The 570,178-nt window shown below is 43.2% G+C and overlaps 3 protein-coding genes and 1 long non-coding RNA gene across 16 annotated transcripts in view; 2 read left to right on the forward strand and 2 right to left on the reverse strand.

Moving 5' to 3' along the window:
* Window positions 1-62,708, forward strand: part of ELAPOR1 (endosome-lysosome associated apoptosis and autophagy regulator 1) — a 627,159-nt gene extending 564,451 nt beyond the window's left edge. For 3 of the 5 annotated variants that reach the window (XM_072137292.1, XM_072137293.1, XM_072137295.1), the window contains 3 exons: window positions 35,472-35,650; window positions 36,519-36,684; window positions 62,456-62,708. In XM_072137292.1, coding sequence (XP_071993393.1) covers window positions 35,472-35,650; window positions 36,519-36,684; window positions 62,456-62,518 — 408 coding nt within the window. In that variant the 3' untranslated portion in view covers window positions 62,519-62,708. Of the gene's footprint in view, window positions 1-35,471; window positions 35,651-36,518; window positions 36,685-62,455 lie in introns of those variants that run through there. The other 2 variants (XR_011853280.1, XM_072137294.1) reach the window with 2 other exon arrangements.
* A 63,541-nt stretch (window positions 62,709-126,249) lies between these two features.
* Window positions 126,250-396,223, forward strand: CEPT1 (choline/ethanolamine phosphotransferase 1). 3 transcript variants are annotated; one of them, XM_072137305.1, is made up of 9 exons: window positions 126,250-126,402; window positions 165,817-166,186; window positions 195,702-195,849; window positions 231,364-231,505; window positions 252,452-252,536; window positions 269,941-270,072; window positions 305,196-305,354; window positions 371,413-371,538; window positions 392,054-396,223. In XM_072137305.1, the coding sequence occupies exons 2-9, from the start codon at window positions 165,848-165,850 to the stop codon at window positions 392,180-392,182; spliced, it is 1,260 nt and encodes a 419-aa protein (XP_071993406.1). In that variant the 5' UTR covers window positions 126,250-126,402; window positions 165,817-165,847; the 3' UTR covers window positions 392,183-396,223. The 3 variants fall into 3 exon arrangements, with proteins under 3 accessions (XP_071993406.1, XP_071993405.1, XP_071993407.1); XM_072137304.1 differs by lacking the exon at window positions 392,054-396,223 and adding an exon at window positions 385,713-385,964; XM_072137306.1 differs by lacking the exon at window positions 371,413-371,538.
* On the reverse strand, window positions 133,499-134,423 carry LOC140116647 (uncharacterized). Its single transcript, XR_011852883.1, has 3 exons — window positions 134,309-134,423; window positions 134,123-134,225; window positions 133,499-133,586 (listed from the first exon to the last, which is right to left on the reverse strand). It is a non-coding gene; the product is annotated as an uncharacterized lncRNA (long non-coding RNA).
* Window positions 396,224-447,370: 51,147 nt separating the features above from the next.
* Window positions 447,371-516,022, reverse strand: ZC3H11A (zinc finger CCCH-type containing 11A). 7 transcript variants are annotated; one of them, XM_072137299.1, is made up of 19 exons: window positions 515,885-516,019; window positions 507,081-507,111; window positions 506,170-506,219; window positions 502,296-502,432; window positions 498,968-499,087; window positions 475,755-475,878; window positions 475,478-475,669; window positions 475,306-475,386; window positions 473,413-473,493; window positions 469,602-469,685; window positions 465,438-465,509; window positions 465,173-465,289; window positions 460,771-460,836; window positions 459,663-460,247; window positions 454,655-454,722; window positions 454,360-454,522; window positions 453,472-453,620; window positions 450,130-450,197; window positions 447,371-448,490 (listed from the first exon to the last, which is right to left on the reverse strand). In XM_072137299.1, the coding sequence occupies exons 4-19, from the start codon at window positions 502,347-502,349 to the stop codon at window positions 448,259-448,261; spliced, it is 2,256 nt and encodes a 751-aa protein (XP_071993400.1). In that variant the 5' UTR covers window positions 502,350-502,432; window positions 506,170-506,219; window positions 507,081-507,111; window positions 515,885-516,019; the 3' UTR covers window positions 447,371-448,258. The 7 variants fall into 7 exon arrangements, with proteins under 7 accessions (XP_071993400.1, XP_071993399.1, XP_071993398.1 ...); XM_072137298.1 differs by having other exon boundaries at window positions 506,170-506,305; XM_072137297.1 differs by having other exon boundaries at window positions 506,170-506,600.
* Window positions 516,023-570,178: the final 54,156 nt, after the last annotated feature.

Below are 570,178 nucleotides of genomic sequence, written 5' to 3' on the forward strand. Positions count from 1 at the left end.
TACTCACTCTTCAAGGCTTGGGACTCCTCACTATCCCTCCCTACCTAACCATTCGTCCAAAATCAAAATACAACCATCAGTGTCTGCTATATGAGACCCGATCACAACACAATGGGACAGATTTACTTAGCCGGTCCGTTCGCGATCCAGCGGCGCGTTCTCTGCGGTGGATTCGGGTCCGGCCGGGATTCACTAAGGTAGTTCCTCCGCCGTCCACCAGGTGGCGCTGCTGCGCTGAAGTTCCCCGGAGGCGCGCTGGAATGCCCTGAAATTCACCAGCCTATACCTGGTGAAGGTAAGTGTAATTTTCGCGACACATTTTTTTTCTTAAATGCGGCGGTTTTTCCGAATCCGTCGGGTTTTCGTTGGGCCACGCCCCCCGATTTCCGTCGCGTGCATGCCAGCGCCGATGCACCACAATCCGATCGCGTGCGCCAAAATCCCGGGGCAATTAAGGTACAATCGGCGCAAATCGGAAATATTCGGGTAACACGTCGGGAAAACGCGAATCGGGCCCTTAGTAAATGACCCCCAATATTTCCACCACTGCATCAATAACCAGACCCGGTCGGGAGAAGGCTTAGAGTAACCTGGGTTGGTAGTGACACTATAACAATGTGTAAATTCTTGGAGCTAAACAGCAGAGTCTGAGACCTGTCACTTAGGTGCGGCCTTCGGGTCGGCTCAGAAGAGCAACTAACTCAAACCCTGGACCAACAACACAGGTAAGACAAATATTCAAAAAATCTATGAACTCACTGGGGCAGATTTACTTACCAGGTCCAGTCGCAATCCAGCGGCGCGTTCTCAGACGTTGATTCGGGTTCTGCCGGGATTCACTAAGGTCGTGCGCCTGATGTCCACTAGGTGGCGCTGCTGCGCTGAAGCCAGACGGAATTCACCTTCTCCGTCTCAGTGTATGTGAGTGCAATTTGTGTGACACAAAATTTTTTTTAAATTCCGCGGTTCTTCCAAATCCGTCGGGCTTTCCGACGGCCAAGCCCCCCGATTTCTGTCATGTGAAAGCCGGCACCAATGCACCACAATACGATCGCATGTGCCAAAATCCCGGCGCAATTCTCTAATAACTGATAAAAGTCAGAGGTGAGCTCAGAAGAAGAAATCAATCATATGGTATAATAACTCAACCTCTGCAAACTGATGCCTTCAAAAGTAAGGCAGGTGTGAGATGCTTTATTTGTGTCACACAGTATTATACAGAAACCTTCAGTGGGGCTGGGCCTTAGGGATAAAGAAGTAATGTCCATAGTCCACAAGTGTAACAAGTGTTGCTTTGGTTATTTGTGACCCTATATCTGTTGTATGATTTTACAAGGGGGATATCCACTTCAGGGAAAACAGAGACTTAGGGGCAGATTTATCAATCTGTCTGAAAGTCAGAATATTTCTAGTTGCCCATGACAACCAATCACAGCTCCCCTTTAAAATATTCATGAGCACTGGTAAAATGAAAGCTGAGCTGCCATGGGCAACTAGAAATATTCTGACTTTCAGACTGCTTGATAAATCTGCCCCTAAGTCTCTGTTTTCCCTGAAGTGGATATCCCCCTTGTAAATTCATACAACAGATATAGGGTCACAAATAACTACTTCTTGTTTACCAAAGCAACACTTGTTACATAAGTTGCAATAGAACTATGGTAGATCAATGTACACAGAAATTGAAATAATATAAAATATATGCCCACAATATGTTTGGGTGAGTGGGCCGGCCAAAGTTCCTGCAAAAAATGAATGCCAAAAATGAGATCACATGCAATGCACTTCAAGCAGCAGCTCCAGAACGTCTGGCCAGAACGTCTTTGCATATACACAATACATGGGATGTGCATCAACTTGGTTTGCCCAAAGCTTCTACAAGGTTCTGGCCAGTGTTATACACCACCTTGCTGGGCCTGAGGATCAGTAGCAGCAACCATTTATTTGTCTGTTGCTAGGTCCCAATCCACAGCTCCCTGGTGGCATGTGGTCACCCAGACAGGTGAATTTTTGCTCGGCCGACTGCTGTTTCCCCATGGCTTTGATATAGGTGGTGGTGTTGGCTCTGTGCTCACTGGATAAAGAAAAAGGGGAGGAGGAAGTGGAGAAAAAGGAGTAGGCAACTGGAGGTAACCAGCTTCAGGACCAGCCACTACTACATTAACCTAGTGAGCAGGAGATGTAGTGTCTCTGCCCGTGCTTATTGGTTCATGTGTCAGTTGTGAGGTGAACCTTTGTTCTGATAGCACTTTGGAGTGATTTCGTCAGCAACTTCTTGGTGCAGGGTAGGGACTGTATGCTGGGAAAAGTAGCGGCGGCTGGGAACTTCATTCTGTGCTACAGCTACCACCATCAGATCTCCACCAGCTTAAACAGGAGCATTTCAAAGACCAGCAATGGTAACACTCCTAATTAGGACCAGTACTTATGCATGTGATGGGCCAAACTTTTGCTCTCTCTCCATTATTTGTGGAATGGAGAGCTGAATAAATGGCGTGGACAGCAGTGGCATAACTTGAAGCTGATGGGCCCCAGTACAAGGTCTGTGCCAAGCCCCCTGACTATAATGTATGTTTTATAGTACTAGTCTGGGCCCGGTTGCGATCTCACCCTCTGCACCCCCTCAAACTACGCCCCTGGTAAACAGGCTTGGAGATGGTAGTGCAACAGGAGAAGAACAGTAACAGGGGAAGCCTTAGGTGTTTCTAGGCTTTTATGATTTCTCAGCCACTGCAACTCATGTTTACTCTGCAGGTGCCTGGTAATGCGTATGGCGCTCGCATTGTTTTTGCCACGCTTTATGGACTGGTGGCACAGCATGTAAATGACACGTCCTATCTTCTGGATTTCGTGAGAGAAAAATTACATGCAACCGACACCATGTGGGATGGCATCTGTTTCCTGGGTACCTTGGCGCAGCCAGTAGCAGTCAACAACATTCTTACATGCCGAACACTGCACCTTGGTCCCTTTGTGCTTTCTGCCTGCTGTCCATGGTTTCCTGACCACAACCTCTTTGCTAGGTCGAGGACTTCATCATCACCCTTCGCTTCTTCCACCACCCAGCACTCACCTCTGCCTTTCCTCTCAGTCTGCACATAACAAAAAGCCACAGCCATTGGCAGTTGCGTTTCACACTCTCATCCTTCAATAAGAATTCTTAAAAAATTATACTATCTTTACTACTGGAGCAGGTGAATGGGCCACGGAATCCCAGCTAGGAGATTCATCGTACAGCATGACTGACTATACCTGACTTGTGGCTGAGGCTGCTTTGCTTCACTGAAGGGCAGTGAAGTGGAGGACTCTGCACTTCCTGAGGATGAGCTTGGTAAATAGAATCCCCAAGAAGTTGATTCCCTGTTTGTGATTGACCAAAGGCTCAACTTTTTGTGGCCTATTGGGACCTACCAGTACATTCTGCACATCCTGGTGCCTACGTGCACCATAGGAAATTGGAACAAATAGAGAAGGAACATGTCATCTCCTTGCGGCATCATCTCCATTACCACCAGTATCATCATCACTGCCATGTCCCTGTCCCTTAATTCCTGATTTTCTCATTTTAAAAGACCTGCAGTACCAAACTAAACTGTGACAGAACTTTTACAATCAAGGTATTACTGAAAGCTATTCTCTGACAACAGCCCTTTTATAATCATGGTATTAGTGTGCACTATTCCTGGACAACAGTAGTTTTATGATCTATGTATTATCGTGTGCATATTCAAGGACAACAGCACCTTTAAAATCAAGGAAACTGTGTATTGTCTGCTCTTCACAGATAACAGCACTTTTATTATCTACGTATTAGTGCACGTTATTCACCAACAACAAATCTTATGATCTAGGTATCAAGGTATGAAAAATAAAAGAGGTAATGGCTTTTGAAAGACAGGGGAAACACAAAAAGCAAAAATGCCATGGTCCTTAAGGGTTTAAATGAAAATATATAAAATTTTTCAATATTTCATGACACAAACAATAACAATTATTTGCTGAGTTGGGACTATACCTTAGGCCTATTGCCCATGAGTGAGTTTGATGCGTCCAACTCACAGTGCAAAGTGGACTCGATAGAACGTCTGGCCCGAACACTCAGCAACCACAATTGAACTGAGCATGTCAGTTAAGTTATGGTTGCTGAGCATTCTGGCCAGACAATGCAGCCAGAACATGATGCAAGGTTTACCTCGCCTGGAGGAAAGTAAAAAGACGGCAAAATGGAAAAATTCTTACAATCTCCTAGCGCTCCCCAGAACAGGGGAAATAAAAATGGAGAGAGATATAAGGGTGAAGCTGCAATGCAGACAGCCAAGGATGAGGCCATGGATTAATCAGGTATTGAGGATAGTATGGGAGGGAGTGACGAGGGGGACGTGAATATCTCATTAAAAGATATCTCAATTCAGATAACGCAGTGTCTCACAGCAGTGGGAAACGTGTTAAAAGAGATAGGAGGATTAAAAGGTGAAATGGGTTTCATCAGGGAAGATATAAAGAAGCTCAGGGTTAGAACTGAAGAGGTATCATAGTATCATAGTATCATAGTATATAAGGCTGGAAGGAGACGCAAGTCCATCAAGTCCAACCTTCAAGAATTAAATAAATGTTTTATCCCCATAACCCGTGATATTTTTTCTCTCCAGAAAGTCATCCAGGCCTCTCTTGAACATGTACATAGAGTCGGCCATAACAACCTCCTGCGGCAGAGAGTTCCATAGTCTCACTGCTCTTACAGTAAAGAACCTTTGTCTATGGTGATGGTAAAATCGCCTCTCCTCTAGGCGTAGAGGATGCCCCCTTGTCCTGGTCACAGGCCTAGGTATAAAAAGATCTTTGGAGAGATCCTTGTACTGTCCGTTCAGGTATTTGTACATTGTAATGAGGTCTCCCCTCAGTCGTCTTTTTTCTAAACTGAATAATCCCAAATTTTGTAATCTGTCAGTGTATTCTAATCCCCCCATTCCCCTAATAATCCTGGTTGCTCTCCTCTGCACTCGTTCCAGCTCTATTATATCCTTTTTATACACTGGTGCCCAAAACTGTACACAATATTCCATGTGTGGTCTGACCAGGGATTTGTATAAGGGCAAAACTATGTCTTTATCATGAGAATCTATTCCTCTCTTGATACATCCCATTATTTTATTTGCTTTAGCAGCAGCCGCCTGGCTCTGGTCACTAAAATTAAGTTTACCATCCACCAATACGCCCAAGTCCTTTTCAGCTTCAGTTTTACTAAGTAATTGACCGTTTAGAACATAATTATACTTTTTGTTTCCATGGCCCAAGTGCATAACTTTACATTTATCTACATTAAACCTCATCAACCATTTCTCTGCCCATGCCTCAAGCTTCCACAAATCCCTCTGTAATGCTAAACTATCAACCTCAGTATTTATTACTTTACACAGCTTAGTATCATCTGCAAATATTGAAACTTGACTGTGTAAACCCACTACAAGGTCATTAATAAAAATATTAAAAAGAAGTGGCCCCAATACTGACCCCTGTGGCACTTCACTGGTAACATCAACCCAATCTGAGAATGTGCCATTAATGACCACCCTCTGTTTTCTATCACTAAGCCAATTACTTACCCAGATACACAGATTTTCTCCTATTCCCAGCAGTCTCATTTTATATACCAACCTTTTATGTGGCACGGTGTCAAATGCCTTTGAGAAGTCCAGATATACAACATCCACAGCGTCCCCCAGATCCAGTCTTGAACTTACCTCCTCGTAGAAACCAATCAGATTAGTCTGACAGGACCGATCTCTCATAAACCCATGCTGACGCTGGGTTATAAGGTTGTGCACAGTGAGATACTCCAGGATAGCATCTCTAATAAACCCCTCAAATATTTTCCCCACCACAGCAGTTAGACTTACGGGTCTGTAGTTTCCAGGATCGCTATTTGATCCTTTTTTGTATATTGGTACCACATTTGCTATGCGCCATTCCTGTGGAACATAACCAGTCCTCAGTGAATCTTCAAATATTAAAAATAACGGTCTGTCTATCACCGTACATAATTCATGCAGAACCCGGGGCCATCTGGCCCCGGTGATTTATCTATCTTAGTGGTTGCGAGGCGGCGCCGTACCTCTTCCTGGGTTAAACTGTTGACATTATAAAAAGAATTAACATTATTCCTCATTGTGTCTTCCACCAGGGGATTTTCCTGGGTAAAGACAGACAGTTGAGAAGGCGACATTCAGTAGATTGGCCCTTTCCTCGTCTCCTTCCACCATGACCCCCATGTTATTTCTAAGGGGACCCACACTCTCTGTTTTTAGTTTCTTATCATTTATATACTTGAAAAATAATTTGGGATTATTTTTGCTCTCCCTGGCAATATTTCTCTCAGTCTCTATTTTTGCGGCCTTTATCTGCTTTTTACAGGATTTATTTTTCTCTCTATAATCCTGTAATGCCTCATCGCTACCTTCACGTTTTAGCACCTTAAACGCTTTATCTTTCTCGCTTATTGCTTTCCTTACAAGACTAGTTAGCCACATAGGGTTTTTCTTGTTCCTTTTATGCTTTTTCCCATAAGGTATGTGTTTCTCACAGGACTTTTTCAGAATATATGAGAAAAAGTCCCATTTTTGGGGGGGGCTTTTGTCCTTGAGAGCATTATCCCAGTCTATGCCTTTAAGTTCTTCCCTTAGTTGCTGAAAATTTGCCCTCCTGAAGTTTAGAGTGTTGGTTGCCCCTTCACTAACGCTCTTAGTAAAGCGTAATACAAAATCAATGATGTTATGATCACTATTCCCCAGGTTCCCCCCAACCTGTAGTTTTGATACCCTATCAGGTCTGTTGGTAAGGATAAGGTCCAGCAGTGCCCCCCCTCTTGTTGGCTCCAGGACTAGTTGCGACAGGTAATTGTCTTTTGTTGTTGACAAGAACCTGCTACCTTTGAAGGACCTGCAGGTTTCTGCCCCCCAGTCAATATCAGGGTAATTGAAGTCCCCCATGATAAGTACTTCCCTGTGCTTTGAAGCCGCATCCATTTCACTTATCAGCATTTCCTCTGCGGCCTCCATTATATTTGGAGCCTTATAACAAACCCCTAGTAATATTTTATTTTTATTTTTCCCTCCCCTTATCTCCACCCATAGGGACTCCACATTTGCGTTACTGATGTCATCTCGCAGGACGGGCTTGAGGCAAGAATTCACATATAAACAAACCCCTCCCCCTTTTTTATTTATACGATCCTTTCTAAAAAGACTATAACCATCTATAGTAACAGCCCAGTCATAGCTACTGTCCAGCCATGTCTCGCTGATACCCACTATATCATATTTCCGTTCCAACATCAAGAGTTCCAGTTCCTCCATTTTGTTTGTGAGGCTTCTGGCATTTGTGTACATACACTTTATATGGTTTTCCCTGTCCGTATTCCTTTTGTCCTTATTCCCCAATCTCATTCCAGCCCCCCTTCCTCCCCCATGGACTATGACCCTTCCCAGCTCTCTATGTACACCGTCTATTTGCCCTGCACAAGTGTAATTGCCCTCCCCCCAGGTCTCTAGTTTAAACACTCGTGTGGTGGAGGAGTGTGTGGGGAAGGCGGAGGACTCTGTAGTGGATCTTAAAAAAAGGGATAAAGAACTAGAATAGAGGAATCTGGAAACCCAGCATAAATTGCTGGATCTGGAAAACCGTTCAAGAAGAAACAATCTTCAAATAGTGGGGTTTCCAGAAGGAGAAGATACCACTAAGTTTGTTCCAGACTGGATGAAGGCCACCTTCCCTCAGGGGATCCGCACCGGGGTATTCCATAGGGTGCCAGCCGACGCTCATCCGGCGGGGGGCCCACCCTAGAAATATCCTGGTGCGACTGTTGTCACCGAGGGATAACATTCTGAAGGCGGCAAGGTCTATGGGAAACCTGAAATTTAACAACTCCCCGATCATGGTTTTCCCAGAGAAAGCAAGTTAGCTATGCCAGCCTTAAAAAAAGGTTAAGAGAAAAGGGGATTGCATTCTCATTGTTCTACCCAGCTAAGCTTAAGGTACTATATGAAGGTAAAGCCCATTTTTTTGAAGATGTAAAAGAAGCAAATGATTGGGTGCAGAGGGTCTTAAAAATCTGAGGCTCTCAGGTGGGCACATCTGCCCCAGCTACGACAGTGCTCCAGGATTAGGGTTACATTACTCTGGACAACAGGAGCGGGATAGGGGGAGGTTGGGGGGAGGGGTTGCCCTGGCGGTTGACGATTGGGTGGAACATCAGAGATATTTCATGGGGCATAGTATGAGTTATTCCATCTCTGAACCCTTATGATAAAGGTGCTATCATGGAATGTACGAGGCCTTGACGATAGATTAAAGAGGAAAGCCGTCTTTGACCTGTGTTGCTCATCAGCCAGAGGTGATTCGCCTACCAGAAACGCATCTTTTCGGTGAGAATACCAAGAGAATGTATAAACCATGGTTAAGCCATTATTATCACACTACCTTTTCATCATACGCACGTGGAGTGAGTATTATGATTAGTAAAAGGGTATGCTTTGTGGAACACATGGTAAAGATTGACCCGTTAGGCAGATATATTTTCTTGCATGCCTCCTTCAATGGTATAAATATGATACTGGTTGGTATTTACCTCACGCCTGCCGCACCAGTGGAAGAAATAGTAAATATTGTAGACCAGCTGGGGATGTACCAAGGAGAACCTATTTATCTATTAGGGGATTTTAGCCATGTAATAAATGAAGGTTTGGATAGATTAAAAGTGAGGCAACAGGGTGTAATAATGGCCAAACAAACAATTACAATATTTGGCAGGTTAATCTTGGAATTAGGATATAGGGATATTTGGAGAGAGAGGCACCCTGAAAAAAGAGCCTATACCTGTTACTCTAAGACATGTGCATCCCTCTCCAGGATTGACTTGGTCCTGGCAAACGAGTATGGAAGCGAGTTAGTGAAGGGAGTAGCAATAGAGGCCATGGGTCTCTCAGATCACTCCCCAGTTCGGTTTACAGTAGGGGGTATAAAACATCGGGCATTACCTATTATAAGGTTAAGCCATTTTGGTTAAACCTTGTAAAGGATGTTAAAGACTTAAAAGTAAAAAATTTATTTTGTTTTTCAATAGAAATTTGGGAGGGCAGGATGTTAGGATAGTATGGGATGCACTGAAGACGTATTTGAGGGGGTTGATCCGGGATCAAATCATGTTCTACAAAAGAAGGAAGGCGGAAGCCCCCCAACTAATAGAGGGAAAGGTAACGGATTTGGAACATAATTTTGTGCATAATCCCACAGAAGAGAGTGGGATACTGTGGCTAGATGCACAGGAATGCCTTAGGAGGTATTGTCTTGAAAACGCAAGACAATAGGCAAAGGGATGTTCTGGGGCTGTATGTATCAATGAAAAAATTGGCAGATTTGTTGAAAAGCCAGAATGGGAAGAATACTATTGCTGCCATAAAAGGGAATAATGGGATGATTGTGACATCTCAAGAAGGGATTAGAGAGGGGTTCAGGCTGTACTTTGAGAAATTATACTCCTCTGAACTACAGGTGGGCGAAAAAGAAATAAAACGAAATTTTATCCACGGTCTCTACCCCAAGGCTATCTGCAGAGGAGCGGGACGCTCTTGAGCTTCCTCTCGGCCCGGAGGAGTTGATCTAAGCTCTAAAAAACTTGCCCTGGGGTAAGGCTGTGGGTACGAATGGGATACCACCAGAGGTGATCTTGCAGTATGCGGATGTATTACTTCTAGAGATGAGCGGGCACTAAAATGCTCGGGTACTCGTTATTCGAGACAAACTTTTCCCGATGCTCGAGTGCTCGTCTCGAATAACGAGCCCCATTGAAGTCATTGGGAGACTCGAGCATTTTTCAAGGGGACCAAGGCTCTGCACAGGGAAGCTTGGCCAAACACCTGGGAACCTCAGAAAAGGATGGAAACACCATGGAAATGGACAGGAAACAACAGGGGCAGCATGCATGGATGCCTCTGAGGCTGCTTAATCGCACCATTATGCCAAAATTATGGGCAGCAGCATGGCCATGACAGAGTGACCGAATGAGGCTAGATAGCATCTAAAACATGCAATAATTGACCCTGACACTATAGGGGACGGCATGGAGAGGCAGCGGCAGCAATGGCAGGCTAGAGAATATCATGGCGACATATCCTAAATGGACTCAGGCTTCACCAAAGGACGTGAGCAAGAAGCGCTGAAATGATTTCTTATGTGAACAAAAGTTTGACGGTATATTTAGTCGATAACACAGCATGGTGGCGACATAGTGACCAAGTTCCATAACGTATCTGGTGAAACACCCGTAAAATGAGCCTGACACAGCTCTTTTGATAAGGGGATGACATGTGGAGGCAGCCATGGAGATGACCTCCATGATTAAGAGCAACAGTATGGGGCATACATATATTGTGCTGCTATGATTGCAACTTCAGGTCTCCAGCATGACGGCGACAGATGGGCCGAGTTCCACTATGTATCTGGTGAAACACCTGAAAATTCTGCCTGACACAGCTCGTTTGATAAGGGGATGATGTGATGCATATCCTCTCATGCTCCAGCGTCTGGGGTATAGAGAGTTGAAAGTTGCGCATGGAGACATTGGTGGACGCTGTGGTGGATCGTGGAGGCAAAATGGACAGGAAACCGCAGGGGCAGCATGCATGGATGCCTCTGAGGCTTCCTAATCTTGGGATGGAGCTGGCGGTCCGCTGCCAGGCGAGCTTTCGCCTGTCCAAGCCCCTGTCTCTCGGCTCCTCCCCACCCAAAATGGGCCTGGGGGCCAGAAGCGTTTACTTTGAAAAAATTTACATTTTCAAAGCAGGCCGGGTCGTTTGAATATTTAACCTAGGAATAATGGAATAGCATAGTGGTTCTATTTTTAATAGTTTTTTCGGAAATGGTTCCATGATTAAGAGCGACAGTATGGGGCATCCATATTGCGCTGCTATGATTGCAACTTCAGGTCTCCAGCATGGCGGCGACAGATGGGCCGTGTTCCACTATGTATCTGGTGAAACACCTGAAAATTCTGCCTGACACAGCTCGTTTGATAAGGGGACGATGTATGGAGGAAGTGAAGTAGTAGTAGTAGATTAAAGGTGCTGCAGTTAAAACTATGTTAGTTGGATCTTGGGATGTAGCTGGCGCTCCGCTGCCAGGCGAGCTTTCGCCAATACAAGCCCCTGTCTCTCGGCTACTCCCCAAACAGCACCTCTAAGAACCTTTTGTATAAGATCAAGTGTAGTAGTGTTCTTATAAGTTTGGGTTATGGCGGGTGAGGGGAATGTAAACAGATGCGCAAGAAGCGCTGAAATAATATTGGTAAATGATAAAAGTTTGCCAGTATATTTTGTGGATTACACAGCAGGGTGGCGACAAAGTTAACAAGTTTCATGTGGAAGCCATGAAAACAACACAAAATTCTGCCTGACACAGCTTGTTTGATAAGGGGACCATGTATGGAGGCAGCTATATGGACGACTTTTGGAGGCAGCTATGGCGATGACGTGTGGAAGTAGCAATGGAGACAACGTGTGAAGGCAGCTAAAAAGACGACGTGTGGAGGCTGCTATGGAGACAATTTAATTTGGATAGTGCCTGTATGTGGCAGTCCAAAAATGTTTTCAAACCAGAGGAGCAGGTAGGTGGTCCTCCATAAAAATTAAATAGATTGAGTGCCTGTATGTGGCACTCCCAAAAATTGTTTAAAACAGAGGACCGGGTAGGTGGCCCTCCAGAAAAATTAAATACATAGAGTACTATAGCTATAGCCAGTTGGCCCTGGAAAATAATAGCCAGTTTCCTCTGCTTTAGTGTACAAAGAGGAGGAGAAGGAGGACAATGAGGAGGAGGAGTGCATACATTATTCAGGTTGAGCTTCTTTCACCTGGTGGAGAATGGAAATCCTGAGAAATCCAGGCTTTATTCATCTTGATAAGCGTCAGCCTGTCAGCGCTGTCAGTCGACAGGCGTGTACGCTTATCGGTGATGATGCCACCAGCTGCACTGAAAACCCGCTCGGACAACACGCTAGCGGCAGGGCAGGCAAGAACCTCCAAGGCGTACAGCGCCAGTTCGTCCCACATGTCCAGCTTTGAAACCCAGTAGTAGGGAGCTGTGTGATCATACAGTCTATGGAGGATGTTCATAGGCTGCAGGGTGACTTAGACAAACTGAATGTTTGGTCATTCACTTGGCAAATGAGGTTTAATGTGGATAAATGTAATGTTGTGCACCTGGGGGCCAATAATCCAAAGGCAAAATATGTCCTTGGGAGAGTAAATCTGGGCGAGTCCCTTGTTGAGAAGGACCTGGGGGTACTAGTAGATCATAAATTGAATAACAGCATGCAATGTCAATCAGCTGCCTCTAAAGCTAGTAGGATCATGTCATGTATCAAAAGTGGAATGGACTCTCGTGATAGGGATGTAATATTACCACTATACAAGGCACTGGTTCGGCCACACCTGGAATATGCTGTCCAGTTCTGGGCACCGGTCCATAAAAAGGATGCCCTGGAGCTGGAGAGGGTTCTACATAGAGCCACAAAACTGATAAGGGGTATGGATAGGGTCTTAGTTATGAGGAAAGATTAAAACAACTATATTTATTTAGTCTGGAAAAGAGACGACTACGAGGGGACATGATTAATTTATATAAATATATGAATGGTCCATACAAAAAATATGGTGGTAAGTTGTTCCAGATTAAATCAAATCAAAAGACGAGGGGGCACTGTCTCCGTTTGGAGAAACCAAGGTTTTATCACCGGAGGCGACAGGGCCTCAGGCGCTGGTCACAGCAGGGACAGTGGAGAGCTTCAAGAAGGGTCTAGATGCCTTTTTACACCTAAATAACATTGATTGTTATGCTAAATAGGATTGTTTCCCCTAAATCCCTTCCTCATCCAATCCCTACCCTTCCTTGGTTGAACTTGATGGACAAGTATCTTTTTTCAACCGTACAAACTATGAAACTATGAAACTATTTAGGACGATGGTATGGTCAGCTACATACTCCCTCACCATCTTTCTGTAAATATCAGCCCGACTGCCGAGAATGGGGACAGGTGACAGTGTCTTGCTGTCAAAGGCCTTGTAAAGCGTACCCCTGCCAGTGCTGGACAAGCTGCCTGCTGCCTACTCTCCCTCGCTACTTGTCCCGCAGAAAAACGCCCTCTGCCGCTAGCGCTGTCAGAAGGGAAATACTGTTTCAGCTTGTGCACCAGGGCCTGCTGGTATTCATGCATTCTCACACTCCTTTCCTCTCCAGGGATGAGAGTGGAAAGATTTTGCTTGTACCGTGGGTCCAGGAGAGTGAATACACAGTAATCGGTGCTGGAATAAATTCTTTGAACGCGAGGGTCACGGGATAGGCAGCCTAGCATGAAATCTGCCATATGCGCCAGAGTCCCAGCGCGCAAGAATTCACTCCCCTCATTGGCCTGACTGTCCATTTCCTCCTCCTCCTACTCCTCTTCTTCTGCCCATACACGCTGTACAGTGAAGGACTGAACAATGGTCCCCTCTTCTGTCTCGCCAACATTCTCCTCCTGTTCCTCCTCATCCTCCTCCACCTCCTCCGATATGCGCTGAGAAACAGACCTGAGGGTGCTTTGGCTATCAACAAGGGAATCTTCTTCCCCCATCTCTTGTGACGAGCGCAAAGCTTCCGACTTCATGCTGACCAGAGAGTTTTTCAACAGGCCAAGCAGCGGGATGGTGAGGCTGATGATTGCGGCATCGCCACTGACCATCTGTGTTGACTCCTCAAAGTTACTCAGCACCTGACAGATATCCGACATCCACGTCCACTCCTCATTGTAGACTTGAGGAAGCTGACTGACCTGACTACCAGTTCTTGTGGAAGTTGACATCTGGCAGTCTACAATCATTCTGCGCTGCTGGTAAACTCTGAATAACATGGTTAATGTTGAATTCCACCTCGTGGGCACGTCGCACAACAGTCGGTGAGCGGGCAGTTGGAGGCGGCGCTGCACTGCCCTTAGAGTGGCAGCATCTGTTCTGGACTTCCTGAAATGCGCACAGATGCAGCGCACCTTCGTGAGCAAATCAGACAGATTGGGGTATGTCTTGAGAAAACGCTGAACTATGAGATTTAACACATGGGCCAGGCATGGCACATGTTTCAGTCTGTCGAGTTGCAGAGCCGCCACCAGGTTACGGCCGTTGTCACACACAACCATGCCTGGCTTCAGGTTCAGCGGTGCCAGCCACAGATCAGTCTGCGCCGTGATGCCCTGTAATAGCTCTTGGGCGGTGTGCCTTTTATGGCCTAGGCTCAGCAGTTTGAGCACCGCCTGCTGCTGCTTAGCGATGGCACTGCTGCTGTGCCTAGAGCTACCGACTGATGGCGCCATGCCCATGGAGGGTAATTCGGAGGAGTAGGTGGAGGAGGGGTGGGAGGAGGAGGAGGCATAGTAGGCCTTTGAGACCTGGACCGAGGTAGGCCCCGCAATCCTCGGTGTCGGCAGTATATGAGCAGCCCCAGGGTCAGACTCGGTCCCAGCCTCCACCAAGTTAACCCAATGTGCCGTCAGCGATATATAGTGGCCCTGCCCGGCAGCACTCGTCCACGTGTCCGTGGTCAGGTGGACCTTGTCAGAAACGGCGTTGGTCAGGGCACGGATTATGTTGTCTGACACGTGCTTGTGCAGGGCTGGGACGGCACATCGGGAAAAGTAGTGGCGGCTGGGGACCGAATACCGAGGGGCGGCTGCCGCCATGAGGTTTCGAAAGGCCTCGGTCTCTAGCAGCCTATAGGGCAGCATCTCCAGGCTAAGCAGTTTGGAGATGTGGACGTTGAGGGCTTGGGCGTGTGGGTGGGTTGCACTATACTTCCTTTTGCGCTCCAGCGTCTGGGGTATGGAGAGCTGAACGCTGGTGGATGCTGTGGAGGATCGTGGAGGCGAAGATGGGGTTTTCGCACGGGAGGTGTTTGGGCCGGGGTCCTGGGCAGGGGGCTGATTAGCAGATGACACAGGGGAAGGAGCAGTGGTGTGCCTGGCTGGAGGTGAACGGGCTTGGTGCCATTGAGTGGGGTGTTTAGCATTCATATGCCTGCGCATACTGGTGGTAGTTAAGCTGGTAGTGGTGGAACCCCTGCTGATCCTGGTTTGTCACAGGTTGCACACCACAGTCCTTCAGTCATCCGGTGTTTCTTTAAAGAACCTCCAGACTTCTGAAAATCTAGCCCTTGCCACGGGAGCTTGACTACGTGAAACATTTGGCGCTGATGCACCAGCTCTGGCCCTGCCTCTCCGTCTGGCCCCACCACTGCCTCTTCCAACCTGTTCTGCTATAGGACTTGCCTCCGTCTCAGAAGCACTGTGTTCACCCGGCCTATCAACCCAGCTTGGGTCTGTCACCTCATCATCCTCCGATCCCTCAGTCTGCTCCCGCCTCGGACTTCCTGCCCTGACAACAACTTCACCACTGTCTGACAACCGTGTCTCCTCATCGTCCGACACCTCTATACACACTTCTTCCACTACGTGAATAATGTCATCATCACCCACAGACTGCGACTGGTGGAAAACCTGGGCATCGGAAAATAGCTCAGCAGCAACCGGACAAGTGGTTTGTGACTGTGGGAAGGGTCCAGAAAACAGTTCCTCAGAGTATGCCGGTTCAAATGCCAAATTTTGCTGGGATGGGGCAGACTGGGGGGAAGGAGGCTGAGGTGGAGGAGTTGGAGGAGTGCTGATTTCGGTGAAATGGGTGGACTGCGTGGAAGACTGACTGGTGGACAAATGGCTAGAAGCATTGTCCGCAATCCACGACATCACCTCTTCGCACTGTTCTGGCCTCAACAGTGCTCCACCACGAGTCCCAGTAACTTGAGACATGATGAACCTAGGGAGTGTAGCTCTGCAGCGTTCCCCTGCTCCCTCATCAGCAGGTGGTGTCTCACCCCGCCCAGGACCACGGCCTCTGACCCCTGCAGTAGTTGGACGCCCACGTCCACGCCCTCGTCCTCTAGCCCTCGGGTTAAACATTTTCCAAATTAAAGTGTAAACTTAAATTTTTTTTTTTTTTTTTTAACCAAAACGATGCTATCCTATTGCTATGGCTAGTTTCTAACCTACACTGACAGCACACAACTGGATTTTGTGCTGTGCCTGATGACTTTGAGTTATAAAAAGAAATAAACGTAAAAAAAAAAAATCTGCAGACTGTGCCTAATTCAATTCAAACCCCTAATAAATTGTCCCACTTCGGTGCAATTTCCCTGCAAATTCCTCACAATATGGTACTAGCTGCACTACTAATGGCAGCAAGCCCAACCACAAGCAAACCAAAAAAAAAGGAAAATATAACGCTATTGTAGGCCTAAATAAGCCGTTGGGGTTCTCCTATGGCTATTTTCTAGCCTACACTGAAAGCACACTGCTTTGCCAGATTACTTTGAGTTATAAAAAGAAATAAACGTAAAAACAAAAAAAAATCAGCAGACTCTGCCTAATTCAAATCAAACCCCTAATAAATTGTCCCACTTCGGTGTTTGAGGTGGATATGTGTGTCACTAAGAGCTAAACACAACGGTCGCAATTCTCCCTGCAAATTCCTCACAATATGGTACTAGCTGCACTACTAATGGCAGCAAGCCCAGCCACAAGCAAACCAAAAAAAAGTAAAATAAAACGTTATTGTAGCCCTAAGAAGGGCTGTTGGGTTCTTGTAGAATCACTCCTGCCTAACTCTATTCTAATAGAACACCCTAACGCTTTCCCTAACCAGCAGCAGCTCTCTCCCTAGCGGCATCCAGACAGAGAATGATCCGAGCAGCGCGGGCAGGGATTAGTCTATTCCAGGGTCACCTGATCTGGCCAGCCAACCACTGCTATCGACGTGTAAGGGTACCACGTCATGCTGGGTGGAGTGCAGAGTCTCCTGGCTTGTGATTGGCTCTGTTTCTGGCCGCCAAAAATCACAACGGCGGGAGATGCCATTTTCTCGAGCGGGCGAAGTATTCGTCCGAGCAACAAGCAGTTTCGAGTACGCTAATGCTCGAACGAGCATGTTCGCTCATCTCTAATTACTTCCCATTTTACCGAGAGTCTTTAATCACTCAGTGGCGGAGGGTCTGTTGCCCCAATCTATGAGAGAAGCAATTATTGTTTTGATCCTCAAGGAAGGGAAATGCCCCACAGACCTCGATGCATACCGGCTGTTCTCCCTTCTGAACACCGACTGCAAGATGCTGGCTAAAATACTCGCAATTAGACTACAGAAGGTGGTACGTTCAGTGGTCCACGGCGACCAGTCTGGGTTCATGCCAGGGAGATCGGTCAAGGATAACATATTGCGGATGTGGTGGTGTATGCAGTCCTCTAGTGAGGTTGTGGGTACCCGCTGTGACAAAATCACTATTGAATTGGAGAGAAAATGAGTGTTCATATGTATTACAGCGGCCACAATGTGAATTGGGTCAAACTGGAAGCTATTTCCATGTGTTGGTCTCTTGGAAGACCTGGTACAGGACTACAATTGCTGGAGTGGAGACAGAAGTGTGATCACTGCTCCAGACCAAAGCTTCCACATTGTAATGTGTCTAAACAATGCACCAGGTGTGCAATTCCTTAACCTCTTCCCGCTCAGCGTCCGATATATCGGACGCTGAGCTCAGTGACTTAGCGCTCAGCGTCCGATATATCGGACGCTGAGCTGATGCCGGTTTGGCTCAAGATCTGAGCCGAACCGGCATCGGGAAAGACGGGGTGCCGGCTGTGACTGATAGCCGGCACCCCAGTGTAACACCCGCGATCGGAGTTGTCTCCGATCGCGGGTGCTTAACCCGTTAAATGCCGCGGTCAGCGCGACCGCGGCATCTAACATGTATCTGGGGGGTCTTTCCCCCACGATCGGCCCCCCCGAACCGTTTTCGGGGTGCGCCGATCGTTGCTATAGTAACTCTGGGGTCCGATCTGGACCCCAGAGTTACCTGCAAGAATTGCCAGTAAGATGGCGTCTGTGACGTCATCTTACTGGCACAGTGCCAGCCTATGCAAGTGTATAGGCTGACACTGATAATACTCTGCAATACATGAGTATTGCAGAATATTATCTTGAACAAGCAATCAGAGGATTTCTTGTTCATGTACCATGGTATACAAGTGAAAAAGTAAAAAAAAAATGTTATTCAATAAAAAAATAAAGTAATAAATCACTAAAAATGCCCAAAACCCCCAAAACATATAAAGAGACCTATAACTAAAAAAAAAGTCTAAATCATAACACAAACCCCACATATATAGTATCACCGCGTCCGTAACAACCCGTAGAATAAAAGTAAATCATTATTGAACCCCCACGAAAAACTGCTATAAACCTTCCAAAAATTATGATTTTTAGCTATTCAATCCCACAAAAAATGCTATAAAATGCGATCAAAAAACCATGTGTACTCCGACATGATACTGCTGCAAAGTACAACATGTCCCGCAAAAAACAAGCCATCAACCAGCTCCGTAGCCAAAACAGTAACAATGTTATGCCACTTGGAAGACGGCAATACATAAATGATAGATTTTTCCCCACATTAGGGTTTTGTTTGACAAATTTAGTAAAACGTAAGAAAATATATTCATGTCTGGTATCCCCGTAATCGTATCAACCCATAGAATAAAGATAACATGATTATTAGTCTATACGGTGAACACCAAAAAAAAAAAGAGTAAAAAATCCAGTACAGAATTGATGCTTTTCTACTCCTGCCCTCAAAAAAAGTTCCTAAATTTTCAACAATAGGTGATACCAACCCCAAAATGGTAACATTGGAAAAAGCATCTCATCGCGCAAAAAAAATGGCATCACATGGCCCCAATAACGCAAAAGCGAAAATTTTATAGCCTTCAAAAGGGGCCAATGAGGAAACTAAAATCCTGGCAGCTGCAGGGCGCTCCTTCCCTTCTGCGTCTCGCTGTGCGCCCATAAAACAAGTAACGGCCACATGTGGGGGGTCTCTGCACTCAGGAGAAATTGCAGAACAAATTGTATGGTGGGTTTTCTCTTTTTATATTTTGGAAATGTGTAAATTTTAGTGCTAAATGAACGTATAAGGGAACAATTTGACCATTCTAAATTTCACCTCCATTTTGATTCAATTACTATGAAGATCTCAAGGGGTTAACAATCTTCGTAAAAGCTGTTTCTGATAGCTTGAGGGGTGCAGATTTGAAAATGGGTTGGTTATATAGGGGGTTTTGATGCTAAATATGTAAAATTTCCTTCCAAACTGTATTTATCCCCAAAATAGTCAATTCTGAAAATCCGGAAAAGCGATATTCTATTTGTAAGCCGCCTGACATCAAAATAAATTATCCAGACATATCAAAAATTATGAAAATGTAAAGTAGACAAATGGGAAATGTTATTCAGCAACTTATTTAGGTGGTAAATCTATCTGCCTGGAAACGCAATGATTTTGAATTTCGAAAATGGCAAATTTTTCAAAAAATTTATCATATTTTCTTTTTTTTTGTAAATAAACGCAAAACTTATCAGCCAAAATTTACCACTAAAATGAAGTACAACATGTGGGGAAAAAACAATCTCAGAATCGTTTTGATAAGTAACAGTGTTCAAAAGTTATAACCATATAAAGCGACGCAGGTCAGAATCCAAAAAATCGGGCTGAGCCTTAACCTGCAAAATGGCTGCGTCCTTAAGGGGTTAAAGAAGGGTGTGGAGCAGTCAGAAGTGTCTCTCTCTACCTGGAGACACAGAAGCTGGACTATGTGAGAGCCACATGCTGGCAGGGAGAAGCCCTCCAGTGGCTAGTGAGTGCCGCCAAGTGTATAGTTAGAGCCAGACAGGCAAGGATTTTGTTTGATGTTTTATTTGATACTGCTGTTTTTTCTGGAATAAATGCACAGTTTCAACTTTAATCCTGCTGTCCATGAGAGCTTTGTCATTGCCGACCCCCACGTTTGAGCTGAACCCCTACACGGCGCAATGGTCTCACTTGTCGAGTGGGAGTATATCTGGCTTGCCTTGAGGAAAATGGGCTTTGGGCCACAATATAGCAACTGGGGGAAGCTGTTGTATGGTGGTGCCTCAGCTAGAGTTAGCATAAATGGGAAGGCTTCTGCTGCCTGGTAATTGTACAGAGGAACAAGACAGGGGTGTCCACTGTCTCCTCTGCTGTTTGTAGAACCCTTGGCATGCAGTATAAGAACAGTGGATAATATAAGAGGGCTGGTATGGGGACAGTTTGAAACCAGAATACAGCTATATGCCGATGATATGCTCCTGTATCTGGAGAATTCGGAGCAGGGGATGAAAGCGGTGACAGAATTAATAGACAAGTTTGGCCAATTGTCTGGTATTAGAATAAATTGGAGCAAGTCAGCTTGCTTACCCCTGGACCCGACTCCATTGTTACTATCTCCTGCTGAACACCTTCCCGTTGTAGAAAGGATGAGATATTTGGGGATTATAATCAGCAAAAGGCCAGGGGACTATGTTGAGCTTAATGTAAAGCCCCTAGTCTTAAAGATTAGGCAAAAAATTACAGTATGGATTAGAATGAATCTCTCAATGGCAGCAAGAGTGGTTATATTTAAACTGATTACAGGCAGTCCCTGGGTTACATACAAGATAGGGTCTGTAGGTTTGTTCTTAAGTTGAATTTGTATTTAAGTTGGATCTGTATATTTTATCATTGTAATCCCAGCCAGAACTTTTTTGGTCTCTGTGACAATTGCATTTTAAAAATGTTGGGTTGTCATAAGAATCAATATTAACACTAAAGCTTCATTACAGACACATTTGATAACTGTTACAGCTGCTTATTGTAGCCTAGGACTAAAGCACAATAAATTACCAATATCCAGAGGTCCGTTTGTAACTAGGGGTCGTATGTAAGTCCAGTGTTCTTAAGTAGGGGACCGCCTGTATTCTGCCTCAGATTCTATTCATACTCCAGAAGAGCCCAGTGATAATTCCCAGGAAGATCTTCACTGCTTTTGACTCCCTCCTAAGGCATCTTTTATGGGATGGGAAAATGGCTCGTATTAGTTTGAGTAAATTGCAGGCCCTGATAGATAGAGGAGGATTAGCTATACCGGGTTTGTTTATCTATTTTCTAGCAGCACAATGGCAAATATTATTGATAGTGACAAAGCAATGGTGAATTACACTTTAAAAAAGAAATATGGGAATTTAAATGTACACGATATATAGAGTTTATTAGAGACAGGTGTTTTTGCAAAATTTGATCACAGGGTGGGATATTCGATTTTTGCCCTAGTACAGTGGGTATGGGACAGGATTAAAAGTCAAAAAGGAGTTAAGGGATATTTAAATATAACGCCACTATAGTTTCATAGTTTATACGGTTGAAAAAAGACACTTGTCCATCAAGTTCAACCAAGGAAGGGTAGGGATTGGATGAAGAAGGGATTTAGGGGAAACAATCCTATATAGCATAACAATCAATGTTATTTAGGTGTAAAAAGGCATCTAGACCCTTCTTGAAGCTCTCTGCTGTCCCTGCTGTGACCAGCGCCTGAGGCAGGCTATTCCACAGATTGACAGTTCTCATTGTAAAAAAGCCCTGTCGCCTCCGGTGATTAAACCTTGGTTTCTCCAAACGGAGACAGTGCCCCCTCGTCTTTTGATTTGATTTAATCTGGAACAACTTACCACCATATTTTTTGTATGGACCATTCATATATTTATATAAATTAATCATGTCCCCTTGTAGTCGTCTCTTTTCCAGACTAAATAAATCTAATTGTTTTAATCTTTCCTCATAACTAAGACCCTCCATACCCCTTATCAGTTTTGTGGCTCTACGTTGAACCCTCTCCAGCTCCAGGGCATCCTTTTTATGGACCGGTGCCCAGAACTGGACAGCATATTCCAGGTGTGGCCGAACCAGTGCCTTTTATAGTGGTAATATTACATCCCTATCACGAGAGTCCATTCCACTTTTGATACATGACATGATCCTACTAGCTTTAGAGGCAGCTGATTGACATTGCATGCTGTTATTCAATTTATGATCTACTAGTACCCCCAGGTCCTTCTCAACAAGGGACTCTCCCAGATTTACTCCCCCAAGGACATATTTTGCCTTTGGATTATTGGCCCCCAGGTGCATAACATTACATTTATCCACATTAAACCTCATTTGCCAAGTGGATGACCAAACATTCAGTTTGTCCAAGTCACCCTGCAGCCTATGAACATCCTCCATAGACTGTATTACACTACACAGTTTGGTGTCATCTGCAAAAATAGACACAGTGCTATTAATTCCTACCTCTATATCATTAATAAATATATTAAATAGTAGTGGGCCAAGCACAGAACCCTGAGGTACACCACTCATAACTGGTGACCATTCCGAGTAGGAATCATTGACCACAACTCTCTGGATATGATCCTTCAGCCAGTTTTCAATCCAATTGCAAATGATTTCTGCCAAACCAATAGCCCTAATTTTACCCATCAGGCGTCTATGAGGGACAGTGTCAAATGCCTTTGCAAAGTCCAAGAACACAATATCCACAGCTGCTCCTCCATCCAGGCACCTGCTCACCTCTTCATAGAAGCAGATAAGGTTAGTTTGACAACTTCTATTCTTAGTAAACCCATGCTGGTTATCACTTATTATTCTATTTGATGTCACATACTCCAGTATGTAGTCTTTTACTAACCCTTCCAACACTTTCCCCACAATGGAAGTTAAGCTTACAGGCCTGTAATTGCCTGGCGAAGTTCTAGAGCTCTTTTTAAATATTGGCACCACATTTGCCTTGCGCCAGTCACTTGGCACCACACCAGACATTACGGAATCCCTGAAGATTTTAGACAGTGGTACAGCAATAACAGAACTGAGTTCTTTAAGAACTCTGGGGTGTAACCCATCTGGTCCAGGAGCTTTGTACACATTGATTTTATTGAGCTTAGATTGGATAATGCCTACATTCAGCCAGTCTACTATATTACAGGGTGCATGACCCGCACTGGCACCACCCAAGTCAGAAGTTCTCTCTTCTAATGTATAAACAGAGCTAAAAAACCTATTAAGTATCTCCGCCTTCTCTTGGTCTCCAGTCACCGATGCCCCATTTTCAGAATAAAGGGGTCCAACCTGTTGTGACCCATTTTTTTTTGCATTGATATACCTAAAAAATTTCTTGGGATTTGTTTTGCTATCTTTAGCCACCTGTCTTTCATTTTGTATTTTGGCTGATTTGATTTCCTTTTTACAGATTTTGGTAAGTTTTTTGTAAGTATTGAAAGCCTCAGGTGACCCGTCAGATTTATATTTTTTAAATGCCCTCTTTTTCTCATTAATTGCCCTTTTAACTGTAGCTGTAAGCCACGAGGGGTGTAATCTAGCCCGTCTATACTTGTTACCTGTTGGAATAAATTTAGAAGTATAAAAGCCCAGGATAGATTTGAATTTCTCCCATTTAACATTAGTATCACCATGTGACAGTATCTGATCCCAGTCTATATCCTGTATTGCAGCCCTGAATTTTTGGAAATTAGCCCTCTTAAAATTCAAAGTTTTCGATTTTCCCACCTGTTTCTGCTTTTTAAAGTTTAAGAGGAAAATAATTATATTATGATCGCTGTTCCCAAGGGGTTCCCGGATACTGACATTTTGGACAATCTCCGCATTGTTAGAAATCACAAGGTCCAACAATGCGTCACCTCTTGTGGGATCTTCTACAAGCTGCACCATAAAATTATCCTGAAGAATATTCATAAAATGTCTCCCCTTCACAGATGAAGACGAGCCCTGACCCCAATTTATATTTGGAAAGTTAAAGTTTCCCATTATCACTACGGTCCCCTCCTGTGCAGCCCGCTCCATCTGTTTATATAGGTGACCCTCTATTTCCTCAGAGATGTTAGGGGGTCTATAAATTACACCAAAAATAATTTTCTCAAAGCTCTCTTGGCTTTGAATTTCAACCCACAAAGTTTCAGCCTCCTCACACTCTGAGACCACTGACTCATTCACAATCGCTTTTAAGTCTCTTATGGATCCACTATGTGGATTTACAAGATGGACTCCGTTATCTATGGAGTTTTTAAGATTTTGGAGGGAGAAGGGGGTTTTGTTTGTGCACCAGGTGGTAGATCAGAGGGGTTTAAAATCCTTTGAGAGTATGCCCCTGGATTTTGATCTAGGGGTCGGTGATTGGTTTTTATACGCTCAACTCAAGTACACCTTCAGTGCCTGCCTTATAGATAAAAATTTTATACTGGAAGAGCACCCATTTAAGGACATATTTTCCCCCCAAAACAGGAAGGGTCTAATGTCCAGGGTTTATAAGATTTTGATTAAAAAAAATGAATTATCCCCCTGCCCCCAAATGTTTTGAAAGATATAACAGATTTGTCCGTGGAGGAATGGGTATACTTATTACAAATGACCAAAATTACAATTAAGAATATGTCCCACATTGTCTCCCAGACTTTTATTGTGCATATTGTGCACATGACGCCAAAACGAATTAATCATTTCTGGAAAAAAAGTGAAGAAAAGTGTCCACGGTGCAACCTGATAGACGCTGATCTTGTTCACATGCCATGGAGATGTCCAAAATTCCATCGCTATTGGACAGGTGTTCTTGATAGACTACAAGTAGTATTTAAATGCAATATTCCTCCAAATCTACAGGTTTGCATCTTGGGTTCAAAAATAGGTATAATTGGCTCTCTGAGGTGTGTTGTGAGTGTATTAAAAGGTCTCTTTCTGGCAAGATTGGTGATACTGAGCCATTGGAAGGATAGAGAGGCACCTAAGATCAAGGTCTGAGAAGATAGAGTGGATATCCTCTTTTTTGCTGAGAGACAGGAGGAGTTTGAAAGTGGTGTAAAAAGAGATGGGATGAGGGACTTATGGCTGAATAGATCTAGTGAACAACAGCCCTTGTAGTATCTATTAGCAAATTACAAAGACTCCTCTTATTTATCTGTAAAAGTGGATGGTCTGATACCATGTATCTCTTTGGGTCTAGGTTATCCGTCAACCGCCAGGGATAGGAGGGATGGAGGTGGGTTAAAAAGAAAAAAAATTCAAATGAGTAGGTCCTGACTTATCACCCTAGACAGATAAATGAATGGGCTGGGATTCTATTTCATTGTTTACGGTCAGGGCCAGTTTTAGACAAAGTGGGGCTCTGGGGAAAACTAAAATTGGGGCCCAAAAATAAAACTGATTTGGCAAGTTCTGTGCAGCGCTGCATAATCTTTGTGCACTATATAAATAAAGGAATTATTATTATTATGATTATAATAGAAGATAAAGATGATAGAGATTTCTAGATGCAGAACTATAAAGTAGATTATATATACAGTAGATATGAGAGATAAATACAGTAGAAGAGAAATAGCAGATTGATAAATAGAGAAAAAGTGACTTCTAGATATACTTTAGTTGGGTGCAGGCGTCCAATAATAAGATTATCCAAAAACGGGCAGCACTCCAGGTTGTGAAGAAAAAGTTATCCTTGAAAAAGGCTCTCTAGAGCCGAAACGTTGCTGTAGTTGCTCACTATAGAATAAAAAGGATCGCTTTTTCTTCACAACCTGGAGTGCTACCCATTTTTGGATAATTAGAGAAAAAGTGAGATATATAAATGATCAGATTATAGGTGTTAGATAACTAGACACATAGATGATAGATGTATAGACAGGAGATAGGTGATAAGCATCTTCACCCTGGAATTAAACCAAGGGGTATTAACCCTTTCACTGCCAGGCATTTCTGGATATTTTGTCGCATTATTGGCCAGAGTAATTTTTACAATTTTGACGTTTACAAATACAACCGAATTACTTGCTCCATTTTCAAAATTGCATTAAAGAGTTCATAGACATAGGAGCCTTCGTGCAATTTTGATTCAAACTTTAACATTTTATAAAAAAATACTTTAAATTTGAATTTGATGGCAAAAACTGTGCTCCAAACAGAAAATATTTACCTTCACATCTCCTAGATGTAATAGATGGACATGTGTAGAGTTCACAAATGCCGAACTAGTGACAGCCGAATAGTCAACATCCGCCTTTTGGCTCTCCACCCTCTTGGACCCTCGGTAACAGTCAAAAAAGGGTGCCTTTTTTCCAGCTGCCGAAAAGTAGGAACAACAGGCATACTAAAGAGATATACTATTCAGACAGTTGGCTGCTGCCATTGTCCATCCTCTGTCAGGTCTGACCAGGGGGTTTCTGGCAGTCATTGCTCACGTACTACTGCCACGGCTGCTGTGGGGAGATTGGGGGGTAGGAGCAGTAGCAGCTCTATCAGCAGCAGCTTAAGTCTGGAGTCCTAAATGAGCAGCTTCCTTCACCTGTCTAGTGAGGAGGGCAGCCGCCACCAGCAGCAGCAGGACATGGAGCAGACACTGCCCCAGCAGGTGTTAGCCTACTTGGACAGCACTCTAGCACCCCAGGTAGAGGATCCACTGGACTACTGGGCAGCCAAACTTGATGTGTGGCCGCAACTTGCGGAGTTTGCAGTAGAGAAGCTGTCCTGCCCGGCCTGTAGTGTGGTATCAGAGCGGGTGTTTAGTGCGGCGGGGGCCATCGTTACTCCAAGGAGAATCCGCTTGTCCACCTGTAATGTGGAGAGACTGACCTTTGTCAAGATAAATCAGGCATGGATCGGCCTTATGCATCAGATTATGATGCCTCCCCAAACAATGAGAAATGAGTCTGGATTCTATCTACCTGCCTCAGCCACTATTCTGATGCTGTTACCCGCCTGATGCCACAAATCTGCTGCCAGTTGCTCCATCTGCTTCCCACCATCTTTACCAGGGACTGGAATTGTCACCCACCTCCACACTCTGTCATTGTACCACTTTCTGACCTCCTGCTGCTGGCACCTCCAAGCTCTATCAATGTGCCACTCTGTGGCCTACCATGTTGCTTCCACTTCCAGAATTTGTGACACTCTCTGACCTGATGCTGCCACTGCCACCACCACGCTCTTACATTGTGCCACACTGTAGCCTACCATGTTGCTGCCACCTCCCGCAATTTTGCATTGTGCCACTCTCTGACTTCATGCTCCTGATGCCACTGCCGCCTCCACGCTCTAACATTGTGCCACACAGTGGCCTAACATTTTGCTGCCACATCCCGAATTTTTCATTGTGACACTCTCTGACCTCATGCTGCTGCTGCCACTGCCGCCTCCACGCTCTAACATTGTGCCACACTGTGGCCTACCATGTTGCTGCCACCTCGGTAATTTGCCAATGTGCCACTCTGAGGCCTACTCATGCTGCTGCCAACTGACCACTGTCTCCCTGAAACACTCTGTGATTTCCATAATGCTGTTTTCACCCTCCACAACTCTATGACGTTGCCACTATGTTTGGTTTTCCCCTTCATTTCATCTGTCAGAAGGAATGAAAAGCTTCAGGATTGATAGCCAAAAGCAGGAGTGGATACAGAACACAGAGGACATGCAAATATCACATTTACGGGTCATCTCTGTTATGGATCCACTCCTGTTTGTTTTTGGCTTTAGCAATACTGATGGATTAATGACTGATTGAAAGCGGACACTGACAGATGAAAAGAAGGGCAAAATGATCAGTGACTTTGGTGCAAAATTACTGTCAACACCCTTTCCACTCTTTTGGGGGTTTTCTACAGGTATCCGCGTTTAACAGAGCTGGTTCTCCCGTAATCTATGGAATCGTCTGATATCAGTGTACAAATAGTGCACTCTTTGATGTTATAGTGGGATCTTGGCCCTCAGCTCAGTCCTTTCAAGCTGGAACAGACGTTACCTTGTCAGGCTGCGTTCCAGCTTCACTTATTTGGTGAAGTTGGCCCCTGTAAGTGCCCATGGAATTGAAGAGTGAAGCGATTCTAAGAGCGGTGCTGTCATGTGCGTGTCATACTCATACTGTCATACACAGCATTGTTTGAAGACCAAACCACGCTCCCTATGCATATTTAAGCATGGCACAATGTTCTACAACACCCTACTCAACACCCTGGCTCTCTGAAGCCAGGAAATATCTGTTTTTTAACCTGTTTCGTCATGATTTGATTCGGGTCAAATCAAATTTTTTTAAAAAATTAAACGAATTGGGTTGATTCGAATTTCAACAAATTCGCCCATCTCTAACCACAATACTCAACATCAAGAATTTACACTACCAAAAATGCTAAAAAAAAAACATGACATATTTGGTTGTTATCCACAAATGAGTTTAAAAATATATAACGCACAAAAACAAAGCTCCTATTCTGTCAAAATAATTTTTTTTCCAGAAATCACTATGAAAAGAATAAATTTTTAATTCATACACACTACCATCTTCATGCATTTGCATGAAAATTCACAATTTCCTCCAAAATATGTACAAATCCAGAACACTTATATAAAGAAAATATACTTTCATAAAACAGCAAGATATGAGATCATACATACCCCACATGTGTATATTCACCAAAATATGCAGCAAAGGGAACGTTAAATCCAAAGGGGACACCAAACAATTTTTGCAGAAAATTGCACTGAACGTCACACAGATCATTGTATGCTCCCTTACACAATGGTAACCTAAATAAATAACTATATATCCATAAACCCCTCTAATGAGATAACAAAAGTCACTTTTAGATGTGCGCCAATGTATTTGCCGCACAATAACAGAACTCCCCACGATTCATAAGAATGAGAGTGAGAACCTCATAACATAGGTGTAAATAATGGAGGATGGTGTGAAATCAAAACTTTATTCAGGAGTGTGTGTATGTTTTTGTTGTTACATATAACTTTGTGAATATGTTCTGGGTCGTGGTGTTAATATGTAGCCACATTAGGCAATGAGGAGCGGATGTTCATCATATCACTCAATTTTCACAAAAAAAAAAACATAGTTCTAGATTGGAGAGGATTAAAAACATGAAAATGAGTTGATATGATCCCTTATTAAAATTTTGTAACATATAAAGTCAATATTTCCATCCACAGTACCAGAACCATATAAAATACAACATTTGTACGTTGCCAACGACAACCTTGGTCATAATAACACAGGTGACATTACTGTACTGGAAGCCCCAGGCAGGGAAGATATGGTTAGCGTATCCACCAACCTTTAGATGAGAGACAGACCTAAGAGCGAAATCTAGAGAGTGCTAAAAAATGTCTATTGTGACCTATGCTCAATATACCAATATATAACAAGAAAAAGCATGGCAAAAAATATGGCAAAAAATTTACTTTATGAAGTCAAATGCAATAAGTAACAAACACTAAGAAATAAAAAAGGTCTAAAATCACTTAAAAAGTGCTACCATGAGCACAACTGTCCCCAGAAGGGTAAGGGAACAAAGTCCCAGACCCAGGGGTAAGCCACAGGCAGACAAACACCCTCCCTAAGTAAGCCCCCAGTTCTGCATGAGTACGGCACCCAGATCTTAAAACCAATACTAATATTGAAGTGGTATTACCTCAAGCGAAAATGTTTATATGAGGAAAACTTGAGTAGGTGCGAGGCAAAGCAGACGGGGGAAGAGGGTGAGCCGGCTGTGGGAAAGGAACCCCACGCGTTACGTCACGTCCTCGTGACTTCCTCAGGGGTGATCAATATATACTACAACAATGTTCAGTCATCGCTGGGGACACATCCTATTTGGCTTCACTGAATGAGACTTTATTTAGTGCTACATAACTATAGAGTGACAGCTGCAGCTCTCTAGCTTCAATGGTGCTCCATGCTGTGTACTGCGGCTGTAGCTCCATGTATGGCTGTGTACTGCTGCTGTAGCTCCATGTATAGCTGTGTATTGCGGCTGTAGCACCATGAATGGCTGTGTACTGCGGCTGTAGCTCCATGTATGGCTGTGTACTGCGGATGTAGCTCCATGTATAGCTGTGTACTGCGGCTGTAGCTCCATGTATGGCTGTGTACTGCGGCTGTAGCTCCATGTATGGCTGTGTACTGCGGCTGTAGCTCCATGTATGGCTGTGTACTGCGGCCGTAGCTCCATGTATGGCTGTGTACTGCGGCTGTAGCTCCACGTATGGCTGTGTGTACTGCTGCTGTAGCTCCATGTATGGCTGTGTACTGCGGCTGTAGCTCCATGTATAGCTGTATACTGCGGATGCAGCTCTATGTATGGCTGTGTACTGCGGCTGTAGCTCGATGTATAGCTGTGTACTGCGGATGCAGCTCTATGTATGGCTGTGTACTGCGGCTGCAGCTCGATGTATGGCTGTGTATTGCGGATGCAGCTCTATGTATGGCTGTGTACTGCGGCTGCAGCTCGATGTATGGCTGTGTATTGCGGCTGTAGCTCCTTGTATGGCTGTGTACTGCGGCTGTAGCTCCATGTATGGCTGTGTACTGCGGCTGTAGCTCCATGTATGGCTGTGTACTGCGGCCGTAGCTCCATGTATGGCTGTGTACTGCGGCCGTAGCTCCATGTATGGCTGTGTACTGCGGCTGTAGCTCCACGTATGGCTGTGTGTACTGCTGCTGTAGCTCCATGTATGGCTGTGTACTGCGGCTGTAGCTCCATGTATAGCTGTATACTGCGGATGCAGCTCTATGTATGGCTGTGTACTGCGGCTGTAGCTCGATGTATAGCTGTGTACTGCGGATGCAGCTCTATGTATGGCTGTGTACTGCGGCTGCAGCTCGATGTATGGCTGTGTATTGCGGCTGTAGCTCCTTGTATGGCTGTGTACTGCGGCTGTAGCTCCATGTATGGCTGTGTACTGCGGCTGTAGCTCCATGTATGGCTGTGTACTGCTGCTGTAGCTCCATGTATAGCTGTGTATTGCGGCTGTAGCACCATGAATGGCTGTGTACTGCGGCTGTAGCTCCATGTATGGCTGTGTACTGCGGATGTAGCTCCATGTATAGCTGTGTACTGCGGCTGTAGCTCCATGTATGGCTGTGTACTGCGGCTGTAGCTCCATGTATGGCTGTGTACTGCGGCTGTAGCTCCATGTATGGCTGTGTACTGCGGCCGTAGCTCCATGTTTTGCTGTGTACTGCGGCTGTAGCTCCACGTATGGCTGTGTGTACTGCTGCTGTAGCTCCATGTATGGCTGTGTACTGCGGCTGTAGCTCCATGTATAGCTGTATACTGCGGATGCAGCTCTATGTATGGCTGTGTACTGCGGCCGTAGCTCCATGTATGGCTGTGTACTGCGGCCGTAGCTCCACATATGGCTGTGTGTACTGCTGCTGTAGCTCCACGTATGGCTGTGTGTACTGCTGCTGTAGCTCCATGTATGGCTGTGTACTGCGGCTGTAGCTCCATGTATAGCTGTATACTGCGGATGCAGCTCTATGTATGGCTGTGTACTGCGGCTGCAGCTCGATGTATGGCTGTGTATTGCGGCTGCAGCTCCTTGTATGGCTGTGTACTGCGGCTGTAGCTCCATGTATGGCTGTGTACTGCGGTTGTAGCTCCATGTATGGCTGTGTACTGCGGCTGTAGCTCCATGTATGGCTGTGTACTGCGGCTGTAGCTCCATGTATGGCTGTGTACTGCGGCTGTAGCTCCATGCTGGCCCAACTTTAGCCAACATAGTAACCATGTCCCCAAAATAACCATTATAGAAATAAGGTACCCAACAGTAGCCAATTAAATAACAGTGCCCCCAATGTAGCCACTATAGTAAGTTTTCCCACAGATGTTAAAATTTTACAGTGAACCCAAGGTAGCCAAGATGGCCACCGGATCCCCTTAGTAATAACAGCATCCATTACAGGGCCCCCCATCCCCCTCCTCCCACAGCATCCATTACAGGGCCCCCACCCCCCTCCCTCCACAGCACCCATTACAGGGCCCCCCATCCCCCCACAGCACCCATTACAGGGCCCCCCATCCCCCTCACAGCATGCATGACAGGGCCCCCCTCCCCCCATAGCAACCATTACAGGGCCTCTCTCCCCCCATAGCATCTTATACAGGGCCTCCTTCCCCCCATAGCATCTTATACAGGGCCTCCCTCCCCCCCATAACATCCAATACAGGGCCTCCCTCCCCCTGACGGGGCAGCGCAAAACCGCCAATACACTCTTCTCTCAGACACTCCAAATTATTTGAGCATGCGTGCACGTTTTGGTAAGAAAAGACAGAAGACTGAAGTTCTGTTTTATCCTTAGCTCATGCTCTTAACTTGCCATGCAGAAAAGAGAACTGAACTGTCCTTTATTTCCTGATACATAACTTTTTTATATTCATACAAAAGGCGTGGTTACATACATTAAAATCATTATAATTGGTTATAGCTAAACATATATGTCTGGCCTCTGACCCTTGCTGATTGGTCCTCGAAATTAGACCATGGTTGCTATGCTAGAGTAATCTCCTGTCGCCGTTGGTTAGGAAATTGACCGTTGGTCCAGAAGCCGGTGCTATCTTTGGGTAACATCTGCTTTTCATCACAAGACTTGAGTTTCGCTGACAGTTGCATATCTGGTTAAGACTGGTTTAAGGGAAAAGCTCTGTATTTCATTTGTAGGGCCCCCCATCCCTACACATGTGGGATGGCACATGTATACAATCATAAAGCATATAATTATTATGGACAAATAATCATTATCTTGACCCTCACACCCCTATCACATCCAATGCAGGGCCTCCCTCCCCCCATAACATCCAATACAGGGCCTCCCGCCCCCTGCATACCTCCAGCCTGCTGAGTCCACACTGATGACGCGCACGCTGATGCCGGCAGCGCGTACACTGATGACGCGCACGCTGATGCCGGCGGTGCGCACACACTGATGCCGACGCTGGGGCTGTATCTTTGCCTCTGTGACACTTAGAATCTCAATTTTTTTTCCTATGAAAGAGGAGAGCCTCCTCTTTATATATGAATCTAAATTTGTGTTTCTACGTCTCAGGAAAATGGAGATATTAACTGTTAAAGTGCCATCGGAAGTTATTTTAATATATAAAAGTCACACCCAAAATCCTCACTTTAAACCTGAATATCTCTGGATCCATTGCACCTAGAAACACAATTCATTTGAAAGAAGAGATTCTCCACTTTCAGGGCCTGAGCAATTGCCCACTTTGCCTACCCATAACACCGGCCCTGTTTACGGTAAGTTTACCTGAGGCCTGATATTCTCTTATAAGTTAATGCTCGTAAGACCCAATTACTGTTCATTTCACAGTCAATACACCAACTTTAGGGTATGGTATGGTGGAAAAAAACACAATAATTGTTTTTAATGTTATGCCATTCACTGCATTGATTTTACTTTAATGCTGCTTTGCTTACAATGATAAGTGTATTTGAGTCTAGCTTTGTGTATTTATTGCTTTAACCATACATAGAAGAGAAGATCTGCTTTGTGTATTTATTGCTTTAACCAGGGGCGTCGCTAGGTCAAAAGATCCGGGGCCTGTGTCCCGGATCTTTTGCCTTGTGCCCCGAATGTCTCGGGCCAGCAGGACACTTCTCCTGCTGCCCGGGCAGATTTCCCCTCTTTGTACACTGTAATGGTGAACAGAGCCATCGGCTCCGTTCTCCACTACAGGGAGCAGGAGACACAGTCACACAGCGTCTCCTGCTTCAAGCAGCTCACTACAGCTGCCAGGAGCAGGAGATGCCGGGTGATGACGTCACCGCGACTCGGTCCTGCAGAGAACAGCAACAAGCCTGAGGAGACTGAGGTGAGTGGCAGCGTTTTTTTGTTTTTTTTATTATGCAGTGGGGGAGGGGAGAGAGGCACAGTCAGACGACTTAGTCATGCTGATGGCTACAGGGAGCGCTGGGGACATCCCTGGGGCTGTAGGGATGTTACAGGGAGCTTTGGGGGACTTCTTAGTCGGGGCTCTGGAGAACATCATAGAGGGCTGTGGGGGACATTACAGGGGGCTCTGGGGACATTCCTGGGGCCTGTGAGGAAATTAGGGGGCATTGGGGGGGGCATTACTGGGAAATGTGGGGGGTATTCTTAGTGAGGGACATTAGAGGGGGCTCTGTGGACATTACAGGGGGGCTGTGCAGGACATCACAGGGAGTTCTAGGGACATCACTGGGGCCTGTGAGGAAATTAGGGGGGGGGGGACATTACTGGGAACTGTGGTGGGTCTTCTTAGTAGGGGCTGTGAGGGACATCACAGGGAAACTGGAAACACTACAGGGGGGCTGTGGGGAACATTAGAGGGGGCTGTGGGGGACATTACAGGGGGATCTGTGGACATAACAGGGGGGTCTTTGGAAATCACAGGGGGTGTGTGGAAGACATAACAGGGGGCTCAGGTGGACATTAGAGGGGACTTTGAGGGACATTACTGGGGACTGTGAGGACATTGGGGCACTGTGGGGGACTTCTTAGTGGGGAGTGTGCAGACTGCTCCTTTATGTGGACATGATTAGGCAGGGCATCATTTAGTTTAGGGTCATGTTGAGGGCAAATTAGTGGGGGGCCACAGTTAAAGATATATATGTAGGTTTTGTGGCTTTTACAATATGTTATATTAGGAAGCATTTATTTCTGTAATAACAGTATTTTCAGGAGGAGTTTCTGTGTATCTGTAGGCCCCTTTCACATGATTGTATATGTTGACCGTATGCTAGCTATATGAACAGTAGCTAACATACGGCCACCATAGGAGAGCATTGTTCACAGTACAGTGAGCACACTTGTGTGTCACCAGAAAAAAGATCTTTCGTGAGAATGTGAGGAGCGGTCAACCCTCCACCTCCCCTGCCAAGCAGTCCTGGACTGAGCGAGCATACATGTATGTGAAAGGGGCCTTACAATAAAGGCGGTAGAGTGTTAGGGGTAGCAGCAGGATAACACTGTTAGGGGGCCAAGATGCAGGGACAATGAAGAACATAAGATGTCTGTGTGGTGAACTCCTGTGAGGAGACGTGGTGATGCCGGGCCTAATGGAGAAGATAGAGAACATATCACCTGCAGTCACTGGATGGAACAGGTAGGGATTTCTCCTGTGGTTTCTGTAGCTGTATATGTTAGGTACAGTAGTTATAGGTCCAACCACACATGTACAGGAGTGGACATTACTGAAAGTTCGATACATGTGCATTGGGGCCCGTGCCCCGGATCTTTTACCACCCTAGCAACGCCTCTGGCTTTAACCATACATAGAAGAGAAGGTCTGCACCAATAACCAATACAAATAAAAGTCCTTTCTTTATTCCATCTTTTTTAAATCATAAATGGCACTGCCCCACTGAAAATTGATGGAATAAAGGGCTCTTATATGTTTTGGTGAGTGTAACACTTCTTTATCTTATATTCTTTTATCAATACTTCTGTGCACTTAGGTCACAATCCTCACCTTCAATATAGCTGGATACTATTTAGCTTTTTATTAGGGTCATTATAATCTATAACACATTGTTACACCCTGTGCCTCTACATATTCATTCATTAATTCATTATCTGGTTATTCTCCACTGGGCACTAACTATTATACTTTCTGTTTCAGAGATCCACTGCGGTGTGGCAAACACCACATCTGTGTGTTAGAGGTATTGCTCTTCCTACTCCTACTTTTAGTATCTGTAAAACGCAAGATTTCTGGCTGAGGATTGGAGTGATTGGTGGCATTTGTACGGCACTTGTGCTCACTGTGTTTACTGGTTATTTTTGGAAGAAAAATCGAAAGTGAGTGTTTATTAAATATAATTTATTTTAAAATACCGTATATACTCGAGTATAAGCCGAGACCCCTAATTTTACTACCAAAAACTGGGAAAACCTATTGACTCGAGTATAAGCCGAGGGTGGGAAATGCATTGGTCACAGACCCCCCCAGTATATAGCCAACCAGCCACCTATAGTATACAGCCAGCCCAGCTTGCCCCCAGCAGTATACAGCCAGCCCAGCTTGCCCCAGCAGTATACAGCCTGCCCCCAGTAGTATACAGCCAGCCCAGCTTGCCCCAGCAGTATACAGCCTGCCCCCAGTAGTATACAGCCAGCCCAGCTTGCCCCCAGTAGTATACAGCCTGCCCCATGTAGTATACAGCTTACCCCCAGCATTAAAAAAAAAAAAACTTATATACTCACCCTCCGGTGGCCCCGATGTGCAGCGCTTCTCCCCCGATGTCTTCAGGCTTCCACGCCCATCTTCTTTCTTCTGCTGGGCACCGCCATTGCTCTGCGGGGCCCAGCAGAAGAAAGAAGACGGGCGCGGAAGCCTGAAGACGAGCCGTGCGGACATTGGGGGAGCAGCGCTGCACATCGGGGCCACCGGAGGGTGAGTATATAAATTTATTATTTTTTAAGTATTTTTAAGTATTTTTTACTCTTTAGAGCTGGATATTGACGTGTGTATAAGCCAAGGGGACGTTTTTCAGCACATTTTTTGTGCTGAAAAACTCGGCTTATACACGAGTATATACGGTATACAATTTTTTCATGATCTAATAAATCATCAGAAATTGATCTTTTCAGATTTCTATCTTGTTGCATGTAACATTTTTAAACTGCATAATTTTTAAACTGATTTCCAAATATCAATATTTCCTAGCTTGGAGTACAAATATTCGAGACTGATGATGAATGTGCCTATCAAAGATGGTGAACTTCCATCAGCTGACAGCTGTGCCATTATGGAAGGAGAGGATGCAGAAGATGAGTTGTTATACAGCACCAGACATTCTATATTGCGCAAATTTATTTCCTTTGCTGAAAAGGTGCTTTTTTTCTAAGTATTTTCTGTTATTGTCAAAATTATGGTAAAACAAATATGTAAGCAAACCTTTTCCAGGCTTTGAAAACCATGTCTTTCATTCACACAACAATGAATAGCATCTGCGACTTTAAGACATAGATGTTATTGATAATGGGTGTATTACATAGGGCAGTGATGGGCAACCTTTTGAGCTTGGTGTGTCAAAATTCGCCAAAAAACCGAGCATAACTCGGGTGGTGTGTCACCTTGACAAAAAAAACATAATTTTGTGATATTTATAGTTTAAATAACAAATATGTATACTATTTAACTTCTAGGGTACTTTAACCGTAGGTTGTCTGATTGATCCTACCATGTACTGCCATACTACATTATGGCAGTATATGGGGATTTTCCCAATCATCTATTACTATGTGCAAATCGCACATTGTAATAGATCGGTTACAATCAGACAGGTGTGGAAATGCTTAGTAACCTGTGAACTTTCTGTCATGAAAGTTCACAGGTTATAGCGAGGGCGCAGGCGCCGCTGTCTGCATCTCCCTCATGCCCTCTTGGCATGGAGAAGGTGTGAGGAGCAAAAGATTCGCAATGTCTGGGCTTGTACATCACAAAACTGACACACAAGCCCTGATGACTGTCTTCTATCATACAGTGCACTGACCTTACTTACTATATGATGAGAGTGGTTGTCCTCCCTTGCCCCTGCTGTGGAGATGGTCAGTGTAGAGTTGGCAGCTGCTGGGACATCACACAAGGCAGCAGCGATGTGACCTCTGACTGTGATGCCATCTTCCCCCCACCACAACTATCAGGAGCTGCAGAGGAGCCTCCTGGGTGTATGGCCGGGTCACCTCTCCTGCTGTGCCCCATGCTGATACCTGTGCTGACTGGAGACACTAGGCAAAGCTCACACATGGGGAGGGGCCGGCCCGGGGGAGGAGGAAGAGGGAGGAGTGCCGGAAGCTCAGTGCAATCTCTCAGCCTGCACCTGGTCATGTAGGTTGAAACTTAACTCTCAGGCAGCCGTGTGTCAGTGAAAATGGCTACGTGTGTCAGCACTGACACGCGTGTCATAGGTTAGCCATCACTGACTTAGGGCTTGTCTCTGATCTCCTGTATGGTGCTCTCTCTGTTACTCATGTTGCATGAATCATCAGCAGAAGCCAGGAGCTAGCAGTTAGAGGTAGAGGAAGCCATTGGAGAATGAGAGAGGGGAGTGCCACTATTATTTTAGAAATGGTCACTGTATATATGAATTACTTTAAGGGATACTTTTCAGCTCCTCAATGGAACTATTTTCAAGCGTGAAAATGCTTTTTCATGCTTAAAAATATCTCCACTACAGAGCTGAAACGTTGCATCTTACTTTTGGGTGAATACATTGTCATACTTCTCAGGATTTCTGCTTCCCTGTGTATTTTTTGCAGATTACCTATATGTTCCCCTAGGTTGGAACTGTTTAAGTCTGCACCCTGGTTGGGACACAGATCTCTCTGCTCGCTGTGGTGCTCCACTATTTGTTTTAAATCTTTGTATAGGTCATGATGTATATAGATCTCTCTGTAAGGGGGCACAGTATATATAGATCTCTCTGCATTCGGACACAGTATATATAAACCTCTCTTTATGGGGCATAGTATATATACATCTCTCTGTAAGGAGGCAAAGTATATAAGGCAGTCCCTGGGTTAAGTACAAGATAGGTTCTTTAGCATTGTTCTTAAGTTGTATGTAAGTCGGAACGGTATATTTTATAATTGTAGCTTCAGATAAAACATCTTTTGCTGTCATGGGAACAAGGATTATCAATAAAACTTCATTACAGACACAGTACAGATGCTCTTAGCAGCCTGGGACTAAAGTAAACCACCCAGAGAGCTTCACCAGGGGTCACAGTGGGCAGAGAGGTCCGTCTGTAACTAGGGGTCGTCTGTAAGTCAGGTGTCCTTAAGTAGGGGACCGTCTGCATATAGATCTTTTTGTAAGAGGCATGGTATGTGCAGATCTCACTGTAAAGGCCTTTGAATATATAAAGTAGATGTATGTATAAATCTCTTCAGGGTCGGTCTGGCCCGCCGGGGGGCCGGTGAATCCCCCGGTGGGCCCCGACTCCTGTCACTGTAGCATGGGCCTTTAATCGAGGCTGCTCCTCTACTACTAACAATAGTATTTGCATCATTCAGATGCAAGTACTATTTCTTACAGCACCGCGCAGGACCTCCTGTGCGGCGCTGCTGTGACACAGGAAGCACTTGCTAGCGCTTCCTGTGTCACTAGCACAGAAGCAGCCAGAGGAGCGAACAGGAGGAGGAGCGAGGGGGAGGAAGCGCGGGAGCACCACATTCAAATCTGTGGCTGGTCTCCCTGGAGGTGCAGCCCGGGCAGAGCTGACAGGAGAAGCCCCGCCCACCAGCCCGGCCTCCTGCACAGAGGAGACTGCTCCATAGGCCTCCACTGCCTGACCTGGACCTGCTGCTGGATATGAGGTAAGTGTAATGTGTATATGTATGTGTCTTCCCTGTGTATGTGTGTTTTGTCATGTGTATATATGTGTGTACAACATGTTCTGTGCTTGTATATAGACTGATAACATGTAATAGCTGTATATATAGGTGTAATGTGTTCTATATGTGTGTATATAATGGTATAACATGTATTAGGTGTGTATATATATATATATATGTCATGCATGTGTATATACAGGTTTTACATGTGCTATATATGTGTATATGCAGGTATACCATGTAAAGGGTGTAGATATAGGTGTAATGTGTGTGTGTGTATATACAGGTATAACATGAAATAGGTTTATATATAGGTGTAATATGTAATATGTGTGTATATTTATATATAGTGATTGCTGGGGGAGCTGTATATAGTGATTGCTGGGGGAGCTGTATACAGTGATTACTGGGGGAGCTGTATACAGTGGTTGCTGGGGGAGCTGTATACAGTGGTTGCTGGGGGAGCTGTATACAGTGATTTCTGGGGGAGCTGTATACAGTGATTGCTGGGGGTGCTGTATACAGTGATTGCTGGGGAGCTGTATATAGTGATTGCTGGGGGTGCTGTATACAGTGATTGCTGGGGGAGCTGTATACACTGATTGCTGGGGGAGCTGTATACACTGATTGCTGGGGGTGCTGTATACAGTGATTGCTGGGGGAGCTGTATACAGTGATTACTGGGGGAGCTGTATACACTGATTACTGTACGCTGTATATATTTTGTACTACATGGCGGTACGCTGTAATTATTTTGTACTACATATTACATATATGGGGGGGGGGGTCTCTCTATGGCTCGCCTCGGGCAGCATAAAGGCTTAAATTCTTCACCCCTGTATTGGAGGCCCCTGCCAATGGCTGCAATAGTACTCAATGCGGCCGGAAGCGGACGCTTGGGTACTATCACTGAGTGCGTGCACCGCACTCAAACCTTAGATGCTGGAGGGAATGGCAGCATGTATGGGGATAGCAGTTTGCATGGGGGGCATTAATGAAATATGGAGGGGGGGATGGCAGTGTGTCCGATCAGTATTGTAGTCCCTGACTTACCTTCTAGTGTGAGACTGCTCTCAGCTTATATACTGTTATATCTATAGGGTCAGAGAGCCTGGGGTGACTTGTCTTTGTGGTGCGGGCACCAGAGTAGGGTTATTGTCATCAGTTCTTATAAAGGTTTTCAGCATTTCCTTATTGGAAGGTTGGTGCAGTGTGAACACTTACATACCTAACCACAGCCCAGCCAGCAGCAGAAAGCCCTGGAAACCAGGGGTAACTCTTATACTATCCCTAACCACAGCCCAGCCACCAGGAGAAGCCCTGGAAACCAGGGGTAACTCTTATACTATCCCTAACCACAGCCCAGCCACCAGGAGAAGCCCTGGAAACCAGGGGTAACTCTTATACTATCCCTAACCACAGCCCAGCGACCAGCAGAAAGCCCGGGAAACCAGGGGTAACTCTTATACTATCCCTAACCACAGCCCAGCGACCAGCAGAAAGCCCGGGAAACCAGGGGTAACTCTTATACTATCCCTAACCACAGCCCAGTCACCAGCAGAAAGCCCGGGACACCAGGGGTAACTCTTATACTATCCCTAACCACAGCCCAGCCACCAGGAGAAGCCCGGGACACCAGGGGTAACTCTTATACTATCCCTAACCACAGCCCAGCCACCAGTAGAAGCCCGGGACACCAGGGGTAACTCTTATACTATCCCTAACCACAGCCCAGCCACCAGCAGAAAGCCCGGGACACCAGGGGTAACTCTTATATTATCCCTAACCACAGCCCAGCCACCAGCAGAAGCCCGGGACACCAGGGGTAACTCTTATACTATCCCTAACCACAGCCCAGCCACCAGCAGAAGCCCGGGACACCAGGGGTAACTCTTATACTATCCCTAACCACAGCCCAGCCACCAGCAGAAGCCCGGGACACCAGGGGTAACTCTTATACTATCCCTAACCACAGCCCAGTCACCAGCAGAAAGCCTGGGACACCAGGGGTAACTCTTATACTATCCCTAACCACAGCCCAGTCACCAGCAGAAAGCCCGGGACACCAGGGGTAACTCTTATACTATCCCTAACCACAGCCCAGCCACCAGCAGAAGCCCGGGACACCAGGGGTAACTCTTATACTATCCCTAGCATTAATGCCCTGAGGTGATATCACCACTGCAGCCCCTGTACACAAACCAAGAGCCGAGCACTAGCAGAAAAGGTGGGAGAAAGGGCTTAGCTTATCCTCTGCATCACTGCCCCCGCTAGTGCTTACAAATTCCCTCATCCCAGAATATTTATATGCAGTAGTAGGTGGGCCCCCAAAATCAATTTCACTGGTGGGCCCCAGGCACCCCAGTCCGACCCTGAATCTCTTTGTAAAAGGGCACAGAATATATAGATCTCTCTGTAAGGGGCACCATATATATCTTTTTATTTCTTGTAAGGCAAATGGGGGGCACATTTTTTAATTTGCTTAAACTTTTCTTAAGTTCTAAGTGACTTTTTGTGACTTTTTGAAGAAGTTGCAACTTTCACATCTGGATTCAGGTGATAGCTGAGGGAAAACTAAACAATGGCAAACTTTGAAGGGAGATACAAATGATCATATGCACCACCAGCTCAGTCCCATTTTTTGGATTCTGACCTGCGTCTCTTTATATGGTTATAACTTTTGAACACTGTTACTTATCAAAGCGATTCTGAGATTGTTTTTTCCCCACATGTTGTAATTCATTTTAGTGGTAAATTTTGGCTGATAAGTTTTGCGTATATTTACAAAAAAAAGAAAAAAATGATTAATTTTTAGAAAAATTTGCCATTTTCGAAATTCAAAATCACTGCGTTTTCAGGCAGAGTGATTTACCACCTAAATAACTTGCCAAATAACATTTGCCATTTGTCTACTTTACATTTTCATAATTTTTGAAATGTTTGGATAATTTATTTTGACGTCACGCGGCCTACAAATCGAATAGCGATTTTCCGTATTTTCAGAATTGACTATTTTGGGGATAAATACTGTTTGAAATTAAATTTTACATATTTAGCATCAAAACCCCCCTATATAATCTACCCATTTTCAAATCTGCACCCCTCAAACTATCAGAAACAGCATTTACAAAGATTGTTAGCCCCTTGAGATATTCATAGTAATTGAATCAAAATGGCGGTGAAATTTAGAATGGTCAAATTTTGTCGGTTATACGTTCATTTAGCCCTAAAATTTGTTCTACAATTTCTCCTGAGTGCAGCGACCCCCCACATGTGGACATTACTTGTGTTATGGGGGCACAGCGAGGCGCAGAAGAGAAGGAGCACCCTGCAGCTGCCAGGAATTTAGTTTTCTGGTTGCCCCATTTTGAAGGCTATAAAATTTTCGCTTTTCCGTTATTTGGGCCATGTGATGGCATTTTTTTTGCGCGATGAGATGCTTTTTCCAGTGTTACCATTTTGGGGTTGGTATCACCTATTGTTGGTCATGAGTAGAAAAGCATCAATTCTGTACTGGATTTTTTACTTTTTTTTTTTCGTGTTCACTGTATATCCTAATAATCCTGTTATCTTTATTCTATGGGTTTATACGATTACGGGGGTTTCCAGACATGAATATTTTTTCTTATGTTTTACTAAATTTGCCAAATAAAACCCTAATGTGGGGAAAAATCTATTATTTTTGCATCGCCGTCTTCGAAGTGGCATAACATTGTTACATTTTTGGCTACAGAGCTGGTTGATGGCTTGTTTTTTGCGGGACATGTTGTTCTTTGCAACAGTATCATTCTGGTCTACATATGTTTTGTTGATCACTTTTTATTGCATTTTTAGTGGGATATAATAGGTAAAAATCATAATTTTTGGCGGGTTTTTAACTTTTTTTTTTTACGGCGTTCATCATATGGGTTCAATAGTTATTTAGTTTTATTCTATGGATTGTTACGGACGCGGTGATACTATATATGTGGGGTTGTGTTATGATTTAGACTTTTTTGAGCGTTATATGTCTCTTTATATGTTTTGGGGCTTATGGCCATTTTTAGTGATTTATTATTTAAGTTATTTTTTATTGAAAAACATTTTTTTTTACATTTTTTACTTGATCCACCATGGGATATGAACAAGCAATCATCTGATTGCTTGTTCATGATAATACTCTGCAATACTGATGTATTGCAGGGTATTAGCAGTGCCTGCCTATGCATATGCATAGGCTGACACTTTGCCTTTAAGATGACGTCACAGACGATCGTAGGGTAAAGACCTCCGGAAGGCATTTTAAATGCCGCGGTCGCGTTGACCGTGGCATTTAACGGGTTAAACCCCCGCGATCGGAGCCCACTCCGACCGCGGGTGTTAGCCGGGGATGTCAGCGGTAGATTACCATTGAAATCCCGCGGCTAACGATGCCGGTTCGGCTGCTGTGCAGCGCTAAACCCGCATCGTCTCTGCGCAGTAGCTGTACTGCGCTGAGCGCTATTTGCACTAAGGGGTTAAAGAAAAGGGCAAAAGTTTGATACATGTGCCCCATGGTGTACATAAATCTATATAGATATCTCTGTAAGAGAAAACAATATGTATAGATCCCTCTGTATGGGGGCCCATTACCTCTCTGTAAGATGGATAGATCTCTCTGTAAGGAACATAGGGGGACATGTATCATAGTTTTGTCTCTCTGTGGTAAATTTTTGAGACATTTGGCAGCTCTTTTTAGCATCTTGTGTATGATCATGTCTTTTTACTACATAAGTTTTTCCTATCATGGCAGGCGCAAATTTTGGCTTCTTTTTGAGACTTTTTGTTGCAAATGCCTCAAATCCATATGGACACAAGTCATGTAAGCAGGTTATATGCAGGCGTGGACACTACACTAACATTTGCATTTACAAAACACATAGTAAACACAATGTTAACACATGCGTTAATGTCACGTTTAACAGTACAGGCAGTCCCCGGGTTACATACAAGATGGGGTCTGGAGGTTTGTTCTTAAGTTGAATTTGTATGTAAGTCGAAACTGTATATTTTATAATGGAAGTTCTAGACAATTTTTTTTCTTTTGCCCCAGTGACAATTGGAGTTTCAAAATTTTTGGTGTAATTGGACCAAGAATTATCAATAAAGCTTCATTACAGACATCTTACAGCTGATCATTGCAGTCTGGGACTATAGTAAAGCATCCAGAGAGCTTCACCAGAGGTCACATGGGGCAGAGGGGTCCGTCTGTAACTATGGGTTGTCTGTAAGTCGGGTGTCCTTAAGTAGGGGACCGCCTGTAATGTAATTAGGCAAATCACCTCTACTCAGCTGTAATAGGTTTCAAAATGCAATTAAAGCACAATTAAAATGATATGTGTGACCTCACTCTTAGGCCCCTTCCACACTCGCGTTGCATTTCACGTCAGAGTTTGATCAGGGTGCGATCAGTTTTTGGTCAGTGAAAAACGCGCATTTTGCATCAGAGTGCAATCAGTTTTCAGTCAGAGTTTGTTCAGTGTCTCAGTCTTTCACGCGCGTTTTTGATGCAATTTCAATGCAATTTCAATGCGTTTTGGACTCAGGACTGAGCTCTATCTTTTCTATGGTAATTGATGCGTGAAAAACGCATTGCACTTGCATTGCACTTGCAAGTGTCTCAGAGTGCGATGCGTTTTTGATGCGTCTCCATAGACTTGTATGGTGCGTTTTTCAAAAAAAAAACGCGCGTGTGTGCGTGAAAAAAAATGCAAGTCTGAAAAGACCCATTGGTTACAATGGGTCAGAGTGCAATGCAAGTTCTGCGCGTCAAAAGCACGCGCAGAAAACGCGCGTGAAAAACACAAGTGTGAAAGGGGCCTTAGAAGTAACCAATAAATTAAAAAAAAATGTAAATGCAAACATTCCAGAATTTTCAAAAAACAGGTTACTGTGCAAAATTTTAAACATTTAAAGCATGTGAAATAATTACAATTTACATATTAAAATAGGGTCCATGAAAAAATCCTTCCTTTCCACCTAGTGCAGATTTGCGCCTAAAAATTTGCAAAAATAAGCAAAAAAAGTGATACATAAATGAAAAGAAGCACGGAACATCTGGGAAACAATGATACACAAGGCACGCACACTGCACAAGGTGCAGACCAAGGTGCACTCTAAAAACCTGCAGTGAAAAGTCACAAAAAAGTTGCAAATACGACAAAAGTCACAAAAAATAGACAATTTGACTAGCAGAAATAATGATACATGTGATACATAATGATACATACTGTATATAGATCTCTCTGTAAGAGAGTCTGTTGCTTTTGTAATAGATCCCTCTGTAAGCAGCATGGTATATATAGATCTCTCTTTAAGGGGGCACAGTATATGTAGATCTCTCTGTAAGGGCATGATATACTGTATATAGATCTCTCTGTAAGGTATATTTACATATCTTTTTTTAAGGCACATGATATACTAAATCTCTCACAGTGCATGCAGGTTTCTCTGTAAGAGGGCTGAATATATATAGATTTTTCTGTAAGGTGGCACGGTACATAGAAATCAATATACAGTATATCTATATAACTCTTTGTAAGGGACATGGTGTTTATACATTTTTCTTTATTGATTCACAGTATATATAGTTTTTCTATGTACAAGGACTGAGTAGATACAGTACACTAAATATCTGGTAAAATAAAATGTAACTTTTATTGATATAACTGAATATATGCCTTAATGATAACTTAATGATAGGCCACAGAAGACATGCAAACATTTATTATTGTAATCAATATGTGGTAGGTATGATAGACCATAACGTGTATTGCTTATCTGCTTGTAGTGTGGAGAGGATGTAGGGGCTATATTCAGCAGGTATAATCCCACACAAGTAGCTGCAATGTGCACACAACAGTGTGCACACCGCAGGCTACTAGTCTGTGTGATAGAGGAGACACAGGCTGTACTGAGAAGACCCAATCAGGTCGAAACAGTGCTGTCTACAGTTGGGAGTCTGTTGCTTTTGTAATAGATATACTGGTTTGGTTTTAGTACCGCATCATGTCATGAGGCTAAAAGAGGTGTGGTTTTTATCCCTTCCTGGAAAACTTTGCATATTTTCCCAGAATCCCCCTAGTAGAGTATCCATGGCTATAAGACTTCACATTCCTACATGGTGGCCTTAATTGCCAGTCTCACTTAGAAGAACTCTTACTTCCAGACCCTAGTCACAAGCCTCTCACCCAGCCAAACCAGTTCCTTACAATGTATCAAGGAGACCCAATCAGGTTGAAACAGTGCTGTCTACAGTTGGGAGTCTGTTGCTTTTGTAATACATATACTGGTTTGGTTTTAACCCCGCATCATGTCATTAGGCTAAAAGAGGCGTGGTTCTTATCCCTTCCCGGAAAACTTTGCATATTTTCCCAGCTATAAGGCTCCACACGCCTACATGGTGGCCTTAATTGGCATTCTCCATAAGGAGAACTCTTACTTCCAGATAGATAGAGAGCAGCAAACAGTGAGCTAAGAGCTCCTTTGTGCTGCTGTCTTAAAGAAAACCTGCCATGCAAATGCACCCACCCAAAATAAAGACTTCATTATAAACTATAATAAAAAAGCATTGCCCTTATCCCTAAATGGTTCATTACCATGGCTGCAATGTTAAAAAAAAAATCAGTTTGTATACTTATATGCAGCTCACCTTATGTGGGTCCAATGACACTAAATGAGTCCTGCATAGTAAATTTTAATTCCATTGCTCTGCCTCCTTGTTCATAACTGACAGGTCTTACTAGGACAGAGAGCTCTGTTACATCAATGGGCAGCTAAAGTCATGTGACCAGTCGGATGTCATCTAAGGTCCTGCTACATTTGCAACGCCTAACCTATGTGTGTATCTCATTCCATGAAATAATAGCATGCCTCCATGGGGTATGGGGAGGAAAAGAAGCTCATGGAGGCATGTGGATGAGTTGAAGTCCATGGAGGCATGCTGTGATCTCACATTATCAGATGCATACTTAGGGTAGACAATGCAAATGAAATAGGGCCTTAGATGACATCACCCTGGTCACATGACATGCTCATGGGACATGGGGAGGGAATAAATGGGAGGGAATGGATGAGCAGGACACTCCCCCGTTGATGCCAGGTAATATAACATAAAGTTAATTTATCAGGGTTTAAGGGAAATTTGTCGCTATAAGAAGGGTATCAGTTAATAGCATCAATTCACTAAATTTGCATTTCTGCAAACAAGAGGTCCTTTGAACAAAACAAAATTAAAATCTTACTTTTATTGGTATCAGTCTGTAAACTAGATCGGCAAACAAGTATTTGTTTGATTAGAATACATGTACAAAAAAACGTAGAAAAAAAATTGTGTGGTGGGAGTAGATTTCTGATCCTCAATATATATAGGAAAGGGAACAATATGTAGAGAGGGTTGGTGTGCATTCACACTTGTGTGTTTTCACGGTTCCGCCACTTACTACGATTATACTTTATTTTATTGATATATGCAGCGCAGGGCTTACTTGTTTTTAGCTATTTGGTTTTTTAGCAGATTTATTATTTCAAGGCCTTAGGTCAACAAACACTTTCAATATTGGCCAGCTCAGCTTGAAAAGTAACACACACACATTACTAACTTCTTTTTATCTATATGTCGGGTTACTGATTGCAAGCATATGTTGATCTCTCTATTGTTCTTGAATCAAGAGCAGTTGGACTCGGAACACTTTAACCCTTTCATGACCCGTGACGTAATAGCACGTCACGCGTCGGCCGCGGGTGATTGGAGAGGGCTCACGGGCTGAGCCCTCTCCATAGCCGGTAAGTCTTCGTTTTCCCGCTGAGCTGCCGGCGGCTTCAAAAAGCCGAGACCTCATCGGGGAGCGCCGATCCGTCGCCGTGGTAGCCTCGGGTCTCACGAAGACCCGAGGCTACTTCGGGTTAACCCATTCATTACAATGTGCTATCAGCACATTGTAATGTATGAGGAGTAAAATCCCCATATACTGCCATACTGTAGTATGGCAGTATATGATAGGATCGTACAGACAACCTAGGGTTAAAGTACCCTAGGGAGTCTGAAAAATAGTAAAAATAAAAAAAAGTTTAAAGAAAAAGTTATAAACCTAAAAACTCAAATCACCCCACTTTCCCTAGAACCGATATAAATATACAATAAAAATCATAAACACATTAGGTATCGCCACATCCGAAAATGCCCGATCAAAATGCATTTAACCCCGTAATAGAAAATCGCGCCCAAAGTCGAAAATGGCACTTTTTTGCCATTAAAAAAAAAATTCTATAAAAAGTGATCAAAAGGTCGTACAGTCCTAAAAATGATAACATTGTAAATGTCATGAAAATTCACAAAAAATGACACCACCCACAGCTCAATACACCAAAGTATAAAAAAGTTATTAGCGCCCGTAGATGGCAAAATCCTACAAAAAAATTTTGTACAGGGGGTTTTAATTTTTTTAAATGTATGAAAACATTATAAAACCTATATAAATTTGTTATCCCCGTAATCGTACCGACCCAAAGAATGAAGTAGACATGTCATTTGGGGTGCACAGTGAAAGTGAAATGCGTTTTTTTACCAATTTCACTGCATTTGGAATTTTTTTCCTGCTTCCCAGTACACGGCATGGAATAATAAATACCATCACTATGAAGTGCAATTTGTTATGCAGAAAACAAGCCCTCACACAGCTCTGTACATGTAAAAATAAAAAAGTTATAGATTTTTGATCATGGGGAGTGAAAAATGAAAATGAAAAAACAAAAAAGGGCGAGGTCTGAAAGGGTTAAGCCTACTTGGCTTCAAGTTTAACACACATTCGTTGTTTGTTGGTTTTTCCTATGCTTAAGATTAGCTATTTGTGAGCACATGCTGCTAACTCTTTTGTTCCTATTTTGTCTCTATATACATTCATAGACATGGATGTTGCTTCAGCATCCAATAAACAGTTATATTTCTACACCTTAACACCACTTAGATTAAAACTTCAAACACTCAAACCGCCTCCCCGACATGTTTCGCCATAGAATGGCGTCCTCAGGGGGTAACGTGGCTGATCTAATGCACTGATCGTGCTCCTTGCCTCTTTTGAAACTTTGCTCTATGACACCATCAGTAGGGGTATGTTTGCGATTAGCTAATCATAGGTGAGTACTTCACTACAGCGTGTCAGCTGTTACCCAGCCTTTCGCATCTCTCAATGCAAATGGTCCCATATTTGTTAGCTTGTCGTTGCTATGGGTGCGTCAATGGTTGATACAAGTTGGCGCATGCTTCCGACTTAGAAACAAATAGCCTGTCAAAGAGCTATTGACTTGTTTTAGAACTCAAAGTTATTGTTGCGGACTTAAAATTATTAGATTCAGACCATGTAGGTAATTTCCCTGTCTGTATGTATAATATAAAGAGAAGAATGAAGATGTGCATATAAATCCAGACTGATAAAGAGCTACGTCTGGTCTGCCAGATTGTATGTAAATGCATGCCAATGAGAACAGAAAGGCTAGCTTCAATGGGTGAGTATATATGCAATATGGAAAGGTTATATATGTTGACATATGTCGAATATATTTAGGCAACATCTTCTCGTATGGTCCGCATATAGAGTTGGTCTATTTAATAGTTCCAAGTCAATTAGGTGATGGCTGCAACCATAATAAAGGGTGGTTCTGAGACAATATTTCTCTCCACCCTCCAGTCTTGATGGGTAAAACATTATTACCTCATTTTGGTGAGATGTTGGCTATGTGATTGTTGGATAGGCGTGATAAGATGGGATATGAGATCTTTTTGAATAGATGTTTGTTATTCCTATGTTATGCACCTGACATATAGTTTAGATTTAATATTAATACTTCTTTGGAAGAAAAACCAATACGGGTTCTACCTTTTGAACCACTTTATTGGTATTTTGAAGTTGCATCCCGCTCCACTGAATTAAGGGTGTAAATGTGAAGCCCTCATTAAGCCCATGAGGGCTTAGACTTTTTAGTCGGTATATCAATCTTGCTTGTAGCTGCATTAGTTGGCAAACTGTGTTTCCTTTTCTAGCACCAGTTTTCAGAGTGTAAATCCCCCAAAACTTGATATGTTCCATGTCACCATTGTGTTTGAGACGTATATGTTTGGCCAGGTAGGTGTCTTTCCCTGTTCGGGTTGCACTCGGATGTGAGGAGATTCTTCTCCTAAACTCTTGTATTGTCTTACCTACATAGAGTTTGGGACAATTACATTTTGCTACATAAACTACATTTGTGGTTTCGCAGTTTATGAACTTCCTAATTTCATATGATTGGTTGTCTGGAGGGTTTGTGAAGGTTTTGATTTTGCATACATACTTGCAAAAGGTACAAGAACCACAAGGGAAAGACCCTTTGACACCCTATCTGAGAGGTGACTATGTATCAATAGATATTTCAGGTTCTTACCCCACCGGTACAGTATGTAATGCTGGGGAAGGATGGTAGGACCTCTTTATCATCTTTATCAGTGATCTTAATATCTCCATTAGTTCTTGTGACTAGGCATCGAATGTATTGATGCATCTCACTTGATGTTGTTCATTTTGTTTGGGCTTCACTGAAATGAGATCCTCTCTCCTTGTAGTTTTCGTTCTCTGATAAGTTTTATGTAGCGTCTTTTCTGGGTAGCCCCTTTCTCCGTATAGGTTGTTACATTCTCTCTCAAATTCGACTTCTGTGGAACATTTGTGCCTCGCTCTGATGTACTGTCCAATAGGTATTCCCTTTTTAAGGGGTTGTGGGTGCCAACTTTTCCAACTCAAAGGATTGTTTGTTGCGGTTTTTCTTTCGATAGATTGTTGTTTGGAGATGACCTGTGTGATCCTTCGTAATGGTAAGGTCAAGGAAATTAATTTCATTCAAATCAATTTCCTAGATAAACCTCACAGCAATTTTGCCATTGGTCTTCTTTTTAATTCTATTATTTGTTTTTTTACGGATGTGAGAAGGTTTCAAGTTTTAGTAGCAACATCTCAGATTGTCTTGAAATTTGAAAAATGCTAAAATTTCTGGTGACCAATTCAGTTTGGAAGTGCCCTATAAAGGCTTTTGTACTATATACCCCCACAAGTAACACGATTTTATGAACCTAACATCTCAACCTATTCAAATCAGCATTTGAGAAGTCTGTTAACCCTTTTATTATTTTTCCGAAAGCAAACAAATATGGATTGGAAATTTAGAAATTTTAATTTTTGATTATGATTTTTCTCATTTAGCCTTAAAATGGACACAATGGGGCAGATTAATCAAGCTGTCTTAAAGTCAGAATATTCTTAGTTGCCCATGGCAGCCAATTATGGCTCAGCTTTCATTTTACCTGTGCTCATGAATATTTTAAAGGGGAGCTGTGATTAGTTGCCATGGGAAACTAAGAATATTCTGACTTTCAGACAGCTTGATAAATCTGCCCCATTCAGAAAGAATTTGAGGTATACGTCCCCAAATTTTTGCCCTGCTTCTTCCGAGTACAGCAGTACCAAACATGTGGATGTCAACTGTTGTTTCGTCGCACAGCGATGTCAGGAACAGAGTTTGTACTATTGGGTTTTTGGAAGGCCAATTTGGCTGCAAATGTTTTGCGGTGCTACAGTGTAATTGAAGTGCCCCTGAAGTAACAGTACAATAGAAAAGCCCCAAAGATGTCACCATTACGGAAACTAGACCCCTCAAAGAATTTTACCCCCAATATGCTGGTCAAAATCTAATGCAAAGAAAACGATGCAGAGTTTAAAATGTGTTTTTCTCTCAAAAATGTAATTCTAGTGCCGAATATATTGTGCCCAACCCATGACACTTTAGACAAACACCCCAAATATCATTCTGCAGGTTGTCCTGAGTATGGCAATACCACACATGTGCCAATAATTGACAGGCTGGGCACACAGCAGGGCTGAGAAGGGAAGGAGTGAAATTTTGCTTTGGCAGCTCCGTTTTCACAAATTGGATTTGGCATGCCATGTCATGTTCGCAGGACCATTGAGGTACCAGTGCAATAGAAACCCCCAAGAAATTATACCATTTTGCAAACTAGACCCCTCAAAGAATTTATCTGGGGTCGTGGGGAGCATTTTAACCCCCAACATGCTGGCCAAAATCTAATGCAAAGTAAATGGTGCAGAGTTAAAAATGTCTTTTTATCTAAAAAATGTAATTTTAGTGTGAATATATTGTGCCCAACCCATGACATTTTAGACAAAAGGCCCAAAAATCATTCTGTTGGTTATTACGGGTATGGCAATACCCTATGTGTGGCAATAGTCTACAGGCTGGGGACACAACAGGGCTGAGAAGGAACTAGCAAAATTTAGCTTTTAGAGCACCCTTTTCACTAGACTGGTGTTGGGGTGTCCCTGCGGTACCAGTGCAATAGAAACCCCCGAGTAGTGACCCCATTTTAGGAAAGGGCACCACTCAAAGTATTGATCTAGGGTTGTATGAGCATTTTAATACCTGAGATGCTGGCCCAAATATAATACAAAGTGCATGGGTCAGTGTAAAAATTGCATTGTTTTCTCAAATGTGTCATTGTAGTGACAATTGAAATCAGCCCAACTCATGCCTCTGTGGATAAACACCCCTATCATTCTGCAGGTTATTACGTATATGGTAATACCTCATGTGTGGCAATAGGCTACAAGATGGAGACATGGCAGGGCTCGGAAGAGAATGGCATTTGGAGTACAGACATTTAATTTTTTTGGCATCATAAAACATTTGTAGATGCCCTTAGGGATCAGAACAGTAGAAACCCCTGAGAACTGATCCTATTTGAAAACGACACCCCTCCATGAATAAATCTAGGGATGTAGTAAGCATTTTAACCCCACAAGTGGACCCCAAGGATGATGTATAATGGATAGTGCATAGTACAAATTATCCATTATTTTATCTTGTGCCCAGCTCCTGCCACGGGAGACAAACACCCCAAAAGTCATGATGCATGTGTCACACTGGTATATCGTTTGTTTTTTTTATGCCCCTTTTGGAGCACACTCTGCACCTTTTCTGTGTCCTTCCCTTGCTGGCAGTTTGGGGAACTTCTCCTGGAAAGTGCTGCCCTGGTACAATTAGTGATGTTGCCTCGCTTCCAGAGGTACTAGAACTCCCCCCTTCCTGGTCTGCACATCGATGTAACAATTAAGCAGTATACAGTGCCATCTGCATGATGTGCACGGCCAGCTTCTTTTACCACACCCTCGAGTTCTGCATGGTATTATATACCATGTGCCTATTATAATTCAGAATACAGTCCAGCTTGGGGGCTTCTGCACTGGTACCTCATACAGGGGCAGGGGTGTGGTGTGGTGTGTATTGTATACACTTCCATAAATCGGGCACTCAGATGTTGGCAAATTGCAAAAACCTATAGAAAGACTTCAAAGCGCATCCTATTCATTGCCATGTAGAACAGCTCAAATGTGGGGGTCGGCAATGACAAAGCTCTCTTGGACAGCAGGATTAATGTTGAAACTGTGCATTTATTCCAGAAAACACCAGTATCAAACAAAACATCAAATAAAATCCTTGCCTGTAGAAGGATAGGGAAATATTCCAGCACTCAAAATCTTCTAAAATCATAGCATTTTATTCTTCATATTAAAAGCGTGCAGCCATATCTGGTGTGACCACCGATACACGATCTACGCGTTTCGGACTAAATTGTGGAGTCCTTAGTCATGATCTACGTGTATCCACTAAACATACATCTTAAAAAGAGCATGGACAGGTGAAACAGCAAACAGGTAATTGGCACATGCGCATAGGATTTTCTTAAAGACGTAGCAAAACAGCATATAACTCCTGATATACAGAGGGAATAAAACACACAAATGCATAGTTTTTTGTGTCACTAACAAACTAGTATTGCATGCATATGAAATGAGCATATTCACAGTAAATACATGTTATATCAAAGAATTACTCGGATATATACATGTGGAACATGTTGAATGGAAACTAAACCGCATGAAATATATGACTATTCACACCATATAAATGCACTAAGGGGATAACAGGGTAAACAAACATGAAAATATCATAAAGAATGTTAATGCCCTTAATAAAGATACATAGTATCCGTCTTGTTGTTTAAACCCAATGGTGCTCTCGTATTAAGATTTAGAATCCAAATCATTTCGCGATTGCATAATTTTTGTACTCGATTGCCTCCTCTGGCAGGGGAAGTGACCCTTTCGATGCCTGTGACTGTCAATGAGGAAAAGTCTCCCTTATGAAAATTATAGAAGTGTTTTGACAGATTAGATATGTTCTTATCCGTATGTTTGGAACCATCTGTTATATGTTCGCCTAGTCTCCTTTTCAAAGGATGTACGGTGCTGCCAATGTATTGTATATTGTATATGGTGCAGCAAGCTTGGTAAACTACAAACTTGGTGTTGCAATTTATGTATGCCTTTATATTTCTCTGTATATTATCATGTGTGGAAACAAAAAAAATTTTTTTTGACATGTAGCAGCAAACGTTGCACCTGGTGCCTCCACATGCATAGGACCCTTTTGTGCTTAGCCACGTTTCGGTATTTGCCTGTTTATTGCTGAAAACTGAAGGCGAAACAATATTACCTATTGTGCGTGCCCTGCGAGAAATGAATTGGCAGCCTGACTGTAAGATGTTCCTAAATTTGGTGTCAGCATAGAGCACTGGTAGGTATTTTCTGATGATATTAGTAATCTCTTTATAATCCTCACTATAAGTGGTTGAAAATACTACTCTCTGTGTGGATGAAGTGTGTTGAATGTTGTTCCGTTCTTTCAAAAGGGATGCTCTTGATTTACTTTCTGCTATATGTTTGGCTCTATTAATAGGAGTACTGGAGTAGCCCCTGGCTTTGAGTCTATTAGTCATTGTGATACATTCTTGTGAAAAATTATGAGCAGTACTGCAGCTTCTGCGTGCTCTAATAAATTCACCAACAGGGAGATTCTTGATAACATGATGTGGATGGCAGCTCGATGCCTGTAGAATGGAATTCCCTGATATTTTCTTACGGTATAGTACAGAATCTATGACACCGGTTTCGAGGTTCCCCTGTAGTGTGACATCTAAGAAAGTAATGTTGTTGGTTCCAACATTATGTGTGAATTCTAAATTATAATCATTGCGATTTATGAAATTAATAAAATTAATGATGATTGTGGGTGGACCTCTCCATATCAACAGCCCATCATCTATGTATCTGCCATAATAATAAATGTACTGCTGATATACATTATGGCTGGAATAGATATATTCCAGCCATGTTAGCTAGTGACGGGGAAAAACACGAGCCCATAGGGCACCCTTGGGTTTGTAAAAAATAATTTCTGTTAAAAGAAAAGAAATTGTTTTTGAGAAGAAAGTTTGTAACCGTTATTATGTATTGTTGTAGATCTTCCGAATAGTCTGTGTACAACTGCATGTGATGTTTAAGTGCTACAAGAGCTTTCTCGTGTGGTATGCTTGTGTACAAGGCTGTTATATCACAAGTAACCCATATACAGTCCCCATACCACGTAATCTCAGACATTGTTCTCAGAACTTGTTTTGTGTCTTGAAGGTATGATGGTGTCTGTTTCACTATTGGTTGAAGATATTGATCTAACCATATACTGAGGCGTTCAAGTAGTGAGTTTACCCCTGATATAATGGGTATAAGCTGATTCTTTCTCAGTATGGATCATTTAACATTTTCATAATAGATGTCTCATACAGCCCACTGTCCAGAATGATAACGGACCCCCCCCCCTTATCTGCCATAAGTATAGTGATGTAATTGTTGTTCTGTAATTGTGTCAGTGCTTCTCTTTGTGCACAGGTTAAGTTGTGCTTTAAATATCTATTCGAGTGGTGTAACTGCTGCAACTCTTTTTCCACCAATGTTTGGAATAAGTCCATTTCAGGAGTCCTTGATTTTAAAGGATAATAGTCCGGATTTTTTACTTCCAAACATGGGATATCCTGTGTTTGAATTTTGTCTTTCTCTGACAATCCATATAAATTTAATAGGACACACTGATCCTTAAATTCCAGGTTCACAAATTCATTCGCTAAAGTAGTGCTAGTTTGCACATTAGATTCCAGTATGACGTTATCTGTTGTTTCCTGGATATCTAAAAGCTCTTCAGATGTATTTTCCACATAAAAATGACGTTTGAGCGTTAATATTCTTACGAACTAATTCACATCTAGCAAGGTGCGATAAAAATCAAATTTTGTAGAAGGAAGGAAATTGAGGCCCTTACTCAGGACTTGGGTTTGTTCTGTTGATAAAATGTTAGCTGACAAGTTGATGACTGTTAGTTCTTGTGTTTTATCTTGTTCGAGTTGATCGCTCATGTGTTGTACTGGGGTATGGCTGCGCCTTGCCTGTCCGGCTCTAACTAAACACTTGGCGACCCTCACTATCCACTGGAGGGCTTCTCCCTGCCAGCATGAAACATACGTTCAGTAACCCCGTGTCACTCACGTGCGGCTCTCACACAGTCCAGCATCTGTGTCTCCAGATAGAGAGCCACTTCTGACTGCTCCACACCCTTCTTTAAGGGATTGCACACCTGGTGCATTGTTAGACTCATTAGAAACTGGATCCTTTGGTCTGGAGTGGTGATCACACTTCTGTCTCCACTCCAACAAATCAGGGACCTGAGAGGCATAATTACTGGGGGGTCAATCATGTGGAGTCAGAAGTCCAAGCCACTTCGGCACTACTACGAAAGAACCTTCTCGGGGGTTCCTCAGAGTCGCTTTGTGAGGACGAGGTAGACAAATAAAATGGACACTTGTCCCCACTAGCTGACTTCCTATCAGAGGCCATATAATTATACACTTCCAAGTCAGTGTATGACTTATGTGACATGATGAGGGGGATAGTATACAACCTACATGAAATACAACTACTCTTCCACAGAACAACAAAGAACACTTACTCCTCCGCAGAACAACACAGAACAACGCCTACTCCACTACACTATGCCTACTCCACTACACCTACTCCAATACATCTGCTCCACTACATCTGCTCCACTATACCACACAACGCCTGCTCCTCCACGCTACTCCTCCACGCTACTCCTACATGCTACTCCTACACGCTACTCTTACTCCTACACGCTACTCCTCCAACTCCTAACAGATTGGACTGAAAAGTGCGCTTGTGGGGGATAGGGAAAATGTACAATGGGGGTAATCGTGTAATTTGGGGTACAGTAAAGGGACAGATTACTAGTACAACTCTCTCTAACACCTCCAACACCAAAATGACGATTTTAGAGAGCGTTGGGCTAGTAAGATCAGCCCCCCAGCATCACAGAATCGATTGGCCAATGGCGGCGATCAATGTCACAGGACCAATCAGATCGGTCCTGTGATGTCATCGGTGGGGTGTCGGCTGGCGGTGCCGAAACCTCCCACCGCAGTCTCACCCTGTCTTGGGACAGGGTGATGTCCGAAATGTGAGTAGCACTCGCATTCGATATATTGGACGTGAAACGCTAAGGGGTTAAGGAATCTATATCTCAGACCTGGTGGGGTCATCACGGACCATGGACCAGATCTTAAATCAAGGAACAATAAAACCATCTCAAGTGCTACAATATTTACTGCTAATAGTGTTTACTCTTCTCTCCTTACATTGATTGTTCTGTTTCTCATCACTTGTCTCATCCTCGATAGCCTTACTGTGTCCGTTTGTGTATAAATTTGTGTTCTTTGCAGATGTCTTATACCATGTCTAATGAAGAGACCTGAGTAGTCTCAAAAGGTTGCCATTGTCTTTTTTTTATTCTTTTTATTCGAAACTTCTTATTATACAATATGATGCATCTTAGAGTTTCAAAGAATAAGAAAATGACATTGTGCAAAAAGTACACTCGGGAGTAATTTATTTCTAGAAGATATAGTATATCACTTCCAAGACTGACTTGTCAAATGTAGATATACAGTTATAGTTGCATGACAGAGATATATAATATACAAGTAATAAAGTAATATACAAATTGACCAGATTCAATGTATCAGTAAATCAATGAGCATAACACTGATCCAAAACAAAGCTTTAACCTAATAACCTATATTCTGTAAATCTATTATATTGTGTGGGGCCCTATTCCTCTAATCTTTATATCGTTATATTGCATCTCATTACCATAAATGCAAACTCAAGGGTCAACTTAAAATCAAGTGTCAACACTGCCAATATTTACAGGCTGGCCTTATATATTTGAGAGAATAATGGGGCACATTTACTTACCCGATCTGGAGGAGATCCTGAAATTGTCCTGCATTGTCGTTGGGCACAGTGCCGCGAATCACTTACATTGTGTGCCCGACTTGCTGAATGCGTCGCTTCCCCAATCAGGTCAGCCGGAGTTCACCATCTTCTTCCTGGTGCATGTAAGTGCGTGGCTTGCGACACAATTTTTAAGTTAAATCCCGCGGTTTTTCCAAATCCGTTGGATTGTCTGGAGACCCGCTCCCCCGTATGTATACGTAAGAAAAGCCAGATGGGAAATGTACAGTTGTGTTAGCCTATTATTTACAGATGGGTCATCATCTTTTTTAGTTAGCCAATAAATGGTATCATCAACTGAGGACTGTAAGTTCATACAAAGGCAGATGTGAGACATGATATAAGGTTTATACAGAGGACCAGTACTACCAGTCCTGCTGTACACAATTTCAGTTTCCCCTAGACTCAACCCAATAACTTCTCACTTAGGGTCGGCAGCCATCTTGGATTTTTGTATGAGATCCTGCTGCTGAGACTACTGTCTATAGCCATGCCCCCTGCACGGAGCTCACACTGAGATACAGACACTTCCTGCCAGGAGGTCATGGGGAGAGAGAGAGACTGCAAACAAAAAACTACAAGGAGTGATCTGGTGGAAGGGGGAGGCAGGCAGAGAGCTCACAGTGTGACAGTGTAATGGTCTATCAGCCTCTGTGTAATCATCTCATGCATCTCTGATCTGTCTCATCTCTCTATGTGTCAGTGTGTTAGTACAATGTCAGTAGCCAGATAAAAGTGTATATACACTCTTACCCTGATAATCTAACCATTGTCACTACACAGAACTAGATGAATAATACAGTAATGTGTCTGCTAAGAGAGGCCCTGCCCACACCCTGGGATTTTTCACTGAGCAGCGGAGGGAGAGATAGGAGCTAAAACAGCAATAAAACTGAGTAAATTTGTAAAGTAAGGGGTTAAAATGATCTTTATTGTGTTAACATCACTAGGGGAAATGTGAAATGTGAGAATTTTCTTTCATGGGAAACCCCTTTAACAGGGTATTCCCATCTGGGCATTCAATGTAATTAAATTCATTTGTCATATGCAAACATTTCTTCAATTGGATGTTATTAAAAAAATGTTCATGTGTGAAGATAATTTCTCCTAAATGTTGCCATATTGTCCCTTAGAAACGAGATAGCTTCCTCGCATATGACCACCTCATATTTTGGCAGTGGTGGCCAGACATGCGCTATTGAGCTCTGCCTGACCATATGGATTAAAGGGAACCTGTCACCGCTGTTTGAAAAAATTCAGTTGCGGGCCGGTACCCATAGAGCCCTTATAGCATAAGGGCAAGCTTTCTTCAGGTAATAAAATCGTTGCTCCGAAAAGGGAAAAATTAACATTTATTCTCTGTCTGGTAACCAGGCAGAGAGTCTAGTGAGTCGAGGTGGCCGAATACATACATGCAAGTGCCACGGCTTACTCACACCTCCTTGCCCTATGTCATCCGGCTGTCGGCTGAATTATAACACAAATGCCTATGGCGCATGCATGGCTTTACTGCTTAGCTTCCTGCTTCCGTGCATGCGCAGTATGCTTATGTGTTATAATTCAGCCGACAGCCAGATGACGTAGGGCAAAGAGGTGTGAGCAAGCTGTGGGACTCGCATGTATGTATCCGCCCACCTCGACTTGCTAGACTCTCTGCCTGGTAACCAATGTTCATTTTTACCTTTTCAGAGCAGCTATTTTATTACCTGAAGAAAGCTTGCCCTTATTCTATAAGGGCTCTATGGGAACCTGCCCGCAACTGAATTTTTTCAAAAAGTGGTTCCCTTTAAGCATACCACAGGACGATATGCAGTAACTCCTCAGACATTTAATATTCAGAAACTTTTTGTTTCCTTGTGCAATCACTCCAGCAAAGGTGATCGTATACAAGGACACAGTCTTGTTTCTAAGGGACCATATGACTACCTTTATGAGAAATTTTCTTCACACAGGAACATTTTTTTAATAACATCTAGTTGTAGAAATGTTTATATATGGCAGATTAATGAAACTGATTGTGAATGCCCAGACGAGAATACCCCTTTAAGTATAGAGTATACAAAATTGGTCTATTTTTAAATAAGTTAAAGGGCATCTACCAACTGGATAAAGAATTGTAAGCCAAACACACTGACATACTGGTGTGTACTCCCTCTGGCAAGATTTAACTTTTCTTATGCCCTGGTTTTTACAAAAAAAGTTTTTACAATTATGCAGATGAATCTCTATTGGTGTTAATGGAGCCTGGAGCTCCTCAGGCTCATTTGTATAATTTTTAAAGTCTTTTCCTTAAAAATAAAGAGATTAAAGGACACCTGTCATCAGGCCCTGTCACTATTTCCGTCACCTCTACCTGTTGGAGCAGCTCACAGGGATCCATCCCAGCCTTTATCTATTCAATTCATACATTAATCATTCTAAAATCAACTTTTCTTTATTATGTAAATGAGGCTGGTCACACAGTCAGAGGCAGTGATGTCATCCCTGTTATCTCTCCCCTCTCCTCCCCCTGCTCATGTCTGTGTGTAATGTAAAGTAAAGCATTGCTAGTGTCTGTGCTTTATCTGCTGACATGCTCTCCCTCCTAATACACATGTGTGAGGGAGCTACAGACATCAGCTACACATGTACCTGAACACATGTTCTGCTATAACATGGCTGCCTGGAGCTTTTGTATCTCTCCTATACACACACACAGGCTGCAGGGGGCGTGGCCGCCAGCACCAGGAAGCACATGGAGGAACCATTACACCATTATACATGCTGTCAGTCAAGCACTGGGGGTGGGGCTGTGCCTCCCACTCATAAATAAGCTGGAAAGCTTGAATATGATAATGACTCATTGGACATCTCACAGGTCATTTGCATACAGCTTTATGACCTCATTGCTTAAAGGGAACCTGTCACCAGGGACCTCATTTTTCACTAATTGTAAAAGCCCATGACACCAGCAGTGCAAATATGCCTTTCTGCCTTTTCTAAGCATTTGTATTACAGTATAATTGTGTGTTATAACTTACCTTGCTCCCTGACAAAATCCTGGGGTAGACACAGAGGCTGGACTTTGGTCTGGATGCATTTCAAAAAACAACATGTGACTTGTCTGTGTTACTCCCTCCTCAGAGCTTGGCCCCCACCTTTGTGCTCCTGTACAGCTCCACCTCCTGCTCCTTCTCAGAGGTCACAGCCTGGTCAGCCTCACATCAGTGGGGGAGGGACAAGCTGTACAGGAGCACAAACATGGAGACAGCCTGCAGCTCAAATAGGTCACATGTTGTTTTTTGAAATGCATCCAAAAGTCCAGCCCCTGTGACTGCCCAAGGATTTTGTCAGGATGCAAGAGTAAGTTATAACATACAATTTTATTGTAATGCAAATGCTTAGAAAATGCAGAAAGGTAGATGTGCAATGCAGGTGTCATTGGCTTTTACAATCTGTCTTTAGTGAAAAATGAGGTCCCTGGTGACAGGTTCCCTTTAAGTTTTCAGGCATGTAGAGGGACAATGAAGGGATAGAGGCAATGCTTTCTAATGGCAGTTTATGAAAATATATTTAGTTTAGGGGTTTAATTTGCCTGATGGGTTCTCTTTAAAGAAGAACAAACCAGCATGTCAGTGTGCTTGGTTTACAATCCTTCATCCTGGTGTTAGATGTCCTTTAAAGGGATTGCGACCCCAAAAACAAAGCAGGTAAGTATGAGATTGATCTATTCATCAAACACAAGTCAAGTGGTGTATTTTAAACAAATTTTTCCTGGGCTAAGTGAAGAAGATGATTGCGAGGAGAATAGGACGCCAAGTTATTTTGTTTGTTTTTATACTCGAGTTAAGCTTAGTAGGGCTTTTTCAGCACAAAAATTGTGCTGGAAAACTCAACTTATATTGAAATATATATAGTATGTTCACCTTTTGTCATTTAAGTTATAACCGATTTAATCTTTTTCTTCCAGAGAACATCGGATGGATTTGATTGTGTACCTTTAAAATCATCAGAAGAACATATAGACATGTAACGAAAACTGCAAACGATCATTCTATTACATGATATTCAAATCTATTATATCACAGCAAGAAATACTGCTTACATGTAGCTCATTTAGCAATTTATTGGATGTAAATATGTTAAAAGTTTAATGACTGCAGTTAAATCCTTTTGTAACAGGGTTTTTCAATCCAACACAATAAAAGTTTATTTTAGAAGCATTAACAGTGCCCACAGAAATCTGCATGAATTTCGCAAACAAACTTTGTTTCATCTACTCTACGTACATGAGTCTGCTACCTGTGAAAATACTGCAGTATTTTCCAATTGTTTGTAACCAAGAGAACCCTCACACATTAAACCAGGGGTTCCCAAAATACGGCCTGTGGACCTTTTCCATGAGGCCCCCGTCGCAACCAGCCACGGCGTCCGGCAGTCGAGCTCCTACCCGTCACTGTATAATGCTCGATGCGGCCGGCCCCAACATAACCATATTAAACCAAATAACAGAATTAGAGTGGCATATTAAGCCCCCCCCCCCCCCGCTTCACACTCTCAGTAGGACTCATCTCATGCAAAATGTGACTCTTTTCTATATCATTTGTTATAGTTAAACAGGTAAAATAGGATATTTCATCACCTGAGGGCTCCTACACAGATTCAGGAGCACTTTGAATTTTCTTTTCAGCCTCCATAGTTGCGGAGATATCATTCCCAGTATCTGACTATTTTAATCTGTGTTTGGTCAGAGAGGAGGACTTGGGGCTGAGGCTGGAAGCATGTGTTATTCTAATCTTCTCTCATATTGTCCAATCAGTGGCTGGCAATGTCAGAGAAACTACTATGAACAGCAGTGAGCTGTTATTTTTTTTCAGTGTTCATCTAAAGACTGTGTATACACACATTCCGTTTACAAAATCACAATGTTACGAAATTGCTCACTGGCGCTTATGTGGAGGTTTCATTTGGGCAGCGTTTATACTTACATGGCATTTGAGTTGTGCTTGCATCATGTTTCCGCATACACTTATGTTGCGTTTGCATCACATTTTTTGTCACATTTACACTTATGCAGTGTTTGCGATTATGGGTACTCTCAGGTGGTGTTTACATAGCATTTACGCTGTTTTCGTCCCCCTTTATGCTTAAGTGGTGTTTGCATTGCATTTGCGTTTATGTCGCATTTACTTTTATGTCATGTTTGCATTGCGTTTACGCTTATATGGTGCTTGTCACATTAACACTTACGTTTAAGTTGCAATTGCGTTTATGTTGCGTTTACACTTACATTTATACGCAATGTCAACTGAATATTAGCGGAATGTGTGTTAAAGGGGTTATCCAGGTTTTAAAAACTAGTGAGGGCCAGGCTGGGGAGGGCTATTTAAAAATAATAAACATGTACTTACCTCCTCCGGCGCCACCGATGTCCCGCCACGCTCCCTTAGATCCGTTCCCCTGTTTGTTTACAGGGGCACGGAAGCCGCGCACAGGGAGCTTCCAGTCCGCGATGTGGCCGGCTCCTCCCATCCGTCCCTATCTCTCAGCGTTGTAAGCGGCCAGAAGCTCCCTGTGCACCCTTGTAATGAAACCGGCGCATAGAGAAGACCAGCCGCGGCGCGGGACATTGGCAGCGCCGGACGAGGTGAGTACATGTTTATTATGTTTAAATAGCCCACCCCAGCACTGCCCTCAGTAATTTTTAAAACCTGGATAACCCCTTTAACACAGCCTTTAGATGCACATAGAAAAATCCCAGCTCACTACTGTTCATAGCAGCTTCTCTGACACTGATTGGACAAAATGAGAGAAGATAAGCATATTACACACCTCCAGCTCGAGTCCAGCTCCTCCTCTCTAACCCAACATAGATTATAATTGTCCGATACTGGGAATATTATCTTCCCAACCGTGGGGGCTATAAAGAAACTTCAAAGTGCTCCTAAATCTGTGTAGAAGCCCCTATAGACTGGCATGTTATTATCCATATAAGTTAGGTGGTTAAAGGTCCCCCCTTTAAGTGGTGTGAAAGCTGGTTGCAAGTTATCTTTTCTTGTCCTTGAAGGTTCTAAAGAAATGCCATGAAATTCACGTGAAAACCAATAAAAATTGTTTAAAAAAATTAAAAAAAAGAAATGCCATGAAATTCACATTTTTGTTGAAAGCATTTTTGGTGGTATCATTTTTTTGGTCACACATCTTTCACTTTTTTTTAAGAAACCTTTAGGAAATTATCAAAAATACATGTAAAAAAGGCATTGCAAGAGAAGCAGTGTTTGCAGGATGTTTCATTATACCCTATTAAAGCACAGTTGCTTTAAAGTTGCACTATTAAAGAAACTTTGGCCATGTGCCAGTTTTGGACTTTGCACATTCTTTTCTGTGCAAACTGTTTTCACATGTATTTAAGAAGTACACGCACCTCATCTGTGTCGCATGCGACCCTTTTGTGGCGCTGCTACACTAGTCATCATGCGACACAAATTTCTGCACGTTCCAGTGCTCAGTTGGACTGTGCACCACATTTAAATGCAAATTCTGAAATGCACCATGTTAAAGGTGCACCAAATAAAAAGTGGTGCACTCTGCTGGAGCTGTACAGAGGGCACCAGATTCACGAAGAACGGGCATCAAAAATCCTGAATCTGGAGCAATCTGCACACTGTTCATCCCTTAAACACACATGTGTCCATCAAGTCCAGTAATGTAGTACAGTAAAAAAATATATGATAAAATAAATGTAGAGGGATTCATTCCAGGTATTGATGTACATAACAATGTTAGACACTAAAAGTTGGGCATTAAGAAACTCTGTGCAAAATACATAGCCATGTAAAAAAATATATTTTATTTTAATAATTATAATAATTATTTGTAACATTGCACATACTTGGGATGTGAACTAATATGACCGTGTGTCACTCGGTATCATATAAACAAAAAGTAATGAAAGAATCAATCACTATCTAATTTCTTAACATGGAGATGTTAAGCTATATATTTCAGCGTGACCAGCTTTACAGCTTTCCTATATAACGTATAGTGCCCGAACATATTACCCCACAGTATACTACCTTCTCAAGACAACCTGCCCACGCCAGGTGCTATGGAGGATACAAGAGAAAGGTGTGTGACCTGGCCTTACCAACATCTACATTGAGGTGAGACTGTTTGACAGCATTTAGAATTTACATCCGCAGATACATCAGCATTCATATTGAGACTTTAACAATTACAGTTTATTCTATACAAATATCAAAAACAATATCAAGTACTCAATTAGCCTGTGCCCAGGCATAATCTGCTTCTTTTTTTTTTCTAATTTTAGGGCACTGTTGGATTCATGCTTGAGTTGCGCTATAAGTCATGAATTCATAACTAGGATCAGTTGTTTTATAGGGCTATAATATCAATTCAGATAATATCTATATTTAGAATTATTGTAATTGTATCTATATAGCACTGTTTACAATATCTTTCACTCATACCCGGACAGAGTGGAGGTATATATGTTTACAACTTTAGCACTCATCAGGTGGCTCCAATTTACATTTTCTGTCTATTTATGTGAATCGGTTCTCAATGTTGTACTATTTGTATAGGGTGAATTCATGTTGCATTTATTTTCATTTGAAGAGGTCTCTTAGGGCTTTAGATTGGATATGAAAAGACTTTTGTTCCGTACAGTTTCTATGTGTCCTCTTATACTGACAATATGGAACGTTCAAAAGCCATTTTTTGAATTGTGAACTGGTATCACAGTTTTGAAAAAACTTATCCAATGGCAACCTCATTTTTTTCTAATTAAAATAGATGTCACCTCCCTGTACATAAACATTACACATGAATTTGGTATTTATGCAGTTTCCCAAACCTTGATGACAGACCCCATCTTATCACCCCTACAAGCTAAATTAATCTCTGGGATGTTTACCATCAAAAGTATTGGACGGCCATGGGGACCCTTTTTACCACCAGTTATGCCAACTTATTTGAGCGCCTTTGAAAAAAAAAACACATTCAAGACATCCCCACTCAGAAAAATACAGACTGAAACTGTTCAGGCACTATAAAAACAACATTTTCATTGTTTGGGGTGGCCCAGAAATAAGTGACCAAAATCAACTACAATTCACCACTAAGCTACATCACCTCTTAGTTTATTAGTCTAATAGTTTCCTAGACTTTAGTAGTTCATAACTACAAAAAATGGCTTTTGAATGTTCCACACGATATAAGAGGACACATAGGAACTGTACAGAGCAAAAGACTTTTCAGGTCAAATATAAAGTCCTGAGATTCCCCTTCACACATAAGGGGTTTTCCTCTGAACTTCTAAGAAGTTCTAGTAGACTGTCTGATTCCACACACTGATCAAAAATAGTCAACAAACATCAGTTTCATCACTACTTATACATCAGACCATATTACAAATCAGAGCCATCTTGTTCCACCCACTGGAATATACTGCAGAAAGATCTCTACATTGCCAATCCCTCCCACGGAAACGTTAACTTACTTTTAGAATGGCTCCCACCCTGTCTGCCCCTTCCAAATGAAACTTTGCCCAACTGAACGAAAACTTTTACATCAGTCTCCATTGGTGAAACATGTACTTTGAACATCACAAGCCCTTAGTGAATGAAGACGCATAGAAGTAAGATTAAATCCATTTTTTGCCTCGGTGGTGTCTCTAGACACTTCCCTTCACAACACAACAAAAAATTAAGTTCTCTGATCAGCCTTCTATCCCCACATTCCCTGCTGAATTGTGGTCCATCTGTGAGGAACAAGCCTGAGCATCATCGGCTGAGACCACCCTGCTGAACTTGCGCCAAGGGGACTTGTCTGTCGGTGACTATGCGGTTTGGTTCTGCACCTTAGCTTCTGCGCTAGCCTGAAATGAAGCAGCCTTGATCGCTACCTTTAAAAAAGGAATTTCTGGACAGATTAAAGACACCCTGTCTGTATGAGACCTGATGTCATCTCTGAGTGAACTCATCTCCCTGGCCACTCAGATTGACATCTTGTTCTCAGAGCACTTGGAGAAACAGTGTCCTGCAAAAGCGCAGACTACCCGTCAACTGCCCTGAATGGCTCCTGTCTTCCAAAAAACAATTCTGCCGCCCTCTGTGTCTGAGGCAGAGGAGCCCATGCAGGTGGATAGAGCTCCTCTGTCTACTCAAGAGTGTTCCAGATGAAGACAAGAGAATATCTGCCTCTAATGTGCTGGCCTGGAGCACTTTCTTAAAACTTGTCCGTCCTCAGCGTTCGGAAGCGCACGCAGCTAGGGTTCTTGAGAGAAGCATCCCTAGGTGAGAACAACGCTTCTCCATGCCTGAATGTCCTAGTTCTACTCAGCTTTGGAACAAGTGGCCAGTTTCAAGCTTCATCCTTCCTGGAGGCAATTTAGTGGATTCTGTTCTGGTCTCCCAGCATCATCTTCCTGTGGTTCATCTAGAGAAGCCGCTGGGCAGATACTCTGAGCCCCTATGCCTGCAAATTGGGGCTTTGGACAAAGAGAGACTGTCGTTTTATGTCCTACTCAGATCCACGTCTTCCGTTCTACTGGGTCTTCCTTGGTTGCAACAACATGCTCCTGTGCACAACTGGCATACTGGTGAGGTGCTTCCCTGGGGACCAGAATGCCATTATCGCTGTTTGGTGGCACCTCAACCCGTATCCACCGCGGCCTCTCCGTTGTCCACTAAGCCACTAATGGGTCTCCCTGCTTCATACATGGACTTTGCAGACGTCTTCTCAGAGAAGCAAACGGAGACTGCCACCACACCAGCCCTATGAATGGCTTATAGCCTTGATGCCAGACACGTCTTGGCCATGGGGTCAGGTGTATCCACTATCTGTACCTGATACCATGGCTATGTTGGCCTATGTGAAAGAGAATCTACAGAAAGGGTTTATACGCAAGTCCACACACAACAGAACTAAATGTTCCTATGGGAGTCCGGAGGGAGGAGTCTGTGGACCTTCTGGACCACCGCGGGAGATGGAGATAGTACTGGCCGCAACCCGGGACTGGACTCTAAGTGGCACCTGGTCTTCACCAGAGCCCGCCGCAAAGCGGGATGGTCTTGCTGCAGCGGGGTGCCGCCAGGTCATTCCACAGGTGTGACTAGGCCCACAGTGGCAGCCAGGGATTACGGGGATGAAGGACACAGTCTGAGTCTGGGATGACAGCAGGAATGCGGCTTGACAGGATGAGCTGGAACTCACGGCAAGCAAGCAGGCAGAAGCTGGCACAGGACCCAGGCAGACAGAAACGGAGAGGTCCTTGGAGGAGAGCTACAAGTAGCATCTGCGAATGATGGAGACAGGAAAAACGGAGGCGCCTGGAAACGCTGGAGGAACACGGAGACAAAACGCTGATGGGCAATCACTTCAACAGAAACCACTATGGGAAGCGTGGTGTGGAAACTTTGGAAGTTCCATGAAGAATGCTGATGATCCGGCAAGGAAGGAAGGGAGGTGCCAGATTATAAGGGTGAGGCTGGATTACCGAGCTCCAATCAGGAGGACGCTGGCCCTTTAAGGCTAGGAGAGCCGGCGCGCATGCCCTAGAGGGCGGGTACGTGCAGGGTCTGGAGCGAGGATGCGGCCTAGTCGGGAAGCAGGAGCACTGGAGAAGTAAGTCTGGGACGGTGTTGCCACGCCCAATGGAAGGGTAGGGGGTATCCGCGATCCGTACCAAGGTTCCCAGTTGCGGCCATGACACCTACTCTCCTGCTGGTGCTGGATTCTTCTTTGTGGCCAAGAAGGATGGCTCTCTCCGTCCATGCATTCACTACCACGGCCTTAATAAAGTTAATAAAGAACCGCTACCCACTACCTCTGATCACTGAACTTTTTTATTGTCTACGTGGCACCAAGGTTTTCACCAAGCTGGATCTGCAGAGGGCATATAATCGCATCCACATCTGTGAAGGTGATGAATTGGTAGGCCTTCAATACTCGAGATGGGCACTTCGTACTCCAGCAGTGTTCTGGAAGTTTGTCATCGACATTTTTAGAGACTTACTTTAAACCTATGTGGCGGTGTTCTCCACGGACCTTGAATCCCATTGGGCCCATGTATGGCAAGTTTTCAGGCACCTAAGGGCCAATTGCCTGTATGCCTCGAGAAGTGTTCATTTCACCATAAGAGTCTTCCTTTCCTCGGATACATCCTCTCTGAATTGGACTACAAATGGATCCTGCCAAGTTGTCTGCAGTACTTCAGTGTCCTTGCCCCGTAGGACTTTCTGCTATCCAGAGATTCCTGGGCTTAGCTAACTACTACCGGCAGCTGTTACCGCATTTCTCCTCCCTCGTATCTCCCATTGTGGTGCTGACCAAGAAAAATGCCAATCCTAAACTCTGGCCACTGGCGGTTGAAGAAGCTTTCTCCAAGCTGAAGTCTGCCTTTTCCTCCGCTCCCATTCTCACCACACCTGATGCTCAAAAAACGTTCCTTTAACAGGTTGACGCCTCCTCGGTTGGTGCCGGATCCATTTTCGCAGCAGAGAGGAATTACTCCATTGGTGAATGGGAGCATCTGGCCATAAAGCTTGCTTTGGAAGAGTGGAGTTATCTTCTGGAGGTGCCTCCAGCCACAACTTTGAGATGATGGGGCATATTTATCATACGCTGGAGCTCGTGCGCCAGCATATGATAGCCCCGCCGCTTCATATTCGCAGTTGCATTAAGAGGCGGAAGCTTCTTGATGCATTGGGGCAGCTGGCTGCACAGCGTTTATTCTATGCCAGACAGGCTTTCGTTCTACGCCAGGCTTTTAACATATGAAAAGTCACCGGCAGCAGCGAGTGCGCCGCCGTGGGGACAGTAACGCCCCGTTACTGGCGTGAAGGTGGTGGATTGAGGCAAATAATCACAAGTGCTAGCGATAAGCTGGCATTTGCGATTATTTCAAGGCCTCTGGTAAATATGCCAGGTCCTGATATATATGCCCCGATGTCTCTATCCTGTTCCATCTGCTGATCTGGTATTTTCTATTATGGGGTCTGGATCCTGGTCTAAGCATTAGGGAGCCTCGCTTTTTACCATACACATGTATTACATACACTCACCGGCCACTTTATTAGGTACACCATGCTAGTTGGGGGTTGGACCCCCTTTTGCCTTCAGAACTGCCTCAATTCTTCGTGGCATAGATTCAACAAGGTGCTGGAGATTTTGGTTCATATTGACATGATGGCATCACACAGTTGCTGCAGATTTGTCGGCTGCACATCCATGATGCGAATCTCCCGTTCCACCACATCCCAAAGATGCTCTACTGGCTTGAGATCTGGCGACTGTGGAGGCCATTTGAGTACAGTGAACTCATTGTCATGTTCAAGAAACCAGTCTGAGATGATTCCAGCTTTATGACATGGCGCATTATCCCTCTGAAAGTAGCCATCAGATGTTGGGTACATTGTGGTCATAAAGGGATGGACATGGTCATCAACAATACTCAGGTAGGCTGTGGCGTTGCAACGATGCTCAATTGGTACCAAGGGGCCCATAGAGTGCTAAGAAAATATTCCCCACACCATGATACCACCACCACCACCAGCCTGAACTGTTGATACAAGGCAGGATGGATCCATGCTTTCATGTTGTTGACACCAAATTCTGACCCTACCATCCGAATGTCGTAGCAGAAAGACCAGGCAACGTTTTTCCAATCTTCTAATGTCCAATTTCGATTAGCTTGTGCAAATTGTAGCCTCAGTTTCCTGTTCTTAGCTGAAAGGAGTGGCACCCGGTGTGGTCTTCTGCTGCTGTAGCCCATCTGCCACAAAGTTCGACATACTGTGCGTTCAGAGATGCTCTTCTGCCTACCTTGGTTGTAATGGGTGGTGATTTGAGTCACTGTTGCCTTTCTATCAGCTCGAACCAGTCTGCCCATTCTCCTCTGACCTCTGGCATCAACAAGGCATTTCCGCCCACAGAACTGCCGCTCACTGGATGTTTTTTCTTTTTCGGACCATTCTCTGTAAACCCTAGAGATGGTTGTGCGTGAACATCCCGGTAGATCAGCAGTTTCTGAAATACTCAGACCAGCCCTTCTGGCACCAACAACCATGCCACGTTCAAAGGCACTCAAAATCACCTTTCTTCCCCATACTGATGCTCGGTTTGAACTGCAGGAGATTGTCTTGACCATGTCTACATGCCTAAATGCACTGAGTTGCCGCCATGTGATTGGCTGATTAGAAATTAAGTGTTAACGAGCAGTTGGACAGGTGTACCTAATAAAGTGGCCGGTGAGTGTATGCTTCTGTTAATAGGGATTTCCCATTCAATGCTTCTAGGATACTTTTGTGCCTCCCTTGTGCTCAGTATTTTGCATAAGTTTCCAGGAAAGACATATTATTATATACACTGTTTATTACTTATCAAACTGTCAAAACAGTCTCTCACTTTACTCTGCTTTTGGCTGAATGTGGACTGCTCTGCGTCCCAATCCACAACAGGCTCGTTGGTCCCTCATTTTTTCCCGCTTCAATTTCCTGATACATTTCCGTCCTGCAGAGAAGAATGTTACAGCCAACGCCCTCTCTTGTGACTCATGTCATTGAGGAAGAACCTACTCCTCGACATATTGTTCCGCCTGAAAGCCTGGTTCTCTCTGCTCCTGTGGATCTACGGCAGCTTCCTCCTGGCAAGACCTATGTCCGACCAGCTTTCCCAAAGAGGATACTAACTAGGAGACATTGGTGTCATGTGGCTGGGCACCCTGGGGTGCAGTAATCTGTTGCTTTCATTTCTTGTTTCTACTGGTGGCTGGTACATCTGGTCAAGGATGTATGAGATTTTGTGAGCTCCTGCACTTCCTGTGCCCATAAAAAGTCATCATGCCTCAAACCTGCAGTCTGCTTCTGCCATTGCCGATACCCAGTTGCCTGTGGATTCACATTGCCGTGGACTTTGTTACTGATCTTCCACCATCTTGCAGTAATGCCATCATCTGGGTGGTTATAGACCGGTTTTCTAAGATGTCCCACTTAATTTCTCTGCCTGGCCGCCTGGTCTGGTGTCTTCTCATATAGCCAGTGTGAAAACGCGTCAATCTCTTCTCTAGGCATCTGCTTGCACCAATACCCAGACTGACAAGAAACGCAGGCCTCCTCTTTTCTCCGGGTGATAAAGTTTGGCTGTCTTCTAGATAAGATCCATCTAGCTGAAGATTCCCAGCTACAAACTTGGTCCTAAATCTGGTCCTTGGGTCCATTTAAAGTGCTGAATTGCATCAACCCTGTGGCTTATAAGCTTCGTCTTCCTCCCACATGGCGCATCCCTAACTCCTTCCATGTCTCTCTTCTGAAGCCAGTCATCCTGAAGCGCTTCTCCAGGCAAGTACCTCCTCATGAGGCTAATTCTACCAATGTATTTGAGGTAAAGAAGACGGTTAGGGGTAAGCGGTTCTTCATGATCAATGGGAAGGGGTTCGGGCCTGAAGAAAGATCCAGTGAGCCTGAGAACAACATCCTGGTCCGCAGCAGGCTGGCTTACCTGTCCGCATTCCTGCTCTGGCGTTCAGTCTTTAATTATTATTATGTAGACAGATTTTTTTACATATGTATATATGTTTACAGTTCTATGATAATATTTTTATTCACTGTTATGTATATCATTTTGTCATTATCCTAATTTAGTACTCTTTTTATTGAATATGTCATAAATTATATGAATCATAATTTTTTTTTTATTTAATAAAATTTTATCTATTAAAGGGCATATACCATCAGATAACTGTAAAAATAAATATGTAAATGAGCCTGAGGGGCTCATGGCTCCGCCGTCCACTAATTATTCATGCCCCCGCCACTTGGCATTCATCCCTCTGTCCTGCCCATATAGTTCTGCAAATATTATCATATCAGATATCATATCATATCAAGAAACAATTCTATGTAACTTTATCGTCAATGTTTTGCTGTAAAATGTAATCTAGACCCTTCTTGAAGCTCTCTGCTGTCCCTACTGTGACCAGAGGCAGATTAAGCGTCCCATGGTACCTGGGCTGTTCACGCGACTAGGGCCCCTCTAGTGTTCAAACCAACATGTGCCTAGATGTTAGGACTTACGTACTACTCTATATCCTCTAAATCCTTAATGTTACACTGTTAATAAAAGTAACGATAAACTTCAAACCTGCTCTTACAACCCATCTATCTGGGAAAGCCGATCACATTCCCTAATTGGATGAAACCCTCCATCCGACCGCCATCCAGAAAATAAATGTCCACCCCAGATGCTACCTTTAAAGAAATGTCCACCCCAGATGCCCCCTTTAATGAAATGTCCACCCCAGATGCCCCCATTTAATGAAATGTCCACCCCAGACGCCCCCCTTTAGCGAAAAATACACCCCAGATGCCCCCTTTAATGAAATGTCCACCCTCGATGCCCCCTTTAACTAAATGTCCACTCCAGATTCCCCCATTTTAATGAAATGTCCACCCCAGACACCCCCCTTTAACGAAAAATACACCCCAGATGCCCCCTTTAATGAAATGTTCACCCTCGATGCCCCCTTTAACTAAATGTCCACCCCAGATTCCCCCATTTAATGAAATGTCCACCCCAGATTCCCCCATTTAATAAAATGTCCACCCCAGACACCCCCCTTTAACGAAAAATACACCCCAGATTCCCCCATTCAATGAATTGTCCAACCAAGACGCCCGCCTTTAACGAAAAATCCACCCCAGATGCCCCTTTAACTAAATGTCCTGCCCAGATGCCCCCTTTAATGAAATATCCACCCCTGATGGCCCCCTTTAGTAAAATGTCCACCCCAGAAGCCCCCTGTCCACAGCAGGGCCCTCCTGAAAGGAAAAAAAAATCTATACTCACCTTCCCTCTTCCACTCGTGGATCCTTCTTCTCCTTCCGGCCTGGGCGCATACACCATGATGCGGGGGTGTCGTGGCCGTGTGACATAGTGAAAGGATCCGCACAACGCATACACTATGGCGACACCGCCACGTTATAGGGATGCGCCCGGGCCGAAAGAGCCGAAGATTGAGCCGTGGGGCCGTGGAGAAGAAGCCGGAAGGTGAGTACAGTTTTTTTTTTTTTTTTGTTAAGACTGATGGCTGATCTTCATATAGGGGCTGTGTACCATCTATATGAAGATCCGCCATTGACAGTGACCAGCGCCCGAGGCTGGCTATTCCACAGATTGAAAGATTGAGAGTTCACTGGGCCCGGTGCAACATTCCTAATGAGGCCCCCTCAACCCTAACAGGAACTACTGTTACTACTAGTACCTAAAAGTTATGTCCATTTCTATCAAAATATAATAATGGTTATTCCCAGCATTAAACCCCAGAACGGAAAATAGCACCCAATTGTCTGAAACATAACTTTTTTTGGTCATTTTTTAACGTATAAAAAATTTAATAAAAAGTGATCGAAAAGCATATACAGTCCCCAGAATGGTAGCAAAAAAACCATCAACGCAACCTTACACAGTTCGGTACACCTAAGTATGAAAAAGATGTAAGCGCCAGCAGGTGATGAAATAAACCTTTTTTTTTCAGGCATAAGGTTCTAATTATTTAAGTGTACTGAAAAACAATAAAATCTATACAAATTTGGTATCCCCGTGATCACACCAACAACAACTCCTATCATTTGGAGTGCAAAATAAAAGCCATGAAACCAAGTCCACAAGAAAATGGTGCAAATGCGTGTTTTCACCAATTTTACTGCATTTATTTATTATTTTTACTCACACTTTGAAGTACAATTTGTTACGCAGAAAACAAACCCTTACACAGCTCTGTACATGGAAAAATAAAAAGGTATGAATTTTTGAACAAGTTTGAGAAAACAAAGGTATTACAGCACTCGATTTCTTCTTTAAAAATAAATGATTTTTATTGTATAAATGTTAAAATTCGCAAGGTCAAATCTTGCATAACATCCAAAAGGATCTACGCGTTTCGGACCAGTGTGCTTTCATCCTTATTCATGATCTGAATGACATTGTAATCTGCCATCTTAAAAAGGAAAATGACCAGGTGAATTAGCTTGTAATTAATAAACCCTTACGTGCTAGCAGCGGAAGTGCTTTCTACAATACAAACACTGTTAGTCAAAGTATACAATTGTATATTAGAACAAATTCATTGTATATACATATATGCTATTTACAAACAAGATATTGATACATAAGAAAAAATATATGCATTTAAATGCATGACTGCAAGTTATGTTTTAAGTCACATGATCGGAGGATTGCTCCACAACATTTGGATGATCTACACAGATATTACCCTACAGTACAAATATTCTAACAATTTTCAACACACAATTTCCACTTTGTTATACGGATCTATCGGCATTTTGGCATTTAATGCTAGACTATATAGATATACGTAGCAATATGAGTCACATGACCGGAGCGTTACTCCACAATATTTAAGCGAACAACTCGGGTATTATATCACAGCATAAATACTTTAATGATTTTCAATATAAATACATAAGGGGTCATTTACTAAGGGCCCCTTTCGCGTTTTCCCGACGTGTTACCCGAATATTTCCGATTTGCGCCGATTTCCCCTGAATTGCCAGGGATTTTGGCGCACGTGATCGGATTGTGGCACATCGGCGCTGGCATGCACACGACGGAAATCGGGGGGCGTGGCTGAACGAAAACCCGACGGATTCGGAAAAATCGCCGTATTTTTTAAAAAAAATGTTTTGCGGAGCTTGCACTTACCTTCACTCAGGCCAGCTCGGTGTATTCCAGTGCGTTTTGGGGAACTTAAGCGCAGCAGCGTCACCTGGTGGACGTCGGAGGAACTGCCTTAATAAATCCCGGCAGGACCCAAATCCAGCACAGAAAACGCACCGAAGTACCGGGTAAGTAAATCTGCCCCATTGTGTCTGTTTTATTATTCAGACCTATCGGCATTCTAGTGTTTAATGCTAGAATCCAAAACATCTCGCGATTGCGAAGTTTGTGTGTTCTGTTGCCTCCCCTTATTGGAATGGTAACCCTCTCTATGCCAGTGACTTCCAAAGAGGAAAAATCACCTCGGTGTATGTGATAAAAATGTCTAGAGAGACTTGAAATGTTTTTATCTGTAGATTTAGAGCCATCTGTTACATGTTCTGCAATTCTCTTTTTGAGGGAACGAATGGTACTCCTGATGCACTGTACTTTACAAATATTGCAATAAGGTAAATAAACAACATGTTTGGTATTACAATTTATGAACGTTTTAATGTTTCTTGGCTTATTCTCTTGTTGGGAAGAAAAAACTTTTTTATTAGTCATAAATCTGCATACACTACATCTGTTCCCACCGCAAGTGTAAGAACCTTTCATGTTTAGCCATGTATCCGTTTTACCCTGTGATATAGAGGAAAACATAGAGGGTGAAACTACATGTGACTCATATTGCTACGTATAGCTACATAATCTAGCATTAAATGCCAAAATGCCGATAGATCCGTATAACAAAGTGGATATTGTGTGTTGAAAATTGTTAGAATATTTGTACTGTAGGGTAAATGTTGTGGAGCAATCCTCCGATCATGTGACTTATAACGTAACTTGCAGTCATGCATTTAAATGCATATATTTTTTCCTTATCTATCAATATCTTGTTTGTAAATAGCATATATGTATATACAATGAATTTGTTCTAATATACAATTGTATACTTTGACTAACAGTGTTTGTATTGTAGAAAGCACTTCCGCTGCTAGCACGTTAATTAATTACAAGCTAATTCACCTGGTCATTTTCCTTTTTAAGATGGCAGATCACAATGTCATTCAGATCATGAATAAGGACGAAAGCACACTAGTCCGAAACGCGTAGATCCTTTTGGATGTTATGCAAGATGTGGCCTTGCGATTTTTAACATTTATACAATAAAAATCATTTATTTTTAAAGAAGAAATCGAGTGCTGGAATACCTTCGTTTTCTTAAACTTGTACATAGCTCAGTCATCCGACAGGACTGCTTTTTCCGTGCACCAGGAGCTGGAGTGGAGTCGGACCTTGTCTACATTGAGAATGTAAATGTGAGTGAGCAGTCACTTTTTTGTTTCATGAATTTTTGAAGGTGGGGAGTAAAAAATGGAAATACAAAAATAAATAAAAAAATAAACACGTATCCACAACACACACATATAATACATACTCACGCACACAAACATAGTACAACTAGCCCACACATACCGTATACTTATATAATTAAAAAATGCACGCATCTATTACACATTATTACTCACACATGAAGTACATACACCCATCACACAAACATGCATATCTACACATGTACATAGCATACATTACTGCACATACACACTGTATTTACAAACATACTGTACATACACACTGCACATACATTACTGTACATGCATTACTGAACATACACATATTGCACATTTTCACACAAATACTCATGGTATATATGTACAAATCATATATGCATACATGACACACACTCACACACATGCTTACCTCTCCAAATGACTCTGTAAGTTGACCTGGATAGAAAGGAAAACCCCAGGAGGACAGTAGTGTGGACCAGCAGTGTTGGTGCTGGATTTCCTTCACTGCTGCTTCCGACCCTGCAATTGCCTGGCTGGTGTCACATTACGCAGCAGGGAGCTGGGGAACAGCAGTGCTTCTTCCATTAGGTGTCCCCTGCTGCTGGGAACAGCATGTACCTCACAGGCCCCCAGCAGGCAGCTCTATAGACAACCCAGGGCTGCGGGTGGAGCCTCTGCTTTGTGCACAGGAAGCTTCCTGCACATCAGTAATTGGCAGCTTAGAATGAGATAGGGGGCCTGGTAGAGCCGTGGGCCCGGTCTTGGTTGCACCCTCTGCGACCACAATCGTTACGCCCCTAGTCTTTTGATATGGTTTAATCTAGAACAACTTTCCACCATATTTATTATATGGACCATTCATCTAAAATATAAAGATGAGTGTATGTGTGTGTGGGTGTGTGTGTATGTATGTCCGCTAAAGGAAACTGCCCCATCGCGTTTTGCACAGTTGCCCTCTGCGACTCAGGGAACATCATAGACTAGGTTTTGAGCCAAAATTTTCACCCAAAAATCCAAAAGTGGATTTTCCGTGATAGGTTGCTATTGTGCCACAGGTCATTCAAATGAGCTCTGAGCTTTGTTTGGGTTCTATAGGCAATGATTATAACCAGGGCCGCATCTGCCATGAGGCGAGATGAAAATCTCGCCTCAGGCGGCAGAATGCAGAGCCCTTTGGTAAGCGGCATTATTTTCAACAATATGGTGGGTGATTGGGGCGCCCTTTAGCGCCCTAATCGCCCACCAGGTAAATCCATCGCACCTGTCTCTTTAAGGCAGGTGCGATAGATATGCCGAGCGACGCAGCGCCTTTCCGTATGTCTGCGTCGCTCCGTATGATACAGTGACACAGGCGGCGGATGATGACGTCACGCCGCCTGTGTCTCTGCGCGGAGCCAGGAGAAGATGGGAGCCGCGAGTGCCAGGAGCCGCGAGTGCAGGGAGAGGACGAGACTGCGTGGGAGCAAATGGACTGCATGTAAGTATAAGTTTTATTATTTTTATTGGCAAAGGATGTATTAAAAGGGGGGCCTGGGGTCTATATATATTTATATACACTTTAAACTGGATAATAGACTCGATGGGGCATTTCTATTTGGCTCTAAATAATATAAATAAACAGGTGGCTGTATTTTAAGCTATATGTATATATACTGTGAGGGGGGTTCTGAATATGATAAAACTAGGGTGGGAGAATATGGGGCAAGTTAATTAATCTAGGGGGGCTATATAGCAGGCTGTATATAGTAAAACTGAGGGAGGATCAAAATATGGGGGCGACATATTAATTAAACTGGGGGTACTATATGGTAGGCTATATATAATTAAACTAGAAGGGGACTATATATTAGGGTCAGATACTAATTCAGCTGGGGTGGTGGACTATATGGGAGACTTTATAGTTAAATTCTGCATATGGGGCAGGATTTTAATTAAACTAGGGCCGTCTGTTAATAGGGCACAGAATATAACAAAGCTGGGAGGGCTGTATATGTGGGGTCAGATTTTATTTAAGCAGGTCTGTATATAATTTAATTGGTGGGGGTATATTTTGAAAATATTAGAGAGGGGCTGTACATGCTATAATTCCAGTAGAATATATATATATATATATATATATAGGGATCTTTTATATGTGGGGAGAGTGCAGTCAGTTGAGTTGTGAGGGGTATATATTATTTAGGAGCACAGTGTTGTTATCCAGGAGACTTCATACTGTAAGTGACTGTGGTATTTTTAGGGATACCGGGTGGAGATGCTGCACGGAGCTGAAGATATCTGGCCGTGAATTCAGCAGTGATACGTCATGGATTGGAGAAACCGCAATAAAGTCCTCCTGATGGAAGAGATTGTCACCTATAAGGTACTAGATGCCACTAACATTTGTTAACACAATGTTAATACATGCGTTCACTCAAGTGTTAACATTTGCGTTTTGTAAATGCAAGTGTTAACAGCTGTTTAATTAGGTAGATCTTTCATCAGCTGTTGCAATGGCTTTTTAAATGTATGCGTTAAACGCAACGTGTGATCGCACACTCAGTGATCCTGCCTGTGGGGATGTCAATTGTTAGTAAAGTTTTCAACATTTACTGAACCTGGTGTGGATAATGGAACGGAAGTGGCTACTGAAAGGGGGGGGGGGCAGCATTTTAGTTTTCGCCTCAGGCAGCAAATATGCTAGAATCGGCCCTGAGTATAACACTGCTTATGTGTGAGGTAAGATGGATAGAGACAAAAAGACATGCAGGGAGAGTTAGGGACAGAGAGACAGACACGGAGAGTGAGTGAAAGAGAGACAGACAGGGAGAGTGTGAGCGACAGAGAGACAGACCGGGACAAGTCAGTGACAGAGAGATAGGTAGGGAGTATGAGTGAGTGACAGACATGGAAAGTGAGTGGGCGGTGTGGCCTAATGCCGACCTAGGAGGACATGCGCGGCAGAGCTCCTGGGCCTCTGCACCTTATGTCCCTTCCTAAGCAGTCATCCTCCGGCTGTACCCCTTCCATCCTGCTCCCCCGTGCCCCAGGTACCTGCCTCCACTCTCTGGTGCTGATTTGCGGCGGTTGCCAGCTCCGTGCCGCTCCCCCGCACTCCATCTCCTACAGCCCGCCAATAGTTCCATGGGGAGGCTGGATCCTAGTTGCCCCAGTGCCGCGGTAGCCAGTCGGCACAGCACTGATCACCTGGGGAAAACCCCCCTGCAGCCCGAGCCGCCACTCCACATCACCGGACGGCCCGCGGCTGTACCTTAGTCTTCCCTGCATCCTGCCGGAGGCGCCATCTTGCGGGACTCCCCTGCACTGCCGGTGGCCTTAGCCTCCTCCTTCCTGGTCTGAAGTCTAAACTGAGGTAGGAAACTACTCTACTGCTAATACCCACCTCTTCCCTGGGGACCCCAAGTTGTGCAGCTAAGTAGGCACTTTATGAGACCTTCACAATCCCAGTGATCCCCTCTGTTCCTGGGTCCAGTTTTATATTAACCCTTGCCGCTTCATCTTTCCACGTGTGGTTCGACTTTATCTCTGCCAATCACTGGGCGCTGTTTATCACCAGTGCTCTCTGCCCAGACGACCACCATGGGTAAGCGGAGGAAGACGGCTAAATCGAGCATCTGCGCCTCCATCAGACAATGAATCCGTCCCTGAAGATCCTCCATTCCAGTCTCTGGAACCGCTACATGCGTAGGAATGCTCCACATCCCAAGCTGTTCTTTCACAGATACAGTCAAACGCTGCCAAAAAGTTGGGGAAATTCTCCTGTGCACAGCCCTGCTCTCCTCAGGGGTCCCCAAACTCCTCTCCCTCCCTCTTTGATGGCTCCCAGAGCCCGCCACAACTTGCGAGCTACGAGGATGGCGCTGACCCGCCTGACCCAGCCATGGCGCTGGACCGTAAATTTGCAGAGGTGCTGTCGGCCATAAACATGTGCCAGTCAGTCCAAACTTGTTACTACAGTGAATGAGCTACGGCAGGACTTTGTTATACTGAGGCATGACGTCCATAGAGCCAAAGAGCGAATTACCGAAACTGAATGTAGAATATCTGAGGTGGAGGAAATCCAGAGGGCTATGCCAACACAGATCAGCAAGTTGCAGTGCCAAATGTCTACCTCCATCGATAGAGCTGACGACCTCAAAAACCGCCTGCAACGTAACAATGTCCGGGTGGTCGGCCTCCATGAAAAAGTTGAGGGGTTGGACCTTGTATCCTTTTATGAAAATTGGCTCCAAAAAAATATGCTACCTGCAGGTACCTTCTCCCTGTTCTTCACAGTGGAAAGGGCCCACCAAGTGCCGTCACGCGCTGGCACCCCAGGGGGCAATCCAAGACCCTACCTGGCCCGGCTGCTGCATTTTAGGGACAAGGACTCAATTTTTAGAGCAGTCCGTACCAAGGGAGAAATTCGGTATGCTGACAACAGAGTGTCCTTCTACCCTGATTTCTCCGCATCAGTCAGAAAACACTGCCTCCGTGATAAGGGATATAAATAATCCATGATGTATTTATCCAGGCTTTGTATTGTGGATGGCCAGAAGACTCGATTCTTCACCTGTCCAATTAAAGCCCTTCATTGGGTTGATGCAGTACCTCGGGCAACTGCTGGAAGGCCCGCACCTCCTGAGTGACTGGACTGACATCCTTTTTTTGATGTGTTCTTATACTGCTCGGACTTGAATAGATGTCAAGGGGCTCTCTATCATTGTTATGGTTTTTCTGCTAATGGTTTTCACCGGGGCTCACGCCTCTCACATTGCACCTTTTGTCTGATTTGCTTCCTCTTTTGGTCAACTTGGCCTGCTGCACCTCATATTGAGCTTACCCCCCTTCCCTTCCCCCCCTCTCCAGATCTCCCCCCCTCCCCCCACTTACTGCTCCCTCTCCATGCCTCCCCTTTCTCTCTCTTTCCCCCTCCTTCTCTCCTCTTTTGCTCTCTCTAAATATGGCTGCCTAACAATCTCAGGTTTATATACACATTGAGGGTTGGGGCCCAGGGACAAATGGTGTAGGTATAGTGGGTATAGGTCTACACTGCTGCTGTTAGGGTGTTAGACAGGGGGTTCCAAAATCTTTTTCTTCTGGGATTGTTTACTTGGTTCTGGTTGTACTTGACATGTTTTTTGCTGTCTGTCTGTCCATGTCTCTGTGGTATAAAAGGATGAATGATTGGTTGCTCACGTCTCCTTCCCCACATCCATTTCCCTTCCGCTAATATGACTTCTCTCAAAGTTATGAGTTGGAATGTTAGGGGACTCCACTCCAAATTCAAGAGGGCCCTGATCTTAGACAGGCTCCCCACATTGTTTGTATCCAAGAAACTCACCGGATGGGTCAGAAAGTCCTATTTCTGAAGCGGGCATGGGTGGCTAGTTGTTACCATTCCTCTTATTCTGTTTATGCCAGGGGAGTATCTATACTCATATCCAAAATGCTTCCCATAGAGGTTATACAAGTAGTGCAGGGTCATTTTGGCCGGTAAGTGGTCCTGCATTGTGCCCTGTGGGACTTTACTTTCACAATAGCGTCAATCTATGACCCCCTCCCTTTAATCCAGCTGTGCTGCACCTAATATCTGATAAACTGGCTGCTATGCTTCCCAGTCCAGTACTCTGCATCGGAGACTTTACTGCGGTCCCTTACTCCTAAATACGGGCTCAGTTCGTCTGAATGAGTGGCTTCTTTCTCTAGACCTTGCCAACGCTTGGCATAGTAAGCACCCTCAGGAGAGAGAATACTTTGTGTACTTTATTCTTCTGTGCACAGGAGATTCTCTCGGATTGATTTGGCCTTTGTCTCCCCAGATATGTTGCCACACATTGATCAAGTATCATATTGCCTGCGCAGCAAATCAGACCACTCCGCTATGCTCATCTGTCTCCTTGTAGACTCCCGCCTATGGCGCCTGCACCCAGCCTGACTCCTATCCCCAGCGGTTCAGAGTACTGTTAACTGCATAGTCAGTTCTGGGACACACACTCAACACATCCTGATCCTCTCCTAGTTTGGGACTCTTACAAGTCTTCAGAGCGGGGTGCATTGATTCTGGCAATTCTGGCAACAAGGCTCAATAAGGTAATATTGTCCCTGGTGCATCTGGACTAAACAGGCTTTATGCCTGGGAGGGGAACCGACATAAACATGCAAAGACTACACTTAAACATTGAGGAGGCGGAGGGCTTGTCAGATCCTGGGTTTATATTATTCTTAGATAATTGCAAGGTGTTTAACTTTTAATGGCCCTATTTGTGGGCCGTCCTGCCCAGATTGGGTATTGGGTAGTCAGACTACTGTATAACGACCCTAAGACTAGGGTAAGGACCAATCTTAACATCGCCCCCACTTTCACTATGGCCTGGGGCACTAGACAGGGCTTGCCCACTATATCCCCTCCTCTTCGCACTTGCCATCGATCCTCTCGCTGTGGCGATCCGTCACTCCGAAGGCATTAAAGGCATTACTAGAGGTACTATTATTGAAAAGGTATCCTTGTACTCTGATGATAGACTTGTATACCTTGGGGATGTTGGGCTCTCTCTGGTTGTAACGGGTGGCGATTTGAGTCACTGTTGTCTTTCTATAAGCTCGAACCAGTCTGCCCATTCTCCTCTGACCTCTGGCATCAAAAAGGCATTTCCGCCCACAGAACTGCCGCTCAGTGGATGTTTTTTCTTTTTCGGACCATTCTCTGTAAACCCTAGAGATGGTTGAGCGTGAAAATCCCAGTAGATCAGCAGTTTCTGAAATACTCAGACCAGCCCTTCTGGCACCAACAAACATGCCACGTTCAAAGGCACTCAAATCACCTTTCTTTCCCATACTGATGCTCGGTTTGAACTGCAGGAGATTGTCTTGACCATGTCTACATGCCTAAATGCACTGAGTTGCCGCCATGTGATTGGCTGATTAGAAATTAAGTGTTAACGAGCAGTTGGACAGGTGTACCTAATAAAGTGACCGGTGAGTGTATATATATTTATTTTTGTTAACCAATTCTATTTTGTTATATCTACGAGTAGTTATTTACTATTCTGGGCAAAGTCCCGAACTACATATCTAGTATATTTGTATATTTATATAAATTAATCATGTCCCCCCTTAGTCATCTCTTTTCTAGACTAAATCTAGTTGTTTTAATCTTTCCTCATAACAGAGACCCTTCACACCCCTTATCATTTTTGTGCTTCTTTGTTGTACTCTGGCCAGCTCCAGGGCATCCTTTTTATGGACTAGTGCCCTGAACTGAATGGCATATTCCAGGTGAGGCCGCACCAATGCCAGTACAGTGTACAGTGGTAATATTACATCCCTATCTGCAGCCAGATCTTGTTGCAGTGGGCTCTGCAGATTTTTGAGGCAGATAACCTTTAAAAAAAGCATCAGAAAAGTGAGTGTGTGAGCTTGGCGGCGAGTGTGCATTGATCCCAAGTGTGTGCAGTGTCTTAAGTGTGACTTAGGTTTAAGGGACTTAAGTTTGAGGGGCTTTAGCAGGTAACTGCTGTGTTTTGTGTTACTCTGACTGTAGATTCTTCTTTCTGTGCATATTTCTATTATAATCCCCATTAGAATAATGGACTCCATAAGTGGCATTGCTACACGGTGTACATCCTGTGCCATGTATGCTTTCCTTGAACAGCCGTTCGAGGGGGAATACTGCTGTGTGGGGTGTGTGAAAATTGCTCATCTGGAAGCCCAGATTCTGGATCTAAATGAGCAAGTTTCAAGGCTGTGGGCAATTGATAATATGGAACGAAGTTTGCTGCTCCTGGAGCACAAACTCTCTGGGGAAGATGGGTGTGGGGAGGGAAGTATGGAGGTGCAGAGTGAGGGGGCAGCTAGTTGGGTAACATGTAGAAGGCGGGGAAGAGGGAACAGTTGTAGGGAGTCTAGTCCTGATCTGGTGCACCCCAATAAGTTTGCCAGGCTGGCGGATGAGGGGGATATCAGCTCTGGGGTAGCAATGCTGCAGCAAGACGTGGCCGCTAGCAACCAGGGGAATGTCTTCTCCAGTAAGAAGGGTAATTGGAGCACAGGCAAGGTGCTGGTAGTAGGAGATTCGATTATTAGGGGAACACACAGGGCAATCTGTCACAAAGACCGTGCATACCGAACAGTGTGTTGTTTGCCGGGTGCTCGGGTTCGGCATGTTGCGGATAGGGTTGACGGATTACTGGGAGGGGCTGGTGAGGATTCAGCGGTCATGGTCCACATTGGCACTAATGACAAAGTAAGAGGTAGGTGGAAGGTCCTTAAAAATGATTTCAGAGATTTATGCCATAAGCTCAGGGCAAGGACCTCAAAGGTAATTTTCTCCGAAATACTGCCTGTACCACGTGCCACACCAGAAAGGCAGCGGGAGATCAAGGAGGTAAATAAGTGGCTCAAAAGTTGGTGTAGGAAGGAGGGTTTTGGGTTCATGGAGAACTGGACTGACTTTTCTGTCGGCTACAGGCTCTACAGAAGGGATGGGCTGCACCTCAATGGGGAGGGGGCCGCTGTTTTAGGGGAAAAAATGGCTAGAAGGTTGGAGGAGTGTTTAAACTAGAGACCTGGGGGGAGGGCAACTACACTTGTGCAGGGCAAATAGACAGTGTACATAGAGAGCTGGGAAGAGGCATAGTCCATGGGGGAGGAAGGGGGGCTGGAATGAGATTGGGGAATAAGGACAAAAGGAATACGGACAGGGAAAACCATATAAAGTGTATGTACACAAATACCAGAAGCCTCACAAACAAAATGGAGGAACTGGAACTCTTGATGTTGGAGCGGAAATATGATATAGTGGGTATCAGCGAGACATGGCTGGACAGTAGCTATGACTGGGCTGTTACTATAGATGGTTATAGTCTTTTGAGAAACGATCGTATAAATAAAAAAGGTGGAGGGGTTTGTTTATATGTGAATTCTTGCCTCAAGCCCGTCCTGCGAGATGACATCAGTAACGCAAATGTGGAGTCCCTATGGGTTGAGATAAGAGGAGGGAAAAAGAATAATAAAATATTTCTAGGGGTTTGTTATAAGGCTCCAAATATAATGGAGGCAGCAGAGGAAATGCTGATAAGTGAAATGGATGCGGCTTCAAAGCATGGTGAAGTACTTATCATGGGGGACTTCAATTACCCAGATATCGACTGGGGGGCAGAAACATGCAGGTCCTTCAAAGGCAGCAGGTTCTTGTCAACAACAAAAGACAATTACCTGTCGCAACTAGTCCTGGAGCCAACAAGAGGGGGGGCACTGCTGGACCTTATCCTAACCAACAGACCTGATAGGGTATCAAAACTACAGGTTGGGGGGAACCTGGGGAATAGTGATCATAATATCATTGATTTTGTATTACGCTTTACTAAGAGCGTTAGTGAAGGGGCAACCAACACTCTAAACTTCAGGAGGGCAAATTTTCAGCAACTAAGGGAAGACCTTAAAGGAAACCTACCATTTCAAATGGTAGGTTTAAGCTGTAAACACCGAGCACCAGCTCAGGGTGAGCTGGTGCCGGTGCTTAGTTTCGTTAGTGTTAAAACCGCGGTATCGCGGTTTTAACACTTTTTAAACTTTATAGTATAAACTGCTTCGGCGCTGCGTGCGCACGATCGTGCGCACGCCTACATAGGAAATGCCGCAGGCGTTGCGCGCGCACGGTCGCGCGCAGCGCCGAAGCGGCTTCTGCTATAAAGTTTAAAAAGTGTTAAAACCACGATACCGCGGTTTTAACACTAACGAAACTAAGCACCGGCACCAGCTCACCCTGAGCTGGTGCTCGGTGTTTACAGCTTAAACCTACCATTTGAAATGGTAGGTTTCCTTTAAAGGCATAGACTGGGATAATGTTCTCAAAGACAAAAGCCCCACCCAAAAATGGGACTTTTTCTCATATATTCTGAAAAAGTCCTGTGAGAAACACATACCTTGAGGGGAAAAAGCATAAAAGGAACAAGAAAAACCCTATGTGGCTAACTAGTCTTGTAAGGAAAGCAATAAGCGAGAAAGATAAAGCGTTTAAGGTGCTAAAACGTGAAGGTAGCGATGAGGCATTACAGGATTATAGAGAGAAAAATAAATCCTGTAAAAAGCAGATAAAGGCCGCAAAAATAGAGACTGAGAGAAATATTGCCAGGGAGAGCAAAAATAATCCCAAATTATTTTTCAAGTATATAAATGATAAGAAACTAAAAACAGAGTGTGGGTCCCCTTAGAAATAACATGGGGGTCATGGTGGAAGGAGATGAGGAAAGGGCCAATCTACTGAATGTCGCCTTCTCAACTGTCTTTACCCAGGAAAATCCCCTGGTGGAAGACACAATGAGGAATAATGTAAATTCTTTTTATAATGTCAACAGTTTAACCCTGGAAGAGGTACGGCGCCGCCTCGCAACCACTAAGATAGATAAATCACCTGGGCCAGATGGCATACACACCCGGGTTCTGCATGAATTATGTACGGTGATAGACAAACCGTTATTTTTAATATTTGAAGATTCACTGAGGACTGGTTATGTTCCACAGGAATGGCACATAGCAAATGTGGTACCAATATACAAAAAAGGATCAAATAGTGATCCTGGAAACTACAGACCCGTGAGTCTAACTGCTGTGGTGGGGAAAATATTTGAGGGGTTTATTAGAGATGCTATCCTGGAGTATCTCACTGTGCACAACCTTATAACCCAGCGTCAGCATGGGTTTATGAGAGATCGGTCCTGTCAGACTAATCTGATTGGTTTCTACGAGGAGGTAAGTTCAAGACTGGATCTGGGGGACGCTGTAGATGTTGTATATTTGGACTTTTCAAAGGCATTTGACACCATGCCACATAAAAGGTTGGTATATAAAATGAGACTGCTGGGAATAGGAGAAAATCTGTGTATTTGGGTAAGTAATTGGCTTAGTGATAGAAAACAGAGGGTGGTCATTAATGGCACATTCTCAGATTGGGTTGATGTTACCAGTGGAGTGCCACAGGGGTCAGTATTGGGGCCACTTCTTTTTAATATTTTTATTAATGACCTTGTAGTGGGTTTACACAGTCAAGTTTCAATATTTGCAGATGATACTAAGCTGTGTAAAGTAATAAATACTGAGGTCGATAGTTTAGCATTACAGAGGGATTTGTGGAAGCTTGAGGGATGGGCAGAGAAATGGTTGATGAGGTTTAATGTAGATAAATGTAAAGTTATGCACTTGGGCCATGGAAACAAAAAGTATAATTATGTTCTAAACGGTCAATTACTTAGTAAAACTGAAGCTGAAAAGGACTTGGGGCTATTGGTGGATGGTAAACTTAATTTTAGTGACCAGAGCCAGGCGGCTGCTGCTAAAGCAAATAAAATAATGGGATGTATCAAGAGAGGAATAGATTCTCATGATAAAGACATAGTTTTGCCCTTTACAGTTTTGTGCACCAGTGTATAAAAAGGATATAGTAGAGCTGGAACGGGTGCAGAGGAGAGCAACCAGGATTATTAGGGGAATGGGGGAACTAGAATACACTGACAGATTAAAAAATTTGGGATTATTCAGTTTAGAAAAAAGACGACTGAGGGGAAACCTCATTACAATGTACAAATACCTGAACGGACAGTACAAGGATCTCTCCAAAGATCTTTTTATACCTAGGCCTGTGACCAGGACAAGGGGGCATCCTCTACGCCTAGAGGAGAGGCGATTTTACCATCACCATAGACAAAGGTTCTTTACTGTACGAGCAGTGAGACTATGGAACTCTCTGCCGCAGGAGGTTGTTATGGCGGACTGTATGTACATGTTCAAGAGAGGCCTGGATGACTTTCTGGAGAGAAAAAATATCACGGGTTATGGGGATAAAACATTTATTTAATTCTTAAAGGTTGGACTTGATGGACTTGCGTCTCCTTCCAGCCTTATATACTATGATACTATGATACTATCGGACAGATCCCTTTCTGGGGTGGTGGATCGCGTGACAGGATGACGTGAGAGCAGTAGCGTCTCCTGCTGATCTGATGCTCCCGCTCGGCTGGTCTTGAATGCCGGATGCGCCACTCTATGTCGCTTCACCAGCTGCCCAGGTACGAATAGCGGAAACCCCTGACAGGACCCCGCCGCATACCACTGTTTGGGAGTCCCGGAAGCTGAGCAGTGCAGTGCCGGGAGCGGAGATTGATATCAGCTGCTGCCTTAAATGCCGCAGATGTGCAACGGGGGACGAAAACCCCTCATACACCGGTGAAGGAGTGGGGAAAGGAGTGCCCTGGGCTGCCTGCTGGGTTGTGTGCCTTGCTCCCTGGAGGGACTTCTTGCACGCAGGTGCCTTGCTGCGGCCGGGCATCGGCTCAGAGACCGGACCATTGAGGAGCTTGCACCGACTCAAACTCCCCAAGACCCAGGATTACTACTGAACCGCTAACCTACCAGGTGTTCAACACTCATCTGAAACGGTAACACCCTGCTTTATCACTATTTACTAACGACATATGCATACTTTGCCAGAGCTTGGCAAGACGCTTATCTACTTAACTTTCGCTCAAGACAATCTGCAAGTTTACTAACCCACCCAGGCTAGGGCTCATCATTGTATTAACATCTGGCTAATATCTTTTCTTCCAAGACTATTTCTTCCGCCTGGATATATACTACATTATATGCTGCACTAATTCTTTGCTTCTGAAACGCCGCTACACAGCATGACTTACTAATCCTTTGTTTTAAGGAACGCTTTGTTTAAGGTTTTTGACATAAGCAGTTTGTCCTCCGGCCTCAGCACTAGGCAAATACACATATGAGTTGGGTCACTAAACAAACCCTTCTCTTGCTGACTCACAGTTATCATCCGCTGTGGTCGAAGTTCTGTACTCATAACTGTTGTGTGACAAATCTGCAAATCTTCTTTCCAAGACTATGCTATAATGCCATCGCTGCCGCCTGGATATATGTTATACTACACACTGTACTAACTTTTTGCTTCAGGGACGCTTTTTGCCTGTAGAATACACAAAATCGAAAAGAGGACACAGGAGGCGGCGCCTTGGGTGATATCGTTGAGTGAAGTTGAGGTAGGTATGTCAAAGAGGTGCTCACCTTAAAGATGCTTCAATAGCGCATGTATATCCCAACCCGGGGTCCAGCCAGAGTCGTCCAGTGGATGAGGAGATTGAACAACACTAGTCTCCAGGATACAGGAAACAGCTCCCAGGGCTCAGATGACCGGCTAACAGTGATTGATAGCCGTAGACAATAGAAAATTAAAGGCAAAAAAACTCTGAGCACTAGTGAGGCGCTAGAGAGTAATCCAGGAACAAAGTTGTGCGTCCAAATAAAAACAATTTATTCTTAGATCCGCATAAAATATACAGGCATTAAGATACAATAAAATGCCAATTAAAATGAATATAAAATGTCCCTATAACGCGTTTCGGGTACTATGACCCTTTATCAAAATTACGGACAGTAATATAACATTACAATTAATATGACAGTGGAATAAATACATTAGGTAAGACAAACCGGCGGGATGAAATGGCGCGAAACCGGAAGTGAGTCCCGGAAGTGACGTCACAATTTTTTTTTTTTTTTTTTACTTTTATTAACTTGACACCAAACCAGTAAATAACCTATGGCGCGAAACCGGAAGTGACGTCACAATTATTTTTTTTTTTTATAATTTAAAATTTTATTAACTTGACACTAAACCAGTAGATAACCTAAAAGATAGCAGGATAGTACATGTTCCATTTATATGTATAGAGAGTTAGTAGTAAATCAATAGACCCCCTCCAGACTCTCATTCAAACCAATGGGGGTAAGGCATTGGAGCTTGAAAATCCAAAACATCTCCCTCCTTTTGAGATGGTTGAATCTCTGTGGGGTAGATGCATCAATGAATTCTATTGGGGTCAAACTAAAGTCCTTAAAGCATTTGTTATGGTGAGTAGCAGCATGTCGGGATACGCTGTGTAAGGCAAAACCATTCTCTATATTAGACCTATGTTTGTTGAAGCGTTCCCTCAAGGGTTGGATAGTCCTACCAATGTACTGGAGTTTACAGGTACATTCTATGAGATAAATCACATAGCTTGAGCCGCAGTTCATAAAACTCTTAATCCCAAAGGATTCTCCTGTAACATTGGATGTGAAATTTAACTGTCTATGTCTAATACTAATGCAACATTTACACCTATTATGGCCGCAACGGTAACTGCCAAGTACCTTGGGAAAGAGGCTAGGGTGTGTTTTGCTAGATTCAGGCCGGAGACGGCTAGGGGCCAAGATGTTCTTGATGGTACGTGACCCCCTAAATGTCAGTTTAGGTCTTTTTGGGATGATTTCCTTCAAAAACGGGTCATGTAATAAAATCCCCCAATGTTTATTGAGAATACTCCGAATTTCTGCACTATCTGAGGAATAAGTAGAGATAAAATTGACCCCTCTAGTTTCCATGTCATCAGTAGTTGTTTTCGACTTTGGTTCAAGGCAGGTTTCTTGGCTCAAAGAACCGGCTCTTGCTTGTGCTGTAGCCAGAAGATTAGGGGGATAGCCCTTAGCTTTAAATCGATTTGTTAGGACTTTACTTTGAGATATGAAGTCACCATCCTCAGTGCAGTTACGCCTTATTCTTTTATATTGTCCATACGGGACATTGGTTAGCCATTTCTTGAAGTGACTACTAGAGAAATCCAGATAACTGTTACTATCGACCTTCTTAAAGAAGGTCTTGGTCTTAATTTGCCCATCAGGTGTACGAAAGACAGTAATTTCCAGAAATTCAGCATTATTAAATGTAATTTCACAAGTAAATTCAAGGCCCCACTCGTTTTCATTGATGTCTCTTACGAACTCTAGTGCTTCATCTTTACTACCCTTCCAAATTATAAAAATATCATCAATGAATCTCTTATAGAGAAGGCACTTACTAAAAGCATTATGTGGGTAGATGAACTCTTCTTCAAAGAGGCCCACATATAAATTGGCGAAGCTGGGTGCAAATTTGCTACCCATCGCGGTACCCCTTTTCTGTAGGAAGATTTTGTGAAGAAAAGAAAAATAATTATGTTCCAAAATAAAAGAAATAGCTCTCAAGAGAAAGTTGGATTGAACTCCAGGAATGGAAGCATCATTTTGTAAAAAATGGGAAACGGCATGGATGCCTAAATCATGGGGGATTTTTGTATAAAGGGAGGAGATATCCATGGTTATGAATAAGTAGTTGTCCTCCCATGTCTCCTTTCTAACGTATCTTACTAAATCCGAGGTATCTAGTAAGAATGATTTAAGATCTCTCACATATTTCTGCAAGAAAATATCGGTATAATGAGAGAGGTTAGACGTTAAAGAATTGATACCTGATATTATTGGTCTCCCTGGTGGCTTGGTGTCATTCTTGTGGACTTTAGGTAAATAGTAGAAGAGGGCCGTAGCTGGCTCCTCTATCTTAAGATATTGGTATTCCTTTTTGTCAAGAATCCCTATTTGGAGACCCTCATCTAAAAAGTTATACAATTCCTTTTTGTATTCATTGGTAGGGTTGTGGTCCAATTTGGAGTAGAATTCTGTATCGGACAGCAGCCGCATTGCCTCTGTAACATAGTCAGTCCTATCTAGGATTACGACCCCCCCCCCCCTTTATCGGCAGATTTAATAACCAAATTCTCATTGGAGGCTAGATCTTTTAGGCTTTTCTTTTCTTTAAATGTTAAGTTATCTTTCTTGCCAGGGTGATTTTTCACATTGTTGGTGTTTGAGTGGAGTTTCCGGAAATCCGTCGACACCAGAGTATAAAAAGTGTCGACGAAATTACCCCTGTGATGGGAAGGATAGAAAAGGGACTTTGGTCTAAGGCCAGTATGTACCGGGGCTAAAGTATCATGTGTACATGGCTCCTCGGAGATAGGAGTGGTTTTGGTATTGTCAATAATATTAAAATGTCTTTTTAGAGTGAGCCCTCGGACAAATCTATTGAGGTCCAGAAATAGTTCGAATTCATTTGACCTAGAAGACGGACAATATGACAAACCCTTTTCCAGGACCTTGGTTTCAAAGTCCGACAGTGTGTGAGATGAAAGATTAAAAATTTTAACCAGATTAGTACCCTGTACATCCTTACCAGTTGTCACAGTTACCTGATTTTCTTGTATTTTGGAGTTTCTACTATCGAGTCCTCCTCCGATACGGACGTGTCTGGGTCGTTTCTTACCGCCTCTTTTGCCTCGCCTGCGAGGTTTTTCCGTTTTATCCCTAAAGGGGAGGCTGGGTGGCTTATTTCCTTCACAAAGGGGTCTAGAACATAATGTTGTACTATCCTTTTCTTTCGGAGTGCCCCTGGTAATCCTAAAAAAGAAACTGTCTCATCTGGTGAGGGTAAATCCTGTGTGTTGGGTAGTTCCAGGGGTATATTCCCTGTACGTGCGCCTGCTGAGGGTGTATAAAATAACTGATGGGATTCTTCAGCATGACTATCCTCATCACAACTGACACTATGTGTAGTGAAAATAGTATCCTCATGTGAGGACTCCACGGGTATGTACCTCCCTGACGGTAAATTAGGTTTTGGAAGATTCTCAATGTTATCCAGATTAGTAGAGTTTGTTGGGGGGGGGATCAACCCAGGGATACCAGAATGGGGATCAACAGAAAGAGGGTTATGCGTTGGTAACTCAGAAAGAACTGTTACCCAGTCTGATGAGAAAATGATTTCTGACCTATTTTTTGAACTGGAGAAAAATCTCAAGTTCGAGACCCAACATCATCTTGATAAACTCTTTTTAGATATATATATTAAAGAGGGTATCATTCCAAGAGGCTTGAGATTACATCCAGATCCAGCCTTTAGGAATGATCCTTCATTTGTTGAGGAATGGGACCTGCTATTACATAACTGTTCAATAACTCTGTTACAATGTTTATGTGTAAAAAGACTTGCATTATCTGTAAGCTGTTCTGAAAAAATTGATGGTATAATGGACAGATTATCAACATTTGAGCAACATAACAGCTATGGTAGACAAAATAAAAAGCTCAATGTAGCTATTGATGTATTTGAAAAAGAAATCCTAGAGAAAAAACTAAAAGAATTAGAGATAGAACAGATTATTGCACCGGGAACATCAAATATTGGCTTAAAAATAAAGGCAAAACCACTGCTAATTCGACAGTGGACCCTGCTCCTAGGACTGGTCCCACTACGCAACCTACTAGGATGAGTAGGGACAATAATTCCAAACACTCAAAATATAGGAACAGGGACCCCAAGGTGGTGAACAGAGAGACCGATAAAAGGGATGGGGCCAATAGGACATGGAAAAGAACCATCAGACACACAAACTACTCAAACACTCAAACATGAAAATACCACCAGAAGGTAATATAGTTACCACCACATCAAAAGCTAAGCCGAGCACCCCACAGACACTCAAATACATAAATAAAACTACTACGCATAACCCTCTTTCTGTTGATCCCCATTCTGGTATCCCTGGGTTGATCCCCCCCCCCCCCAACAAACTCTACTAATCTGGATAACATTGAGAATCTTCCAAAACCTAATTTACCGTCAGGGAGGTACATACCGGTGGAATCCTCACATGAGGATACTATTTTCACTACACATAGTGTCAGTTGTGATGAGGATAGTCATGCTGAAGAATCCTATCAGTTATTTTATACACCCTCAGCAGGCGCACGTACAGGGAATATACCCCTGGAACTACCCAACACACAGGATTTACCCTCACCAGATGAGACAGTTTCTTTTTTAGGATTACCAGGGGCACTCCGAAAGAAAAGGATAGTACAACATTATGTTCTAGACCCCTTTGTGAAGGAAATAAGCCACCCAGCCTCCCCTTTAGGGATAAAACGGAAAAACCTCGCAGGCGAGGCAAAAGAGGCGGTAAGAAACGACCCAGACACGTCCGTATCGGAGGAGGACTCGATAGTAGAAACTCCAAAATACAAGAAAATCAGGTAACTGTGACAACTGGTAAGGATGTACAGGGTACTAATCTGGTTAAAATTTTTAATCTTTCATCTCACACACTGTCGGACTTTAAAACCAAGGTCCTGGAAAAGGGTTTGTCATATTGTCCATCTTCTAGGTCACATGAATTCGAACTATTTCTGGACCTCAATAGATTTGTCCGAGGGCTCACTCTAAAAAGACATTTTAATATTATTGACAATACCAAAACCACTCCTATCTCCGAGGAGCCATGTACACATGATACTTTAGCCCCGGTACATACTGGCCTTAGACCAAAGTCCCTTTTCTATCCTTCCCATCACAGGGGTAATTTCGTCGACACTTTTTATACTCTGGTGTCGACGGATTTCCGGAAACTCCACTCAAACACCAACAATGTGAAAAATCACCCTGGCAAGAAAGATAACTTAACATTTAAAGAAAAGAAAAGCCTAAAAGATCTAGCCTCCAATGAGAATTTGGTTATTAAATCTGCCGATAAAAGGGGGGGGGTCGTAATCCAAGATAGGACTGACTATGTTACAGAGGCAATGCAGCTGCTGTCCGATACAGAATTCTACTCCAAATTGGACCACAACCCTACCAATGAATACAAAAAGGAATTGTATAACCTTTTAGATGAGGGTCTCCAAATAGGGATTCTTGACAAAAAGGAATACCAATATCTTAAGATAGAGGAGCCAGCTACGGCCCTCTTCTACTATTTACCTAAAGTCCACAAGAATGACACCAAGCCACCAGGGAGACCAATAATATCAGGTATCAATTCTTTAACGTCTAACCTCTCTCATTATACCGATATTTTCTTGCAGAAATATGTGAGAGATCTTAAATCATTCTTACTAGATACCTCGGATTTAGTAAGATACGTTAAAAAGGAGACATGGGAGGACAACTACTTATTCATAACCATGGATATCTCCTCCCTTTATACAAAAATCCCCCAATATTTCGGCATCCATGCCGTTTCCCATTTTTTACAAAATGATGCTTCCATTCCTGGAGTTCAATCCAACTTTCTCTTGAGAGCTATTTCTTTTATTTTGGAACATAATTATTTTTCTTTTCTTCACAAAATCTTCCTACAGAAAAGGGGTACCGCGATGGGTAGCAAATTTGCACCCAGCTTCGCCAATTTATATGTGGGCCTCTTTGAAGAAGAGTTCATCTACCCACATAATGCTTTTAGTAAGTGCCTTCTCTATAAGAGATTCATTGATGATATTTTTATAATTTGGAAGGGTAGTAAAGATGAAGCACTAGAGTTCGTAAGAGACATCAATGAAAACGAGTGGGGCCTTGAATTTACTTGTGAAATTACATTTAATAATGCTGAATTTCTGGACGTTACTGTCTTTCGTACACCTGATGGGCAAATTAAGACCAAGACCTTCTTTAAGAAGGTCGATAGTAACAGTTATCTGGATTTCTCTAGTAGTCACTTCAAGAAATGGCTAACCAATGTCCCGTATGGACAATATAAAAGAATAAGGCGTAACTGCACTGAGGATGGTGACTTCATATCTCAAAGTAAAGTCCTAACAAATCGATTTAAAGCTAAGGGCTATCCCCCTAATCTTCTGGCTACAGCACAAGCAAGAGCCGGTTCTTTGAGCCAAGAAACCTGCCTTGAACCAAAGTCGAAAACAACTACTGATGACATGGAAACTAGAGGGGTCAATTTTATCTCTACTTATTCCTCAGAAATTCGGAGTATTCTCAATAAACATTGGGGGATTTTATTACATGACCCGTTTTTGAAGGAAATCATCCCAAAAAGACCTAAACTGACATTTAGGGGGTCACGTACCATCAAGAACATCTTGGCCCCTAGCCGTCTCCGGCCTGAATCTAGCAAAACACACCCTAGCCTCTTTCCCAAGGTACTTGGCAGTTACCGTTGCGGCCATAATAGGTGTAAATGTTGCATTAGTATTAGACATAGACAGTTAAATTTCACATCCAATGTTACAGGAGAATCCTTTGGGATTAAGAGTTTTATGAACTGCGGCTCAAGCTATGTGATTTATCTCATAGAATGTACCTGTAAACTCCAGTACATTGGTAGGACTATCCAACCCTTGAGGGAACGCTTCAACAAACATAGGTCTAATATAGAGAATGGTTTTGCCTTACACAGCGTATCCCGACATGCTGCTACTCACCATAACAAATGCTTTAAGGACTTTAGTTTGACCCCAATAGAATTCATTAATGCATCTACCCCACAGAGATTCAACCATCTCAAAAGGAGGGAGATGTTTTGGATTTTCAAGCTCCAATGCCTTACCCCCATTGGTTTGAATGAGTCTGGAGGGGGTCTATTGATTTACTACTAACTCTCTATACATATAAATGGAACATCTACTATCCTGCTATCTTTTAGATTATCTACTGGTTTAGTGTCAAGTTAATAAAATTTTAAATTAAAAAAAAAAAAAAAAAAGAATTGTGACGTCACTTCCGGGACTCACTTCCGGTTTCGCGCCATAGGTTATTTACTGGTTTGGTGTCAAGTTAATAAAATGAAAAAAAAAATAAAAAATTGTGACGTCACTTCCGGGACTCACTTCCGGTTTCGCGCCATTTCATCCCGCCGGTTTGTCTTTCCTAATGTATTTATTCCACTGTCATATTAATTGTAATGTTATATTACTGTCCGTAATTTTGATAAAGGGTCATAGTACCCGAAACGCGTTATAGGGACATTTTATATTCATTTTAATTGGCATTTTATTGTATCTTAATGCCTGTATATTTTATGCGGATCTAAGAATAAATTGTTTTTATTTGGACGCACAACTTTGTTCCTGGATTACTCTCTAGCGCCCCACTAGGGCTTAGAGTTTTTTTTCCTTTAATTTGCTTTTTGCCTGGACTCAGACTACATGACTTACTAACCCTTTGCTTTAAGAAACGCTTTGCTGAGAGTTTTTGACATAAGCCGTTTGTCCTTTGGTCTCAACACTAGGAAAATACACATATGGACTGAGTTGGGGTCACAAAACAAACCCTTCTCTTGCTGACGTACAGTATTCATCTTCTGTGGTTAAAGTTTTGTACTCATAATTGTTGTGTGGCAAATCTGCCAAAACCGTCGATGTTGGCTTTTAAGTGGAGCTTGGTACGGCTCTGGTCTGGATCCCAGGGCCCGGCCCATTAACGTCGCCTTCTAAGCTATAGTGAAGTGCAGACCTAGCAAATCTGGGATTAAGTAAAGGGGTGTGTTAATTTCGGCTGGTCGTAGCTGGAAGTAGCTGGAAGTTACAATTTGCCCTTATAGCGTTTTTCCTTGTGGCATTAACCCAGCTAAATCCATCTTTTGACGTACAACCAACAGCCTCTGGCCGGCTCTGATCCAAAGGAAAACTTAACAAGACTCTGTTTTAAGGCTTATCTATCACACACTATGCACTATGCTGTAGAATTCACCCGGGTTTGCTGAATTATTGGTCTCCTGCATGTGGTATTAGAATAAGTGGTATAGGTCACCCCATTCTGTCATGGCCCCAAACAAGCCAGAACGGAGGTCAGGGGGGTTAAATAAAATGTGGAAAGCCTCCCCAACGAAAACAAGACAAATCAGTAAGGAGGACTCTCACCCCCCAACCTCCAGTGACACAGGGACTAACCCCTCAGCTAATGAAGACTCCAATCCCGCAAGTGAGGAGATTCTGTCCAAGATTCTTGCCACGGTTCAAGAGACTAAAACATCTGTCATAGAGCTAAAAAAGGAGGTTGGTAGCATTAGCTCTGACATTTCGATAATGAGGGAGGATTTGAACTCACTGAGGGATAAGTTTAAGGGAGTGCAGAAGAGTGTTAGGAAAACTGAGGAAGATATTAAAACAATCCAGAAAGGTATGAAAGAACTAAGGGAAGAAAAAGGCCAGTTAAAAGAAAAGTTGTTAGATCTTGAGAATCGGTCAAGGAGGGCCAATATAAGAATTATTGGGTATCCAGAGGAGCCTTCTGAAGTGAATATGACCACTAATATACAGAAGTGGTTATTGAAGGTATTCGGTAGCGAAGAGTTATCTTCCAATTTCGTAGTGGAAAGAGCACATAGAATTCCCTTCCAGAAACCGATATCCGGGGCGCCCCCTAGAACAATTCTGGTTAAATGCCTCAATTCACAAGACAGGGATTACATAATCAGGAACTCGAGAAAGAAAGAACAAGAGATGCTGTTGGATGGTAAAAAAGTGGCTATTTTCCCAGATTTCGCGAGGGAGACACAGAAATTGAGGGCAAGCTACAAGATGGTAAAAAACAGGCTGCACGAGGCAAATATACAATTTTCCCTGCTTTTCCCGGCCAAGCTGAGGGTCATCCATAAAAATAAAACTTGTTTCTTCTTGTCACCAGAATAGGCCTCAGACTGGCTGGAAAGGCAAGGGATTTAGATAGGGGGCAGGGAGGACAGATAGAGCAGGGTAAAGAAAGATGATTATCTGCTGTAAAGTGACATTAATAAACACTATACACTTAAGGAAGACAATTTAACAGATGTCGGGAGGGCGATGTAAGGAAATGGGATCCTCTTTGTACGATGGTACAAGCGGATCAAGCCGGGGTAAGGTGTTGGAGGTGGGGGGGGGGGGGATATTGGCAAGAGAGGGGGAGGAGTTGGTTGGGTTTTTTTTTTTTTTCCTTGTTTTTTTTTTGTTCCTTTTTTTTTTTTCCTCTTAATGGTGAAGGTAACAAGAGTCCTGTGTTGGAACATTAGAGGCATAAGTGATAGGAAAAGAAGATGTGCAATATTTGATGTAATAAATAAACATCTGCCTGCAGTGGTAGTACTGTTGGAGACCCACTTGACTCCAGATTTAGGATGTAGAATAAAAAAACGTTGGGCTGCATGGGAATTTCACGCATATGGGGGTAAGTACCTTCTTGCATTCTTGTACATCCCTCCCCCCTCCTCGTTGAGGGTTCTTTCGGAATTTGCCCACTTTATTAAGGATAAAAGCTGTAGTAGAATTTTGATCATGGGTGACTTGAACATGGTCTTTGACCCCATGCTTGACCGCCTTAATCTTTTGGGGGAAACAAAAATAAACCCTAACGAGGACATGGGTATGCAGGATATATGGAGAGCAAAATATGGGGAAAAGAGGGCCTTCTCCTGTCATAATAAATCCTGTAATACTCTGTCCAGAATAGACCACGGGTTGGCTAACTCGCAGGTAGTGAGGAACATTTCTAGAATGACATATGAACCCATTGTGATCTCTGACCATGCCCCAGTATTAGTCACGTTGGGGGAACCATCATTTAGTAGGCGAAAGTTTAAACGGAACACCCACTTGCTAACTCTCCTTGAACCCAGCCTGGATCTAAAAACGGTTATTAGTGATTTTTGGGATAGGAACATCAATACTGCAAGCACGTTGGCAGTCTGGGATATGTTAAAACTATTCATTAAGTCTACTCTCTCTCATGCTATTAATGTTAAAAAGAAAGATTTTAGGAGGAAAGAGGTTGACTTAAAAAAACAGGTAGAGGAAACATCAAAGAATCTAAAATCCCCCGGAGACAGTACGAAAACACAAGCATATAAGAATGCTAGGCAAAAATATGAAGATCTTCTAATAGAAAAAGCCCAACACACACTGTTCTTCGCAGGACAGCGTAATTTCACAGAAAAGGGGAAACCAGGTAAACTCTTAGCCAATATGATCAATAATAACAAACATGGGAATAGGAGTATCTCAGCTATTAGAGGGCACAGAGGACAAATATGCAGAGAGCAACATGAGATACATCAAGAATTTAAACTCTTCTACCAGCAGCTTTATGAGTCTGCTGGGGATAAAGTTCGATCAGAGGATATTAAAAAAAAACTGCAAGATATCAACTTCCCGCGCCTGTCTGGGAGGCAGGTAGAAATGTTGAACTCCCCAATTACGTTGGAGGAGCTGGAAGAGACGATTGACTCTTGCAGTGTCAATTCCGCTCCAGGCCCAGACGGCCTTCCTTTTTGTTTATATAGGAGATACAAGGTAGTACTGGCTCCAATGATGTTAACTACAATACAAGAAATTTACAAAAGGGGGAAAGTTACAGATTCTATGTCCAAAGCTACTATCATTCTCATCCCAAAAAAAGATAAGGACTTGCTAGACCCTGGAGCATTCAGACCTATCTCACTTATCAATACCGATGCCAAAATCGTAGTAAAGGTGTTGGCTAGACGACTTAAGAGGGTAATCGCTAGTATTATTCATGAGGACCAGAGGGGGTTTGTCCCAGGTGGGAATGTGAGCGACTGTCTGAATAGATTATTTGTCTCTATAGAGAAGAGGGAGGGAGACCTACGCTCGATCCTGTCATTGGATGCGGTTAAAGCCTTTGTCAGGGTCGAGTGGGGGTTTCTATGGGAAGTAATGGACAGATTTGGGGTCGGAGCAGGTTTTGTAAAGTGGGTAAAGTGTCTATACAACTCCCCAAGGGCTAGGATAGGTATTGATGGCAGTGAGTCGGAATGTTTCCCCCTTGGTAGAGGTACGAGACAGGGCTGCCCCCTCTCCCCCCTCCTCTTTGCCATTTTCATCGAACCCTTAGCCATTAAAATAAGGGCCCATGCTGGTATAAGAGGAGGGGGAAGTGGCGGTCTGGAGGACAAATTGAGCCTATATGCGGACGACATCCTGTTGTGCATGCGATACTCGCCTTTGTCAATAGCCAATGCAGTAAATACAGTGACAGAATTTGGCCGGTTTTCGGGCTTGGAGATTAATTGGAGCAAATCAGGTCTGTTGCCCCTGGACGGGAATAAGACAGAAGATCAAAATGAGTAGTCAGGACTCACTGAAATATCTCGGGATTCTGATCTCAGCAAAAGTGCAGGATTTTGAACTATTAAACTTGAAACCTCTTATTAACTCAGTTAGGAGTAGGGTCCACACCTGGGATAGACTTCCTCTCTCCTTCTCGGATAGAATTGCCCTTATAAAAATGGTCCTGCTACCACAAATTTTGTTCTTTTTGACATCGTGCCCGATTTGGAATGACAACTCCTTTTTTAAAGCAATGGAAGCGCTTTTTAATGAATTAATCTGGGGGCGGAAGCGAGCCAGAATTAAAATTAGTTATCTATATAGACCCTCAGGAGAAGGGGGATTGGGGATACCTTTTTTGCAGGGCTATTTCATAGTGGCCCAGATGTCCCGGATAGCAGGTTGGAAGGAGAAGGACGAACCATTGAAAACTTGGAGTATGGAAGACGGGAAAGCCCTCACAGTGTATGAAGCATTGGAAAGGGGGGTAGTGCAGAACAATAAGGATTTATATACAAGTAAAGAGGCGATACATAAAGGTTGGAATCTGTTGAGGAAAATTATTCACATGAACGGTATTACAGAAGATACACCATTGTGGCACAACCCCCTTTTCCCTGAACTTAGTAATCTCCCTGATCCCACTTTCTGGGAAAGGAGAGGGGTCCGCCTCTTCTCTCAGATACTGGAGAATGGAGTAGTGGCAAGCTTCCCTACACTTAAAATTAAAGCGGGTTTGAATAATGGGGATTTTTTGAGATATGCACAATTAGCACACTCAATTAAAGCAATAAGGTTTCATAGAAGCATAAAATTAGAATCACATCCATGTATAGACTTTATTAAAAACACTGAAAAGAAAAAGGATTTGGTCGCGGGGGTGTATAGACTTTTGATAAAAGGTATGTTTTTAGGGGTAAGACACAAGTCACAAGAATGTTGGGAAAATGTGGTAGGTCAGATAACACTACACGAGTGGGAGGGGATCTATAGGAATGTGAAGGTAGGATCTATTAGTGAAAATCACAGAGTTATCCAGGTAAAGATATTGTTTAGATTATATTACTCTCCAGATGTGTTCTACAAGATGAAAGTGAGGAGTGCATCGAAATGTTTGAAATGTGGAATAGAGGAGGCGGACTTCCTTCATACAATTTGGGCATGCCCCAAACTCAAAGGTTTTTGGGATGAAGTACATTTGCAGATAAATAGAACCCTAGAAATGTCCCTGACCCCTTCGATTAACCTGGTAGTTATGGGACTGTTTAGGACCTGCGATAATGTGAAGCAAAAGGAGAGAGCATTGGTACTAAAACTCATGACAACAGCGAAAGTTCTGAGTGCGAGAATGGGGGAGTAGCAGGATTCCTACGGTGGATCATTGGTTTGCTCTTACACAGAAGATTAGAAGATATGAACAAATTCATTTTGATAGATGGTTGGAGATCTGGAGTAAATGGAAATAGGATGGGTCCCCTTTTCTTTTTCTTCTTTTTCTTTTTTTTTTCTGTTCTCTTCTTCTCTCTCTTGCCAAATGGGTGGTAGGGAAAGGGTGGGGGGAGGGTGTTCTAGGATATTGTACAAGGATATTGGTGGGTGTGTCAGACTGGCCGAATTTTTACGGTATGATCATGGTAATGTGTAAAACCTGGCCTTCATCTGTCTACGCGTATGCTGGCGCTCGCTGACATCCACATGCTGCAGCTAGAATTATACTATGTATATGTCTGTATAACCTACCATGGGGTTACATCTGCAATGTTTGGGGGAAGGAGAGGGGGGGGGATATGCTTGATTATGTGATTCTGTATTTTCCTGGCTTGTATTGGAATGTTCATGTTTTAAAAAAGATTAATAAAACTGATTGCAAATGAAAAAAAAAAAAATTACATCCCTATCCTGAGAGTCCATGCCACTTATTATACATGACAAGATCTTGCTGGCTTTAGAGGCAGCTGATTGACATTGCATGCTGCTATTTAATTTATGATTTACTAGTACCCCCAGGTCCTTCTCAACAAGGGACTCTCCCAGGTTTACTCCCCAAAGGACATATGTTGCATGTGGATTATTAGCCCCCTGGTGCATAACCTTACATGTATCCACATTGAACCTCATTTGCCAAGTGGATGACCAAACACTTAGTTTGTCCAAGACCCCCTGCAGCCTATGAACATTCTCCAAAAACTTTATTACACTAAGCAGCTTGGTGTTATCTGCCAAAATACAAACAGTGCTATGAATTCCTACCTACGTATCATTAATAAATTATATAGTAGTGGGCCAAGCACAGAACCCTGGGTTATACCACTTATAACAGGTAGCCATTCGGAGTAGGAATTGACCTCAACTCTCTGGACATGATCCTTCAGCCAGTTTTTAATCCAATTGCAAATGATTCCTTCCAAACCAATAGACCTTATTTTTCCCATCAGGCATCTATAAAGGAAAGTGTCAAAGACCTTTGCAAAGTCCAAGAACGCAATATCCACAGTGGCTCCCCTTTCCCCTTTTCATAGAAGCAGATCAGGTCAATATGACAACTTCTATCCTTCTATCCTAGCCATGCTGACTGTCACCTATTATACCATGTGATGTATGTAGTATTTTAGCAACTCTTCCTATATTTTCCCTACAATTGCATTTAAGCTTACAGGTCTGTAATTGCCTGGCAACGTTCTGGAGCCCTTTTTAAATATTTGCACCAAATTTGCCATGCACAAGTCACTTGGCAACATACCAGTCATTAGGGAATCTCTGAGCACAGCAATAACAGAACTGAGTTCTTTATTGAAACTTCTTCTTTATAGAAACTTGACTGTGTAAACTACACTCACCGGCCACTTCATTAGGTACACCTGTCCAACTGCTTGTTAACACTTAATTTCTAATCAGCCAATCACATGGCGGCAACTCATTGCATTTAGGCATGTAGACATGGTCAAGACAATCTCCTGCAGTTCAAACCGAGCATCAGTATGGGGAAGAAAGGTGATTTGAGTGCCGTTGAACGTGGCATGGTTGTTGGTGCCAGGAGGGCTGGTCTGAGAATTTCAGAAACTGATGATCTACTGGGATTTTCATGCACAACCATCTCTAGGGTTTACAGAGAATGGTCCGAAAAAGAACATCCAGTGAGCGGCAGTTCTGTGGGCGGAAATGCCTTGTTGATGCCAGAGGTCAGAGGAGAATGGGCAGACTGGTTCGAGCTGATAGAAAGGCAACAGTGACTCAAATCGCAACCCGTTACAATTAAGGTAGGCAGAAGAGCATCTCTGAACGCACAGTATGTAGAACTTTGAGGCAGATGGGCTACAGCAGCAGAAGACCACAACGGGTGCCACTCCTTTCAGCTAAGAACAGGAAACTGAGGCTACAATTTGCACAAGCTCATCGAAATTGGACAGTAGAAGATTGGAAAAACGTTTCCTGGTCTAATGAGTCTCGATTTCTGCTGCAACATTCGAATGGTAGGGTCAGAATTTGGCGTCAACAACATGAAAGCATGGATCCATCCTGCCTTGTATCAACGGTTCAGGCTGGTGGTGGTGTCATGGTGTGGGGAATATTTTCTTGGCACTCTTTGGGCCCCTTGGTACCAATTGAGCATCGTTGCAACGCCACAGCCTACCTGAGTATTGTTGCTGACCATGTCCATCCCTTTATGACCACAATGTACCCAACATCTGATGGCTACTTTCAGCAGGATAATGTGCCATGTCATAAAGCTGGAATCATCTCAGACTGGTTTCTTGAACATGACAATGAGTTCACTGTACTCAAATGGCCTCCACAGTCACCAGATCTCAATCCAATAGAGCATCTTTGGGATGTGGTGGAACGGGAGATTCGCATCATGGATGTGCAGCCGACAAATCTGCGGCAACTGTGTGATGCCATCATGTCAATATGGAATGCTTCCAGCACCTTGTTGAATCTATGCCACGAAGAAATTAGGCAGTTCTGAAGGCAAAAGGGGGTCCAACCTGTTACTAGCATGGTGTACCTAATAAAGTGGCCAGTGAGTGTATGTTCCCCATATTAAAAAGATGTGGGCCCAATACTGACCCCTGTGGCACTCCACTGGTAACGTCAAGCCAGTCTGAGAATGTGCCATTAATGACGACCCTCTGTTTCAATAAGCCAACTGCTTACCCAAATACACAGTTTTTCCCATAGTCCCAGCAGTCTCATTTTATGTACCAACCTTTTATGCAGCACCAGGGCCGGATTAAGGTTGGTGGGGGCCCCTAGGCGCAAAATCTGGTGGAGGCCCCCACTGAGTGTACTGAGTGTTCCTCACCCCAGTAACACAGCTACATACAGACGCTATATCCCCCAGTAACACAGCTACATACAGCCGCCTCACCCCAGTAACACAGCTACATACAGATGCTATATCCCCCAGTAACACAGCTACATACAGCCGCCTCATCCCCAGTAACACAGCTACATACAGCCCCCTCGCCCCCAGTAATACAGCTACATACAGCCGCCTCATCCCCAGTAACACAGCTACATACAGATGCTATATCCCCCAGTAACACAGCTACATACAGCCGCCTCACCCCAGTAATACACCTACATACAGCCGCCTCGCCCCCAGTAACACAGCTATATACAGCCCCTTCGCCCCCAGTAACACAGCTACATACAGACGCATCATCCCCAGTAACACAGCTACATACAGCCGCCTCGCCCCCAGTAACACAGCTACATACAGCTGCCTCGCCCCCACTAACACAGCTACATACAGCTGCCTCGCCCCCACTAACACAGCTACATACAGCCGCCTCACCCCCACTAACACAGCTACATACAGCCACCTCGCCCCCACTAACACAGCTACATACAGCCGCCTCGCCCCCACTAACACAGCTACATACAGCTGCCTCGCCCCCAGTAACACAGCTACATACAGCCTCCTCGCCCCCAGTAACACAGCGGACTACAGCCTGGCAGGCACACATTAGGCGTGCTGAAGAGGAGAGGTGATCGCATCTCACCTCTCCCCTCTCCATAGAGAATAGAGCTGCATGGTCGTTCTTACGGCCATAGATAGAGCACGCTCTATCTCTTTTGCGGCTGCAGCATGAAACAGTGAGTACTCGTTGTGCTCACCGTACCGAAGCACTAAAGACGCCTATGAGGGAAGTATATCCGGTAGCAAATTTGCGGCCAGATATACGTCCCCCATACGTTCTTGTGTACCCTTATACAGACATGTTTATACAATTACACACATTTATACACTGATGTATACACACCTTTATATACTTATATACACACACACATAAAGTTCTACACTCGTATACTTGCACCCATACATTCACACAAGTATACACTTATACACACACATTTATGCATTCATATATATTTATACACTAATACACAGAGTATATACAAACTCATAAAGTATATACACACATACAGCATATACACACATATACGAGAAATACACACACACATTCAGTATATAGAGCATATACATACATACCATATACCCAGCATTATATATATATATTTAAATGTACACACATATATGCGTTTATAAATACAGTATATGCATCTATACATAATAGATGCATATATACCCATATACACAGATATAAATATATATACAGCCGCCTCACTGTATATATATATATATATCTGTATATATATACACTGTATATATAAACAGTATATACCCACATACACAGTAGATGCCTACATACACATATACCCTGTATATACCCATATACACATATATATATATATATATATAGTGTATATTTAGTGTAAAAATAATGGTCTGCCTATCACGGTACATACTTCATGCAGTTCATCAGGGCCCGGTGATTTGTCCATTTTAGTGGTTGTAAGGTGGTGCCGCACCTCTTCCTGGGTTAAACTGTTGACATTACAAAGAGGATTTACATTATTCCTCATCCTGTCTTCCCCCATGGGATTTTCCTGGGTAAAGACAGTAGAGAAGACGACATTGGGTAGATTGGCCCTTTCCTCATCTTCCTCCACCATGATTGCCAGGTTATTCTTCAGCGGGCTCACACTCTCAGTTTTGTTTTGTTTTTTTAGACCAGAAAAATTTGCACACAAAATTGCACAACAGAGTAATTCCAATTATACAATTGCTTTACATGTAATAGAAGTACACATCTTGACATAACCTCCAACCTATACCTTTTTCAACCACCTGCCCCCCGCCCCAGCCCTCCCTCAGGTATGATTTCCCCTTAAATTCAGCGGTATGATGTTATCCTCTTATGTCTCGTAGCATGTATACTTTTTCTTCTTTTCTAACAATACTCCAGGTTGCAAGCACACCCAGCTCCTCAGCAGTTGTGGTAAGGCCAGTCCCGGACATTCAATCCATTTACTTCTCAAATTTCTTAACTGCACCTCTTTTTTATGTACATTCATTTCAAGTTTGATTGTATTTTTCAGCATTCTCTTCACCTCTGTAATGGTTGGTGGGCCTGCATCCAACCAGTGTTTAGCTATCGACTTCCTCACTTTGTAAAGAATTTTTGCCACTGCCAGTTGTTTCGGCGTAGTAATATCCAGCTTTCTTACACATCACAGCACATACACTTTTGGATTCACCGGTATTCTGATATCATAAACCCTGGATATCAGCCTATTCACCTTTTCCCACAGTGGTCCCAGGCCGGAACACCTCCAGAACATTTGCATATCATCAGCCCCTTCCTCCTGGCACCGTGGACAACACAAGTCCCCCTAAAACCCATTTTCTGCAGAACCCCTGGGCTATACACTTTATTTATTTGGAACAGTTGGGACCTCCTCTGTGCCACATTCAAAGACAACAGGAAAGGCAACTCCAGCACTTCTCCCCAGGTTTCATATTCAAGATCCCCCACCTCCGCTTCCCACTTTCTCTGTGTAACAGCCATCTGATCACCCAGGACTTTGTCCAGAATTACTTTATAAAACAGTTATATTAGGCCCTGCATATTTTCTGCTCGCACCACCCTAGTTATCACTCCCACGGGGGAGAATTCCACCACCTCATCCCCGAATTGTGTCCGAAGCGCATGCCTAAGCTGCAAATATTGGTAAAACGTAGACCTCGGAGTTCCTAATTCTTCTGTTATTTGTTGATACAATTTAAGCACCTCCCCAGTATACAGCTGATACAAATAAAAAAAATTCCCTGCCTCCTCCAACCTTGCATGTTTTCTAACATATAAATCTCTCCCAGGTATGAATTCTCCCACAAGGGTGTAACCTTAGTCCAAGGTCCCACTACCATCAGCCGCTTGTACTTTCCCCAGACTTTTTGCATAAGTCCAAGAGCCGGGAGTTTAGCCGCCCTTCTCCCTAGCAGTCCTGCTTCTAGTGCAGCTACCGGCTGCTGAGCCCCTACGAAGTGCCTGATTACCTGCAGGCACCAGGAGTCATTACCTTCTAACCATCTTCGTGGGATTCCCCTCTTCCATACTAAGCCTCAAAATATGCTGTGAAATCTACGGAACCAATACTTATGGATCCATACAGGGGCATTGTGCAGGGCATACAGTAGTTGTGGCATTAGTACCATATTTTCCAAGTTAACTTGCCCCAGGGCTGACAAAGGTAGCTTGTTCCATAGTTCTGTGCGTGCCCTCATCTCTTGTGACAGGGTGCTAAGTTCAGGTCAATAAAATCTGTTGCTGTTCAAGTAATGTGCAGTCCGAGATAGGTGAACCCATCTACTATGTTGATACGTAGTCCTGAATAGTAGCAAAACCTGTCAATATTGTCTATAACATGCGGTAACGCCTGCATTGCATCTGAGAGGAACAGCAGTATGTCATCGGCATATAGGGCTATTTCCCCCCACCCCACCCTCGTTAAATTGAAACCCCTGTATTTCCTGATATTATCTCACCAATCAAGCTAAAGGTTCTATTGCTAAAGTGAACAGCAATGGCGAGAGGGACACCCTTGCCTTGTCCCCCACTGCAAGTCAAACTTTTACGATGCTGCTCTATCCACCCTTATCCTGGCTGAGGGTGTTACATACAATAACTGTACACACTTAATGAAATTGGGGCCAAAACCCAGCTTTCAACGCACTGCCCACAGATAGCCCCATTCTACACAGTCGCAGGCTTTTGTAGTATCTAGAGAGACAACTGCTGCTCTCTCTCGTTCTGCTGTTGTAGCCTGTAAATTAAGATAAAGTCCCCTAAGATTAATGGCCGTTGACTTGGACGGGATAAATCCCGATTGGTCACTGTGAACTACCAATCCCACCACTGAGCTCAACCTATTTGCCAATACCTTGGCTAGTATTTTAACATCTGACGTGATAAGAAAGATAGGTCTGTATGACTCTGGCAGCTGTGCCTCTTTCCCCTCCTTAAGCAACACTACGATATCCACTTCATAGCATGAAGCCTGCAGGCAGCCTCTGTCAAAACTTTCCTTAAGGGTTTCCCACCACTGCAGAAGTAAGATCTCCCCATATTACTTATAAATCTCTGCCAGCAGCCCATCTATGCCAGGGGCCTTGTCTTTAGCCATACCTGCAGCTGCCTATTCCATGTCTGCCAACGTAATGGGACCATCTAAATGCGCCCTCACCTCCGCATGCAAACATGGCATCTGAATTTCTTCTAGGAATTCCTATAACTGTTCTAAAGTGTAATCTGCCATAGTTAAATATAGTCTTTTATAAAATTTTCAAACACACCCAAGACACCTTCGGTCCCTTCCATTAAATTCCCACCCTCTTCCCTAAGGCCATTCACATATGTTTTCTCTGTCCTTGCTTGTGCCATTTTTGCCAGCAATCTTCCGGTCTGCTCCCCTTCTGTGTAGAATTGTTCCTTCAGAAACATTTGTTTATTATATGCCTGCTTGAGCATACGTGAGGGTAATTAGTTCTGCACCTCTACCCATATCCTATCCGTCTCCTGTGACCTGTGCAAGATATAATTCTCCTCCACCACAACCACACTTGCTCTCAAATTCCTATCTGCCTAGTCCTATTCTTCACCAACTTAATTTCTCTATTAATAATGCCCTTCAGTTCCATCTTCATAGCATACCATAGAATATTTCTTGGGACCGATCCCTCATTAAATTCAAGATACTATTTTGTGCGATGTTTCACTTGCCTCCATCAATCAATCATAGCCGAAAAGCATTTAAACGCCATCAATACCAATTGCGCCTTCCCTCAGCCACCACATCCTACCTTCAGCAGCAGAGGAGAGTGATCTGACAGCATCCTCGGCTGATAATCAATTTCAAGCTCCATGGGGATCACCCTCCGAGACCCAAATATTCGGGATATGTCTATTCGGGATAACGAACCATGGGGTTCATGTCAGATGTACATGAATATTGCTGTATGCCTAAGTTCCTTTCCCTCCACAACAAGTTGCTTTCCAGCCAGTAGGTGCATCAGCTCCTTTATATCAGGCACTGCGTACTCAGCTGCATAACTATCTCCGGACAGCCTCAGAGCACCCAATGTGTTAGGTATAATCATTGAAATATACATTTTCTGTAAACAAGAAGTATATAAAATATAACAGATAACGTGTAGTCCTGTCCTCCGCCATAATGCAAACTGGGTTGCAATCAGTGCTCGACATTGATAGTCCTGCTTCAGGAAACATATACAGTCTCCACTCCATGACTATTAGCATTCCGCATTCCTTAATAGTGCAGTGGACCATATAAAACATACACAATTCTACTGATGTAAAACAACATTCCACAGCCAATGCTCACATATTGCCCCAGGACACGAGAGATCAACTTCAATCGCCATCTGGTCTCCTCACCTGTCCGCATATACGCTGTTCGTTTATATCCAGCCACTGAAGTGCGGATCGCAGCATATCTAATAAATTCGTGGTTCCCTGCACCACCACGCGTAAACGGGCTGGATATAGCATTGAGTAGGAGACCCCTAGTGCTCTCGGCCGCCTTTTTATATCCAGTGTGTGCATCTGCTTCTTTTGCACCTCCACTGAGAAATCCTGGAAGAAAGCACCTGTCACACCATTTATTGCTTGTCTCATTATCTTGTCTTGGTCTTTGTAATGCAACAGCTTGATAAGCACAGGCCTTGGCAGTCTGCCTGGCGGACCCGACCTGGTGGGTAATTTGTGTGCTCTTTCAACCTCAAAAAATGGGGTTAGGTTTTTACGGCCAGATGCTTCCAGCAGGCATTTTTCAAAATAATCATCTGGGTTCTCCACCTTCTCCGGCACTCCTACCAGCCTTAAATTATTCCTCCACTTACAGGACAAGTATAGCTTGTGTCTGTTCCCTCACTTCGCTCCTCAGAGGTGGGAGTGCTTCCACTATTTCTTGTACTCTATTCTCTACAGCTGTAAGTCAGCTGCATAAGAGCTGAAGTATGAAGTTGCACTGCCCTCCGTTTTTAGGTTCTTATCATGTATATACTTGAAAACTAATGGGGGATTATTCTTACTCTCCTTGGCAATATTTCTCTTAGCATATATCTTTACCGCCTGTTATCTGTTTTTGGCAAGCCTCTTTGCTACTTTCGCTTTTTAGCAACATTAAGCCCTTGTCACGGGTGCCCCTGTGACCTCTCACCCGGGTCGCAGGTGCACCCGTGCCTCGCTTCACCTCTGCCCCGGTCCCCCGGCTTCTAACTTACCTTCTCCTGAACCCACGCCCACTCCGGCAGCACGGCACGCATCCCCGTCTCCCAGGGCGCGCGCGCTACCTTCAGTTAATTTAAAGGGCCAGCGTGCCATTAATTGGCGCTGGCCATTTTCAGTTAAACTATTTAAACCTGACTCTTCCTGTGTCTCTTGCCGGATCTTTGTGCCTCACAGCCTGAGAGAAAGCAATTCTGCGTTTTGCCTGCGATTCCTGTGTCTCCTGCGTTCCTGAGCTCCTCCGTGTTCCCGTGTACCAGTGCTCCTCCGTGCTGCTGTCCTGTGTGCTGTGTTCCCGTACCCTTCTGCTTGGACCTCCTGTTGCTGACCTCGGACCAGACTTTAACGTTGCATCTCTGCCCCCTGCCCAGACCTTGTGCCTGGACTTCGACCACGAGATTGTCTGCTGTCTCTGTACTACAACCTTGACCGCCACTGCAGACAAGTCACGCCTGAGGAACGACCTGGTGGTACCACGCCACAGTTTGTCTATCCCGCTATGCGGCGGTCTCTGGTGAAGACCGGGTGCCACTTAGACTCCGGTCCCAGGTAGTGGCTTGTGTCATCGTCTGCAGTAGTCCAGAGGATCCACACCTGCAAGCCTGACAGCCCTTAAGGACGTAGCCAGTTTGTAGGTTAAGGCTCACCCTTTTTAAAAATTATTTACTTAATGTCCATGTGGACTTGGATATGTTGGGGAAACCACCCAGAACGTCCGGGCCAGAATCTCCAAGCATAAATCTACTATCCGTCTGCATAATACATTACTCTCTGTTCCGGCCCATTTTCAGGAGGCAAGACATTCACTGAACCAACTCAGATTCTAAATAATCGAACAGATAGGGCTGCCCAGACCTGGTGGCGATCGAGTCAGACTATTAAACCAAAGAGTCGCTTTTTGGATCCACACTTTACAGACATTACACCCTAGAGCAGTGATGGCAAACCTTTTAGATCATGAGTGCCCAAACTACAACCAGAAGCCACCTTTTTATGGCAAAGTGCCAGCACAGCAATTTAGGCAGTAATTTATTGCTGAGGACACCAACGCAGTTGAAAGGAGAAGGGCAAATTCGGACTATTGAAGGTTCTCTACAGGGTCCCTGTGTGCAGGAAGAATCGTTGGGCCATCATTCTTTGAGCCCTGTATGGTAAGCTCTATTATGAGGTGATGGCCTGGGTGCCCACAGAGAAGGCTTCGAGTGCCGCCTCTGGCACCCGTGCCATAGGTTCGCCACCACTGGTATAGAGGGTGGTGTCGCAGGACCCCAGCAATTAAATATATCCAGCATCAAGTTGTAATAGGTTAACAAGCTGTAGTAGGGCCGCGCTGGGACAGGGATCATGATTATGGCATGTTGTATGGATTCCCCTTGCCCATTCCATCAGCAAGATAACATACTGGTGATGAAAAGGGGGAGACAATCAAGACAAACAAAACAGGACAAGAATCGGAAAAGGGGGGTGGGGTGGATGGGTGTAAAGCGGCTTCCATATCATCCTTCAGATGTGCTCACTGCATAACCGTACTTCTTAGTAATTTTGGATAAAGAGATCCTGAAAGGCTGAAGTTCTAAGTAAAGAGACTGTACTTTAGGTACAGAGATCCTGAGAGGATGGGATAAAGGAGGGCGACCTGGGTATTCCAGCCATCACAGAGTGATGTTTGGGTTGGACGCTCGCAAAGTGTCCCAGGGAGGCAGAGTATCTCCCCTTCCACTTCCCAGCATAGAAATTGCCACCTCCCATCCCCGGGGGAAAAGCTGGGCTGCTAAATAAGGGAGTGAGAGGGCCCTTCAATCTGACCAGGGAGTCCCAGGAAACCAGTCTGTCCCACTTATGGAAGAAACATGTGGAGAAGAAGGAATGTGTGAAACTCTCTGGTCGGTGAGCCGGCTGCAGTCACGGGATAGTCCAAATGTGAGATGTGTAAGATCTGTTTCAAAGGACACCTACTGTTTGAATGCTTTGTGATAATTCCAGTCAATTATATGCGTGAGCACGGACGCTGAGTGATATAGTTAGCGGTCTAGGAGGCCTATCCTCCCCATGCAAATCTAGGTCTGGCCAGAGTGGCATAGCTAATCCGGCTTGTCCCTCCTCCCCACACAAATCTCCGGAAAGCTAGTAAAGAAGGCTAGTAAAGAAGAAGCCCGGGGGCGTATCGGTAGTGTTTGAAATAGATAAAGGAAATGGGGTATTACATCTATTTTGAGGATGTTAATCCGCCCGAAACATGACAGGTCGCCTGTCACGGGTGCTCCCGCCATCCCCGTCTCGGATCGCGGGCGCACCTGTGGTCCTCCGTGTGCCCCTACTGCAGCCCCGCCAGCTGCCTTACCTCTCTCGGATCCTGCTCTTCCCCGGACTGCCGTGCGCGCGCGTCCCTGCCTCTTAGGGCGCAAGCGCGATTGCTGCTGAAAATTTCAAGGGCCAGCGCACCACTTATTAGTGCACTGGCTGAAAACCTCCACTTTATAATCCGGCACCTTCCTTCCTGCGCTGCCGGGTCTTTCTGCCTCATAGCCTAAGAGAAAGCTTCCAAGCGAGCATTCCTGTGTATTTCTGCGTTCCTGTTTATTCCTGCGTTCCAGTGTGTCCCCGCTCCTGAGTCCTGTGTTGCTGTGTTACCCGAGTTCCTCCGTGTTGCTGTGTTCCATGTGCCTGTGTTCCCGTTCCCACCTGCCTGGGCCTCCCGTTGCTGACCTTGCACTTGACCTTGCATCTCTGCCGCCTGCCCTGACCCTGTGCCTGGACCTGACTACGAGATTGTCATCCGCTAAGGTACCTCGACCTCAGCTGCCACCGCGGGCTAGTCGCACCTGGGAACGACCTGGTGGTACCCTGCCGCAGCAAGTCCTACCCGCTTTGCGGCGGGCTCTGGTGAAAGCCAGGTGCCACTTAGACTTTTGTTTTTTGGCGCACGCGCCGTCTTTCATGCGTCAGAAATCGGTGGGCGGGCCGTTGAACGATCCAACTGATTCGGACTTCAAAATTGTGTTGCAAGCCAAGCACTTACATGCACCGGGAGGCAGATGGTGAACTCCGGCGGACCTGAGCGAAAGCGACAGATACAGGAAATCGCGGCACATTGCATTCCGGACGGACAATGCACTTTCATTTGTCCAAGGATTTTCATTGCTTCCCTTATAGTACAATATGAAAACAACACAAGAAAAAGTGCATTCAAGGTCTCATATGTAGTACAAAATGAAAATCCAAGTTTATTAAACAAAGAATAGTTGACAATGACAGACAGTCAAAAAATACACAGGGAAGCCTGTCACCCTCGTCCACTTGAGCCCTCCTTGACTGCCTATAGGTTCGCCGTTCATATTAGAGTCCTCTCCTTGGTATCTATCCATGTTTTTGTCATATTGTAAGCACCTGGTAGCAATATTTTTGTATTTTTCATGGACCCCGAGGTTGGTACAATCTCTGGCATGTTTAGATGGTTAGGGGACCAATCACATTTATTGGCATCTAGCAATTGAGTATTCATCCTACTGTCGGGCAGTCAGGTTGGCCTTGCATCACTTACTTAGTGTTGGTCGGGGGGTTGTTTACAGTTCACTATACCAGGTGCACTCTTTTTCTTGTGTTGTTTTCATGTTGGTATTTGTGCATTGGCTCAAGAATAATTTTTGGCTGTGCTACACCCACTTTTGTCATTCCTTATAGTACAATATTGTCGTCTCTGGAATGTCAGTATTTGTTGGCTCAGATTCGCCCTTTTTGTTAATGGAAGGAATGACATCTGTTGTATTGAGTCTAGTGAGGCTCCTAGGAAGACTACCTTTGTATTTGGCCAGACTTGAGCTGGCAATCACAGGTCGTCCAGGTATAGGATGATTATAATTCCCTCTGTTCTCAGAAATGCAACCACTCTGATCATCATCTTTGAGAAGGTTCTTGGAGCCGACGATATTCCAAAGGGAAGAGCTTTGTACTGGAAGTGTGCTTCTCTCCTGTCTGGTGTTAAGAACGCAAATCTAAGGAATTTTTGTGAAGATAGGTATATTGGTACATGGTAGTATGCATCTCTCAGATTTACTGTAAACATATTTTCCCTCGGTTGGATTAGCGCAGTTGCGGAATTTACAGTTTCCATTTTAAAATTTCTGTAAAGAACATGTTTGTTTAAGGTTTTTAGATTGCAGATCATGATGAACGACCCATTTGGTTGTTTTATCAAGAATAGAGGAGAGGATTTTTAAACTTACCGCTCCACGCTCCTGTTTTCGGATCGCGCTCGCCACAACGTCACATCCAGTTACCGTCACCCCGACGGAAGTCGTCACCGGGGTCAGACAGAAGTTGGTCCGCACAAATAGCACGCCGCCAAGCACTCTTAGGATGTCGTTGGCCTCTCAAGGCTGTGGGCAGAGCTGGAACCAGTCCGCAGCAAGGAAGAGGAAAGGGTCGGGACCTAAATAAGGCCCGGACTGGGTGGGGAAGAGACGAACCCCATGCCTATCTGCGATTGCCCCTAACTGGCCCAACTATTGGAGAAGAGGAGAGATCTCTCTCTACTCCCTGCCCTATGTAGGGACAGGAAGCCACTGTGGATGCCGGGGTGGGGCATTTAACCTCTGTTGAGGTCAAGGGTCATGCTCCAGTTGAGGCCGTCATGGGGGATGCTATGGAAAAAGGCACTTTTTTACCATTTTGAAATATATTAAAAATTCTATAAAAAGAGATTAAAATGTCGTACAGTCTAAAAATAGTAGCATTGAAAATGTCATCAAAAGTCGCAAAAAATGACACCAGCTCTGTACACTAAAGTATGAAAAAGTTATTAGTGCCCGAAGATGGCAAAATGAAAAATAAAAATTTTGTATGTAATGTATGGAAACATTATTAAACCTATACAAATTTGGTCCCCGTGATCGAACCAACCCAAAGAATAAAGTAGACATGTCATCTGAGGAAATAGAGGGTCACCTATATAAACAGATGGAGGGGGCTGCACAGGAGGGGACAGTAGTGATAATGGGAGACTTTAACTTTCCAAATATAAATTGGGGTCAGGGCTCTTCTTCGTCTGTGAAGGGGAGACATTTTATCAACTTTCTGCAGGATAATTTTATGGTGCAGCTTGTAGAAGATCCCACAAGAGGTGACGCATTGTTGGACCTTGTGATTTCTAACAATGCGGAGATTGTCCAAAATGTCAGTGTCCGGGAACCCCTTCGGAACAGCGATCTTAATATAATTATTTTCTTCTTAAACTGTAAAAAGCAGAAACAGGTGGGAAAATCAAAAACTTTGAATTTTAAGAGGGCTAATTTCCAGAAATTCAGGGGTGCACTAGAGGGTATAGACTGGGATCAGATACTGTCACATGATGATACTCATGTTAAATGGAAGAAATTCAAATCTATCCTGCATCATTATACGTCTAAATTTATTCCAATAGGTAACAAGTATAGATGGGCGGGATTACACCCTGCGTGGCTTACAGCTACAGTTAAAAGGGCAATTCAAAAAATATAAATCTGACGGGTCACCTGAGGCTAGGTCCACTACTATTTAATATATTTATTAATGATATATAGGGAGGAATTAATAGCACTGTGTCTATTTTTGCAGATGACACCAAGCTGCTTAATGTAATACAGTCTATGGAGGATGTTCATAGGCTGCAGGGGGACTTGGACAAACTGAGTGTTTGGTCATCCACTTGGCAAATGAGGCTCAATGTGGATAAATGTAAGGTTATGCACCTGGGGGCTAATAATCCACAGGCAAAATATGTCCTTGGGGGAGTAAATCTAGGAGAGTCCCATGTTGAGAAGGACCTGGGGGTACTAGTAGATCATAAATTGAATAACAGCATGCAATGTCATTCAGCTGCCTGTAAAGCCAGTAGGATCTTGTCATGTATCAAAAGTGGTATGGACTCTCGTGATAGGGATGTAATATTACCACTGTACAAGGCCTCACCTGGAATATGCTGTCCAGTTCTGGGCACCGGTCCATAAAAAGGATGCCCTGGAGTGGAGAGGGTTCAACGTAGAGCCACAAAAATGATAAGGGGTATGGAGTGTCTTAGTTATGAGGAAAGATTAAAACAACTTGATTTATTTGGTCTGGAAAAGAGACGACTACGAGGAGACATGATTAATTTATATAAATATATGAATAAAGGCAGTTCCCGGGTTATGTACAAGATAGGTTCTGCAGGTTTGTTCTTAAGTTGAGTTTGTATGTAAGTTGGAACTGTATACTTTATTATTGGAAGCCCAGTCAAAAAATTTTCTGGTCTATGTGACGATTTTAAAAATGTTGGGTTGTCAGAAGAACCAGGATTAACAATAAAGCTTCATTGCAGACAACTCTGATAACTGTTATAGCTGTTTAGTGTAGCCTAGGTCTAAAGTACAATAAATTACCAACATCCAGAGGTCCGTTTGTAACTAGGGGACCGTGTGTATACAGAAAATATGGTGGTAAGTTGTTTCAGATTAAATCAAATCAAAAGACAAGGGGGCAGTGTCTCCGTTTGGAGAAATCAAAGGCGACAGGGCTTTTTTACTATGAGAACTGTCAATCTGTGGAATAACCTGCCTCAGGCGCTGGTCACAGCAGGGACAGCAGAGAGCTTCAAGAAGGGTCTAGATGCCTTTTTACACCTAAATAACACTGATGGTTATATATTATATTGTTTCCCCTAAATCCCTTCCTCATGCAATCCCTTCCCTTTTTTTGATGTTGAAGTGACACTTGAAGAGTCTTTTTTTCAACCATATAAACTATGATACTATGATATTATGATTTGAGGTGCACAGTGAAAGCCGTAATATCCAACCCTACAAGAAAACGGCGCAAATGCTTTTTTTTTTTTTTTACCATTTTCTCTGCATTTGGAATTTTTTTCCCGCTTCCCAGTACACTGCATGGAATATTAAATACCATCACTATGAAGACCAATTAGTTACGCAGAAAACAAGCCATCAAACAGCTCTGCACATGGAAAAATAAAAAAGTTGGGGAGTGAAAAATAAAACCGCAAAAATGAAAAAGGGTGGGAAGGGGTTCTTTTTAACTTTTTTTATTTTTACTATTTTTCAGACCTTTAACCCTAGGTAGTTTGATCCTATACTGACATACTACAGTATGGCAGTACAGGCAGTCTCCAGGTTACGTACAAGATAGGTTCTGTAGGTTTTTTCTTAAAGTGTAACCGTCATTCTGAGCAAAAAAAACCCAAAATACATAATTCTGCTCCAGGTGTCCCTGGGAATGATTCCTCAAAGTATTTTCCCTCTCGGTCCTCATTTAGTACCTCTTTTGTCCCATAGTAACCATGGTTTCCAGCTCTCAAAATAACTACAATCAGCAAGATGGAGGGGCGGGGCCTGCCTCCTGTCACCTCATCACAAGCCGCGCTGCTGACCAATGAGACCATCTACCCATCTTTCCATCTCATAGCTATCTATCTATCCATCTATCCCATATCTATCTATCTATCTCCTATCTATCTATCCCATATCTATCTCCTATCTATCTATGTATCTACCTAAGTAACACTCCAGCACAGCACATGAGGGCACAGCTTGGAGTCTGCCTCCTGCCTCTTCCTTGTGTGAGGTGATGGGGGGGCTGCAGTTTCTGTCTGTGTGGATTATGTGTGTATAAGTGTAGGGAAAGCTGAGGAGAGATAAGATGAAGGTGCTTGGTTACTACATTTAGTCAGGGCTTCTCCCTGCATATGACAGTGCTGGAGTAGTGACACACTAGTGCTGCAGCATTGAGCCTTGAGTTAACAGCTGTGTGCAGGGAGGGGGCGTGTCTCCTGTTCCGTAGTTTTCTTTATGAATACGAAATGTCCATAGTAACAGCTTTCTGAGCAGTCACTGCCATCTAAAGGAAGTCTGCAGAATACAAGAGGAAGGAGCAAGATTCGGCTAACTAATTCAATTGCAAAAGGGTTTAAAATTACCTGCCCTACAACATATCAAAAGTTACACTTTAAATTGAATTTGTATGTACGTAGGAACTGTATATTTCATAATTGTAGCTCCATACAAATTTTTTTGGTCTATGTGACAATTGGATTTTAAAAATGTTAGATTGTCATAAGAAAAGGAATAACAAAGCTTAATTGCAGAACCTCCTTACTGTTATAGCTGTTTATTATAGCCTAGGGCTAAAGTACAGTAAATTACCAATTGCCGGGTGACACATTCTTTACAATGTGCAATGAATAGGTTAAATCTTCGGAAGACCCATGGCAACCGATCACCGCCGCCGCCGCCCCCCACCCCCCCGATGACGTCACGGGTTGCGACGATCTTCACCAAGAGTGGTGCCAATGTGCTGCCATCTTTTTGAAGCTGATGGACAGGTTAACACTGATCACGGGTGTTACCCGTAAGTGTTTGCTGCAATATGCAGCAAAGACTTACCAGCTATGAAGTGGGTTCAGCCCTTGAGCCCTGTCCAAGCACCCGCAGCCGATGCATGCCATACTATTACGCCGTGCATTGGTTAGTGGTTAAAGAGGACCTGTCACCAGATTTTGACCACCCTGACTAACAATGTCTACTGATAAAGGGTTACAAGTACTCCCCATATCACCTAAAATTAGCTGCCAGTGAGACACCATACCTTAATTACAGATGTTTTTCTAATATGCAGATTTGCTTTTATGACTCATGTCTGATGTTTATGACTATTCTTTCTCTCAGGCTCCATTATTCTGACTGACAGCTCTGTGACTCTTCAAGCCACTGCTCTGCCTCCTTGTACTTAGGGGCAGATTTATCAAGTGTCTATTTAGAATATTTCTAATATTACACTGTGGCTTTTGTTACATTCATAACATGTGACCAGTGACATCATCACAGGTCCTTCAGCCTTCTAAGAAAACCAAACTGTACACCATGGGGCACATTTACTGACAAAGTCACTAGAGTTCACTAAAAGTGCATTGTCTGTCTTCAGTTCTGCATGCGGCGATTAACAGAATCCTGTTCCGGAGAGCAGGTCTAACATATGTCTTGCCGGGAGGTAGCTGCAACAACAAGCTGGTCAGGAGAAATTATGTGCCGAGGAGCCGGTTCCTCTGCAACAACATCCAAAGGGCAACATTCGCAGGGCGTCAGCCTTGACATTCTTGTCTGCCGGACGAAAATGAATCAGCAGGTCGAAGTGGAAAAAGAACAATGACCACGGGCTTGCCTGGGATTCAGGCGCTGGGCTGTGTGGAGGTACAGCAAGTTCTAGTGGTCAATGTACACACTTACGGGATATAAGTGGATGGGACTTACCAGAAGATATCGTCATTTTTCCAAAGCAAGCTTGATGGTCAACAGTTCTCTGTCTCCAATCAAATAATTCCTCTCAATGGGGGAGAAAGTTTTAGGAAAGAAGCCGCATGTGGAAGTTCGACCCTTGGGCCCTTTGTGCGTGATCACCGTTCCAGCTCCTACGGAGGACACATCCACCTCCAAAAGAAAGGGTTCGTTCGTGTCAGGCCTAGTAAGCACAGGAGCCGGAGGCAGCAAACACGGACTTCATCTTGGAGACGGCAATTTCAGCAGCAGGAGACCAGGCAAGTGGATTGGCACCCTTCTTGTTGAGTGCCACGGTGGGAGTAGAGAAGTGTGGAATAAACTGCCAGTAATAGTTTGCAAAACCCAGGAACCTCTGTATGGCTCATAGGCCCTTTGGGCGTGACCACTGAAGAACTGCAGACAGTTTTGCAGGGTCCATCTGGAGGCCTCTGTTGGAAATTATGTAACCAAGAAATGGAAGGCTGTGCTGGTGAAACAGGCATTTTTCTAGCTTGGCATAGAGGCGATTCGCACAAAGCCAACCAAGAACCTGTCATACGTGTGCTTGGTGGGACTTGAGGTCTGGGGAGTACACTAAAATGTAATCTAGGTAGACCACGGTACACGTATAAAGAAGGTCTCGAAAAAAGGTTGTTCACAAACTCCTGAAAGACAGCAGGGGCATTATACAGTCCAAAGGGCATTACTAAATATTCAAAGTGCCCATCAGGGTATTAAACGCCTTTATCCACTGGTTACCCATGCGGATCAGGATGAGATTGTAAGCACCACGGAGATCCAACTTGGAAAACACCCTGGAACCGCACAGGCGATCAAAGAGTTATGTAATTAACGGCAGGGGTTAGCGGTTTTCAACCGTGATCTTGTTCAACCCGTGATACTATGCAGGGACGTAAGGAGCCATCCTTCTTGGTAACAAAGAAGAAACCTACACCAGCCTGAGAGGAGGAATTGCGTATGAAACCCCTCTGCAGTTTCTCCTTGATGTAGTCAGACATGGCAGCTTTCTCGGGTACAGAAAGAGGATAGACACGACCTCTGGGAAGAATGGCGCCAAGTTTTCTTGAAGTAGGACTCCAACTTGAAGACAGATCGGTTACAGAGGAAATTTTGAGGGGTGACTTGGGGGGGGACCACCGGTATGTGATGCCGGGAGATTAGAGCGGCATCCACAAAGTTCCCTGCGGAACTGGAGTCCAGTAATGCGTAGACTTGCTGACACTGAGGAGCACCAGAATAGTCAGCTCGTGCCGCAACTCTTCAGCTCGTTCCAAGAATTGCACGTCTATCTGGGTGGCCAAGGTGATAAGACCACTCAGAGCAGCTGGCAGATCCAGGGCAGCCAATGCATCTTTAACCCGTGAGTACAGTCCTTTCTTAAAGGTCGCACATAAGGCCACATCGTTCCAACGGAGTTCAGACACCAAGGTGCGGAACTGGACAGCGTATTCACCCACAGAGGAGTCTCCTTGGCGTAGGTTCAGAAGCGCTGTTTCAGCGGTGGAGGCTCGTGCTGGTTCCTCAAACACGGACCGTAACTCCGCCAGGAAAGTGGTATGGGTGGCCGTAACTGGATCATTCCTGTCGCACAGAGGAGTAGCCCAGGCCAGCGCCTTCCCGGAGAGGAGGTTGATGATGAAGGCCACCTTGGAGCGCTTGCTGACAAACTGAGATGGCATTAACTCTATATGCAGTGAGCACTGGGTGATGTATCCTCTGCACAGTATGGGTTTGCCATCGTATTTATTAGGCATAGATCACAGCCTAGGCTGTGGTGCCAGTGGATATGCCGGGATGACAGGAGAAGTCGCAGGAGTAGTCACAGGAGACTGATGCTGAAGCTTTGAGTCAAGCAGCTGTTGGGGAGTGGGCAGCAATATGCTACGACTACCGGGCGACAACACCGTAAAGTTCTGCCAGTATCTGACGTGGGGGGGTCCATGGCCGGATCTTACTGTTAGGACTGGGAGTCCGTGGACCCTGTGGACCACTGCGGGAGATGGTACTAGCCGACAACTGGGAGCGGAGTTTAAGTGGCACCTGGTCTTCACTAGAGCCCGCCGAAAAGCGGGTTGGACTTGCTGCGGCAGGGTACCACCAGGTGGTTCCACAGGTGCAACTAGCCCGTGGTGGCTGCCAAGGTAGTAATGCAGGAGACAGTCTGTACCCGGGGAGACAGCGGGAGAACAGCACAGGAAGGCACACTAGGACTCACGTCGGGAAATGCATGAGCTGGCACACGGATCAGAAACACAAGAACGGACTGGCACACGGATCAGGAACGTAGGAACGGACTGGCATACCGGACAGCAGGATACACAGCTGGGCTCTGGGGGTACACGGAAGGACACGGGTGCGCCCGCGATCCGAGACAGGGATCACAGGAGCACCCGTGACAGATTGACTGGCCTGCAGCTCCCTATTATATATTTAATAGGGAGCCGTTCAGGAGCCAGAAGAGCTGGCTCTTCTTAGTGAATGGAGTCTAATGAGCCAGCTCACTAAGAAGAGATAGAATTCCCATCACTACTGCCTGTGCTGATAAGCCCTGGAGTCCGTAGTATAAACAAACTCTACAAATTCTACTAAGGGCTGCTTCTCCCTCCACACAGAGGAGGAGGTCATTTAACAGAGCTCTCTCTGTGTATGTAGCAGAGCTGGATGTGTTTAAGACTGTGGACACAGATGCCTCCTGCACAGAATACTGAGATACAAGATCCCCTGTTCCCCATCAGTCCCTCCATCCCAGTCTGTGAGTCTACAGAACTTTCTCTGTTTCTCTCTGTACTTCATGCTGCCTCCCTTCCCACCGTATGGCAGTATCAACTCTGTTCAGATAAGCTATTAACCCTTAGTTCTCACAGAGCACAGATTATACACTTCATGTAACTGGTTTACATATAATTTCTTCCAATTATTACATGTTCCATGTAATAGAAGCTGCCAGGCTAGTCACCATACACATCCTGTATGTGCATTGTGCAGTGGATTTACTTTTGGGAAACTAAATGGATTTAAAGCTAAATTACTTTGAGAAAGAACACAAGTGATCATCTGTGTGCAAGCTAACTGGCCTCAGCTTGAGGGCATAGACTGAGATTAGTCTCCGCCCATTTCAACTCTGGTTAGAAAGATTTTTGTCAAACACTTTCAGAACAGAAAATGCCATAACTTTGGATAGAAAAGGGGGAGCAGCACACAGTAGGCATCATTCTGATTGCAGTCATGTAATGTGCTGCAGAGCTGCAGTACTGCCTTGGTATCGGGACCAGGAAATGTCCAACGGGTCACTCACCAAAAAATGCAGCCTTTATTCAAGCTAGCGGAGCCAGATAGAGAGGTGCTGGGCACGCCTCAACGACGGACGATTTCTGAAGTCTCAGAGTTTCATCTCCTTTCTGTATTGCTTACATTTGATGGACATTTTCAGAGTCCACCCCATTCACTTTTTGTCGTTGCCTGTGGTTCCCTCATATATTTGAATTTACTAAAAACAGTGCAGGAATGTTGCAGTTGCACTTCCCCGGCAGAGTCTGACACTTCTGTCAGACTTTGCATGATAAATGTGGAGCAGGGTTCGACTGTGCACTGCAATGCCCATTTCAATGACGAAATTTGTGCAGCTGGAAAAATAGTTCAGCCGCGACACAAGAGAGTTGTATGCACTTCTTAAATAAATACATGTGCCAGCAGAACATGCTAAGTGCACCATAAAACTTAGTAAATATGTGCCAGTGTGTTCCTTTAGACATAAAACAGGCTATTACAAATGACAAATATATTATAATACATTTAAAAGGGAACTTAAATGATATTGAAATGAAAAGTCCCCAAGGATACAACACATCACGCATATGAAAGGTACTGTATGCTCCCTCAGCATAGGCATTGGATTCGTAAAGTCAAACCCACTCCAGCGTCCAATCCTATTTATCGTCTTACATAACACGGTGATGTAGCAGAAGAACGCTATTGGTATTGCGTGTAGAGCTTGCTAATTGGCTGTAAGTCTGAGGTGGGCGGTAGTTAGCGCAGCAGGGAAGTGTTTCGGAGTTAACGTGGAGCATCACTGCTTCCGGCGTACGCTCTAGCGGAAAAGCAGCAAATCAGTTTTGACCTGCTTGATAGAAAAACAAGGTGGGTGTCCTCGTATGATCTGGGTATTTGCTTTCAATGCAGGTGCCACCGCCGCACGGCATCTGGTTAGATACATGGTGACCACGCATGGTAAAGAACATGCTCCGTTAGGTCCGTGAGCACAGCATTGTGGTACACCATGTGAAATATAGAGGACGAGTTTACGTTATAAGTAAGAATAAGGGGTGTGTTATTTGCTGACTACCAGAAGTAGTACAGTTATGGCTGATGTATTAATAGGAGAAGCAGTGCTGTACGATTGTCCTTTTATGTGATTACGTTGAGCCATGCAGATATTTTGCATAGTAATCTTCGGTTTGCATTTGTATGGGGGTGGGGGTGGTGGGGGGCTCTTTCCTCAAATTCTGTGACTATGTCTACATGATTTTAGTATAAGCGGCTTTATGGCAGTTCTTGTTGTCACAACGGTGCATCCATTCATGAGTAACTTGCAAGTGACTTGGCTGGAAGAAAGAACCCCAACCTTATTTTCACTGTGTGACAGCGAAAGCTGCATGCATGATACATGTATAAAAATTTGTAACTTACTATGGAGTAGATGATCAGATAAAATAACTTTCAGCTTTGGTGGCCTCTCTCTTTTCCATTTATTGCTCCTAAGTGACCAGTGCAGCCAGTCAATAAGTCCAGTAATTGGCGGCAGTGGTCATGTGATATGTTAAAAATAAGGAGATGTTGACATGGATCACTAAAGCATTAAGGGAATGGGAAATATAAGTGTAGGGTTTATCTTTACCTCTTTCCCCTGGACTAAATTTTATTGTGTGGAGCATTTACAAGCCTTATGTAGGTTATAGTGCAATTCTATGCCAGACAGGACCTGGTGTATAATTCATCCAGGCAATAATTCATGCCAGGAGGCGTGGAGAGGGCACTCACCAGACCCCGGGGCTGCAGCTTGAGGGATCAGATCCCCCGGTAAGCTTATCGGGGGGAGAGGGGTCTGATCCAGGGGGGAAACACTTAAACGCTGCGGTCATGCTTGACTGTAGTGCACAATTTCCTCGATGGATGCTAAAAGGAACCAAAGGACATACCGCAGCACGACTAAAGTTAAAATGCATGTACAAGGTAGATAATAAAATGATAAAATAGGACAACACGTTTTGCACCAACTTTGGTCGCATTGCTAAAAGTAATTATTTTTGAGCTACAGAGCTTTCACTCTTTGGTTTGTCCTTTTGTTCCTTTTGGCATCCGTCGAGGAAATTGTATTCCAGTATCTTTGGGTCCATTCTTTGGTATTTTTTTTCACAACGGGAAATATTTCACCGGCAAGGACAGGGTACCATCCCATACGTGATCCAACAGTGTTGTGCCTGCCCGCACAACTACGGAAGATGAGCAGAATATGCACATAATATACAATTATTTTAAAAACCACATTTATATGCACTAGGAAGCGCCTGTGTCTTCTTTATGTTTTGTTTCAGTTTGACTGCGGTGTGTAAGGGGTTAAACACCAGCGAGACCCGATGTCCCGCAATCTTCTTCTTGCGCGCCCCCGTAGAAAGGCAACGCATCAGAAGAAGTACCCTTAATGACCGCCGTAGAATCCCAATAGGATTCTCAATAGCAGGTAATAATGTAAGGCAGCCCAGGGGTCCTTCATCATAGCAAGGAGCTGCCATGGAGACGATCGACACCCCAATATTCGGTGCCTGAGGGAGGGTGATCTCCGAGAGGAGAGGTGGGTAACCCCTTTAGGTACTGGGGTGATGTTTGACTGTGGCACCTGCAGGGTTTAACAGTCGGGATCGGGACTATGGCGATCTGGGCTGCTTGTGCATAGGCTCAGCTGGCCTCCTGCACGGATTGCACAGGCTCTACTACTGAGCCGGAGCGATCCACATGACATTGGGAAATGCTATGATGGCCCAAGCAGAAGCTCACCATGACGTTCCCCAAAGGGGTTAATATTGGGGCATGAGACGGAGCATGTTGTACAAACTTGCCAGGGATGTTAAAGGGAAGGTGAATGTTAACAAGCTACCATCTGTGAAAAGCGAACATTGAGTAAGACACGTTAGCCATTTAAACCCCTCATCACATGGGCCAGGGGCTCGATAGCTAGGATAGACAACAGACAGGATAAGAGACACCCCCGACAAGTAACCCTCGTTACCCGATGGAAGTGACGGCAAAGGCCTGTTACATTAACATCTACTCCATACATACCTACATCTACTCCAACCCTTCAGCTACATTAAGAGAGTGAGATATCTTGCTCCACAAACCTCACTTGCCAAGAATAAAAAGCATGTACAGTTAGGGCCAGAAATATTTGGACAGTGACACAAGTTTTGTTATTTTAGCTGTTTACATAAACATGTTCAGAAATAGAATTATATATATAATATGGGCTGAAAGTGCACACTCCCAGCTGCAATATGAGAGTTTCCACATCCAAATCGGAGAAAGGGTTTAGGAATCATAGCTCTGTAATGCATAGCCTCCTCTTTATCAAGGGACCAAAAGTAATTGGACAATCGACTTTAAGGGCTGCAATTAACTCTGAAGGCGTCTCCCTCGTTAACCTGTAATCAATGAAGAGTGAAGAAATCAGGCGATACCTTTTTGGGGCTAACTGAGTTTATTTGATGGTGAGCTTTCGAGAATACTAGTTCTAGTATTCTAGTATTACTAGAATACTAATACTGTTATTTCTCAGGTAGGCCGTTCTGTCTGTAGGTTTATGGAATATGGATGTGGTTAAGTGGCTGTCTTTAATCTGTATGGTGGTATCCAGAAAGTGTAACTCCTTGTCTGAATAGCTTAGTTTCAGATTGATGGTGGGGTGAAAGTTGTTGTAGCCCTCATGGAATTGAATTAGACAAAAGGGGGTGCAATAGTCATAATGAATACTTCTGACTATATCAAGGAAGCAAACAGACAGCTGTCCAACCCCATTCATTATAGTAAACTTGAGAGTGATCCAACAGAGGCCTACAAGAAGCAACTTATTGATATGACCAAGAAGTTTTCAACTGAGATGCAACACAAGGTCAACCTTCTTATCCCAGAGGATCCCAGGCCAGGCTTTTTCTATATGCTCCCCAAGATACACAAAGATGGCAATCCTGGAAGGCCTATTATTTCTGGCATTGGCACCTTGACGGAAAGTATTTCAGGTTGGGTGGAAAATCTCCTTAAACCCCTGGTCAGAAATACTCCTAGCTACATCCAGGACACTACTGACCTTTTAAATAAACTCAAGACTGTAGGCCCACTTCCTGATGGTACAATTCTGGCCACCATGGATGTGGAATCCCTATACACTAACATCCCCCATAAAGATGGAATAGCAGCATGCCGGGCACACATGGAGAAGCACAACTTACCAACAGAACTGGTCTCAGATCTCATACAATTTGTGCTCACCCACAACTATTTTTCATTTGGAGAGGATCTGTACCTACAGTGTATGGGAACATCGATGGGTTCAAGGTGTGCACCACAGTACGCCAATCTTTTTATGGCTGAACTGAACTTATCCACATGCACCACAAAACCCATGATCTACCTCCGTTATATTGATGATATTCTGATCATCTGGACTGCAGGTGAGGAGGCCCTAATTCAATTCCATGAGGGCTACAACAACTTTCACCCCACCATCAATCTGAAACTAAGCTATTCAGACAAGGAGATACACTTTCTGGATACCACCATACAGATTAAAGACAGCCACTTAACCACATCCATATTCCATAAACCTACAGACAGAACGGCCTACCTGAGAAATAACAGCTTCCACCCCAAACATACCAGACAATCTATCATATACATCCAGGCCATACGCTACAACCGCATATGTTCAGACAAAAAAGATCTGGAAAAACACCTCCTGGAGCTCAGGTCTGAATTTCTCCAGTTGGGCTACAGACCAAAAGTGACTGATAACCAAATAGGTAAAGCAGCAGCCATCAACAGAGATGATTTACTCAAATATAAGGAGACCCAACAGGAGGCCAGAGTGCCCCTAGTAGTCACTTATAGCCCACAACTGGAGATCCTGCGTCACATTGCCAAGGAACTCCAACCGATTCTGCATAAAGACACAAGATTAAAAGAAATATTTCCAGTCCCTCCTCTTCTGTCCTTCCGGCAACCACCAAACCTGAAACAACTGGTTGTCCGGAGTGCCCTGAGACCCCCATCAGAAAATGGTACCTCACCCTGCCTGCAAAGCAGGTGTAAAACATGCCAGCACATCCGCACAGGTACCTGTACCTCAATCACAGCAGGTACATCAGATCAAGGGGACCTTTTCCTGCAGGTCCTCTAATGTGGTCTACCTTATTATGTGTCAGCAGTGTCCAACCACAGGCCTTTATGTTGGAGAAACAGGTCAGAGACTCCATCAACGTATAAACTCACACAGAGCTGATATTAAAAATGAAAGGAAAGATCTGCCAGTGGCTGCACATTTCTCCAGAGAGGACCACACTATGGAAGATTTGCAGATTACTGTTTTAATGGGACATTTTAAGACACAGAGGGAAAGGAAAGAATGGGAGTATAAATTAATGAGGAGATTCAACACCTTGCAAAGTGGTCTTAACATTCATGCCAGCTTCATGACCTCCTACCTCTGACCTGGAGGTCACAAGCAGATAAGAGCCAGGGCTCATGTGTCTCGCCTCATAGGTTTTTAATGCATACAGCCAAAGCTACCCAGGAGTTCATGAGTGCAAAAAAGTGGAACATTCTGCAATTGCCAAATCAATCACCAGATCTTAACCCAATTGAGCATGCATTTCACTTGCTCAAATCCAGACTTAAGACGGAAAGACCCACAAACAAGCAAGACCTGAAGGCTGCGGCTGTAAAGGCCTGGCAAAGCATTAAGAAGGAGGAAACCCAGCGTTTGATGATGTCCATGGGTTCCAGACTTAAAGGGAACCTGTCACCAGGAGACCCATTTTTAGCACTCCCCCAGTCCCCACAGAGCATAGTACATACACTGCCAAAGTGTTTTTGTATAAAAAATAGGTTTTACAGAAAAAAAGATGTTATATTGTACCTTTCATTATCATGTGCTGTGTGACTAGGCAGTTGCCAAAAAGGAGCAGTTCCCCCCCACCCTTGGGAAGCATGTGACCTTTTCAAATATATGAATAACTCCCAACACTAGGGATTGGCTGTAGAGGAGCAGGGGGCGTCGCTAAGCCAAGTGATGGGTGTTTTCATATATTTGAAAAGGTCACATGGAGAAGCTGTTCCCCAAGGGTGGGGGGGAACTGCTCCTTTCCAGACCCTCCCAAAAGGCAACTGCCTAGTAACATATAACATATCTTTTTTTCTGTAAAACCTATTTTTAACCCCTTAAGGACGCAGGGTTTTTCAGCTCATTTCTCGCTCTCCAACTTCAAAAATCCATAACTTTTTCATTTTTTACGTGTACAGACCTGTGTGAGGGCTTATTTTGTGCGTAACAAATTTTACTTTCCCGTAATGTTATTTATTTTAACATGCCGTGTACTGCGAAGCTGAAAAAAAATTCCAAATGTGGAAAAATTGAACGTCACGTTCTTGTGGGCTCCGTTTTTACGACTTTCACTCTTCGCTCCAAATAACACGCCTTCTTTATTCTTTGGTTCGGTGCGATCGCGGTGATACCAAATTTATATAGGTTTTATTGTGTTTTAATACATTTTCAAAAATTAAACGAATGTGTACAAAAAAGGTGTAAAAGTCGCATTTCGGACATTTGGGTGCCATTTCCCGCCTCGGAGGTCACCGCCACCCGTAACCGTTTTTATATTTTGATAGATCGGGCATTTTGGGACGCGGCGATACCTAATATGTTTGTGATTTTTACTGTTTATTATGTTTTATATCCGTTCTAGGGAAAGGGGGGTGATTTGAACTTTTAATATTTTATTACTTTTTTTTATTTTTTTTTTCACTATTTCTTAGACCATCTAGGGTACATTAACCCTAGATAGTCAGATAGCTCCTACCATATACTGCAATACTTCTGTATTGCAATATATGGCATTTTTTCAGCACATTCATTACAATGAGCCACTGGCTCATTGTAACGAATCTGCAGATGCCAGATAGTCTCAGGTCAAACGAAGACCCGAGGCTACCATGGCAACCGATCGCCGCCCCCCCCAATGACGTTCAGGGGCTCGGCGATCATAAAAAAAGATGGCCGTAGAGCTACGGCGCAGAGCGTTAAGGGGTTAATAGAAAAACACTTTGGCAGCGTGTGTATTATGCTCTGTGGGGACTGGGGGAGTGCTAAAAATGGGTCTCCTGGTGACAGGTTCCCTTTAAGGCAGTGATTGCCTCCAAAGGATTCGCAACAAAATATTGAAAATAAAAATATTTTGTTTGGGTTATGTTTATTTGTCCAATTACTTTTGAGCTCCTAAAATGTGGAGTGTTTGTAAAGAAATGTGTACAATTCCTACATTTTCTATCAGATATTTTTGTTCAACCCTTCAAATTAAACGTTACAATCTGCACTAGAAATCTGTTGTAGAGGTTTCATTTCAAATCCAATGTGGTGGCATGCAGAGCCCAACTCGCGAAAATTGTGTCACTGTCCAAATATTTCTGGCCCTCACTGTATACTCAATTAAGTGGAACGTAGGGCTTCTGTAGATCCAGAGATAAACGTAAGACCTGGGAAATCCTTCCTTCCCTCATTCCCACTAAGCTGTAGATATGAAGTCAATTAGCTTGTGAGTTTGATCACCTGCCTGGCGCCCTGTCATAATGCCTACCTGTAATTTGTTATAAGGGGACACCGCGCACCATGGGAATGGAGGGTTAAGTAAGAGGGTATTAAATGGTGACTACCAAATTTGGAAATAGAAGGGGAATTGTGCCCCTGGTGACTTAGTAAATGTGAGCTGCTGCACATTCCGGTGTGCAGGAAGGAGTTCCTGATGTACGACAGGTTAGTAGTAGGATAGGATAACCGGATTTAATATCGCGCTGCTTAGTGGATTAGTAGAATTAGTGTGCTGCGTGCTGGGCTTTGTAAAGTCAGACTATTCATAAAGGCAGAGATAAGTACATATAAATGCAAATATTAAGCATAAAAACATTTATTAGTGTTCGATAACAGATAAAGGTATGGGGACAACGCGTTTTGGGGAGAATTTCCCCTTCCTCAGGTCCAATAGATTTTTTTGGATGTTGTTCTGTTTGTGGATAAAAAAAATAAAGGAGGGTACATTGTATCAAAGAGTGACGTCATATACAATAAAACATTCATATACAATAAAACTCAAAACTTATATATCAAAGGTTGCAGTTTAGGAATAATTCATACATATATATGTATATAAACATACATTTGATTAAAATACTTGAGAGTAGTCATGGTTATTGACATAGACAGGAATATTACAACCACAAATGAGCTGTTTAGAAGAACAGTTTTTTCCTTAAGAATAGGATAAGACATATCTTTTAGAGGTAAAATATGATAAATGATACAATATGTTATAATGCAAAATATATAAATAAATAATATTTTTATTATATGAATTACAGAGCAGTCTAATGTTAGGGATTAATATCTGGCTGTATCCTGGGGTAGGTGTAATATCCTTATGAATTTTATGAAATTGGCTAATAATGACAAACTGCGGAGGAAAAAATGGGTGAATAAAACTGCTAGATAACTTAGTGTAAGGTTTAGGTACTTAGCAGAGTTGGGCTAATTAAAACTGACCTGCGTTGATGAACTGTTTTGGGAGTAGCGATACGTGATGATGAGCTGATATGTGGTATACCAGGGCGGGAGGCAAGTAGCCTTATTGTAATAATGAGCAATGCTGTGGGTGGGGAAAAAAGGATTAAAATACTGGTAAGGTTCACAGGGAAGATAATTGTGAAAGGAGCCCAAGATTAGACTTACTCAGAGTAAAGGAGACCATCCAGGGCAGCAGCAGCACAAACAATGTGCAAGCTGCTTGATGAGCAGGTTTATATAGCCCAGCTGTGTGCTGCTGGATGTTTGGAAGAAGGGGAACGGAACATAGGGGAGATGGATTGGACTAACAGTATATAACTGAATAAAAAAAAAAAAAGTGGAACTACATCAAAGCGGGGGCTTGGCTGGAAGTTACAGGTGGAGGTGCTAGATTATGTACTGAACATATGTCATATCTTTTCCAGACATTCATTTAAGCCATAGGGGCACATGGTATTCAGTTTGAATATCCAAAAATTCTCTCTTCTGGTGAGTTGATTCAGTCTGTCTTGATGATGAATTGGGATTTGTTCTATGATGCATGCCTTTGCTACACTGAAGTCGCTATTGTGATGACTTTTGAAATATCTTGAGACACTGTGGAGCATGAATCCTATGGGTATTAACCCTTTCTTTAAAGGGTTGGATGGTCCTGCCGACATACTGTAGTGTACAGGGGCATTCCAAAAGATACACAACATATTCAGAGGCACAGTTGAGAAAGTACAAGATTTGGAAGGATTCTGTGGTAGTATTTGACATGAAGGTCTTTTTTCCATGTTGAATGATTCCACATGTCATGCACCTCGTGCTGTTACAACGGAAAGTCCCCTTGAGTGTTGGAAACATAGAGGGGCGTTGTGCGAGTGGTTTAGCCTGGATAGTCGAGGGACGTGGTTTGGTCGGAGCCAGAATGGATTTAAGCGTTGGAGCACGTTTGTAGGTAAGTACGGGGGCCTTAGGTAATTCTTTGCAGAGGTATGGGTCTTTCTTGAGTATGGCCCAATGCTTTTCTAATACGGCTCGTATATTCCTGTGGTCTATGCGTATAGGAGCGGGGATAGAGGGCATCCCTGCCGGGTGCCGTTGTGTATGGGGAGGGTAGCTGACAGAGTTCCGTTGATTTTTAAGTTTGGCTGAGGGCCTATTGTAAAGGGAGAGAATTTTGGTTGTGAGGTTTGGGGCAAGTAGAATGTTAGTGAAGGTTTGTCTAAGAGAGGGACAGGAGATCCTGTCAAAAGCCTTTTCGGCATCTAGGGATAGGATCATCATCAGTTGCTGATGAGATTGGGTGTAGTGTATAATGTCCAGGTTTTTCAGGCTGTTGTCGCGACCCTCCCTTCCCTGCACAAACCCCACTTGATCCTTATGGATAAGAATCGACAGAAGAGGATTAAGCCTATTGGCCAAAAGTTTTGCAAAGATCTTCAGGTCCACATTAAAGTAAAGAAATGGGACGATAATTGAAACACACTTGGGGGTCCTTTCTGAGTTCAGGGATGACCGCGACATGGGCTGTCGTGGCCTGTAAGGGAAAGGGGCAGTCAGGGGAGACTGTGTTGAATGCTTTTATTAAGATTGGATTCAGTACTTGTGAGAAGTGTTTATAAAAGCTGCATGTGAACCCATCTGGACCTGGGCTCTTGCCTCCTGGTAGGTTTTTGACCACAATAGCAAATTCGGTGGGGGTGAGAGGAACTTCCAAATCTGCGACGGTTTCTGTCGGAAGGTTATTGAAAGGTGACATTGGGGGAGGTGGTGGGGATTCGGACCTTGGGGTACAGTTGGTTGATTGTATAGTTCTGTGTAGAAGGAAAGCAAGACGTCCGCTTTCTCTGGGGTGGTGTGTACCGTTTTGTTTGGGGCAGATTTAATATAGCATACGCCCACATTTGTTACTGTATTCGTAGAACTTGCTACGGCAAACTTGCAACATACCCCCATAGGCTTTTTTCAAGTAGGCGTTTAACTTCTAACCTGGCCGCCTGGAGGTCACGTAATATTGGGGGATAGGGCGTGTTTATGCTTAAGCTCCAGGGATGAGACCCGCTCAAGCGCCTTCCGCAGTGTGTGCACTTTTTCGCACCATGTCTAATGAAGACCCCCCGGATATAACCTTTGAGGATTTCCTCTGTGTCAGCGTGGGTGCAGTGTCCGACGCGTGGTCTGAGGTAAATTGGGTTATTGTGCTGGTAATTTCCGCGGTACACAGTGGGTCAAGGAGAAGATTCATTAAGGCCCCTTCCACACTAGCGAGTGTGATGCGATGAACTCGCATCACACTCGCAACGCAAGCTGCCGGGAACGCACGGCCCGAACGCTGCACCGCGGGAGTGAACTGACATGCTGAGTTCACTCCCGCGGTGCAGCGTTCGGGCCGTGCGTTCCCGGCAGATTGCGTTGCGAGTGTGATGCGAGTTCATCGCATCACACTCGCTAGTGTGGAAGGGGCCTAAGTCTCCACAGCCACTATTTCCAATTGAATGTGAGTTTAAGTGTGCAATAGACTGGAGCATGGTCGGAGAGAATAATATTTCCTATTGAGGAAGAAGGTAGCCACTGTAGCGCGCTATGTTGGATAAGGATATAAACCAGTCTACTGTAAACCATGTGGGGGGAGGAGAAGAAGCTATTGTCCCTATCTGATGGGTGCTGCAGTCTCCAGGCATCACATAGCTGAAGTTGCAGGAGGGAGCGTTTGAGCTTTCTCAGGGCGGAGTAGGGAATTCTTAATCTACCGGTGGAGTTGTCCAGTGTGGGATCTAGAGTCAGATTAATGTCACCCCCAACACGAGTGTTCCCTTGATTAGGGATGCAATGTCATCTAAAAGCCTGGTGAGGAAGGGGACTTGGTGCTGGTTTGGGGCGTAAATGTTGAGAATGGAAAATGAGTGTCCACTCACGTGGGGGAGTGATTTGTGTAAGGCGATGGCTACGCCCCCTGAGCGCGACTGTGGATTGTTTGTGTAGAACAATGAAGTGAAGTGTTTATGTTTGATATTGGGTGCATGTCCCAGGCATAGAACCTGGACCCTGTGTCTGTGAAAGCAATCCGTAGTTCCGTCATCTGCGGAAAGAGGGTCTGCGCACACGTTCTGCAACGGTCCAGCTGCCTCCAGTGTGGACGTGAGGAGGGGGGTGGGATAGGGAAGGGGATGTAGAAGAGGGAGGAGGGGGAAAAAAGAGAGAGCAAAAGAGGTTAGAACCAGAAATAAGGTAAACTAGCAGCGCCTAGGAGAGGGGTCGCAGCGTAAACTAACAGCCGAAGCTAATAGGGAAATTGGGTAACAAGAGGTGTCAGCCGAAGACCCTTACACCTACTCGGGGCGTGTAACAGTAGAATCAGAGAGCACATGACTAAAATTGGGGGCATTGCACTCTAACGGAAGGGGAAAACAAAGAATAAAGACAAGTGAAGGGATATTCCTGAAATCTGAATAGGTTTAACGTAGCACATATGATGGCAGAACAGATGAGACATGTTGTCATTTGTCTCTGGCCGGTATGGGCACGTGGATTGAGACTCCTTCAGGGCGAAAAATCAGGCCGCGAGGGGGGGGGGGCATTTTCCATTTTTTCCAGCAGACATCTGGTGTTTCCGTGGACCCTTCCTGGGGTGGCCCAGTGGTGTGAGAATGGCAGATGAAGCTAATGAGGGTAGGGCTGACGGGGGGAGGTATGTGGGCCAGTGGCCCAGAGTTACGGGTGGTAGGCGTAAGGAATGGAGAAACTGCTTCAAGTCATCTGGGGATCGGAGAGTGACATCAGTTCCTTGGTAGAGGACTTGTTTCTGATTCCTTAATTTTGACAGGATCTGCTCCTTGAGAGAGAAAAGTGGATCCGACACACCACATCTCTTGGGGTTTGTGCATACGGATCCGGAGGGGGGCGTAGGGCTCTGTGAGCTCTGTCAATCTCTGTGTGTAGAGGGGGGTTTGCCCAGGACCCAGGATTCCATTAAAAATTTCAGTGATGATAGAAAACAAGGCTGCGGACTGGACAGATTCAGGGAGACCTTTGATACGCAGGTTATTGCATCTGCTCCTGTTTTCTATATCGTCCATTTGTTGCTGCATCGCGTGGATCTGCAAGTGGTGTTGTTGAATCGTGTCTTGCATGACTTCCAGGCTTAGTATAGTAGAGGATTGCGCTTGATCTAAGTCGTCAACTCTGGTAGTCTGTGAAGTAACGTCAGAGCGCAAACTGGCAAATTACTGTCGGCATTCTGTAAGGATCTGGGCAGCGAATTGTGACATGTCCTCCTTGGTTGGTAGGGAGGAGAGCAAGGGCTTGATGTCCTGGATGGTGGGGAGTTTGTCTTCTTGTGGAGGTGCAGGCCCTGTAGCAGGTGGGGGGTGATGGCAATCATCCACCATTTGACTGGGCCCACATGCCCGGAGCTGAAAGCCAGAGGGAGAAGGCAGTAGCCGTCTGAGGGTGCAGGGGTTGCCCGTAGGGGCATGCATATTGGCACTGTTTAAGGGGGCCAGGTGCTTCATGGTGTGGGCTGGTGTCCCTGTGGGGGTTAAGGCTGCAGGCTCAGGGGAGTGGGGTGCCTATACTCTTACTGCATGACCAATATTGCCTGCACTCACTGCCCTGGGTGGGTTAGAGCTGCATATCCGGCCCATGTTCTTCCCTCATCGATGTGGCTTGCCAGGAAGGCTGTGTGCCCGTAGAGAGATGCAGCGCCACTGTATGCTGCGGCGTGCCTGGCTGCGCTTCAGTGGCTCCCTGTGTCGGGAGTTGCTGGGAGACGCGCGGGGTCTTGACCTGTGCTGGAACCGCGTCCTGATCTGAGCGGACGTCAGATGGCAGCAGGCTAGCTGTGGAGGGCTCTGATCCAGGGGGTGCGGGTTACCGTGCAGTATGGAGAAGAGGAGGGTCCGTTCCGGGGTGCTGGCATTCCGGCGCGGGTTCGGCCATCTTGGGACCGCGTGGTGACTGCAGGTAGGGACATCTCGCCTGCGGAGTTTTGACCCCAAAAAAACTGCCCAATTGTGGCTTTGGCAGGTGCCACAGGTGTGTGTGTGTGTGTGTGGGGGGGTTAGATGGGGCTTTCTTTACGCCCTTTCCCATATTCAGTATGCCCGATATGCTGAATAAGTGCTGGGGAAACGAAGGAGCTCAGCAGCGAGCGTCCTCACTCTAGCATACCTAGGACATGCCCACCGTTTTTTTTAAATTTTTTTATTTGACCAGTGTCTCTTCCTGTGGTAATAACTTTTCAACGCTTTAAGATATCCCTGTGATTTTGAGATTGTTTTCTTGTGAGACATTGTAGTCTAAGTTAGTATTCTTATTTCGGTGATCAGTTTCTTTTTTGGGAGGTACAAATTCAATAATTTAGGAAAAAATTTTTAAAAATTACAATTTTCAAAGTTGTAAATGTTCTACTTTTTAGACAAAAAGTCATACCAAAAAAAATTTTTTTTTAGAAACCTTTTGCCATTAATCTTTTTGTTTTCCATAATTTATTTCCATTTTTTTTTATGGATCTGAGAAGGTTTCAAGTTTTTAGTAGCAGATCAGTAGAGATTTGAAAAATGCTACATTTTTAGTGACCAATTCAGTTTGGAAGTGCCCTACAAAGGCTTATGTGCTATACACCCCCACAAGTAACACCACTTTATGAACCCAACATCTCAAACTTTTCAAATCAGCATTTGAGAAGTCTGTTAACCCTTTAAATCTTTCTCTGGAAGCAAACAAAGATGGATTGGGAATTTTGAAATTAAAATTTTTGAATAAGATTATTCTCATTTAGCCCTAAAATGGACACTTTCAGAAGGAATTTGAGGGTTCTTCCGAGTATGGCAATACCAGACATGTGGATGTCAACTGTTCTTTAGTCGCACAGTGATGTCCAGAACAGAGTTGGTGCTATTGGGTTTTTGGAAGGCCAATTTGTGGTGCCACAGTGTACTTAAAGAGCCCCTGAAGTAATAGTACTATAGAAAACTCCCAAAGATGTCACCATTTGGGAAACTACAGGCAGTCCCCGGGTTACATCCAAGATAGGGTCTGTAGGTTTGTTCTTAAGTTGAGTTTGTATGTAAGTCGGAACTGTATATTTTATCATTGTAATCGCACCCAGAACTTTTTTGTGACAATTGGATTTTAAAAATGTTGGGTTGTCATAAGAATCAGGATTAACACTAAAGCTTCATTACAGACACCTGTGATAACTGTTACAGCTAATCATTGTAGCCTAGGACTAAAGTACAATAAATTACCAATATTCAGAGGTCCGTTTGTAACTATGGGTCGTATGTAAGTCGAGTGTTTTTAAGTAGGGGACCACCTGTAGACCCCTTTGAAGAATTTATCTGGGGTTGGGGTGAGCATTTTAACTCCCTAGCCAAAATCTGATGCAAAGTAAATGGTGCAGAGTAAAAATGTTTTTTTTCTCTCAAAATTGTCATTTTAGTGCCTAATATATTGTGCCCAACCCATTGCACTTTAGACAATCGCTCCAAAAAATCATTCTGCAGGTTGTCCCGAGTACGGCAATACCACACATGTGCCAATAATTGACAGGCTGCAGACACACCAGGGCTGACAAAGGAAGGAGCAATATTTTGCTTTTGAAGCTCAATTTTCACATGTTTGGATTTGGAGTGCTATGTCAGGTTTGCAGGGCCCGTGAGGTACCAGTGCAAAAGAAACCCCTGAGAAATTATTCCATTTTGGAAACTACACCCCTCGAACAATTTTTTCTGGGGGTGTGGTGAGCATTTTAACCCCCAACATGCTGGTAAAAATCGAATCCAAAGTAAATGTTGCAGAGCAAATATTGCATTTTTATCTCAAAAAAGTAATTTTAGTGCCTAGTATAAACTCATGGCACTTTAGACAATCACCCCAAAAATCATTCTGTGGGTTGACCCAAGTACAGAAATACCACACATGTGCCGAAAATTGACAGGCTGGGGACACGGTAGGGCGAAATTTTGGAGCACCCTTGTCACTTGACTGGTGTTGGGGTGCCCCTGAGGTACCCCCCTCCCCGAGTAGTGACCCCATTTTAGGAAAGGGCACCCCTCAAAGAATTTATCAAGGGTTGTATGAACATTTTAACCCCCTGAGATGCTGGGACAAATGTTATACAAAATGATGGGGGCAGTGTAAAAATTGCATTGTTTCTCAAATGTGCCAAAGTAAGAAGAAATTTATTCAGCCCTACTCATGCCACTGTGAATAAACACCCCAAATATCATTCTGTGGGTTACTACGGGTATGGCAATGCCCCATGTGTAGCAATAGTCTACAGCTGGGGACACAGCAGGCCTGAGAAGTGACATGCAAAATATAGCTTTTGGAGCACCCTTTTCACTAGACTGGTGTTGGGATGCCCCTGAGGTACCAGTACAATAGAAACCTCTGAGTAGTGACCGCATTTTAGGAAAGAGCAACCCTCAAAGAATTTATTTAGGGTTGTATGAGCATTTTAACCCATAAGATTCTGGCTCAAATGTAACACAAATTGAATGGTGTCGAATAAAATTTGCTTTGCAATTTCTCTTAATTTGTCATTGTAGTGTCAAAAGTATTTTGCCCAATTTATGCCACTGGAGGCAAACACCCCAAAAATAATCAAGCAGCTTCTCCTGGTACGTGTCAATAATCTACAAGATGGAGACACAGCAGGGCTCGGAAGAGAATGGCATTTGGAGTACCGACATTTACATTTTTTTTTTTTTTTGGCACCATAAGACATTTGTAGATGCCCTTAGGGATCAGTACAGTAGAAACCTCTGAGAATTAGAGGTCCCTACACATCCCACAATGAATTATTAATCTAGGGGTGTAGTGAGCATTTTAACTCCACAGGTGGACTTCAAGGATGATGTATAATGGATAGTGCATAGTACAAAATATCCATTATGTCTTCTTGTGCCTAGCTCTTGCCATGGGAGACAAACAACTCAAAAAATCATGATTTAACCTCTCTCTTTCCTTACTAAACTTTAGAAGTCCCAGGCACTTCAGCACTACTACGAAAGCGCCTTCTCTGGGGTTCGCTATGTGAGGAAGAGGTGCACAAATAAAATGTCCCCGCACTCATCCCCGCTAGCAGACTCCATATCGGAGGCAATATAATTATATACCTCCCAGTCAGTATATGTCTTCTGGGACATGGTGGGGGGATAGTACACAACCTACACAGAACAACGCCCACTACCCCACGCTACTACGAGTATTCCCCCGCGCTACTACGAGTACGCTGCTACTAGTACTACACCTCCACGCTGCTACTAGTACTACACCTCCACGCTGCTACTACTACTACTACTACTACTACACCTCCACGCTGCTCCTACTACTACTACTACCACTACACCTCCACGCTGCTGCTACTACTACTACTACTACTACACCTCCACGCTGTTGCTACTACTACTACACCTCCACGCTGCTGCTCCTACTACTACACCTCCACGCTGCTGCTGCTGCTGCTGCTGCTACTACTACACCTCCACGCTGCTGCTCCTACTACTTACTACACCTCGACGCTGCTGCTACTGCTACACCTCGACGCTGCTGCTACTACTACACCTCGACGCTGCTGCTACTACTACACCTCGACGCTGCTGCTACTACTACACCTCGACGCTACTGCTACTACTACACCTCGACGCTGCTGCTACTACTACACCTCGACGCTGCTGCTACTACTACACCTCGACGCTGCTGCTACTACTACACCTCGACGCTGCTGCTACTACTACACCTCGACGCTGCTGCTACTACTACACCTCGACGCTGCTGCTACTACTACACCTCGACGCTGCTGCTACTACTACACCTCGACGCTGCTGCTGCTACTACTACACTTCGACGCTGCTGCTGCTACTACTACACCTCGACGCTGCTGCTGCTACTATTACACCTCGACGCTGCTGCTACTACTACTACACCTCGACGCTGCTGCTACTACTACTACACCTCGACGCTGCTGCTACTACTACAACACCTCGACGCTGCTGCTACTACTACAACACCTCGACGCTGCTGCTACTACTACTACACCTCGACGCTGCTGCTGCTACTACTACTACACCTCGACGCTGCTGCTGCTACTACTACTACACCTCGACGCTGCTGCTACTACTACTACACCTCGACGCTGCTGCTACTACTACTACACCTCCACGCTGCTGCTACTACTACTACACCTCCACGCTGCTGCTACTACTACTACACCTCCACGCTGCTGCTACTACTACTACTACTACTACTACACCTCCACACTGCTGCTGCTACTACTACTACACCTCCACGCTGCTGATGCTGCTACTACTACTACACCTCCACGCTGCTGCTACTACTACTACTACTACACCTCCACGCTGCTGCTACTACTACTACACCTCGACACTGCTGCTACTACTACTACTACACCTCCACACTGCTGCTGCTGCTACTACTACTACACCTCCACGCTGCTGATGCTGCTGCTACTACTACTACTACACCTCCACGCTGCTGCTACTACTACTGCTACTACTACACCTCCACGCTGCTGTTACTACTACTACACCTCCACGCTGCTGCTGCTACTACTACTACTACTACTACTACACCTCCACACTGCTGCTGCTGCTACTACTACTACACCTCCACGCTGCTGATGCTGCTACTACTACTACTACACCTCCACGCTGCTGCTACTGCTACTACTACTGCTACTACTACACCTCCACGCTGCTGCTGCTGCTACTACTACACCTCCACGCTGCTGCTGCTGCTACTACTACTACTACACCTCCACGCTGCTGCTACTACTACTGCTACTACTACACCTCCACGCTGCTGCTACTACTACTACACCTCCACGCTGCTGCTACTACTACTACTACTACACCTCCACACTGCTGCTGCTGCTACTACTACTACACCTCCACGCTGCTGATGCTGCTACTACTACTACTACACCTCCACGCTGCTGCTACTACTACTGCTACTACTACACCTCCACGCTGCTGCTACTACTACTGCTACTACTACACCTCCACGCTGCTGCTACTACTACTACACCTCCACGCTGCTGCTACTACTACTACTACTACTACACCTCCACACTGCTGCTGCTGCTACTACTACTACACCTCCACGCTGCTGATGCTGCTACTACTACTACTACACCTCCACGCTGCTGCTGCTACTACTACTGCTACTACTACACCTCCACGCTGCTGCTACTACTACTGCTACTACTACACCTCCACGCTGCTGCTACTACTTCTACACCTCCACGCTGCTGCTACTACTACTACTACTACTACACCTCCACGCTGCTGCTACTACTACTGCTACTACTACACCTCCACGCTGCTGCTACTACTACTACACCTCCACGCTGCTGCTACTACTACTACTACTACTACACCTCCACACTGCTGCTGCTGCTACTACTACTACACCTCCACGCTGCTGATGCTGCTACTACTACTACTACACCTCCACGCTGCTGCTACTACTACTGCTACTACTACACCTCCACGCTGCTGCTACTACTACTGCTACTACTACACCTCCACGCTGCTGCTGCTGCTACTACTACTACACCTCCACGCTGCTGCTGCTGCTACTACTACTACACCTCCACGCTGCTGCTACTACTACTACTACTACTACTACTACTACTACTACTACACCTCCACACTGCTGCTGCTACTACTACTACACCTCCACGCTGCTGATGCTGCTGCTACTACTACTACTACACCTCCACGCTGCTGCTACTACTACTACTACACCTCCACGCTGCTGCTACTACTACTACACCTCCACGCTGCTGCTACTACTACTACTACTACTACACCTCCACACTGCTGCTGCTGCTACTACTACTACACCTCCACGCTGCTGATGCTGCTACTACTTCTACTACACCTCCACGCTGCTGCTACTACTACTGCTACTACTACACCTCCACGCTGCTGCTGCTACTACTACTACACCTCCACGCTGCTGCTACTACTACTACTACTACACCTCCACGCTGCTGCTACTACTACTACTACACCTCCTCCACGCTGCTGCTACTACTACTACTACTACACCTCCTCCACGCTGCTGCTGTTACTACTACTACACCTCCTCCACGCTGCTACTACTACTACTACTACTACACCTCCTCCACGCTGCTGCTACTACTACTACTACTACACCTCCTCCACGCTGCTGCTGCTACTACTACTACTACTACACCTCCTCCACGCTGCTGCTACTACTACTACTACTACTACACCTCCTCCACGCTGCTGCTACTACTACTACTACTACACCTCCTCCACGCTGCTGCTACTACTACTACTACTACACCTCCTCCACGCTGCTGCTACTACTACTACTACTACACCTCCTCCACGCTGCTGCTACTACTACTACACCTCCTCCACGCTGCTGCTACTACTACTACACCTCCTCCACGCTGCTGCTACTACTACTACTACTACACCTCCTCCACGCTGCTGCTACTACTACACCTCCTCCACGCTGCTGCTACTACTACACCTCCTCCACGCTGCTGCTACTACTACACCTCCTCCACGCTGCTGCTACTACTACTACTACTACACCTCCTCCACGCTGCTGCTACTACTACTACTACTACACCTCCTCCACGCTGCTGCTACTACTACTACTACTACACCTCCTCCACGCTGCTGCTACTACTACTACTACTACACCTCCTCCACGCTGCTGCTACTACTACTACTACACCTCCTCCACGCTGCTGCTACTACTACTACTACACCTCCTCCACGCTGCTGCTACTACTACTACTACACCTCCTCCACGCTGCTGCTACTACTACTACTACACCTCCTCCACGCTGCTGCTACTACTACTACACCTACACCTCCTCCGCGCTGCTGCATATACTACTACTCCTCGACGATACTACTCCTAACAGATCGCGGTTGAGGGGGATAGGGAAAATGTACAATGGTGGGGGGGGGGGGGGGGGAGCACAACTCTCTCCAACACCACCAATCACAAAATGGCGATGTTGGAGAGCGTTGGGCTAGAAAGATCTGCCAAAAAAATCGTCACAGATCGCTGTCATTGGCCAGTCTATTGACTGGCCAATGGCGACGATTGTCGTCAGAGGACCAATCAGATTGGTCCTGTAATGTCAACGGTGGTGTGTCGGCTGGCGATGCCAACACCTCCCACCGAGGTGTCCCCCTGTCTCGCAACAGGGTGACGCCCAAAATGCAAATGGCACTTGCATCCGATATATCGGACGCTGAGCATTATGTCACTGCTCTCAGCGTCCGATATATTGGATGCAGAGCGTGAACAGGTTAATTTTTTTTTTATGTGTGTGTGTTTTTACTTTATATGGCATAAAAGACCCCTGTGGGACATTGTCACTTTTTTCTATTACATGTTTTCCCTTGTAACTGAGGTATCTGGGGACAGGTGATCAGAGTTTTACTGGGTCTAATTAGACCCAGCAGGATTCACAGAGGAGCGGAGAAGGGAGAAGCGGTAACGAACCGCATCTCCCTTCTCCCTAGGGTCTCCGGGTGCATCTGACATCGGAGATCGGGTCCTGCTGCCGCGATTAGTGCGTCTAAAGATGTCGCTGCAGACTCCGGACCTGCTCCAACTGACTTAAGATGTAGAGAGCAGAGAGGAGTTAAAGTGTTCCATGTTTCCTGTCCGAGGGGCAGAAAATCCCTCCCGTCAGTGCCATTTTTGCGTTAAGGGTAATTTTTATCTTTTTACGTAAAGCTCACATCAAAGCAGAGGTTTACACACAAATAGGGATGAAACAATAACACAGCATGCAGATTTACATATACCACAGTACCGAACATCAAGAAAAATTTGCACTCTCAAGAATGCAAAATCAAAAATTATGGTAACTAAAGCTGAATTTAGGGTTAAAGGAAATCTACCATTTGCTTTTATGCATTATGAACCAAACATACCTTGAGAATGCTGTAGCTACACTGATGCAGAAACATATCTTGTTTAATCCCTGAACTGGTTTTCTGAAAAAAACAATTATGAAATTACAGGCAGTCCCCGGGTTACGTACAAGATAGGTTTTGTAGGTTTGTTCTTAAGTTCAATTTGTATGTAAGTCAGAACCGTATATTTTATCATTGTAATCCGAGCCAGAGCTTTTTTGGTCTCTGTGACAATTGGATTTTAAAAATGTTGAGTTGTCATAAGAACCAGGATTAACAATAAAGCTTCATTACAGACACCTCTGATAACTGTTACAGCTGTTTATTGTAGCCTAGGGCTAAAGTACAGTAAATTACCAATATCCGGAGGTCCGTTTGTAACTAGGGGTCGTCTGTAAGTCTGGTGTTCTTAAGTAGGGGACCGCCTGTATAATAAGGCTCTGTCCCTTTGTGACTGCCCTGGTGCTTCTCTTGCCCTAATTATGCACTGCTTTAGCCTTGTCCTGCCCTGCATAAGCTGGGAATACGCAATCACTCTGTTGTCCTTGATGCAGAAGTAATCAATCGCTGCACCATCTCCAACTACTGTGTATGAGTCATGTGGATCAGGTTGATTAGTCCTGTCTGGACAGTTAACCCCTAGGCGCACCACAACGTTATACTACGTCCCCGGGGCTAGATGCTTAGCGCACCGGGACGTAGTATAACGTCCAGCTTCTGGGACCGGCTCACGAACGTAGCCGGTACCAGAAGCAGCGGCTGTCAGCTGTCTATCACAGCTGACACCGCGCTGTAACACCCGCGATCGGAGCCGACTCCGATCGCGGGTGTTAACCCCTTACACGCCGCGGTCAAGCATGACCGCGGCGTGTAAGGGTGTTCCTGCTGTGGATCGGATCCCCCGTGCCGCTTACCGGGGGATCCGATCCTCTTCCGGGCAGCTCCGAGGACTGGCATGTGCCCCGGAGCTGCCCGGTCTCCATGGCAGCCAGACCCCTTCCGGGTCTGACTGCAAACTGTCTGAGCATGCGCAAGCTTGCTCAGACAGTTTACACTGCTCTACAATAAAATAATATTGTAGAGCAGTGTATTGGACTTAAACCAGTGATCAGAGCATCACTGGTTTAAGTTCAAGTATGTATAAGTAAAAAAAATGCAAAAACAGTTAACACTACACATTATAATAAATAAAAAATAAATACATAAAATATAAGCCCCTAAAATGTCACTTTCCCATAAAAAACTTAATAAAGTATAAAAAACATAAAAACACAAAAAAACCCGCATATTTGGTATCACACAGTGATCCGAGGCTATCATGTTTTAGGCCATCTATTACAATGTGCGATCTGCACATTGTAATAGATGGTGTGCAAAATCCCTATATACTGCCATACTGTAGTATGGCAGTATATGGTAGGATCAATCAGACAACCTAGGGTTAAAGTACCCTAGGGAGTTTGAAAAATAGTAAAAAATTTTAATAAAAAAAAATAAAAAATTATATTAATAAAACCTAAAAATTCAAATCACCCCCCTTTCCCTAGAACTGATATAAATATAAATAAACAGTAAAAATCATAAACACATTAGGTATCAGCGTGTCCGAAAATGCCCGATCTATCAAAATATAAGAATGTTTTTTTACTGCGTTTAACCCCGTAACGGAAAATAGTGCCCAAAGTCGCAAATGGCATTTTTTTGCCATTTTGAAAAATATAAAAAAATCAATAAAAAGTGATCAAAAGGTCGTACAATTCTAAAAATAAAAGCATTGAAAACGTCATCAAAAGTCGCAAAAAATGACACCACCCACAGATCCATACACCAAAGTATGAAAAAGTTATTAGCGCAAGAAGACGGCAAAATGAAGAATTTTTTTTTTGTACAGGAGGTTTTAATTTTTGTAAATGTATGAAAACATTATACAACCTATACAAATTTGGTATCCATGTGATCGTATTGACCCAATGAATAAATTAGAAATGTCATTTGGAGCGCACAGTGAAAGACGTAAAATCCACGCCCACAAGAAAACGGCGCAAATGCGTTTTTTCACCATTTTCACTGCATTCAGAATTTTTTTCCAGTTTCCCAGTATATGGCATAGACTATTAAAAGCCATCACTATGAAGTGCAATTGTTATGCAGAAAACAAGCCATCACACAGCTCTTTACATGGAAAAATAAAAAAGTTATAGATTTTTGAAGGTGGGGTGTGAAAAATAAAGACGCAAAAACGAAAAAGGGCCTGGTCCTTAAGGGGTTAAGCGCAAAATATGCTGACTGATTTGATTTATAAATGGCGTCTATAAACATTACATAAATCTATGAGTTATATATTTGTATTATTGAAAAATTTCATACTCCTCGGCTAAAAAATTCTCGTAAAAAATAGTAAGAGTAGTATTACTGTAAAAAATCTAGTGCGACCACTGGTAGTACCTCATTGATATACCATAGATTTTTTTTTTTCCAGTGTTCTTGAATAAAAAAAAAAATGTTGTTTTAGTATGGCAAATTTTTCTATTTATTTCATAGAGCTGATGGAGAGCTAATTTTTTTGGGAGTAGAAAGGTATCCTATTTAACTTTTTGAGAGCTAATTTTTGTGAAGGGATTTGTTTAAAAATCATCCATTTTGGGATGATTGACTGTTCAGGTTGAATAATACTTCACATTTATTGTAGTGATTGTTAAAGATTCTGCAATTCCAATGTATGTATTATTACTTAGGCCCCTTCCACACTGGCGTTTTTCACGCGCGAGTTCTGCGCGTGCATTTGACGCGCAGAACTTGCATTGCACTCTGTCCCATTGTATTCAATGGGTCTTTCTTCATTAGCGTTGGTTTTCACGCGCGTGCTTGCGTTCGTTTTCTCGTTTTTCTCACCCCATTCAAGTCTATGGAGATGCATCAAGAACGCATTGCACTCGCAATCATTGCAAGTGCAATGCGAGTGCAATGCGTTTTAAACGTAAGGGTTGCTAGGTGACCAGAATAACAGTATTTCCCCTGCTCGAGAACGATCATTTAATTAAAAAAACACAATGAAGAACAGTGAATAATAGAATAAAAACAGTGAACACAGGATCATTTAAGAGAAAAACACAGTGCAGAATAGATTACAGATGTTCGGCACATCTGCTTACTTGTCGGGAGATACGCGCGGAACGGTGCGCCCAAAATAGCATGTGAAGAACAATATATATGTGTGAAGAACACATTGCAGATGTATTTAAACATCTGCAATGTGTTCTTCACACACATATATATTGTTCTTCACATGCTATTTTGGGCGCACCGTTCCGCGCGTATCTCCCGACAAGTAAGCAGATGTGCCGAACATCTGTAATCTATTCTGCACTGTGTTCTGCACTGTGTTTTTCTCTTAAATGATCCTGTGTTCACTGTGTTCACTGTTTTTATTCTATTCTTCACTGTTCTTCACATCTGCTAACTTGTCGGGAGATAATATACACGGGGAACAGTGAAGAATAGATCGCAGATGTTTGCAACTTATCAGAAGACATTATTTTTCAATTAAATAACACATTTTAATCCCAAACCATGGTCCCTTTGAAAAATGCTCGAGTCTCCCATTGACTCGCGCGTGAAAAACGCGCCGAAAACGCAAAAAAAACGCTAACAACACGCGCGTGAAAACCGCAAAAACGCTAATTACTCCAAGGAAAAATGGAACAAAAACGCAGCCAAAAACGTCAGTTTTTCACGCATTGCACCCTGACGTGAAATGCAACGCTAGTGTGGAAGGGGCCTTATTAGGAAGGGGCATTAGGAAGGATAGTGTTTTAGTGGCTTTATCAGTATTTAAATGTTTTAAACTAAGCCACTGCATTGCAATACAAACGTATTAATGACCTGAGCATGTTGGTGCATGCTCAGTCACAGATCGCATTAACGCCTCTACAAGTAACTCTGGCGCCTGTAGAGGCAGTTTGACCCCTTGAAAATCTCCTGATGTGTGTAAATCTGCATCTCAAATCTCTGTCTGAGTTGGGAGCTGCAGCCTCTTTATGTCACTCCTGTAGCTCCCAGCCTCATAGAAGTTTATGTGCCCGGAGCTCAGCTACTCCGTACAGGCTCTGGTCACATGACCAAAAGCAGAGGAGACAGGCAGCCTGCACTCGGAGGATACTGCTCTGTGCTGCCATCTGTGTATTACTGTAGCAGCTTCTACCCCTAAACCCTGCTACGTCAGTTGGAGGGGGAGGGAAGAATGTGTGATGCCGGGACCAGCTACTACTCAGCCCTGCAGTCAGTGCCCTGATCTTTATCTGGAACACAGTGAAAAGCATATATGTTTCTGATGTGTATGTGTTTTTGTGTAGTGTGCTGTGTGATGTAGGTGTGATGTCTGATCTATATATGAACATTGTGTGCATGTTTGTTTACATGTATAATGTATGAATGTAGTGTGTGTTTGCTTGCACAGTACTATGGTTTGTGTTAAAACATCCACCCCCCCCCCCCCCCGTCCACTGTTTAATGCCTCTACTCTGTATAACCCACCCGCACTGTATAAAGCCCGCCGCCCCACCGCACTGAATGATGCCCGCCGCCCCACCGCACTGAATGATGCCCGCCGCCCCACCGCACTGAATGATGCCCGCCGCCCCACCGCACTGAATGATGCCCGCCGCCCCACCGCACTGAATGATGCCCGCCGCCCCACCGCACTGAATGATGCCCGCCGCCCCACCGCACTGAATGATGCCCGCCGCCCCACCGCACTGAATGATGCCCGCCGCCCCACCGCACTGAATGATGCCCGCCGCCCCACCGCACTGAATGATGCCCGCCGCCCCACCGCACTGTATATTGCGCCCCCCGCGCTGTATATTGCGCCCCCCGCGCTGTATATTGGGGCCCCCCGCGCTGTATATTGGGGCCCCCCGCGCTGTATATTGGGGCCCCCCGCGCTGTATATTGCGCCCCCCGCGCTGTATATTGCGCCCCCCGCGCTGTATATTGCGCCCCCCGCGCTGTATATTGCGCCCCCCGCGCTGTATATTGCGCCCCCCGCGCTGTATATTGCGCCCCCCGCGCTGTATATTGCGCCCCCCGCGCTGTATATTGCGCCCCCCCGCGCTGTATATTGCGCCCCCCCCGCCCTGTATATTGCGCCCCCCCCGCCCTGTATATTGCGCCCCCCCGCCCTGTATATTGCGCCCTTCCCGCCCTGTATATTGCGCCCATTCCCCCTTGCATTGTATAACACCACTTTCTTACTCCCAAATAGTGTAGTTCCAGCCTTGTGTCCCTACGCAGTATAATGCGCCACTTAAGTTGCTCACTCTTATGCCCTCACTGCCTGCACATACAATAGGAGTTACACAATCATTACTGCAATATTTATGTGCAGTAATGATTGTCTTGCAGGAATTGCAGTATATTAACATTACCCAAAAGCACTATATAATCCCAGTCCCCCTTTACACTGTATAACCACCTACACTATATAATGCCCCCAAGTCACACTATAACACTATCTTTCTATTAGTGGAAATCTAATACTCTCATCAGCGAAAAAAAATACTCCTTAAAAATGTTAAAGGAAACCTAGGACATGAAATGGTAGGTGTAAGATGCAAATACCTGAGCAGGTGCTGGAGCTTAGTTTCGTTAGTGTCCTAAACCGCTGTATCGCACTTTTTAAACACTTTTTAATGTTTATAGCTGAAGCAGCTTAGGCGCACCAAGCGTGCGCCTACATAGGAAGTGAAGGAGAGCCGGTGATGTCACACGGTCGCGCGCATGGTGCACCAAAGCTGCTTCAGCTATAAACGTTAAAAGGTGTTTAAACCCCGATACAGCGATTTAGAACACTAATGAAAGTAATCTCCGGCACCAGCTCACCCTGAGCTGGTGCTCGGTATTTGCATCTTACACCTACCATTTCATGTCGTAGGTTTCCTTTAAGAGGAGTATTATTACCCTAAGGGAAAAAATGTAGTGTGACCTCTGCTCAGTCATTTACAGTCAGGTCTGTAAGTAGGATTTGTCATGCCAAGGCATCAGACAGCCCTGGGGTACACATAAGGCCTCAGGGCTACCAGGGGAAAGATTGGTTCCCTCCAGTAAGTGGGGAAAGATGTCGGAATGGTTTAACATCTACGGATCAGTTATCGATGATTGTGGTGTTCTAGCAGGGTGTCAGGTGTAATAGATAGCTGACACCCCCGGCTTCTTGCTCTGGCTAAGATTGTGAGCCCATGTCAAAAGCTTGACTTAAAGGGGTTTGCCCATAAAAGGAAAGTTCTCGTATTTTACTCCGCCAAGTATTGTTTAAACCGCCAAGTATTGTTTACACAATAGAGAAGAAAAGGAAACCTACCACTTTACAATCATACTCAGGGTGAGCTGGTGCTGGAGCATATCTTCGTTATTTCAATAAAGCGGTGTAATGCTTTTTAACACGGTTTTAATCTTTATATTCTAAGCAGCTTCGGCGGGCATGGTGATACGTGCTCGGCGCACCATGCGCACGACAGTGTGTGCGCTTGAATAGGAAGTGCCGGAGAGGTCACACACACGCACGGTCGCGCACCTGATCTATATGACACAATCCACACCCTTATCCAAACCTTATCTTGCCTGTAGAGTTTGTAGAGCAGGTATCCTCTGTACACTGCTGGACAAGAAGTGCCTCTGTCTATAGTCCCCTTGGCCTCCTGCCCCTGTAGTACAGTGAGAGCAATCTGCCTGCTCATAGTCAGGAGTTTATGGTCGTATCCAGGGACAACCAAAATATAAACACCAGGACTGATTAACCCCTTCACGCTCCGTGGCGGATACCTGTGAAGGGTGTATGAAGAGGGCTCATGGGCTGAGCCCTCTTCATACAGAGATGGGTCTTTGCTGCATATCGCAGCAAAGACCCATCGCTAACACCCGCAGTCGGTGCTTGCACCGATTGTGGGCGTTTAACCTTTTCTTTGCCGCGGCACTGAAAGCATGGGCATGGCAGCCGCCATCTTACCTCTGATCGCCACTCCCCCGAACGTCATCGGGGGGCGGCTATCGGGCGCCATGGTAGTCTCGGGTCTTCGTTTTACCCGAGGTTGAATGGCTTCTTCCTCTTCATTACAATGAGCCACTGGCTCAGTGTAACGTATAGTGTGCAGAAATGCCATATACTGCGATACAGTTGTATTGCAGTATATGGTAGGAACGATCAGACCATCTAGGGTTAATGTACCCTAGAGGGTCTAAGAAACAGTGACAAAAAAAAAGAAAAAAAAAGTTTTAAAAATAAAAAAAAACAAAACGGAGCTTAAATAGTTTGATTTTATGATTTACAAAATTTATGGCCTCTCTAAAGTTCCATGATCCTTTAATTCTCAGTAAACTCCTCCTCCCTCTTGTGCACTGCTCCCAGTGATGATGTAACAGACGGTGCTACTCTGTTACCATAGTAATGATGTGTAACTGCCATCCCTACAACACTGGCCATACTGGATGCACTGCAACCAACCTGCTACAGCCAAACGTAGTGGTGATGGCATGACCTGCCTAGGCAGGTGCAGGATATGTGATGTGGACATGTGACCAGCGGCCATCTTCTGTCCTGTGTCTTCTCCGCAACGGACCGTACAGAGGAAATTAACGGACTGATTAAAGGGCCAGTAGCATTTTAATTCTTCATTACAGTTTGTCACCAGTATTTTCTGCTAAGGGGAGCAAAATTTTCATTAACAACTAATTACATATTAGCTTATAATTTGAGTACTCATTTGTATATGAATTATGCTGATTCCTGGTATACTCCTTTAAAAGTTCAAACCACCCCCTCTTCCTTAGAACTGATATAAAACATAATAAACAGTAAAAATGCCCGATCTATCAAAATATAAAAACTGTTCTAACCGGTGGTGACCTCCGAGACAGGAAATGGTGTCCAAATGTCCCAAACGCAACTTTTACACCTTTTTACATGACATAAAAAATGTAATAAAAAATTATCGAAATGTTGCCCAGACCTCAAAATGGTAGCAATGAAAACGTTGACTCATTTCGCAAAAAATGACACCTCCCCCAGCTCTGTACACCAAAGTATGAAAAAGTTATTAGCCTCAGAAGTTATTAGCGTCTTTTTTTGTACACATTAGTTTAATTTTAAAACGCAATAAAACTTGTAAGAAATTTGGTATCCCCGCGATTGTACTGAATCAAAGAATAAAGTAGAGGTCTTATTTGGAGCGAAGAGTGAAATTCGTAAAAACTGAGCCCACAAGAACGTGACTCTCACACGTTTTAAACATTTTTTCCACATTTGGAATTCTTTTCTGGCTTCCCACTACATGGAATGTTATAATAAATAACATCACGGGAAAGTAAAATTTGTTACACACAAAATAAGTCCTCACACAGCTCTGTACATGGAAAAATGAAAAAGTTATGGATTTTTGAAGATGGAGAGCGAGCAATGAGCGAAAATATCCTGCGTCCTTAAGGGGTTAAGACCAATTGGAATCCTTTCTGCTAAATGCTGTATTTTTGTTAGAGGGAGCCTTTCACCAGGGGCCTAATTTTCACTAAAGACAGGTTGCAGAAGCCCATTATACCTGCACTGCAAAGATACCTTACAGCTTTTTCTGAGCATTTGCTTTACAATCAAATTTTTTTTGTAAACACTGTGAAAGTATAGAGAGATCACTTACTGTCACGCTTTGGACAGTATGAGAGAAGATTAGCACACACACACCTCCACCCCTAGCTCCTCCTCTCAGAGAGAACACTGATTAGAATCGTTCAAAACTGGGACTGTGGGTGCTAGAAAGGAAACTTAAAGTGCCCCTGAATCTGTGTGACAGCCCCTACAGAATGGTATTCTACTCTTCACATGAGTGAGGTGGTGAAAGGTAATCTTTAGGTGTATCACAAGGGTTTAAGTAAACATGGAGGTGCAATTTTTAAATAGTTTATGTATACATTTTTTGAAAAAGAAAATGATTAAGTATATAATGCCAAAAAGCACTGCACAGTTTGTTAGCCAATTTGTCCTGTGTGTGCCAATACCCCATATGTAACTTGCTGTGAAGATACACGGCAGGACATGGAAGGGAAGGAGCGCCATTTAAGTTTGCGTTGTCACATTGTATAGGCAATAAAATTTGTTTGTTAGTGTGGACAAACGAGGGTTCACTTTTTGCAGCATGAGATGCCCTCTATAGATAATTCATTTTGGGGCGTCTATATTTTATTGATGAGATTTTATTAACTCTTTCTGGGTAGTGGTAAAAGAAATAATTTATTCTTGTTTTGTGGTTTTAGCACAATTTTTGGGGGCGTTAACCGTAAATTGAAAATAATTTTTTATATTATCTGGGTGTGAAGGAAACCGCGATGTTCCAGACCCCTGAGGGGTACGCAAGGTCACTCTGTTATCCTTTTATAGACACTCCCAGAACGCACGGGTTCTGAGCAGGAAGTGATTTAAAGTTGTCCACCAACTTCCAGATATGGCACAACAATTAATCCGCCGTCCTGAGTGGCTATAAGATCCCTCTCACTAGCCTCGGTGAGACAGAATATTATCAGCCTTATGCTGCCACCAGTTCTCCTTTAATTTAAGCCCGGTCCGTAACGGGATTATATAGGGTGAGGAACCAACCCGGTAGCATGTATATAAGCGAGAAACCCGGACGTTGAAATTCGTGATCGAGATAAAAGAGCAACGCAGGTTAAATTTTATATTTATTTGCCTTAAGGGCACACTAGACAAAACAATATATACAGTCGGGATATATACGGTTACACAGAGTACAAACTACAAGGTGGCACTACAAGTTACAGCAAGTTAGTTACCTTTGTGTGTGTGTGTGTGTGGCTAATGGATAGACCACACCTTAAGTTCCTTCTCTGCTCTTGATGGTAAAGTGGTTCCCAGAAAAAAGACAAGGCCCATTCAGTGGTGCCTGATTATATCGGGTGCGGACATACCTCTGTACACCCTAAGGAGGAGTCATGGGTCACCCCTACTTGGTACTACAACCAGAGCTTCTCAAGGGGAAGTCGTAGGGTCATGGTTCTGGTATCGGGTGAATCCCTGGATCGCATTGATACCAAACCATTTTCTATGGTCCTATCCAGAGATCTATTAATATCATGGAACAGAGTATCCTAGAGCCCCTCGGATCGCATCTTCTTGATCAGCAGAAAATAATCAATCCAGAAATTTATTTGTTCGTCTGGTGAGATGAACCATAACCTCATAAATGTCCCTTTTCAACATGGTGATTTTAGTCTTTTTTTGGGGGGGGGTGGTGGTGCCTGGAGTCAGTTTGTCTGCATAGGTCTTTGAAGCCCAGTCACATGCTGTGTGTGATGAACGCCGTAAAAAGAAAAAACTTTAAAAACCCGCCAAAAATTATGATTTTTACCTATTGAATCCCACTAAAACTGCTCAAAGTGAACAACAAAACATATGTACTACAGAATGATACTGTTGCAACATGTCCCGCAAAAAACAAGCCATCAACCAGCTCTGTAGCCAAAAAAGTAAAAATGATATGCCACTTGGAAGACGGCGATGTAAAAATGATAGATTTTTCCCACATAAGGGTTTTATTTGGCAAATTTAGTAAAACATAAAAAAAAATATTCATGTCTGGAATCCCCGTAATCGTATCGACCCATAGAATAAAGATAACATGATTGTTGGGCTATATGGTGAACACGAAAAAATAAAAAAGTCAAAAATCCAGTACAGAATTGATGCTTTTCTACTCGTGACCTCAAAAAAAGTTCCTAAATTTCAACAATAGGGGATATCAACCCCAAAATGGTAAAACTGGAAAAAGCATCTCATCCTGTAAAAGAAATGCCATCACATGGCCCCGATAACAAAAAAGCGAAAATGTTATAGCCTACAAAATGGGCCAATGAGGAAACTAAAATCCTGGCAGCTGCAGGTCCCTCCTTCCTTTCTGCGCCTCACCCTGCGCCAATAAAACAAGTAACGGCCACATGTGGGGGGTCTCTGCACTCGGGAGAAATTGCAGAACTTATTGTATGGTGGGTTTTCTCTTTTTATCTTTTGGAAATGTGTAAATTTTAGGGCTAAATGAACGTACACCCGACAAAATTCAACCATTCTAAATTTCACCTCCATTTTGATTCAGTTACTATGAAGATCTCAAGGGGTTAACAATCTTCCTAAAAGATGTTTCTGATAGCTTGAGGGGGGCAGTTTTTGAAAATGGGTTGATTATATAGGGGCTTTTAATGCTAAATATGTAAAATTTCATTCAAAACAGTACCGTATATACTCGAGTATAAGCCGAGACCCCTAATTCTACCACAGAAAACTGGGAAAACATATTGACTCGAGTATAAGCCGAGGGTGTAGTATACAGCCAGCCCCCATGTAGTATACAGCCAGCCAGCCCCCGTGTAGCATACAGCCAGCCCCCGTGTAGCATACAGCCAACCAGCCCCCGTGTAGCATACAGCCAACCAGCCCCCGTGTAGCATACAGCCAGCCTGCCGCCGTGTAGCATACAGCCAGCCTGCCCCCTTGCAGCATACAGCCAGCCTGCCCCCTTGCAGTATACAGCCTGTGTAGCATACAGATAAAAAAAAATAAACTTAATACTCATCCTCTGTTGTCTCCGATGTTCGTCGCGGCTTCTTCAGTCTTCTATCTTCTCAGGCCGGGAGATTGCGCCGGCCGTCGCTCACTGTGATGCGACGCTGTCGCCGTGGATGGCGTCATCAGCGGTGACAGCGCTGCATCACAGTGTGCGATGGACGCGACTCTGACGGCTAGAGAAGATAGAAAACAAAGGAGGAGACACGGGGAGCCGCCGGGAGCCGCGACAGGGATCGGGAGCCGCGGCGAACATCAGGGACACCGGAGGGTGAGTATTATTTTTTTTTTTTTAATTATTATTATCATTGACTCGTGTATAAGCCAAGGCGAGGTTTTTCAGCACATTTTTTGTGCTGAAAAACTCGGCTTATACACAAGTATATACGGTATTTATCCCCAAAATAGTAAATTCTGAAAATACAGATAATCGATAATCTATTTGTAAGCCGCGTGACGTCAAAATAAATTATCCAGACATTTCAAAAATTATGAAAATGTAAAGTAGACATATGGGAAATGTTATTCAGCAAGTCATTTAGGTGGTAAATATATCTGCCTGAAAACGCGATGATTTCGAATTTTCAAAAAATTTATCTTTTTTGCTTAAGTTTTGCGTCTATTTACAAAATAATCAGCCAAAATTTACCACTGCAACATGTGGGGAAAAAACAATCTCAGAATCGTTTAGATAAGTAACAGTGTTCAAAATTTATAACCATATAAAGAGACGCATGTCAGAATACAATAAAGGTGGTGAATTACAAGCAGGCCTCCACTCCCCCTGGTCACATTTATCACACCTCCCTCCTCTAGAGGGCGCTAAGGGGTAACACCTTTGTGTTTCCCCATGCGCCCACTCACTCCCTCTCTACGGCTGAGAAATACCCAGCTTCAGCATCTCGTCAGTCACCCAGCTGTGGTCTGTTTCACCTCAGGAGGGACCCGGTATGCTGAAAACTGGGATGGGGTTTTGTCCCCGGAGTCCATGTGATGGACTGCCAACAGTTTTTTTCCGAGGTTGGTTGCTGAACAACTCCCGTAAGGGGTGAAGGGTTGCCCACAGCTGGGACCTTTGGTCCGCCCTGGAGCTGCTGGCAAGCCTCCACATCTGCTATGGATTCCTTTGGCCAAACCGGACAGAGAACCATTACCTGTGGGTCACTGGGCCATACCTCTGATTTACCCTGCTGAATCGTCCTCTGGTACAGTCGCTTTTTTTTCCCAGGCCCGCTTGTAGACGGAGTCCAAGGGAGACTCTACCACCTGTTTTGCCTGAATTTTCTGGCAAGTATCAGTGTCTAACGTTGCCGGAAACGTCTGGATGGACGTGGCAAAAATTTGCGCGACTGCCCTATCTTCTGCTGGCTTTCCAGGGTCTATCTCCTGGCCTCTGTCTGAGGGGCCTCACCGCAGTGATGGTCGCCGTGACCGCAGGTAGCGCCTGCTTCCTCTCAACTTCCGACCCAGTTTCCAAGGCAGACAAACTGACCCGTTCATGTGACATTCTGGTTGGGGATGGGCCATGTAGCGAGTCCTTGCCGTGAAGATTTTACTCTCCCAGCACTTTCCCGTCCTCACTGACAGGGCGTCCTACGTGAGACAACTGACTCGCTGTGGTGAGAGTAGAAGAAACCGCCACGTCTTCTGCCAGCTTTCCTGGATCTGTCTCCTGGCCTCCATCTGACCTGGCAGCCACTTGATCAGAAGGGAGGAAGTTGGCGAGCCCCTGGGGGGCTACAATGCTCCGATTGCGCGTCCCAGCAGCGATGGTTGCTGTGACTGCAAGTAGCGTCCACTTCCTCTCAGCCTCTGACACAGTCACCAAGGCAGATGGATGGGCGTCCTGAGACAGTCTGGCTGGTAATAGGCCCTGCAGTGAGTCCTTGCCGGGAAGACCCTTCCCGTCCTCACTTGTAGCCCCTCTTACCTGAACCCCCTGACTAGACGTGGTGAGAGTAGAAGAAACCCCCACGTCTTCTGCCAGTTTCCCCGGATCTGTCTCCTGGCCTCCATCTGACTTGGCTTCCACTTCATCAGAAGGGAGGAAGTCGGCGAACCCCCCCGAGGGGCTACAACGCTCGACCGCGTGTCCCAGCAGCAATGGCGTCCACTTCCTCTCCGCCTCTGATCTAGTCGCCAAGCAGACGGACAGGCCCTGTCCTGAGACAGTCCGGTTGGGAGTAAGCTCTGCACGGAGTCCTTACTTGGACGCTTCAATAGTGCTGGTATTTTTCCGTCCTCCCCTGAAAGATTTTACCCCACAGCTGTTAGCCCCCTGTCTCTCCCTACACTCGGAGTGTCAGAGGACAACAGGTATCCAGAGGCTGACCGGCCACTTCCCATAGTAGCCTGACCCTCTGCTTGGATGGTCCCCTCCCCGACAGTGGTACTCATGACCCTACCCAACCCCACATTCCTGGCAGTAGGTATGTCACACACATTAAAATCACTGACAATATTAACAACACGGTCATAACAATCTGTTACAGCGGCAGGCTTGATATTGCTGTCTGAGGAATCAGTCCTTGATGATTCTGGGGTCACATACTGCGACACTAGTCGGCCCAAGTCTGTTCCCAGCAAAACCATCACAGGAAGGTCAGGTGACACACCCACCTCCCTCATGCCCATCCCCACACCCCAGTCCAAATGCATCTTGGCAATGGGCAGTGCCGGTACTGTTCCTCCAATTCCAGAAACAGTGAGGGTTTTCCCAGGTATCAAATCCTGTGGGGACACCAGTTCAGACCGTAAAAAGGTTACCCCTGCCCCAGTGTCGCTCAGTCCCATGGCCCTGGTCTATGGTGGCAGGCTGTAAATTATGATGGAACCTCCCCCCACCCCACAAACAAAAACAGAAGATGGTGTCAGGGACGGTCCTGGGCCTCTCTGGCGCTGTGGGCACATAGCCTTGAAGTGTCCTGGCTGTCTGCAGAAATGACAGAGATGGTTTTCACCCACTGATGTGGAGAAGGGAGCATGGGCAGGTACCCCCTTGGGTGCAGGGGCAGGGGTAACAGGGAAGGTGTCCATCTTACCCCATCTCCAACCAGCAGGTCTCCTGGACTCCAGATTCCAGTTGTTGCTGTATTCATCTGCCAGGCCAGCTGTTTCCAAAGCCTCTTTGGGTTTCCGGTCACAAGGTGCTGCTGTAATTCCTCAGTGAAATTCCCTAAAAACTGCTCAATGGCGATTTGCTCCTTCAATTGCTGGTAGGTGGTAAGTCCCAGTCCTGAGGTCCACTGGGCCACTTCCCGGAGGAGAGCCCTCATATGGTCAGTCCAGCTGTCAGCAGACCCCCCGCTGCAAACTCCTTATCTTCTTTTGGTAGGAATTAGGGGTCAAGTTGTACTGACGGACCAGAGCCTGCTTGATATCCTCATAAGCCAGGGTGGTCTCGTTAGACTAATAGCCAAATATTTCCAGGGCCTTCCCTCTGAGAGGAGGGGTAAGGTACTGAACCTATTGGTCCGCAGGCACATGGTACTGTTTTTCAAAAGCCAGTAAAAAAGTGTCCAAGTCAGTACCTTTATCCAGCAGGGGAAAATCCTCATTCCGCAGCTTTGGGACATGGTTCTCTGGCAACACTGGACTAGCAGGAGCAGACTGTTGTAGCTGGCGCATCTGCAGCTGGTGTTCATGCTTCCGTTGCCTTTCTGCAGCCTCTGCTTCCATTCTCTCTCGGCGCTCTGCAGCAGCCATGAGGGGCTTGTATGCAGCATGTAAACTGGACAAGGCAGCTTGCAAGATGGCTGCCGGACCCATCAGGCCATGTGAGTGGGCGGGCCAATGTGGGACTGGCAACTGGCTTCTTGGGGAGTCTGGGCAGAGCTCCCCCTCGCCTTAAACATTAGTGCCTCCCACCTCCTCCTTGTCCAACTGCGGTACTGCATTGTCCTCAGTAATGTCCGCAGCTGTGACAGCGTTCCTACTGGTCATTCTCAGAGCTGTTGGTAACAAAAAACTGCCACTTGATCTACCTCACACCTTACTGTAATTGCACTCTTCCTGTGTCTAGTGCTGAATTGGTGTTAAGATCCCAATGCAATGCAAGATCCCCAAGGAGGAGTCATGGGTCACTCCTACCTGGTACTACAACCAGAGCCCCGGAGAAGCCATAGCTTCTCAATGGGAAGTTATAGGGTCATGGTTCTGGTATCATTGTATCCGGGTGAATCCCTGGATCGCATTGACATCAAACCTAACCCATTTTCTATGGTCCTATCCAGAGATATTGATATCTCTGGAACAGAGTATCCTAGAGCCCGGCAGATCGCATCTCTTGATCAGCAGAAAATAATCAATCCAGAAATGTATTTGTTCTTCTGGTGAGATGAACCATAACCTCATAAATGTCCCTATTCAACATGGTGATTTGAGAGTTTTAATGGCTCTTTGTTCGAGACTTGGGGGGGGGGGTGCCTGGAATTGGTTTGTCTGCATAGGTTTTTGAAGCCCAGTCACATTGTCAACAATCTCGTTCAATTAGGTTAACCACTTAAGGAAGGAGCCATTTTGTAGCCATTTTTCCCCACATGTTGCACGTTATTTTAGTCGTAAATTTTGGATAAGTTTTGCGTTTATTTACCAAAAAAACGAAAAAGTGCTGAATTTTTAGAAAAATTAGCAATTTTCAAAATTCTAAATCACTGCGTTTTCAGGCAGATAGATTTACCACCAAAATAAATTGCTGAATAACGTGTCCCATATGTCTACTTTACATTTTCATCATTATTTAAATGTCTGGATAATTTATATTGATGTCACGCGGCTTACAAATCGAATATTGATTTTCTGTATTTTCAGTATTTACCATTTTGGGGATAAATACCGTTTTTAATGAAATTTTTACATATTTCAAAACCCCCTATATAACCAACCCATTTTCAAATCTGCACCCCTGAAACTATCAGAAACAGATTTTAGGAAGATCGTTAACCCCTTGAGATCTTCGTAGTAACTGAATCAAAGTGGAGGTCAATTTGTGCCGGTTATACGTTCATTTAGTCCTAGAATTTACACATTTCCAAAAGATAAAACCCACCATACAATTTGTTATGCAATTTCTCCCAAGTACAGAGACCCCCCCCCCACATGTGGCCGTTACTTGTTTTATGGGTGCACAGCGAGGTGCAGAAGGTAAGAAGCGCCCTGCAGCTGCCAGGATTTTAATTTTCTCGTTGCCTCCTTTTGTAGGCTATAAAATTTTCGATTTTTCGTTATTGGGGCCATGTGACGCCATTTTTTTTTGCAGGATGAGATGCTTTTTCCAGTGTTGCCATTTTGAGGTTGGTATCACCTATTGTTGAAGATTTGGGAACTCGTTTTTGAGGGCAGGAATAGAAAAGCATCAATTCTGTACTGGATTTTTGACTTTTTATTTTCGTGTTCACCGGTTAGCCTAATAATCATGTTATCTTTATTCTATGGGTCCATACGATTATGGGGATACCATACATAAATAATTTATATTACGTTTTACTAAATTTGTCAAATAAAACCGTAATGTGGGGCAAAAATCTATCATTTTTGCATTGCCGTCTTCCAAGTGGCATAACATTTTTACTTTTTTGGCTACAGAACTGGTTGGTGGCTTGTTTTTTTTCGGGACATGTTGTACTTTGCACCAGTATCATTCTGAAGTACATATGTTTTGTTGATCACTTTTTTGTGGGATTAAATAAGTAAAACTTTTTTTTTTTACGGCGTTCATCCTATTGGTTCAATAATTATTTAATTTTATTCTACGGCTTGTTATGGACGCGATGATACTATATATGTGTTTTTTTATGATTTAGACTTTTTTTTTTTTTTAGCATTACATGTCTCCTTAGATGTTAGGGGCTTATGGACATTTTTAATTGATTTATTACTTTATTTTTTATTGAAAATTTTTTTTTTACTATTTCCACCATGGGACATGAGCAAGCAATCATCTGATTGCTTGTTCATAATAATATCCTGCAATACTGATTTATTGCAGGGTATTAGCAGTGGCCGCCTATGCACATGCAGAAATCCCCAGAGATGCCATAGCAGCGATCGGGGGGGGGGGGGGCGATCGTGGGGGAAAGAGGCATGTTAGATGCCGTGGTTGCGCTGATCGCGGGTGTTATGCTGGGGTGCTGGCTATATGTTACAGCCGGCACCCCCTGTTTGCCGTCGCCGGTTCGGCTCCGATCCAGAGCCGAGCCGGCATCACCTCGGCGGCGGATATATCCGGCACTAAGCGTTAAGTCACTGCGCTCAGTGGTAGATATATCCGCCACTGAGCGGGAAGGGGTTAATAAAGGTGGTGAATTACTAGCAGGCCTCCCCTCCCCCTGGTCACATTTAATACACTGGGTCACTTGAATTACAGTGATTTTATAAGGTTTATTTTCATTCAATCAATTTTAATTAATAAAAAAAAATATTGATAAAATGTTATTTGTTTTAGCATTGCCATTTGTTCAAAGGTATTACTTGTTTGTAAGTGCTAGTGGAGGGCTTATTTTTTTGCAAGAATAATTATTCTGTTCAGTTCCATCATTATAGTTCACCTTACTTGTTTTGATCATTTTTGGACCTTTTTTCTAAAGGTACTTGATAAATGAACAGTTTGGCAAGTTTTTCAGGGTTTTTCTACAGTGTTCACTGTGTGGGTCCATTTATAGATTTGTTACAGATGCTACAATTTCAAATGTGTGTTTTTGTGTGTGTGTGTTTTTATACTTTATAAGGTATGTCTATGGAAGAGATGTGTTTTTGGGACTTTAAGTTTATTTTTTATTTATTATATTAAAAAAATGTTTATTTTGTCCTAGGACAAATTTGGGGTTTTGCTGATTAATTTACTCTTGCCTACCTCAGTTCACGTACAAGTGTCTTTTTTGCTCTTGTAATACTGCCAGCTGAAAATGTGCAAAGTCCATCTGCATGCAAGTCTTTACCTTCTTTTATTTTGACCGCACACCAAATTTAAATTACAACGGTCACTATTCTAATCAATTTTGCATGTTTATGAAATCTTCTTTGATTGCAAACAACTAACAAAAATGCTGAGAAACATTTTTCCAGAATAAGTCCTTCGCATAGTAAAAGCTTAACATATTTAATGCTTTTTTTTCTCTTCTTTCCAGATTTGTCATTTTGGTTTAAAGTCTAAACTCCATGAGTGGACAAAGGTCATCAAGAAAAAAATGTGGAGAAATCCACAAAGAACTTCCTTCACATTGTGAGCACGTCTCCAAAACAACATGTGTTTTAAATAAACTTGTGGAATTGCCAACACCACCTCTTTCCCGACACCAGTTAAAGAGGTTGGAAGAGCATCGGTATAAAAGCTGTGGAAAATCGCTTTTGGAACCACTTATGCAAGGTTTTTGGGAATGGTTGGTTGGTCAGGTCCCTTCATGGATTGCACCGAATCTTATCACCATAATAGGACTTTTGATCAACATCCTGACAACAGTAGTATTAGTATATTACTGTCCATCGGCAACAGAGCAGGTAAAATAAATCTTGTTTTAATCTCCTATATGCATGTTGGATAGTTCTATAGCAGTATTACTTCTAAATGTATTTAAATTTTGCGTGTATAGCAAGGTTGATGGCATCTCTGACACCAGCGACTTTGGTGTGTAGGAGAAAAAAGCTCTGAAGATCTGAGCATGCTGTCATATGCACAGAAATACCATTGGGGGTATTTGGTTGGTTGCAGCGTCTGGACGCTAGTGATCGATATGGAAAGAAAGAGGTAAAAAAGGGGCAACAATATAAAATTAATATACAACGAGTTGGTGAAGGTATTTAACCCCTTCCCGACTAGTACGGCGCGCGGGCCGAGCCCTCTCCATAGCCGGTAAGTCTTTGCTGCATATTGCAGCAAAGGCTTACCGGTAACACCCGCAATCGGTTCTAGCACCGATCGCGGGTGCTTTCACTGATGCTTTCACCGATGACGTTACGGAGAGCGGTGATCCGTTGCCATGACAGCTTCGGGTCTCACGGAGGGCCGAAGATGTCTTGTTTTAACACATTCATTACAATGTGCTATCAGCACATTGTAATGAATGAGGAGTAAAATTCCCATATACTGCCATATTGCAGTATGGCAGTATATGGTAGGATCGATCAGACAACCTAGGGTTAAAGTACCCTAGGGAGTCTGAAAAATAGTAAAAGTAAAAAAAAGTTTAAAAAAAAAAAATATAATAAAAAAACCTAAAAATTCAAATCACCCCCCTTTCCCTAGAACTGATATTAATATTAATAAACAGTAAAAATCATAAACACATTAGGTATCGCCGCGTCCGAAAATGTCCAATCTATCAAAATATAATAACGTTTTTTTGCTGCGTTTAACCCCGTAGCGGAAAATAGCGTCCAAAGTCAAAAATGAAATTTTTTTTCCATTTTGGAAAATATAAAAAAATTAATAAAAAGTGATCAAAAGGTCGCACAGTCCTAAAAATGATAGCAATGAAAACGCCATCAAAAGTCGCAAAAAATGACACCACCCACAGCTCCGTACACCAAAGTATGAAAAAGTTATTGTCGCCAGAAGATAACAAAATAAAAAAAAAAATTTTTGTACAGGAGGTTTTAATTTTTTTCAAATGTATGAAAACATTATAAAACCTATACAAATTTGGTATCCACATAATCGTAGCAACCCAAAGAATAAAATAGACATGTCATTTGGGGCGCACAGTGAAAGCTGTAAAATCCAAGCCCACAAGAAAACGTCGCAAATGTGTTTTTTCACCTTTTTCACTGCATTTGGAATTTTTTTCCCGCTTCCCAGTACGCACCATGGAACATTAAATACCATCACTACGAAGTGCAATTTGTTACGCAGAAAATAAGCCATAACAGAGCTCTTTATGTGGAAAAATAAAAAAGTTATAGATTTTTGAAGGTGGGGAGTGAAAAATGGAAGTGAAAAAACTAAAAAAGGCCAAGTCGTTAAGGGGTTTAAACATTTTACTCAGGGCTACACGATTTAATGCTCAATTGGCATCTTAGTCAGGCCAAAGAAACAGCAGCTACAGATAAGTAAATTTTATTGTAAGTACAACTTACAACATGCTGTGCAGGGACACAAAAGTAATGGGGAACGCGTTTTTGGCTCGACACACGAGCCTTTGTCAACCACATTATATCACTGGACATAACAAGCTTAAATACAAAGTAGCAAACTAAGTCCTGCCCACTAACGTCACATCCTACCGGAATCCTTTCCTCCGTGGTGTGACGTAGTGGCTTCAGGTATTTTCCTCATTCTGGTTGCGCTTCTGAAAGAGAGATTAAAACAGGGTAAGACAACAAGCATAAACAAAACTAACATAAGTTAATGGGATCATAAAGATATCTCAGATGAACTACAGAATGAGGTCATGAGAAAAGACTTAGATCGTAATCGCGATTTAACCTTCGCGGTTCCAGAGTCCCCACATTTTTTTTGTGCAGAAAAACAAGGCCTCTACTTGAGTATATATGGTAAATGAAATACAATTAAAATTGATGCAATAGTTGTGCATTATGATGTGCAGGAAACACAATGTGCACAATACATACACATATATACACTGCGTTCCAAATTATTGTACAAATTGTATTTATCTCTGATTTTTCTAAATGGTGATGCAAATGACAGTCCATCTAATAAAAGTATAGATCTTTTTTTTTTCTTTTTAAGTTTTTCGTTTTACATACAAGATCATATAAAACAGACATACAATGAGTAGCAAATTAATCAAATTCTCACATCCCTATCCCACTCTCCGCCCCCCTTGACCACTACAGTACCTGGCTAATGTGCCGTGGCGGTGGGTATATGTTTTTGCTTATTTGGATTCTATTTTCTCCAATAGCTTGTATAGTTTGTCGACCTGGCTATTTCAGGGGCTTCTTTTTCGAGTTATTGCAACAGAATTGCTTTTTTGGCTGCTGATAATTTCCTTTGAGTTTTCTTAGTGATATGTGTTTCCTGGGTGTAATTAAAAAGACGAAACCAGGGATCCTTATTAACCCCTTAAGGACGCAGGGTTTTTCCACTCATTTCTCGCTCTCCACCTTCAAAAATCCATAACTTTTCATTTTTACCTGTGTGAGGGCTTATTTTGTGCGCAACAAATTTTCCTTCCCTGTGATGTTAATTATTATTCCATGCTGTGTACTGGGAAGCATGAAAAAAATTCCAAATGTGGAAAAATTGAAAAAAAGGGCATGTGGGCTCAGTTTTTACGACTTTTACTCTGAGCTCCAAATAACACCTCTACTTTATTCTTTAGTATCTTCTGACGCTCATAACTTTTTCATACTTGTACGGAGCTGTGTGATGTGTAATTTTTTGCAAAGCGAGCCGATGTTTAATTGCTACCATTTTGAGGACTGTGCGACACTTTGATCACTTTTTAAAACGTTTATGTCATGTAAAAAGGTGTAAAGGTCGCGTTTTGGACATTTGGGTGCTTTCCCGTTTTGGAGGTCACCGCCGGCGATAACAGTTTTAATATTTTGATAGATCGGGAATATTGGAACGCGGCGATACCTATTGTGTTTGTGATTTTTACTGTTTATTATGTTTTATACCAGTTCTAGGGAAAGGGGGGTGACTTGAAATTTTAATATTTTATAAATTGTTTAGATGTTTTTTTTTTTCCTTTTTTCACTATTTCTTAGACCCACTAGGGTAAATTAACCCTAGATGGTCAGATCATTCCTACCATATACTGCAATACTACTGTATATGGCTTTTTGCATATGATTCATTACAATGAGCCACTGGCTCATTGTAACGAATCTGCAGTAACCATGCAGCCTCAGGTCTGACGAAGACAGATGGGGGCGCCCAGAGGTCGCACTAACATTTTTCCAGAAGGGTAAAAATACTCCTCTCACCATTTTTGAGGAGTATTTTTACCCGAGGAGGAGTATGAAAATTTTGGTAATACGCCGCGCACGATACGCTCACACTACGCACACAGCACACACTCCACTACGCACACTACGCTCACACTCCACTACACTACGCTCACACTCCACTACACTACGCTCACACTCCACTACACTACGCTCACACTCCACTACACTACGCTCACACTCCACTACACTACGCTCACACTCCACTACACTACGCTCACACTCCACTACACTACGCTCACACTCCACTACACTACGCTCACACTCCACTACACTACGCTCACACTCCACTACACTACGCTCACACTCCACTACACTACGCTCACACTCCACTACACTACGCTCACACTCCACTACACTACGCTCACACTCCACTACACTACGCTCACACTCCACTACACTACGCTCACACTCCACTACACTACGCTCACACTCCACTACACTACGCTCACACTCCACTACACTACGCTCACACTCCACTACACTCACACAGCACACACTCCACTACACTCACACAGCACACACTCCACTACACTCACACAGCACACACTCCACTACACTCACACAGCACACACTCCACTACACTCACACAGCACACTACACTACACACACTCCACTACACTCACACAGCACGCACTCCACTACACTACACTCACACAGCACGCACTCCACTACACTACACTCACACAGCATGCACTCCACTACACTACACTCACACAGCACGCACTCCACTACACTACACTCACACAGCACGCACTCCACTACACTACACTCACACAGCACACACTACACTACACTCACACAGCACACACTACACTACACTCACACAGCACACACTCCACTACACTCACACAGCACACACTCCACTACACTACACTCACACAGCACACACTCCACTACACTACACTCACACAGCACACACTCCACTACACTCCACTCACACAGCACACACTCCACTACACTCCACTCACACAGCACACACTCCACTACACTACACTCACACAGCACACACTCCACTACACTACACTCACACAGCACACACTCCACTACACTACACTCACACAGCACACACTCCACTACACTACACTCACACAGCACACACTCCACTACACTCACACAGCACACACTCCACTACACTACACTCACACAGCACACACTACACTACACTACACTCACACAGCACACACTACACTACACTCACACAGCACACACTCCACTACACTACACTCACACAGCACACACTACACTACACTCACACAGCACACACTCCACTACACTATACACTACACTCACACAGCACACAGTCCACTACACTATACACTACACTCACACAGCACACAGTCCACTACACTACACTCACACAGCACACACTCCACTACACTACACTCCACTACACTACACTCACACAGCACACACTCCACTACACTACACTACACTCACACAGCACACACTACACTACACTCACACAGCACACACTCCACTACACTACACTCACACAGCACACACTCCACTACACTACACTCACACAGCACACACTCCACTACACTCACACAGCACACACTCCACTACACTACACTCACACAGCACACACTCCACTACACTCACACAGCACACACTCCACTACACTACACTCACACAGCACACACTACACTACACTACACTCACACAGCACACACTACACTACACTCACACAGCACACACTCCACTACACTACACTCACACAGCACACACTACACTACACTCACACAGCACACACTCCACTACACTATACACTACACTCACACAGCACACAGTCCACTACACTATACACTACACTCACACAGCACACAGTCCACTACACTACACTCACACAGCACACACTCCACTACACTACACTCCACTACACTACACTCACACAGCACACACTCCACTACACTACACTACACTCACACAGCACACACTACACTACACTCACACAGCACACACTCCACTACACTACACTACACTCACACAGCACACACTCCACTACACTACACTCCACTCACACAGCACACACTCCACTACACTACACTCCACTCACACAGCACACACTCCACTCCACTCCACTCACACAGCACACACTCCACTCCACTACACTACACTCCACTCCACAACACACACTCCACTCCACTCACACTCCACTCCACTCACACAGCACACACTCCACTACACTACACTCCACTCACACAGCACACACTCCACTACACTACACTCACACAGCACACTGCACACACTCACCCGGCCTTGCTCTGAAGTCCTGACATAAACAAAGGCAGCTGCGGGCAGGTAGGGAGATGGAGCAGGACAGGGAGCAGCAGCCCCGCTGTCCACAGGTATCGCGGGGCCTGCGCTCTTGCTCCGGAGCGCTGCTGACACAGATCACTGTGTCACGTGTCCCGCTGAGCAGCCCGGCGCGCGCTGTGATCGCGCTACAGCCACATACCTCTTTTGCAGCGCGCGCCGGGCCGCTCAGCCTGCGCGCTACAGGGAATAATTGCCAAGCGTAACTTTACGCATGGCAATTATTTTGGGGGGTAATGGCGCCTGGTGAGGCGTTAATGCGACCTCTGGGGGCGCCCATTCGACTTTGCTGCCGGCAGGGAAGAGGTTAACACCCGCGATCGGTGCAAGCACCGACCGTGGGTTACAGTGATGCGTCTTTGTTACAATATGCAGCAAGAGCGTGTAGGGGATAAAGATATTAGTTATATCTTGTGAATTTATTTAGTCATCACCTTTGACCTGTAATTTCTTATGAATGGGCAGTTCCAAAAGCACCGTCACGGGTGCTACTGCGACCTCTCTCCTGGGTTGCAGGCGCAACCGTGGGTCTCCCTGTGCCCCTCCTCCCTGCAGATCCCTCTCACCTGTGCGCGATCCACCGCGTCCCTGTTTCCTAGGTCGTGCGTGTGCCGGAGTTATGAGATTTAAAGGGTCAATGCGCCGATAATTGACGCTGGCTGGCTGGCTGGCTGCCCTTCATGTTAAATTCCCAGCCCTTTTGGATCTTTGTGCTTCAAGCCCTAGAGAAAGCTGTTCCTTATACCCTGTCGCTTGTGTTGAGAATTCCAGTTTTTACCCCGGCAGAGATCGCATTAACGCCTCACCAAGCGTCATAGACACATGATGGAGCGCCATTGCTCCCCAGAATAATTGCCAAGCTTAAAAGTACGCTGGGCTATTATCCCCTGTAGTATGTGGGCTGAGCGGTCTGGAGTGCGCAGGAATCGTGTGCAGGACATAACATTAGAATGTACACGCTACATTGTAGATTGGAGCTGCTCCGGGTAGCAGTGATGTTACAAAAGGGGTGTGGCTAACTACGCAGTTTCCTTACAGTGCAGGAAGTACAGCTTTAACCCCTAGGCGCACCTGGACGTTATAGTACGTCCCCGGGGCTAGATGCTTAGCGCACGGGGACGTTCTATAACGTCCTGCTTCTGGCACCGGCTCACGAACGGAGCCGGTACCAGAAGCAGCGGCTGTCAGCTGTCTAGTACAGCTGACAGCCTGCGCTAACACCCGCGATCGGAGCCGGCTCCGATCGCGGGTGTTAACCCCTTACACGCCGCGGTCAAACATGACCGCGGCGTGTAAGTGTGTTTGAGCTGTGGATCGGATCCCCCGTGCCGCTTACCGGGGGATCCGATCCACTTCTGGGCAGCTCCGAGGACTGGCATGTGCCCCGGAGCTGCCCGGTCTCCATGGCAGCCAGACCCCTTCCGGGTCTGGCTGTAAACTGTCTGAGCATGCGCAAGCTTGCTCAGACAGTTTACACTGCTCTACAATAAAATAGTATTGTAGAGCAGTGTATTGAACTTAAACCAGTGATCAGAGCATCACTGGTTTAAGTTCAAGTATGTATAATTAAAAAAAAGTCAAAAACACTAAAGTTAACACATTAGAATAAATAAAAAATAAATACATAAAAATATAAGCCCCTAAAATGTCACTTTCCCATAAAAAAACTTAATAAAGTATAAAAAACATAAAAACACAAAAAAACCCCGCATATTTGGTATTGCCGCGTCCGTAACAATCTGCATAATAAAACAGAATTGTTACTGGACCCGCACGGTAAACGCCGGAGGAAAAAAACGCAAAAAACATTCCGAAAAAAGATAATTTTTAATTAATACCCTATAAAAAATGCTCTAAAAAGTGATTTAAAAAATGTTATGCACTCCAAAATAAGCCCACTAAAAAGAACAACTGTTCTCGCAAAAAATAAGCCCCTAACAAGATTTATCTGCCAAAAAATAAAAAAGTTATGCATATAAAAAGATGGTCATGCTAAAATGAATAAGATTTTCTCCAAATTAGTTTTTATTCAGTACAATTGAATAAAATACAAAAAACCCCCACATATTTGGTATCCCTGCGTCCGTAACAATCTGTATAATAAAACAGAATCGTTATTAGATCCGCAAAGTGAACCCCGTAAAAAACAACCTAAAAAAACTCTCTCTGATAAAGATGATTTTTTATTAATGCCCTTTAAAAATGCTCTAAAAAAGTGATTTTAAAAAGTTACGCAATCTAAAATAAGACCACTAAAAAGAGCTATCATTCTTGCAAAAAATAAGCCCTTAAACAGATTTGTTAGGTGAAAAAATAAAAAAGTTATGCATATGAAAGACGGTGATGCTAAAATTAACAAAATTTTGCCAAATTACTTTTTATTCAGTAAAAATGGGAAAAAATAAAAAAAAAATATATAAATGAAGTATTTTCATAAACGTGGCGACCCATAGAATAAAAATAATATACTATTTTCATGGTATGGTTAACGGCCAAAAAAAAAACACATAAAAATTTTCCTAAAAATTGATGATGATTTTCATTTCCTCCACCAACAAAGAGTTAATTAAATCTCACCAATTAGCTATAGATGCCCCAAAATTATGTATTAGAAAAGTGCATCTCATGTGGCAAAAGAAATAAGCCCCTATAGGTCCTCAATAAAAAAAAGAAAAAAATTATAGCCTGTACAACGTGACATAGCAAATCTGATTTGAATGGCGCCTCCTTCCATTCTATGCCCGGCCGTGCGCCCATACAGCAGGATACCACCACATATAGGGTATCGGTGTACTCGGGAGAAATTGCGTATCAAACTTTGTGGAGCCTTTTTTCATTTTATCCATTACAAATGTTTAATTTTCCACCCAAAATGAGTGTATTGTGAAAAAATATTACAATTTGCAGACTCCACCTCCATTTTGTTTTAACCCCTATAAAACACGTAAAGGGTTAACAAACTTCTTAAAAGTGGTTTTTCATACGTTGAGGGGTGTAGTTTCCACAATGGGGTAATTTACGAGTCTCGCTATTATTTAGGCCTCTCAGTGTCAATTAGAAACTGAGCAGGTCCATCTAAATACAGGTTTTGGCGATTTTACAAAAAATGTGAAAAATGGCACCCAAATTCTGAGCCTCATAACATTCTAGTAAAATATGTGGAATCTGAAAAACCATGGCAACATAAAGCAGACATTTGGGAAATGTAAGTTATGAATTTATTTGGGTGCTATGACTTTCTGAATCAAAAGTAGAGAATTTAGAACGTTGAAAATAAAGAATTTTTCAAAATTTTTGCCAAATTTTAGTTTTTTTTCATAACTAAACGCAAAAGATTTCATCCAAATTTTTAAACTAATTTGAAGTACAATGTGTCACGAGAAAACAATCTCAAAATCCCCTGGATATCTCACAGCGTTCCCACGCTATAACTACTTATAGTGACACAGGCCAGATTTGAAAAATGGGGCCGCGTCCTTTAGGCCAAAAGATGCTGTGTCCCGTAGGGGTTAATGGCTGCCTGCAAGAAGAACTGGTAGTTGGACTGTTTGCAAACATGTGTATGAAGGTGAGGTGGCTTCATAGTAGTGTATATGATGGTTATATTAAGGTCAGGGAAGACATGTATGTTACATGGGACTGCATGTCTGGCAGGTGCTGAGGTGGCATGAGGTGTATGTTACATTCGACTACATGTCTGGCAGATGCTGTACTGGCATGAGGTGTATGTTACATGGGATTGCATGTCTGGCGGGTGCTGAGGTGGCATGAGGTGTATGTTACATGGAACTGGGAAACAGTGTGCGTTAGCCACAGTCTGGTCACATGGGGGGGGGTACAGTGTGCGTTAGCCGCAGTCTGGTCACATGGGGAGGATACAGTGTGCGTTAGCCGCAGTATGGCCGCTGGGGCTCGGCGATGTCTGACGCAGTCTGGGCACAGTAAGGGGGGAAATAGTGTGCGTTAGCCACAGTCTGGTGGGGGGAGGTTTCAGGGGCAGCAGCCGCAGTGTGGCTGTGGGGTTGGTGGCGTCAGCTCCAGTCTGGTCAATGCATGATGTAAAAACAGAAGATAATGACACATGATTTTCTTATATAAATAGCATCTATCAACATTTTATACAGCTATGAGTTATATACTTGTATTATTGAAAATTTCCACTTCGTCCCCCATGACGGCCCACTAGGAGGATGACCTGTGCAGGGACAGGGACAGGAAGAAGAGAGGTTACAAGTTCCCTCCCCGCATCCTCCCGCCAGTGTTTTACCTGTCCCTGTTGAGGTCAGAACAAGAGAGGTGCCCTCTTTTGGGGTGGTGGTGGGGGGGGGGGCGACACACGAAGTTACTTAGCGGTATGCCGTTATCGGCGAATTCCGGCCAGGCTGGGGCCCTCGGCCGGCTTCGGCCTTCCCTGCTGGCTGTCAAACCGGAGAAAAGTAGAGTAAAGAAATGCAGTATGTGTTTTCACTCTATGCCCGAATCCGACAGGAAACTGACATGCAAATCCTGTATAGATAACTTCATTAGAGAAGAAAAAACTTCTTTCCGAGATGAACATAAAGGGTTATTTAAGAAAAAATTATGTCGTCAGTGGCTGCGGCCACATCTAGGCCTCCTCCAAGTGAAAAGCCTTGAATAGAACCTGATTCATCATTATCCAATAAAGGAGAGGACTCTGAAACCCCGTCATGTTCTGTGTTAGTAGGTGACGAACCAGCGGTTTCCCAGGAGTCAGTTAAAACCACTGATATGAGACACTTGTTTCAGCTAGAAGAGTTGGACAACCTTCTGTAAGCCATCAGACAGACCCTAGAGATAGAAGACGTTCTTCCTCCCAGATCTAAGGAAGAGGAATTATTTGGTAGTTTGAAGGGCATTTCTTTTAAATGATACTTTAACCGGTTAAGGACCAGGCCCTTTCCTGTTTTTACATTTCCATTTTTCACTCCCCGCCCTCAAAAATCTATAACTTTTTTATTTTTACACATAAAGAGCTGTATGACTGCTTGTTTTCTGCGTAACAAATTGCACTTCACAGTGATGGTATTGAATATTCCATGCCATGTACTGGGAAGCGGGTAAAAAATTCCAAATGCAGTGAAAATGGTGAAAAAACGCATTTGCGCCATTTTCTTGTGGGCTTGGATATAATGGCTTTCACTGAACGCCCCAAATGACATGTCTACTTTATTCTTTGGGTTGGTACGATTACGGGGATACCAAATTTGTATAGGTTTTATAATGAAGGAAGGAAAAGGAAATATCCACTCAATCCGCACTGGTGTAAAGTTAGTCAGGTATGACTAAGGACTGACATTTGTTTTTGTCCGAAACGCGTCACCATATGCATTTTTCTTGTGATGTCTTGCTGGTTTTAACTTTTTGATAAACTGAATAAATTGAACTAAATATTTTTTAAACTTTACACCAGTGCGGATTGAGTGGATATTTCCTTTTCCTTCCTTCCTTGCAACTTTCCTTGGACCTAGACCAAGCGTACTCCATCTCTTATCCAGCACGGAGCTACTTTCAACATGCATTCCTGTGGGTGAGCATAAGCATTTTTTTCTATTTTTTCCGTATAGGTTTTATAATGTTTTCATACATTTACAAAAATTAAAACCTCCTGTACAAAAAGTTTTTTTAAAATTTATTTTGCCATCTTCTGGCGCTAATAACTTTTTATACTTTGTTGTACGGAGCTGTGGGTGGTGTCATTTTTTGCGACATTTGATAATATTTTCAATGATATTTTTAGGACTGTACGACCTTTTGATCACTTTTTAGAGATTTTTTTTTTAATTTTTCAAAATGACAAAAAGGTGCGATTTTCGACTTTGGGCGCTATTTTCCGTTACGGGGTTAAACGGATTGAAAAACCGTTAATATATTTTGATCGGGCATTTTCGGACGTGACGATACCTAATGTGTTTATGATTTTTACTGTTTATTTATATTTTTGTCAGTTCTAAGGAAAGGGGGGGGGTGATTTGAATTTTTAGGTTTTTTTATTATCATTTTTTTTTAAACTTTTTTTTATTTTTACTATTTTTCAGACTCCCTAGGGTACTTTAACCCTAGGTTGTCCGATCGATCCCATCATTTACTGCCATACTGTATATGTGGATTTTCCTAATTTATATCAGTACATTGTAATAAAGGGGTTAAAACTAAATAGAGATCATAGAGACAGATTGCCGCTCCCCGATGACGTCACGGGGAGCGTCAATCCTAGGCAAGATGTTGGCGCCCATGCGCCGCCATGTTTTTGAGGCTGCTGGCAGCTTTGCCGGCAGCGATTGCTGTGATAACTGCCGCGATCGGTGCTAGCAATATGCAGCAAAGACTTACCGGCTATGGAGAGGGCTGAGCCCGTGAGCCCTCTCCATGCAGCGGGACCCGACCGCCGCCATTATGAACCAGTTAAAGGAGCTGGTATCCGAAGAATGGCGCAAACCAGGAAAAAAGGATAGTTTTATCCAAAAATTTCAGGAAAAGGTTAATGTTCGAGCCAGAAGAATAAAAACTATGGGATTCCTGCCCTAAAGTGGATGTTCTGGTCACAAAAATGGACATAAAATCGGATTCCTTATTAAGGAAGGCTTGGGAAATGTCTATGCAAAGTCTGAAATCGAACCTAGCAGCTACATCCGTAGCAAGAAATCTGATGTATTAGCTCAACGAATTAGAATCCCACATTAAGGAAGGAACACCAAGAACAACTATCCTGGAGAATTTTCCTTTACTTAAATCAGCAACAGCTCAACTAGCAGATTCTGCGGCAGAAGGAATTCGGTTTTCTTCAGTGGAAGGAGCTCTCACTAATTCAACAAGAAGAGCACTGTGGTTGAAACAGTGGAGTGGGGATATGCAATCAAAAGCCAAATTGTGTAGCCTACCTTTCTTAGGAGAATTTGTGTTTGGACCCGAGTTAGTTACAATACTGGAGAGAGCATTGGATAAGAAAAAATGGTTTCTGGAAAAACCAACACATTAGAAATTGCCCTTTTGGGGCTTCAACAATCAGCTAGGACACTTATAAAGACGAAGGGAAAAGGGGGCGCTGGAGCTACCCGAAATGAGGTAAAGGAAGGGGGTTTCTTTTCTCCACTCCTACAGACTCAAATAGAAAGAAAAAACAATGACGCCAGGGTAGGAATATGTATTGAATTCAATACAAAATGGACAAATATTCAAATCCACGGGTTCTGGATATGCTACTCCATGGATACAGAATTGAATTTATCAAACTTCCTCCTACGAAATATATATCACCATCTTCTTCTATGTCCCTTACGTCCCATGGTTTAATCTGGCGAGAAGTGTCGTCTTTGTTGAAGAAACCGAACAATGCAAACCGGTTGATCATCAACCTGAAACGCCTCAATGACTTCATTATGCGTTGATGTGCACTATAGATCTAAAGGATGCATATTATCATGTCCCTATCCACCCATTCTCACAAAAATGTTTAAGGGTTTTGGTCTTGTCTCCAGAGGGCTCCACACTTCACTTCCAGTTTTTGTGCACTCCATTTTGGCATATCCTTAGCCCCAAGAACCAAGGTGATGGTAGAGGTGGGGGCGTTTCTCAGGCAATAGGATGTACTGATCGTCCCGTACCTGGACGATTTACTTATTATTGGCCAAGACAGAGAGAATCTAATTTCGTCAAGAGATTTTATTATAGAAACCTTAGAGAATTTGGGTTGGATAATAAATTATCTAAAATCCGAACTCTTACCAGCCACAATGAGAGTTTCTAGTTGTAAATCTGAACTCGAGTTACCAAATATCATTCCTTCCACAGGAAAAGGCTATCCATATTAGGAAACAAATAACGAAGTTCAGGAGAAGATCTGTGATCTCAATCAGCGAAGCTATGAAGGTCTTGGGATCCCTGACAGTGTGCATATCTTCAGTAACCTGGTGCCAGGCCCACTCCCGAGTCCTTCATAGGTGGATCCTGAAGTCTTGGAACAGGAGACAAGAAGATCTGGAGAGAAAGATCCTGATTCCTCCTGTGGTAAAAGATAGCTGTGGTGGTTAAAAGAGAAAAACCTGAAAAGAGGAATAGTCTGGACAAACAGTCCTTGTGCCCATTCAGACAGACGCAAGTCAGAAAGGCTGGGGAGCAGTAATGCCTCAACATTTTTTCAAGGGTACTTGGACAGAGGAAGTTGCCCAAAGATCTTCCAACTATCGGGAGCTGCGTGTGCAGTATGGGAGACTCTCAACTCAAACTGTTCTTTCCTAGCCCACCACCACCTTCTGATTTTATCAGACAACATGACAACAGTATCCTATGTAAAAAGACAGGGGGGAACCAGATCCCCTCTTCTCAACTCTCTAACTCAACAAATATTTTCATTGGCATAAGATCATGTCCTATCGATATCAGCCACTCATCTGAAAGGTACAGAGAACATAAAAGCAGATTTTCTCAGCAGGAAGAAAATTCTCCCAAACGAATGGTGTCTAAAAGAAGAAGTCTTCCACAGCCCAGTATCTAAAATAGATTTGTTTGCTACAAGGAAGAATACCAAGTGCCATCTCTATTTTTCACTTGAAAAAGGGGAGAACAAGTAAAATCTAGACTCATTCTCTCATTCTTGGAACATTCCTCTAAGCTATGCCTTCCCACTTATTCCCCTAATCGCCCTAGTCCGAGGAAAGATAAGTCAGGAAAACACAAGAACTATATTCATTTGTCCGAACTGGCCGAAAAAAAAGCTGGTACCTACTGAGAAGGATGTCACAGCAGGATCCAGTAATGCTTCGGTTGTCAAGAGACCTGTTATCACAGGGTCTGATTCATCACCCGAATCCGGGAAGGTTACAGCTATCTGAGGTCTCAAGGACTTTCTGATAAAGTTATCAAGGCAAGTAGGAAACCGTTCACGTTTGCTATACACCACAAAATATGGAAGAAGTTTTCTTCTTTTTGTAAAGATAACCCACCTTCCTAATCTAACCCAAATATTTTACAGGTCTTTACATTTCTTAAGAAAGGTCTGGGTTGGGCTTATCTACCAGTACCTTGAAGGTCCAGGTGTTGGCTCTTAGTGCCTTTTTTGAGTAGCCCCTCATCGAACACAGGTGAGTTAAAAGATTTATTAGAGCATCCTCTAGATTAAGACCTCAGATTATTAACAAAGCATCTTCTTGGGATCTGTCTTTAGTTTTGAACACCTTTAACAAAAGAACCGTTTGAACCTATTGACTCTTCAGATATATAATATATCTAACTTTCAAACCTGTATTCCTGATAGCTATCACTTCTAAACTGTTATATCGATAATGAGGGTTTATGTCCAAACTAATTAAACTCAAAACTTTCTCAAAAGGACATTAAAAGAACGTAAACTTTATTAGAACAACGTTTTAATGTAGGGCTGCCTATAATTGTTTACATTTTTAAACCAAATTGACAAGGCGAACATACATATGTTAGAGTATGGATTCCAACACACTAAAGGTTCTGTGTGAGGATGATGGCGCTGTGTTTGATTGTTATGCACACACTTATCGCATCCAATCATTCAACCACTGTAGACGACAATGATGGAACCCATATATCTACATAAACTTAGTGGTGCTTATCCCTCGTGCTTTCATTCTTGTATCAAATCACACATGAGGGTCTGCACCTATCGTGACCATTAGTCAGTAAGAGCCTGACGCGCTTCCCCGCTAAGTATAATGAATAGCATTGGGCATTGATATCAGCTTGCTAGCTAAGCTAGAGTCAAGAGAGGTCTGTCACGCTAGTATGGTAACATACGCCGGCACTTGTTTGGCCGCGTGTGATGCCAGCGTCCAAGGCTATTTAAAAGCACCGCCCCAGGAGGCGGACCTCCGGAGCGCTCAACGTCACCGGAAACTCCCCCAAACAGTTGGCGGTATCCTCCTCATGTCACCACCTCCAGGACCCAATCAGGAGCCAGGGAGCATGGCAGCGGAGGCACCAATCCGGCGCCAGGGAGCATGACAGCGGAGACACTCCTCCAGAGAAGGTATCCCGCCTCCTAATGGATCGCTATAATGTTTCTTAAGGTACTGAATCGCGGTTCTCAGGGAACACAGAACACACAATATGCGTGTTGATTAAATAAGAACAGAAGTATATACATATTGAAAGGTAAATTACAAAAGAACAGAAGTATGTACATATTGAGAGGTCATATAGTATAGGTATGAATCCCTCACAGATGTTATGACGGAATCAAAAATCTTAAACTGATATACATTAACGTTCAGTATGTCCGATCCCATATGTATGGATTTCGACATACTGTCAATAGAATGAACATGATGTCATCAGGTATAAAGGGTCTTGTGACTGATCTAATGTTATATAGATACATATATGTATTTCGGCATGTTATGTGTGCATAACAATTGAACACAGCACCATCATCCTCACACAGAACCTTTAGTGTGTTGGAATCCATACTCTAACATATGTATGTTCGCCTTGTCAATTTGGTTTAAAAATTTAAACAATCATAGGCGGCCCTACGAATATTTTTAACGTTGTTCTAATAAAGTTTATGTTCTTTTAATGTCCTTTTGAGATAGTTTTGAGTCTGATAGCTATCACCTCAGCTAGAAGGTTAGGTGAACTAATAACGATTAGAGAACCTTATATGAGAATTCTGGAGGATAGAATTATTCTTATGTTGGACCCTAACTTTGTCCCTAAAGTGGTCTCTAACTTTCACAGGAACCAGGAGATTATACTTCCTTCTTTCTGCGAAAATCCGTTCTCTGAGAGAGAACAGGAATGGAATTCATTGGACGTAAGACGTTCTGTTATCAGGTACATAAAAGTTACGGAGCCTTGGCGTAGGGAGCATAATCTTTTTATCCAATTTCAGGGGAAAACAAGCGGAGGAAGGCGTCAAAGGCAACCATTGCTAGATGGATGAAGATGACAATCTCACTATATTAGAAAATCCAGAAGACACCAATTCCTGCAGGAATACGAGCGCATTCAACGATAGCCGTGTCCACATCCTGGGCAGAGCGAAGAGGAGCACCGTTGGAGCAGATATGCAAGGCTGCAACTTGGTCCACCTCATCTATGTTCTCAAAGCATTACAGGTTGGATTTATCATCTTCAAAGGACTTCTCCTTTGCACGCAAAGTTCTGCAAGCAGTAATCCCTCCTTGAATCTTACTTATTTTGTAAATCTCCAGGTGGGCCTTCTTGGGGGACGAAGTGGAAATCATGAATTAGTTACTTACCGGTAATTCTATTTTCATTAGTCCACCATGACAGCCTATATATCCCGCCCTAAAGTAGATTTATTTTTGTCTATGTTTGCAGATGAAACTTTGTCTGTGATTATAACATACTAATAAAAATTGTTGTATCCTCAAGTGTGGTTATTTTGAAATCACTGGCGGGAGGATGCCGGAGGGAACTTTTAACCCCTCTTCTTCATGTCCCTGGTGGACTAATGTAAATAGAATTACCGGTAAGTAACTAATTCATGATTTCATACTCCTCCCCGGCTAAAAATACTCAAAAATAGTAAGAGGAGTATTATTACCCTTCTAGAAAAATGTTTGTGCGACTTCTGGACCCCGGTTCCGCTCCTAACTCTGCCACTCTGCTGCCAGCCCTGACCTTCTGCTCCACCTCCTCTGTTCTTCGATGTGGCCGTCACGGCAGACAAAGTCATGCCTGTGGAGCGACCTGGTGGTGCCAAACCGCAGTTATTCAAACCCAGTTGGCGGCGGGCTCTGGTGAAAACCGGGTACCACTTAGACTCCGCTGCCAGGTGTTGGCTTACATAATCTTCCGTGGTGGTCCAGTGGGTCCACTACCCCTAATTTCTGACTGTAAGATCTGGCTATTGATCCTGCCAAAGTTCCGCTACCTGACCTGGCTCAGACAAGCTGCTGCCATGTTGCAGCAATTGATGGCTACAGCAGTACCGTCAAGTTCCTGCGGTCCCTTCTGCTACACCGGTTTGTCTACCTTCCACAGAACCCAAGCTGAGACTCTTCATGCCCTCTAAGTTTGATGGGGACCCCAAGTTGGCAGGGGCTTTTTCACTCAGTGCTCCTTGCACATTGAACTTATGCCTGTGTTCTACCCCAATCCATGTCTTGCTGTTTGCTGGTTCCTCGTCCTGTATCCATCACAGTCTCTTCGACGTCCACCAAGCCACTGGTAGGTCTCCTTGCTTCAAACAAAGACTTTGCTGATGTCTTTTCGGAAAAGCAAGCTGAGCCTCTGCCGGCACACCGGCCTTATGACTCCCCAATAGATATGATGCCGGGAACGTCTCCCCCAAGGGGTTTAGTTTATCCTCTATCTGTTCCTGAAACCTCGGCCATGTCGACCTATGTGAAGGAGAAACTGCAGAAGTCTTCTTCTCCTGCTGGTGCTGGTTTCTTATTCGACTAGCACGATCGCAATTTAATTTATGGTGAAAAAACCGCTACTCACTGACGTTCTTAGATTTAAAGGGTCAGCGCGCCGATAATGGGCGCTGGCCGACTGCATTTCCTGTGTCCCTTGCCAGAGCTTTGTGCTTCAAGCCCTAGAGAAAGCGGTTTCTTATGCCCTGCGTCTGTGTTGAGAATTCCGGTTGTGACCCCGGTTCCATTCCTGACTCTGCCCCTCTGCTGACAGTCCTGGCCTTCTACTCCTTTACTGACTACCATTCCGTGCTGCCTGTCCTGACCTCCTTCCTCTCCCCGACCTACGATTCTGCTCTACGACTTTGTACTTCGCCTTGGCCACCATGGCGGACAGAGTGGTGCCTGTGGAGCGACCTGGTGGTACCACATTGCAGTAAATCCAGTAAAAGTTCAGTAAAGAACTGAAAATGGTCATTTGGGAGGTCACATTCACTGAAATCAAAAGCTACTGTATATATCCGAGTATATATAAACTGAATATAAGCAGAGGTCCCTAAATTTGCCACAAATAACTGGGAAAACTTTTTGACTTTAGTATAAGCCTAAAGTGGTCACACCCTCCGCCAGTAACTAAATGGCCCATGCAGCCAGGCCCACCCTGTTATGATGAAATGACCCCTGCAACCCTTTTGTCGTATATAAAAATAAACTTGCATACTCACCTTGTGGCGCTACCGTTGTTCAGCGCGGCTGCCCGATCCTACCATCCCCACGGCGCCTCTTCTTTCTTCTCTGCTGAAACAGAGGGCTTAGACGACAGCGCATGCATCATAGTGTGCGTCGGCGGACAGATTGCATGAATGCGTCTCTGCCCGCTGTTACAGCTGTTTAGAAAAGAGGAGCCGCGGGGACGGGAGCATCGTGGAGCTACGCCGATCATTGGGAGCACCGTAAAGTGAGTATTTAAGTGTTGTTTTTTTTTTTTTTTTTTACTCGTGTATAAGCCGAGGTGCGGTTTTTCAAAACATTCTACACGAGTATGTACGATATTTCAATCACTATTTCAATGAACTTGTGAATTTTTGGAGAGGTTCTGCTTGAATTTCTTTACATGATATCAGAATAGCCTCCTAGAGCTGCTGTTTTGATGTGAACTGCCTCCCACCCACATAGATCTTTTGCTTGATGGTACTGCAAATGTTCTCTATAGGTTTGAGGTCAGGGGAAGATGGAGGCCACAACATGAGATTGTGCACTGTCATGAATGAAGATTTTGCCCAGTGAGGAACAATTCTTCTTTTTGTGCCATGGAAGAAAGTGGTACTTTGCCTAGGTCATTTTTACACCTTCAGGAACCCTAAAGGGGCTACCAGCTCTCTACTCATGATTCTGACCCAAAACATGACTCCGCCAGCTCCTTGCTGATATTGCAGCCTTGCTGGGACATGGTGGTCATCCACCTGGACGATCCAGGGTTGCACGACATTTATCAGTAAGCAAGATTTTTTTGAAAATTAGACTTCTTTTATGTCTGGGCCCACTGCTACTGTTTTTGCTCTGGTTAGGGGTGGTCAAATAGTAGATTAATGCACCACAGCAATTCTTTGAAGGATCCTACACCTTGAGGTTTGCGGGACTCCAGAGGCACAAGCAGCTTCAAATATCTGTTTGCTGGTTTAAAATGGCATTTTAGCAGCTGCTCCCTTAATCTGATAAACCTGCACCTCCCTCATTCTACCTTTATCTGCACGAACTCTTCTGTGTGCTTTTTTTTTCAAATACTTTTTTATTAAAATTTTTCATAAACATAATATCATTGTTGCCATATATAGTAAAATAAACATGCATACTTTCTACATAACTTTACATAGACTTCTACAGCATGTTAAAGTAATATTTCGGCTAGATGCGTGGATTCAGCGTATCATAGAAATACACATAGTATATTATGCATGAGTAGTATATGTGGCGAAACAACCAACCAAGACCAAACAAACAAAACAAAACCAATGATGACATACAAGTTCACTTTTCTCATGAGTGGAATACCTTTCACATAAAGTATTGAGACACCAAAGTAGGTGTATGAGTGAATAAGTATGAATAGCTCTTTAAGCTGATATATCTGGGCTTTCCGGGGAGAGCAGAGGGAACAATGAAATCCATGGGTTCCATACCCTCCTAAATGACTAGGCTTGTAAGTAAGTAATCTTTCAAAACATTTCTAATTTCTATCTATTAATTTTTTAAGGGTCTCTAAGGGAATGGACAAAAATCTAGTTGGAGTAGAGAGATGATTGTCTCTTCCCCATGACATCATCGGGGAGCGGCGATTGGTCACCATGACAGCCTTGTGTCTTCCGAAGACCCGAGGCTGCCTGTTTTTAACCCTTTCAATACAATGTGCAATCAGCACATACTGTAGTAAGGCAGTATGATAGGATTGATCAGACAACCTAGGGTTAAAGTCCCCTAGGGAGTCTGAAAAATAGTAAAACTAAAAAAAATGATAATAAAAAAACTAAAAATTCTACTCATCCCCCTTTCCCTAGGACTGATATAAATAGAAATAAACACATTAGTTTTCCCCACGTTTGAAAATACCATATCTATCAAAATATAATACATTTTTCACTGCGCCCAAAGTCGAAAATGGCACACTTTTGCCATTTTTAAAAATGTCTGTAAAAAGTGATCAAACTGTTGTACAGTCCTAAAAGTAGAAGCATTGAAAATGTCATCAAGAGTCGCAAAAAATGTCACCACCAACAGCTCTGTACACTGAAATATGAAAAAGTTAATAGCGCCAAAAGATGGCAAAATTTTTTTTTTTTTTTAACTAAAAAAATAAAAAGTAATAAAAGTCCAATAGATATAGGTTAAATAAGCACACAAACTGCACATATGATTTATTGCATGGGTTGTTACAGCAATATATTATAAGGTTAACGCATTTGTGAATTCATCCAAACAAAAAGGCAATAAAACGTTTGCAAAATGTCACCTTTATGCCACAATGATCCCTATAAAGTATAACTCATTCCAAAAAAAATAAACCCTAATACAGCTCAAACAACAAAAAAATCTAAATTATATATAAGAAAAAAATCTTGATGAAAAGGGACTGTGTCTTATAGACCAAAGGTCAGGAGGATCCAGCATTGACAGACCATCCTGATTGCTTTAATGGAGATCCGGTGAGGTGTTGAAATAGCGATTCACCCGATCGCCCAGTGAGCAGAGCCACCGCAGCGTTCTCTACCTCTCCCTTCTTCTGGGTGGCCCGACATAACTACTCACTGCCTACAGGACCTGTGGTGAAGTCGGAATCAAGTGACTGCTCACATGCCTCCTACATCACTCAAGGTCCTTATACTGCCAAGAATGGAGACATGCTGTGGCTAGTACATGGTAAGAAGAATAGTGGGGTTTCTGTGTGTGTGTGTGTGTGTGTGTGTGTGTGTGTGTGTGTGTATTCACGTGTAGAGTAGTTCCCAGTGTGTGTGTGTGTGTGTGTATGTTTGTGTATAGTTGTGCACAGTGTGCTCCTTATGTGTGTTGAGCAGAGCTGTGTTTGTGTGTGTATTTGTGTATGCAACAGTGCCCACTATGCACAATGTATGTAGCAGTGATGAGTGTTCCTATTTCTATAGCTAAGCTATGTGTGTCTGACGTGACGGTGGGGCATAGATAGAGTTGATAGGTGTGGGTTTTGTTTTTGTTTATTGTATTGATGGTTCCTCAACACCAGGGTATTTATACACTTTACATTGGTACAGTATGTGGACTTCAATTCCTCTGAAACACTACTACTTGAGAACAGTAGATGTTGCTGTTTCTCTTTAATGGAGGAAACGCACATGGGAGAGCTTTATTAATCTGTCTATGATAGAATTCTGTTGTCGTTTGCACTAAAAAGTGTCTTCAGTCAGTTTTCTGGCTCTCCTGCGACTAGCTTGACATAAGGGTCGTGGTCTCTGAAAAGGTGGTGTGGCCTTGCGACAAAAAGGTCCGTGCAACAATAATAATCTTACCGACAGAATTTTGTCTAAACTTTCTTCCTAGACAGACAGTCTTATACCATACCACATTTATCATTCAGCGCCAGATCTTTATATGAATCTGGTGCTTTATATGACTGTCTAGCCTCTCTGTACTGTTTAACTTTAGGAAACTTTTTATAACTTTGCCCCATTGTTTTATATTTTATATTAGGGCGGTACGGTGGCTGAGTGAGTAGCACAAATCCCACCCAGGTCAACATCTGCAAAGAGTTTGTATGTTCTCTCCGTGTTTGCGTGGGTTTCCTCCGGATACTCCAGTTTCCTCCCACACTCCAAAACATACTGTTAGGTTGTTTAGATTGTGAGCCCCATGGGGACAGGGACCAGTTTGACATGCTTGTGCAGCGCTGCGTAATCTGTGTGCGCTATATAAATAAAGAGTTATTATTATTATTATTTTATTTTTTAATTTTATATTGTTTTATATTTTATATTATACTGTTTTATATTTTATATTATACTTGTATAATGTAGCAAGGTAGTTTAGCAACAATATCTTTTTGAGACAATACTTTGATGTAGCTCAACGTCTCGAATTTACTAAGAGTGAAATAACTCCCTGATCAGCTTGTTTACCAACCAGTGTACACCAACACTGGTTGCTCTCTCTACAATTCAACACATTGGGGGTCATTTACTAAGGGCCCGATTCGCGGTTTCCCGACGTGTTACCCGAATATTTCCGATTTGCGCCGATTTTCCCCGGAATTTTGGCGCACGCGATCGGATTTTGGCGCATCGGCGCTGGCATGCACGCAACGGAAATTTGGGGGCGTGGCTTAACGAAAACCCGACGGATTCTGAAAAACCGCTGCATTTTTAAAAAAAATGTGTCGCGGGACTTGCGCTTACCTTCACCAGGTATAGGCTCGTGCATTCCGGAGGACCTCGGGGAACTTCAGCGCTGCAGTTACGTCTGGTGGACAGCGGAGGAACTGCCTTAGTGAATCGCCGGAAGACCCGAATCCACCGCACAGAACGTGCCGCTGGATCGCGAATGGGCCGGGTAAGTAAATCTGCCCCATTAACTGCGGTGGCTGCTCCTTCTAACTGTTTTTAACCCTTTAACGCCGAAGCCACTTTTCACCTTCCTGACACGGCCCATTTTTTCAAATCTGCCCTGTGTCACTATAAGTGGTTATAACTTCGGAACGCTTTAACATATCCAAGTGATTGTGAAATAGTTTTCTCATGACACATTGTACTTCATGTTAGTTGAAAAATTTTGGTGGTATGTTTTGCATTTATTTATGAGAAAATCAGATATTTGGTGAAAATTTGGAAAAATTCTCGATTTTCAAACTTCAAAATGTTCTACTTTTTCCACACAGTCATAACAGCAAAAAAAATTAATAACTAACATTCAACGAATGTCTACTTTATGTGGACATGGTTTTTTATGCATGCTATCATTTTTGTAGGATGTTATGGGCCTGAACGTTTTTGCGATTTTTCACATTTTCATAAAAAACGCAAAATACTGCTATTTAGGGGTCTGCTCAGGTTTCAAGTCAATTTGAGAGGCCTAAATAAAAGTAAAACCCCATAAATTACCCCATTATAGAAACTACACCCCTCAACGTATGTAAAACAACTTTTATGAAGTTTGTTAACCCTTTAATTGTTTTACAGGGGTTAAAACAAAATCGGATACAATTTTGAAAGTAAATTTTTTTTATGGCTAAATTAATGTGTTTTTCAAAAAATGTACAAATTCTCAGTGGATAAAATACCAAAACGCTCCACAAAATTTGATACCCAATCCCTCCTGCGTATAACAATACCCCATATGTGGTGGTAACCTGCTATATGGGCACACGCCAGGGCAGCGAAGGAAAGCTACGCCATTCAGAGCAGATTATGCATGGTCACTTTTTATTGGCTATACAATCTTTTATTTTTTTGGCAATTTGGACATATAAGGGCTTATTTTTTGCGACATGAGATGCACTTTACAAATATTTCATTTTAATGGGTCATTAGCTTATTGATGAGATTTTATTAACTCTTGAATGTATGGGTGAAAAGAAAATTGTCAATTTTGGTTTACATTCTTTTTGTATTTTTTGGGGGTCGTACACCGTACACTAAAAATACTATATTATCTTTATTCTACAGATCACTACGATTACGTTGATACCTCATTTATATAGTTTTTCATTTATTTTTACAATTTTACTGGGAAAAAACTAATATAGAGGAAATCTCATTTGTTTTTGCATCGCCATCTTTTCGGAGACGTAACTTTTAATATTTTTTGATTGACAGCTAGTTCAGGGCTTATTTTTTATGTGTTGAGTTGTTTTTTCAATTGGTACCATTTTGGCGCACGTAACTTTTTTTGATCACTTTTTAGAACATTTTTGTGAAGAGATTTTATGAAAAATGTACATTTTTGGCAAGTTTTTTGTGTTTTGTTTTCATGGCGTTCACCAAGCGGGCCCAATAATGTTTCTGAGTTATTTTACGGATTGTTACGGGCGCGGCAATTTTTTTTTGGCAATTTTGTGTTTTTTTTTTACTTTATTACATGTGTATAGGGAATGTTTGTGTTTAGGGGACTTTAACCTTATTTAATTACCGTATATTCCGGCGTATAAGACGACTTTTGAAGACAGAAAAATCTTCTGTCTTCTCTGGGGTCGTCTTATACGCCGGTAATCGCGCCCGCCCGCCCGCCATGTATTCACGGAGCCCTCTCTATAGCCGGTAAGTCTTTGCTGCATATTGCAGCAAAGGCTTACCGGTAACACCCGCGATCGGTGCTAGCACCAATCGCGGGTGTTTTCACAGCGTTGGCTGCCGTCAAAGCTGCCGGCAGCCTCAAAAAGATAGCGGCGCATGGGCGCCGTCATCTTACCTGGGATCGCCGCTCCCCGTGACGTCATCGGGGGCGTCGATCCGTCTCCATGGTAGCCTCGGGTCTTCTGAAGACCCGAGGCTATTTCGTTTTAACCCCTTTATTACAATGTGCTGATAGCACATTGTAATGAATGAGGAAAATCCCCATATACTGCTATACTGTAGTATGGCAGTATATGGTAGGATCGATCAGATACCTAGGGTTAAAGTACCCTAGGGAGTGTGAAAAATAGTATAAATAAAAATAAAAAATGTTAAAAAAACCTAAAATTTCAAATCACCCCCCTTTCCCTAGAACTGACATAAATATAAATAAACAGTAAAAATCATAAACACATCAGGTATCGACGCGTCCGAAAATGCCCGATCTATCAAAATATGATAACGGTTTTTCAATGCGTTTAACCCCGTAACGAAAAATGGCGCCCAAAGTCGAAAATGGCACTTTTTTGCCATTTTGAAAAATATAAAAAAATCTATAAAAAGTGATCAAAAGGTCGTACAGTCCTAAAAATATCATTGAAAATATTATCAAATTTCGCAAAAAATGACACCACTCACAGCTCCGTACACCAAAGTATAAAAAAGTTATTAGCGCCAGAATTTGGCAAAATCAAAAAAATAATTTTTGTACAGGAGATTTTCATTTCTGTAAATGTATGAAAACATTATAAAACCTATAAATTTGGTATCCCCTTAATCGTACCAACCCAAAGAATAAAGTAGACATGTCAAAGTGGGGCGCTCAGTGAAAGACGTAATATCCAAGCCCACAAGAAAATGGAGCAAGTGCGTTTTTTCACCATTTTCATTGCATTTGGAAATTTTTTCCCGCTTCTGAGTACATGGCATGGAATATTTAATAAAATAAAAAATTAAGGTACAGTATGGCCAGAAGTTTGACGTAATAGTACTGCATTTTGCGGGAACGCAATCCCGCGATGCAGTACTATTACGTAAAATGTCGGGAAGGGTATAATATCTGTGTCCCTCAATGTACTATAAACTGACTACCATATTCTGCCTGCTTACTAAAACTTGGATAACACTACCGCTTCCCTGGCATGTTACACCACCCTTAGTGGCCTCCTCAGGGGTTCATGGGCTAGATTGGTAATTTGAGTCCATATAGTGTACCAGTGTGTATACAAATATACTGGTGTTAAGGAACCACCTATACATATAAAAAAACTAATATAAAAAAATACTAATATATCAAAATACATGTTCTAAATTATTATGTACAGCAGAGTTTTCAACCTTTTCATTTTTATTAAGAACAAACAAATGGTCTTTTGTGACATAAGCATTAGCAGGTTATGTCAAACTGAAATCACATAGTTTTCAAGTCAATAATTTATTCTAGGTGATGTTACATCTTGCACATAGGACCCCTTGTTCGAAAGGAGCTTTTGAACTCTTTCGGCCATTCAATTTTTCAGTTTTTGGATGGTTTCTGCTTCAATTGTTTTGCATGAGGACAGAATATCCTCCAAGAGCTGTTGCTTAGAGGTGAACTGCCTCCCTCCATCATAGACTCCTTTCGATGATGCTCCAGAGGTTCTCTATGGGGGCCACATCATTAGTTTGTCCCCTTTTATGCTCATAGCAGCCAGAGATGCAGATGTGTTATTTGCAGCATGAAAATGATCTTGCTGCGGAATGCACGGTTCTTCTTCTTGAACCATGACAAGAAGTTCTGTTTGAGAAACTTCACATACATTATGGAGTTCATCTTTACCCCTTGTGGGAGATTTGGCCCAGTAGAGACTGTGGTAGCGGTGATTCGTGATGCAGTCCAAGACAGTGACACCAAAGTTTAGTCCAAAACAAGTCTCGTCTGCGTTTATTCTGGCAGCAGGAACAAAATAAAACAGCCTTCACATACAGGCGTAAAACATAAACAAAATCCAAGAAATATATAAAATGCAAATAATCCAGCTCCACGGACACTCCGGTTGTAGATAAAAACGTGATATTTTTCTTTTATTGAAGTACAGCCAAGCAGAGGGAAACACCCACACAGCCACGGCTATGGTCTACGTGTTTCGGAGAACTCCTTAATCATGACCTGATTGGGCATGTGAGCAGGTGTGAATAAATCCCAACTACCTGCAGTCACGTGACCTGTTAAATTTACATAGGAAACATAAACATATAAAATCTAATACAAATAGTGTTACACATGTATAAAAATGGGATAACAACAACTATGGAATAGCAAAGAGAAAAGATGTTGATAACAGAGAGAGTTGGAGGATAATCAATACGTTTTTAGATTTGATATATCATGTCTTGCCTTTTAATTAGTCCTTGTGGCCCACACTCTGGAATTTTACACTGACCATCACTGAGTTATAGGAGCTAAAAGAGCAATAAAACTGAGTAAAATTGTAAAGTAAGTGGTTACAAATGAGCTTTATTTTGTAACCCTCACTAGGGGATTAAGATTTGAGTTTGAATTTCTTTCATGGACAAACCCAATTAACTGCTAGGATATCCCTTTTATCACTTTATTATGTACACGAGGAGGCCTCCTGTAGTTCTTAGAATTTAATGTTGGGGATTATGTATTTATGATTCATTCATTGGATACATCATAAATACCTGAATTATGCAGAAACCAATGTTGGAGACCCAAAACCTGGATTGCTGTGCCTTGGAATAACCAGACCCGCTCTGCTTGTGACTAGGCCATATTTTTCTGTTTCCTAGCTCTGTGGATTTGCCAAATGAAAAGTGTCATCATTAAAAAAAAAATTCAGACCCCCGCCGGGGAGCAATTTATTTTGTAAGCACAGCCAATGATATTTAAACAATTAAAATAATCACAGAATACCCTTTGGATATTTTTTAACAGCTTTTTAAAATAAACCATATATATTCGAGTATTCGAGACACATGAGTGAAAACCGGTCCATACATATCAACTCATAACATAATTTAAAATTTTATTTATTTTATTGAAGAACATAATAAAAAAGCCTACTACAACAACAAAGTATATCACTAAGTAAATAGTTTCCGAAGGTCTATCGGCGGGCAGGACCGGGGAGCTTGCAGGGGAGAGTTTGTAGACGGCAGCACCTGCCGTTCCCTCCCTCCCCACATGGCACGCCATTAGTATAAAATCCCAGCCACACATACTCCAACACAGGCCCCATGAGGAAGCAGTGACACGTGACATTCTTGCATTATGGGTAAGTTGATTTAAAAATACATAGGACCTCTAGTTAAAGACGGACCTCTCTTCCTCCTGTGACCTCTGGTGAAGCTCTCCGGAAGCATTAATATAGTCCCAGGCTGCAATGATCAGCTGCTAATTGGATGTAATGAAACTTTATTGATAATCCTTGGACCAAATACAGCAAAAAATTTTGAAACTCTAATTGTCACTGGGGCAAAAAATTTTTTTTCTGGATCTACAATTATAAAATATACAGTTTCTAAAGTCAACTTAAGAACAAACCTATGTAAACTATCTTGTATGTAACCCGGGACCGCCTGAACAGCCTCTTGAAATTATTAGGAGACCTTGTAGCTAGCCTATTGCATTTCTGAATTGTATTCCCTGAGACATCTATGCACTGGCACTTTCTGTGAATATTTGTCAATTTTATGGTTGCAATTATGAATTGTTCAGTGATGTGGTGATGAACTATATGGACCTTCAGAAACAATTTACTTTGTGATATACTTTGTGGTTGTTGTAGGTTTTTAATTATGTTCAAATAAAATGAATGAAATTTTATTATTTATTATTTAATGAGTTGATATGTAGGGACCAGTTTTCATTCATGTGCCTCTAGTGATGTTTTGAATTGCTGATGGAGTGGGTCCAAATAACGGGGATATGTCTAAGACAAGTGATTTTTTTTTTTTTTCTCGTTTTTTTTTGTGCTGATAATTCTGTTGACTGAGTATTAGCCTAGGGTGTGTAATGCACTGGTCACAGCCAGCATATAGCTAGTCAGTCCCCCCCACCCCAGTATGTAGCCAGCCTTCATCTTCCCCTCCTTGTATGCACCCACGCCCAGTGTGCACAATTCATAAAAAGAAGTAAATACGCTTGCGACGCCCCTGCAGGTATTCTCTTCCTCTGTCCGGACACAACTGTGACGTTAGCCACTGCTGCCATAATGTAGTGTGAAGACCTTGGGGGTGACGTCGGCATGGTGAGGGTTTTTTTTTTTAAGTCCAGTTTTGTTTTGTCAGCATATTTTTTTGTGATTATACTTGAGTATATACGGTATATTTAAATGGCAAAAGTTACCAAATTGTAAAAAAAAAATATATTTTCAACGTCTAGTTCTTTAGCTTTTCTTTTTTTAATCTGCATATTAATAGTATTATATTAAAATGGGTTTCCTATCGTATTCTTTACCAGGTTCACCCACCACAACTGAAATTATGTTAAACTGATCATTAATGCCTAATCATTTAGGTAAAATGTAATTATCTAACTTCTATTTTAAGGCTCCAATGTGGACATACCTTTGTTGTGCTATTGGTTTGTTTATATACCAGTCCTTGGATGCCATTGATGGGAAGCAAGCGAGAAGAACCAACAGCAGCACACCCCTAGGAGAGCTTTTTGATCATGGATGTGATTCTCTTTCTACAGGTATTTACATTATTTTAATCTGATAAGTCTACAACACCATCTCATGGCTTTGTTGAAGTTTCTCCTTCTCCTGCACACGCTATAAGCAAGATGGGTCTCCCTAGAGCAGGGGAGCGCAACCTGTGGTCCACAGAGTTTGTGTTAATGCGATTTTAAAGAGAACCTGTCACCAGCGACCTCCCCCACTCACACAAACCACACATAATGCTTTTTAGAGGTCTTTATACATGTTCCACTGATGCCTCTATACACAGGGTTAGAACCAGCGTTCTTTCTAAAAAGACTTTTATTCTGGTCCTGTGTTCCAGTGACTGAGGCAGTCAAGCTACGCAGCCCTCCATACTGACACTTCTAACCCCACGGAAGACAATTCCTGAGGGTGGGTTGAGGAGCAAGGTGGATTTCTCTTTACAAAGCCAGCGTCACTCTCAGCCCCCACCTTTCTAAAGTAGTGGGGTATGATATAGTAGAACCGAGTAACACAAAGCCACTGTCTTTCTCTCGCCTCTCCCCCTCCACCTTCAGGAATTCTCTTCAGACAGTTAGCAGTGAATATATAGTGCAGTTGCCCGCTCTGTGACTGGAACAGAGGACCTCAATTAAAGCATTTTTTTAGAAGAATGGTGCCTCTATTCCCATAGATAAAAGAATTGGTGGAACATGTATAAAGAGATCTAAAAGGTAATGTATGTGGTTTGTGATGGGTGTTGGGGGAGGAAGTCAGTGGTGATACAGGTTCGCTTTAACAGTTCTGTTCTGGTGTTATTTTGTATATGAATTGGTCAGTTATTGAGTACATTTTTGTGCACCAATAATATGGTGTTTACATCGATACTCCATTATTAGAGTTGGATAGCACTCCCCTTAACCCACTGTTATCATGTCATGTGCTGTTTTTAAACATGTGGATAATTGCAATCATGTAATATTATGATTAACCCCTTAAGGACGCAGCCAGTTTATAGCTTAAGGCTCAGCCCCATTTTTTGTATTCTGACTTGCGTCGCTTTATACGGTTATAACTTTTGAACACTGTTACTTATCAAAGCAATTCTGAGATTTTTTTTTCCCCACATGTTGTACTCTATTTTAGTTGGTAAAAATGTTGGCTGAGAAGTTTTGCGTTTATTTACAAAAAAAGAGAAAAAATTATGAATTTTTTGAAAAATGTGTCTTTTTTGAAATTTTAAATCATTGGGTTTTCAGGCAGATAGATTTGCCACCTAAATAAGTTGCTACTGTATTGTCTACTTTACATTTTCATCATTTCTGAAATGTCTGGATAATTTATTTTGATGTCACTCGGGTTACAAATCGAATATCACTTTTCCTGATTTTCAGAATTTACTATTTTGGCGATAAATACTGTTTTGAATGAAATTTTACATATTTATCAAAATCCCCCTATATGATCACCCCTCACACTATCAGAAACAGCTTTTAGAAAGATTGTTAACCTCTTGAGTTCTTCATAGTAATTGATTTAAAATGGAGGTGAAATTTAGAATGGTCAAATTTTGTTGGTTATATGTTCATTTAGCCCAAAAATGTACACATTTGCAAAAGATAAATAGAGAAAACCCATCTTACAATTTGATCTGCAATTCCTCCTGAGTACAGAGATCCCCCACATGTGGCCATTACTTGTTTTAGGGCGCACGGCGAGGCGCGGGAGGGAAGGAGCGCCCTGCAGCTGCCTGGATTTTAGTTTCCTCAATGACGGCCCACTTGGAGGATGCCCTTTGACCTCTTTAGGGACAGGAAGCAGAGAGGTTAAAAGCCTCCCTCCCGCATCCTCCCGCCAGTGTCTTCCTGTCCCTACAGGGGATAGGTCAGAGAGGCTCTCCCTCTCCTCCAAGTGGGGAGGGGGGGACGTTTTTTCTGTCTTATCGGGGTTACGCCGGTCTATTGCAGACCATAGTTCCCCTCCGGATCGGATCCACGGCTGGGTCCTCCCTCCCTGGTCCTAGGTGATCCAGAGCTCGGTCCTCTCCAGCGGCTGACGGCGGCCTACGCGAGGACGCGCGACACATCCAGGGCTCCGTTCCCAGGAGTCCTTTGCGCCCGATGACCACTTCCGGCTGCGACCGGAAGTGAGGTCAGAGCGTTCCGGAGTACAGGAAGAGCCGCAAATCAGCCACCTGCTTGGGGGATGGGCTCCCCGATAAGGTATTTAACCAGCGCTAGCATGGGGGCCAGTAGCGGTGTCTCGTACTGGTGCATATACCGTTCGGTGGCTTTGCTGTCCCTGACATTTCCTGACATGGTTGATGAGGCAGACTTGGGCCTACTCCACCCTCCTGGTTATGTAAGTGGTGCTGTATGGCATGTTCTAGTAGTAATTACTATATATTAGAACCCAAGTTAGTTATATTCCTCACCTTCCTCCCTTAGGATAAAGATCAAGGGTCTAAGGGGAAAGGCAAAGAGGACAGATCAGAAAGGTCTGAGAAAGTTAGCAAGCCTGTGAAGAGCAGAAACACTGCTAAGAAATGCAATATGTGTCTTCACACTATGCCTGATGCATATTCAAAGCCCATTTGCAGAACTTGTATCGAATAGTTCATGCGAGAAGAGAAAACCTCTTTTATGGACGAGTTAAAATCCTTTATTGAGGAGAAAGTGGTAGCTTCAGTGGCTTCGGCAACGCAGAAGGAACCTCCTCCTAAAAAACCAAGATTGGCGGACATCTCTTCCTCTGAGGAAGACAATTATGATTCAGAAGTCCCGTCCTGTTCTCTAATTGACACAGAGGAACACGATTCTCAGGATATAAGTCAAAAGACTGATCCGCGTCGCCTTTTTCAATTGGATGATCTGGACAACTTACTAAAGGCTATACGTGAAACTCTTAATATTGAAGAAGAAGTTCCCTGCATGTCCCGTGAGGACGAATTGTTTGGAGGGCTGAGAGTCAAAAAACAACGCGTTTTTCCGATTAATGATACCTTATTAGGGTTGATTACAGAAGAATGGAAGGACCCAGAAAAGAAGATCATAACTTCCAAGGGATTTAGGAAACGTCTTGTCTTCGATCAAGAAGTCTCAAAAGTTTGGGACTCTGTTCCTAAAATGAATGTGCAGGTGACGAAGGTTGTCAAAAAACAGACCTACCATTTGAAGACTCTGCACAACTCAAGGATCCTATGGACCGGAAGGCCGACGCTCTTCTTAAAAGGGCCTGGGAAACATCCATGATCAGCCTTAAATCCAACCTGTCGGCTACCTCAGTTGCCAGAACCCTCTTCTTCTGGCTGAACCAGCTAGAATCCCATATCAGAGAAGGCACTCCCAGGGCTTCTCTGTTAGAAAGTATTCCACTCTTAAAATATGCTATGGCCTTCTTGGCTGATGCTTCAGCTGAAGGTGTCCGGTTCGCGGCCAAGGAAGGGGCACTAACAAATGCTACGAGGAGAGCTTTGAGGTTAAAACAGTGGGGCGGTGATATTCGCTTAAAATCGAAGCTGTGCAGTATCCCATTTTCAGGAGATTTTGTCTTCGGTCCAGAATTGGACAACATTCTAGAAAAAGCCTCCGATAAGAAGAAGGGGTTTCCGGAAAATAAAACATCTTCCAAGAAACCTTTATTTCGTCCCTTCAGGAACACCAAGGATTCCTTTCGTGGGAAGGGTAAACAGGGACATTGGAGTTATCCTAAAGGGGGCAGAGGCAGGGGTTTCCTATTCTCCAATTCCCCTGACAACTCCGGAGGAAGGAAGCAGTGACGCCAGAGTGGGGGGGCATCTTCTAGGGTTTGTCACTCAGTGGACTCGTATTACTTCAAACCCTTGGGTCTTGAATATCATCACATCTGGGTACAGGATAGAATTCAGTGCCCCCCCCTCCATCAAGATTTATGCCACCCTTATCTTCTACTTCTTCCTCTACCTATTCTCTCATCTAGAGGTGATAGAGGGAGACACGTGGCGCCTGGTTGTGTAGTGAGTAGAAGAGTCTACAATCTTAAAGGAGAGGGTAAGGGTGAAAAATAGCGGTGTGGTGGGCTGCAGCGTACTCTGTGGCACACAGGAAATCCTGTGATCCAATGTAATGTAGAGAAAGAGACAATAGTGTCAAGAAAAAACACAGGTTTGTATGTGCGTGCTGCCCCTAAGTCTAAATAAGAAAGATGGGCTCTGGATAGTAGCGAATATTTTATTATTTTTCAGTAACGGATGACGCGTTTCAAGGACGTACTGTCCTCTTCATCAGGTCCTTTAGCATAATACACTGGATGCAAATATGGTCTAGGTATAGGTTGTGGAAATAGCAGAGAGATGAGATGAAAATGCCTGCTATGATGATGCTAGAGCCAAAGCACTACACTTTGGTATGCAGCGTGAGCGACCGGTCCTCCGGCTAGTGGACAAAGAATCTTGTAGTCACAGCCGGTGACGTCTATCCCATATTTGAAGGGACATTGCCCCCGTGCACTACACTTTGGTATGCAGTGTGAGCGACCGGTCCTCCGGCTAGTGGACATAGAATCTTGTAGTCACAGCCGGTGACGTCTATCCCATATTTGAAGGGACGTTGCCCCCTGTGCTTTGGCTCTATCATCATAGCAGGCATTTTCATCTCATCTCTCTGCTATTTCCACAACCTATACCTAGACCATATTTGCATCCAGTGTATTATGCTAAAGGACCTGATGAAGAGGACAGTACGTGCTTGAAACGCGTCGTCCGTTACTGAAAAATAATAAAATATTCGCTACTATCCAGAGCCCATCTTTCTTATTTAGACTTAGGGGCAGCGCGCACATACAAACCTGTGTTTTTTCTTGACACTATTGTCTCTTTCTCTCTATTCTCTCATCTGGCAGGAGGTTTCCTCTCTCATACTCTCGGGAGTGGTCATCCCAGTTCCTCAAGATCAAGTAAAGACTGGCTTCTATTCCCCCCTCTTCCTGGTCAAAAACCCCAACAGGTCGAACCGGCTGATAATAAACTTAAAGGCCTTAAACAACTTCATCACCTACAGGAGATTTCATATGGAATCGGTAAGATCTGCTACCCAGCTCATTCACACCGACTATTGTATGTGCACAATAGATCTTCAAGATGCCTATTATCACATCCCAATTCACCCCTCATCTCAGAGATTCCTCAGATTCTCTGTATTTTCTCCAGAGGGCTCTATCCTCCACTTTCAGTTTCGGGCTCTTCCTTTTGGGATCTCCTCAGCTCCAAGAGTGTTTACAAAGATCATGGTGGAGGTGGTTGCATTCCTGAGGCTACAGGGAGTATCTATCATCCCTTATTTAGACCATCTGCTAATTGTGGGGAAAGACAGATCAGATCTTATTAAAGCAAGAGATCTTACTATGAACAAACTCTCAAATCTGGGATGGTTAATCAACACCCGGAAGTCAGATCTTTCTCCCTCTACTCACAAGAAGTTCCTTGGTGTAATGTTAAATTCTACTTACCTGATGTCCTTTCTTCCTCAGGAAAAAGCAGAAGATCTGAGACATCAGGTTCATAGTATCATAGTATCATATTATATAAGGCTGGAAAAAGACGTAAGTCCATCAAGTCCAACCTTTAAGAATTAAATAAATGTTTTATCCCCATAACCCGTGATATTTTTTCTCTCCAGAAAGGCATCCAGGCCTCTCTTGAACATGTACATAGAGTCCGCCATAACAACCTCCTGCGGCAGAGAGTTCCATAGTCTCACTGCTCTTACAGTAAAGAACCTTTGTCTATGTTGATGGTAAAATCGCCTCTCCTCTAGGCGTAGAGGATGTCCCCTTGTCCTGGTCACAGGCCTAGGTATAAAAAGATCTTTGGAGAGATCCTTGTACTGTCCGTTCAGGTATTTGTACATTGTAATGAGGTCTCCCCTCAGTCGTCTTTTTTCTAAACTGAATAATCCCAAATTTTGTAATTTGTCAGTGTATTCTAATCCCTCCATTCCCCTAATAATCCTGGTTGCTCTCCTCTGCACCCGTTCCAGCTCTACTATATCCTTTTTATACACTGGTGCCCAAAACTGTACACAATATTCCATGTGTGGTCTGACCAGGGATTTGTATAAGGGCAAAACTATGTCTTTATCATGAGAATCTATTCCTCTCTTGATACATCCCATAGTTTTATTTGCTTTAGCAGCAGCCGCCTGGCTCTGGTCACTAAAATTAAGTTTACCATCCACCAATACCCCCAAGTCCTTTTCAGCTCCAGTTTTACTAAGTAATTGACCGTTTAGAACATAATTATACCTTTTGTTTCCATGGCCCAAGTGCATAACTTTACATTTATCTACATTCAACCTCATCAACCATTTCTCTGCCCACTCCTCAAGCTTCCACAAATCCCTCTGTAATGCTAAACTTTCGACCTCAGTATTTATTACTTTACACAGCTTAGTGTCATCTGCAAATATAGAAACTTGACTGTGTAAACCCACTACAAGGTCATTAATAAAAATATTAAAAAGAAGTGGCCCCAATACTGACCCCTGTGGCACTCCACTGGTAACATCAACCCAATCTGAGAATGTTCCATTAATGACCACCCTCTGTTTTCTATCACTAAGCCAATTACTTACCCAAATACACAGATTTTCTCCAATTCCCAGCAGTCTCATTTTATATACCAACCTTTTATGTGGCACGGTGTCAAATGCCTTTGAAAAGTCCAGATATACAACATCCACAGCGTCCCCCAGATCCAGTCTTGAACTTACCTCCTCGTAGAAACCAATCAGATTAGTCTGACAGGACCGATCTCTCATAAACCCATGCTGACACTGGGTTATAAGGTTGTGCACAGTGAGATACTCCAGGATAGCATCTCTAACAAACCCCTCAAATATTTTCCCCACCACAGCAGTTAGACTCACGGGGCTGTAGTTTCCCGGATCGCCAATTGTATATTGGTACCACATTTGCTATGCGCCAGTCCTGTGGAACATAACCAGTCCTCAGTGAATCTTCAAATATTAAAAATAACGGTCTGTCTATCACCGTACATAATTCATGCAGAACCCGGGGGTGTATGCCATCTGGCCCCGGTGATTTATCAATCTTAGTGGTTGCGAGGCGGCGCCGTACCTCTTCCAGGGTTAAACTGTTGACATTCCAAAAATAATTTGCATTATTCCTCATTGTGTCTTCCACCAGGGGATTTTCCTGGGTAAAGACATTTAGAAGGCGACATTCAGTAGATTTGCCCTTTCCTCATCTCCTTCCACCATGACCCCCATGTTCACTCCTTCAGAAGGAAGATTACCATCTCAATCCGAGGAGCAATGAAGGTTCTTGGTCTCCTTACGGCCTGCCTCCTATCGGTGGCCTGGAGCCAAAATCATTCCCGTATTCTACAGAGGATTCTCAGCAGTTGGAACCGAAGGGCCTCAGGGTTGGACAAAAAAGTCACCATTCCGAGAGACTTACAGTGGTGGTTACAGAGAAAGAATCTGGAAAACGGGGTCCATTGGCACTGCCTTCCGTGTCTTACTATCATGACCGATGCAAGCAGTGTAGGCTGGGGAGCAGTCTTCCCTTCCCACTACGCCCAGGGACCATGGACACCTTCCCAATCATGGAAGCCATCCAATTATCGGGAACTGCGGGCTGTATGGGAAGCCCTAAGATTAAATGTACCCCTTCTAAAAAATCACCATGTCCACATATTATCAGACAACACCACGGCGGTGTCTTATCTGAGAAGACAAGGAGGGACAAGATCGACAGCTCTTTCATACCTAGCACGCACCATCTTTTCCTGGGCAGAGGAAAATATACTTTCCCTCTCTAAAACTCACCTGAGAGGAGTCCTGAACAAGGAGGCGGACTACCTCAGCAGGAGAGAAATTGTCCCCAACGAGTGGTGCATCAATCAGGGGATCTTCCTCCAATTGATGAAGCTCTGGGGTGTCCCTCAGATCGATCTCTTCGCCACAAAGGAGAATTCAGTTTGCCATCAATATTATTCTCTGGAAGCGGGGGAGCCGAAAGGTCGACTAGATGCCTTCAGTCATCCATGGATCGAACCTCTCTCCTACGCCTTTCCCCTTATTCCCTTGGTGGAAGGGTCCTCAGGAAGATCCTTATAGACCAGGCAAGGGTAATACTCATCTGTCCAAACTGGCCAAAGAAGAGTTGGTACCCCCTGTTGACATCCTTGGCCCTGCAGCAGCCAGTGATACTACCTCTCCGGAAGGACCTTCTACATCAAGGGCCGATCCTTCATCCAGATCCAGGGAAGCTTCAGCTAGCAGCATGGATCCTGAGTCCGAGTTCCTGACATCACGGGGTCTCTCCATGGCTTTAGTAGCCACACTTAAGGCAAGTAGGAAGAAGGTTACGTTTGCCATTTATCACAAAATCTGGAAGAAATTTGTAACATTTTGTGGGGATAATCCTCCTTCTCAACTTAACCCCAATATCTTACAGATTCTGGACTTCCTACCGAAGGCACTGGAGCTGGGCCTTTCTACCAGCACTTTAAAGGTCGAGATTTCGGCCCTTGGCGCTTTCTTTGATTGTCCTCTGGCGGAGCACAGGTGGGTCAGAAGATTTATCCTAGCCTCCTCCAGAATCAGACCTCAGATTCTTAGGCGAGTTCCTACCTGGGACCTCACACTAGTCCTAGACGCACTTTCCAGACCACCATTTGAACCTCTGGATAGCGCCAGCATTAAGAGTTTAACGCTAAAAACTACCCTTCTTATCGCTGTTACTACAGCAAGAAGATTGGGTGAACTTCAGGCTATTTCTATCAGAGAGCCTTATATGCGTATTTTGTCTGATCGTATAATGCTTACTCTAGATCCAGGCTTTACTCCCAAGGTGGCATCCAAATTCCACAGGAATCAAGAAATCACCCTCCCTTCCTTCTGCGAAAACCCCTCTTCTAGTAGGGAAGCTTCGTGGCATCTTCTGGATGTAAGAAGAATTGTGTTAGCTTACCTACAGGCTACAGAACCCTGGCGCATAGACAATAACTTGTTCATTCATTTCCAGGGGAAAAATAAAGGGAAGAGGGCCTCGAAAACATCGATAGCAAGATGGCTAAAATTAGCCATTAGCATCTCCACCTGCTATACGAAGCAAGGGAAGGAAGTTCCTACAAATCTGAAGGCTCATTCCACCAGGGCTATGTCCACTTCCTGGGCTGAGAAAAGAGGCACATCACTAGAACAAATTTGCAAGGCCGCTACCTGGGCCTCACCATCCACCTTCATTAAACATTTCAGACTGGACTTACCTTGTTCTCAGGATCTTTCCTTTGGCAGGAAGGTTCTACAAGCAGTTATCCCACCCTAAGAGTATTCTACTTATCTGGTAGATCTCCAAGTGGGCCGTCATGGGGGACGTATTGGAAATGTAGAATTAGACTCACCGGTAATTCAGTTTCCATCTAGTCCTCCATGACGGCCTATATATTTTCCCTCCCTAGGTTCTTACCGTATTTGTATGTGAATATCTAACATGCAAAATAAAATTTTGTTGTATCTTCCACCGGTGTAGTTATTTGGCAGACACTGGCGGGAGGATGTGGGTGGGAGGCCGTCATGGAGGACTAGATGGAAACTGAATTACCGGTGAGTCTAATTCTACATTTTTTTTGCAGGATGAGATGCTTTTTCCAGTGTTATCATTTTGGGGTTGATATGCCCTATTGTTGAAAATGTAGGAACTTTGTTTTGAGGGTAGGAGTAGAAAAGCATCAATTCTGTACTGGATTTCTTTCTTTCTTTTTTTTTTTGGATGATTTTACAATGATTGTATGAATTGACTAGATAAAGTCTGGGATGGAATCCTTTTGAGCTGCTCTAATAGGTAGAGGTGACAGAAATGGTGACAGAGACCTGATGACAGGTGTCCTTTAATGGCATTTATTTTTCCCTGATTCCCCAGTTGTGCTTGTATGGGTTTAACACACGCCTACCGAGGTGGTCTTCAATAGAAGATTCTTCCTCAGGAGACCTTTGCAACTCGTGTTCTAATTGTAATGTCCAGCTGGCACACGTTGCAAGAGGCCTTATGCCTGTACGAGTGTCAGGTGCTATATATGAGCCAAAGAAGTCCTAAAAGGAACAATCTTCATTTCTATCAAGTACAGTGGCAAAACACTGATACATTCAAGTTTTAAAACCATTTAAAAGGAAAAATATGCACCCAACAAAAACTGAAACAGTGGGTCTGGTAACACCACTGATTCCACCACCCCTAGCCTTAAGCATAAAACAGTCTGGTAGTTGCAGGCAAGTGTATCACTTTAAATAATCATCCAACACAGGAAAATATTGTATTGGATGTATTTGTGCCTGGTATGCAGCAAAAAGATGACCCTTAAATAAGTAGCCACATGATCCAGTCTCAAGAGAGCTATAACAATTCAGTCAAAGATAATACATGATAACTGATAATTCCTATATAAGGTGTAATATGTGCAAGTCTCGGGAGTATATAAAGTTAAGGGAGAAGGGGAAGAATGGAAAAGGTTTGCATGTCTTTTAAAACATAACTTTTATTAAACTCATATAAAAAGGAATGGGTTATTGAATCCCTTTTTTAATATTTTTTATGAGTGTATTTATCTTTATTCTCACTGATCACTGTCCCAAGTGCTCCGGCGACCGACATCGCAGGTCGCAAGCACACATATGCCCCTCTCCATGGCACCCGCTTCCCCCGGCATCACTCACCTCTCCACGCTCCTTCCCAGCGCTTGCGACCCCTCGCTCATAAATTTAAAGGGCCAACACACCACTTATTGGCGCTGGCCATTTCCCGAATTTAAATAAATGCCGGCTTCTCCCAACATTCCCCGCCGCATCTTTGTGGTATATGCCTAAGTGTAAGCTTGTTCCCTTGATGTATTTCTGTGTACTGATCTCCCGTTGTGACCCCGGACCTGTTTCCGTTTATGCTCCTCCACTGCCAGCCCTGACCTCCTACTCTGCTTCTGACCCTGAACCTTTGTCGCTCGTGTTGACCTCCTGCCTGTTCCCGACCACGAACTTGCCTTCCGACTCTGTATCTCGCCTTGGCTGCCACCGTGGACAAAGTCGCACCTGTGAAACGACCTGGTGGCACCCTGCCGCAGCAAATCCAACCCGCTTTGCGGCGGGCTCTGGTGCAGACCGGGTGCCACTCAAACTCCGGTCCCAGGTGTCGGCTTAAGTCATCGCCTGCGGTGGTCCTGTGGGTCTACTGCCCCTGAAGCCTAACAGTAAGATCCAGCCATGGACCCCGCCAAGGTCCCGCTGTCTAAACTGGCTTGGTCAAGTCACCGCCATGTTGCAGCAACTGATGGCAATCCAGTGTCATGGGTGCTCCCACGATCATCAGCAGACCGCTGATTGGAATTTAAACATCCAGAACACCTCTTTTTTCAAAGTATCTCTTATGTATTGTGTACAGGGCGGCACAGTGGCTGAGTGGGTAGCGCTTCTGCCTTGCAGCGCTGGAGTTCCACCCTTGTCAACATCTGCAAAGAGTTTGTATGTTCTCTCCGTGTTTGTGTGGGTTTCCTCCGGGTACTCGGGTTTCCTCCCACACTCCAAAACATACTGGTAGGTTGATTAGATTGTGAGCCCCAGGGGGAGAGGGCCTGATTTGACAAGCTTTGTGCAGCACTGCATAATCTGTAGGCGCTATATAAATAAAGAATTATTATTATTATTACATTTTCTGGGATGTAATTGATGGGTGTGATATTCAAGGCTTGTTCATGGGGTGTCAAAATACTACCTCCTCTTAAAAAGAATGAAGGAGAAATCCTTTAATGTTCCTTTGATGACCATTCATACGTTCATGCATGGATTGAGGTTTTCTACCTAAATACTGAAATAATGACATTCAAGCAGTTGGGTCTGGCATGTAAATGTTCAATTTGAAAGGATCCCTGTGTGGTGTTTAGATTTAACTCCTTCATGCTCTGCAGCGAAGAGTACGAAGACTGTGCTAGCCTAGATGCCTGTTCTAGGAGGGAAGCCATTGAGGGAGCCAAACGCATATGCGCAATTTGAGCTGGGTGAAGTTGACACTTTCAAGACGCAGCCATCTGCTCCTCATTGTGGCTGGAAGGCAGATGCGTGTTGTGGGCATTCTCGAGAGCTGGGTGATGTCAATGGCATTTGGGAGAAGCTGAATCCGAGGGAGGGGGCGTGATATACAAGTAACAAGAGGAATGAATAAATTATTAAAAAAAGCCCTAGATGCCTTGTGTGATGTGCACAGTAGCGCCCGGCACTAATTTGCATTAATTAAAAAGTCCATTTCTGCAGAATTGACATTTGTTTTGTGGCTTAAGAAGAGTATTCCCTGTATCACTGTGATCTCTACTAAATGTGAGTGTGCTTAACACTAATGAAGGGAAGGGAGAACTAGGACAAGCAAACTAACAAATAAGTGAACACAACTGCCACAGAAGAAAGTCCGGTGGCTAACACAATCAAAATTACCAGTTGAGGCAGACCTCTCAGTGGTCAGCTGTCAAGTCCTGGTTATTTTGTCTGCATGACGAGCTAATTTTTTCTATTTGAGAACTGTATGGACGCTTTTATATTTTTTTTTTTGTAAAAAAAAAGTGGTGTTTCAGACATTTGTACGATATTTTCAACTAAGTTGTTCACTGCCATAAAGAATGGCAGCACGGTGGCTGAGTGAATAGCACTTCTGCCTTGCAGCACTAGGGTCCTGGGTTCGAATCCCACCCAGGTCAACATCTGCAAAGAGTTTGTATGTTCTCTCCGTGTTTGCGTGGGTTTCCTCCGGGTACTCCGGTTTCCTCCCACACTCCAAAACATACTGTTAGGTTGTTTAGATTGCGAGCCCCATGGGGACAGGGACCAATTTGTCATGCTTGTGCAGCGCTGCGTAATCTGTGTGCGCTATATAAATAAAGAATTATTATTATTATTATTATTATAGTTTTTATATATTGATAGGTACTTTTTTTGGATACCAAAAAAATTTGACTGTTTATTTTAATTTCCAATCTAGGGAAAATAGTGATTTGAACTGCAATAACACTGTATTGTAGCATATGGCAGTTTTTCCTACTGATTTGTAGCAGTCTGTTAATTTAAAGGGTTGACTACTGTGATTTGTGAACACATTAATCATGGCTGTTTGCAAAGGGGGTCTGCTTTATTTTGTTACCTTTAATAGCTCCATGCCATTCCATTGTGGATCTTTTAAAGTTGGTTTGTTTGGTCAAACTTGCTGTGCAGATTGCTGTGATACCCAGCGCGCTTATTTTTTTAACCCTTACTGGTAGGTAAAGACTTCATAAAGCATTTTCCAATGTTGCTGGTCGGTGATTTTGAGGACCTATTCATAGGGTATGCAATACATTTCAGGTGGATGAGGATTCTGATGTGTAATATCAAATCAAAAATTATGATTTTTGCGCATCCAAACAAACAAACAAACAAAAAAAACACCATGAGGGTGATATCCACATGTGGTGTTTTTGGTCCATTTTAGAGCATACGTTTTCAGCCCATTTAAAAACGTATCCGTTTTTGACCATTTACCAAGCGTTTGACTGCTTAGGACCTGTTTATCTATTAAGATAATCGGGGGAAAAAGCGGTCAAAAACGCATGCTTTAAACGGACCAAAAACGCCACGTGTGGCATCACTCTAAAAAGTGATCAAAAAGTCACATAAACCCCTGCATGATACCAATAAATAGTACAACTTGTCCATCAAAAAATAATCCCTAAAACAGCTCAATCAACAAAATAATTAAAATTTGACGCCACTTAGTAGACGGCAATGTAAAATTATTTGTCGCAAAATTAGTTTTTATTTCTTTCATATAAACGTAAAACCGCTATATAAATGGTATATCACCGTAACCGTACTGACCCATAGAGCATAAGTAACATACCTTATATACTCGAGTATAAGCCTAGTTTTTCAGAACAATAAATGTGCTGAAAAACCAAAACTCGGTTTATACTCGAGTCAAAAAAATAAATATATCTTAACTCACCTTTCCGGTGAACCCTGTATATCTTCTGTGCGATCTGTCTGGCAGCAGCGGCAGGCTATATACACTGGGGCAGGGTCTGGCAGGCTATATAAACTGGGGCAGGGGCTGGCTGGCTATATACACTGGGGCAGAGCCTGGCTGGCTATATACTGGGGAGAGTGTGACCAATACATTTCCCACCCTCGGCTTATATTCGAGTCAATAGGTTTTCCCAGTATTTTGTGGTAAAATTAGGGGCCTCGGCTTATACTCGGGTCGGCTTATACTCGAGTATATACGGTAAGTATTAAAATAAAAAAAACATAAAAATCCATTACTGAACAGATTTTTCTTTTTGCGACCTTGCCCCAAAAAAAGCTAATTAAGGTTAAACAATGGGGTATTCCACCCCTAAATACAGTATTACTGCAATCCTTGAGGGGGTTTGGTTTTTAAAATGGAGGTTTTCACTGCCCTTCTATATTGGGGGCACAGCCAATGCGACATAGTGCCTTATATCTGTTAAAGCAAATTCTGTCAATAGACGCTTCTTTCCTTCCAAGCCCTGTAGTGCGCTAATACAGCAGTTTGTGATCACACGTGGAAATTACTGCATTCAGGACAAACCTGGTAACCAACTATTGAGTGCATTTACTTCTTTAGCCCCTTTTTTGGAAATAGATTTTCACTTCCTCGTGCCAAAGTAAATACTTTCTATAAAACATCTGTGGTGGTTAAAGGCTCTATATCAACGTAGATAAATTCTTTGGGTGGTATAGATGAGAAAATAGAATCATTAAAGGGGCACTCCGGGAATATGAACATCTGACAAAAAAAACCATGATGATATAAATAAATGAATACAACAATGCTGAATGTCATTAGTCACAAAATGGAGCTTCAATAGTTTGATTTTCTGATTTACAAAATGTATGGCCTCTCTAAAGTAGGCAGAGTTATCATTAAGATGGCAGCCACTGCAAACTACAATTTCCATGATCCTTTAGTTCTCAGTAACTCCTCCTCCTCCCTCTTATGCTCTGCTCCAAGTGATGATGTAACAGACTGTGCTGCTCTGTTACCATAGTAATGATGTGTAACTGCCATCACCACAACACTGGCCATTCTGGATGCACTGCAACCAACCAACTACAGACAAACATAGTGCTGATCACATGACCTGTCCAGGCAGGTGCAGGACATGTGATGTGGACATGTGACCAGTGGCCATCTTCTGTCCTGTGTCTGCTCTGCAATGGATAGGGTCCATAGGTTTGAATTTGTATGTCAGAACTGTATAGTTTTGTTTTTTTTTTGCCTCAGTGACAATTGGAGTTTCAAATTTTTTTGCTGTAACGGGACCATGGATTTATGGGGTTAAACACTGTGAAAAAACTTTATTATCGGGCTTTTTCAGAAGTGGTGATACATAATGTGTTTTATGATTTTTACTGTTTATTTAATTTGTAATGAATGGGTTAAAATGAGACCACCTCGGGTCTTTGGAAGACCCGATCGTCACTTGATGGTGGCTCCCATGCCAGCAGCTTTGCCGGCGGATATCACTGGGATAACACATGTGATCGGTGCTATCAATATGCAGCAAAGACTTACCGGCTATGGAGAGAACTAAGCCCGTGAGCCCTCTTCATGTGTCGGGAAACAACAACATCATCATCTGCTCTCTAAGGGTGCTGCCACACGTCGCGTTGTTGGATCGCTTTTGGACTATTTTTAAACAGACTGAAAACGCATGCGTTTGGCTAGTTTCAACACCTTAAGGACACAGCCTAAATTGGCCTTCAGGACACAAGCCTATTTTTCAGACCTGACATGTATCATTTTGTTTGATAATAACTTCAGAACACATTAACTTATCTATGTTATTTTGAGATTTTGTTTTTAATGACACATTGTGCTTTATGACAGTGGTAAATGTTAGTTGATATGATTTATGTTTTTTACGAAATAAGGGGAAATGTAGCAAAAAATCAGCAATTTTCCTATTTTTTTTTTGTACAGTAAATCTTACCATCCAAATAACTTAATAAATAAAATGTACCATAGCTCTGCATTATATTGTGATAACTTGGTAAACATTCTTACATTTTACTAGGATGTTAGCAGACTTAGGATGGTAACAGCAATTTTTAGGAAAATTTTGAAAACCGTGTTTCCGACTATTGCAATTAAGAAAGAGCTTTTTAAAAGACTTTGCAATAACAAACCATCACAAATCACTTCATTCTCAGAAATGTCCCCATCCAGCTTTTCAAAACCACTTTTAAAAAGTTTGTTAACCCTTTCAGTGTTTCACAGGAATTAATGCAATATAGAAGTAAAATTTTGAAAAAAATTTAAATAAAATTTACTAATACAGGCAGTCCCTGGGTTACGTACTAGATAGGGTCCATAGGTTTGTTCTTAAGTTGAATTTGTATGTATGTTGGAACTGTATTTTTTTTTTTTTGCCTCAGTGACAATTGGAGTTTCAAATTTTTTTGCTGTAATGGGACCATGGATTATCAATAAACCTTTATTACAGACACCTTAAAGCTGATTATTGCAATTTCAGACTATAGTAAAGCATCCAGAGAGCTTCACCAGAGGTCACAGGGGGGGGCAAAGGGGTCCGTCTTTAACTAGGAGCCATCTGTAAGTCAGGTGTCCTTAAGTAGGGGACCGTCTGTATATTCATTTAAGCCTCAAATTTACAAAGACTCTGGGGAATGGGTACAGTTAAAAACCCCAACAAGTGACCCCATTTTGGAAACTACACCCTTGAAGGAATTTATAATGACCTTTTTCTACCCCCTCTGTGTTTCACAAAAATTAAAATAACATGGAAGTGAAATTTTGAAAAATATTTTTTTTCACTAATATATTAATTTAGGCCTAAAATGTACAAATTTACAATGGGTTGTAGTAACCCCCCCCCCCATTTATTGCACAATTCCTCCCGAGCACGGAAATACCCCACATGTGGGTGTAAACTGCTTTTGGGGCATATAGCAGGGCACAGAACAGAGTGAGCACCGTTTGGTTATGAGTGGGTAGATTTTCCTGAAACAGTGTTATGCCATCATCATTCATTTACAAAGTCTGTGGGTAATGGGAACAGTTAAAAACCCCGGCAGATGATCCCTTTTTGAAAACTAAACCCTTTCAAGGCTTCCAGGATAAAGCAATAGTTACTTATAGGCCCCATTACACACTTATGGTGGTGGTACATTATTCTGTTAGCTCAAATCTCCTATAAGTGAACCTTATTGAAAACCACACCCTGAAAGCAGAAAGTATTCATCTAGGGGTATAATGAAAGTTTTTGGGGCTAGTTAATTGAAATCCAGGCAAAATGTATTTGCATATGTTGTGTAAAACACTTGTTCCTTCTGTATTCATCTGGGGCTATAATTAAATGAAATGTGGTTTTAAATTTTAGGTATAATATCAATTTGTAAATGACCAACATTGCAATGAAATATGGGGCATGTTGGTTCAGGATCATGTAAAAATAACAATAAAATTAATATTCCAAGGAAAGTATGGTAAGCGCTGAAACAGTCTTTGATGCACAGCCCTGGCTTATCTGGGCAAGTGTCGCATTGATAACCGGTATCTTTGCGTGTTCCCTTCATTTGTATGGCCGTCTTTTCTTTTCTGTGGGGGGGATCTCAGATGGGAAAGGTTGTACCGGCACAATTCTGATGGTGTGACTTGCTTGCACCCTCTTCACCCTCTTGGAACAAGCTTTATTACTTGTCCTTTGTATGCCAAGAAGATTACTTATTGACGGATTTTGCGGTAAATGATAAAGGAATTATACAATGCAGTTTGCACTAAATGCACTGCATTATCGCATTATATGGCTGTAGCATTTGATCGGCTAGATCAACCCCTCCCATGTGTTGGCTGTACTCCTGTATGCAGACTGGCTTTGAGGACTGTGGCATTGGTTCCTCTAACAGAGACAGGGGTGCTGTAATCTGCATGGATAGAAGTGAGGACAAACACATCTCTCTTGTGCTTATATTTTGTCAGAATGATGTTACTCTTACACAAGGACTTGTTTTCACCCCGTCTCAATTTAAGGTCCACCAGATTTTTTTGGGAGGCCTATTTGATTCCTCCTTATTGTTCCGCAGGCCACTGTTCCTTTTTCAACGAGGCACTGAAAGGTAGGGACACATGTATAGAAATTATCAATGTCCCTTCACCCAACAGGGGGAATAAAAGATCCCACACAATTTTACCACTTAGGGGGGCATTCAGTTACACAGATCTGGGAGTCCTTTCCCTCAGAGATACGGAATTAGGAACTGTATCCGCTTTCACTTTCACAGAGCTTGTAAACTTTGATTCCGTATCTAGCTCTTTTTCTTGGCAAATATTGCCAAAATTTAAGCCTACCTCTAAAAAGTACAAGTGACTCGTCGATGGCTATATTTTTTTGTGGGTTGTAAGCCTCCATAAATTTCTCATTAAAATGGGTCACTACTGGCCTCATTTTATATAATCGGTCTTGGGCATGGTCACCAGCGGCAGGACATTGACTATTATCGCTGTAATGCAGATATTTTAACAGCGCCTCAAAACGTGGTCTTGTCATTACAGCCCTGTACATTGGTGTGTGGTAGAAAACTCCACTGGACCAATACGACTGGATGCTAGGCTTAAGAAAGAGCCCCCAGAATTTTTTTTTAATTCTGTGGCTTTAGTGGGGAGCCAACTCTTCTAGCAAAATATGATGTGGGGTGACTGGGCAGAAACTGTTCTGCATACAGATGTGTCTGTTTTAGGTCTATAAATTCCTCTGTTGCTGGGTTCACTTGACTCTGCCTACTGCGCCTTGGTGAGGGCTCATCACTGTCACTGTGTTCTGCATCACTTGCAGTGTCTGTATCTGAACATCCGCAGAATAGACCCGTGTGTATTTTTATTTTTTTGTGTGTATATATATATATATATATATATATATATATATATATATATATATATTTTTTAGTATTATGATAAAACAAAAAACAGTAACTGCAACGTCGGCGCAGGAAGGGATACAAACGCTGAAGATCTGTGTAGGTGTAAGTATATATAACGTACAAGATCTGCTTTTGTATATACAGTATATATATGGCCCTAAGGGTGATGCCACACATGGTGTTTTGAATCTGTTTTGCAACTAGTTTTTGGGCTGTTTTTAAGCAAAAAGCATGCGATTTGTTAAAAAACGGGCCAAGAATGTATTCAAAACGGGTTCAAAACCCCATGTGTGGCATTGCCCTAATTGCTAGCCCTAATCAATATATATATATTAATATATATACATTCTGCAGCCTTGACCACAAGCCCTGATCACTTATATTCATTATCCCTAATCACACACAAAAAATAACACACAAAAAAATGACAGCTCCGGCTGTCCCACTGAATAATAAGGAACAGGGGTGTGGATGAGTGGGATTTGGGGGGTATTTGGATGTGAGGGGGCACTCTGAATACACTCAGGGGACAGAGATTTGGTACATGGCTCTGATCCTGTCACTTCTGTCACGAAAAATATGACAGAATCAGGCCCGGGAACCAGCTCTCCCCTCCCTCTTGAACAGTTGTGATTGGTCCCTGGCCCGATGTCCGTGACAGTTGTCATCACGGACTTGTCACCATGTGTTTATACATGGTGACACTTTCAATGTATGACTTTATAGAAAAAGACGATCTATATAGTCTTGCGTGTTTCACAGTTTCCTATACTTCTAGAAATGAGGATAAACAAGTTCATAGTAGCCAAACGCATGGTAAACATTAAAAAATGCATGCATTTTAAAAATGGACTGAAAATGCATGCTTTTAAACAGTCCAAGAACCCGACCTGTCACACGTTACAGTTACAACTGCATCGCAATCAGCTTTGCGGTGGTTTTAGGTGCGTTTCAAAAAACATTCAAAACGGACCAAAAACAGATTCAAATCGCCATATGTGGCATCACCCTAAGGGTTTTTGACCGTTTCTCCCAATTATCTTAATTAAAATAATTGGGAAAATTGACAAAAATGGTCACAAAGTGATGCGTTTTCAAAAACCACATGTGTTTTCATAAACTGCATGCTTAATAACGCCATGTGTGGCATCACCCTTAGGCTACATTCACTTTGACGTGTGTCCACCGTACCGTAGCACGGCGGGGAGAGGAGGAGGGGGTGAGTGCTGCTCAACCCGCCCCTCTCCATAGAGTAGCATTGCGCATGGCGCTGTATTCCGGCAAAAGATAGGACATGTCACGGGTGCACCCATTGCCGGCTATGGGGGACGTATATACGCCGGCCGTATATACGTCTTCCATACGTGTGTGTGAATGTAGCTTTACGATGATGAATTGTCCTCTAAAAATATCCTAATGAAATAAATTAACATATTAAAAAACTGTCAGCACAAAGCAGACTTATGGCTAATGTTAGTTAGCAACACTGGAATTAATGACCGCAGCCTTAGGATGATGCCACACATGGAATTTTTGGTCCATTTTTAAACATCCGTTTTCAGTCCGTTTTTGGCTGTTTACCATGCGTTTGGCTGCTTACAACCTTTTTATCTATTAAGATACTTGGGAAAAACTTACTAAAAACGGACCACAATGTAAACACAATGTTAACAGCTAAGTAATCAGGCAAATCTCCTCTTGAATGTTCTGATGCATTTCAAAGCCTACGAGTAATTTCCATTTGTGAACGCATCCACAGGGTATATTCAATCGTAGATAAAAAAAAATGCATTGTTATCAGTTTTGGTGTGGTTTTAGATGCAGTTTCTTTTAACAGTTGAAAGAATTTTAAGAAAAAATACTATCAATCAAGCATGATAAACCAGGGAGACATACTCATAGATACAGGCACTGATTACTGTTGTAATCTTCTTATATTTTTTATCCATGGCCTTTTTCCTTCTAAAATAAACTTTTAAAATTATGCTAGTTAGCCTGATGGGTATTTCCAGAGCCCTTCAGTGATGTCTTTTCACTCCTTGTCACAATGAGCAAACCATGTGAAAGGTGACACATGTTCTGCTTATTGTAACCAGTAAACAGACATCACTGAGGGGCTCCTCAGCCTTATTAGCATAATATTAAAGTGTAACCGTCATTCTGAACAGAGAAAAACTAAAATACATTGTGATAATAATATTACTCCTCCACAGTTTGTTTGTTTTATATTCTTTATTTTTCTTTCTTTTGTGTTGCTTCATTCTGCCTGTTATGAGTCATTAGGCTCCATTTGTCTTAAAGGGGTATTCCGGGAATCAGCATAATTCATATTCAAATGGGTCCTTAAAATATAAGCTAATATGTAATTAGTTGTTATTTAAAATTTTGCTCCCCTTAGCAGAAAATGCTGCTGACATAGACTATAATGAAGAATTAAAATGCTACTGGCCCTTTAACCAGTCCGTTAATTTCCTCTGTATCATAGTATAGTATATAAGGCTGGAAAAAGACGCAAGTCCATCAAGTCCAACCTTTAAGAATTAAATAAATGTTTTATCCCCATAACCTGTGATATTTTTGCTCTCCAGAAAGGCATCCAGGCCTCTCTTGAACATGTACATAGAGTCCGCCGTAACAACCTCCTGCGGCAGAGAGTTCCATAGTCTCACTGCTCTTACAGTAAAGAACCTTTGTCTATGTTGATGGTAAAATCGCCTCTCCTCTAGGCGATCTTTGGAGAGATCCTTGTACTGTCCATTGTATTTGTATTTGTACATTGTAATGAGGTCTCCCCTCAGTCGTCTTTTTTCTAAACTGAATAATCCCAAATTTTGTAATCTGTCAGTGTATTCTAATCCCTCCATTCCCCTAATAATCCTGGTTGCTCTCCTCTGCACCCGTTCCAGCTCTACTATATCCTTTTTATACACTGGTGCCCAAAACTGTACACAATATTCCATGTGTGGTCTGACCAGCGATTTGTATAAGGGCAAAACTATGTCTTTATCATGAGAATCTATTCCTCTCTTGATACATCCCATAATTTTATTTGCTTTAGCAGCAGCCGCCTGGCTCTGGTCACTAAAATTAAGTTTACCATCCACCAATACCCCCAAGTCCTTTTCAGCTCCAGTTTTACTAAGTAATTGACCGTTTAGAACAGGGGTCTCAAACTCGCGGCCCGCGGGCCAACTGCGGCCCGCGGGACAATAGTTTGCGGCCCCCCACCTGGAAAAGCACTTAGCCACCTAAATCCCCTTCCCTCCGGTACTTGAAGAATATGAAGTGGCCGCTCTGGAAGCACTTGGTGCAGGTCAGCCTCCGGCGGTGTTACACAGCGGGCAGCGCTCCACCGCCAAGTACAGTACCCCCCCCCCCCCCGGTCCGCTCTCAGCTCCGACCCCGTACCCGGCTGCATTCCCCCCAAGCTCCGACCCCGTACCCGGCTGCACTCCCCCCAAGCTCCCAGCTCCGACCCCGTACCCGGCTGCGCTCCCCCCAAGCTCCCAGCTCCGACCCCGTACCCGGCTGCACTCCCCCCAAGCTCCCAGCTCCGACCCCGTACCCGGCTGCGCTCCCCCCAAGCTCCCAGCTCCGACCCCGTACCCGGCTGCGCTCCCCCAAGCTCCCAGCTCCGACACCGTACCCGGCTGCGGTCCCCCCAAGCTCCCAGCTCCGACCCAGTACCCGGCTGCGCTCCCCCCAAGCTCCCAGCTCCGACCCCGTACCCGGCTGCGCTCCCCCCAAGCTCCCAGCTCCGACACCGTACCCGGCTGCGGTCCCCCCAAGCTCCCAGCTCCGACCCAGTACCCGGCTGCGCTCCCCCCAAGCTCCCAGCTCCGACCCCGTACCCGGCTGCGCTCCCCCAAGCTCCCAGCTCCGACCCCGTACCCGGCTGCGCTCCCCCCAAGCTCCCAGCTCCGACCCCGTACCCGGCTGCGCTCCCCCCAAGCTCCCAGCTCCGACCCCGTACCCGGCTGCGCTCCCCCCAAGCTCCCAGCTCCGAACCCGTACCCGGCTGCGCTCCCCCCCCCCCCCCCCAAACCCTCGCTCCTGGCTCCGACTCCCCCCTCCCCCGCTTATGGTCCCGACTCTCCCCCCCTCCAACCTTCTGCAGGACAAGGCAGAAAAGACCCCAAAACCATAAAAGAAAGGTAAAGGTATTTATCTTTGCATATATATATATATATATATATATATATATATATATATATATATGTGTGTGTGTATATATGTATATGCGTGTGTATGTGTGTGTGTATATGTATGTATATGTGTGTGTGTGTATATATGTGCAGTGTGTGTATATGCTGTATCTACTGTTTGTATATGTATATATATATGCTGTATGTATATGGAGTATTTGTGATATTTATCAGGACTTCTATTTTGTACTTCATGGTGGCACGCTGTATGCATTTTATACTACATGGGGGGAAACTATGCATTTTATACTACATGGCTGTACGCTGTATGCATTTTATACTACATGGCTGTACGCTGTATGCATTTTATACTACATGGCGATATTCCGTATGCATTTTATACTACATGGTGGTACGCTGTATGCATTTTATACTACAGGCGATATGCTGTATGCATTTTATACTACATGGCGATATTCTGTATGCATTTTATACTACAGGCGATATGCTGTATGCATTTTATACTACAGGCGATATGCTGTATGCATTTTATACTACAGGCGGTACGCTGCATGCATTTTATACTACATGGCGGCACTCTGTATGCATTTTATACTGCATGGCGGTATGCTGTATGCATTTTATACTACAGGCGATATGCTGTATGCATTTTATACTACATGGCGATATTCTGTATGCATTTTATACTACAGGCGATATGCTGTATGCATTTTATACTACAGGCGATATGCTGTATGCATTTTATACTACAGGCGGTACGCTGCATGCATTTTATACTACATGGCGGCACTCTGTATGCATTTTATACTGCATGGCGGTATGCTGTATGCATTTTATACTGGCAGTACGATATGCTTTATCTATCTTATACTACATGACGGCACGCTGTATGCATTTTGCATTGCTTTATTTTTACACCAAACCAATATGATGGATGTGGTCCTGACATTCCCTGATATATTACATATATGGGCGGGGGGGGGGGGGGGGCGTCTTTCTATGGCTCGCCTCAGGCAGCAGACAGGCTTGGTACACCCCTGCCTCTAAGTACCCAGCTTCTTACTGCTCTATGAACGCGTCCTGTGCACCGAGGGGTCCCAAGCTCTGAACCAGATTCAAGTCTCCGAACCAGCCCAGTTTCTCCGGGTCGCAGAGTGTCCCTGACTGGGCTCAGTGCGGTAGGAGCTTGGGACCCCTCGGTGCACAGGACGCGTTCATAGAGAAGACACGTCTCCCAGCGCAAGGGGAGCCCCGAGCTGACAGCATTTGGACGTTCTGCCAGTGGAGGCCCTGCATGGAAGGAGGAAACGCAGGGGTTTCTCAATGGGCGTCTCCTTCTCCCTGGCTGTGCTGTGATCCAATCACATCGAAGAGTGTCACAGACAAGGAGTTTTTTTTCTCCCTGGCTGTGACTCTCTCTGTGATTGGATTGAGGCACAGGGAGAAGGAGACGCCCATTGAGAAACCCCAGCATCTCCTCCTCCTTGATGCCCAGTAGCATACAGGGCAGGAAATATACAGAGCCCACAGCGGAGTGGAGGAGTGCTATTTTTATAAACCAGACCGGGTGCCAGCATCAGCGGGGGGTGCCCACCCTAAAGGTATTTGGCTACTCCTGTGAGTAAAAATCAGGTCCTCTTTAATGCTGCCGAAGGTCATGCTAGGCAGCTAGGGGGACTGGGAAACTCTATTGCCGCTCATCCAGAGCACCTTGCCCTGAAGTGGGTATCTCCAGGCACCATAGGCCTAAGTTTTTGCTACACAGCCCCAAATATGTCTTGCTCAAAGCCTGCAGTGAAGAGAAAGGTTGATGATGAGCACAGACAATTTCAGGAAAAGTGGGAAAAGCAATATTTCTTTATTGAGCACAAGGGCATCCCAACTTGTCTTATTTGCACAGAGAAAGTCGCAGTGCCCAAAGAATACAATTTGAAGCGTCATTACACAACTAGACATGCTGAGGAGTATGCAAAGTACCAGGGAGATGAGAGAGCCAACCAGGTTGCTAAACTTAAGACATGTCTGCTGAGGCAACAAGATTTCTTTAAGAAAGCAACCAAAGAGAATGATGCAGCAGTCGAAGCCAGCTACGTAGTTAGTATGATGATTGCTAAAGCAGGAAAGTCATTTAAAGAAGGGGAATTTATAAAAAAGTGCATGTTACAGGCTGCAAGTATTATCTCTCCAGAAAAGAAAGGTCAGTTTAGCAACGTCAGCCTTTCTGCCAACACCGTAGCAGAGCGCATTTCTGACCTTTCAAGTGACATTTATGATCAACTGTGTGAGAAAATAAAATGTTTCAGTGTATACTCAGTCGCTCTTGATGAGACCACAGACATCACCGACACTGCCCAGCTTGCAATCTATGTCCGGGGTGTTGATGACAATTTTGAAGTCACAGAGGAGTTGCTCTCACTAGTTCCAATGCATGGCCAGACCACCGCTCAAGAGATATTTCACCAGCTGTGTGATGCTTTTCAGAATGCTGGTTTGCCTTGGAGGAAGTTTGTCGGAATAACAACTGATGGAGCTCCATCAATGATAGGGAGGAAAAAAGGACTGGTGGCACTTGTTAATAAAAAAAAGGAAGAGGAAGGTTTAGAGGAGGTCATTGCTCTGCACTGCATTATCCATCAGCAGGCCCTTTGCAGCAAATGCCTGAAGTTTGACAACGTGATGTCTTTCGTTGTGAAATGCATCAACCAAATCAGATCCAGGGGCTTAAAACACAGAATGTTTCGTGCTTTTTTAGAGGAAATAGAGTCAGAATATGGGGATGTGCTCTACTTCACCGAGGTGCGTTGGCTCAGCAGGGGAAACGTATTGAAGAGATTTTTTGAGTTGAGAGCGGAAGTGAAAGCTTTTATGGAAAAAGATGGGGCTTCTGTTCCTTTGCTAAGTGATCCAAAATGGCTCATGGACTTAGCTTTTTTGGTTGATATCACACATGAGCTTAATGTACTGAATAAGAGGTTACAAGGCCAGGGGCAACTTGTCAGTGCTGCCTATGACAGCGTGAGAGCATTCTCTACAAAACTTACGTTGTGGAAAGACCAGCTTTCTCAAACAAACCTTTGCCATTTCCCAGCATGCAAGTCACTCATGGATTCAGGCACACTATTCAGTCATGAGGAGTATGTGGATGTCATTTTGAAGCTACAGGAGGAATTTGATCATAGATTTGCAGACTTCAAGAGACATAGAGCCACATTTCAAATTTTTGCAGACCCCTTCTCCTTTGATGTGCAAGATGCCCCTCCAGTGTTTCAAATGGAGCTCATTGACCTGCAGTGTAACTCTGAACTCAAAGCCAAGTTCAGGGATGTGAGTGGAAAAGCAGACAAACTTGGGCAATTTTTAAGAGAATTGCCCCCCAGCTTCCCTGAGCTTTCCCGAATGTTCAAGCAGACCATGTGTCTTTTTGGGAGCACATACTTGTGCGAAAAGCTCTTCTCTACCTTGAACTTCAATAAGTCAAAGTACAGATCTAGAATTACTGATGCTCATCTTCAAGCTGTGCTGAGGGTCTCAACTGCTTCCTCACTTACGCCAAATGTGGCTCGGCTATGCAAGAGTAAGCGCTGTCAGATCTCTAGCAGCAAGAAGTAGGAAGATAAAGCCATGTTCAAAACAGTTTATGTCCATTCATGTTTTGAAAGTTAAATGTTAAAGAACTGTTAATAAAGACATTTGAATCTGAATAATGATATTTTGTAAGCGCATTTTTTGTGGAAAGCATGATGCGGCCCAGCCTTCCCCAGAATCTACCTGCAGCGGCCCCCAGGTAAATTGAGTTTGAGACCCCTGGTTTAGAACATAATTATACTTTTTGTTTCCATGGTCCAAGTGCATAACTTTACATTTATCTACATTCAACCTCATCAACCATTTCTCTGCCCACTCCTCAAGCTTCCACAAATCCCTCTGTAATGCTAAACTATCGACCTCAGTATTTATTACTTTACACAGCTTAGTATCATCTGCAAATATTGAAACTTGACTGTGTAAACCCACTACAAGGTCATTAATAAAAATATTAAAAAGAAGTGGCCCCAATACTGACCCCTGTGGCAATCCACTAGTAACCTCAACCCAATCTGAGAATGTGCCATTAATGACAACCCTCTGTTTTCTATCACTAAGCCAATTACTTACCCAAATACACAGATTTTCTCCTATTCCCAGCAGTCTCATTTTATATACCAACCTTTTATGTGGCACGGTGTCAAATGCCTTTGAAAAGTCCAGATATACAACATCCACAGCGTCCCCCAGATCCAGTCTTGAACTTACCTCCTCGTAGAAACCAATCAGATTAGTCTGACAGGACCGATCTCTCATAAACCCATGCTGACACTGGGTTATAAGGTTGTGCACAGTGAGATACTCCAGGATAGCATCTCTAACAAACCCCTCAAATATTTTCCCCACCACAGCAGTTAGACTCACGGGTCTGTAGTTTCCCGGATCGCTATTTGATCCTTTTTTGTATATTGGTACCACATTTGCTATGCGCCAGTCCTGTGGAACATAACCAGTCCTCAGTGAATCTTCAAATATTAAAAATAACGGTCTGTCTATCATGGTACATAATTCATGCAGAACCCGGGGGTGTATGCCATCTGGCCCCGGTGATTTATCTATCTTAGTGGTTGTGAGGCGGCGCCGTACCTCTTCCTGGGTTAAACTGTTGACATTCCAAAAAGAATTTACATTATTCCTCATTGTGTCTTCCACCAGGAGATTTTCCTGGGTAAAGACAGTTGAGAAGGCGACATTCAGTAGACTGGCCCTTTCCTCATCCCCTTCCTCCATGACCCCCATGTTATTTCTAAGGGGGCCCACACTCTCTGTTTTTAGTTTCTTTTCATTTGTATACTTGAAAAATAATTTGGAATTATTTTTGCTCTCTCTGGCAATTTTTCTCTCAGTCTCTATTTTTGCAGCCTTTATCTGCTTTTTACAGGATTTATTTTTCTCTCTATAATCCTGTAATGCCTCATCGCTACCTTCACATTTTAGCACCTTAAACGTCTTATCTTTCTAGCTTATTGCTTTCCTTACAAGACTAGTTAGCCACATTGGCTGTTTCTTGTTCCTCTTATTCTTTTTCCCATAAGGTATGTGTTTCTCACAGGACTTTTTTAGAATATATGAGAAAAAGTCCCATTTTTGGGGGGGCTTTTGTCTTTGAGAACATTATCCCAGTCAATGCCTTTAAGGTCTTCCCTTAGTTGCTGAAAATTTGCCCTCCTGAAGTTTAGAGTGTTGGTTGCCCCTTCCCTGACGCTCTTAGTAAACCGTAGTACAAAATCAATGATATTATGATCACTATTCTCCAGGTTCCCCCCAACCTGTAGTTTTGATACCCTATCAAGTCTGTTGGTTAGGATAAGGTCCAGCAGTGCCCCCCCTCTTGTTGGCTCCAGGACTATTTGCGACAGGTAATTGTCTTTTGTTGTTGACAAGAACCTGCTACCTTTGAAGGACCTGCATGTTTCTGCCCCCCAGTCAATATCTGGGTAATTGAAGTTCCCTATGATAAGTACTTCACCATGCTTTGAAGCCGCATCCATTTCACTTATCAGCATTTCTTCTGCTGCCTCCATTATATTTGGAGCCTTATAACAAACCCCTAGTAATATTTTATTATTCTTTTTCCCTCCTCTTATCTCAACCCATAGGGACTCCACATTTGCATTTGCGGTACTGATGTCATCTCGCAAGACAGGCTTGAGGCAAGAATTCACATATAAACAAACCCCTCCCCCTTTTTTATTTATACGATCCTTTCTAAAAAGACTATAACCATCTATAGCAACAGCCCAGTCATAGCTACTGTCCAGCCTTGTCTCGCTGATACCCACTATATCATATTTCCGCTCCAACATCAAGAGTTCCAGTTCCTCCATTTTGTTTGTGAGGCTTCTGGCATTTGTGTACATACACTTTATATGGTTTTCCCTGTCCGTATTCCTTTTGTCCTTATTCCCCAATCTCATTCCAGCCCCCCTTTCTCCCCCATGGACTATGACTCTTCCCAGCTCTCTATCTACACTGTCTCTTTGCCCTGCACAAGTGTAGTTGCCCTCCCCCCAGGTCTCTAGTTTAAACACTCCTCCAACCTTCTAGCCATTTTTTCCCCCAAAACAGCTGCACCCTCCCCATTGAGGTGCAGCCCATCCCTACTGTAGAGCTTGTAGCCGACAGAAAAGTCAGCCCAGTTCTCCATGAACCCAAACCCCTCCTTCCTACACCAACTTTTGAGCCACTTATTTACCTCCCTGATCTCCCGCTGCCTTTCTGGTGTGGCACGTGGTACAGGCAGTATTTCGTAGAAAACTACCTTTGAGGTCCTTGCCCTGAGCTTATGGCCTAAATCCCTGAAATCATTTTTAAGGACCTTCCACCTACCTCTTACTTTGTCATTAGTGCCAATGTGGACCATGATCGCTGGTTCCTCACCAGCCCCTCCCAGTAATCTGTCAACCCGATCCGCAACATGCCGAACCCGAGCACCCGGCAGACAACACACTGTTCAGTATGCACGGTCTTTGTGACAGATTGCCCTGTGTGTTCCCCTTATAATCGAATCTCCCACTACCAGCACCTGTCTGACCTTGCCTGTGCTCCCATTACCCTTCTTACCGGAGCAGACAGTCCCCTGGTTGCTAGAGGCCATCTTTTGCTGCAGCATTGCTACCCCAGAGCTGATATCCCCCTCATCCGCCAGCCTGGCAAACTTATTGGGGTGCACCAGATCAGGACTAGACTCCCTACAACTCTTCCCTCTACCCCGCCTTCTACATGTTACCCAATTAGCTGCCCCCTCACTCTGCACCTCCATACTTCCCTCCCCGCACCCATCTTCCTTAGAGAGTTTGTGCTCCAGGAGCAGCAAACTTCGCTCCATATTGTCAATTGCCCGCAGCCTTGAAACTTGCTCATTTAGATCCAGAATCTGGGCTTCCAGATTGTGCGGTCCGTTGCAGAGCATACACAGGACAGAAGATGGCCGATGGTCACATGTCCACATCACATATCTTGCACCTGTCTGGGAAGGTCATGTGATCACCACTAGTTTGGCTGTAGTCGCTTGGTTGCAATGCATCCAGTATGGTCGGTGTTTTGATGATGGCAGTTACACATCATTACTATGGTAACAGAGCAAGAAAACCTGTTACATCATCACTGGGAGCAGAGCATAAGAGGAAGGAGGAGTTACTGCGAACTAAAGGATCTTGGGACTTGTAGTTTCCAGTGGCAGCCATCTTAATGATAACTTTAGAGAGGCCATAAATTGTGTGAATCATAAAATCAAACTATTTAGGCTCCATTTTGTGACTGATGACATTAAGTTTTGTTACATTCATTTATTTATAGCATCATTGGTTTTTGTATCAGACGTTCATATTCCCGGAATACCCCTTTAAGAAAAGCCAGGAAGAGGAGCCTGGCAGTGTGTTTATAACACCCCAGGAAGTCTATGTTTGATCAGAGGAGCATGGTCTTAAGTGGTAGAATTGACAAGTTTGGCCAGAGATGGTCCAGGAAGTGGGGGATGAAAAGAACACACAGACTTTAGTTTTTCCCTCCAAATTTAGACAAAGGGAATATCTTAGCTGCCCATAACTGGGGCATAATTCATAGTTATGGGTCCCCAGTTACATAGGACAGTTATGGGGTCTAGACACACTCCTGGAGCGAAAATCACCCCTGATATCAGGCTAATACACCCCGAGTTTGGTATGTGGTTGATGGGAATAACGTACCCGTTTGGTTGGAAGCCATGGCACAATTGTGCCTTTTTCCAATCAAAAGTTATGGGGTTTTGATAAAAACCCAGACCCAAAAAGTAGCTCACTGATGGGAGGGGGATAGAAAAACTCCCCCTCACAGTAACATCACAGCCAGGGGTGGGGGTAAAAAATCACCTGGGTTTAAATGAATGAAGCAGCCACATGATGTGGTTCAGTCCTCGGGCCAAAGAATTTCTTCCTATTCCACTAGCAAGAATTTTTTGTTTCTCTGTTTGTGTATTGTTTTTAATCCTTTTTTTTTCATTTTATCTGACAATTTAATGCTTTGAGTGTACTGCATTTTTATGTAAATTAAAACTTTTTAATTAGTCTCTGCTTGTAGCCTTAAAGAATTTGAGTCTCTGAAGGAAAACACGTTACCAGAGGTCATTGTTAGCATAGTCCATGTAGTAAGCGATTGCATGTTCTGTGTGAATTTATAATTGTAATATCGTGTAAGTAGTGAGTGCATGTGCTGAGTTATCATCAGGGTACATTGTCTGTGTGGTTGAGGTGCCTACGGCCTTCTTTGCATAAGTAACTCGTGGGTGGTGGCAGTGTGGATTGGCTGGGGCTGAAATTCTGTGGAGTAAATTTAGCGTAAGGAAGCCATTTTGTGAAAGTGGGCAGAGCTTAAGGGCTAAATTCTGGGACTCCATAGAGTAGGTATCCCCTTGTGTGAACTCCGGTGAGTCAGGTTTGTGACATACATAATTCTGTTCCAGGTGTCCCTGGGAATCATTCCTCAAACTATTTTGCCTCTCGGTCCTCATTTAGTATCTTTTTTGGCCCATAGCAACCAGGGTTTCCAGCTCTCAAAAAACTACAATCAGCAAGATGGAGGGGCGGAGCCTGCCTCCTGTCACCTCATCACAAGCGCTTGCTGCTGACCAATGAGACCAGAGCTAGCTAGCCATCTCTCTCTCTCTCTCTCTCTCTCTCTCTCTCTCTCTCTCATATCTATCTATCCATCTCTCATATCTATCTATCCATCTCTCATATCTATCTATCCATCTCTCATATCTATCTATCCATCTCTCATATCTATCTATCCATCTCTCATATCTATCTATCCATCTCTCATATCTATCTATCCATCTCTCATATCTATCTATCCATCTCTCATATGTATCTCATATCCATCTCATATCTATCTATCTCATATCTATCTATCTCTTATCTATCTATCTCTTATCTATCTATCTCTTATCTATCTATCTCTTATCTATCTATCTATGTAATACTCCAGCACAGCACATGAGGACACAGCATGAAGACTTGGAGAGTCTCTCCTGCCACTTCCTTGTGTGAAGTGATGGGGGGAGGGGGTACGAGCTGCAGTGTGTGTCTGTGTGGATTATGTGTGTATACACAAGTGTAGGGAAAGCTGATGAGAGAGAAGTGAAGGTGTTTGGTCACTACATTAGTGAGGGCTCCTGGCAGCATATGACTGGGTGCTGGAGCCATGAGGTAATCAGCTGTGAGCAGTGAGACTTGAGGTAATCAGCTGATTGGAGGGAGGGGGATGGGGGCGTGTTTCCTGTTCCGTAGTCTCAGCTGCTTTATGAAGACAGAATGTCAATAGTAACAGACATCTGAGCAGTCACTGCCATCTAGGGGAGGTCTGCAAAATACAAGCGGAAGGAGCAAGATTCGGGTAACTAATCCTATTGCAAAAGGGCTTAAAATTACCTGTCCTACAACTTTTCAAAAGTTTTTTGAAATGACGGTTACACTTTAAGATTATTTCAGGAGGAGGCCATGGATGACAAATGTAAGAATATTACCACAGTCGTGTTGCCTGGATCCATGTGTTTCTTCATGCATAATTTTCATGATAGATTTCCTTTAACCCCTTCCCACTCAGCGTCCGATATATCGGACTCTGTGCTCAGTGACTTATTGGACGCAAAGCCGATGCAGATTCAGCTCAAGATCTGAGCCAAACCGGCACTGGGAAACACAGGGTGCCGGCTGTAACTAATAGCCGGCAGCCCAGTGTAACACCCGCGGTCGGAGTGGGCTCCCATCACGGGTGTTTAACTCGTTAAAAGCTGCGATCAGCGCGACTGCTACATTTAGCTTTGCTTTGGGGGGTCTTTCTCCGACGATTGCCCCCCCCAACTGGTTTCGGGGGGGTGCCGATCGTTGCTGTGGCATCACTGGGGTCTGATCTTGACCCTCAGAGCTGCCTGCAGGCACTGCCAGTAAGATGGCATCTATCACATCATCTTACTGGCACAGTACCAGCCTAGGCTGACACTGCTAATACCATGCAATACATGAGTATTGCAGAGTATTAACATGAACAAGCAATCGAATGATTGCTTGTTCATGTCCCATGCTGGAAAAAAGTGAAAAGTAAAAAAAAAAAGTTATTCAATAAAAAGTAGGAAATCAATAAAAATGCCCAAAAGCCCCCAAACCTATAAAGAGACATATAACGCAAAAAAAGTCTAAATCATTAAACAAACCCCACATATATAGTATCACTGCGTCCGTAACAACTCATAGAATAACAGTAAATAATTATTGAACCTGCACGATGAATGCCGTTAAAAAAAAAACTGTTATAAACCCTCCAAAATTTATTTAATTTAATTTATTATTTTCACCTATTCAATTCCACAAAAAATGCTATAAAAAGTGATCAAAAAAACATGTACTCCAGAATGATACTGGTGCAACATTTCCCGCAAAAGACCAAGCCATCAACCAGCTCCGTAGCCAAAAAAGTAACAATATTAATCCACTTGGCAGACGGCAATGCAAAAATGCTAGATTTTTCCCACATTAGGGTTTTTATTTGACACATTTAGTAAAACGTAAATATTCATGTATGGTATCCCCGTAATCGCATCGACCCATAAAATAAAGATAACATGATTATTGGGCTATACGGTGAACACCAAAAAAAAAGTAAAATATCCAGTACAGAATTGATGCTTTTCTACTCCTGCCCTCAAAAAAAAAAGTTCCTACATTTTCAACAATAGTGGATACCAACCCCAAAATGGTGATACTGGAAAAAGCATCTCATCCCTCAAAAAAAATGCTGTCACATGGCCCCAATAATGGAAAAGCTAAAATTTTATAGCCTACAAAAGGGGCCAATGAGGAAACTAAAATCCTGGCAGCTGCAGGGTGCTCCTTCCCTTCTGCGCCTCGCTGTGACCCCATAAAACAAGTCACGGCCACATGTGGGGGGGTCTCTGTACTCGTAAGAAATTGTAGAACAAATTGTGGGGCTTAATGAACGTATAACCGGCACAATTTGACCATTCTAAATTTCACCTCCATTTTGATTCAATTACTATGAAGATCTCAAGGGGTTAACAATCTTCTAAAAGCTGTTTCTGATAGCTTGAGGGGTGCAGATTTGAAAATGGGTTGATTATATAGGGGGTTTTAATGCTAAAAATGTAAAATTTCATTCAAAACTGTATTTATCCGCAAAATAGTCAATTCTGAAAATCCGGAAAATCGCTATTCGATTTGTAAGCCGCGTGACGTCAAAATAAACTATCCAGACATTTCAAAAATTATGAAAATGTAAAGTAGACATATGGGAAATATTATTCAGCAACTTATTTAGGTGATAAATCTATCTGCCTGAAAACACAATGATTTCGAAAATGCCAAATTTTTTAAAAAATTCATTTTTTTTTTTGTAAGTAAACGCAAAATTTATCAGCCATGAGGAAAAAACAATCGCAGAATCGCTTTGATAAGTAACAGTGTTCAAAAGTTATAATCATCAGAAGAGACGCAAGTCAGAATCCAAAAAATGGGGCTGAGCCTTAAAGGGAACCTGTTACCAGGAGACCCATTTTTAGCACTCCCCCAGTCCCCACAGAGCATAGTACATACTCTGCCACAGTGTTTTTGTATAAAAAAATTGGTTTTACAGAAAAAAAATTATGTTATATTGTACCTTTCATTAGCATGTGCTGTGTGACTAGGCAGTTGCCCAATAGGAGGGTCTGGAAAGGAGCAGTTCCCCCCACCCTTGGGAAACATGTGACCTTTTCAAATATATGAATAACTCCCCACACTCGGGATTGACTGTAGAGGAGCAGGGCGCATCGCTAAGCCAAGTGATGGGTGTTTTCATATATTTGAAAAGGTCACATGGAGTAGCTGTTCCCCAAGGGTGCTCCTTTCCAGCCCCTCCCATTTGGCAACTGCCTAGTCACACAGCAGCTGCTAATGAAAGGTACAATATAACAGATCTTTTTTTTCTGTATAACCAATTTTTAATACAAAAACACTTTGGCAGCGTATGTACTATGCTCTGTGGGGACTGGGGAGTGCTAAAAATGGGTCTCCTGGTGACAGGTTCCCTTTAAGCTGTAAAATGGCTGCATCCTTAAGGGGTTAACTAAACCGTGGAATTTGATTGTAAAAAAAAGATTAAAAAATTAAGTTATGCTTTAAATTAGGCACTTCTCAATCCACCACATAATAGGTCTCGATGGCTGTAGGACATGCCATGCCTGACAAATTCGCCCAATCACTTTAAAAAAAAAGCCCATTTATTAAATGCATATCACCCTTTTAACTGTAATTGTATTTCTTTTGATAAATCTATGCTTATAATGTGTTAATATTTACTTTTATTTTAACAGTGTTTGTGGTTTTGGGAACGTGTATTGCAGTACAGCTTGGCACACACCCAGACTGGATGTTCTTCTGCTGCTTTGCAGGCATGTTCATGTTCTACTGTGCTCACTGGCAGACATATGTTTCTGGAATGCTACGGTTTGGGATGTAAGTTACTTGTAATATTGTAATGTAATATTAGTAGATTTTGAAAGCCATTCAAGTCCTGAATGTTAGTTGAATTAGATTGATGATTGAGGTTTGTTTTTTTTTGTTGTTTTTTTTAATCTAACCTTAAAATCAAAGCAATACCTCAATGAAAAACACGGCTTAAGATCTCATGCACACACAGATGTTTGCATTTGTGTGCTTGGGGCCTTATTTTAATAGATTTTTAACTGATTACAAATGCAGGATGAGATTGTGCCAATTAGCAGGTCCTTAACTGCATTAGGACAATCTATCTTGGCTTGCTGACAGCGCTGGCACTGCCAGTGTGCCAGCTCGATCCAAATCAGTAGACCGACTTTTACACCTGGTCCTTGCCATGTCTGCCCAGCAGGGAGATCTCATGTTGCCGGACAGTTTAACCCTTTTAACTGCCATGTTCAAGAATGATCGCGGTAGCTAAGATGAAGACCTCAGTTTCTGCCATGAATGGTGGCTTATTAGTCAGGGTCTAATGGGCAAACTGTCAGTAATACAAATACAATACAATACTGTACGATAGTACTGCAATGTATTGTATGAGAGATCAAGGTATCTTTAAAGAGAACCTGCCACCAGGGACCTCTTTTTCACCAAAGACCGGTTGCAAACGCCCATTACAGCTACATTGCAAATATGCCTTTCTGCTTTATCTAAGCATTTGCATTACAATATAATAGTGTGTTGTAACTTACCTTGCACCCTGACACAATCCTCTTAGTCCTAGGGTTTAGACTTTGGTTTGCATGCATTTAAAAAAACATATGACTTATCTGTGTTCCCACCTTTGTGCTCCTGTACAGCCTCTCCCACTGATGTCAGCTGACCAGGCTATGAGCTCAGTGAAGGAGCAGGATGGAGGAGCTGTACAGGAGCACAAAGGTGGGGGCTGAGAGCTGAGGAGTCTGCAGCATAGACAAGTCACATGTTGTTTTTTAAAATGCATCAAACCAAAGCCCAACCTCTAGGACCACACAGATGATTCTATCAGGGTGCAAATTAAGTTAAAACTCACTATTATTTTGTAATGCAAATGCTTAAAGGAAACCTACCACTTGAAGTGGCAGGTTTCAGAAGAAAATACCGAGCACCAGCTCAGGGTGAGCTGGTGCCGGAGCTTATTTTTGTTAGTGTTTTAAACCGCTGTATTGCGGTTTAAAACACTTTTTAAACTTTATAGCCGGCGCAGGGAGGTACGCGCTCGGCGCTTACCATGCGCGCAGCTCTCCTTCACTTTCTATGTAGCCGCGCGCATGGTAAGCGCTGAGCGCGTACCTCCCTGCGCCGGCTATAAAGTTTAAAAAGTGTTTTAAACCGCAATACAGCGGTTTAAAACACTAACAAAAATAAGCTCCGGCACCACCTCACCCTGCTCAGTATTTCCATCTGAAACCTGCCGCTTCAAGTGGTAGGTTTCCTTTAAAGAAAGCAGAAAGGCAAATTTGCAATGCAGGTGAGATGGGCTTCTGTAACTTGTTTTTAGTGAAAATCAGGTCCCTGGTGACAGGTTCCCTTTAAATTGTAACTCATCCCTCAAAAAAGTTCTCATATGTCTACATTGCCAACGCAATTGAAATTTTATAGCCCACACAACGTGACAATGCAAATCTGAAATGGTGCTCCTTTCCTTCAATGCCTATTGGCATTTCTTTTACATTCATTTAGAGAAGAAAAACACAATTTCAAAATTGCACCTCCATTTTCTGGAGAAAGGAAACCTGTCATTAGAGGGACATGTTCCCTTAGGGTTTTTTTTGTATTGGGCAAACTGGGGGCACTCTAGCTATGTACTACATGGGGCTGGCTATATACTACACAGGGCTGGCCATACACTAATGGGGGCTGGCTGGCCATACACTAATGGGGGCTGACTGGCCGGCCATACACTAATGGGGGCTAGCTGACCATACCCTAATGGGGGCTGGCTGGCTATATACTAAAGGGGGCTGGCTGGCTATATACTAAAGGGGGCTGGCTGGCTATATACTAAAGGGGGCTGGCTGGCTATATGCTAAAGGTGGCTGGCGCGCTGGCTATATGCTAAAATGGGCTAGCTGGCTGGGGTATTTCTTTTCAAAAGGATAGAACTGATATAAAAAAACACAGGTGTGCACCACCAAAATATGAACAAAAATTAAAAGGGAGATAGGGAAAGAAGGGAAGGTGTGAGTGTAGTTAATGCTTCAATTAATTCAATTAAAAATGGGCAATATAACCCCTAAACGTTCGAGGTAGTCTTAATTGGTGTATGCCAGGCTAAAAATTAAGTCACCACTATGATACATGTGTATTCTCGTATTAGGACAGAGGGCTAAGCTAATGTGTCCCCAAAAATATTTTTAGATTATTTAATATTGTTAGCTTGCCCAGAAAAATAAGGTTCTCCCCTATATCTTGCGAAGGGGGAGGATTCTAATAGTGGGATAGGGGGAGGAAAGGGTTGTATGTGGTGATTTATTTGTAACACAGCCAGCTTATTGTGTATGTATTGACACTAGGTTTACATCATTGTTACACAGATCGTGCTGCTAAACTTCACACACGTATCATCTTTGCAAACAAGGCTATGTGTCGTGGTTTAGTTTGTGATCTAGCCCGCTTGTCCTTGTGTTTATATTGATATTTTAATTTGCAACATTGTAACATAGATTGTGCTGCTAGACTACACACACATAAGGCTGCATTCACACGCGGTCTGCCTGCCGTGCGGGCATACCGCCGTGTGCTGGAGGTGAGGAGGAGGTGGCCCCTCCTCCCTCCATAGGAAGCAGCGGGACACGGCCGCATGTACGTCCCCGCAACAGCAGTGTGAATGAGCCCTAAGCCTGTTCACTTGTCTCTGGCTGGTTGCAAACAGCGCTGTTTGAGTGCTGCAGCGAGTCTGTAGTGAGGATTTATTACACTCCTATGGGGCACAGCTCCAGTATTAATACTGACTCCATGCCTCTCTACAAAAGCGCAGTCTATTTGCGATCTAGATTGGAGTGGTCGGCTAACACTCAGCATTGTCTGTGTACCGCAAAGGAATTGTCAGCAACCAGTTTGACTTAAGGTAAGCGCTATCCCTCAATTGTGCTGTCCCTATATTATAGTCTGATCGTCCCATCGCGTGTTTCACCGAGGAAACTCTGTTTCTTTTGAGGCATTGTTTGCAAAGAAGATAAATAAAGGAATAGGATTATGTATGTGAGGTCTAGCAGCACGATCTGTGTAACAATGTTGCAAACCTAGTGTCAATACATACACAATAAGATGGCTGTGTTACAAATAAATCGCCACATACAACCGTTTATGTGAGGCATAGGCTTTTCAATGCATAACCAGGCTTTGCTTGATGAAAATAATCCAAAGGAGTTTATTTTGAAAAGTCCATATATAACATAATAGGTTCAATAAACACCAGGCTCTTGTAGTTCCACAGACCAGCAGAAGGCAAAACACAAATCTCCACAATCATAATCCCCCAGGTTGCTGGTCAGTGACACCTTTTATACAAAAGTAGAACATGTATATTACATAGTATATTACACAATTTTACATTGTATCAGCACATTCCCTGGTTTTTGTACACAGCTCCCTGGTGGTGATACTAGACAGAAGAGAATAGAGCATTAGGTGGCCGGCCTAATGAGAGAAGTAGAATAAGAAATCATTCACACAGAAGTTACCAACCAGGAAACTAATGTACCACAACCAGAGTTACAGAAAACCAGTTTTCAATACTATAAAAAAAAACATGCGTCTTCTTCACATACCTCCCACCTCAAGAGGAAACTTGTCCTTCCTCAGACATCTTCACTTCAGCACCAAACCTTCATAAATGATCTGCATTTTGGTGCCTCTTCCCTGATCGATGTTCTATCTTAAACTTAAACGGCTGCAATGCTAAATGCCACCTTGTTATTCTAGCATTTTTGTATTTCATTGTCTGGATCCAGGTTAGCGGATGATGATCAGTTACTAAAGTAAATTCTCTCCCTAGTAAATAATAGCGTAATGCTTCCAAAGCCCATTTAATCGCTAGCCCTTCTTTCTCAATAGTTTGAGTACCTTTGTTCTCATGGAAAGAGTTTCCTACTTAAATAGAGAATTGGGTGCTCCTCACCTTTAATCTCTTGGCTTAGGACTGCACCAAGTCCAACCTCTGATGCATCTGTCTGTACAGTGAATGGTTTGGCAAAGTCTGGGCTCTGCAAGACTGTCTCTTTACACAAAATGTCCTTTATTTGCGTAAAAGCCCGGTCACACTCATCTGTCCACACCACTGCCTCTCGTTCTTTTTAGTCAAATCCGTTAAGGGAGCAACTATGGAAGCAAATTCGTGAATAAACAGTCTATAATAACCGGCAAGACCTATAAAGGATCTGACTTCTTTTTTAGTGGTTGGTACACTAGCTGATTGAATGGCTTGGACTTTTGAGATTTCGGCCTGTACCTTCCCATTACCCACAATAAATCCAAGGTAATTTGTTTCCTGAAATCCCAAAGAACATTTACATGGATTAATTGTGAAGCCTGCATTCTTAATTTCAGCTATGACCTTTCCTAAGTGATACAAATGGTCTTTCCATGATCTACTGAATATGACCACATCGTCCAGATATGCCGCACTGTATGCCACATGATCCCTCAAAAGAATGTCCATAGCTCTCTGAAATGTGGCAGGAGCACCATGGAGACCAAATGGCGTGGTTTTGAATTGGTACAAACCACTAGGCATCGCAAAAGCAGTTTTTTCTTTTAATTTGTCATCAAGTGGAATTTGCCAATAACCCTTACATAAATCTAAGGTGGAAATATATTTAGCATTTCCCAGTTTTTCAAGCAGATAATCAACGCGAGGCACTGGGTAGCTGTCAAAAGTAGATATAGCATTAATTTTACGAAAATCTATGCAAAACCTTATTGTCCCATCTTTTTCCCAATCATCACTACAGGTGAAGACCAAGGAATTTTGGATGGTTTAATAACTCCTAGTTTTAGCATTTCCAGCACTTCATTTTCTGCCTTGTACTTTAATTTTTCAGGTAGCTGGTAAGGCTTTTGTCTGACTGGAGCATGGTCCCCAGTGTTTATTTCATGATGAACAAAGGACACACAGCCAGGCTTACTTCCATACGCATGTGAACTCGACCTAATAAGGTTTCTCAAGCCACATTGTTGCTCCTTAGATAACTCTGGATTCAAAGTTACCTCTGACCAATCTGCACAATTTTGAAACCAATCATATACCTCTTCAGACATATTCTGTGAGGACTCGGTGACAATGTTACAAGCAGTGTTAGCTTCTGGATCATTCTCTGATTCTAACCACTGTTTCAGTAAGTTGACATGGTAAACCTTGCTGCTATGTTTTTTATCTGGAGTTTCAATTTCAAAATCAACTGGACCTGTCTGTCTGATAACTCTGTAAGGCCCTTGCCATCATGCCAACAACTTATTTTCACTGCTAGGAAGCAAAAGAAGAACCTCATCACCAACCCTAATTGACTTATTTCTGGAATGTTGATCATACCATTTCTTTTGATAGCTTTTGGCTTTGTATACATTATCATGGGCTACCTTCATCAATTGTCGCAGTCTCTCTCTCATTTGTAAAACATATTCAATAACATTTTTCTGATAATTAGGGTTAACTTCCCAAACCTCTTTGATAACATCCAAGAGTTCCCTTGGTCGTCTCCCATATAACAATTCAAATGGGCTAAACCCAGTGGACTCTTGTGGTACTTCACGATAGGCAAATAACAGAAAAGGTAACCATCTATCCCATTGTTTTGGGTCATTGTGTACAAATTTCCTAAGCATTTTCTTCAAGGTTTGGTTATACTGCTCAGTCAGCCCATCTGTCTGTGGATGGTAAGGAGTGGTTCTAAGAGGCTGAATACCAAGAAGTTGATATACTTCAGACATCAAAGAAGAGGTAAAATTACTACCCTGATCAGTCAAAATACACTTAGGTAAACCAACCCTGCTAAAGACATTCAGAATTTCTTCAGCCACCCTCTTAGCAGTTACTGTAGCATTGGAATGGCTTCAGGGTACTTGGTACTGTAATCTACAATGGTAAGAAAAAAGCGGTTACCTTTGGAACTCTTCTCTAATGGACAAATAATATCCATGCCAACTGTATGAAATGGTTCATCAAATACTGGCAGGGGTATAAGCTGTGCTTTAGGAGGTACAGAAGCAGTGTATTGGCATACAGGGCACTTACAACAATAATCGGTTATTGCATCATAAACACCAGGCCAATAAAATTGACACAGTACCCTGGCCAATAAAATTGACACAGTACCCTGGCCAATGTCTTCTTATAACCCATGTGACCAGCAATAGGAACGTTATGTGCCAGGTTCAAAATATGTGATCTGAATCTTTCTGGCACAACCAACTGTTTGACTTGTTCTCCTGTCTTTGGGTGATTACACACTCTATACAGAATATTATTTTCAACTAGAAAAAAGGGTTTAGCAGGCTGTTTACCACTTTTTTCAATCTCTTTACATTTTTTTAAACCTAGCTCATATAACGGCTTAATGCCAGTGTCCTGCTTCTGCCGCAATGCAGTATCAGTGTCCCAGAGTTCAATATTTTTATACTTGCCATCCTGGGAAAGTCTCTTCCTGAAGACCCGTTCTGGAACACACTGACGTTTTAATGATGGTGGCTCCATGATGTCCTCATGAAACGGGAAGATGTCCTCCAAAGTCTCTGCTCTGTCTTGCAACTTTGCTTGAGCTCTAGTAGTCACAGCAGACAAATGATGTTCTCCTAATAGCAAGTCATCAAATCCAGGTGTAATTCTACCAAGGATCACCGGAACTTGTAGTCTAGGAACAACAACTGCTGGCATAGAGAGACATTTTCCATCCATCTGTAGTTCAACATTCGATGTTGAGTAATTTTTTGTATCTCTATGAACACAGGTAATGGGTACTTTGGGAAAGTCCATCTTACTGGTTATCAAATTCTCTTTTACCAGGCTTAATTTACTTCCAGAATCCAGCAAGGCATCCACAGTCTGTCCGTTAATTTGAACTGTCCGGATAAAGTCACTGAAGGCGGAAAAAGATGTAGATGTTTGGTTTTTAATGCTCTTCCTTGGGCAAAATTTGGCTACATGACCCTTACCCTGACAGATATAGCACATTCTGTCACTGGAAGCAGTATTCATTGGTGTGCTAGCTTCTTGTCCTCCACCTCCAGAGATGTGTGACTTTCTGGATTGCCCAATTGCAGATTTCTGTATGTCTCTTTTTGCAAGTAGAAAGTCATCTGCCAATGAAATAGCTTTTTTAGCATCTTTGGGTCTATGTTTTTGAACCCAGGCATGAACGTCAGCTGGAAGAATGTGTAGAAACTGTTCAAGTACAATAACTTCACTGATCTGTTGAACAGTTCTGGTCTCTGGCTTCATCCATTTTGAGTATAGGTCTTGCAGGCGGGTGAAGACTTCTCTTGGACTAGCAGTGTGACAATACTTGAGCTCTCGGAACCTCTGTCTGTAGGTTTCCTCACTGACGTCATATCGCCTCAAAATAGTCTCTTTAACCAGGTCATAGTTGTTAGCATCACATATGTCCATGTGGCTATACGCCAACTGGGCTTGTCCAGTAAGATATGGGGCTAATCTTACCACCCACTGTTCCTTAGGCCACTGACATGTGCTTGCAATCCTTTCGATTGTCGTCAAATATGCCTCAATATCATCTTGTGGAGTAAGTTTTGTCATATGAGGGTCTTTCCAAGGAGACACGGTCACAGGTGCAGGATGAGGAGGTGAAACAGCTTGCCGTTCCACTGTTAATACCTGCAACAGTTCCCTCCAGCGTTCATCCTGACGTTGCAATTCTTCACGGTTTCTCCTGATCTCCTCCATTTGCCTTTTTTCTGCTTCAATCTGCTGCGCAGTTAACCATTTCATCAGGTCAGCAATGTTCTCAGGTAAAGCCTTTTCAGGAGGTTTGGTCACACCTGGAGTTAATGAAGCAGCAGCAGCTCCCTGGACCTCTGATTCCTCCTCTTTCTCCGCAGATGGCCTGATTTTAGGTCTTGCACCTGGATTTTCCATCTTGCTGGACTTACTTGCAGAAACTCGCTTTGCAGGCACAGTTTCTTTTGGTTTAATGCGCCAGGAACGAGTTTTGTACATAACGCCTCTGTTTCTTTAAATAGGAGTACTTGGAGCAATACTCAAATGGAATCCCACTTCTGACACCATATGTGAGGCATAGGCTTTTCAATGCATAACCAGGCTTTGCTTGATGAAAATAATCCAAAGGAGTTTATTTTGAAAAGTCCATATATAACATAATAGGTTCAATAAACACCAGGCTCTTGTAGTTCCACAGACCAGCAGAAGGCAAAACACAAATCTCCACAATCATAATCCCCCAGATTGCTGGTCAGTGACACCTTTTATACAATTGAAATACCCACAATTCTCTGCAGCTTCCCCTATAAAACACCAGAGCTGCTTCTGGCCTGCCTCTTATAAGGTCAGAGCAGACCCACCATGCTGCAGGTAAGTAGAACATAACATATATTACATAGTATATTACATAATTTTACATTGTAACAGCACATTCCCTGGTTTTGGTACACAGCTCCCAGGTGGTGATACTAGACAGAAGAGAATAGAGCATTAGGTGGCCGGCCTAATGAGAGAAGTAGAATAAGAAGTCATTCACACTCATTCACACAGAAGTTACCAACCAGGAAACTAATGTACCACAACCAGAGTTACAGAAAACCAGTTTTCAATACTATAAAAAAAACCATGCGTCTTCTTCACTATCCTTTCCCTATTCCACTATTAGAATCCTCACCCTTCACAAGATATAGGGGAGAACCCTTATTTTTCTGGGCAAGCTAACAGTATTAAATCTAAAAATGTTTTTTGGGGACACTTTAGCTTAGCCCCTCTGTCCCAACACAAGAATATACGTGTATCACAGTGGTGACTTAATTTTAAGGGTGGAAAACACCGCTTAATAGTACCTCGAACGTTTAGGGGTTATATTCCCCATTTTTAAATAGTATTTAATAATAGTGAAGTATTAACTACTCTCACATCTTCCCTTCTTTCCTTGTCTTCCTTTTAATTTTTACTACAGGGGGTTTGCTGGCTATATACTACAGGGCCGTGGCTGGCTATATACTACAGGGCCATGGCTGGCTATATACTACAGGGCCGTGGCTGGCTATATACTGGGAGGCTGTGACGATTGCATTTGCCACCCTTGGCTTATACTTGAGTCAATAGGTTTTCCCAGTTTTTAGTGGCAAAATCAGGTGCCTCGGCTTAATCTTGGGTCAGCTTATACTCGAGTATATATGGTAATAAAAAAGTAATTTATTAAAATAAATAGATAAAAAATAAAAATGGTGCAAAGCCTTGATTACATATAAAAGTTACATATAATAGGGAAAAAGTGAAAATTGCCACATAAACCCCACTCTTAGCGTGTTGGTGTGACCGTAATGAGCCCAAAAGTAAAACTGTATTATTATTGAACGCTGTTAATAATAAAAAAAATGTTACCTTTCTTTTCCCTAAAAAGAAATGCAATTAAAATGTGATTTTAAAAACCTATCTACTACAGAATGGTAAGTAATGTAATGCATACTTGTAATACCTCTGAAGGCGTTCCTCAGTTGGGCATAAAAAAACCAATCCTTTGACTCCAAACCGAAATCTGCAGCTAAATCATCATAAGACTTCAAAGTTCCCTGTATCATAACCTGATGCATAAATAATAACCCTCTCTCTATTAAAACCCTCGTTTGGCCCGTCGGGACTACCATACATTTTTTGAATCCCCACAACGGTGATATCCTTAAATACCCTTTACCCCCTATTTTTGATTTAGTCATTTCCCATACCCACTGCATTAAAGCACAGCTAGGAAATTGGGCTTTGAATTCTACCAAGTGAAAGACCTCAGTTTCCAATACTCCCCATATGTCATAAACCTTAACAATCACATTTACTCCCTATTATATAATTTATTATTTCCCTATCCCAGTCATTAATATTTACCCATTGTGCAGCCAAAAAGTAGCTCAAGAGGTCAGGCATTGCTAGTCCCCCCTTTTCTATCCGCGTGTACAGTTTCTCTAGCTTTATACGTGCCCCTTTCCCATTCCATATAAAATCTCGCAAAAGAGAGTTCAGCGTCCCGAAAAATTTAAGGGTGGAAAACACTGCTTAATAGTACCTCGAACGTTAAGCAGACTCGTCATTCTACAGAATTTACTTATGCTTTAAATGCTTTTGCTTAAACACATTCCCATAGATAAAAGCATACTGAGGTGGGCATTTCTGAGTAACTTCTAGAAAACATAGATATAATCAAGGGGGAATCTGGGTGGAATCCACATGTACCTGAGAATATGTTCTGTACTACAGAACTTAGAGTATATAGCCAGCCACCCCCACCCCTTTAGCCAGCCCCATGTAGCACATAGCTAGTGTCCCGGGTTTGGCCAGTACAAAAAAAAACGCTACACAAAAACGCTACACATCATGCACAGACACAGCCCAGGGGCGCACAAGCAAACTATGTACCACCCCACCACTTACGTGCCTATTGAACGCTGGTGCACAGAGCCACTCTGCACCACGGTACAGTCCCATGCTTATTCCATACACCTTAATGCTGTCACCACTCACAATTACGGCATATGAGGTGCCCACACCAGGAACATACACACAGTTTTCTAGGTGCCGTACAGTTCACTTGGAAACCTAATGGGGGTTATTTACTAAGGGTCCCACGGCCGCATTTCTGTTGGGTTTTCAGGGATCGCGCCTTTCACGCGACAGAAATCAGGGGGAAATGGGGGGCAGGCTGTCTGACGATCCGACTGATTCGGACTGAGTGCGGGATTTAACATTTAAGTTGTGTCGCAAGTTCAAGCACTTACTTACACCAGGAAGAAGAAGGTGAACTCCGGCGGACCTGGTCGGGGAAGCGACATGTGCAGGAAATCGGGCGCACAATCTTCTTGAATCACGACAGTTGTGTATTCCAGTCGGACAATGCACTTTCAGCAATTGCGCAGGACAGGTAAGTTTAACCGACAAACCTATTTTTCTATCCGCAAGAGAATTGGTCAAATCAGTATGAACCCTTTTAACGTCTTCCCATATCTTCCTATTATTTTCTGAAGGGTGTTTAATCAAAACCTCCTCTAACTCGTTAATCATCCTACCCATATCTTCTATCTCCTTATCTACATTTCTTTTATACCTAGCTATCTGTGCCTTAAATTCCCCCCGAATAAACGCTTTTGCCGTGTCCCATACCAATTCAATTTTCTGAGGATCTTCATTGACCCGGAAAACATCCTTTATACTCCTGCTAACCCAAACCTGATACCGTAATAACCCTAGCCAAAAAGGTGAAATTCTAAACATTCATCATTTTTACTCTATTAACATCTAAATCCACAATCAAAGGACAGTGATCTGAAATGCCCCTCACACCAAACGTTATTTCATCCACAAGCTGAAGTGGACAGGCAAGTAAATGTGCCCCAATGTCTATAGTTCCTGCTAGCACAGACTCTCACAGGGTAACACGGCTTAGCGGTAATTCACCTCTCCAGAGTTTTATGGAAAAACTTATTAAAGGACCATTTAAATGGCACAATGCTTTACAAAAATGGTGAAATAACAGACATACATAATAGCAAACATTTATTTTAAAAAGGGATAAAATAAATAAAACAGACCTATTACGTATTGGATTGGCATATTTATCCTCCACGGAAAAAAACGATGAAAAGCCTGGACAGCTCTGCAAAGCCTAATTACATCTCCTTGGACTGACAATGTATTAATGCTGGCATGCTGCCTTTGACTAACCACCTTATCCGCCCACTTGGTCATATAAAAGAGGCGTGGCTGCACCTGAATCAAGATGGAAAGTTTGGGATATATTTCCTAATTATGTCATATCTTCTCTCATAAGTGTCTGAAGGAGAAGATATGCCCACCCCATTTCCCAGCATAAATTAGCAAATCCAGCAATATCAAACACCATTATGAAATGTTGGCCCGATGGTCTAATAGCTATTTTCTTGGCTCTGGGAAAGAAAGGGCCTTCTAACCCATAATTTATTACAGGTGGTATTACCATTTCAGCAAATAAATGTTATTGTTTATATAATGAAAAGTTTTCCAATTTTCTAATATACTTACATCCTCACCATGACTGCTCCACCAGAGAGAGGTCCGACCCCAAGGACAGAAAACCAAGTCTTTTAAAATCAGCACCTCCTCATCCTCCTCAGTGTGGTTTCCTCTGTGGGAGAACCAGTGGCAGCCTCAGTGAGGTTCCTGGACATCTACGTGTTGTCAAAATTTTGGGGAGTGGGGGTTGAGTTCTCTGGTTGTGCGCCCTCTCCACCTAGACCCAGTTGTGAGTCACCGGGGAGGTGAGGGCTCGGTGGTCGTGGCACTGTGCAGTGTGCAGCCGCAGGCCTCATCCTTACCCCACTTCTGGCGGGAACAGGAAGTTGAGACAGCCTTGCGGCGTACCACGTGACTGGTAAGGCAGGGCAGGAAATTTTGAATTTAAAAGTATTCCAAGACCACAAGTTAGTGGGGTGTCCCAGCCGGTCACAGAATTATCTCTCTACTCTTGCTACTTCAGATTGTTTGTATCATTTTATGTGTATACCTGTGCTGTAGTCACACTGTGTGTGATCACCTGCGGTTACGTCTGCTGTGCATCGTGCCTGCAACTCTGCTGTGTTTGTCTCCTTTCTGTTACAATCCATTTTAATACTTATTGCCATGATGAGTTTAGAAGAGGCGGATAAGAGACATCCAATAGAGTCCAAAGGGGATGAACCTACTATTTGAAGCATAGGGTGATTCATGGTGGTGGGGAGTATGTCCTATCCAGGCCTTTATAACTTAATTTAACTCGTCTTTTCCTCTTCTTTTGCTTTCAGAGAGAGGCCACTGAGAAATCTAAAAACAAAGTTTGTAGGATTTGCGGGGATAGTTTGCCCTCATCCTATGAGAAACATACCTGTGATGCATGTAATCAACACACAGTATCACAACAGTCTTTACTTTTAATGGAAAAGGCCAGAAAAGAGGGGATTTATTTCTTGTTGAGTGAAAAGGAAAGAATTCTGGGATAGGCCACCCAAGATTGACATAGCTATGTCCCAGATCTCTTGAAAATCTGCCTTACCATTTGATGACACTGGAACCTTGAAAAAATACTGGTCAAGAAGGCAGATGATCCCCTGAAAAGATTGCGGGAACCCTCAGCCACTTAAGTGGCAAGGTCGCTTCTCATGTGGTTGTCACAGCTAGAGGAAAATAATAAAAGAAGATTCCCCAAGAGAGGGCTTGCTCTCAGATATGACTGCAGCCCAGAAAGCTTTAGCCTTCCTCGCGGATGCATCCGTTGATGCTCCAAGACTCTAGGCAAGATTCTCGGCCCTCACTAACTCAGCCAGAAGAGCCATCTGGCTGAAGAATTGGAACAGGGATGTCGCATCCAAGAGGCCCCCTGTACGGGCCATTCCTTGTGAGGGTTAATATTTGTTTGGAAGTACTTTAGACAAGATCCTGATTAAAGCCTCCAACATAAAGCCTCCAACAGGAAGGATGAAAAAAGGCTTCCCAAGCAGCCAGGAATTCCGAAACAAGTTCTTTCGCCCCAAAGAAGATTCTGCTAATCAGAAACCCCGAGATAAGCAGGAGGGGTTTGGAAATCCTCAAAGAAACCCGGACCCCTCCAAAAGGGCAGGACAGCAAAGACGCCAGAGATCCTGTGGTGGTGGTGGGGGGGGCAGACTCTCTATTATCTACCTGGAATGGGCAAAGATTTCCTGCAACAAGTGGGCGCTGGGTGTCATCCAGGAGGGCCTGGAGCTACCTTTTCTACCCCCCTTCCCTCTCAAAGGTTCAGGACTATGAGAGTTCATGGCATCTGTCAATTTTGTCTGACGCCTGTTATCATGTTCCAATTCATCTGGCCTTCCAAAGGCATCTCAGAGTAGCAGTGACCGTTAAAGGTACCCTAACCCACCTGCAATTCAGGGCAATGCCCTTTGGGGTTGTGATGGCCCCAAGAGTTTGCACAAAATTAAAATCCAAAATGGTGTCCTATATACATCAAGGTAGGGGTTATTCATCCCCTACCTGGATGCCTTCTTGCTAGTAGGAAAGGCTAGTAGGAGGCTGTTCAACTGCTTGACAACATACTGCTGTGGTTTATTAGGTCAATTTCTGATGACCAGTTCCCTTTATGGTCTCTAGAATTCGGGCTGATAACCGACAATCTAACAAGTGGTCTTCCCTGGAGACAGGGAAAAAAAACAGTAGCCCTGACCACAGATGCAAGAGAGCTAGTGTCAGTCTGAGAAACTCTGAAGGCGGCCCTACCAGTAACCCTCAGTCAGAATGTAAGGATAGTATGCAAGAGGTCCAGAATTGTAAAGTAGCAGATTTTTTGAGCCAGACCAATCTAAAACGAGGGGGGTAGTGCTTAAGAAGGGAGATCTTCCTACGGATTACTAAACTCTGGTGAGTCCCGGAAGTAGATTTGTTCGCCACCAGAAATAACAGACAAGTTCAAAAGTTTGGGTTTCTGAACCCTCTAGACAGCGCATGGGAAATTGATGATGTTTCAGTGAAATTGTAATTTGGACTAGTCTATGCCTTACTGCTCTTGGTTTAGCTTCCAAGTATCTTGAAGATGATCAGGCAAGCTCATACAAAGATTATTTTGATGGCTCCCTTTTGGCCGAAGACGGCCTGGTTTTTGGTGCTTAGGGAGTTATTGATCAATAGCTTGGCTTTTGAGAGGTTAATCCTATCAAGGAAAGTGCTTTCGAATAGGGTTCTTTCCACACTGCAAAATACTAGGAAGGCTGTTGCCTCTAGGATATACTTTTGGCTTTGGAAGACTCGAATCCGGATTTGGTTCATGCCAATATTGTTAAGGCCCTAGAGTTTCTAGAGAATGGACTAGACAAAGGTCTGAAATCTGCGACACTGCAGGTCCAGGTTTCAGCTCTAAGCCCACTCTTTAGACTTTCTTATGGTGTTAGATGCGAATCTATTCATGGATGAGCAGCCAAGGGATTAGCACAGTATCTCCCTGTGATCTATGGCTAGTCCTGAGGTTCTTTACCCAACGTCCCTTTGAACCTATTAAAAGGGTTGATATCAGTACCTTGACACTAAACGTGATCTTGTTAGTAGCTATTACATCGGATAGGTGCATATGGGAATTGTCATCCCTGTCCTGTAAGCAACCCTGTATAAAGATTCTATGAAGCCTTCCTCCCAAAAGTTACATCCCAATTTTATCGATCCCAAGAGGTGACCTTTCCCTCCTTCTGTGTAAATCCTGCTTCTGATAGAGTAAGAGTTCCACTGCTTAGATGTTAGGCGGGCTATTATAGAATACTTACAGAGAACGGTTTCCTGGAGAAAGTCAGTCAGTCTTTTTATCTTGTTTAGCGGTAGAAAGTTGGGTGTGAAGGCATCTCCTAACAAAGGTGGATAAAAATGGATAAGAAGTGGCCATTCCTGAGGGGTTGAGTGCTTACTTCATTAGAGAGGTTACCACCTCCTTGGCTGAAGTTAGTGAGGTATCCATAGTCGAAATTTGTTGTGCAGCTACATGGTCGTCCTCCCCCATACTTTATTTAATCATTACCTTTTAGATGTGGCAGATGTTCTGGAGCTTTCTTTTGAACGAAGAGTCCTTTCCTCTGTTGCCTCTCCCTAAGTGGTGGTCTATTCTTATCTCTTCGGTGGTGCTGTCGTGGTGAGGGGTAATGTTCTTTCCCTGAACTATGACAGCACCGCTTAGGGAGGTAACTACTTGGTGGAGCAAAAAAAAAAGTGTATGGTGATGGATTATTCACTAGGTGTTGTGTGGGAGTGGTTTAATTGACATGGTTTTGGAAGTCTCGTACGTTTTCCTGTGTCTGGGGCTGTAACCCCTCTCTCTGCTGGTGCTCTTGTTGTTCAGGGAAAGAAAATTACCAGTACGTAATTGATTTCTACACCAATTCCTTACAGTTTTCTAGATCTGTTTGCTGTGCTACTTTAGAAAGCTACATTGTTTATTTCCAGTGGACAGAAATATGACCATGATTACACAGGCTCGTTGGAAGTCACAGCTCTGCTTATTCTCTCATACTAACGATCTGTATACCTGTGTAACCATGTTCAATGTTCTGTCCATTGGAAGTAAGCATATAAGCTTTCGATAGAAGGTCAGAAGGCAGAGATCTAGAAAATGGTAAAGAATTAAAACAGAAAGTACATTGGAAAACATTTCATTATACAAGCAATAACATATATTTGCTCTAAACGTGAATACCCCTTTAACTGGTTTTGGACTGCCTTATGACTTTAGACGTCAGCAAGTATGGTTCTCAAGTCTGCAGGTGTTACTGCAGTTTTCTTCTGCTCCTTTCCTAGTTGGTTTATTACTGCTTCTCCCTTTTCCACTCCGCACAGGATCATCCTGGTCTAAAAGGGTTAATCAGAGCTGCTGGGTCTGAAGCTAGTACAGCTCTGATCAGCATCAACCCTCAAACTGGGTCGTTTCCCCCTGTAACACAGGCCCTTATAGATGTCCCAGTTACAGGGGAAAACTTGTTAAAGAAAATGTTTTTCATGACCTCTTTGTGTATTTTTACTTTGTGTCCCAAACAAAAAATATTAAAAAATATTCAGAAAAAATAAATTAAAATTTCCCAATATAATAAAAGAAAATCCTCATTTGCCCGAGACTATACGTAGTATAAATTTAAAAATGTAATATTCATTTAAAATTTTAAAGTAAATTTAAAAAAATATATACTATAAATTGCAAAGAAAACCTATTTTCCAAATTTTAGCCCCAAATAAAACTTAAAAAAAAATCTTTCAAATTTTAATATGCTTAACTAACCCTATATGTCCCAAAAAATTTAAAGTAGCACGCAAAAAAAATTAATTGCCCTTAAACCGCAATGTTGGAAAATTTGCTAAAAATCTCTGAAGAGGTTTCAGACCGCGTCACAAAGGGTAAGGAGGTTGAAATAATTCACAAAGCTTTTATTTAAAAAAACAAACAAAAAAAACTTTGTCACCGTATTGTCAACCATTACTTTTTCATGCTTCAGTGTACAGGTATCATTGTTTGCCGAATGGGATGACATTTTCATTGATACCATTTTGAAAACTGTAAACCCTATTACATATTTTATTCATATTTTTATTGAAGGAAAAATTGCAAAAAGTTCCAGTTCTAGACATTTCAACAAAATTATTTGCTACGAGGGTTCACAGCTGGGAATAATTGTTTTTTATATTTTGATAGATTAGTAAGTGTTTATGATTTTTTTTGTTTATTTTTGTGTTGTTAGGAAAGGGCTGTGATTAGAAGTGAATATACTGTATATTACACTACACTACAATATATTGTGAATATACTGCTCGTTCAATACACTCACCGGCCACTTTATTAGGTACACCATGCTAGTAACGGGTTGGACCCCCTTTTGCCTTCAGAACTGCCTCAATTCTTCGTGGCATAGATTCAACAAGGTGCTGGAAGCATTCCTCAGAGATTTTGGTCCATATTGACATGATGGCATCACACAGTTGCCGCAGATTTGTCGGCTGCACATCCATGATGCGAATCTCCCGTTCCACCACATCCCAAAGATGCTCTATTGGATTGAGATCTGGTGACTGTGGGGGCCATTCGAGTACAGTGAACTCATTGTCATGTTCAAGAAACCAGTCTGAGATGATTCCAGCTTTATGACATGGCGCATTATCCTGCTGAAAGTAGCCATCAGATATGGTTACATTGTGGTCATAAAGGGATGGACATGGTCAGCAACAATACTCAGGTAGGCTGTGGCGTTGCAACGATGCTCAATTGGTACCAAGGGGCCCAAAGAGTGCCAAGAAAATATTCCCCACACCATGACACCACCACCACCAGCCTGAACCGTTGATACAAGGCAGGATGGATCCATGCTTTCATGTTGTTGACGCCAAATTCTGACCCTACCATCCGAGTGTCGCAGCAGAAATCGAGACTCATCAGACCAGGCAACGTTTTTCCAGTCTTCTACTGTCCAATTTCGATGAGCTTGTGCAAATTGTAGCCTCAGTTTCCTGTTCTTAGCTGAAAGGAGTGGCACCCGGTGTGGTCTTCTGCTGCTGTAGCCCATCTGCCTTAAAGTTCGACGTACTGTGCGTTCAGAGATGCTCTTCTGCCTACCTTGGTTGTAACGGGTGGCAATTTGAGTCACTGTTGCCTTTCTATCAGCTCGAACCAGTCTGCCCATTCTCCTCTGACCTCTGGCATCAGCAAGGCATTTCCGCCCACAGAACTGCCGCTCACTGGATGTTTTTTCTTTTTCGGACCATTCTCTGTAAACCCTAGAGATGGTTGTGCGTGAAAATCCCAGCAGTTTCTGAAATACTCAGACCAGCCCTTCTGGCACCAACAACCATGCCACGTTCAAAGGCACTCAAATCACCTTTCTTCCCCATACTGATGCTCAGTTTGAACTGCAGGAGATTGTCTTGACCATGTCTACATGCCTAAATGCACTGAGTTGCGCCATGTGATTGGCTGATTAGAAATTAAGTGTTAACGAGCAGTTGGACAGGTGTCACTAATAAAGTGGCCAGTGAGTGTCTATATCTCTATCTAGTCTCCTATCTAGACAAAATGCTTTTTTTTTTTTTTTTTTAATTTCTAAATTATTTTTGTGCTCATAAAGATATGAGTGTTTGTTTTCAGCAAAAAAAAAAATTAGAAATAAATCTGTTTTTCAAGACACATACTTTTTGGGGAAAGGGGGAAATATTTCTCTTATTTTCAAATTTTTCTCCAAATTCCATTTTCAACAGTTAAAATTTTCTAGAGACAAATACCTCTGTATTTTTTAGCTTCCTTTTCTTGGCATCATAATTTTAAAAGTCCTCTTATTTTCAGTTGATGTTAAATTGCTTAGTTTATCTATAATTTGTTCAACTTTCAATAAACTTTCACAAACCAATCTAGTGACTAGTTTGGATTTTTGACCAAATAGTGACCTGTGAGGGGCATGACACTAATTACCCAATTTTAAAAATGTACATCTCGACTATTAAAAATTTCAAATTAGTCTTTAGAAAGTCTGTTAACCCTTTTAAGTGTTTTGAGATTTAAAGGAGTATTCCAGGATTAAGCATACCGTATATACTCGAATATAAGCTGAGACCCCTAATTTTAACACAAAAAGACTGTAAAAACCTATTGACCCTAGTATAAGCCAAGGGTGGGAAATACATTGGTCACAGCCCCCCCTCCCCAGTATATATAGCCAGCCCCCTGTAGTATATAGCCTTCCAGCCCCCCCTGTAGAATATAGCCTGCCAGCCCTCCTGTAAAATGTAGCCTGCCAGCCCCTTATTTAAAGGAAACCTACCATTTGATTTCATATATTATAAACCAAACATACCTTGAGAATGCTGTAGCTACACTGATGCAGGATCATATCTTGGTTTATTCGTGAGTTGAGTGGTTTTTGCTGAAAAAACAATTATAACATTCAGGGAAAGCTGGGTCAAGATGGCTGCCTACATAAACACATTACACAAGCATTTGGCATTAGACATGAAGGAGGTTAGTCAAGCATGACTAATCAACCTGAGCAGGATCACTCATACACAGCAGCTGGGGGATGGTGCAGCAATTGATTATTCTGCCTTCAGGCACAACCCTGGGATTACATCATCCTGTGGTGCAGTGAATAACTAATGTGCTAGGAGAAGCACTGAACCAGCCATAGAAGCATCAGAGCTTCATTATCATAATTTAATAATAGTTTTTTCAGCAAAACCACTTAACTCGGGGATTAACAAAGATATGATCCTGCATCAGTGTAGCTACAGTATTCTCAAGGTATGTTTGCTTCATAATGCATTAAATCAAATGGTAGGTTTGCTTTCAGCTCCATTTTGTGACTGACATTGAGTTTTGTTATACAGTACTCATTTATTTATAGCATTATGAGTTTTAGTATTAGAAGTTCATATTTCCAAAATACTTCTTTATATAAAATTTTTAATGTTTTACATTTTTTAAAGAATATTGTAATTTAATTTTAAAATCTAGAAAATTACAAGCAGTAAGGTACAAATATTCCACATACTTTGTTTTGTATGTTTTCTGACATATGGCAGTATACCACATCACAGCAGAAGGTAAGGAACACCATTGGTGTTTTGCAGAGCAGATTTGGATACAAATGTTTCCTGGTGCATGCTGCTTTTCCAGAGAACCATCTTTATGTAAACCATCAAAAAGTGACCATATTGCATTGAATGATATACATTAAAAACTTCATTTATTCATGAATGGCTTTTAAGTTCAAAATATTGGCTCATACCACTGGAGACAAATGCCATGGAAAGGAATGTGTTGGTTCTCCTGGATACAGCAAAACCCCTTAAGTGGGATTATCTACCATTGAACACATGGCAGGGCTCAAGAGGGAAGAACCAGTATTTTGCTTTTGGAGCTCAGTCTTTATTTTTGGATGTATTATTACATCTGAGGTACCAGTGCAATGGAAACTCCCAAAAAGTAATAACTATATCCCTCAAAGAATTTATGACCCAAGGTTAATAGCAGGCCATATATACGATTGTTCAGCTTTCCATTGTAATCTCTTTATTCTAAAGCAATTATTTTAATACATTTCTGTATGTGGTATTTAATTTTATTTTTGCCATTTAAATTAAATAAATTTATTCAAATTGTATAAATTTGCATCAATAAGTATTTTGCATTGCTGCAGAACTGCAGAGATCAATTATAATGATTTGTCTTCTCTTTTTAATTTCTTGCATTTAATCAGAATTGATGTGACTGAAGTGCAGATCTTCATAATTATCATGCACTTATTGGCTGTGATCGGTGGACCAGATTTGTGGGAATCAATGGTAATTTGATAATGTAATAGTAATTTTGTTTTTAAGTTTGCAGACATTAAACAAGCTTTCTTGTACACAAGGCGCTATAGTCCTAGTCCCTATGTTAGTAGAGGTTCTTGCACTAATGTTTCCAGCTCTAAACTCCCACTAAACTACCAGCACCATTGGAATAACATATCCTTTCTGGCTTTCCATTTTGTTAATGTTAAAACCTGTCACTCAGTCATATTAAAGAGTGCCTTAGCGATGTCGCTCTAAGAGATTGAAAGGGGGTGTCAATTGAGATACCCATGTCTTGGGCTCTATATTACCTACAACATTGCCTTCTATACAGGGTGAATGTTTGATATTGCCCTTGGCAGGGCAGGAGTCTTAAGGGAGAGATCCAGTGTTTAGGGAGCATCAGGGATTTCATCCTTACTGGGGACTACCCTCTAGAGTCTAGACCCTTATCCCAGTAGGGCTCTTATTTTTTTTTTCTATTCCTGCATCCATCGTTCAACAGGTAAGATCCAACCATTATTATTGTAATTTGTGTAAGTTTTGTCATTGCCCTTGTTGTATGCTCCATTGATTTTATGTAGACCTCTACTGTGTCTCTGTGGTTCATATTTTGATGCATATCAACTAAAAGTTACGTTTTAATTCTACATACCACACTTTTTTTTTCATTGTTTTCCTGTTGGTTGGTGATATTGGCTCTTATGTTTCTCAATGTTATCATAAGTAGACTGGGAACATAAGGTTTGTGTCATTGTTTATTACCTAGAACCATGTTTAAACTACAGATGGTTAAAGCAAAAGATAAAGCTTGGATTTTTAAAAGGTGTGACTTTTTAACATGATAAAAATGCTATATACTATAGAGCAGTCGTGGCGGACCTATGATCAAAGATCAAAAGAGAAAACCCATCTTGCAATTTGTTCTGCAATTTCTCCCAAGTACAGAGACATCCCACATGTGCCTGTTACTTGTTTCATGGTTGCACAGCGAGGCAGCTGCCAGGGTTTTAGTTTCCTCATTGCTGCCCTTTTGTAGGCTATAAAATGTTACGTTTTTTCGTTATAGGGCCATATGATGGAATTTTTTTTTTTTTTTTGCGGGATAACATGCAATTTTCCAGTATTACCATTTTGGGGTTACTATGCCCTATTAGTTCAAACTTTATTAACTTTTTTATGAGGTCATAAAAACTTTTTTTTTTGGTGTTCACCATTTAGCCTAGGTCAATATGATTACGGGGATACCTTACATAGATAATTTTTTTTATGTTTTCCTAAATTTGCTAAATAAAACCTAATATGGGGAAAAAATATAATTGGCATATAAGTGGCATAACATTTTTATTTGTTTTTTGGCTATGGAGCTGGTTGATGGCTTGTTTTTTGATGGGGCATGTTGTACTTTGCAACGGTATTATTCTGGAGTACATACGTTTTTCGATCACTTTTTATTGCATTTTTTTGTGGGATTATATAGTTCAAAATCATAATTTTTGTTGGGTTTTTAATGGTTATAACGCGATGAGACCATGATTAAGCAAATCATGTAGGTCTGTTATACCTGCAATACCGCATTTATGCATACAGCCATGGAATATGCTTTTATCTGAATAAAACAGATTAATTGAACTAGCATTCCCCTGAGAGCGCTGGAAGTCCTTTCTTTGTGCCCAGAGTCCATGGGGCTATCCTTTTGTCAGAGCGCTGGTAGAGAATTGTGGCAGAGGTGAGCTGAACTATATGGACTCTTTTTGTTTGTTATAACGCGGTGATAAATATTTGGGGTTTGTTATGATTTTGACCCTTTTTTGCATTTATATGTTTATTTTTTTAATTTTTTTTTAACTTTTTAATTGGCTTCACCATGGAACATGAACAAGCAATCATCGGTTTAATGCTCATAATAATACCCTGCAATGCTGAAGTATTGCAGGGTATTTGCTGAGTCAGCCCATGCACTGGGCCTTTAAGATGGGACACTGTGCCTTTAAGATGGGATTTTAATGGCACTGCCTGCAGACAACCCTGGTGTCCTGATCGGACCTCAGGGCTGCCATTACAGTGATCGGCACCCCCACCTCTCCCCTGAAGATGGCGTGTGTGTTTGGCAGGGGCAATTGTGGGGGAGAAACCCCCAGCAGGCAGTTTAAATACTGCGGTCGCACCTGCGATTGGAACCCCCATCCGACCGCAGGTGTTACACTGGGGTGTCAGCATTTGATATATCGGATGGTGAGCTCAAAGTTACAGCGCTCAGCGTCCAATATATTGGTTGTGGAGCATTAAGAGGTTAAAGACAATTACATCGACAACAACAACTTGAACATTCGACACAACTAGACACATAACTGTACAAAATCTGAATTTCATCCTGAATTGGAATTATTGGACTCAATCTCTCATGTCTGGCAGTAAAACATTCCTTTTTTGAGCACTTGATTTCCTGGCAGTTGCTCATATCTCATTTGTCAAGCATCTGCCAGTGATTTTAACTCATGAATTATTCACCCATGTTGCAATCTGTTACGGTATCTAAATATTTACTTATACTAATTTATAGTTTGGGAAACTGTTACACTGACTGTCACTAGGTCTTCTTTTCAGGGAAGGCTTTATGTTTCTAAGTTCTAAAAAATTGGTCTCTTTTTTTTTGGGGGGGGGGGGCGGATATGACATTTGCTTGTCAATAAACGGTCTCATAAGGGGAGGAATCTTGTGGAGTTAGTGGAAACTGGATAAAACAGGACATTCTACAAGAATAAATTAACATTTAAATGACATTGGGGCACAGTTACTAAGGCCCTTGAGCCTTTCTGTTGGACTTTGCATGTTCTTTTAGATTCACAGTTATTTAAGAAGTGCCTGCACCACAATTGTGTCGCAAGCGACCCTATTGTCGTGCAGCTGCAATAGGCATCATGCGACACAACTAAGGGGGCGTTCCAGTGCTCAGTCGGACTGTATGCCAGATTTTACATGCAAAGCCCAACAGAAGTGTGTTGCAAGCCCTACGTTAAAGGTGCACCAAATAAAAGTTGGTGCACTCTGTCGGGGCAGTGCAGGGAGCGCCAGATTCATAAAAAAAAGTGCAGGATATCCAGAATCTGGCGCACACTACACAGGCAAACTGTGTTTGCACTGTTCTTTAAATGTACCCTATTGTCTTTTGAAACTACTTTACATATAACAATTTTTAATTAGTTTTTTTTTCCATGATCTGATACTTGATAATTGAATTAATAAAATTTTTTTGTAGAATTCATCCTGTTTTCTGCATAATAAGTTGTTCTTTCCAGTGATGGCATTTAATTTTCATGCCGTGTACTGGAAAGTGGAGCATAAGTTTCAAATTTGGAGAAATTGGTGAAAAAACCCTCACAGGGGGTGACAATCACATCCAAGATGGTGGTGCAGCTTTAATGGTTGACACCCAGGATCTGTGCCAGTATTGTTTCTAAGTAAAATAGAACCAAAATAGTCAGGAATTGAGATATCTTCCTGATGTAATAGGATGTAATAGTATAAATAGGGCCACGGTAACTTGCTGACCCATGCAGTACTATTACACCAGGATTCTGTCACACTACAGTGTGTTATGTAACTGACACTGATACATGCTTATATTACAATATGAGCTTGAGCAAGCAATCTCTGTAGCACCACCCTCTAGGGCAGTGATGGCTAACCTATGGCACTGGTGCCAGAGGTGGCACTCGGAGCCCTTTCTGTGGGCACTCAGGCCATCACCAGAGATGACTCCAGGTATCTTCCTGCAGTCCCAGACAGCCCAGGACTTGCTGTGCACAGAGCTATTTTAAAGTGACAGCTCTACCTGGGACTATTTTCTGCTTTATTGGTGTGCTCAGGGTGCTGGTATCAATGAAACCTGTGACAGAGAAGGGAGTATAAATCACAAATAAAATTTCTCTGTTGGCACTTTGGGATAAATAAGGAGGTCTTTGTTGTAGTTTGGGCACTCGGTCTCCAAAAGGTTTGCCATCACTGCTCTAGGGAAAAAAAAAGTTTTAAAACTGTAAATAAAATGCTTTTTTTAAAAAAATGTTTATAAATTAAGGGAAAGTCACCCCCATTGCACATACACATGTAATAAAGTAAAAACAAAACCTCACATATACACTCACCGGCCACTTTATTAGGTACACCATGCTAGTAACGGGTTGGACCCCCTTTTGTTTTCAGAACTGCCTCAATTCTTCGTGGCATAGATTCAACAAGGTGCTGGTCCATATTGACATGATGACATCACACAGTTGCCGCAGATTTGTCGGCTGCACATCCATGATGCGAATCTCCCGTTCCACCACATCCCAAAGATGCTCTATTGGATTCAGTGAGTACAGTGAACTTATTGTCATGTTCAAGAAACCAGTCTGAGATGATTCCAGCTTTATGACATGGCGCATTATCCTGCTGAAAGTAGCCATCAGATGTTGGGTACATTGTGGTCATAAAGGGATGGACATGGTCAGCAACAATACCCAGGTAGGCTGTGGCGTTGCAACGATGCTCAATTGATACCAAGGGGCCCAAAGAGTGCCAAGAAAATATTTCCCACACCATGACACCACCACCACCAGCCTGAACCGTTGATACAAGGCAGGATGGATCCATGCTTTCATGTTGTTGACGCCAAATTCTGACCCTACCATCCGAGTGTCGCAGCAGAAATCGAGACTCATCAGACCAGGCAACGTTTTTCCAGTCTTCTACTGTCCAATTTCGATGAGCTTGTGCAAATTGTAGCCTCAGTTTCCTGTTCTTAGCTGAAAGGAGTGGCACCCGGTGTGGTCTTCTGCTGCTGTAGCCCATCTGCCTCAAAGTTAGACGTACTGTGCGTTCAGAGATGCTCTTCTGCCTACCTTGGTTGTAACGGGTGTCGATTTGAGTCACTGTTGCCTTTCTATCAGCTTGAACCAGTCTGCCTATTCTCCTCTGACCTCTGGCATCAACAAGGCATTGCCGCCCACAGAACTGCCGCTCACTGGATGTTTTTTCTTTTTCGGACCATTCTCTGTAAACCCTAGAGATGGTTGTCCGTCAAAATCCCAGTAGATCAGCAGTTTCTGAAATACTCAGACCAGCCCTTCTGGCACCAACAACCATGCCACGTTCAAAGGCACTCAAATCACCTTTCTTCCCCATACTGATGCTCGGTTTGAACTGCAGGAGATTGTCTTGACCATGTCTACATGCCTAAATGCACTGAGTTGCCACCATGTGATTGGCTGATTAGAAATTAAGTGTTAACGAGCAATTGGACAGGTGTACCTAATAAAGTGGCCGGTGAGTGTATGTGCCTTTGCCGCTCCCGTAACTATATGTACAAGTTCAATACATTATAGAACCTGCTCAATTAATGCCATAACAATAATTTTAAAAAATTCCAAAATTTTCATAAAATCCCTTAACTAAAATGTGATCGAAAAAAGTTATGTACGCCAAAATGGTACTGCTAAAAAAGAACAGAAAAATACTACTGAAACATACTAACACTATGCCTAAAATGGCAATGCTAAAGCATATTTTATTTTATTTTAGTTTTTCTTTTTGCAAAGATTTGTCCAATTTTACTAAAGTATGAATGTATGTATGAATTTTACTTATCGCTGTGATCCACATAATAAAGAATGCCAAAAATTGCTAAAAATCTGAAACAAGAATTTGATTTTCTTTTCCTCCACACATTAAATGGGTTTTCCCATGAAGGAAAGTTAGACCCTATCCACGGGATAGAGCCTAACTTGGTGATCAGTGGGGGTCTTGGTGCTGATTGCATGACCATTCTGCTCCATTAATCAGAGCTGGGTGTCATCTGTAACCAATAGCTGACACCACAGTGTAACACCCGCGGTCAGAGTTAGCAATAAGATTGCTTGTTTATGTCCCATGGTGGAACTAATAAAAAAAAGTTAAAAAAAATAAAATTCTAAAATAAAAAAAAAAATGTATAAAAATGTCCTTATAATATATACATGTTGCACTCCTGAAGGTGGCGGGTACCAGGACAGGGATCCTACCCCCAATAATGTGAAAATAGATCCTGGCACTCCAAAGATATCTTGCTTAACCCCTTAGCGCTCTGCACCATACTTACTTACAGAAATCCGATATTCAATAAGCTGTGTGACAATTAATTTGGGTGTTAAAACTATCTGCCTGAAAACAATGATTTTGCAAATTTTTCCAAAAATTATTAATTTTTTTTTTCTTTTTTTTATCAGCCAAAATTTAGCACCAAAATAAACCACAACATGTGAGGAACATTCTCATAATCACTTTGATAAGGAACAGTGTTCATAAGTTATAACCATATAAAGAGACGCATGTCAGAATACATACAAATGGCATTGTCACTAAGGGGTTAAAAAGTGATAAAACGGATCTGCTTAAATGGCGTACCTTCCCTCAATGCCATGGCGTGTGCCCCTACAGCAGTTTTACCACCAAGTGAGATATTCCTGATTATACTCAGGAAATATTGGGTACCAGACTTTGGACTGTTTTTGTTTTTATCTGTTGTGAATGTGTCAATTTTATTAAAAATGCATTCATTTAGCCAAAAAAAATAAAAGTACAGCCTCAAGCTTGCACCTTTATTTTGTTTTTATCTCTGTGAAACACTTGAAGGATTACATAGGTTTTACATAGGTTGCGGGGTGTAGTTTCTATAATGGGATAATTTATGGATAGAGATGAACGGATCTGGGCTTTAGATTTGAGTCCTTTGTGACCCCCGAGATATTGCTGCACAAATTGTGAGGGACAAAAGTATTAATTTGTGTTGCAATGAAAACGTGAAAAATATCTCCTAAAATTCTCAGCTTCATAGTGTAAAGTTTTATTGTTCATGGGGACCCCAGTGACCCCCAACAAACAACGTTTTATTTAATTTTCCAACAGAAAAATCAAAATACAGAACAATAAAACAATATGTGTAGTTTACAGACATTGTTCATTGTTTCGGTATAGTACATTTCCAAAAAAAGGAAAAATTTTGCATAACGTACATCCTGCAAGCAGTTTGAGTTTTGCTGTGTGGTAGCAGTCGTCATTATTTTCAGTGTGTTCACCATTTCTTGGGAAGGGTAGGGATTGAGAGGGGCTCAGTTCTTCCTGATTATACCAATGTGTATATCGGAAGGGGTTACCAGTTCCACAATTTCCACGTAATAAATTTCCTTAATTTTCTGAAAAAGCCTTTGTTTGATTTTTCTTTGTGCCCTAAAGTCTCTAGTTTGTCTGTGTAGTTACTTCTAACATGGTAGGTGTTTAGGAATGTATCCAGTGTTTCATTATACTTCGATTGGCCACCAAAAGAAAGGCGTGTATTTCCACCCTCATGTCCCCCTGAATTTCCTCGTTTTCTTCATCATGAAAAACCAGTACAAGAGGGTCAAGGGGAAGTCTTCCAGAACAACTGTATGTAGTCGCATGCAGGTCAGGCAGCTTCCTCATGGTATCATAGTATATAAGGCCGGAAAAAGGCGAAGTCAATCAAGTCCAACCTTTATGAATTAAATAAATGTTTTATCCCCATAACACATGATATTTTTTCTCTCCAGAAAGGCATCCAGGCCTCTCTTGAACACGTACATAGAGTCCACCATAACAACCTCCTGCGGCAGAGAGCTCCTAAGTCTCACTGCTCTTACAGTAAAGAACATTTGTCTATGTTGATGGTAGAATCGCCTCTCCTCTAGGCGTATAGGATGCCCCCTTGTCCTGGTCACAGGCCTAGGTGTAAAAAGATCTTTGCAGAGATCCTTGTACAGTTCGTTCAGGTATTTGTACATTGTTATGAGGTCTCCCCTCATAGTCTTTTTTCTGAATAATCCCATTTTTTGTAATCTGTCATTGTATTCTAGTGTCCCCCCCCCATTCCCCTAATAATCTTTGTTGCACTCGTTGCAGTTCTACTATGTCCTTTTTATACACTGGTGCCCAAAACTGTACACAATATTCCATGTGTGGTCTGACCAGTGATTTGTATAAGGGCAAAACTATGTCTTTATCATGAGAATCTATTTCTCTCTTGATAAATCTGACAATTTTATTTGCTTTAGCAGCAGCCGCCTGGCTCTGGTCACTAACATTAAGTTTACTATCCACCAATACCCCTAAGTCCTTTTCAGCTCCAGTTTTACCAAGTAATTGACTGTTTAGAACATACGTATATACTCGAGTATAAGCCGACCCGAGTATAACCCGAGACCCCTAATTTCAACACAAAAAACTGGGAAAACCTATTGACTCGAGTATAAGCCGAGGGTGGGAAATGCATTGGTTACAGCCTCCCAGTATATAGTCTGCCAGCCCCTGTAGCATACAGCCTGCCCAACCCCTGTAGCATACAGCCTGCCCAGCCTCTGTAGTAGGAAAAAAATAACACTGTACTCATCTTTCCGACGTCCCCCATAGGTACTCTTCTGTCTCAGACTGTCTCAGACAGAAGAGGACCTATGGGTGACGTCAGAAAGGTGAGTTTTGTCTTTATGTTTTTAGTTGACTTGAGTATAAGCCGAGTTAGGGTTTTTGAGCACAAATTTTGTGCTGAAAAACTAGGCTTATACTCGAGTATATAAGGTAATTATACTTTTTGTTTTCATGGCCCAAGTGCCTAACTTTACATTTATCTACATTAAACCTCATCAAACCATTCCACAAATCCCTATGTAATGCTAAACTATGGACCTCAGTGTTTTTTACTTTACACAGCTTAGTATCATCTGCAAATATGGAAACTTGACTGTGTAAACCTACTACAAGGTCATTAATAGAAATATTAAAAAGAAGTGGCCCCAATACTGACCCCTGTGGCACTCCACTGGTAACGTCAACCCAATCTGAGAATGTACCATTAATGACGACCCTCTTTTCTATCACTAAGCCAATTACTTATCCAAATACACAGATTTTCCCATAGTTCCAGCAGTCTCATTTTATATACCAGCCTTTTATGCGGCACAGTGTCAAATGCCTTTGAAAAATCCAAATATACAACATCCACAGTGTCCCCCAGATCCAGAATCCCAAACAATTAACTTTAGCTGCAATACATACTGTTACAAAAGATCAAAGAGGTGGGATTTTTATAGCGCAGATGTCAAGAGCTGATTCTAAAAAAAAATTATAGATGTGAATCCTTGGTACAAAAATACTGAATTAGAAATATTTGTTTTTTTGTAGTATAACATAGGATCCCTATCTGGTGGTGCCTGTCTCTGACTATAATGGCGTCAGGCTGTATCCAGCACCCATTGTACTTGCACAGAACAGAGTGCAAATATATAGCATGAGCGATGCTATGACCCACCGGTTATTATCCTGCTTGTAAGAATACTTTGTCTAACCTTCCTGCTCCTGTAACAAACTGCATAACAAGTGTATTGATTGAATGCCGCCTTCTGTTGTAGAGGAATTTTAGCATCCATTTGGCATGCTTTTCTATTGTGGCTCTCGCAGTGCGCCACTCGAGCTTCACTGCACATGACTCTCTGTCGGAACTCTAATCTCCACGAGGTACGATAGAGGATTTCGGACAGTGAGTATGTATATTGCAACCATATGCTGCATATGAGGAATATCAATGATTTAAAATATGATCTTGCTACATGATAAATCTGGCTTGATTATCTTATCGCTCATTTGTCGCTATTTAACATTCGGATTCACAATCTTGCCACATGATTAATCTGGATTGGTCGTGTTACAGATTTTTATCTAGGGCCTAACCGCCCTTATCAGTTGTACAGGCGACTTTCAAATTAACCCTTTCATGACTGCCCCGGGGCTTGAACATAAAACCAAGACACGTCAGTCTCTTAGTCTATGTAAAGATCTTCTCCCCCGTTTAATCTCTCAAATGCATAATATCACAGACAGAAGAGTCATCAAAGAGGCGTGACTAGTATACTGCAAAGCTTTTGGACATGAGCACATTCTGGGAAAAAATTAATAGGCCTTGTTCACAGACATGCTTATCTACAGAATGTCTCCAGAAGTTTCTTCATAACCAAAACAAATAACAAGAAAACAGAAACCTGAAGGACAGTAAGGATGCCAAGGATAATGTGAAACGCAAACAACTTTTTAGACAAGAAAAATAGCTGAATTAAGACATTTAACTCTATAGCTTTTGAGTGGGCAACATACCCCCCCTCCCCAGGCCAGACCTGTAATAATGGCGTCTGTTTTGTTCTCTTGATGGCCGCCGTAGAGGAATATATCACCAACTTTTGAGCTTTGCTGGCCTGTAACTCCATCCTGAGCGACCTACTCAAGCTCCAGGTACCCACAGGTAGGCTAAGCCCATACCTGCTGGACTTGTTAACTCTTCACCAGATCCCCTGGAGGACAGTCACTCAGGGGTTACAGATCTGCATATTCAAATCACATCACTGAGTTTCTATAGTTCATAGGTTTGTGAACAGGCTGGTTTTCCAATCATCCTCCGCTCCGTGCACTTCTCCTGTCGTGGTTCTTACCACCTGGACGGCCATCTGGGACATGGTCGACTTGATAAGGGGGACCACACAATACGCAATAAGTGACAAGAGCAAAATCACAATCCCCAATATCGCCCCCACTTGAAGGAAACACTTCCAATCCCCCAACCACAAAGTGAAGGACAAAGTGTCCACCCCAGAGTTTCTCTTGAGTTCTCTGGACAGTCCTCCAATCTTTCCAAGAGCATGGGTAATGGATCCATAGGCGATGTTATCTGGGATGTATATGCAACAAGCCACTCCCACCATCTTACAGACTCCTCCCTTCTCAGCAAGGGTCATGCCCAAAGTCATGCGGTTCTGGGAAGCATCTCCGATATAATTCACATATAATTCACAAATCTCTGTTGATTACAATAAAAACAGTTAACCAACATCTTTGCTCATAGCTGTGTGGGGAATAATGGACTCTAGACCTGCCCTTATCTGATTGTGGGCCTTGTACCCATCTGGGACCCCCCTTGGTGCTCCCACTGTATCTATATGAATGTTTTCATCTAGGTGCTTCTCTCCTAGACTTTCAGAATCCTTTGGGATTCTCTACCCATCCTTATGTGTCTGATCAAACGTATCCCTGGGGATCACGAGGAAGGAATAAACAAGTTTTTTATCACCGTACACTCCCCTTCCCAGCCTCTAGGCCTGCCCTGACTCTCCTATCCCCACAAATCCAGTACCTGTGCTGTCAATGTTAAAGAAGGTCATTGTCTTGTTGCACCAACTGGAGGTAAAGTCTCCTATCTGGGGGCATCCTGGTCAGCCCTATAGTTACAGTGATAGTCATGGTTGGGGTGTCCCTGAGCATACAGTCAGTCAGAAGAGACCAGCTAGCAAGAAGAATAAGTACATTTGCAATAGAAAGCATGGAAGCATGCTGACTTCCATCTAGTTTCACAGACGTGGCACTGGTCAGCAGGACTTGGAAAGGACCATCGTAGCGAGGCTCCAGACTCTCTTTGGTGTCTCTCTTCACCACCACGTAGTCTCCAGGCTTCAGGTTATACGTCCTGAGGTCTCTGTCTGGATCTGAAAAAGGAATCAGAAACACTTTTGCAGACCTTTTCCAAGGCCTGGCTCAACTGTGTGGCATATTCCACCTGGTTTCCTGCCATCACCTCTAGGGTCTGTGGGAAGTAGGGGCCTAGTCTGGGTGCACAGCCAAAAAGTACTTCAAAGGGCAACAATCCCATCTTTCTGTTAAGGGTGGTCCTAACTGCATGGTGGGCAGCAGGAAAGCACTTGCCTGTTTTATACCCAGGAGGGACAAGGTTTCAGGTCTTTACCTGTCCAGTGAAGTGGGTTTTGCGACCGCATTCTATGGTCTCTGGAAGTCCAAACCTGCAGAAAAATCTCACTCACCAACTTCTTGGCTACGGCTCTGGCAGTAGCTTTGGTCATGGGAGAAGCTTCTGGCCACCCTGGAAAGAGATCAATGCACACAAGCACGTATTCCTATGTACCACTTTTTGGTAGCTGGATAAAAATCCATCTGCAGTCTTTGGAAGGGATACAGCAGCTTGGGTGTCACCTTCTGTGGGGTCTTTACCACCTTACCTGGGTTGTGGCGGGCACAGACTATAAAGGCTTTCACTAGTCTAGTGACAGGAGTAGTAATGCCCGGGCAAACCACTGGTGGTTTATGAGCGCCAGCATGGACATTTTGGATTTGTGTGTGTGTGTCCGTGGGCTACTTGACTTACTGTCGGGTGCAGGGCTCCGGGCAGGCACACTCTCTCTCCCAGCATCCAGGTCCCATTGGCATCTGGGCTCCAGCTTTCCTCCACATTTCCTTCACTTCTGATGACTCCCGGGCCACCAGGGACTGGAACTCCTGTGGATCAAACTTTTAGCTTAGAACTCACCGCTGAGACTTCAGGACAGTCTCTGGGTTCCATCTGTGCAGCTGCCTTCGCCATCCTGTCAGCCACATCCTTTCCCTTGGCTTGTAGAGTTGCCAAATTGTGTGTGCTTTTACTTTTACTTTACAGGGGTGCCCTGTAGAGGTGAGGAAATCTCTAGCCTTCCATATGGGTTCATAGTCGTGTTTAGACCCCAGAACTATACCTTGAGTATAGATGTTTGCCCTTTTACCTTCCACCAGCTGTAGTGCTTCCCTGAGTGCCATCACTTCACCTCCTGCGCTGACCTGTGTGGAGGGAGTGGCTTTGCTTGTACTACCTCAGGTGCGCCACTGACCACTGTTTATCTAGTGTGGAACCGTCTGTCTTCTCCTGCAGACCTGGAGCCATCTATGAGAAAAAAACTCAACATCTGGGTTAATCACTCTTCTCTTCCCCCCCTCTCTGAATCCTGTAAGACTGGTGACAAAATGAAGTATTCAGAGCTTTGCACCTTTATCAGTGTGACAGGGCATCACGAGTGCACACTGGAGTCTGAGTTGTCTGGCCTTTGCTCAGATGCTTGGGCCGTACTTGGGTGAGGACACTGTGCAAGGTATGTGGGGTTTGCACTGTAACTGAGTGATCTAGGATCACTGGCCTAGCTTAGCAGAATGCTGGCTACAGCTATAGACACATGAGGGGCTCCCCTCACGACTGAGTCTAATCGGGCCTAATAATGGGCCACTGGGAAGGCCACCACGTTCCTGGGCTAAGACACCTGTGGCCTAGATACTCGGTGCAAAATAAAATAAAAAGTTTAGTTCAGTGGGATGTGCCTAGGGCCGGGGTAGACAGGATTTGCCAGCTTAAGGCTATGGAATACATCAATTGCCTCCTGACTAAAGGCAAATGGGGAAGAGGCAATTCAGTTATCAAGGGGCAACATCAGGCTGGAGGCACAGTCCTAGAAACATGTGAAGAGGCTCAGGATAGGGGCATATTCTGGACTGCCCGCTTTCTTTCCTCTGTCAGGTGTGTGCCTGTGGCTGAGAAGCAGTGGCCTAGGAAGACCACCTTCTCCTGGCAGTACTGGAGTTTGTCTCTGGAAACTTTGCAACCCTTCTGGAACAGAAAACACATAACGTCAATACATGCATTCTGGCAAACCTGCACACTTGAAGGCACATATAAGAGAATATTCAGTAAGGGGCTAGTCTGCCAGTCTATTCTTTGTAGGGCCGTGGAGTACTGGCTGGGTGAGTTTTACCCCCCCCCCCCCCTTTGTGGGAATCTGCATCAGGTATACTGGAATAGTGAACTGGTAAAGGCAAATAGGTCCTGGCAATCTTCATGTAGGAGCACAGAGAGGAGAACATTTGCCAAATCAATAACAGTGAATAATATGTCACTCCCGGGAACTGCTGCCAGTGTGGGACACTCATTGGCAGCTTGGAGGTCATGGACCATCCTACATGTATCCGGCTGTTCTTTTCTGGGTCTTTTTCTTGACCAGGAATGGGTTAAAATCAGCATCGGGCTAGCAGGGGAGAGTTCTACAATGAACGGCGCTAACACTTTTTGGGGGGGGCGTTCAGAGGGACTGTTCTCGCTGACATCCTCGTTCGTTTACCCCCCCCCCCCCCCCGTCCTGTCCTGTTGGGGCCGTCTCTGCCACTCACAAAAGTAATGTCTCCTCCCCGCAACTGAAGCCCGCCCCCTTGAACTGGGCTCGTCAGGGACCGGAAGTGTTGTCAGTCTTACTGAAACTACCCACCCTGGTCTCTATTCTCTCTGTACGTCAATCTTTCTTGTTACAAAAACAGATGTACACTACACTATCAGGTCCTATCCTAAGCACAACACAGATCGCTTCAAGGCTAGTTTGCACACACACTGATAACACAGCTCAGGCAGAGCCCAGCACAGCTGCCCCCCACGATCTAACCCTCGTTAACTCCTTAAACTCCAGAAACCAGGTACCAGAGACATTGCAACACTTTTTCTAGTAATTTTTCTCTAATCATCAGGATCAAATAAGTTTTAAGTAGACCACCCAAACAAACAACATCCCACACTCCAAGACCCTTAGCAGACACCCGAAACGGTGAAATATGGCGTTTTATTTCATACGTCTGCCAGGACGCTTCAAGCATGCTCAGCTGCTATCCTACAAGAAAGTCCCACAACCAGCCTGTTGGCTGCCAACAAAGTAGAGTCATAGGCAATTAACTTTCAGGGACTATAACTTAATATAACTTAAGATGGCCGCTACTGAAGTATGGTAGGGCGTGTCATCTTCTCTAGCCACCAGATACAGGGGTGGAGTCTACATTCTACAGGCCATCTTTCTCTCCCGAGAAGATATAATAAAATCTCTTTTTCTCAAATTCTCTCCACATCAAATACTTTGAAATGTCCCTTATTGCCTGTCTCTTTCTTAATGGGCACTCTGAAGGATTTCTGTCACTCTGTTCTGGTCCGTCCATCAAAGTCAGAGGCTCTAAATGTCTGTTTGCAAATCTGATCAAGTTTTCTCACTTGTACAATCATCAGATCATCTGACACATCCCAAAACCTTCAAACCTTCAATACTACTTTTCATTTCTTTTCCCTTCATGTGAAAAACAATTTTCCTTCTTCTCTGCAATGCACTTGGCTCAATTCCAATTCACTACTCATCATAAGTGTCCATAACCACAATACTGTCAAAGGAACCTGTCCCCACAGACTCAAGAGGGTTTCACAACGGATACCGACACCTCGATTTACTGACCCCAAAGAAACTAGACACCTGAGTCTTCCACAAAGGACCCTAGACTAAGTCACTGCCTGACTGGACTGACACTGGACTAAGTCACTGCCCTCAGACTGACCCTGCAAGTCCACAAGGAACTCTACACTGGATCACTGCCTGACTAGACTGACTCTCAGGTCACTGTCCTCAGACTAACTAACTCTCCTTCAGACTCGACTAGTTCTTACAGGCATACGAGACCGCTCAGACTCCCAAAGAAAGTCGAATGCTCACCTGGCCAGGGCAGTTCGCCGCAAATCTCTGAGACTCACTTCTGTGGGCAACCCTTAATGACAAAACTGTATCACTAACACTGTGACAATCACAACAAAATATCTCCCACTCTAGCAGACATCTGCAGACATCTAAGAGTTAATCCTTCCCGTCTCACTGCTTCAGCTAACACCACAGACTGTCTAACCATCCGTTACTGTCCAGTCTCTGTCAGTCACCGTAAAAGTGATCCTTTGCCACAATTTAGTGAACATACTGTTATATATGGACATTTAAGGCAAAGTACATAATCTCTCAAGGAGATGACCTTACCCAGTCCTTTTCAGCCAGTGAGACAGGAGTGACATTTAGGGCAGACAAAAAAATAGACTTACCTGAGCACTCATTGTCAGTTCTGGTCACTGGCCGCCTGGACTCCTGCGGAGGTCACCTCGATGGTCAGATGTCCATAAAAGTATGCCCAACCAGAGACATCAATTAATGTTAGAGATTTTTATCTAGGGCCTAACCACCCTTATCAGTTGTACAGGCGACTTTCAAATTAACCCTTTCAGGACTGCCCCGAGGCTTGAACATAAAACCAAGACACGTCAGTCTCTAAGTGTATGTAAAGATCTTCTCCCCCGTTTATTCTCTCAAATGCATAATATCACAGACAGAAGAGTCATCAAAGAGGCATGAATAGTATACTGCAAAGCTATTGGTCATCAGCGCATTCTGGGAAAAAATTAATAGGCCTTGTTCACAGACATGCTTATCTACAGAATGTCTCAAGAAGTTTCTTCATAACCAAAATAAATAACAAGAAAACAGATGCCTGAAGGACAGTAAGGAAGCAAAGGATAATGTGAAAGGCAAACAACAGTTTAAACAAGAAAAATAGCTGAATTAAGACATTTAACTCTATAGCTTCTGAGTGGGCAACATACCCCCCCAGGCCAGACCTGTAATAATGGCGTCTGTTTTGTTCTCTTGGTCAAGATGGCCGCCGTAGAGGAATATATCACCAACAGTTGTCTCATCGTACTACTTACTTGGCATTATACCTGGACTTTTTTAATTTATTTGTGGCAGGTTAATATCTGGACTTTTTATTACGATCAATTCCATGTTGAACAGTATGTGTTGGATTTGTTGGAGCAAAACTTAACCCTTTACATAACACGTTTAATTCAACATTTGTAAAAATAAAGAAAGATACATTTTTGTGGGGTTTTTTTTGTATAATATATATAGAAAGGTGGAGTTTTGTTAGCTCATACCTTTAAATAGTTAAAACTTTTTAATGTCTCATTTTATATGATTAAGGATCTTAGGACCAGAAGTTGTGAGCTTTTTGTTTGCCCTTTTTTTTTTGTAACCTTGCTCATATATTGGACTTAATGAATGATTATATGAGGAATTCTGAAGATTGCTGGCAAAATCTTAAAAAGTTCTCTATAGGATTTTTCCTTGGGTTAATTCAGAACAGTTTGAACTTGCTTCTGTGCTTGGCTCCAGTGCTTATGCTTGAAGCACACAAGCCAAGCCAATTTCACCTGTGAAAACTGTATGTTAATATCCATTGCTCTTGGGTGATCTGCAGAAATCGGTTCAGATGCTGTATTATTTAATGGAACAGACAAAAGGTCAATTAAATAATGGTCATGGACACTGATCTATTAAAAAGTGTTGCTACGGCAATGGCTTTTTAGGGTAGTAAACCCTATAAAAATCTCTTGAGGCGCTCCTCGTAGATGAAATGATTTTTATTCAAAAATAAAATATAGATAAAAGTGGAGTTTTTACCATTGATAAGGAATTTCTACCCTTAATGAAAGATAAAAATATGTATCTAAATTTAGTTTAATAACATAAGACTTATTATTTGATCACGTTATGGTCAGGTTGTATATTTTGAACAAAGGCAAGCCTGTAATGTATAGATACTGTTATATGAAGCTTATAGTGAATAAAATTGTTTCTTGATATATAACACGTTACTTATTACTGCCATTTTTTTTTTATCTTTTAAGGTCCCTTTACTAAATGTGCAGGTGAAACTTGTTCCTGCCTTCTGCACTGTTGCAGGCACCATATTTTCATCCATCAATTACTTCAGAGTTATCTTTACAGGTGGAGTTGGAAAAAATGGTTCAACAATAGCTGTAAGTACAAACTTTTTGTGTAATTTATCACTTATGCAAGTTTATTTAACTGCAGGATTTCTAAATCTGACATAGATCTGCAAGAACAACTCTCTTGCCTCTAATACTTTTTTTTCTCTCTCCCTTCTTCTGTCAATGTTATTTAAATGTAAAAAGGCATCTAGGCTCTTCTTGAAGCTCTGCAGTCCATACTGTGACCAACGCCTGTGGCAGGCCATTCCACAGATTGACAGTTCTCATTGTAAAAAAAAAAAAACCCTGTTGCCTCTGGTGATTGAACCTTAGATACATAATAAATAAATGGGGTATAGGGTACCTGGAACAACTTTTCACCATATTTTTTTATGGACCATTCATATAAATAACTAAATAAATAAATCAATAAATCTAGTTTTAATCTTTCCTCATAACTGAGACCCTCAATATCCCTTATCATTGTTTTGGCTTTTCATTGTACCCTCTCCAGCTCCATCCTATTTATGGACTGGTGCCCACAACAGCATATTCCATTTGAGGCTGAACCAATGCCTTGCACAGTGATAATATTACATCCCTACATCATGTCCATACCACTTTTAATACATGACAAGATCTTGCTAGCTTTAGAGGGAGCTGATTGACATTGCATTCTGTTATTTAATCAACAATCTACTAGTACTCACCAGTTCCTTCTCGACAAGGGACTCTCCCAGTTTTAATCTACCACAATAACAAAGATGTATAATGTATTTCTCTTGATATATAAATGAAGAAACGTTAACACAAATGTAAATTGTTGTAAAATGAACATATATTACACATAGACAGATTTGTGTGAAAAATTCCTTGAACATCCTAGTACAGCTTTTATGTGTAGATTACATTGCAATGAATTTATATTAGACATATTTACTGGTGTATAGATTATCCAGATAGATTGAAAAGTTAACCATAACAAATGGCAGAATTTATTATATTGTATGTCATATTGTAACTGAAGATATAGGCAGCAAATGAAATGTATGCCAAAAAGTACACTCTTGATTAGTACTTGACAAAAGGCTACAGTCCACAAGATAAGGTCAATTATGTGAGGACAATATGTCTCTATTGATGTTTCCATTGCCAAGGTAGTCAAGAAAACTGATCTGCCATTTGAATATTCCACTGTTAACCACCCAGACGTTATAGTACATCCTGGTGAGTGCTTCATTAGCACACCAGGACGCACTATACCGTCCCTTTTCTGGCACCGGCTCACGAACAGAGCCGGCACCAGAAGCGGTGGCTGTCAGCGGTCTATCAAGCATGACCACGGCGTGTAAGGGTCTTCCCACGTATGGATCGGATCGTCTGCGCCGCTTACCGGGGGATCCGATCCTCTTCTGGGCAGCCCTGAGGTTTGCCAAGTGCCCTGGGACTGTCCGATGCTCGCAGCAGTGAGACCGTGAGCATGCGCAAGCATGCCAGACAGATTACACTGCTCTACAATGAATAAGTATTTTAGAGTAGTGTAATGGCCTTGAACCAGCGATCAGAGCATTGCTGGTTCAAGTTCAAGTATGTTTAAGTAAAAAAAGTTCAAAACACAAAAGTTTAAACATTAGAATAAATAAAAAATAAATACATAAAAATATAAGCCCCTAAAATGTCACTTTCCCATAAAAACACTTGATAAAGTATAAAAAACACAAACACACAAAAAACCACCTCGTATTTGGTATTGCCACGTCCGTAACAATCTGTATAATATAGCAGAATCATTACTGGACCCGCATGGTAAACGCCGGGGGGAAAACCGCTAAAAACTTTCTGAAGTGAAAAAAAAATTACACACTCTAAAATGAGACCACCAAAAAGAACAACTCTTCTCGCAAAAAATAAGCCCGTAACCAGATTTGTCAGTCAAAAAATAAAAAAGTTATGCATATGAAAAGATGGTGATGCTAAAATGAACAATATTTTCTCCAAATTAGTTTTTATTCTGTAAAATTGAATAAAATACACAAAACCCCCACTTATTTGGTACCGCTGCCTCCGTGACAATCTGCATAATAAAACGGAATCGTTATTATATCCACAAAGTGAACCCAGTAAAAAAAAAAACACAAAAAACCCTCCAAAAATGATAATTTTTAATTGATACCCTTTAAAAAATGCTTTAAAAAGTGATAAAAAAAATGTTACGCTCTCTAAAAAAGAACACTAAAAAGAACAATCATTCTCGCAAATAATAAGCTCTTAACCACACTTGTCAGCCGAAAAAGAAAAAAGTTATGCATATGAATGTCGGTGATGCTAAAATTAACATTTTCGCCAAATTACATTTTATTCACTAAAAATTGGAAAAAAAATTAAAAAATTTATATAAATGAGGTCTTTTCGTAATCGTGGAGACCCATAAACTAAAAATAATATACTATTCTTATGGTATGGTTAACGGCCAAAAAAAAAACACAAAGAAAATCTTCCTAAAAATTGATGATTTTCATTTCTTCCACCAACAAAGAGTTGATAAAATCTCACCAATTAGCTATGGATGCCCGAAAATTATGTACCAGAAAAGTGCATTTCATGTGGCAAAAAAAAATAAGCTCCTATAGGTCCACATTAAAAAAACAAAAAAATTATAGCCTGTACAATGTGACAATGCAAATCTGCTCTGGATGGCGCCTGTTAGGGTTGGGTAACACAGAAGACAGGGGATAGTTTGCCCTGAGCTTGTCCCAACCTCTGTCCCTTCCTATAGCCCCCCCACGCTAAACCGTGGGGCGACTACTTGAAGACTCGAAATACACTGGATAAGTGTGGGAAGGGAAACACAAACAGACTGACAAACATAAAACACAAAAGAATGGTAAACTAGCCGAAGTCACAACGAGAGGGTACGTCAAGAGCAAAAACAGTAAGCAAAGAGTCTATGTCAAAAACTAGCCGAGGTCACAACAACACAGATACAGACACAGAGCAAGTCAACCTATTGCAGCGAGCGAGTGATGAAGGGATTTCAAACACTGGCACAGGTGACTAGTGAAGCTGCAATTTATGCAGCCAGAACTCCACCTCCAGAACCTGATAGGAGCTGGAAGCTTCTGGGAATTAACCCCTCAGGGTGCAGAACAACCAGGCACCATGCAGAGGTACCACAGGTCCCAGCAGTTCTGAACACAACTCCTAGACAGCGCGAGATCTTAGCAGCCGCTGCCCGGGATGAGAGGTGGAGTTTGCACGGATACGCGCCGGGGGTCGGAGAACGCTGCTGGCACCAGCAGAAGAACCAGAAGTCCCAGCATTCTCCCTAGCAAACCTGACAGCGCCTTCTTCCCTTCTATGTCCGTCCGTGTGCCCATACAGCAGGTTACCACCACATAGGGTGTATCAGTGTACTCGGGAGAAATTGGGTATCAAACTTTGTGGAGCCTTTTTTCATTTAATCTATTGCAAATGTTTAATTTTCCACCCAAAATGAATGTATTGTCAAAAGATATTTCAATTTGTAGACTGCACCTCTATTTTGTTTCTATCCCTATAAAACCCCGAAAGGGTTAACAAACTTCTTAAAAGCGTATTTTGTACGTTGAGGGGTGTAGTTTCCATAATGGGGTAAATTACAAGTTTTGCTATTATTTAGGCCTCTCGCAGTCAATTAAAAGTTGAGCAGGTCCATCTAAATAAAGGTTTTGCTGATTTGCCCAAAAATTTGAAAAATGGCACCTAAATTCTGAGCCTCATAACATTCTAGTAAAATATGTGGAATCTTAAAATACCATGCCAACATATAGCAGACATTTTGGAAATGTAATTTATGAATTTATTTGGGTGCTATGACTATCTGCATCAAAAGTAGAGAACTTTGAAAGAATTTTTCCAAATTTTTTCCAAATTTAGTTTTTTTCATACCTAAACACAAAAGATATCATCCAAATTTTTTAACTAATTTGAAGTACAATGTGTCACGAGAAAGCATTCTCAAAATCCCCTGGATATCTTATAGCATCCCAAAGCTATAAGAACTTACAGTGACACTTGGCAGATTTGAAAAATGGGACTGCGTCCTTAAGGCCAAAATAGGCTGGTCCCGTAGGGGTTAAAGGATGCCATGGATCAAAAATCAAACTGTCACCTTAAAAAAGCATGGGAAGTCTCTATGGCAACACTGAAAACAAATTTTGCAACTTCCTCGGTATCCCGTACTCCTCTCCTCTAGTTGCGACAGCTTGAAGATCATCTTAGAGAAGGTACATCTAGAGAGGAGATTTTAGACTCCATCCCGTTACTGAAATCAGCTGCGGCTTTCTTAGCGGATGCATCAGCAGACATCGTTCATTTCTCAGCAAGAGAGGCCGCTGATAAAGCGGCTGATAATAAGAAAGGATTTCCGGAAGCTAAGCAACAACCAAAAAGAAACACTGGTGGGGGTCACTTTTCGATCTGTGTCACTTGTGCAATATTTTAGATTTGAATTAATATATAGGATACTATATGAGCCATTGCAAGAGCTGATATTCTAACACTGTGTTTGTGGATACCATAGGGTTTATGCTCTTCTGTTTAAAGCTGCTACATTTTGTCTCTGCGTTATATGTATATGAAATCTGTCCAGCTTCACGAATATGTATACTTTATTGCGTTCCACCTATCAATGCGGTATTTTGCGCATGCGTGTGTCACGGCTCGGGGTCAGTGAACACCCTGGACCACCGCAGATGATGACACTAGCTGACACCTGGGACCAGAATCTCAGCGGCACCTGATCTTCACCAGAGCCCGCCGCAAAGCAGGATGGTCTTGCTACGGTGTGGTGCCACCAGGTTGTTCCACAGGTGCCACTAGCCTGAGGTGGCAGCCAAGGTCGAGGTACAGTAACGTTAGGCAGTCTTGTGGTCAGAAGCAAGCAGATGTTCAAGGCAGGCGGCAGAGGTGCAGAGTTATGGTCAGGTCTGGGGTCACAATGGGAGGTCAGAGCAGGAACACTAGGAACGCAGGGAAATGGCTTTCTTGATGGCATGTATTGGTCCCAAGAAATCTCTGGAGGAGACTACAGTCAAAACTATTCTCTTCTGGCTCCCAGGATCTCTGTTCGGGCCCGAACTCCTTCCAGTCTACAAGGAAGAACCACTTAGCTCTCATGGTCTTCATGTCCAGTGCCTCTTTAACCTCGTAGACATCCTTGGAATCACTCACTGGAGCAGGAGGAAGAGAATACTGAGAGAAGGAGTTTGGGATGTGCTTCGTAGGAGGACGGCGGAGCTTACACGCCACCGGATTGATGCGTTTAATCACTTTAAAAGGGCCAAGGAAGCGGACCAAACTTTTAGCTAGGTATCTTCAGCCGGACGTATCTGGAAGATGACCACACCTTGTCACCAGGAGAGAAGACAGGAGGAGTTTGACGCATCTTATTAGCCTGGGTCTTGGTGCGGTCTGTGGCTTGGAGAAGAGACAGAAAGGTCTGTTCCCAAATTGACTTGAGATCCTATACCAGTTCCTCTACTGCAGGAACTTCCAAGGGAGTAGACAGAGGAAGAGGAGGATGAGTGATTTGATCATAGACCACAAAGAAAGGATCTGCTCCAGCAGACCCAGAATCCAGGGAGTTCTAGGAGAATTCAGCCCATGGACAGGACCAGTCATCTTCACAGGCTGAGACGAAGTGATGAAGCCCAGAGTCTGATTCACCCTTTCTATTTGGCCATTCGACTGGTAGGGGTGGTAAGCAGGGGTAGTAAGCAGAAAAGTCCAGTTTTACTTGCAGCTGGTTACACAAGGAACGCCAGAACTTGGACACAAAATGGGACATCTTGGAAAACCGGTCAGTCACCACCCAGATGACGGTATTGTCAGAAGACGGAGGAAGATTGTTTTTGTTCAGGAGAAATAATATGCCGAGGGACCGGCTCTTCTCCAATGACATCAGAGGCACGGGAAAGAGCCATGAGCCTTGATATTATTCTCCACAGAAGGGAAATGGATCAACAGGTTGAAGCGTGAAAATAAATGTGACCAACGGTCTTGCCTAGGATTAAGGCGCTTGGTTGTCTGGAGATACAGAAGGTTCTTATGGTCTGTGTATACACAAACCGAATGGTGAGCTGCTTCCAGTAGATATCGCCATTCCTCTAGGGCAAGTTTGATGGCAATCATTTCTCTGTCTCCAATAGTGTAATTCTTCTCTGCTGGGGAAAAAAAGTCTTAGAGAAGAAACCGCACTTGAGAGTACGGCCTTTGGAACCTTTCTGGGTGAGCACCAGCCCTGCACCTAAGGAGGATGCGTCAACCTCAAGATGAAAGGGATTCTTAGTGTCAGGCCTGGAAAGAACTGGAGCTGAGGCAAAGGCGGACTTCAACCTTGAGGAGGCTTCTTCAGCCGCCAAGGGCCAGGCACGAGGAATTGCACCCTTCTTGGTGAGTGCCATGATAGGAGACACCAAAGTGGAAAAATGCAGAATAAACTGCCAATAATAGTTTGCAAAACCCAGGAACCTCTGTATGGCTCGTAGACCTTCTGGGCATGGCCACTAAAGAACTGCAGGCAGTTTAGCAGGATCCATCTGGAGATCTCTGTTGGAGATTATATAGCCGAGGAAAGGGAGGCTCCGTTGGGAAAGCAGATATTTATCCAGCTTGGCGTAGAGACATTTAGCTCGGAGGCGGACCAGAAATTGCTATACTTGGGACTGATGGGTCTCGAGGTCTGGGGAGAACACCAAGACGTCGTCTAGGTAGACCACAACACCTGTATACAGCAGATCTCTGAAGACTTCATTGACAAATTCCTGGAAGACAGCTGGAGCATTTCGTAGTCCAAGTGGCATCACGAGATACTGGAAATGTCCGTCACGAGTGTTAAACGCTGTCTTCCACTCGTCACCCTTAGGGATCTGGATGAGATTATAAGCCCTGTGAAGATCCAATTTAGAGAAAACCCACCCCCCCCCCAACCACGCAGGTGGTTAAAGAGCTCCGTGATCAACGGCAGAGGGTAACTGTTCTTAACCGTGACCTTGTTAAGCCTGCGATAGTCTGTACAAGGACATAGGGAGCCGTCCTTCTTGGTCACGAAAAAGAAGTCCATAAATAAATTCATGAGAAAATTCATTTGCATAAAATGGTCATCAAACTAAGAATGATGTGTAAAAAAACATACAGAAAACAAATAGACATTTCATTGTTTCTATACATTGTTCATGTGTTATAATATAGGGATAGATATTGGGCATAGTCCCATTGGCGCGGATTCAGCAGCGGGGTCTCGGCTAAGGAGGCTTGTGCTAGTTCTTCAAACACCGCCCGGAATACCGCCCATGAAAGCAGTTTGTAGCCATGACTGGATTGCCCCTGTCCCATAGAAGAGTAGCCCAGGCCAGGGCCTTCCCGGATAGGACGTTGACAAGGAACACCACCTTGGATCGCTCAGAGACAAACTGAGGCTGCAAGGAACACTGGGTAATAAAGCCCCTGCACAACGTGGGGTCCCCATCATACTTTTCAGGCATAGACAGTCTTAGCCTTGGTTCAGTGCCAGGAAGACAAGCAGGGGTAGCCGCAGAGATCTGACACAGAGTGCTGTCGCGATTCAAGAAGACTGTGCGCCCGATTTCCTGCTTATGTCGCTTCCCCGATCAGGTCCATCAGAGTCCACCATATTCCTCCCGGTGTATGTAAGTGCATTGGATAGTTCTCCTAATCTGTCCCACCCTAGTACCTATAGCGAAGTTAACATGTTTTATACATATTCAGCTGTGTATTGAATTCCGTGAGCATCCTAAATGGACCGGTTTTATTCGTAGATTATAATGCAATTGACATTTACATATTTTTTTAAAGCCTTTTATTCTGAAAAAACAAGGGCATAAAAAGCTAAAAGAAAAGTGGAATCTGAAACCAGTAGAAGACAGATCGCACTAACCTCATAAAAGACTGCCAATGGTGTGCAATAATCCAACCGCGTGTCAAACGGTGTAGGAAAAAAACAAATCTACTAAAGATAGATAAATGCATTACTACATCCCGTTAACCCCTTCCCGACATGCGCCGTGTCGGGTTCCGATACATGGAGAGGGCTCACGTGCTGAGCCCTCTCCATAGCCAGTAAGTCTTTGTACCCGGCAGCTTCAAAAAGATGGTGGCGCCACCTTTGTAACGATTGTCGTTCCACGTGAGGTCATTGGGGAGCCCCGATCAGCCGCCATAACTGTCTTGTTTTAACCCATTCATTACAATGTTTGTTTTGCACATTTTAATGAATGAGGTGGAAAATACTTTAGTATGGCAGTATATGGTAGGATCGATTATATAACCTAGGGTTAAAGTACCCTAGGGGTACTAAAAATGGTAGCATTGAAAAGTCACCACCCACAGCTCCGTACACCGAGGTATGAAAAAGTTAGAGCCAGAAAAACATTTTTGTACAGGAGGCTTAAATTTTTTTTAATGTAGGAAACCTTATAAAACCTATATAAATTTCATATCCCAATGATCGCACTGACCTAAAGAACAAAATAGACATTTGAGGCGCACAGAGAAAGCCGTAAAATCCAAACCCACAAGAAAACGGTGCAAATGTGTTTTTTTTACCATTTTGACCTCATTTGGAATTTTTTTCCTGCTTACCTGTACATGGCATGGAATATTCCATGACAATTACTATTAATATATTACGTAGAAAACAAGCCGTCACAGATTTTTGAAGGTGGGAAGTGAAAAATGGAAATGAGAAAAACAAAAAAGGACCAGATCAATAAGGGGTCAAAGTAAATAATCTATTCGTAAATTCATAAAATTGTAAATTTATTATACAGACATAAGACAGTTACATATACCGAGTCTGGGCAACTCAAATATGTTTATAAACCAATATTTGTACAATATAAAATAATAAAATCTTATAGGGTAAAGCAATTGTCTCAGTCCCGATTCACTTTACAGATCACTTACAAATCAAGTCACATAAGACTGTCCTCCATTGGAGCTTTTTCTTGATATACATGATACATCCTATCAATTATGATATTCTGTCCCAGAATAAAAAGTCGCTTTTTATTAAAAACAGAGGAATTGCTCATATATACATATTCCGGATACTATTGTTGGTATTGTTAATGCCTTGGTCCAGGCTAATGTTCTTATAAATGGATATAGGTCTTTCCACTATTGAATAAATGTTTCTGATTAGGAATTCATGTAAATATATATGTCTCACATAGTTCATTGAATATCGTCCAAATCTGGAAACGGTTAGTGGCCTCACCTTCAAAGTTGCTTCACAGCGGGCTGCAGAGTTAACATGCTGAAATTAAAGCTGCCTTCTGTATGCTTCCGGTCAGCTGACTGATCATGCGACTGTGGTATACCAAGGCGTTGCTCATGGAATACGTATGTAGTACAGGTCAGCAGTTGTGCAAGTTTGTTGGATGAAGGATTATGAGTCCTAATAGTATCTAGACATGGGGAAAGACTTCTACAGGCAGTCCCCGGGTTACGTACAAGATAGGGTTTGTAGGTTTGTTCTTAAGTTGAATTTGTATGTAAGTCGGAATTGTATATTTTATCATTGTAACCCCAGAAAGAATTTTTTTGGTCATTAGAACCAGGATAAATAATAAAGCTTAATTACAGGTACCTTTAATAACTATTATAGCTGATTATTGTAGCCTAAGGATAAAGTACAGTAATTTATATCCAGAGGTCCGTTTGTAACTAGGGGTTGTCTGTTAGTTGGGTGTTCTTAAGTAGGGGACCGCCTGTATTCCAACGGAGCTGCTGATATTACTATGCTAGGTGCGTTTCGGGGTGTCTAACCCCTTCCTCCATAGCTAAAGTTACTCCTCTTTTATGATAGTCCAAGAAAAGGCGCTCAATTGTTTTACTCCCAGTATTTCCGGGAAATGCCAGATGTCTTTTGGGGTTTCTAACCCCTTCCTCAATAGCTAAAGTTGCCCCTCTTCTTGATGGATCGTCATAAAGATTAAATACCAAGAAAAAACCCTTAATGGATTCGCTTCCTGTATTTCTGGGAAACGCGTCTAGTTTAGTAATATCAAAAGCTCCGTTGGAATAGAAGTCTTACCCATGTATAGCTACTTTTGGGACTTAAAATCCTTCACACAACAAACTTGCACAACTGCTGCTCAGAGAACGGAAGGCAGCTTTGATTTCAGTGTGGTAACTCTGCAGCGCTCTGTGGAGCAACTTTGAATATTAAGCCGCAGCCCATTATAATCTGTAAGCTTATGACACTTTCACTGAAGAAAACTGAGGTGAGGTCACTTACTGTTTCTAGATTTGGACGATATACGACGAACTAAGTGAGACATATATATTTGCATGAATTTCCTAATTAGAAACGTTTATTCAAGAGTGGAAAGACCTATATGCATTTATTAGAAGATTGTAGATTTTAGAATTAAAACCCTAGCCTAAAATTTTTTGGTCACTGTGACCATTAGATTTTGATATTTTTTTGGGGTGTCATAAGAACAGGAATTAACAATAAATCTTAATTACAGACCCCTTTAATAATCCTTACAGCTGATCATTGTAGCCTGGGACTAAAGTACAGTAAATTACCAACAGGGGTCATAACTAGTGTTCTTATGTGGGCGACTGCCTGCATTCTAACTTTTGGTCCTGAGGTAGTTAGACACACTGGCGATACACGTGAGTAAAGTATACACTATAGATCAGTGATGGCGAACCTTTTAGAGACCGAGTGCCCAAACTTCAACAAAGACCCGCTTATTTATCGCAAAGTGCCAACCCATAAATTTAATTTGTGATTTATACTCTCTTCTCTGTCACAGTTTTCATTGATACCAGCCCCTGAGGACACCAATAAAGCAGAAAATAGTCCCAGGTAGAGCTGTCACTTTAACATACCTCTGTGCACAGCAAGTCCTGGGCTGCCTGGGACTGTAGGAAGATACCTGGAGTCATCTCTGGTGATGGCCTGGGTGCCCACAGAAAGGGCTCCGAGTGCCACCTCTGGCACCAGTGCCATAGGTTAGCCATCACTGCTATAGATGATAAAACACTTGACTAAGTTTTTGTTAACACAGCAGAAGCCTATAGCGTTTAGACCAAACCACCTCTGATCACAATATGGAAAATGGTAAACACTCAAAAAAAAAAAATATGGAAGTAGTCATATGATAGGGCTGAAGAGATACACTCATGCATCAAGTCAACAGTCTGGAGTGTTTTCAAAGCTGAGGATATTAACGTGTGGGTGAATAGCTTCACAGGGTACCTTTTAGATGTCAGTTGTTACCCCCAACAACAAACTGTGTGTAACGAAGGACCTTAAACAGCTACTAAATAAAAAGAAGAGTGTGTTCAGGCCATTAGAAGGATCCGAACAGAACTCAAAACCGAAATCCGCAAGTGCAAGAAAGAATATGGGAAAAAAGTTGAAGTACAAATTAGGGAAGAACACAGAGGAGATCTGAGTGGGAGTTAAAGGGTCACTGGCATGGGTGAAAAATTGAGGCATAGTGAGGAGTGGGAAAAGAAGGTAGAAGAACGAAACCAATTGTTTAACCGCTTCTCTGAAGGCTACGATGACGAACAGCAGTACCAGAACCCTTGAAAGTAGACTCTCAAACTCTCATCCCAACTGTTAGGGGAATGAGAGTGTCTGTAAATTTTGATCAGAATATCCTCAGACTGAACATGGCCTGTGGGCCTGCAAAAATTTGCCCAAGACTATGAAGAATGTACTCCAATGAGCTAAGCCAGACACTTTCAGACCTTTTCAACCACAGCCTTAGCTGCGGAAAGGTCTCCAACATCTGGAAACTGACGTATGCGCCCCCACTACAGAAGACAATACAACCAACCCAATACAACGACTTTAGACCAATTGTCTTGACCTCTCACTCATGAAGACCTTCTAAATAGAGATCTTGTCGTATCTGAAGGGAGCGCTTAAAGATAGGACGAACCCTTTACAGTTTGCTTATAATGAAAAAATATGATGCTGCCCTGTTCCTCCTTCACAAGACGTACACATGCTTGGAAGAGAAGGTCTCTATATATGTTGGACTTTAAACGTCAGTCAGATCATTGCTAGCTCAAAAAATTTTCTGAGGACTCTGTTCTTATGGGATGTATCAAAATGATGACAAGGACAGACACTACAGAGAGGCAGTAGATAACTTTGTAAAATGCAATGAAAGAAATAATCTCATCATGAATATTAAGAAGACAAAACAATTGACCTATAGAGAACTTGAAAGGTGGCCAGTGTGGTGGCAATAGTCGGTTTAAATGGTAACAGAAAATTGTATGGTATAGTAGGCATGTAGATGCTGGTATGAATAACACTGTAATAAATCAGACACACAAGTTCTAACATAATGCAAGTCTATGGGGCAGATTTACTTACCCGGTCCGTTCGTGATCCAGCGGCGCGTTCTCGGCACTGGATTCGTGTCCGGCCGGGATTCATCAAGGCAGTTCCTCCGATGTCCACCAGGTGGCGCTGCTGCATTGAAGTTCCCGGAAATGCACTGAAGTTCACGATCCTATCCTGGATGAAGGTAAGTGCAAGCTCCGCGACACAATTTCATTTTTTAAATGCGGCGGTTTTTCCGAATCCGTCGGGTGCATGCCGGTGCTGATGCAACACAATCCGATCGCGTGCGCCAAAATCCAGGGGCAATTCAGGTACAATCGGCGCAAATCGGAAATATTCGGGTAACACATCGGGAAACCGCGAATCGGGCCCTTAGTAAATGACCCCCTATGTGTCAGAAACTGACACGCATGTCATATATCAAGAGATGGCTATGCAGTACAGCGGGGAAATACTATATTTACAATTAATGACCGTTCCCAAGATATATGAAGTATTGTATCTGATATAATGTGGTACATCAATGGTGCTAACGAGCAAAATGACCCCAAGTTGGCTGTAACTTACCGGATTGCGGTAAGAGATGAGATGCGGTGCTATGACCGCTGGAGCGCAGGTGGAAAAGTGGGTGCTCCCGCTGGAGAGATGAGTGCTGGTGTTCATTGTGAGTGCCACGGCTTTCAGCTGTGGCCGTAACCGGAAGTTACACTCCGGCAGGAAATGACATTCTGTCCGGAAACCGGAAGGGACGTTCCGGCCACAAAAAACTTTATAGAAAGCAAATGTCGATTTAGTGTGGGTATATGTTGGCTATACGGGATCTAGGTGCGAGAAAGTTGGGGAATATTTGTGTATAATGGGTATGTCAAGAATTAGGTAATGGATGTAGGATATGTACATGATCAGTAAGAATGATATATTGAGATGCGGGGGTATAACGTGACAAGTATGAATGAATATAGTAATAAACATGCACAGTGGAGTATTGTATGAGTGATATAGTGGATGACTAGAATATGAGGGAGTATGATCATAAACTTGAATGGTGGCGTGATATGAATGGAATGATAAAGCAATGCACTGGAGGAAAGGTACAGGGAGAATGATAAGTAGAAGAAAGTACTTATACTTTGCAGTTCGGTAAGTTACAGCCAACTTGGGGTCATTTTTCTCATTACCATCATTGAAGTACCACAGTACTTTATTTCATATGCCTTATCTTGGGAACGGTCATTCATTGTAATATTGTATTTCCCCGCTGTACTGCACAGCCATCTCTTGATATATGACATGCGTGTCCATATACCTGCATTATGTTATAACTCATGTCTCTGATTTATTAGTGTTATTCATACTAGTATCTACATGCCAGCAACGCCATACAATTTTCTGTTATCATTTAAACCGAGTATTGCCACCACACTGGCCACATTTCAAATTCTTTATTTATCGATCTATTGGATCAATATATTACACTGTTATTATACTCTCTTGTCTATTTGCAACATTTATATAATCATGTATTCATTGTTTCTATTCTAGTGCCTGATGAAGGTCTGAATTTATAAGAACGAAACGTTGCAAAATAATAATTTTTGTTGGCTTGCTATACTGTTTATTCTGGATTAAATAATTTCTCCTCAATTTTTGATCTATAAGGAGTGCCAAGTTTACCTTTTCTCTATATACAGTATATGGTGTAGTAACCTACTTGTGCACCCATTTACTCCGAAGCATTGAGTGACATGTATTTTTTCCTATCCTGTGGACCTAACTTGACCTAACTTGTTTTGTGAGACACCCTCAAGTAGCAATTAGGATTATTTGAAGTCTGTTAAAGGACATTTGTTATCAAGTCTCTGTCCCTAGTCCTGTCATCACTACCTGTTGAAGCAGATCACCAGGATTCCTTCTCAGCCTTTATCTAGTCAGATCATATATTAATTATTCTGAAATCATCTTTTCTTTATGATGTAAATGAGCTTGTGCACATGGAGAATGTGATGTCACCCCTCCCCTCTCCTCCCCCTGCTCATGTCTGTGTGTAATGTATAGTAAAGCGTTGCTAGTGTCTGTGCTTTATCTGTTGACATGCTGTGTTCTGCTATACACATGTGAGAGACACAGACATCAGCTACACAAGGACCTGACCTGCTCTGTTCTCCTATACACATGTGAGAGGTACAGACATCAGCTACACAAGTACCTGACATATTCTACTATACAGATGGCTTCACACACACACGGGCTGCAATGGGCGTGGCTGCCAGCACCAGCAAGCATAGAGAGCATCACCAGGAAACACATAGAAGCAGCCAGCCCTAGGAGTGTCACGTCATTATACAGGCTGTCAGTGAAGCACTGGGGGTGCGGCTGTTCCTCCCACTCATAAATGGACAGCTGAATATGATAATGGTTCATTGGACCTCTATCAGGTAATTTTCATACAGCTTTCGTACCTGATAGTTTGAGTTTACAGGCATGGAGAGGGACAATGCAGGGATAGTGGCAATGCTTTCTAATGGCAGTTTTTGAAAATATATTTAGTTTTGGGGGTTAATTTATCTGACGGGTTCTCTTTTAATGAGAATATTAATTATAAATGTGGAATAAGGCTCAACAGAAATTTGTCTTCTGGGGACAAAAGTTCTTTTGAGAGTTAGGAAAACCTGGGAAACTTTTGGCAGACATAGTGCAACAGTAACATGAGAGTCATCGGATATAGCAGACATTTAATGAGCACGGAATTACGGTGGAGTCCACAGATGCCATTCTAAAGACCTTTTGTTGAATTCTTTTCTCCTTTATATTCATCACAGATAACCGTTAATATTAGAGAACTACTTCTCTCAGATTCTGCTGCCCTGACTCTCCGATTCACAAAGAGGAACATTGTATTTGCCCATTGATATTGGAGGAACTATTTCTGTAAATATTTTTTTGTCCAGACTGTCACTGGGGGGGTTTGCGGTCGTCTCCTGATTGCAGCTGTTCAGCGTGAAGAAGGGAAGCCCCAACCATTCTTGCTTTTCTCCACTGGAGCACCATAATATTGGTTTTATTTAGGTTAATGGGTGGTGGTAAAGTATTCCAGGTTGTCCCGTAGACTTCTCTCAGTAGTTGACAATATTAGATGATCATCTGCATATAGCAGGAATTTCACCTCAAGGTCATATGGGGTTAGTCCTGGTGCGAAGGAGGCCTCCCGGGCTGCAGCCAGCTTATTGATGTAGATGTTGAAGAGTGGTTGGACTGCAGGCCTGTCCGAACCCCCGAAATAGGCCGTTCTTGCACTTAACTGCAGATGTTCTTGTAGGAGTTCTTGATTACTCATAGATTTTCCCAGCAGTTTCAAGAACAGACCTGGGTGCCGCACTCGAAGGCCTTTTTAAAGTCCACAAAACAGTCGTATATTCTGAATGGAGCCGGCGCCAGAAGCTGCGGGTGTCGGCTATATATTATTATAGCCGACACCCACTTCTAACACCTGCGATCGGAGATTTCACCAATCGCATTGGGCATTTAGCTGGAATCAGACCCCTATCTCCCCCCCGCGGCGCTTACCGGGGGGTCCGCTGCTCCGATCTGGTGCCCGGGGCTGCGCAATCTGCTTCGGGGAGCCGGGTCTGTATTACACTGTATTAGGTGAAGAATAGTTTGAACAGGCGTTCAGTGGATCGCTTGTTCAAGCTAATCTGCAAAAGTAAAGAAAAAAAGTAAATAATACTAATTAAACACACTTTTGAATAAAAAGAATTAAATAAAGTTTAAGTCCCTTAAACACAAACATTCCCTATACACATCTAATAAAGTGAAAAAAACGTACGGTGAACGCCGTAAAAACGAAACACGAAAAACTCGCCAAAAATGTAAATTTTCATAAAATCCCTTCACAAAAATGTTCCAAAAAGTGATCAAAAAATGTTATGTCCACCAAAATGGTACCACTGAAAAGGACAACTCAACACGTAAAAAATAAGCCCTAAACTAGCTCTGTCAACCAAAAAATATTAAAGTTCTATCTCCGAAAAGATGGCGATGCAAAAACAAATGAAATTTTCTTTATATTCGTTTCTTTCCTGTAAAATATATAAAAAACTATATAAATGAGGTATCACCGTAATCGTAGTGATCTATAGAATAAAAATATTATAGTATTTTTAGTGTACGACCCCCCAAAATATACAAAAAAAGAAACCCAAAATTGACAATTTTCTTTTCCTCCATACATTAAAGAGTTAATAAAATCTCATCAAAAAGCTACAGACCTTCTAAAATGAAGTAATTGTAAAGTGCATCTCATGTAGCAAAAAATAAGTGCTTATATGTCCAAATTGCCAAAAAAATTAAGATTGTATAGCCAATAAAAAGTGACAATGCATAATCTGCTCTGAATGGCGCAGCTTCCCTTAGATGCCCTGGCGTGTGCCCATACAGCAGGTTACCACCACATATGGGGCATTGTTATACACAGGAGAAATTAAGTATCAAATTTTATGGAGCGTTTTGGTATTTTATCCATTGAGAATTTGTACACTTTATGAAAAACACATTAATTAAGTCACAAAAAAAATTAATTTCAAAATTGCATCCGATTTTGTTTTAACCCCTGTAAAGCAATTAAAGGTTTAACAAACTTCATAAAAGTTGTTTTACGTACGTTGAGGGGTGTAGTTTCTATAATGTAATTTATGGGGTTTTACTTTTATTTAGGCCTCTCAAAGTGACTTCAAACCTGAGCAGGTCCCTCAATAGCAGGATTTTGCTTTTTTTATGAAAATGTGAAAAAGCGTTCAAAGCCCCATAACATTCTACAAAAATGGTAGTATGCATAAAAAACCACGGAGGTATAGAGTAGACATTCGGTGAATGTTAGTTATTACGTTTTCTGGTGTTATGACTCATGTGTGGAAAAAAGTAGAACATTTTGAATTTCGAAAATTGAGAATTTTTTCAAATTTTCACCAAATATCTAATTTTCTCATAAATAAATGAAAAACATACCATCAAAATTTTGTAACTAACATGAAGTACAATGTGTCACGAGAAAACAATTTCAAAATCACTTAGATATGTTAAAGCGTTCCAAAGTTATAACCACTTATAGTGACACAGGGCAGATTTGAAAAAATAGGCCATGTCAGGAAGGTGAAAAGTGGCTTCGGCGTTAAGGGGTTAAACAAACTTTCTCAGGTTACTTCTCACACGGTTCTCTTGGTAGTTTGACGGATCCTACTTGTTTCCGCTCTCATGTATGGGGGTTATGAGGCATTAATACCAGGTCTGTAGGAATTAGCAGGCACTTAGCACGATGTTAAAGAGTTTGGCTATTGCTATTGATAGTGTTGGGGTTATGCTTCGTCACAAAGGTCACCAAAACAGTAATGTCCAATAATGGAAGGTGTATTTAGACAAAGTCACTTGTAAAAATAAACAGCTTCCTTCAGGGTGCAAAATGAAGGCATAACATAAATTTTACTTTTCTTAAGGCAAAAGGCTTTAACATAGGACAGGTTATCCTCACCATACAGTCTGTAAAGTTACAGCAGAGTCCTCCAGCATCTCTAACCCAGTACTGAGACCACAGCAGGAGAAGAACACCAGACAAACATTTCAGGCTTTGAGCCACACACTCCCAGCTCTGCTAAACCTCTATGCTAATAAATGCAAGGCAACACCTGGCCTGGATGCATGGGAGCAGTTATCCCACCCAACTCTCAGACTACTCCAGTAAAAGTTGGTTCTTTTAAATAATGGTCAGCAACCTAAGGTTACTGATAAAGATTAGCTGCTTACTTCACTGAGGCCAGGCACCTCGGTGACACATAGTGGCCATCAACCACGGACACCTATACTGTATACTTCCAGGTCAGGGATCACAAGTCCTGTTTTATCCACACGGACATGGCGGCTGCACACCTGATGGTAAGGTAATTGGTTTTCTCATCAGCATATAAGCGGGACAGAGCATGGCCTTTTCATCACAGGAAGTCACGACAGCGTGACGGAACGCGTGGGGGGGGGGGGCTTCCCCCAAACTCCAGCCCTCCTTCCCTCCCCCTATCTGATCTGTGCTACTTCATTCGCAGACTGCTCCTGGATTACTCCCATTTTTTTCACTGAACATTTAAGGAATTCTACCCTTTAAGTGTCTTTACCATCCTTGCAGGATTGGTCCACTTGTTTATATATTTTTTCTGGGGATGATCAGAGGGTTGTTGAGGTTGGGGTGTGGGTGGTCCCTGGGATAGGGACTTGGTCGTCGTCCCCCTCTTTTTGGGGGACTGTGTGCCTTACTGTGACACTTTTTTAGTGTTTTAATCTTGTATGTGTCTTTGAATTTATGAATAAAATTGTTTCATTTAATATTTGTTTCGGGCCGTATATTTACATCACTTCTTCTTTGTGCATTTCTAAAAGCAGCCAGTTGTGATCTGAGAGATGTGTTTGCGGGTTGACTGTGTAGCGCCAATATTTGCAGAGTCCATGTCGGTGATGGCATAGTCCAGCACACTGCTGCCTATGTGAGAGTTCATTGTGTGTTAGGGCTGTGAGTCGGTGGACCCTCTGGACCACCACGGCAGATTGTACTAGACGACACCTGGGACCAGAGTCTAAGTGGCACCTGGTCTTTACCAGCGCCCGCTGCAAAGTGAGATGGTCTCGCTGCGGCAGGGTACCACCAGGTCGTTCCACAGGTGCGACTAGCCTGCTGTGGCAGCCAAGGTAGTAATGCAGATGACAGTCTGTACCCGGGGTGACAACAGGAGGACAGCACAGGAAGGCACACTGGGACTCACATCAGGAAACACAGGAGGGCAGGATACACAGGAATGCAGGATACACAGGAGGGCTTTCTGTTCTGTTCAGGCTTTCTATACATGGATCGCAGGGGTGCCCGTGACATCGTGTACCTTCCTAAAAAGTCTCCCTTTGTGCGGCCATTTAGTATACGGAGACCAGAGTCATAAGTTGAGCAGCTTTCTGCCGCTTCAGCTGACTGTGCTGTCAGAGCTTTTTATATCTGTGTTTATGGGGCTACTACAGCCAGTCTCTGCTCAAACGATGTAGATGTTTAAGGAAGTCCTTCTAGTTCTAGCATTGAGGTCTCCATAGATGTGAAACAAGCTTAGAGCCTGGAAATGAGCGTCTTCCTTCTCTAGAATATTGAAGCATTCTGGAATGAGGTAGAGGGACTCTGGCAGTGCTATGTAAGCTGCACAAATGTAGATGTCAGACTTGGGGCTGAGGATGGAGTGGCCTGTTCTTATCCATATGTGGCTTTCTCCTCTCTTCAGTGGTGTCATCTGTCAATGGAGCTCATATTTCTACCATATTGATATCTGGCCCTTCTTGGAGTTCTTATTTTTCAGGACAGAGACAGAGATTTTCCTGTATCCATAGGGCATCTGGGATTCATCCTGTGCCTTGATCCATGTTTCTAAGAGGATTTGTATGTCTACATTATTTAGTATTTTCTTGAGATCTGGGTCTATCGCTTGTTCCAGTGGAGGCCCTGAATGTTCCAGTTATTGATAATAAGGGACATGGTTGTTGTGTCCATGTACCTTGTAATTAGCATTACTGTTCAGAGCAATCTAGGTTTGGCTTGGTTGGTTCTGGCCAGTCACCTGAATCTTTTGCACAAGGTGATAAGCAGGGTCTTTCTCCTCCATGTGTCTGCTCTGTAACTCCCTTGCTTTGTGTTGAAATTTTTTATTTTTAGAGATTTTCTCTATTCTATGGGTTTGGCTTGCTAGTTGCATTCTAGTGGGTCTAGTGTTGTGTTGGTACCAGCTTTTATTACCTTTAAATGCTTAGGTCTCTGCAGGTCTCTAGGTTCTGGTCTTTGTGGTGGGTGCTTTTTTTTTTGGGCTGAGGTCATTCTTTTCTTTTGCTCTTTAAATATTCAATGTTTCCCGTTTTTCTTGGCATCCTTTTGTGTCCCGTTGCTTATGTATTCCTCAGAGTCTAGATTTGCTATCTTCTGTATTTGTCTGTCCATCTATCTTCTGTGTCTTCTGCCAGGAGTGGCATGGAGGATTTATTTCAGTTAAATGTCCTTATTCCCCAACTCCTCCATACTTCTTTCATCTGGGTACATAAAAATATTTTCTACCAGATACTATATTTTGCGGTGTTGTATGGGAACTAAAAGGGGATATGGACACAATGTACCCCCACCAGATCAAACGGATTGTTCCCAAAATCAAATAACCTTCCATTACTTAGGTAAGTACTTGTGAACACTTCTTATTTTAATTTGGGGGCACTTGCTAAAGGGTATTTAGCTTACAGCAGTCTTTCTTAAGTATACCCCTGATGAAGCAATACTATTCCTTAAAGGGCACCTACCACCACGAATCTACCTATAAAGGTAGATCGGGTGGTAGGTGGATGTATGGGACGTGAGGATAGCCCTTTTTAGAGCTAATCCTCACGTCCCCGCTAGCCTAGCATAAACTTTATTGCCCTAATATGTTAATTTAATTAAGCGGCTACCGGGGCGTGGAGTAGCCGGACACGAGGCTACACGGCGCGGCTACTCCACGCCCCAGTAGCTGCTTTCCCCCGCCTACCCTGTGATCTTCGGCACGCAGCTCCTGGCAGCTGCGCGCCCTCGTCCGAGAAGCCGGAGTTCTGCGCATGCGCAGTAACTCCGGCCAAGATGCGCGATCTCGGGAACGAGGCCGGAGTTACTGCGCATGCGCAGAACTCCGGCTTCTCGGACGAGGGCGCACAGCTGCCAGGAGCTGCGCGCCGAAGATCACAGGGTAGGCGGGGGAAAGCAGCTACTGGGGCGTGGAGTAGCCGCGCCGTGTAGCCTCATGTCCGGCTACTCCACGCCCCGGTAGCCGCTTAATTAAATTAACATATTAGGGCAATAAAGTTTATGCTAGGCTAGCGGGGACGTGAGGATTAGCTCTAAAAAGGGCTATCCTCACGTCCCATACATCCACCTACCACCCGATCTACCTTTATAGGTAGATTCGTGGTGGTAGGTTCCCTTTAAGAACTTTTTTGCAGAATTTTTGCAGAAGTTTTTGATGCACCCCCCCCCCCCCCCAAATCCAATATTGCTGTAAGGTTACCATTCTCCTCCACCTTAACGCCCTCAAGATCTTTTTCTCGTCTATACGCGTGATGAAATTGCCGATACCTAAACAGATCCCTATCGTCCAGAATACCCATATTCACCCAGTGCTGAAATGTGGGTAGCTCCCCATTTACACCCAATTGTCCTAGGCAGATTATACCTTTTTTTTTTTACCCAAAACCCGACGTCCTTCATTTTATAAAATTTAGGATCTCCTAAGGGCAGGGGCTCACCTCCGTCCTCGTAGATTCAGAAGAAAAAGTAGGACTATTTCCAAGGCGCTCACCGATCCAGATGGTTAATTTTAAATGGTTTTATTACCAATGATGAAGTAAAAATAGAAAACATAAAACCATAAAAACATAGTAACATGGACAACGCATTTTGCATCCTCAATACCGGACGCTTCATCATGTCTAAAACAGCATGGTACACATAATAATTTATATCCCCACATGGGAAGTGACATCATGAGCAGATTATGGAGAAAGAGGGAGGAGTTAAAAAGTAACTTAGCATAACAGTTCCTAGAAATAAAAAAACCTTTACATCGTTAAAAATGTTTCATACTGTTCTGAAACAAATTAATTTGCTGTCATGCCAATTGATTTTATCCCTGAAAGTGTTAACAACAGATACCAGTCTCTGTCGTAGAGCAATATACTGGATATATAAAATGCAAACGCTCAGCCCCTTTGGGCTGAATGTGGTTTCCGAAACCATCATGTAATAGCCCCGGATGTGTCTAAAAATCCGTCAGACCATCATGTAATGGGCATTTGTACTTACCATATTTTCATCTTGGTTCTTGCGGCTTCGTTCCATTCTGGGTCCGTTCCGTCTCGGTCCTTGTGGTCCTTGCGGACCATAACCACTGGTTACCTGACTCTTGGCTGGGTCACATGACCCGTTTCAGTTACTACTTCCGGAACCTTGCGTTCCAAAGGGCAATCCGTGTGCGGTCCACCACCTAGTTCCGGTAGACCGTACATCTACCATTGTGAACTTAAATTTATTTGTTTCAGAACAGTATGAAACATTTTTAACGATGTAAAGGTTTTTTATTTTTAGGAACTGTTATGCTAAGTTACTTTTTAACTCCTCCCTCTTTCTCCATAATCTGCTCATGATGTCACTTCCCATGTGGGGATATAAATAACTATGTGTACCATGCTGCTTTAGACCTGGTGAAGCGTCCGGTATAGAGGATGCGAAACGCGTTGTCCATGTTACTATGTTTTTATGTTTTCTATTTTTACTTCATCATTGGTTAATTTTAAATGGTTTTATTACCATCTGGATCGGTGAGCGCCTTGGAAATAGTCCTACTTTTTCTTCTGAATCTACGAGGACGGAGGTGAGCCCCTCTCCTTTGGAGATTTTAAATTTTATAAAATGAAGGACGTCGGGTTTTGGGTAAAAAAAAAAAAGGTATAATCTCCCAAGGACAATTGGGTGTAAATGGGGAGCTACAAACATTTCAGCACTGGGTGAATATGGGTGTTCTGGACGATAGGGATCTGTTTAGATATCGGCAAATTTATCAGGCGTATAGACGAGAAAAAGATCTTGAGGGCGTTAAGGTGGAGGAGAATGGTAACCTTACAGCAATATTGGATTTTGGGGGGTGCATCAAAAACTTTAGCAAAAATGTATAAGTTCTTAAGGAATAGTATTGATCAAAAGATTCACATTACCCAATTGAAATGGGCCAATCAGGTGGGCCCGATCACTGAGGATCAATGGAAAGGTATATAGAGGAATGTGTTTAGAAGCTCTATTAATTTAAATCACAGGTGTACACAATTAAATATTCTATTCGGGATTCTATTCAGGATTTATTTCTCACCGCTTTTGCTTTTTAAGATCGGGTTCAGAGAGAATTCTAATTGTTGGAGATGCAATAGAGTTGGTGCCGGCATACTCCATGTTTTATGGGAATGCCCTAGGATTGAGAGATATTGGGGTGAAATATATGAGACAATTGAGGATCTGGTCCAATGTAGTTTACCACATACAGCCTTGGGCTTTTGGGACGTCTCCCACACAATCTGGGCCCAGGACCCAAATCTGATTTGTTGTTGAAACTCCTGTTCTTGACTAGATTGGTGTTAATTAAACATTGGAAAGATACAAAAGTCCCAGGGGTGAAAGAATGGCAAAATTCAAGTAGGGTTAGGTTTTTGTGGTAGGTTTTGTTTTTTTTCTTTCTTTTGTTTTTTTTTTCTCCAGATCGGAAAGGTAGGGGGGAGGGGAGGGGGTTGTAAAAAGGTACGTTTACTGCTATTATTGTTATGTAACTATGCTGTGTTGGCTGATCAGATGTACGGTTGTGATTGATGAGGGTTTTTTTGCTTTATTTTTATTATTGTTTGTTTTTATTTGTCGATTATTAATAAAGCTTTAAAAAAAGGAAAAAAGCTGTAGCAGAGAGCTAGATAATACTATGTAATGAAGCCCAATGCAGAAATAGCACTGGTTATTTAGCCAATATGTTTCAATAACTTAAAGGGGTTATACTGGATTAAAAAAATATAAATCTTAAAATAACAGTTTATTAGATCAATTAAAACAAATTTATTTAAAAAGTATTGCACACTGCTCAGAGGAATAACCGAGGACAAGGGACACATACACAGTTGGCAATCAATTGACGGTCCAGCCAAGGTCCACGGTCTAAAAATGTTTTTCTTTATTGAAGCATATATAGCAATAACAAATCCACTCAGAAAGACGGTGATCGCCTACGCATTTCAGACAGATTACCTGTCCTCAGTTACTGTATATACAGGCTAAGGGTGGACACCACCCGAAACGTGTTTCGCCTTGCTTCATCAGGGGTATACTTAAGAAAGACTGCAGTAAGGTAAATACCTTTTAGCAAGTGCCCCTGAATTAAAATAAGAAGTGTTCACAAGTACTTACCTAAGTAATGGAAGGTTATTTGATTTTGGGAACAATCCGTTTGATCTGGTGGGGGTACATTGTGTCCATATCCCCTTTTAGATTATCCTAGATTGCTCTAAACAGTAATGCTAATTACAAGGTACATGGACACAACAACCATGTCCCTTATTATCAATAACTGGAACATTCAGGGCCTCCACACCTTTGCCTTTGGATGTAAAGCGAAAATCCAGATCTCAAGAAAATACTAAATAATATAAACTTACAAATCCTCTTAGAAACATGGATCATGGCACAGGATGAATCCCAGATGCCCTATGGATACAGGAAAATCTCTGTCTCTGTCCTGAAAAATAAGAACTCCAAGAAGGACCAGATATCAATATGGTAGAAATATGAGCTCCATTGACAGATGACACCACTGAAGAGAGGAGAAAGCCACATATGGATAAGAACAGGCCACTCCATCCTCAGCCCTAAGTCTGACATCTACATTTGTGCAGCTTACATAGCACTGCCAGAGTTCCTCTACCTCATTCCAGAATGCTTCAATATTCTAGAGAAGGAAGACGCTCATTTCCAGGCTCTAGGCTAGTTTCACATCTATGGAGACCTCAATGCTAGAACTAGAAGGACTTATTTAAACATCTACATCGTTTGAGCAGAGACTGACTGTAGTAGCCCCATAAACACAGATATAAAAAGCTCTGACAGCACAGTCAGCTGAAGCTGCAGAAAGCAGCTCAACTTATGACTCTGTCTCCTGTGAGAAAGTAAGAGGTATTGTGTGGGAAAACCGCTATCTGTCCTACAGGCAGATGAAGGGTGTGTGGTAAAAGCCCTGGGTTTGTCTGCAGTAACCCAAGGGTTAATGCAGACATGATAAGCAGGAATAGTCTGTTTTGTCTGTGTTGGCCTAGCTAACACAGACACATTTGTAATGTCCGCACTGGGCCTGCTTATTATGGAGTAGGGGTAGGCTGGTAGTGGGACTCCTACTCCACCCGGGCTTCGGTCCTGGGTTTGTGAATTGCCCACAGGTGCGGATCTCAGGCCTCGTTAGGGCCTGATTTAATCTACAGGCCATAAGCAGTAGGAGAGGCACTGCCTGGAGAGCTGAAAGCGAGATTGCATTCTCACAGCAAAGGTAACTGAGGGTCTCCTGTCTTGCTGCTGGCCAAGAGCGTGTGCCAGGCAGCCTGGTACCCGGATAGCTAGGGTCCTCAAAATGTATTAGACAGCGCCTAGCCGGGCAGGAATTACTTTTATAATGTTTTTGCATGTGCCTAAGCCAAGGCTGAATTTGTGTTCTGTTTTGCAAGTGTGAATAAACACTTAAGTTGGACTTTTAAACCTGCGTGTGTCACTGCTTCCTGCACTGCTACCTGTCAACTACCAGAGCAATTCCCCACATATGGTGGATTGGAGCGGGCAAAGTGCAGTGAAGTATACACTAGTGCATGTCCTGGAAGTTGACAGCACTGAAGCTGCAAGCCACAGCCATGGAGGAGTTAATCAAGCAGCTTGTCCAGTCCAACGTGCAGCAGCAAGAGACAAACAGATTGCTGCTCCGGCAGAAAACAGCCCTGACCACTGCTCAGCAAAGGACTGTCCCAGCAATGACGGTGAAGGACGCCAGGAAAGAGGTCCGCAAAGCTATGACCAAGATGACCGCCGAGGATGATGTGGAGGCCTATCTGACAGGCTTTGAGAGGGTGGCCACTCGAGAGAGGTTGCCACAGCAACACTGGGCAGAGGTGTTGGCCCCCTTCCTCGTCGCTGATCCCCAGCAGGCATACTACGACCTGAGCGAGGAGTATGCCCGGGACTACTCCAAGGTAAAGGCAGAGATCTTGGCCCGACTAGGAGTGGATCAGCATCTACGCGCTCAAAGAGTGAATAGCTGGAGATACCAGGAGGCGCTACCACCGAGGGGGCAGATGCACCAACTTGTTCACTTGGTCCGCAAGTGGCTTCAGCCGGAGACATCAACCCCAGCCCAGATGGTCGAGAAGGTTGTTTTGGACCGTTTCCTCAGGGCCTTGCCGGGTGAGATCCAACAATGGGTGGGACACGGGGACCCGTCTGATGCCGATGCGCTGGTGGGGTTGGTGGAGAGGTTTTGTGCCACTCAGGCCCTAGCAAAGAAAGCCCCTTATACCAAGACAGGCCTTAAGGCACGGAAGGTCTTGTCACCCACAAATTCCCGGGGCAGGACAACGCCCAATGTCCGGGAAGTACCCCAGGGGAGGAGGAGGGGGGAGGCTCCCACCTGTTGGACCTGCCATGAGCCAGGTCATATTGCAGCCCATTGCCCCAATTCCTCAGAGCCCATGGACTGCAGTTCCGCCAGAAGGGTTTCTCTCTATGCTGCCCCTGTCTACACAGCTACTAGCCCCGACTCTGCTGATGAGCGCCACCTGTGCCGGGTGACTGTGGCAGGGCATCCAGCGTTGGCCCTGCTGGACTCAGGCAGTCGGGTGACCTTGATTAATGGGTCCCTCACAGACCCCAAGGCGGTCACAGGGCGCACAATTGGAGTCCTGTGCATCCATGGGGACGTAAAGGACTACCCCACCACAGTTATTAACTTCCAGACCTCTTGTGGAGAGACACTACATGAGGCAGCGGTTGTCAAGAACTTGCCCCATGACCTTATCTTGGGACGGGACTTCCCCATGTTCTGGACTCTATGGCGGGGAAACCAAGAGTTGGGGGGTTGTTCTCCTGTGTTGTCTGGTCAGATCTCTGAAGCCGAGCCTGATGACCCAGACTCTGGAGTTCCTGCCGTAGGGGTGACCGCCACAGAAGATGGAAGTGTAATGTTTCCCCTAGATGTTATGGCAGGCGAAACTGAGGAGGTAGTGACAGGACCGCAGTTGTCTGATTTGGAGGTATCCCGTGACAACTTTGGTACTGCCCAACTCCAGGACCCCACTCTGGTCCGCGCCAGAGAAAATGTGGTAGAAATTAATGGCGTACCTCAGCACCCAGGTGCGGATAAGTTGTTCCCTCGTGTGGTGGTAAATCAGGAGTTGTTGTACCGCATTGATAAGGTCCACGGTGAAACCCGGGAGCCGTTAATGGTGCCTCAGCCATATCGTCAGATGGTGTTAGACCTTGCACATAAGCATGTGATGGGAGGGCACCTAGGTACCACAAAAACTCTGGAACGCATCTTGCAGTGTTTTTACTGGCCAGGAGTATATGATAGGGTAAAAAGGTATTGTGAAACTTGCCCTGATTGTCAATTGCATGCTCCCATGGTACACTTTCGAAGTCCGTTGGTACCTCTGCCCATTATTGAGGTACCCTTTGAAAGGGTCGCCATGGATTTGGTTGGTCCTTTGGTTAAATCTGCTCGGGGGCATCAGCATATCCTGGTAGTCATGGACTATGCTACCCGATATCCTGAGGCCATCCCACTGCGGCACACCTCTGCGAAACTAATTGCTAAGGAGTTGTTTGCCATGTTCTGCCGGGTGGGACTTCCCAAGGAGATCCTCACAGATCAGGGGACTCCTTTTATGTCAAAAGTCACCAAGGAGCTATGTCGGCTCTTTAATATTAAACAGTTACGCACCTCTGTGTACCATCCTCAGACGGATGGATTGGTAGAACGGTTCAACAAAACTTTAAAGAGTATGCTAAAAAAGGTGGTAAACAAGGATGGGAAGGACTGGGATGTACTATTGCCATATTTAATGTTCGCCATCCGAGAGGTCCCACAAGCCTCTACTGGGTTCTCACCGTTTGAGTTAGTGTATGGCAGACATCCCAGGGGTCTCCTGGACATAGCCAAGGAGACATGGGAACAAGAGCCCACCCCCCACAAAAGTGTAATAGACCATATTGCAGATATGCAGGACAGGGTGGCAGCCGTCATGCCCATTGTCAAAGAGCATATGGAGGAGGCACAAAGAACTCAAAGCCGGGTTTATAACAGGTCAGCAAAAGTAAGGAGCTTTAGTCCCGGTGATCGTGTGTTGGTGCTAGTCCCCACTGTCGAAAGTAAGTTTCTCGCTAAATGGCAAGGACCGTATGAGGTTATAGAGAAAATAGGAGAGGTGAACTACAGGATACGTCAGCCCGGACGGAGAAAACCCGAGCAGACTTATCATGTAAATCTGTTGAAGGCCTGGAAAGACAGAGAGAGTCTGCATACAGAGATGGTCCTGGCTAGTCCACCTCCTGCGATACCCTCACCGGCCGCAGATAAGCCTGTGCCGGAGGCAGAACTGCGAATAGCCGATACCCTTACCAAAGAGCAACAGCGAGAGGCTCGAGAGTTTGTAGCAAGAAATACAGATGTGTTCTCAGAGTTGCCTGGTTACACGTCTGTAATTAAACATGATATTGTCACTGAGCCAGGGGTAAGGGTAAGATTAAGGTCGTACCGAGTCCCTGAAGCTCGTAGACAAGCCATATCAGAAGAAGTTCAGAAGATGCTGAAGCTAGGGGTTATTGAGGAGTCCAAAAGTGAGTGGGCCAGTCCAATTGTTCTAATTCCCAAACCGGATGGGACGTTGCGATTTTGCAACGATTTTAGAAAATTGAATGAGGTGTCTAAGTTTGATGCCTATCCCATGCCCCGGGTGGACGAGCTTATTGAGAGACTAGGGGGTGCTCGGTACTTCACCACCCTGGATCTAACTAAAGGATATTGGCAGGTACCCCTGACAGATAGGGCTAAAGAAAAGACAGCCTTTATCACCCCTGAGGGCCTTTTTCACTATGTTGTATTACCGTTTGGGCTTCATGGGGCCCCCGCTACCTTTCAACGGTTAATGGACATAGTGTTAAAGCCACATAGGAGATATGCCTCCGCCTATCTAGATGACATTATCATCTACAGCCAAGACTGGGCGAGTCACTTGGCCAAGGTACAGGCCGTAGTGAACTCTCTAAGGGCAGCGGGCCTGACTGCAAACCCCAAGAAGTGTGCGCTGGGAATGGAGGAGACACACTATTTGGGTTATGTGATCGGTCGAGGTATAATTAAACCTCAGATCAACAAGATTGACGCTATACAGGGTTGGCCTCAACCAGTGAGCACAAAGCAAGTCAGGGCATTCCTGGGCATTGTAGGGTACTACAGACGGTTTATACCAAACTTTGCCACCATGTCCGCTCCCCTGACAGACCTGCTGAAGGGTAAAAGGCCTGTCATGGTGCGATGGAATGAACGAGCAGAAGGGGCTTTTCAGGCATTGAAGTCTGCTTTGTGTGGATCCCCCGTCCTCATTACGCCAAACTTCAAGAGAGAGTTTATTGTGCAGACGGATGCGTCAGAGGTAGGGCTGGGAGCTGTCCTGTCTCAGGAGGTGAATGGAGAAGAACACCCCATTACCTACCTGAGCAGGAAGCTCACGCCAGCAGAGAAAAATTACAGTATCGTAGAGAAGGAATGTCTGGCGATAAAGTGGGCATTAGAGTCCCTACGGTACTACTTGCTGGGACGACAGTTCCGTCTCATAACTGACCACTCTCCTCTCACGTGGATGAGTAGAACTAAGGAGAAGAATGCCAGGGTCACTAGGTGGTTCTTGTCCCTCCAAAATTTCAGCTTTACGGTGGAGCACAGAGCCGGGAAACTACAGGGCAATGCGGATGCCTTGTCCCGAACGCATTGTTTAATGTCAGGAGTTCGCCCCCGTGGGTCTGAACTGAGGGGGAGGGTATGTGAGAAAGTAAGAGGTATTGTGTGGGAAAACCGCTATCTGTCCTACAGGCAGATGAAGGGTGTGTGGTAAAAGCCCTGGGTTTGTCTGCAGTAACCCAAGGGTTAATGCAGACATGATAAGCAGGAATAGTCTGTTTTGTCTGTGTTGGCCTAGCTAACACAGACACATTTGTAATGTCCGCACTGGGCCTGCTTATTATGGAGTAGGGGTAGGCTGGTAGTGGGACTCCTACTCCACCCGGGCTTCGGTCCTGGGTTTGTGAATTGCCCACAGGTGCGGATCTCAGGCCTCGTTAGGGCCTGATTTAATCTACAGGCCAGAAGCAGTAGGGGAGGCCCTACCTGGAGAGCTGAAAGCGAGATTGCATTCTCACAGCAAAGGTAACTGAGGGTCTCCTGTCTTGCTGCTGGCCAAGAGCGTGTGCCAGGCAGCCTGGTACCCGGATAGCTAGGGTCCTCAAAATGTATTAGACAGCGCCTAGCCGGGCAGGAATTACTTTTATAATGTTTTTGCATGTGCCTAAGCCAAGGCTGAATTTGTGTTCTGTTTTGCAAGTGTGAATAAACACTTAAGTTGGACTTTTAAACCTGCGTGTGTCACTGCTTCCTGCACTGCTACCTGTCAACTACCAGAGCAATTCCCCACACTCCATATACTAAATGGCCGCACAAAGGGAGACTTTTTAGGAAGGTACACGATGTCACGGGCACCCCTGCGATCCATGTATAGAAAGCCTGAACAGAACAGAAAGCCTTCCTGTGTATCCTGCATTCCTGTGTATCCTGCCCTCCTGTGTTTCCTGACGCGAGTCCCAGTGTGCCTTCCTGTGCTGTCCTCCTGTTGTCACCCCGGGTACAGACTGTCATCTGCATTACTACCTTGGCTGCCACAGCAAGCTAGTCGCACCTGTGGAACGACCTGGTGGTACCCTGCCGCAGCGAGACCATCTCACTTTGCAGCAGGCGCTGGTAAAGACCAGGTGCCACTTAGACTCTGGTCCCAGGTGTCGTCTAGTACAATCTCCCGCGGTGGTCCAGAGGGTCCACCGACTCACAGCCCTAACACACAATGAACTCTCACATAGGCAGCAGTGTGCTGGACTATGCCATCACCGTCATGGAATCTGCAAATATTGGCGCTTCCGCATGGCGTTGTGTGGCTGAAGCACCTGGTCCGACAAGTCCACCCCTCCCATGTACTTGTTATAATCTAAAATACAGTCCGGCTTTGGGGTTTCTGTACTGGCACCTCGTACTGTGACAGGGGTGGTGGTGTGCCCATGTATTATGGTGAATACAAGGACCTCTCTCTTGTCCTTGTACTTAACACACAACACAATACTCAGGAAGACCTCTCTGATTTCTGCGTAGAGTGTCGCATGCCGCAGTATTTCTGGAAGTGAGGCACTTGAACAGGGTAGTGCTGGTGTAGAAATTTCCCAGGTAAAGGTGGTAGCCCTGGTCCAGCAGTGATGCACCAAATCCCACACTATCTTCCCTGTAACACCCAGGGTAGGGGGGGCATTCTGGGAGCACTATAGTGGAGTCCTACCCTTAATATACCTAAAGCTTATACATCTAAACGCCATACGTTGCCCTCTTTTTGGTCAGCTACTGACGGAATTGAAGTCTCCCTTTAAATTGTACCAGGGACTCGTCTATGCTCACATGTTTGGTGGTTGTATATGCCTAGGCAAACTTGGCAGTAAAATGATCTTATATGGGCCTGACTTTAAATAAACGATCATAACTGGGGTCATCTCTGGGTGGGCACTGTGTGTTGTGGGTGCAGTGCATAAAGTTATGGATGGCTTCAAAGCGCATTCTGCTCATTGCCATGCAGAACATCGGGGTGTGGTACAGAATGTCTGTGCTCCAGTAGTCCCTGATTGCGGGCTTCTTTACAATCCCTTTAGGAAGTTTTATGCCCCAATACTTCTCCATCTCTGCTACAGTGACATGAGTCTACCTGGAGGGTTGTGCATAAAATGAAGTAGGGTTTTGGGCAATATGCTGTGCAGCGTAGAGATTGGTCTGGACTACAATTAATTTCAGCAGCTCCTCATAAACGTAAAAACGTAAAATAAACTTAAAAACGTCCAGAGCTCTAAGCCCTGCTGTGGCAAATTTATTCCAGGTTGGCCCAAAAAGTCAGGGACCTGAGAGGTATAATTATCTGGCGCTACCCATGTGGGGTCAGTGGAAGCCCCAGGCACTTGAATTGCAGAAGTCCCAGGCACTGGAAACTTAAGGCACCTTCTTGGTTGTTCTTCCGGGTCACTGGAATATGAGCAGGAGAATGATGATCGGTAACAGGGGACATCACCCCCACTAGCTGACTCTGTGTCAGAGGCAAGCATGTTGTATACCTCCAACATGGTGTATGTCACACAAAAAAATAAGAATGTGCACCAGAAAAATTAGATGATGTGCATTCAACTACATGGATAAACCGTCTAGCCGGCACACAAAAAAAATAATGTGCACCAAACCACACGGACAACCTGCACAGATGGCACATAAAAGAAACAGAAATAATGCGCACCAAACCACACGGACAAGCCGCACAGATGGAATACAAAAAAAAATAAGGTGCATCAAACCACACGGACAAACTGCACAGATGGCACACTGAAAAAATTATGTGCACCAAACCACACGAACAAGCCGCACAGATGGCACACAGAAAAAATAATGTGCACCAAACCACACGGACAAGCCGCACAGATGGCACATAGAGAAAATAGATAAAAGCACCCAAATACGGGTACACCTACAGTGCTCTGGAAATAAATACCACTGAAAAGTGCTTCCATTGCAGAACAAGGGAAGGGACAGACAGAAGATGGGAAAAACGGAAGACAAGTGTGATCACGCAAGGTGATCACACAGGGTACAAACAGGACGCAGGAGGCTACAGATGGCGATCAGATAGGAAAATAGTGATTTGGTGCAAACAGTAGCGCTCTACTCCTCTGTCCAGAGTGGGCGGGACCGATCCAATTGGTCTGGTGATGTCAGCAGGAGGTTTTCCTGCCTCCGTCAGCCGCGTCCCATCGCAATATCACCTCGTGATGTGGTGACACAGAAGAGGACGGGTGTGCTAGCGTCGAGCGCTAATCGCGGGGGCCGGCGCTGTACTAGTAATGAGCGCTTAAGAGTTGATGACGTCCAATGGCGCGCTATTTATGGAAGTTTACTGCAGATGTATGCTGCTTCGCAGAGTCCTTGCGAGTCCTTTCCATACAGCCATAATCTCATGCCAGTGTGCATGTGCTATCTGCATGTGCTGCCACCAAGAGGTTAAAGAGCGCAGAAATGTTTATATATATTTAGGTCTTATGCACAAAAATGTAAATGCTGGACATGAGCTAGCTGATGACATTTAGCTCATGGCCGCCATTGACTGCCATTATGCAAAGTGCGGTGAGCACACCACGCCACCTGCACCTTGACCGAACCAAATGGCCGTTCAGCTCCTATTGAGATGGCAGTGGTGAGCATTGTTCATCTTCCCCCCCATCTCCACCTAGCTAAAACAGCCTGCAAACTTTCCCCTGTTGTTCCCCTGCAGTTTATGGTTGTGTGCACTGTTGTTAGGGGAATGCCGTGACTGTAATTTGCTATAAATTTGCTATTGCTTGCTAGCTGCTAGACACATACCTAGCTACTCCTGCTTACTCCTCCCGACTTTCTTCTGTAGAGTGTCTCTGTGATCTGTTTGGTTTATCCTCATTGATTAGACAGTGTGAATATATTTGATAGCCATCTCAAACCCACCAACATTATTTTATGGAACGAACTGCGGAATAGTACGTTGCTGAGTTTGCATGTACTCGAATGATTCCATGGTGAATACAAACATTTAAATATAAAGAATCATTTTAATGAAAATTCTGGAACTTGATTGTAATACATACACACTTGATGGACATGTTTGTTTTTTCAATCGTATAACCTATGTAACTTTTTCTAAATATTGTCCGTTCTTGCATACCATTGTTCTATTACATTTTGTATTCGCAATATCAACACAAGTTGTTTGTTTACCAACTGTAATTTATAATTGTTATAGAACATCTGTATTTTAAAAGTAATTGTAAATGTACATTATGTGTTTATTTAAACATATGTTAGGTGTTGGCACATTAAACAGTAGTACACTGTAATGTACGGTAAGGGACATTGTATTCGCTGAGTATATAAATTGACATATAAAATTTTAATCAGAGGAGAAATCTGGCAAGCGTATATGTTTTTTTCTATATCTCTAAGGGCTTCCCCTGACACAAGATCTCATGTCATAGAAATACAGTACTGTGCTTTTCTCCACTAGGCTATGGACTTTAACTTACCAAAAGCTTCTTCTTTAGAGTTGCACAAGCTCAATAAACTGGTATATAGAGATGTACAGTATCTTCTCAAAGATTGCTACATTATCGTTTAAAAAAAAGTTTTATATTAACGTTACCTTTATAACCTTTATAATACATAAAATAATCCTTCATTAATTAACCAAAGCTCTCCTTGAAAACACTGGTTGGTCATTACAGATATCATGTATTTCAATGGAAACGCATATGCAATCAGGCTGAGCCCCGCCCCCCAGATGGTTTCATTGCGTTTCTAAACACAATGTAAAAGCCTCATGTGACCGCATCCTAAACATTTTGAATTTAGATAATACTTTTTTTTTCTTTTCTTGAAAATATCATATCAAATATCCAGATACTGTATCAAATTCTAAATTCTGGTGTTGATGCAATTCTAGATACATCACTCAACAGGAGGTCGCTGTCCTTATTAGGCCAGTGACATTATTGGGGAAACATCCCGAATATAGGAAGCAACCAATCTTTTGTTCACCCTCCACCCGACTTTTGTTTACGATGGAGGGGGGGGGAGGGAATCCAGCCTAAAGCAGCTAAGGGGGTCTGAAACGCAAGCCGTTTTACTGGCAGCACACCAGGATTCTTTCTAACTTTGTTAGCAGGGATAGTCTTTGTTTAACCTTTTTAATTACCAATAGAACTTGTTACATATTGTAAAAATAACGTGTTAACGTTCTAACTTAGTTTTTTTGTTTCTCTCTCCTCTTTTAGGGTACTAGTGTACTGTCTCCAATGCTACATATTGGGAGTGTCATCATTTTCGCTACCATGATATACAAGAAATCTGCTATTCGGCTGTTTGAAAAGCACCCATGCCTTTACATCCTTGCATTTGGATGTGTTTCTGCCAAAGTAACAAATAAATTAGTGGTAAGAATTTTATTTTCTTTATTTATATGTATTTTGCTTTCCTAAAGGACATCTACCACCAGATTACTGGTGGAAGAATGTCCTAATTAGGCTGCTCAATCTGGCTAGTGGATGGGGGGGGGTACTGTTGTGTTTTGCAAATTTTCTGGCATCTTAACTATATATTAACTCAGTATAACAGCCCGAGCGCCTCCCAGTTTCCCCATCTTTTAATTTATTTAAGCCCCCTCCTGCTGCTGGCCGTGAAACTAGGAAAAAACACACGCCCTGCTCTCTCCTCAGAGACTGTGGCTGTTATATGGAGGCTGCTGCGGAGCCATTCTGTATGCTCGAACAGTTTTTGTATCATGAGCAATGCACAATACAGACCCTCCTTGACTTCTCCCAGGCATGATGCTGTTGAGTCATGGTGGGTGGGGCTACTAAAAGCCACGCCCCTCTGCCTCAAGGACATGGGTGCACCAGAGAAAAGTTCGGCCTCTTTAGGACTCGGCTCTCCGGAGAGGTCAAGCAAGGATTTGAGGGCAAGAAACTATGTCCACGGTCCAGCCAAATAGCAAACGCTGTAGTTTCTTTATTGATCAAAAAATATAATCATCTAGCAATTGCATACGTATATGTACAGACAAATGCATTTCAGACAGAACACACATCCTTAATCATGGCTAGATGGTTATGTTACGCCCCTTGCGAACGAACATTTAAATACGACTGTGTACTACGAGTACTGTACCATTTCAGTACGGGTACCATTTACTTTAATGGACAATATGGCCATCCATTCATTTGACTGTTTGCCCAGCGTACCGTACCGTGCTCGGGAAAAAGATAGCATGCTTTATCTTTTTGCTGTAAGTATGGCCTAGCAGAATGGATCCCTCTTGAGAGGGGAGTGCTGAGCATGGAAAGTACAGGATAGGGCTTAGCACATGTTTGTGTGACTGTAGCTTTCCTGTGATTTACAATAATTTTTCTTCTTTTACATTCTTAGTTTTTTCCTAAAACATAACATACATCATGTAATTCTTGATATACTTTCATTATCTCATCATTTACCTAAGGCATAAACAAATAATATCAATATCCCATCAGTGACATAACTTGTTTAATCCCTGAACTGAGTGGTTTTGCTCAAAAAATGGGAAATATTCTCACCGTTAATTCGGTTTCCATTAGTGCACCATGACAGCCCCACTTGAAGGATGACCCCTTGACCTCTGTAGGGACAGGATTCAGAGAAGTTAAATACCCCACCCCTGCATCCACACTGTAATGACTATCAAATAACTACAAAGGCAGTGGATGCAACCCAATTTATTGCATGTTAAATCACATACAAATATCAGATATAAATACAGTACAGCAACAGTACATATGGGTGGGGATATATATGGGCCGTCATGGTGGACTAATGGAAAACGAATGGTGAGAATAATTCCCATTTTCCATTGCGTCCCCCATGACGGCCCCACTTGGAAACATAACAAATTATTGACATTTCAGGGAGGGCAACAGCCTGTAACAGTTTTGTACCAAAGGCTAATTCTTTTGTGTTTTGGATATCTAGTCTATAGTGTTTCACAAAGGTCAGCTGATTAGACCATGTTGCTGCTCTACATATTTCATTTACTGATGCTCCCATGAGGCTGCCATAACTGTCCCTGGAACTACCATTTCTTGGGAATCATAATATATTTTGATGACAGTTTTTATCCATCTTGCTATAGTGGCTTTAGAGGCTTTAAACCCCTTGTTTTTCCTATTGAATAGTAGTAGGATGTTGGAGTTATTTCGCCACGTTTTAGTCGTTTCCAGGTAAAAGAAAAGAATTCTCTTCGCATTGTGAGAAAGTGAGAGGTGTCATTTGGGAAAACCGCTATCTGTCCTACAGGCAGATGAAATGCAGGTGGTAAAAGCCCTGGGTTTGTCTGCAATAACCCAAGGGTTAATGCAGACATGATAAGCAGGAATAGTCTGTTTTGTCTGTGTTGGCCTAGCTAACACAGACACATTTGTAATGTCCGTACTGGGCTGCTTATTATGGAGTAGGGGTAGGCTGGTAGTGGGAATCCTACTCCACCCGGGCTTCGGTCCTGGGCTTTTGTATAGCCCACAGGTGCGGGTCACAGGCCTCGTTAGGGCCTGATTTAATTTGCAGGCCAGAAGCAGTAGGAGAGGCACTACCTGGAGAGCTGAAAGCGAGATTGCATTCTGACAGCAAAGGTAACTGAGGGCCTCCTGTCTTGCTGCTGGCCAAGAGCGGGTGCCAGGCAGCCTGGTACCCGGATATCTAGGGTCCGTCAAATGTATTAGACAGCGCCTAGCCGGGCAGGAATTACTTTTGTAACTTTTTTGCATGTGCCTAAGCCGAGGCTGAATTTGTATTCTGTTTTGCAAGTGTGAATAAAACACTTAAGTTGGACTTTAAATCGGCGTGTGTCCCTGCTTCCTGCACTGCTACCAGTCAACTACCAGAGCAATTCCCCACATATGGTGGATTGGAGCGGGCAAAGTGCAGTGAAGTATACACTAGTGCATGTCCTGGAAGTCGACATCACTGAAGCTGCAAGCCACAGCCATGGAGGAGTTAATCAAGCAGCTTGTCCAGTCCAACGTGCAGCAGCAAGAGACAAACAGATTGCTGCTCCAGCAGGTAACAGCCCTGACCGCAGCTCGGCAAAGGACTGTCCCAGCAATGACGGAAAGAGGCCAGGAAAGAGGTCCGCAAAGCTATGACCAAGATGACCGCTGAGGATGATGTGGAGGCCTATCTGACAGGCTTTGAGAGAGTGGCCACCCGAGAGAGGTTGCCACAGCAACACTGGGCAGAGGTGTTGGCCCCCTTCCTCGTCGGTGATCCCCAGCAGGCATACTACGACCTGAGCGAGGAGGATGCCCGGGACTACTCCAAGGTAAAGGCAGAGATCATGGCCCGACTAGGAGTGGATCAGCATCTACGCGCTCAAAGAGTGAATAGCTCGAGAGGCGCTACCACCGAGGGGGCAGATGCACCAACTTGTTCACTTGGTCCGCAAGTGGCTTCAGCCGGAGACATCAACCCCAGCCCAGATGGTCGAGAAGGTTGTTTTGGACCGTTTCCTCAGGGCCTTGCCGGGTGAGATCCAACAATGGGTGGGACACGGGGACTCGTCTGATGCTGAGGCGCTGGTGGGGTTGGTGGAGAGGTTTTGTGCCACCCAGGCCCTAACAAAGAAAGCCCCTTATACCCAGGCGGGCCCTAAGGCACGGAAGGTCGTGTCACCCACAAATTCCCGGGCAGGACAACGCCCAATGTCCGGGAAGTACCCCAGGGGAGGAGGAGGGGGGAGGCTCCCACCTGTTGGACCTGCCATGAGCCAGGTCATATTGCAGCCCATTGCCCCAATTCCTCAGAGCCCATGGACTGCAGTTCCACCAGAAGGGTTTCTCTCTATGCTGCCCGTGTCTACACAGCTACTAGCCCCGACTCTGCTGATGAGCGCCACCTGTGCCGAGTGACTGTGGCAGGGTATCCAGCGTTGGCCCAGTCAGGTAACCTTGATTAATGGGACCCTTATAGACCCCAAGACAGTCACAGGGCGCACAATTGGTGTCCTGTGCATCCATGGGGACGTAAAGGACTACCCCACCACAGTTATTAACTTCCAGACCTTTTGTGGAGAGACACTACATGAGGCCGCGGTTGTCAAGAACTTGCCCCATGACCTTATCTTGGGACGGGACTTCCCCATGTCCTGGACTCTATGGCGGGGAAATAAAGAGTTGGGAGGTTGTTCTCCTGTGTTGTCTGGTCAGATCTCTGAAGCTGAGCCTGATGACCCAGACTCTGGAGTTCCTGCCGTAGGGGTGACCGCCACAGAAGATGGAAGTGTAATGTTTCCCCTAGATGTTATGGCAGGCGAAACTGAGGAGGTAGTGACAGGACCGCAGTTGTCTGATTTGGAGGTATCCCGTGACAACTTTGGTACTGCCCAACTCCAGGACCCCACTCTGGTCCGCGCCAGAGAAAATGTGGTAGAGATTAATGGTGTACCTCAGCACCCAGGTGCGGATAAGTGTTTCCCTCGTGTGGTGGTAAATCAGGAGTTATTGTACCGCATTGATAAGGTACACGGTGAAACCCGGGAGCAGTTAATGGTACCTCAGCCATATCGTCAGATGGTGTTAGACCTTGCACATAAGCATGTGATGGGAGGGCACCTAGGTACCACAAAAACTCTGGAACGCATCTTGCAGCGTTTTTACTGGCCAGGAGTGTATGATAGGGTAAAAAGGTATTGTGAAACTTGCACTGATTGTCAATTGCATGCTCCCATGGTACACTTCCGAAGTCCGTTGGTACCTCTGCCCATTATTGAGGTACCCTTTGAAAGGGTCGCCATGGATTTGGTCGGTCCTTTGGTTAAATCTGCTCGGGGGCATCAGCATATCCTGGTAGTCATGGACTATGCTACCCGATATCCTGAGGCCATCCCACTACGGCACACCTCTGCGAAACTAATTGCTAAGGAGTTGTTTGCCATGTTCTGCCGGGTGGGACTTCCCAAGGAGATCCTCACAGATCAGGGGACTCCTTTTATGTCAAAAGTCACCAAGGAGCTATGTCGGCTCTTTAATATTAAACAGTTACGCACCTCTGTGTACCATCCTCAGACGGATGGATTGGTAGAACAGTTTAACAAAACTTTAAAGAGTATGCTAAAAAAGGTGGTAAACAAGGATGGGAAGGACTGGGATGTACTGTTGCCATATTTAATGTTCGCCATCCGAGAGGTCCCACAAGCCTCTACTGGGTTCTCACCGTTTGAGTTAGTGTATGGCAGACATCCCAGGGGTCTCCTGGACATAGCCAAGGAGACATGGGAACAAGAGCCCACCCCCGACAAAAGTGTAATAGACCATATTGCAGATATGCAGGACAGGGTGGCAGCCATCATGCCCATCGTCAAAGAGCATATGGAGGAGGCACAAAGGACTCAAAGCCAGGTTTATAACAGGTCAGCAAAAGTAAGGAGCTTTAGTCCCGGTGATCGTGTGTTGGTGTTAGTCCCCACTGTAGAAAGTAAGTTTCTCGCTAAATGGCAAGGACCATATGAGGTGCTAGAGAAGGTAGGAGAGGTGAACTACAGGATACGTCAGCCCTGACGGAGGAAACCCGAGCAGACTTATCATGTAAATCTGTTAAAGGCCTGGAAAGACGGAGAGAGTCTGCATACAGAGATGGTACTGGCTAGTCCACCTCCTGCGCTACCCTCACAGGCTGCAGATAAGCCTCTAGCAGATGCAGAGGTGCGAATAGCCGATAGGACTATTACCAAATTACCAAAGGACAACAGCGAGAGGCTCGAGAGTTTGTAGTAAGGAATACAGATGTGTTCTCAGAGTTGCCTGGTTACACATCTGTAATTAAACATGACATTGTCACTGAGCCAGGGGTAAAGGTAAGATTAAGGCCGTACAGAGTCCCTGAAGCTCGTAGACAAGCCATATCAGAGGAGGTTCAGAAGATGCTGAAGCTAGGGGTAATTGAGGAGTCCAAAAGTGAGTGGGCCAGTCCAATTGTTCTAATTCCCAAACCGGATGGGACGTTGCGATTTTGCAACGATTTTATAAAATTGAATGAGGTGTCTAAGTTTGATGCCTATCCCATGCCCCGGGTGGACGAGCTTATTGAGAGACTAGGGGGAGCTTGGTACTTCACCACATTAGATTTAACTAAAGGATATTGGCAGGTACCCCTGACCGATAGGTCTCAAGAAAAGACAGCCTTTGTTACCCCTGAAGGCCTTTTTCACTATGTTGTGTTACCGTTTGGGCTTCATGGGGCACCCGCTACATTTCAACGGTTAATGGACTTAGTGTTAAAGCCACATAGGAGATACGCCTCCGCCTATCTAGATGATATTATCATCTACAGCCAAGACTGGGAGAGTCACTTGGCCAAGGTACAGGCCATAGTGAACTCGCTAAGGGCAGCGGGCCTGACCGCAAACCCCAAGAATTGTGCGCTAGGAATGGAGGAGACACACTATTTGGGGTATGTGATCGGTCAAGGTATAATTAAACCTCAGGTCAACAAGATTGACGCTGTACAGGGTTGGCCTCAACCAGTGAGCACAAAACAAGTCAGGGCGTTCCTGGGCATTATTGGGTACTACAGATGGTTTATACCGAACTTTGCCACAGTGTCCGCTCCCTTGACAGACCTGCTGAAGGGTAAAAGATATGTCATGGTGCGGTGGAATGAACAAGCAGAAGGGGCTTTTCAGGCATTGAAGTGTGCATTGTGTGGATCTCCCATCCTCATTACGCCAAACTTCAAGAGAGAGTTTATTGTGCAGACGGATGCGTCAGATGTAGGGCTGGGAGCTGTCCTGTCTCAGGAGGTGAATGGCGAGGAATACCCCATTACCTACCTGAGCAGGAAGCTCACGCCAGCAGAGAAAAATTACAGTATCGTATAGAAGGAATGTCTGGTGATAAACCTACGGTACTACTTGCTGGGACGACAGTTCTGTCTCATAACTGACCACTCTCCTCTCACATGGATGAGTAGAACTAAGGAGAAGAACGCCAGGGTCACTAGGTAGTTCTTGTCCCTCCAAAATTTCAGCTTTACGGTGGAGCACAGAGCCGGGAAGCTACAGGGCAATGCGGATGCCTTGTCCCGAACGCATTGCTTAATGTCAGGAGTTCGCCCTGGTGGGTCTGAACTGAGGGGGAGGGTATGTGAGAAAGTGAGAGGTGTCATTTGGGAAAACCGCTATCTGTCCTTCAAGCAGATGAAATGCAGGTGGTAAAAGACCTGGGTTTGTCTGCAGTAACCCAAGGGTTAATGCAGACATGATAAGCAGGAATAGTCTGTTTTGTCTGTGTTGGCCTAGCTAACACAGACACATTTGTAATGTCCGTACTGGGCTGCTTATTATGGAGTAGGGGTAGGCTGGTAGTGGGACTCCTACTCCACTCGGGCTTCGGTCCTGGGCTTTTGTATAGCCCACAGGTGCGGGTCACAGGCCTCGTTAGGGCCTGATTTAATTTGCAGGCCAGAAGCAGTAGGAGAGGCACTACCTGGAGAGCTGAAAGCGAGATTGCATTCTGACAGCAAAGGTAACTGAGGGCCTCCTGTCTTGCTGCTGGCCAAGAGCGGGTGCCAGGCAGCCTGGTACCCGGATAGCTAGGGTCCGTCAAATGTATTAGACAGTGCCTAGCCGGGCAGGAATTACTTTTGTAACTTTTTTGCATGTGCCTAAGCCGAGGCTGAATTTGTGTTCTGTTTTGCAAGTGTGAATAAAACACTTAAGTTGGACTTTAAACCGGCGTGTGTCCCTGCTTCCTGCACTGCTACCAGTCAACTACCAGAGCAATTCCCCACAACATCCAGAAAGTGCCATTTCTTTTCCTGCACTGGCTTATGACAGAACATGGGCAAGAAAAATAGAAAAAAAGGGCAGCAATCCACAGCGATTCCTCTTAGGAGTTGGTGCTCGCAGCTGAAAGTTCTGGCATTCAAAACTTCATGTAAGGCATAATAGAAGGAGAGAGCCACAGCACCGAAGAATAAAATGCGAAGAAGTCTTTATTGGCACATCATCCAGGCCTAAAATCAGCAACGTTTCGATTCCAATATGAATCTTTTGGAATCGAAACGTTGCTGTTTTTATGCCTGGATGATGTTCTAATAAAGACTTATTCGCAGAACATGGGCAAGATGATTTCTTTGCTGAAATGGAAACTTGAGGAAACCTTTGGGACAAAATTTTTATGAAGCATTAATGTTACCCTATCTTGAGACACTTTCAGGTTGGGTTCTCCTAATTGCCTAGCCAATGTTATGGCTATAAGAAAGGTTAACTTTGATGTTGGTTCCCTAATGTTTTTAGAGTCTTAAGGTTCAAATGGAGGACCAGTTAGGAAGTTTAGGACTATAGATAAATCCCAACTAGGGATAGCTGTTTTAAGAGTTGGTTTAAGTCTAGAAGTGGCTTTTACAAACCTTCTTATCCATTGGTGCTCCACCAAAGGTTTGTCAAAGAATGCAGATATCTGGACTTTCAAGGAACTGGATTTTAGGCCCTTGTCAAAGTCTGCTGAAGGAAATCTACTGCCTGAGAAATATTAGGGGAATATTGATGAGGAATATTAGGACCACAGAATGAGACCAATTTTTCCCAAATACGAGAGTAAATAGCAAAAGTAAAAGGTTTGCGACTTGACTTTAAGGTCGAGATGACCTTGTGAGACAATCCTTTGGCCTTGAGTAACTCCCTCTCAGGATCCAGGTGGAGAGAAGGAGAGTCCGGGGGTTTGGATGAAACCCTGGTCCTCGGAACAGCAGGTCTAAGCGGGGAGGAAGTAGAATCTGTTCCTCTAAGGTAATTTTTCTCAGTGATGGAAGCCATATTTTCTTTGGCCAAAAGGGAACAATTAATATTGCTATTGCTTTTTCCCTCTGAATTTTCTTCAGTACCTTCGGGATTATTGGAATTGGGGGGAAAAGCATACATCAGTGCAAAGCTGAGTGAAAGCATCTAGCTGGACAAGTGGAGTTGATCCATCTAGAGAGAAGAAATACTTTGCTTTCGTGTGGGTTCGGGTAGCGAATAAACCTATCCTCTGGAAAGCCCCGTTTTGTGTTAAATGTTGAAGCACCTCATTGTTTAAACACCATTAGTTCTGGTCGATAGATTTTTTCTTGAGATAGTCAGCTATTTTGTTTTCTTTCCCTTTCAAGTGGACTACTGATGAGACAGAATGTTGTTCTCCCTTCAATTGAATATTTTCTCGGAAAGGTGAAATAGATTGAGGTTTTTTGTTCCTCCCTGGTGACGTAGATAAGCCACCGTTTTAACGTTGTCCGAATAGATCTTCACTTGACTGAACTTCAATAGATTCTTGCTGTCTTGCAGGGCTTCTTAACTCCCAATAATTTGAAGAACGGGATTGTAGCTATAGGAGCCATAGACCCTGGGTAAAGGTCTCTTTGAATTTCGCACCCCATCCAGATAAACTTGCGTCCGTCTGGACTGCTACAAGTGGCCATGGATGCCAAGGAATGCCTTTTCCCAAGTTCTCTTGATGAGTCCACCAGGTTAAGGATCCCTTGACCTGGGCAGGAATTGCCACCTTCTGATCTAGATGAGCTGGGTTTTTGTCCCAAGTAGCCAATATCCAGTTTTGTAGTCTGTGGGTGTGGGCTTGACTCCACTGTACTGATTAAATACAGGCTGTTAACTGGCCCAACACTTACATCGCCTCTCTTACGGAACAGATATGTTTTTCTTGAAATTTCCTAAGTTGTTGAGCTACTTTCAGCATTTTCATTTGGAGTGACGAATACAGAGAAACGCCTAGAAACGTAGTTGTTCTACTGGGATCCAGATGCGACTTGTTACAGTTTATGATCGTTGGAGAGTGGCAATGGTAAGGTCTCTGTGCTGGATTAACTTTTGTTCTGTTCTTGCGATGAACAGCATGCTCAGTGTGTTACATTACACAGTGTAATACATCTGTATTACACTGTGTAATGTGAAGAAGAGCTTGAACAAGTGATCAGTGGATCACTTGTTCAAGCTAACCTGTAAAAGTTAATAAAAATGTTAAAAACATTACATAAAATAATTTTTAAATAAAAATAATTAATTAAATAAAGTTAGAGTCCCCTAAACACAAATATTCCCTATACACATGCAATAAAGTGAAAAAAACACAAAATCGCCAAAAACCCCCACATATTTGGTATCGTCGCGTCCGTAACAATCCGTACAATAACTCAGAAACATTATTGGACCCGCTCTGTGAACGCCGTAAAAACAAAACCCGAAAAACACGCCAAAAATTTACATTTTTCATAAAATCTCTACACAAAAATGTTCTAAAAAGTGATCAAAAAAAGTTATGTGCGCAAAAATGGTACCACTGAAAAGAATAACTCAACACATAAAAAATAAGCCCTAAACTAGCTCTGTCAACCAAAAAATATTAAAGTTACGTCTCCGAAAAGATGGCGATGCAAAAACAAATGAGATTTCCTCTATATTAGTTTTTATCCAGTAAAATTGTAAAAATAAATGAAAAACTATATAAATGAGGTATCACCGTAATCGTAGTGATCTATAGAATGAAGATAATATAATATTTTTAGTGTACGGTGTACGACCCCCAAAAAATACGAAAAGAAACTAAACCAAAATTGACAATTTTCTTTTCACCCATACATTCAAGAGTTAATAAAATCTCATCAATAAGCTAATGACCCACTAAAATGAAGTATTTGTAAAGTGCATCTCACGTCGCAGAAAATAAGCCCTTATATGTCCAAATTGCCAAAAAAAATAAAGATTGTATAGCCAATAAAAATTGACAATGCATAATCTGCTCTGAATGGCGCAGCTTCCCTTCGATGCCCTGGCGTGTGCCCATACTGCAGGTTACCACCACATATGGGGTATTATTATACACGGAAGAGATTGGGAATCAAATTTTGTGGAGCGTTTTGGTATTTTATCCACTGAGAATTTGTACATTTTTTTAAAAACATATTAATTTAGCCAAAAAAATTTTACTTTCAAAATTGCATCCGATTTTGTTTTAACCCCTGTAAAACAATTAAAGGGTTAACAAACTTCCTAAAAGTTGTTTCATGTACGTTGAGGGGCGTAGTTTCTATAATGGGGTAATTTATGGGGTTTACTTTTATTTAGAAACCTGAGCAGGTCCCTCAATAGCAGGATTTTGTGTTTTTTATGAAAATGTGAAAAATCGCACCTAATGTTCAAAGGCCCATAACATCCTAGAAAAATAAGAGTATGCATAAAAAACCATATCCACATAAATTAGACATTTAGTGAATGTTAGTTGTTACGTTTTTTTGCGGTTATGACTATGTATGGAAAAAGTAGAACATTTTGAAGTTCAAAAATCAAAAATTTTTCCAAATTTTCACCAAATATCTGATTTTCTCATAAATAAATGCAAAACATACCACCAAAATTTTTCAAACAACCTGAAGTACGATGTGTCACGAGAAAACAATTTTAAAATCACTTGGATATGTTAAAGCGTTCCGAAGTTATAACCACTTATAGTGACACAGGGCAGATTTGAAAAAATGGGCCGTGTCAGGAAGGTGAAAAGTGGCTTCAGCGTTAAGGGGTTAACCAGAGCATTCTTCTGGCTGTATTTGAAAGGGCCCCTTCCCTTGCTCTGAATCTCACTCCTTCTGCTGAAGCATCGGCAATAAAAGCAGATGCAGACTTATGTGGGGGGGAGGGGGTTTCTAGAAGTACGTCCCTTGGTGTCCCATTTTTGATGTGGTTTTCTAATTCTGGCAGCCAGAAAAACAGTGTGCGGGCCACCAATGTTTTGGCAATATTGGATTTCAAGTTCCACATAACCCCATTACCATGTTTTCTTCAATAGACTGTATTGAATAAACTGTCCATAGGATCTTTTGAGCTGTATCACATGTACAAAGTCAAGATCTGTCGTCTTAGCGATTTTAGTAACTTGGACACCCACCTTAGGGAAGAAGTTCCCTTTTTTTCTCATCATCAAAGGTTAAGCAGTTTTTGAATTCCCTTGACAATGATATTCTATTTTCCGGTTCTCTCCATTCCTCAAGAATTAGTAATTTTAGAGTTTTATTGATGGGAAAACACATTTTTTTCTTTGTTTTTTGGATCCCAAAGAGTTTGCCCTCGATGGATCTTGGTTCCTTTATGTCTTCAATCTTTAAAGTATCCCTGACAGCTTTGAGTAACTGTTCCAGGTCTTCTGATGCAAATAAATATCTTGACTCCATTTTTACTGCTGATGTTGATGGAGCAGGTTCCAAGTCTAAGGAGTCCTTAACTGATCCTTCCTCTGACTCAAGATTTTGATATGTATTCTACCCTCTGCCTTTTTTTGTAAGGGTTCTTGGAGTTCGAGGCTTGCTAGAGAAGACTCTAATGAATATTGGACTTCCCCTTTAGTAAAGGTGCTCATTTCGTCCATAAAGGAGGATTTTTCCTCTCTTAGCAGGTTATCAATACAGTCCTTGCAAACTGCTTTTTTAGAAGCGCTGGATAATTTGTTAAAGCACATATTGCATCTACAGAAAGTAACTTTTCTCTTCTCCGTATCCTTCCGAGGCTGATCTTTAGGATCTTTTTTTCTGCTTCTCCTTAGGTTCCTAACCACAGAGATTTTTACCACACATGAATAGTCGTAAGCTTAGAAATTGTCTATGTAGGGACCTAAACACCACTATAACACATTAGACCACGCAAAACCACTCACAGGAGCCAGAGGCGGGGGTTCCACTGAAATAGCCTCCATAATGTAAGAGTCATCCTTGCCAATGGTTATACACAACACCTAGATTATATACACTCACATATATAATTGGCTTTATTACTTGTATATAAAACATAACCTTATGAAGGAATACTATAGGCTCATACTTGCCTTAGAAATGCACAGAACCATGAGTTAAAGGCATATAATGTAGTCAGAGGTGGCAAGCAGTTCACGTCTGTAATATATATATATATATATGTTTGTGTGAGATGCATCTCAAACAATTTTTGGGGATGCCGCGATATTCATAAAAGGTACCTGATTTTAGTCAGTATATGAGCCGAAAAGCCAATTTAGCTAGACCTCAGATCAGGGCTGTCCTGATTCCAGATTTTTTTAGTCCGGGTGTCTCGTGGGGCCGCGGACAGAGCCGGAACACCCGGTGCACAAGGCCGACAAGGAAGGGTCCTCTGCACTGTTCGCTGTCCGGACCACAGGGGTGGGGTATTTAACTTCTCTGCTTCCTGTCCCTACAGAGGTCAAGGGGTTCCTCTAAGTTGGGCTGTCACGGGGAACGCCATGGAAAACAATTATAAAATTCATGACCTTTGGAAAGCTGGATGTAGGCTGGCTGCCGTACATAAACACATTACTTCTACATACACAGGAGCTGCCTAAACTGTCCAGACAGGACTAAGCAACCTCAGCTGAATTACTCCTACACAGCAGCTGTAGGATGTTGCAATGATTGATTACTTCTGCCTGTCAGGGATAACACAGTGATTACGCATACTCGGCTTATGCTGGGCAGGACAAGGCTGGAGCAGTGCATAATTGGGGTAAGAGAGCTCCAGGGGAGCCGCAGAGCCTTGTTATTATAATTTTATAATGTTTTTTTTTCAGCAAAACCACTTAGCCAGGGATTAAACAAAATATGTTTCTGCATCAGTGTAGATACAGCATTCCCAAGGTATGCTTGGTTCATAATGCATAAAAGCAAATGGCTGAGTATTTTGTGTGAATTTTCATACCTGGCAGTTTAAGGGCCATCACTTTTTTTTTTTTTCTGGACACTCCATTTTTTTTCATTTTTAGTTTGCCCCCACTATCAGCTGGGGGTAAAAAAACAATCCTTATTAATCAACTAACCATAACTTATCCATTTTCCTTCCTTAACAATGTTGCAATATTGTTTCATATCTTTTTATCTTTTGCAATATCAGCTTCCCATTCTTCCAGTTATGGAGCTCTGTGGGACTTCCTATTCTTTTTTTTTTTTTACTCATTTTTTATTATAGGTTGCATAGTATATTCACATTGATAGAGACATAATGACAATAGTCAATGACAAAGTGTCAATAATCAGAATTTGGCAAGACTGTTGAATAATAATCACAACAAACTAAACAATGCATCAAAAAAAAACTGAACTAATTGCTACTGCAATATCTGCTTTGATGAACATAGTCAGATACAGTTACAACTGCTGTGTAAGGAATACAATTCAAGTACCACATAATAATAGCGTGAGTAGGGAGGGTTACAATACACCATAAGCAATTACACCTTTTGACAAATTCCCTGATAAATGCCATCAAGTCCTGCGGCCTATGCCCAGTGAGAAGCAACTCATGCTATTGGTCCCATATCCTGTTAAATTTAAGGGGGCATTTCACATACTGCAGGAGAGGGATCTAGGGTCCATCCAAGTACAATTTCTTTAATAGCCATAAAGAGCGCCTCTCTGAGAAATATCCAATCATAATGAGACCAAACCTCCTCATCCAAAAGGCCAAATAGGCAGACAGCAGTAGAGGTTGTTTATTATTTCATCAATTTACTTGATCTTCGATGGGATTTGAATCGGTCTGAGCATCCGGGTCATGCACACTACCCAGTGAGATATTTTGCCTCACTATTGCATATGGGAGAATTTAGTCACTAAGAGCTTCATTACAGTTATACTGCATTACAAATCTAATATATTGATATTATATATATCTATATATCAGTACATGTTTCTTTCATTTTTTAATAAAGCCTATAATAAATACAATAAAGTGTAATCAATAGATATAAATCAACAAAAATATTTTAATAGCTTTAAAAAAAAACAAAAAACACCTATGTATTCAATGAGTGCGTAAAAAAAATTGGACACTTATTCAGTTTTCCATGCATGTTTTGCAAGGTGATGTCCTCAGAGTTGTGTTTGATATTCCATAAAAGAAACGAACCACGATCCAGCATCGGTGAAAACTGTGCCTTTGTTTATTTTTCAAAGTGCATGTTCAGCATATACATTCAGACTTGGGGTCTACGCATTACCTTTCAGCTGTGTATCCACCTGACTTCTGCACAACACAACTGATGGTCCCAACCCTATTTATAAGGCAAGAAATCCCACTTATTAAACCTGTCAGGGCACACCTGTGATGTGAAACCATTTTCTGGTGACTACCTCTTGTAACTTATCAAGAGAATGCCAAGAGTGTACAAAGGAGTAATCAAAGCAATAGGAGGCTACTTTGAAGAACCTAGAACAGTGATGGCGAACCTATGACACGTGTAGCCATTTTCACTGACACACGGCCACCCAAGAGTGAAGTTTCATCCTACACGGCCAGGTGCAGTAGCGGGAGGCCCCTCCTCCTCCTCCCCCGTGCCGGCCCCTCCCTCCTGTGTGAGCTGTGCCTCCTGTCTCCAGGTATCAGCACGGGGCACAGCCATAGGCTATAGGAGACCAGGGTCTCGATATATGCTCTGTGAGACTGGAGGGCAGATGTGGATTAAATAGAAAGGAGGTCATGGGAGAGTGTTGAGATTCCGGGGGGAAGTGTCGTTTACATTGGATCCAAATCGATCTAGTATGTGTCATAGGACCCAACAATGGGGAATCAGGAATAGTTCTGGCAATGGCCCAAAGAAAAGCATTAGAGTGAACCGGAGCACTCCAGTGGTACATCATTTTTGGCAGAATTGTCATTTTTATGGCAGAAATGCTCCCAAAAAAGGAGAGTGGCATTTTATTCCACTTGTCCAATAACTTTCTCAGAGTATCAAAGAGGTGAGGGAAGTTGTGGGAGTACAACAATCTATACCTAGGAGTCAAGTTTACTCCCAGATATTTCAGGGAGGTTACTTGCCACTTATAACTGTAATTGGATTTTAGAAGTGCCATTATATGGGGTAGGTTAATGGGGAGGGCTTCAGTCTTGGCAACATTGACCTTGTATCTTGATAGTTTACCATACTCCTCTTACAGCCTATGCAGGTTGGGGAGTGAGAGATGGGGTTTAGTGATTGTCAACAAAATGTCTGCAAAGAGAGACAATTTGAATCCCGAACCATCAATCCTCCAATGTCCACAGACCTCCTGATAGCTGCTGCCAAGGGTTCGATACAGAGGACAAAAAGAAGGGGAGATAGCGGACACCCCTGTCAAGTGCCGTTATGGATGGGGAATTTAGTTGATTTTGCATGGGGGAGTTTAATGGAGGCCAAAAGGGTGGAGTATAGGCCTTGTATGGCCGTTAGATACAGACCTCATAAACCATAAATTTTTAATGCCTGGAACAGAAAGGGCCAACCCAGTCTGTCAAAGGCTTTCTCTGCATCCAAGGTTAGGACGAGGGCCTCACCACCCGTTCTGTTAATCACCTCAAATAAATCAATGTTACATTGGGTATTGTCACCTCCCAGATGCGAGGGGATGAATCCCACCTGATCCTTATGAATCAGCTGAGGGATCCACTGGATAATTATATCTATTAGCCAAAATTTTGGTAAAAAATTTGTAGTCCCTGTTCAGTAAGGCTTTGGGCCTGTAGTTAGCGCAGTCCAGGGGGTCTTTCCCAGGCTAGGGGTTCAGAGTGATATGTGAGTGGAACATCTCCTGCGGGATCGACATAACGTCAAGGAAAGTATTAAATAAGGTCAGTAAGTGGGAAGCTAAAAGCCCTTGAAGCGTTTTAAAATATAGATACATCAGTCCGACAGGGCCTGGGTACTTGCCATTGGGAAGGGCTTTTATGACCTCGGTCAGTTCCTCCAGATCGATGGGGGCATTAAGGGTGTTTAGCGCCTCAGGATGGAGTTGGGGTGGATTACAGGATTGAAGATAGATATCAATCTGAGAATGGCGAGCCTCGTCAGGGTGGCGGATGGAGTGCGCCGAAGTTCTACCAGTCTCCTCCCTCTACCGGCCAGCAAGGTATGGGCTTTATTGCTCTTTTCATAAATTTTCAAAAACCTTTAGTTTCACCTCCTGCCTTTCTCTATCCCTTTTCATATTAGCTGCCAAAGTTACACACTGGATCTTCACCATCATCTTGTGGTTCTCCCACAAATTGGGAAGAGAAACTAGGTCTACGTTGTCGTGGAAAATTTCTGCTAGGAAAATAGCCAGCGTCTCCCTCTGGGCTGGTTTTTTGAGGATTGTCTCATTCAGCCTCCAGTGATATATGCTCTAGTGCACATATTGGAGTCTGAGAGGGTTAAGGAGAGGGGGGCATGATCTGACTATGTTATCACTCCCAAGTCTGCAGTTTCCATTAATCTTAGGGTGTGTATGGATCAATTCTCAAAGAGATCAATTCTCGTGTGGGTTCCATGCGATGGAGACTAATATGAGAAGGCGCAGTCGCATGGGTTGCAAATTCTCCACAGATCATTGAGCTTATACTGTCGAATGCGGAGCTTTTTGATAATCTATCAGCGAAAGCAGAGAAGGGTAGATTAAAGTCCCCTTCTACGAGTAAAGCCGCTGGAGAGAGGTTAGAGAGGTGCCAAAAAACCTTTTTGTAAAACTTAATCTGGCCCGAATTAGGGGCAAAAATATTGCACAAGGTAAGGGGGAGATAATAGTATTAGTGATCTGGATGGGGCATGACCTAGCTATGAGGGTGGCTACTCCCCCGCGGTGCCCTTCCCCATTAGCTAGGTCAGGTAGGAGTTTTTTGCAAATGCACAAGAGCCGGAAGCATCAAAGTGGGTTTCTTGTAAGAAAACCATTCACTTTTTTTTAGCGCAATTCTCTCAAGGTCATAGAGCACTTAGAGTTAGAGTTCAGGCCTTTAACAAGCTAGATTCATGAATTTAACCATTGCAGAAGAGGTGTGGAGTTGAGGAGCACCCCAATTCCTGAAGAGGTCTGCGGGGTTTCTGAATGGTTCGGGTGCGTGATACCTAGGGAAAAACAAAAGGAGAGGAGGGAGGACGAACAATGTAAAGAAATAATGATGAGAACCATAAACATAATAATAACCAGCTGTGTGCAACCAGCTTTAACAGAGCCTGGTTAGTCCAGGTATCAATAGGATGGATAATTAAGCCCCCGCTACCTGCCTGGAGGTGACCGTCTCACCCAGCGAGTGGAGGTTGTACCCTGACTAGCAGGAAAATTGGACTTCCCTTAAGAGGGGAAATCAAAAGTCAAAGCAAGATCAAGATGAGTGAGGAGAGAAAAAAGTAAAAGGAGATGGGTGGAATCCGGAATGTGTTCCCAGTCCTCCGGTCGCCAGGAGACCGCAGGGTAACCTGTTTAGGTAGGTGTCCACAATGGTGAACAGAAGATCGAGAAAGTCTCTCAGATGTCTTGAGATGTCAGGGATCGCCAAGCAGCACTCTGGGAGCTTCTGTATTTGTGACCACTCAGGTGGCAGTGCAGGGGGGGGGGGGAGTGATCTCCCAATCAGGAATATCCGGGACCTCCAGGTCCAGTGCCTTACAAGCGAAGCAGAGATGTTTGATAATTGTTGTTAGCCATTAGGGCAAAGGGGGAAGCCCCATCGATACGGAATGCCTTTGTCTCTCAGCTGGGAGAGCAGAGCCCAAAGTTGATGCCGTTTGTGGAGGCTAATCCAGGAGAAGTCAGAAAATATCTGTACAGTGACTCCTGCGTATTTGAGCGTTCCTGTCTTTCTAGCTCTGCTCAATATTAGCTGCTTAAGCTCAAAGTCAATCACACAACAATCTATGTCCCTGGGTCTGGTGGTGGTGCCATGCGGACCTAGTGCCTGATGGGCTCTGTCAAATTTGATCTTGTGCATTGGGGGTTGATCGAGGAGTTGGTTAAATAGGGATCGGGTACTCCTCTAACTCTCAAATTGTTGCGGCGCCCCCTGTTATCCAGATCTTCCATATGACTGTTCATATCCCTTATAGTGGTGGCTTATGCTGCGGTATTGTCTCTGAATTGGGCGACATATAGCCTCGTATCATCATGAGCAGACTCCAGACCTTCCACTCTTCCCACCAGGGAGCGCAACTTTTCCTTCTCTGAATGCAGCTAAGTACAAAATGTGTCCTTGACCTCCTCTATGAGGCCCCTAAAGTCCTCTTCTGGGGACATGGTAGGACTTTGTAGGTGGTCCGCCTGAGGAGACGGAGCTACTGGGAGACCCCCTGTGGCAGCTGTCAGCAGCCAGGCCTGTTAGGGATGTGGTGGCGCTCAGTTCTTTTTCTGGAGGGGTATGCCAGTTCGCTGGAGGAGCCCTGTAGTTGGGAGAGTGGTGCATCGGGGGGCTACGACCCAAGGAGGGGAAGCAGCTCTGTCTGATGAGGGCAAAAGATGCTGTCCTGTGGAGCTGAGGGGGGTTCCCTGAGACCCCTCGGGCGAACCTCCACCCTCCTGATGTATTTGTAAGGGGGTTAAATCAAGGTTATGGTGGCACTTATCAATCTCTGTTATGCCGAGTCTGAGTGCATCCACAGTAGGTCTCAACACCGAATGAGACCAGAGAAAATAGAGCAATCTTTTTAAATGGGTGTGGGCACAATCAAAAACGGTTTCAGATGTACAGAAGTAACACGTTTTTTTAATTTATAATAGTTTCTAAAATATGACAGACATTGAGTAATAATTAAAATGAATAATGTAAACACATCTGCGTACAAATCATGTAAAGATCTTAATATAGATATAGGAACTTAGTTCGACCTTAATTGTATGTGTATCTTGTTAACAGGATTCCTTTAGAGCTTTGTAAACAATTTGGTAAACAATTTGGTAAACAATTTGGTAAACAATTTGGTAAACAACTTCGTAAACAATTTCTATTCCTTCTGATACTCAGAGACAATATAGCGGTTGATTATCTAGATATAGTAATATTAGTAGTCCCGTACACAGTGGGGAGTCCTATGTCCCAATAGAAAGATTCATAAAGATGAAAAAATTCGTAGAGCTGAAAAATTCATGGGGATGAAAAAGTACATAAAAAAGAAAATTGCATGCATTAAAAATAAAAATGGATAGTTAAAAACAAATTTGTTTAAGAGTAAATTGGTATCCAGGAGGCTTTTATGTTGCACAAAGTGTAGGGCCCTACACTTGTGTAGACTCTTACAGCTATTTGCCAAAATATATAGGATGTTTAAAATCTAATCACTCACAGTTGGTTGATCATATGCGTCTTTCTCTCTGTTCAAACTGGAAACGTTCACTATTGTGGAGGTTTTGGTGATCGTTTTTAATATGTGATGGCGTCCTCCACGTGCAGCGGCATCTGTGTATATCCTCCGGGAGCGCTTCCACGGGAAACAAGTTCGTACGTTTCACACTCCTCACTCTCCTCCCTTCACGGTGTGGACTCCGTGCCTGCCAGATGCCGCGGGGGATGTCACACCCGAGAACATGCAACGTTCCAAACAATAGGCTCGAGCCCACCCACGACTCGTAGGTGAAAGTTTTCTTGTATTTGTATCGAGGGTGGTGTAATGGATCAAATTGTGAGGATATTTAGGTTCTGTAAGAGTCCAGTAATTTGTGGATAATGGCTAGACGCGTTTCAAAGCGCAATGCTTCTTCCTCAGTAGCCTTGCAGTTGTGAAATATATAGCCTCGTATCATCATGAGCAGACTCCAGACCTTCCACTCTTCCCACCAGGGAGCGCAACTTTTCCTTCTCTGAATGCAGCTAAGTACAAAATGTGTCCTTGACCTCCTCTATGAGGCCCCTAAAGTCCTCTTCTGGGGACATGGTAGGACTTTGTAGGTGGTCCGCCTGAGGAGACGGAGCTACTGGGAGACCCCCTGTGGCAGCTGTCAGCAGCCAGGCCTGTTAGGGATGTGGTGGCGCTCAGTTCTTTTTCTGGAGGGGTATGCCAGTTCGCTGGAGGAGCCCTGTAGTTGGGAGAGTGGTGCATCGGGGGGCTACGACCCAAGGAGGGGAAGCAGCTCTGTCTGATGAGGGCAAAAGATGCTGTCCTGTGGAGCTGAGGGGGGTTCCCTGAGACCCCTCGGGCGAACCTCCGCCCTCCTGATGTATTTGTAAGGGGGAGTCCGCCGCGGGAGTCACAGCCTGCAGTCCCAGGGGGTGATGAGGGGAGCCGAAATCCTGTATAAGCCCAGTCTGAGGTGGGGTGGTTGGGGCGGAATCTTCTTTCCAGCGCTGCGGGTCTGAGGCGGGGAGACCCGAGGAGGTTGCGGTGGAGGGAACTCCGTCGGCCTAGTAAGGAAGCGGTCCAGAGTGAAGTTGGAGCCGCCCGGCTACACAGTAGTATACAGCCAGCCCAGCCTGCCCCCAGTAGTATACAGCCAGCCCAGCATTAAAAAAACAAACAAAAAAAAAATATATATATGCGCAGCGCTGCTCCCCCGATGTCAGCACGGCTCCTCTTCTGCCTTCTTTCTTCTGTATCAGGCTGCAGGGCACAGCCATGGTTCTTCCTGGACGGTAGGCGCATACTATGATGCGGCCGCTGCTGACATCATGACATTTAACCATGTAGCTCCTGTGAAGGAAACCGCAACGTTCCGGACCCCTGAAGGGTACGTAAGGTCACTCAGTTATCCTTTTACAGACACTCCCAGAACGCACAGGTTCTGAGAGGCGCAGGAAGTGATTTAAAGTTGTCCACACAACTTCCAGATATGGCACAACCCTAAATCAAATCCCTAAATGGCTATAAGATCCCTCTCACTAGCCGCAGTGAGACAGAATATTATCAGCCTTATGCTGCCACCAGTTCTCCTTTAATATAAGCCCGGTCCGTAACGGGATTATATAGGGTGAGGAACCAACCCGGTAGCATGTATATAAGCGAGAAACCCGGACGTAAGATTCGTGATCGAGATAAAAGAGCAACACAGATTAGATTTTATATTTAATTGCCTTAAGGGCACACTAGACAATACAGTACACACAATAGATATATACAGTAATCAGAGCACAAATTACATGGGTAGCACTACAAGTCTAAGCAGTTTGGTTAGTTAGTTACCTTTGTGTGTGGCCTAATGGGGATGGATAGTCCACACTTTTAGATCCTCCCTGCGCTTAGTTGATGTTAGTTTCCCCCAGGACAAAAGACACCGGCCTCTTCAAGGGCGCCCGTTTATATCAGGTGTGGACACACCTCTGTCCACCCTAAGGGGGGTCAATGGTCCCTCCTACCTGATATTACATCCAGAGCCCTGGAGAAGCCACAGCTACCCCATGGGAAGGTCCTGGGGTCATGGTTCTGGTATCATTGGATCCGGGTGAATCCCAGGATCGCATTGATACCAAACCTGACCCATTTGCTATGGTCCTATCCAGAGATATTGATATCTCTGGATCTGAGTATCCTAGAGCAATGAACAATGGGTTGTTATGATTTACGGAGAATAACCAATCCAAAAATGTATTTGGTGTTCTGGTGAGACGGACCATAACTTCATAACTGTCTCTCTTCAACCTGGTGATTTGAAAGTTTTAATGGCTCTTTGTTTGAGACTTGGGAGGCGAGGGGGGGTTAGGCCTGGAGTCGGTTTGTCTGTATAGGTCTTTGAAGCCCGGTCACATGCTGGTTTTGTCAACAAACTGGCTCATTTAGGTTAATTTATGGTGGTGAATTACCAGCAGGCCTCCCCTCCCCCTGGTCACATCATCACAGCTCCTGAGTGGGTAACACTGGTCAGACCTAACTTGGCCGCTGGATCTAAAATGGCTGACAGTACGCAAGATGGCGTCCGAAACCAGTGCGATCTCCTTAACAGTCATCTACAGTGAGATTCTCCAGGATAGTATCTCTAACAAACCCCTCAAATATTTTCCCCTCCACTGTAGTTCTCACAGGTCTGTAGTTTCCAGGATCACTTTTTGATCCTTTTTTGTATATTGGTACCACATTTGATTTGCGCCAGTCCTGTGGAACATTAGCAGTCCTCAGGGAATCTTCAAATATTAAAAATAACTGTCTCTATCTATCACGCTACATAGTTCATGTAGAACCTGGGGGTGTATGCCATCTGGCCCCTGTGATTTATTTAACTTAGTGGTTGTGAGGCCACACCATACCTCTTCCTGGGTTAAACTGTTGACATTCCAAAGAGAATTTACATCCTTCCTCATTGTGTCTTCCACCAGGGGATTTTCCTGGGTACAGACAGTTGAGAAGGCAATATTCAGCAGATTGGCCCTTTTCTCATCTCCTTCCACTATGTTACTCCTCAGGACCCACACTCTCTGTTTTTAGTTTCTTATCATTTATATACTTGAAAAAATAATTTGAGACTGCTTTTGGCAATATTTCTCTGTCTCTATTTTTGCGGCCTTTATCTGCTTTTTACAGGATTTATTGTTCTCTCTATAATACTGTAATGCCTCATAGCTACCTTCACGTTTTAGTACCTTAAACTCCTTATCTTTCTTACGTATTGTTCTCCTTACAAGACTGGTTAGCGACATTGGCTTTTTCTTGTTCCTCTTATGCTTTTTCCCATATTCTATGTGTTTCTCACAGGTCTTTTTTTAGAATATTTGTGAAAAAGTCCCATTTTTGGTGGGCTTTTGTCTTTGAGAACATTGTTCCAGGTTATGTCTATAAGGTCTTTCCTTAGTTGCTGAAAATTGGCCATCCTGACCTTTAGTGTTTGTTGCTGCTCCTCTAGCGCTCTTAGTAAAGCGTAATACAAAATCAATGATATTATGATCACTATTACCCTTTCAGCTCTGTTGGTTAGGATAAGGTCCAGCAGTGCCCCCCCCCCCTCTTGTTGGCTCCAGGACTAGTTCGACAGGTAATTGTCTTTTGTTGTCGACAAAATCCGGCTACCTTTGAAGGACCTGCAGGTTTCTGCCCCCCAGTCAATATCTGGGTAATTGAGGTCCCCCATGATAAGTACTTCACCATGCTTTGAAGCTGCATCCATGTTGTCCACCTTGAAACGAAAAATTATCCACCTGAATATTTCCTCTTTAGGCCCTTTTTTGTCTTCTCCAGCTCTTCTCTGATTTCCCAGCCGCAGCGCTTGGAGGTCCTGGAGAGGGATTTCAGCTGATGCTAGAGATCTTAAGACCCCTCGTTGGCGCGGTCGCCTTTGTCCTAAAAGAAACAACTTGCCCCTCCATGCAATCCACTGAACTATCGCCCTATTTCACTACTTCTATTTGCTTCAGAACTCCTAGAACAATATGTCCACCTAAAACAATCTTCCTACTTCTTGCCCAACTAGATTCTTCACAAACTACAATCACTCCACTGAGACTGCCCTGACCAAAGTTTGTCAGCCAAGGCAAAACATCAAAACTCTGTTGTCCTCCTCCGTGATCTGTCATCTGCCTGACACTGTCAACTAGTCTCTCCTGCTGCAGACGCTATGTTCTCTTGGTATCACTGACCGGGCCCTCTCTTAGATCCCCTCATACCTTTCCAACCGGACGTTCAGTGTCTATCACTCACACCACCTCTTTACCTCGCTCCCTCTCTGTTGGCGTCCCTCAAGGTTCTGTTTTTGGACCCCTACTCTTCACCTCCTACATCTCTGGCCTTGGATATCTAATTAAGTCCCATGGCTTCCAATACCATTCCTATGCAGATGACACACAGATCTATATTTCTGGTCCAGATATCTCCTCTATTCTAGCCAGAATTCCAGAGTGTCCATCCTCCTTTTTCTCTTCCAGTTTTCTTAAACTTAATATTTCCTCCACTTTACACATCCCTCCCAACAGACTTAACCTTCATAATTCATGGCTCCACACTCTCCTTGGTCCTTAAAGTCCACTGTCTTGGAGTCCTCCTGGACTCTGCCTTATCCTTCAAACCTCACATACAGGCCCTTACTACAACCTGCTGCATCCATCTCAGGAACATATCTTGCATCTGACCCTTCCTCAATCCAGAGTCTACAAAATTACTAATCCATGCCCTTATCATCTTCCGCTTGGAATTTTGCAACATTCTTCTCTGGTCTCCCAGCTAACTTTCTAACGCCTCTCCAATCCAACCTAAGCTCTGCTGCCCAGCTAATCCATCTGTCTCCTTAATTCTCCTCTGCCAGTCTCTCCACTGGCTACCCATTGAACAACAAATTCAATGTAAATCCTATATCTCTGAACTCATCAGCCAATACCACCCCACACGTAATCTCCATTCATCACAGGACCTTTAGCATCACGCTATTACCATCCACTCTTCTTACAACCACGTCCAGGACTTCTCCTGTGCATCTCCCATACTCCGGAACACTCTACCAAAATGTGTCTGACTGTCCCCTACTTTCCAAACCTTCAAACATACCTGCAACCCACCTTTTCACGATTGCTTACAATGCACTATAACTGCTCTGCTCCCTCATCTCATGTCTCCAACTCCCCCCCCCCCCCACTCCCCATACAGATTGTGAGCCCTCACGGGCAGGGTCCTCCTCTCACTTGTCTCCTGATCACTGTAGTTTTGTATTTTGTACTTGCATTTGTTTTTGTCTTAAATGGAACCTGTCACCATGGACCACATTTTCACTAAAGACAGGTTGCAAAAGCGCATTACAGCTGCTTTGCAAATATGCCTCTCTGCTTTCTCAAAGCATTTGCATTACAATTTAATTGTGTGTTATAACTTATGGTCTGTGTAGTCCCAGTGGTGGGGATTTGGTTTGGATGCATTTAAAAAAAAAAGTGACTTGTCTTTGCTAAACACTCCTCAGCTCTTGGTCCCCACCTTTGTGCTGCTGTACAGCTCCTCCCTCCCCCCCTGATGTCAGCTCACCAGGCTGTGAGCTCTGTGAATGAGCAGGAAGAAGAAGCTGTTAAGGAGCACAAAGGTGGGGATCAAGAGCTGAGCACTCTGCAGCACAGACAAGTCACATGTTGCTTTTTGAAATGCAGCCAAACCAAGGCCCAACCCCTAGGACTAAACAGAGGATTCTGTCAATGAAGATTTAATGGGCTTCTGTAACCTGTCTTTAGGGAAAATGAGGTCCTTAGTGACAGGTTCCCTTTAATGTAATGTATGAACCCCTTACTGATTTTACAGCAGCATGGAATTAATGGTGCTCTATAAATTAATAATGAAAATAATTAAAAAAGTATCCAACAGCCCTATCACCTGCCCTCCAAGTACCCAACAGTCTTAGCACCTGCCCTTCCTGGTCCGATCTTCCGATGGCAACCCTGCCAAGTACCATGGGGATGCGCGTTCCCCTTTTCCCTCTCGGCCCTGCCTCCAAGCAAGACCTGGCTGTGGTCTGCTGAGCATGCACATTATGACAATTGCGAGACAAGCTATGTCGTTTATGTCAGTGTTCCCCAACCTTTTTGTATCTGGGGACTGGCTGCACCCAATTTTTTTTTTTACCAGGGAGCAGGCCATGATCCCTGGAAAATAAAAATTTGTGCCCTGCAAATGTTCCATATCTAACCCCAACTAATATATAATAAATGTGCCATTTTTTTGCTTCCTGCAGCTGCCCTTCTTTTTTTTATGTAGTTCTCTTTTAATGTCTTGATAAGAAGGCTGCAGAAAAGGCGACATTTTAATACCCCTTTTTTTTCCCCTTGTCTTTGGCCTTTTCCCTGTGAGGAAAAATATACATACCACATATACGCAAGTGGAAACCGAGGTACTTAATTTTACCACAAAAAAATGGGAAAACTTGACCTTGAGTATAGGCCTTTGGTGGGAAATGCAGCTGCTACTCTTTAATAAAATATCTGCAGCAGCCTGCCTCTCTAATAACATGTCCAGCAGCCTTCACTCACTAATAAAATGTCCAGCAGCGGCGTCCCTTCACTGATAACCTGTCCAGCAGCAGCCTACTTTCACTGATAACCTGTCCAGCAGCGGCCCCTCCTCACTAATAAAATGTACAGCAGTTGCCTCCCTCATTAATAAAAAGCAGCCTCCCCACAATTATTGAAATTTCTGCGCACCTGCCGGCCGCGTCATTATGGGTCCACGGAAGAGAGCATAGACATGCCTCTACCTTCACTCCCAAAAAGCTGGAGCTGCCTGGGATCAAGAGGATTTTTTCCCAAATTTTATATACCAGTGGTCTTCAACCACCAACTTGGGCTGCGGCCCGTCAGTTGGAGACCGCTGATTTGTCATTTGTTGTTCTGCTTGCATTTTGCGCTATGTTGGCTGCACAATTGGTAAGCTGAAAACTAGAATAGTGAAGCACATTGCAGGCATGAAGGATGGCAACTCACATGCATCAGATGCAGATCATCAGGTTCTGAAGGTACATGTACGTAACCTCCAATTTTTTACCTTTTTTTGCTGTATCTTGTCATTCGAATGGTTTAAATTACAGAAATGATTTGGCCTACATTTAGTAGTTTCAAATTCCATTGTGATATGTGTACTTCTTCAAGGGGTTCAACCTGTTATTTTATTAAATAGTGTGCTGGTATTTATCCACATCGTGTGTCCAGCAATGGGTTTAGCCGGATTCCAACTATGCTGGACAATATTCACACAACATGTCCCACTGTGTGCTCATTCTGCATTTTACTAACATATTGGGGCTTATTTACTAAGGGTCCCGGCGGCCGCATTTACGTTGGGATTTCCGGGACAGGCATTTAGAAGAGGATTGTGTCGCACGCGATTGAATTTTGGCGCATTAACGCCGGCTTTCATGCGACAGAAATTCGGGGGGGGGGGGGGTATTCATACTATGTGCCCAACAATGTGGTTTACTAGCACACTGTGTCGGGAAGTATTTACACATGTGTCTAACAATATCATTTGCTGAAAAACGTCCCCTCGGCTTATACACGAGTCACAACGTATACTTAAAAAATAATAAACTTGTATAATCACCCTCCGGTGGCCCCGATCTGCAGCGCTGCTCCCCCGATGTCCTCTTCTGGCTCCCCCGATGTCCTCTTCTGCAGCGCTGCTCCCCCGATGTCGTCTTCTGGCTTCCCGGCGCCTCTTCTGCTTCCTCTACATCGCGCTGGGCGCCGCCATTGCTGTCTCCCGGGCGCTGCTGATGACGTCATACTAGGCGCCGCCCGGGAAACGGCAATGGCGGGCCCAGCGCAATGTACAGAGGACGGGCGCGGACATCGGGGGAGCAGCGCTGCAGATCGGGGCCACCGGAGGGTGAGTATATAAGTTTATTATTTTTTTTAATGCTGGGCTGGGCTGTATGCTACTGGGGGCAGGCTGGGCTGGGCTGTATACTACTGGGGGCAGGCTGGGCTGGGCTGGGCTGTATACTACTGGGGGCAGGCTGGGCTGTGCTGTATACTACTGGGGGCAGGCTGGGCAGTGCTGTATACTACTGGGGGTAAGCTGGGCAGTGCTGTATACTACTGGGGGCAAGCTGGGCAGTGCTGTATACTACTGGGGGCAAGCTGGGCTGTGCTGTATACTACTGGGGGCAAGCTGGGCTGTGCTGTATACTACTGGGGGCAAGCTGGGCTGTGCTGTATACTACTGGGGGCAAGCTGGGCTGTGCTGTATACTACTGGGGGCAAGCTGGGCAGTGCTGTATACTACTGGGGGCAAGCTGGGCAGTGCTGTATACTACTGGGGGCAAGCTGGGCAGTGCTGTATACTACTGGGGGCAAGCTGGGCAGTGCTGTATACTACTGGGGGCAAGCTGGGCAGTGCTGTATACTACTGGGGGCAAGCTGGGCAGTGCTGTATACTACTGGGGGCAAGCTGGGCAGTGCTGTATACTACTAGGGGCAAGCTGGGCAGTGCTGTATACTACTGGGGCAGGCTGTATACTGGGGGGGGGGGTCTGTGACCAATCCATTTCCCACCCTCGGCTTATAATCGAGTCAATAGGTTTTCCCCGTTTTTGGTAGTAAAATTAGGGGTTTCGGCTTATACTCAGGTCGGCTTATACTCGAGTATATACGGTAAGTTTACAATGTGAATAAACAAATGTCGTGCGGCTCACCTCTCCAATAATTTCCAATGATCTGCCATTTGAGGAGTGTGATGGCGTGTAGGTCTGACACGTCTTAGGGTGTGCTCGCGTTGCCTGCTAGGACTGCAGGTGTAGTAGTACGTTTTCAATCAAGGTGAACACGGCACTTCCTTAAAATATTTCTTCTTTATTGGTATCAAAGATTAAAACATGATGGGTAGAACAAAGTTACAGCTGACGCGTTTCGAGCTATTACAGCTCTTAGTCATAGCATGTAAATACACAGTGTGTTTAAGAATATAAAGGAAAATCCACCAATCAAAAAATAGGGGGTGTGTGTTAATCATACGTCACAATACGTAGTGGTGAATCGCATGTATCGTAGTATTTCACACAACCCTATATAATCAATACAAACATTACAATATTCATAACAAGAAGAAAACATTAATGACAGATAATAAGTCTGTAAATAACAGCTAACATTTATAGTATTTGTTGTTATAGGACCTGGAAACGAAAAACCTTGAGTACAGGTGCAATCAACTCGGTAATGATGTTTCAAGCTTTTAGTAAACATGCAAAAGTTTACAACATTCTATCACTATAAACACGTGAACTTGGGATTTCAAATAAAGGCTTCTAATGAAGATATGAGGATGTGTCACCTTTATGTATATTTGCAAAATGTCTGGATGCTCCTGGCATATTTTTCTGAAAGTTTTTTGTGCTATCCCTTAAATTTTCTGCGATTCTAGTTTTCAATTTGCGAGTAGTGGAACCTATATACATAATATTACAATTTTTGCACTCTATGATGTATACAATATAGGTGGAATCGCAGTTAATGAAATTTTTCTTTTTTATCAAAGGAAAAAAAGTGATCGGTGCTTTTGGCATGTGTGCACATATTACACCGTGAAGTGCCGCATCGAAAAAAACCTCAGATGTCAAGCCAGGTGGTTTTATTAGGCTGTGAATTTGTGTAAAGGCTGAGGGAAAGAATGGCACCTAAAGTTTGTCCTTTTTTTGAAACAAAATTACATCCATCCTTCAAGATGGCATTCAATTTGTCATCTTGATAAAGAATCGGTAGATTTTTCTTAATAATGATTTGTGAAAAGTCGGAGCTAAATTGGGTGGAGAAAGTTGTTTTGTATTTTTCAAAATGGTTTTTGGATGTTTTTTGAGTGGATAGAAGAATGTTCCAATCTTTCTTATTAGCAATTTTGAAGCCTCTATCTATCATCCATTTGGGATAATCTCTAGAGGCTAATCTGTGATTTAATGTATTGGCTTGTTTGAGAAACTCTTTTTCGTCAGTACATGCCCTCTTAAGTCTTATAAACTCTCCTGCAGGAATAGACTTGATGGTATGTACAGGATGATTGCTGGATGCATTTAAAATTGTGTTTCCTGCTGAGGGTTTTCTGTATAGGCTAGTACCCACTTTTCCCTCTACCGGATAGCCCTTCAAAAGTAAGTCAAGAAAAGGTACTTCAACCTGATCCACACTAAAAGTAAAACTAAGATTAACATTGTTGTTATTGAGGTATGTGGCAAAGTCTGGCACGGACGGCACACCACCCGACCATACAATCAGTATATCGTCGATGTACCGCCCGTACCAGACAATGCTCCCCTTAAAGATGTTGTGGTGAGAGTAAATGAACTCCTCTTCCCACCATGACATAAAAAGGTTCGCCAATGAGGGCGAAAAACAAGCTCCCATTGGCGAACCTCTAATCTGCAAATAAAAAGTTTCATCAAAAGAAAAATAATTATGGCAAAGGAGAAATTTCGTGGCATCTATGATGAATTCACACAGTTCTTCTGAGTAGGGGCTAGACCTATATAAATGATGGTCCAAGGCAATGATAGCCAGATCATGTGGGATAGAGCTAAGGGATAGCACAAAAAACTTTCAGAAAAATATGTCAGGAGCATCCAGACATTTTGCAAATATACATAAAGGGGACACATCCTCCTTTTGTTACTATGGATTTGAAAAAGTACACTCTCCGCCAAGGGGGGGAGATAGGAGAAAAATATTATTACAAAGAGAAGTTTTTTGGATTTTTAAGTTGGGTACCAGGTCACCTCAGGGTTTAAACTTCAGAATGGATCTATCATATTTTTATTAATCAGATGTTAGTTCATTTGCATCCACGGAATGTTATTAACTTCTCTATGTGTACAGGGGGATGGAAGTATCATTTCGTGATTGCACTTGTATACAATAATCTTTTTTTTCCATTTGGTTACACATCAAACAAATATCTTCATTAGAAGCCCTTATTTGAAATCCCAAGTTCACGTGTTTATAGTGATAGAATGTTGTTAACTTTTGCATGTTTACTAAGAGCTTGAAACATCATTACCAAGTTGATTGCACCTGTACTCAAGGTTTTACGTTTCCAGGTCCTATAACAACGAATACTATAAATGTTAGCTGTTATTTACAGACTTATTATCTGTCATTAATGTTTTCTTCTTGTTATGAATATTGTAATGTTTGTATTGATTATATAGGGTTGTATGAAATACTACGATACATGCGATTCACCACTACGTATTGTGACGTATGATTAACACACACCCCCTATTTTTTGATTGGTGGATTTTCCTTTATATTCTTAAACACACTGTGTATTTACATGCTATGACTAAGAGCTGTAATAGCTCGAAACGCGTCAGCTGTAACTTTGTTCTACCCATCATGTTTTAATCTTTGATACCAATAAAGAAGAAATATTTTAAGGAAGTGCCGTGTTCACCTTGATTGAAAATATAAACGGTAAGTTACTTGCACCCAAACTATGTTTGGGGAGTATCCACATTATGTGTGAACAGTACCTCAACAGTGTTTTTAAATATTTATTAGCATATTGTGTTCGGAGTTATTCACACTATTAGTCCAACATAAAGTTGCAACGATACCAGAATTTTGAATGCGATACCCAGAAAAGTATTGCGGTACTCGATACCGATATGAAACTTTCAAGAAAAGAAAAAAGTATTATCTGAATGTTTAGGGTGCGGTCACATGGAGTGTTTACTTTGCATTCAGAAATCCAATGCAAAGGTCTGGGGGTGGGGCTCAGCCTGATAGCATCTGCATTTCCATTGAAACACATCTGATATGTAACGATCACAAGTGCCAGTTTTGCCAGGAGAGCTTTTAGTGCTTTATGACTGTGTAGTATATGTGTTGTAAAGTTTGTCCTAGTAATGTTACTATAAAAATGTATACTAAATAGTATAATTTAGGGCTCATTTAGATGGGCGCTTTTGATATCCGTATGCTATCCTTATTTTTGCGGATGGCAAACAGACCCACTGTTTCTTATGGGTCTGTTTACATGTACATGAGAAAAATCATGCAGTGTGCATTATTTTGTCTCACATGCAAACCATGTACATCCATAGAAGTTTATGGATCCAAAATAAAAATGGTCTGCGCATACATGACATCCGTATGCAGAGTGTTTGTATTTTTCTACAACTGTTTCTAGGCCATCAACTGGGTGGGGCAAGAAGTAGATTAGAAACCCATCAGCTTTTTGGATACATGAAACGTACGTGATACAATATGGACTGATCACAGACATCACTTCCACATTTTTGAATAACCCCTTATTTTTTGTCTTATACATTTTTTTCATTAAATTTAACTGTATTATATGCTTAAACTTATAATCTTAATAATAATAAATCATCTCCATCATAATAATCATCTCTGTTAGGGATATTTTATGCAGGGCCCCAACAGCCCTCTTGACTTTTGTAAGGTGAGTCCTAATTAACCCATGATTGAACATAAAGACCAAGACACACATCAATCTCTTAGTCAAGATCTTCTCCCCTTTAATAATCAAAATGCATAATATATAACAGACAGAAGAGTCATCAAAGGGGCGTGAATAGTATTCTCCAAAACTATTGGTCATCAGCACATTCTGGGAAAAACAATTAATTAATTGTGCTCAGTTCTCAGAGACCTTGTACACAGATATTGTTTATACTAATGCTGAGAAGAATAAGATAAGTGGGCTCCAGAATCATAATATAATCAAGGACAGACTGGCTTCTCATTAAATGTCAAAGGGTATTAGCTGACAGGCAAGCAAACAGGTTACATAAAATGAAGTTTGAATGATGATATTAACTTGACAATGGTCAGGGAACATGGCCGCTGTATCTAAGATGGCGGACAGTAGTCAAGATGGCGTCCGAAACCAGTGAAACCTCCGTTACAATCTCCATATTAATCATCTCCATAATAATAATCCTCTCTATAATACCAATCTCCATAATAATAATTGTCTCTTTTACTCTGTCCAAAATTTATCAGCATGGCTGTGAACTAAAACTTATATTTTTATTAGATATACCTTAAAATATACAAAGGTCACAGGTTGTGAATTCTAAAAACAACAACAACAATCCGTACTATAGACGCCGACCTAGGCGACTATACTGATCACCACAACCCCCAACGGTTGTGGATCAAACAATGGGGATACCACGTACCTGCAAATCACGGTGCCATGCACCATACCATCCAAAAAATACCTTGCAAAGAGGAAATAAAAGATGGTTCTTACCACAACTGGTATTGGTCTGTAGTTGTGTCCAGTGGTCAGCTGTGCTGTTTCCAAAGTACGTGTATTGACGGGAGCATTAAGATGGTAAAGGACATACCTGTATATGTTAGATCCAAAAACGTCACGAACTGTAACAAGGCTACAACTGTCCCTGTCCCCAGGTGTGATTAGCTCCCGCCCTGACAAGGGCAGTCCCAATAACTTGCCCTAGTTTAGAAAAAAAAAAACACCCTGCATTCCCCTTCCCTGACGCGTTTCTTCCTGCTGTAGGTTCTTCAGAGGGATTGCGGTGGAATCAATAAAACATGGGGCCTCCAATGTAGAGGAGCATCCCTTGGGGTGTAGTAAATAGTCTGATAAACCCAAGTGTAGGGTCATCTACTGGGTCCCTGGTGTGGAGCCCCAGGCGTTGATCCCTATCTGATGGTGTAGGGATAACTGTCCCCATCAACTGACGGATAATATATACACTCCTTAGTCCATCCCCCTGTGGATCACTCACCAATCGGGGATCCTATCACACACATGTCCGTCTGTGGTGCCAGCTGCGTTCTGTAATTACCACACGAGCTGCCCTCACATGCCGGCGGAACTTCCGGTCACACCCTCCTGCGGTGGGATAGCCATCATCCTCTCCCACTTCGCAAAGGGATACCCAAAGGCCAATATCTCCGCATGCGGAGAAACTGTAGTGACAACAGGGAATACAGTAAGCAAGCGGGTGACCTTAGGAAACGGTTCAGGGAAAGGGGATACCCGGACAGGGTACTCCGCTCCGCTTACCAACACTCCTCACGGTTTAATCAAACAGAACTATTTGTGAGCACCACTAAAAACAATGAGGGGTCTGCAACATTGTCCCGACTAGTTACCACCTTTGACAATGGAGCAAACGAGGCGAGAGCCATACTTGAACAACACTGGCCAATACTAATGCTAGATGAGGACATTAAGGGAATGGTTGGCCCCAGACCGTTAATCACCTTCAGGAGAGGACGATCCATAAAAGACAGGATTGTCCATAGCCATTTCTCTCCTGCGAAACCAGAGGGGTCATGGCTTAATCGTTGTCCTAAAGGTTGTTTTAAGTGTGGGAAAAACTGTGTCGCTTGCCCCTACATCAAAACCACCAAAACTTTTTACAGTAATGTAATTGGTAGAACCTTTGATATACGTGGCTTCATCAACTGCCGATCGAAGGGTGTGATTTACAAGGCAACGTGTAACTGCGGACTTGAGTACGTTGGAAAAACCTATAGGGAGTTTAGGAGAAGAGTTGGTGACCATCTAGGGGACATAAGGCATGACAGAGACACACCAATAGCCAGACATATGCATCAGATTCATGGGGGGGACCCTAAACAAATACAGTTTGTGGGTATTGACATAATACCATACCCTGAGAGAGGAGGGGACTGGAACAAGAGGATTCTGCAAGTAGAGGCCAAGTGGATCTACAGACTGGGGACAGTGACACCAAGGGGACTAAATGAACAACTACAATTTACATGTTTCCTCTAAAAATTGTTCCCCACAAGATCCAACTACAGATACAACATTACATCTCCCCACCTCCGGGTAAGGACTGGGCCCCCTCAACAGCGCCGAGATTAACCACCAGCCCAATAATCCTAGTAAAAATACCTTATGACTAATTTGTATTAGTAAATTGTATTAGTAAACAAAGGAATAAATCTCATTTTTTTTTTTTTTTGTTTATTTGTTTTTTTGTTTTTTTAAATAAAGAAGGGAGAAGAAAAAAAAAAAAAATCACTTATTCAGACACTTGTTGCTCAGCCGATCTGGTCGCTAAGTTTTACTAGCCATTTTAAACTGTGTAAGGATCATCAGTAGAGAGCTGATGCTCTCACAGATGACAGCGTCATGCACTCATGACAACCACATTAGATACACCCCGAGCGGTCATGTGACCGGATCACGTGACTGGTGATCACGTGACGGTATCATGTGACCGGAAGTTCCGCCGGCATGTGAGGGCAGCTCGTGTGGTAATTACAGAACGCAGCTGGCACCACAGACGGACATGTGTGTGATAGGATCCCCGATTGGTGAGTGATCCACAGGGGGATGGACTAAGGAGTGTATATATTATCCGTCAGTTGATGGGGACAGTTATCCCTACACCATCAGATAGGGATCAACGCCTGGGGCTCCACACCAGGGACCCAGTAGATGACCCTACACTTGGGTTTATCAGACTATTTACTACACCCCAAGGGATGCTCCTCTACATTGGAGGCCCCATGTTTTATTGATTCCACCGCAATCCCTCTGAAGAACCTACAGCAGGAAGAAACGCGTCAGGGAAGGGGAATGCAGGGTGTTTTTTTTTTTTTTTTTTTTTTTTCTAAACTAGGGCAAGTTATTGGGACTGCCCTTGTCAGGGCGGGAGCTAATCACACCTGGGGACAGGGACAGTTGTAGCCTTGTTACAGTTCGTGACGTTTTTGGATCTAACATATACAGGTATGTCCTTTACCATCTTAATGCTCCCGTCAATACACGTACTTTGGAAACAGCACAGCTGACCACTGGACACAACTACAGACCAATACCAGTTGTGGTAAGAACCATCTTTTATTTCCTCTTTGCAAGGTATTTTTTGGATGGTATGGTGCATGGCACCGTGATTTGCAGGTACGTGGTATCCCCATTGTTTGATCCACAACCGTTGGGGGTTGTGGTGATCAGTATAGTCGCCTAGGTCGGCGTCTATAGTACGGATTGTTGTTGTTGTTTTTAGAATTCACAACCTGTGACCTTTGTATATTTTAAGGTATATCTAATAAAAATATAAGTTTTAGTTCACAGCCATGCTGATAAATTTTGAATATTGAGTGAACCAGAGGCAAAAACGTCCTTGATTTTGGGCCATAATAATACATGCTTTGTGTTTTCTTTTACTCTGTCCATTTGAGTTTTCACATATGTTTTGTATCTGTAATTTCTGTCTGGTGTTTTTTTAAACTGTGACTAAGAACCACCTTGTTCAAAATGCATAGGTATAGTCCAGTGTTTTATAAAAGTGCGCAGCAGTACATGTCAGATTCATGTGTAGCTGATGTCTGTATTTCACACATGTGTATTAGGAGATAGAGCATGTCAGCAGATAAAGGACAGACACCAACAATGCTCTACTATAGATTACACAAAGACATGAGCAGGGGGAGGAGAGGGGAGGGGTCACTGCCTCTGACCATGTGACCAGCCTCATTTAAAAAATAAAGAAAAGATGATTTTAGAATGATTAATGTATGAATTGACTAGAAAGAGGCTGGGATGGAATCCTTGTGAGCTGCTCCAACAGGTAGTGGTGACAGATATAGTGACAGAGACGTGATGACAGGGGTCCTTTAACACACAGCACACAGCCTAAAATGGCCTTCAGGACACAAGCCTATTTTATAGACCTGACTAGAGATGGGCGAATCGATTCTAACTAAGTGGAATTCAATACGAATTTCACAAAAAATTAGATTTGTCACGAAGCCGAAATAACGCTGATCTGCGGGAACAGATTCAGCTAAATGGGCGCGTTCACAATGCGTTACATGGGGCAAAGAACTCTGGGAAGTAGAAAGGAACACCCCCGATGACATCCGCAGACCTGTAAGTCAATCAGCGACCGGCAGGCTTATGTGATGTCATACAGGTTCACAGCCCTATAAAAACTGTTGGCCATTTGCAATCCCGGCATTTTATACTGCATGTGCTGTCTGTAGTGTCTAGCTGCTGCTACTGTACTGGGCAGTAGCGATTCCTGCTCCAATCCCTGGATGTTCTTTAAGGGGGATCTGTATACCCCAAATAGCAGTTCTATTTAGTGACAAAATCAAATAGGAAGAAATCAGTTTCACATTCATGCATCTGCAGTAGTAGTAGTAGTGATTTGTGGGCCCCTCACTGGGTGTCAGTTGTGGGATATCTGTATAACGCATATTCCCTATACTTTTTTGTTGTTATAGTTTAGCACCAGATTTACGTGTAAAATCTACGTAGTTTATACAGTGATTTTCGCTGTAATTACAGAGTGTCAGTTGTGGGGTATCTGTATAACACAAATTCCCATACCTTTTTGGGGCTATAGTTTAGAGCCAGATTTACTTGTCAAATCCACGTAGTTCATACAGTGATTTTCGCTGAAATTACAGAGTCAGTTGTGGGTTATCTGTATAACGCAAATTCCCATATCTTTTTGTGGCTATAGTTTAGAGCCAGATTTACTTGTCAAATCCACGTAGTTCATACAGTGATTTTCGCTGAAATTACAGAGTCAGTTGTGGGTTATCTGTATAACGCAAATTCCCATATCTTTTTGTGGCTATAGTTTAGAGCCAGATTTACTTGTCAAATCCACGTAGTTCATACAGTGATTTTCGCTGAAATTACAGAGTCAGTTGTGGGTTATCTGTATAACGCAAATTCCCATATCTTTTTGTGGCTATAGTTTAGAGCCAGATTTACGTGTAAAATCCACTTAGTTTATAAACCACTATGTCAGACAGAAAGGTGGCAGGTGGAGCAGGCAGAGGTCGCAGCACAGTAAGGGGACGTCGCAGCAGGGGTGACTCTGTGAGGCCAGAACTGCCGTTGTCATCTAGCGGCAGTGTGTTGACCCAAAGGTTGTTGAATGGTTGACTAGGTCATCCAATTCCTCAAATATAACATCTCACAACCCCAGCCAAGAGTAGGTGGGTTCCTCAGATACAACAATTAGTTGGTATGGCCCAAGAGCAGGTCAGCAGCCCTCACCTGTCCTCAACCAGCCTCTGTCATGTTCCTTTCCTGCAGCCAGAGAGCTACTAGGTGGTCTGGGCTCAGTGCCACTAATCAGCGAAGGACGAAGTGTTTGAGTACAGTCAGCAGCTGCTTGGCAGTGAAGAGTTGGGGCAGACTTCCGGTTCTTCCTGCAGAAGGCATGCTGTGCATACTGACACCGGTGAGAAGAAAAGCAGTGACCAGTAAACGCAAATTGACGATGATGTAGCCAATCGCACTTGGGAGCTGGTTGTAGCAACATCATTGTCGGGCAAAGAGAGTGTCAGCTTCCATGTCAGACAGCGGAGCAGGCAGCAAGTTGCTATGGTGGCCGTGAGTCAGTAGGGTGGCAGCAGTGCGAGGACGGAAGCCAAATGTCTGCGGGGTACAAATCCTGATTCGCAGGTCCAAGTAAGCGGGGGCACAGGGGCTCAGCGAGGCAGCGGCGGTAGTTGTCGCTCAGTGCAGAGTATTGGCAGTAAAATTACCACCTCGGTGGTGTGGCAGTTTTTTGTAAAGACACCAGAGGGGCCAAATGTTGGTATATGCTGGGCAAGCGTTATGGGTAGGCAAAGTGGGCAAGTGGGCAAATATTCACTTTATATGTTACTACATTTTAAGAAGAGATAAAATCAACCAAAATTCATTTTTTAACTCTTCTCTATGCAGAACTAGCTAAGAACACACTTTCTCTCTTATTGCCTTTTATTTCGTGACTGATACGATGAACATTCGATCCTCTTTGCCTAATGTCACTATTATATATTAACACCGCAACCCAGAACATGTCCATAAAGCTATTTGTAACACCAAAAACAAACACATGTTATGGAATAAAATTTTTATTTCACACCATACTCCATTATTTACACCTACGTTATGACGCTCGCACTCAAATTCTTATGAAGCGTGAAGGGCTCTGTTATTGTGCGGATAGTACAATGGCGCACATCTAAAAGTGCCTTTATTATCTCTTTAGCTTGGTTTATGGATATATAGTTATTTATTTGGGTTACCATTGTGTAAGGGAGCATACAATGATACATTTGTGCAAAGCTCAGTGCAATTTTCTGCAAAAATTGTTTGCTATCCCCTGTGGATTTAATGTTCCCTTTGCTGCATATTTTGGTGAATATACACATGTGGGGTATGTATGATCTCCTCACATCTTACTGTTTTAGGAAAGTATATTTTCTTTTTATAAGTATTCTGGATTTGTACATATTTTAGAGGAAATTTTAAATGTTAATTGCCAAATGCATCGCCTGGTTGTCTGCTTTCAAAATTATATAGGTTTTATTTAGACATCTTTACTTTTTATTATGTTTTATTGCTATATTTTGCAGGTTGTGACTGTCTTAAAATTTGTAGCTGAAAAGCAGATATCTAGTTATTACAGTTTTGGTGATATTATGTGGATTTATGTGAACATATCAATATGGGACATAGTGAATTCTACACATGTCCATCTATTAGATTTAGGAGATGTGAAGGTAAATATTTTCTGTTTGGACCACATTTTTTGCCAAACTCAAATTTTAAGTATTTTTTATACAATGTTTGTTTGAATCAAAACTGCATGAAGGTGCCTATGCCTATAAACTCTTTAATGCAATTTTGAAAATGGGGCAAGTGTCTGCTTTCAGGAAATATGTGGTTTGTTGGGTTTACTTTAATTCTTTTTGCTGTAATTTCGATTTAATTTTTAATGTCAAAATTGTAAAAATTGCTCTGTCAATAACGCAACAAAATATCCAGAAATGCTGGGCGGTGATAGGGTTAATACCCCTCGGTTGAATTCCCGGGTAAAGATGCTTATCATCTATCTGTCTAGTTATCTATCTCCTATAATCTGACCATCTATATATCTCGCTTTTTCTCTCTCTATTTACTAATCAAGCTTCTATTTGTCTTTTACCGTATTTATCTCTCATATCTATCTACTTTATATATAATTTACTTTAAAGTTCTGCATCGAGAAATCTCTATCATCTTTCATATTTATCTTCAGAGCTTGCCAGATCAGTCCCTGTCCCCAGTGGGGCTCACAATCTATTCAACCTACCAGTAATTTTTTGTGTGGGAGGAAACCAGAGGACCCGGAGGAAACCCACGCAAACACAGAGAACATACAAACTCTTTCCACATGTTGACCAGCGCTGCAAGGCTGTAGTGCTAACCACTCAGCCACCACGCTGCCCATCAATCTTCCTCTTATCTATCTCTTATAAAATTTGCCCTTATTACAGTTTGTTTTACCATACTAAATGGAGCCTCTTGCTTACTGTGACTGGTCATAAAATAGTTTTATTTTTGGGCCCCACTTTTAGTTTTGCCCATGGCCCCACTTTGTGTAGAACCGGCCCTGGGTATATGTCGTATCTGCGGGCAAAAAGTGAAGCGTGGCCAGGGAGCTAACATTGGCACCACGGCCCTGCGCCAACACATGCAGCGTCACCATCCAATGGCCTGGGAGAAACGGGTGTCATATGTGGTCCATCCTGCAGGCGCAGCAACAGAAGCAGCACCTAGTGGCAAGTCAAGGCTCTAGCACCTCTGCCGAAGACAGCTGTTTGTCTTTGACATCATCTCCTGGTCCAGATGCTCCTGCTCCTCTCTATGCATGGTGGCAGCAGTCGTTGAGCGAGGCGATTACAAAGAGACAACTCTATGCGTCCAGCCAACCTAAGGTGCAGAAGCTGACCTTGCTTTTGTCCAAGTTGTTGGTACTGCAGTCCCTCCCTTTGCAAGTCGTGGACTCTGCACCCTTCAGAGAACTAACGGCTTGTGCCGAACCGAGATGGAGAGTTCCAAGCCGCAATTTTTTTTCCAAAAAGGCAGTGCCAGCCCTTCACCAATATGTACAACAGAAGGTGGGCCCGTCCTTGAGCTTTTCAGTTTCTTCCAAGGTGCACAGCAGCGCGGACATGTGGAGCTGTAACCATGTTCAGGGCCAATACATGTCCTTTACAGCCCCACTGGGTGAATGTGCTTCCCGCCCAGCCACACCAACAACTTCCACAAGAGACGGCGCTTTCTCCTCCACGTGTCCGCCTCCTCCTTGTTCTCCACCACCACCTGAGCCTCCACAAGTGCTGCTCCATCATACCACACGTGCAGGGCACAGCGGTGTCACGCAGTTCTACACCTGGTACCGAGGAGGGATGTTTCTGCATCCATGTGCCCTGCATGGCGCACGTGTTCAATCTGGTTGTCAACAAGTTCCTGAAGTCTTTCACCCATCTGAAAGACATTTGAAAAATAGCCAAGCAGTGTCAGAACGGCCTCTGATATGCGATGTTTCCACCCATTGGAATACCAACCTCCATATGTTAGACCACCTGTATGAACAGAGTAAAGCCATCAGTGATTTTTTGATGATGCAAGCGGACCAGAGTACTCCTCTGTGTAACTTTGATATCAGCCACTGTCAGCTTATGCATGAAACGTGCCGTTTGATCAGGCCCTTTGAAGAGGCCATGTTATTTGTCAGTCGCCAGGCCTTTGAGATGAATAACGTCATTCCACTGCTTCATGTCCTGGAACTCATGCTGCAAAATCTGTCTGGTCAGGGCACTGGAGAAGTGGAGTCTTATGGCCACATGAGTCCGGTGGGGGCTGAACTGGAGGAGGAGGACGTTGGAGCACAAGCAGAGTCTGGTGCAATTTGTGGTTTTTCTACTCAGGTGACAGGAGAGGAGGAGCTGGAGCATCCAGAGGAGGTAGAAGACCAGGCAGATGACCCAGAAGCACCGTGGCAGTATACAGTGGAGATGGAGGCCGGGACTCCCTCAGAGTCACTTGGGCAGATGGCCCGCAGCATGCTGCTGCTAGTGACAGCCGAATAGTCAACATCCGCCATAGGAATAACTTTTGGCTCTCCACCCTCTTGGACCCTCGCTACCGGTAATAAATGGGCGACTTTTTTCCAGCTGCTGAGAGGGACAACAGACATACTATAGAGAAATACTGTGCACTCAGTTGGCCGCTGCCTATGTCCATCCTCTGTCAGGTCTGACTGGGGAATTCCTGGCAGTCATCGCTCACGTACTACTGCCACGGCTGCTGTGGGGAGCAGGGGGGTAGGAGCAGTAGCACTTCCATCAGCAGCAACTTAAGTCTGGACTCCTTAATGAGCAATTTCCTTCACCCGCCTATTGAAGAGGGTAGCCTCCAGCAGCAGGACATGGAGCAGGCCCTGCAGCAGCCCTACTTGGACAGAGGCTCCCATGGATTACTGGGCAGCCAAACTTGATTCGTGGCAGCAACTTGCAAAGAGAAGCTGTCCTGCCCGGCCAGTAGTGTGGCATCAGTGCAGGTGTTCAGTGCGGCGTGGGCGATCGTTACCCCGAGGAGAACCCGTTTGTCCACCCATAATGTGAAGAGACTGACCTTTGTCAAGATGAATCAGTCTTGGATCGGCCAGGATTTCAACTCAACAATGCCTAATGCATCAGATTAGATCAGCCATGACGCCTCCTCCAAAAGTTGAGAAATAAGTCTGGGTTCTAACTACCTGCCTCAGCCACTATTCTGATGCTGCCACCTGCCTGATGCCACACATCTGCTGCCAGTTTCTCCATCTGCCTCCTATCATCTTTACACGGGACTGAAATTGTCCGCCACCTCCACACTATATCATGGTGCCACTCTGTGGGTTCCTGCTGCTGCTGATGCCACCTTCATACTATATAATTGTGCCACTCTGCGGGCTTCTGCTGATGCCACCTTCACACTATATAATTGTGCCACTCTGTGGGCTCCTGCTGCTGCTGATGCCACCTCCACACTATATCATTGTGCCACCCTGCGGGCTCCTGCTGCTGCTGACACCACCTCCACACTATATCATTGTGCCACTCTGCGGGCTCCTGCTGCTGCTGACGCCACCTCCACACTATATCATTGTGCCACTCTGTGGGCTCCTGCTGCTGCTGCTAGCTTCACACTATATCATTGTGCCACTCTGTTGTCTCCTGCTGCTGCTGCCACCACCTTCACACTATATCATTGTGCCACTTTGTGGACTCCTGCTGATGCCACCTCCACACTATATCATTGTGCCACTCTGCGGGCTCCTGCTGCTGCTGACGCCACCTCCACACTATATCATTGTGCCACTCTGTGGGCTCCTGCTGCTGATGCTAGCTTCACACTATATCATTGTGCCACTCTGTTGTCTCCTGCTGCTGCTGCCACCACCTTTACACTATATCATTGTGCCACTTTGTGGACTCCTGCTGATGCCACCTCCACACTATATCATTGTGCCACTCTTCGGGCTCCTGCTGCTGCCGACGCCACCTCCACACTATATCATTGTGCCACCCTGCGGGCTCCTGCTGCTGCTGACGCCACCTCCACACTATATCATTGTGCCACTCTGTGGGCTCCTGCTGCTGATGCTAGCTTCACACTATATCATTGTGCCACTCTGTTGTCTCCTGCTGCTGCTGCCACCACCTTCACACTATATCATTGTGCCACTCTGTGGACTCCTGCTGATGCCACCTCCACACTATATCATGGTGCCACTCTGTGGGTTCCTGCTGCTGCTGATGCCACCTTCATACTATATAATTGTGCCACTCTGCGGGCTTCTGCTGATGCCACCTTCACACTATATAATTGTGCCACCCTGCGGGCTCCTGCTGCTGCTGACACCACCTCCACACTATATCATTGTGCCACTCTGTGGGCTCCTGCTGCTGATGCTAGCTTCACACTATATCATTGTGCCACTCTGTTGTCTCCTGCTGCTGCTGCTGCCACCACCTTCACACTATATCATTGTGCCACTCTGTGGACTCCTGCTGATGCCACCTCCACACTATATCATTGTGCCACTCTTCGGGCTCCTGCTGCTGCTGACGCCACCTCCACACTATATCATTGTGCCACCCTGCGGGCTCCTGCTGCTGCTGACGCCACCTCCACACTATATCATTGTGCCACTCTGTGGGCTCCTGCTGCTGATGCTAGCTTCACACTATATCATTGTGCCACTCTGTTGTCTCCTGCTGCTGCTGCCACCACCTTCACACTATATCATTGTGCCACTCTGTGGACTCCTGCTGATGCCACCTCCACACTATATCATTGTGCCACTCTCCGGGCTCCTGCTGCTGCTGATGCCACCTTCACACTATATCATTGTGCCACTCTGTGAGCTCCTGCTGCTGCTGCCACCTCCACACTATATCATTGTTCCACTCTGCGGGCTCCTGCTGCTTATGCCACCTTCACACTATATCATTGTGCCACTCTGTGGGCTCCTGCTGCTGTTGATGCCACCTTCACACTATATCATTGTGCCACTGCGGGCTCTTGCTGCTGCTGATGCCACCTCCACACTATATCATTGTGCCACTCTGCGGGCTCCTGCTGCTGCTGACACCACCTCCACACCCTTGACCGCATGCTGCAGATGCTGCTGCTGGTGCCACCTTTGCAGTTCTTTTTTGGCAAAGACCTGATATTTTCAGGAAAACTGTAATGTTTTATGCATGTGGCATCTCAAATCTACAAATTGAAATTTAAATTGAATATTTCGAATTAATTTCAATCTTCATCATTGTGCCACAATGTGGCCTCCTCTGCTGTGGGCTTTGTGGGCTCCTGCTGCTGCTGCTGACGCCACCTCCACACTATATTATTGTGCCACTCTGTGGCTTTTCCTGTTGCTGTCACCATGTTGCTGCCACCTGTGGCCCCCTGCTGCTGCTTCTGCTATTGCCACCTCCACACTGTTATCATTGTGCCACTTTGTGGTGTACCATGTTTTTGCCACCTCCATAATTTGTCATTGTGCCACTCTGCGGCCTACTCATGCTGCCAACTGACCGCTGTCTCCCTGGAACACCCTGTGATTTTCAGAATGCTGTTTTCACCCTCCATCGCTCTATGGCATTGCAACTATGTTTAGTTTCCCCCTTCGTTTCAACTGTCAGAAGGAAAGAAAAGCCTCAGGATTGATAGCTAAAAGCAGGAGTGGATGCAGAACACAGAGGACATGCAAATATCCCATTTACTGGTCATCTCTGTTTTGGATCCACTCCTGTTTGATTTTGGCTTTGACAATACTGATGATGGATTATTGACCGATTGAAAGCGGACACTGATGGATGAAATGAAGGGCAAAATGATCAGTGATGTCAATGCAGAATAACTGCCGACACCCTCTGCACTCTTTTGGGGGGTTTCTACATGTATCCGCTTTTAACAGAACAGGTTCTGTCGTAATCTATGGAATTATCTGTTGTCAATGTAAAAAGAGTGCACTCTTTGATGTTATAGTGGGATCTTGGCAGCTCAGTACTTTTAAGCTGGTCAGGCTGCGTTCCCTCTTCACTTATTTGGTGAAGTTGGCATTTGTAAGTGCACATGGAATTGAAGAGTGAAGCGATTCTAAGAACGGCGGCTGTCATGTGCGTGTCATACAAAAATACAGCAATGTTTGAAGACCAAACCACGCTCCCTATGCATATTTACGCATGGCACAATGTTCTACAACACCCTACAGGCTCTCTGCAGCCAGGAAATACCTGTTTTTTAACATGATTCGTCATGATCTGGTTCGGGTTAAATCAAATTTTTTTTAAAAAAACTCCGCGAATCGGGACGAACCGAATTTTAACAAATTCGCCCATGTCTAGACCTGACATGTTTCATTTTGATAAGTTAATGTGTTCTGAAGTTATTATCAGTTATTGAGATTTTTTCATGACACACTATGCTTTGTCAGTGGTAAATGTTATATGTTTTTTATTTTAAAAAAAAAGGGGGAAATGTAGCAAAAAAATTTAAAATCAATTTTCCTCATTTAAAATGTTTTTTTTTTTAGACAATCTTACCATCCAAATTACTAAATAAATAACATTTACCATAGCCCTGCATTATATTGTAATAACTTTGTAAACATTCTTAAATTTTTCTAGGATGTTAGCAGACTTATAATAACAGCAATTTTTGGGAAAATTTGGAAACCGTGTTTTTGGACTACTGCAATTTAGAAAGAGTAAATCACAAATGAGTAAATTTTCAGAAATGTCCTCCTCCAGCTTTTCAAAACCACTTTTAAAAAGTTTAACCCTTTCACAGGAATTACAGCAAAATAGAAGTAAACATTTTAAAAATGTATTTATTTCACTTATATATTAATTTTGGCCTAAAATGTACAAACTTACAATTGGTTGTAGGGAACCCCCCCCCCCCCCCCCAAAAAAAAAAAAAAAATTATTGTACAATTCCTCCTGGGCACGGAAATACCCCACATGTGGGTGTAAACTGCTTTTAGGGCATGTAGCAGGGCAAAGAACAGAGCGAGCACCATTTGATTATGAGTGGGTAGATTTTCCTGAAACAGTGTTATGCCACCATCATTCATTTACAAAGACTCTGGGGAATGGGAACAGTTAAAAACCCTAACAAGTGACCCCATTTTGGAAACTAAACCCTAAAGACTTCCAGGATAAAGCAATAGTGACTTATAGGCCCAATTCCACACTTATAGTAGTGTAGGGGATCAACTCAAATGGCAACCTCAGTAACAGTCCAGGTAGCAGTTTAACAAAACAGAATAGCTTGCTTCAGCATATAACAGAAAATACAGTCCATATAAACAGGCTTGACTCACAGTCCTTTGCAGCATAACCAGACAATGTCACTATTGCGGATCCTTGGCTGTGTCACACCTCCAGCTCTGCATGCAGTATAGCAGAGACTTCCAGACTGCAAACACACATCACACAGCTTACCTGAGCTTCCTGGCTTTATCTCTCAGCCAAAACCTGGCCTGGATATGTGGGAGTAGTCACCCACCCTGCTCTTGACTACTCCAATGAAAGCCTGCCCGGATCAACTGCATTAAGCAGCTTTGCTACATTAACAATTGTCAGAAACCGAAGGTTCCTGACCAAACATTAACCGGCTCACTTCACTGAGGCCAGGCACCTCGGTGACACATATCTGCCATCAATAATGGCCCCTTGTACCTTCTCACATACCCCATCTCCTCTGACAAAAGCTGGGGGTTTTGGCACCTTTAGCCTCCAGACTATGCACCCTTGACAGGGCGTCTGCATTTCCCTGCATTTTTCCTGGCCTGTGCTCCACTGTGAAAGAAAAATCTTGTAGGGCCAGGAACCAGCGGGTGACCCGGGCATTTTTCCCCTTCTTCTCCCGCATCCATCTTAGTGGGGCATGGTCTGACACTAGTTTGAACCTCCTTCCCAATAAATAGTACCTGAGGGAGTCTAGTGCCCACTTTATGGCCAGACATTCTTTCTCAATGATGGCATAATTTTTCTCCGCTGGGGACAGTTTCCTGCTAAGATAAATTACTGGGTGCTCTTCCCCATTTACTACTTGAGACATAACTGCACCCAGACCTACATCAGACGCATCTGTCTGGACCACAAACTCGCGGGAGAAGTCAGGAGCTATCAACACTGGTTGACTACACAAGGCTTCTTTTAACTCTTTAAAAGCCCCCTCTGCTTCTGGAGACCACTGCACCATTGCCGACTTTGTACCCTTTGTGAGGTCAGTCAAAGGAACTGCTATCTCTGCAAACCTGGGGTCAAATCGCCGGTAGTATCCAACAATTCCTAGAAATGCCCGGACCTGTTTCTTGTTAAGTGGGCGGGGCCAATTCTGAATAGCTTCCACTTTATTCAGTTGGGGTTTAATTTCCCCTCTTCCCACTATGTAACCCAGGTACCCGGTTTCATCCATTCCTAGGGCACATTTATTTGGATTAATCGTAAATCCAGCCCTTCTTAGAGAATTCAGAACAGCCTGAAGCTTAATGAGGTGACTTTCCCAGTCATGACTAAAAATAACAATATCATCCAAGTACGCTGCTGCATACTTCCTGTGAGGACGTAGAACCTGGTCCATGGCTCTCTGGAAAGTGGCAGGGGCCCCCTGCAACCCAAATGGCATTCGAATGTACTGGAAACTCCCCTCAGGTGTAGAAAAAGCTGTTTTTTTCCTTAGCCACTTTAGACAATGGAATCTGCCAATACCCCTTAGTAAGGTCTAGGGTGCTGATGTACCTGGCTGGCCCTAATTGCTCTATTAGCTCATCCACCCTGGTCATGGTGTAAGCATCCACTGTGGATACCTCATTGAGTCTGCGGTAGTCGTTGCAGAATCTCCATTCACCATTTGGCACTAACACTATGGGGCTGGACCACCCACTTTTGTACCTCTCAATCACTCCCAGTTCTAACATCCTGTGGACTTCTTTGGAGATTACCTCCCTACGGGCCTCAGGGATCCTGTATGGCTTTAAATTTACCCTGACATGAGGCTCTGTGAGGATTTCATGTTCTATCACATTAGTACAACCAGATCTTTCTGTGAAGAGATCCTTGTTCCTCTGCAGCATTTCCCTACAATGTTGTTTTTGGGAAGGGGATAAGGTCTCTGAAATTTTTACGGCTTCGATGGCTGACTTCGATTGAGTCACTAGGCTAGAAGACTCAGGGGGGTCTCTCTTTTTCCAGGGTTTGATCAGATTGACAGGATAGATCTGGAAGGGCTTCCTCTTCCCTGGCTGATGGACCCTATAGTTGACCTCCCCAACCTTTTCCACTATCTCATAGGGCCCCTGCCATTTTGCTAGGAACTTGCTCTCCACAGTAGGGACTAACACCAGTATGCAATCTCCTGGATGGAACTGTCTCACACGAGCAGATCTATTATAGACCCTGGCCTGTGACTCTTGGGCCTGGAGAAGATGCTCCTTTACAATTGGCATCACCCTGGACATCCTTTCCTGCATCTGAGCTACATGCTCAACCACACTCTTATATGGTGTAACCTCACTTTCCCAAGTTTCTTTTGCCACATCTAAGAGACCTCTGGGGTGCCTGCCATAAAGTAATTCAAAGGGTGAAAACCCGGTGGAGGATTGGGGCACTTCTCTAATCGAAAACAAAAGATACGGTAAAAGACAGTCCCAGTCTCGCCCATCCTTCTCTACCACCTTTTTCAGCATGGCTTTCAGGGTCTTATTAAATCGCTCCACAAGACCATCTGTCTGGAGGTGGTACACTGATGTGCGCAACTGGGTGACTTTTAACACCTTACACAGTTCCCTCATCACCTTTGACATGAACGGGGTTCCCTGGTCCGTTAAGATCTCCTTGGGAATCCCTGTGCGGAAAAAAACATAGAACAACTCCCTGGCAATATTTCGGGAGGAGGGGTTCCTTAGGGGGACAGCCTCTGGGTAACGTGTTGCATAATCCACAATGACTAGGATGTACTGATGCCCCTGAGCTGACTTCACTAAGGGTCCTACCAGGTCCATTGGGGACCTCAATAATTGGCAAAGGGACCAGAGGGCTGCGGAAATGTGCCACTGGGGATGTGATCTGGCAGATTGACAGTAATCTCTGATTTCCCGGTAACAACCTGGCCAATAGAATCGTTGTAATACCCTCTCAAGTGTTTTTTCCACCCCTAGGTGACCTCCCAACACGTGTGAATGGGCCATATCCATAACCATACGTCTATATGGCCCTGGGACTAGTAGCTGCTCCACTATCTCATCCCTTATTTTAGTGACCCGATATAAAAGGCCCTGATTCAGGGCAAAATGTGGGTACCGGTTGTCTGTCCCAGGTTCTTGAGCAGCCCCATTTAACACTGTAACATTCTCTAGCGCCCCTTTTAAGGTCATGGCCCGGAGTTGGGCTTTTCCCTGGATACATTTAAGTCAGGGACAGCTGCCTCCTCTGAAGTTGAACCCTTCTCATTCTCCCCTATTAGGACATTCAGAGTGAACACTGGTGTTTCCTCAGGATTTTCATCAACAGAGTTGACTGGGTTCTCTGGGGAACTTTGCAAAGCTGCCTTGGCCCATAGGTCCCAGAACAGAGGGCAATCACGTCCAACAATTACCTCATACATCAGTTGTTTAACAACCCCCACATTGCGCAACACAGTTTACTGGTCTGTCCCAAGCATAACCTGAGCCACAGGGTAAACCTTGGTGTCCCCATGGATGCATGTGACAACCAGAGTTTTCCCGGGGGCCATAATGTGAGGGAGAGTGGCCAAGATGAGAGTGACCAAACTCCTGAAACAGTCCCAACAGTCCTGAAACAAGAGTCCCATTAACCATCAGGGTACACATCTGTGGTCCCCCCCCCCTTGGCTGGTATGGCACTACAAGCAGGCTGGGCAAAAAGGGAACTGCGGCGACCTACATAGCAATCCATGGGCTCTGTAGTGAGGGGACACTGGGCCGCCATATGACCCGGTGCATGACATCTCCAACAGATTACCTCCCGGGGTATCCCTTTGGTCACTGGTTTGTACCCCCCTTTGTCCTTGGTGCGACCATCATGAGAGGTTTTAGGCCCCAGTCTCTGACAGTTCCAATCTTTTTGGGGCTCCCAGTATACGGATTTCATATCCCCTGGCCCTCCCAGGGATTTCTCCATAGTGTGGAACCTCTCCACCAATCCCACTAGATCATCTGCATTCTTGGGGTCACTCTGTGCAACCCAGCACTGTATGGCACGGGGAAGCAAGTGCATAAATCGGTCTACAACCACTCGTTCGACAATCTGGGCTGGAGAGCAGGTGTCTGGTTGCAACCACTTCTGGACTAGATGCAAAAGGTCAAACAGCTGTGATCTTGGCGGCTTGTCCAGGCTATAGGCCCAGTGGTGCACCCTCTGTGCTCGGACTGCTAAGGTGGCACCAAGCCGTGCTAGTATCTCCGCTTTTAATTTGGGGTACTCCTTGGCATCCTGCAAGGCCAGGTCATAATACGCCTTTTGGGGCTCGCCAGTTAAATATGGAGCCAGTACTTCAGCCCACTGACCTGGCGGCTGCTTCTCCCGGTCAGCCACTCGCTCAAATACTGTGAGGAACGCCTCAACGTCATCCTCCGGGGTCATCTTCTGCAATGCTTCCCTTACAGTCTTTCTGACAAGGTGACCATCATCTCGGTTTGGCAGAGCTGGACTCTCCTGCATGCGGATGGCGTCTGTCAGTACTACCATCTGCTGGACAAGGAGCTTGCTGGTCTCCTGTTGGGCTTGCAAAGCCTCAGCATGTGCTCTCTGTTGCTGCAAGTTTGACTGCACAAGGTGCTTGATCACCTCCTCCATGGCAGCTGCTGTGTGCTGGCTCTGAGCTGAAGCCTTTGCTCTAAACAACCAATATATCCGGGGGATTATGCCCGCATCCTCCACCAATTGTAGGGGATCAACTCAAATGGCAACTTCAGTAACAGTCCAGGTAGCTGTTTAATTTCTTTCCAAAACAGTTTAACCAAACAGAATAGCTTGCTTCAGCATATAACAGAAAATACAGTCCATATAAACAGGCTTGACTCACAGTCCTTTGTAGGTTGCAGCATAACCAGACAATGTCACTATTACGGATCCTTGGCTGTGTCACACCTCCAGCTCTGCATGCAGTATAGCAGAGACTTCCAGACTGCAAACACACATCACACAGCTCACCTGAGCTTCCTGGCTTTATCTCTCAGCCAAAACCTGGCCTGGATATGTGGGAGTAGTCACCCACCCTGCTCTTGACTACAATGAAAGCCGGCCCGGATCAACTTCATTAACCCGTTCAGGACCCGTGACGTAATAGCACGTCACGGGTCGGCCGCGGGTGCATGGAGAGGGCTCACGCGCTGAGCCCTCTCCATAGCCGGTAAGTCTTTGCTGCATATTGCAGCAAAGGCTTACCGGTAACACCCACAATCGGTGCCAGCACTGATCGCGGGTGTTTTCCCGCTGATTGCCGCCGGCAAAGCTGCCGGCGGCTTCAAAAGGATAGCGGCGCACGGGCGCCGCCATCTTTTCGAGGATCGCCGCTCCCCGTGACGTTATCGGGGAACGGCGATCCGTCGCCATGGTAACCTCGGGTCTCACGAAGACCCGAGGCTACTTCGGGTTAACCCATGCATTACAGCACATTTTAATGTATGAGTAGTAAAATACACATATACTGCCATACTGTAGTATGGCAGTATATGATAGGATCGTGCAGACACCCTAGGGTTAAAGTACCCTAGGGAGTCTGAAAAATACTAAAAATAAAAAAAGTTTAAAAAAAAAAAATTATAATAAAAAACCCTAAAAACTCAACTGATATAAATATAAATAAACAGTAAAAATCATAAACACATTAGATATCGCCGCGTCCAAAAATGCCCGATCTATCAAAATATGATAACGGTTTTTCACTGCGTTTAATTCCGTAACGGAAAATCGCGCCCAAAGTCGAAAATGGCACTTTTTTTGTCATTTAAAAAAATAAAAAAATTCTATAAAAAGTGATCACAAGGTCGAACAGTCCTAAAATTGATAACATTGTAAACGTCATCAAAATCCGCAAAAAACGACACCACCCACAGCTCTGTAAACCAAAGTATAAAAAAGTTATTAGCGCCAGGAGATGGCAAAATCCCCCAAAAATTTTTTGTACAGGAGGTTTTAATTTTTTTAAATGTATGAAAACATTATAAAACCTATATAAATGTGGTATCCCCGTAATCGCACAGACCCAAAGAATAAAGTAGACATGTCATTTGGGGCGCACAGTGAAATCCGTAAAATCCATGCCCACAAGAAGACGGCACAAATGCGTGTTTTTACCATTTTCACTGCATTTGGAATTTTTTTCCTGCTTCCTAGTACACGGCATGGAATATTCAATACCATCTCTATGAAGTGCAATTTGTTACGCAGAAAATAAGCCGTCACACAGCTCTGTACATGGAAAAATAAAAAAGTTATGGATTTTTGATCATGGGGAGTAAAAAGTGAAAATGAAAAAACAAAAAAGGGCCAGGTCCTGAAAGGGTTAAGCAGCTTTGCTACATTAACAATTGTCAGAAACCTAAGGTTTCTGACCAAACATTAACCGGCTCACTTCACTGAGGCCAGGCACCTCGGTGACACATATCTGCCATCAATAATGGCCCCTTGTACCTTCTCACAGTAGATTTGAGCTAACAGAATAATGTAACACCGCCATAAGTGAACCTTATTCAAAACAATCTAGGGGTATAATGAAAGTTTTTGGGGCTAGTAAAATGAAATCCAGGCAAAATCTATCTGCATATGTTGTGAAAAACACTTTTTCCTTCAGTATTCATCTAGGGGTATAATGAAATGAAGTAATGAAATTTTGGGTATGTTTGTTCAGGATCATGTAAAAATAGCAAAAATGACGAAATAACAATAAAATTAATATTCCAGGGAAGTATGGTAAGCGCGGAAACAGTCTTTGATGCACAACCCTGGCTTATCTGGGCAAGTGTCGCATTGATAACTGGTATCTTTGCGTGTTCCCTTCTTGTAACACACACAACATTTTTTGTATGGCCGTCTTTTCTTTTCTGTGGGGGGGGATCTCAGATGGGAAATGTTGTCCTAGCACAATTCTGCTGGCGTGACTAGCATGGGATGTGCTCGCACCCTCTTCACCTTCTTGGAACAGTAATTGCTTGATTGCTTGTTCTTGGTATGCCAAAAAGGTTACTTGTTGCTGGGTCTTGCGGTAAATGATAAAGGAATTATACAATGCAGTTTGCACTAAATGCACTGCAATCTTTTTTTGCCAAGTGCAGGACTTGCGAATTGCATTATATGGCTGTAGGATTTGATCGGCTAGATCAACCGCTCCCATGTGTTGGCTGTACTCCTGTATGCAGACTGGCTTGAGGACTGTGGCATTGGTTCCTCTAATAGAGACATGGATGCTGTAATCTGCATGGATAGATGTGAGGACAAACACATCTCTCTTGTCCTTATATTTTATAATTATGATGTTTCTCTGACACAAGGACTTGCTTTCACCCCGTCTCAATTTAAGGTCCACCAGATTTTTTGCGAGGCCTCTTTGATTCCTCCTTATTGTTCCGCAGGCCACTGTTCCGTTTTCAAGGAGGCACTGAAAGAGAGGGACACTTGTATAGAAATTATCAATGTAAAGGTGATAGTCTTTACTTAACAGGGGGAATAAAAGATCCCACACAATTTTACCACTTGTGGTTAGGACAGGGGGGGGGGGGGGCATTCAGGTACACAGATCTGGGAGTCCTTTCCCTCATAGATACAGAATTTGTAGCTGTATCTGCTTTCACAGAGCTTGTAAACTCTGATCCCGCACCTAGCTCTTTTCCTTTTGCTCTTTTTTGTAGGGTTTAAGCCTCATTAAATTTCTCATTAAAATGAGTCACTACTGGCCTAATTTTTTATAATCAGTCTTCGGCATGGTCACCAGCAGGAGAACACTGACCATTATTGCTGTAATGCAGAAATTTTAACAGTGCCTCAAAACGTGGTCTTGTCATTACAGCCCTGTACATTGGTGTGTGGTACAAAACGTCACTGGACCAATATGACCGGATGCTAGGCTTTTTAACAAGTCCCATATTAAGAAAGAGCCCCCAGAAATTTTTTAATTCTGTGGCATTAGTAGGGTGCCAACTCTGGCTTCTAGCATAATAAGATGTGGGGTGACCGGCCAGAAACTGTTCTGCATACAGATTTGTCTGTGTAACCATTACGTCTACAAATTCCTCTGTAAACAAAAAAAAATTTTTTAATCAAGTTCCTTGTACCCATCTGTATTAATATTTATTCCTGGATTGGAACTGAATGCTGGAATTTGGGGAGAAAACATATTTGGGGGCTCCCAACTGGAGTATTTTGTTTTATAGTTTTTTTTTAAATTTTATAACAAAAAACAGTAACTGAAACATCAGCGCAGGAAGGGAAACAAACGCTTAAGAAATGTGTAGGTGTAAGTATATGTAATAATGTACCCCTACAGTACTATCAAATTTTCTGCCTGACTAGAACGTTTAAAATATGATTAATCTTTATTAGAATTAATTTAAAATTATATTAGACTAGTCTTGTTCAATATATACTTTGTTCAGGCGTTGGCCAGCAAGTTGGACTAGTATTATGGTCCTACAGAGGTGCAGTGTTTAATACTGTTTTATTTGTTTTACACTGTCCCTGTATGCGAGCCACAAATGGTCTAACATGCAACACAATTTCTTTGTTGCTTTAGACCAGACATATCATAGGCGGCACTGGTGATGGGCAGTAACCTATATGCTGTATTCATTTGCTTCGCATTTAACGCGTTTCTGCATCCCTAATTTCATCTTAGGATGCGTCCTCAGAGGTGCTAAATTGGTGCTATTAAAGGTGCAACCTGGTTTTTGTTTACACCCGCAGCATTTCCCCCCACGGCATTGTAGCAGGCCGTAACGCGGCCGTCTAATGCCGGGGGTTTTATGGGGTAGTCTCCGCCCCTTCCTGGGGAACCACCGGGGGGCAGATCCAAAACCCGGCTCACGGTTGATGGACAGGCCATCAACCCATTGCTACTATGTAGCTACTTACATGGAGTCCTGGACCGGAGTCACCCGGCTTTTGAACGCTGCCGCTCCGTGTGGCTCCCTGTAAGACGTCCCGCTGCGGGGAGGCACGTGACTGAGCATGCAGCATGCCTCCAAGTGATGACATCACTGGGGCGCATCACATGATCGCACGGTCATAGTCACATGATCGGACTCGTGCGGTTTCCATGGAGATGGAGTACATCAGGATTTCTAAGTATTTGGCAGATAAAACGTGGAGGAATCGATTAAGAGTAGTGCTGAGGTATCGGAGATTATGTCTTCTGTGATGGTAAGTAGGGTTATTGTGAGACAGTTGCATAGATGCATATGCAATGGGAGGATATGAGGTGGTGTACCTATATGAAACAGGCATATGGGATATAGTCATTAAGACCCCGTGGTTTAACTGTATCCAGGGTAAATATCCAGCGGGATTCTCTTTGACAGACTAGTCTGTCAAAATCGCCCCCCCTGTTGAGAGGGTTAACGCTTTCTATGCCCTGGAAGCTGATCACCTCGGGATGTCCTTGGTGACATTCCCAGACATGCCTGGGACAGTACTAAACTGATCTATAAAACTAGAAACAATATTTATTTTGTATTTTTTTTTTTTTTAGTTTTTTTGTATTTTTTAATAGTTTATTTTTATGCAGACGGAGCTAGCTGTAGGAAAGGCTAATTAGCCTGCAACAAAGTATCAGTTGTTAGTACAAAATGAGTGCCTGTTTAGGGTAGTGTCAGTGAGATGATAATTTGTAACGATCTATAGCTATGGGAAGCTTACTAAAAGTTGTGTACAACACTGATATCTAGTGTCAGTATTTAGCTATTGTGTATACAGGCAGTCCCCGGGTCACATACAAGATAGGGTCCGGAGGTTTGTTCTTAAGTTGAATTTGTATGTAAGTCGAAACTGTATATTTTATAATTGTCGATCCAGGCAAAAAAAAATTTTGGTCCCAGTGACAATTGGAGTTTAAACATGTTTTGCTGTAATGGGACCAAGGATTCATTACAGACACCTTACAGCTGATTATTGCAATCTGGGACTATAGTAAAGCATTCAGAAAGCTTCACCAGAGGTCAGAGGGGTCTGTCTGTAACTATGGGTTGTCTGTAAGTCGGGTGTCCTTAATTAGGGGACCGCCTGTACAGTGTATAAAACAGCTAACAAGCTCTGCATTTATACCCATCTAGCACTACCAAAGATAGAAACAGACACCCACACCGAAAGGTTATACATTAAAAAAATAATCATCAAAAATAATCAAAGGATGAACCTTTTTGCCTTAGGCAATTTATGGAAATATATTAACCCTGACAGGGCCTCTTGTCCTTTAGTTCTGAAAGGTTTATACAACAGAGGAACGAACTTCTGCTTTGGGTGGTGCCAGTGTGGGTGATGCATCCTGTGAGATGCTAGACTGGCTGAATGTAGACATGATCCAATCTAAGTTCAATACATACAATGTGTACAAGGCTCCTGGACCAGATGGGTTATATCCCAGAGTTCTTAAGGAACTCAGTTCTGTTATTGCTGTGCCACTGTAAAAAATCTTCAGAGATTACCTAATGAGTGGTACGTTGCCAAATGACTGGTGCAAGGCAAATGTTGTGCCGATATTTAAAAAACACTCTAGGACCTCAGCAGGCAATTTTAGGCCTGTAAGCTTAACAGCATTTGTGAGGAAAATATTGGAAGGGTTGTTAAAGGACTACAAACAGGAGTATGCAACATCAAATGGTATAATAAGTGACAGTCAGCATGGGTTTATTAAGGATAGACGTCAGACTAACCTGATCTGCTTCTATGAAGAGGTGAGCCTGGATCCAGATGCCTGGATGGAGGAGCTGCTATGAATATTGTGTTCTTGGACTTTGCAAAAGCATTTCACACTGTCCCTCATAGATGCCTGATGGGTAAGAAAGGGTCTATTGGTTTGGCAGAAATCATTTGCAATTGGATTGAACACTGGCTGAAGGAACGTATCCAGAGAGTTGTGGTCAATGATTTCTACTCACCAGTTATAAGTGGTGTACCCCAGGGTTCTGTGCTTGGCCCACAACTATTTATTTATCAATGATCTAAAGGTAGGAATTGTTAGCAGATTAAACCCAGCTGGGTAGTGAAATACAGTATATGGAGGATGTTCATTAGCTGCAGGGTGACTTGGACAAACTGAGGGTTTGGTCATCCACTTGGCAAATGAGGTTTAATGTGGATAAATGTAAGGTTATGCATTGGGGGCTAATAATCCACACACAACGTATGTCCTTGTTGCAGTAAATATGGGAGAGTCCCTTGTTGTGAAGGACCTGGATGTACTAGTATAAATTAAAAAAACAGCATTCAATCAGCTGCCTCTAAAGCCATCAAGATTTTGTCATGTGTCAAAAGTGGTATGGACTCTTGGGATAGTATGTAATATTACTATTACTATGCTGTCCAGTTCTGGACACTGGTCCATAAAAAGGATGGCCTGGAGCTGGAGAGGGTACAACGAAGAGTCACAAAAATAATAAGGGGTATGGAGGGTCTCCGTCATGAGGAAAGATTAAAACAACTAGATTTATTTAGTCTGGAAAAGAGACCACTACGAGGGGACACGATTCATTTATAAAAATATATGAATGGTCCATACAAAAAGTATGGTGGAAAGTTGTTCTAGATTATATCAAATCAAATGACTAGAGAGCATTGTCTCTGGAGAAAGGAGAGCTGGAGAGCTTCAAGAAGGGTCTAGATCAGTGATGGCGAACCTTTTAGAGGCTGAGTGCCCAAACTACAACAAAGACCCGCTTATTTATCGCAAAGTGCCAACACAGAAATTTAATTTGTGCTTTATACTCCCTTCTCTGTCACAGTTTTCATTGATACCAGCACCTGAGGCACCAATAAAGCAGAAAATAGTCCCAGGTAGCGCTGTCACTTTAAAATACCTCTGCACAGCAAGTCCTGGGCTGTCTGGGACTGCAGGAAGATACCTGGAGTCATCTCTGGTGATGGCCCGAGTGCCCGCAGAAAGGGCTCTGAGTGCCACCTCTGGCACCAGTGCCATAGGTTAGCCATCACTGGTCTAGATGCTTTTTTACACCTAAATAACATTGATGGTTATGTTATTTAGAATTGGTTTCTCTAAATCCCTTCCTCACCCAATCCCTTCCTTGGTTGAACTTGATGGACATGTGTCCTTTTCGAATATATAAACTATGAATCTATGGATTACTTGCCTAAATACAGAAATTTTCACCTAGTCCCAGCTGTCTCATTGTATGTACCAAACATTTATGCTGCACTGTAGCAAATGCTTCCGAAAAGTCCAGATATACAACATCCAAAGCCTCACCCATGCTGATGCTGGGTTATAAGGTTATGTGCCGTGGGATTCTCCAGGATACCATCTCTAACAAACCCCTCAAATATTTTCCCAACAACAGAAGTTAGACTAAGGTCTGTAGTTTCCAGGATCACTTTTTCAGCCTTTTTTGTATATTGGTACCACATTTGCTGTGCGCCAGTCCTGTGGAACAGAACCAGTCCTCAGGGAATTTTCAAATATTAAAAATAAAAGTCTGTTTATCACGGTACATAGTTCATGCAGAACCCGGGGGTGTATGCCATCTGGGCCCGGTGATTTTGTCTATCATAGTGGTTATTAGGCAGCACAGTACCTCCTCTTGGGTTAAACTGTTGACATTCCAAAGAGAATTTACATTATTCTTCATCATGTCTTGCACTATGGGATTTTCCTGGGTAAAGACCGTCGAGAAGGCGACATTCAGTAGATTGGTCCATGATCCCCAGGTTATTCTTCAGAGGGCCCACGTTCTCCGTTTTTCGTTTTCTTATCTTTTATATACTTGAAAATAATTTACATACGTCACAGTAATTATGCGCTGCCTCGTCACGTGCCTTGAAGTCAGGGCTAAAGGTCAACTGGCACAAATCTACCCTCCTTATGGAGAATGAATTTGACTCTGCTCTGATTTCACAGTCTAAGAGTCTGATGGTGGTTGACCAATTTGTTTACCCAGGGATAGTCTCCAAATTTGCATCCCTTAATTTGACTCCTGTCATGCAGTATGTGACCGCAAAGCTTAAAGCATGACCTAAGATTAAGTTGAGTTCATAAAATTGAGGCTGTTTGCGTTTGCATATACTCTGCATAAGGACTCGGACAATCACCGTATTTTATGGAGAGACTGACCATGGAGTGGTGGTCAGTGTGATGTGTTTATGTACATGGTGGTCTTTTGCTTTCCGTTTTATACTTTTAAATTATTGATTAAAAGTTATGTTTTAAATGCCCTCATCTAAGTATATGTATATTGAATTGGGTTGGTGACTCTAGCTGTCTATAAGTGCCTTTGGCAATATATGATTTCAGGCTATTAATCTATTTAATGCTTAAAGCATGGGTATCAGTATTGCAGAGTATTATCATGAACAAGGAATTTGGGTATCAGTATTGCAGAGTATTATCATGAACAATGAATCAAATGTTTGCTTGTTCATGTACCATGGTGGAAAGAGTAAAAAAGTTAAAGAAAAAAGTTTATTCAATAAAAAAATAAAGAAATCAATAAAAAAAAAGCCCCTAAGCCCCATAACATATAAAGAGACATGTAACGCAAAAAAGTCTAAATCATAACACAGACCCCACATATATAGTATCACCACGTCTGTAACAACCCGTACAATAACAGTAAATAATTATTGAACCCACATGATGAACGCTGTTAAAAACAACTGTTATAAACCCGCCAAAAATTATGATTTTTACCTATTCAATCCCACAAAAAAATGCTATAACAAGAGATAAAAAAAAAAACATATGTACTCCAGAATGATACTGGTGCAAAGTAGAACATGTCCCACAAAAAACAAGCTATCAACCAGCTCTGTAGCCAAAAAAGTAACAATGTTGTGCCACAATGTTATTTGACAAATTTAGTAAAAAGTAAGGAAACATATTCATGTACGGTATCCCCGTAATCGTATCGACCCATAGAATAAGGATAACATGATTATTAAGCTATATGGTGAACACCAAAAAAAAAAAAAATAATCCAGTAGCGAATTTATGCTTTTCTACTCCTGCCCTTTAAAAAAAAAGTTCCTAAATTTTCAACAATAGGGGATACCAAACCCCAAAATGGTAACCCTGCAAAAAGCATCTCATCCTGCAAAAAAAAATGCTGTCACAAAGCCCCAAAATTTTATTGCCTACAAAAGGGGCCAATGAGGGGTTTCTGAGAAATTGTAGAACAAATTGTATGGTGGGTTTTCTTTTTTTTATCTTTTGGAAATGTGTAAATTTTACACAATTTGACCATTCTAAATGTCACCTCCATTTTGATTCAATTACTATGAAGATCTCAAGGGGTTAACAATATTCCTAAAAGCGGTTTCTGATAGATTGAGGGGTGCAGATTTGAAAATAAGTTGATTTATAAAGGGGGTTTTGATGCTAAATATGTAAAATTTCATTCAAAACTGTATTTATCCCCAAAATAGTCAATTCTGAAAATCCAGAAAAGCGATATTCGATTTGTAAGCCGTGTGACATCAAAATAAATTATCCAGACATTTCAAAAAATGTAAAGTAGACATATGGGAAATGTTTTTCACCAATTTATTTAGGTGGTAAATCTATCTGCCTGAAAACACAATGGGGGTCATTTACTAAGGGCCCGATTCACGTTTTCCCGACGTGTTACCCGAATATTTCCGATTTGCGCCGATTTTCCCTGTATTGCCCCGGGATTTTGGCGCACGCGATCGGATTGTGGCGCATCGGCGCCGGCATGCATGCGACGGAAATGGGGGGCGTGGCCGAGCGAAAACCCGACGGATTCGGAAAAACCGCCACATTTAAAACAATTAAAGTGTCGCTTGGGACGCGCTTACCTTCACTTGGTCCGGCCCGGTGAACTTGAGTGCGTTCAAATGCTTTTCAGCGCTGCAGCGCCACCTGGTGGACGTCGGAGGAACTGCCTTGATAAATCCCGGCCGGACCCGAATCCACCGCAGAGAACGCGCCGCTGGATCGCGAATGGACCGGGTAAGTAAATCTGCCCCAATGACCAAAATTTACCACTAAAATGAAGTACAACATGTGGAGAAAAAAAAATCCCAGAATCACTTTGATAAGTGACAGTGTTCAAAAGTTATAACCATCTAAAGTGACGCAAGTCAGAATCCAAAAAATGGGACTGAGCCTTAAGCTACAAAATGGCTGCATTCTTAAGGGGTTAAACTGTTTCTTTGTTTCCAAGTCCTGTTGTAGGAGGGGGGGGGTGAGGGGGGGATGAGGGGTGTTGTGAAAACTGTCTGGACACTTCAAGAAATACTAATTGCCCAATAGTTTAACCCCTTAAGGACACAGGGTATTTTAGCTCATTTCTCGCTCTCCATCTTCAAAAATCCATAACTTTTTAATTTTTCCATGTACAGAGCTGTGTGAGGGCTTATTTTGTACGTAACAAATTTTACTTTCCCGTTATGTTATTTATTATTCCCTGCCATGTAGTGGGAAGCCGAAAAAAAATTCCAAATGTGGAAAAATTTTAAAAAAACGTGTCTGCGTCACCTTCTTGTGGGCTCAGTTTTTACAACTTTCACTCTTCGCTCCAAATAATTCTTTATTCTTTGGTTCAGTATGATCGCAATCACACTAAATTTATACAGGTTTTATTGCCTTTTAATACATTTTCAAAAATTAAACAAATGTGTACAATAAAGAAAAAAAAATTTTGACATCTTCTGACGCTAATAACTTTTTCAGACTTTGGGGTACGGAGCTAGGGGAGGTGTCATTTTTTTTGCGAAATGAGACGATGTTTTCATTGCTACAATTTTGAGGACTGTGCGACATTTTGATAATTTTTTATTAAATTTTAAATGTCATGTAAAATGGTGTAAAAGTCGCGTTTCAGACATTTGGGCGCCTTTTCCCGTCTCTGAGGTCACCGCCTTCAATAACCGTTTTTATATTTTGATAAATCGGGCATTTTGGGACGCGGCAATACCTTATGTGTCTGTGATTTTTACTCTTTATTATGTTTTATATCAGCTCTAGGGAAAGTGTGGTGATTTGAACTTTTAATATTTTATTATTTTTTTAAACTTTTTTTTTTCTTTTTTTTTTCACTATTTCTTAGATTCTCTAGGGTACATTCACTCTAGATGGTCAGATCGTTCCTACCATATACTGCAATAAAACTGTATTGCAGTATATGGCATTTCTGCACACTATACATTACAAAAAGCCACTGGCTCATTGTAATGAATAGGTAGAAGCCATTTAGCCTCGGGTCAAACTAAGACCCGAGGCTACCATGGCAACCGATCACCGCCCCTGATGACATTTGGGGGAGCAAGGATCGGAGGTAAGATGGCAAAGAAAAGGTTAACACCCGCGATCGGTGCATGCACGGACCCCGGGTGTTAGCAGTGTTTTTTTGCTGCGATATGCCCGTGAGCCCTCTTCATACACCCTTCATAGCGTGAAGGGGTTAACAAATCTATAATAATAATAATGTTTATTTATATATCTTTATCTTTCTCGCTTATTGCTCTCCTTACAGTACTAGTTAACCACATTGACTTTTTCTTGTTTTTTTTATGCTTTTTCTCTCAAGTGTCTCTTGTTAGCATTTTTTAGAATGTTCTCGAAGACAAAAGCCCCCTAAAAAGGGGACTTTTTCAATAATGTTGTCCCAGTTTATGTCTATTAAGTCCTCCCTTAGCTGCTGAAAATTTCTTTACTGAAGTTGAGTGTTTGTTGTCCCTCCACTTAGTAAAACATAATATAAAACCATTGACATTGTGATCACTATTACCCAGCTTCCCCCAAACATGTAATTTTGATACCCTGCCAGGTCTGTTGGTTACGATAAGGGCCAGCATTGCCCCTCTCTTATTTGCTCCAGGACTAGTTATAATAGTCTTTTGTTGTTGTCAAAAACCTGTTACCTTTGAAGGACCTGCAGGTTTCTGCCCTCAAGTCAATATCTGGGTAATTGAAGTCCCTAAGATAAGTACTTCACCATGCTTTGAAAGTGCATCCATTTGGCTTATCAACATTTCCTCTGCTTCCTCCATTATATTTGGTGCCTTATAACAAACCCCTAGTAATATTTTATTATTCTTTTTCCCATCTCCTTATCTCCACCCACATTTTCATTTGTGTAACCATTGTCATCTTGGAGGACAGGCAAGATTTCACGTGTAAACAAATCCTCCCCCTTTTTTATTTATACGATCATTTTTAAAGAGACTATAACCATCTATAGTAACAGCCCAATCAGAGATACTGTCCAACCATGTCTCGCTGATACCCACTATATCATATTTGAGCTCCAACATTAAGAGTTCCAGTTCCTCCATTTTGTTTGGGAGGCTTCTGGGAATTGTGTACATGCACTTTACATGGTTTTCCCTATCCCTTTGGTTCTTATTCCCCCAATCTTATTCCAGACCCCTTCCTCCCCCATGCCCTGCACAAGTGTAGCTGCCCCCCCCCAAGTCTCTAGTTTAAACACTTCTCCAACCTTGTAGCCATTTTTTCCCCCAAAATAGCTGCACTCTCCCCAGTTCTTCATGAACCCAAAGCCCTCCTTCCTACGCCAACTTTTGAGCCACTTATTTACCTCCCTGATCTCCCTCTGCCTTTCTGGTGTGGCACGTGGTACAGGTAGTATTTCAGAGAAGGTCCTTACCCTGAGCTTATGGCCTAAACCCTGAAATCATTTTAAGGACCTTCCCCCTACCTCTTACTTTATCATTAGTGCCAATGTGGACCATGACTGCTGGTTCCTCACCAGCCCCTCCCATCTATCAATCTGGTCCGCAACATGCCGAACCCTAGTACCCAGCAAACAACACACTGTTCGGTATGCACAGTCTTTGTGACGGATTGCCCTGCTTGTTCCCCTAATAATAGAATCTCCCACTACCAGCACCTGTCTGACCTGACCTGTGCTCCTCTCTCCCTTCTTCCCCTGTTGCACGAGGCCATGTCTTGCTGCAGCATTGCTACCTCTGAGTTGATGTCCCCCTCAGCAATTTTCACACATCCCTCACAGCAGTATTCCCCCTCGAACGGCTGTTCAAGGAAAGCATACATGGCACAGGATGTACACTGTGTAGCATTGCCACTTATGGAGGCCATTGCACTGATGGGGAATACAATAGAAGAAAAGAAGAATAAACAGAAAAAGTAACACAAAAATACAGCAGTTACCTGCTAAAGTCCGATCAGAAACATTAAAAAAAAAAATCAGAAACATTAATATGATCTGCTAAGTGAACACCATAAAAAAAATGAAAAACTTGCTAAAAATTAAATGTTTTAGCAAACTCCTCCAGCAGGTAATGATCAAAAGAGTTATGTGCACCAAAATGGTACCACTGAAAAGCACAATTCATCACAAAAAAATAAACTGTCAACAAGTTCTGTAAAATGAAGGTTATGCCTCTATATTACTTTTTCTTCAGTAAAATTGTAAAAATATATTGAAAAAAACTACGAGGTATACATAGAATAACGATAGTGATCCATAGAGTAATAATAATATATTATTTTTATGGTAAGGTGTCATCCATACAAACAAGAGTTAATAAAATCTCATCAAAGAGCTAAAGACCCACTAAAATAAAGTATTTGTAAAGTACATATAATCTCACAGAAATGAAACCCTTATATGTCCAAATTGACAAAAGAAGATTATATAACCTTTAACCCCTTACCGACATGCGCCATAATAGTATGGCCCAGGTACATGGAGAGGGCTCACGGGCATAACCCATTCATTACAATGTGCTATTTGCACATTTTAACCCCTTCCCGACGTGCGCTGTGACGTCATCGGGGAGCGGCGATCCATTGCTATTACAGCCTCGGTTCTTACGAAGACTGTCTCGTTTTGACCCATTCATTACAATGTGCTAATTGCACAATGTAATGAATGAGGAGCAAAATCCCCATATACTGCCTTACTGAATATCATACTGTAGTATGATAGGATCGATCAGACAACCTAGGGTTAAAGTACCCTAGGGAGTCTGAAAAATAGTAAAAGTAAAAATAAAAAAAAAGTTTAAAAATAAATTATAATAAAAAAAACCTAAACAATCAAATCACCCCCTTTCTGTAGAACTGATATAAATATTAATAAACAGTAAAAATCATAAACACATTGGCTATCGTCGTTTTCGAAAATGTCCAATCTATCAAAATATAATAACGGACTTTCACTGCGCTTAACCCATAACGGAAAATAGCGCCCAAAGTCGAAAACGGCACTTTTTTGCCTTCTTGAAAAATATTAAAAATGTAATAAATAGTGATCAAAAGGTCGTAAAGTCCTAAAAATGGAGGCATTGAAAACGTCATCAACAGCTGCCTTGAACTGTGCACAGATCTGCCACCTGCTGGTCATTCATCCTTATAATCCAGTGCGCCTTATAGAGGAACCTAGATCTTTTAGAAGGCATTTATTGATGGTGCGCCTCATAGTCCGAAAAATACGGTATGAAAACGTAATTAGTGCCAGAATATGGCAAAATCAAAAAAAAAATTTTGTACAAAAGGTTTTAATTTTTGTAAATGTATGAAAGCATTATTAAACCTATAAGCCTGTAATTTGGTATTCCCGTGATTGTAATGACCCAAAGAACATAATAGACGTGTCATTTGGGGCACATAGTCAAAGCCGTAAAATCCAAGCCCACAAGAAAACGACACAAATGCGTTTTTTCACCATTTTGCACTGCATTCACTATATTTTTATCTATCCATTCAACAATGTTTCCCTTTAATATTTTTTATATATTCATCTGAACAGAATTAAGTTTGTGTTTTTTGTTTTTTTTTTTATTGATAGGTTGCTCATATGACCAAAAGTGAAATGCATTTGCAAGATACAGCATTTATTGGACCTGCCCTGTTATTTTTCAATCAGTATTTTAACAGTTTCTTTGATGAATATATTGTGCTGTGGATTTCACTGGTAAGTATATGATATTGCTTCTGGGAATTTTAAGTTTATTTTGCCAAAAAGTGAAATCATACTCTAATACCCTTAAATGATTAGCAAAAGCTCATTTATAAAGAAAAAATGATGAGAAATGCAAAGCATTTCAATTAATATAATTTAAGTAAAATATTTTAGATTTTCACTGCATCCTACCAGTTATGTGTTTCATGCATGTCTTATGCCCAGGACGTGCATTTTTGACCTACACTTAAACAGTCACTGTGTGTAAATTTTCTATGACAAAACTGTGATTTTAGTCAGATTTTGAGAAGGTCAGAGCTGTGTCGCATGATCCTGAGGTCAAGGTGATTCCCAGTGTCAGACTGACCCCAGTTTCTTACTTAACCCCTTTTGTTCAACAGAGTGTCCCTTCACCTACACCACTTCTCCCTTGTCCAGTCATGATTACTCCTGTCATTGAATAACTTCCAATAATTCCTTATGTCAGTGAATATTGTCCATTAATACCCTGATTGTTCCTGTCAGTGAACAGCATCCAGTAATACAGTGATTGCTCCTGCCAGTGAACAGCGTTCAGTAATACCTTAATTGCTCCTGTCAAGGAATCTAAAAAAACATATATATATATATATATATATATATATATATATATATATATATATATATATATATATATATATATATATATCTTATATATATTTTTTTTTTAATATTTTGCCATAGGGGGTTCTAAAGAAAAATAATAATTCAGAGCTATATAGTTCTAGGCAAAGTTTCTAGTTCTAGGTATATATGTAGTATGTATGTGTATAGGTATACAAGAGGGAGAGGAGAAATAAAGTCCAATAGCGGCATTGCTCACACCAAAAATAACAAACACCTTATGCAGACCAAAGGCATGAGACTGGGCATTAGGGAAATCAAAGCAGTCCAGGGTGCATGTCCAATATATGCAGACAAATGAGGCAAAAAGAGAGAGGAAAATGCGGCACTCCCCAGTGAGTTCCACATTTTCCTCTCTCTCTTTGCCTCATCATCAAATAAAAATTCTCATGTTCTTTTAATTAAAAAAAAAAAAAAAAAACACCCACAATTTAAGGTATCATTTAGTCCTGATGGTTTAAGCATTTTATGCCTATAAATCCATTCTTTCAGATTTCAACAATGGGTGTCTAGATCACCCCCCCTCCTCTATGTCTATTTTCAGTTGGTTTATCCCCCAATCTTTTTGCTATTTAATATTCAGGCTGGGCATTTTCTTAAAATGTTTAGCTATGGTGTAGGTGTAAAGGGCTTATTCTCTTTGAGTGCTGTAACTTGCATTTCATCATCATATTTAATGCTGTACTATGTTTCGTGCCATCAAATCCCTGATTTTCTTGCTGACATATAAGAGATTGCACGTACACTGTAAGACATAGATGGGGTATCTATTGTCTGTCGAGTCTTCAAAGATCTAGAAGACCTTATATGCTGTACATAGGCCACAAGGGTAAAAACCTGGATATGCCAGCATTCTCATGTAATAATGGGCAAGCAAAAATGCCTTTAATTCTTGAGCTCCACATTTGAATATTTTTTTTCAATGTAGAGCAATTTCTCCTCAATCTGAGGAATTCTCCTCAGGTTTAGCATTGATGGTTCTAGACAGGTGGGAACTGTTCACATGAAACATAATATTAGTAACCGTTTCTTTATGGTATAAGTCTGTTACCGCCCACTTGGATGCTTTTCTATTTTGATGTTGAGGAAGAAATCTGATGTCTTGCTACAAAACATTGTCAATTTGATGTATAAATTATTATGATTGAGTCGCAGCAAGAAATCATCTAATCTTTCCTTGGTCCCCTTCCAAATTAATGCATCATCATCAATATAGCACTTCCAGGTGATGATGGAATCTGTATACTCCTGCAATTCTTCGCTAAATATGTGCTCTTCTTCCTACCACCCAAGGAACAAGTTTGAGAAGGTGGGCGCGCACCCCACACTCATCGCAGTTCCTTGGGTCTGGAGGAAGTGGGCATCAAACACAGTAGAACAAACAAGAGTGTCTCTAGAATAAAGTCTTGTCTCATTTGGAGGTTATCTACAGAAGAAATATGACTGCTTTGTAGCCATCTCCATGCTCAATACTTGCAACATCTATAGTCACTAACCATTTATCTTCTTCCAGATGTATTGGTGAAGCTCAATATCCAGCCATTGGGTGCACTTTTCTGTCAGACACCCTAACCCCAACACAATTTGTCTACCAGGGGGCTCACGAAGGTTTTTATGTACTTTTTATATGCTACCCAAAGTATCTACCCTATGGTGTCTGACAGAGAGATATTCTTTTTCTTCTTTACTTATGGTCCTTTCCTTATTTATGTCAGTTAGGAATCTCTGTCCTCATAGTTATATAACATTTTATTTTTATCTAGGAGGAGTCTCTTGACCTCTTTAATATACATCTGTTTGGGCCGGATTACAGAGTTTCTGCCCTTATCGAACTGTTTAAATAACACATCCTCCCATTTCTATAGTTCTTTGAGAGCAAGTTTTTCTTCAAAAGATAAGTTTTCCATAGTTGTTTGTTCTTCTAGTATAACTAAGTATAAAAACCTTCACGGGAAGGGAAATATCCCAAGATGGCATAGTTCTTGACTTTGCTCTTCACTTGAAGTTGGTTGTGCATGTAGCTGTATTTTTTTTTTTGTGATCTTGTAAATAAGAAGCCTGTAGACCAGCCTGATTTTTGTTTTGACTGGCAGTAAGCAAACTGTCCCTCTGTCCTGACTGTTTAGATTCTAGAACAGAGTTTATTTCAGTACCTGAAATGTTACTTTCTTCTGTTTTCAAATGGATGTGTAACTTCATCAGAATATTAAGCTTTCCTTCTTTTTTGTGTTCTGGATAGCTTTTTATCCCAATTATAGATACTACCTTGCTTGTAGTCCCTTTGATCCATAACAATTTTTTTACATTTCTTGTCTTTGATTTTGTTTTCTTTTTTATCCAGCTGAGCCAGTGAATTCTGAAACCAGGTCTCAAAATTGTCCACCTCCTTAAATTTTTCCAGATCTTAAGAGATCAAATCGATCCCTTGTTCTAATTTCTCTACACAATGTATTTTGTCATGTCAGAAAATACATCAAAGATGTTAGAGATCTGAAAGGGTATTAACCAACTGAAAATGGACATTAGGGAGCGATCTAGACAACCTATTGTTGAAATCTGAAATGATTTTTCTTTTAGCACTTTCTGCAGGTGTTTTAATGTAGTGTTTCCTCAATAGTTCCAGTTAGTGAGTTTAGTTTTGCAAAACTTTAACTCCCCTGGTTGTTATAATTTCTCTAAAGATTCTGACGAAACATTTTAATAATTGATTCATACTTAACTTCTTAATATAATTGTAATCTTGCAGCTTCCTTCCATTACCTCTACTTGTCATTGTTTACACTGAGATTGAATCTCTCTGATTATTTGACACAATATATTATTGTAGAGTGTGTATGCTTAAGTCAGCTGAGCAAAAATTCCATATCAAATCAGCCACAATACATGGGCATAAAATAATACACACGTCTAGCCATCTTCTATTTATTACTGAAGTTGCAATTGTATTCTAAATGGGATCAACCCTTCCCACTATGTTAGAGCTTGTAATCGGGTCACTAAACTAATCAAATAAAACATGGTCATGCCTGGCCATCCCTGCCCCTAGATAAAGAAGAGTTACTTGTCGAAATACACGTTGGGGCAAGCTTTAGACCACACTTAGTTAGGGATATAGTGTTTTAGGGACAGACAGTTGATATCTAAGTTAGCATCTACTTACTGTGTAGTATCTTCGGCAGCATTTTGCAGAGGTGCACGAGACTAAGCATACTGCTTAGCTCGGCTCCACATTGGGAGCTAGTGTCTTTCTCTCCCTATAATTTACACTGCTGCTGGACAAGCATCTGGCAGGCAGCTCTGAGGAGAGAAGAGCCTATACGAGCCTATACAGGTAGGCAAGGGTTGGCGATCACCTATAGTGCTACTCTTGCCTCCCACGCTGTGTGCGCCATTCCTTAATAGTGATCAGCAGTGTACATCTTTAGACACACACATAACTGATCACTGGACGCAGGCAGCAATACTACCGCTACCTGCACCCATTGTCTGGCCACGTTACCGGCCTTGGTCATAGAGAGGACTCATCTCTATGACCCAGATACCTAAGCAATGACATCAGTGTAGAAGATCTTGGAGCGTGGTGGAGGTGGCTGCAGGAAGCGCAGACAGGTGAGTGTTTTTTGTTTTTTTTTTAGATACCTAAGCAATGACATCAGTGTAGAAGATCTTGGAGCGTGGTGGAGGTGGCTGCAGGAAGCGCAGACAGGTGAGTGTTTTTTTGGTTTTTTTTGGGTGGCGTCTCTGCCAGCTGTTACAGAAGACACAAGAGGACCCGCGGAGATCAGAGCATTGCGGAAAAAAAAGAAAGGGAGCCACGTGTATAAGCCGAGGTGAGGTTATTCGGCAAATTTTTTTGCTGAAAAACTCTGCTTATACTCGAGTATATACGGTAAGTTGTAACTATATAGTTTGTAATTGTAACCCCACCCAAATTTTTTTTTGTCTCTGCGACAATTTGATTTTAATAATATTGGATTCTCATAAGAACCAGGATTAACTATAAAGCTTAATTGCAGACACCTTTGCATAACTCTTACAGCTGTTTTTTGTAGTATGAGGTTAAAGTACAGTAAATTACCAACAGCCAGAGGTCCATTTTGTAACTAAGGGTCATCTGTAAGTCTGTTGTTCTTAAGTAGGGGACCGCCTGTAAATTAATATTTGTAGTATATAGATTTCAGGTTTATATCTACATGTGTAGAATTATTGCTGGAGGGACATTTTTTTCTATCAGCACAATATATTTACTACTGAAAGGCCTCATTGTAGATGATCCCAAAGCAGAAGCCATTTTGGATTTCGTTCTTATGATTTTTTTTTGATTGGGAATTAGGGCATACCATTTTTCCCTTTAAGGCTTAGTCCTGATTCTGCCATGTTTTTTCTGCAATTTTACAAAGGGAGTATATGCGTGTTTCAGTGCTATTTTGCTTGGCACCAAAATGCCTCGACCCGGCCATGATGGGGCCCACTAAGTAACACTATTGACCTTTATGTAAAAGCATTCTAAGACATGCGATTCAGACATTCTGAATGCTGCAAGCAGGTGGCAGGTCCTGGGCTAAAGCACAGCGTCAGGAGACACAGATTATGGGCGTGACACAATGGGGCAGATTTATCAAGCTGTCTGAAAGTCAGAATATTCCTAGTTGTCCATGGCAACCAATTACAGCTCAGCTTTTATTTTATCAGTGCTCATGAATATGTTAAAGGGGAGCTGTGATTGGGTGCCATGGGCAACTAAGAATATTCTGACTTTCCACCGCGTCCCCCATGACGGCCACCTGGAGGATGCCCTTTGACCTCTGTGGGAACAGGAAGGAGAGAGGTTAAAAGTCCCCTCCCAGCATCCTCCCACCAGTGTTCTTCCTGTTCCCACAGGGTCAGGATGGAGAGAAGATCTCTCCTTGCATCATCCAGGTGTAAGGGGGGACGCAAACACTAACCGTCGCGCGGTCCTCGACCAAGCCACGCAGGTCGGGTCCACGGGCGGCTTCGGCCCTCCCTGGTCATCCCCGTCCGGCCTGATAAAACACCGCTCGTCCCGCTGGCAGCGGCGCCTAAGGGAGAGCGGTGGCGCTCCGTGCGCCTTAAATCTGAAATCCCGGTGTGTCGCGCGGAGGCAGATGACGACTTCCGGCGCGACCGGAAGTGACGCTCCGATGCCGGGTCCCGGGGCATTAACGCCGGCTGCAGCCTTCAACAGGGGGATGGGCTCCCCTAGAAGGTATTTAAGTCAGGTTTTTGCGGGTAGGCGTTGATCTGAGGTCTAAGATCAAGTTTGGTTCTGGACTCTCGTGCAGCCGTGTGTTTTGCTCCCTGCCGTCACAGCCATGTCCGAAGAGGCAGATGCAGGCTCTCTCCACCCGCTGGTACTTGTAAGTGCGCTGGAGGTGTCCTCCACATGTTACATGTGTATATATTTGTGTTTGTACGGTCTCCTGCAACAAATTCTCCTCCTTCCCTTCCAGGAGGAATCTGGTGGAAAGGGGAAAGGCAAGGAGGAGAAGCAGGAGAAAGGGGGCAAAGTGGCGAGATCCAAATCAAAATCATCTGATGTTCAGAGCAGAAGATGTAATATGTGCTTTAGCAAGTTACCCGATACGCATAAGAAACCGATATGTAAATCTTGCATAGATAAATTATTGAGGGACGAAAAAACCTCCTTTATGGATGAGATTAAGGAGTTTATCGAAGAAAAATTTGTATCCCTCGCCTCAACCTCTCAGACTCCTCAGGGCCCCTCCCCTAAGAGAGCCCGTATGGATCCAGATTTAGCTACTCCGGTATCGGATTCAGATGTTTCCGAATCTCCGTCATGTTCTTATGGAGATTCAGAAGTAACACATTATGATTTACAAGAATCTGAAGCCAGGTATCTGTTTCCTATTGAAGAAATGGAAAGATTACTCAAAGCAGTAAGGGATACTCTAAATATTGAAGATATAATCCCTCCTAGATCGGTCGAGGAGAATCTCTTCGGAGGACTGAGGACCAAAAAGCGAAGGGTCTTTCCTGTTAATAATACCTTGAAAGATCTGATCACGGCAGAATGGCAAGAACCTGAAAAGAAAATAGCGGTCTCCAAAAATTTTAAGAAACGACTTCTGTTCGAACCTGAAGATTCGAAGACCTGGGACGCATGTCCTAAAGTGGATGTACAAGTCTCCAAGGTATCCAAGAAGATGGATTTACCTTTTGAAGATGCGGGGCAACTACGGGACCCTATGGACCGTAAATCTGAGGCACTACTCAGGAAAGCATGGGATACATCTATGCTAAATCTGAAGACTAACCTAGCGGCCACCTCGGTAGCCAGAACACTACTCTTCTGGCTGAAGGAGCTGGAAAACCACGTTAAAGACCATACTCCTAGAGAAGTTATCTTAGAGAATATTCCTCTCCTTAAGTTAGCAACAGCTTTCCTAGCTGATGCCTCAGCGGAGTCCATCCGATTTTCAGCTAAAGAAGGGGCCCTATCCAACGCATCAAGGAGAGTGCTTTGGCTGAAGCAATGGGGAGGAGACATACGTTCCAAAACAAAATTGTGTGGAATCCCCTTTTCAGGCGAGTTCGTCTTTGGCCCGGACCTCGATGCCATTCTCGAGAAAGCTGCCGACAAGAAGATGGGGTTTCCGGAAAATCGTCCCGACACCAAAAGAAAATTTTTTCGTGGCCCCAAGGACCAGAGGGAGAGCTACAGAGGGAAGGGCAAACAAGGCCGTTGGAGCTATCCCAAGGGAGGCAGAGGTCGTGGCTTCTTGTTCTCCTCAAATAGTGACCCATCAAAAAGTAAGAAGCAGTGACGCCAAGGTTGGGGGAAGACTCATGTTTTATACTTCTCAATGGGAGAGGATAACATCAAATATCTGGGCAAGAGATATTGTAAAAAATGGTTACAGAATAGAATTCTCCCGTCTTCCCCCACAAAGATACTTTCGCCCATCTTCATCATCTCCTTCTATACAGGTCACCATCTGGCAGGAGGTCCAGAATCTGCTACATCTGGGGGCCATCCTGAGAGTTCCGCCCAATCAAGAGGAACAAGGTTTCTACTCCCCTCTGTTCACAGTGAAAAAGCCCAACGGATCGAATCGTCTTATAATAAACTTGAGAGGACTAAATTGCTTCATAATTTACAGACGCTTCAAGATGGAGTCGGTAAGATCTGCTATACCCCTCATCCACCAAAACTCCTTTATGTGCACCATAGACTTCAAGGACGCCTATTATCACGTTCCCATCCACCCTTCCTCTCAGAAATATTTAAGATTCTCTGTTCTTTCCTTGGAAGGGGTAACTCACCACTTTCAGTTTTGTGCACTACCCTTCGGAATATCTTCCGCTCCCAGGGTATTTTCCAAACTGATGATAGAGGTGGTGGCTTTCTTAAGAAATCAGGATGTGTCTGTCGTTCCCTACCTAGACGACTTCCTCATTATAGCCAATACCAGCTTAGACCTAATCAGGGTTCGGGATTTAACGATTTCTACACTCACAAGTCTGGGGTGGATCATCAACTTTCAGAAGTCAAGTCTTTCTCCCCTTACCCAGATAAAATTCTTGGGAGTAATCTTAGACTCATGTCGTCAAATCTCTTCTCTTCCGCAGGACAAGAAGGACAACATCAGACACTTCGTATTATCATTCAGGAAAAAACCATACGTTTCAATCCGGACAGCGATGAAGCTTTTAGGACAGATGACAGCCAGTATCCCAGCAGTATCTTGGTGCCAAAACCATTCCAGATCCCTCCAAAGCTGGATCCTCTCATCCTGGGACAAATCACCAAGAGGCTTAGAGAAAAGGGTCCAGATCCCGCTGAGCGTCAGATGAGATCTTATGTGGTGGCTGGATACAAGGAACTTAGGAAGGGGCGTCCCATGGATCCAACAGCCCTTGGTTACCATCCAGACGGATGCAAGCAAGTCAGGTTGGGGCGCCTGCTTTCAAGATCAACTGGTACAGGGTCAATGGACTCAAGAAATCAGTGCCAAGTCCTCCAACTTCAGAGAATTACGTGCAGTTTGGGAAACTCTGAGATCCAACAGGTCTCACCTAAGGAGTTCACACCTCCTGATATTATCCGACAACACCACCACTGTATCATATCTGAGGAGACAAGGGGGAACCAGGTCTCCGGAGTTACTGGCCCTATCACAGAAAATCTTCAAATGGGCAGAGAACAATTGCCAATCTCTCTCTGCGACCCATCTTCGTGGAAGAGAGAACCTAACAGCCGACTTCCTGAGCAGAAAAACACTATTACCGAACGAATGGTGTCTAAAGCAGGAGATTTACGACCATCTGATCACCTTATGGGGGCAACCTCTCATAGATCTTTTTGCCTCAAGAGAAAATACAAAGTGCAACCTTTTTTTATTCTCTAGACACAAGAGAACCATTCTCGACTCTGGACGCATTCAGCCATACTTGGGACCAGCCACTAGCATATGCCTTTCCCCCAATTCCCCTGATTTCAAGAGTGCTACGCAAGGTTTACCTGGACAAGGCCAGGGTAATACTAATCTGCCCAAACTGGAAGAAGAAGAGTTGGTACCCTCTTCTGAGATCCATGGCTCTTCAGGAACCCATCATACTTCCTCCAGAGAACGATCTCCTATTTCAAGGCCCAGTTCTTCATCCAAGACCGAGCTACTTCGACCTATCGGCTTGGATCCTGAAAGGGAACTCCTGTTAAGGAAGGGTCTTTCATCAAAGGTGGTGAACACTCTACAGGCAAGTAGAAAACCAGTGACATTTGCCATATATCATAAAATATGGAAAAAATTTGTATCTTTTTGTGGGGATAGACCTCCATCACAAGATAACCCTAATATCTTTCAGGTGTTGGAGTTCCTGCAGGCTGGATTAGAAAAGGGTTTATCCACAAGCACTTTAAAAGTGCAGGTGTCTGCCCTTGGTGCCTTTCATGACTGCTGCCTAATGGACAATAGGTGGGTAAAAAGATTTATAACCGCCTCTTCTAGGATCCGTCCTCAGGTCCTTACTAAAATCCCTACCTGGGACCTTACTTTGGTTCTCAATACCTTAACTAAAGGTCCATTCGAACCAATAGAAAACATTGATATCAGAAACCTGACTTTAAAAACAGTTTTTTTGATAGCTATAACCTCAGCCCGAAGACTAGGAGAACTCCAAGCCATTTCTATTCAAGAGCCTTACTTAAAGATTCTAGATGACAGAATTATAATAACTCTTGACTCTGCTTTTCTTCCAAAGGTGGTCTCGGATTTCCACAGAAACCAGGAAATTATCCTACCATCCTTTTGCAGTAATCCGACATCCTCCAGGGAGGCGGAATGGCATACTCTTGATGTAAGGCGCATGGTATTAAAATATCTTCAATCCACCGAGGAATGGCGAGTAGATAATAACCTCTTCATTCAATTCCAGGGACCCAACAAGGGAAAAAAGGCATCTAAGGTCACAATCGCTAGATGGCTCAAGATGGCAATCTCAAAGTGCTATAACCTACAGAACAAGCCGGTCCCATTGAACATAAAGGCCCACTCCACAAGGGCCATGTCTACTTCGTGGGCAGAAAGAAGGGGAGCTACGCTAGACCAAATCTGCAGGGCTGTGACTTGGGCTTCCCAAAATACATTCATTAAACATTACAGATTGGACATTCCTAAAAATAAAGATTTGGCCTTCGGAAGGAAGGTGCTTCAATCAGTCATCCCACCCTAGCTTATCATCTCATTTGATAAGTCTCCAGGTGGCCGTCATGGGGGACGTGGTGGAAATTAAGATTTAGAAACCTACCGGTAAATCAGTTTCCACTAGTCCACCATGACGGCCTATTTATTCCCTCCCTAATATTAATAGTTTTTTGTTGTATTCAGGTGTGTGACTTAACATACTAATAAATACAGTTGCATCCATTCCAGGTGTGGTTATTTGGTAGACACTGGTGGGAGGATGCTGGGAGGGGACTTTTAACCTCTCTCCTTCCTGTTCCCACAGAGGTCAAAGGGCATCCTCCAGGTGGCCGTCATGGTGGACTAGTGGAAACTGATTTACCGGTAGGTTTCTAAATCTTAATTTCAGACAGCTTGATAAAACTGCCCCAATGACTCTGTGAAAAGGGGAGAGTTCACAGCACACACAATGTTCTTCGGCTTCAACCAAGGACCTGCCAACTGCTAGCAGCACTCAAATAATAGTATGTGCCTTTGCAGTTAAAAACTCTAGGTTGGGGGGTCCACCTACATAGAATGTAGGAGGCCTTTATTTTTTAGTTGTAGGTACTTTGCGAGTCAGAATATTAAATATTACCTGTATTAATTGTGGCTGTTTGAACTGGTTTCCTGTATAAAAGACACCTGTCCGGGCTCCCGCAGTAACAGCTGCTATCTTTATACTTGCATTTCCAGCTGTTTAAGCCTATATATGGGGCAGTTGTGGGTACTATGCAGTAAGTTCCTGTTATATTGTAATTTCAGAAATATTTAACATGGTGCCTGTCAGCCTATGCAGGGTACACAGGCTGACTAAGGTAATAAACTGCAATACTTTAGTATTTCAGTGTATAACATTGAACAAGTGATAAAATGAAAAAAAAAAGTGAAATTAAAAAATTAATAAAGATCTCCTAGTGTTCCGTCAAATATAAACATCAAATTTAACATGAAAATACAGGCAGTCCCCGGGTTACATACAAGATAGGGTCTGTAGGTTTGTTCTTAAAGGGGTTATCCGGGTTTAAAATTTTTATGGCCGGGCTGGGGAGGGCTAGTTAAACATAATAAACATGGACTTACCTCCTCCGGCTCCGCTGATGTCCTGCGCACAGGGAGCTTACGGTCCGCGATGTGGACGGCTCCTCCCATCCGTCCCTATCTCTCAGCGTTGTAAGCGGCCGGCCGGAAGCTCTCTGTGCGCACTTGTAATGAAACCGGCGCACAGAGAAGACCGGCCGCGGCGCGGGACATCGGCAGCACCAGAGGAGGTAAGTACATGTTTATTGTGTTTAAATAGCCCTCCCCAGCCCGGCCATAAGAAATTTTTTAAACCCGGATAACCCCTTTAAGTTGAATTTGTATGTAAGTTGGAACTGTATATTTTATCATTGTAATCCCAGCCAGAACTTTTTTGGTCTCTGTGACAATTGGATTTTAAAAATGTTGGGTTGTCATAAGAACCAGGATTAACAATAACTCTTCATTACAGACACATTTGATAACTGTTACAGCTGATCATTGTAGCCTAGGACTAAAGCACAATAAATTACCAATATCCAGAGGTCCGTTTGTAACTAGGGGTCGTATGTTAGTCTAGTGTTCTTAAGTAGGGGACCGCCTGTAGTGAAAACATTACATATTGGTTATCACTGCGTAACAACCCGTAGAATAAAATAAAATTGTTACTAAACCTGTAAAAAATTGTAAAAAAACCAACAAAATAATATAGAAGTGATAAAAAACTAACGTTAACCCCGAGAAATTACCAATAAAAAGTACAGCTTGTCCCGCAACAATAAGCCCTAAAAAGCTCTGTATACAAAAATATATGCCTCTTAGAACATGACGGTAAAAAAAACAAGCAAATTTCTCAACAATCGAGTTGTATATTCTGCAGAACAAGTCCACCATAAAAAAGCTATATAAATGGGGTATGGCTGTAATCGGAGTGACCTATAAAGCTAACATACTATTTTTATGGTACAGTGAACTGCCTGCAAAGAAAAAAAACTAAAAACGCCGAACCAGAATTAATGATTTTCTTATCCCCACCAAGAAAGAGTTAATAACATCTCATCAATTAGCTATTGAACCCCCCCCTAAATGATGTACCAGTAAAGTGGATCTCATCCCTTAACCAATAGGTCCCATATGTCTGCAATAGAAAATGAATGTATTGTCCAAAAAAATGTACAAATTGTCATTTCCACCTCCATTTTGTTTTCACCCCTGTAACAAACAAACTGTAGTCTCTATAATGGGGTTATTTATATGGCTTTACCATCACTATGCCTCTCAAAAGTCACTTGAAACTTGAGCAGGTGCATGTAAATATAGGTTTTGGTGATTTTTATAAAAATGAGAAAAATTGCACCCATAGTTCTAAGCCCTATAACAATCTAGAAAAATTAAAGAATGCATTAAAAGCCATACCAACATAAAACAGACATTCAGAAAATGTTAGTTATTTGGGTGCTATGACTATCCTCCTAAAAAGCAAAGCATTTAGAACCTTTAAAATTGAGAATTTTCTACATTTTTCACCAAATTAAACGATATGATGCCATAAGATATCATCCAAATATTTCCACTAATTTGAAGTACAATGTGTGACAAGAAAACAGTCTCAAAATGGATATGTTAAAGCATAGTAACACAGAGCAGATTTGAAAAAACCCAAGGCTACCATGGCATCGGATCGCCGCTCCCCGAAGACGTCATGAGGAGCGAAGATCCGCGACTAGATGGCGGCGCCCATGAAGCCACCGGTCCATTGCTGGCAGCGATCGTTGGGAAACACCCACGATCGGTTCTAGCACCAATCTCGGGTGTTACCAGTAAGCCTTTGCGCAGTATGCAGCAAAGACTTACCGGCTGTGGAGAGGGCTCGGCCCGCGAGCCCTCTCCATGCACCGGGACCCGGCTTGTGCTGTACTGGTACGACGCAAGTCGGGAAGGGGTTGAAATTCCCATTATACCTCTAGATGAAAATTATAAGGGTAGGTTTCACTCAAAAGTCACAAGGTTGGGAATATATGGTAGAATGTATATTTTCCATAATGTCCCCCATGATGGCACCTGGAGGTTGTACCTTTTGTAGGTTCTGATAGTTGCGAAGAAAGGATAAAAGCACCTTCCATAAGGTCTCACGCCAGTGTCTTCCTGCCCTACCTAGGGCCAGAGGTTGTGACTGCGTCTTCCTCTTGGGGGGAACAGTTTGTGTATTCTCTCCAATATGTGGCTTCCTCGATCAGTTGATCTCCCTTCCTGGATTCTGTTTCCCTACACCCCAGGATTTGTCCTGGCTCCACTCCTCCTGTGACCTTGTGCTCAAACCAAAGGGAGCATTATTCAACACTTACCTTTCGGAATGGCATCCTCCTGGTCTCCGAGTGCTGCCTGAATGCGTCTCCTCTGTGCCAGCTTATTTCTTGGCTCGAGTTGTGTGCGCAACCTAGTGCCACCATTCTCGCGAATGCGTAGTTAGTTTGCGTAAGGTACCGGAAATGACATCGGACACCACTCGGGGCAGTCTTGTTGCGCAGCTGGCAAACTGCAGATCAAGTTGTAAGAATAGAAGCCAGGATATGCTCTGCTCATGCCATGCCATCAATGTAGGGCTCAGGTTCTGATCCAGACTTTTTCTCTCTGGAAGCTGTGCGTTTTCTCTCCCATTTGTGGTGGATGACTCTGTTTCCTCTCCCCTGACCCTGGGTGCCGTGAGTAATATATAATCCCTGCTATGATATTGCTTATGTACTATAGCCTAGTTAATAACTATTAGTTCTAGTTACTAGTTTCTCCTCTCTACCTTAGGATACGTATCCTAAGCCTAAAGAGAAGGAGAAAAAAAAGAGTAAAGAAAGGTCTTCATCTAAATACAAAAGATGCATTGTGTGTAACATTATGCTACCTGAGATATATCCTAAAGTTCTATGTAATGAATGCCTATTTAACCCCTTCCCTAGCCGAGCCCTCTCCATAGCCGGTAAGTCTTTGCTGCATATTGTTCGTAAGAATAAGACCATAAGACCTATTCCGACTTTGAGTTAGAAGAAGCATTCTGTTCCCCTTACAATCCAACAGCGCTACTACACTCACCATTGCCGCAGGTGCCGCGCGACCTTAAAAGTTTAGTCATATGTAAAGATACTTTAGCAACCTGGAGAATCCTAAGAAAAAGGTTTGGTCTGTATTTTACAGTTTCAAAACACCTACCGCTTTGGGCCCAGGTGAGGGATTTGATTTTGAAATACAAGGGGGCCCAACGTGTCCTAACATATCCTCTTATTATATGTGGCTACGAAATAAGATGACTGAAAAGTTTGAAGCTACAGCATCTGAATCCTGGTCTAGCCATATCCCAACCACAGATATAGGGGAAAAGGTAGTGAAGGGTTGGCAAATAGTTAGGAAAATAGTGTTGAATGAAACATGGAGGGACGCACATTTCCGTATACTTCGTAGGGCAATATATGCCTGTAATCTCCCACCCTCCCCCTCAAGACCAGATAGCAAAACATCCTGCCCTAAATGTCAGTAAAATGCAACTGATTTATTTCATGGATTATGGGCGTGCCCAGATGTACTTTGTATTTTGAAGAATCAGAAGACTGCTCCAAGCAACAACCCCAGTTTATTCCCCAGCTTTTTAATGTCATGAGTCTTTTGACCATCTGATGCATATTAAGAATGTGGTTGGAGCCTGCGCTTCATCCATAATATGTTGATATTATAGAACAGATGAAACACCTATTGCTTATAGAAAGACTAGAGACTGAACGGAGCAAAAATGCGAAGAAAAATTCTTCAGTAGATGGAGGAAATTGGTTGTTTATTTAAATACAAGAGAAATCACAGCACTGATGCAACTCCCTTTACCTTTTGGAGAACCTGAAAGGGCAACCTGGGCTCATTTGAGAGTGTAATGAGTTGAGACGGGCTTAGTATACAACATGCCCTATTCTTTGTATTCTGCTCTGCCCTGTAAACCTTTTGTACCATCTGCATGTAAGGCTCAGCACCATGTTAAAACTTTTGTAACTATGTTATGTTTTGTTTTCAATGTTGAAGGGGACAATGTGTCCCCACCTTTGTTGTATGGTATTCTTTTTGTGAAAAACAAAAAACCAAGTAAAAACTTTATTAAAAAAAAGAGGGCAACAACACTTCATCATGTAGCAATTCCAGATATCCAGTGGCAATGAGGTTTCCATAGATGAAGAATGGCCCCGCTATCTTTATACCTCATATACCACACCATACCAGTCTTGTAAGAAGTTAACCTCATTACTAAACATAATGTTCTGTGTAAACTGAGGGTCCTGTTACATTTTTTGTTTTGCCTATTCTGCAAATTCAGTGGACAGAGCTGGATTTTTTAATGGTGCCATTTGTGAGTAGCTAATATCCGCTGCAGGCATGTTCGACTGATGCCACTCTCCAGTTGCTAGTAGTGTAGATTTGTACTGTGTTTGCCATGGAGAGCAGAAGAAGAGTGAAGAAATCAGGTGGTACCTTTTTGAGGTGAATGGAGTATTTGACAGTGAGTTTTCGAGAATACTAGTTCTCTTCGTCAGACATGATGTTATGCATGATACAGAAAATTCACAGCATTTTATACACACTAGGCACTGATCATCAAAGGATATTAAATAAAACAACAAATTGGTACAGGGACATCTTATTTACGACAGGATGGCAATAAGCAAACTAAAAACCTGTGAGGCATTACTGGACAGCCCTGGTCCTTATCTGCTTGTGGCCTTCAGGATAGAGATAAGGGGTCATGAGGCTGGCATGGATGTTAAGACCACTTTTTAAGGTGTGGAATCTCTGCATTCATTTATACTTCCATTCTTTCCTTTCCCTCTGTGTCTTCAAATGTCCCATTAAAATCGTAATCTGCAAATCTTCCATAGTGTAGTCCTCTCTGGAGAAATATGCAGCTACTGGGAGATCTTTTCTTTAATTTTTAATATCAGATCGGTGCGAGTTCATGCGCTGATGGAGTCTCTGGCATGTTTCCTCAACATAAAAGCTTATGGTTGGACACTGTTGACACATAATAAAGTAGATCACATTAGAAGACCTGCAGGAAAACGTCTGCTTGACAAGTTGTTTCAGGTTTGGTGGTTGCCAGAAGGACAGGAGAGGAGGGACTGGGAATATTTCTTTTAGTCTTATATCTTTATGGAGAATCGGTTGGAGTTCCTTGGCAATATGACGTATGATCTCCAGTTGTGGGCTGTAGGTGACTACTAGGTGTGCTCTGGCCTTATATGTGAATAAATGGTCTCTGTTGATGGCTGCTGCTTTACTTATTTGATTTTTGGTCACTTTTGACCAACTGGAGAAATTCAGACCTTGGCTCCAGGAGGTGTCTTTACACCTCTCCTGTAGGCCACAAGCAGATAAGAGCCAGGGCTCTCTTGCCATGCCTCACAGGTTTTTGTTGCCATACATCAAAATGCTGTGAATTTTTTGTTTCATGCATAACATCATGTCTGACGAAGAGAACTAGTATACTTGAAAGCTCACCATCAAATACATTCAAATATAAGGAAGACCACGCCTCTTTTAGCTACCTTGTAAGGCCGCTCCCTTGACATCAACCATGACCTGCAAGAGGCCTTATTACATGATGCGGGATTAAAACCAAACCAGTATATCTATTTCAGAAGGAACAGACTCCCAACTGTAGACAGCACTGTTTCAAGCTGATTGTTTCTCCTTCGTATAGCGTGGGGAACTGGTTTGGCTGGGTGAGAGGCTTGTGACTTGGGCCTCAAAAAGGTATTTCTTGATTCATTTACTCTTCTGCCACTCTCCAGTGACATGCGGCGAGTGCTACGCTGTGGGCTCTTGTTGAAATGAAGCTAGGACAGTCACTGAGGTTTCTTAATTTATGACATTTTTCTTGCGATCACATTTTAGCAAATTCAACAGATTTGACACCAGTTCGTGATTATCTCTGTTGCTGAATAAGCAAGGAGGTTATTCAGCTCAAATCTAAGAGAGACCAACTGTCTACATGTAGAAACACTGTTACTTTGCCTCTTAATTTTGCCTTTTAGCACATCCAACACTTATTTTCATAAAATTTGGCAATCAGTTTGCTGACTGTAACATGGGAGATTGGGTGTCTTACATTGAAATCTGCTGCAATGACCTGGGTACTGTGGGCACAAAATTTCTACCCGCTCCTTGCGTGTTAATAAAGAGAAACGTGTAAATAACGAAAGAATAGAGTTGCTTTTAAACCAAATACACCATTGTTTTTCTTGTGAAATTCTCACATAAGTTTAATGTGACCCTCTTCCATTGGAAAAAATAAAGTTGGATCCAAAATGGCTGGCTTCAAATGGCCGCCATGGTCAACACCCATCATGAAAAGTTTTCTCTCTCCCTTATCCTAATGTGCCACACACAGGAAGTTGATATCACCAACTATTCCCATTTTTTTAGGTGTATCCATATAAATGTCCCACCCTGTATATTGGTAAATTACCTAATATCCTGCCCCCTCACATTACAAAAAACGTGAAGTGTAATTTAAATTTAATAAAAATGTATATGATACAAAATAAATGATGAATTTTATTTTGTCATAACAACTGTAGCCTATGCAGTACAGTATGGCAAAAATTGCACATTGTTTTGTGGTATATAGGGCTGAGTTCGAATCCCACCCAGGTCAACATCTGCAAAGAGTTTGTATGTTCTCTCCGTGTTTGCGTGGGTTTCCTTCTACACTCCAAAACATAGGTTGTTTAGATTATGAGCCCCATGGGGACAGGGACTGATTTGACATACTTTGTGCAGCACTGCGTAATCTGTGTGCGCTATATAAAGAATATTTATTATTATTACTATACTATATAGCAGTGATGGCAAACCTTTTTGACGCCGAGTGCCCAAACTACATCCAAAACCCACATATTTTTCGCAAAGTGCTAATGCGACAATTTAAACAACTCCCTGATCTGCCACATATTTAGATTGTATAGGCACCTGAGGACACCAATACAGTAAAAAGAAAGAGAAAAAGCTTTGATTATCATTGTAGCTTCCTTCTAGGGTCCTGGGCTGCCTGGAACTGCAAGAGGCCTTGAGTCCTCTCTGGCGAAGTCTGCGGTGGAGTTATGGCTCGGGTGCCCATGGAGAGGGCTCCGAGTGCCACCTCTGGCACCCGTGCCATAGGTTCACCACCACTGCTATATAGTATACTATATAATTCACATACTGGTATCAAAACAAATCTAGCACTAAGTTGGCCAGCTACTGAGTGACTTGAGACATCCTCCTGCAGCCCCAGTAGGTGCCAAGTTCACCAATATTTTAAAGAGCTACAGTCATGGCCAAAAGTTTTGAGAATGATACATATGTAAATTTTTACAAAGTCTACTGCATCAGGTTTTATAATGGCAATTTGCATATACTCCAGAATGTTATAAAGAGTGATCAGCTTAACAGCAATTAATTGCAAAGTCAATATTTGCCTAGAAAATGAACTTTTTCCCCCAAAACACAATTCAATTTCATTGCAGGCATGCCTTAAAAGGAGCAGCTAACATCGTTTCAGTGATTGCTCCATTAACACAGGTGTGGGTGTTGATGAGGACAGGGCTGGAGATCAATCTGTCATGATTAAATAAAAATCACACCACTGGACACTTTAAAAGGAGGCTGGTGCTTGGCATCCTTGTTTCTCTTCTGTTAACCATGGTTATCTCTAAAGAAATACGTGCAGTCATCAATGCACTGCACAAAACTGGCCTAACAGGGAAGAGTATCGCTGCTAGAAACATTGCACCTCCGTCAACAATTTATTGCATCATCAGAGAATTCAAGGAGAGAGGTTCCATTGTTGCCAAAAAGGCTCCAGGGCGCCCAAGAAGGACCAGCAAGTGCCAGGACCGTCTCTTAAAGGTGTTTCAGCTTCGGGATCGGGCTACCAGCAGTGCAGAGCTTGCTCAGGAATGGCAGCAGGCAGGTGTGAGTGCATCTGCACGCACTGTGAGGCGGAGACTCTTGGAGCAAGGCCTGGTGTCAAGAAGGGCAGCAAATAAGCCACTTGTCTCCAGAAAAAAATATTAGGGGCAGACGGATATTCTGCAAAAGGTACAGGGAGTGGACTACTGAGGACTGAGGTTATGTCATTTTCTCTGATGAATCCCCTTTCAAATTGTTCGGAACATCTGGAAAACAGCTTGTTTGGAGAAGACAAGGTGAGCGATACCACCAGTCTGGTCTCATGCCAACTGTAAAGCATCCTGCAACCATTGATGTGTGGGGTTGCTTCTCAGCCAAGGGAATCGGCTCTCTCACAGTCTTGCCTAAAAACACATCCATGAATAAAGAATGGTACCAGAATGTCCTCCAAGAGCAACTTCAACCAACCGTCCAAGAGCAGTTTGGTGATCAACAATGTCTTTTCCAGCATGATGGAGCACCTTGCCATAAAGCAAAGGTGATAACTAAATGGCTAAATGGGAACAAAACATAGAGATTTTGGGTCCATGGTCTGGAAACTCCCCAGATCTTAATCCCATCGAGAACTTGTGGTAAATCATCAAAAGACGGGTGAACAAACAAAAACCAACAAATTTTGTCAAAATGCAAGCATTGATTGTGCAAGAATGGACTTCAATCAGTGAGGATTAGTTCCAGAAGTTGATTGAGAGCTGCCAGGGAGAATTGCAGAGGTCCTGATGAAGGGTCAACACTGCAAATATTGACTTGCTGCATCAACTCATTCTGTCGATAAAAGCTTTTGTTACTCATAATAAGATTGCACTTGTATTTCTGTATGTGATAAAAACATCTGACAAACACACATTAAAACCAGAGGGTAACAGATCATGTGAAATTATAATATTTGTGGCATTCTCAAAATTTTTGGCCATGACTGTACATCATTGGGAGTCTCTGGGTATCATTGAAGGTATCATTGAAAGCCCTGTCACTGTGTCACTGTCTTATTCTTTAAAGACAATAGACATGTTGGCGCTTTGCAATGAATATGTGGGGATTTTTTTAGGGGAGAGTTTGGGTACCCTGTCTCTAAGATATTATCAATTACTGGCCTATAATCAGAATACTAATGCTCTCCTAGGTCAAATATACTGTAATGCATTTATTTATCTATCTTCCAGGTACTCTCGCTGTTTGACCTGATCCGTTACAGTGTAAGCGTCTGCAATCAAATAGCTTCTCATCTTCACATTGAAGTCTTCAGAATAAAGACACATGCTTTAAATTCTAACCACCTCCAACTATCCTAAATTTTTAGTCTAAATGCATGTTTATTACAACAAGAAAGGACAAATCCAAAACAAATTTCAGCATTTTCAATCCTGGAACCTGTCAATAGTCATTTTTTTTCATGCTGAAAGTATGTTGGAAAAATAATATAACAATTCTAAAAGTATTCAGGCATGGCAAAAATAATTTATCATTTGGAAGTTTTTAATACCCAATGTTTGTTTTTTTTTTAATTGGAACTCCTTATTTATAATGAATAACTTCAATTCAATGTGAAATGTAAATCGCAGTTGCTTTTCCCTCTGGATCCTCTGTAACCTGGCATGAATGCATGTAGCAGAGCAGAGAATGTTGAATGTTTTGCAATTCGTCATTAAAGGGGTATTCCCACGAAGACAAGTTTCTTAAATGTACTCAGGATAACCAAATAATACATTCTCTAATTCACTGTTATTAACAAAAATACAGCATTTCACAGATATAAATCCAACCGGTCTTTATCAGTCCTGCTGTACACTATTTCATTTTCCCTAGACAAGACCCTGTAACTTCTGACTTTAGGGTCGGCCACCATTTTGGATTGCTTTGTGTCTTTCTGCTCTGAGCCTGTAGCCACGCCCCCTCCAGTGCCTACATGGAGCTCACCGACACTCACTGAATCACTTCCTGCCAGCACATATTGAGCAGAGAGAAGCTACAAACTTCAAGGAGATAAGTGATCCGTGGGAAGAGGGAGGCAGGCACATATCAGTGAGAACAGAGTTATAGCAGAGATGGCAGTGTAAAAGACTGTCGGCCTCTGTCTGTCAGCCTCTGTCTGTCATGCCTCTGTGTATGTGTATTTCACCCAAGAAGAAGAGAAGACTTCATTCTTATCGGGCCGTGTGGAGAAAACAAGGAGGACCCTTTTCTGGCGCAACACAATTTAAAAATAAGGCATATACAAATACCGTTTTTATTGTTAAATTAAGATTCCTTGTTAAAACAATAAACCAAAATAACCCTAGACCTGAAGAAGCGTCCAATAGGTTGACACAAAATCCGTTGTCTTACAAATTATTTATGTATCTTTTGGTTTATTGTTTTAACAAGGAGTTTTAATTTAACAATTAAAACAGCATTTGTATATGCCTTATTTTTAAACTGCGCTGCGCCAAAAAAGGGTCCTCCTCTTCTCTTTTCTTCTAGGGCAGTGATGGCGAAGTGACCGAGTGCCCAAACTACAACAAAGACCCGCTTATTTATCGCAAAGTGCCAACACAGAAATTCTATTTGTGATTTATACTCCCTTCTCTGTCACAGTTTTCATTGATACCAGCACCCTGAGGACACCAATAAAGCAGAAAATAGTCCCAGGTAGAGCTGTCACTTTAAAATACCTCTGTGCACAGCAAGTCCTTGGCTGTCTGGGACTTCAGGAAGATACCTGGAGTCATCTCTGGTGATGACCTGAGTGCCCACAGAAAGGGCTCTGAGTGCCACCTCTGGCACCAGTGCCATAGGTTCGCCAGCACTGTTCTAGGGTGAAATACACATCTTCGAACCTCCGGAGGTTTCCCTGCCGGCATGGACTCGACAGCACACTACTTGCATTTCACGGTGTTGTGCACGGCTGCACAACCACCAAAGGTGAGCACCTTACTTTATTTTAAAACGCGAACTCTCCCTCATTTACCTGCACCAGGAAGCGCTTGTTTTTTCTGTCTTCTTATGCCTCTGTGTAATAGGTATCCCATGGATCTCTGATCTGTCTCTTCTCTCCTTCTATGTGTCAGTCTGTTAGTACAATGTTCAGAAGCCAGATGAAAATTTATGTACACCTGTACCCTGATAATCCAACTATATGGATCATAATGTGTCTGCTTAGTGAGTCCCCGCCCACACCCTGGGGTTTTGCATTGAGCAGCGTAGGTAGTGATAAGAGCCAAAAACACCAATAAAACTGAGTAAAATTGTAAAGTAAGGGGTTAAAATTATCTTTATTGTGTTAACATCACTAGTGGATTGAGAATTTTCTTTTGTGAGAAAACCCCTTTAATTTAATTCATCGCCCTTAACTATATATTTCTTCCAATTGAATGTTATTTTAAAAAAATTGTACCTGTGTTACGATAGTGACCCGTAAATGTAGCCATGATGTCCCTAACAAACTACAGTTGTCCTTGGATAAGACCATCTCCACTCTTTGATAGTGGTGGCCACACATGCTCTATTGAGCCCTGCCTGACCAGCTGGATTCAGCTTTTATTGTCACTGGACAGTTGTGGGACATGCAGTTACTCCTAAACTTTTCATATGCAAAAACAATTTGTTTCTTTGTAAAACCACTCCAGCAGCAGTGGTGGTCGTAACTATGGACAACCATCTTGTTTCTAAGGGACCATATGGCTACATTTATGGGAAATTATCTTTACACAGGTACATTTTTTTTTAAATTAACATCCAGTTGAAGAAATGTGTATATATGGCAGATGAATTGAATTAAATGTCAATTGCTATAAGACTACCCTTTTAAGTGGTTTGACACAGGGCTACAGTTTCTTTATTCTCTTAAAGAGAAACTGTATTTTTTTGTGCTATCTGATTGCAGGATATTACAGAAGCTGACCTATGATATATAGGATAGAGAATGATTTCTATGTTAAAAGGAGCCTTGCTCCATAATAACCCAGGCCCCCAGGAGAGACATTGGCAGGGTAATAATATGGGTTTTTATAGTTTCTCTCAGGAACCCTTTCTGTATGGTTCCCCGTTGTACTTGGAAGTAATAAACAGAACCATTGTAAGGCTATATGTTCAAATGATGTACTATTAAGAGTATTTTCTGCAGACTGTATTTGTGTTTATGTAGCCTGACCTATAAATTGGAGGTAAGGTTCTTTCCGTAGTATCCTGATATGAGATACTTTTGGGATTCATAAGAGCCATCCAGGGAGTGTAATAAAGGCTATAATCTGTCTAAATAAAATTTTAAAAAACTGTCTTTCTTTTGTTCCTGAAGTGATGAACCGCCTTAGAGAAGTATCCATACCAATGGACATCCAGTGTATACACAAAGGGAATCGTTAAGCATATGAAGACAGTGTTTGGTAGCAGCCTTGCAAAGCTGTTAATCATACCTTTGTGTGTTAGTAGCAGGACGATGAACTGGTTTGTGAGATCTTCAATGAACAAGCACAGGTCCTCCACCTAAGTAGCTGCTGTTCCATTTCAACACAAACCTCCTATATTTACTCATAGTAGTGGGGCTGTGCCTTAATATCCCTACCAGTACACCTAACTTCCAACTACAATCCTTAAATTATGATTGCATTTTACAATCCTGCTGCAGCACAAACACAATGGTATGGTTACACAGATTTCTAGATCCCCAACACTGTCTAAGCTTTGTATTGTCCAACTACAGATAGTCTACTGTTAAATATTACTGATTTACAATATTCTAATTTGGGTGTGAAAATATACTCAAGAGTTGATCAAACACAATATGGTCAATGAGATACAAATGTGAGGATTAAAATACAAATGGAGAGTAAGTGTGTAATAATCATGAGTGAAAGATCAGGACCATACATGGGCAGCATTGGAGTTGTATGTACATTCTTGACATATACCTAAAAACCTATGGAAGGAAGCAACCTTCCCCCAACCACATGCTATCACATGGCATTAGTTATCCTTTACCATATAATGGTCTCTGTGTTAGCTGGTCATAAAGGAATGTTACCATATATGGTTATGAACAAGGCCAATGGATGAGTTTGGTTCATAATGCAACTCTATAGGACTGTACTCTTCAAAAGTGACTCTGTCCAAGGGGGATGGGCACTTTTAGCATTTTACACACACCAAGCTCGCGCACACACATGCCAACATATGGAGGAGTTTTAAGGACACAAGATGGAGATGAAGAATGGAGGAAGAAAGACCAACACAAGATGATGAAGCCTTCACCAGAACATAATTTCATGGACTGACTGTAACACGTGACTAATAATCTGCACAAGTTCTCTGTATTCTACAACCTGGACAACGACAATAAACGTAACTTTTTATAATAATTACCCTGAGTCCTTCTATATTTGGAAGAACATATTAAAGGACATGGGAAAGATTTAATATTTAATACGAGATTTCTAACACTACCTATAAATGCTGTCATTTTTGTTTTGTTTTAAAATTAAGTTTCATCTAAGAAATCACTGGTCTGTGCTGCACATTAATACCACCTTCCCAGTAATCTGTGAAAATGCGCTCTAGTTTCCGCCAGGGATTGTGAACAAAGTGGCAGAGTGACAACATTATTTATGATAATTTAGTAAAATAAATTACAATTGCGTCCCGTAGCCCTGAGAGTAGTTTGGATGTAACCAGCTTTTGGAGACTTAAATTTCTCAGACTGTGCTGCTACCAGCAATCTTCTATTATGGTGTTGATAACCAAGGGGGCTTAATAATAGTCCATCCAAATGTTTTGATACATTATCTTTGAATCTATAGGGATCTGGCCTAGTTCTTAAACATAATATGTCCTTAATAGCAAAGTAGTCTTAAAATAAATGTGTACATATCTGTTTTCATAATTGAGTAATGTAATCTTAAAGGGACCATGTCACCAGGTTCTGTCCTATTTTATGGGAACCGGTAAGCAGCAATTGACCTAATAATCCATTAAAAGTATGTTGTGAAGCAGCTAAACAACTCCCACACCGTGTTTCTTTCATGCCACTGCTGTGACATTGTGCAGAAAATGGGCTTTGAAGTGAGATTTCTATTGATTGTATAAAATCACAAAGGCAGAGAGTTTAGCAAGTTTGTCTTTCCCTGCTTTAGACTGCCCCATCTGCTGAGAGATGGTTAATTATTATCAATGGATGCAGAGCAATCAAATAGAGTAAAGAGGACATTCTAAGGTGAGGAGAATTCATTGGTAAACTATCCTCCTCCTTAACTTCATACAACCAATTTCCATTCTCACTTCATAGTTGATTTTTCAGAGCATGCCACCACACTGGACCATTAAAGAAACATGAATTTGAAGGTGTTTGTCCTAAGGAACCACTGACAGTATGTTGTTAAACAGAATTTCTGCTATCAGGTTCCCTTTTTCTAAAATCAGATCTTTTTTGTTAAGTTTTTTCATAACAAAACCTACAAGAACATTTACAAAGCAGTAGTTGATACAGTAGTGAAATAAGCCCAGCCGCATGATCATTTTTAGCTATGTTCAGCCAGGGCCGATTCTAGCATATTTTCTGCCTGAGGCGAATATTAAAATGCTGCCCCCACTCCCTGTTAAGTAAATCCTTAAACTTTACTAACAATTAACAATCCTACAGACAGCACACTGACACTGTGTGACTGACTACAGGATCTGAGAGGCATTAGTGGCATCTAGTACCTTATAGATGACAATCTCTTCCATCAGGAGGACTTTATTCCGGGTTCTCCAATCCATCACAGGTGAATTCATGGCCAGATATCTTCAGCTCCGTGCAGCATCTCCACCCGGCATCCCTAAAAATACCACAGTCACTTACAGTATGAAGTATATACCCCTCACAACACAACTGACCGCACTCTCCACACATATAAAACATCCCTTCATTATATATATTCTACTGGAATTATAGCATACACAGCACCAATCAATATACAACACCCCCAATTTATTAATACAGACCCCCCAACATTTGGTTTAAATGATGCAAAGTAATCTATTGTATCCTATCACTAATATATCCCACCCTGTTATTATGTTACATGTGATTTTATATTCAGTGCTACCCTGATTAATGTAAATATATAGATATATCTAATATACAGCCCCCCCAGCTTAGTAATATACAGTATCGCATATACAGTTCCCCCGCTCAGTAATATACTGTATCCCATATACATCCCCCCAGCTTAGTAATATACTGTATCCTATATACAGCCCCCCAGCTTAGTAATATATATATCCCATATACAGTCCCCCAGCTTAGTAATATACTGTATCCCATATACAGCCCCCCAGCTTAGTAATATACTGTACCCCATATACAGCCCCCCAGCTTAGTAATATACTGTATCCCATATACAGCCCCGCAGCTTAGTAATATACTGTATCCCATATACATCCCCCCAGCTTAGTAATATACTGTATCCCATATACAGCCCCCCAGCTTAGTAATATACTGTATCCCATATACATCCCCCCAGCTTAGTAATATACTGTACCTGATATACAGCCTCCTCCCAGCTTAGTAATATACTATATCATATATACAGCCCCCCAGCTTAGTAATATACTGTACCCCATATACAGCCCCCAGCTTAGTAATATACTGTACCCCATATACAGCCCCCCAGCTTAGTAATATACTGTACCCCATATACAGCCCCCCAGCTTAGTAATATACTGTATCCCATATACATCCCCCCAGCTTAGTAATATACTGTACCCCATATACAGCCTCCCAGCTTAGTAATATACTGAATCCCATATACAGCCCCCCCAGCTTAGTAATATACTGTTTACCCCCCAGCTGAAATGTGGCCCCATATAAATATATAACCCCCCACACACACACACACACAGTATAAAACAATTCTGGCCCCATATAATATATCACACCCCCCCACCCCACAGCCACAGTATAAAACAATTATGGCCCCATATAATATATCAAACACCCCCCCCCCCCCGACAGTATAAAACAATTATGGCCCCATATAATATATCAACCCCCCCCCCCCCAGTATAAAACAATTATGGCCCCATATAATATATCAACCCCCCCCCCCCACAGTATAAAACAATTATGGCCACATATAATGTAAACAGCACCCCCTCCAGTATATGACAATTATGGCCCCATATAATATATACCCCCCACACAGTATAAAACAAGTATGGCCACATATAATGCATACAGCACCCACCAGTATATGACAATTATGGCCCCATATAATGTATACAGCCCCTCCCCCCCACAGTATAAAACAAGTATGGCCACGTATAACGTATACACCCCCCACACACAGTATATGACAATTATGGCCCCCACTCCCCCTTATCAGCCAGATTAGAATTAATCAAAGTGCATGAAAAATAATCAAATCATACCTGCAGGCAGCTGCTCCCTCGGCACGCGGCTCCGTTCTTCACGCGGCTCTCCTGTGAGCCGCGGCTCCGCACAGTGACACAGGCGTTGTGACGTCATGACGTCTGTGTCACTGATTAGAACGGAGCAACGCAGCAGCCGGAAAGGCGCTGCGTCGCTCCGCATATTAATCGCGCCTGTATCTTAAAGAGACAGGCTCGATTTATTTAGCTGGTGGGCGATTCGGGCGTTAATGGACGCCTGAATCGCCCACTTTAGAGCGGCGAATTTCGCCGCCCGGTACAGGGACCCGCAATCTGCCGCCTGAGGCGAGATTTTCATCTCGCCTCATGGCAGATGCGGCCCTGTGTTCAGCATTAGCGCGTCTCTCTGAGGTGTCATAGATACGGATTGGGACTGTTTCTCAAAAGCATGTTTTAGCTGAAGATATCTAAAAAAGTCTCTATTCCCCAACGAGACGTCCTCCTGGAGTTGTTGGAAGGTTTTAATATTGGCTTCAGATACCAATTGAGTCACCCGTACTATACCTACTCTCTCCCAAAAGACCGTACCCTCTAAATTTTGGAATTCTTTTAGAAAGGGATTATGCCATAAAGGTAAATACTCAGTAAGCCCATGAACTCCCCTCAGTTGTTTCACCTTCGCCCAGACATTAAGAATTATGGAAAGTGTGGTAATGGGATCCTGTCTTAAATTTGCCATTCTCCAGTGCCATTAATAGATCTGCTGCACACAAATGATGTCCTATCATGTTGGCCACCGTAGACTGTACCACATTATCTCCCCACCCAGTCCCTGAGCTGCCAAGTAATATAGCCAAGGATTTGGCAGAGCTAATCCCCCATCTGTTTTGGGCCTCTGTAGGGTCTCCAAACTAATCCTTGGTTGCCCCTTTCCCCATATCAAGTCTCTGAGCAAAGCATTGATCCTGTGAAATCTGGCAATTGGAAGCCAAACCGGAGAGTTATGTAATTCATATAGCATCTGTGGCATCGCTACCATTTTAATTACGTTTGTGCGACCTATTACTGATAAAGGGAGTTTACCCCATGCTACAATTTTGGACTTCAGTTTTTGGACTAAGGGAGAAAGGTTCAATTCCTCAAAGTCCCCAACCCTAGCTGTGACCTGTATGCCTAGGTAGCGAAATTGATGAACTACCGGGATATCAGGAAGATCTGTCTCCAAGGCCCTCTCCAATGGGTCCACAGGTAAAATAGCCGACTTATGTCAGTTTACAGTAAGCCCCCATAAGTTCCCAAATTTCTCCAACAAACCCAGTACTGTGCACAGAGACCAAGAAACAACAAGGCATCGTCCGCATATAATGCAATTTTACTGTGCAGTAAGCCATATTTAAAACCCATCACATCAGGCGCGATGCGTATCGCCGCAGCCAAGGGTTCGACAGCTATGGTGAATAACAATGGCAACAGGGGACATCCCTGCCTTGTTCCACGATATAACCGGAATGGTTTTGACAGTGCTCCATTTGCCCGCACTCGTGCCAGAGGGTTAGAATATAATACTTTGACCCATGATATGAAACCCTCGCCAAAGCCTATATGCATTGTAAGCCACAAGAACCGCCATTCTATGCTGTCGAACGTCTTGGCCGCGTTGAGCGACAAAATAGCCCTATTTCCAGCATTGTCAGAGGGAATCTGGAGACTCAGAAAGAGCCGTCTAATATTGATGGAGGTGGACTTTTTGGACATAAAGCCTGTCTGAACCGGATGGATGATGGATGTTATGACCTTCACTAAACGGTTTGAGAGGGCCTTGGCGAGGATCTTCACGTCTGCCGAAAGGAGGAATATGGGTCTATATGAATCTGGTGTTGTGGGGTCCTTACCTTCCTTTGGGATGACCACTATGGTGGCCTCCCGCAGCGAGGGGGGTAGTGTCCCCTTGTCCATGGAGTCTGTAAATACCTGTAGCAGCTCTGGAAGGAGCAACTCACTATACTTTTTATATATTTCTACTGGCAAGCCGTCCCCTCCGGTAGGCCATCGACCCTACCACCGCTTCCAGTTCCTCTACCGTCAGTGGGCCATCGAGTGCAGCTGTCAGTCTCTGATAGCCTTGGTAGGTTTAAGTCGGATATAAACTCTAATATCTCATCCTCTGACGGGTTTGTGTGGGATTTGTAAAGTGAGGAGTAATAGTCCTCCAGGACTTCCAATATGCCACTTGTATCTTGCCTCTGTTGACCCCATTGTCTTTTAGCATTGAGATGTGTGAGGTCCCCTGCTGGGCTTTAGTGATTACTGACAGCAGGTGCCCTACTTTTTCCCCCTCCTCAAAGTAGCGTCCTTTAGCAAATGCCCTCTTTCTATTCACCACCTCTAGTAGGTGCTAGTTCAAGGTGCTTTGGGCTTTATGCATGCGATCCTGGGTCTGTGGGGTGGGGTTGGTAATAAAAGCCTCCTGCTTGCCTCATTTCTAAATGCACAGCCTTATCTACTTCTCTGGACTTGCTTTTAGTGGTACTTATAAGTTTATAGGCTTCTCTTTTTTTTTAAATAATTTTTTATTGAAGAATTGCGATTTACAATTATAAGAACAGTCATTAAAGTTACAATTGAGTTGTTTTTGCATAGGCTATTGTTTATAGGCTTCTCCTCTTATACATCCCTTTGTCACCTCCCATACACTGGAAGAACCTGCTGTGTCCCTGTTTTCCTCTATAAATCGATTCGCTGCTTGTTCCACCCCTGTGGCCACTCCTGGTATCACTAACCAAAAGGGGTTAAGTTTCCATATCCTATTCCGTGCCCTTGGGTCCTCCTATATTGTAAGTGGGGTAACTAACGGTGAGTGATCGGACATAGATCTTGCAAGATATTCTATTTTCCCTACCCATGGTAGGATACCAGAGTTACCCAAGGCTAAGTCTATCCGGGACAATGAAGAGTAGGTGGAGGAGCAGCAGGAGTATATACGCTCCCCTGGATGTTGCAGCCGCCACATATCAAGTAAACCTACTTCAGCCAATAAGGTTCCGAAAGGTGCAGGCCCTTGCTGCGTGGGCGCCCTACTCATCCCACTCCTATCCCAGTCACCATGAGGAACGTTGTTGAAATCTCCCACAATTAGGCAGGGCAATCCCCGGTGTTTATCCATAAATCCCAACAGCAGGTTTAGCACTTCATTGGAGTACGGGGGGGGGGGGGCATAAATGGACCATTACTCGTGTTCCAATTTTACAGTGGAGCCCTATAAACCTCCCCTCACTATCAATTATCTTGTCAGAGCACTCAAACGGCACATCTTTGTGTAATAAAATGCTAACCCCTCTAGCATATGCAGAGAACACAGCATGGCATTCAAACCCCATCCATCTTTTTTGCATCTGTGATATTCAATCGGGTGTCATATGAGTCTCCTGCAAGCAATATATTGCCGGCCTTTGTCTCAGAAGGTATTGGACTATTCCAAGTAGTGTCCGCGAGGCCTTGAACATTTCAACTAATTATTGGTATGCATGAGGACATAGCTCCCCTTTCCATAATAAATGAACAGCATCCATGAGACTCTTGTTATGTCCCTTTCACCCTTAACCAAACAAGTGCTACCATCATTTGTTTAAAGGACCGGCGGTACCAAACTCCTAACTCCCCCCTCCCGTCTCCCCAAAACACCATGCCCGTCTTTGCTATATAGTCACTTCTCGGAGCCAAACTCCAAAGGAATACCATGTGGGCATGCATCAGTAGTGCACGGTAATACAGATAGCTCATAATCGCCTCTAACAATTCTTGAGTACCGAGAGCCGTTGGCGGTACCCGTCTTCCCTACTTTGGTCGCCATACCAGCTAGCGGCCGGGAAAGGGAGGATAAGAGAAACGCCATGACCCACATCAAATAAACATCAACAAAATATGAACTCAGGCTCCCCCATTAAGTGAAGCAACTAAACCTTTATTCAGTCCTCTTGAAGCTTATTCATTCTGCTGCCTCGGGGACACGTAGCTGCCCTTCATGCTGATCCAGCCACAGCAAGGCCGAGGACGGGTCCTCAAAGAAGTGTGTGGTCCCCAGTGCAACCACCCGCAGCTTGGCCGGAAACATCATAGAGCAGTGGTGGCGAACCTATGGCACGGGTGCCAGAGGTGGCACTCGGAGCCCTTTCTGTGGGCACCCAGCACAGAATTTACCAGATAGGACTCAAGGCTTCCTCCTTCAGTCCAAGACACCTACTTGGCTGCCAGGACTACAGGAGGAGCGAGAAGGTGTGGGCAGAGATGGATTATCTTTGGAGCTCCTGCATTGGGTCCCCTGATTCTTCCTGTTCAGGGGAGCCTGGAGGGAAGCTACAATCCAAATGTCTCCTGCTTTCTATTGTATTGGTGTCTTCAGGACACCAATACGATTGAAACTTGTGATACAGCAGAGATCAATGGGGTACTGCCCAAATTGTCATGTTGGCACTTTGCGACATAAAAGTGGGTTTTGGTTGCAGTTTGGGCACTCTGTATCTAAAAGGTTCGCCATCACTGTCATAGAGTAAGGCACTTGGAGGTTCTGGAGGCGTCTCTTGATGTCTAAGAACTTGACCTGGCGCTTTTGTACTTCTACGGAGTGGTCCGGAAAAAGGGAGACCTTGGAGCCGTTTACAGTTAGTGTCTCTATCTTTAAAGTGGAGCACTTTAGCCAAAATGGGTCTTGGTGGTCTTCCCGGAGCCAATGGGCGTGTAGGCACTCTATGGGCTCTTTCAATAGCATATAATGGAGACAAGGCATCTTTACCGAATTTTTGTAGGAGCCACTCTTCAATGTACGCCATCAGGTTCTAGCCTTCTACCTTTTCCGGGAACCCCACCAGCCTTACATTATTGCACCTGGCTCTATTTTCCAGATCATCTGTTTTTTCCCATAGCGCCATTATCTCCATTTTAGAGGCTCTTTTATATTTTGCCATATCATCTTGAAGTACGATGCTCCACCTCAGTAGTTCTCTCTGAGATCTTATGGACATCTAGTCTCATTATGGATAGCTTCTCTCTCATGCCACCCACCTGCTGCACCAGCGATGTAATAGTTGAATTACACTTGAAAACGGCCTTCAGCACGTCCCATATCGTAGGTTCCGGAGCAGGCTGGGAAGACTTTTTAGTAGGCCTAGGGCTCCGCACCTCCATTTCAGGATCGTACAACATATCTGCCTCGGACTGTATATCCATAGCCTCCTTAGATCTGGGACGTCTGGGGACCAGCTCCTGCTGGGATCTCACCTACCCACGCTGGTCTCCTTCCTTGCAAACTGCTCCAGGCGCCCGGCTATATCTCTCTGCTTCCTCGTGGCTGGGGTGGAGGGATCAGCACCATCTTGGAAGTCCAGCAGACGGCCAGTTTTGCTGTTATTCCGGCCCTTGGACGGCATCTGTTCAGCTAGATGTGCTTCAGCGGTTTACCGGATCAATTCCGTCACGGTTTGGGGTGAGTCTCGCTCTTATTGCGGTCCAGTGACAGGATATTAGCAGGATCTCAGACGGGAGCTCCGCTGCTCGCATTTTATCGCATGCTCCGCTAGGCCACGCCCCTATCAGGTTCCCTTTAATACAGTTTCAGCACTACTACCATCGCATTTGTAGGGATTATTCAAATGGGAGATTCTGAACATAATGCAGACGTGTTATATCCTCATTCAGTCCGTAAAGTGTCTGCATAGTTTTTTTTTCACATCCGTATGTCATTCCTTTTTTTCCATGTCCACAAAAAAAGTATCAGTTTTTAATCTACTTCCTACTCAGCTCAGTTGTTGTCTAAACATTTGAGAAAAAACAAACCGCATATGGATTTTAGCTCGTCTGAATGAGCCCTTAGTCACCAAAGAAATTCTACCAAAAAACGATGCTTTTTTGGTCTGCAGGAAAAGTGATACTTTATACAACTATAAAGGAGAATCTGCTTGTTCTGGGGAAGTAGTGTTGCTGGAATATAGGAGTCCATTCAATGTATTTAGTAAATTGCTCATGTGGTGTTAGCCTTAGTATATTTTTATTTTTGCAAATATATAATTGGATACCAAATAGAAATGTGGAAAAGATGCTAATTTGAAGTATTTTTATACAAATAAGTCTTTATATAAAGAGTTAAACAGATTATAGACATAACCAGTAAAACCAAACGAAAACAAAAATAATTAAAGAGTTTAATCTCTGTACTGGTACCCAGGGGTGGACTGGCCATTTGACCCATCAGGGGAAATCCTAGTTTTGGGCAGGTCTTGGACTGGTGGGGCCGGTTGAAAAATAAAAAAAACAATTACTCACCTTTCCAACACTCACCCAAACCTCTCCTGATGCAGTTCGACTGGCAGTACATGGAACTGTTACTGCTGGCCGGACTGACTGCATCAAGTAGTGGAGCTGTGGGGAGCGTCGAAAAGGTGAGTATTTTTTTTTGTGCTGGGGGGGGGGGCAGGCTGTTTATATACTGGGGGTGAGGCTGTCTGGCTATATACAGGGGGGATAATAATAATTATTATTTATATAGCGCACACAGATTACACAGCGCTGCACAGAGCTTGCCAAATCAGTCCCTGGCTTTATACTGGTGGGACTGTTTGGCTATATATAGGGGGCTGGCTGTATACTGGGGTGGGAGGTTGGCTGGCTATATGCTGGGTGGCTTGGAGGCTGTATGTTGGGGGGACTGGCTGACAGGGGGGCTAATAATTGTTTATATAGTACACACAGATTACACAGTGCTGCACAGAGGTTGCCAAATCAGTCCCTGGCTTTATACTGGTGGGATTGTTTGGCTAGATACAGGGGGGGGCTGGCTATATGCTGGGTGGCTTGCAGGCTGTATGTTGGGGGGACTGGCTGGTTATATACAGGGGGGGCTAATAATTCTTTATATAGCACACACAGATTACACAGTGCTGCACAGAGGTTGCCAAAACAGTCCCTGGCTGTATACTGGGGGGACTGGCTGGCTATATTCATGGAAGGGGGGGGGGTTGGTTGGCTATATACTGGGGGGTGGGCTGGCTGGATATATACTGGTGGGAGGGCTGGCTGGCTATATACTGGGGGAAGTGGCTGGCTATATATTGGGGAGGGGGCATTATAGTGATTTTTGTGAACAGTAATGGGCACAGATCGCCAACACTCCTCTCTCCAATACCACCAAACTCAGAATGGCAGAAGTGTTGGAGAATGAAGGGGATAGTAGGAGTTTCCCGCCCCCCCCCCCCCGGGTCATAATTCACTGTCATTGGCCGATCCGCATTGACTGGCTAATGGCAGCGACATCACTGCATCAACATTGCTGGATCAAGTCATCAGCGGGTTGCGCCTTGCGATACCGCCCCATCCCAAAGTATCCAACGCCGAGCGCCAACATGTTAAAGAAAACCAGTCACTCAATGCGAGTTTGGAATTCAGCGCATGAAAAATGCAAGTGTGAAAGAAGCCTAATGATATCCCTGAATGCATGACCATCTAATACAGTGAATGAGGCATTCAGAAGTGTGGAGATCATGACTTCAGTGCTGAGCTCTACACTTCCATGTCTTTATGCAAACCATTTTACATCTAACTTGAAAGGTGGTTTTCTTGATGTTGCCACCACTCTGGACCATAAAATAAAAATGCGAAAGGTGTTAATTTGCTTGGTTTGTTCAATTTCTTCTGACAGGTTCCCATTTAATAGCCCTTTCAGGTACGGTATCCTTTCTATTATTCCCTATTTTGTGTTAGATCTTGCCTTTTTGCTTAAAACAAAAAAATTCCTCCAAAAGTAAATTGCTCAATAGAGCTGAGATGAGTCACGCTGAAGGGGGAGAGTCACTTAAAATGACTTTATAGTATTTGCATAGTAGTTCTATAGCAGAAATTTTATTCTGGTCTCATATTAACGCATTACCGTCATTTGAGATAATTTTTTGTATTTTGTGTGGAAGAATGTGGTAAACATTTTTCTAATATATCTCATTAGTTGGTAAAAATAAGCTACCCCTCCTATAGGAATCCATGTTCCAGCAGTGTGTGTCCCTGGAGGCTGCATGATCTCACATCTAATCTGTGTGTGTGTGTTTAAACAGCTATAGCAGTGAGGATTAACCTGTTTACTTTTCAGCTTGATTGTTAAATCTACAGTCAGGGAGAGACCCGGAAGGGTTTACACTCACATCTGTGTATCAAATAGGAGAGAGAGACACGTCTTCAATCTGGAAGACAGGTTTGACATACCATTGTTGAAAGTAACATTGTCACATTGTGGCCTGCTTATTAAGATATTATGCTTAGTTTGTATATAAAGTATATTAGAAAAATGTTCACAGCCCTCCCACTTAATGTCAAAAATAATCTGAAATTAAGTTTACGCTTTAACCCCTTATGAAGGCCGCCTTTTTTCACTCATTTTTCACTTTTAGCCTTCTAAAATCTATTACTTCTTTATTTTTTCATGTACAGAGCTGTGTGAGGGCTTATTTTCTGAGCTGTGAGAGGACATTATTTTCAAATCTTATTACTGAGTGACGTTATTTATTATTCCATTATGTGTACAAGAAAGCTGGAGAAAAATTCCAAATGTGGTGAAATTGGTGAAACAACAAATTTGCGAGGGGCAAGGCTTGGCTATGGAGGAGAGCAGTTGCATGGTGTGAGAGCTCCTGCACCACCCCGGGCTACTACAGCCTCTAGCACTAAAACCCAGCACTTCAGTTGGCGATTGATGGCTCCCAAAAGAAGGAAAACGGTGAGGACACCCTCTACTACTTCGACTCACATACAGCGAACGTTGGAGAAGGCGGGGGAAGCCTGGGAATGGAGCCAGCCATTCGCCCCGCTGTTCTGGTGGTGGTGACGAACGTCCATGCCCCCTATGAGGCCGGCATGACCCCCGTCAAAGAGGAGGTGGGTACTCCCGGGACATCGGGAGACCTCGGCAAGCAGACAGCAGCGGCACTCAGCAAGGCGCCCAAAATGGACGCCCAGCAGAAAGACCACACAGGCGTGGAGGCCTTCAGCAGCCCAATCCAGGCTCTCGGGGCAGCAGGCTCAACGGGAGCAGCAGATTGGAGTGTCACCCCAGTTGGTAATGCTCAGATCAACACAGGGAGCTTTCCTCGACCTATTCGGGACCCCTGCCCCAGACCATCTGGTGCGGGATGAAGCCCAATTGCCTGTTGATGAATCCGGGGCCTCGGTGGATGACCAGACCCCCTACCCTGAGGGCCCACATCTGAATCTTTTGGCTGACCTCCCTGGAGGGACAAAGCAGGACTCACTATCTTGTCCAAAACCCCTGCAGTGGCCTACTGGGGGAGAACTGTGGAATACCCCAGACAACCCGCTCCCTGACTCCCTCATCCATAAGGTTCATGGCTACTCAATCCCTGGAGATAGCAGCCTCTCTGCAACCATCATTGCCCAGCTCGGTTGGCTCGCTATATCACCCTGCCATTATGTCTCCGATATCTGAATTTAAACATACATCCATCCTCTTTCAAGTATTAGAGGGACTAGCAGATCTACGTAATTTTAAGAACCATCTGAAAGTGATTCCTTCTAAGGAAGATATGGAATGCTATATCTTATTTAGAGCAATCCTACAGCGCAGAAGTTTTGAGAGAGAAAGAAATAAGGACATTACCAAAGCTTCACAGACGACTCTTCAGGCCCAGGTGGCATCCAGGCCACCCAGCTTGCTGACCATACATTTCAGCTACAATACTTGTTGGATCAATTAGATGATGCAGGAAAACAAAGGGAGGAGGAATAATATCCATGTCAGAGGGTTTCCTGAATCGGTGGAATCCTCCCAGCTGCACGAAACACTCCACTCCATATTCAATTCTGTCCTGGATGATACTCCTGTAGAATTGGACAGAGCTCACAGAGCACTTCAGGCCCGTCCTACAGCTCACAATCCTCCACGAGACGCCATTTGCCGGGGATTCCTGTTCCGCCTTCAAATCCACAGATCTGGGTCCTCGTATAATGTAAGACACCCAATGGATCTTCCAGCAGTGGCCGCAGCTCTCGACAACCAAGCCCCAGCCATAACATTATGGCCGACTCTCCCAACTTCCTTAAATCAAGGAAACCAGTCTCTGCCTCAACGTGCTCCAGGAGAAGAGCTGGTAACAACCCAGAGGATCAGAGGAGAAGAAGACGGCCCCGTAATGATCCATAAAACTGATGCAGTGAAATTGTTATTAATTGTTGTTCACTTCAATATGTTGGGTTTAATTCTTCATGTTTGTTGAAAACACTTTCTCAAGACGTACGGTGGCCCTTTGGGTGGGCTTTTGTCCATAGTTAAGCTACATCCCAATTAGGGCAATACACTCGGCTGCATATCTTGCCCCAGTGATGCCATAGGGCCATACGTTTGGCCTTTAGTTTCCTTTTTTCCCCTGTTACCACCCCAGTTCTTGCCTAGTTCCTGGTGTGTCTTCTTAGTGTTTTTCCCCTGATCCTCCCCCCTCCTCCTCTTCATCTGTAACCAAACCCTCCTCTGAATAGTCTCTGAGCTCCCGCACCACATGGCAACAATCAAGCTAGGGTCCCTGAATGTCCGGGGGCGGGATGTCCAGCAGAAAAGATCCCAAGTCCTACATGACATGCATAGACAGGGTGGGAAGGTTCTTTTCTTACGGAGACACATTTTAAAACCGGCCACTTCCCGGTGGTCAAGGATCAGTACTACAGCACCTGGTTCCACAGCTCCAATCCGGACTCTTGCTCCAAGGGCGTGTCTTCCACACATGATCCTGGGTGAGTTGCTGCATGACACAGGTAGATTTGCTTTTGTGAAATTGCTAATATCTGATCAGGTGTTCATGTTGGCAAATATATACCTCCACAATCGATCTCCAGTCTCAGTTTGCAGGAAAATACTGAATCAGCTGTCGGGGTTCTCAGAGGGGATGCTGATCCTTCAATTTCCCGTTAGATGTAAAAATTGACCCTTCCTCAGAGAAGAGCCATATCCCTTTGCAGCAGTTGTGCCATGTCATCTAGTGGACATGGCAGATTCTGCACCCCTAGTATAGGGAATATACATATTCCCCAGCACACGAATTTTATATTATTTTTTATCCAACACATAATATTTTCTTATCCAACACAGGGTTTTACCTTTAAAATGAAAGGCACTCAAATGCAAACTCTGCAGTAGGTTCACTGACCATGGGGTTAGGCTTAAGAGGATGAATTCGGCTAAACAACTCTTTGCTACAACATCTACACCCCCTCGAAAGCAGACACAAATCTGCTCAGTCACCTAAGGAACTAGCGGACTTTATAGTTATTAGGGACGAGATGCGCGCCATGTTGGATCAAAAATCCTTGACCCACCATATGCGATTTAAAAGAAACCTATACGAGCACTCAAATAAATGTGGTCATCCCCTGGCTTGACTTCTTCACCCATGGCCAGGAGAGACTCATATCCCTTGTATCAAATCTAATGACGACAAGGTTCTACACAATCCTATTGACATTAGTGCGGAATTCAGAAAATTCTGCACCCAATCATACAGTCAACCTGGACCCGACTTTGTCATCAAACAAAATAGATGCTTACATTAGGGATACAGCCTCGCCTTCTATCGACAAGGAAGTCTCCAACATGCTGGAATTAAACTTTAACATAGACTGATTTAAAGGCGCTAATAAAAACACCCACGCCACCCAGGCCTGGCGACTTCACCCCCCCCCCCCGCCTTCTATAAATCGTTGGGTGAAGTCCTCTCCCCATTCTTAACTAAGGCGTTTAACGCCATCTCCCCACATAAAGACCCACTCCTACCCTTCTCTATGTGATAGTGATGGAACATCTAGCTAACGCTATCGTTAACAATCCTAACATCCACGGTATCCAGGAAGGCCAGCGCCACTACAAGACGGCTCTATTCGCAGACGACCTTCTGCTAATCATATCCCAACCGAGAATATCCCTCCCAACTCTCCTCAACAAATTTGAGACTTATAGACACTTCAGCAATTTCAAGATTAACTACAGCAAATCGGAAGCATTGAAGGTCTCTTTACCACCAGAGGAAGCCCTACATGTTAAGGACCATTTTCCCTTCCGTTGGCGACCCATGTCGATTAAGTTCTTGGGAATCCAAGTGCCCACGGAACTCTTCAAGTTGTACTCCCTTAACCACCTTTCGTTATTAGATCGCACCCTGAGATCTTTAACCACGTACAACCGGCACCACCTGACATAGTTTGGGTGGATTAATGTGATAAAGATGGACATTCTACCCCGCTTTCTGTATGTCTTCTTCTTTTAGATTAATTCTATTGGCAATCCTTCGCTTTGTATGGGGCACAGTCCGACCTTGGATTGGCTGGCGAGTCTTAACCAAACCAAAATCAGCAGGGGGAATAGGCTTACCAGATCTCAAATATAACCACCAGGTGTCTATCTTGGTGCGATTACTGGACTGGCATCACCACTTACATTCCAAGCAGTGGGTACATGTACTGCAATACAGTTCTCCGATCCCCATACGTGCTCTCCCCTGGATGTCCTTCCGGTGAGTAGAGATCAAGCCCCACACGTTGTTTCTTGCCCCGATCCTGAAGCTCTGGAGCTCTGTTCTGTTGCAGGGAATCCTCTCCCGGCCATTTAGCCCACTTACTCCTCTATTCCACAATCCAGATCTCCAGCCTTCCTTCTCCAGAACGAAGTTCCTTGGTCGCTCTACATCCTAGGAGAAGCCCCAATCCCCTAATTTTCCGTCCTATTGGAGGTATCAACATCCTCCAAGGTTTCGTGGTTAGAAATTACCCAATTAGGAGCATTCCTTAAATGACCAGGGTCTGCAGCTGTCTTTAATTCCCAGTTACTCCCCTTTGAGTCCCTGTTCAGATCAGCATCCCCCCGGAACACTGCATATTACAAATATACAGTCTCCTAATAAAATAGTCCGATGACTCGCCTCTTTCCTTCGTTGATAAATGAGCCAGAGATTTGGTCACTACCCTCACACCAAGCGATTGGGATAAGGCATTTTTGTTCATGCATAAACTCTCGGTGGCCTGCTCGGCCCAGGAGAAGAACTATAAAATCTTTTTTTTTCCAGATGAGCTGAAGTTTTAATTGCTAGCATTGTGTTGACTTTGCAACCTTTTGATATTTTTTTAATTAAATTATTTCATATGTTATGTGAAATGTTTAAAAGTCACAGTTGGTAGGTGGTGATACCTAACATGTTTGTAATTTTTACTGTTTATTTATATCTGTTCTAGGTAAAGGAGGTTTTTTATTTTTTACTATTTTTTAAACCCTCTAGGTCACTTTAACCCTAGATCAGTGATGGCAAACTTTTTAGAGGCCGAGTGCCCAAACTACAACAAAGACCCGCTTATTTATCGCAAAGTGCCAGCACAGAAATTTAATGTGGGAGTTATACTCCCTTCTCTGTCACAGTTTTCACTGAGGACACCAATAAAGCAGAAAATAGTCCCAGGTAGAGCTGTCACTTTAAAATATCTCTGTGCACAGCAAGTCCTGGGCTGCCTGGGACTGCAGGAAGATACCTGGAGTCATCTCTGGTGATGGCCTGAGTGCCCACAGAAAGGGCTCTGAGTGCCACCTCTGGCACCAGTGCCATAGGTTAGCCATCACTGCCCTAGATGGTCTGATTGTTACTACCCTATACTGCAATACTACTGTATTGCAGCATATGGCGTTTTTACATAGGATTCATTACAATGAGCCAGTGGCTCATTGTAACGAATCTTGAGAAACCATAGAGCCTCGGGTATGATGAAGACCCAAGGTTGTCATGGCAACCAATCGCTGCTCCCCAATGACATCAGGAGGAGCAGCAATCTCAAACTAGGGGTTAACAACCGTGATCGGTGCTTGCTGCAATTTGCAGCAAACCCCATGTCTGTATGAAGAGGGCTCACCCTGTGAACCCTCTTCATACATCCCTTATAGCTTGCCGATGGATATATCCATCGTGGTTAAGATTAGAATCTCCTATTTAATATCAAGTCAGTCTTATGGTACTTTAACTGCCTCAATCTCTGGTTCTGTAGCTTAAAGGGGTATTCCCACAAATACAAGTTTCTTATTTGTACTCAGCACATCAAAATAACACATTCTCTAATTCACTGTTATTAACAAAAATGCAACATTTCACAGATATAAGTCCAGTCCTGCTGTACACAATTTCAGTTTCCCCTAGACACGACCCAGTAACTTCTGACTTGGGTTCGGGCGCCATCTTGGATGAGATTGTGCAGATTAGATTTCTGTGTCTCTGCTGTGTGGCTGTAGCCATGCCCCCTGCACGGAGCTCAGAGACTCACACTGATTCACATTCTGTCAGCAGATTGTGAGCAGAGTAAGAGGCTGCAAACTACAAGCTATAAGGAGATAAGTGATCCAGGGGAAGGGGGAGGCAGGCACATGTCTGTGAGATGTAGCAGGGCTCACAGTGTACTGGTCTATCAGCCTCTGTGTAATCATCTTCTGCATCTCTGATCTGTCTCATCTCTCTTTCTATGTGTCTGTGTGTTAGTACAATGTCAGAAGCCAGATGAAAGTGCATATACACCTTGTACCCTGATAATCTATCCACATTGTCACCCCACAAAACTAGATGGGTCATAATGGGGCACATTTACTTACCCGGCCCATTCGCGATCCAGCGGCGCGTTCTCTGCACAGGATTCGGGTCCGGCTGGGATTTAAGATGGTAGTTCCTCCACCGTCCACCAGGTGGCGCTGCAGCGCCGAAAATAATCTTAACGCCCCGGAATGCACCATCCCATAGAAGGTGAAGGTGAGCGCTCCCCAAGCGACACATTTTCGGTTTTTAAATGCGGCGGTTTTTCCGAATACGTCGGGTTTTCGTTCGGCCACGCCCCCCGATTTCTGTCGCGCGCATGCCTGCCCCGATGCGCCACAATCCGATCGCGTGCGCCAAAAACCCGGGGCAATTCATGTACAAGCGGCGCAAATCGGAAATATTCGGGTAACACGTCGGGAAAACGCGAATCGGGCCCTTAGTAAATGACCCCCAATGTGTCTGTTTAGGGAGGCCCTCCCACACCCTGGGATTTTGCATTGAGCAGCCAAGGTAGTGATAGGAGCTAAAGCAGCAATAAAACTGAGTAAAATTGTAACGAAAAGTTTTAAAATTATATTTTATCACTAGGGGATAGAATGAGAATTTTCTTTCGTGGGAAAACTCCTTTAAAGACGTGGTTGGCATGATGCAGAATTCAGCAAATCCTGCCGTTAATGTTTTTTTTGGCCCTAGGACAATGGATGCATTTTTTTTTCCTTGTTCTTTGATTTGGGCAGATTTCGAATAGCAAACATTCTTTAAAGAAGATCTACCATCAAAGTGAAGCATGAAAAACTAGTGACGCTAGTTTATCATGTTTGATTTTAATGGTAGGTTGAAAGTAGGAAACTACTCCCACTAGAGTAAAAGGTTAACAGCCTGCAACCATATACATTAAATTGTGTACTTTTTCTTTTACAGCAGCAATGATGGAACTTCATATAGCCCTTTATGAAGATCCACCATCAGTCTTTTAAAAATAAAAACACGGACGCGGCTCCGTCTTCTCTTCCCGGCCTGGGTGCATACACATACGGCAGTGTCGCAGACGTTTCACGTCATTGCGTATGCGACATTGCGTTTGTCCAATTGCGTTAGTCCAGCAAAATAACTGTGTTATCTGCCATCTTCAGAGCCCCTTCTGCTGAAAATAGCTTGCATTGATGCCTTAAAGTGGTTGGCCACTTTACATCATGTTTTTTGAAGTGTGTTTCTAAGTGTGGGGGCAGGATATTGTGTAATTTACCAATATACATCTATTCATAGTTCTGCACCGTTTTCTTGATATGTAAATTGAAGCCTCTTGTCCTTTACCTCATCAAGCAGACATTCCTGACTGTAAAATGGCTGCAAATGGAGGGTAATATGATCTCTATCTGTCAATGAACAATCCCCCTTCGAGGACTTTGATCTTGTGAGGTTGAGGTTGACTTCTGGTTACACCTAAATGACTCAAAGTGATGGAAGGATTGAGCATGCTGCAAAAATATTACATCCTAGAAATATTAAAATCTGCAGGGATAAGTCATATTGAACTGAGGTCTCTATTGGCACTTACCATACCTCCCAACCGTCCCGTTTTGGGCGGGACAGTCCCGTTTTTTAACCCTTGTCCCGCCTGCACGGACCGTTAAGTGAAAGTCCCGGTTTTTTTGCGGTTTCACGGATTTTTCCGTTTTGTCCCGCCCCCCCCCCCGAGTCCCGCCCCCGAGTCCCGCCCCCGTCCTGCTCAGGATACAGAGAAGCCAGGGGGCGGGGTACAGCGTCCTCCTCCTCTCCAGCTCCCGGGCTGTCTGCTGCAGAGCCGGCACCTCCCCCATCCCCTCCCCTGGGAGGCAGAGCCCTCCCTGTCCTCAGGCTGCCACTTGCAGGCACATGGATGGATGGATGGATGGAGCAGTGCAGAGTGTCATGTTCTCTGCACTGCCCCTGCACAGCAGCCCCAGGGGATCATCCTCCGTGCAGGCAGGAACTCTCCAGCACTGCTACATCAATGGCTCCCTGCCCCCACCTCCTCCTGCTCCTCACTGAAGTTCGTCTGATGAAGCAGAGCCGAGTGTGTGCAGCTGCTGCAGTGTGATAACAGGTACTCTACAGTGACTGCAGGCAGCAGCTAAAGGGTTAAACACTTTCCTCCATAGACCCCCTGCCCCCATCCCTAACCCCCCCAGTGCCCTTCTATTCTGCTTTTATTGTACCATATACTTAATCCCTTAACCCCTTAAGGACGCAGGGTTTTTCTCTCATTTCTCGCTCTCCAACTTCAAAAATCCATAACTTTTTCATTTTTCCGTGTACAGAGCTGTGTGAGGGCTTATTTTGTGCGTAACAAATTTTACTTTCCCGTAATGTTATTTATTTTAACATGCCGTGTACTGCGAAGCTGCAAAAAATTCCAAATGTGGAAAAAAATTTTTAAAAAACCGCACATGTCACGTTCTTGTGGGCTCAGTTTTTTCGACTTTGACTGTGCACTCAAAATAACACCTCAGCTTTATTCTTTGGTTTGGTGCGATCGCGGTGATACCGGATTTATAGGTTTTATTGTGTTTTAATACATTTTCAAAAATTAAACGCATGTGTGCAAAAAAAAAAAAAAAAAAATTTTTGCCATCTTCTGACGCTAATAACTTTTTCATATTTCGGTGCACGGAGCTGGGGGTGGGGTCATTTTTGGCGAAATGAGCCGACGTTTTCATTGCTACCATTTTGAGGTCTGTGCGACATTTTGATCATTTTTAATTTCATTTTTTATGTGATGTAAAAAGGTGTAAAAGTCGCATTTCGGACATTTGGGCGCCATTTCCCGCCTCGGAGGTCACCGCCGCCCGTAACCGTTTTTATATTTTGATAGATCGGGAATTTAGGGACGCGGCGATACCTAATATGTCTGTGATCTTTACTGTTTATTATGTTTTATATCCGTTCTAGGGAAAGGGAGGTGATTAGAATTTTTAATATTTTATAAAATTTTTTTATTTTTAAAACCTGTTTTTTCTTTTTTTTCCACTATTTCTTAGACCATCTACGGTACATTAACCCTAGATGGTCAGATCGCTCCTACCATATACTGCAATACTTCTGGCTCATTGTAACGAACCTGCAGAAGCCATGTAGCCTCGTGTCAAAAGAAGACCCGAGGCTACCACGGCAAACGATCGCCGCCCCCGATGACGTTCGGGGGCACAGCGATCGTAAAAAAGACTTTGCCGGCGACAATGACCGACTGCGGTTATTAGCGGTGGGGGTTTTCTGCAACATGCAAAACCCCCCACCTTGTATGAAGAAGACTCAGCCCGTGAGCCCTCTTCATACACTCCTTATACTCTCTGCGTCGTAGAGCTACAGCGCAGAGCGTTAAGGGGTTAAAGGGGTTTTCCCACAAATACAAGTTAGGCCCTATCCATAGGACAGGGCTTAACCTGCTGATGTGTGGGGGTTTCAGTGATGTGACCCCCATAGATCATGAAAACAAGGGGTCTGTTGGGGTCCACATAAGGTCCATGTCATCGCTCTATGACGGTAATGGAGCAGAATGGTCATACACGGCCGTCTGCTCCATTACTCTGACGGAACAATTTTTGCGTTTCCATATTTCACTCCCCACTTTCAAAAATCAATAACTTTTTTATTTTTCCACGTACAGAGCTGTGTGCGGCCTGTTTCTGCGTAACAAATTATACTTCCTAGTGACAGTATTAAATATTCCAGGCCCTGTACTGGGAAGCGGGAAGGAAAATATCAAATGTGTTTTTTATGGCTTTCACTGCGCGCTCAATAGGACTCCTCCCCTTTACTGCGCTCCATAGGACCCCTCCCCTTTACTGCGCTCCATAGGACCCCTCCCCTTTACTGCGCTCCATAGGACCCCTCCCCTTTACTGCGCTCCATAGGACCCCTCCCCTTTACTGCGCTCCATAGGACCCCTCCCCTTTACTGCGCTCCATAGGACCCCTCCCCTTTACTGCGCTCCATAGGACCCCTCCCCTTTACTGCGACAACGAGCATGTCCCCCCCCTAGACAACGAGGATTTCCCCCCCTAGACAACGAGCATTTCCCCCTGCTAGACAACGAGCATGTCTCCCCCTGACCCCTAGACAACGAGCATGTCCCCCCCCAAGACAACGAGCATGCCCCCCCCCTAGACAACGAGCATGTCCCCCCCCCAGACAACGAGCATTCCCCCCCCTAGACAACGAGCATGTCTCCCCCCGACTCCTAGACAACGAGCATGTCCCCCCCCTAGACAACTAGCATTCCCCCCCCCCCTAGACAACGAGCATGTCTACCCCTGACCCCTAGACAACGAGCATGTCCTCCCCTGTGGCTGCGTGCCCTTTTTTGTGTGTTTGTGTTATTTTTGTCTTCCAGGACCGTGCCTGCTGTGGACTGCTTCGGATTCGAAGGATTACGTCTATGACCGACATTTCTAACAAATAAAATGGTCAACGAGGGTGTGTCTGCGTCTTTTGTTCAATAAAATTTTCTGAAAACGGTGTGATTATTTATTTTTTTGCGACACTCTTCATAGTTTGCCGTAGTAGTGGTGCCGGCTAGGTGACGGTGCTCATTACTAAGGGCTGGCCTTAGTGTTTGCCTTAATTTTTTTGGCAAATTTACACTAACGCCCATACCATTACCCCGGTACCCACCGCCACCAGGGGTGCCGGGAAGAGCCGGGTACAAACCAGTACCTGACCGTCTATAGATGGTCAGGTGTTGGGGCGGCTGCAGGCTGTTATTGTTGCGCTGGGATAGCCCCCTAACAGTGGCCTATCCCAGCTCAGTAATAGCAGGCTGCTGCTGCTTTATTGTATCAGGCTGATTTGAACAATAGGGGGCACCCCATGCCGTTTCCCCCCCCCATTTTTTTGTAAAAATGGGGGAAACAGCCTGGGAGCCCCCTTTAAAGGGGGGACCCCACGCATATTTTTGTCAAAAATTTGAAGAAAAAACGGCATGGGGTGCCCCTATTTTTCAAATCAGCCTGATACAAAAAAGCAGCAGCAGCCTGCCATTACTGAGCTGGGATAGGTCACTGTTAGGGGGCTATTCCAGCGCAACAATAACAGCCTGCAGCCGCCCCACTACCTGACCATCTATAGACGGTCAGGTACTGGTTTGTACCCGGCTCTTCCCGGCACCCCTGGTGGCGGTGGGTACCGGGGTAATGGTATGGGCGTTAGTGTGAATTTGCCAAAAAAATTAAGGCAAACACTAAGGCCAGCCCTTAGTAATGAGCACCGTCATCTAGCCGGCACCACTACTACGGCAAACTATGAAGAGTGTCGCAAAAAAATAAATAATCACACCGTTTTCAGAAAATTTTATTGAACAAAAAACGCAGACACACCCTCGTTGACCATTTTATTTGTTAGAACTGTCGGTCATCGATGTAATCCTTCGAATCCGAAGCAGTCCACAGCAGGCACGGTCCTGGAAGGCAAAAATAACACAAACACACAAAAAAGGGCACGCAGCCACAGGGGGGGACAGGCTCGTTGTCTAGGTGGGGGACATGCTCGTTGTCTAGGGGGGGGGGACATGCTCGTTGTCTAGGGGGGGACATGGTCGTTGTCTAGGTGGGGGTACATTCTCGTTGTCTAGGTGGGGGTACATGCTCGTTGTCTAGGGGGGGGTACATGCTCGTTGTCTAGGGGGGGGCATGCTCGTTGTCTAGGGGACATGCTCGTTGTCTAGGGGGGGCATGCTTGTTGTCTAGGGGGGGCATGCTCGTTGTCTGGGGGGGACATGCTCGTTGTCTAGGGGGGGGCATGCTCGTTGTCTGGGGGCGGACATGCCCGTTGTCTGGGGGGGACATGCTCGTTGTCTGGGGGGGACATGCTCGTTGTCTAGGGGGGGGCATGCTCGTTGTCTGGGGGCGGACATGCCCGTTGTCTGGGGGGGACATGCTCGTTGTCTAGGGGGGGACATGCTCGTTGTCTAGGGGAGGACATGCTCGTTGTCTGGGGGGGGCATGCTCGTTGTCTAGGGGAGGACATGCTCGTTGTCTAGGAGGGCATGCTCGTTGTCTAGGGGGAGTGGAATATGCCCCCCAATTATATACATAAATATACATTGGTGCCAGTGGATGCGTTGAAGGTATGAGCAGTGGCGTGGCCAGGGGGTGTGGTTAGGGGGCGTGGCTAGGGTGTGGCTTCTGTGGGTAAAAAAATCGCCGCGGCGCGCTTCGCGCGCCGCCATTTTGTCCCTCTTTCTCCTCCACAAAAGTTGGGAGGTATGACTTACTGTTGCTATAGTACTGTTTCCTGTGTTGCAATGCGGCTACCGTTGTCACTATGGCAGTCAAAGCAAAAATGTTACATTTTTGGTGGTCAATTGAGTTTGGAAGTGCCCTATAAAGGCTTATGTACTATATACCCCCACAAGTGACACCATTTTATGAACCTAACATCCCAAACTATTCAAATCAGCATTTGAGAAGTCTGCTAACCCCTTTTCTCTGGAAGCAAACAAAAATGGACTGGAAATTTTGAAATTTCAATTTTTGAATAAGATTATTCTCATTTAGCCCTAAAATGGACACATACAGTAGGAATTTGAGGTAAATATACATCCCAAATTTTTTGCCCTTCTTCTTCTGAGTACGGCAATACCAGACATGTGGATGTCAAATGCTGTTTCGTCGCACAGCGATGTCCAGAACTGAATTAGTGCTATTGGATTTTTGGAAGGCCAATTTGGCTCCAACTGTTTTGATGTGACACAGCGTACTTGAAGAGCCCCTGAAGTAACAGTACAATAGAACCCCCAAAGATGTCACTATTTAGGAAACTAGACCCCGCAAAGAATATTTGTGGTTAGCATTTTAACCCCCAACATGCTGGCCAAAATCTAATGCAAAGTAAATGGTGCAGAGTAAAAATTGTGGTTTTTTTTTTCTCAAATATGGCATGTGAGAGTCGATTTATTTGCCCAACTCATGCCACTGGGGACAAACACCCCAAAAATCATTCTGCAGGTTACCCCGGTTAGGGCAATACCTTATATGTGGCAATAAACAACAGGCAAGCACCTGGCAGGGCACCTGAAAGACACCTGGCAGGGCTCAGTAGGGAGCAAGCAAAATATTAACTTTTGGAGCTCTGTTTTCATTAGATTGATGTTGGGGTGCTCCTGCGGTACCAGTACAATAGAAACCTCCAAGTAATGACCCCATTTCCGAAAGGGAACCCCTAAAAGAATGTATGTATGTAGGGTTGTATGAGCATTTTAACCCCTAAGATGCTGGCTCAAATGTAAAACAAAGTGAATAGTGCAGAAAAAATTGCATTGCAATTTATCAAATATGCCATTGTAGTGACAAATGTATTTTGGCCAACTCATGGCACTGGGAAAAAAACACATCAAAAATCTTTTGCGGGTTAACCCGCTTAGGGCAATACCCCATAGATGGCAAAAATCTGCAGGATGGAGACACAGCAGGGCTCAAAAGGGAATAGCTGGCATTTGAGGCACAGACATGGTACATATTTTTTTTTTTTTGCCATCATGAAGCATTTGTAGATGCCAATAGGGACCAGTACAGTAGAAACCTCTTAAAATTGACCCTATTTTGGCAATTACACCCCTCCATGAATTAATCTATGGGTATAGTTAGCATTTTTACCCCACAGGGGGACCACCCAAAAAATGCATAATGGATAGTGCATAGTAAAAAATATCCATTAAGTCATATGGTACCCAGCTCCTCCCATGGGAGACAAACACCCCAAAAATCATGATGCGTGTTTTCCCGGGTACGGAAATACCCAATATAATAGGGCAATAATCTACAGGCTAGGCACATGGCAGGGCTTAGAAGGGAAGGTGCGGCATGATGTATAAGCTGTGCATAGTACATCACGGTAACAACAGGGTAATATAAAGGTCCAGGGGTGTATGATAAATTCGGAAGCAGTCTTTCATACATTGGGGCATATTTATCAGGACCTCTGCGCCACCCCCTGAAATAATCGCAAATGCTAGCCTATTGTTAGCACTTGCAACTATTTAGTCCTCTCCGCCACCTTCACGCCAGCGGGGCGAGAGATGGAGGCGTGGGCGGCCGAGCAGAGGGCGCGGCCGCCCGGGAGTGGGCTGTCCCTGCGCTGGCGCACACGCTCCCGATGGCGGCTTTTAAGTCGCCAGCTGCGTTTATTTCTATGCCAGGCCCTGCCTGGTGTAGAATAAACGTGGCGCAACATCCTTCCCTGATACATCAAGAGGCTTCCGCTTCTTGATGTACCCTGTTGCGAATATGCAGCGGCGGGGCAATCATACATTGGCGCACGAGTGCCAGTGTATGATAAATGTCACCCATAGGTTTTTCTGGACATGTCTCACGATGATAAATGGTGTCCTTCCGAATGCCTTTTTTGGAGCACACCCTGCACCTCTTCTGTGTCCTTCCTTCAATATGCATGGCCTCGCTTCCAGAAGTGCTGGCACTCCCCCCTTCCTGGTCTCCAAAAAGAAAATACTGTATAACCACCTTTTGAAATTCCAGAAAAGTTCCCATCTGGCCTGCACATCGATGTAACACGTAAAAATGACACAATGCTATCTATCAAATGTCGTTGTTTTGCACTCCTTAATATCAGTTGGTGCTTCTGGAAGGTATCCTACCCCATTAAATGTATAAAGAATATCCAGGCACACAAAGTTTAAGTTGAAGTTAATGAACAGAGTTTTATCGCGGTAATCCAAATCATAATGTTTCGGTTAAAATAAGCCTTTGTCAAATACTGTGAAATGTCAAGACAAAACAAAACAGAGTTATAAATGAGTTTTAGTGATATGACATAAACAGCTGTCATGACACATAAGTTGTTCATATAGAATATGTGTTCAACAACCATCTTATGCAGGACCGTATATAGTGTACATCAGGGGTAGGGAACCTATGGCTCGGGAGCCATATGTGGCTCTTTTAATGGCAGCATCTGGCTCTCTGATAAATCATTGATTAATAGGGATCGGCAGTGTGTACATCTAAGACACACACAGCGATGATCACTGGATGCAGGCAGGGATGTTACCACTGCCTGTATCCTTTGTGTGACCCAGGCGCCATCGCCACACCGTTGCTTAGGTGACAGCACCTGTGTCATAGAGTAGAGCAGCGATGGCAGCGGTGCCTGGGTCATAGAGAAGAGTGAGGGAGTGATAAGAAGCTGCTGAAGGGAGAGCAGGTAGTATTCCCTTTTTTTCTGTGACTACCTATCTACTGGGGGTATGTGCTGGAGCTACCTATCTACTGGGTGCAAGTATGTGCTTGCACTACCTGTCTACTGAGAGGCATGTGCTGTGACTACCTATCTACTGGGGCCTGGGTGCATGTGCTGCGGCTAGCTATCTACTGGGGGCATGTGCTGGGGCTAACTATCTATTGGGGCGGTATGTGCAGTGGCTACCTAGTTACTGGGGGCCATGTGATGTGCCTACCTATTTACTGGGGGTACCTACTGGGGCTTACCTATCTACTGGTGGCATGTTCTGTGGCTACCTATTTACTGGGGGGCATGCACTGGGGCTACCTATCTACTGGGGGGCATGTGCTGTGGCTACCTATTTACTAGCTGGCATGTGATGGTGCTACCTATCTACTAGGGGGGCATGTGCAGTGATTACCAGTATACTAGGGGACATGTTCTGTGAGTATCTATCTACTTGGGGGCATGTGCTGGGGCTAGATGTCTATTTGGGTGCATGTGCTGTGGCTACATATGTACTGGGGGGCATGTACTGGGGCTACCTATCTACTGGGGAGGCATGTACTGGGGCTATCTATCTACTGGGGGTACCTATCTACTGGCGGCATGTGCTGTGGCTACCCATTTACTGGGGGATATGTACTGGGGCTAACTATCTACAGGGGGGCATGTGTTGTGGCTACCTATCTATTGGGGGGCATGTGCGGTGGCTACCTATTTATTGGGGGACATGTACTAGGGCTACCTATCTACTGGGGGAAATGTGCCATGGCTACCTATCTACTGGGGGACATGTACTGGGGCTACCTATCTACTGGGGGACATGTGCCATGGCTATCTATCTACTGGTAGGAATGTGCATACTGTATGGCTCTCACAGAATTACATTTTAAAATATGACGTGTTCATGGCTCTCTCAGCCAAAAAGGTTCCTGACCCCTGGTGTACATCATATGTGTATAATCATATCTCTGAATCAAATTACAACATATCAGTGTTAAACAATATCTAAGAGTTAAATGATAACATCAAGTGCAAAATCATATTCTAGGTTATATCTATAGGCAGTTTACATAATTGCAGAAATGTCTGTGATATCTGTCAGCTTCCATTAAGGTACAATCATAGTAAAACAACAATTGCTAAGATCACAAGTTGCATCAGACCAGAATTCAGAATGGCCTGGGGCCAGTGGCGTAACTAGGAATGAGTGGGCCCCAAAGCAAATTTTTGGCTGGGGCCCCCTCCAACCATAGGTCCTCAGTGTTAGGCTACATTCACACTAACGTGTACGTCCTACGTATATACAGCCGATATACGTCCCCCATACACTCCTATGGGCGCACGGCACCCTACAGGAGCGGTACGGTGACGCACACGTGCGGCACCGTACCGTTCCATACCCGGGAAAAAGATAGGACCTGTCCTCTCTTTTCCCGTAATACGGCGCCGTGCGGTACGGTACGGGCGGGCAACGGCAGTGTGAATATAGCCTTACATGGGGATTTCCACTATCTTTTTCTATAATGGAGGGGAATAACAGAGAGCAGCAGTAGATGAAGCCCTGCAGAAGGTTTCCTTATACCCCGTCTACTGTATTAATAGTAGGTAGTGTCAATGGTAGGTAGTGTCAGGGTCGTAATCGAAAATTAACTGGTCCAGTCAGTCACCTCCAAATCAGATAGAGCACGTGTGCACGTTTTCAAGATAAAATCTGAGATAAGATTATTAAGTTTTAATCTTAAACAAGCTCTGCTTTCATGACAGCAAGATAAGACTTTATTTCCGTGTTCCCCAATTTATATAAAAGAGAGAAAGGTGTGGTTATGTGTCATACAGCATCATAATGGGCAAGGGTTAAGCAAATTTGTCTAGCATCCGATGTGCCCTGGTTGGTCAGTTCCAGTATCTGGACAGATAATGTCCTGGGCATTGAGTTTCGATATGAGGGATGAAGCCTTCTTGGAATCAGGAATGTTGTTCTTTTCCTGGAAATAGGGTGTTGGCTGTGTGGATGCCGGCGCCATCTTAAGTAATATAGCTGAGCATATTGCTGAGGAGGAAAAACTTTAGTATTTGCCAGCTATATAAAAGTATAAAAATATAAAACTATAAAGCTCATGTACAGATATTCCCCTTCACAATCCCCCCATAATACTAAATTTTTCCTCTAATGTACCTTCGAGGTTGTCCATGAGTGGGGATAGGTCGGGGTGGGGCTGCTTCACAAACTTCGGGCAAGGCCTCCTCTTTCAGCAAGACCTCACCTCCCGCTTGCACTACGCTAACTTATACTCATGGAGTCCTCCCATCTTTCCCTAAATTAGTTCTATGGATGGGGGATTGGGCGATCGTTGTTTATTTTGGGGCATTTTAACCAATAATGTGGTTAATCCTGAAACAATGTGGCGCGAGGTAAAGAACATCATGTATACAGAAAGGATATGTTTCCTCATGGTAAAGCCGGGTCTCTTCTGCAGTGGGAGGCGTGTGTCCAGGTGGTTTTCCCTTCAAGTTTAACCGCAGTGGGGGTGACAAGAACCACAGTGTATGGACTGTCAAACCTTGGGTCCAGGCAGTTCTTCCGGATGTACTTCTTTACCTTGTCACCTGGTTGGAAGTCGTGGACCGTGTCACCTGTGGATTCAGGAATAGAAGCAGAGACTGCAGAGTGTGTGTTAGACAGTTCTTTAGACAAACGGACAACAAACTTAACAACTTTATCCATCCCCTCAGCTAACTGCTGCTCCCTAACTTCTGACAACTTAGGGGGTGACCCAAACAGAATCTCATAGGGAGTAAGACCGTGTTTGGTTTGCGGGGTGTGTCTGACATGGTACAGGGCAATGGGCAAGAGTTCTGGCCATTCCTTAGAGATTTCTAGTGTCATCGTGAGCAGTTTGTTCTTCAATGTGAATGTGGTCAACTTGGATCCTTTGGAAAGGGTAGTCTGACTTGGCCAGGTGCTGGTAGGGCACTTTGGTTGTGGGAGCTGGGTTGCAGATAGCACAAATGGAACAGAGGCCTGATGTAGGCATTCACAGCTGTAGATAATCCTGGAGCAAAATACATCTTCTTGGCATAGCCTAGTGCTTGGTTCTTTCCTCTGTGCGTTACCCCATGAGCCCAGGCAGCAATGGCGGGGTACAACTTTCTAGGGAGACAGACAAGTCCTTGCATTGTCCAGAGTCCATTCTTATAAGCAGCACCCCATGTTTTCCATGCTTTATGCTCTTCTTCTGGGGCCATCTTTTGTTCCTCTTGTAGCTGAGCAAGGGTAGGAGAAATAATCTTCTCTTCTTCTTCTTTCTTCTTCTGGGCTCTAGTGGCCACCCTACAGGGGTACGTCATCTCTTGTTTTTCCTTCGGGATCCTTTCCAGCCACTCGCATGACACATTCCCCATGGCAGCTTCTTTGGCCGCCCAATCAGCTAGATAGTTTCCTCTGGCTGCTTTGGAGTTCACTATTCCGTGAGCTTTTACCTTGATCACTGCCACCTTGGTAGGCAGTTGTAGAGCTCCCATCAGGCTCTTGATGAGGTCTGCATGCTTCACTGGGGTACCTGCGGCTGTGATGAAGCCTCTGTTCTTCCAGATTATTCCAAAATCATGGGCAATGCCATGGGCATACCTTGAGTCAGTCCTGATGTTCACAGTCTTCCCTTTGGCCAAAGTACAGGCTTCCTTGAGGGCTATTCGGCTTCTTGAGTTGACATGGAGGCTGGTATGGCTTCTGCTTTTATCACCTGTGTTTCAGTGGTTACCGCATAACCTGTATGGTACCTTCCAGACTGGTCTGCAAACCGGGAGCCGTCTGTCCAAAATTCAAGGTCAGGATGGGGTAATTCTTGGGTAGTTACCCCTGGAGGCGTTGAGGTGTCATCAAGAAGAACTTGTAAGCAGTCATGAGGATCTTCAACTTCTGGAGCAACTTCTGAGTCACCTTCTTCCCCCCTGGAATGTGGAAGGAGAGTGGCTGGATTGATGACTGAACAACGTTAGAAGGTGATATGGGAAGGCAGAAGTAAAGAACACTGAAGTCTGAGGTGTCTCTGGTGGGCCAGATGTCTGGGTTGGGTCTGAGAAAGGACTGCCGCCAGATCATGAGTAGCTTAAATGATGAGGTCATGTCCCAGGACTATGTCAGCAGTCTTGTCTAGTAGTGCATGGGCGGCATGAACTGCTTTCAAACAAGTAGATGTTCTGGCCACAGGGTCCAGACGGCAAGAGAAGTATCCAATAGGACGTTGTCTCCCGGCATGTTGTTGCGCCAGGACACCAGTTGCATGTCCTTCACTTTCAGAAACAAACAGGTTGAAAAGCTGGGTATAGTCTGGAAGTCCCAGAGCAGGCGCTCTGGAAATGGCTATCTTCAGTTGGAAGAGGTACAGTAGTTCAAAACACCTTGCTTGACAAGGGCCTGAATTTGGGTGGAGAGGCCGTGTTCTTGAGCCATCTTCAGAGGATACTGAGGTATCCTCTGGGGCTGTGCCCCTACTTTTAGATATACCATCACTGGAGGGACTGGTAGAAGTCCTACGTCATCAGGTCCAGTAGACCAGAGTGAGGAGGGGAGTTGGGCTGAGACCCGGTCCGGGACTCCATAGAGGAGATTAGGTTGATGAATTTGCTGAAGCATCCTCTAAGCTCTAAGTACACATCTGTCCATAGTTCCCTCTTCTGTCTTGGGTTTACGTAATTCAAGCTGAAGACCTTGGGGGGTAGAACTGATAGAAGCTCTGAGATGTTGGAGAAGGTCTGCCCCCAAGAGGTTGATGGGGCAACTATCTGACACCAGGAAGCGAGCCATGACATCAGGGAAAGGTCCAACGGGGACAAGAATAGTGAGGGGAGACTCAGCAGTGGTGCCAGTAATGCCAATACAATCCTGTGGTCTTGGTTCTTGATATCTTTGGTCCTGGTACCTGGGTTCATCATGTGATCCTCTATAGTCATCAGGTCTGGGTCTATTCTGGGACCCTCTATAGCCATCAGATCTAGGTCCACTTTGGCGCGGTCTGTAGTCATCTCGGGGGCATTGACTGGGTCCTGCAGTCTCTTTTGACATGGCCTTGTCTTCCAGAAATCCAGCAGGTAGGGCGAGGTCTCTGGTTGTTGAATCCAAAGGGTCCTTGCTGTTGTGGTGTCTGCCACGGATGAGATGCATGGGGTACTGGTGGCTGAGGGTAGTAGCTGACAGGCATAGGTGGTCCTGTAGGGGCTTGCTGTACCATGATAGGAGCAGGGACCGGTTCTTCATCTGAGTCACTGTCCATTGAAGTGGTGGTCATCAGCATCACTTCCTTTTTCTTCTTGTCTCTCTCCTTATGTTGAGCTTTCTGGAATCTTTTGATTATGGTTACAGCATCCTTGAATCCTGCGGATAGGATTTCTGGACAAGTTCATCTTGGAGGCCCTCCACTAGGGCCTTTACAAGCATGTGGGCTTGGATCTTATTATGGAGGGTGAATCCGAGATCCTCAAATTGTTGAGACAGTCTGGAGGAGTACCTGTCCACAGGTTCATCCTTTTCCTGCTGGACGTCCTGGATAGAACCTGCCTGGTCGGTGAGGCATTCCTGTGCCCAAGTCTTCATCTGGGAACAGAAGTCCAACCCTGACTGGTAACTGTCCTGGTCCGGTACTGCCGAGGCATCCAGGTACTTCAGGATGACCTAGTAGGTTCACTGGTGAGGGTCTTGCTCCTCAGGGGAGCTTCTGCTGTGACAGGTCAGGGAGTGCAGGAACACTGGGTGTGACTGTGGTTTTCTTCATCTGGGACTGCAGGGTCTCCACTGTTCGGTAGTTTGCTGTTCACACTGTTCCTCTTTCCCCCTCTGGGGTGCCTGTGGGGTAAGCAGTGGAGGCTGCGGGGGCTTGGTGTGTGAAAGTCCGGTAGAGAGCCGGGCCCCGGACTTGGGAGGGTCAGTTTCCCACTCATCTCCGCTGTCTGCTATAGCGGCACGTCTATCTTGCAAGCGACTGTAGAGTGGGGACCCTTGCAAAATTTCAGGGGTTATTTGGACTTGAGGGGCCGGATGATCCTGATCACGCTTTTTGTGAGCACGGGTGTCATATTTGACTGGAAACAGGCCTAGCGCCTGTGAGGGGTCAGATGAACTTTCTTCCGAAGCGCTTGGGCCTTGGTAGTAGGCCCCGGAAGAAGTGAGGATACAGTGGCTGCACCCGGGTCTCTGCAGGAGTACCAAGATGGCCACTGCCGGAAGAGGGGCATATTCTGGATTGCCAGCTTTCTTTCCTAAGCCAGATATTTGCCTGTGGCTGAGAAGCAGTGGCCTAGGAAGACCACTTTCTCCTGGCAACCCTTCTGGAACAGAAAACACATAAGGTCAATAAATGCATCCTGGCAAACAAAAACAGTAGGTCCTCCGCATACTGGAAAGGAGAACATCCAGTAAGGGGCTAGTCTGCCAGTTTACTCCCTGTAGGGCCTTGGTAGTAGGCCCCGGTATTGGCTGGGTGATGTGGGAATCTACATCAGGTATACTGGAATATTGAACTGGTAATGGCAAATAGATACTGGCAATCTTCATGTAGGGGCACAGAGAGGAAAACATTTGCCAAATCAATAACAGTGAATAATATGTCACTCCCGGGGACTGCTGCCAGTTTGGGCTAGGGCTTCAGTACACTCATTGGCAGCTTGGAGATCATAGACCATCCTACATGAGACCGGCTGTTCTTTCTGGGTCTTTTTCTTGACCGGGAATGGGTTAAAATCAACATCGGGCTAGCAGGGGAGAGTTTTACAATGAAAAGCACTAACTCTATTTGGAAGAGGGGGACTGTTCTCGCTGACATCCTTGCCCGTAATCACCCCCCCTTGTCCTGCCCTGTTGGGGCCGTCTCCGCCACTCACTATAGTAATGTCTCCTCCCCACAGTCGAAACACGCCCACTTGGGTCGGTCGGTTGAGACTTCCGGAAACGTTGTCAATCTGACTTTGCCGTGGTCTGTGAAACTGGTCTCTGTTTCCCTCTGGCTTTCAGTCACAATCTTATCAGTTCCTGTATACGCAAATCTGGTAGAGATGTCTCCAGTCGTTAACACCATTACAAAACAGATGTACACTACACTCTCAGGTCATCAAATCTTCCATTACCGTGTGTGTCTCCGCTTTATCTCATCCAGACATATAGGATTCTCTCAACTATCTATAAACTTCTGGCCAGACTCCAACATCTCAACAAAATCCAGGTACACTTAAGTTGGTTTTTAATCAAAAAGGAACAAAAGTCAGTCCTAGGCTCTGTAATGCAGTTGGGGGGCTTGTTCTTGTTTAGTCTTTTCCCCCCTCTGTAAACAACTTCAGCTTACTGTAGCGTCAAGGTCAGAACAGAACACACACTGATAACAGTCAAGGCCATGTACATGTCTTCACAAAAACAAGCTACACAGCCCCCGAGATCTCCCTCTCGTTAACCTCTTAAACGCCAGAAAGCAGGTACCAGACACATTGCAACACTTTTGTATAGTAATTTTTCTGCAATTGTCGGGATCAAATAAATTTTTAACTATCAGAGATGACCATACCCAAACAAACAGCGTTGCACATCCAAGAATAATCTGAACAGAGAACTGAAATAAGATGAAATCATCTCAGCCGGCGTTCTGAGCCCTGTTCAGGCCCTTCAATGGTGCTTCACTGCTACCCACAACCAGCGTTTATGGCTGCCAATAGTAGGGTCATAGGTAATTAACTTTCAGGGACTTGAAGGGAATATAACTTAAAATGGCCGCCACTGAAAAATAAACTGTCTTAAAATGGCCGCTACCGGAAGAGGGGCATGCCCCACTTCCGCTGGATTTGGGGCTGTGTCTATGTGGGCGTGGAGCACCATACTGACGACAAGTCTCCACCCCATCCGGGTTCTGAATTCCACATACGTCACATGTCCACCCCTCCGGACTTGAACCGGCGCCATTATAGGGCGGTGGCGCACCAGAAGGAACGGCGGCCATTTTAGATACATCTTTTTCATTACAATTTTTAACAGTTTGTGATTCACATTTACATATCCGTAAGTCATTTCTGCCCCTTCACTGCCACCTTCTCCTTTCTTGTGCTGACTCTAACAGCCCCTTGTTCTCCAAGGACCCTTTACTACCATCTAAGATGGTCTTCCACAGTGTGGGCTGTAATCTTGGATAAGTTTAAACTATGCAAGCTGAACTTGGATAAGTTTAAACTATCATGCTACTACTAATCTTGGGACAGACAAACACTTTGAACAAAGAATGTATATGTTGAAGTTTTGAAGTAAAAGTATCTATTTTGTCTAACTGCATGTGTGGTCATTGTATTGGACACAGTTCATAGAATGTCATAATTTGTGGTTATCTAATAGGATGTTCTCTCCCCCCACTTCTTTATTGTCTGTTCCCCTTCATGTGTGTGTGTATTGTAGTGTGTTGGTATGGCTGTGTATGTTGTATGTATGTATTTGCGTTTTTAACTCAGTTGGGTTCTATGTGATAGAGCTTTTATGGGAATGTTCACACTCTGTGGGTTAGAGACGTATAATATGCCATATAAAACGGTTACTGTCTTGCCCTGCTTTACTTCTACACTTCATTTTCACTGGAGTGATGTGTAATCTGCGATTGTTTGCTTCTTGTCACGCAAGATTCACTTATTGTATGTGTCTTAAACATGCTCATTGTACATATATCTCTAAACCAAATGTTACAGTCAATTATTTGTATTTAGGCTAGATGACACATAGTGCCTCTCCTACCAATACATAAAGACCAAGTCTTTATCAAACATCCAAAGTCCAAAGCACACAGAGTATTATGGTCCGATAAATCAAAGGGTATGTGCAATAACTTGATTGTTGAGACATTATAATTATACAAAAAGATATGGACATTGGTCCTCTCTTACTTTATGTTTTTCTAACGCACTGATAATGCTATCCTTAGTGATCACTACCCATTCATGAATTTATTTGCACTTACAAAATTAGAGGTAAACTCCTATATGTATCTTTAGTCTAATTGCAATATATATATATTTTTTTACTTATATGTGATGCTATTTCTCTGTGGTAATAAAACACTTATTGAACATAAAAAAAATTGGATTCACAAGGGATAGGCCGACCCAAGCTAGGGGCAAATAAAGTAGCAAACATGACACAATGGGGGTCATTTACTAAGGGCCAGATTCGCGGTTTCCCGACGTGTTACCCGAATATTTCCGATTTGCGCCGATTTTCCCTGTATTGCCCCGGGATTTTGGCGCACGCGATCGGATTGTGTCGCATCGGCGCCGGCATGCACTCGACGGAAATCGGGGGGCGTGGCCGAGCGAAAACCCGACGGATACTGTGTAAAAATGCCATATACAGAAGTATTGCAGGATATGGTAGGAACGATCAGACCATCTAAAGTTAAAGTACCCTAGGGCAGTGATGGAGAACCTTTTAGAGATCAAGTGCCCAAAATGAGACCCAAAGAACTCTAGCTTTTCCAAAAGTGCCAACATGGCAATTTAGGCAGTAACAAACTTTTGTGCCTAAAACCCCACTTCATTTTATGCACAACCCCCCAGGTGGACTCCTGTCACTGCAGCAGAGATGGAGAAGTATTGGGGCATAGTACTTCTTATGGGGATTGTAAAGAATCCCGTAATCAAGGACTAGTGGAGCACAGACATTCTGTAGATCTTTTGTTTTATATGAAAGTAAAAACCATACATAACACAAACCGAACATAATACACAATATATACAAAATATATACAGTAACTTACCTGCTGGTCCAACCCCATTCACACCTAACAAAAACAATAACTTAAAATACACGAAAATTAATAAACGCTTCATACCACCACCCACGTCCTAAACCAAACCAATAAACAAAGACAAGCACATGACCATAAATAAACATAAACACCCCACCCCAAACCACGCCACACCCATTTTTCGCGATCGGATTGTGTCGCATCGGCGCCGGCATGCACTCGACGGAAATCGGGGGGATTGGCCGAGCGAAAACCCGACGGATTCGGAAAAACCGCTGCATTTAAAACAATAAAAGTGTCGCTTGGGGCGCGTTTACCTTCACTTGGTCCGGCTCGGTGAAGTTGAGTGCGTTCAGATGCTTTTCAGCGCAGCAGCGCCACCTGGTGGACGGCGGAGGAACTACCTTGATGAATCCCGGCCGGACCCGAATCAACCGCAGAGAACGCGCCGCTGGATCGCGAACGGACCAGGTAAGTAAATCTGCCCCAATATTTTCCCCCAAACAGTCCCATAATAAAGGGGCTCTGAATCTTATAGCAATTAGACCCGAGGCTGTCTGGTTTCTGCAGTTTCGTTAAATTGAGCCAGTGGCTCATTGTAATGTATACTGTGTAAAAATGCCATATACTGAAGTATTGCAGGATATGGTAGGAACGATCAGACCATCTAAAGTTAAAGTACCCTAGGGCAGTGATGGAGAACCTTTTAGAGATCAAGTGCCCAAAATGAGACCCAAAGAACTCTAGCTTTTCCAAAAGTGCCAACATGGCAATTTAGGCAGTAACAAACTTATTGCTACCAGAATCTTTGAGCTCCAATCCGACCCTGTCCACTGTTCACTGTTCAGACAGGACCAAGCAGCACAGGATGGGCCGTGAGCCTTCTTCATACAACCTTCACAGCTCCATGGCGGATATATCCGTCACGGAGCGTGAAGGGGTTAATGACAAACTCTAAACTTTTGTGCATGTGTTTTATTTTTAAACCAAAAGGTTCCAAGATTTGAGTGTCCTTCTGAGGAAAGTTCAGGTTTGAAGAAATTGAAGAAAAGATATTATTGATCAACTCCTTTTACTTTTTACTGGTAAGTTTATTTTTAGATTTTCAAATAGAGTCTAATACTTAATGATAAAGTCTAAAGTTGTGTGCATATGTTTTATTTTTAATCCAAATCATTAGGTACAACAACAAAAAGTTGCATAGTTATAGCACGTTTTGGGAGTGTTATAGCACGTTTTGCGCTTGAACTGCATTTTGAAAAATATTTCATCTACACATCACAAGTAACTCCTGCCCAACTTGTTGCTACGCTTATGGTGGATCACCAGTCGTAAATGTGTGTCACTATTGTGAAGGGGAATATCTGTACATGAGCTTTATAGTTTTATATTTTTATACTTTTATATAGCTGGCAAATACTAAAGTTTTCCTCCTCAGCAATATGCTCAGATATATTACTTAAGATGGCGCCGGCAACCAAACACAGCCAACACCCTATTTCCAGGAAAAGAACAACATTCCTGATTCCAAGAAGGCTTCATCCCTCATATCGAAACTCAACGCCCAGGACATTATCTGTCCAGATACTGGAACTGACCAACCAGGGCACATCGGATGCTAGACAAATTTGCTTAACCATTGCCCATTATGATGCTGTATGACACATAACCACACCTTTCTCTCTTTTGTAAAAATTTGGGAACACGGAAATAAAGTCTTATTTTGCTGTCATGAAAGCTAGAGTGCAGAGCTTGTTTAAGATTAAAACTGAATAATCTTATCTCAGATTTTATCTTGAAAACGTGCACACTTGCTCTATCTGATTTGGAAGTGACTGACTGGACCGGTTAATTGTCGATTACGACCCTGACAATTTGGCGCCCAACGTGGGGCGTGGCCTGAGCCTCTGAGCTTCCGGGGACCCGCACTAACACCCGGTGGATGACCCCTGACGCTGCCGGAGGAGATCTGATCAATCTCACAGGAACACGGTAAGTCTATGTATATACTATATATATAGTATATACATAGTACTTATCTGTGTATCCAAGGGCGTGAGGTAGTAGTCTCTGGACTCTACTGGTCTGCGGGGTGAATGTCTGAGTGGTGGGCATTCCTCTTTGTCTCAGCGCTACACTCAGAACCGTGACACAGCAAGGAAGACGATTTAGTTTCGTTTTCAAACACCACCCCCGCTCCATCAGTCACTCTGATAATTTCTGCAAACAATTTGTGTGTTGCCGTCTGGTTATTTAAAGTTGTATTGTGATCAGGAAAAGAATATTTAGAGACGATGTAACTAGTGACATCGGCCGTCAGAGTAGAGAAATACGCCATGACGGGTGTCTAAGCCTGAAATAAGGCGAGCTGGGGAGTATAACCCAGTAAGAACTTCTCACTAGGAGAGTTACCTGCATAGAGTACCGTAGTGGATACCGTTATTCTGGTTGGGGACCAGACCACCGTGTGAGCCTGTGAGTAAAAATATATTGGTTAGGACAGAATAACACCGTGGCGCACGCGTGGAAAGGATTTTGATTTAACGGGGATTGCTGTGTTGAGCGAGTGGCCACGCCAACATAGTACTCTATTTAGTTAGACCGAATGTTACGTCTCATGAGAAAGGAACACAGCCTCCCCCCGGGGGCATAGACGGCAACCCAGATAGTGGAGCAGAGAGAAGGAAAGAAATATGTGAAATATGCAAAAGACTTGTACAAGTTTGTAGAACAGCCAAGGTAATAACTGGGATCATAGGAGTCTATTAACGTTCTAATGTATTATTTACTATTATTTCTTCCAGCAGGATATGATCATAACAAAAATGAACTCAGACTCACATTTTACTTGATCCTTAGGGCAGAGACACAAACTCCTTAGACGCCGAGCCACGATCTAAGGAGTTTGTGTCTCTGCCCTAAGGATCAAGTCTGAGTTCATTTTTGTTATGATCATATAATAATAGTAAATAATACATTAGAACGTTAATAGACTCCTATGATCCCATTTATTACCATCTATGCAAGCTGAACTTGGATAAGTTTAAACTATCATGCTACTACTAATCTTGGGACAGACAAACACTTTGAACAAAGAATGTATATGTTGAAGTTTTGAAGTAAAAGTATCTATTTTGTCTAACTACATGTGTGGTCATTGTATTGGACACTGTTCATAGAATGCGGTAATATGGGAGAAATGGAGGATCTCCCGTCCTAGACCACCACATTCACTACTATATATAATTGAAGTACTCCACATACTATCCCATTTTCTCTGAACCACAAATTATGAACCACTTATCCAAAGAGCAAACTTTGAAGACTCCCCGAAGGAGACCCACAGAAGCCATTGCAAATAAAATTGGTATGCGGCATCAGGTCGAAAATCATGCAACACCACCATCTCCGCCATATGTAAGCCATTTCCTGTGTCCACATTGCCCTAGAAGGGGGTGTAGTCGATTTCCATCTGGGGATGACAGGTCACATCGCCATAATAAAATGACTTAAAAGCCCCAATCTGACTTTCTTATAGGAGCCTGAATATATGGAGAGTAGGGCAACTAAGGGGTACAACCTATGCAAAACTCAAGGTGTCCTATACCATTGTGACAGTAAATGCCATAGATCTTGACCACTCCTCCACAAAGAAGACAAGGAGGACTCCGACAAGGAAAGACAACGGCACTCCGTTACCCAGGCTTCCTGAAATCTAGTCTTACGACCCCTGTGGCACTTCCCCAGCAGCAACCCATATACCACTTAAATCAAATGCGCAGCAGGAGCTGAAGTAACACACCACTCTTCAAAGGTAGCAAGATCTGATGAGACCTAGGCGCCCTGCTTGAGGGTCGGGTGGAAAGGGGGGGTTTGCACAAAGCCGTTAAAATAGGAGAGGAGTACCTCAATTTCCACCCATAGTCTATGCTGGTTGCCACACAGCAGGTTAAGAACATATGAGAGCAATGTAACATAATGGTACAGGGCAAAATCAGGGAAGCCCACTCCCCCCAATCAGGGAGACCCACTTGTCTACCCTTAGTAAGACGGCCGTGGTCTCAATGTACCCCATTCAAACCGTGTGGCCAGGGAAAGTAATCTGAGCCCAAAGAAGCTAGGGATCACCCATGGAACTGTCTGGAAGATGTACAGAACTTGGGGGAGGATATCCATTTTCAAAGCGTTCCTCCTACCCATCCAAGAGAGGGGCAATTTAGCCCACCCTGCCATATCCTTTTCCACAGAACTCAGCAACGGAATATAATTAAGAGCAAATGCCTCAAAGGCGTCAGAGGGGTACTTCAATGCCCCTCTACACAATTTGAACGGCAAGGAACTCGAAAGTGACGCAACCACTTGATCCAAAAGATTCACATTAAGCAGCTCTGATTTAGAGACATTAGCCCGAAAATTAGAAACTGCTGATTACCGGTCTAATTCTTTTAATATCTTCAGCAAAAGCCGACATCTAATGGGCAGAACCCCCAATGTCAATCTCGGTAATCTTTTTGCTTGCTCTAATGGCATTCGACATGACTAAAATGTATAACAATGGAGAACAATAGAGTTTCAGTCCAGACGGGGAAAAATTCTGAGAGATATAATGTGATATAATGCCATACTCTGTGACAGCATAACAGGGCCTAACCCCAAACCATGCAATGTTGCTTCCAAGAAGCCCCATCCCAACCTATCAAACGCCTTCTCAGCATCCACACCTCATACATCAAGGAGAAAGTCTAAATGGTGTTGTCTCGGACCTCACAACTGGGGACAAAGCCAACCTACTCCCTATGGGTCAAATCCAGAACAAAGGGTTTCAGGCGCATGGCTATCATCTTTGAGTAGATTTTAATGTGACTGTTGATAAGGGAAATGGTTTGGAAGTTGGCTCAGTGTGTAGCATCCCTACCCAATTTGGGAACAGAGACAACTTGGGACCCATTTAGCCTCCTCAAGGGTAGATTGAGTATGTAGCAAAGATGTTAACTTTCAGATCTGGCTTCTCAATAAATTCTCATTCAAGCGCAAAGAATTTGTGGGGGGGGGGGGGCACCCGCAATGCTCCCATGATCTGACCACAGCTGTCTATCCATAGAACAGTAAGGAGACAGGTCAAGAAGGCCGTGAGACACAAACAGGTAGTCCAGTCTGCTATATGAGTTATAGGAATTAGCATGGTGGCTATAGTCCCTGATCCCAGGATGGAGGACCCTCCAGAGATGCACTAGGTGTAGACTCGATAACTTGTGCCTAAGTCTACAGGTTTCTGCAAAGGAAACTGCCAACCTACCTGAGTCGTGTCCAGACCTCTGTACATCGGCATATTAAAATCTCCTCCAAAGATGATGTGGGAGCCCTCCGCAAATTCCCGCAGGCTATGCAGGACCCCGATTCCAAAAGACACCTGTCCTGAATTTGGAAAGTATATCTTAGCAATTCTATGGTGGAATAAAGTCACAATTTTTTCTAATACAGAGTGCTGCTTCATCGTCTGACTACGCTACATTGCGGTTCCTGTCTGAACCTCTTCGAAGACGTGCACCCGCTTTCCTTCACACACGGTGCTGCTCCATATCTATTGCTTTTCTTCTGTTAGCAAATGTCAATGTTCTGTCAGCCCAGTTCACCTTTACAAACAAGAACCTCCCAAGAGAGTCTGACCTAGTATCTAGAATTTGAGGAGAGATAGAGTGATGGAAAGCAATCGCCACCCCTTTAGGGGCTCGTGGAGTAAAACCATTTGTCATAGTATCTATTTTTCCCTACCGGAACACAGTCAGTCATATAGTGGGTCTCCTTAAGAAGGAGAATCATAGCTCTTTGCCTATGGAGATAGTATAATATCTGCCCTCGCTTGCTAGGACTTTTCAGCCCCGACATTAAAGAAACAAAATGTCAATGAGGACATGGTCATCAAGTAACAAGTAAAGTAGATGAAATATGCAAAAATAGAAATAGTTGGGGCTACTCAGCAAACACTTCCCACCTGCAGATGATTTCTGAAAGTTGTGCTGTTGGGTAGTTTAGAGTATCACTAAACAAGAGAAAATAGAAAATTCAAAAAAGTATCCAAAGCACCAGCATTCAGCACATCCTATTGGAGCTATATACAATATGAGGAAAGATATGTCTAAAATACCTATATTAGCCATTGAGGAAGGAGGGAGAACCTCCGAAACGTGTTTGACAGCAAGTCCACGTCTCCATTGAATCCACTTTTATTCATTTTATTCCCCACGCACAGCACCTGTGTTTCATAGAAAAGGAAATCTCTTTGAAAAGAGGAAACACAGCGTGATCTCCAAAACAAACCGGGAGAGCTGATGAGTTGGAATTACTCTCAACAGAAACCGCATGTCGTAAGAAACGGGGCTCCGTAACCATTCAATTGGCCTCCACGCATGCGCAGTCAAGCAGAGACAACAACGAAGGAGATACACGTTTACACAAAGTGCTTAGCAGGAGCTGTGAATAACGTTACCACATTTCATCTCCATTTTTCATTGTTGCAACTAAAAGAAATATGTTGAATGTATCATTGATCTTGTGGTGTTTGATACATACATATTATATAACAACATATTGCACCATATCTCAACAACAAATTATTGTGTGAATATCATTCTGTTTCTACCACAGCGCTTAACTCTACTGGGAAACTACACGGGACATTCTTTACAACACAAGGTTGCAATTTATCTGTTGAAAGTGCAGATTGCACACTACAACATTTTTTCAAAAAGTCAAAAAAAGTGTTACGACACTGCTTACAGGAACGTTACACTACAAGTGTGAATATATTATCCAGAGTGCAAATTACTTGAAAACATTATTAGTGCAATAAGTGGAGAATGTTGTTTATTTTATGCTATGTGACTTTTAAAAACGCTTAGAATTTTTGATGGTTGGAATGTGAACAGTTACCTACAATGGAATAAGATCTCATAAGCAATATCTTATACCGCATATTCCTTTTTATTGTGGATTGTGTAATTAATTTATCATCTGTATGTAGCTACATATACTGGTCTTGTTTATGTTTTTTATAATTTATATTAAAGATAAAGTATTTTAGACATATCTTTCCTCATATTGTACATACAGTAGCTCCAATAGGATGTGCTGAATGCTGGTGCTTTGGATACTTTTTTTTTTAATTAGATGAAATACTCAGGAAAGGGAGAAGATTCACCAGGGAACCACAGGACAAAACAACAAATATTGAGACAAACAAACACACCCACACTTTATGTAACCTTAACCTACAGTGTATGTAGGCTTGCACAGAAGTTTGTTATAAATCAAATGACAAAACTTTATTCAAACATTTACAATAAAAGACATGCAATGGGAATAAAATACTTGAGACAGACGTTTTAACACTGAGAGGAGATCAGCTAGTGCTGGAGAGATGGTCTTGAAAACAACAAGGAGGTGTGAAAATGAGAAAGTATTTAATATGTAAATATATAATCTCAATCAGTTGTGACAAGAGATGATGAAATAAAGACAGTAATATGTCGTCAAGTCATGTATGGCAAAAAAAATCAATATAATAAGTCCAATACGACAGTTACCTTGGCACCAGGCATACACAACCTCCTAGGTGGATAGACACCCCGACGCGCGTTTCGGCACATTGCCTTCGTCAAGGGGTAATGTTACACAGACAAGGGACAGTATTTAAATAAGTGAGGGCCAATGGGGGTCTGGGACACGCACCTGTACATCATAAGCTGCAATTACATCGGCGGAAGTCCTGAGTAAAGATGAGCTGTTAAACACCGAAGCCGCGGTGACCACCAGTCAATTGGCAAGGACTTTAGCCAGTAATTTAATATCGGCCGTTAGAAGAGACTCCGGATCTATACGACTCCAGCAGCTGGGTATCTTTCCCCTATTTAAGTAGCACCACTATTACCCCTCGTAGCAGGAAGCTGGTGGGCTCCCCTGTTCAAAACTTTCTTTCAATGTTTTACACCACTGTGGCCGTAGCACTTCCCCAAATTCTTTAAACACCTCAATTGGGAGACCACTTTATCATTGGCCATACCCCTAAACGTCTTCCAAAGATATTGGGGCCTCCAGCATTTCCCTTCCTTCTGCATTCAATCTAGGAATGGTTACTCCCTCTAAGTAGGGATTCACTTGCATCCTGGAATAGTCTGCTCTTTAACAGTACAGTTGTCTATAGAAGGCACTGAACACTTCCAGTATATCTTTCGTGTCCATGACTTACCTCCTCTTCTCATCCCATAAATAAATAAATACATTTGCTTTCTGGTGTTAATGAGACCCCAGGGGGTCACAGGCTTCACCAGATTCCCCAGAGGCCAGTTACTCAAGGGTTACAGGTCTGCATACTCAAATCACATAACCGTGTTTGATTAGTTCACTGGTAGATTATCTGGTTGATCTCTGAGTAGGGCAATGCATCCCTCTTTGTCTTCCCCAGTGTTGGCTCTAACAGCTCGTATAGCGATCTGATTGATGGTGGACTTGATCAGGGCAACTACACAGCAGAAAACCACAGACAGGAGCAGAACAACAACCCCCAGTATTAGCTCTATTTGGGTCAAAAATCCCTTCCACATGAGAGGTGAGAAAGGAGGTATTGACCCCAGAGTTTTCTTTCATTGACAGGCCCTCAATCTACTGCAAGGCACGTGAAATAGACTCATCTGACGAGGTGTTGTTGGGTATGTACATACAACAGGATGTCCCCAACATCTTACATCTTTCCCTGCTAAGATCATGTCAAGGGCCATTCTGTTCTGAAACGCCATGATGGAAGTGGAGTCCAGTTGTTCCGTAACTCCTCTGAAGGCATCTCTAGTGTAGTTAACAAACCTCTGTTGATTATAATAGATATAGTTAATCCAGTCAACATTCTTATTAATACCAATCTGGAGAATTATTGACTCTAAACCGGCCCATATCTGATTCCGAGATTTAAATTCATTTGCACCCCCCTTGGTAAACCAATGTAATCTATATAGATTCTATCATCTAAAGATCCCTTTGGGGCCTCTCTTTTGGATCTCCAGAAAGACCTTTTTTCCCCCCTGTTCTTGTGGGCCTGATCGGGCTTATCACCCAGGAAGATAAGGAATGGTGAACAAATGTTATGACCAAACACTCCCCCTTAGGTAAGTATGAACTTTTTTTGTTGTCCTGCACATCCAATAGATATCAGACACTGCCATCTTGTGTGAACCAGTGTTATCTATGCCTGAGAATGTATGATTGCAGCAGCCTGCACTGAAGTTCCCAACCTTTGGACCACCCTTGTCTGATGTGTACACACATAGATAGTCCTTACTGGGGTGTACTGAGGCTTCTGTAGTGGGCTTATAGAGAACAGTTTGATACTCATGGGTTATGGGTTTGCATTTTTCAGTGGTGGAAGTTTTGTTATGATATAGTGTCATCAGACAATGAAACAAGCTATTCTGGTCTGAAGAGGGTGTAGCAGGGAAGGGGACGGATGGAAGGGAACTCCTTGCTGCTCTGCACACTACACAATCTGACTTGTTATGACTAACTACACTGAATTTGACTCACTCCACCCAAGTTGACTGCAACTTATCCTGTTTCTATTTGCAGAGAGGAAAACAGAAGAAAACTCCAGCGCAGGCTCCTTGGTCTTGTAAATTTTCTACATTACATACAAATTTTCTTTTTTCAGCAAACAGCATGGACGTACATCGGGTAAAACACAATAGGTTCTGATCTATGCGTTTTGGCTGAAAAGCTTTAGTCTTGATCTAACCTGACTTTCACTCCACAGACTTTTAAATGATATTCCCAATCAGTTACACATATTTTAGTGGGTGGAGAGAGACATACAACTAAAAAACTTTAACTGATGCCTGATGCCGACCTAGGAAGACGTGCGCCGCTGAGCTCCCGGGCCCATGTACCCGATCTCCCTTCCCAGGTAGCCATCCTTCACCTGTGCCCACTCCATCCAGCTCCACTGTGCCCCAGGCACCTGCCGCTACCCACTGGCACTGGTTTGGAGACAGCTGCAGACTCCGCGCCACTCCCCCGCACTCCATCTTCTGCGTCCGGCCACGTGTTCCCCGCCATGACCGGATTCTAGCTGCCTGGCGCCACGGAGGTTAGATGTTAGATGTCATTAACCACCCAGGGGAACCCCCCTCCTGCAGCTCGTGACGCCACTCCCAGCACCAGAGGAACCGCGGCAGCGCTCCAGCCGGCCCTGCATCCTGCCAGAAGCGCCATCTTGCCGGACTCCCCTGTGCTGCCTGAGGCCTAGGCGTGCAGGGTTAACCCCATCCTTCCTGGACTGCACCCAGAACTGAGGTAGGAAAGTAATCCCCTATTGCTGCCCACCTCCTCCCTGGGGACCCCAAGTTGTGCAGCTCTCCCCCTAATCCCAGTGATCCCCTGTTCCTGGGTTCAGTTTTATATTAACCCTTGTAGTGCCGCTGCAATACTCCACATCGGCTTGGGCTTTATCTCTGCTAATTACTGGACGCTGGGCTCCTCGATTGTTTTTCACTTGCCCTTTGTCATGGGTAACCGGAGGAAGACGGCTAAATTGCTAAAAGCAGCGTCCGGGGCATCTGCGCCTCCATCAGATGATGAATCCGTCCATGAAGATCCTCCATTTCTGTCTTTGTATGCGCAGGAATGCTCCACATCCCAAGCTGTTCTTGCACAGATACAGTCGAACGCTGCCAAAAAGTTGGGGAAATTCTCCCATACACAGCCCTGCTCTACTTGGGGGTCCCCAAACTCCTCTCCCTTTTTGATGGCTCCCAGAGTCCGCCACAGCTTGTGAGCTATGAGGAGGGTGCCAACCCTCTTGACCCGGCCAAGGAGCTGGACCGCAAATTTGCAGAGGTGCTGGCGGCCATAAATGGGTGCCAGTCCAAACTTGTTACCAAAGTGGATGAGCTGCGGCAGGACTTTGTTTTACTAAGGCATGATGTCCATAAAGCCAAAGAACGAATCCCCGAAACTGAACGCAGAATATCTGAGGTGGAAGATGTCCAGGGGCCTATGCCGACACAGATCAGAGATCTTCAGCGCCAAATGTCTGCATCCATCGACAGAGCTGATGACCTCGAAAACCGTCTGTGGCGGAACAATGTCCGAGTGCTTGCCTCCCTGAAAAAGTGGAGGGTCAGACCCTGTATCCTTTTTTGAAAGTTGGCTCATAAATATGCTACCTGCAGATATCTTCTCCCCGTTCTTCACAGTGGAAAGGGCCCATCGAGTGCCATCCCACCCTGGCCCCCCAGGGGGCAATCCAAGACCCTTCCTGGCCCGGCTGCTGCACTTTAGGGACAGGGACTCTATCCTGGGGGCGGTCCGTACCAAGGGAGAAATTTGGTATGCTAACAGCAGAGTGTCCTTTTACCCGGATCAGTCAGGAAACAGCATGTATAGTTCACCGAAGTTCGTGTCCACCTCCGTGACAAGGGGTATAAATACTCCATGATACCTTTCCAAGCTCCGAATTGTGGACGGCCAGAAGACTCGATTCTTCACCTGCCCAACCGAAGCCCTTCATTGGGCTGATGCAGCTCCTCGGGCACCTGCTGGAAGGCCCTCCCCTCCTGAATGACTTGACCGATATCCTTTTATCTGATGTGCTGTGACAATGCATGGACTTAGTCCTGAATAGATGTCAAGGGGCTCCAAATCACTGTTCTGGTTTTCTAATATTGGTTTACATTGGGGCTTGCGCCTTGCAAATTGTACCCTTTGAATGATTTGCTTTCTCTTTTGGTCAACTTGGCCTATGCGCCACATATGGCACTTCTCCCTCTACCTCCACTTCCCCCCCTCCCCCATCCTGTTACCGCTCCCTCTCTATGTCTCCCTCCTTTCTTTTTCCCCCCCCCCCCTCCCCTATCTCCTCTTTTGTTTTCTCTAAATATGGCTGCCTAACAATCTCCTGTTTATCTATACATTGAGGGTTAGGGGTCCTGCGACTAATGGTGTAGGTTTGTCTTGAGTTAGGGACCACTGTTTCCCTATAGGTTTTGCAGGTCCCAGATCGATTTACATTGGCCCGTATAGCCATAATTCCCTCTGTTTTTTAAGACCACACTAAATATTTTTTAAGGGGTTTTGTATGTACGCTTGCATTGTTCTCTTGCTTTTTTTTTTTGGAACAGATGTGCTGAATATCTGAAATATCTAAAATGTCCACTTAGGACATAATTTTTTATGCAACAGCATAAATGTGGAAAAATATACTCTGACATTTATAAAGTTATTTCTCCTGTTTTCATAAACAAAAAAAACCCTAAATGGCCCTTATTTACTACATGGCAGGGCCTGGAAGTGATAGAACGCCACAAGGATTTTGACACCTTCATTTACTTGGTATTCATCTAGGTGTATAATGGAAATTATGGAGGTGTAGGAGATTTGGGGTTTAGAGTATTCAAATTAATTAAAAAAAACTGGTAAAAAAGAAATTATAAGTCCAGGGATGTGTGGTAAATGTGGAAGCAGTTTTTTTATACAAAGACCAGGGTTGGAGGGACATTTTTGAGGCGGACAAAACATCTCTTCTGCATTTACCACACATCCCTGGACTTCTTTTTTTTTTTTTTTGTCAAAAAACAAACTGACAGACGGACGCTGACGGGCACTAACACTAATCGATTAAAACACTGATCAGTGAGACAGACAGTTACTGACGCTCACTGACTCTGATGCTCAGAGTGATCACCGGCAAGGTTGCGCTACACTTTGTGTCACTCTTGCCTGTGACAGTGACACTTTAAAGTTCTGACGTAACTCTACGTAAAGGTGCGGGAAAGACCCGCATCCTATGACTTAGGGTCACATTAAGGTGGTGTCATGATTACGGCGATACCCCATTAATACAGCTTTTATAGTTAACTTGTTTTGCAGAATATAGAACTCATTTTGTGAGAAATGTGCTTGTTTGTTTGTTATGTAACAATGGGCATAACATTTATATTTTTTCGTTTACAGAGCTGTTTTAGAGCTTATTTTTTTGCGGGACAAGCTGTACTTTTTCTTAGTATCATGTCGGGGTAAAATTTTGATGACTTTTTACGGGTTGTAACGGATGTTGTGATGCCCAATATGTTGGGGGTTTTTTGGTGATTTTCGCTTTTTTATGTTTTATTGGATTATTGCATGGGATGGGACTTCAAGGGACTTTTATTCTTTTTTAATAATTTTTTTTAATTGCACTTTTTTTTTTACTGTTTTATTTTGTCCCAGGGTGGTACATGAACAAGTGATCACTTGTTCATTGTAATATACTGCAATGTAGTACTGCAATTGCAGCATATTACAGTCAGCATAGGCTGACATCAGCACTGTTAGATCGTGCTGTAAGCACGATTCTAACAGGCTTCTAGTGAAGGTAGCCTTTATCGGGCCTCAGGGTTGCCATGGCAACGATCGGCACCTCCGTGCCCTTACTATGAAAGCTAAAAAACAAGAAAAGCAGAGACATCTAAAATAAATTATCACTGGGCAGATTGAAGCAGAATCACAAAATGGATGGAAGTGAACAATATGGCACTGGAGAGAAACATGATATCCATCACACTGGGCATTTGCCATTCTGGCTCATAACTTCTATGCTGAGGGGGAACAAACAGTGAACTTTTCAGCCTGATCCATCATGTGTGGGCTCAACTGCTTCTGTACTTCTACCCATCCCTGTTCTGTCTCCTGTGTTCTGCACAGAGTATATTGTTTCAATTAACCTAGTCTGTAGATACCACCCAATTTGTCAGGATCTAGTGTTCACCTTTTTAATTTCTCTGGACAGAGTTCCCTGTAATGTAATCCCGCTCTTGGCACTGACCCCTTTATTATACTCCAAATATTCCCTTAGACGGCCGTTAACTGTCATCTAATCTATCAGTCGCAACTAGAAAGCATTCATGCCTCACCCACCATTGTAGCGTGTACCTCCCACCCCACAGTATCAAAAGAGAGTGCCCAATATCATGTCTATTCGAGATAGGGATCCACATGTAGACCAAGCACAGGAATATTGACCACCTCCCCAGAGAAGTCAGGGTATCACCCCTCTATTTCCCCAAATAGCGAGACTATCTGTTATAGTGTGCTGAACATATCGCTATAGAGTTTGTATGTTTTCTCTGTGTTTGTGTGTGTTTTCTCCGGGTTTCCTCCCACACTCCAAAACATATTGGTAGGTTGATTAGATTGTGAGGCCCATTGGGCAAGCTATGTGTAGCACTGCGTAATCTGTGTACGGTATATAAATAAAGGAATTATTATTATGGGAAATGTTTCAGTGCTGAAATAACAGTTGCACTGCAACTTGGGTTGTTTGTTATAGAGGATAAACACTGTACTTTTGTTCAACCTTAACTGCTTTATAAATGTAATATTAAATTATGGCAATGGGCTTTAATTTTATGGAGAACATCTCCAATATTGGCAATGTTTATTTATTTTTTTTAATAGTCTATTATTTTGACAAACATACAATATTGTGTACAATAGTTCAATACAATTAGGTGTATAAGAAAAAAAAAAAAACATAAAATGGAGAAAATTACTTTTTTACTTTGTGACAACTTGCAGGACATCCAATGAAATATACAGTGAAAAATTGAACATTGCTGAAAAAATTAACACAACAGTATTCATTTCCACATCTCTTCAATGTGAAGCTCATTTGCAATTCATAGCTAATCAGTTAATATCTGAAACCTGTACTTGTTGAAAACATATCTGATTTGAAAATTAAAATAAAATTTATAAAATTGTCTCCTAATATGTTGCATTATACCAGTTGATTAAACCAGTACAATACAAATTAGGAAAATATACATCTTATAAGTTTAAGAAAAAAAATTGCCATCTTTAAAAAGTTTTTTTTTTTAAATTTAATTCTGCAGCAAAGTCACAAAACATGTTAATTCAATAGTAAACGTTTTTCCTGAGAAAAACTAAATTACAGCTTGGTTTGCCATATATAAAGAGCTGCCAGGGCATATTTTTTTTAAATGATGCATACACAATAACTTATTTACATAAATAAAACACATGGGGAAAAACTGTAAAAATGAAAATGTGTTTCATCTTCAGATAAAAACCAAATAAAACAGCTAAATACAGTTTCGAAATAAAGGAAAAAAACAAAAGCATCAAAATGATATATATACAAATATCATTCAACATAAATTATATTGCATTATCTGGACCCTAAGGAGTTGTAAAAGATCAGTATATGGCTAATATCTAGATAAGCAGAATAAATTTCATCTCCCTATGTTTGCTGCATAGGGTTATATACATTTCAAACCTTTGTCCTGCGATGAACATCTTAAAGAGAAATTTTTTATTGCCATTACTGTGTAATCAGGGCAACGCTTTCTTTTTATTTACAAATTTTAAAAATATGTTTACATAATCAAAAATGTTTATATAATCAGCCGTCAATCATCTTTGACAGTTCAAGAAGAAGAGCATCCTCATCTTTATTTGAATCCAGATCCAATTCTGCATCAAGTTTATCATCAGAAATTTCCCACATCAGCTCATCAAATTCATCCTCCGTGGACAAAGAAGTTTTTCCCACTGATGCTGTACTTGTCCTTGGAGACTTTAAAGTAGCTGGTATTGTAACAGAAGCATTTGACAAAGGTGTATTAACTTGGGAACTAAGAGGAAAAAAAAAACAACAAACACACATATTGCAATTATTACTAAATATTTTTTTATAATAGATGTAAAATCTATGGTATATGTTTAGTTTTACAAATTCAAACATGCACTGTATATATTCAAGTATAAGCAGTTTTTCAGCACAAAAAAACTCTGCTTATACTTGAGTAAGAAAAACCAAAAACCTCTTAAACATCCGCGCCCCCCCCCCCCCTGAAATCAGGTATTCTCGAACTTGCCCTCCTGCACCATCCAGAGGCTCAGAGCGTTCAAACGATTGCTGCAGGTCCTACAACAAAACTACATCAAATACTGATGGGCATTTTCTTTTCGCTTGATATTTCAACACCACAACAGATTTTCGACCTTCAAAAAGGGAGAATCTGTTCTCAGCAAGCTAGGCCTCCTCCCATCCGACCGCCAGAGACCTCCCGTGATGAGACAGCCGACTGATACAGATGCACCCATCCCAAGCCAAGCGCTGCGACAAGAAAGTAGTAGTGACAGAGTCTGCCTTCTTGAAAAGTCCTCGACTTTGTGATACCATGGTTTCACGGTTGCATGAGACCCCAGAAGGCTAAATGCCACTTTTGGTCGTCCTTGTCCTTATAAAATTATTTCCAAACTCTTACTATACAATAGGTTAACTAATTAATCGCTCTGTATGTTGTACATACATGTTTTCCTTTCACTGTATTTTGCTCATATCCCCAGTGTGGCTACAGGAGGTAACTGCTGCTGGACCCCGAGGGGCTGCATGTCCTCACCCAAGATGTCAGCAGAGATACGAATTCCTGAGCAGGTTCTCTGATGTGGCTCTCCTGATATCCTTCAGAGCCAGTGCTTATTCTGGCCACCAGGGCAATCTAGCAGTGCTAAATTTTGATAAATGTTATACTTGTGCTACTCTTACCCCATCCTTCCCCATGCCCTCTCTCTAGAGGTACCCTGCAAGATAAGCATAGGGACCTACACTTAATAAATGATCCATAAAGATCAGTTCACAATACTTGCGCATAATGTACAGGGCTTAATGCCCCAACTAAGAGGAATACTGCTTTAAATCTTACAAAGCCAATGCAGATGTAATATACCAACAAGAATTGCATTTTTTCAGAACCTCATATCCGAAATACCAGAAAGCGCTTGCAAGGGAGAAGAAAGGAATGAGAAAATTTATGTCACGAAACATACCATTCTCTCATCGTTTAACCACTGCCAATTAGCAGTTCCCAGTTGCCATGGTAACCAACAGCTGTTCCCTAATTTAATGCATTACAGTAGACACAGCTAGATGGAATTTGACTTGTTGTGTGGCGCTATATAATACAACAACAGCTTCACAACAGTGCACCGTACTATTATAGTGCTCTTCATTAAAATAACAAAACTCAAAATTGTCATTTAAGAAACTGCACCCTTCTAAATATTTAATGCACAAACATCCATTTGTTAATATCAATATGAGGGGGTTGTGGTAGTCATACACAAAGCTGTTAAATTAAAGCTTCAGAAGCCAGTAATGGCTAGGGTAGGCATTTTGATATTATTGTAACATATTTGCTTAAAACTATAAAAAAAACTATAAAAGTATAAAATCTTTTTATAGACAACATTTTTGACTGATCAATGTACCTGATTTGGAGACGCTTTGGTGGTATGATGTCCATTGAAACCTCCTCAGAAGATTCTGGGACTGGCAGCTGTGAGGTAAAAACACATAGTATACAAATTAAACAATACAGGTTAGTTACCAATTATTTCAACCATTTTCGTAGCTTCAATTTTGTAACAGACTTTAACCCTCAAAGCCAGGGGTCAGGAACCTTTTTGGCTGAGAGAACCATAAGCGCCACATATTTTAAAATATAATTCTGCGAGAGCTGTACAATATGCTTAAAGGGACACTGAGAGAACAATCGCTCCAGCAGTCATTAGTACAGCAAGGAGTGTTCCTCCCCCCTGTACTAAGCCCCAACTGGACTGAAACAATGGTAATTCCCTGTAAAATAAAAAACAGATAATTTACATTCACGCTTGTGATGCAGCACATCGTGTCCAGCACTCTGGCTTCTTTTTAATGTGCTGCCTGGATTTGGCTTCTTCCCACCTGATGATGAGAGATGCAGCTTTCAGTCATGCGCAGAAGAAGGAAGAAGAAGACAGAGTGCAGGGTGAGATGTCCTGCATGGCAAGCTCCAATGTAAATGATCAATTTTTTTATTTTACAGGGAATTACCATTGTTTCGGTCCAGTGGTGGCTTAGTACAGGGGGGAGGAATGGCTGCTGGAGCCATTGTTATGTCACTGGCCCTTTAAAAGTGTTGGTCTTATAAAAAGAGGGTGCTCAGTCCCATAGGGAATTTGTAGCTTCAATTTACTAAAATCACTGATAAGCAGGAACCGGAGCTGCAGAACCTGCAGAATACATGTGGCAGCCTCTGCAAAACCCCCAAATACACGCGCCATCCACCGCAGAACATTCCCATACATGAGCCAACTGCTGCAGAACATCCCCATACAGACGCCAACCGCTGCAGAACATCCCCATACAGACGCCAACCGCTGCAGAACATCCCCATACAGACGCCAACCGCTGCAGAACATCCCCATACAGACGCCAACCGCTGCAGAACATCCCCATACAGACGCCAACCGCTGCAGAACATCCCCATACAGACGCCAACCGCTGCAGAACATCCCCATACAGACGCCAACCGCTGCAGAACATCCCCATACAGACGCCAACCGCTGCAGAACATCCCCATACAGACGCCAACCGCTGCAGAACATCCCCATACAGACAGCAACCGCTGCAGAACATCCCCATACAGACAGCAACCGCTGCAGAACATCCCCATACAGACAGCAACCGCTGCAGAACATCCCCATACAGACAGCAACCGCTGCAGAACATCCCCATACATGAGCCAACCGCTGCAGAACATCCCCATACATGAGCCAACCGCTGCAGAACATCCCCATACATGAGCCAACCGCTGCAGAACATCCCTATACATGAGCCAACCGCTGCAGAACATCCCTATACATGAGCCAACCGCTGCAGAACATTCCTATACATGAGTCAACTGCTGCAGAACATCCCTATACAGAAGCCAACCGCTGCAGAACATCCCTATACAATTTTTTTTTTACTTTTATTTTTAGTATTTTTCAGTGACGATCGGAGCCAAGATGGCGGCGCCCACGCGCTCTTTAATGCCGCCGGCAGCTTTGCCGGCGGCAATCAAAGGGTTAACACCCGCGATCGGTGCGCCCGTGAGCCCTCTTCATACTCCCCCATGCGCAGCAAGACGTAAGGTTACGTCTTATTGCGCTATGGGGTTAAAGACTTATGAGCCATTTATTCACTATACTCAAATGTTAAATAAATGACAAAACCAACCACTGCAGAACATCCCTATACAGACGCCAACCGCTGCAGAACATCCCTATACACATCCCAACCGCTGCAGAACATCCCTATACAGACGGCAACCGCTGCATAACATCCCTATACAGACCCCAATTGCTGCAGGACATTATAATACATATTTATTAAAGTATCTGCACCAGTTTTCTGGGGACTTTGCACTGGATAGAACATCTTTGGAGCTTGTACATGTATTTATAACGTGTTTGCACCAGTTTTGTGTGGCGGCTGCTCTGTGTCCCACAAGACAGAAAAATCTGCACCTAAAGGGACTGTGCACACATTTTGTCTTTGGTCCAAGGTATTATGTGCCTAAGCTGCTGCAGAACCTCACATTAATATAGAAATGCAGTGGTGAGGGAAGATATGAGGGGATGATGCAGAGGGGGGTCTGTAAGGGACACTTAGCTGCTCCTGCGTACAGGACACTAAGGGGTTAGTGCAGAGTGTGAGGAGACACTAGGGGGAGGGAGGACTTATCTCTGATTCCCTGCTGCTGACTCCTTCTCCTCAGGTGCTGGATGTCTCCTGAGTATGCAGCTCTCTAGTCTCCTCTGTATGAACTTCCCGCGCTGCTACATCCAGCACTGGGAATGGCTGCAGGCAGACAGTCTCCTCCCCTCCCTCTCTCACACACAGAGGAGGCTGCTGCACGGAGGGAAAGGAAGGTGCCGCCCCTGAATTAACCCCGCGTACCCCTGCGCTGCCGATTACATCCAGGGACATAACTACAGCCAGTGGCACAACAGGGGCATCTTAGCAGTTGCTGCAGCTGTAGTTACGCTGTAGTTACCTTGCGAGCCATAGGTTCCCGACCCCTGCTCTAAGCCTTTAATGATCTGGCCTTTGTTTTTTTTTTTCCATTTCTATTTTTCACTCCCCACCTTCAATCTATAACTTTTTTATTTTTACACATAGAGAGCTTTGTGACGGCTTGTTCAGAATGATGGTATTTAATATTCCATCCCGTGTACTGGGAAGCAGGAAAAATATTCCATATTCAGTGAAAATGGTGAAAAACCGCATTTGCGACATATTTTTGTGAGCTGGGATTTTACAGCTTTTACTGTGCGTCCCAAATGACATGTCTACTTTATTCCTTTGGTTGGTACGATTACGGGGATACCAAATTAGTGCCAAAACATCATTATATTTTTACGTGGCAATATCTAATGTGTCTATGATTATTACTATTTATATTTATATCAGTTCTAGGGAAGGGGAGGGGATTTGAATTTTTAGGGGGTTTTTTTATTACAATTTTTTTTTTACTTTTATTTTTAGTATTTTTCAGTGACGATCGGAGCCAAGATGGCGGCGCCCACGCGCCGCCGGCTCTTTAATGCCGCCGGCAGCTTTGCCGGCGGCAATCAAAGGGTTAACACCCGCGATCGGTGCGCCCGTGAGCCCTCTTCATACTCCCCCATGCGCAGCAAGACGTAAGGTTACGTCTTATTGCGCTATGGGGTTAAAGACTTATGAGCCATTTATTCACTATACTCAAATGTTAAATAAATGACAAAATGAGTGAAAAATTTACTTACCCTTTCTAGTGCTTCACTGCTTGTAACAGCAGAGCTCATGGGTTTAACTTCGGCAATAATGGTTCGTTCTTGTGTCTTTTGCTTCCTTGCAGCTTTGATATGTATTGTGTTTTTCACCACAGATGGTTCAACATTCAATTTTGGTTTATCTGTAAGCACGAACGCATTTTTACACATACAATATAAAATATGTACTGAATCAAATCAGTGGCAGAAAGTGATGTTTTAAAAAAGGCCAGACACTCCAATGAAAGAAGAAGAAAAAAATTTATTGGCTATATCCAAAAAGGTTAGACTTTCTCTGCATTTTACTTTATGTAGACTGTGGAATTGCCATAACACCAAAGATAATACTTCCTAAATTTTTTTTGCCACATAAAATGTCTATAGCAGTGAAGGCAAACCTTTTGGAGAAAGAGCGCCCAAACTTCAACCAAAACCCACTTATATGTTGCAAAGTTCCAACATGGCATTTTAAGCAGTAATTTATTGATACCTGCTGTATCACAGGTTTCAATCGTATTGGTGTCCGGAGTTCACCTATACAATTGAAAGATAGAGAAATTTGGATTGTAGCTTCCCTCCAGGGTCCCCTGAAAAGGATGCAGGAGCTCCAACACTAATCTATCACTATCCACACCTTTGTGATCCTCCTGTTGCCCTGGCAGCTAAGGATGTGGTTTTAAAATGGTGCAGAGCATGGCACCTCCTGGGCTGTATTGGACCGCAGGAGGAAGCCTTGAGTGGTATCTGGCATCTCTGTGTTGCGGTGAAGGCCTGGGTGCCCACAGAAAGGGCTCTGAGTGCCACCACTGGCATCCGTGCCATAGGTTCGCCACCCCTGGTCTATTTGATTACCATTATTGAACATTACTTTTCAATACTTACCTTTATTTTCATGCGTTGATGCAGTTCGCTTCAAAGTGTCTGCATCTTTGATTACCAATGCCTGAGAGACTGCAGTAAGATTGCTATCCCGAGTTTTGGTGTCAACACTTTTTTCACATTGTTCTTTAAAGGTTTTTACAGGAGATCTGAATGTTGCGGTTACCTTCATGGAAAGAAAACAATTGTTCACCATTTGTACCACCTTTCTCATTGTTGTGATCTATTAAAATTTTAGACTGACGTATTGCTTTACAAAAAGAAAAAATTAAAAAATAAAATGAATGAAAAAATATACCCGATTGTCCTCTTCGACAATATTTTTTGCAGACGAGCCCAAGTGATCCAGTTTTGCCTCTATTCTACCTATATTGAAACAAGAAACAAGTTATTTGCAAGTCCCACATTGTAAGCTCTTGCAAGCAGGACCCTCAATCCTACTATGTCATATGACCATGATACAGCCCTGTAATTTCTTATTGGAGGTATCCGCCAAACAAAATAATTATTCTGCTTAGTTTTTAACAAAAATAACTGCAACCATTAGTGAACCATTAGATAGAGAAAATCTTTAATAATCCCAAAAAGGCAAATTGGTTTTTTGCCATTATTTGTTGCAATGTTGCACCGATAAAGGAAAGCTACCATTTGGTTTTGGGAAAGCTGGGTGCAGAATGGCTGATGTACATAACACATTACTTCCACATACACAGGAACTGCCTGAACTGTCCAGACAGGACTAACCAACCTGAACTGGATGACTCAGACAGCAGCTGTGGGATGGTGCAGCGATTGTTTACTGCTGCCCGTCAGGGACAACACAGTGATGATGTATTCTTGACTTATGCTGGGCAGGACAAGGCTGAAGCAGTACATAACAAGGGAGAGGAAAGTGCTGGGGCAGCCAAAGGAGCAACAGAGCCTCATCATCATAATTTTATAATTGATTTTTCAGCAAAACCATTTACTTTAGGGATTAAACAAGATATGTTTCTGCATCAGAGTAGCTACAGCAGTGGTGGCGAACCTATGGCACGGGTGCCAAAGGTGGCACTTAGAGCCATTTCTGTGGGCACTCAGACCATTGCCCCAGGACAGAGTTCAACAAATCTTCCTGCAGTTTCAGGCAAAAGATGCTGCTCTCAGGGCTGTTTTAAAGTTGTTTGGAACTGTATGAAAAGTGAGAAGGTTTTGACAGAACTGCAATATCTTTGGATGTCCTCCTGCTGGACCCACTATTCTTCCTCTACAGAGACACACTGGAGAGAAACTACAAAGACAGTCTGAATTTGCCCTTCCTTTTTCTATTGTATTGGTGTCCTCAGGCGGCCGATATGATTGAAAGATTAGAAGAACAGGTAGCAATAAGTTACTGCTTAAAATGCCATGTTGGCACTCCACAGTAAATAAGTGTATTTTTGTTGTAGTATGGGCACTCTGTCACCAAAAGGTTCGCCATCACTGAGCTACAGCATTCTCAAGGTATGTTTGGTTTATAATGCATAAAAACAAAATGATAGATTTCCTTTAATGCTTTGATACCAGAATTTTAAATTTGATACCAATTAAGTGCATTATCACAAGTCTCAATACCAAAACAATACTTTGCCAAAAATTAAGGGGAGGCCCAAAGCACCTTTAAAGCCAGTATATTAAATCCCTGCTTCACCATAACCCATATTAAACACAACTTCACCAGAACCCTAGACTTCTTTGGCATCAGATGTTTTTTATGGAACAATAAAATTTACTTACTTACAGCAGGAATATCATTTTTAGCTGGTGGAAAGTCCCGGGGGAGGGGCAGGTGCAGACTGTGTGTGCATGTGTCCCCCTCATGCATTCTTCCTCTTTTTCCTCAATGCACATTGCAGGAGTGGGGGAGGGGTGAGAGCTGCAAGAGTGGTGAGGAGAGGAGACTGAGGGTGCGGTCACACGTCGCGTTTACCACATGCGTTAAAAACGCATTGGAATAGCTGGAGAGTGATTTGCCTAATTAAACACCTCTCAACACTTGTGTTTACAAAACGCATGCGTTAACCGCGATGTTAACGCATGCGTTAACAATGCGTTAACGGTTGCGTTTTGTAAACACAGGTGTTAGCAGCTGTTTAATTAGGCAAATCACTCTCCAGCTATTGCAATGCGTTTTTAAACGCATGCGGTAAACGCGACGTGTGACAGCACCCTTACACAGGCATACACACAGGCTGCAGCTGTACCTCTCTCCCGGAACTCACCACATGTGTCATTCAGAGGTTTGTCATCTGCTCATCTCCTCCAAACAACAGTAGAAGAGAAGGCGTTTTTTGTTCAGTCGTCCAAAAAAAGTTTGAAGATATTGGTGTAGGAGGCAAATAATTTTGTGCAACAGGAAAGCTTGCTGAACTCTTTAGTCTGCAGAAACATACTTCAGTGACCCCTGTGCTGCATCAAACACCAGCTTCTCTTGCTATGAGTGGAAGTAGATTAACCCCTTAATGACCGCCCTATCGGGTTTTTACGGCGGTCATTAAGGGTACTTCTTCTGATGCGACGCCTTTCTACGGCGGCGCATCAGAAGAAGTTTTCGGGACACCGGGTCTCGCTGGTGCCGGTGTCGGGCTGTGATATCACAGCCCAGACCCGGCACTAACACCCGGGATCGGAAAAACTCCGATCCCGGGTGTTTAACCCCTTGCACGCCGCGGTCAAGCATGACCGCGGCGTGCAAGTGTGTCCCCCGTGGATCGGACCCCCCCGGTGTGCTTACCGGGGGATCCGATCCCTCCTGCCGCTGCCCCGGGTTCCGACGAGTGACCCGGGGCTGTCGGCTCCTCTTCTCACCGGGTCCTGCCTTCCTGGCAGGACCCGGCTGTAAGTAACTGAGCATGCACTATACACTGCAATACAAGTGTATTGCAGTGTAAAGGCTTGAATAAGCGATCGGATGATCGCTTATTCAAGCCAAGAAGTAGAAAATGTAAAAAAGTAAAAAAAAAAAATTTAAATCTTTTTATAATATAATTAAATAAATAAAATAAAAGTCCCATAATCTCCCCAGTAACACATAAAATGCAAATAAAGTATATAAAACACAAAACACGTACATATTTGGTATCACCGCGTCCATATTAATCTGTACAATAAATCTAAATCAATATTGAACCCGCTCGGTGAACTACGTAAAAAAAAAAACTCGAAAAACTTCCCATAATATACAATTTTTCATCAAACACCATCACAAAAAATGTTCTAAAAAGTGATCAAAAAAAGTTACGGTACCTAATATGATACGACTGAAAAGAACAACTGTTTTCGCAAAAAATAAGCCCTCAACCAGATCTGACAACAGAAAAATACAGAAGTTATGGCCCTGAAAAGTTGTCAATAGTAAAAACAATGCGATTTTCTCCAATATTGGTTTTGCTCAGGAAAATTGAGCAAAATAAGAAAAACTATATAAATGAGGTATCACCGCGTCCGTATTAATCTGTACAATAAATCTAAATCAATATTGAACCCGCTCGGTGAACTACGTAAAAAAAAAACTCGAAAAACTTCCCATAATATACAATTTTTCATCAAACACCATCACAAAAAATGTTCTAAAAAGTGATCAAAAAAAGTTACGGTACCTAATATGATACGACTGAAAAGAACAACTGTTTTCGCAAAAAATAAGCCCTCAACCAGATCTGACAACAGAAAAATACAGAAGTTATGGCCCTGAAAAGTTGTCAATAGTAAAAACAATGCGATTTTCTCCAATATTGGTTTTGCTCAGGAAAATTGAGCAAAATAAGAAAAACTATATAAATGAGGTATCACCGCAATCGTAGTGAACCAGAGAATAAAGATAAAATATTATTTTTACGTTACGGTGAGCGGGGGGGGGGGGGGGGTTTGGGGGGAATGCTCACAATCCAAAATAAAAATTGATGATTTTGTTTGTGTCCCCCTTGAAATAGTTAATAAAATCTCATGAATAAGCTTTAGACTCCCAAAATAAATTATTTATACATTGTATCTCATCCCATAAAAAATAAGCCCTCATATGATCGCATTACCAAAAAAAATAAAAATTTATAGGTCGTACAATGTGACAATACAAATCTGCTGTGGACGGCGCCTCCATTCATTCTATGCTCGGCCGTGCGCCCGTACAGCAGTTTACCACCACATATGTGGTATCAGTACACTCGGGAGGAATTGGGCATCAAGCTTTGCAGTGCGTTTCATCATTTAATTTATTCTGAAAATGTCAGTTTTGGCCTAAATGAATGTATTTCCAAAAAAATTCCATAGTTTCTAAATCGCAGGTCCATATTTTTTAACCCATGTGAAACACTTAAAGGGTTAATAGACTTAATAGAAGTTGTTTTACATATGTTGAGGGGTGAACTTTCTATAGTGGGGTAATTTATGAGGTTTTACTATTATTTAGGCCTCTCAAAGTCACTTGAAAGCTGAGTTGTCCCTCAAAATGTGAGTTATGGCAATTTTCATGAAAATAAGAAAAATCGCACCTAAAGTTCTGCACCTCATAACATCCTAGAAAAATGACCGGAAGCATAAAATATCATCCCAACATAAAGCAGATATTCTGTAAATGTTAATTATCAAACTTTTTGGGTAGTTTTACTTCCTGTCTGGAAACCAGAACATTTCAAACTTGGAAAATGAAGAATTTTTACAAACTTTTGCCAAATTTTCACGAGAAAACATTCTCAAAATCACCAGGATATGTTAAAGTGTTCCGAAGTTATAACCAATTATCGTGAGACATGTCAGATTTGAAAAATCGAGTCTGGTCATTGAGCTGAAAACTAGTGTCGGTGATAAGGGGTTAAATTGTTCTATGAATAGTATAAATTATAGAATTATATAAATTCTATGAAGAAGTATAAAATCGTATAAATAAGCAAAGTATAATGAAGGACGTTAGCTTGGTGTGGAGTTGAAGTCTGCTGCATGACACAATTGACACGACAATGGCAGGGAGACAGGTATGTGAATTAAACCGTTATAAAACTACCGAAATTATTCAGTAGTGCTGGATCCTGCTGACTTCAGACTATAAGATGATGGCACTTTTTAGCAAGACTTTTCTTAGAATCTGAAAAATGCAGTAATTGTAGTCTTTGGCTAGACTGTGGCTAGCACTGTTGTCATGCATCACTATGCTTACATGGCACCAGAGGCACTGTGGCACATAAAAGCATTAGCTCGGATACGGACACAAATGTACATGGCACAAATGGCCTACAACATCCAACTTGGATAAAGATAAATATGCATTCCTGTGTCAGTTAATGTTTTTTTACCTGGTAGTTTGGCGAGTCTCAGGATCTTTTTGCTGTGTGATAGAGCCACTGGTTGAGATGTAGATTGTTGGCTGCGGAGAGCTTTCTCCTCTCTTATCTCTTCAAGTGTTTTAACTTTAACTTTTTCCATTGATGGTAAATTTTGTTTTGGGTCTTTGAAATTCACAGAAAGTGTAGTAGTGGTGACAGCAATGCCAGAACAATTGTCATTTACAATAGGTCTTTTAATTTTTCTATCAACCTGAATTTTTCGATTAAGACCTTTTGCATTTTCAATTGTGGCTGTACAATTTTGTACAGTAGTTCCATAATTTTTCTGTTGTAATTCCTTTTCTTTTGTGTTTCCTTGTTTCTGTAACCCATCTTTTAGATGTCTTAGTCTTTTTTCTGCCTGAATCTCATTTAATGACTTAATGTAAATTGCTGTTGAAGGATTGGAGGAAAGTTTGCTCTTTATACAGACTTCGTCATTTTTCAATGGCAGACTTGTGGTCTGTCGCTCTTCCTGTTGATTTGCCTTTTCCTGACGAATTTCTTCAAGAGTTTTAATGTGAAAATCAGTCACTGTAGTAGCTGCAGCTCTCTCTGCAAAAAAATGCATATTTTACCACAATATACATGAAGATATATATATATATATATATATATATATATATATATATATATATATATATATATATATATATATATATATAAAGTTTTAAGATGGCAGGACCACTATAACAACATTTGTACCCTATTTTCTGCAGTTTACTGCACCAGACAAAACTGCCAGTTTAATTACAAGTAGTTATTAACCTCCAAGTCAAACCACTGGTTTGAATATATAAAGAAAACTCAAGTCCTTAGCAGCTGACTGAGAACAGAGCTGTATGCTTCCTGCTCCATTCTCTATGTAGTGGCCGCATCAAGTCACTGCAACTCGACTCCCTTTCAAATGAAAGGAAGCTTATATGTAGTAACCTGGTCTGAACATTTCATAGAGAATAAAACCTGCTTCCTGTTTCACTCTCTTCATCAGCTACTAAGCACAGCTGATCTGTGTTGGCCTTAGACCCCCCCCCCCAATCTGATATTGAGACAGTTCTTAGTAGAAAATATTTGTTACCTGTTTGTCTGCCACCTTGCTCTGGTACTAAACCAAGTCTATCCTTTAACGGTCTTGAAATTTGAACTGAAAAAAAAAACAAGATTGGGATCATCACAACACTTATGGAGTTGATAACAGAGATAAATTAGTTTGTCACAAAGGTAGCATGAAACATTACAGGATATAATAGAGAGAATAATAAATTCTGTAAAAAACAGCAAAAATAGAGACTGAAAGAAATATTGCCAAGGAAAGTAAAACTACTCCCAAGTAATTTAAAATTTATAAATGAGAAGAACCTAAAATGTAAACATTGTAGTAAAATTTTTAATAGTTGAAGATTCCTTGTGAACGGGATCTGTTCCATAGGACACATGGATAGCAAATGCGGTGCCAATTTATAGAAAAGGACTAAAAAGTTTTTCCTTACATCCCCTTATATAAATTTTATCTTAGATTACTTGGCATGAGAGGACGCGTGTCCTGCTAAGCCGGCCCCTCCCATCTACACCACCCCATGTCCATGGATCTCTATTCTTCCTCAATCCACCATGGAGGCATGCTTCATGTGATCACATACGAACATACATGGGGTAGACATTGCAAATGAAACAAGACCTTAGATGACATGACCGTGTTTACATGATATTAAAGAGAACCCATCAGGCAAATTAACCCCAAAACTAAATACGTTTTCATAGGAGCATTGTTCCTATCCCTTCATTGTCCCTCTACATGCCTGTAAACTTAAAAGGACAACTGTCATCAGGTCTTTGTCACCACTACCTGTTGGAGCAGCTCACAAGGATTCTAGTCAATTCATACATCAATCATTGTAAAATCAGCTTTTCTTTAGTAATGGAGGCTGGTCACATGGTCAGAGGCAGTGATGTCACTCCTGTTACCCCTCCCCTCTCCTCCCCCTACTCATATCTGTGTATAATGTATAGTAAAGCATTGCTAGTGTCTGTGCTTTATCTGCTGACATGCTCTATCTCCTAATACACACCTTTGAGACACCGGCTACACATTAATCTGACATGTACTGCTATAACATGCCTGCATGGAGCCGTTGTATCTCTCCTATACACACACAGGCCGCAGGGGGGCGCTAGCACCAGGAAGCACATGGAGGAGCCATTACACTATTATACATCACATCATTATACACCGTCAAGCACTGGGGGTGTGGCTGTGCGTTCCACTCATGAATAAGCTGGACAGCTTGAATATGGTAATGACTCATTGGACATCTCATTTTCATACACAGGTCATTTGCATACAGGTTTAGAACCTAATTGCTTAAGTTTACAGGCATGTAGAGGGACAATGAAGGGATAGAGGCAATGTCTTCTAATGGCAGTTTATGAAAATATATTTAGTTTAGGGGGTTATTTTGCCTGACGGGTTATCTTTAAGCAATGAGGTCCTAAAGCTATATGCAAATGACCTGAGAGAGGTCCAATTAATAATTATCGTATTCAGTGATGGGCACAGCCACACCCCCAGTGCTTGACTGACAGCCTGTGACATGTGACACTCCTGGTGCTGGCCCCTCTACGTGCTTACTGGTTCTGGCGGCCATGCCCCTGCAGCGTGCGTGTGTGCGTATTCAACTGCTCTAGGATGCAGCCATGTGTACAGCAGAACACATCAGGCATTTGTGTAGCTGATGTCTGTCTCTCTCACATGTGTTTAGCAGAACACAGCATGTCAGCAGATAAAGCACAGACACTAGCAATGCTTTACTATACATTACACACAGGCATGAGCAGGGGGGTGGAGAGGGGAGTTGTAAAAACAAGAAGGAACTAGACACAAAACCCCCCCAAAAATAAAGCAGGCGGGGAGGGAAGAGAGGTGGAGTAGCTGCCCACGGCTCTGCAAAACCGGCAAAAGAACAAGTTTGAGATGAACGGGGGACAGCATTCTGCCTGTTGCCTATGAATTACTTGTGAGCCAACTAGAGAATGAAGAGGAATTCCTCCACTGGGTCCATTTAGACCAGGTGGTGTAAAAAGCGTCTATTCGGTGGTTATCATCCAAAGCTCTGAGCTCTTCCATTCAGCGAATGTGATCAAGTTCCTCCACCCTAAACATCCCTACCCCTTCATACCTGTAAATATCAGAGTACAAATATTTTTAAGGAAATGAATAATATTAAGGGAATGGGTGGACTATAATACAACGAAAGATTACTAAATTTGGGGTTATACAGCTTGAAGGGGTATTCCCATCTGGGCATTCACATTTCATTTAATTCATTTGCTATCTATCTATATACACACACAAATACATTTACTTAAAATAGATGTTATTTAAAAAAAATGTTCCTATGTGAAGATAATTTCTCAGAAATGTAGCCAGGTTGTCTCTTAGAAACGAGATGGCTTCCACTTTGGCAGTTGTGGCCAGACATGCACTACTGAGCACTGCCTGACCACATGGCTTCAGCTTTCTTTACCACAGGACGGCTGTGGGACATGCAGTACCTCCTGGACATTTAATTTACCGTATATACTCGAGTATAAGCCGAGTTTTTCAGCACAAAAGTCATATACACGAGTCATATACGAGTTAAAAATACTTAAAAAATAATAAACATATATACTAACCCACCGGTGGCCCCGATGTGCAGCGCTGCTCCCCCGATGTCCGTGCGGCTCGTCTTCAGGCTTCCGCGCCCGTCTTCTTTCTTTTGCAGGGCGCCGCCATTGTTCTTCTCCCGGGCGGCGCCTAGTATGACGTCAGCAGTGGCGCGTCATACTAGGCGCCGGCCGAGAAAGAGCAATGGTGGCGCCCGGCAGAAGAAAGACGACGGGCGCGGACATCGGGGGAGCAGCACTGCACATCGGGGCCACCGGAGGGTGAATTTATACGTTTTTTTATTTTTTTTTAATGCGGGGGCAGCGCTGCATACTACTGGGGGCAGGCTGGGCTGGCTGTATACTACTGGGGGCAGGCTGGGCTGGCTGTATACTACTGGGGGCAGGCTGGGCTGGCTGTATACTACTGGGGGCAGGCTGGGCTGGCTGTATACTACTGGGGGCAGGCTGGGCTGGCTGTATACTACTGGGGGCAGGCTGGGCTGGCTGTATACTACTGGGGGCAGGCTGGGCTGGCTGTATACTACTGGGGGCAGGCTGGGCTGGCTGTATACTACTGGGGGCAGGCTGGGCTGGCTGTATACTACTGGGGGCAGGCTGGGCTGGCTGTATACTACTGGGGGCAGGCTGGGCTGGCTGTATACTACTGGGGGCAGGCTGGGCTGGCTGTATACTACTGGGGGCAGGCTGGGCTGGCTGTATACTACTGGGGGCAGGCTGGGCTGGCTGTATACTACTGGGGGCAGGCTGGGCTGGCTGTATACTACTGGGGGCAGGCTGGGCTGGCTGTATACTACTGGGGGCAGGCTGGGCTGGCTGTATACTACTGGGGGCAGGCTGGGCTGGCTGTATACTACTGGGGCAGGCTGGGCTGGCTGTATACTACTGGGGGCAGGCTGGACTGGCTGTATACTACTGGGGGCTGGTTGGCTATATACTGGGGGGGGGGGCTTATACTCGAGTCAATATGTTTTCCCAGTTTTTGGTGGTAAAATTAGGGGTCTCGGCTTATACTCGGGTCGGCTTATACTCGAGTATATACGGTACAAAAGCTTTTTGTTACTTTGTGCAATCACTCCAGCAGAGGTGGTCGTATCCAAGGACACAGTTTTGTTTCTAAGGAACCAAATGACTGCATTTATGAAAAATTATCTTCACACAGGTACATTTTTTTTAAATAACATCTAATTGAAAAAATGTTTACATATGGCAGATTAAGTGGAATGTAAATGCCCAGATGAGAATACCCCTTTAACCATGTACAAATATCTGAATGGGAATTTTTTTTTTTTTTACCTAGGCCTTTGGCCAGGACAAAGGGGGCATCCTCTATGCCTAGAGAGGAGAGCAGATTCTACCATTTCCAGAGACAGGGATTATTTACTGCAAGAGCAGTGAAATTGTTAACTCTCTGCCGCAGTAGGTTGTTGATAACATACGATGGTCCGTAGACCGAATTTTAAAAAACCTATTGGCCTCAGAATTTAAATGGTTCTAAATCTACCAAAATGTAATAAAAAAAAATCTAAACTGGACTTTCATGTAATTGCACCTGCACATAGAATAAAAGGGGAGGCGTTATTTGGAGTGTACAATGAAAGGCTTAAAGAGCCCATAAAAAAATGCTGTAAAGGCGTTTTTTGTCAATTTCGCCTCACTCTGAATTCTTTTCCACCTTTCCATTACATTGCATAGAATACTAAATGGTGCCACTAAAAACTATGAATTGTCTCACCGATGACAAGAAGACAATAAAAATACAACAAAAAAGGGCAAAGTCCAGAGAGGGTTAAAAAATACTAAACAAAACTTACTCGGAATACCTTTCTTTGGTTGAAACTCAGGGTCATCAGCAGTTGGGGTAAACCTCTTCCCAAGTCTTTCTGATAATGTTTTCTTTGCAGGAGGCAGAATGTCTTCATCGGAAGCAGCTAGTAGAAGAACATAAGAGAATATCTTGACATCCGTACATATATGCCAAGCAATTAAACCTCCATATTTAAGTGGAACATTCTTTTAAGTTTTAATTTTATATACATTTATGCTATTGTCCACAAAATTAGGTTATCATTTTCCTACCTAAGGGGCTTTCTCCTTGGAATTTCCTGCGTTTTCCCAATCGTTGTGACAAGCTTAAGTTTGTTGATGAATCTATAAAGGGGGAGGGGGGGGAGAGGAAATTAGAAATTAGAAATAACGAGGCTCTGTCGCTCCTGTGCCTGGCTCGGTGCTCCTCCTCTTGCACTGCTTTAGAAAATGATGTTATCACTGTGTTGCCTGACAGGCAGAAGTAATGAATTGCTGCACCATCCCTCAGCTGCTGTGCATGCAACATCCAGCTTAGGTTGATTAGTCAGGTCTGGTTAGTTCAGGAAGCTCTGCGTAATGCGTTTACAAAAGGCAAGCAGAAGGCAACCCAGCTTTTCCAAGGTCCTGAATTTTACAATGTTTTTTCAGCAAAACCCCTCAACTCAGGGATTAAACAAGATAGGCTTCTGCATTAAATGTAGATACAGCATTCTCAAGGTATGTTGGGTGAATCAAATGGTAGATTTTCTTAAAGAATCTGTTACATCTAACAATATGTGTAAATATCTGCACTGCAAGTTTTTCTGGCTTAGTATTTGCTTTTTAATGCAAAAAAAGGGTATCATGTTTGATAGGCTGCAAAAGAAAAAAAGCTGTTGATTACTTTAAAGGGCATCTACCACCACATACTGGTGTGCCCTATCTGGCAGGATCCACTGTTCTTTAATCCCTTAACGCAGAGGTCCTTTTTTGATTTTGTGATTTCATTTTTCACTCACCACATTCAGTAATTCATAAACATGTTTATTGTTACATTTAAAGAGGTGTTTAACCTGTTGACGCTCAGCATCTGATATATCGGACGCTGAGCCGATACCGATTCAACTCAAGATCTGAGCCGAACCGGCATCGGGAAACACGGGGTGCCGGCTGTAACATGCAGCCGGCACCCCAGTAACAACCGCGATCGGAGTGGGCAGGTGCTTAACCCGTTAACTGCTGCGGTCAGCGTGACCGCAGCATCTAACATGCTTCTGGAGGCTCTTTCCCCCACAATCACCCCCCTAACCTTTTTTTGGGGGGGTGCCGATCGTTGCTATTGCATCACTGGGGTACGAATTGGATCCCAGTGTTGCCTGTAAGAACTGCCAGTATGATGGCGTCTATGACGTCATCTTACTGGCAGAGTGCCAGCCTATGCAAGTGTATAAGCGGACACTGATAATACTCTACAATACATGAGTATTGCAGAGTATTATCATGAACAAGCAATCAGATGATTGTTGGAAGAAGTGAAAAATTAATAAAAAAAAGTTCTTCAATAAAAAAAATAAAGTAATAAATCAATAAATATGCCCAAAAGCCCCCAAACATATAAAGAGACATACAAATAAAAAAAAAATCTAAATCATAACACAAACCCCACATATATATAGTATCACCGCGTAACAACCCACAGAATAAAAGTAAATCATTATTGAACCCGCACGATGAACGCCGTAAAAAAAAAAAAAACTGTTATAAACCCTCCAAAAATTATGATTTTTACCTATTACCTGATCAAAAAAAACATATGTACTTCAGAATGATACTGGTGCAAAGTACAACATGTCTCGCAAAAAATGAGCTATCATCCAGCTCTAGCCAAAAAAGTAAAAATGTTATGCCCCTTGGAAGAAGGCAATGCAAAAATGATAGATTTTTCCCCACATTACGGTTTTATTTTACAGATTTAGTAAAACGTAAGAAAATATATTCAAGTCTGGTATCCCCATAATCGTATCAACCTATAGAATAAAGATAACATGATTATTAGGCTAAACAGTGAACTCGAAGAAAACAAAAAAGTAAAAAATCCAGTACAGAATTGATGCTTTACTACTCCTGCCCTCAGAAACGAGTTCCTAAATTTTCAACAATAGGGGATACCAATCCCAAAATGGCAACACTGGAAAAACCATCTCATCCCGCAAAAAAATTGCATCACATGGCCCCAATAACGAAAAAGCTAAAATTTTATAGCCTACAAAAGGAGGCAACGAGAAAACTAAAATCCTGGCAGCTGCAGGGCGCTCCTTCCCTTCTGCGCCTCGGCGTGCGCCCATAAAGCAAGTAACGGCCACATGTGGGGGGGGGGGGGGTGTGTCTCTGTACTGAGGAGAAAATATAGAACAAATTGTATGGTGGGTTTTCTCTTTTTATCTTTTGGAAATCTGGAAATTTTAGGACTAAATGAATGTATAACCGGCACAATGTGACCATTCTAAATTTCACCTCCATTTTGATGTAATTACTATGAAGATCTCAAAGAAGTAAACACTCTTCGTAAAAGCTGTTTCTGATAGCTTGAGGGGTGCAGATTTGAAAATGGGTTGTTTATATAGGGGGTTTTGATGCTAAATATGTAAAATTTCATTCAAAACTGTATTTATCCCCAAAAAAGAAAATGGCAAATTTTTCAAAAAATTCATCATTCATTGGCAAAACTTATCAGCCAAAATTTACCACTAAAATGAAGTACAACATGTGGGGAGAAAACAATCTCATAATTGTTTAGATAAGTAACAGTGTTCAAAAGTTATAACCATATAAAGCGACGCAGGTCAGAATACAAAAAAAAAAAAAAAAAAAAAAAAAATCGGGCTGACCCTTAAGCTACAAAATGGCTGGGTCCTTAAGGGGTTAAGGGCCTGTTTTATGTGTAACAAATTGCACTTCGCTGTGACAGCATTTAATATTCCATGCCATTTATTGGAAGGCATGAAAAATCTTCCAGATGCAGTGAATTTGGGGGAAAAAAGTATTTGTAGAATTTTCTTGTGAGCTTGGTTTTTACGGCTGTCACTGTGCGCCCCAAATGACATGTCTCCTTTATTGTTAGGGTCGGTTTGATCACAGAATTTATGTTGTGTTTTAATACATTTAGAAAAAAAAAACTTAAACCCTCTGTACATCTTAGGCACTAATAACTATTTCACACTTTGGTATACAGAGCTCTGTGACGTGTGATATTTTTTCAGGATGAGCGGATGTTTCCCTTTCCGTCATTTTGGGGACTGTATGACCTTTTGATCACTAGTCATAACATTTTTTATAAGTTGTAAAATGGTGATTCAGACTTTTTAGTGTTTTTTTCCATTACGGGGTTCAGTGCCAGGAATAACTATATATTGATAAAGCAACATTTTGGGACATGTCAATACCTAACATGATTATGATTTTTACTGTTTATTTTTATATCAGCTCTAAGGAAAGGGGGTGATTTGAATTTTTAGGGTTTAATTTTTTTTTTTAAACTCTTTTAATTACTTTTTTTTTTACTATTTTACAGACCCCCAGGTTACTTAAACCTTAGGTTGTCTGACTGATCCTACCATAGACTGCCATTCTAAAGTAGGGCAGAATATGGGGATTTTGGATATCATCTATTACAATGTGCCACTGGCTCATTGTAATAGATGTGGTTAAACTATACAGCCTCGTTTTTTTGTGAGGCTGTCATGACGCCAGATAGTCCATTGCTCCCTGATGACGGCCCAAGTAATAGCGCAAGGAACAAGTTTTCATGCATGCGTGAGATTTCCACACAACTGACTGACATCACCAACAGTCTGAAGGAAGAGGTGAATATAGAGCAGCCAGGGGAAGCGAATAATTAGGGAACAGTGAAGCCATGAGATGCCTCAGTGTAGCCTTAGCGCCTCAGACTCATTTGCATATTTTTAGTTGTTTTCTGAGGAATTGGGGAGCTAAATTAGGGATCTAAAGACTGTGCCATTCCTCCCCTAGAAGTAACAAGTCATTTAAGATTACAGGCATGTAGATTTACAATGTAGGGATAGGGGCAATGCTTTCTTTTTGTTTTGTGGGGTTCATTTGCCTGACATAGGTCAGTTCCTACTCTGCTGTGATGTGTATCTGGATTTTTAACGCCACTTTGGAATAAAGTTGAATATCTTAACGCTCTATTATCCAGGTCTCCTTGGTATATGCTAGATTTAATTTTTTCTATGTTTGTCAGTTTGTAATCCTGTACACTGAACAAGAGGACCAGTGGCCATGGTTGGGGTGGGCAACTTTCTTAATTTTTATTTAAAGCCTATCACAGCTATATAAACTGAAAAAAATTGCTTTTGGAAGAGGCTATAGAAAAATAAACAGCAAAAAGGGTGCCAGCATAAAAAAATAAAACAACAATCTACATCATGTAGTTACCTTTGCTGGTAAACTTGACTGTTCGGAGAACTGAAATGCAGTGGTCTACTCGGTTATGAGATGAAATCTGAATTTCTTGAGGAACTATGGAATGTTTAACAAAAAAACAGTTATACATTCAGCAAAAATTCCATGTAAAACCATGAATTTCAAAGTTATGAAATAGGTTAATTTCTATCCTGAAGATAACCAAAATTCCTCGACAACCCCTTTAAAGGTGACCAGCAGTTGAAACACAAAATTCACTGTCTGCACCACAAGCTTTAACTTTTTGCCTCCAGTTAATGTTGTCTTGGGACAGGATCAGATGACCCACCAGTGGCGCTGCAATCTCTGGATGCTGGGAGATTATCCTTTTCTCTGTGCAAATTACAATTTGCCTTATGTAATGCATAGTGTCTTGTGGTGAAGCTGTATTCATTACATATGGAAATCCAGATCAGCTTGACAAGGATTTAAAGGGCCAGCGCACAGGTGATTGGTGCTGGCCACTTCCGGGTCAGCATTTAATCCGGCGGCTCCCATCATTCCCCGCCGGATCTTCAAGCCATTCCTCTGAAGAGAAAGTGTTCCTGTGTGTATCCAAGAGTCGCTGTGCGTATCCAAGCGTTCCTGTGTTACCATGGTCCTGCTCTGGTGTTGCCGAACCCGTGTGCCAGTCCGTTCCTGATCTGTGTGCCAGCTCCTGTGTTCCTGACGCGAGTCCTAGTGTGCCTTCCTGTGCGGTTTTCCCACTGTCACCCCGGGTACAGACTGTCTCCTGCATTGCTACCTTGGCTGCCACCGTGGGATAGTCGCACCTGTGGAACGACCTGGTGGTACCCCACTGCAGCAAGACCATCCCTATTTGCGGCAGGCTCTAGTGAAGACCAGGTGCAACTTAGACTCTGGTCCCAGGTGTCGGCTAGTACCATCTCCATCGGTGGTCCAGAGGGTTCACAAACTCACTACATGTGCACCACCAACCGTTTATGTGCAGTACCTCTGAATCTCTTTACTAGTATTTTGAACAAGTGATCACAGTAAAATAAGCAAATAATTTAACCGGTTCGCGACCACCCGCCGTGTATTCACGGCGGCGGTCGCGTTCCGATGCGTGGAGAGGTAAGTAGCTGGTAAGTCTCTGCTGCATATTGACGTCATCGCGGAGAGGCGATCCGTCGCCATAGTAGCTTCGGGTCTCACAAAGACCCGAAGCTACTTCGGGTTAACCCATTCATTACAATGTGCTATCAGCACATTGTAATGTATGAGGAGTAAAATCCACATATACTGCCATACTGTAGTATGGCAGTATACGGTAGGATCGATCAGACAACCTAGGGTTAAAGTACCCTAGGGAGTCTGAAAAATAGTAAAAATTAAAATTAAAAAAAAGTTTAAAAAAAAAAAATTATAATAAAAAAACCTAAAAATTCAAATCACCCCCCTTTCCCTAGAGCTGATATAAATATAAATAAACAGTAAAAATCATAAACACATTATGTATCGCCGAATCCGAAAATGCCTGATCTATCAAAATATAATAATGTTTTTTATCTGCGTTTAACCCCGTAACTGAAAAATCGCGTCCAAAGTCAAAACTGGCACTTTTTTGCCATTTAAAAAAAATTAAAAATTCTATAAAAAGTGATCAAAAGGTCGTACAGTCCTAAAAATAATATCATTGAAAACATCATCAAAAGTCGCAAAAGATGACACCACGCTCAACTCCATACAATGAAATATGGAAAAGTTATAAGCACAAGAAGACAGCAAAATTAAAAAAAAAAAAAATTTGGTATCGTACTGACCCAAAGAATAAATTAGATGCGTCATTTGTGGCGTGAAGTGAAAGCCGTAATATCCAAGCCCACAAGAATACGACACAAATGCGTTTTTTCACCATTTTCACTGCATTTGGAATTTTTTTCCAGCTTCCCAGTACATGGCATGGAATATTCAATGCGATCACTATGAAGTGCAATTTGTTACGCAAAAAACGAGCAATCACATAGCTTTTTACGTTTAAAAATAAAAAAAAGTTATAGATTTTTGAAGGTGGGGAGTGAAAAATGGAAATGAAAAAACGGGAAAGGGCCCGGTCCTTAACCGGTTAATGTTCGTGTTTTTTTCTGTTTTGTGTGAGATAACTTTTTTTAATTGGGGGGGTGTGTGTGTGTGTGTGTTTAGTTATCAAAAAGACACATTTACCCAGAAATGAAACCAAAAAACTCATCCTGCAAACAATAAGCACTAAAACAACTCCATCAACAAAAAATAAAAATGCTACACCTCTTAGAAGATATAGATGCAAAAAACATTTCTTCAAAACTCTAAATACTTGAACTTTTATTCTGCAAACTCGCATAAAAATACTGATGGATATCTCCGTAATCATGCTGACCAATCGAAAAAATATTTTCCATACTTAATCTACATACTAAATCTCATCTCACAAAAAATAGGCCCTTTTATAATAATATGCCATTACCATATGCCAAACCATTAACATCCTTCAGGGCAAAACTGTCTGTGGTAGGGAAAGTCATGTATAAATTGTGCAAGATTACATCATGGTACACCACATGTTAAAGAGAACCTGTCACCAGGGTTGCAGAAGCCCATTAAACCTTCACTGTAAATAAGCTTTTTCTGAGCATTTGAATTACAATGTAGTTGTGTTTCAACCTACCTTGCTTACTGTGAAAATCCCCTGGTGAATCCCATGGTATGTTTTGGTTTGGATGCATTAAAAAAAAAAAAAACAACAACTCGCTCAACTCCTCCCTCCACCACTGATATCAGTTCACCAGGCCTTGAGCTCTGTCCCTATGTGAGTGAAGGAGCAGGAGGGAGGAGTTGTTCAGGAGCAGAAAGGTGAGGTCTGAGAAGAAAGTGAGCAACACAGAAAAGTCCCCCCCTTTTTTTTTTAAATGCATCCAAACCAAAACATACCCTGGGGCTCTGTCAGGAAGCCAGGTAAGTTTAAAACACACAATTATATTGTAACGCAAACAAACTCTCGTTGTAACTCCTGAAATCTGTTCCAGGCAACTGGCACACTTTCCCTTCTGCACCTCATTGTGTGCCCCTACAGTAGTTTACGACCACAAGTGGGGTATTTCCATAAAAAGAACAACTAGCGTAAGAATCTACGGTATGCCTTTTCTTCTTTAACCCCTTCTAAAAAAATGATTTTGAGGCCCAAGCAATGTGTTAATTTTACATTATTCAAAGTTAATCAAATTCTCTGAAACTGGTTAAAATGGTTCATTGTGCCCCTTTATATATTCTTTGAGGGATATAGTTTCCAGGTCACATGGAAGTCAGGTTTACTCATATCTACTGGCTGGCCAATTCAAATGTTTTATTTATTTTTATTTGGAATAACTGATTCTTTTACTTTTTTTCATTTAATATTTTAATTTTTTTTTTCAAACGTGGGCTCCACTTAGCAGGGAGCACATAATATGTGTGTTATATACAAATCAGATAACCGTGATCCAATGGGATGTTACTATAAGATCACTCCTTGAAACGGCCGAAGGTGAGCGGCTTAAACTAAGTACTTAGGCTCTGGTCACATGACCTACAATCAGGACGCGAGCTGCAGCAGTGCAGTGACTGCAGCTCACAGCTTGTCAGAGGGAGATGGGAAAATGATCTGAAGCAGATTTATCTGCATCAGACTATTTTTGAGGAGTAAATCTGCCTGGACATGTGGACACATGGCAGATTTGAAAAATAGGGTTTGGTCCTAAAGGTGAAAATGAGCTTGGTCTTCAAGGGATTAATAGTAGTTTGAGTAGTAGTTTGATAGACAACATACCATTATTGGATACGTCTTGACACTTCTGTTTTTCAGACTTTATTTCTTCCAGGGTTTTAATACCATAGTTTAAGGCAGCATCTGGATCAAAAGAAAACAGTATTTCTAACATGGCATATATAAAACTTTTTGACATGTCGTCAGAAGTTATATATGCTTGGTATGGGCCACTAAATCCAACCCAGCATATGCATTTTCTAGTTAAGAATCTGTATCATGCTTGCTCCCCAGCAGGTAACCCCTGAAAATCCTTGCCAACACAAGGCTCACTTCACATTCCTACTTAACAGTATGGTCCCAATTTTTACTTCTGCTTTCCAGAAAGGTATCCCCTATATAGGTTGATCACCATCATAAAAAATTACAGAGGAACCTTCAACATCATCGCTTAATAGGTGGGGATCCACAGATTCCAGCAAAGTGTTTAGTCCTCAACATTCCTGAGCAATTAATGTAATTATTTTTGGTTCTCAAACGCCATATAGAGAGTGCCAAACTACCTGCTCCAACCTAGACTATGGGTGGCAAAAAAGGTTTTTGTGATTCACTGAATGCCCCCTCCCAGCAAACCTTCTAGATGTTTTTAAACATGTACTACCGATGCTTCTGTAGAAGGGATTAGATCCAGAATGCTTCTTTATATAATAATAATTTAAAAAAAAAACAAACAAACTACTTTTATTGATGTCCTCAGTTCTAGTCATGGAGGTGGAGAGCTGCAGTTTACGGTCTGTATACTCCACCTCCACACTAACCCCGCCCCCTCATGAATGAGAGAGACATGTGACTCTCTGAAGACAATCCCTGAGGGCAGCATGAAGTTTATTTCTCTTCATATAGCCAAGTCTCTGGCAGTGGTTTATTATGTAGCAGTGCTACACATCCCATTTGTCTCTCTATGTTCCAGCAAGGGATTGTGTACAACTTCCTACGCCCCGGAAGGTGAAACTGTAAATGCAGCTGTATGTCACTAGTTGATTCATGGCAGACAGTCCCGGAGTTCTAGTTCCATACCAGCAGTAGGTTTGTAGCAATAAACCAGTCAATCAGAAACAGAGAGCCAGGGTAGTGAAGTCATATCTACTTATGCAGCACCCCATTATTATCATTGAACTCACATCAGGTGAACTGCATATAAGTTTTTTTTAACAATCCAGCAATGGAAACGAACTATTTAGGGATAAGGGTGCCTTTTATAGCATCTGACTACATTACAAACCTTAATCGCAAGGAGGAGGGCCATGGGCGATCGCATATGTGTTTCTATGCAAATGCATGGGATCAGCAATCAGCACCTGGTGTCTTGTACTTAGAAAATACTAGACACTGCATGCTGGTTGCCGATCGCATGACGTTTGCATGCGATTAGCTGTGGCCCCGCCCTGTGTGTTTTGATTCTGTTTCAACATGGAATCTAAAACCACCCTTAGAGCAATGTTTTTCATTTATTATGATTAATTATCATTAGTATTATTTTTTTTTTTGGGGTGGGTTAATTTGCATGGCAGGTACCTATGCTTTTCCTTTGGCCAAATTAAAATGCAATGATTGATTCATATACCAATTTCAGAAGGAGCTAAAATTAAGTGAATACCAATTCATGCTGTGTGTGTGTTCATATATTCCGATGGAAAGGTAAATTACATTTAAAATATTCGCTATGCACTGGTCTACTAGAGGTGTGGTTTTGACTGGCCCCGCATATCCAGGCCACTCAATTCTTGAAAATTGGGGACACATTTTGTATCAATCTTTATACCCATATAGATTAAGAGAGCAGCTCCACGTAAAAATTTAGAAATCTAGTTAGCCGATTGGTGCAATTGTAGCAGAAAGACCAACATTTTTTTCCCACCATTATGTTCATATAGAAGTCACATGCATCCTAATTACCTTTTTTTGGCGTCAGTGACTTTCTAGTAGATACTAAATTAGCAGAATTCTTCATCTCCTCACCTTCTTCAGAAAATTGATCTTTAAGTTCAAAGAAGAGAAGTGACTATCAATTACAAAGAGAAATTTAACAGAAAACTAGCGCACAAGGTTTTTTGTAAGTCAAACTCACCATCATCATCTTCATCATCATCTGCCGCATTAATCACTACTGGTGGATGTGTAGGACTTGGAACATTCTCTGTGGCCTCTATTTTTTTTACTCCACGCAGCTGGGGTGTGGGAGCCGCAGAAATCTTAGCCAGTGCAGGAGATTTTAGAGAAGTCTGCACTTCTGCCTCACATGGTTCAGGCTTTGAAATAGCTAAGGAACAATATTTAGATTGCATCAGCTGAAAAGCAGCTACCTTGAAATTATTGTGGAGATTCTAAAAAGGTAAAACACAAACCTTTATTTGGAGGAAAGTATGATCCTTCCACAAATCTCCCCTTGGTATGATGAAAAGCACAGTTGGCCTTTTGACAGCCAGTCATCTGGTTTTCCCAGTAACAAGGTATCTCACTCCGTTTTTTCTGCAAAGAGCATATTAGAGTTTTAGGAGCAATTTCACTAGTGGGTTTTGCTTGTTTAGACACATAATACAGTTTTCTAATCTAACATGTTTACGGTTTTAAACATTTTTTAATACATATTTAAAATAGTAGAACAGTAATTGTTTTATTAAAAAACAGCACAAAGTTCTGCAAGATAACTCTGTAGGATAACTGAAATGGTCTTAATATGGCACAAGCCATGAAATTCAGCTAAAAAACTTAACTCCTTTAAAGGAAATTGTCACTTTATTAGTGAATTTTAAATCTAGTCCTATTTATAAAAAGGCCCCCTAATGTCCCAGTGTCATAAATAATTTTATGCTTACTAACTTAGGTTTTGCAACCCATTGAAATACAGATTTATAATCTTTGTGTACAGCCTGCCAGCCAGTCCCCCCCCCTCGAGCATACAGCCTGCCAGCCAGTCCCCCCCCCTCGAGCATACAGCCTGCCAGCCAGTCCCCCCCCCTCGAGCATACAGCCTGCCAGCCAGTCCCCCCCCCTCGAGCATACAGCCTGCCAGCCAGTCCCCCCCCCTCGAGCATACAGCCTGCCAGCCAGTCCCCCCCCCTCGAGCATACAGCCTGCCAGACCCCTCGAGCATACAGCCTGCCAGACCCCTCGAGCATACAGCCTGCCAGACCCCTCGAGCATACAGCCTGCCAGACCCCTCGAGCATACAGCCTGCCAGACCCCTCGAGCATACAGCCTGCCAGACCCCTCGAGCATACAGCCTGCCAGACCCCTCGAGCATACAGCCTGCCAGACCCCTCGAGCATACAGCCTGCCAGACCCCTCGAGCATACAGCCTGCCAGACCCCTCGAGCATACAGCCTGCCAGACCCCTCGAGCATACAGCCTGCCAGACCCCTCGAGCATACAGCCTGCCAGACCCCTCGAGCATACAGCCTGCCAGACCCCTCGAGCATACAGCCTGCCAGACCCCTCTAGCATACAGCCTGCCAGACCCCTCTAGCATACAGCCTGCCAGACCCCTCTAGCATACAGCCTGCCAGACCCCTCTAGCATACAGCCTGCCAGACCCCTCTAGCATACAGCCTGCCAGACCCCTCTAGCATACAGCCTGCCAGACCCCTCTAGCATACAGCCTGCCAGACCCCTCTAGCATACAGCCTGCCAGACCCCTCTAGCATACAGCCTGCCAGACCCCTCTAGCATACAGCCTGCCAGACCCCTCTAGCATACAGCCTGCCAGACCCCTCTAGCATACAGCCTGCCAGACCCCTCTAGCATACAGCCTGCCAGACCCCTCTAGCATACAGCCTGCCAGACCCCTCTAGCATACAGCCTGCCAGACCCCTCTAGCATACAGCCTGCCAGACCCCTCTAGCATACAGCCTGCCAGACCCCTCTAGCATACAGCCTGCCAGACCCCTCTAGCATACAGCCTGCCAGACCCCTCTAGCATACAGCCTGCCAGACCCCTCTAGCATACAGCCTGCCAGACCCCTCTAGCATACAGCCTGCCAGACCCCTCTAGCATACAGCCTGCCAGACCCCTCTAGCATACAGCCTGCCAGACCCCTCTAGCATACAGCCTGCCAGACCCCTCTAGCATACAGCCTGCCAGACCCCTCTAGCATACAGCCTGCCAGACCCCTCTAGCATACAGCCTGCCAGACCCCTCTAGCATACAGCCTGCCAGACACCCAGATTTTTGAAATTCCGATGCAGAACTCAGTAGAACATCCCGATGCCTGCGACAGACCGGTACATGGAGCCAACTATATAAGGTAGTAGTAATAGGATGCCTGAGTGCGGTATATATGCTGGCTAAAGGCTCGATCGCTGGCACATGAGCATAACATTAGGTGTTCGGGCGATTCAATACTTCGGGCACGTGCTGTTAAGCCATGTAAACTAAAAGACTAACATCCTTGTTCCACTTGCAGGCAATAAAACTGATGCAATAAAACTGATACAATAAATAAATGATAGGGTAACAGTTGCATGTGCATAAGGGGCTTATTAAGTAAATAGAAGGATATCTTCAATTGTTAATAATAGTAATGAAAGAATATAAAGAACAGGTAACTAAAAAGCTTAGTAGCAGTAAAGAATAGTAGATACTATAAAACCGAATAAGCACACTTATCATAGAGACAATAGCGATAAAAATATAAATATAAAATTCATACAAAAAAAATCACATAAAATTCATATAGAAAATTCCTATGGAATGTAAATCCATATAAGAACTCCTAAAAAAAGTCTCAAAAATACACTCAAGATTCCTATAATAACCACACAAGAAAAAATTATTATAGACAAGTACAAACGATAGGCGATCATTCTCCCGGCAGCCCCGAGGTCCGAACAGGACACTAGGGCAGCCTGCCGTCAGTGCCTGAGAAATGGCGCCTGTGATATAATCTTAAAGGAACAGTGTCAGCCTGTGAATATGCTGACACAGCTAATACTCTGTACTCAGAAGAAATAGCATAACAAATTGTAAGATGGGGTTTCTCTTTTTATCTTTTGGAAATGTGTAAATTTTAGGGCTAAATGAACGTATAACCGACAAAATTTGACCATTCTAAATTTCACCTACATTTTGATTTAATTACTATGAAAAGCTCAAGGGGTTAACAATCTTCCTAAAAACGGTTTCTAATAATTTGAAAGGTGCAGATTTGGAAATGGGTTGATTATATAGGGGGGTTTTGATGTAAAATATGTAAAATTTCATTCAAAACAGTATTTATCCCCAAAATAATGAATTTTGAAAATCCGATATTCGATTTGTAAGCCGCGTGACATCAAAATAAATTATCCAGTCAAAATGGCAGTCTGGAAAAGAATGAATTTACCATTAGCAGCAAGAATAGTTGTTTTCAAAATAATGCTGTTACCTCAGATTCTATTTGTTTTTCAAAATAGTCCAGTGATTCTTCCTTGGAAGATCTGGTTCTTGATTCTATGTTAAGGGATTTCATATGGAATGGGAAAAAGGCACATATAAAACTAGAAAGAATATATCCACAGATAGAGAAGGGAGGATTAGCCATCCCTGACCTTTTTTTTGTTATTTTTTAGCCACACAATGGCAGAACATTAGTGACTGTGATAGAGAATTTGTGCTCTTTATAATAGGGAAAAATATGAGTTTTTGACAAAATATCATATATGGAGTCTATTGGAAACGTGAGTTTTCACAAAAATGAATACAATGTACAATTCACTATGTTTGCATTAATGCAGTGGGTTTGGGATATGATAAAAAGTTAGGGTGTGAAGGATATTTTGGGATATCGCCACTGTGGGGATTTAAAAAGTCAACCAGGTAGTGGAAGATGGAAATCTGAGATCTTATGAAGAGTTGTCTGCAGAGTTTCAGTTGGAGGTGGGAGATTAGCTGAGCATAGCACAACCAAAGTGCGCCTTCAGTGCCCACCAACTAGAAGAGGACTTTAGGCAATTGACTCACCCATTGGAGGCTTTTTTTGCCCAGCAGGTAGGCAAGAAAGAAATGTCTAGGGTTTATAAGACTTTACAAAAAAGGAATATACATCCTTCCGCCAAGGATTGTTTTGATAAATGGAAGAAGGATGTGGAAAATCTAACGGAGGAAGAGTGGGTGGATTCATTGTATATGATAAAAAAAAACTACCAATAACATGTCATATATTTTAACCCAACTATGCATAGGGTGCATTTCACATCCAAACGTTTAAACCTTTTCTGGAAAAAGAAGGCGGAAAAATGCCCAAGATGTAATCTGATAGATGCCGATTTGATGCACATGCTGTGGAGATGTCCGAAACTACGTCACTATTGGGTGGAGTTAGTTGATAGATTACAATCAATATTTGAATCCAATATACCAGTGAGTGTACAGGTGTGTATCCTGGGAACAAAACTGGGCATAGGGGGAACATCGAAAAATATTATGTATATATTGAAAGGCCTCTTAGAAGCCAGGAAATTAATCCGCTATCATTGGAAGGATAGGGAGCCATCGAACCTGAAGTAATGGGAGACTAGGTTTGATCTTGTATGTCATGCAGACAGGCAGGAGGCATTAGAAAGAGAGGATAGGACAGAGATGATCTAGGAAGGCCTGGTTAAATAGATCATATCAGTAATGTGATATATTGGAGTTGTTAATATTGGAGGGTTTTCAAGGTAGCTGGATGGAGGTTTGGGTGGGAGTTGGGAAAACAATTAAAAACAAAATTGTTTAACAATATGTGAAGACGTGATTTATTGTATAAATACTTTCTTGGATTGTTTTGTTTTTTCTTCTTTTTGTTGTAATAATAAAAATGTCAAATAAAAAAATATTTATTTAGGTCCCAACGTTTTAACTACATACTTATATTGCTATTAACTTAATAAGCCTCTAATGTACATGCAACTGTTACCCTATCATTTATTTATTGTATTTGTTTTATACCATGTTAGCATTCCTTCCTGCGATCATCATCAAATCATCACCATCACCGAGAGTTTAACCGCATGGACACTTTGCCTATCAGTTTAAATGGCTTTACAGCACAAAGTATTGACTCAGCTGAACACCTATGTGCATGCGTCGGCGATCGCAACTTTAGCCAGCATTTATACCGCATGGCTCAGACATCGTATACTAACGCTAGCTGAGTATATACACAGCCACCCTCACTGTTGCCATGTGAGTATATACCTATTTTGGTTGACTAAGTATGTTAATTACTGATTAAACAAATAAGGAACTGATGTGGTGTCTCTGATCTCTTCTGATGGGTTGTCTCTTAACACAACCCATCATCTTTGGTTGCCCTACATCAGTGGTGGCAACCCATGGCACAGGTGCAAGAGGCAGCACTCTGAGCTCTTTTTGTGAGCACCCGGGCCATCGTCTCAGCACATCAGACAGGACTCAAAGAATCTTCCTGCAGTTCCAAGCAACTTAAAAGATGCTGCTTTCAGACATATTTTGAGGCTTACTTAGTCACTAGGGACTGTAGGAAGAGGGAGAATGAGAAGACAGGGACAAATTATCTTTGGAGGACCTCCTGCTGGCCCCATGATTCTCTGTGTACAGAGGAACACTGGAAAGAAGCTAAAATGATGAAAATTTTCCATCTTTCTACTACATTGCTGTCCCCAGGAGGCCAATATGATTGAAAGTTGTTAAAGAGGGAGCAATAAATTACTGCATTAATTTTTGGTTGGCACCTTGCGATAAATGAAGAGGGATTTTGGGTTGCAGTTTGGGCACTCAGCCACTTAAAGGTTGTTTTGCCGGGCCTGCTCCTTGTTACCCGATGTTGTGGGAGCTGCTTTATCAGTCAGCCATCTACACCTATATCGTTAGTTTAGTGGTCAATTTCTATTAAACCGATTTTGGGTGCAACCACAATAAGTCTCAACACCAAAAGAGACCAAGAAGGATAATTCAATAGCAGATTTTGTGGTTGTGGGCACTCTCAAAAAACGGCTTTGGGAATGAATTATATATAATTTTAATTTCAACAGACAATTAATTTTTAAAATGCAACAGGCAATACAGTATTATAGACAGATTACCAACTATGGGTACATATGTATACTGTGTATACTGTAGTGTCCTAGACACGAGGATGCAGGGAATAAGACTCACAAATTCATAGTATCATAGTATATAAGGCTGGAAAAAAACGCAAGTCCATCAAATCCAACCTTTAAGAATTAAATAAATGTTTTATCCCCATAACCCGTGATATTTTTTCTCTCCAGAAAGGCATCCAGGCCTCTATTAAACATGTACATAGAGTCCGCCATAACAACCTCCTGCGGCAGAGAGTTCCATAGTCTCACTACTCTTACAGTAAAGAACCTTTCTCTATGTTGATATGAAAATCGCCTCTCCTCTAGGCGCAGAGGATGCCCCCTTGTCCTGGTCACAGGCCTAGGTATAAAAAGATCTTTGGAGAGATCCTTGTACTGTCCGTTCAGGTATTTTTTACATTGTAATGAGGTCTCCCCTCAGTCGTCTTTTTTCTAAACTGAATAATCCCAATTTTTTTAATCTGTCAGTGTATTCTAGTTCCCCGATTCCCCTAATAATCCTGGTTGCTCTCCTCTGCACCCGTTCCAGCTCTACTATATCCTTTTTATACACTGGTGCCCAAAACTGCACACAATATTCCATGTGTGGTCTGACCAGGGATTTGTATAAGGGCAAAACTATGTCTTTATCATGAGAATCTATTCCTCTCTTGATACATCCCATTATTTTATTTGCTTTAGCAGCAGCCGCCTGGCTCTGGTCACTAAAATTAAGTTTACCATCCACCAATACCCCCAAGTCCTTTTCGGCTCCAGTTTTACTAAGTAATTGACCGTTTAGAACATAATTATACTTTTTGTTTCCATGGCCCAAGTGCATAACTTTACATTTATCTACATTAAACCTCATCAACCATTTCCTGCCCACTCCTCAAGCTTCCACAAATCCCTCTGTAATGCTAAACTATCGACCTCAGTATTTATTACTTTACACAGCTTAGTATCATCTGCAAATATTGAAACTTGACTGTGTAAACCCACTACAAGGTCATTAATAAAAATATTAAAAAGAAGTGGCCCCAATACTGACCCCTGTGTGGCACTCCACTGGTAACATCAACCCAATCTGAGAATGTGCCATTAATGACCACCCTCTGTTTTCTATCACTAAGCCAATTACTTACCCAAATACACAGATTTTCTCCTATTCCCAGCAGTCTCATTTTATATACCAACCTTTTATGTGGCACGGTGTCAAATGCCTTTGAAAAGTTCAGATACACAACATCCACAGCGTCTCCCAGATCCAGTCTTGAACTTACCTCCTCGTAGAAACCAATCAGATTAGTCTGACAGGACCGATCTCTCATAAACCCATGCTGACGCTGGGTTATAAGGTTGTGCACAGTGAGATACTCCAGGATAGCATCTCTAACAAACCCCTCAAATATTTTCCCCACCACAGAAGTTAGACTCACGGGTCTGTAGTTTCCAGGATCGGCATTTGATCCTTTTCTGTATATTGGTACCACATTTGCTATGCGCCAGTCCTGTGGAACATAACCAGTCCTCAGTGAATCTTCAAATATTAAAAATAACGGTCTGTCTATCACCATACATAATTCATGCAGAACCCGGGGGTGTATGCCATCTGGCCCAGGTGATTTATCTTAGTGGTTGCGAGGCGGCGCCGTACCTCTTCCTGGGTTAAACTGTTGACATTCCAAAAAGAATTTACATTATTCCTCATTGTGTCTTCCACCAGGGGATTTTCCTGGGTAAAGACAGTTGAGAAGGCGATATTCAGTAGATTGGCCCTTTCCTCATCTCCTTCCACCATGACCCCCATGTTATTTCTAAGGGGACCCACACTCTCTGTTTTTAGTTTCTTATCATTTATATACTTGAAAAATAATTTGGGATTATTTTTTGGGGGGGGACTTTTGTCTTTGAGAACATTATCCCAGTCTATGCCTTTAAGGTCTTCCCTTAGTTGCTGAAAATTTGCCCCCCTGAAGTTTAGAGTGTTGGTTGCCCCTTCATTAACGATCTTAGTAAAACATAATACAAAATCAATGATATTATGATCACTATTCCCCAGGTTCCCCCCAACCTGTAGTTTTGATACCCTATCAGGTCTATTGGTAAGGATAAGGTCCAGCAGTGTTGGCTCCAGGACTAGTTGCGGCAGGTAATTAAATTAAAAATTAAAAGTAATGATAATTAAAAAATAAAAATTAAGAAATAAAGATGGATAGACTGTAGCAAAAAGTCAACTTGGGTGTAGGTCCACATTATTCCGATCGTTCAAGTTATTCAACTGCCTACATGGTGACAAACGCAAGTACATACATGCAATTCAGACATAGATACAAAGACATGTTCGGGTACAAATTTCTTCAGCAACAGGGAAAGAATTTACTCAAACTGCAGATTGATTTGTATGTATATAAATGATATAAAAGAAGATTGACCACATAACAATATGCATACAAAATATTGTGGTGTTCTTACAAGTTTTGGGTGGGGGGGGAACGAAAAGTAGCCACATGTGCTGGTATGCAGCCGGACGAATGTGTCAGTGTTACGGTTACCTCCATTCAATTTACAGAAAGCCAAAAATTTCAAGTTCTGCATTAAGACCCCTAGGTAGCATAGTGTCAAAGGTGAAAATATACCTAGACTCTGTTTTGGACATTTTGGCAATATAGTCCCCACCTCGCCAATCCCTTTTAATGGACTGTATTGCACAAAATTTTAATTGTGTTACATCCATATTATGGGCTGTTTTAAAGTGTTTTGATAAAGTATGTGTTTCCAACCCTTTTATAATATTTCTTAAATGCTCAGAAATCCTCTCCCTTAGGGGTCTGCTCGTCCTCCCAATATATTGCCTCTTACAGGGACAAGTTATCAAATAAATTACCCCACTACTGTTGCAGGTAAGGAATTCATTTATATTGTGTATTGCTGGATGATGTGACTTGATGTGTCCTTCTTGATAAAGAAGTTTTTTTTTTTTTTTTTTTTACAGCAGATGCAATCACCGCATCTGAAAAAGCCTTTCATGTTCAACCAAGTTTGATTCGGTGTTTTTGGTTTAGTTTTTATGGATGGAGCTATTTGAAAGCCCAAGTTTGGAGCCTTAGTGTAAATTATGGGTGGTTTGTCAGGTAGGATTGTGTGGAGTGTTTTATCATTCCTCAAAATATCCCAGTGTTTAGTAATAATTTTTTGTAATTTTTTGTACTGCGTGTTGTATGGTAAAATTATTTTACTTTGATTATCTTGTGTGTCACGGGTTATTTGCACGTTATGTGGAGGTATGGTTTTTTTCTTTTAGTAGAGCCTCTCTTTTTAGTTGTCTCATTTTTTGTAAAGCTGGTGTTAAGGTTGTAGTGGTATAGTCTATTCTTGGAATTGTGTTGTTAGTCGGCTCGCTTCCTCCTCGAACTTCTCAATTGTTGTGCAATTTCTCCTTAGGCGTCTGTATTGGCCATAGGGCACGATTTCTAGCCACCTTGGGAGATGGCAGCTATGTCTAGATATGCAAATATATTTGGATGTTGCTTTTTTGTATGTACTGCATTCAAGTTTTCCATCTTATATATATCTATTTGTAAATCCAAAAATTCTACCCGTATTTTACTTACATTAGGTGAAAAATGTAGGTTGAATGTGCAATTATTTATTGTTGTGATAAAATCATTTAACTCCAACTCACTTCTGTCCCAGATTAGAATGACATCTATATACCGGTGCCAGAGCACCAGGCCGTCACCAAGCATGCCATCTATGGTTAGTTCTTCCCAATAGGCCATAAATAGATTAGCATAACTTGGTCCGAACCTGGTGCCCATGGCTGTACCGGATACTTGGAGGTAAAATTCACCTTCAAAGTAAAAATAATTATGTTCTAAAATAAAACGAATACAGTCCAGTAAAAAAGTAGCCATCCACACCTACTACTGACAATTAAGTGTCAGATGTCGTGGAACCTTCCCCTGGAGTGGGCTACATACTGCACCATAACAAGTGGTAATCAGGTGAGCAGTTTCCATCACTCAGCTTGCAATTCATCTAGACAATATTATACGAGGCGCCATCCTCTCCTGTTGTGTTTTTTGTTTTTTACTTTCAAGAAACTAAAACCGATTGTGGCCCCCTCTTAAGAATAACCAGGGGGTCATGGTGGAGGGAGACGAGGAAAGGGCTTCATCTGAACGTCTACTGAATGGTGGAAGACACGATAAGGAAGGATGACTTTCCAAAGAGAATTTACAACAATTTAACCTAGGAAGAAGTATGGCGCCGCCTCACAATCACCAAGATAGTTAAATCACCAGGCATAGACGGTATACACCCCCGGGTTCTGCCTGAACTATGTACCATGATAGAAAGCTATTATTTAATCTTTGAGGATTCCCTGAGGGCTGGTTCTGTTCCATAGGACTGGCACATAGCAAAAAAGAAAAGATCCAAAAAAACTACAGGCCTGTGAGTAAGTTCTGTTGTGGGAAAAATATTTGAGGGATTTGTTAGAGATGCTGTCCTCGAGTATCTCACTGTACATAACCTTATACCCCAGCCTCAGTATGGGTTTGAGGAATCCGTCCGGTCACACTAATCTGATTGGCTTCTATGAGGAGGTAAGTTCCAGACTGGATCTGGGGAAGGCTGTGGTTGTTGTATATCTGGACTTTTCCAAGGCAGTTGATACAGTGCCGCATAAAAGGTTGGTACATAAAATGAGACTGCTGGGACTTGGGAAATTGTGTATTTGGGCGAGTAATTGGCTTAGTGATATTAAAAAAACTCAGATTGGGTTGACATTACCAGTGGAGAGCCAGAGGGGTCAGTATTGCAGACACTTTTTAATATTTTAATTAATGACCTTGTGGGTTTACACAGTCAAGCTTCAATATTTGAAAATGTAATAAATACTGATGCTGATAATATGGCGGTCCCCGACTTGTAGACTTCTAGGGCTTACGGAACTGAAATACGGGAGAAAATAGGGCATAGGCTACATTCACACAACAGTATGATTTCTCCAGTCCCGTATTTACGGGCCGTATCAGCCCGTATATACATGACGTTTTTCATCCGTATGCAGCGCGTATGTGACCCGTATTTTATACAATCCCATAGACTTCTAGGGAATACGGAACTGAAATACGGGAGAAAATAGGACATGCTCTATATTTATACGGCTAGTATACGGTACGGTACGCTACAGTGTAAAAAACGGCAATATAAATGGTTAGACGTTTTGTCCATTGAAATGAATGTGGCCGTATGTAGCCCGTAAAAAAACGGTACGGATACGGACGTTTTCATACATCCGTGTGAATGTAGCCTTAGGCTACATTTACACTGCCGTTGCCCGCGGTACCGTAGCACGGCGGGCACACGGCAGTGCGCGGGGAGAGGAGGAGGGGGTGAGCGCTGCTCACCCCTGCCCCTCTCCGTAGGGATGTATGGCACACGGCGCTGTAATGACATGTCCTTTTTCCTGGGTACGGAGCGGTACGGTGCCGCACATGCGCCCATTGCCGTCTATTGGGGACGTATATATGCCGTATATACGCCCCCCCTTGCGGCAGTGTGAATGTAGCCTTAGATCAGTGATGGCGAACCTTTTAGCAGCCGAGTGCCCAAACTGCAACCCAACCAAAAATTAAAGCTGTAACTTATTGCTCCCTGTTCTTCAACAACTTTTGATCATATTGGCCTCCTGAGGACAAGTTGGAAAATTTGCATCATTTAGGGACTTTCCAGTGTCCCTCTGTACGCAGAGAATCATGGGGCCAGAGAAAGGTCCTGTCTACTCATTCTCCCTCTTACTACAGTCCCAAGTAGCGAAGTAAGTATCACATTAATATATGACTGAAAGCAGCATCTTTTAAGTTGCTTGGAGCTGCAGGAAGATTCATGGAGTCCTATCTGGTGTGCCGGGGGGCGATGGCCTGGGTGCCCACAGAAAGGGCTCTGAGTGCCGCCTCTGGCACCCGTGCCATAGGTTCGCCACCACTGCCTTAGATGGACCTCTGGATGTTGGTAATGGCTACAATGAACAGCTGTGACAGTTATCTAGGCTGTCTGCAGTTAAGCTTTATTGTTAATCTTGGTTCTTATGACAACCCAAAATTTTTAATAACCCAACCGTCAGAGAAAAAAATTTTGGTTGGGGTTACAATAAACAAAATATACAGTTCCGACTTGCAAACAAATTCAAATTCGATGTACACATGGAATATTGTGTACAGTTTTGGTCACCAGTGTATAAAAAGGACATAGTAGACTGGAACGGGTGCAGAGGAGAGCAACAAAGATTACTAGGGGAATGGGGGGACTAGAATACAATGACAGATTACAAAAGTTGGGGTTATTTAGTTTAGAAAAAAGACAGCTGAGGGGAGACCTCATTATAATGTACTGGGGTTGCACCAATACCAGAATTCTGAGTGTGATACGATACCCAGAAAAGTATGGAGGTACCCGATACCGATACTTTCAAGAAAATAAAAAAGTATTATCTGAATGTTTACGATGCGGTGAAACATGGGGCGTTAACTTTGCATTTAAAAATGCAAACGTCTGGGGGTGGGTCTCACTCTGATCGCATTTGCATTTCCACTGAAACACATGCGATCATTAAGTCACCAGTGATTTGGAAGGAGAAGCTTTAGTGCTTTGTGACAGTGCAGTATTTGTGTTGTAAAGGTTGTCCTGCTAATGTTGATATAAAATGCTAAAGTGTATAATTTAGGGCTCAAGTAGATGGGCGTTTTTGATGTCTGTGTACCATCATTTTTTTTTTTTGCAGAGGGCAAATGGACCCACCGTTTCCTATGGGTCTGTTCTCATGTCCTTTTCACGGATGTGTAGACAGTGAATAAAAAATTGCAGCATGCGTTATTTTGTCTCGCACGTGGACCACGTACATCCAAATGGTGTATGGATACAATATGGACTGATAAAAGACCACGTCCACAATTTTGGCAGATGAGCAGCAGACACGTTTCCATAATCTCCATAATCATAATCTCCATAAGAATAATTTCAATAATAATAATATCCATAATAATCATCTCAATAATAATAAACCCAATAATATTAATCTCCATAATAAATAATCCCAATAATAATCTCCATTATAATAATAATCCCAATAATAATCTCAATAATAATAAATAATAATAATCTCAACAATAATCTGAGGAAATCCCTCTCTATAGACCAGTGCATTATGCCTGTGTCACAGTGTATCAGTGAAGCTCTTAGTTACACAAAATCCTCCCATAGACAGTCAGTAAACCCATAGCCTAGTGCGTAAAAAGGCTCAGTCCTGTATCTCTATGGCAAGAGGAGTGTGGAGGTTGTGGATCCAAATCCTGGGCTGGGCAAAAAATTATTTTATTGAATCAAATAGAGACCGTGGGGGTCATTTACTAAGGGCCCGATTCGCGGTTTCCCGAAGTGTTACTCTAATATTTCCGATTTGCGCCGATTTCCCCTGAATTGCCCCGGGATTTTGGCGCACGCGAGCGGTTTGTGGCGCATCGGCACTGGCATGCGCGCGACGGAAATCGGGGGGCGTGGCCGAACGAAAACCTGACGGATTCGGGAAATCCGCCGCATTTAAAAAAAAAAAAAAAAAAATTGGTCGCACGGGCCATACTCACATGCACCACTATGAAGACGATGAACTCCGGGGCACCTAGGCGGACTTCGGCGCAGCAGTGACACCTGGTGGACATCGGGCGCAGGACCTTCATCAATCGCCGGAAGACCCGAACGCTCGTCGGAGAAGCCGCCGCTGGAACGCGAATGGACAAGGTAAGTAAATTACCCCCCTTGTGTCTGGGGAAGCCCTGGGAGGTGTAGACACCATATATGGAGAGATCGTGATATCTCCCCGATGACGTGATCCCTGCTCTGCGCCAACTTGAAGCATCTATCAAAAGAATTCCCCACCGAGGTCTGCTCTGGGAAAACCCTGGGACATGTGGACACCCATATATGGAAAGATCTGATATTTCCCCTGACGTGCCCCTGGCGGCAGAAAACCGCAGGCCGTCTGAAAAGCTGGATGAGATGGAAAACAGATTGAGGCATAGCAACCTCCGCTTGGTGGGTTTATATTTTAAAAACTGATGTTATATGTATACAGTTAAGACTATGATCCTTGTATTTGAATACTGTAACAACGTACGTGCTTTAATAAAAGTTTCCGGATTAAAAAAAAAAACATGCGGATGACGAGTGTAAACATTCCATTCAGAGGTGCATCGCACGTGGTCTCGCTTGTGCAAGTGTGTTGTGGGTTTGCAAAATCATTGACGCTCACATTGAACAGCTTATAATTTCAGACCATGCATTGCTGACTGTGAATATAGCTGAAAATCACATCAAAGGAGATGATTACGTTTGGCGGTTCCCTACGTTCTTAGCAAAAGATGATTAATTCACCCAATGACTAAGGGGGTGGTGGACCCAGTACGAATTTCAGTGTTCCTCTTCAAAAACTAAACCGCCGCTATATTGAGAAGCGGCTAAGATGGACTTAAGAGGTAAAAATCAGACAGTATGCAGGAAATCTCAAAAGATTGGAACGGTATAGACAAACTACTCAGGGGCTCCTGACTAGATATTTACAGCAGTCTCATGAGCATACTCTAAACGACTGGAAAAAAGCCAAATTAGCGCATAAAGGAGCCTTGGAGCAAAGGGAACAGTTCCACAAAAGTCTCTTTGAAGCAGAGTTCTTTAAATTTGTCAATAAATCAAGAAGGCAAACAGCTCATATATACCGCATCCAAGACCATAGGGGGAATACCCACAAATCACCATTTGAGATAGTAAAGGTCTTTCAGGCGGTTTATAAGTCACTCTATTCGGACCCAGATACCGACAGCGGCGCACAAATATTTAAACTCTATAAAGCTCCCAGTAGTTGCACAGGAACAGGAAGAGGAAGTGGGGGTGACAGTCAAGGAGCTAGGATATAATGGGGCACATTAAGTTACCCGTCCCAATCCCCAATGTGCGTTGTCCGAATCGGAGCTGCCGCGATTCACCAAGATCGTGTGTCCAATTTCCTGCATGTGTCTCTTCCCCGCTCAGGTTCGCCGGAGTTCACCATCTTCTTCCCACAATTTTGAATGTTAAATCCCGCAAGTTGTCTGAATCTGTCGGATCGTACTTCGGCTTGCCCCCGATTTCTGTTGCATGAAAGTCTGCGCCAAAAAGCCAAATTCAATCGTCTGCGCCAAAAACCCCTTTTAAATGCAGCGCACATCGGAAATCATCAGGTATTCCGACGATAGTGTGGACCGCGGACCCTTAGTAAATGAGCTCCAATGTGTCAGTGGCTACCCTGCCGAATTCTATAAAGCCTTGAGAAGTCAAATATCTTCTCCTTTAGCAGCATATTATAACGTTCTCCTTAAAGGGGAGGCCTTAATGGCAAACTCCAATGTCACATATCAGTCACAAGTGGGTTTCATAAAGGGATGTGCAGCAGTTACAAACTTGAGGAGAGTGCTAGCGGTACTAGACTAGACTAATTTAGTACCAGTGCCAGAGCGCTTTTAGCGCGAGAAGCAGAAAAGGTGTTTGATAATATCCGATGGCACTGGCTAAACCAGGTGATGGATTGGTTTCAGCGGCTTGTTCAGGTTGGTCGCAATTGCCCTCTACACATATCCCCAAGCGGTAATATACACCCCGGGAGGCCGTTCAACACCTTTTAGCTGGCATGGGGAACACGCCAAGGATGGACGCTGTCACCACTGCTATTTAATCTGGTGCTGGTGGCGTTTGCAAGAAAACTATGGATTCTTCAGCGGGGCTGGGCATTCGAATAGGATCAAGTACCATAAAAATGGCTTTATTTGCCCACGACATCTTAGTATTCTTGACAGAACCGGCCTACTCGATTCCAGCAGTATATCATCTAGTAGAACAGTTTGGAACGTTATCGGGCTTTAAAATAAACCCATCTAATGTTTATAATGTGAATTTCTCAGTTTAAAACACAGGGAAATATCGATGTTGCAAGGCATAGGAGTAAAAATAGCTTCCAATCAGAGGTCGCACTACCATTTTTCCAGAAGTGTAATAATATTCCTCTCACCATTTTTGAGGAGTATTTTTAGCCGAGGAAGAGTATGGAATTTTCAGTAATACAAATATATAACTCCTAGTCATATACATTGGGGAGGTAGGGGGTTTGGGGCTTGATATTAACACACTGAGCAGGCTGTGGCTGCCGCCTGTAAATTTAATTTATTTTTGGGTTGTTGAAGGCATAACACTTTTTTTTTACACTGTTTATCTTTTACTAAAGTGTATCGGGCGATAGTCCTTCCCAAAAACATAAGCCTTCTGACCAATGCACTTGCGTTCAATAACTAGCCAGATGTGTTTGGCCGCGATAAAGTTGCTACTTACTGAGCACAGGTGTTTTGGTTCGGGGAGGATTTTGTTTAATAGAATGAGTTTCAATACAATGTGAACACAGCCTTAGGGTCTTTTGGCTATTTATTTTATAGCTTACTTGAAATGCGTATATCATTGCGCAAGCACGGTCATCTCCTGTGTCCCCTCCTCCTCATAGATTGTAAGCTCTTGTGACCATTGTACAAGCACTGTCATCTACTGTGTCCCCTCCACCTCATAGATTGTAAGCTCTTGTGACCATTGTACAAGCACTGTCACCTCCTGTGCCCCTCCTCATCATAAATTGTAAGCTCTTGTTACCATTGTACAAGCACTGTAATCTCCTGTGCCACCTCCTCATAGATTGTAAGCTCTAGTGACTATTGTACAAGCACTGCCCCCCCTGTGTCCCATGCAGTCCACCCATGGAATCTCAATGAAAACTATTTTGTACTTTATTGAATACATCTCATGTCAGGCTCAGGTAACCAGTATTAACCAAATGAACTCCCTGGGAATAGGTCAGCCACACAAACCTGTGAGAACACCGCACCAGGCACCGGACCCCCACCGCACCAGGTACCGGACCCCCACCGCACCAGGCACCGGACCAGGCACCGCACCAGGCACCGCACCCCCACCACAGGTAACAAACACCTTTGGAATCAAACGCTCCTCCACTCTCCTTCTTTCTCTCAGACTCTGCTAAGTCTGGTAGTGCGCATGTGCAGCTGTATCTATTAGAACTAGAGAGACGGATCAGGAGGGGAGGAGGAGCAGAGACCCCAGAAATGGTCACATGTCGTGTCCTCCTGTCTGTGCCTTGCCCCGCCCCTCTTTCGTGTAATGCCATTCTCCTGCTGCTCCCTATATGCTAGTGACACTGGACACAGAGCAGCTCGGAGAAGACAGTGACTGCTCCTTGCTGAGGAGGGCGTGGCCTGAGCTCCTCTTCTCTGCGGGGGAGGAGCAGAGACATCTCTGCAGTGTAGTGGGCAGTGTGCAGTGCACGTAACTGCTCTGTGTCTGTGCGCTCCGCTGCCCGCTCTGTCCCTTACACACTAGCAGACGGCAGCTGCACATTGCTACTGCTGAGAGACAGACAGCGCTTACACAATTAAATCACCAAGCGTATTTATAGAGTAAATGAGCCTCTGCATGCGCCATAGACGCTTGTGGAGGCGTTATTGCGATCTCTGCTTCCAATAACATTAAATACCTAGGGATCAAGGCTTGAAAAACCCCGGACTCACTTTATACACTAAACAATGACACCTTGATTAAAAAAAAATAATCTTTGAACTGGAGATATGGGAAAACCTACCACTTATGGGAGGAGTTCATTTACTGAAAATGATGAGCTTTTCCAAATTAATGCATCTGTTGCAAACTCTTCCCCTACTGCTCAAGAATATTACACTATTACAAAAAGCTTTCCTTAGGTTCTTGTGGCAAGGCAAGAATATCATAAACAAAATATTCCCAAGACAGAAGTGTAGGGGGATTGAAATTCCCGGATGAACATTTCCGGACAGAACATTTCTCCAACACCAGACTAGAGGAAGCGAGCTTAGGCCCCCATGACCTGGTAAGCAATACTAAATACAGCGTTTGCAAAAACGCCCTAGACAGCAAAGCAATCGGTACTCATTGCAATGTCATGGAAGAAAGTACGGAAGAAATCTCATATGATTTCTAAACACTTGCCTATATGACGACATCCAGAATTCACGGCACGCAACTCTAGTAAATTATTTGGTACGTGGAAAATGCAGGGGACAGAAACATAGGGAAAACTCCTACACGAAACAGAAGAGGTTACACAAAAATATAATTTTGTAAGGCTGCGACTAGCTAACCTAGCGGGAGAAATGGCAAGGAATACATTTGATTAAATCCTACAAGATAAGGACTTTATAGGGTCCATTTCCAATCTTCCACCCACTCGCATATGTCATTCACATATTGGCAAAGAAAACTTAGAATTCAAGACACCTCTGACAGACTGTGTATGGGGTGGAATCTGGTAAAGAAATGGATACTTAGTGAGCGATGGAGGGAAACGCATTAAAAATTATTACATTCAGCAATATACGCCTTCAACTCCTCCCCCTAATCCCCTGCGACCGGATAGAATAACGTTGTGCCCAAAATGCTTACTGCAAGGAGCAGATTTATTCCATTCCATTTGGACGTGTCATAGAGTCCAAGACTTTTCAAATCGACTACAAACATTTCTACAACACACATATGGGGATCCAATCCCTTTCACGCCAATGTCTATGCTGTTCCATTCAACTAGCAAAGGGAAGCAAGATTAAGAGTCCACACTATACTTTAGACCGATCACTCGGTAATCACTATACCGAGAACCCCGCAGATCGGGAGAATGAGGTGCCTGACCGACTCCTCGTTCTCGCAATCTGCGGGGGTCTCAGCACAGAGGCACCCACTGATCAGCAAGTAAAGCCCTATCCATGCTTTCTAACTTTGCTTAGTGGGAAAACCCCTTTAACCAAAAAGTCACCCATTATGTGTATGTAGACAGACAGGAGGCAAGCAAGAGAGGTGAAATACGAACTAATTCAATCTTAAGGAAGTGTAGAAGGTTATTGAAAAACAGCTCATCGGGGAATAAATTAAGGAATGGATGTCTCACTTCCAATACGCAACATGGTACCTTGCTAAAGACTTAGTGTAACCGTCATTCTGAACAAAAATAAAAAATAAAAAATACATAATTCTGCTCCCGGGGAATCATTCCTCAAAATATTTTGCCTCTTGGTCCTCATTTAGTCTCTTTTTTGGCCCATAGCAACCAGGGTTTCCAGCTCTCAAAAAAACTACAATCAGCAAGATGGAGGGGCGGGGCCTGCCTCCTGTCATCTCGTCAGAAGCGCAGGAAGCTGGCCAATGAGACCAGAGCCATCTGTCACTCATCTACCCGTCACTCATCTGTCTATGTAGACTCCAGCACAGCACATGAGGGGAGGGACAGCTTGGAGAGTGTTTCCTGCCACTTCCTTGTGTGAGGTGATGGGGGGGCTGCAGTTTCTGTTTGTGTGGATTATTTGTTATACACAGGTGTACGGAAAGTTGAGGAGAGAGAAGATGAAGGCGCTTGGTTATTACATTAGTCAGGGCTTCTCCCTGCATATGACAGTGCTGGAGTAGTGACACACTAGTGCTGCAGCACTGAGCCATGAGGTAACAGCTGTGTGCAGGGAGGGGGCGTGTCTCCTGCCCGTAGTCTTCTTTATGAAGATGGGATGTCCATAGTAACAGCTATCTAAGCAGTCACTGCCATCTAGGGGAAGTCTGCAGAATACAAGAGGAAGGAGCAAGATTCGGGTAACTAATCCAATTGCAAAAGTGCTTAAAAATTACCTGCCATACAACATATCAAAAGTTTTTTTGAAATGACGGTTACACTTTAAAAGGTACACTGGGAACGCTCAGGGTCACTGGATTACAAACCATTCTATTAGGATACAACCTAACAGATAGGGATAGGACATGGGAATAGGCTGGCAAACGAGATCATAAATAAAGAAAATAAGAGATATGCAGTGGATTAATTGCTAATTGTTTTATGCTATGTTAATTATTCAAGGGATGTACTGTTTGCATCCGAGATATATATCCAGTAGAAAGAATTAATGTAACCAAGGGGAATTAATAGTCATTGTAAAAACAAAAGGGAGTTCATCTACACTGTATGTGTGAAGTGAACCTTGCAACACCATGTTAATGCATTTCCGTATTGTAATCCAATGCAGTATCATCAATAAAGCAGTTAAAAAATAATTAAATACCAGAATAGGCAGTACAAGGACCTCTCCAAAGATCTTTTTATACCTAGGCCTGTGATAAGAACAAGGGGGCATCCTCTACGCCTAGAGGAGAGGCGATTCTAACATCACCATAGACAAAGGTTCTTTACTGTAAGAGCAGTGAGACTATGGAACACTCTGCCGCAGGAGGTTGTTATGGCGGACTCTATCTACATGTTTAACCCCTTAAGGACGCAGCCTGTTTGCAGGTTAAGGCTCCCAATTTTTTTTTGAAATTTGACCAGTGTCTCTTCCTGTGGTAATAACTTTTGACCACTGTTACTTATCAAAGCGATTCTGAGATTGTTTTTTCCTCACATGTTGTACTTCATTTTAGTGGTAAATTTTGGCTGATAAGTTTTGCGTTTATTTACAAAAAAAAGAAAAAAATGATGAATTTTTAGAAAAATTTGCCATTTACGAAATTCAAAATTCACTGCGTTTTCAGGTAGATAGATTTACCACCTAAATAACTTGCAGAATAACATTTCCCATTTGTCTACTTTACATTTTCATAATTTTTGAAATGTTTGGATAATTTATTTTGACGTCACGCGGCCTACAAATCGAATAGCGATTTTCCGTATTTTCGGACTATTTTGGGGATAAATAATGTTTGAAATCAAATTTTACATATTTAGCAACAAAACCCTCTATATAACCAACCCATTTTCAAATCTGCACCCCTCAAACTATCAGAAACAGCATTTACAAAGATTGTTAACCCCTTGAGATCTTCATAGTAATTGAATCAAAATGGCGGTGAAATTTAGAATGGTCAAATTTTGTCGGTTATACGTTCATTTAGCCCTAAAATTTACACATTTCCAAAAGATAAAAAGAGAAAACTCACCATAAAATTTGTTCTACAATTTCTCCTGAGTGCAGCGACCCCCCACATGTGGAAGTTACTTGTGTTATGGGGGCACAGCGAGGCACAGAAGGGAAGGAGCACCCTGCAACTGCCAGGATTTTAGTTTTCTGGTTGCCCCCTTTTGAAGGCTATAAAATTTTCGCTTTTCCGTTATTTGGGCCATGTGACGGCATTTTTTTTGCGGGACGAGATGCTTTTTCCAGTGTTACCATTTTGGGGTTGGTATCACCTATTGTTGAAAATTTTGGAACTTTTTTTGAGGTCATGAGTAGAAAAGTATCAATTCTGTACTGGATTTTTAACTTTTTTTTTTTTTCGTGTTCACCGTATAGCCTAATAATCATGTTATCTTTATTCTATGGGTCGATACGATTACGGGGATACCAGACATGAATATTTTTTCTTATGTTTTACTAAATTTGCCAAATAAAACCCTAATGTGGGGAAAAATCTATCATTTTTGCATCGCCGTCTTCCAAGTGGCATAACATTGTTACGTTTTTGGCTACAGAGCTGGTTGATGGCTTGTTTTTTGCGGGACATGTTGTTCTTTGCAACAATATCATTCTGGAGTACATATGTTTTGTTGATCACTTTTTATTGCATTTTTAGTGGGATATAATAGGTAAAAATCATAATTTTTGGTGAGTTTTTGACGTTTTTTTTTTACGGCGTTCATCATATGGGTTCAATAGTTATTTAGTTTTATTCTATGGATTGTTACGGACGCGGTGATACTATATATGTGGGGTTTGTGTTATGATTTAGACTTTTTTGAGTGTTATATGTCTCTTTATATGTTTTGGGGCTTATGGGCATTTTTAGTGATTTATGAAGTAATTTTTTATTGAAAAACATTATTTTGTACATTTTTTACATGATCCACCATGGGATATGTACAAGCAATCATCTGATTGCTTGTTCTTGATAATACTCTGCAATACTAATGTATTGCAGGGTATTATCAGTGCCAGCCTATGCAGATGCATAGGCTGACACTTTGCCTTTAAGATGACGTCACAGACGCCATCTTAAAGGTAAACCCTCCAGGCTTCTCTGGGGTCCCGATCGGACCCCAGAGGAGCCAAAACAGCGATCGCCCCCCCCCCCGAAAACGGTGCGGGGGGGGGGGGGCGATCGTGGGGTAAAGACCCCCAGAAGGCATGTTAAATGCCGCGGTCGCGTTGACCGCGGCATTTAACGGGTTAAACACCCGCGATCGGAGCCCACTCCGACCGCGGGTGTTAGCCGGGGATGTCAGCGGTAAATTACCGCTGAAATCCCGAGGCTAACGATGCCGGTTTGGCTGCTATGCAGCGCTGAACCGGCATCGGCTCTGCGCAGTAGCTGTACTGCGCTGAGCGCTAATCGCGGGACTCAGCGCAGTACAGCTGCGGCGCAGAGCGCTAAGGGGTTAAGAGAGGCCCGAATGCCTTTCTGGAGAGCGAAAATATTACGGGTTATATGGAAAAAACATTTATTTAATTCTTAAAGGTTGGACCTGATGGACTTGCGTCTTTTCCAACTTTATATACTATGACCTGTTTGGTTGTCTATTGAATTTTTCATGTGTGCCAACCAAACACATGTATATCGGGGGGATCATATGATGTGTCACATAAAACCTATGATCAGTTCCCTTCCGTTAGCCCTGGAATGCATTACACAAAACTGACTCTAGGTATACAAATGATGGAACAAGCCTTGGTCTCTGCAGCCATTTTAGTTATGTAGCAAATTTGATAGCATGGTGTGCTTTTCTAAACATACCATTATTAAGGAAAAAAAAGGCAAATTTCCCCAAATATAAATTGCTTAACCTTATTCATTTTAATCTGGTCCAAATTCTGTACAGGCAGTCCCCTACTTACAGACGACTCTAATCACAAGCGGATGCTTTACTCTCTGGATGCTTTACTATAGTCCCCGGCTACCCTAATCAGCTTTAAGGTGTCTGCAATGAGGTTTTATTGCTTGGTCCCATTATAGTAAAACATTTTGAAAATCCAAATGTCACTGGGACCAAAAAATGTGTGGTCTGGAGCTACAATTATAAAATATACAGCTCTGTCTTACATACAAATTCAACTTAAGTACAAACCCAAGGAACCTATCTTCTAAGTAACCCAGGGACTGCCTGTACTTGAAAGTTCACAGAGAGTGTCAAAACACAGTGGAGAATAATTTTGAGAAAAAATTTATAGTTTTTGAGTTAGTGTTTGAGGTCACAGATAATTTCAGAATTGGCGTGTGTGTGTGTGTGTGTGTGTGTGTGTGTGTGTGTGTGTGTGTGTGTGTGTGTGTGTGTGTGTGTGTGTGTGTGTGTGTGTGTGTGTGTGTGTGTGTGTTTATAATATTATTATTATTTTATTTTTTTTTTTTTAAAGAAGATTGACCATTGCTTTAGATTTTACAAACTCACATCAATTTCCATGTGTCGAAACTTGCAGATTTGACGAAAACATCTGCCTTCCTGCCACAAGTTGCAAACAGTTTCATTTCCTATGGCAGCCTCACAGTGACGGAAAGTACAGCTGTCTCCCTGTGACGAAGAAATAATGACATTAATACTAAATTATGTTTGAATTAAATTAAACTAAAAGGTCTAAACATTAGGGCAGTGATGGCGAACCTTTTAGGGACCGAGTGCCCAAACTACAACAAAGACCCGCTTATTTATTGCAAAGTGCCAACACAGAATTTAATTTGTGATTTATACTCCCTTCTCTGTCAGTTTTCATTGATACCAGCACCCTGAGGACACCAATAAAGCAGAAAATAGTCCCAGGTACAGCTGTCACTTTAAAATAGCTCTGTGCACAGCAAGTCCTGGGCTGTCTGGGACTGCAGGAAGATACCTGGAGTCATCTCTGGTGATGGCCTGAGTGCCCACAGAAAGGGCTCTGAGTGCCACCTGTGGCACCAGTGCCATAGGTTAGCCATCACTGCATTAGGGGATTCAACATTATTGACACTTTCCAAGGAAATCAGCAACACCACTAGATTTATCTGCTAAGGAGTGTAAAAGAAAAAACAACAGAAATCAACATGTACTATGGTAAGATTGCAACAAGAAAAATGTCTCCAAGGAAGAGCCAATTAAAGAATTGGATTTTACAGAAATCCAATTTTCCTTTCTGCAACATTAGGTGACACGGCAGCATTGGGAAAGGAAATCAGCATTGCAGTCCATCTAGAGCACAGCTACTTGCCCCATCTTAAAAAGACACTGGGGCACATTTAAGAAGGGTCCTGTGGCCGCACTCGCCGGATATTCCGAAGATTTTGTTACACGCGATCGGATTTTGGCGTATAGGCGCCCGCTTTCAAATCGGCACAAATCGGGGCGGGGGTGGAGTTTCTATCGGGCCGAATCGTACTAAGCGCAGGATTTAACTTTGAAATAGTGTCGCAAGCCAAGCACTTACATGCAAGAAGGTGGTGAACTCCAGCAGATCTGAGCGGAGAGCGACGCATGAAGGATATCGGGCGCACGATCTACGTGAATCGCGGCAGAGTTCATCCTCCTCGGAGAGTCCGGATCGGGGATCGCACAGGGACCGGGTAAGTAAATGTGCCCCACTGTCTCCTGGTTTACAGTATTAAACCCCCCCTCTCACAGGAACCTATTAAACCCTAATAATCCACTATCACTTTGTTGTTGAGCAACTAGACACTTTCCCGGTTATATTTCTTTCATTATACAAATCACTATAAAGTTGATGATGATCTGAAAGGTATTAGGAAGTTTAAAGGGAACAGTACAACCCTTAACGCTCAGCCCCATTTATTGTATTCCGACTTGTTTGTTACCACTTTGTTTAAGTGGTAAATGTTGGCTGTAGTTTTGTGTTTATTCACAAAAAAAGAAAAAAAATGATTAATTATTTGAAAAATTTGCCATTTTCCAAAGTCAAAATCATTGCGCTTTCAGGCAGATAGATTTACCACCTAAAAAGTTGCTGAATAGCATTTCCCATATGTCTACTTTACATTTTCATAAATTTTTAAAATGTCTGCATAATTTATTTTGATTTCATGCGGCTTACAAATCGAATATCGATTTTCCGTATTTACAGAATTGAATAAAATTTTTACATATTTAACATCAAAAACACCCTATATAATCAACGCATTTTCAAATCTTCACCCCTCAAACTATCAAACAGTTTTTAAGAAGATTGTTAATCCCTTGAGATCTTCATAGTAATCAAATCAAAATGGAGGTGAAACTTAGAGTGGTCAAATTTTGTTGGTTATACATTCATTTAGCCCTAAAATTTACACATTTCCTAAAGATAAAAAGAAAAAACCCATCTTACAATTTTTTATGCAATTTTCCCCGAGTAGAGAGACCCCCCACATGTGGCCGTTACTTGTTTTATGGGCCCACAGTGTGGCGAAGAAGGTAAGGAGCGCTAGGCAGCTGCCAGGATTTTAGTTTCCTTTTTGAAGGCTATAACATTTTAGCCAATGAGATGCTTTTTCCAGTGTTACCATTGTGGGGTTGGTATCCCCTATTGTTGAAATTTTGAAACTTTTTTTTTTTTTTTTTTTGAGGGCAGGGGTAGAAAAGCATCAATTCTGTACTTTTTTTGGTGTTCATCGTATAGCCTAATAATCATATTATCTTTATTCTATGGGTCAATACGATTACCATACTAGAATATTTTTTCTTATGTTTTACTAAATTTGGCAAATCCCTAATATGTTAAAAATTCAAGCATTTTTGCAATGCCGTCTTGCAAGTGGCATAACATTTTACATTTTTGGCTATGGAGCTAGTTTATGTCTTAATTTTTTGAGGAACATGTTGTACTTTGCATCAGTATCATTCTGGTGTACATGGGTCTTATTTATCACTTTTTATTGCATTTTGTGGAATTAAACAGGTAAAAAAAAAATTTTGGCGGGTTTTTAACAGTTTTTTTTAACGGAGTTCATCGTGCGGGTTCAATAATTATTTGCTTTTATTCTACAGGTCGTTACGGACGTGGTGATACTACATGTGTTTGTGTTATAGGTCTATATGTAGCTTTTTTTGTTAGTTTTTTAGTTTTTTTAACTTTTTACTAGTTCCACCATGGGACATGAACAAGCAATCTTCAATACCGATGTATTGCAGGGTATTAGCCGTGTCGGCCTACATACATACACATACATCGGCTGATACTGTGCCTTTAAGATGACGTCATTGGGGGGAGGGGGGCATCGTGGGTGATAGACCCTGAGAAGACAGCTTAGATCCTGCAGTCGCCCTGACCGTGGCATTTAACGGGTTAAAGCACTTCCATACCAACTTTTGACTATATATATACGTCATAGTGTGGCAAGTAGAAATGAACGGACTCGAACTTCCTGTTTCCCAACAAATTGGCAAGTTAGGCCCTATGCTTAGAATAGGGGCTAATTTGTATGTGGCTGGAGAGCACATTTAATGGCATAGCACATGAGTATGGAGCAACATGGTTTTTTTTTCTAGTTACAGCCTTCCAATATTATGGACTATTTCCACAGTGTTGCGTCCCACAAGGATATTGTCAAAAAGTATACATGCATCAATATACATAAAGTAAATAAATGTTATATACACACACACACAGTTATTTGACCCCAATATGTCAAAATGTAGCTGCAAAAAATGTAAAGAACAAATGCAGCAAAAAGCATGGTTAATTCAAACCATGCATATTTATGGTGTTACAGAATGAGAATTATTTTTGAAATTACTAAGAAAAGCTCAGAGTTACCTTAGTGCAGGTGGAGTAGAAAAAGTAATAACAGTCATCTCCTTGGTTAGACATCTGAGTTCATAGAAGGTCAGTAATTCTGCTGGTTATCGGATTTTACAGATATATGCGAGTAGATCGACTTCCTGAACAATCTTCTACAGGAAAAAATATATAGTTTAATAAGGAGAAGAAGTATAAATTTGTTATAAAGCCAAATGCACACAAAATTGTTTTCCAGCTGCTGGAAAAATGGTCTGCATAGAGACCTTAAAGGAAATCTACCATCAAAAATGAAGCATGATAAACCACAGCTAATAGATCCAGGCACTGTGGTAATTTTCATTGTTATCCAGACATCCTTCCTTCTAAAATCTACTTTTAAAATAATGCTAATGAGTCAGAAGGGCTCTGAGGGGAATTACCAGAGCCCCTTCATGCTTCATAGGCTGTTACACTGTTTCACCGAGCACCTCAGAACCTCCCCATCCATCTGCCTGATGTATTCTCAGCAAAGGAAGTTTCAACACCCTGTGAAAGGGAGAGTGCCTTTTGATAGATTTCAATAACAGATTTTCTTTAAAGGAAAGTAACAGAAATTATTATTTGATTATTAGTGCTCTGGGTAATGTCTTAGGGAATGTAAAGTAAATTTACACACAAGGAAAGGTTGGCAATAAAGGAGTTGATGGCAGATCAATCAATAATATTTAAGCCAGCAAATAAAGGGGGGGAAATTGGTCATCCTCAATAGACATACATATATTGAAATGCGTTATAAATTACTAAAAGACAGAATGCTACAGAATTCTTAAGGAGAATCCAACAACAAGATTCTATGAGGACCTGAAAAGAATTGTGGTAAAAGCGATGGAAAACAAGCTAGTCAGTAAAGAAGCAGTATGATCATATGCTACCATCATGCCCAAAAATAGCAACTTTGTATGCCATGCCAGAGGTCCACAAAGGGGTGGAGAATCTGAAGGGGAGACCAATAGAGTCTGGCATTGACAATTTGTCTCAGAACAAAAGTCAATACATTGATAGGATTCTCCGTTCCTTTGTGATATCCTTACCATCGTATGCAAGGGATACTATGGACGTCTTAAAGACACTAGATCAACTTGTAGTGCCAGAAGGGACATTCTTAGCAAGTCTTGAAGTTGAAGCCTTGTACCGTTCCATCCTCCATGATCTGAAATGTCAAACTTTATCTCCTTTTCTGGCATCTTGTGGTGTCCAATACCATGGGCATAATGAAATAGTGATAGAATTGGTGGAATATGTATTGACACATAACTACTTCGCTTTTGATGGTAAGTTCTTCCACCATATCAGGTGGGTCGCGATGGGGAGCCCCTACCTCTACCTGGGCTGGTGGGAGAATAAGATTGAATTTCAGGAAAGCAGGGAGAAATGGACCTGGGTGATATTGTCATGGCGGAGGTTCATAGATGATGTCCTGATACTTTGGACTGACACTAGGGAGGCTTTGCAGCTAATTGTTGAAGAGCTAAATAGTAACACTATTGACTTATTCCTCACATCTGAGATTAGAGAACATGAGATAACCTTCCGGGATCTCATGATCAATATATCAAAGAACGGAGAAATCGAGAAGAGGATATTTACGAAATCTACATGAACAATATCCTACAATGGAATAGCTGGCACCCTAAAGCAATGAGGAAAGGTATCCCAAAAGGGCAGTATTTGTGAGTACGCAAAAACTGTTAGACTACCTTAGGGGAGGAAATGTTCTGGAAAGAAGGCTGTTAAATGGGGGGGGGGATATCCTAAAAATACTCTTGCTGGAGCTCATTAGCATGCCATGACACTGAAAAGAGATGAGTTGTCTCCAAAACTTGGAGATCCAAAGAACAGTGGATATCTTAGGATCATTGGCACATATGATAAAAGATACAGGGAAATCCAAAAAATCATTAAGGCATATTGGGGAATACTAAAGTTGGACCCAGATATCACTTAATATATTGAGGAACAACCCTCCATCACATAAGGGAGGGGTTATAATATTAAGGACTCCCTAGTACACAGCCATCTCACCCCAGTAAGGACAGGACATGGTTACCAGAGAAACCTAAAGATACATACAGATGTGGGACATGTGAGGCATGTAGCTCGATCATGATAAGCCACTCAGTGACTAGCACGAAAAAAAAAAAAGACTACACAACCAAAGGATTTATAAATTGTGGATCCAAGGGCGTAGTGTATTGGATCACATGCAAAGTATACAAGATACAGAATACAGGAAAAAGTTATCATGGGTTAAGGTTGAGGGTCAGGGAACACTATAATGATGTCATCAATGATCGCCATACTATGGTTGCTAAACATGTAAACATACATAACAAGAGGGATCCAAAAGTCTTGGGGTCCAGGGGATTGAACTCCTCAACCCACTCATTAGAAGGGGGGGGGGGGGGGCTGGAATCGCATCATCCTACAGAAAGAGGCTAGATGGATTCATACCATGGCCACAGTAATAGCAAGTGGGCTCAATGACAGTATATCATATGCGTGGTTTTTATGAATATTAAAAGAACTGGTCCATGACAGTCTCAATCTAATGCAATCACAACGAATATGAAAAGACTTATTAGTCGGTGTCAAGAGTGAAACTATTTATAACTTAGTGATGGTTACGTTTCAACCATTTGAGGCATCTTGCAATATATATATATATATATATATATATATATATATATATATATATATATATATATATATACACATACATACATACACATATGTATAGATATATATAGATATATATTAGTGAGATTAGCCTAGGTGGAGTCTAAGGAATATGGGCTGGATAATATTGATGAGAACACTTAATTCTACATCTGTGGTAATCTTCTTATATAATAAATATATATAATATATCACCGCCCTGTGTGACCAGAACAGGAGTAGGGCTTCTGGCTCATGTGCTGCTACAGATGACTGTTGCAGCTTGTGCTGTGGTAGAGCAGGCAGTAATACAAGGATGGCTCACCACTCTGACAATGTAATGACGTCACTACAACGTCGGTGCCTTACTGCAATACAGTCATCGGATAGATGAGAAAGGTTTTTTTTTGTTCTGCACTGCTACAAACAGGAAGGGATGGAATGGGAGACAAAAACAAAACAAAACAGGGTGGGGGGATAATGAGAAGGGTCACTACAAATGAGGGAATAATGAGAAGGGTCACTATAAAAGAGGGCATAAAGAGTTAAAGGGGTATTCTCATCTAGGCATTCACATTCAGTTTGATAAATCTGCCATATATAAAAATTTCTCAATTGGATGTTATTAAAAAAAAATGTTCCTGTGTGAAGATAATTTCTCATCAATGTAGTCATTTTGTCCCTTAGAAACCAGATGGCTTCCTCGGTTACGACCACGTCACATTTTGGCAGCCGTGGCCAGACATGCGCTAGTGAGCCCTGCCTGACCACATGGATTCAGTCTCCATTCAGTCTCCATAGGACGGCTGTACTATTTGCAGTAACTCCCAGACATTTCAAATACAAAAACTTTTTGTTTATTTTTGCAATCCATCCAGCAGAGGTGGCCGTATCCGAGGAAGCCATCTCGTTTCTAAGGGACAAAATGACTATATTTATGAGAAATTATCTTCACACAGGAACATTCAATTGAGAAATGTTTATATATGGCAGATTTATCAAACTAAATGTGAATGCCTAGACGAGAATACCCCTTTAAGTATATAAGTCTGGCCCTCTAAAAGCATTCCCCTTTCTCATTTGGCTCCATGGGAGAATTAATTGCCCACCGCAGGTTTAATATCTAAACAAACTATATTCTTATAATCTATAGTAATAGTTCTCAAACATTACATTATACCTAGAGAAAACTTACCAAAGCACATCTATGGGTCTCTGTACTGAACCAGCTGCAAGACTTTTCTCCTGTAGGTCGAATCAACCATCAATCCAACAGTTAATTTGTGGGAGTGGGATTGGCAGAAGGGTGAAGGAAGGGAATTGGACTTGACCTTGAATAACGAGTTATGCATAAGCAATACAAAAGAGTCCGTAGAGGAAAAGGCCTTGTTAAGTTAAAAACAAAAATTAAGAAGTCCTCTAATAGTTGTGGAAAGAAAATAGAAGAAGTAAGCCCAAGGTACTGTGTAGAATAACATTCCAAACAGTCTTCTTAGAAAAAAAAAATATATTTGTATTAAAAAATTTTAATTAAAAAAAAAAAAACAAAAGAGAAGGAAGCCTTCCAAAAACTCCAATCTTCAATTTCTTTACCTAGTAGGAGGGAAAAAACACTACTCCCCCGTTCTTAAAAATGAGGCGGAAGCAGATAATCACAGAGTTATTACATTGACTCAAGATAAGCAAGTTATTCTATCAAGATATAAACAAAATATATACAACATATTTTGTGCATTCACTATATATTCCCTGAATAGTTTTATGTATTCTGCTAAACCAAATATTTGTGCATTTGTGTTTCTTGGTCTGTCACCGGTCTCAAAGATGTCTCAAACTATAATCGCTTTATCCAATAGTAGGATACAGAAAGTTTGTATTGTTCCAAATAAAGTACTGATATGACATGTATTCTCATAATACATTAGGTTTCAAATTAAAGGTGTTCTGTTTATTTTAACCTGGGGTAAGAAACAAATTCATCAGTTCAGAAAAGTATGTTGGAATTTGTTCTATGAAAGCAGTACACCGTTCCCGAATGTTGTCCCAACCTGAGTAGGATGTACTTAGCATTGCCATTTTGTAAATAAATATTAGTTCCATACTCACACTTATTGATATTCTTAGAATTATAGGAAAACTGAAAAACAAAAAAAGAGGCAAGAGATTTTTAGCTTGAAGATATTGATGGAATCAAGAGAACAGAGCTAGATGGTTTATCACCAGAATCGGAGCTTAGAAGGTAGTAACATAGCTCATCTGCTTTTCATAGAGTATTAAAGTATCGAATGCAAAATTTACCCATCATCCACAAATTAAAGAAATTATAATACACGCTGAGCACTAATGCCAAAAGCATTTTTCTTTCAGAATGCATGTGTGACTAACAATGAATAAACACAACCACATTCATACATCTCTGCTGCAGTGATTGGATTGGATTTTTGTATTCAAAAAACATACTCTCCAAATACCTATATAATTGAGGAGTTTATACAAACTGCTGTAAAATCAATATCCTTAACCTGGCTCCTATGAATATCCAGTTTTAAAATATGCCAATTAAGTGCTTTTGGGAGCAGTACCAGAGTCTCTCCATGCACCAGTGCTTTCTCTACAACAGAGGTTCACAACCTTTTTCAGCCCAAGGGCCGCATTGTAATACCACCACGCTTCAGGGGTCTGCACTATTAACCATAAGCCTAGACACACCAAAAACCACAATACAGCACAAATGCCCCCCCAAGAAACCACTACGGCATTTGTACAATAAGTAACATAGAACCCAGGGAAGACTACAATACCGGACAGGAATAACTGGCTGCTCGTACTAATAAACCCCAGCACTTTGCCCTGCTTCCAGACAGACTAAGATGATAAGTTATACTTACCTATCTGCTGCACAGTGCCGATTCTTGCCTTTTTGCTGCCTGAGGTAAAAATTAAAATGCCATCCCCTACTATAAAACTGCCCCCATGTACAATATAACTGAGAAAACATGTTTATAGTAGACTGCTAGCCCCCCCTAAGTCTTGTCTCTCTCCTCACACAACAATCTCCAGCCCCTAAACGTGCCCCTGCAGTATGCAGTGCCCCCCCCCCACACGTGCCCCAGGCAGCGGTGGTATCGCAACCCGAGGCTCTGCAGGCCGTGGGTTTTGCAGCCCTGCTGTATAATCTCCTTTCATATGTTAACCTCCCTGCCCTCTGGCACATGCAGGTTAGATCTTGGTGTCTAACAGCCCTCTCGCTCCAGTCCATCTGCACTTGTGCACCTGGACAAAGCCATATCAGGCACACTGAAGCATGGGACACATGGGGACGGGACACAAAGGTATGTAATGGTCTTTAAGTCCTTTATATGTACACTTACCAAAAAAGGTCCAAAAGACCTCACTAGAACCCATGTCACTAGTAAAACTTACGTTTTATTTAGGGTATATAATTAGAGACACTATTTCATCTAACGATTATATGAGTAAATGTTAGGAGTGAAGATTAAAGAAGACAAGACAAGTGCCAGGATCGCAGTTGAGTATCATTTCATTTTGTTGGTAAATTTTGGGTAAGTTTTGCAATTTTTTTTTAAAGATAAAAAGTGATGAATAAAAAAAAAAATGTGTCCATTTTCTTTATTTTAAATCGCGTTTTACCACCTAAAAAAAGTAGCTTTATAACATTTAACATACATCTGCTTTATATTTTTAGAATTTTTGAAATGTCTGGATAATTTATTTTGATGTCGAACATAGGTATTGTGTATTTTCAGAATTGACTATATTGGGGTTAATGACTGTTTTAATGAAATTTTAAATATATTAGAAACCCCCTATATATCAGCTCATTTTCAAATCTGCAACGCTCAAACTATCAAAAACTGCTTTTAGGAAAATTGCTAACCCCTTGAAATCTTCATAGTAATCAAATCAAAATGGAGGTGAAATTTAGAAAGGTCAAATTTTTTTTGGTAATACGTTCATTTAGCCCCAAAATGTACACAATTTCAAAAGATAAAACCCACCTTAAAATTTGTTATGCAATTTCTCCAGAGTCCATAGACACCCTACATGTGGCAGTTACTTGTTTTATGGGCACACAGCGAGGCGCAGAAGGAAAGGAAAGGATTTTAGTATCCTCATTGGCTTCTTTTGTAGGCTATAAAATGTATTCACTACTTTTGAGGGCAGGAGTAGAAAAGCATCAATTCTGCTGGATTTTTTTACTTTTCTTTTTGATGTTCACATAATAATCATGTTATCTTTATTCTATACGTCAATACAATACCATACATGGATTTCTTTCTCAAGTTTTACTGCCACATTAAAACGGATGTGGGGGGAAAAAAATAATTTTTGCATTGCTGTATTCTAATTAGCATAACATTTTAGCTTTTTTTTGCTATGCAGCTGGTTGATGGCTTGTTTTTTGAAGGACATGTTATATTTTGCAACAGTATAATTCTGGAGTTCATAAATTTTTTTTTAAACACCATTGTATTTTTTTGTGGGATAAAATGGGTAAAAATCATGAATTTTGATGGGTTTTTTAACAGATTTTTTTTTGGAGTTCATCAAGCGGGTTCAATAATCTTAATTCTATTGGTCGTTGTGGACACGGTGATGCTATATAGGGGGGTATGCGTTATGATTTTGACTTTTTGCATTATATGTCTCTTAATAGGTTTATGGACATTTTTATTAATTTATTTTTATTTGAAGGAAATCTATTTTATTTCATGGATTATGAATGCATGAAACCTTCAGAATGCTGTAGCTACACTTGTATGATATCTTGTTTAATCCTTGTGCTGAGTGGTTTTGCTCAAAAAACAAACATTCAGGACCTTGGGAAAGCTGGGTTGCTTCAGCCTGCCGTTGATAAACACATTACACAGAGGTTTTTTGAACAGTCAAGACAAAAATGGTATAGTTTATATGGTTGAAAAAAAGACATGTCCATCAAGTTCAATCGTGCGTTAGGAGAACTGTCAGACAAGTTAAATGCAGCGTTTAACAGGTTAAACACCCGCAGTCAGAGCTCACTCCGACCGCGGGTGTTACACTAGGATGTCAGATCTTAATAACAGCTGACATCCAGTGTATTCCAATGCCGTCCCAGCTCGGATCTCGAACTGAACCAGTATCAGCTCTGCATCCGATATATCAGACGCTGAGCGCTGTAACTTAGTGGACATAGAGCGTTAAGAGGTTAAAGCCCAAACAGGGCTCTTAACCCCTTCACGCTCCGCGGCGGATATATCCGCCACGGAGCGCAGTGACTTAGCGCTCAGTGGCGGATATATCCGCCACGGCGCCTATGCCGGCTCGGCTCTGGATCAGAGCCGAACCGGCATCGGGAAACACGGGGTGCCGGCTGTAACTAATAGCCGGCACCCCAGTGTAACACCCGCGATCGGAGTTGTCTCCGATCGCGGGTGCTTAACCCTTTAGATGCCGCGGTCAGCGCGACCGCGGCATCTAACAAGCATCTGGGGTGTCTTTCCCCCACGATCGGCCCCCCCGAACCGTTTTCGGGGGGCGCCGATCGTTGCTATAGTAACTCTGGGGTCCGATCTGGACCCCAGAGTTACTAGCAAGAATTGCCAGTAAGATGGCGTCTGTGACGTCATCTTACTGGCAAAGTGCCAGCCTATGCAAGTGCATAGGCTGACACTGATAATACTCTGCAATACATCAGTATTGCAGAATATTATCATGAACAAGCAATCAGAGGATTTCTTGTTCATGTACCATGGTATAAAAGTAAAAAAGTAAAAAAAAAAAGTTATTCAATAAAAAAATAAAGCCATAAATCACTAAAAATGCCCCAAACCCCCAAAACATATAAAGAGACATATAACTCAAAAAAAAAGTCTAAATCATAACACAAACCCCACATATATAGTATCACCGCGTCCGTAACAACCCGTAGAATAAAAGTAAATCATTATTGAACCCCCACGATAAACGCCGTAAAAAAAAACTGTTATAAACCCTCCAAAAATTATGATTTTTACCTTTTCAATCCCACAAAAAATGCTATAAAATGCGACCAAAAAACCATATGTACTTAGACATGATACTGGTGCAAAGTACAACATGTCCCGCAAAAAACAAGCCATCAACCAGCTCCGTAGCCAAAAACGTAACAAAGTTATGCCACTTGGAAGACGGCAATACAAAAATTATAGATTTTTCCCCACATTAGGGTTTTGTTTGACAAATTTAGTAAAACGTAAGAAAATATATTCATGTTTGGTATCCCCGTAATCGTATCAACCCATAGAATAAAGCTAACATGATTATTAGTCTATACGGTGAACACCAAAAAAAAAAAAGTCAAAAATCCAGTACAGAATTGATGCTTTTCTACTCCTGCCCTCAAAAAAAGTTCCTAAATTTTCAACAATAGGTGATACCAACCCCAAAATGGTAACAATGGAAAAAGCATCTCATCCCGCAAAAAAAATGCCGTCACATGGCCCCAATAACGAAAAAGCGAATATTTTATAGCCTTCAAAAGGGGCCAATGAGGAAACTAAAATCCTGGCAGCTGCAGGGCTCTCCTTCCCTTCTGCGTCTCGCTGTGCGCCCATAAAACAAGTCACAGCCACATGTGGGGGGTCTTTGTACTCAGGAGAAATTGCAGAACAAATTGTATGGTGGGTTTTCTCTTTTTATATTTTGGAAATGTGTAAATTTTAGTGCTAAATGAACGTATAAGGGAACAATATGACCATTCTAAATTTCACCTCCATTTTGATTCAATTACTATGAAGATCTCAAGGGGTTAACAATCTTCGTAAAAGCTGTTTCTGATAGATTGAGGGGTGCAGATTTGAAAATGGGTAGATTATATAGGGGGGTTTGATGCTAAATATGTAAAATTTCATTCAAAACTGTATTTATCCCCAAAATAGTCAATTCTGAAAATCCGGAAAAGCGATATTCTTTTTGTAAGCCGCGTGACATCAAAATAAATTATCCAGACATTTCAGAAATTATGAAAATGTAAAGTAGACAAATGGGAAATGTTATTCAGCAACTTATTTAGGTGGTAAATCTATCTGCCTGAAAACGCAATGATTTAGAATTTCGAAAATGGCAAATTTTTCAAAAAATTTATCATATTTTCTTTTTTTTGTAAATAAACGCAAAACTTATCAGCCAACATTTACCACTAAAATGAAGTACAACATGTGGGGAAAAAACAATCTCAGAATCGTTTTGATAAGTAACAGTGTTCAAAAGTTATAACCATATAAAGCGAAGCAAGTCAGAATCCAAAAAATCGGGCTGAGCCTTAAGCTGTAAAATGGCTGCGTCCTTAAGGGGTTAAAGGGAACCGGTCAACACATTTTTCACAAATACAGCTAGTGGCAGGTTCCTAAATAGCCAGTTACTATCTGACATACATTTTTTTTTTAGCTAAAAATTGTTTCCCTCAGATCCCCATAAAATCTGAGTTATAAATTAAGCAGGTATCTAGGGATCTATAGAGCGAGTTAAGGACGTGGCCTAATGTCACATGACTAGGGCGACACAGGTCATTTAGCCTCGTGACATTAGCAAGCTGTACCCCATTCACATATATGTCCACATTAAAAAAATCACAGCATACCTGCATGGACTCCATATATCTCGTGAAGTGCATGAAAAGTAACTTAGTAAAAAAATATTATATATATATATATATATATATATATATATATATATATATATATATATACACACATACAATAACAGTGACGGTGCACCTTTTACAACCAAACCCACTTATTTAAATGCAAAGTGCCAACACGGCAATTTAAGCAGTAACATGTTGCTACCTGTTTTGTCATGGCTTTTAATTTTATCGGTGTCCTGAGGACACCAATACAGATGAAAAAAAAAGAGGAGAAATTCAGATTATCATTGCAGCTTCCTTCCAGGGTCCCCTGAACAGAAAGAATTCCCTTGTCTACAGCTCCTTGCTCCTCCTTTAGGATGTGTAGCTTCAAAATAGCCCTGATCAAAGCACATCCTGTGTGGCCACGGACGGCAGGAGAAGCTTTTGAGTCCTGTCTGGAAACTCTGCTGGGGTGATGGATCGGGTGCCCACAGAAAGTGCTCCGAGTGCCACCTCTAACCTCGAATAAAATACACACTCTAAAATAAGACCACTAAAAAGAACAACTCTTCCCGCAAAAAGTAAGCCCTTAACCAAAATCAGCCGAAAAATATGGTGATGCTAAAATGAACAAGATTAACTCTAAATTAGTTTTAATTCAGTAAAATTGAATAAAATACACAAAACCCCCACATATTTGGTATCGCTTCGTCTGTGACAATCTGCATAATAAAACAAAATAATTTTTGAACCCGCTAAGTGAACCCCGTAAGAAACAACCTCAAAACACGCTCCGAAAAAGATAATTTTTAATTAATACCCTTTAAAAAATGCTCTAAAAAGTGCTAACAAAAATGTTACGCAATCTAAAATAAGACCACTAAAAAGAACAACGCTTCTCGCAAAAAATAAGCCCTTAACTAGCTTTTGTCAGCTGAAAAATAAAAAAAAGTTATCTTTATGATATGATGGTGATGCTAAAATTAACATTTTCGTCAAATATTTAATTTTCTACCCAAAATGAATGTATTGTCAAAAAATATTACAATTTGTAGACCGGTTAAAGAAATGCAAAACACCGGCGGCTTGTTCCAGATTGCAGGTGTTTCCATAGAAACGCCGATGCGATTGGGATGCAGCCCTCCCCGGGGGGTTCTGTTTGGTCTGCATTTGCAAACGCAGCCAAAGCGCAACGTGGGACAGCGCCCTAAAAGTGCTTTTTCCTACATTGGGGGGGGGGGGGGGTGCAGTTTCCATAATGATGATTTGGCAAAAAATGTGAAAAATGGCTCCTAAATAATGAGCCTCATAACATTCTGGTAAAACATGTGGAATCTTAAAAAAAACCATGCCAACATAAAGCAGACATTTTGGAAATGCAAGTTATGAATTTATTTGGGAGCTATCTGCATCAAAAGTAGAGAATTGAGGGCTTTGAAAATAAAGAATTTTTCTAAATTTTTGCCAAATTTTATGTTTAATCAATTTTTATTAGGTATTTGCAATTTCCAAAAAAATACATACATTATGCTTGAAATACAACAAATATAGAAGTAACAAGTGTTTATGTCTACTACATTCTGGACATTGAGTTTAAGAGACCTTACATATTATGTTTTAACAGCCGTAAGTTATAAGTGTGAAATGCAAGTTGAAGACATATCAGAGTGATCTTTGCTGTATGGTTTTTTTCAAAACCTCTGGCTTTGGTGTCTTTGGGAACAGGGTACTAGGGTTTGATGGCATTCTATGGGAGCCAGAGGTCGCACTAACATTTTTCCAGAAAGGTAAAAATACTCCTCTCACCATTTTTGAGGAGTATTTTTACCCGAGGAGGAGTATGAAAATTTTGGTAATACACCGCACACATAGCACACTGCACACTCACCGCTGACAACACCTCACAGCACACACTCACCACTCACAGCGCAGCACACAGAACACTGCACACTACACTCACAGAACACACTACACACACTCACACAGAACACTGCGTCGAACACAAACGTAGGCAGCTGTGGGCAGGGAGAGTTGGAGCAGGACGGGGAGCAGCAGCTCCGCGGCCCACATGTCTCCCCCAGGGCCGGTGCTCTCACTCCGGGTCTCTACGGCGCGCCCCTGACACGCTACAGACATTTCCCTCATTTGCAGCACGCGCTGAACCGCTCAGCCTGCGCGCTACAGGGAATAATTGCCAAGCGTAACTTTATGCATGGCAATTATTTTGGGGGGTAATGGCACCTCATCACGCGTCTATGACGCGTGGTGAGGCGTTAATGCAACCTCTGATGGGAGTTGAAATACATCTTTCCCATGTGGGCTGATCTTCAGATGGGGTACTCTCTGTAGTCACTTGAAAGTAACATATGGTCCTGCCTGACTGGTGGGGTGATGACAAGAGTTCCCTATTGTAGGTGGTGGGGAGAATGGTGGGGTGTTGACGTAATTGCATCAGCCCCTTGCAGGCCCTGTACATTGTTTAATGACGCATACATTTTTGCCAAATTTTGTTTTATTTCATAACTAAACACAAAATATTTCAGCCAAATTTTTAAACAAATTTGAAATACAATGTGTCACGAGAAAACAATCTCAAATCCCCTTGACATCTCATGGCATTCCAAAGCTATAACCACTTATAGTGGCACAGGGCAGATTTAAAAAATGGGGCCGCGTCCTAAAAGCCAAAATAGGCCGAGTCCCGAAGGGGTTAAGTTACACTTATGGATGCATGCAGAATTTATTTATTTAGTTACTAAATAAAAATAAAGTGACATACAGGACTCAGTTTGTCAGGTTTCGACATCTAAACTCCATACCAGGCCCTTTCCTGTAGCAGAGTCAAGCAAAATGATGTACAGGACAAGAGATCTACTTCTTGCAAATCTTAATATGTAACATTACACCCACAAGTTGGTACTGTTGCTCTATCCAATTTGCCAGCAGCTGTGTATTGTGTGACATTGGACGCCTATGCATCTACTAATGGCTTTTGTTCTAATACAGACTCTTATGTGTTCAATCGCAAGGCCTGAGCCCTTAAAGGATCACAAGTCGATCATAAGGTAAACAAACTTTTTGGCAAGAGGCCTTCAGGAAAATCCATCTTTTTGGACGATACCATACGCAATTCCCACCCATTTGCTATCCATCACTAGAACGATACTTTCCACGGAGATTCCCTAATATATCTGCCTGCGCTGCGGTGTATAGTCAGTAACTAGAAAAGTGCCCTATGACTTGCCCCTACACTAGCAATAACGAGGTTTTTCCGACTTGGGGCCTGCTTCATCTGTTTTCTTACCTCTCTCCCAAGCGTTTCCGACTCCACTTGCCTTTGCTTAGGCGGAAACCCTGAGGACGGAGCGGAAGGAGGAAAAAGAATGGTATAGTCCAAAGTCTAGCGCAGACCCGCCGCTGAGAGGTCACGTGGATAGGCTGTAAAGGGAAGGGGCGGGACTTAATCCGAGTGTCTACGGCACCGACTGGCTCCATTTTAGTTTTACTAATGTTACGGTACACGGAAACAATAGCGGTTATCCAAACAGAAGATACCTGGCTGCTTCATCGCGGTCATTTCTCCCATAACATTTATTCGTCTTAAAAACAACCAAAATGACTAATTCACCGTGAAGGTTCCACTTGCCGCGAGGCGAGAGTAGCGCCTGAGCTGGAGCAGGTTCTAATGTTATCTTTCCAGTTCTCTACCAAAATGGCTAGAATGAAATAACTTGCTCTAGCAGTGCCTTATACTCTAGTCAGCGTATCCCTTTTCCTGCCAGGCGTTTGTGGAAATTATGTTGCAGGATTGGCTAGAGCAATTTTGATGTACAAGTACAACCAAATTTACAGCATATAGAATTATACTAAACCCTATGAAACCATATATTTTCTGAAAGCAGGCACTTGTACAAAACTGCATTAACCCCTTAACGCCAAAACTACTTTTCACCTTCCTGACACAAACCATTTTTTCAAATCCACCCTGAGTCACTATATGTGGTTATAACTTTGGAACGCTTTAATCCAGTGATTTTGAAATTATTTTCTCATGACACTTTGTACTTCATGTTAGTTGAAAAATTTTGGTGGTATGTGTTGCATGTATTTATGAAAAAAAGATATTTGGTGAAAATTAGGAAAAGAATTTTGATTTTTAAAATTCTAAATGTTCTCACTTGCTCCGTTCATTTTGGTCTCAGGTGCGCAAACGAATCAATAAATTGACAGGAATCCAGTTGGAGGATGACCCCTCAGCTTTACTCCTATCGATTTTTTCCCACATCAAACTCCAAAACCAAAAAATCACTGATGGGATTTATGTTAATAGCAGCCAGAGCTCTCATTCCAAGATTGTGGAAAACCACCCGAATCCCTCGAATGTCGGACTGGTTTGGTGAGATTACTCTGCTACATAGCCTAGAAGAACTGACTGCATCAAATCACAACACTCAAGAAACTAACACAACCCTTTGGGGCCCCTGGCTCACTTTTAGACAATCCTCGGAATTTAACACCTTTACATAACCTGCGACTGTGTATTATTTTCAACTAGACTGCTCTGATTTCCCCATGCTTCCCTTACCCCCTCCCCCCCCCAACTCGCCCAATTAGTTCCCCCCATGGATATGTTATTCTGTTCACTAAGTTAACTGCCCTCTAATAACAGGCTATTCCAATGGTCTCCGATTAACATATGTCAAACTGTATGGTCCGTGAATATAGGAGCTCTTGATATGGCTCTTACCGCATAGATGTTTTAAAAGACTGGTTGAACATTGTTGGAGTTTTGTAAATTGTGGGCTTATTGTTTTTCCTAACACTGCTGTAACATTCTGTTATTCATGTTACACCGTCAGGACCTGCGAGTCCTATATCTTAAATCTATGCTTATTACTATTTTGTCGCATTTAAATGCTAAAATAAAGAATGATATAAAAAAAAAAAAAAAAATCCTAAATGTTCTACTTTTTCTATACACAGTCATAACAGCAAATGTTTTACAGGGGATAAAACAAAATTGTGTGCAATTAAAATTTTCATTTTTTTGGGGGGTTAATTAATGTGTTTTTTAGAGATGGCCGAATCGATTCTAACAAAGTGTAATTCGATACGAATTTCACAAAAAAATTTGATTCGTCATGAAGCCAAAGTTCACGCTGATTCGCGAGAACAAAGGTTTTTTTTCCCCCTCTTTTTTCAGCTAAATGGGCGCGAGCACAACGGGGGTCATTTACTAAGGGCCCGATTCGAGTTTTTGCAACGGGTTAACCGAATATTTCCGTTTTGCGCCAATTTTCCCTGTATTGCCCCGGGATTTCGGCACACGCGACGGAAATGGGGGGGGCGTGGCCGTACGAAAACCTGACAGATACGGAAAAACCGCCGCATTTTTTAAAAAAAGTGTCGCTGGACTCGGCTTACCTGCACTCGGCCCCGCTTGGTGAAGATCAGTGCATTCCAATGAACTTCAGCGCAGCAGAGACACCTGGTGGACGTCGGAGGAACTACCTTAGTGAATCGCCGGAAGACCCGAATCCACTGCAGAGAACTCACCGCGTGATCGCGAATGGACCTGGTAAGTGAATCTGCCCCAACGTGTTGCATGGGGCAGAGAACTCTGGGAAGGAGAAAGGAACACCCCCAATGACATCTGCACACCTGTAAGCCAATCAGCGATCAGCAGGCTTATGCGATGTCATACAGGCTCACGGCCCTATAAAAACTGGCAGTCATTTGCAATCCTGGCATTTTACACTACATGTGCTGGCTGTAGCATCGAACTGCTGCAACTGTACTGTGCAGTAGCGATTTCTGCTCCAATCCCTGGCTGTTCTTTAACTCTGTATACCCCAAATAGCAGTTCTGTTTAGTGACAAAATCGAATAGGAAGAAATCTGTTTCACATTCATGCATTTGCAGTAGCGATTCCTGCTGCAATCCCTGGGTGTTCTTTAAAGGAAACCTACCACTTGTAGTGGCAGGTTTCCGATGGAAATACCGGGCACCAGCTCAGGGTGAGCTGGTGCCGGAGCTTATTTTAGTTAGTGTTTTAAACCGCGGTTAAAAGCGCTTACCGTGCACGCGGCTACATAGGAAGTGAATGAGAGCCGCGTGCACGGTAAGCGCCGAGCGCGTACCTGCCATCGGAAACCTGCCACTACAAGTGGTAGGTTTCCTTTAAGGGGGATCTGTATACCACAAATAGCAGTATTTTTTAGTGACAAAACTTTTATATTCATGCAGCTGCTGTAATGATTTGTGGACCTCTCACTGGGTGTCCGTTGTGGGGTATCTGTATAACGCAAATCCCCACACCTTTTTGTGGCTATAGTTTAGCGCCAGATTTATGTGTCAAATCCACGTAGTTTATACAGTGATTTTCGCTCCAATTACAGGGTGTCATTTGGGGGGTATCTGTATAAAGCAAATTCCCATACCCTTTTGTGGATAAAGTTTAGATCCAGATTTACGTGTCAAATCCACGTAGTTGATTAACCACTATGCCAGACAGAAAGGTGGCAGGTGGAGCAGGCAGTAAGGGGACGTCGCAGCAGGGGTGATTCTGTGAGGCCAGAACTGCCGTTGTCATCCCAAAAGTTGTTGAATTGTAGACTATGTCATCCAAATATAACATCTGACAACCCCAGCCAAGAATCCGTGGGTTCCTCAGATACAACAATTAGTTGGCATGGCCCAGGAGCAGGTCAGCGGCCCTCACATGTCCTCAACCAGCCTCTGTCCTGTTCCTTTCCCGCAGCCAGAGAGCTACTAGGTGTTCTGGGCTCAGCTCCACTATTCAGCGAGGACAAAGTGTTTGAGGACAGTCAGCAGCTGCTTGGCAGTGAAGAGGTGGGGCAGACTTCCGCTGCTTCCTGCAGTAGGCAGGCTGTGCATATTGACATCGGTGAGGAGAGTAGCAGTGACCGGGAAACGCAAATTGATGATGATGTAGCCGATCGCACTTGTGAGCTGGGTGTAGCAGGGGATTCATCATTATCAGGCGAAGAGAGTGTCAGCTTGCACGTCAGGCAGCAAGTTGCTACTGTGGCAGTGAGTCAGCAGGGTGGCAGCAGTGCGAAGACGGGAGCCAAACATCCACGCGGTACAAATCCCAATTCGCAGGTCCAAGTAAGCAGGGGCTCAGTGCGGCAGCGGCGGTAGTAGTCGCTCAGTGCAGAGTGTTGGCAGTAAAATTACCATCTCCCCGGTGTGGCAGTTTTTTGTAAAGACACCGGAGGAGCCGAGCGTGGGTATATGCCGTATCTGCAGGTAGAAAGTGAAGTGTGGCCAGGGAGCTAACGTTGGCACCAACAGCAGAAGCACCTAGTGGCACACATGCTGTGTCAGCAAGTCAAGGCTCCAGTACCTCTGTCGAAGGTACCTGTTTGTCTTTGACACCATCTCCCGGTCCAGATGCTCCTGCTCCTCGCTACGCATGGCACCAGCAGTTGTTGAGCGAGGCGATTACAAAGAGACAACTCTATGTGTCCTAAGGTGCAGAAGCTGACCGGGAACTTGTCCAAGTTGTTGGTACTGCAGTCCCTCCCTTTCCAAGTCGTGGACTCTTCACCCTTCAGAGAACTAATGGCTTGTGCTGAACCGAGGTAGAGAGTTCCAAGCTGCAATTTTTTTTCCAAAAAGGCAGTGCCAGCCCTTCACCAATATGTTCAACAGAAGGTGGGCCAGTCCTTATCAGTTTTTTCCAAGATGCACGGCAGCGCGGACGTGTGGAGCTGTAACTATGGTCAGGGCCAGTACATGTCCTTTACAGCCCACTGTGTGAATGTGATTCCCGCCCAGCCACACCAACAACTTCAACAAGAGACGGTGCTTTCTCCTTCACATTCAAACTGCTGCTCCTGCGCCAGTGTCCGCCTCCTCCTTCACCACCACCTCAGCCTCCACAAGTGCTGCAACATCATACCACATATGCAGGGCACAGCGGTGTCACACAGGGGATGAACTGCTCCGCGTCATGCAACAAGAAATCAATGCGTGGCTGTCTTTGCGACAACTTAAAATCGGAACCATGGTCACAGTCAATGGGAGGTACATCGTGTCCACGCTGCACCGAGGAGGGATGGTCCATACGCCCTGCATGGCGCACGTGTTCAATCTGGTAGTCAACAAGTTCCTGAAGTCTTCCATCCATATGCAAGACATTCAAAAAATGGCCAGGATACTGTGCACGCACTTCAGCCATTCTTACAAAGCCAAGCACACCCTCCTCAAGTTGCAGCATCAGAATGGCATACCCCAACATAGTCTGATTTGCGATGTTTCCACCCGTTGTAATTCCAGCCTCCATATGTTAGACCGCCTGTATGAACAGAGACAAGCCATTAATGATTTTTTTGATGATGCAAGCGGACAGGAGTACTCCCCTGTGTAACTTTGATGTCAGCCACTGGCAGCTCATGCGCGACACCAGCCTTTTGCTCAGGCCCTTTGAAGAGGCCACGTTATTTGTCAGTCGCAAGGACTGTGGGATGAATAACGTCATTCCACTGGTTCATGTCCTGGAACTCATGTTGCAGAATCTGTCTGGTCAGAGCACTGGAGAAGTGGAGACTGCATCTCATGGCCACATGAGTCCGCTGGGGGCTGAACTGGAGAAGGAGGAGGACATTGGAGCACAAGCAGAGTCTGGTGTAATTTGTGGTTTTTCTACTCAGGTGACAGGAGAGGAGGATCAGGAGCATCCGGAGGAGGTAGAACACGAGGCAGATGACCAAGAAGCACTGTGGCAGTATACAGTGGAGATGGAAACCAGGAGTCCCTCAGAGTGACAGCTGAATAGTAAACATCCGGCATAGGGAAGACTTTTGGCTTTCCACCCTCTTGGACCCTCGCTACCGGTCAAATATGGGTTACCTTTTTTCCAGCTGCTGAGAGGGAGGAACAACTGGCATACTATAGACAAATACTGTGCACACAGCCATTGTCCATCCACTGTCATTGCTCACGTACTACTGCCGTGGCTGTTATGAGGAGCTGGGGGAGGGGGGGTAGGAGCAGTAGCCGTTACATCAGCTTAAGTCTAGATTCCTTAATGAGCAATTTCTTTCACCCGACTATTGAGGAGGGTAGCCGTCACCAGCAGCAGGACATGGAGCAGACCCTGCAAGCAGGTGGTGATCTACTTGGACAGCACTTTACCACCTTAGGTAGAGGATCCCATGGACTACTAGGCAGACAAACTTGATGCGTGGCCACAACTTGCGGAGTTTGCAGTAGAGAAGCTGTCCTGCCTGGCCAGTAGTGTGGCAGCAGAGCGGGTGTTGAGTGTGGCGGGGGCCATCTTTACCCCAAGGAGAACCCGCTTGTCCACCCATAATGTGGAGAGACTGACCTTTGTCAAGATGAATCAGGCTTGGATCGGCCAGGATTTCAACTCACCAATGCCTAATTCATCAAATTAGATCAGGCATGACGCCTCCTCCAAACGTTGAGAAATGAGTCTGGGTTTTAACTACCTGCCTCAGCCACACATCTGCTGCCAGTTGCTCAATCTGCCTCCTACCATCTTTACCAGGGACTGGAATTGTCCGCCACCTCCACACTATATCATGGTGCCACTCTCTGGGCTCCTGCTGCTGCAGACGCCACCTCCACACTATATCATTGTGCCACTCTGTGGGCTCCTACTGCTGATGCCACCTCCACACTATATCATTGTGCCACTCTGCGGGCTCCTGCTGCTGCTGCCACCTTCACACTATACCATTGTGCCACTCTGCGGGCTCCTGCTGCTGCTGCCACCTTCACACTATGTCAGTGTGCCACTCTGCAGGCTCCTGCTGATGCCACCTTTACACTATATCATTGTGCCACTCTGTAAGCTCCTGCTGATGCCACATTAAAACTATATAATTGTGCCACTCTGTGGGCTACTGCTGCTGTTGATGCCACCTTCACACTGTATCATTGTGCCACTATGTGGGCTCTTGCTGCTGACGCCACCTCCACACTATATCATTGTGCCACTTTGTGGCCTCCTGTTGCTGCTGCCGCCACCTCCGCACTCTGTCATTGGACCACTCTGTGGCTTTCCATGTTGCTGCCACCTGTGGGCTCCTGCTGATGCCACCTTCACACAATATCATTGGGCCACTCTGTGGCTTTCCATGTTGCTGCCACCTGTGGGCTTCTGCTGCTGCTTCTGCTGGCGCCACCTCCACACTCTTATCATTGTGCCACTTTGTGGCCTCCTGTTGCTGCTGCTGATGCCACCTTCACACAATATCATTTGACCACTCTGTGGCTTTCCATGTTGCTGCCACCTGTGGGCTCCTGCTGCTGCTTCTGCTGCCGCCACCTCCACACTCCTATCATTGTGCCATTTTGTGGCCCACCATGTTTCCGCCACCTTCATAATTTGTCATTGTGCCACTCTGCAGCCTACTCATGCTGCTGCGAACTGACCACTGTCTCCCTGGCACACCCTGTGATTTTCAGAATGCTGTTTTCACCCTCCATCGCTCCATGGCGTTGCCACTATGTTTAGTTTCCCCCTTCATTTCATCTGTCTCTGTCAGAAGGAGTGAAAAGCCTCAGGATTGATAGCCAAAAGCAGGAGTGGAAACAGAACACAGAGGACACGCAAATATCCCATTTACTGGTCATCTCCGTTTTGGATCCACTCCTGTTTGATTTTGGCTTTAGCAATACTGATGATGGATAATTGACCGATTGAAAGCGGATACTGATGAACGAAATGAAGGGCAAAATGATCAGTGACTAAATGCAGAATTACTGCCGACATCCTCTGCACTCTTTTGGGGGGTTTCTACATGTATCCACGTTTAACAGAACAGGTTCTGTCGTAATCTATGGAATTATCTGATGTCAATGTTAAAAGAGTGCACTCTTTGATGTTATAGTAGGATCTTGGCCCTCATCTCAGTCCTTTTGAGCTGGCACAGACGTTACCTTGTCAGGCTGCGTTCACCTTTGCTTATTTGGTGAAGTTGGCCTGTGTAAGTGCACATGGAATTGAAGAGTGAGGCAATTCTAAGAGTGGCGGCTGTCATGTGCGTGTCATACTAAAACACAGCATTGTTTAAAGACCAAACCACACTCCCTATGCATATTTAAAGTGTGACCATCATTCTGAGCAAAAAATAAAAATAAAAAACATAATTCTACTCCAGGTGTCCCTGGGAATTATTCCTAAAAGTATTTTGCCTCTCGATCCTCATTAAGTACCTCTTTTGGCCCATAGCAACCATGGTTTCCAGCTCTCAATAAAACTACAATGAGCAAGATGAAGGGGCTGGACCTGCCTCCTGTCACCTCATCACAAGTACCTGCTGCTGACAAGTGACACCATATCCATCATATATATCTATCTCATATCTATATATCTATATATCTTTTATCTAGTCATATCTATCTTCTATCTATCTATCTATACAAAAAAGAAAACCAAGTCCGCACAGTGGAGAAAAGCCTCAATAGAGGGGGTGCAGAGCCTTCCTGGATCCTGGCAAGACCCTTAGTAATAAAGTTAAAAAAAAAAGTGTAGGCAGCATTCCAAAAATACAAAATTCCAAAGGGTGAGGTTTATTGAAACAGTTTCAGTGTGAACCACCTTCATCAATGCTTGGAGAGTGTCTCCTGCCACTTCCTGTGGAGTGAGAGGTGATGGGGTGGCTGCAGTTTGTGTCTTTGTGGATTATTTGTTTATATACAAGTGTAGGGAAGCTGAGGGAGAGATAAGTGTAGGTGTTTGGTCACTATATTAGTATGGGCTTCTCCCTGCACATGACTGCTGGAGCAGTGAGCCATGAGGTAATCAGCTGTGAGCAGGGAGAGAAATGGGGGCGTGTCTCCTGCTCCGTAGTCTCTGCTCCTTTCTGAAGACGGGATGTCCATAGTAACAGCTATCTGAGAGATTGCTGACTGCAGAATACAAGAGGAAGGAGCAAGATTCGGGTAACTAATCCAATTGCAAAAGGGCTTATAATTACCTGCCCTTCAACATATCAAAGGTTTTTTGAAATGACGATTACACTTTAGGCATGGCACAACGTTCTACAAAACCCTACAGGCTCTCTGCAGCCAGGAAATACCTGTTTTTTAATGTGATTCGTCATGATTCGATTCGGGTCGAACCAAATTTTTTCAAAAGATTTGGCGAATCGGGACGAACCGAATTTTAACAGATTCGCCCATCTCTAATTCACACATATTTTCAGGGCCCATGGACCTGCTAAAAATGCTGGCAGTTTAAAAGCCATCAGAGATACAGTGGCCTTTAACCCCTTAACGCCGAAGCCACTTTTCACCTTCCTGAAATTTTTTCAAATCTTCCCTGTGTCACTATAAGTGGTTATAACTTTGGAACACTTCAACATCTCAAGGTGATGTTGAAATTTTTTTCTTATGACACTTCTTACTTCATGTTAGTTGAAAAATTTTGGTGGTATGTTTTGCGTTTATTTATGAAAAAAATAGATATTTGGTGAAAATGTGAAAAAATTCTTGATTTTCGAAATTCAAAATGTTCTACTTTTTACACAAATAGTCATAAGAGCAAAAAAAAAACTTGATGACTGACATTAACCGAATGTTTGGTTTTTGTCGACATGGATTTTTTATGCATCCTCTCATTTTCATAAAAAAAAAAAAAATGTACACATTCTCAGTGGTCAAAATACCAAAATGCTTCACAAAGATTGATACCCAATTTCCCCTGAGTATAACAATACCCCATATGTTGTGGTAACCGGCTGTATGGGCACACACCAGGGCATCAAAGGGAAGCTGTGCCATTCAGAGCAGATTATGAATCATCCCTTTTTAACAGTGGGGGGAATAGCTCTGGTAGTTGACTGGTAGCAGTGCAGGAAGCAGGGACACATGCCGGTTTAAAGTCCAACTTAAGTGTTTTATTCACACTTGCAAAACAACACAAATTCAGCCTTGGCTTAGGCACATGCAAAAACGTTACAAAAGTAATTCCTTCCCGGCTAGGCGCTGTCTAACACATTTGACGGACCCTAGGCTGCCTGGCACACGCTCTTGGCCAGCAGCAAGACAGGAGGCCCTCAGTTACCTTTGCTGACAGAATGCAATCTCGCTTTCAGCTCTCCAGGTAGGGCCTCTCTTGCTGCTTCTGGCCTGCAGACAGGGGCGCACCTGCCATGAGGCGAGTTGAGACTTTCGCCTCAGGGCGGCACGCCTCCTGCTGGTGGAGGGGGCAGCATTTTGCATGCTGCTATGCTGCTCCACTACTACTAACAATAGTAGTTGCATCATTCAGATGCAAGTACCATTGCTGACGGCAGCACGCAGGACGTCCTGTGCGGCGCTGCTGTGACATAGGAAGCGCTTACTAGCGCTTCCTGTGTCACTAGTGCAGAAGCAGCCTGGAGGAGCGAAGGGGAGGAGGAGGAGTGGGAGCGCCACATTCAAACCTGTGGCTGCTCTCCCTGGAGGTGCAGGCCCTGGCAGAGCTGACAGGAGAAGCCCCGCCCACCATACCGAGCCTGCAGCACAGAGGAGACATCTCCATCCACTGCCATGATGTCTCCCCTGCCTGACCTGGACCTCCTGCTGGATATCAGGTAAGTGTAATGTGTATATGTGTGTGTCTTCCCTGCGTATATATGTGTGTGTGTGTGTCTTCCCTGTGTATACACATGTGTGTGTGTCTCGTCATGTGTATATATGTGTGTGTGTCCCCTGTTTATATGTGTTTTGTCATGTGTATATGTGTGTAAAACATGTCATGTGTGTAAAACATGTCATGTGTGTAAAACATGTCATGTGTGTATATAGAGGTATAACATGTAATAGCTGATAGCTGTATATATATATATAGTTATCGGAAAAAACGGCAGCACTCCAAAGGCTTGTGAATAAAAAGTGTAGTTTATTCCAACATGTGCCAAGCTACGTTTCGGCTCCCATGGCCTGAAGCCTTTCTCAAGCAAAGGTGTATACAGAGTGAGTAAAATTTATATACAATAAAAAGGAAGTGACATCATATCAAAAATACATCCGTGAATTTCATCGATATAACAATATTATGTACAAAATTCATATGTCTGATGTACAGAGGTACATATAAAGTGCAAATGTGCTATACAGTTGTAAGGGTTACGTGCTCACCATGGGATCAGTAAAGGAGAGTTGGCGTCCGAAAAACGCTACTGCGCATGCTCACAGGTCACATGACATATTGCGAGTGAGGAATACTGGGAAATTCTAGATCACATGATGGTGACGTCGGCCGCGCCTGCGCACACAGGACAGCTCGGCCAGAGACGCCATCTTGGAGAAGGGAAGACTACCAAAGGAGATATAGGTGAAATAATCCTAAAGAATCCCCAAGTACATCGCTCCAATGAGATCAAATGTGTAGGTGCCTAGACAATCGCCTGCCATATATGGCCGGCTGTGTGCCTGGCAACACGCCGACTTCGGGGTAACCCTTTGTGAACCGAAGTCCAACAGGTGCCCATTAACGGTCAGCTCTCTACTCCTCACACAGTCTCATAGATGGAACATTTTGTACCTTTATGAATAGCAGTCCCCCAGTAAAAGCAGAAGTCCCCAATTGTGGATACGATACATTTAGGCATAATTTCTGATCCTAAAGGTGATTGTGGTGATTTTGTGGTGACCACTTTTCCAAGGTGAGTATTTGTGCTGTGATTGTGACATCTATAAAAGAAAGAAATAAAACGTGTTAATTGGCTTGAATATACACAAATAGAATCATAACATATGTATTTACATTATATATTTACACCACTGTTCCTCAGATATCAGTAGGTATCGGTCCTGTCACTCTAAGGCGTAATGCCCATTCCTAAGTCACATCTATGGTCCTGAATTCGATATTTAAACCTTTGGGTTTTAAAGTCTCCAGTCTGTATATCCACTCTAATTCCCTGCGACGTAGAGTATGGATTCTGTCACCTCCCAATCTGTGGGGTGGGACATGATCAATTATATGTACTCTTAAGTCAAACTCTTTATGCTTCGCCTCAACAAAGTGCTTAGAGACAGGTAAGTCCGACCTCTTGTCCCTGATGGATTGTCGGTGATTGTTTAGTCTCAATTTGAGCTCTGTGCTTGTCTCACCGACGTACCATAACCCACAGGGACATTCCAGCAAGTAAATGACGTACGAAGAACTACACGTAAGGTAGTATCTTATGGAGTATGTTTTATCTGTACGTCTGTCTGTGAACACGTCGCCTTTTACAATGGTTTTGCAATTGACACAATTGAGACATGGAAAACACCCCTTCCTACCTCTGGAAAGGAATGTCTGTTGGGATTTCTTTGTAGGACCCAGATCTGATCTGACTAAATCGTCTTTTAGATTCTTAACCCTTCTATATGAAAGCCTCAGTAAATTGTTCCTGTCTGTTGTTTTCACAAATAAGTCAGTGTCAATATGTTTCTCCCTTAGTCGTACTGTCATGTCAAGGAATTGCATTTCCATTCTAGAACAGACATATGTAAATTTGACAGTGGGGTCAATAGAGTTTAAGAAGTCAAAGAATAACTTCAGTGCTTCCTCATCACCTGTCCACAACACAAACACATCATCGATGTATCGCCACCACTTGAGGGCATGTCTAAAGTGGCGTGATACAAAGATGTGGTGATCCTCCAGATAACGCATGTAGATGTTTGCGTAAGTTGGAGCAACATTTGAACCCATGGCCTTCCCTTGGGTCTGGACGTAGTAGCTGTCCCTGAACAGAAAGTGGGTCTGCACATAAGTATCACATGTAGTAAATTAATTATGAAATTATTGCAATTACTGGAGTAGGAGGAGGAATTTGTCAAAAAATGTTCTACTGCAGCTATGCCCCGGGTGTGATCTATTGATGTAGACATCGAAAGAAGCCAAAATGATGTCAGTATTGGGTGGCAATTCAGTATTCTTAAGTTTACACAAAAAATCAGAGGTATCCTGTATATAAGAGTTTGCTTCCGTCGCAAAACTTCTTAGGACTTTATCCCAAAAAATAGCGATATTGCAAAATATCGACCCTGACCCAGAAACAATAGGTCTACCTTGTGGATTAACAAGGGATTTATGAATCTTTGGTAAAACATAAAGTACAGGAGTCCTTGGTGACTCAATCAGTAAGTATTTCCTCATATCTTCATCTTTAATGCCCCCAGCTATATCTTCACTAATCATAGTCTTTAATTTCTTCTCAATAGAGAACCTTGGGTCGGTCAACACTTGCTGGTATATGTGTCTGTCCTCCAACTGTCTCTCAATCTCTTTAATGTACAGATCCTTATCCATGATGACAATCGCCCTGCCTTTGTCGGCTGGTTTGATAACCAGACTGTCATCATGGGTAAGATGCTTCAATGCTTCAACCTCCTCTGTTCTCATATTGGGGTGACTGAATGTACTGTTTTTTTCTGATTTAAGAATGTCCAGATCTCTCTGGACGGCAGTAACAAATGCATCCACAGCTGGTTCGGAAACTGTGGGAGAATATTTGCTTTTTAAGGATAAACCAACATCATTTAATGTTAATTCTGATGATCTCAATTGTGGTCGTGGTACAGAATCAGTAAAAAACTGTTTTAACTTAATAGATCTTATAAACATCTGTAAGTCCAGTTCTAACTGGAACCAATCTGTCTGTTTCATAGGACAAAAAGACAATCCCTTATTAAGAGCCCTGAGTTGTACCTCATTGATTGTCCTTGAGGAAATGTTGACGACTAAGTTTTCTTCTTTAGGTTGCGGCTTCTGGTTGAAGTCACAGGAATCTTTGCTTGTGGGGATTTTTCTCCTCCTCTGATGGCACTTTCCACCTCTCCTGGTTGGTTTCCTCCAGGGTCCGGAGTCTGTGGAGCTTCCTCTAAAAAAGAAGTATTATCCCTGGTAGATTTCGGTTTGCTACTGTTTCTCTTACGCTTCCTAACATTTCCCTTTGGCAGTTGTCCAGTGTGCTTCATGTCCTCAAACTGCCAGTTATATACCCTTCCTGTTTGATAGTCCTCCAAGTCCCGATGCCACTTTCTCCTTTTTATTTCTTCTTGTTCACTCTGGAATTTAGAGAGCATGTTACCAAGTGTTACCTTATATCTCCCTAATTCCTCATCACTCATTAGTGATCTTAATGACTCTTCAATACTTATTATATTTTCAGAGACCCGTAGTATCTCTTGGTGTAGGAAGTCAATGTTCAATAAGATAACGTCTCTAGCATATTGGTTAGAGAGTTGCATGAAGCGAGTGCAAAATAAATCATTGTTGGAAAACAAGTTTGGTCTCATGGTGGACCTCATGCCCCGTGGCATACGATTCGACTTATAGTATTCACCCAGGGTAGCTTTATGCAGTTTCAATACCACCAACCTTCTGGATATACCCTCATGTTTTCTTCTCCGGTCTTTCATAGATGGAGTACTGAGGAAAGCTGCGTCGCCTTCGAGATTCTGCAGGATCCGGTCCCTGTCTTCTTCCGAGAAACAGAAGGCACTTGGGATAGACTTACTGGAAAAATCCATATGGACTTTAAAGAGAAAATGAAAAAAAGTAAAAGATAGGTGCCAGCCACTGCGTCACTGGTATATATAGAAAAAATAGTCGCAGCACTCAAGGAAATTCAGGTATGGGTGCACATCCAGGGGCCTGGACGAGAGGTCCCAAAATACTTAGTTATTGGAAAAAACGGCAGCACTCCAAAGGCTTGTGAATAAAAAGTGTAGTTTATTCCAACATGTGCCAAGCTACGTTTCGGCTCCCATGGCCTGGAGCCTTTCTCAAGCAAAGGTGTATACAGAGTGAGTAAAATTTATATACAATAAAAAGGAAGTGACATCATATCAAAAATACATCTGTGAATTTCATCGATATAACAATATTATGTACAAAATTCATATGTCTGATGTACAGAGGTACATATAAAGTGCATATGTGCTATACAGTTGTAAGGGTTACGTGCTCACCATGGGATCAGTAAAGGAGAGTTGGCGTCCGAAAAACGCTACTGCGCATGCTCACGGGTCACATGACATATTGCGAGTGAGGAATACTGGGAAATTCTAGATCACATGATATTTTTTTGCATAAAGTCCTAAGAAGTTTTGCGACAGAAGCAAACTCTTATATACAGGATACCTCTGATTTTTTGTGTAAACTTAAGAATACTGAATTGCCACCCAATACTGACATCATTTTGGCTTCTTTCGATGTCTACATCAATAGATCACACCCGGGGCATAGCTGCAGTAGAACATTTTTTGACAAATTCCTCCTCCTACTCCAGTAATTGCAATAATTTCATAATTAATTTACTACATGTGATACTTACGTGCAACTACTTTCTGTTCAGGGACAGCTACTATGTCCAGACCCAAGGGACGGCCATGGGTTCAAATGTTGCTCCAACTTACGTAAACATCTACATGAGGAATAATGTTAATTCTTTTTATAATGTCAATAGTTTAACCCAGGAAGAGGTACGGCGCCGCCTCGCAACCACTAAGATAGATAAATCACCTGGGCCAGATGGCATACACCCCCGGGTTCTGCATAAATTATGTACGGTGATAGACAAACCGTTATTTTTAATATTTGAAGATTCACTTAGGACTGGTTATGTTCCACAGGAATGGCGCATAGCAAATGTGGTACCAATATACAAAAAAGGATCAAATAGCGATCCTGGAAACTACAGACCCGTGAGTCTAACTGCTGTGGTGGGGAAAATATTTGAGGGGTTTATTAGAGATGCTATCCTGGAGTATCTCACTGAGCACAACCTTATAACCCAGCGTCAGCATGGGTTTATGAGAGATTGGTCCTGTCAGACTAATCTGATTGGTTTCTACAAGGAGGTAAGTTCAAGACTGGATCTGGGGGACGCTGTAGATGTTGTATATTTGGACTTTTCAAAGGCATTTGACACCGTGCCACATAAAAGGTTGGTATATAAAATGAGACTGCTGGGAATAGGAGAAAATCTGTGTATTTGGGTAAGTAATTGGCTTAGTGATAGAAAACAGAGGGTGGTCATTAATGGCACATTCTCAGATTGGGTTGATGTTACCAGTGGAGTGCCACAGGGGTCGGTATTGGGGCCACTTCTTTTTAATATTTTTATTAATGACCTTGTAGTGGGTTTACACAGTCAAGTTTCAATATTTGCAGATGATACTAAGCTGTGTAAAGTAATAAATACTGAGGTCGATAGTTTAGCATTACAGAGGGATTTGTGGAAGCTTGAGGGATGGGCAGAGAAATGGTTGATGAGGTTTAATGTAGATAAATGTAAAGTTATGCACTTGGGCCATGGAAACAAAAAGTATAATTATGTTCTAAACGGTCAATTACTTAGTAAAACTGAAGCTGAGAAGGACTTGGGGGTATTGGTGGATGGTAAACTTAATTTTAGTGACCAGAGCCAGGCGGCTGCTGCTAAAGCAAATAAAATAATGGGATGTATCAAGAGAGGAATAGATTCTCATGATAAAGACATAGTTTTGCCCTTATACAAATCCCTGGTCAGACCACACATGGAATATTGTGTACAGTTTTGGGCACCAGTGTATAAAAAGGATATAGTAGAGCTGGAACGGGTGCAGAGGAGAGCAACCAGGATTATTAGGGGAATGGGGGAACTAGAATACACTGACAGATTAAAAAATGTGGGATTATTCAGTTTAGAAAAAAGACGACTGAGGGGAGACCTCATTACAATGTACAAATACCTGAACGGACAGTACAAGGATCTCTCCAAAGATCTTTTTATACCTCGACCTGTGACCAGGACAAGGGGGCATCCTCTGCGCCTAGAGGAGAGGCGATTTTACCATCACCAAAGACAAAGGTTCTTTACTGTAAGAGCAGTGAGACTGTGGAATTCTCTGCCGCAGGAGGTTGTTATGGTGGACTCTATGTACATGTTCAAGAGAGGCCTGGATGACTTTCTGGAGAGAAAAAATATCACGGGTTATGGGGATAAAACATTTATTTAATTCTTAAAGGTTGGACTTGAAGGACTTGCGTCCTTCCAACCTTATATACTATGATACTATGATACTATGCGTTATCTGGAGGATCACCACATCTTTGTATCACGCCACTTTAGACATGCCCTCAAGTGGTGGCGATACATCGATGATGTGTTTGTGTTGTGGACAGGTGATGAGGAAGCACTGAAGTTATTCTTTGACTTCTTAAACTCTATTGACCCCACTGTCAAATTTACATATGTCTGTTCTAGAATGGAAATGCAATTCCTTGACGTGACAGTATGACTAAGGGAGAAACATATTGACACTGACTTATTTGTGAAAACAACAGACAGGAACAATTTAATGAGGTTTGAGAGCTGCCACTCGAGACGAATGATCAGATCCCTCCCATATAGCCAGATGCTAAGGGTCAGGAGGATTGTAGACGATGAGACCTCTCTAGAGAAGAGTCTGGATACCATGGAGGCCAAATTCTGTGATAGGGGATACCCTTCACATATCTTGACACAACACCGAAAGAGAGTTATGGACAAGGACAAACACGAAATACTGAAGAAGACACCATGTAGGGACAATAGGGATAGACTGACGTTTGTCTCCACCTACACTGAATCGAGCAATGCCATCTCGAGCATTATTAGAAAACACTGGACTATACTAAAGAATGGGTTGAAACAACCATCCCTGTTCCAGACCCCTCCCCTCTTTTCATATAGAAGGGTTAAGAATCTAAAAGACGATTTAGTCAGATCAGATCTGGGTCCTACAAAGAAATCCTAACAGACATTCCTTTCCAGAGGTAGGAAGGGGTGTTTTCCATGTCTCAATTGTGTCAATTGCAAAACCATTGTAAAAGGCGACGTGTTCACAGACAGACGTACAGATAAAACATACTCCATAAGATACTACCTTATGTGTAGTTCTTCGTACGTCAATTACTTGCTGGAATGTCCCTGTGGGTTATGGTACGTCGGTGAGACAAGCACAGAGCTCAAATTGAGACTAAACAATCACCGACAATCCATCAGGGACAAGAGGTCGGACTTACCTGTCTCTAAGCACTTTGTTGAGGCGAAGCATAAAGAGTTTGACTTAAGAGTACGTATAATTGATCATGTCCCACCCCACAGATTGGGAGGTGACAGAATCCATACTCTACGTCGCAGGGAATTAGAGTGGATATACAGACTGGAGACTTTAAAACCCAAAGGTTTAAATATCGAATTCAGGACCATAGATGTGACTTAGGAATGGGCATTACGCCTTAGAGTGACAGGACCGATACCTACTGATATCTGAGGAACAGTGGTGTAAATATATAATGTAAATACATATGTTATGATTCTATTTGTGTATATTCAAGCCAATTAACACGTTTTATTTCTTTCTTTTATAGATGTCACAATCACAGCACAAATACTCACCTTGGAAAAGTGGTCACCACAAAATCACCACAATCACCTTTAGGATCAGAAATTATGCCTAACTGTATCGTATCCACAATTGGGAACTTCTGCTTTTACTGGGGGACTGCTATTCATAAAGGTACAAAATGTTCCATCTATGAGACTGTGTGAGGAGTAGAGAGCTGACCGGTAATGGGCACCCGTTGGACTTCGGTTCACAAAGGGTTACCCCGAAGTCGGCGTGTTGCCAGGCACACAGCCGGCCATATATGGCAGGCGATTGTCTAGGCACCTACACCTTTGATCTCATTGGAGCGATGTACTTGGGGATTCTTTAGGATTATTTCACCTATATCTCCTTTGGTAGTCTTCCCTTCTCCAAGATGGCGTCTCTGGCCGAGCTGTCCTGTGTGCGCAGGCGTGGCCGACGTCATCATGTGATCTAGAATTTCCCAGTATTCCTCACTCGCAATATGTCATGTGACCTGTGAGCATGCGCAGTAGCGTTTTTCGGACGCCAACTCTCCTTTACTGATCCCATGGTGAGCACGTAACCCTTCCAACTGTATAGCACATTTGCACTTTATATGTACCTCTGTACATCAGACATATGAATTTTGTACATAATATTGTTATAACGATGAAATTCATGGATGTATTTTTGATATGATGTCACTTCCTTTTTATTGTATATAAATTTTACTCACTCTGTATACACCTTTGCTTGAGAAAGGCTCCAGGCCATGGGAGCCAAAACGTAGCTTGGCACTTTTTATTCACAAGCCTTTGGAGTGCTGCCGTTTTTTCCGATAACGAAGTATTTTGGGACCTCTCGTCCTGGCCCCTGGATGTGCACCCATACCTGAATTTCCTTGAGTGCTGCGACTATCTTTTCTATTATATATATATACAAATATATACAGCTATTACATGTCATACCTCTATATATACATGCATTACACCTATATATACAGCTATTACATGTCATTCCTCTATATACACACGGATGACACCTATATATATGTGTATGTATATATATATACAGCTATTACACATCATACCTCTATATACACATGCATTACACACACACATATTATATATATATATATATATATATATATATATATATATATATATATATGTGTGTGTAATGCATGTGTATATAGAGGTATGATGTGTAATAGCTGTATATATATGTGTAATGTGTATGACTTGTAATAACTATATATAGGTGTAATGTATTATATATGTGTGTATATAGTGGTATAACATGGAATAGATGTGTATATATAGGTGCCATGTATGTGTATATGCAGGTATACCATGTAAAGGGTGTAGATATAGGTGTAATGTGTGTATACTGTATATACAGGTATAACATGAAATAGGTTTATATATATATATGTGTGAAATTTGTGATGTGTGTGTGTGATATATATGTATACAGTGATTGCTTGCTTTGGGGGGAGCTGTATACAGTCATTGCTGGCTTGGGGGGTATACTACTGTTCCATGTCTGGACTACATTCAATCGGGGCCCTGGCTGTATATGTTTTCTGCTACATGACGGTATTCTATGAATTTTATACTACATGACTGTACACTATATCTATCTTGTATTAAATGGTGGTACGCTGTATGCATTTTATACTACATGGTGGTACTCTTTGTGTATTTTGCATTGATTTATTTTCACACCAAACCAATATGATGGATCTGGTCCTGACATTTCCTTATATATTACATAAATGTGGGGGGGGGGGGGGGGCGTCTCTCTATGGCTCGCCTCAGGCAGCAGATAGGTTTGGTACACCTCTGCCTGCAGACTAAATCAGGCCCTAACGAGGCCTGTGACCCGCACCTGTGGACTATACAAAAGCCCAGGACCGAAGCCCGGGTGAAGTAGGAGTCCCACCACCAGCCTACCCCTACTCCATAATAAGCAGGCCCAGTACGGACATTACAAATGTGTGTGTGTTAGCTAGGCTAACACAGACAAAACAGACTATTCCTGCTTATCATGTCTGCATTAACCCTTGGGTTACTGCAGACAAACCCAGGGCTTTTACCACATGCATTTCATCTGCCTGTAAGACAGATAGCGGTTTTCCCACACAACACCTCTCACAACAGCTATACAATCTTTATCTTTTGGCAATTTGGACAAATAAGGGCTTATTTTCAGCAACATTAGATGCACTTTACAAATACTTAATTTTAGTGTAAATGTATGTAGAGAAAGAAAATCGTAAATTCTGGATTCCTTTCTTCTTGTATTTTTTGGGTACTGTACACCGTACCATAAATTTAACATATTGGGGCAGATTTACTTACCCGGTCCTGTCGCGATACAGCGGCGCGTTCTCTGTGGAGGATTCGGGTCTTCCGGTGATTCACTATGGTAGTGCGCCCGATGTCCACCAGGTGTCGCTGCTGCGCTGAAGTCCATAGGAGTTCACGATCCATTGCTGGGTGCAGGTAAGCGTGTGTCAAGCGACACTTTTTTAAAAAACATACAGTGTTTTTTCCGAATCCATCGGGTTTTCTTACAGCCCCTCGTTTTCCGTTGCGTGCATGCCGGCACCGATGCACCACAATCCCATCGCGTACGCCAAAACCCAAGGCCAATTCAGGGAAAATCAGCGCAAAATGGTATGAGGTATCACCGTAATCGTAGTGATCCATAGAATATTTTTTTTTACATATTTTTACAATTTTACTGAAGAAAACCTAATAGAGAAAGAAAATCTTATTTATTTTTGTATCGCCATGTTTTCGGAGACATAACTTCAATACTTTTTGGTGGACAGAGCTGTTTTAGGGCTTATTTTTTATGCGTTGAGATTTTGATCACTTTTTGGAACATTTTTGTGAATGGATTTTATGAAACATTTACATTTTGGGCAAGTTTTTCAAGTTTTGTTTTTACATTATTCACCCAGCAGGTCCAATAATGTTACTGATTTATTGGGGCAGATTTACTTACCCGGTCCATTCGCGATCCAGCGGCGCTTTCTCTGCGGTGGATTCTGGTCCGGCCGGAATTCACTTAGGTAGTTCCTCCGATGCCCACCAGGTGTCGCTGCTGCACTGGAGTTCACCGGCCTTTACCTATACCATTTTTTTTTTAAATGCGGCGGTTTTTCCGAATCCGTCGGGTTTTTGTTCGTCCAACCCCCCCGATTTCCATCGCGTGCATGCCAGCGCCGATGCGCCACAATCTGATCGCGTGCGCCAAAATCCCGAGGCAATACAGGGAAAATCGTCGCAAATCGGAAATATTCGGGTAACACGTCGGAAAACCGCGAATCGGGCCCTTAGTAAATGACCCCCATTGTATATATTGATACAGATGCGGTGCTACCAAATATGTGGGGGGTTTTTCATGATTTTGAGGTTTTTGTACTTTATTAGGTATGTAAAGGGAATGTTGGTGTTTAAGGGACTTTCAATTAATTATTTTTATTAAAAAAATGTTTCTATAATGTTTTTTTTTGTTTTTTTTAACTTTTACAGGTTGGCTTGAACAAGCGATGCTCTGATTGCTTTTTCAAGCACTTATGTAACACACTGGGACACATTTACTTACCTGTCCTGACGCATTCCCCAAAAGTGCATTGTTTGGCAATAATGCACTGTGCCGCGATTCACTACAATCGTCCGCCTGATATCCTGCATGTGTCGCTTCCCCGCTCAGGTCCGCTGGAGTTAATCTTCTTCTTCCTGGTGAATGTAAGTGCTTGATCTTGCGACACAATTTGAAAGTTAAATCCCACGTTCGGTCCGAATCAGGCGCCCCCCGATTTCTGTTGGATAAAAGCCAGTGCAGCTGCGCCACAATCCAATCTCGTGCGACACAATCCCCTGTTCATGCGCGGGGGGGTTTTCCGATCTAGTGCAGAACACCCTTGCACTGCGTGTAAGGGGTTAATGCCGGGTGTTCGTGGCAAGGGTCGGCTATACAACCGACACCCGCAGCTTCTGGTACCGACGCTGTTCGGCAGCCGGTGCCAGAAGCTGGATGTAGTACTACGCCATGATGCAGCAAGTCCTGCATCATGCCACACATGACGTAGTACTACATCCAATGTCGGAAAGGGGTTAAGCTAACAGAAATGGAGATTGTTCCCCAAGGCAGATACCTGATCTTGATTTGTGAGGTAAACATTGTCTCTATTAACCTAGTATTGGTATATTCCTCAAATAAACCTCTGATCAGATTTCTTAATAAATGAATGAGCAAAATTCACATGGTCCAAATAGAACATTTGGTTTTGCTAGGAGAATTTAATGTAGTCGCAGATTGCGTCCTGGATGTCAGCAGTGTCATGAGAGATCCTTGTCCCTTGATAAATCCTTAGTTACATTCTGACCAAGCTTACCTTTTTTTACGTTTTCAGGTATTTTCTAGGAAATATTATTTCCATTTAGCAATGCATAAATCCTTCTCCAGGATAGATCTTTTGCTTGCAGATAGAGAATTGCTCTACATGGTCACGGCTTCATCGGTGAGGACAGCAACGTGGTCTGACCACGCTCTGGTCACACTGGAATGGAATATTTTCAATTTAATGATCAGTCAGACATTGACACATTTACATTGTGGTTAGCACACAAAGTGGTAATTAGGGGGATTATGATAAAACTCAACTCCCAACACCATAAAAAAGGGAAGTCAAGACAACTGACATTCTCAGATGGTGCATGAACAACTTTTCTTGTTGCACCATCAACTAAGGGCCCTCTTGATAGAAGACTTTGATAAGCAAATGATTTCTCTCAGTACCACTCAAAACATATCCCACAATAAACCATCAATGCTAATGGAAAATAAGGTGAGGCATAGGCTGGAAAAGACAAGGACTCCCTTACTATTTTCCAAAGGAGATGCACGATCCCAAGTAACATACCAGACCAGTATAGCAAATGCATTTGGATCCTTTTACTCAAAATTGTATAATCTACAGAAGGATAGGGGCACCAGTTCCGAGCCAAAAATAAATAGATGACCTAAAGAAATTGAACCTCCTGTCCCTTACAGAGGAACAAATCATACTACTGAACACCCCTTTCACTTCAGAGGAGATTTACAATTTCATTAGGTCCTCAAAGAAGCAGAAAGCGCCGGGACCCATGGCATTGCAAATAAGTATTATCAGACATTTGTGGACTCGCTGTTACCATAAATGGTCCAAACATTTGCAAGAGCCGCTGAAGTGCGGAGGAGATGCTTCAGGCGGCGGTGCTCACCATACCTAAAGCGGGCAAATCAAATGTTACCCCAGCCAGTCTTCCCCCTACAGCATTACTAAATTGTGAATACCAATAGATAACCACTACATTAGAGTAGCAAATAACCAGTCCCTATACTATCTACAAAATGAATACCAATAGCAGTATATAAGACCACAATATAGAAGTCACAGCCAAATAGCCACTACAATAAAAAACCATTAATCTATATTTCCACATAGTAATCAAAAAGACAAAAAGTTTTTTAAAAATCACGTAAAACACACAACAAACACACAAAAGGCGATGGTGGTTTGTTGATAATATAATCAGCCGTCCCAATGGACATGTAAGCACATCTTAAGAGAGCACAATGTATATATATGTACAGGAACCAGACCGTATTATTGCCCCCCAAAAAAGGGGCGTTATATACATAGGTGCCTACCAAAAAGTATAAGAGCTCCCTGACCACCACCGCAGCACCCCGACATTTCGCCGCCGCTTCCTCAAGGGACAGTCTTCCCCTATAGCATTACTAAATTGTGACTCCAAGCTGTTCTCCAAACTCCTAGCACGGTGCATCCTAGTGATTCTTCTGGCTTTAGTCCATAACGACCAGGTTGGCTTTACTAGGGGCAGGCAATCCTCAGATGGCACATGCAGAATGGTTTCATTGATCTCTGCTATGGGGAGCTCTCAAGTACCTTCTCTGCTTCTCACTTTGGATGCGCAGAAGGCGTCCCACACAATTAACTGGCAGTTTACATTTTCTGCCTTAAGAAAATTTGGCTTCACAGGGACGAGCTTTAATGCAAGCTTTATACTCTAAACCCTCAGCTAGGGTCTTAGTAAACTGTTTGCTTTCAGAAAAGTTCTACATTACAAACGGAACACGTCAGGGGTGTCCCTGCCACCCATAATATTCACACTTGTAATGGAGCCATTTGCAGAAGTTAAAAAGGTTCAATCCAAATATCCTGGAAGTCAGCGCAGGGCTAAGACAGCATAAAATTGGTTAGTGTGCAAATGATACCATTGTCTTGGTTTCTAATCCTCTTCAGTCGTTAAGAGAAATCAACGCCCAGATCAAAGCTTTCAGAGAGGTATTGCATTACAAAGTAAATGAAAGTAAATCATCTATTTTAGGCTTTAATGTTTCCACAACCTCGAAAGCTGGCATAGATATAGCGTTTCCCTTCTGTTGGGGAGAATCTTCAATCCCATACTTGGGCATTAAATTGGTATCACCACTCCATAAAATGGCAGAGATTAATATACAATCCTTCATAGAGCCAGTCCAAGAGGACCTAGAGAAGATAAATAGAGCTGTCCTGGGTGGGAAGAATAATGATGTACAAATGTGACTCCCTAATTTAATCTGGTAATACCACACCTTTCAAATTTCCCTGCATGGTGGCAATATACGTCAGCTTCAAGCTAGCCAGAAGTTGTACGTGGATTGGCAGGGGGGCAAGGGATTGGAATATGTTCCTGGCCCACTCCGTGCCCAAAACTCCACCACTCCCAAAGGTATGGTCACTCATGGCAGCGATTTCTAGTTGGAGGTTTTTGCTCTCTATACTGAGCCAACCAGAAAGTACTATCCCCCTACACCTCCCGATTCAAACTTTAAAACACTTCTCCTCCAGCCTTCCCACGCAAAAAGTAATTAAGAAGATAGTAAGAAAGAGAGATCAAGAGTTCAGCTGATATTATGTTGGAGTTTCACATTTCGCCCGCAATGGTCATTCAAACAGCGCAATTAAGAGATATGGCAGTGACTCATAACATGCAAAGCACCACTATTCCAGATGTCCTCATATTTTTTCAATAAGAAATTTAGGGGTTTCGACAACACAAGAGCAATTTATGTGACAATGTCTTGGGGGGGGGGGGGGGGGATCTAAAAAAAAATGACCATGCTGAATTGGGAACAAGACCTAGGAGAATCTTTTTAGGCGTCCTAGTGGGAGGAAGCCCTTAGATGGCCTAACAAGGCCTCCAGATGTGCAATCTGGAAAGAAGTGCAGTTCAAAATCCTCACTCTCTGGTATTACACCCCCTCTTTCCTAGCCAGGAGACAATGTGGACACAGAGGCTCCCTAATCCATATTTTTTGGGCTTGTCCAGTTTTGCAGCCTTTCTGGAGAGACACTTTTGACATAACCTCCTCGTTGCTAAACAAAAAGACTCCCCCAGAAACCGCCTTAGCCGTTTTGCTACTCAATGTCAATTAGACCCCCTCTAAACAGTAAACGTGTGTGTCACTTTCTCCAGGCTGCCAAGCTATTGATTGCTAGGGTTTGGAAATCCCCTTCTCCCCATACAAATAGGCACTATTGGAAATGTTGGATCTACACTGTCAATACCAGAAGGTGTTTTCTCTTAGGCAGAGAACTCTGAAGGCACATACTGCCATGTGGGATCCATGGCTTAGGATAACCTCAGGTGATAGTGGCAATCTCTAATCTTGTCACATTCCATAGAATGGTCCTGATATAGTTCTATAGATGGGTTATAGTTTGAGTGCTACATGTAACCTATACTATGTTAATTGATTCTTGTTATAAAACTACATATAGTGGATAGTACAAGAAAAGCTCATCTCCGTATGTACGACCTGTTCATTATGTACTAACTTCATACTATCTGTAGTAGATTTATGTACCAACTTAATATTACCCCAAAGAAGTTATGTAAAACACAGCATTTGCATTGCAACTTTGTTTTATTCTATGCATTTTGCTGAATAAAAATAATTTTAAAATCTGACCTGCATTGTGCAATACCAAGAGGAACTGTGGAGAAGAGGAAGAACAGGCATCAGGCGGAACCACACATGGGTCACTGGGAAGGTTGTTGGACCAGTGGACAGGTACTGCTCTGTCCAGACAGGGGTCACTTTTGGAGAAAGAGGCATTTTACCAAAAACAGTGCGACACCCACAGCATCTCATGGGCGTCACTGGCCGTTTTTGGGAAGATCAGATGGAGACACTTCATACTGAGTACAGCATGACCTGGACTCAGGGCAGCCTGGCCCACATGAGCCAGGCCCCAGAGCTTGCGCAACTACACCAGAGTTGCCCTTATAATGAATTCAGATTAATCTTTTGGGTGGGAAAATTAGATACATGGTCAGAGCTTGCCCTGTAGGTCTTGTAGGTGTTGTCCTGTCCTGTGGGAAGTGTGCAGTCAGAGCACATGTTCAGCACCACTGATGGTGTTATCACCGACAAGAAGACCTGCCTGCCCATAGACAGGAACACCTTACGTTCATTAAGATGAACAAGGCATGGATCCCATGAAACTTGGCTGTGAGCTCTCACAGAATGACTAGTATTTAAAAGGATTTATAGGAATTTCAAAAAACAACATGTGACTTGTCTGTGCTGTAGGCTGCTCAGCTTTTAGTCCCCACCTTTGTGCTCCTGTACAGCTCCTCCCTCCTGCTTCTTTAGAGAGCTCACAGCCTGGTGAGCTGACATCAGTGGGAGAGGGAGGAGCTGTACAGGAGCACATAGGTAGGTGCTGAAAGCTGAGCAGTCTTCAGCACAAACAAGTCACATGTTGTTTTTTGAAATGCATCCAAAATGCATTTTTTTAAAAGCCCCACCCCTAGGACTAAACAGAGGATTTCGTCAGGGTGCAAGGTAAGTTATAACAAGCAATTATATTGTAATGCAAATGCTTAGAGAAAGCAGAAAGGTATATTTGCAATGCAGGTGTAATGGGCTTTTGTAACCTGTCTTTAATGAATATGAGGTCCCTGGTGACAGGTTCCCTTTAAGCACATTAATGCAAATGAACTGTGAGGGTCAAAGTAATGATTATGTGTCCATAATAATTATATGCTTTATGATTGTATACATGTGCCCTTTGCCCTATATTTTTGTACTCTGTCTGTTATGAAATACAGAGCATTTCCCTCCCATCAGTTTTAACCAGACATGCAACTGTCAGTGAAACTCAAGTCTTATGATCAAAAAGCAGATGTTTGTTAAGAATAGCATCAGCGGTCGATTTACTGTAGACAACGGTGACTGGAAATTCCCCTGGCATAGCAACTAAGGCCTGGTTTTGAGGACCAATCAGCAGGAGTCGGGGGCCAGACATATATGCTTAGCTATAACCAATTATAATGATTTTAATGTATGTAACCACACCTTTTTGTATGGGTATAAGAAGCTATGTATGAGGAAATAAAGGCAGTTCATTTCTCTTTTCTGTATGGCAAGTTAAGAGCATGAACCTAGGATAAAACAGAATTTCAGTCTTCTGTCTTTTCTTACCAAAACGTGCACGCATGCTCAAATAATTTGGGGTGTCTGAGAGAAGAGAGTAAGGCGGTCTTACGCTGCCCCGAAAACTGGCGCCCGAACAGGGACCATCCTCGCTGATACCGTACACCCGAGGACCCGAACCAGAGGACGGGGGACGAACGCTTGTCCACACCAATAGAGGACCGCGGCCTCACTGAGTCACGGTAAGTTAATGCATATTATATATGTGTTAGACTTCCCTGTGATCATTGGTGTGGAATAAGTTAGTAACCTCTGATACTCTTCGGGTCTAAGGGCTAATTGTCTGAGTGGTGAGACTCATTTTCTTTACGGTGATCGCTGGGATGGTTCAGAACTGATGTATTTTTAGTATAGTGACACTTCCTTACTGTGTGTCACTGGAATTCACCACGCCTCATTCTCTCAGGCACTGAGTCAGACCTCTGGGTGGAAAGTGAAAGTAAAAGGCTTCATTGTGACATATAGAGTCTCTGCCCCCCTTCTGTAGAAGCTGGGGAGGAAGTTTGCAGACTGAGAATAGTACAGATTGACATCCTCTGTTCTGGGGACATTGGGCACTGGTTACGTGTCCGGGATTGTTTTTATTATTTTATAAGGGGGGAGGGAAGGGAAAAGGAATTAAGGCGGTCTAGGTTAGAGACTGGGAAAATAGCATTGGCTCATTAGGAGACCGGCTGGTTAAGGTACCGAGGGAAGCACGGTTTTTGGGCTCTAAGTGGCCCTAACGGGTGTGTAGTCAGAGTTTTTGGTAGCGTAGGGATTTTGTTATTTTGCTGACACACAACGGTGAGCCGGGGCCCCTGCGTTGAGTGAGTAGCTACACCAACGTGTACCTTGTTAGAACATGATGTTAGGTGTGTTTAAGAAAGTGCATACACTCCCCGAGGGGGCAGAGACGCAGTCAAGCTTGTTGAAAAACGGGAAGGAAAAAAGTATGTTAATAATTGTGCAAGGTTGTACAAGTATGTTGATATGCCCTCAAAGGGAAGGCTGCAGCCTTCAGTGTGGAAGCAAATTCTAACCACAAGTAGAGGTGTGTTAGAAGACAAGGGCATACTGGAAGCCGCTCAGGCTCACTACAGAGTGGCCAGAGCATTGTAAGATGAAGGATGGTCAGAAGTGCAGGGAGATGGTGGTTTAGCAAAAGCGGAAGTGCTATATGGATATGTGAAGCTTTTAGATAGAGATGTGAAATGCGGAACCAAAATGGTGACAGTGCCATGTGCCCAGCCACAGCCCTATAATGGCGGCCAACCGGGTCCGGAAGGGTGGACCTGTAGAGTGTGTGGTTTACAAAACCAGGAATGGGCGGAGTCATGATAAGAATTAGAAGAATTAGAATTAAAAGAATGTTTTCCTGGAGGGAGCCACTAGTGCGCTAGCGATAGTTCAGTGCAGATAAGGGAAAGATGTAAGTAGACAGAAGGTTGTTGAGTTAAGTAGGACTGATGGAAAAGTGCAAGTCGATATGATGGAACAGAAGGGCTGGTAGCATTGTGCTGAAAAGTAGTAGAAGGTTTGAAAGTTTTGGGATGTGTTAAAGGATCTGATGAATGTACAAGTGAGAGGAAAAAGAAAAAAAAAAACTTGATCAGATTTTCAAATAGTCACTTAGAGCCTCTGACTTTGACAGACGGACACCAGGACAGAGTGACAGGAATCCTTCAGAGTGCCCGTTGAGAAAGAGACAGGTGATAAGAGACAGGTGATAAGGGACATTTCAGAGATTTTGATGTGTAGAGAATTTGAGAAAAAGAGATTTTATTCCTTGATGGCTAAATTTCTCCATAGCTGCTTGCAATCTGTGTCTGAGAACTGGCCTTGAAGTGATTTGTGTTGTGCTTAGGAGAGAACAGACAGTGACTTTGCAAGTGCAAGTTTACAAAAAGGGGGGGGGGGGGCGACAGAAGGAACTCGCTGTGACTGAAAGACAGAGGGAAACAGAGACCAGTGTTTCACAGACCACACCAAAGTATAACTGACAAAAGTTTCGATTCCGGACGAGCCCAGCTCAAGGGGGCGTGCTTCCACTTGCTGGGAGGAGACATTACTGAAGTGACTAAAGTGAGTGGCCATATTCTAATAGGGGGGCGGTAACTAACGAGGACGTCAGCAAGTACATCCCCCCAGACAGCTTCTCTTATTGTCAAACCCTCCCCTGCTAGCCCAGTGATTATTTTAACCCATTCACAGTCAAGAAAAAGACCCAGAAAGAACAGCCGGATACATTTAGGATGGTCCATGATCTCCAAGCTGCCAATGAGCAGTCCCCGAGAGTGACATATTATTCACTGTTATTGATTTGGCAAATGTTTTCCTTTCTATGCCCCTGCATGAAGATTGCCAGGACCTATTTGCCTTTACCAGTTCAGTATTTCAGTATACTTGGTGCAGATTCCCACAAGGGGGGTAAAACTCACCCAGCCAATACCCCACAGCCCTACAGGGAGTAGACTGGCAGACTAGCCCCTTACTGGATGTTCTCCTTTCCAGTATGCGGAGGACCTACTGTTTTTGTTTGCCAGGATGCATTTATTGACCTTATGTGTTTTCTGTTCCAGAAGGGTTACAAAGTTTCCAGAGATAAGCTCCAGTACTGCCAGGAGAAGGTGGTCTTCCTAGGCCACTGCTCCTCAGCCACAGGCAGATACCTGACAGAGGGAAGAAAGCTGGCAGTCCAGAATGTGCCCCTGCCCTGAGGCCCTAAGCCTCTTTATATGTCTCTAGGACTGGCCAGCTCCTAGAGGCCTAGGATAAGGTCTGCTGCCTCCAGCCTGATGTTGCCCCTTGATAAACTGAATTGCCTATTCCCCATTTGCCCTTAGTCAGGAGGCAATTGATGCATTCCATAGCCCTAAGCTGGCAAATCCTGTCTGCCCCGGCCCTAGGCACACCCCACTGAACCAGACATTTTATTTTATTTCGCACTGAGTATCCAGTCCATGCCACAGGTGTCCTAGCCCAGGAACATGGTGGCCTCCTCAGTGGCCCCAATTAGGCCCGGTTAGACTCAGTTGTGAGGGGGGCTCCTCATGTGTTAGTAGCTGCAGCCAGCAATCTGCTCAGCAAGGCCAGTGAGTTGATCCTAGACCCTAGATCACTCAGTTACAGTGCAAACCCCACATACCTTGCACAGTGTCCTCACCCAAGTACAGCCCAAGCATCTGAGCAAAGGCCAGTCACTCAGACTCCAGTGTGCACTCCTGATGCCCCGTCACACTGATAAGGTGCACAGCTCTGAATCCTTCATTCTGTCACCAGTCTTCCAGGATTCAGAGAGGGGGAGAGAAGGGTGATTAACCCAGATGTTGAGTTTTTTCTCATAGATGGCTCCAGGTCTGCGGGAGAAGACAGACGGTTCTACACTGGATATACAGTGGTCAGTGGCGCACATGAGGTAGTACAAGCAGAACCACTCCCTCCACACAGGTCAGCGCAGGAGGTGAAGTGACGGCACTCAGGGAAGTGCTACAGCTGGTGGAAGGTAAAAGGGCAAACATCTATACTCAAGGTATAGTTCTGGGGTCTAAACACGACTATGAACCCATATGGAAGGCTGGAGATTTCTTCACCTCTGCAGAGACCCCCTTTAAGCATGGCACGCTGGTTAAAGAGCTCATGGATGCTCTCTTACTTCCACAAGAGGTGGGGATAGTAAAAGTACACACAATTTGGTAACTCCACAAGTCAAGGGCAAGTATGTGGCTGACGGGATGGCGAAGGCAGCAGCACAGATGGAGCTCAGAGACTGTCCTGAAGTCTCAGCGGTGAGTTCTGAGCTAAAAGTTTGATCCACAGGTGTTCCAGTCCCTGGTGGCCCAAGAGTCATCAGAAGTGAAGGAAGTGTGGAGGAGAGCTGGAGCCCAGATGCCGATGGGACCTGGATGCTGGGAGAGAGGGTGTGCCTGCCCGGAGCCCTGCACCCGACAGTAAGTCAAGTAGCCCACGGACACACACACATATCCAAAATGGCCATGCTAGTGCTCATAAACCGCAAGTGGTTTGCCTGGGAATTACTACCCCTGTCACTAGACTAGTGAAAGCCTTTATAGTCTGTGCCCGCCACAACCCGGGTAAGGTGGAAAAGACCCCACAGAAGGTGACACCCAAGCTGCAGTATCCCTTCCAAAGACTGCAGATGGATTTTATCCAGCTACCAAAGAGTGGTACGTAGGAATACGTGCCTGTGTGCATTGATCTCTTTCCAGGGTGTCCAGAAGCTTCTGCCATGACCAAGGCTATTGCCAGAGCCGCAGCCAAGAAGGTGGTGAGTGAGATTTTTCTGCAGGTTTGGACTTCCAGAGACCATAGAGTCCAGTCGCAGAACCCACTTCACTGGACAGGTAAAGACCTGAAACCTTGTCCCTCCTGGGTGTAGAACAGGCGAGTGCTTTCCTGCTGCCCACCATTCAGTTAGGACCACCTCCAACAGAAAGATGGGATTGTTCCCCTTTGAAGTACTTTTTGGCTGCGCACCCAGATTAGGCCCCTACTTCCCACAGACCCTATAGCTGATGGCAGGAAACCAGGTGGAACCTGACACACAGCTGAGCCAGGCCTTGGAAAAGGTCCGCAAAAGTGTTTCTGATTCCTGTTTCAGATCCAGACAGAGACCTCAGGACGCATAATCTGAAGCCTGGAGACTACGTGGTGGTAAAGAGACACCAGAGAGAGAGTCTGGAGCCTCGCTACGACGGACCTTTCCAAGTCCTGCTGACCAGTGCCACGTCTGTGAAGCAGGAGGGAAGTCAGCATGCTGCCACGCTTTCTATTGCAAACTTACTTATTCTTCCTGCTAGCTGGTCTCTTCTGACTGATTGTATGCTCAGGGACACCCCAACCATGAGTATTATTGTATCTATAGGGCTGACCAGGATGCCCCCAGGGTAGGAGACTTTACCTACGGTTGGTGCAACAAGACAATGACCTTCTTTAACATTGACAGCACAGGTAATCCTGTATTAGCAGTGTCTGATGTGTACAGGATTTGTGGGGATAGGAGAGTCAGGTCAGGCCTAGAGGCTGGGAAGGTGAGTGTACGGTGATAAAACTTGTGCATTCCTTCCTTGTGATCCCCAGGGATAAGGTTGATCAGACACATAAAGGAAAGGTAGAGAATCCCAAAGGATTCTGAAGGTCTAAGAGAAACACCTAGATGACAACGTTTATATAGATACAGTGGGAGCACCAGGGGGGTCCCAGATGAGTACAAGGCCCACAATCAGATTTGGGCAGGTCTAGAGTCCATTATTCCCCAAAGAGCTATGAGCAAAGATGTTGGTTGGGTTAACTGTTTTTATTGTAATCAACAGAGATTTGTGAATTGTATCCGAGATGCTTCCCAGAACCGCATGACTCTGGACATGATCTTTACTGAGAAGGGAAGAGTCTGTAAGATGGTGGGAGTGGCTTGTTACATCCCTGATGACATCGCCCCCTATGGATCCATTACCCATGCTCGTGAAAAGATTTAAGGACTGTCCAGGGAACCAAAGAGAAACTCTGGGGTGGACACTTTGTCATTCACTTTGTGGTTGGGGGATTGGAAGGGTTTCCTTTAAGTGGGGGTGATATTGGGGATTGTGATTTTGCTCTTGTCACTTATTGCGGGTTGTGTGGTCCCCCTCATCAAGTCCACCATGTCCCAGATGGCCGTCCAGGTGGTAAGAACTGTGACAGGAGTGCCCGGAGCGGAGGATGATGCTGCCTGTTGGAGAACCAGCCGGTTTACAAACCTATGAACTAGGGGAACTCAGTGATGTGATTTGAGTGTGCAGACCTGTAACCACTGAGTGACTGGCCTCTGGGGGATCTGGTGAAGAGTTAACAAGTCCAGCAGGTAAGGGCTTAGCCTACCTGTGGGTACCTGGAGTTTGAGGAGGTCACACAGGATGGAATTACAAGCCAGCAGAGCTCAAAAGGGGGGAATTGTTGGTGATATATTCCTCTACGGCGGCCATCTTGAGCAAGAGAACTAAAACGGCATTACAGCTCCGTCCTGGAGTGTGTGTGGGTGGGGGGGGGGGGTGTATGTTGCCCACTCAGCAGCTATAGAGTTAAATGTTTTAATTCAGCTATTTTTCTTATTTAAACTGTTGTTATGGCCAATAGCATTACAGTATTCTATTAACACCTTTTTGATGACCATACAAACTAGAATGGCTCTGGTCACTAAAATTAAGTTTACCATCCACCAATACCCCCAAGTCCTTTCCAGCTCCAGTTTTACCAAGTAATTGACTCTTTAGAATATAATTATATTTTTTTTTGTTTCCCTGGCCCAAGTGCATAACTTTACATTTACCTACATTAAATCTTATCAACCATTTCTCTGCCCACTCCTCAAGTTTCCACAAAGATTCCATCAGATTAGTCTGACAGGACCGATCTCTCATAAACCCGATGCTGACGCTGGGTTATAAGGTTGTGCACAGTGAGATACTCCAGGATAGCATCTCTAATAAACCCCTCAAATATTTTCCCCACCACAGCAGTTAGACTCACAGGTCTGAAGTTTCCAGGATCGCTTTTTGATTAGGTTAGTGCTGGGAAATTAACCTGAGTGCCGCAAGGGCCTGTTGGGTTGACGACTCAGTGAAGCAATCCACTCCCCTCTCCCACCACATGGACAGCCTATAGGAAAAACGAATCGCAGGGAAGTGTAGGGAAAAGCTCAGTATTTAGGGGGGAATTGTGAGGGTCAAAGTAATGATTATGTGTCCATAATAATTATATGTTTTATGATTGTATACATGTGACCTTTGCCCTATATTTTTGTACTCTGTCTGTTATGAAATACAGAGCTTTTCCCTCCCATCAGTTTTAACCAGACATGCAACTGTCAGCGAAACTCAAGTCTTATGATCAAAAAGCAGATGTTTGTTAAGAATAGCATCAGCATCCAGACTAGCGGTCGATTTACTGTAGACAAAGGTGACTGGAAATTCCCCTGGCATAGCAACTAAGGCCTGGTTTTGAGGACCAATCAGCAGGGGCCGGGGGCCAGACATATATGCTTAGCTATAACCAATTATAATGATTTTAATGTATGTAACCACACCTTTTTGTATGGGTATAAGAAGCTATGTATCAGGAAATAAAGGCAGTTCATTTCTCTTTTCTGTATGGCAAGTTAAGAGCATGAACCTAGGATAAAACAGAATTTCAGTCTTCTGTCTTTTCTTACCAAAACGTGCACGCATGCTCAAATAATTTGGGGTATCTGAGAGAAGAGAGTAAGGCGGTCTTACGCTGCCCCGAAAGAACAATGTAGGTTCTTGCCAGCAGGGCCGGATCAAGGTTGGTGGGGGCCCCAGGGCGTAAAGCCTGGTGGAGGTCCCCACTGAATGTGGTATACATACACAACCTCCTGCTCACTATCCCCCATAACTACATCTACATACAGCTGCCAAGCCCTCAGTAATACAGCTATATACAGCCGCCAACCCCCCAGTAATACATCTGCATACATCCACCTTACCCCCAGAAATACATCTGCATACATCCGCCTTACCCCCAGAAATACATCTGCATACATCCGCCTTACCCCCAGAAATACATCTGCATACAGCCACCAACCCACCTAGTAATTCATCTACATACAGCTGCCTCACCCCAGTGCTAAATTTGCATACAGCTGCCTCACTCCAGTGCTACATCTGCATACACCTCATTCCCCACCAGACACACAGCCCCATGTAACATACACCTCAGTCACCCCCAGACACACAGCCCCATGTAACATACACCTCAGCCCCACCCCCCCAGACACCAAGCCCCATGTAACATACACCTCAGCCACCCCCAGACATACAGCCCCATGTAACATACACCAAAGCCTACTTCAGACACACAGTCCCATATAACATACACCACAGCCAACCCCAGACACGCAGCCCCATGTAACATACACCGGAGCCCATATCAGACACAGTCCCATGTAACAGACACCTCAGCCTGCACCAGACATGTAACATACACCTCAACCCCCCCCAGACACGCAGCCCCATGTAACATACACCTCACTCCGGACCAGACACGCAGCCCCATGTAACATACATCGCAGCGACACAGTCCCATGTAACATTCAGCTCGGTCACACCAGCCATACAGTCCCATGTAACATACACTTCAGCCTGCACCAGACACACAGTCCCATGAAACATACAACTCAACCCGCACAAGACACACAGCCCCATCAGACACACAGGGGCACATTTACTTACCCATCCGAGGAGTTCATCCAAAGTGCATTGTTCTGACGATCATGCACTCTGCCACGATACACTAATATTGTGTGCCCGATATCCTGAATGTGTTCCCCGCTCAGGTCCGCTGGAGTTCACCTTCTTCTTCCTGGTACATGTTAGTGCATGGTCTTGCAACACAAATTAAAAGTTAAATCCTGCGCTCAGTCCAAATCCGTCAGGTAGTCAGACCCCCATCCCCAGATTTCTGCCGCATGGAAGCCAGCGCAACTGCGCCAAAATTCAATTGAGTGTAACACAATCCCCGGCTAAATACCTTTCCCAGCGGCGCAAATCCTGAAAAACAGTCTGACGAAAGTGCAATCTGCCACCCTTTGTAAATAGGCCCCACAGTCCCATATAACATACACTTCAGCCCGCACCAGACACACAGTTCCATGTAACATACACTGCAGCCCACATCAGACACACGGTCCTATGTAACATACACCTCAGCCGCACCAGACACGCAGCCCCATGTAACATACATCGCAGCCACCCCCCAGACACACAGTCCCATGTAACATACACCTCAGCCGCCCCAAGACACAGGGGGTCATTTACTAAGGGCCCGATTCGCGTTTTTCCGACGTGTTACCCGAATGTGCGCTGATTTCCCCTGAATTGCCCCAGGAATTTGGCGCACGCGATCGGATTGTGGCGCATCGGCGCTGGCATGCACGCGACGGAAAACGGGGGGCGTGGCCAAACGAAAACTCAAAGGATTCGGAAAAACCGCCGCATTTAAAAAAAAATGTTGCACTTACCTTCACTCAGCCCGGCTTGGTGTATTCCAGTACGTTCCGGGGAACTTCAGCGCAGCAGCACCACCTGGTGGACGTCGGAGGAACTGCCTTAATAAATCCCGGCCGGACCCGAATCCAGCGCAGAGAACGCGCCGCTGGATCGCGAATGGACCGGGTAAGTAAATCTGCCCCACAGTCTCATGTAACATACATGCCACACCAAACACACAAATCCGTGTAACATACACATCAGCCCGCACCCCCAGATACAGGCCCATACACCACAGCCCTAACCAGCCATGCAGTTCCATGAAATATACAAATTTGTACCAGTTCAGCTTCCCTGACATTAATCAATCATTATATTACTCCTTCCTGTCAAGCCCTCACCTCCATACACCTGAATAACTGTTTCTGGGAGTTTTCTGTTCTCCACCTGAAAATGCAGCTTCTTTACTTCCTGCTTTTCCAGCGAGGCTTCGCCCTCTCCCGTGACATCACTGAATCACTTGCTATATACTTCAGACCCCAGAGGATCAGGTCCCCAGAGGAGAGATGTGTGTTTATGCTGAGAGCTGACCATCTCTGACTGTATGAGACTCACAGCACAGCAGCCACTGCTGCGCTCCCAGTAAGCTCACTGCAAGCCCGTCCCACTCCCTCAGAACGATGTGCTGCAGCACTGCCCCACTATCCCCCATCACAAACGGCATATAGCGCTTTAAGCATACAAATGTTTGATTGACAGTGTCAGTCAGACATTGTCATCTGGTGGGGCCCCCGCCTATAATCCGGCCCTGCTTGCCAGGGTGCACAACACCATTAGAAGTATGTAAATTTCATAGGGAAGGGATAAGTAGAAAAGTGAATCAAAGCATAGGACTGGCCACTTAAAACTTAACTTTTGCTAGTCAATTTAAAAACCACTTCTATCTACATATATACTATAAATCGCATAAACACTTAAAAAATTGGAGCAGTCTTACCAGGTGGAGTGTCGGGCTTCAGGATGGATATCCTTGAGAGACCTAAGGGGGTAATACGTGCTCTCCCTACACACTTAGTAGTCCCTACTGCCCCAAATGCTCCCGTCCTGACAAGGACAGTACCCTAGAGTCGTCCCTAGACCAGTGTACTGTTATGCCCTAAAGGTACAACCAAAGAAGTGCTCCCCGTCCCTCCCTTCCCTACGCGTTTCATCACCATTCACGATGAATCATCAGGGGACTAGTGAGGACTGAACAAAATCCAGGAGGGGGAGAAAATAGTAAATCTGGGGGGCCTAGGAATCCTGGATATAGGCCACACGCAGGCTTTCCATGGTGCTTCCCCAGAGAGGTCAGGTCCACCTTTTTCTAGTGGTATACCTTGGCTAGTGAGTCTTTATGTGATTTACAGTATATATGTATATAGAAATGGTTTTTAAATTGACTAGTAAAAGTTAAGTTTTAAGTGGTCAGTCCTATGCTTTGATTTATTATTTCCCTGTGGTAAGGACAAATTTAGTGCAGATTGCCGGAGGGATTCGGCTATTTTGTGATAAGTAGAAAAGTGGCAAGATAAAATATAACTTTTATTAACTCTTAAAATATACAGAAACTCACAAATTAAAATTACTCATAGGGCACACAGTGTTAGGGCTTGGTGGCAGCCTGTTCCAATGTACACAAACTAAAACCCTGTTCTTTATATTGTGTACTGTCCTGTAATGTGTTAGCAGGGAAAAGTAAATTATACTATTATTGAGCGGGGATAAGACCAAATGACGACCAAACAACAAGAGAGCTTTGTAAACATAAAATATCTATTTTATTCAAAAATAACACATATAATACATATGAACCACTTTCAAGAGGGATTCCTGAAAGTCGAAAGTGTGAAGGGAACAGACAGTGTCCCAGATGGATATGCGACAGACACAGAGAACCTATGGCCCCCCTATCCTATTTATGCCTCAAAAAGTGTGCCAAAGAGGCGTATCAATAATGTATTATGTCCGAAAATGAGACAACTATTGGGAGACAGTGGACCCATATGCTATAAGACGTTACAGTACAGTCACCGGAGATACCATCCGGTACTAGTGAAAAAGTCAAAAAAGCAGGCCACACTTACCCAAAGGCATTGTGTAAAGGGCACAGAGGCAATCAGAGGGAGGGCCAACAGGAACAGGAATAAGACCAAACTTTTACATTTGACAATAACATATTTGCTGAATTAAAATTGAAAATCGTAAAATTCTACATTTGCTAAATTTATATTCTAAATGATCAAATTGTGCATTACCTGGATTTACATGTTTAAAGTTGCGCATTCACTGAATTTTATGTGGAAATTGTCAATTCACGCAGTAACAGAATATAAACGGTAAAATTGTGGATTTGCTGGATTTTAACCCGCAGTGAGAGGAAGTTTATGTGGTTTTCCCATTGCTTCTTCTACTGCTATGATAATGAATGGCTATCATAGTTTATACGGTTAAAAAAAAGACACGTGTCCACCAAGTTCAACCAAGGAAGGGATTGGATGAGGAAGGGATTTAGGGGGAACCGTTTTATATATCATAACTGTCAAAGTTATTTGGGTGTAAAAAAAAACATAGTCACTCAGCGTGCCTTTAACCCAAGTGAGAGGAAGGTATGTGTTTTTCTAATTTCTTCTTTTAATGCTATAAGAATGGCTGACTGGTACTGAACACCCAGAGCACCTTTAACCACAGTAAGTGGAAGGGTTTGTGGTTTTTTTCCATTGCTACTTTAGTTCTCTATATGCATAACTGGGTCTAATAATTAATTAATAATTGTATATATTCTGCCCCCGGGCCCCACCATCTATTACTGCTGTTGGTTAAAATAAAAAATCTTGTACTCACCTCTGGCTCCCGCGTCTTCATCCTTCTTGCCGCGGCCGGGCAGGAAGAGGTGCGCGGCCGCGTGATGACGTCATCACGTGGCCGCGCATTCAAGTTCAAAGAGCGATGTGCACCGGGGTTGTTCTTCCGGCCACATCGCTCTAATAATAGTGCTTGTGCGGCCGGAAACGGCCACATCGAGCACTATAGTATTGCGGGCAGGAGCTTCCTGTCCAGATGGACGGAGGCCCCTGCCTTACAACTGTGTGTCGTCCCGGGCCCATGGTGGCACCGAGTAAATTGTCATTGGTGCTATTGGAGCGCCAGGCCGGGGCCTCAGCAAAATGGTCCCGGTCACGGCGCTGGTGCTCTAATAGCGCCAGTCCGGCTCTGGGTGTCTGGGACAGGCGCCCACCGGGGAATACCCCAGCCCCCCGCCAGGCCAGTCCGACACTGCATGGTATACAGTTTACTAATGTTAGGAGGCTAAAGGACATGAGATGATGTCACCCTGGTCACATAACATTAGGCCATGCCCCCTGACTTGCTCTAGATACCAGGCAAGTTTATAATTCTGATTTTATGGAGATGTGAAGGAAACAATTTTTAGATTAAAGGGGTATTCCCATGAGTTTCTTAAAATTCAGGATAACAAAATAACACTTTCTCCAATTCACAGTTGGCAACAAAAAAACTGCATTTCACAGATATAATTCAAACCTGTCAATCCTGGTGTTTACAGTACAATTTCATTTGCCCTTGTTTTCCGACCCTGGATCTTCTGACTTTAGGGTCGGCAGCCATCTTGTTTTTCTGTCTGACGCTGAGCTTTTCTCTGCTCTCGGTCTTTAGCCTGCACCCTTGAATTCCAGTATGAGCTCACACACACACTGACTTTCTGCAGGCAAAGAACTGCAGCAGCGAAAGGAAAGCTACAAGCTACAGGCAGAAAAGTTCTTTATCCATGGACGGGGAGAGAGGCACATCAAATCTGGTAGTGTGTTGTGACAGTGCAGAGATGTTGCAGGGCTGAGTGTGTAATTGTGTGCTATATGCATCTCATCAATATTTCTATGTGTCTGATACTAGCACAATGCTCAGAAGGAAAATTAAATTAAACTATATACACTCACCGGCCACTTTATTAGGTACACCATGCTAGTAACGGGTTGGACCCCCCTTTTGCCTTCAGAACTGCCTCAATTCTTCGTGGCATAGATTCAACAAGGTGCTGGAAGCATTCCTCAGAGATTTTGGTCCATATTGACATGATGGCATCACACAGTTGCCACAGATTTGTCGGCTGCACATCCATGATGCGAATCTCCCGTTCCACCAGATCCCAAAGATGCTCTATTGGATTGAGATCTGGTGACTGTGGAGGCCATTTGAGTACAGTGAACTCATTGTCATGTTCGAGAAACCAGTCTGAGATGATTCCAGCTTTATGACATGGTGCATTATCCTGCTGAAAATAGCCATCAGATGTTGGGTACATTGTGGTCATAAAGGGATGGACATGGTCAGCAACAATACTCAGGTAGGCTGTGGCGTTGCAACGATGCTCAATTGGTACCAAAGGGCCCAAAGAGTGCCAAGAAAATATTCCCCACACCATGACACCACCACCACCAGCCTGAACCGTTGATACAAGGCAGGATGGATCCATGCTTTCATGTTGTTGACGCCAAATTCTGACCCTACCATCCGAATGTCGCAGCAGAATTTGAGACTCATCAGACCAGGCAACGTTTTTCCAATCTTCTACTGTCCAATTTCGATGAGCTTGTGCAAATTGTAGCCTCAGTTTCCTGTTATTAGCTGAAAGGAGTGACACCCGGTGTGGTCTTCTGCTGCTGTAGCCCATCTGCCTCAAAGTTCGACGTACTGTGCGTTCAGAGATGCTCTTCTGCCTATCTTGGTTGTAACGGGTGTCGATTTGAGTCACTGTTGCCTTTCTATCAGCTCGAACCAGTCTGCCCATTCTCCTCTGACCTCTGGCATCAACAAGGCATTTCCGCCCGCAGAACTGCCGCTCACTGGAAGTTTTTTCTTTTTCGGACCATTCTCTGTAAACCCTAGAGATGGTTGTGCGTGAAAATCCCAGTAGATCAGCAGTTTCTGAAATACACAGATCAGCCCTTCTGGCACCAACAACCATGCCACGTTCAAAGGCACTCAAATCACCTTTCTTCTCCATACTGATGCTCGGTTTGAACTGCAGGAGATTGTCTTGACCATGTCTACATGCCTACAATGCGTTGAGTTGCTGCCATGTGATTGGCTGATTAGAAATTAAGTGTTAACGAGCAGTTGGACAGGTGTACCTAATAAAGTGGCCGGTGAGAGTATAAATCTTGTACCCTGATAATCTAACCACATTGTCAGCACACTATCTCACAGCACTACAGGGATCATAATGTGTCTGCTTAGAGAGTTCCCACCCACACTCTAAAAACAGCAATAAAACTGAGTAAAATTGTAAAGTAAAGGGATAAAAATGATCTTTATTGTGTAAACATCACTAGGGGGTTGACATTTGATAATTTTCTTTTGTGGGCAAACCCCATTTAGTTAAAAGGGCTCTATGGGAATCTGTCACAAGCTGTATATGTGAAAAATGTGACAGGTTCCCTTTAACTGCATTTTTGTTATGTCATTATTTGGTCAGGGCAACTGTCCTGTTATTGTCACCATATTTCAGCCCTCAAACCTTTACTATCCATATGTTACAGCTATTTTTTGGTGTTAAAATTTGTGTTTCCATTTACTTCAATGGGTCAAAGTTCAGCCTGAGATCCAGTCCCTGAACCAAATTTTAAAAACAAACTTTGACCAAGCCACTCATCACTATTTATAAGTATAGGTCCTACACCTGTTAAGTCATTTTCAGAGACTTCATATGTCTTATGCGAAGGGCTATGGACCAGATGCTGAAAAACATCAACGGGTAGAGGGGAAACACAAAGTGAACGCACACTGCAAATGTAGAGTGTAATGTAAAGTCTTTATAAAGATGGTAATGTGCTCACCTTAAAAGCGTCTTGGGTATTTGGCATATAAAAGGTATATTGTCCTGTAGAAGTTCAGCATGCAATGAGGATTCACAACGGAGCCAGTACCATAGGTGCAGAGCATTGATAGGAACATTGCTGAAACTACGTGTTTCGGCTTTGTGCAAGAGCCTTCACCAGGTTAAATATATTAAAACAGACATATGGTGTTCAATACTTCATATCTATTTATAAACAGATACACATATAGCCTCTTTTTAATCTCTTAAAGATGCAGCGATTTTGTAGCTTAAGGCTCAGCCCCATTTTTTGGATTCTGACTTGCGTCTCTTTATATGGTTATAACTTTTGAACACTGTTACTTATCAAAGAGATTCTGAGATAGTTTTTTCCCCATGTTGTACTTCATTTTAGTGGTAAATTTTGGCTGATAAGTTTTAAAAAAAAGTTTTTATAAAAAAAAAAGAAAAAATGATGAATCTTGACATTTTCGAAATTAGAAATCATTACATTTTCAGGCAGATAGATTTACCACCTAAATAAATTGCTGAATAACATTTCCCATGTGTCTACTTTACATTTTCATAATTTTTGAAATGTCTGGATAATTTATTTTGATCCATATCCGGATTTACAGAATTGACTATTTTGGGTATAAATACAGTTTTGAATAAAATTTTACATATTTAGAATCAAAACCCCCTACATAATCAACCCATTTTCAAATCTGCACCGCTCAAGCTATCAGAAACAGCTTTTAGGAAGATTGTTAACCCCTTGAGATCTTCATAGTAATTGAATCAAAATGGAGGTGAAATTTAGATAGGCCAAATTTTGATGGTAATACATGCATCTCTCCCTAAAATTTAGTCATTTCCAAAAGATAAAAAGAGAAAACCCACCATACAATTTGTTCTACAATTTCTCCCGAGTACAGAGACCCCCCCTCACGTGGTCGTGACTTGTTTTATGGGCGTACAGTGAGGCGCAGAAGGAAAGGAGCACCCATTGCGGAATGAGATGCTTTTTCCAGTGTTACCATTTTGGGGTTGGCATCGCCTGTTGTTGAAAATTTAGGAACTTATTTTTGAGGGCAGGAGTAGAAGAGCATAAATTCTCTACTGGATTGTTTACTTTTTTTTTTTTGGTGTTCACCATATAGCCCAATAATCATGTTATCTTTATTGTATGGGTCGATATGATTACGGGGATACCATACATGAATATTTTTTCTTACGTTTTACAAAATTTGTCAAATAAAACCCTAATGTGGAAAAAATCTAGCATTTTTGCATTGCCGTCTTCCAAGTGGCATAACATTTTTACATTTTTGGCTATGGAGCTGGTTGATGCCTTGTTTTGTGGGACATGTTGTACTTTGCACCAGTATCATTCTGGAGTACATATGTGTTTTTGATCACTTTTTATAGCATTTTTTGTGGGATTGAATAGGTAAAAATCATAATTTTTGAAGGGTTTATAACAGTTTTTTTTTAACGGCGTTCATCGTGCGGTTTCAATAATTATTTACTTTTATTCTACGGGTTGTTACAGACTCGGTGATACTATATATGTGGGGTTTGTGTTATTATCTAGACTTTTTTTTTGCGTTATATGTCTCTTTATATGTGATGGGGCTTATGGACATTTTTATCGATTTCTTTATTTTTTATTGAATAACCTTTGTCTAAAACTTTGTTTTTTTGTGTTAAAATTAGGCACCTCGGCTAATACTCTGGTCCGCATATACTTGAGTATGTATGACAGATCCATGTACTTTCAGCAATTCATCAGGCTACGGAAGCCGTAGAGAACCAAACTTATTCATAGAGCAAGAGTGGTAAAAGCATGATAACAGAGCACGTCATCGGTACTCGGAAAGCGCAAGTACAAATTTTCTAAGCAAGTATAATGAAAAATTGGTGGACTATATATAAATTTGAAAATACTCAAAAAAAATTATCCATATCTGAGTAAAGTACCAACTAATTGTCCAAAAATAACATTTGGAAAGTCACAAACAGAGCATATAAATGTCGCCAAAGAAAAGGTCTTTGCTCCAGAGTTATTGAAGATCCTTCTTTACAAACGGCACAGGAGAGTCTTTTCCAATTAAATAGATGAGGATGACCTGCGGTTCTATTTTTGTTGTATATCTAATCAACTGTAATTGTTCACCCCTATGTATTGATGGCAACAACTCAATCCCTGAAAGTGAGACTCAAAGGACACAGGCAAAAAACGTATATAGAATTTTACAACCAAAGTCTTTCTAGACATTTGCCAACCATAAATAAAATGATTTTAGCTGTATTAACCCCTTCCCGACATTTGACGTACTATTACTGCATGGTGGGAGGTGCGTTCCCGCAAAGTGCAGTAAAAGTACGTCAAGCTTCTGGCGCCGGCTCCTAAACGGAGCCGGCGCCAGAATCTGCGGGTGTCGGCTATATATTATAGCCGACACCCGCCTCTAACACCTGCGATCGGAGATTTCTCCGATCGTGGGTGTTAACCCATAACACGCCACGGTCGCGCAGAGCTCGGCCTATCAGGGGCATTTAGGTGATATTACATCTGTATTACCCTGTATTAGGTGAAGAATAGCTTGAACAAGCGATCAGTGGATCGCTTGTTCAAGCTAACCTGTAAAAGTAAAGAAAAAAAGTAAAAAACACTAATTAAACACACTTTTGAAAAAAAAAGAATTAAATAAAGTCAAAATCCCCTAAACACAAACATTCCCTATACACATCTAATACCCCACATATTTGGTATCGCCGCGTCCGTAACAATCTGTACAATAAGTCAGAAACATTATTGGAACCGTACAGTGAACGCCGTAAAAACTAAATGCGAAAAACTCGCCAAAAATGTAAATTTTCATAAAATCCCTTCACAAAATGTTCCAAAAGTGATCAAAAAAAGTTATGTGCACCAAATGGTACCACTGAAAAGGACAACTCAACACGTAAAAAATAAGCCTTAAACCAGCTCTGTCAACAAAAAAATATTAAAGTTATATCTCCGAAAAGATGGCGATGCAAAATCAAATGAAATTTTCTTTGTATTCGTTTTTTTCCTGTAAAATTGTAAAATATATAAAAAACTATATAAATGAGGTATCACCGTAATCGTTGTGATCTATAGAATGAAAATATTATAGTATTTTATAGTGTACGGTGTACGACCCCCAAAATATACAAAAAATAGAAACCCAAAATTGACAATTTTCTTTTCCTCCATACATTAAAGAGTTAATAAAATGTCATCAAAAAGCTACCGACCCACTAAAATGAAGTATTTGTAAAGTGCATCTCATGTCGCAAAAAATAAGCCCTTATATGTCCAAATTGCCAAAAAAAAAAATATTGTATAGCCAATAAAAAGTGACAATGCATAATCTGCTCTGAACGGCGCAGCTCCCCCCTCAATGCCCTGCCATGTGCCCATACAGCAGGTTACCACCACATATGGGGGATTGTTACACTCAGGAGAGATTGGGTGTCAAATTTTGTGGAGCATTTTGGTATTTTATCCACTGAGAATTTGTACATTTTATGAAAAACACATTAATTTAGTAAAAAAAAATAATTTCAAAATTGCATCTGATTTTGTTTTAACCCCTGTAGACCAATTAAAGGGTTGTTTTAAACCATAAAAGTTGTTTTACGTATGTTGAGGGGTGTAGTTTCTATAATGGAGTAATTTATGGGGTTTTACTTTTATTTAGGCTTCTCAAAATGACTTCAAACCTGAGCAGGGGCCTCAATAGCAGGATTTTGCTTTTTTTTAATGAAAATGTGAAAAATTGCACCTGACGTTTAAAGCCCCATAAAATCTTACAAAAATGATAGTATGTATAAAAAAACACGGAGGTATAAAGAAGACATTCGGTGAATGTTAGTTATTACGTTTTTTGGTGTTATGACTCGTGTGGAAAAAGTAGAACATTTTGAATTTCGAAAATTGAGAATGTTTCCAAATTTTCACCAAATATCTGATTTTCTCATAAATAAATGCGAAACATACCACCAGAATTTTTTTAACTAACATGAAGTACAATGTGTCACGAGAAAACAATTTCAAAATCACTTGAGTATATTAAAGCATTCCAAAAAGTTATAACCACTTATAGTGACACAGGGCAGATTTGAAAAATGGGCCTTGTCAGGAAGGTGAAAAGTGGCTTCGGCGTTAAAGGAAACCTTAAACTTGAAATGGTAGGTGTAAGATGCAAATACCGAGCACCAGCTCATTTTTGTTATTGTCCCAAACCGCTGTATCGCGGTTTAAACACTTTTTAATCTTTATATCGGAAGTAGCTTCAGCGCACCAAGCGCGACGGCACTTCCTATGTGGTCGTGCGCTTGGTGTGCCGAAGCTGCTTCAGATATAAAAGATTAAAAAGTGTCTAAACCGCGATACAGCGATTTAGGACAATAACGACAATAAGCTCCGGCACCAGTTCACCCTGAGCTGGTGCTCGGTATTTGCATCTTACACCTACCATTTCAAGTGCTAGGTTTCCTTTAAGATTATCAAGATCGAACAAATTCTCCTAGATATTTCCGTCTGTGCATCGGCTTTGAACAAAAAAGAGTCATATTGGATTTATTGGCTGCATACCCCAACACCAGAAGGACTAAATGAGGTTGTCATTTAAAGCAATTAATTGAAGTCAATATTTGCCTAGAAAATGAACTTTTTCCCCCAAAACACATTTCAACTTCATTTGAGGCCTGCCTTAAAAGGAGCAGCTAACATCGTTTCAGTGATTGCTCCATTAACACAGGTGTGGGTGTTGATAAGGACAGGGCTGGAGATCCATCTGTCATGAATAAGTAAGAATCACACCACTGGACACTTTAAAAGGAGGCTGGTGCTTGGCATAATCGTTTCTCTTCTGTTAACCATGGTTATCTCTAAAGAAACACGTGCAGTCATCTCTGCACTGCACAAAACTGGCCTAACAGGGAAGAGTATCGCAGCTAGAAAGATTGCACATCAGTCAACAACCTATCCCATCATCAAGGAATTCAAGGAGAGAGGTTCATTGTTGCCAAAAAGGATCCAGGACGCCCAAGAAGGACCAGCAAGCACCAGGACCGTCTCTTAAAAGCGTTTCAGCTTCGGGATCGGGCTACCAGCAGTGCAGAGCTTGCTCAGGAATGACAGCAGGCAGGTGTGAGTGCATCTGCACGCACTGTGAGGCGGAGACTCTTGGAGCAAGGCCTGGTGTCAAGAAGGGCAGCAAAGAAGCCACTTCTCTCCAGAAAAAACATCAGGGACAGACTGATATGGGGAGGGATACCCCCAGTCTTGACTCATACCAACTGTAAAGCATCCTGCAACCATTCATGTGTGGGGTTGCTACTCAGCCAAGGGAATCGGCTCTCTCACAGTCTTGCCTAAAAACACACCCATGAGTAAAGAATGGTACCAGAATGTCCTCCAAGAGCAACTTCTCCCAACCGTCCAAGAGCAGTTTGGTGATCAACAATGCCTTTTCCAGCATGATGGAGCACCTTGCCATAAAGCAAAGGTGATAACTAAATGGCTCAGGGAACAAAACAGAGATTTTGGGTCCATGGCCTGGAAACTCCCCAGATCTTAATCCCATTGAGAACTTGTGGTCAATCATCAAGAGACGGGTGGACAAACCAAAACCAACAAATTGTGACAAAATGAAATCATTGATTGTGCAAGAATGGACTGCTATCAGTCAGGAAATGGCTCAGAAGTTGATTGAGAGCTGCCAAGGAGAATTACAGAGGTCCTGAAGAAGAAGGGTCAACACTGCAAATATTGACTTGCTGCATTGACTCATTCTGTCAACAAAAGATTTTGTTACTCATAATATGATTGCACTTGTATTTCTGTATGTGATAAAAACATCTGACAAACACACATAAAAAACAGAGGGCAACAGATCTTGTGAAAATATAATATTTGGGTCATTCTCAAAACTTTTGGCCATGACTTTATATAGAGACTGTTAAGCTGACAGTATGTGCATGTTCATTTCCAGTTATCTATAAATATACCCCATATATTTACATCTTCTGCATTCTATATTTTACAATCAATATTTTACATTTCATATTTACATGAGTAAATCCTATAGTATAGGATTAGTATAGTATAGTCTTTTCCACATCCAGTATAGTATAGTATAGTATAGTCTTTTCCACATCCAAACATCTTTTTTTGTTCATTGTGGACAATTTCTATTTTTATGCAAATAATTACATTGCATTCTTTTTTCAGTGTTGTAATAAATGCTCGCATGCGATGGATATATGTATATATTATTTATTTTGATATTTCTTATTTTGATATTTGGTGGATATTATATGTCTGTTATTTATGTGGTGCAAGATGTTCAAAGTGAATGTCTACTTATCAATAAATGTATCTACCCATGAAATTGAGGTTCAAACTCACGAATTGTCCTGATGTACTTCTTGTTATTAAAAAGAGGCTATACGTGTATAAAAAGTTATGTAGTATTGAACATATTTTAATATTTTTAACCAGATCAAGGCTCTTGCACAGAGCTGAAACACGTAGTTTTAGCATTTATTAAATAAACAACACATATTTGAAGATGCGCTGCTTCTTTCTTGCCTAAAAGTCAGTGATGTCCATACGTCTTTTTTCCATGTTTATATTTTCCTATTTTCCACTATGATTTTACTTTATTATATTTGTATTTATGTCTCTTTATAAAATTGAAAACTAATGAAAAACCTTAAATACTAAAACAACATTTGGCCATTAGAAGAACACTACCAAATATATAATGATAAGATGTTGATAAGTACTCACTGCAGCACTTGCTAACTCATACAAAGAGCATCAGGATGCAGAGGAGCCAGGGCTGTTTTTTTCCCTCACCTTGTTTTTTTTGGGGGGGGGGGGGGGGGGCGGGGAGAAGAATGTGAGTCTCGAGGACGTGGCAGCTGTGGGCTGGGTTGGTCTCGAGTAGATTGGTCTGTAGTATGTGCTAGCTGGGGAAGGGGGGCTCTTAAGACAATTTTAATAATAATTCTTTATTTATATAGCCCACACAGATTATGCAGCGCTGCACAAGCATGACAAATTGGTCAATGTCCCCACTGGGCTCACAATCTAAACAACCTAACAGTATATTTTGGAGTGTTGGAGGAAACCGTAGTATCCGGAGGAAACCCATTGTGAGACACTGAAGGGGTTAACTGTGGATGGGCGGTATGTTTCCCCTAGGTTTTGCTTCTATGCAAGGCCTTAGTGCTGAGGTGGGTTTGTCCAGCACCTTGGACACAGGTGATGGGAGCAGCCTAATTAGCCTGGATAAAAGGACTCAGCAGAGCTGAGTGGGTTGTCTCTCTGTGGAAGGAGGCTGAGAGGACACAGCTCTGACCTGTGTGTCTGGAGCAGCCACGTGATTTTTGTTTAGCGTGAGTTAGTGGACTCATTGTATAGTTAGCACCCTGACGGGTAGGTTTTCTTTTGTTTATTTAAATACCTGTATGTAAAGGCTGGTTTTATTTTGCTGCAATAAACGCAGGCGAGACCTGTTTGGACTGTATCCTGGTGTCCCTGTCTTGAAACTGCATCCTAGCACCCCGCTCCCACGGTCTCTACTGGGCCAAATCCCCACATATGGTGGAGGATGCGGGCAGTTCAAAAGACATACACCCGACAGGCTCGCTACATCCTGCAACATTGCATGGCCTGGGTGAAAGCAGCAGGCAAAGTGCAGGATAAAGCCAAGATGGAGGACTTTATTAAAGCCATGCTCCTGCAACAGGAGGAGAGATCCCGCCAGCAGCAGGAGGAGGCCAGAGCTAATCGGCAACAGCAGCAGGAAGAGTCCCTGGCTAATCGGCAGCTGCAGCAAGCCATGATCCAGCAGCAGGAGGAGAGGCACCGCCAGCAGCAAGCCATGTTTCAGCTGCAGGAGGAGAGGTCCCGCCAGCAGCAGGAAGAATCCCGAGCCATGTTCCAGCTGTTGATGGAGAAGTTTTCTGGCATGATGGCAGCACCGCAGGCGACGACTGCTGAGGGGTCCCGTACTGGTCTGCAGGGGTACCCGGTGGTCCAGCAGGCTTTGCAAAAAATGGCGACGACCGACGACGTGGAGGCTTATCTCACGGTGTTCGAACGAATAGCTGAGCGAGAGGAGTTACCGGCTGAGCAGTGGGCAGATGTCCTGGCACCGTTCCTGACCGGCGAGTCGCAGAAGGCTTACTACGACCTAAGTGAGACGGAGGCCCGTAAGTACCCCCAGCTAAAGGCGGAGATTCTGGCTCGTCTTGGGGTCACCGTTCAAGTCCGCTCCAGCCGGGTCCACCAGTGGGCTTACTCAGAAAAGTTACCCCCACGCTCCCAAATGCATGACCTGATCCATCTGGTCCGGAAGTGGCTGCAACCAGAGGACTGCACCCCCGCACAGATGGTAGAGAGAGTGGTCCTCGACAAATTCACCCGTTCTCTGCCCTCTCGGCTCCAGCGGTGGGTTGGGCAGGCCGGCCCCACAAAAGCTGAGGATCTTGTGTCCCTTGTAGAGAGGTATCGGGCTACGGAGGACCTTCTACTTACCTCTCCCTCACGAAGCAGTGCCAGTGACAGGGTCACCAAACCAGCCGGTAAGACTGCTACTGCGGAAAAGGGGAGACATGTCAGGTTGGGAGGGGGTTCATTGGGGGGCGTGGATACCCAGAAACCCAGTGAGGCTCGTGACAGAGGTCATGGCCGTATCCAGTGCTGGCGGTGTCATGAAATGGGCCATATTGCTGCCAACTGTCCACTGTCAGTGGAGCCAATGGACTGCAGCCAGGCCCGGCGAGTGTCGCTGTTTGCCCGACCGGTTCTGTCGGCGGAGTCAGTCACGGATGCAGAACCCCAAGTATGCATGGTCACAATCGGTGGTCACACAGTGGAAGCCTTGCTAGACTCCGGGAGTCTGGTCACAATGGTGCGGGGAACTTTGGTTGACCCTGGACTGTACAGCGGGCGGAAAGTGGGAGTGTTATGTATACATGGGGACACTCGCGAATATCCCACTGCCGTCATCAACCTACATACCCCTTGTGGTTCTGTTACCCATGAAGTGGGGGTGGTGGGGACCCTTTTCCATGAGGCTATTATCGGCAGAGACTTACCCGTGTTTTGGGACCTCTGGAGCCGAAGACCCACCTCAGGAACTGTTGCAGACAATGGACATCAGGTGTGTCCGGCCTTGGCCCCCGAACCCTTTGAGGCCGATGTACACACACCAGCAGTAGGGGTGACTCCATGTGATGAATTTTCTCCCCTAGAGGTCCTTGCTGGTGAGGTCGAGGGCCACGAGGAGGTGGCCGACATGCTGGACCTTGAGATTTCCCGGGACAATTTTGGGGCTGCACAGCTACAGGACCCTACCTTGGTTAAAGCACGAGAGAATGTCAAGGTGATAAATGGGGTACTCCAAATACCAGGGGCTGATAAAATATACCCCCGAATGGTGATTATTGGGGAACTGTTGTACAGGGTCGACCAGATACGGGGTGAGGAGGTTGAGCAACTTGTAGTACCCCAATCTCACCGTAGGTTGGTGCTAGAGTTGGCACACAAACATGTGCTGGGAGGGCACTTAGGTGCTGAGAAGACCCGAGAGAGGATCCTGCAGCGGTTTTTCTGGCCCGGGGTTTGGGAGGAGGTAACCCGGTATTGTAGCTCCTGCCCTGAGTGTCAACTTACTGCCCCGGTCTCCCACTTCAGGAGTCCTTTGGTTCCGCTTCCGATCATAGAAGTGCCCTTTGAACGGATTGCAATGGATCTGGTTGGCCCCATAGTCAAGTCCTCCAGGGGGCACCAATACATCCTAGTTATCCTGGACTACGCTACGCGGTATCCCGAGGCGATTCCACTAAGGAACACCTCCTCCAAAACTATTGCTAGGGAGCTGTTCCAGGTGTTCTCACGCACAGGCCTCCCCAAGGAAATCTTGACTGACCAAGGTACCCCATTCATGTCTAGGGTAATGAAGGAGATGTGCAAGTTACTACGGGTAAAACAGCTCCGCACCTCTGTGTATCATCCTCAGACAGATGGTCTGGTCGAGAGGTTTAATAAGACCTTGAAGGGGATGCTTAAGAGGGTGGTCAGCAAAGATGGGAAGGACTGGGACTGTTTGTTGCCCTATTTGATGTTTGCCATACGTGAAGTTCCCCAGTCCTTCACGGGTTTCTCACCCTTTGAGCTGTTATATGGCCGTTCCCCACGTGGGCTTTTGGATGTAGCCAAGGAGACCTGGGAACAGGAGAGGACCCCCCACCGTAGTGTGATAGAACACGTCTCCCTTATGCAGGACCGCATAGCGGCGGTAATGCCCCTTGTAAGGGAACACATGACAAGGGCACAAGAGGCCCAGTCTAGGGTCTACAATAGGACAGCCAGACTCAGGACCTTTAACCCAGGTGACAGAGTGCTAGTTCTAGTGCCCACCGTGGAGAGCAAATTCTTGGCCAAATGGCAAGGGCCATATGAGGTCATGGAGAGAGTGGGGAAGGTAACCTACAGGGTATCTCAGCCGGGGAGGAGGAAACCCGAACAGATATACCACGTGAACCTCCTAAAGCCATGGAGGGAAAGAGAGTCCCTGATGGCCATGGGAGTAGAGAAGGCGTCTGTCTCCAAGAAGGGGACACCGGAGGTAGGTGTACCCGTTGCCAAGGTGCCTGAAGTACGGATCTCGGAGTCCCTCTCCAGGGCCCAGATTCAGGAAGCGAAGGAGTTTGTGCTCCGAAATATGGATGTGTTCTCTAAGTTACCGGGACGTACTTCAGTCATCAAGCATGACATCATAACCGAACCCCACATCCGGGTACACCAAAAACCTTATCGGGTCCCTGAAGCGCGCCGGCTTGCCATAGCCGAAGAAGTCAGGCAGATGTTAGACCTGGGGGTTATCGAGGAGTCTAAAAGTGACTGGTCGAGTCCTATTGTGTTGATTCCTAAACCGGATGGTTCCCTACGGTTCTGCAATGATTTTAGGAAGTTGAACGAGGTGTCCAAGTTTGATTCCTATCCCATGCCCAGGGTTGACGAGTTGATAGAACGACTTGGACAGGCTAGGTTCTTCTCCACCCTTGACCTGACGAAAGGGTATTGGCAGGTACCCCTGACTGACAGGGCTAAAGAGAAGACCGCTTTTGTTACCCCTGATGGGCTTTTTCAGTACGTGGTACTCCCCTTTGGGCTACATGGGGCTCCCGCCACATTCCAGAGGTTAATGGATCTCGTGCTAAAACCTCACCGGAGTTATGCCTCGGCCTACTTGGATGACATTATAGTCTATAGTAACGACTGGGAGAGTCATCTGGCCAAAGTACAAACAGTGGTAGACTCCCTGAGGGCGGCAGGGCTGACAGCGAACCCCCAAAAGTGTGCACTGGGACTGGAAGAGGCCCGTTACCTGGGGTACCGTATTGGGCGAGGGGTCATCAAACCCCAAGTAAACAAAGTAGAGGCGATCCAGCAGTGGCCACGACCTTTGACCAAGAAGCAAGTGAGGGCTTTTTTGGGCATAGTGGGCTATTATCGCCGATTTATCCCCGACTTTGCGACAATAGCGGCACCTCTGACTGACCTGACTAAGGGTAGCAGGGCGGTGATGGTAAAGTGGAGTGAAGAGGCTGAGGGGGCGTTTCAGCGACTTAAGACGGTTTTGTGCGAGGGACCGGTACTGATCACCCCTAACTTCACCAAGACCTTTATTGTGCAGACTGACGCTTCTGACGTGGGCTTGGGGGCTGTCCTGTCCCAAGTAGTGGAGGGTGAGGAGCA

Source organism: Engystomops pustulosus, chromosome 2, assembly GCF_040894005.1.
Source record: "Engystomops pustulosus chromosome 2, aEngPut4.maternal, whole genome shotgun sequence".
Lineage (NCBI taxonomy): Eukaryota > Metazoa > Chordata > Amphibia > Anura > Leptodactylidae > Engystomops > Engystomops pustulosus.

Excerpts from the sequence above, each read along its gene's own strand:
- CEPT1 (XM_072137304.1), top strand. The coding sequence starts at position 165,848 with ATGAGTGGACAAAGGTCATCAAGAAAAAAATGTGGAGAAATCCACAAA. Across the intron at positions 195,850-231,363 it reads ATGTGATTCTCTTTCTACAG|TGTTTGTGGTTTTGGGAACG; the intron begins GTATTTACATTA and ends TTATTTTAACAG. Across the intron at positions 371,539-385,712 it reads TTGTGCTGTGGATTTCACTG|GATACGTATCCTAAGCCTAA; the intron begins GTAAGTATATGA and ends TCTCTACCTTAG.
- ZC3H11A (XM_072137296.1), bottom strand. The coding sequence starts at position 502,349 with ATGTCTAACCAAGGAGATGACTGTTATTACTTTTTCTACTCCACCTGC. Across the intron at positions 465,290-465,437 it reads CCAAGGAGAAAGCCCCTTAG|CTGCTTCCGATGAAGACATT; the intron begins GTAGGAAAATGA and ends TTCTTCTACTAG. Across the intron at positions 460,837-465,172 it reads ACCAAAGAAAGGTATTCCGA|TTCAAATTTCAAGACCGTTA; the intron begins GTAAGTTTTGTT and ends TTTTTTTTTCAG.